Source organism: Desmodus rotundus, chromosome 5, assembly GCF_022682495.2.
Source record: "Desmodus rotundus isolate HL8 chromosome 5, HLdesRot8A.1, whole genome shotgun sequence".
Lineage (NCBI taxonomy): Eukaryota > Metazoa > Chordata > Mammalia > Chiroptera > Phyllostomidae > Desmodus > Desmodus rotundus.
The window spans coordinates 12,790,853-13,235,028 of record NC_071391.1 but is presented as its reverse complement, the minus strand read 5'-3'; the positions used below and the strand labels follow the sequence as shown (position 1 = coordinate 13,235,028).

The window sequence follows — 444,176 nt, the reverse complement described above, 5'->3', positions numbered from 1 at the left end:
CAAGTCTCCTGGACGTGACCCCGGGACCCCCACCGTCCCCAAGTCCAGGCTTTATTGAGGTCTCAAGAATACGCGAGGCTTGCTAATGCATAATCCTCTCGGCTTTATTGACATCAAACGAGGGACATCAGGGGGCCTGGAGTGCTGTCTTAACTAGCATTCTCACTGTCAAAATTCCTTTTCTGAGATTTTCTTCTTGCTCCACCCCCGCCCACTCCCCACCCCCCACCCCCGTGCGGGCAGCGTTGTTGTAGAGCTAAATAATTCCACGACCTCCCCTTTTCATTTACTCATTTCCTGAGGTGGCTGTCTGGGTCCCGTCGCCCCGGTTCAGACGTCCAGATTTGGCCCAGACAGACTTAGTTCCTCCTCACTGTCTTTGTAAATCAGCGTTGTTATCCTCTTCACCCTCCCTGGCCTTCTGATCCCGGCAAGGAAAGAGGGGGCTAAGGAAGTGAGTCCTTACTTGCAATTTCACTCTCCCGCAGACCTCAGCCTCCTCCCAGCTTCAGTCTATAGAACTTCCAGCCACGTTTTACTACATGAAGTTATAAACTCCTACCTCGCCCTAGCTTTGTGGCCCAGGCCTCCACCTGGTGCTAATTCATAATGTGGGTTGATTTCGTTACCATCTTCCCATTTTCTTTTTTTCCTTTTTATTGGATTTATTGGGGTGACTCTGGTTAACAAAATCATGCAGGTTCCAGGCGCACAGTTCCACAGCACGTCATCTGCACACCGTGTTGTGTGTTCGCCACCCCGAGTCCAGTCTCCTTCCATCACCATTTACCAGCTCCCATTTTCTAGGCTAGCTCTTGTCTCGTGACTTTTGTCCAAGTCCCCACTGCCTTAGGGGCCTCGGTATCACTTTTCCCTCCCTGTTGGTTTGCCAGCTTTTCTGGCTTTGGAATCTTCTGTCATTTCGTTAAGCCACTTTCCTCTTACTAGTAAATTGAGTCGGGAAGACCCAAATGTCCCATATTAGCTGAGAGAAAAGTAATTTGGTGTAGTGCAAAGGGGATATTAGAAGATTTCTCCAAAAAGAAAAAAAAAAAAAAAAGGTTTCTCCAATGGATTGGTTGGCATTTCACCCTTGCTTGTTTTCAATTTTTCAAAGGATTCACTTCAAATTACCATCTTTGACCAAAGCTAACATTAACTTTGCAACAGCAACCAAAAAATGTGAAGTGTTAACTCCTTCTCAGCCAGTACTTCTCCATAGTGTTGTGCCTGAAATTTTTACACAGATGAAATAGTGGCTGAACTAGCATCACCATGGTAACGTACACCGAGGCATTTTCTGTGCGTGTAGTTCTCCTTGCTGCCTGAGGGCGGCAGGCAAGTTAGGTCAGCTTTAACAGTGTCTAACTGCTGGGATAGTCCACCTTTTCTACCTATGTCACCTCAGTCCAAAATCCAAGCAGAAAAAATGAAAAGTAGAGGCTGATTCTTAGTAATACACTTCCTGTCCCCCCCCCAAAGCACCCCCTCCAACGTTCTTGATGCAGCTTTGGTTGGCCTCCGGAATTCCTTATATGTTGCTTATGAAGACTTGCTTTCCGATCTGTCGAAAAAGACATGATTCTGGAGACCATATTTTTTTCCACATGAAAACTAAGGACATGTGGTGTAATGAATACATTTGTCCCCCCCCAAAAAAATCCAAGACAGGCGGTCACCATACTTTCGATGTCAGGGGATTAGGGATTTATAAACAGTTTCCACTCTGTATGCAAAGGATAGGTTCCTTTCCAGAAGGCATGATTTGTGTTGTTTTTCTGGGATTGAGGAGGAAGGGGGAGGCTGGCTCTCCCTGTCTGACTCAGGCTCAGGAAACTGTGTCTCCTGCGTGCATCCCAAGTCCTCCTCCTCCATGGCTCAGCACCGTTCTGGTGCACAGAGCCATCCTGGCTGCTGATCGTCACTGGGAATATCAACGGGCAGAAGCGAACTTTGTACATAGTCCCTGCCTGGGTCACCCCCTAGGGTGAGTTAAGACTTGGCTGTCAGAAACTGCTCTTGTGCCAGGAGTGCTAAGCCATATTTATTTTTACCAGGCCTCTCAGACTTTCTTGTTTGGAGTGAGAGATCCTGAAAAGCATGCCAGAATGAGCTGTTTGTCTCCCTTTTATTGTCCTCTGGGACATGCCCCTAGAAAAGTTGTAGGGGACTGCCAATTCCAGAGGGGTCTCGGAGGCATTGGTTTCCTCAGAAACACCACCCCCTTCCTCCATCCTTCTAGGACAGACCAGGGAACTGCATTTCCAAGATCGGAATATAGCCCGGAATTAGAACATCCCTAATGGCCTTTCCATAGGAAACACAGGGAGTATTTTGTTCTTGTTCTATAGAAACAAGATAGAAATGGGCATGATTTTGATCCACTTGGGTTGGTAGAATTCTCTTATAACGCAGGCATCGTTCAAAACCCTGAATTCCTAAACATAATTCTTCTGAAAGAGTAAAAGGTTTGAAAGTTCATACTTTCAAAGAGTTCTCAATCAGGAATGATTTTGCAGACACAGGGCAATACCTGAAACATGTTTGGGAGTGGGTATTACCGGCAAATAATGAGTAGAGGCCAGGGATCCTGCTAAACTGCCTGCAAGGAGCAGGATGTCCCTCCCACAACAAAAAATGGCCCAGCCCCAAATTTCAATAGTGCTGAGGTTGAGAGACCCTGATTTAAAAGGTTAAGGGCATGAATCTGCAAAGAATTGCTCCCTCATCTTTCTAGAATTCACTTTGTGTGAATGGAAGGCAGGAATTCTTAAAGCTATAGAAGGGAAAACAAGAGAAAGCACAGGCAGAGGAGCTAAAAGAGTCATATACCTATCTGCGTTGGGAAGCCCCTTTCCAGTACTCATTCACTTAGTAATATTAAGTCTTTATGACAGCGTACTACAGGGCATGATGTGCCAGGCAGTGTGGAAGCAGTGGTAAACAGATGTATCGGATCTCCGGAACTCGCAGTCTGATGGGTGTGGAGGCTACAAGTTTGCAGAGGCATTAAAAGAATGATCTCACAAATGAATGTAAAGCTACAAATGATGGGTGCATTCAAGTAGACGTACAGGGTTCTATTATAGACGAGATTTGATTTAGATTTGGGGTTTCAAGCAAGGCCTGTCAGAGGCACTGACACTAAGTTCATGAAGAGTCATCAGGCCAAGAGTTGATGGGAAGGGTCTTCCAGGCAGAAGGAAGAGTATGTGCAAAGGCTGTGAGCCAGAAAATATGTCCATAGGATTTATGAAAATGTATCATTAACTTTTAGCAATGGGCGTGCTTTTATCTAGATGCAGGGGGTTACTGCTGGAAACCAGAAAAAAAAAAAAGAACATATAAGGGAATATTCTGATTTACATGTCTGTGCTTTCTCTTATTGCAGATCTTCCATACCACCATTCCTGTCATCAACACTTTTTCATGTTCCAGCGTAGCAGTGGTGCCCATGTCAGGATCCGGGGTACAATAGCTGATTCAGTTCCCTGGCCTAACTTGGGACACACTCTGAACAGTGAGACTTCTAGCACATTTTTATCTCCCGAAAGCTTGATATTCACACATCTGGCACATATAAGTAGAACCCTTTGCTGCAAGTATCTCAGTATGTCTTGCTTATTTCAGCAGCAAAGGGAAATTTAGAATGATGCATAAACAAATCTATCAATGAATAAATATTTGTTTAATAGCAAACATGAATCAAGCATCTATGTAAATGGTTTCTCTGTTTCCACACTTGCCCCTTTATACTTCATTCTGTAAAAAGCAACTTGAATGACTTCTTAAGAAACATAAATCAGATCACGTCATTACTTGGCATAAATGCTTCCAGTGGCTTCCTATTACACTTAGAATAATATCTATACTTTTCCTTGGCCTTCAAGGTCCTTCATGATCTGGCCTCTGCCTACTTCTTTGACCACATTTCCCCTACTCATTCTTCTCTAGTCACAGTGGCTTTCTTTCGCCTCGGCGACATGCTATCATCTCCTTCTTCCACCTTTTGTGTGAATTGTCTGTCTTCTCTACTTAGAACGCTGTTTCCCCAGACCTGCCCATGGTTGGACTCAGCTCAATGTCTTAGCTTCAGACAAGGTTCACCTCACCAGCCTAAATTTGCCTTATTCTCATTCACTGCCTGTACCTTATTGTATTTAGGAGATTGGATATGTTTTCATAGAGATGGTAGCATTTCATCTAGATCTTACAGGATGTGTAAGAGTTTACTAGGCAGCAAATATGGGAGGGGTCCATTCTCAGCAGAGAGAGAACTTATGAGCAAAGCAAGAGGGTGTGGAAAAGCTCAGTGTGTGTCACACTAGTGAGTAGGAAAGTGTGGCTGGAGTATTAACTACGCAGGGAATAGTAAATGGCCAGGAGGCTAGAACAGTGGGTTGGGACCAGACAGTGAAGGGAGATGTATGTGTGTAGGTTGAGGAATTTTGCTTCTCCCTAGTAATGGTGAGTCAGCAATGCTTTTTAAGTAAGGAAGTAACATGGTCAAATTTGAATATTAGAACAATAAACTCTTGTCACAGTGTACAGGATGGTTTGGCAGAAAAAAATAGGCACAGGCCCTGTCTGGCTGGCTCCGTTGGTTAGAGAATCATCCTGATACACACCAAGGTTGTGGGTTTGATCCCCGATCAGGGCACATACAAGAATCAACCATGAATGCATAAATAAGTGGAACAACAAATCGATATTTTTTTCCTCTCTCTCTTTCTCTCTAAAGTCAATAAATAAAAATAAAAATAAATAGGCACAGAGACTGAAGCTTTTTTGTCCTAAGACTCTGAAATTTGGGACTTCCAGTTCACACCCTAGTTTTTTTCGAATGGTTCCTAGTGTATTCCCTTTCATCCTCCTGAACTAATTCTCTTAGCTTGTCTACATACAGCATTGTCTCAATGCCTTTTGTTGAGTTTGTTGCCTTTTTTTGTGGGCATTTCTTAAGATATGATGATCTATCACATACAGTATGTAGGTGTGAGAAGGATACGCCAGTGCTGATTAATTTTTCTCAATGATGTCTTGCATTTTTCTGAACTTCTTTCTCTTCTAAATTTGTTTTATGAATTAGTTCCTATGAGGCAACCATAAGTCCTATGGGTTGGAGGGCCTTTGTTTTCTGTACTTCTATTTACTTATTTTTAAAAATGTTTTGACTTGCAGGGATTCTTTTTTCAAGATTTTATTTATTTATTTTTAGAGAGGGGGGAGGGAGGGAGAAAGAGAGGGACCGAAACGTCGATGGGTGGTTGCCTCTCATGCACCCCCTACTGGGTACCTGGTCTGCAACCCAGGCATGTGCCCTGACTGAGAATCGAACCAACGACCCTTTGCTTTACAGGATGGCACTCAGTCTACTGAGCCACACTGCCAAGGCCTTTTCTATACTTTTAATTTACAGGAAGAAAAATCTACTTATGGTATTCAGGGACTTATTCTATCAGGCACTGTGCATGACACTAGAAATTTAAAGATGAATGAAGACTGTTTCTGCCCTCAAGAAATTCATAATCTAGGAGAATTCAAAGAATTTAAAAAATATATCATAAGTGTTTAGCAAATGCATAGCCTAGGACAGAGGAACACACAACTAATTTTTGTGGGCTACCAAGAAAAATCATAAAATCTTCCTCCCTTTCAAACTATATGAAATTGTAATTCCTAACTGTTTTTTGCAGTATTTGAAAAATATAAAATAACAAGAAAGCACAAGTCTATAATTTGCCTTTCACCTACAGTTCAATTTAAGCCATGTCCTCTTAATCACTTTCTTGTAATGCATTAGTTAATTTTAACTGTCCCACAGTTAGTAAACGTTTTCTTTGCGAATTCTCCCAAAGTTCTGGTCTGTTGACCCGTGGTAGTCCAAAATGGCTTGTATGTAAATAACATTTTAAATTTAAACATGTTAATTCCATATGGTGGTATCACACTTAGTTTCCGCTTTGCTCCTAAAGAGGTTACATCTTTTAAGAGCCTAGTAGCTTAGAATGAATTTCATGATCTGCATTTCTTAGCCGCTACTTTGCTGTTAGCATCTTTACTGCTTGATGAGTTGATAAAAGCTTGTCCTAGTTCCTCGAACCTGTTTTGTAGCAATAATTCAGCCTGAATTTTTTTTCTGATTGTTTCCTTGAGGTTTACAACTATTAGGACATTTATGTTTATTTCTCTGAAGTTTTCAATTCCAGGGAGGATTCTTTTCCCTATCAATCTCTTCCTAGGTCCTTGGCAGAGCCAGCAATGTCTGTGAGTTTTCTCTCTTTTTCAAAGATTTATTGATTTTTTTTTTAGAGAGAGAGAACAGGGTGGGGGGTGGGGGAGGGGGAGAGAGAGATCGATTTGTTGTTCCACTTATTTATGCATTCATTGGCTGATTTGTGTATGGCCCTGACCGGGATCAAATCCACAACCTTGGCGTTTCAGGATGATGCTCTAACCAACTGAGCTACCCAACCAGGCTGTTAATTTTCTCTTTATAATTAGTAATTACAATCTGATAAATTGACGTCTTGACATATCCTCTCTGTTGTGGTTGTCTCTCCTATCATTTGGAGTTTGATGTTTCCCTTCCTTATGCTGTAATACTTTAACATCTCATGCCCTCTCTCTGCTTTCATCAATTTTACATCTCCTGCTTATTTAGGATCATGGAGTTGTCTTCTGGTTAACTGGATGATTATTTGTTTGGGTGAAATATACAGAAATATGTTATGATAATATAAGAGTTTGAAAAGCCTATCTAAATTGAAGGCAGACATTTTTTTTTCTTTCCTTAGCACTCAACACGGTCACAAAAATACACTTGGCTTTAACAACTCCTGTGTATTTTCACTTTTCTTAAGACTGATGTTTTTATGTTTCATTGAAAAAGTTCCTCCACCACAGATGTGTCTTCAAAATCTATTACCATGTAATCTATGGCAGAAGATAAATCTAAAAGTAGTGGCCCTTTCTTGGGAATAACAAACACTATCTGGAAGGTCATCTCTTCTGCTTAAAAATTTTTCAAGTCACTCATTTACTTATTTTTGCTTGTTTTCAGGTTACAATACATGGCTATTATTGAACACTTTTGTGAATATAGAAAAGTGTAAAGAAGAAAAGTGTCAACAGCAGTAATTCCACCACCAGGAAAAGGCTCCCTGTCATTTCTGTGCAACCCCAAATTTTCTTGAAGCCTTAGTCTAGCAACCACCTACCCTCTCTTCTACGTCATCTTCAACAGGCTGTTCAGGACATTAAGAATAGAGACTGACTTTAAATATAAGGATCCTTAGGATTTTTATGGAAGGGATGGAGCTGTAGGAAAAATCTACAAATTGCTCCAGAGATGACATCTTGTTCTTATTTAGCTTTCTTTGAGTCATTAACAGTCAGGCGCCACTGGTGCTGAAACTTATCATTATTATAACCGCAAATGGGTTAATGCCCAAACAAAGCTATATTCTTGGGGCTGGTTCCCAGCTCCACCACACAGACCTCAGCAGCAGCAGCACCCTCCAAGACCCAGGATAATGCTCCACAAATAAGAGGATGTCAAATGTTCAGCCTGGACTGAAAATTCTCTTCTTTTATCTGGTAGCTTCCAGTTGCTGGCAGGGCAGAGCAAAAGAAAAAAATAAATAAATGAACAAATACTAAGCCAATAGACCCTAAAAAAAGAGGCAGTGTGGTTTAGTGGTCAGACCACTAGCCTGGGGGTTGGGATAGCTGAGATCCAGTTCTCTCTCTCCCACTATTGGCTGGGTGATGCTAGACAATTCATTTTCTCGATATGTTCCTCAGTTCTCCTGCTTAGAGAAGGGAGAAGTGCCTTAGAAAGGTCTTATGACAAATGATCTGAAAATAGCTCCAGGTTGCTTGGAAATAAATGAAATTGTAATCCTTAACAATGACTATCCTATTGCTTTATTAATAATATAGTAATAGGCCACAGGTGTGAAAGTTATAAACTTTCTATTCCCTTCAGCTGTATTGGTAAAGGGAATGGGGGGCAAGGGTGGAGGAAGAAGGCAAATATTTCCATCATATTTGCAAAACTTCACATCAAATATTAAATTAGTAAATTCATTGCTTTAAGATAATAAATTCTGCTCCTAGTTTGGGTCTGTCCCTTTATCCTTACCTCATCTAAACTCAGTGTGACTCACAGGAACCTAGAAATGAGACACATATACAATTTTAAGGGAAAGGGAGAATTAGGAGGTTTGAAGCTCCTGTTGGAGGAGGCTAAGAATAGACCACTCAAAACACAAAGAGAAGAACCTCCTCTTTCTTTTTCCTCCCAATGTAGGTGGTCCACTGGTTTCCCAGTCATTCCTTTGATAGCATGATTTTTGTTTTCTTTTCACAAAACCTTACCTTGTTTGTTTGGGGTAGGGGTGGAGCACGAACTAAAAAATGTGAGAAAAGAGCGGCTTTCTCTAATAGGTTTCATCTGTGACAAGTGCTACAGACCACGAACCTGTTGTTGGGAGTGAAGGGGAGCAAAATGAGAACTGCCTGGACCTCTGGAAACTTAAAAACCAATGAATGTCCTTCCCTCTTAAAGAAGTAAGCAATTAGGCATATGAGGAAAAAAAAATCCAATAGGTGGTTTGTGCACGTCATCCCCTCCGGAAGTGAAGTGTCTTGGTAGGAAAAAAGAAAAACACTTGGGAAGTGTACCAAACAGTAAGGAATAGGAGTAAAATGAGGGACTAAAGAGAGGAACTTGAGAGGAAATGTCAATGAACTCTTAGAGGATATAACGAGCACCTTCTGTGCTTCCAGCCTTCGTATAGCAGCCAAGATACACGCACGTGAAAGCACTTTGCAGCAATTGAAGATAGTAAATAATAAAGAGATAAAAATAGGTAATGGGATATTAAGTCTTTATGGGAATTTAGGGGTGGGAGCTATTGTGAGCCATTAAAACCACTGCATAAGGCAGGAATAGTTATAAAATTCAGAAATTGAGCATATGGGACCTGGCAATAATTCTTCGAAGCCGGGAAATACGATAATTCAAAAGAGTTCTCCACTCAAATTCTTCTAAAACCACCTCCTCAACCAGTCGTGAGTCCTAGAGAAGCTTCGACCACCGCGAAGCAGCCCACCCGGAACTGATGTGGCCAGCTAGGCGTTGCCAGACGGAAAGCGTTTGAGGGACACCCCCTCCGCCGCCCGCCTCTACTCCGGCTGCCTAGGTGGCCATGGCAACGGAGGGAGCCGGCGACCTGGGTTCCGGAAGCCGGAGAGCTAGAGCTTGGAAGCTACCCCAGTCAAATGATGCTGAGTCCGGAGCGCCTAGCCCTACCGGACTACGAGTATCTGGGTAGGAGCCTCGGGGATGAAAAGAAGAGCAGACGAATTAGGCGATGTGGCGGGGGCGGGGTGTGGGTGGGGCCGGCCGCAGTGGGATGGGGAGGAGCGGGGAAGGGGGCGCGTTCTGGGTCCTGAGCCTGTGAGGCCGCTGGAGGCGGACCACAGCACCTGGGGAGTAAGGAATGTATGCGGTGCTAGGGCTGCAGCGCAGGCCGTGAGTATTGTGTTCAAAGTGGGATAGGCTGGAGTTGCGAATTTGGGGCCCTTTTGGGGTAGTGGAGTAACCTTGAAACCTGAAGTGCCAAATCAGTCATTCTGTGAATAACCATTTTACCATTTTAGCAACAACTGACAATTCTGAGCGTTTCTTTTTCCTTAGGCTCTGCGCTAACATTTTACATACATTCCTTATTGAATCGCCACAACAGCCCTAGGAGGAATTACTGTGCTTTTCTTCCATTTTGCAGTCGGGGAAACTGAGGCCGAAGAGGTAGCTTGCACCAAGGACGCCACACAGCTAAGAAATAGTAGAGCTGCGATCAGAACCTCATTTGCCCACTCCAAAACCTAAGTAGCTAGTACTTTACTGAGCACCTGTAGTGTGTAAGGTATTTATTGGATGAAAACAGAATATATGCACACGAATATTTAAGTATTCATAGACTTTATTTTTTAGAGCAATTTCAAGAAAACTGGGAAGATATTATACAGAGGTCCCACATTCTCCCGCACTCAGAGTTTCCCGTGTTATTAACATCTGGCATTAGTGTAGTACATTTGTCGTAATCGATGAACAAATGTTGATACATTATTACTAACTAAAGTCCTTAGTTTACATTAGGCTTCAGTCTTTGTGTTGTCAGTTCTATGGGTTTTAATAAATGCATAAGGTCCTGTAACTGCCATTATAGTATCATGCAGAATAGTTTCACTGCCCTAAAAATTCAGTGTTCTACCTATTCATCCTTACCCCAGCCACTAATCTCTTTGTTGTCTTTAAAGTTTTACTTTTCCAGAATGTCATGGAGTTGGAGCCAGACAGTAAAGTGGCTTCTTTCACTATGCAATATGCGTTTAAGTTCCCTGAATGTCTTTTCCTGGCTTGATAGTTCATTTCTTTTTATCACGGAATAACATCAGTTGTTTAAATGTACTATACACGGTTTTAATGAAAACCAGTTCTAGTTTGAATTTTTGTATTGGGAATATGGAAACTGGATTTAAAAATATAAAGTTTATAGTGAAAAGCCTCCTCCCACCCCTTCCCCCTCATCTGCCAGTTCTCCTCCGTAATCAGCCCCTTACCAGTAACCACTATTATTGGCTTCCTGTATATCCTTCCAGAGTTTATTTTATTGTGTACACAAGGGTTAATACAGTGCATACTTTTTTCATTTAATGGATCTCAGAGAAACTTCTTTATTAGTAGAGTGATTCCTCATTTTTAAATTTTTTAGCTGCATAGTATTTCAATAGTTTATTTAACCAATTCTCTATTGGTAGACAGTAAGTAGTTATTAGCCTTTTGCTATTACTAAAAATACTGCCCTGAATAACCTGCAATTTTGTTACTTTGGTAGATCTGCAAGGATCAATTCCTCAAAGTAGAATTGGCAGGTCAGGACTATATGCAGTTTTCTTTTATTCCTCACCTGAGGACATGCCCACTGATTTTAGAGAGAGTGGAAGGTGGGGAGAGAAACATGGATGTGAGAGAGAAACATCCATCAGTTGCTTCTGGTAGGCACCTGGACCAGGGACAGAGCCTGCAACTCAGGCATGTGTCCTGACCGGGAATTGAACCCTCGACCATTTAGTTCACCTGACGACACTCCAACTGAGCCACACTGGCCTGGGCAGGGGTATATGCATTTTAAATATTGGTAGATGTTGCCAAATTGCCCTTCCTAGGGGTTTACCAGCAATATATGAGCATGCCTGTTCCTCCACAGTCTTTCCAATAAAATATGTCAAGCTTTTGGGTATTTTCAACCTATTAAGTGACAGATAGTCCCAGGGAGATTTAATATGCATTTCTTTTATGAAATTGAGCATCTTTTCACCAAGTTTAAGTATTTGGTATTTCAAAGGCATATGTGTGTGTGTGTGTGTGTGTGTGTGTGTGTGTGTGTATATATATATATATATATAGAGAGAGAGAGAGAGAGAGAGAGAGAGAGGGAGAGAGAGAGAGAGAAAGATTGTGATTAGCCAAAAGGGCATAGTTATGTCACAGATGTTTTTATCCAATGAATAATGACATCAGTGTCTAGCAATACCTAGACTTTTGCTAAGGATTTTACATATTTTATCTTATTTATCCAGTAGTTAATGAATCTATGAAATATTTGAAGCTCCTAGTCCATTATTCATTTTCTTGGGTGTTTGCCATTTAAATTATGTCTCAAAGGCTTGGCATATTTAATATACTGGCGCTTTGGTGAGTAGAAGTTGGTGGTCCCTCTACAAGTGACTTTTTTAGGAAGACTAATTCAGTGGCAGTGTTGTTAATGAATCTACAAACAAAGTCTCAGGTGGGTTGAAAAAGCTTCAGTGTCCAACTATCTACCTCATGTTTGAACAAGTGCTCCTCAGGGCTCTATGACATTTAAGTGTCTTAACTCCCTGTCTTAATCACCATCTGGACATTTATACCGCCCTAAGCAGGGTCATACTACTCGCTGGCTTCCTCATGGTTCGTCCAACCATATAACTTTGTTGAAATGCATTTGTCTTCGGTTGAGAACAACCCCTGCCCATACAATTTGTCTGTTTTAGAGGCATGCTGCTTTGAAGCATTCACCCTTAGTTTAATGACTACTCCCTATGGATTAATTTAATAAAATATTGCCTGTGGGGGTTTTTTGTTTTTGTTTTCATTCTTTTTCCTTTTAAAAAAAATTATAAAGTCACTTACATGCATAGGCCTACAGAAGAAAATACATACAGAGAAAAGAAAATTGCAGAGACTGGAAAGCTCTAAGCATTCAGTCAAACAAAAGCCAAAGCTGAGTACCCCTCGGTAAGGTGTAGGGACCTCTTTTGAGTATTCTGGTGTAAATCACAGGGATACCTATTCAATGAATATCTATAGACTTCTCCTTCTACCTGTTATCCAGGGCTTATATTTTGCCTTTTCAACTATTAGTGAAGAAAACAATTTCTCATAATGTTCAGAAAACTGATCCATTCCCTAGTGACTTTGTGGATTAGGAACCTAATCCCAGAATGATTTAGGATAGCAATTTTCAACTGGTGTGCAGCAAGAATTTTTAGAACATGCAATGCCTGACTATTTAGTCAGGGGCACTGACCTCTTTTCCCTTTAGATTGTCAAAAAAAGAAAATGACAACAGCCAACACAGCAATAGCTGTATGGTGTGAATGCCCTTTCTTGAACCATAAATATATAGGTCATATAATAGAGTTGCATCTTATTGGTCACATCACATAATAAGGTTGCATCTGATTGGTTAATTTTTGGTACCAGATAAATGCAAGTATAGACACCTGATTTTTTTAAAAATTAACGAATGAAACTGGAATGAAAAGTGCAGGTGATTACAATGACTTTTTCTTTGTAAACCAATAAAAAATTACACCTATTTTTTTTGTCAGGCAAGAAAATATTTGTTCAGTATGCCTCAGAATTTTAGTAATTAGCTCATGTGTGCCTGAGATGAAAAAAGGTTGAATATCACTGGCTTAGGATCTTAAGATCATCACTGTAGAATCAGCTCGATGATGTTTTTGCCTGCAACCATCAGAATACAGTGAGAGAAATTGTGTTAATGCCCAGGCCTGAACAGAGAGATGAGAGGCTGGCAAGGAGATGAAATGAGTATAGAACCCTTGAAAGATTTCCAGCCTTTTGCATACTTATTGGGAGCTTCTGCCAGAAGCTGAGGTGTGGCTGTGTATCTGATTGGGTGTGGAGAGCTCTCTGGAGCCGAAGGGCAGCCTGTTCTGGTCCCAGCTGTACAAAACACCACCTACGTGCTGACCCAAGTTTAAGCACGAGGGTGTGAGGTTTGTTTTTTACCCCACCTAATTTGGTGGGGTGCATGCTTTCACCTATGCTCTACGTTGCCTCTTCTGTTCCCAGGGAAACTGCTTATTCTCACTAGGGTTGGTAGTGGGTTGGCATAATAGATAACTTGGAAATCAGAGATGGTCTTTCTCCCTTGTAGGCTATACTTTCAGAGGAGTCACAATAAATTGAGCACTTCACATATGCTTAGCATTGTGCTGTATCTTATTCAATCTTCCCAACCACAGGTAGTAGTATGTATTATTATTAATCCCATTTAGTAGTTATGAATGTCATCTCACTTTGCAGAGAAGGAAACTGAGGCTTAGAAAGGCTAATTGATTTCTACAAAGTCCCATAGGTGATTAAGCATAGCAAAGCAGGGAGGCAAACTCAGGTTTGTTGGATTCCATAGTCTGTTTTTTGCTCTCTACCACGGGATAAAAACAAACAAACCAAAACACTTATTTCCTGCAAAGAGCAGTGATCCTTGCTTCCCTCTTAGGATGGAGTTTATTAGTTGCAAATAAGTTTCCTGAAAACAGGAATTGTATCTTACTCATCTTGTACACCTACCTGCCTTTCACAATGTAAACACTTAATATATACGTACTCATATATGTTAAATTGAATGTGAATAATCTGGCATTAGGGTACCCCATGTGTGAATAGCCAGCAACAACAACTAAGATTTATTAAGCATTTACTATGTACCAGGTAACATTTTAGGTGTTTTACATATATTACTGCACATAAAGATAGTTTCAATGGTTATCTCCAGTTCACAGACGAGGAAACTGCAATACAAAGATATTAAATATCAGGCTAGTAAATCATGAAGGAATAATTCTAACCCAGCAGTCTGACTCCAGAGTTTACTCCATGCTATAAATTGTTAAACTCCATGCTATAAATATCTTAGGCAACTCCAAAAACGAGGCTCCAACTATTGCCTAGATCTATACATGGGTCCTGGAGTCAGTTCAGCAGGCTCCCAGGGCTTAATTTAACATTTCTGCCAGGAGGGGGCATCCTAGGAACCAGGATGGATCAGGAAATGGTAAAATTTCAGTTTCTTCTTGCCACTGGACTGCTGTCCTAGAGGCAGGCAATGAGGAAAATAACTTCTAAAGAAACCATTTGGTAGAGTTTTATTGACAATACTCTATGTACTTTGAGCTGTGTGACCTTAAAGAAGTTACTCAACCTCTCTGTGCCTTAGTTTTCTTATCTGCAAAATGTAGATAATAGTAGTATTGCACTTAACTCATACATGTAAACTTTTAGATCAGTGCCCAGCTGCTAAATTGGGTCTAAATTGTGAAAAGAGGGTGTACAAAATGAGTAAAAGACCTTTCTTTTTAGAGCACCAGGGTAGGTGCTCAATAAATATTAGCTAATGTCATTATTACTATACTCTTGTAAAAATATGTAACATATGTATGTGGCAGCCATGAAAATGTGCCTCTGTGATCTCCTACTTTGGGGAGGGTAATTGACTCCCAACCTCTGCTCTGAATCCAACTCCTTGTTCGCCCTGAGGTCACACTTCCTTCCCGGCTACTCGAAGCCAGTGATTGAGTGGGACAGTTCCACCTCTAGATGTGTGACTCTTCCTATGACGATTTTGGCTTGAAGACTCCCGCTGCACTGCAGTCTATTTCTTTCCCTTTCTTCTCTCTCTTTCTCTCTCAAGCTCTGTCTCTTTCCCCCACTCCTTTACAAGGGTCAACCCTAAGCTGTCCTAGCTTCCTCTGGCTTTCTCCCCTTTTTCCCCATGGGCGTTTCCCCCAGTTTATCTCTTGCAAGTCTGTTCCTGTCTTGGTGTCTGTTACACCAACTTCCTAAATCTTTGGAAACTAGGTCACTTAAAAATAGTAATGAACATACAATTTCATATTCACAAAATCATCTCTGTCCTTCCCCTTCCTTCCCCTCCCTCCCTCCATCCCTCCCTCTCTTCCTTCCCTCCTTCCCTGGACCCTCTCTATATAATGCAAGGCAAGAATATAAAGGTCCCTTCCCCCAGGCAACTTACACTGTAGATGGGAGATGGGACGCATTCACAGATGATTGTGACACGAAGTGACAGTGCAGGCAGTGCTGTTCCCGAGTGGGAGAGCCGTGCTTTCTCCGGGTGATCAGCAGCTTTGCAGTCCTGGCAGGGGCAGCAGTTCCCTGGGGGCCCGGTTCTGGGACGTGCCTTCGGGAGTTGTTCCCGGACCTTCAGACTCTGTTTCTTCCACCTTTTCAGGGAGTCTGGGAGCTATTTAATTAAATGAAATATCCTTTTGTCGGGAAAAAAGAGAAATAGCAAGTGACTTCTAAGATGTGTTGTTCCCGACCCTCACCCACCCCCATTTCTCCAAGGTAACTAAATTGCAGGTTATTTCAGGGTTATTCTAGGTCTTTAAAATATTTCTGTAATTTTTTTTTACCTTGCTTATCATTTATATATTAAAGTAATATTAAAATCTTTCTTCCAAATGTTGTCCAAAAGTTGGGGATCACTTTGATATACATAAATATTATGTTTGCTAATTAAGTAATCTTAGAAGGCTGAGTAGGTAATTAAAGTTTTAAAAAGTAATAATAGTAGCTCAGAAGAGACAAATGGTCCATTAGCTTATCCCTAGTTCATCATCCTATTTATGTCCTATCTGGTTAATCTATTTGTTTACTTGGTTATTGCCTGTTTCTTACCTGAATGGGAAACCATAAGGGTAGGCTTATTCTCTCAGTGTCTCCAAAATCTAGTTCAGTGCTTGGCCCAAGTTAAATGAATGATCTGCTTTAAGTAGCAGAATAAAAAAAAATTTTTTAACTGGGAGAAAGAAATTCAGTTCTATCATATGAGACACTAGAATTTCCACCCCCCTTTCCATGCATGAAAAAAAGGGATGACCGATTAAAATCTACCCTGGATCCTTCTGGGGTTTGGAGGGATTTTTAGCCTACTTTATTAAAGCTGGGACAGTGACACAAGGAAGGGCTTAGGTAGTAAGAAGCAATAGGACAGAGCCTAGGCGGGGCTGCTTTGGCTCACTGGAAAGTCAGAGCAAAGAGGCCTTGGCGGCAGGTTCGGGGGGTCAGCCTGGATGAGCTGCTGCCGCCCGTGGCTCCTCTGGTTGCAAGTCTCGTGGGGACCCTCAGAGTTTAGGAGAGGCACACCTGAGAAGGAAGAAAGGCTTGGGCGTGTTCCCGAGAGGGAGAGCACACCTGGATCCTTCTGGTTTTAAGCTCTGATTGTATCTAAGGTTAGTTTCTTGATTACCATAGTTTCTATGTTTTGGTTACACAACAGTTTTTAAAAGTGCATTTTTTAAATGGTACTTTAAGAAGGGAGGAAATTTTATGCAGTTTGGGGGCAGCTCCATGAGATTTCGTCCTTCACCTGGGCAGAGTGATGTGCTTTAAGGCCGGAATTGTCCTGGTAAACGAGTCCCCGGGTCCCCTGTGTTGGGACCACTGTTGCACTCCTGCCCCAGGGGCCTTAGGACAGCTCATTCCATGACTGGAATTTCAGGTCAAAACACATTTCTCTGAACAGAATTTTAATGATTTGTCAAAGAGAGGAGGGTTTTTCCCAAACACATCTGATTTACCAGATTACTAATCCCATTAGCTATGTTTTCTTTTAAGCACCTTACTTTAAACAAAACAATTACTGCTGAAATCATCAAATGTATTTTTCATAAAAGCTTTTGACTAAGTTTTGTTTGATTAGCAGGAATGCAGTAAAAGTAAATATTGTTTGAGAAGGTACTTTCAGAGCCCTTTCTTTTTCTTCATTGAATTAGCTTTTTAAAGCACAATTCTTTGGAAACAGTAGAGCCTTTTCCCAGCTGTCCTATTATTGTGTAGCTCAAGGTTTTGTTAATACTATTATCTAGCCCTGAGATTACAGGTAATTGTGATAAAGCACAAGCTTCAGTTTCTGTAATCTCAGACAGAAATCTGTTTGTGCCCCAGGCCTTCATGTCAGGTGTTTGTTAGACTCAGACTTCTCTCACCTGGGATAGCCCCACTGACCCCCAGTAAACAGGTGTGGGGCAGGGATAGGGCTGCATTAGGGCTGTTGCTTTCCTTAGGGAAAAAAAACCAACAAAAACATGTGGCAGAAGTCCTGTGGCCAACTTACATACCGTGTGCACAAATGGGAAAATTATGTATTTTAAAATAGGCGTGTTTGAAACAATAACACTTTTGAATGTGACTGAGGGCCACCTGTCTTTGGCTTTGCCTGTCTCATGGAGAGGCTGCCAGAACCACTCTGCTGCACGGTTCTCATGCCCCAAAGTCCTGCAGATTGACGCGTAAGTAGCCGACACACAAAGCAGCTCAGCCCATTAAGAAAGTGAGTTTGGGCTCGCGGACTGGCCTCCTTTCTCTCTGTGTGGAGTTCCTTCCAGCTTCCGTTCTGTCCCATCTTAGTTTTTCAGAAAGGGAAGATTAAATGTGTCTGCTGTTTCAGCATGTTAACTGCACAGGCAACATGAGGCCAGCACTCAGGCCACTGTTCAGCCTGTCATAGGGAAGGAATTGCCTTTCAGGGGAGATTATAATCGTGTATGTAGCCACACAAGTGCACATTCTGCCGGGAGGAAAATGCATAGAAGAGGAGGCCGCATGCTGCCACTCAGGCCTCTTTGTGGAGGGCTGCCTAAGAAGCCCTTACTGGCATAGTCAACTCTTTTGGGTTTAATGAGTCACGTTTTTGTGATGCCTACTTCAAGAAAAGAAGAAAAAGAAATGCACTCTTCCTCAAGTGATTTGCTTTGATTGGCCCTGCAGCTTTGTCTGAGAGTTTTGTGCATTCCTGATGACATCATTTACAATGCTGGTGCACAGACAGTAAACAAAAAAATAATGTAGCTGTCAGGTGTCCAGACAAAACTTTAATAGTCCAATTTAGAAAAATGATAGTAAACTCTATAAACAATGAGCACATGAGCTCAAACAACAAGCACGGTCCCAGTCCTTCTTGGAGTGTGATGCGTTGGAAGATGGCTGTAGAGAAAACTGGCAGCTTGGCCACTTGGAACTGTGTGCAGTTCAGACTTCAGTTCACGGTCTGGTGTTAATGCTAAGCAGTATGTTCTAGTTACTGGGTAAAACACAGGTTACCATGTGAGTAAGTCGTTAAGCTCCCAGCATTTCCCCTTTTAGAAAGGAAAAGGTAGTGTTGCCACCTACCTCACAGGAATGTTAGAAGATTGAAAAGATAAGCATGCGGAGCTCTTATAAGGAAGGTGCTTTGTAAATAGATAATACTATTATTATTTTCCTTGACCAAATTTTCCCAGCAAATGGAGTTCATAAAAGCTACCTCCCAGGGGGTTGAGAGGATGAAATAATTAAGATATGTCAAGTATTTTAAAGCAAACTATTTAATAAATCTAAAGTTGATCTTTCCAGATAGTCCGTAAATCACCAAATCTGACGTTCAGACACATGACTCACTCACAGAGTCTTACACGTGCAGTGGTCCGTCTTTTGCCTGGTCTTCAAGGGTGGGCACGGTAGGGAAGGGTGAATACATGGTAGTTAGCAGCAAATCGATCTTTAGGGGGAATGGCCCTGCCTTTTTTCTCTTCAAGGTTATGCCTACAAATAGCCACGGGAGTCTTGCTAATCTTTGTTGGCATGTCTAGACAGAGGGACTGTTCTGACCTTTGCTCTTCCTTAAATATTTGTTTTGGATCTCATATTTCTAAAAGAGAAACAAAGTTAAGGAAGAGAAGTGCTTGATTTGTCTCACAATGTGAACTTTTTCTTATCCTATCCCCTAGCAGTTAAGAGAAAATAACTGTTGTTGAGGGACTTGGCATTGGTTCTCCAGCTGAAAGTCCTTAAACTCAGCCAAGTAGTAAGAACAACTTAGGTTGTTATCTTTAGAGGGGAAGGGATACCATAAAATCATTTGTATTTTTAAATGACAAAATTATCACCAATACCTCTTCTTCCATTTTGTTTGTATTTTCAGGTAATTCTTTAATTTCAGAATTTCTCCTTTTGATTTCAGGTATAGTAGTTTTTGGGTAATTTTACTTCCCAGTTTTCATCTTCTCTTAGTTGACATAAAGTGGGGAACACCATTTAGATTCTAAATCCTTAGGAGGAGATAATTTCTCTTATTTTTTGAAATACAGAGATACAGTCATATTCTAGCTTCTAAACAGTATAGCCCCCCAAATTCTCTTAAGTGAGAAATGTACTAGAGTAGATGTTCTTGGTATGCCAGCTAGAGTCATTCTTGAATCCAAAACTGGAGGTAGACAGCAATCTCATTCAGTCCTCACAAGAGATCTGCTACGTAGGAACCAGGCTAATCCTGACCTTCCCTTGAGAAAACAGTGATTTAGGTTATGGAACTTGCCCAAGATCACTGAGCTAGTAGCTGCGGAGGTGAAGCTTGATGAAGTTTATCTGACTCTAAAGTCTGAGTTGTTCGCTACTTTGCTTTCTTTTAGGTCCTGTTATTTCTATAGGCCCTCTTTTCTATTCAGTTCAATAAGGATAAAGTGTCAGAACTTAGTATTTTAACAGATATTTCTACAGAACGTGTGATATATTCCCTAGATTCTTTGGTATAATATATAGAACCTAATATAACATTTTCTTGATGATGTGGTTTCATTATTTTAAACATCATTTATTATATTGTGCTATAGATTTGTTATCCCATGGACTCGTAAGGATGGATGTCAGGAGCTCAGAGAACTTAAGTCCCGTATTTTGCCATGTATAATGCACACCCACATTTTGGGCCCAAACTTTCAGGAAAAAAAACTTTTGTTTTAATTTTTTAATTCAATTTTTTATTTATATTTAGAAACAAAGCCAATTATCATATTCCTGGGTATTATTTTCTTTTTAAAAAGATTTTATTTATTTATTTTTAGAGAGAGGGGAAGGGAGGGAGAAAGAGAGGGAGAGAAACATCACTGTATGGTTGCCTCTCACATGTCCCCTACCGGGGACCTGGCCCACAACCCAGGCATGTGCCCTGACTTGGAATCAAATCAGCGATCCTTTGGCTCACAGGCCGGCACTCAATCCACTGAACCACACCAGCCAGGGCTCCTGGGTATTATTTTGCATACAGATATCTTTATTACTTTCTAGAGTTACACTTTTAACACATAAGCATAAATAAAAGAATTAAAAACATTTATATAGATATGGAATTAGTACTACCCATGTATAATGCGCATCCTTATTTTTCCCTCAAACATTTGGGCAAAAATGTGTGCATTATACATGACAGGATACACTGATTTTCCAGTTAGTGGAGCTAAGATTTGACTCTAGTTCTTCTGATTCCAAATTCAATGGTTTGGGTGCTACTCAGTAAATGTTAGTTAAATATAGGTATAATAACTTTCTAGGTATTAATTAATGATGTTTTCCCCTATGCACAAATCTCCTGTCTGCATTGTGATGTTTCCTGCTGGGTCAGTAAACTTGTTGAGGTATACTGAGGTTTTATACTTCAGGTGGTTTTGTGCCCTGATCTCTCAGGGTATTAGTTAGGGTGATGGCTGAGCTGCTCTTACAAAAAGAACCCCCCACCCCCTGCCAAGAAATGGCTCATACCAGAGAACTTTCTTTCTTTCTAACTTAAACCAAGTCCAGGATGTAGAAGGCAGGATCTTCTCTAGGAAGCCCTCATAGGATTTCAGGCTAGCAGGACAGCCATGCCATTTGAAACATGTGGTTTCTGAGGGTGCCTCAGTGGTAGCCATTTCCACTGTTTTAGCAGAAAGGAAAAGCAGAAGGACTGAATCCAGGGCAAAAACCTTTTACGCATGTGAGGCAGAATTCGTAAACATCACTGGTGCTCACATTTCATGAGTAAGAACTCAATATAAGGTCCCTGCTAATTGCAAAGGAGCCTGGGGATTAGAGTCTTAACTAGACAATCATGGGTGCAAGAAGAAAAGGAGCGTAGATGGCGGGGAGGTGCACACAGTAATCCGCCACACCTAGTATGTACAGTGGAGATGTCTCTCCCGCTCCAGGTGAGATGTATTGTTGGTGGCTGGTTGTACTTATTCATAGGCAAAGCGGGGACATGCCAGTGGGTGTGGGGGGTGTGGGGCTTGTCCTATAATGGATTTAATGCTCTTATATCCCCTAACTTCTCTTCCTCCTAGCCTTCTGATAAAATTATGATTTCTGGTTAAGTCAGTACTCAGTGTTTATTATGACTATGGAAATGATATATATTTTTTAGCTAAGTAGTATACTATGATTACATTTTCCCTTTTTTACAATTTTTACAAACTTTTCCCCCTACAGTTAATAATTGCCTTGTCTTTTGCTTGGTTAGTTTTCTGTGAACTTATCTCTAATTTACGTTTAAACTCTACAAACAAAAGGTCAGTTTATGTAAACACCTCAAGTGTTCTCTAAATTGCAATTTATCTTCTTCAAGGTAAGTCTCCTGGAGTACTCCTGCACCTGTTTGGTCTTCCCACTCTAATCTGGCCTGGTTGCTCTCTAAACCCTTTATCCTTATCATGGACATTACTTGTCTCTGTCAAGTTACATTCCATATTTCTTGAAACTTATGTATTTCTTTTTCCTTTCGCTCTTTTTTTGTCTTTAGGTTTTATCTGCCAGTAGCTTTTAGAGAAAGGGTGAATGGAAAATAAAAATTGAGGGCCCCATCTGTGGCTCAGTTGGTTGGGCATCATCCCACACAGCGAAAGATTGCCAGTTCTCCTCCTGGTGGGGCAGGACACGTGCCTGGGTTGCAGGTTCAGGTCCCGGTCAGGGTGCATACGGAAGGCAGCTGACTGATGTTTTTCTCTCACATTGGTCTTTCCTTCCCTGTCTTTCTCCCTCCCTTCCCCCTTCTCTAAAACCCCAAAATAAATAAAATAAGATAAACTTTGAGGGATCTTGTGTCTCTGACAATACCTTTATACATACTTGATTGATATTTTGTGTAGGTATAAAATTCTATGTTGGAGATAATTTTCCCTTTGAATTTTTGAGGCATTTCTCCATTATCGTTCAGCTTTCCATATGGCTGTTGAAAAGTCTAATGCCATGCTGGTTTGTGATCTTTAACAAGATGCCCATTGTCTTGAGACCCTTTCAATGTGGAAATTCATATCTTTCAGTTCTGAAGTTTTCTCGAATTATATGTTTGGTATTTTCTCATGTCTGTCTCTGGAACTGTTGTTACTTAGACATTATACTTTATGAATTCATCCTTTAATTTTCTTTCTCTTTTTCATATTTTTTGGTTGTAATTTCTGTATTTTTCAACCTTTCCAATCCTGTTGAATTCTAAAAATGTCTACTATTGTATTTTAGATTTCTATTCATTATTTTTTTCTGAATTAACGAACAGAAGATTTTAGCTTGCCTTTCTGAGAATATTCATTGTGGCATTTCATTTCTTGTTTTGTGTTTTGTTTTTGCTTGTGTATATGCCTCCTGCATCTTTTCTTTTGAGTTTCTTTTGTTTGTTTATTAATTTTGATGTAGTTTTTAATGTAAGAAACTTTCCATAAGCTTTTGGAACTTCTTGAATGTCCGTTCAAGTGCTAAGTAGGGGAGGGTCTTACAAATAGGTATGTACACTTTAATGTAATCATCCTATTTTTAGTAGGTTATCTCTACCTTCCACTGTTCTTGGTGTTCCCAAATTCAGAGTCCTAATGATTCAGCTTCTTAATAGGGAATAAACCTTTCATGTTATATCTGGGTAGAGGAAGGGTAGTGACTTGGTGCTATACAAGGTTGGGGAGAGAAACTTGAAATAATAACTGCTTCTTATTGTAGACTTTTCACCCAACTATATTAATTAGCCTGGGTTACCACAACAAAAGATTACAGACTGTATGACTAAAACAATGGAAACCTATTTTCTCACAGTCCTGGAGGGTGCAGAGTTCAAGATCAAGGTCAATTCTGGTTTAGTTTCTGGTGATAGTCTCTCCCTGGTTTGCAGACAGTTACCTTTTCCCTATGTGTTTACATGGCCTCTTTTGGAGGGTGTGTGTGTGTGTGTGTGTGTGTGTGTGTGTGTGTGTGTGAGATCTCCCTCTAGTGTCTCTTATAATGATACTAATCCTATTGGATCAGGGCCCCACCCTTCTGACCTTGTTTAACCTTAAATTCTTTATTACTCCAAATACAGCCACACTGTGGGTTAGAGCTTCAACATATGAATTTGGGCAGATAGGAACACTGAGTTCATTACACAAGCCTTCTGTTTTATACCCATGCCTTCAGAGTTCAAATGTAGGTACTGGTACCTACATTTCCTAAGCCTTTCTGGTATTATGTAAGAGAGTGGCTTACTTCTTGTCATCTTTTCTTAATACAGACACTGCACTTAACTTTTTTTAGCTTCTTTTAGTTTACTACAATAGTTGTTAATTGTCTGATTTTCATCTTCCAAAAGTTCCTTAATGTCTCTGATATGCTGCCATCTTCAACTCTGTTTTTATGAGTCTGTGTCTTTTACTGGGGTATAATTAACATACTATAAAATCCACCCTCTTAAAGTATACAATTCAGCCCTGGTGGTGTGGCTCAGTTGGCTGGACCTTTGTCCCATAAATGAAAAGGTCGCGGGTTTGATTCCCAGTCATGACACATACCTAGGTTGCACATTCGGTCCCCGGATGGGGTGCATGCAAGAGGCAACTGATTGACGTTACTCTCTCACATCAGTGTTTCTCTCTCTCTCAATCTCTCTCTCCCCCTCCCCAACCCCCTTCCCTTTCCCTCTCTCTAAAATCAGTAAGCATGTCCTTGGATTAGGTTTAAAAAAGTGTATGCAATTCAGTATTTTTTAGTTTATTCACAAGATTGTACAACCACCAGCATGATTCCAGAACATTTTCATCACCCTCAAAAGAGAGCTCATACCAATTAGCAGTCACTCCCATTTCCCCCTACACCCAGCCCCTGGCTAGCACTAATCTACTTTCTGCCTCTATGGATTTGCTTCCTCTGGACATTTTATATAAACAGTTCTTGCCACAACAAGGGAATTGATAAATTGTAGTATATTCAACAATTGAATACTATGCTTTAGTGAGAATTAATGAACAACTACTCATAGCTATATGGATCAACCTCCCAAACATAACGTTGAATGAAAGAAGCCAGACACGAAGGACTGCATACTGTATGATTTAATATATATATCAAAAACAGGAAAGGCTAATGTATGTATTTAGCTTTGGGGTTGGGGGTTAGAGCTGGAAGGAGGTTCTGGGAGATTTTCTAGGGTACTGATTACAAGTGCCAATTCATACTTTTCTGTCTATTATATTTCAGTAGAAAGTTTTAAAAAATATATGGTAGGTAGCTTTTAACTTAAAAATAAGCAAGTAAAATAAAATTGAGATCTCAGAAATAGACGTCAAAGCACAGATCCATTTAATCTGTGATAAACTAGGTACAACGAAATAATGTGAAAAATTCATTAGTCGAGATGAATTGGAGGGAATTAGAAAGGAATAAATTTATATTCACACCTCATACCATATGGTGAGATGGATTCTAGCTGAATTAAAATGTTAAAATACTTTTATAACTAGGAGAAAATAATAAAGTATACTTGCCCCTGAGATAATTTTATGACATAAATCAATAGTAGATATTTGAGGGCAGATGCATGTATAGATAGGATTTTTAAAAAATTTCTATAGGAAAAGCAACAAAGATAAAAGGAAAGTGACAGGATATGGAAAATCATGATGAATACGATAAATAACAGTTAACATATGACATATTAAGAAAATGTACGAATTTATGTCACAGGACTAAGCCCCTTGAGGATAAGTTGTCAAAGGAAATGATTTAAGAGTTTATGAATGTGCGGTATTCTCTGTAAAAGTGAAAAATTAAAGTTAATCTACATGTTCATCAATAAGGGAATGGTTGCCCTGGCTGATGTGGCTCAGAGGATTGAGCTCCAGCCTGTGAACTGAGGGGTTGCCAGTTCAATTCTCAGTCAGGACACATGCCTGGGTTGCAGGCGGGGTCCCTGGTAGGAAGTATGCAGGAGGCTGCCACACATTGATGTTTCTCTCCCTCTATTTCTCCTTCCCTTCCCCTCTGTCTAAAAATAAATAAATAATAAATAAATAAAATAAAGGGAATGGTTAATATGTTATGGTATTTCTATAATATAACCATGCAGCCATTAAAAATAATGAGTTATTATTATCCAGCCTTTAAAAAAATGGAAGTATTAAATGAAAAAAATAAGTACATGAAGTATTAAGTGAAAAGTTACTGAATAAGTTCAGTGTGATTACATTTTTGTATAAAAACAAGTTAATGAATGTTTGCAAATATATGTAGGATCACACACAGAAAATGTCCTGGAAGGATGTAGATCAACCTGGTCACAGTGAAAACTCTGGGAAATTGAGTGAAGAGAATGCTTACAAGTGAGGAAGTCTCACTTTTTACTTTATGCCGTTCTGTATTGTTCCAATACCCTTCTGTATTGTTGCTTCTACAATTAAAATTTTAAATCCACATAAGAGGAAAGATAACCCAACTAAATACTGTATTCAGGTTCACCAATAAGTTAAGTTTTGCAAATTAAGACACTTTTGAGCCCTGGCTGGTGTGGCTCAGTGGATTGAATGTTGGCCTGCAAACCAAAGGGTCACTGGTTTGATTCCCAGTCTAGGGCACATACCTGGGTTGCAGGCCAGGTCCCCAGTAGGGGGTGCACAATAGGCAACCACACATTGATGTTTCTCTTCCTCTCTTTCTCCTTCCCTTCTCTTCTCTAAAAATAAATAAATAAAATCTTTAAAAAAATACACTTTGAATCAGTTAAAATAAAAAGCATTATATTGGTATATCTGCAAAGAAATTGGCCTCCTTTTCTTGAAGGTGGTAGTCTTTCTGGGGAGCAATTTAGTGATATATAACAAAAGCCATAAAAATGAGCATCTCTTTTGATTCTAAAACCTTACTTCTGGGAATATATCCTAAGGAAATAACTCAAAAGAAAATAAATTGTCTGCATAAAAATATTTATAGCCATATTATTTTTTAATAAAAAACTGGAAATAATCCAATCTGAGGCAGATACAGTGAAATATTATATCACTAAATAATTCATAAGACAACTTTATGTATATGTAAAGAAGCATGTAGGAATGAAGCTTTTTTAAAAAGTAGAAGTCCAATGTAAACAAGTATACATTGATGAAGATGAAAAGGGACCATAGAGATATGAAAATGCTTACTATTTTAAGATAGAGGAATTCTGTATTTAAGTAATAATTCAAAATGCAATAATTAATTTTTTTAAAGATTTTATTTATTTATTTTTAGAGAGAGGGGAAGGGAAGGAGAAACAGGGAGAGAAACATCAATGTGTGGTTGCCTCTCGTGTGCCCCCTACTGGGGACCTGGCCTGCAACCCTGGCATGTGCCCCGCCGACTGGGAATCAAACCTGCGACTCTGGCTTGCAGGCTGGTGCTCAATCCACTGAGCCACACCAGCAAGGGTGACATTATAATTTTTAAAATATTGGATGAATTAATAAGATTGCTTTCAGCTCCATGCATATGAAATCTCAAGAAAATGAAATTGAAAATAAAGTTCTTTGATCTTTTCCTTCTCCTAACACCATTCAAATTCTTCTCCTCAGTTTAACATTTTTCTTAAACTAGGTCCATTAATGAGCCTTTCTACTGGGTTATTTTGTTTTGGAAAGACAAAGTATAAATTCAGAGAAGTAGAAGAGAATGCAGTAATTTCATTCTCTGTATCTGTTTATATTATACATTCTAAAAGCAAAATGTTCACTTAAGCTTAATGAGGCTTCCCAACACTTTACTGGAGTGTAAAGTGTTCTCCCCCATGATCTACGGAGGAAATTAAGTTGGGGAAGGGTTAAATACCTTGCATAATTCCCCCACAATGCCCCAGGGAGTCATCTATAGCACAAGGGTTAGAAACCAGGTCTTACATAAAGAGACCCTCTTGCTTAGGCTGTTCAGCCTGTGTGCCTTTTGGGATGGCAGTACAGGGCTGAAGTCAATTCGCTGTGCAAGATCCGGACTGGAGGTCAGTTCAGCTTGATGAGTCGGATGATTGGAGCTGTGTAAGTTTCCTGAAGGAGATTTCTAAAATGAACTGTGGAAGTGTCTTGTACCACCGACAGGTGGGACCTGATAGAATCCGACCTGGATTGTCCAAGGAGAAGTGGCCATTAGAGAGAAATTCTACCTCCTTGCTGCCTGTTTCTTTATGTGCTGCCTGTTACTTGTTTATTTTTCTGTCTAGTGCAAAATGCAGGATCTGGAAGGGAATGGTGCTGTCATCAGTTCTAAAATTAAGCAGAATGTTTCCTCAGTTAGTAAATGGAAAAATTAATTTTAAAGGATCTTCACAGAAGTTCTGTGAAATATAAAGACATTGATTTGTGGTCTACTTTGCAGTCATGACATTTATGTTTATATCAATTAATTAGTATTAATCATGATCATTTTAAACTTTCTAAATTTCTCTAAGAATGCTCCTAATTTTGTGATTCAGTGGAAAATATTTATACTCATGAGATTAAAGCTCAGGCGTTTTGCCCTACCACTTACAAGCTGTATGACCTTGGACAATTTCCTCATTTGTAAAATGGAGATATGAATCCCAGTCTTCTCTGACTCCTAGGTCAATGCGATAGTGTATGTGGAAGTATTTAGTAAACTGTTGTTCAAGTTATGAAAGTCACTGAGACCTTAACCCTGTTTATAACAATGGTAAGCACTGGAGAAAGTGGTACATTTCTTAAATGCTTGGATAGTCTGGAAACATTCTATCTCATCCTAGCATCCTACCCAAACAAGGGAATAGGCCACTGAGCCTTCTGATTGGTACAATTAGTTCGATCCCTTTATTTATACTATTGGGAAAATATGTAGATGCTTTATGTTAGTTATAATTCAGTAATCTGATTCTCAGTACTTAGATTATCTTCCAGCCAACCATTATGTTAAAGAAAGTTAACTATTATACGTATTTTCACTTATCATCTCACTTATTATACTTATCATTACTTATGTCACATATCACCTTTATTATAGGACAAAAAAGTATTTGTAATTGTGGTTATGATTGGCACCAGAGAACTGAATGGACTCTTGGTAGGATAAAAGAAACCTGGATAGTATCATTTGACTATTCCATTTTAACATTTATGTCCATTCAGGCAGTATGAAAAATATTTGAAAATAATTCAGTTGTAGCTATGGTTTATTTTGCCTGCTTTATTTAAATAAAAACTTTGGCAATGTGGTTATAGAAAGAAATATGGAGAATTTTTGGGCTTCATTGGAGCAAGCCCAAGAACTTTCCACCATTGGATGGAGAGGGAGAACGATGAGGAAAGACTTCAATTTCTTTATTTGTAAAATAGTGGGAGTTGAATGATATAATCTTAAAGTCCTTCCACTCCTTAAGCTTTTGTGATTTAGGAGCAGTGGTAAGAATAGTAATGAAGTGACTGGCTGCTGGTTTCCAGGTCAGTTCAACCAGGAAAGGCCAACGGGGCAGTCTGGGGGTGGACGTCCTGGCTCCACGTTCTGGTGAAGAGGACTGGTGTGTTCCCCGGAGATTGAGGAGGACAAGGAATGTTCAGGTCGGGGATTTGCGGGGTCCTGATTGTGAAAGAAGACAGCTGAAGTGCTTCCAGGGAGGGAAAGAGATGCGAGTTTGGGGTTGGTTTGTTTTTTTTTAATGTGTAGGCCAGGAACTCTCGGGGGAGCTAAAATGAGCTTAGGAGGTTCCTGAATGCTCTAAAATTATACACAACATATTAAACTATATCCACTTTTTCTGTGAGAAAACTTTTGTAGCTTAATTAGATTCTTATGATCTAACACAAAAGCCACTCACTCTTAAAAATTAATGACAAAGACTCCCAGTGATTAAAGTGGAAAAAGGGCCCTTCGGCCGGTGAATATGGTTTTTGTGAGACTTTCAGAGGAAGCTAGGTTTCAATCACAAGATTCACAAAAATAAGGGGAGAGAAAAATATATAGCATGGAGAGGAATTTGCCGCAGACAGTTTTGAGTCGTGGTTTGCCAGCATTGGCTGTGTGACCTTGGCAAATTAATAAGCTCCCTAGGCCTCAGTTTCCTCAGCTGTGAAACAGGAATATAAGTATCTGCCTTAAGTGGTGGTTGTGAAGATTGAGATAATGCAGGTTGAATAGTTAATACAGTGCTTGGCACTTAGTGAGTGTTAGGTACATTTCTCCCCTCCCAAGGTTTTAAATTTTCTGTATTTATTTTAAGGCCTTTATTGTGTATTTCACTTTGAAGGACTGGTCCTCAGTTAAGTCCATCTTCAAAGAATTGTTCAGTAATACACTCGAGGTGATTATATCTTATTAAGTGGTTAGTTTAGAGGGCCTTTCCTATGCAGATTTGTAAGCCGGGTGTGTAATAATTGCACATGGGAATTGTTGCCGGGCAGCACGTGTGCCTGAGTGGTGGTACATGGCTTGCATTGTAATGTCATCAGTGCAAGGGCCAGCTGGCTGGACATGTACTGCCACATGGGCCAGGGACTCCATTCCTCAACAAAACAGCCGCCAGCACCAGGGTTAACAGAAAATGACAAACCAGGCATGGATGAGGGAGGCGCCAGCAGAGCAGCGGGATGTCCTTTGATTTGCTTCTGTTATTTGCATGTCTTTCTTGTGATGTCTGTGAAATGTTTAGAATGACAAAGTTTTTAAAAGACCTGCTGACTCCGCCTGAAAAATGTGAAAAACCTCCCGTTTAGAGACCTATTATGTCCAGCTAGCCTGCATTTTCTATATCTTTTTCTTCATTTTTTATTAATGCAAACATTTGCATGAAGACAGAACCTTTGTTTCTTAAAGAGTTCATCTGCTCCTGCTGCTTGCTGGCCCTGCCATGCAAGAGCACAACAGAACCTTTGTTACCCTTTCAGCAAAGCTGTTTATGAACGGTGGCTTACTGAGGACTGCTTCCTGTGCTGTGTGCTTCCATTTTGTCTAAAAAGAAAAAAAGAAAATAGTTCTTGGAGTGAAAAGAATTTGGACTTTCTTTTATTCATGTCCTGGATGTTGAAATGACAAGTAGCCCCCAAATTTGTAAGGAACTGGTAATTGCATCGAATGCATTTTTTCACTTTACCTTGAACATAATGAGGCTCTTAGTAACAATGGAAGGAACAAGTGCTTTCTCAGTGGAATAAAGAGAAGGGACAGTTAAAAGGCAACAGAAAGAGGAGTTGAGAACAGGACAAAAGTGGCTCCCTGTAAGAACCCTCATATTGTAGCAGAATGTGTTTTGGTACTTAGAGTTTTCCACCTGGGAGGCACAGTCCTAAAATGGTAGAGTTGAGTAGAGAATATCCTCGCAGTGTATAAATAATGATACACTCTATGTATTCGTTTAGTAAATATTTGAATGACTGCTATGTGGAAGACATTGAGTGGTCCCAGGTGTTATAGAGGATAAAAGATAAATGAGTCATGGATCACGTCTGTATTTAAGGAGGAGGACAGTAATAACCATATATAACAGAAATAGCTATAGTTAGGTAGAAATAGAACAGAAATAACTATATCGAGGTAGAAAGTGCCATTGGACATACTAGAATAGGTGTTTCAGGGAGTTCAGAAAAAGGGGGATTGCCTCTGGCTGGGAGAGAACCAGGGAACTCTTCAGGAAGAAGCTGGCATTCTAGTTGGGCCTGGCAGGAAAGGTAGGCTTGGACCATGCAGCGTCCATAAGAGTGTTGAGTCGTAAGAAATTATGTTAGTTTGGTAAAAATAAAGTCCAAAGTATTATAGGGCACTTTGAGGTTTTACACCATTAGTTTAGATATGTTCAGCTAAATTAATATGTGGGCATGTGTTTTCTATGTAAACCAAGCTGGGGTCTCTGTCCGGCCTATGCTGTTCGCGCTGAATGACTTTTGTGCTCTTCAGCCTAGGCTATAAATATCTGTAAATACCTACACTGGCACCCTTTACTTTCATATCAAAAATAGAAACAAAGGGATTATTGAGCATTATTACAAGCCATATTCCATAAGTATGGTGTAGACATGGTTCTGAGTGGGGATTTGACACATGAGACCCTCACTGAGAAAGAATCCCCACCTTCTAACAGAGGCAGTGTCATCCAGCAGAGAGAGGATCAAGGATTTGAAGCCCATGAATCTCAGTGGCCTTAAATTAGAATTCTTCTGTGAGTTGTTGTGAGTGCCAATGAATTTTTATGAAATAGTTTGAACGTAAAGTGTCAAGTTATTAATGTTATTACATTAATACCTTGTTGCAGTAATATCACTAATCCATATATTAATAGTTAAATTGCATATTACCTAATGTAATTACTAATAACTTATAAGTGCATGGTTTGCCCCAAAGGCTACAATCTTTGATGACTATACAGCACAATTAATTATCACCCTGTAACTTTAATATTTCCCGGCCTGACATAACATGAGTGGTACATGATTTATTCCATAGTTGTCAATTTATAGGGTTTTTTTTTAACCTGTGATGCATTCTGGAAAATAGTTTTTTGAAGGTTTATGGAGTTGATCTGATAAGTATACTGCTCTTTGAGTAACTATTTTTGCAAAGCTATTGTCATGAAAATTTTACTCGGATTCTTCATGTGTCCCATAGATTGTAACTGTGGGAAACTGAAGTGCTACTTTGGATTTCTCTGACACTCAGGCATTACATTTTGTTATGGTGAGCTAGCTGAGTGCTTTAAGTTTGGGCCTTTGTAAATGCCTCCTTAAAAAAATTGCAAGACTCCAATCTAATAATTCTGTGTTATGAGATTTAGGCTGGAAATATGGAAGCAGTAAGATTTAAGCAATTAGCCTGAACTGGCATCCCCAAAATATCAAAAATCACCAGTTTTAGGAAGGAGGAGGGAAGGATTCATGGTTGACTAGAGACTGTTTGAATGTCAAAGCACTCAGCTTTGTACAGCTGTTAACTTGTACAACACCTCTGTTGGTTGAGGTGAGTGAACTCGCTTTTCCACTCCCACTTTACACAGAGGTCTTTAGTCACTGCCAGTTTTCTGGTTGTCACAGGTGATGTTAACGCATGTGTAACGCTTTGTTTGCCCCTGGCTTTTTTTTTTCGTGTTTGAGTTTGACTCGCTGTGTAGCAGCGCTTTGGTGGTTCGGACGCCTAAAAGCAACATATTAGCTTTTCTGTTTTATAATTAACTATTAATGTAAAAGGTCTTTCCTTAACTTTTAAATGCATTCTTAGGGAAGTCCATTTGCTGTATGTCATGCTGCATAGCTCCTTAAGGGCTGCAATAACATAGTACAGACCAAAGGCCTGGATTCAAATCCTGTCTCTGCTGCTTACTAGATAGAGCTTTAACCTTTGGATAAATTACATGTATGAATCTTCCTTTTCATCTCTAAAATTGAGATAAAATACCCATTTCATTGCATTGAGAATTAAATAAATTAATACCCATAAAGTGCTTAGAATGCTGTTATTTAGTGGGAACTGGGATTGGTTTTTACCTTTTTCTGTATTGTTTGAATCTTTAAACATAATTATATGTGTAATTAGCCCTGGGTGGTGTAGCTCAGTGGATTGAGAATGGGCTGCAAACCAAAGGGTTGCTGGTTCAATTCCCAGTCAGGGCACATGCCTGGGTTGCAGGCCAGATCCCCAGTGGGGGCCACGTGAGAGAACCACACATTGATATTTTTCTCCCTCTCTCCCTTCCTTCCCCTCTAAAAATAAATAAATAAAGCCTTTAAAAAAATTACGTGTGTAATTAGAAATAAACATTAAAAAAAATTAAAGATCATACCAGTACTTCAGCTATCTAATTTACCAATTAATCTTCTTTTCTAGTATTAACAATGGAAAGCCAGCAATTTCTAGGTGATACAGTGTTAAATGGGATACATTGTAGGTGTTTAGATTTTCTTGCTTTTATTTTTGTTTTTGGGAGATAGTGGGTTGTGGTGGAAGTACATGGGCTTTGTAGTCAAATTTAAATTTGAACCCTAGCTCAGACATTTATTAAAACTTTGAGCAGGTTCTTTAACCTCTCTGAGCTTCAAAAAAGTTTATTGCCTACCTCATTGGGTTGTATAAGGATTGCATGTGCTAGCTTTCCTCGTTTCCCCATCTCCTTGGTTAAAGGAAGTTGTTCTCGTGTGGTCGAAGATCAAAGATGGTCGTGTATGGGTGATAAAATATTTCCCCAGAGCATAACATACTGTATCCCTAGATCAGGGCATACCAGTAAAGATAGAGGATATAAATAATTAATTTTAGAGGTCTATTAATTTTTTAAGCCATTAAGCTATCTATTTATACTTTACAAGATCAAGTAATGAATCATATTTATATGTAATTTAAATATAGTAGTTTATAAATGATATTGAACTTGAAGTTTCTTAACAGTTTACACGACAGGTTGTTGGTTAACAGCAATAGTTTTCTTAACTCAGAGGATGGTCTTAATTTAATTCAATATTTATGTGCGCCAACCAGCATCTGAAGCTCAGAGGCTTCAAAAACCAAAATTGTCTCAAAAGGACTCTGGCAAGGGAGAAAAAAGTTAGATTTTTTTTCCTTTTTATTGAATTTATTGGGGTGATATCGGTTAATGAAATTACATAGGTTTCAGGTATACAATTCCATATTACATCATCTGTATAATGTATTGTGTGTTCATCACCCCAAGTCAAGTCTCCTTCCACCACCATTTATCTCCTACCCTCTTCTACCTCCCCCCACCCCCTTTTCTCTCTGGTAATGACAACACTGTTGTCTGCGTCCATGTTTGTTTGCTTTTTTTCTTAATCCCTTCACTTTAGGAAAAAGTCAGATTAAAGTTGAATGTACGTATATACTCTGCTTTTCTCTTACGCTGCTATTGCTATAGTGTGTGTCTATTAATATCACATATAGTAATTCATGTGAATATTTCTCCAGTGAGACTCATTTATTGTAGTATAGGAACTTTGTATTAAATAATAATAACAGTGGTCTAACTAATGTTATAGTAGAAATTCTAGGTCCCTCAAGCAAAATTTCCAGATGTGACCCCTTATCATTCAATTGCAAAAAAAACCCAGCTGATACTTTGATGGTATTTATGCCTTGGTAGGGAGTAAAAAGAAATAGTTTTGGACCATATAAATTAGAGCTTCCTGAGTAGCAGTTAATAAGTGAATTCTTCCCACAATTTTAAAGGCTATAGCAGAAATAGGTGTACGGTAATGTGTATTACTATATGTGTAGGGTTCCATACAGCCCAGGAATTTTTGAAGATAATCTATAAATATCCTTGGTTGGATGAACGGAGTTACGTAAGTGATAGAGGGCTAGAGTAGGTTGGTCTCCTGGTGTTCATTAGTGTTGAAACCCTATTGTCTGGTGAGTGTTGCAATGTCTGGAGGGGTACATAGTAACAACTAATAATAACAAGAATAATAAAAATAGCTAATATTTATTGCACAGTTACTATGTGCCAACCACTATGCTAAGATTATTACATTATTTTATTTACAACTTTAGATGGTAGGTGCTATTCCCTCTTTTTATAGAAAAGGGCAGATGGAGAGATTAGGTAACTTGCTTAAAGTTACGTAGTTAATAATTGCCAGAACTAGAAATCAAATAGAGGTCAGCCTGCCTCCAGAGCCTGTGCTTTTAACCATTGCAGTAAATGGCTATGTCATTTTAATCTGTAGAATCAGTATGTAACAATAATAATATAATCATTAATATGTTGCCTTTTGTATATGTGTAACTTTTCTCTGAAGAAGTTTATTATTAGACATATTATTCTTAATATACCCATTTCATAAAGACTTTATTTATTTTTAGAGAAATGGGAAGGGAGGGGAAAAAAGAGGGAGAAAAACACCAGTATGCGAGAGATACATCAACCAGTTGCCTCTCACACTCCCCCAACCAGGGACCTGGCCTGCAACCCAGGCATGTACCCTGACTGGGAATCGAACCAGCAACCCTTTGGTTCACAGGCTGGCACTGAATCCACTGAGCCACACCAGCCAGGGCCATACCCATTTTATAGCAGGAGTGTCTGTGGTATAGAGATTAAGAGATCAGCAGGAGGCGATTCAAAGAACCAAGAAGTTTTTGGTTTTTTAAAAAATTTGTATTTATTTATTTTAGAGAGAGAGAGGAAAGGAGGGGGAGAGAGACAGGAACATCAATCTGCTGTTCCACCTGTTTACACATTCATTGGTTGATTCTCATATGTGCCCTGACTGGGGATCAAACCCACAACCTTGGCACATCGGATGACACGCCAACCAACTGAGCTACCCAGCCAGGGCAGAACCAAGAAGTTTCTGATCCCCAGTTGCCTTCACTTGGGAGGTTCATGTAAAGATCACCCAGTGTTTCCTCATATTTCACTTAGATTTTTCAGCGCAGCATGTCGAAGTTATAAGTGCTTATCTCAAACAGCGATGCTATCTAAGCAAGATGCGGACACATGGGCCTTAAGGATGGATTCAGAACAATAGAGCCTTCTGGTACATGTTAGAAAATATACTTAATTCTGGTCTTGTGGAAGTTGCAGCAAAGCAGAAGAAAAAAAATCCAATCTAAAATGTTTTTTTCTTTTACAATAAGGTGCCTAGATATCTTTTCCCTCCAGGGGTGCAGGTGTGCAGTTTGTATTCTTTAATCATTCACACAAATTAAAGCTTATTCCTTTGCATTTAAAAAATAATATGAAACGACATTCTCCATGTTTTATTGCCAGGCAAGAGCTTTGAACTCCTGTCTCATTGAAGTTTGATAAACTGCAAGGATTTTCCAGGGTTGGGTGGTGCCCTTAACCACAGAGGGAACATTGGACTGATAAGAGCTGCAGGTGAAGGAAACCGCCAGGGAGCAGCAATTAGAGAGAGCTCTTCTCACTGGCTTGTGTGAAATTCTTGGAAGGGAGGAACCTTTCCCTGCCTCTGCTGGCTCTTTTTAGCTTCTCTTCGCCCACAGATGAAAAGAGCACCAGGGCTTTCTGTTTCCACTTTGTGAACTAGGGATGGGTGAATGCTTTGTGGTGGGGTGGATAAGTTCTAGCTTCATGCAAATGGTGATTGGCTTGCACACCTATGCAAGTGGGGACAGGACCCCACCCCCGCCACACACACACATGTGAGTTCACATAGAAACGAGTGGACCACATCTCTCAGATGACTTTATCATCAACATATACCCCCGCCTTTGTGCTGTGGTGTAAAGATCATATTTACTTCCGAAACTAACTATGAAATGTCAGTGAGGAGGCAGTATGGTATAGTGTTAAGAGCATGAGTTCTTGGTACGAGGCAGACTTTGGTGTGAATCTTGGCTTCTCTTTTACTAACTGTGTGATCTTGAGGAAGTTACTGTAATTCTACAGATCTCGGTTCTCCCATTTGTGAAATGGAAGTAATCAAAGTACATGTCGGAGGGCTGTAGTGAAGACTAAATGAAATAGTGCGTGTAAAATAAGGAGTGCGGCAGCGGGCACAGTGTTTGATGAGTTGCACAGGTGCTCAGGCTTGAGAGCTGTCGTTACCATTATTGTGTGTCATACTAACGCTAGACGGCTGGTAGCTAGATGAATACTGAGCAGGTATGGTCCTTTATTTTTCTTCCCCCCCCCCCCCGCCTGCCCCACTTTCTTTATAGGAGTACAAAACTACTTCATTTTAATTACTTTGAAAACATTTCTTCATTGAAGGGCTTTTACATTGACTTTCAACCCTCGGAGTTAGGAAAAGTAGCATGATTTGCTTCTGAGTATGGCAGAGCTCTTTCATTTCTGCCATTAAAAAAAATTCTTTGATAGCCTTAGATCTGAGTTGTAGAGGTCCATACAGCCCAAGGGACGTTTCTGTAAGGTCAGGGGAAGTGGGCGGAAGAAGGGAGAGGGAATGAAGAGGTGAAAATGTAGCTGATTTGAATGTTAGCTTGGTCGTTTTCTCTCCCAATTTAATATGTAGTTAATTATAAAACAATTACCACCAGAAATTTGCATGTATTATCCCACAGCTTCACTCAGTTTGGTCCTTTCTTAGAGAAGTAGTTTTCCAGTTGGAAGAACTGTTGATGAAGCACTGATTTTGTCTTCACATCTTTTTGGGGGTGGAGGGCTGGAGAATGTTTGCAGTGATTGATGGCTGTTAGTTTTGGGAAGCACTGAAATCAACAGAAGAAGTAACAGAATGTAAACACGTCGTTCACATGGACTTCAGGCCGGTGCAAACTCGGCAGAACCCCAGGTCGCCGTTGTTCCACGAGGACCTCTGGAGCACAGCTTGGGTAGATAAACTTACTTGCTTTATAAGTTGTGCGGGACCACCAGGACTTTAGGAATCATGTTTTTGAAGTACTCATTTTTATTAATTTTAGGTAATTACTCCATATTTTCTTGAGGGATAAAGCTATGAAAGAGGCAGATGTCCATCTTGGCAGCAGTTTAGTGGAATTGCATTCTGTCAGGCTATTCATCACTTTTGGGTTTTTTATTCTCACTGCTCCAAAAGAAACTTGTAGTTTTTTAAAAAATGTTTTTGGATGGTAAATGGAAAATGCTGAATTGGAAGTTTTTGTGTGAAGCGTGCCTAGTTTGCCATTGTCATACCTGCAGATAAAATTCAGGGAGGAGGAACAATCATTTGTTGAGCACAGGCTGTATCAGAAGCTCTGGCCTGTGCTGTTTACTGAAATAGACCCTCCATAGCCCTTTGAGACGGGCTTTTAAGAAAATACATTATCAAGCCCAACCTAGTGTGGCTCAGTGGACTGAGCCCCGGCCCATGAACCGAAAGGTCACCCGTTCCAGTCCCAGTCAGGGCACATGCCTGGGTTGTGAGCCAGGTCCCTGGTTGGGGGCACATGAGAGGCAACCAACTGATGTTTCTTTCGCACATCGATGTTTTTCTCCCTCTCTTTCTCCCTCCCTTCCCCTCTCTCTCAAAATAAATGAATAAACTCTTTTTAAAAATACATTATCAAGCAACCCAGACACTCTGGCATTTTACATGCATTGCCTTATCTAATTCTTACAATCCTTGATTGTAGGTACTAACAGTATTATTATTATAATAATGACAGTGTAATAGTATACTAACAGTGATAGTATTTTTTTTTAAGATTTTCTTTATTTACTTTATTTACCAGTGACCTTTTGGTTTGCAGGCCAGCGCTCAATCCACTGAGCCACACTAGCCAGGGCCAAACAGTGATAGTATTATTATCCACATTTTACAGTGAGAAAATAGGCTTGGTGAATAATTTGCTCAAGGTCACACAGCTAGGAACTGGTAGAGCTGAAAATAGAACTCAGGTCTCTCTGAACTTCAGAGCTCACATTTTAAACCACTGATTCTTAAACTTCAGCATACATAAGAAGCACTAAGGGTCCTTGTTAAAATTATGGGGCTCCAGTTAGAAATTTAGGGTCACTAAGTCTGGAATGGTGCCAGCTTATAAATCTGCATTCAACAGGGGGGCTGCAGATCAACAAGTTAACTGACCACATTTTGAGAAAAGGATGAATTATGTTTCCACACAAGTGCAGATTAAATAATTATCTAATAAGCTACCAAAGACAGAGCCATGATTCAAATCCATTTCTTTCTAATTCCAACACACAGGTCCTTTCTGATAAGGCCATGATTAATTTGCACATTTACCAGTCACAACAAATGCGGAAAACACAATTTCTGATAAACTGAGCAACATAGATTTCATGGTCTTATTCTTTTCCAAGGTTACTTAGCTTATACACCGGTTTTCATGGTTCTTGAATTTTTCAGTGGCTTTTTTTTTATTAAAAAATTGAGTTTTCTTTCCAATCAGATAATTTATGCTTTAGGCACTCTTCCCTGGGGTAAGTTTCTGAGGCATGCAGAAATTGGAAGGGGGTGGAAGGAGGTGGTGGGAAGAAAAGAACTTCCAGGTGTATCTGCTTAATGGTGCCAAAGCTCCTCTCCAGCTCACCTTCACCACTGAAATGAAGGGTTGATGCTAATACTGACAGCCAATCAGATGGCACCAAGTCATGTGCTTCATCATGTCCCCTTCTCCCCTTCGGGACCATAGCTCCGTTAGGGCCAGCAAGTTTGGTTGGCCTATTTCAGTCCACTTCCTGGGAGAGAGCCAACACCTTGATGGACTTTCATGACCTCCCACTGGGATGGGGAGGACTTTTATATTTTTGTCCCTCTTTCACTTTTCTCTCTTGCTTGTCTCTGCAGCTCAGCGACATGTCCTCACGTACATGGAGGATGCAGTGTGCCAGCTGCTAGAAAATAAGGAAGATATTAGCCAATATGGCATTGCCAGGTTCTTCACCGAATAGTAAGTACACGAATGCTTTGCAAATGGGGCGAGCCCAGAGGAGGCATCTGGAGGAAGGCAAGGTACATGAAGAATAGAGCAGGGCAGTGCTGAGTGTGTAGTGGCAGTGAATGCTTAGTTTTGATAGGCTGGCCCAGGGCTGCCCTGACATGTTTTGGAACGTGCCTTTGGAGCAACTGGTTTTGCCCAGTGATACGCATCATGATGGTCAGTGACTGCAGAAGCTCAGCAACTGCTTGTTTGATCTAGTGGATCTGTATCTTCAGGTCCCCCTTACAGTTTTTAACCTTCTCCGTGATTCAAAATATTCACTCTGACTTCCTTTAGTTAGTGTACCTTTAGCCTGTGTTTTTCACAGCTGGCTTTTTTCATTGAAGTGTTTAGGATGATGTTCCTTTGCAGTTGTCTTTCTGTAGGAAGCTGTGTTAATCACATGATTTAAGAATATTTCTAGAGGCAGAACATCTTTCTTAGGTTATGTCTTTGAAGGGTTGTACTTCTTTGTAAAGTGTGCTTGGAGTGTGTAGAAGTCAAAATGGTTACTACTTTTTTAGCATCCTAGAACTGATCAGATAATCACTTTAAATCACCTTGGATGACAATCACCTTGGTCATCCCAAAAGGATTTGCTCAAGAAGTACAAAGCATTATTTTTATTACCAGTGTGCCATTACATATTTATATAATTATTTGATGTCTCCTTCCTTTTGTTCTAATTTATTGGGAGCATTCTAAGAAAGGAAGAGCCACGTCTTACAGGCTTCTGTTTAAGGTGAATTGTGAACTTAAGTCTGTCCTTCCTGAAAACAGGTTTTTTTCCTTTCTATTCCCCAGAGGTTCCTTGGAGATCAGACAAGTATTCCAGTGGCCTAAACTTGAGTTGTTCTTAGGGAAATTCTTGCCTCTCCCAAACTCTTTTGCTGAACCATAGGTCTTGCAAATAAAATCTAGATTTCTTATGGACTGGAATTTCAAGTTTCTGGGAAAAACAGGCTTTCTAGGAGCAGAGCTGGTCCCTGCTTCCAGTCTTGTAAAGAGGATAAAGTAGAGAAAGGAAAGGAATCTCACTCCTTCCCATGGTGTGGGAAGCAAACGAGGTGGTCAGGGAATAAAGACTGAGATTGAATAGCCTTGCTTGCTTTTACAGAACTGACAAGCCTAGGGGTTAAGTTTCTAGGCCATTTAATCTGTACCAGCACTCTTGAGACTCCTTGCCAAGCGAAATATGATTCTTCTGGGGCAATACTTCTTCCTGGCTTTCTTCATTCTCCGCCCCCTCACCCCCCCCCCCCCCGCCCTCACCACATCCATCTCCTTTAAAAGTCTTTTCCCTGTTACACTGGTTCCTTGAGGGTAGGCATCTTTTCTTCTTCATCTTTGTATTCCCAGTGCCTGGCACAATGCTTACCATACAATACATGTTAGATAAATGTTTAATCAACAGCTGTACCTATATTTTAAGTTACTGCATACTGTACTCTTATTCTTGATCTTGTTATTAATAAAGAATATCTTTGTTTTTCTCTCTTTTGCTTATTCTTTTTGATAAAGCTCTATATTTTGCCATTTATGAGGCTGTATCCTATGTGTATAGTGCTCAAAAGCGAATCCCAGAGCTCTGTGTAATGGATACTGAGCTCTACAAAATCAGCAGTAATACATAACTTTCAGAATGCTATTGATTATAGCTTTTATCTACCAATACACAATTGAAAAAACTTAACATTTTCCACAGCGCTCAGAGAAAGCTGGTTGCCAAACCTAGTTGTTTCTTCTCCTCAGGAAACTAAAATTATACAGTCAGTGTGAGTGGCATGTACCTGACACTTCTGTAACTCTAAGACGCCATATGCGCCTGAGGCAAGTTATTTTTGGAAGTGAACTAGCATTAGCTCCAAAATCCTAAAGAAAAAAAAAAAGAAGACTTGAAAGATATGGATGTCTCATGGAACAGGAAGTAGTATTTTGTGGATAAGGCCTGGATGGTAGAGGCTAGTGATTTTACTTTGATTTGTGAATTTTATTTGTCTAGTGAAAAGCCTTCTCTCTTAGTCCTCTTTTTTTTTTTTTTTGATTCATAGAATCCTAACGAAGTGGGAAGAGCATACACAGCCCTAGGAAGCAGAGATCCTTATCCTCATAAGTCCTTGCTCTATAATCTTGGGAAAATTTCTGAAATTTTCTGAGCTTCAGTTACCTCATCTCTGAAATGGGTATAATAAAGTCTTATATGCTAATAATAATATAATAATTCTATTTTATAGTAAATAATTTTTATTAAACTATGTCTCAGCCACTATAATTCCTTGAAGTAGGTACTTTTATATTATCTCTATTTTATAGATGAGAAAATGGACTCAGGAAACTTAAGATAGCTTTTTTTTTTAATTTTGTTTTTTTATTTTAGAGTGAGGGGAAAGGAAGAAGAAAGGGAGAGAAACGCAGATCAGCTGCCTCTTGCAGGCCCCCAACCAGGAACCTGGCCCACAAACCAGGTGTGTGCCTCCACCTTCGAACTTTCAGTCTGCAGGCTGGCGCTCCATCCACTGAACCACACTGACCAGGGCTTAAAATAGCTTCTTTAGGTTCACAAGCTAATAAGTGACAGAGTTAGGAATCAAGTCTTGCCTGTGGTTCAAAGCAGTATCCTCTGCTGCCTCCAAGTTACTATCCTGCCTAATGTTGCTGGAGGCCTAACCAGATAATATTTTGAGGTTTCTTCTAGATATACTTTCTAAATTCCTTGAATTTGCCCTTATGAACTATTAATAGTCTTGTCTGGTGACTAAAGTTCATTTTCATTTTAATATTTAGTATTGGCCTTTTGGGGGGATACAATTGGAGCTGTCTCTAAACATTAGGAAGCATTTTCTTTTTAATCCTCACCGAGGACTTTTTTTTTTTTTTTTGCTTTTAGAGAGAGAGAGAGAGAGGAAAGGCGAGAAGCAATGATTGGTTGCCTCCCATATGCACGTAGACTGGGGATCAAACCCACAACCTTTTGGTTATGGGATGACACTCCAACCAACTGAGCCACACCGGCCAGGGCAGGAAGCATTTAAAAGAAAATATGTTAACAGAAAGTTTCCATCTCCCAGTTTCAAGTTCACACACTGAGATTTTCGTAAGTTTAATGATGGATGGTTTACCTTTAAACAATGATAAAAGCACTCTTCAAATTGTTTGTGGAAGGCTTTTCTGTTGAGTTTCTCTCCTGGGTCTGCGAGCCCTCTTCCCTGTGCTGTCCCTCGCTGGTGTTTTCCAACAAATCTGTGATTGTTCCAGCAAGTCTGGGTCAGCTGTGAAACACTAGTAGCTAAGCTGTGCTGTGCGTGCGTGTCTGCAGACTGTGAGCGCTTTAGATCACACTCCTCTGGGCACTCCCGAAAGAAGGGTCCTGCATCACAGAGGATTTTCCTCTATGTTGTATACAACCTCTGCCTCTGAATGTTGTCTTTCAACCAGCGAAAGGTAAAAGGAACTAGTATTCAGAGGTGCCACTCCAAGAATAGCCCAAGTGTCAGCCCCAGGTCAGGACCTCTGCAGAAGTACATCCAAGAAAATGAGGCTGGAGTAGCTGTAACTTAGAAACCACAGCAGAGTGTGACCAGGTTTTGTGGCAAAGATAAAATGAGAACTGTGGTTTTTTAAGACATTGGAAAATAATGATGAGAGAAAAACAGGCTGAAATCTGAGAATTCCTATCAGCATTGAGAACCATTCTTTACGGGCTAAATTGATAGTTACAACACTGCGGTATCAGGGAGCTTGGCCTCCACATACTAATATAGAAAAGAATGGTGCTCTGCGGTCTCGGTCGGTGGCCCAGGAAGGCTCTTATGATCAAGTGTCTTGTTTGTTTGTTTGCTTGCTTTTTAAATGATGATTGTAGCTTCTTGGGAAGTTTTTGTGATGACTGTTTTGGTGACAAGTACACAAATTACCTTCACTGATGGTTTATTTTAAGGAGATGTGAGAATATAAGACAGCATTCATTCAGTAATTATTTTTGAGCCTCTACTATGTGCCTATGTGTGCTAGGCAGTGGAGACATAGTGGTGAACAAGACAAACACGATAATTACCCTCATGAACCTAAAGTTTCAGTAAGGGAGATAGTCATAAAGCAGTATATTGATGATGACGACAGTAGCTAATAGTTAACAAATACTTGCTCTGTGCTAGGCACTGTTCTAAGCATTTAACATGCATTATCTCATTTTACACATTACACAATACATTTTCCACATTAGGAAATTCAAGCACACACAAGTTCTGGAATAGTATTCCCAAGTCACAGCGCTGATTACTGTAACAAGATAAATAACAGGGAAGCAACCAGGGCAATGTGATAGTAGCACGTCCAGGAAGGCCTGTTGGAGGAGATGGCATCTGAGGGCTTATCCCGTCAGAGAGCCAGTAAGTTAACTCAGCTCAGGTGACTCACCTTTTCATTGTCTACCTTTATTACCTAGGCTTTCTGTGTCCAAAAAAGATAATTTGATTGATTTTATTTGCTGCTACTCAGAATGAAATACCCTAGGTGGTGGTCACAGAAAGCTACCTTACAGGTGATTGGCCTCCCTTATGCACTACTCATATGTGATATGTGAAAGTAATAAAACTTTTTGTTATCTAATATATGGTATAAATATGGAGATGAAAATCTTCATCAGTTCTTAGAAAAGTCCATTCTGATACGTATGAATCATCAGAATTCAGTTGGGAAGTTGCATACCTTTTTTTAATATATGTACTCTTGTAAAAGGTACTGATATTAAACTCCTTTTTTTATTGTTTTGATTAGGATAAATTCATGAAATGCAAATAAAAAAGATAGATTTCAATAGTGCATATAACTAATTCCTTGAAATATAACTCTAATGAAAACAATCCATGATTGTAAAATATGTATTATTTCTTTTTTTTTTTTTAAACAGGTGCTCTAAACCTTATGAAAAAATAACCCACTTCTCTCCTAAGTAATTAGGGCGTAAACTTTCAGTTCTAAAGTTGGCAGGTTTTTTTTCAGGATTACCCACCATCCAGCATTTAAGTAGCGTTGTTTTGGGTTCTCCTTGTGCTCATGGTAACGGAGGAGTGGAGATTTGGAGCAACAGGAAACACATCAGAACAAACCAGCCTTCACTGATTTCCAGGCTCATGGCTTTGAATGAGGGATGGACTTGAGACTTTTCTGGGCCATTTCTGCTCCTTGTTTTCCCTACTTATTGTTGTCAAATTGAGCCAAAATATGGTGTGCTGAAGAAATAGTGACTAATTCTATTACAGGCTTCTTCAAAAGGGGTAATGCTTCTCCTCCCCCACCCCATCTTTTTTCCACAGTTCCGTTCTTAGCTGGAGCTAACACATTGTAACAGAAAATTACCCATTTCTCATTGTCAGCATCTGGATTCTCACAGACTCAGATAATTGCCAGGAATAGATTTTGCCTTGAGCTAAAGCAATCCTAGCCTCACTGTTACTGGCCCAGGCTCTTCTGTGAGCTGTTGTTTGTGAACTCTATAGAGCGCTCTGGTCCTTTTCTGTATTACCAGAGGTGTTCTATAGCTAAAGGACTCCAACGAGATGTGGTAGTGAGTTTAGAGTTGCCAAAATCTATTCTGAAGCTTAAAAACCCAGGTCCACTGAGGATATAAGAAGCTACTTATTTGCTTAGAATTCATCCCTCTTCTTCAGTCCCTTCATGTTTTGATTACAGGAAACCATCCAGCAGCACTTGACCTGGTAACTGAGGAAGCCATTTCACAGCCCACTGGTCCCCTGACTCATTTAGAAGTCAGAGTCAAAGGTTATGGAAGTAATAATTGGGCCCAGATTCTCCCCGTCAGGAAAGACCTTCCTTCCCCACCCCCTCTCTTCTACAAGTTAAGAGAAACTTAGCTCTTGTGAAACTGTTCTTTACGAAGAAATGTAGGAACTACATCCTTGCCTGAAGTATTCTGAAGACCCAGTGATATTATTTCCATTTTCATGGGAGCTGCTTTTATATGGGAGCTAGCATAAAATTAGTTGTAATTCTTCACACTAAAATATTTTCCCTTAGGGAATTTACCTGATTTATTTTAATCTATAAGAAATATGAAGAGTCTTTACTCGGTCCAATCCACGTTCTAATACCCCTTCCCATGCCACCGCTCTGACAGTTTAAAACGTAGCTTCGTCAACAGGGGAACAGTTTGAATCCATCGGCGCTCTTAATCTCTTCTATGATTCGCTCAGAGCTCTAGATCTGGGGCGCTGGCAGCACAGGCCTGGCACGAGGGCAGGAAAGAATGACACAATCTGGCACCTTTAACCAGAAGGTTTTAATGAACCGGCATGGGGGTGGCAGGGATGGAGGGGAAGGAGGAGGGACAGTTAGGATTTTGGCAGCCACACAAAGGTTCTTCTTCCCTGAGAAAATGAAATGAAAGTCAAATGAATCTTCTCTCTGTTCCTATGATTTGCTAAGATGTTTGTCTGTCTCTCAGCTTCCAGCTCTGTGGCAGGTGCATCTTTGCAGTCAGTGACTTCCTCACAAAACAAATTGTTTCTCAGGGTCCCTCAAGAGGGGTCATGTTCAACTAATTTCCTGCCTGAGGCCATAACTGTGATTCCTTTCTTCAACTATCAGATGCACTTCTGACCAGCACAGTGGAAACTGTCTTATCAGAAAATATCTTGAGCATGTAAATTTATTTTAGGACATGTTTGCTGAGTTCTGGGGCTGCAACAGTAGTAGTTTGGTTTCTGAGGTGGCCGTAAGAGCAGCCTTAAATTCATCCCTTTATCATTAAATAACATTAACAACAAATGCCTTTGTGAATGTCCTTATGTTACATTTTGAAAGTCAAGATCATTGCTAGGAATAATACCTATCTCATACAGTTGTGTAAATCAAGTGAAATGACATGTCTAGGTACAATGTCTAGGTAGATATAATTCATTTCCATTATATTTCATATCCCTTTAGTTCCAGTTTTATGGGATTTTTGCTTCTTTCCTACTTCATGGGTGTCTTAGAAAGTGATAGTCGTCCTCTTCTTTCTCTTTCAATGGTGTCAGAGTTGAAACTCTTGAGGACTTTTGGTCTCTCTTGTTTTCTGTAACACCTTTTGCTTACCTTGCATTTTGTGTACTTTTTTTGCAGATTAAAAGCCTTTGATGATTTCCAGCTCAACTACTAGCCATTTGGTGTTACCCAATTCACTCATCATTTAGTACATTCAGAGAACAGCCTAAGAAAGCTTTTCTATCCTTCCCCCTCCACCTATAAGCCATTTTCTCACTTTCTGTCTATACCCCCTTTTCTCTGGTGGCCAACATTAAAAAATTCAAGTTGTAATGGGAGACCTGAGCCAGTCAAGTCTAGCTAACTTGTATTGTTCCTCCCCTTAGTTCTAGCGCCACAGTGATGTGCTCAGGGTAATGAAAAGCAGACATTCTCTGCTGAGGTCATTGCTCCTCGTGCTGGCAACTTGCTCCAGGAAGCTGTTTATCTGTGCTTGCTGAGCCAAGTTCCAGCCTCCAAACGGTTGGAATGTATTGAGAAACCACAGAGCCCAAAGAGAGAACGTTACACAGGCGGTTCCAGGCAGGGGGAGTGTATTTACGCCACACAAGCTGCAGTTTACATGTGTGGGGATAATTGTTCATCTGCACACTCTCATACTTCACCTTCTATGCATCACACGTGCCCTCTCAAGGGGTTTAACCCAGAGAATTGTGCTGCTATGCCAAATTGCCCTGAGCTTGCCATAAGGAAAAGAAGGTATTATCAAAAATTTTATGTACAAACCACCTTTTTAAGGTAGTATTTTTCTGAGTCAAATTTAATGTTTAGAATATTAAGCCACATAGGCCTGATCTTTAAAGCATCCCTAAACCCTGTTCCTTGCATGGTTTTTCCAAATAAGTTTTTTTAAATCTGTTTACCACCATATCAAGTACGGTTACAAAGCTTTAAATATGGCCTACATCAATAGGATTATAAATTATGTAATCTGGTTTAGGAGATAATACTTATTTTTTTTATTTTTTAAAGATGAGAGCACTTTATCAAAGGTATATTTGCAAATATAAGAGACATCGCATTCTAAGCTCAATAAAGCCAAGTGGCAAATAAGCTCTGAGGTCTTGTAGTAAGAGGAAGGCTGTGGCGTCATTTGAAACAAACGCATGTGTGTGTGTGTGTTTTTATTGTAGTTCAAAAACTCATTACAGTGAGCCTCAAACAAGTATCCAGGGGATTAATATGATGTTTTTTTCATATTTGATGATCATGGGGATGGAGCAAAGTTGTCGATATTAGTGATGTCAGTCCTTAATTTCCTATTGGGGCCAGCTGTCCCTCCTCCAGAAAATTAGTCTCAGCCAAAGAGGAGCTCTCAACCCCTCCCCACCACCATGAGAGCCTTACATAGCCAGTAACTGACTGACACACAGGCATTAAAAGGACTGGTCCCCTTGTCTCGAAATGGGACTGGTGTGGAGGTGCGATTCGTGCTCCAGAGCTCGCTGTGGGATCAGGCTGAACCCGGGTCCTCCTCCGATCCCATCCTGCTTCTGTCACTCTCCCCAGAGTACCCCTTCAGTAAGTCATGGGCACCAGAACCCTTGTCTCGGGCTCTGCTTTCAGGGAACCTGACCTGAGTTGCCTATTGCCATTTTAGAAATAGTGTTTGTAATGAAATTACTAGAGTATTGTTAGTGGAAACTTAAACGAAAGTGTATTTGGGTGAGTCTGTGGAAAGGACATCACAGCCATGTGCTGTGTAATAATGACATTTTGGTCAATGACAGAGTGCATGGTGGTCCGTAAGGTTATACTGTGCAGCTAGGTGTGTGCAGGCTCTACCACCTAGGTGTGGAGATAACGTTTACTGATTAACAAACAATTAGAGGGCAGAGGAAGGCCTTATATAATGGCATTACGTTGTGCTCTGAGAGTAAGAAGAAATAATTGGTACCAAAGTAATTAAATAAGTCATTATATATAGAGGAGTTTGTTTTGACATGTGTGATGGTTAATTTTCTGTGTCAACTTGACCAGGTTAACGTGTGCCCAGATAGCTGGTAGAACATTATTTCTAGGTGTGTCTGTGAGGGTGTTTTCAGAAGAGATTAGCATTTCGGTTGGTGGACTGAGTGAAGAAGATTGCCTGCGCCAATGTGGGTGGACATGATCCCGTTCATTGAGAGTCTGACTGGGACAAAAAGATCGAGGAAGGGTGAATTTTCTTTTTCCTTGAGCTGGGACATCCATTTTCTTCTTCCTTGAGACATGGTTGTTGGGCCTTTGAACTCGGACTATAACTTATGCCATTGACCCTCCCTCTGTCTCTATTCTTGGGCTTTTGGACTTGGGCTGGGACTTACAACACTAGTTCTCCTGGCTTTTGGGCCTTCAGACTGCCTGCCAGTTGGTAGGTTGCATCACACCAACTTTTTTGGTTCTCCGGATTGCAGATGGCAGATTGTGGGACTCTTGGCCGCCATAATCACAAAAGCCAAATCCATAATCACAAGCTAAATCTCCTCCTATATATAATTATATGTATACTGTTGGTTCTGTTTCTCTGGAGAATACTAACTAATGCAACCTGGAAAGGTGAGTAGAATTTGGATGAGCAAAAAAGGAAGAAGAAGTCTTTGTATGTGATATGAAAGCCCTGTAGCATAGTGGCTAAGAACACAGACATTGGAGTCAGGCCTGCCACTTACGAATAGGTGATCTTGGGCAGGTTGCATAGCCTCATCTGTAAAGTGGAGCCATATATAAAACAGGAAATTCCATGTTACACAGTTGTTGGAAGGATTAAATGAGATCGTAAATGTCAAGTGCTTAGTGTTCTACCTAAGATATATCCTATGTCGAATTAATGAAAGCTACTGCTGCTGCTGTTCATTCATTCAACAAGTATTTACTGAGTGCCTTTCTCTTAGTGTTCTAGACACTAGGGGATTCAGCAGTGAACAAAATAGCCAATGAATCCCAACCTTCATGGAGCATTCGTTCTGAACTAGCTTTCATTCTGAAACTATCTTTATTTCACCCACTTTCCTCTTGTAATAATTTTAGACTTAGAAAAAGGTTGCAAAAATAATAGAGTTCTCATATCACTTTCACCCAGCTTCTACTAATGTTAACATCTTTTCTAACCGTAGCATATTATGAAAATCATGAAATTATTAATTGAAAACTATTAACTATCTATAAACCTTTATTTTGAAGAGCAGTTTCTTTTATAAATTCTGGGTTGACAGTTATTTTCTTTTTTTTTTAAAGGTTTTATTTATTTAATTTTAGAGAAAGGGGAAGGGAAGGAGAAAGGGAGAGAAACATCCATGTGTGGTTGCCCCTGGAGCACCCCCTACTGGAGAGGTGGCCAGCAACCCAAGCATGTGCCCTTAACTGGGAATAGAACCAGCAACCCTTTGGCTGGTAGGCTGGCGCTCAATCCACTGAGCCACACCAGCCAGGGACAGTTATTTTCTTTTAGCACTTAGTATATACCATTCCATTAGCTTCTGGGTCCCACTGTTTCTGTTGCGATATCAGCTATCAATCTTGTACACCTTTGAAAATAATCTGTCCTTTATCTCTGGCTACTTTTTGGATACTTCTTCTTGAGCTTTGGTTTTTGGTAGTTTTACTAGGATGTGCTTCAGTTTGCTTTTCTTTATAGTCAAACTATTTGGGAGTCTTAGTGCTTCTTGAATCAAAAACTTGATGCCTTTTATCAGTTTTGGCAAGTTCTCAATGTTTAGCTTTTCGATTTTACTTCTGTTCCACTATCTTCACCCCTGGGACTTCAATGACATAAACATTAGGATAATGACATGTCATTTTTCACGATATCCTCTGTCTCTTATGTACTTTTCTGTAATTTCTATTGTTTGTCTTTTATGCTTCATTCTGGATATTTTTAACCAGTTTTCCAGTTCATTAATTCTCTTTTCATTTATGTCTGATTTGCTGATAAACCCATCTACTGAATTCTTGTTTCTAATTAGTGTTTGTTTGTGTTCTGTATCTTTCTTTTAATCAATCTGTTGTAAATATAAAAGAAGGAAAAATAGAAATCGCACGCTAGGGAAACTGAATAATTGAAAGTTAGTTTGAAGAAAACTTAGGATTTAGTTACTAGTGTTTCTCATACTTCCCTTAGTATTGCCCTCCATAGTGCTTCATTCTTTCTTATTTTTATTCCCAGAAACAAAGAGGATGTTAGTTAGCTTTACTTTGTATAGTTTATTCCTATAGTTTATTATGAAAACTTTACATCGTTTAAGTAATGCTTTGTTTGTTTTTTAAAGACTTTATTTTTTAAAAGTAGTTCTAGGTTCACAGCAAAATTGAGAGGATTGTAGAGATTTCCCGTATTTTCCCTGACCCCAGACATGCATAGCCTTCCTCATTACCAACATCCCTCCCCAGAGCGGTACAGTTGTTACCGTTGATAACCTACACTGACACATCATTGTCATCCAAAGTCCAAAGTCTGCCCTAGGCTTCACCCTTGATGTACATTCAGTGGGTTTGGGCAAGTGTGTAATGACATGTATTCATCATTATAGTATCATGCAGAGTATTTTCACTGATCCAGAAATCCTCTGTGCTCTGCCTGTTTATCCCCGAACCTCACCCCAACCTTCATTGTCCTCATAGTTTTGTTTTTTTTAGGATGTTATATAGTTGGAATCATACAGTGGATAGCCTTTTCCAATTATTGTAGTTTTTAGTTCAAGAATTACCAATCAGTTCTTTTTTATGGTTTCTTTATTAGATTTTATCTTTCATTTGCTTGCACATAGTAAAGTATAATTATTAAGAAGTCCACAATTTATTATTTAGATTCCCTGTGGGTCTGTGTCTATAATCAATTCTCTCTCTTGTTTTTTTTAACTCCATTGTCTTATCTTGTAGTATACCTTTTTCTCCTTCTAGTTGAGAGCTATACATTGTATATGAAAAATTATAGAGGTAATGTGAGGCTTAGAATGATGTTATCTTTCTTCAGAGGGGATTTACATTCATTTCTGGCAGGTGGCCTGAGCACTAACAATCCTGGATGACCTCAGTCCAGTCGGGGACTGAAATCATTTGAAGCCAGGTGTAGGTATCAGGTAGGGCTGATCTATTTCTAGGTATAGCTTTTCAGAGTGCCAGCTAGAGCCGAAGATTTACCAGAGTCCCTGTCCCTCGCCTGAGTGAGTCCTGAACTCCAGTTTCTTTTACTACCAAGCATCAAGAATCATTTGAAAACTCAGGAACTTAACTTTAATTCAAAATTACTACCTGCTCAGTCTAGCAGCTGACTCTTTTATGACTGGCAGAGGTCCCTGGAGCTAGTAGTGGGTGCAATAATACATTATTTTGGAAGTAGTGATAAATATAAATGATATTATAAGATACCTAGAACAACTTTAATGGAAAATATCTGAGATTTCTGTTGTTTAAAAAAATCATAAGAACTGCTAATTCTATGTTTACATTCATAACTGAAGGAAATACTAAATTCCAGTCAGAGGTTAGTAAAACTAAAAATTTAATTTTTTTCATATCAAATTCCGTGGAATCCCTTGAATTCGATACATGGATCCTTCTGTTTAGAATTCCTGCCCATGGGGAAAAGTGGCCCCAAATGCTGGGCTCACCTCTTTGTGTTTTCTCCTCTTAGAACTTGGCCTTGTCATTCTTCGTTTGCCCTGGTGGCTTCAAACAGATGCTTTTAATAATTCATCCAGTTTTTCTCAGCCAGGAGGGTTAGTCTGCATTACCTAATGTACTTTTATTGTAAGAGGAAGTATTTGGAACTTTCATTCTAGTGGAATGTAATTATATTAGCAGAAGTAGAAAATACCGCACACTGCAAGGAGCCATAAAGAAGTCTGACTTGACTTGTGGAAGCCTGGTACATGTTGCAAAGCCAGAAGCAGGAAATGTATAATTAGCATAGGGCCAGTTTGTGGGAGGCTCAATTATGTGGAGATAAGAAGAAAGGCAGAGTAAAAGAACCTTGTGAAGTCTGAGAAATAAAATTTACTACCTTGTCTTCTTTTAATTTTTAAAATTAGTACCTATTACATACGTACTATATATATGCTAGTCCCTGTACCAGACATGGTCCTCGAGGATTCACCGTCGTTCTCATGGCAGCAGAAATAATGGCAGTTTACATAACAGCAAAACCCTATTATTCTGCAGTGTTTGTGGACCTGCTATATGCCAGACGCCATGCTGGTGAAGGATATAAGATAAATGAGCCAGTGGAACTCGAGAAACTTATGAACTCAGGGAGGAATCAGATGTGAGCATAATAATCATAATTTTTTAATGACTTTTGAGAGAGAGACAGAGAGAGACATCAGTTTGTTGTTCGCCCCATTTATGCGTTCATTGGTTGATTCTTGTATGTGCCCTGACTGGGAACTGGGTCTGCAACCTTGGCGTACTGGGGTTATGCTCTGGCCAAATGAGCTACCCAGCCAGGGTACAAGTGTAATTATTAAGGTGCTGTTAAATAAGTGCCAAGGAGAATTTCACACGACATACTTTGGGATACGTGCAAGGAGAGATTTATTCTGACTACGCATTTTAAGGAAAGCCTCATGACAGAGGTCGTATTGAATACTACTTCCAGTGGTCCTTGGAAGATGAGTAGTGGAGGATGGGAACCGAAGAAGGAGGGTGTCTCCAGCCGAGGGAGTAACATGCGCAAGGGCGCAGAGAATGACGGAAGGGCTGTGGTCAGTGCTTTGGTCTGTTTGAGCTGCTATAACAAACTGTCGCAGACCGGGTGGGTTATAAAATCAGAAATTTATTCCTCACAGTTAAGGAGCCTGGAAATTCAAGACCGAGGCTCTGGCAGATTCCGAGCCTGTTGAGACCTGCTTTCCATTTCCGAAGTGGCTGTTTTTTTTACTGTATACTCGCATGGCAGAAGAGGCAAGTGTCCCCTGAGCCTCTCTTACAAGGAGCTGATCGATTCACCAGGGCTCCACCCTCATGACCTAATTACCTCCCAAAGGCCTCACGTCCAAATACTCTCACCTTGGGCACTTCAGCATATAAATTTTGAGGGGGACACAAATCGTTAGTCTGTAACAGTGAGGTAATAGAGCTCAGGAAGATGTGTATGTGAGGGGTTAGAAAGATAGTTTGAAATTTTTTACCCTGTGTTACTACTGGTAGGTTGCTGGTGCCATCAGCTGAGATCATTCAATTCAGGAAATATTTCTTACATACCCCTTATGTGCCTGGGTTTATGACAGGTGCTGAGAAACAAGGATTAATAAGATATGGTCCCTACCTTCAGGGTACTCACAGTCAAATTAGCCAGTAATTAAATTACTTGCAATTTGAGCTAACTAGAGGTTCAGGTGCTAACAGTAAGAATGTCCAGAGGAAAGATGACTTAATTCAGTTTGAGGGGTCAGGGAAGGTTTCACAGAGCAGGTGGCCCTCTAAGCTGAGTATTCTTTTCCTGCTTTTTTTAAAAAATCAAAGTTATACATGCATACAGTTTAAAGGGTAAAATAGTTCTATGAGAATTAAAAAAAAAATAGCATCCCCCCAACTCTCAGTGTAGTTTCCCATTCCTGAGAGGTAACCACTTTCAACTCCTTAGAGTGATTTGTTTGGCATTTATTTGTTGATCTCCAAATCACTTGCTTATGTTGCTACTTGATTTTTGCAATTTCAGGCATTATCTATTGACTTCCCACTGTCTAAGAGGTAAATCTAACTTCCTTGACACACTTAAGCACACATACATAGTCTTCCTAAGCCCCCAGCCTTCTAATATACTTACATCAAATTTTGGTTATACCAGTACTTAGTGTTTATGTCTTATAAGTATATAAACATTGTTGACACTGAATTATGTTGCACAACCTTCTCGCCCCAGGGATTGTCTTTTTTTTTTTCTTGTTTGATTAATTTCCTATAAGATTATCACTGATGTTTCTTCAAAGTCTACTCAACTGAATAAATTTCTTTTTAGTACTGTGTTATTTATTTTCCATTTGCCCCCACAGATCCACTCTCCACATTTCTCTACTCTGGAGGACTGATCAGTATGGACTTGAATCCATAGATTCCCTTGTGCTGTGGCTTCCATTTGGGTTAAAGCCACAGGGAGGTGTTGGCAAGAGATTGAAGGACAGGAGAAGAAAGAGTGAGGTGGGGTACACATTCTTGTGTTTCTCTCCCTACCAGTTTGCTGTGAGTTTGGGTTGGCTCTGTTCTGCTGCTGAAAGTGACAACTGATATCGGATGGTCCATATTCTTTCTGGATTAAAGAAACCACTCCCTCTACCTGTCCCTTCAGACTGTTGCTAGCCCTAAGAAAATACTTTCCCTTAATGTTGTCCATGCATCTTACAGGTGTCCTTTTTTAAAGACTTTCCTCAGCTACCCTTTTAAAACGAATGATTCATTAACTGCCAGGACTTTGATTAAAGAAAGTAACATTAATATAAGTATGTACTCATTCTCTCTATTTTATCTTCTTAAAGAAGTCTCTCCTAGACTCTTCTGATTTGCTTTATCTATATTATTTGATCTCTGTTCCTGCTAAAGGCAGTTATCTAGTGATCTGACCTTCGGGTTTTCACCATTAGTTTTGGGATTCCTTTTTTCCTTGATAGTGGTTTTAAAACAGGATGCCATATTCTTTGATACTTCTGTCTTCGGGAAGTGGGGTCTATGTCGTTCCCTCCCCTTGAATATAATATGACAGAAGTAACACCATCTAACTTTCAAGGCTAGGTCACAAAAGGCCGTGTCGATTCCGTCTTGATCTCTGGGGACACACTTTCCAGACATTCCCTCTCAGGACACCCTCTCCTACTAACCAGATGCCAGGCCGTAAGAAGCTCAGCCACAAGCCCGGTCTTCAAGTCATCACAGCCTAGCTGCCTGACATGTGAGTGAAGAAGCTCCAGATGATTCCATTCCCATCCATTTGAGTCACCTTCAGCCATCAAAGTCCTACAAATTTATACCCCAGACATCATGGAGCAGAGACAAGCCATTTCGGCTGCACTCTGTGTGATTCCTGACTGACTAAATCCGTGAACATAACAGTTACTTTTTAGGCCACTGAGTTTGGTATGGTTTATTATGCATCAGTGGATGACCACAACAGAATCTGTTACTGCGAGTGAGGTGCTGCAGGAACAAAACCCTAAAACCAGTGTCATTGGTTTAAGACCAGGCAGCAGGGAAAGACTGGAAGGACCATGAGGAGACTATTAGTGGAATTCTGATGGGCCTCAAGGAGACTGTCAATGAAGGCTTAAATGAATGAGGGAAATGTTATTGGAAACTGGAGATAAGAGGACCGTTGCTATGTAATGACACCTGTAGTAATGTGAAAAGTAGGGAATGTACCTACCGAATGTGATGATCTAGTTATGGAGATTTCTGGGCCGCCTGTCTCTTTCTAACTGCCTATAGTGAAATGTGAGAGGGATGAACTAAAGAATGAACTATTTCGTTTTCAAGTAGAATTTAGAGAAAATATTGAGAGTTCAGGACATGTTTTCCAACCAGCAAAAAGTACTCAAAGTAAGAAAGTGTCTCAAGACAAAGGTCGTGTTTAGAGTGCTGTCAGGAAAATGGATTCTTAGGGTAAAGATGAACCCTTTGCTAAGACCGCAGAAAGATTTCAAGGTGGAGCCTCATAGACTCTTAGATAGACCAAAGGCCAGGGATCTTAAGGGTTTTGTCCCACAGCAGCCTCATAGGGAGACCCAAATAGAGAAGGGCTTGTCTCAAAGAGATTTGTGAGTATAGATTTTGTCTACTGGAGTAAAACCCAATAAAGTTAATAGAAAAGGCATCACTTTTTAAGAGGATGGAGATAATACAAATTAGAAAGTGGCCTTTAGACCCCCAGACTTCTATGGGCAGGAAGCAAGCTAAGAAAGCTGCTCAGCTGTAAACTGAGACTATGTTTTGTAGAAATGAAAGTATGATTCAGAAAGTGGAACCAAAAGCCCAGAGTACAAAGTCAAAAGCCATGGAAAGTCATTACCAGGGAGAAGTACTGGACACAAATCGAGGAAATAAAACAGGTACCTGGGTAGATTTCAGAATTGCAATGGACCAATAATTGCTATATTGCCACCCATTCTCCCTCTTTTTGAATGGAAGTCTATTGTGGTTATCCTATCCCTGTATCACTATTTTACATACTGATGTGTGGGAGCATATAACTTGTCTCTTTAGTTTACAGGAGCTCAGGAAGAGGAACCATACTGGAGGAACTGTACCCAAGAAGTTGCACTTGTAATTGCATCTATACCTGGATTTGATTTGTATGACAAGATTCTGGAGTTTGGGGCTGTAAAGGGTCACGGTGTATTTTGCATTTGGGAGAACTGTAAATTGTTGTGGCCAGGGGGCAACTGTGACATGTTGTATTTTGCAAAGATAGCTGCACCAATTATTTCTCTCCTACCTGCTCTTCTACAGAGTGGTCTTGCCACGCCCCCAATCAAAGGTGTAGGCCAGTTTCGACAGCGATGTGCCTTGATGTGTGTCTGCGTTCGTTGTGGTAGGCTGAAGGGTCCTTTCAATCCGCAAACTCATGTCTTTCAGTTCCGAGGAACTTTCTTCAATTTGTTTCCCTTCCTCCACTTTCTCTGTTCTTTCAGACATCTTTCTGCTTATATATACACCCCTAGATATGTAGTTTTTTATAAATGGTGCCATACTACATGTGTCGTCCTGTTTAATGAGTTTTATTTTTTATATTACATAGGCTATATGTCTCTTAAGATTTATCAGATAATATGGCATTTAAACATATCCAGTCAGTGTATATATGTAATCTTTAGGCTGTTTTTCACACCTGGAAGTGGCCCACCACAAACTAAATAAAACCTTTATAGACTATATGTCCCAAGTTGAACTTCTAAAAATATGGTCAGCATATGCTAAGGCATGATTTGGGGAAGGAGCGTGGTGGTTGGTGCGCTCCATTGCTGTTTCTCATCCCTCCCTTCCTACACGATGACACCATCTGAAATGAACTGGAATCCATAGTGGAGAGTAGTTTAGAATTGCAATATTTGATGGAAACAATGATCTCTAGTAACTTTTAATAAAAATAATATATTTATTTTGGAGTCTTAAACCCAGTGGTAATCAAAAATTTTTTTTCCCCCTTGGGAATCTTTGTCTTCTCTTTAATCAGCAAAACACTTCAATTTGCTAAAGATCAGTTTTTTGTCCTGCTGACCACTTAGTAAAACAAGCCAGTGTCAGAGATCTATTGTATTGTCTTTGCTGTGATTCCGTCAAGCTAGCCCATTGAGTGAAGTGGATGGGAACTGGAGCATTGTTCATTTGGCAATTAGCACATGGTAGAGGAAAGAAAAATATCTTTCTGATATTTTTTGTTTAGGACTTTGGGGGTTTAGAATTTAGTCATAAACAGCTAGATTAATGTGTTTAAATACCTTGCATCACTCTTAAGTCATTCCTTGTTTTGTAACATACTAAGAAGATCTTACAGGTAGCTAAAACAGTGGTTAGGACATTCTGCTCTATGGATTTAAGATTCTCCAGAAGCATCATCCACTAATGGACAGAGTGTTTGGTGATAGATTAGCAAACATGAATTAACTAGTAAACATGGTTTAGCTAATAGAGTAAGAAGTCCTGTGTCCTGTGGTCACCTCTTTGTATCTGAGGAGGGGTGTAGATTGCAGGCAAGAGGTGAATTCTTTGGGGTCCACTGTCTCTGTTTTGCAGAGGGTTTTTTTAAACAATAAGAACATTTAGTAGCAGTAGATGGCATTCATCTGGAGTTTAAGATGCTCACATTTTTGGTTGTTTAAAACAAGGCAGAAAGGATTTCTTTTTGCCAGCTGCATCATTCCTGGCAAGAGTTTACGACTTTGCTGCTTGTTTTGTTGTTGTTAACCCGTTAGAGAAACCAACCATTATATTGGTTCCAGCCAGATCTTTGTCATCGTTGGCCCTAACAAGCTCGCACCTGGCCATTCTGAAAGCCCCTCTCCTCAGTGATTGATGCTCACCTCTTCCGGCTCCCCAAAGCCCTCCTCCCTTTTCCCTGAAGCACCTTCAGGCATTTCTGCATGGCTACCCACTCTCTTCCATTATACCTCCTCCTCCTGCCTACTGAATACTGGATTTCTCAGCTCACAACTCTTAAGAAGGAGCTTTATTTCAGAGTAGAAAGGGGCCCCCATATGTGGCCTATTATATCCATATCAACTTGCTTACCCTTTTCAAACAGCTATTGTCTTTTAATAGGGTCCTGCCTGGCAGGGGGAGTCCTTAATTCCTGCCATGTAAGAATGGACAGCTTGAGTTACAGCGAACTGCAGTTTGGTGCTCTGATCAAAAGGCCTCTGTTGTTTTTAGTGTTTTTTTTTTCCCTCCCTCTCTCTCTCTTTCTATATCCTGGGCTAATAATTCAGCACAGCAAGGTCATTACAGGCTTTGAATTGAGAGCTGAGAGTGTTAAATTACTGACCTAGAATAAAAGAGATCTGGGGGGGCTCTCAAGAAAGATAAAGGGATTCCGGATAGTAAAGTGCAAGCCCAGCAACCTCACTTCTTAACAATATTATTTCTTTAAATCCTCTCTGTCTCCAGAAGTCTTTTCTGGGACAAGGAAGGATCTCCTGGCAGAGAAATTAGGAACTCAGCAACATCTTCTGCAGGTGCTAGCAGTTTGTGGGTTCCTGTGTAGCTGTCCCTTCTATCTCCTCCCTTGTCAATATTTTACTCTCTTCCACCCCGCTCCCTCAGACAAATATCTGGTCCTTTATCACATAAATCAAAAATACTTGTGATATTTCGGCAGAAAGTTTATATCCCATATTCAGATTTCAGATGTGAAATCCATTCCACTTGATTCCCAAAATATCTTAAAAACATGGTATTGTTTCATTAAAGCTGCTTCCATTCCATTTATATTTTGTAAACAATATTAGTCTGGTCCTCCCCTACTTTACCAAGAAAATATAATTTCCACATTGTGAATGAATTTGACACCTCTATTCTATTGGGTCTTCTGAAGAAAGTATTTCCATTTCTTTGTACTTTTCCAAAACTATATCTCCCAGATATTCTTTTTTCACAATTATCTCTTGAAGCTATACACTATTCTTATTTTTGGAAAATATTGACTTCCTAAGTCTACTATTGTTTTTTAAGATTTTATTTATTTATTTTTAGAGAGAGGGGAAGGGAGAAGGAAAGAGAAACATCAGTGTCTGGTTGCCTCTTCTACGCCCTCTCCTGGGGACCTGGCCTTGCAGCCCAGGCATGTGCCCTGACTGGGAATCGAACCAGCGACCCTTTGATTCGCAGGCCAGTGCTCAATACTGACCTACACTAGCCCGGGCCTAAGTATTCCATTTTTTTGGAAAAGTTCCCAAAATCAACTTTCACAGATCTTCTGCACAGCAAAGTAATAATAATAGCTAATAGTCCCTGAATGTGCCAGGCCTTATACAACATGCATTATTATCACATTTAACCTTTGGCAACCTTATGTAGTAAGTGTTCCGATTACCACCATTTTACACATTGAAAAAAAATGATTGAGGCACAAAGTGGTTAAGTACCTGGCCCAAAGTCACACAGCTCAAAGTGATTAGATTTACCCCAGACTAATGCTTCTCAAACTGTAATGCATGTGAATCACCTAAGGATCTTGTTAAAACGTGGAATCAGATTTAGTAGGTATAGAATGGGGCCTGAGATTCTGATTTTAAGTGATACCAAAGCTACTATCCTTGGTCCACACTTTAAGTAGCAATTCGGTAGTCATTTTTAGTTCAGAACCACTCTCAAAAATGTTTTGGTTATAATTCCAATTTCTCATTCCATCAGGCAATTCTAAATAGACATACTGGGAATTTGACACCAATAACATACGTCATTTAATTTTTATTGTAAAGTATACATAACATGAAATTTTCCACTTTAAGCATTTTTAAGTGTACAGATCTGTGGCATTAAGCACATTCACACTCTTCTGCAGCTGCCGCCACCACCATCCACCTCCAGAACTTTTTCATCTTCCCAAACTGAACCTCGGTACCATTCAACACCCACTCCCCCTTCCCACCTCCCCTAGCCCCTGAGAAACCATTATTCTGCTTTCTCTCTCCGTAAATTTAAATATTCTAAGTACCTCATATAACTGCAATCATGTAATATTTGTCTTTTTGTGACTGGATTATTGCATTTAACATCATGTCTTCGAGGTCTACATGTTATAGTACATATCACAATTTCCTTTGAGGCTTAATATTTCAATGTATGACCCTGGCTGGTGTGACTCAGTGGACTGAGTGCTGGTCTTCGAACCAAAGGGTCGCAGGTTCGATTCTGTCAGGGCACATGCCTGGGTTGCAGGCCAGGTCCCCAGTAGGAGGCACACGAGAGGCAAGCACATATTGATGTTTCTCTCCTTCACTTTCTCCCTCCCTTGCCCTCTATCTAAAAATAAATAAAATCTTTAAAAAAATAAAATCTTTTAAAAAATACTTCATTGTATGTGTTTTTTTATCTATTCATCTGTTGATAGATACTTGGGTTGCTTCCATCTTTTGGCTATTGTGAATAATCCAATAGTATCATGACCACGGTATGCAGATATCTAAGTCTCTACTTTCATTTCTTTTTACTATAAACCCAGAACTGGAATTGCTGGATCATATGATAATTCTATAATATTTTACTTACTTTTTTTTTTTTTAAAGATTTCATTCACTCACTTCCAGAGCAAGGAGGAGGGAGAGAGAAAGACAGGGAGAGACACATTGATATGTGAGAGAAACATCGATCAGTTGGTTGTCTCTCACAGGCCCCCAACGTGGGACCCAGCCCACAACCCAGGCATGTGCCCCGACCAGGAATCGAACCAGCAATGTTTAGGTTCACAGGCCAGCGCTCAATCTACTGAGCCACACCAGCCAGGGCTATTATATTTTACTTTCTAAGGTATACATTTACTTCCAAGTTATTGTTTGTGTTCCACCTCGCCCCTCTTTTAAAAATCATTTCTTATATAAAGGATGAGGTGAGCCAGTTGCCAAAAGAGACCTTCAGGTTAAAAGATAGAGCTGAAGAGAAAAAAATAACAGATGACAGGTTTAGAGACCACAGATGAATGAACGTGAGAAGTAACATGTAGCAGGAGGTGAGGTCTAGAAGAAATACTGCAACATTCTAAAGGAATACTCTTTGTCCAGGAACTTTTCCTGTAAGGCAAGGGATGTTTCCCCGGAGAAACTGTGAAAACATGATCATTCTGCACTTTAGGTGAAATTAGGCAAACTCCTGGAAGTTCTGTGGTCAAGAGGTCAGTTTAGAGACCTTGTAGGAATGAGACAATCTAGACACATAAGTGCCATTTAAAAAAATTATTGCGAAAACTTAACACTGCAGAATATTTGGATGACAGAGAAATAAATCAATTATAAGCCAACAACCCTAATATGATTAGTAAATACAATTGTCTTTTAAATTTGTAATATTTTCCTTATGCAGACCTATTTTAATGTAGTTAAAATTATAAATTATATACTTTTTTCTGTTTTTATAGTGTATGGAAAGCATTTTCTAAATTGCTACATTGTCTTTTTATAATTTAAATTTCTAAGATGCTGTAAAGAGTATGTATATAGTGACCTGCTCCCAGTGCTCTGTGCATTGATTTCCCATCCTGAGGTACATGTATTCATTTGCCTGTTTCTATTGGCATGGTATAAACAACTTTATAAGAGAGGTGTCCCTGCCCTGGCTGGTGTGGCTCAGTGGACTGAGTGCCGACCTGCGAACCAAAGGGTCACTGGTTCAATCCCCAGTCAGAGCACATGCCTGGGTTGCAGGCTGGGTCCCTGGTGGGGGTGCGTGCGAGAGGCAACCACACATTGATGTTTCTCTCCCTTCCCCTCTGTCTAAAACTAAATAAATAAAATCCTTAAAAAAAAGAGAGAGAGATGTTCCTTAACACTTAAAATTGCAAAGAGTAAGCAGATGTTAATGAATCATCTTGCTTCTCCACTGACATGCAATTGGGAGTTTACCATAGCATGCCAGGCCTTTAGCAATAAGTTTTGAAGTTGGAAGGCTTGAAAAGGGAGTTTGAAACATTTTTAACTCTGGCGGGGGGTGGGGGAGGCTAACTGAATTAAAAACAAAGATCTAATAAGGAGCAGTTGACTTTCAGGAAACAGCAAGTGAGAACTAAATCATTTGATTAGTCTTCTTGGGGAGAATGTGCTGGGAGGTTGGCCTGTCTGCAAACAGTCTCCTTCCGCCTTAGCATCAGCCCAGGGTGGGTGGGACGAGTGCTTTAAGAAGATTCTTTCTGGGGTTTGGTGACAGAAGAGCACTTGGTGATGTAACCAAGGAGAGAAAACTCAGCATTGCTTATACTGACCATTGCAGAAGCTTTCCACAGCTTTCAGGGCCCGTCTCAGGAGTTCTTGTCTTCAAAATGCAGTCAGATGTGATCTCACTGATACGCTGGTCTGAAAACTAGCTCTGCTACTGAGGATTACTCAGCCAGAAGAAATCTCGGTATGCAATACAAGTGCTTAGGGTATTAGAGTGAACTGATAAGCCTCTGATGTAGTTGTTTTGCTGTGCAGAAATTTGCTGTGAGTCCCGTTCAACACAATGACAACTCGGTTCTGACAAACTGGTTCACTTATTCTAGAAAGTGACTGAAGATTGATTAGTCCCTGTTGGATTTCTTCCTAAATTTGGGACTTATTAAAGAAGCCAAAGATCTTGGATGTTCTACTTCTAATTTAGCCAGTGCTGGAATGGGAAGATGAAGAGGATTTGAGTACCCATCTGTAGTGTGGTCGATTTCTATTTTCTATACTTTTACTCTCAGTTCTTCCTGGCCAACAGAGAATCTGCAGTTGGTTCCCCTGATGCATATCTGTCAGCAGTATGTTATTCGAAATGTACCACATGTTAAAGCCACGCTTTGTCAAATCTCCCCTTGGATATGGGATCACAATACATATTACAGGAAAAAGTGAACATGTTTTTGTTTGAACAATAGATAACAGCCCAGGAGAGAGTTAGAAGTTCTTAGAAATTGAGCATTAAACTTATGTGCAGAAACTTCTTTGCAGCACTGTTAGCAAGGAATTGACGTGAGGCAGCTCTGTTCAAGTGTGCTGTCCAGACTCCGCTGGGGTTCTGCAACACAGACTCTGCTGACGTGCTTTGCTGATCTCGCTCATCAGGTTAGCGTTGCCAAACTCTGTGGCAGATAGGCAATGGAAAGAAAACATTTAATGGCTTCGACTGCATCTGAATTTCACAAGGAAGGAGAACAAATCCAGGGATTGTTAGTTCAGGGGACCAAATCATGCCACAGGAATATATTTATCTTTAGGGTTTGGAGACCTTCTGCAAAACAAAACTCCAGTCTGCTAATGTTGCCAATCCCTTAATGGGAAATATGTCACAAAGATTTTACTTCCCCTCTACACAGAATATCTTTTTTCTTTCTGTTTATAGAAGCACCAGAAGCTTACTTCGCCTTGATTCTTTCTGAGATGTTTTGGATCTTTGATCTTACTTATTTTTCAAAGGCTGATCCCTATTCTGTGTATCACCTCGGTATGGCCAGTGTGTACTGGATGTGATTTGTTCTCATATTTTGCTTCTTTGGTAGATCTCTTTAGGATTCCTTCCAAATAAATCTCATCTCAAAACAGCAGGAGACAACTCCAATTCTAATAGAAGTCTGCTCTAGTGATCTGGCCTGGTTTTAGAAAGATAAGGGGGTAAGAGAATGGCCTAGGAAGACTCTGAACTGCTACAGTCAAATCTAACTATGTAGGTCAACGCCCACTGGCCATTTTTAGTTTGAGTAAAAAAGCACGGGAATATTTGGAAGATAGGGAGTATTGCAGGAGCTTTGAATGTTTTGCCTCCTGGCACATTTAAAATGAGTTGGAATATTTTAATTTGGTTCTTTTGCTCTTTATTACTTCTATATGTGGAATGGGAATGTCTGTGTTACAGACCTACTATTATTACATTTACATTTAATTCTGTCCTTGGTAGTCCTTGCATGACTATTTTTATAACTGGTAATTTGCGCTTCTTAATCTCTTTACCTTTTTCACCCATCCCCCCAGGCTTTATTTATTTAATGAGAAAATACAATTGTATCAAGGACTCACACTAGCTTAACATATTTACAGATGTCTGATTACTGAATAATTTAATTTTTTTAACATAACTCCTGCTTCACTTTCTTGATATGTTATTCTAGAGTTATTTAAATACTATGCTAACAAAATGGGAGAACTATGGAATTTTATTAATTATTTTATTTTAAAATCAATTTAGGAGATATTTATACTGTGACTATTTCTTTTTTTAAGTATATTTTATGGATTGTGCTATTACAATTGTTCCAATTTTTCCCTGTTTGCCCCCCTCTACCAAGTACCTCCTATTCCCTCCAGCAATCCCCCCTTAGTTCAAGTCCATGGGTCATGCATATAAGTTCTTTGGCTACTCCGTTTCATATACTGTTCTTAACAGCCCCCTGTCTATTCTGTTCTCACCAATTTGTAGTTGTTAATCACTGCACCTTTTCCTTCATTCTCTCCTTTCCCCTTCCCAACTGATAACCCTCCAAATGATCTCTGTATTTATGATGCTGTTTCTATTCTGCTGTTTGCTTAGTTTGTTTTTCAGATTCAATTGTTGATAGTTGTGATTTGTTGCCATTTTAATGTTTATAGTTTTTATCTTTTTCTTAAATAAGTCCCTTTAACATATCATATAATAATGGCTTGGTGACGATGAACTCCTTTAGCTTTACCTTATGTGAGAAGTACTTTATCTGCCCTTCCATTCTAAATGGTAGCTTTGCTGGATAGAGTAATATGGGTTCTAAGTCCTTGCTTTTCATCACTTTGAGTACATCTCACCAGTCCCTTCTAGCCTGGAAGGTTTCTTTTGAGAAATCAGCTGACTGTCTTATGGGAACTCCTTTGTAGGTAACTATCCGCTTTTTTTCTTGCTGCTTTTAAGATTGTCTCTTTATCTTTAAGCTTTGGCATTTAAATTACGATGTGTCTTGGTGTGGTCCTCTTTAGTACACCTTGTTTTGGAGTCTCTGTGCTTCCTGGACTCATATGTCTATTTTCTTCACCAAATTAGGGAAGTTTTCTGTCATTATTTTTTCAAATAAGTTTTCGATTTCTTGTTCTTCCTCTTCTTCTTTCAACACCCCTGTTATTGGAATATTTGTACATTTGAAGTTGTCCCAAAGGCTCCTTACCTTATCCTTGGTTTTTTTTAATTATTTTTTCTTCTTGCTATTCTGATTGAATGTTTTTTCTTCCCTATGTTCCAAATCATGGATTTGATTCTTGACTTGACCCAATCCACTGTTGATTTTCTGTAAATTTTTCTTTACTTCTATTGGTGTAACCTTCATTTCTGCCTGGGTCTTTTTTATGCAGTTGAAGTACCCAGTGAGTTCCTCAAGCATCTTAATAACCAATGTTTTGAACTCTGCATCTAATAGATTGCTTATCTCTTTTGTTGAGTTCTTTTTCTGAAGTTTTGTTCTGTTCCTTCATTTGGGCCATGTTTATTCGTCTCCTCAATTTGGCAGCCTTCCTGTGTTTGTGTTTATGTATTAAGTAGAACTGCTTTGACTCCCTGTCTTAGTAGCATGGCCTATTGTAGAAAAGCTCACCCTTAAGATGGATGGGGTGGAACCTTAGGTAATCACCAGGGTGGGGCAACCTGTGTGAACCAGGTTGATGGAGTGTCAGATTTGGTGTCCTGCTGTACCTCTGTGGGGAGGAGGGCTCAGAAAAGGGACAGTGGCTGCTGCCTGGCCTCTGGAGTTTTGTCTGGGAAGAGGCTGTCCCCCAGTGCTCACCCTGATGCCAGACACTTCAGTTTCTCCCCATGTGCCACTGGTGCCCTTCTACCTGTTGACCCAGGGCTGAGCCCAGAGGGAGTGTGTCTGTGTAAGTCCTAAGTCCATTGCAGGCCCTTTAAGAGGAGATGCCTGAGAATCTTGTAGTTTCTTCTGCCACCCCAGCCCCCACTGATTTTTACAGCCAGATGTTATGGGGACTTATTTTCCTGGTACTGGAACCCTGGGCTGGGTGGTCTGGTGTGGGGCTGGGATCCCTCACTCCCAAGGGATCCCTCCCTTTTTTTATCCACCACATGTGGATGTGGGACCAGGTGTTCCACTTCTCCACATTTCCTCCTCTGCTACCTATCTGGATAAGTGTGACTTCTTCAATTTCTTGGTTGGTAGACTTCCGTAGAGCTCGATTTTCTGACAGTTCTGGGCGATAGTTATTTTGTAGTTTAGTTGTAATTTTTGCTGTGGTTGTGCAAGGAGGTAAGCCGTGTTTACCTATGCCTCCACGTTCACCAGAAGTCTTACTACGGGATCCTTTGAGTGTGGAGCTTCTGAGGCAATTCAGTCTCAGCAATGTCAATTCATTTTAAGTGTATTAATCAAAAAATATTACAGAATTAGAGGGGAGCATTTAAATTTCACTTATAAAAACAAAAACTTCCATATAACCACAAAAAGGTGTATTCAAGCACAGAATTACTTAGAAGGTAGAGTATTTGTTTTGTAACAGGATCATAGGGCCACAGACTGGCAGTGCTGCAAACACCCTTGCAGCACTCACGGTGACTGTCTTCCCCATCAGAGGAAGGAAACTAGTTGCCCGCCAGAGGGGCAGGCGCTTTCAGCTTCATGTTGAATAGTTCTCTCCTGGGTTTGAATCCTGGCTGTCTTGTACCAGCTGTGTAGTTTATCCTATGTCTTCCTCATCTATGTCTTCCCCTCATCTAAAGGTGCTGCCACACTACAGGTCCAGGTGGCCAGGGACACATTCCTTGGGGGGAGGGTCTGGCTCCCCTGCATCTTCTGGCCCCTGCCCTGAATTCTTGGAATCCTCGGGCACTGTAGCTCCTCCTGGCCAGCCCCACTGCCACTTCCCAGGCCCGCCTCCCTGCCTCTGCTGCGCCTCCCCGCCCGCTGGCTGAGCAGCAGCCCTGTCACCTGGAGTTGCACCACGACCTGGAACCCTGACCATTTCATTTTAATAAATTAATGTTTACCTTTTAAGATACATATCATTAACAAAGAGAATTTAATTTTTATATCTCTGGTTCTCTTGTGGCCAGAGGATCAGAGATTTCCTGAACTTCTCATTCATGACAGGTTAAAAAGAAATAATCAGATCCTTATGAATTGAATAAGAGGGTGTCTTTATTATGGTACTTTTTATATAAGAAAGATGGAGAATTAAGAGTATTAATATGTACATGTATTTGCTCCTGTGAGAAAAAATGCATGCAGGAAGAATAAACCAGAGACCAATGAGATTCATTACCTACAGGGCGTTGTTGGAATCATTACCTACAGGGGTGAAAAGGTTAAAATGATGAGGGGAGAGGGTGGAAGGTGCCACTTACTTTTGGAAGTCTGTTAATATTTCACATAGGCAAGATATCTATATATATAATTAACAAGGACGAGGGTCCCTAAAATTGAATACAAACAAAAACAACTGAAGCAAACTATTTCAAGTGAATAGCATAAACATAATGAAGGAATTGGGGAAACTAAGTAATATTGGACACAGTATTTGGACTGTGTGCCCTCCCTCAAACTAAAAATGAAAAGAGCTCTAAACAAGCATTGAACTATAATTAGTAGGCTGCTTTTTCACAGAAGCATAGGTTGTCAATTGCTGTGCCTTTTAGGATTGAACAAATAAGTAAATATATATTGTGGGTAATAGGAGCCAGATTTCTCTCTATAAGAAGAGGAATTTTCAAATACAAAAAGGAGAAAGAATAGAAGGTACCCTGTAACAATGAATTGGGATTGAATCAGTGTGAACCCATGCATTTTAATATATGTAGATAGCTAGATATACAGAAATGAATATAGGGTGTGTGTGGCGGGGGGGTGCACTGTCATCTGTTTCTTAAGTGTCTTCTGAGAGAGCCTGGAAGTAATAACACATTTGGAGCAAAAAGTAGATCCAGCACGTACCTAGATCTTGGTTTCTAAACACAGTTTTCTACTAAAAGCAACTTGGGCTTCTTGGAGAAATGGCTGGTTAGGATGAGGCAGGGAAAGAACAAGATGAGCCTGGAACATCTTATTCTATAAAAAAGTAAGGAAATCATCAAAAAATTGTGTGGACATGTCAAAAATATATAGAAGTGAGCTTGAAGGAGTTTCCATAGCTATATCTGGGATAATTTGAGCATCAAAATAAATGATGGTAGTAAAGGATTATAACCTATTGAATAAAGTAAGAGTTCATGAATCCGGATAATGTAAATAATGAATGAATGAACGAATGAATGAGAAAGGTAAGCTCTTCTTTACTATAGAAAGTCAATTTACAAATGTACACGAAATGATGTAACTAGAAAAATTGCCATTTGGCAAACCCATCGTAATTGTTACTGCTTCTGGCAAGAATTAACAATAGATGCTGAAACTAGGAAATGAAGATTTGAAGAGTTAACAGTGTATTTTCAGCCTCAAAATATTTCCCCACAAGACACTTATTGAGTACAACCTAACTGCTTACTCCATAGAACTCCCAGTCTCGTAGGGGAAATGAGTCCAGTAACTTTAAAACAACACAGCAAACGGCGAGTACCAGTAGACACTACAAGTGAGGTCGCTGGGAATTGAGTGTGGGGGCACCGAATCAGGAAGAGACTTCATGTGAAACGTGGCATTGAGACAGTACGGAAAGCCTAGATAGAATTTTAACAGATAGAGGTAGAAAAAGGATGTTTCAGGTTGAAGAAGAACAATGAAGTTTTGAGCAATGTTGCCTTTTCTGCTTTTTCTTTATAGCCATCTTATCTAAAAGAATTTTCACTGGTCAAGGTTAAGATCATCTATTAACTCTTTTGGTAAAGTGATTATGACCCCCTTACTGACCAACTGCCACCCTAATCAAATGTTTCTAATTAGTTTTATTTTTAGTTAAATGTGAATTTTTTTTTAAGAACTGTGGCTCTAAATGTGAATTTTATCAGTATGGATTATTTAAAGGCAGTAGTGTAAACACAATTGTAAATCTTTTCATATTCAATATTATATGCTCTTGTTCTATCATTTGTTTTATAAAATTCCTATTTTAGAAATTTGGGGGGAAATTTGTACTTATTTGTATAATGAGGCTCCACCAGATTCTTTAATATATGAATTATTTCCTAGATTTTTCAAAAAGATATTTTTAAAAAGCTGCACCGAGGACATAATTTTACTAGTATTAGTTCCTTTAAAGCTAGGATCTTGACCTAGATACCAGCATTTCCCCTTGTGGGGTATAAAGCACACTTTGGGGCCAATTCTTTGCTGGATTGCTTCATGAGTTTAGGCTAGAATTTGATCATTTTAGACTTCATTTGCTAAAAATATAGCCAACTCCATTTACCTCTAACAGCTCGTTTGCTTTCTTATTCAATTTCCTTCACACAAGACAATAAATTGCACTGCCATAAACTGCAATTAGGTTAACACTTTCATCACCTTTTAAAAATCTCTCATCTGACCTGATTCTTTGCCAGGTGTTGTCCCGATACTTCCTCATAGTGTCTTAGAAATAGATTTCTGTGCTACTTTTCCAAGAGGGAAGGAGAATGTGTAACTTGCCTTCTCCTACAGCATCGTTAATGTTGAAAGGAGGAGGCTAACTTTGTCCTGTAGCACACTGCGTGTTGAAAACAGACGGGTTAGACGCTTGCCTCTGAATTCGGTCAGGGAGAAGGAAAGCGGAGTATGTGGCTCCTGAAATTTTTTCCTGTTCTGTTCAGAGATTCAGGCTTTTTTTTTTCTCTCCTTTAGTCAACAAATTAAAAGTGGCATTTAGAATTGCCACTGTCCCTCTCTTGCTTGCCATCTTCATTTTTATGTCTGCCTCTCTATAAAGATTAACTCGTTTTCCACTCATGATTTGCAATACTCAGGGAATTTAGGAGTTTTGTGGAACCTGGAGTCTGCCTTTGGTAGTGTTGATTACTGGATAATTGCCTATTCTTTGGTGGAATTTCCATTTTTAGATTACGCCAGGCTCTACAGTCTTTACTTCTTTGGCAGAAGAACCCAAAGGCAATGGAGTGTATTTTTTCCCCTTCCCCAGCCCAGCTTAAACAATGACTCACTTGGGCCCTGGGGCTTTGCTTCATACTTTCATTCAGAGGCCACTTTCTACCCTTGTTCCTCTTACTTGCTTTTAGTGTTCTGCTTGGAACCTTTTATATCCTTTGGCACATGGCTTTTCCTCCGAGGTTATTGTCAGAGAAGTATGCAACACCACCCCTAAACTGGAACAGACAAGCTAGCTATGTCTCATAAGCTATGTTGTTCTTATGGCAGCTGATATAGGTCAGAGTACAGAAAGAATATTTTTAAGGAAACATAATTCCAAAAAATGTAGGGAGAGGAGTATTCTCCAAAAAGATAAGAGTGTCGCTATCATTCAGTTAAAGACTGAAAGATTTCCCTCTATATGAGATGTTCCAGTGACTGATTAAAGTGTCCTCTGTGTGTATATGTGGGAGGGGGAAGCATGAAGAGGAATTGGACTCCAGTGGTTTTAAGAGGGATATGGTTGTGCGAAGAAACTTTCTTCTGAAAAGACAGTCTAATCTATAGTCCAGAGTTTTTCCTGTATTTAAATTTTTTTTTAATTTATTGATTTGAGAGAGAGAGAGAGAGGAAGGGGGAGAGGGAGAGAGCAAACATCAATTTGCTGTCCCACCCATTTATGCACTCACTGGTTGATTCTTGTATGTGCCCTGACCAGGATGGACCCCGCAACCTGGGCATATTGGGATGACACTAACCAACTGAGCAGCTACCTGGCCAGGGCTCTAGTTCAGAGTTTTGTTGGAGAAAAAATGTTTTCCTCCTTTTGGCAGTGGTTCTTTCTGGTCTTGAGTTTTCATTCTGATTTCAGCCTTCCGTAACTGCCTATCTAATGATGACTTCTTGATTTTTCTTTTTGCAGTTTTAACAGCGTGTGTCAGGGAACTCACATTCTCTTTCGGGAATTCAGCTTCATCCAAGCCACCCCTCACAACAGGGCATCGTTCTTACGGGCCTTCTGGAGGTGCTTCCGAACTGTGGGCAAAAATGGCGGTAAGTCTTCCCACAATTCTTTTCTTGCCTTCTTCCTTCCACACTTCTGTTTTTCTCTTGTTCCTATAAATGTTGTTGAATGCATGCTATTCAAGGCTCTAGGCACACCCCACTTTTGCGGAGCTGTCTGTCTTGTGTCAGAGATTCTACCTCGTCCTACCACCATCACTGATGAGTACATTCAGAGCCGAAACTCTGAGCACATTACCTGTGGTAATTCACTTACTCTTCACGACGTCCCTCTGTGGTAGACACTGTAAATAATGACAGGGAGGACCAGAGGGGTTAAGTACCTTGGCAAGGTTAAACAGTCAATGCTGGGGCCAGTTCATACCAGGCAGTCTGGTTCCAAAGCCTTTACTCTTGGCACATAGAAAAATGCCATGCAGTAAATTCAAGAAGTGATGTGAATGCGAAGAGGGTAACTCCTGAGTAGGAGTGTGGGACGGGGCTGCTGTTGTTAGAAAAGGGTGAGGGAGTGGACTAGAGAAGGTTCTCCTGGGAGCCGGCTGTTTGATCTAAGTGGGGAAGGAAGAGAGGGAGTTGTCCACAGGGGTAAAGGAGAGAAGGGCATTCTAGGTAGAGCGTGTGCCGTGGTGTAGAAGCATAAAAGAACCTGGAATATGGAAAAAACTGAGAAGATCAGAATGACTAGGGTTTGTGAAGAGGTGAGGAGAGTTGAGTCTGTGGTGGAATAAAAGAAAGAGTCAAGTACCGAAAGACCTTTTGTGGGGGGGAGGGCATGAAAAAAGTTGTAATTTCTGTAAGTACTATATGAGGGATTTTAGATGAGTGGTGTGGTGAGATCTGAGTTCTAGAAAAAGCGTTCTAGAGGCAGTGTGGAAAATGGCTTAGAGGAAGATACTGGAGGCCGGGAGCATAGTTAGCGGACTTGCATTAGTTGAAGTGAGAGAAAGCAAGAGCCAAAACTAAGGCATAGAGATGGAAGGGGTGCTTTCAGATAGAATCTGCAGGATTTGGTGATTTGGCTTGGGCATGTAAGGTGAGTAAGACGACCAGTGATGAATTTCCAGGTAAGTGTACAGTTTGTAGCATTAAGTGTACTCATAGAGTTCTGAGCCCATCCCTGCCATCCAACTCCAGAACTTTTTCATCTTCCCAAACTGCAACTCTGTACCCATTAAGCACTAACTCTCCATTCTCCCCTTCTCCCAGCTCCTGGCAACCACTATTTCACTTTTCTGTCTCTATGAATTGGACCATTCTAGGTATCTCTTATTAGTGGATCATATTACATTTATCCTATTGTGAATGACTTATTTAATATTATATCCTTAGAGTTCATGCATATTGTGGCAAGTGTCAGAATTTCCTTCCTTTTTAAGGGTGAATAACACTCCATTGTCTGTGTACTCGTTTTCTTTATTCATTCATCCATTGATGGACACTTGGGTTGCTTCCACCTTTTGGCTAATGTTAATAATACAATATAAGGTTTGGAAAAATTGGTATTTCTTTAGGACACAGTTAAAAAGCTTCAGTAAGCAGCAGGAAATACAGGGCAGGTTTTAGAAATACAGTTTTTGGGAAGTAGAGTAAAGCTGACTAAAGTAAGTTTATCACTTCACCTTACAAATCCTTGAGAGGAGCTATATGCACTAGGAAATGCACATTTTTGTATTTGCATACTGTTGGTGTGTCATATTCTGATTATATCCTAAGGAATTTATTAAGAAAAACACTGATTAAAAATGTCTTTACTGCCCTGGCCAGGTGGCTCAGTTGGTTGGAGTATCGTCCTGTATACAAGGTTGCCGGTTCAATCCCCAGCTGGGGAGCCTATGGGAGGAAACCAATTGATATTTCTCTCTTATATAAACGTTCTCTCTCTCTCTCTCTCTCTCTCTCTCTCTCTCTCTCTCTTTCTTTCTCACCCCTTTCCTCTCTCTCTAAGATCAGTTTTTTTAAAAAGCATATCCTCAAGTGAAGATTTAAAAAAAATGGCTTTATTGATACTTTAAAGATCTTGGTGAGATGAAAGGCAAAAGGTACCCACTAAGAACTCCTTTTTAAAAATGGAATTAGATTTTTACATTAGAATATTAAAGTAGATTAAATTGCTCCAAGGTTTTCAGATTTAGAATCACTACCTCAGAATCTTTGTCCACATCTGTTTTCAAGGGCGTGTTTGTATTCCCACCTGCATATTGTGTCATTCCAATTAGTACTGAACACCTTTAAAACAGTTTGCTTAGTGATTGTAACTTAGAGGAAGGCCTAAACCATTTCCTCATTCATTCAACAAATATTTCTGGTAGACTTAACCACGTGCCTGGCACTGGGGTTAGAGTAAGTGAACAGGTATACTCCCTGCTTTTGTTGAATTTGTAAGAACCCCATCCTGCTCTAATGGATGTTACTGCTACTTTATGTATAGCTACTAAAGCTTTTTTTCTAAAACTTCTTCTGTGTAGTATCTCATTAGACCATTTCCAGTATCCTAAGAAATAGGTAAGGTAGCTATTATTGTGCCCATGTTATAAATAATGAAATTATATAACTTGTGTGATTGCACAGTGGATTAGTAACAAAGTTGGAACTAAAACTCAGATTTACTAATCTGCTAATGTGCTGTTTCTACTGGTCCAGTCACACAGTTTTCTGTGACATGATCTCTGGATCATCCATCTCGGTTACACTACCGCACAAGAAATACTTAGTGTCCTGAGAATAGCATCGTCTCCTTTACAGATGTACTAGTGGGCAAAAATCAGTGTGACCCAATTTTAAGTGAACTGCCACAGAAAAGCTAACCCATCAGTCTCTACATAAACAAAACTGAGCACTGTGAATGTATAGGTGAACTTCGTACTATTTCCCGATTCTTTCCCAGTGCCTTAATCAGTCAGCAAATATGCATTGAAAACGCACTATATTGAAGAACGGTGCATATAGACTGAGCTGGTTTCTGTGAAATAGCACATGCAGATAGATAACTACGGAAAACAGTCTTTAAGTGTCCTTAATTCTCTTCCTGATTTAGAATTGGGGCCTCTTCAAGAATTTATTTACTATCGCAGGGGATCCATATAGCATTTGGACTCCAAGCAGATGTGGGTTTCTTTATCTTTCTTATAGCAGCTGCCAGTGCCTGATTTATCCAGCTGCTGAGAGGGAGCACCTCCAGGTTCTCCCTGTTTCTATACAAGACCTAGATTTTGTGCTGGATATCTTTTGCTGTGCTTCTTCATCAGTTTCTGGTTTCTTAAAGACCAAATGCAACATCTGTGTCTAGGCGATACTAAAATCTTGGATTAAATACTTATACTATATTCTCAGTTTCTTCCAGGGAACTTTAGAATATGTTTCAGTCCCAGAATGTGACGATCCCCAATTTTAATCCAAAATGAGCAAAAAGCATTCAGAGGCAAGGTTGCAAAAGAAAGTATTAAGCCCCATTTTTTCAATTAGAATGAATTCCAAGTATCAGACTCCTACTCAGTGGAGCCTCTACTTTATTATTCTCCTGCAGACAACTTCCTTAGAGTGCCATGCACATATTATATATAGCATTATCCAGAGGAAATAACTCTTCTGGGAGGTAGCAAAGAAGAGCAGAGTTCCAGCATAATACATCTGAAAATGAAGCCACTTGTAGAAAACTAAGGACTTGGATTCCTCCTGAAAGAGTTCATCCAAGTTTTTAACAGGCACAGGGATGCAATGTCATTTCTACGTATTTGAGTATTGAATGATGCTAATTTTCCTATGTCTGAATTTCAAATAACTTCATGAAGATTACAGTGAACCTCCTGCTACTAGGCAATTTTAGACTCTTGGAAACAAGAAGATCTATTCAAATGCAATAAGCCTTTAAAATTCAGCTTCCCACTTTGGTATTTCTTTCAATATACAAAGATTACTCTGAATTTTCTAATTCTGGCAAAGATTGAAATTCCCTTAAAGTAAATCTTCACTTCTGTTTAGGGATATTGGCTCAAAAGAGCTTTCGTCCATAGTTATTTTCAGTTTCTTAGAATTTAATTTTGAGCTTTGTGCTTTTACCAACAAATATACATATATACATTTCATTTAATAAAATAATGATAACTGCCCATTAAGAAGTGGCTACTAAAGGGATTGTCCTGCCATAAACAGCTAGAAAATCAGACCATGTCCAGTGTCTGAAATAAGACTGTGGTCCCTGAGAGGCAGTTACCAAGAGACAGAACAGGAAAGAAGATTGTCAAGGAGCCCAGCAGCCTTTGACTGTTGAGGGGCAGAGATGAAGAGACAGAGATTGGGGTTAAGGGAAACCAAGGTAGCCAGCATGTGCAGGGCAGAGTACCAGAGAGGAGGGAATAGATAGCTCAGTAAGTTCTGGAGAGCTGCAAGTGGATATTTGAGTCTTGGCTATACACTCTGCCCATATGTGGGCTGGAAAAAGAACCACCAGAAAACAGTAAGTCAGACAATTCTTGGAATATATATAGGGCTAGGGGTAGTTCATACTTCTACCAGTCAGAGTTGAGAAACCTCAAAATACACAGAACATTGGCACTGGATAGAGTCCTGAGCGGCTTAAAAGCATAAAAGGATTCAACTGATATGCATGTAACTTAACTGTATACCTAAACAAAATTAATACTCCTTAAAGGAATTCAATAAAATCCAGCATTCAACAACATAAGATTCATGAAGTCTGGCATCCAATTAATAATTGCTTGATAGGCCCTGACTGGTGTGGCTCAGTTGGTTGGATGTCCTCCCACAAAGAGAAAAGTTGCCAGTTCGATTCCCGGTCAGGGCACATGCCTGGGTTGTGGGCCCAGTCCCTGACTGGGGAACTTGCAAGTGGCAGTTGATTATTTATCTCTCTCTTTCTTTCTCCCTCCCTTCCACTTTATCTAAAATAAATAAATAAAATCTTTAAAAAAATAAATTACCAAACATTAAAAGGGGCAGAAATATGACCCATAACTAGGAGAAAAAAAAATCAGAACCACAGACACAGAAATGACAGAGATGAAGATATTAACTAACAAGGACCTTTGAACAGTTTTATAAGTCATATTAATGTGATCAAATATGTAAAGGAGAACATAATCTGATTAAGAGATAAATGGAAGATTTTATAAAGATCCAAGTGGAGTTTCTAAACAAAAAAAATATAATATCAGAAATGAGCCCTGGCTGGTTCAGCTCAGTGGATTGAGTGCCAGCCTATGAACCAAAGGGTCACCAGTTTGATTCCTAGTCAGGGCACATGCCTGGGTTGCAGGCCAGGTCCCCAGTAGGGGGCGCTTGAGAAGTAACCACACTTTGATGTTTTTCTCCCTCCCTCCCTTCCTCTTGCTCTCTAAAAATAAATAAATAAATAAATCTTGAAAAAAACGAAATGAAATAATAGTAATAATAGCAATTAACATTAAAATTTTTTTCTTTTATTTTTTTAAAGATTTTATTTATTTATTTTTAGACAGAGAGGGAAGGAAGGAAGGGAGAAAGAGAGGGAAAGAAACATCAATGTGTGGTTGTCTCTTGCGCACCCCCTACTGGGGACCTGGCCCGCAACCAAGGCATGTGCTATGACTGGGAGTTGAAATGGCAGCCCTTCAGTTTGCAGGCCAGGGCTCAATCCACTGATCTACACCAGCCAGGTGTAGATTATCTCATTTATTTAACATTTATTAAATGCTTCCTATGTAGATTATCTCATTTTTCTTCACAACAATCCTATGTGGTAAGTAGATACTTTTATTATATTTTTTATATAGAAAATGAAGTTGGGATCTGGAAGTTCAATAACTTGTTCTGGGTCCCACATGTAATAAGTGAAAAGTCAAAGCCAAAGAAGCCAGGAAGCTGGCTAGGGAGAGTATTATTTTTTAATGTGTTCTGCATCAGATGGTGTATGAGACGCTGGACATACGGAGGAGTAGATGGCAGTACTTGCTCTCAAGGAGCTCACTGACCAGAAGGAGAAACAGAGCATGGGGTGTCAGTGATGATTAGAGCTGTGTGTAGGATTCAGTGAGAGGGCATGGGAGGAAGGGGTTTTTCCTGCAGAAGCTGGGGAGGGCTATAAAAGAGCAAAGGCAGTCGGGATGGACCTTGGCGTGGTGAAAGTTGTTAAGCAAAAAAGGAGTACATCCTTAAAAGAAAAACGAGAGTTTTGAGAGTGCAGTGACATGAAACAACACAGTCCCTTTGGGAAGCACTACGAAATTCGCTGTGGCGGGTCTTAGCACACGAGAGAGAAGTCAGTACAGCCTTATGAATTTGTGCAGCATTTTCAGAGTGTGGAAGACAGACTGGAAGGCAGGTAGTCAGACTGAGGACAAAAACCAGTGAGGAGCTGGTGACAATAGAACAACAAGTGGCGTGGGAACACAGACCTGTTTAAGGAGTTGGTTTGATTGGGTGTGAGGTATGGGCGAGAAGAGTCAAGAATGAATGCCAGAATCTGAAGTATCACCGATTTCATCCATCCCTTTATTTTTTCCTTTCCTTCCCCCCCCCCCCCCCGCCACTTTTTGTGTTTTACTCTGAATTCACAGTGGTTTTATCTTCGCAGTATGGATATATTCATCCATTCGACAAACTATCAGTTGCTAGTGATAAAGCAGTGAGTTGAAGAGACATATTCCTGCGCTCATTGAGTCGTGGTCTAATAATCTGAGATTTGAACAAAATTCCTGCTTTTTAAAAAACATCTCACATTCCAGGAATCAGGGAATTAGAGTGTGTCTGAATGATCATATGATAAAAATTGTTACTTTTTCCTAAAATATCTAATATTATAGTGGGTGAAGTGATCTCAAGGAAAATTATAGACAATTTAGACAGGAAAAAAGGTTTGGTCTGATTTTTCTGTGTAATCACCTCAAACTTCCACTTGATTTTGCTTGTCACTAATCCTCACCCTTACCACTAAAAACCGTTCTGTGAGGATTAGCAGTACTTACTTCAGGGGTAGGGTGGCTGTCTGGTTTGAAATATTAAAGACTGTTTGTAATTTTTTAAATACAGACACAAATCCTTCCATGTAATCTCTTCACTCTTTGGTTTCCTCTGGCCATTTGTCTTCACCTGCTCCCACGAGTGCTTCCCGTTTCCCCGGAAACCTGATGGGGCCGATAAACAACTTCTTCAACCTCCAAGTCCTGTTTCCTATCTCCATTGCCCTTATTTCTCCTCAGTTCCTAATTTTCTTTCTTTTTCTTTTAAATTTTTACTTCCTTCATCAGCATCTTTTCTCCAGGGAGAACATTGACATTTGATGTCCCCTCAAAGCTATCAGCTCGTTACCTTCAATAACCTTAACCTCTCCCTCTATTTAATTTTCCTTTTTTTCTATTTTGGTTATTTGGGGCTGTCACATATGTCACACAAGCATTCCTGGAATGTGTTGTCACCACCTCCTCTCCCACCCAACCCTCCTCCTGCTCCATACATAACACCCTTAGGTTGCTAACCAATCTTTATCCTTTTAGGTCTTGGTTTAAAGGTCAGCTCCTTAAAGGAGCCTTCTCTGTGACCCCCTTTCTCCTCTGATCCTACCTTTCATTGCTCTTTCGCATCTCCCTGAAATGTTTAGTCATACCGTTTAGAGTAGTTTCTGACTGCATGTTTTTTGGATGGCTCTTTACTTAATGTCCATTTCCCTTATTAAATTGTAAACTTTTTGAGGGCAAGAACCTTGTTCGTTATGCCAATAACTATTTTCCTAGCACCTAAGATACATAAATGATGTTTTTTTGTTATTTAATATGAAGGGTCACCATTTTCCAGTCACTATACACAGGATAAATTATTGAATGGATTATATTGTTATCATTTCTTCTTTTAGAGGGTAGGGTTGGTTTTGAAAATCTGATTTATACTAACTTTTCAAATTGTATTGGAGCCTTTATTTAAAATAATAACTCCCAGTTACCACCTACTATGTGCAAGGCACTCGCATCTTTGAACATCGTGTTCAAAGTGCCCCACTAAAATCTGTACTATAACATTAAAAGCTATACTATATTAAATGGCACCTAATTGAAATATTTAGTGCCCACTGGTGCTTACAAACAAGGATAAGAAAGACTTAGACCCTGATCGGTATGCTAACTTCAGACATCGGGGAGGATCTAATAGTACCTCTTTTCCTTCTTTTGGGCTCTAGACCCAGCCTTTATGCTGTGAAAGAGATCACAAGCTAGTGGTTAGCTGACTACGCATGCCTTGGACTGCAGTTACGTTCTCTTTGGTGTGTAGTGTTAAAAATAATTTTTAAAAAATTAGATGCCAACTTTTAACATAAAAATCTCAATTCAGTTTCACTTACAGAATGGAAAATCCAATACCGTGCCCACATTCCAACAGGGAGACAGTTTGCCAGGGCAGAGGTGCAGCTGCTGCCTTCAGACTGGGCGTGTGGCCTCAGATTTACCACCGTCCCCAGCTGCCCTGCTTCACCTGCTTGTGTTTCCTGCCCGGCCTCTGCAGGCATTTGGGTCTGCTGCCATTGCTAGGCCTCCTTGGTCCTTTTCTAATCACTTGGAAGAAAGGTAGAGTTACACTGTTAATTCAGAAGAACAAGGGGTCAGGAGCTTGTTCCTCAACTAGATTCTCTTTCTCTTTTCTCTTTGTTATCATGATGTCTCAAAAAATTTTAGAATTAGAAGGGACCTCAGAAGTCATCTCGTTTTGAAACTAGGTCTAGGTTTTTTTCAAGATACATATATATATTTTTTCTATTGTGATAAAATATATAAAATATAAAATTTACCATCCTAACCACTTTTTAAGTTGAGAAATCCTTTTTTTGGTGGTAAAACTGAAATAACATAAAATTGACCATTTTAACTATTTTTAAGTGTACAGTTCTGTGGCGTTAACTGCATTTACATTGTCGTGCAGCCATCACCATCTCCCATCTCCCTACTTTTTTCTTCCCAAACTGAAACTTTCTACTCGTTAAGAAATAAGTCCCCATTTCTCCCCCCCCACCCCCCGATAACCCTGCTTTACTTTCTGTCTCTGTGTGTTTGACTGTTCTAAGTGCCTCATCTAAGTGAAATCATCTATATTTGTAGTGTTGTGTCTGATGTATTTCACTAAGCATGCTGTCTCACGGCAGTTGTAGCATCTGTCTGAATTCCATTTTGTCTGCAGCTAAATAACACTCCATTGCAAATATATATCATACCCTGTCTAACCATTCATTTGTCACGGGGCCCCTGGGTTGTTCCTACCTTTTGGCCGTTGCGGACAACACTGCCGTGAACGTGAATGTGCAGGTTATTTGTCTGAGCCCTGTCCTCGACTCCTGGGTCTCTACTGAGGAGTGGAATTGCTGGATCATGTGATAAATTTACGTTTAATTTTTAAAGAAATCACCATGCTGTTTCCCTCAGTGGCTGCATCATTTTATATTTTCACCAGCAATTCACAAGCATTCTAGTTTCTCCCAGTTCTCACCAACTCTTGACTATTTCCTGCTGTTTGGGTTATAGGCATCCAAATGGATGTAAAGTGGTATCTCACTGTGGTTTTGATTTGCATTTACCTAATGACTAATTAATAATGTTGCACATCTTTTCATGTACTTGTTGGCCATTTATATATCTTCTTTGGCAAAATGTCTACTTAAGTCCCTAGCTCATTTTTTTAAAAATTTTATTTACTTATTTTTAGAGAGAGGGGAAGGGAGGGAGAAAGAGAGGGAGAGAAACACCAATGTGTGGTTGTCTCTCATGTGGCCCCTACAGGGGGCCTGGCCCACAAACCCAGGCATGTGCCCTGACTGGGAATGGAACTGGCGACGACCCTTTGGTTTGCAGGCAGGCACTCAATCCACTGAGCCACACCAGCCAGGGCCCTTATCCCATGTTTTAAATTGCTTTGCTTGGTGTTTTTTATTGTTTGAGTTACAGTTCTTAATGTTTTCTGGATATGAATCCCTTATTTGATACAAGATTTGCAAATATTTTTTTTATTCTGTAGTTTGTCTTCTTGCTTTCCTGAGAGTATCCTTTAATGCACAGAAGGTCTTGATTTTGATGACATCTAATTTATCTATTTTTCTTTTATTCCTTGTGCTTTTGGTGTCATACCTATGAAATCGTTGCCAAATCCAACATCATGAAGATATTAGATTGGGTTTTTTTTCGGAGTTTTATAATCTTAGCTCTTAAGTTTAGGTCTTTGATCCACTTTGAGCTAATTTTTGTATAGGGTGTAAGGTAGATGTCCAACTGCCTTCTTCTGCATGTGGATATCCAGTTTTACCAGCACCCCTTGTTACAAAGACTTGCTTGTTAAACACCCCAACCTGGGACCAAACCCACAACCTAGGTATGCGCCCTGACTGGGAATCAAACCCGTGACCTTTCAGTTTCTGCTCCAACTGAGCCACACCAGCCAGGGCAGCCTTTGTTTTTCATACGATCCACTACTCCATACATTTTTTAAAAAGATTTTGTTTATTTACTTTTAGAAAGAGGGGAAGAGAGGGAGAAAGAGAGGGAAAGAAACAGCAATGTGTGAGAGATACACGGATCAGTTGTCTCTTGCATGCCCCCAGCCGGGGACCTGACCCACAACCCAGGCATGTGCCCTGACTGGGAATCGAACCAGCAAACTTTCAGTTCACAGGCCCGCGCTCAATTCACTGAGCCACACCAGCCAGGGCGAATTTTTTATGCCATTGCTTTTCTAGTCTCAGTAAAAAAAAAAAAACTACATTTTTACTGCTTTATTAGTATCTTAACACTTAAAGACCTCTGTTTTATAATGATCAAGCATTTTATAAAGTGATAAATCTACTTTGCTTGGTTCCATAACCACGTATAGAAACAAGTAGCAGGAGACTTTGGTAACATCTGTGCTCTCACCCAGTACATAAAGATTTTATGCAGTCTTGGCCTTTATGCCAACATGGGGGCGGGGGGGGGGGGGGAGGAGGATGTGGGGGGGCAGAAGTAGGTTTACAGTCGTGTGTGTGAAAAAGACATGCAGGTTATGATTATTACAACAGCTTTATTAACTCTGTGTTTTGCATACTAACAACTGTAAGCCTACTCTTGCCCCACCCTATAGCCCTGGATTAAAAAGAAAAGAAAAAGACCACAGCAAATAAAAAGCTTTCTATTCAGTGACACATTTAGCAGTTTAAATATTTGAGTATATGTTTGTGGAGCAGGAGAAATCTCACAATGCGTTAACCTGAGAACATAGGTGAATAGTATCAATATATTAAAATTTACTGTGTAACACATTTAGTGTGCATTTTCTTAGAGGTTTTCACTAAAGGTATGTTCTTGATAAGAAAAATATTAAAATTAAACATTTGTATAGCCTTACAAACACTTCTGAAAAATTCTAGGCTTCTGGTTTGAAAACTACTGATGTACTTCAACAGTACCCCTCTGGATACTGTGTGAACACTGAGGCCCATGGTCTCCCAGCTAGGTGGTAAGTTCACATCTTCTGCCTCTCAATCAAGTGCTTTTGCCCTGATGCAAATATATACAAATATACACAAATGTGTTTTATGTCATTTAGTCTCTGAGATCAATGTATAATTTCCTAGTTCTAAAATGTAATCAGCATAGTTAAGGCAGAAGAATGTTATTGTCTGTGACTTTATATCCTCTTTCATTGCTTTACAGATGGAGGGAAGGCAGCTACAAGTTTTTTAGTTTTAAGTTCCATTTTACCTTTCTTCAAGATTAAAAGTGGTTGTTCCATCTTTCATTAAAATATAAACACCATGATTCTTGTTACCGAGGGCAGTACGTGATTTACTGCATAGTCTATGCTTTGAAGAGCATAAGCAGAATTTGGAAATTCTATGAAAACATAACCAAGGGTTTTTGTAAAGTTAGGCTGAAATGAGACTTTACCATGCAATGTGTCAACATAAGAAACGTCCGAACCTGTAGAGAATTTTTGTGAGTTTATTTGAGCCAAACTGACAACAATTACTGGGAAACAAAATTTCAACGGACTGAGAAAATGCTCCAGCGAATGGTAGTTTTGCAGCATATTTTATACATTAGAATCAAAGGAGGAGGCAAAAGGAGGGTTACATGAAAGTCATTGGTGGTAGATTAAGGGGCAGAAGAAAGCAAAGTGGGGAAACCTCTGGGATTGGATAAAAAGTAGAACAGTGTGACACTTCTTTTAAATTGGTGGGTGCAGGATAGTTAATTAACATTTACAGCACATAGAGATAGTATTTGGGGGAACAAGCTGCAATGAGGGGTTCTGTGGCCCTGCCCTCTGGGGTGGTGGGTGTGCCCGGAGGGGTCTGGAAAACATTACTCTGGCGTTCCAAAGGTCTGTCATCTTAGATCCAAAAAGAAAATAGACAGGCTCACTTCAGGTAAAGTTTGACCTTTGTCAAGGAAGCTACAGTAGGCCTAGGATGTGACTAACTGCTATGCCTCCCTTTTAGTTAGGAATTTGTATGTGCAAACCATCCCGTGGGCTTACTCTCAGTCTCTGAGCTTGTAGGGCCTGCTGTGCTGGCCTCCCCTGAGCTTGTCAGATTTAGTATGTGGCTGCTTTTCCCTCCACAGATGTTATTAAACCTGTGCTCTAAAGTAGATTTACCAGAAACTAGAATGGTATCTCTGAGGCTTCAGAAATCCCTTGCTCTTCTGGTTTTGTTAGAAAAGAAAGTAAATGACTAAATTAAAGTTTACACACCATGAATCAAAATAAAACCACCTTAGGTTAAAGATGTCAATTAAATAAACCATACTCTAATTTGGTTGTTTTGGTGGGTTTTAAGTTGGAAGGATATAAAAGCAAGCATAAGTAGTGTTGAAAATTTAATCTTTTCCAGTTTTATTTTGCTTGGCATAACCTGCTCATCATTCCCACTGCCACCACCTGACCTGAATTTAGAACTCTAATTAAACACTTTGGAGAGGCTGTCAAAATGACAGATTTCCTGATCCCATCTCCACCCTACTGAATCAGGGTCAGCAGGGGAGGGGCCTGGAAATTTATTGTTTAACAAGCATTTCAGGTGATTCTTATTATAGCTCAAATATGGGAGACATCGAATAACTTTTTTCTTTGCTCCAGTCCTTGCTCTGCATTAGTGGTTCTTCAACCCTGTTTGCATATCAAGTTCATTTTGGGAGCTTTTAAATACTAATGCCTAGACCAATTAATCAGACTGTTTAATCAGAATTGTTTGGGTTGGGGCCTAAAAAACCCCATATTTTTTTAGTGTTTTAAGTTAAAAAAATTTATTGCAGTATAACATATGTAGAGAAAGACACAAAATAATAAGTGTACAGCTCAGTGGATTTGTAAAAATGACCATGACTAGCACCCTAGATGCCTTTTCCCAGGCCCCTCCCAGTCATTAGTCCCCAATAGTCTAACGTCACCGTAAAGTAGACATGCCTGATTTTGAACTTCATGCAGCCATAACCAGAAAGCATGCACTCTGGTGTCTCGCTGCTTCTTAAAAAAAAAAATCCTCATCCAAGGATGTATCCAGAAAGAGAAGAAAGGGGAGGGGGGGAGAGAGAGAGAGAGAAAAGGAAAGATAAACCCTGATGTGAGAGAAACATCTATTGGTTGCCTCCTGTACGCACCCATCCAGGGACTGAACCTGCAACCTAGGTGAGTGCTCTGAGAATCCAACCTGCAGCCTTTCAGTTCATGGGAAGACGCTCCAAACACCTGACCCACACCCAGCGAGGGCTAGCTTCTTCTGCTCAACATTATATTTCTGGCTTGTTTTTGGGTTTAGCTACAGTTTGTTCTTTTTCTATTGTACAGAATTCTGTTTTATGTATAAACCACAGTTTATTTATTCATTCTACAGTAGGTGGCATTTGGGTTGTTTTCAACTGTGGACTAGTACAAACAATATTGCCATAAACATACTTTTACATGTCTCTTGGTATGTATGAGACATAAAAACCCAGAATTTATTTATAAAAAATTGTGTATTTACTCTTACATGTTTAAACTTCAGTCACCTTCAAAGTACTCTCCATTTGATACAATACACCTATTGAGACTTTTTTTCCACTGCTCAAAACAGGTTTTGAACTTGTCAATTTTGATGCCTTTTAGTGCTTCTGCCATTTTTTGTTTCACCTCTTGCACATTGGCAAAACATTTCCCTTTGAGGACTCCTTTCATCTGGGGAAACAAAAAAAAGGCTCTGGGGGTGAGATTAGGTGAATGGGGAGGGCAGAGCATGGTGTTCATGCTGTTTTTGGTCAAAAACTGCTGAACACTCAACTTCGCATGGTGTGGGCAGGTGTGCTCATGAATCACCCATCATGAAATGGGCAAAGGTGTTGAAAGAGTCAAAAAAATTCATTGAAGCCAAATGCAGCCTCTCACAACACCACCAGCTGGTACACTGATCCAGATGGGTTACTAGAACACCCCCCTAGTGGGGGAAGCCTGTACTACAAGGGGCCTGCCCTCCAGAGAAGATAATTTTGTTTTTTTGTGGGGAGTCCCCCCTCGTATTTAGTAGTGGAATTGTTGGGAATATATATGTTCAGCTTTAGCACATATTCCCAAATTTCCAAAGTGATTGCACCATTTTCCACCCTTAACTGCAGTTTGTGAGAGTTCCTGTAGCCCTGCAACTTTTTTGGAGCCCATGAATTTTAAAAGCTCTGCAGGTGATTCCAATATACATTTAAACTTGAGAACTACTGCAAGACCTTTTATAAATAGAATTCCCTAAAGCACAGGCCTGGGCTCGTCACCCCTGCTTGTAACATCCGTGGTTCCATATTGCCTGGTAATGAAATACGAACTCCAGTTCCTTCCATTGTAGGCCACTCAGGATCTAACCCCAGCTTTCCCAACCCCTACTCTCCTAGTCGTAGCCTGCACTCACCACACACTCACTTTCCCCCTAACACTGCTTGGGCTCTTCCCCTTGCACCCCATTTCTTCTTATGCCTTTCTATCTGTGTAGAACGTTCTCAAATGCCTGTCATATTCCTGCCCATCCTCAGGTAGACCCAGCTCAAGTAATACATCTTCCAAAAGTCCTTGTGATTCCCACTTCCTCCCCTCCTTGCTTTCCCTTACCTCCGTTCAAAAATGAGCTGCCTTATTGTACTTGTCATATCTTGTATTTGGTTACTGGCAAACGTATAACCCCTTTACTAACATATCGCATGGAGTTAAGAATGAATCAATTTTTATGTCTTTGCTCCTTCCCCACCTAGATTGTAAATTTGTACTATCAAGCTTCATGGGAAGCTCAAAAGAGAAAGACTTAAGAGTTATGCGGCCCTAGGTTCAAGTGGCCTTTTTATTGGCTACAGCTATGTGGCCATAGTCAAGTTGCTTTTTCTCGGCCTTACTTTTCTCATCTGTAATATGGATCATGTGCTGCCTCAACGTTGTAAGAACTAAATGAAATAATGGACTGAAGCATTTAGTAATTTTGGCAGGAATGCTGCTCAATCAATGCCAGTTGCTTTTATCATTCTTATAAGTATCATTATTGGCTCCTTGAGGGCGGAGACAGCCTATTTTATCTCTGCATCTCCATTCAGTGCCTTTGCTTGTGGAAGGTGCTCAGTAAATGCTGGGTAAATAAGTTAATGATTGGATGGGCTATACTTACTTCTAGTCCATTTCCATTAATTCAGCCTGTCTTGGAAGGAGCAGATGAAATTTCAATTTAACCACTAGATAAAGACAGAAAGTAGGGCTTCTATTACAGACTTTAAAAACAATATTAAAAAGGCCAAGTCCCCAGTTTAACCATACAACAGCTGCTCTCCTTCTGCTGCCAGGAAATAGGGAAAACCATCCAAGAGTTATTTGCTGTTTGTTTGTTCATCTTGTGATAAACATGCCATGACTTGGGCAGAGTGCACACTTCCCCTGGAGGCAAGCGTGGGTTTGGGAAGTTGCATGTAGCAACAGTAGGAAGAAATCCCCCAGTCTGGGAGAGGTTCTTACAAGGACTCAGCTAACTCCATTTGCAGTTTTGCTGAGTTATTTACCAAGCTGAAGGGACTGGGTGTGGCAGGTCTGAGATTCCTCCTGGGAAGTCACTTCAAGAATCTTCTTAATTTCCTCGCCCTGCATCTTTGTTCTCTGGCTTTGGTGCAAGGGTGCAGCCAGTCGCACCCAGTTGGCTGCTGTTCCCGGCACTGAATTCTTTGAAGCCAGTTGTTGCAGCCAAGGATTCCCTACCCTGTTCTTTCCCTCTTGCCCTGATTTAAAAAACAGTTCTGGAAATTCTCATCTGGCCTGGAGACTGATGAGAAGGAACTTTGTGGTTTACAAGCTGTTTTGCTAGATATATGGCACCAAAAAGGACCTTTAGAACTTTAAATTATTTCTCAAAAATCCAATATTGATGGATTTTACATGAACAAATTATACAAAGTATGCTCAGCCATCACCATTATCATTTAAAAGTATTTTAGTGATAAAGGCTGGACAAATGAGATGAGACTGACACCAGAGCACATTTATCGTCACCTCTGACATTCACAGGAGGCACATAAGACCGTATTTGCTGATTAAAACTTCAGGAAAGATATGCAACAAACATACAAAGATTAATGAGCAGTCCATGAAAATGCTTACCAGGTGGCCAATATGTCTTAAAATATGAACAAATGAATGAATTGAAGCATGTTATAATCACAGTAGGTCAGATGACGAAAGAATTGGTAGTGTGAAAAATATGGAATTTCAGTGTTCAAAACCATATTAGTCATATTAACTGGCCGGTAATTCCTTGGAAGCATATATCTGCTTTTAAAATAAATTCAGGTAGCAATGATGGACAATGAAGAGAGAAAATTCTGGGCAGACACTTAAAATCTGTATTTATTGTCTCAAGTTGTAGACAACATGATATGGTATACCATTTATATAAAATTATATACTTTTGTGTCTGTATAGGTTGATACGCATACAAATATGTTTGAAAAGAGGTTTACCAAAATGTTATTAGTGGTTTTCTCTCAGTGCTGGGGTTTTACTTTTTTCTTCACACTTTCCTATATGGTTTGAGTTTTAAGATAATGACCATGTAACATTTTTATAATCATAAGAAAAAATAAAGCTGTTTATCTTGAAAGAAAAAAAATGTTTTTGACCATCAGCTGTGTGCCCAAAGTGGAATTAGAAGTATGGGGTATCAAGAAGGAGGCTGTGGCCTGGCCACATCTAGCTGGGAAGAAAACTAGAGGGTGGCCTGGTGTATTTCATTAGGTGTCAGAGTGTGTCATTCAAGGAAGTCCTGCAGGCCACCAGGAGGAGGCACAGTCACGTGGACGCTTTCATTGAAGAGAGGAGATTTGGGTTGGACCTTGAGAGATGGGCAGTGTTTTACTAGGAGGAAGAAAGAGGATGTTTTAGGATGCTTGAGCACTGAAGTGAAAATAATAATGGTGTTTGACCAGACAGAGAGGAAACCAGCTTATCTAGAGTAATAAGCAACTATGATTTGTGGTGGAGAAATTTCTTTATTGCCAAGTTTATTCTATATCTTTAATTTGATATATTGCAAACTATATTATAGTATAGTTGAGCATTTTTTAAATATCCTAGAAAAACAAATATAATTATTCTCTATAACTCTAAAGTGACATAAAAACTGATTGCTGTGAACATTTCATTGTGTAGTGTATTTGCAGATGGCAGGCTTCAGTACATGGGCCGTGTGATCCTGTCTGTCTGTCCATAAGCTTGTTCTTGATTCAGCCAATGGCGTTTTGTGTAGGCTTTTCTAATTTGTAATTAATGTACTCCTACACCTTTCTTCGTCTGTTAAAAAACAAAAATTGAGGCCCAAAGGATGGGAGCCAAAACTAAGGCATTTAAATTCAGACTTTCGAAGCAGAGGAGTCTGGATTCACTTTCAGTGCTTACTTGGTTAACATGACTACGTTAAATTTGTGTTGTAGCCACGTAAACTAAACACTATAGCCATGTAGACTATACTTATCATGCAAAAAGTCTGGCTGAGAACCACCTTTTTGAAACTTTAAAGATCAATGTCAATCATAAAGCTTTCCTTTTAAAATTCTTTATTTATTAAGTGCTTTCAGTGTTCAAAGCACTGTGCTAAGTGATGAAAGGTATCCAGAGAACTCATTCATTCATCTATGCTTTCATTCAGCAATATTTGTTGAGTGAGTCCTCTGTGCCAGGTATTATTTTAGTTGCTAGAACTAAAAGGAAAAAGAGGTTATAGTTCTACTTTTAAGGAGCTTGTAGTGTACTTGGAGAGAAATGGACATGTGAAGAAACGGTTACAGACTGTTGGTAGAAAGTGTCAGATCAAATATGTGTGTGTGTTTGCTCTCTTTATACAACACACTAAAATTATAATAAAGGGGGGAAGGGTGTAATGCTAAAAGGACAAAGAGAACAAGAGATGAAAATGATAGGTGTCAACCAAATTTTAGAAGATGAACAGGAGATATATAAGTAGGAACTGATTTAGCAGGGAAAGCTGGTGACTATTATTGTACTTACAAAAAAGAAAGGTATCTGGTTGGGCCACAGAAGTCTAGAAGGATTCAAGAATTGGAGGTGCCAGGTACTCTGAAATCAAGGGTGACAGGAGAGGAGAAAACAAGAGGGTTTGTTGAAAGTCTTTATAAGAAGCAGATGAATTCCCATATCCTCTTCCCCACATCAAGAATCAAGGTCACAGCCCTTCTCCATTCAGTGGAAGATAGGAGAGACTAAACTGATTGAACTCTTGACTCAAGAATAGCAGCTCAGAGCAGAGGTGAGATGGCCTCTGTGGAAACAGGAGATTAAGCCAATGTCTGTGTGCTGCATGTTGACACCTCCTTCCATTCCCTCCCCTTGCTTACCTCTCAGAATGCTGGCTGCCAAATGCCAAACGGATACCGTCCAGACACGTGTCTAGAATACCTTCTGGAGAAACTGAAGTAGCCCCAGAAAATTTTTGACATTTAGGAGTTCTACAGTGAAATGATCAGATCTCAACCTATTCATTCTATAGTGGAACTCAATATCAAGAAGCTCCGTCAAGATAGCTTTTTAGTAGTCTCACTCTAAATATGATGGACATATTCAAGGATCACCAGACTTCTGGGGTAAGTCTCTAACAGAGCCAAGACTAAACAGACAGGATAGAGGCTGGGGGGACTCAGGAGAAGCAGTGACAATACAAGGAGCAGAAGAAAATTTTAAGAAAGCTATCATGTCATATCATTATGTCCTTGGGGAAAAAAGAGATGATATTAAGTAAGACTAGATGCTATAGAAAAAAGAAGACGACAAAGAAGAAGGAGGGCCCTGGCCCGTGTGGCTCAGTTGGTTGGAGTATTGTCCTGTACACCAAAAATTTGCAGGTTCGATCCCTGGTCAGCACACATATGTAGGTTGTGGGGATGCAAATGGGAGGCAACCAATCAATGTTTCTCTTTTATATCAATGGCTGGCTGGCTGGCTATCTGTGTATGTATCTCTCTCTCTCTCTCTCCCCCCTCCACTCTTCCTTCCCCTCTCTCTAAAATCAATAAACATAAAAGGGAAAAAATGTTTTAAAAGAACAAGAAAATTTTTGGATATTAAAAATAAAATAGCAAAAATAAAAAATTCAATAGAAATTCAAAAGTGAAGTTGAGAAATTGCCCAGAAAAGAGAAGGAAATAGAAGATAAGAAAAGAAAATTAGAGGTCCAGTCCAGGAGTATAAGATCTAAAATGATTGAACTTCCAGAAAAAGAAGACAGAAGAACTAGAATGCCATAAGACTTCTCCACAGCAACAGTAGAAACTAAAAACAATAGAGCATACTTCCGGCCAAGATGGAAGCATAGGTAGATAAGCTTTGCCTCCTCACACAACCAAAAGAAAGACAACAACAAATTTAAAAGCAAAAATATATCCAGAGCTGCCAGAAAATCGAACTGTATGGAAGTCCAACAACCAAGGAGTTAAAGAAGAAATATTCATGTAGACTGGTGGGAGGGGCAGAGACAGGCAGCTGAGACAGAGAGGACCCACGGGAAGGTGGCAGCTGGAGGACCAGGCATTCCCACATTCACATATGGATAAACTGGGAGGAACAACTGGGGAGTGAGACAGACCACACAACCCAGGATTCGAGTGTGGGGAAAATAAAGCCTCAAAACCTCTGGCTATAAAAACCTCTGGGGGTTGCAGTGGTGGGAGAAACTCCCAGCCTCACAGGAGAGCTCATTGGAGAGACCCACAGGGTCCTAGAATGTACACAAGCCCACCCACCCAGGAATCAGCACCAGAAGGGCCCAATTTGCTGGTGGGTAGGGGGGAAGTGACTGAAAGCCAGCAGAGAGCTGAGAAAGCAGCATTGTTCCGTCTCCAACCCCTCCCCCACATACTGCGCCACAACACAGTGATGTGGGTTGCCCCACCCTAGTGAGTGAATACCTAATGTTCCACCCCTTACAAGATAGCAGGTGTGCTGAAACCTAAATAAATAAATAAATAAATAAAGGCCCAAATGTAAGAACAGATCAAAACTCCCAAAATAGAACTAAGTGATGAAAAGATAGCCAACCTATCAGATGCAGAATTCAAAACACTGGTAATCACGATGCTCACAGAAATGGTTAAGTATGGTTGCAAAATAGAGGAAAAAGTGAAGGCTATGCAAAGTAAAATAAAGAAAAGGGATCCAATAGTGAAGGGAAGGAGACTGGGACTCAAGTCAATGATTTGGACCGGAAGGAAGAGATAAACATTTATCCAGAACTGAATGAAGAAACAAGAATTCAAAAACAAAAAACAAAAACAAAAAAAAACGAAGAAGGCTTAGGAACCTCTTGGACAACTTTAAATGTTCTAACATCCAAATCATAGGAGTGCCACAAGGAGAAGAGGAAGAGCAAGAAATTGAAAACTTATTTGAAAAAATAATGAAGAACATCCCCAATCTAGCAAAGGAAATAGACTTCCAGGAAGTCCTGGAAGCTCAGAGAGTCCCAAAGAAGTTGGACCCAAGGAGGAACACACCAAGGCACATCATCATTACATTACCCAAGATTAAAGATAAGGAGAGAATCTTAAAAGCAGCAAGAAGAAAGGACAGAGTTACCTATGAAGGCGATCCCATAAGACTGTCAGCTGATTTCTCCAAAGAAACGTTGGAGCCAAGAAGGGCCTGGAAAGAAGTATTCAGTCATGAAAGAAAAGGACCTACATCCAAGATTACTCTATCCAGCAAAGCTATCATTTAGAATGGAAGGGCAGATAAAGTGCTTCCCGGATAAAGTCAAGGTAAAGGAGTTCATCATCACCAAGCCCTTATTATATGAAATGTTAAAGGGACTTATCTAAGAAAAAGAAGATCAAAAACTATGAACGTTAAAATGACAACAAACTCACAACTATCAACAACCAAACCTAAAACAAAAACAAACTAAACAAACAACTAGAACAGGAACCGAATCACAGAAATGGAAATCGCATGGAGGGTTATCAGCGGGGAGGGGGTGGGGGGAGAATGGGGGATAAGATACAGGGAATAAGAAGCATAAATGGAATTGACAGGGAGAAGTTAAGAATAGTATAGGAAATGGAGAAGCCAAAGAACTTATATGTACAACTCATGGACATGAACTAAGGTGGCGGGGGCAGGGGGGAGGAATGCTGGTGGAAGGAGGGTGCGGGGCAAAGGGGAATAAAGGGGAGAAAAAAATGGGACAACGGTAATAGCATAATTAATAAAATATATTTTAAAACATAAAAAATAAAAACAATAGAGCAATGTTTTCAGAATTCTAAGGGAAAATTATTTCCTACCTAGAATTCTGTACCAATCAATCTACTGTGAGAGTACAATATAGATGTTTAATTGGGCAAGAGCTTGTATTTAACTCCCATATAGCTTTTCTCATGAAACTGCCGGAGGACGTGTTTCATCAAGAAATGGGAGCGAACCTAAGAAGATGAAATTATGGGATATAGAAATAAGAGACCTAACACAGGAGAAAGATAAAGAGAATTCTTACGATGATAAGGAAATATAGTCCCAGGGCAGCCAGTTGTGCAGGGGAGCTGGAGGGCAACCAGTTCAGATTTGAGCAGCAGGAAAGTGAGCTCGAGGAGGAATGTCTGAAAGAAAATTAAAAACTAGAACTGATCGAACTGTTGTGTTAAATTGTATTCAGTTGGAGACTTAAAGATTAATATTTCAGTTGAAGAAGTAGTGATTAATTAATGCTTAGAAACTACAAGCAAACCGAGAAAGAGATAGTTATTCCAAGAAAAACGAAAGGTTGTATTAAAAAGAAAATGTAACAATATACTTTGTGGCTTGGCTGTAAATAATATCTACATACTATAAAAATCTAAGTACTAAATGTTTCAAGCTAAAGTTGGCATTATATCTATATTGGAAAGATGGGGGGTGGGAAATGTATGTGGGTGGGGAAAAAGAAAATTTTTCATCTTCAACTGAGAATCCAAAGATAATGTCTAAAATTTAAAAATCAAGAAGTAGCAGCATAAACATATTATTAAAAAATGCAAAGTGAAAAACAGAAGACCCAGTGAGTTTGTTAAGTGGAGCTGGTTAAAAGAGTAGCTAGTACAATTTGGTTTGGAGTCAACTGAGTTTGAAAAGCTAGTAAACCTCTCAAATGAACTTGACCGGCAGGGATTCGAGACTGATAGAGAGATTGGAGATGGAAATACAGGCAGTAGTCAAATCATGTGAATGGGTGAGATCACTGAGGACGGAAAGTGTAGTGGGAGAGAGGGATAAGGGCAGAACTTTGGGGAATGCTTCTATTTAAAGATAAGAGAAGGAAAAAGAATCAGGGAAGAAACAAAATGTAGGAAGAGGAAGACAAATAGCATAATGTGACATTATAGAAGCCAAAGGAGGCTTTCCAGGAAGGGATGGGTAATAGTATCAATTGTCACAGGTGGAGAACTAAGAAAAGGCGTTTTGAATATATGGTTATTGGGAGATCATCCCTCACTTTCAAAAGAACAGGTTTAGTTGAGTGATGGAAGCAACGTTGAAGAGGCCGCTGAATGAATGAACGGGTGGTAAAAAGGAGGAAATAATGAATATAACACACTCTCCTAAGAAATTTGGCTTTGAAAACCGAAGGGGGTGGGGGAAGTAGATTTAGTGAATAGTCTGTGAAAGGCTTTTTAGATTAAGTAATCGCTTAAACACGTGTGAGTAGATAGCAAGGAGTTAATGGACACGGCAAGATTAAAGATGCAAGTGTAAGGTGGAGAATTGATAGGGCATGGTCCCGGAGACACTGGGACAACATGGACTCAAGAGCACAGATGGAGAGAGTAATCCTAGAAAGAGAAGGGAAAGATTGCTTCCTCCCAGAGAGGGAAGGAAGACGTGAGGATAAGTGAAGATACAGGGAAGTATTAAGGTGCAGAGGAAGGAAACTGAAGGATTAAAAAATCAGATGGCTTCGATCTTCTCAATAAAATGGTTTGTCTGCTCAGAGCTGAGAGTTGGGGCAAAGGGTTAGTTTAGAAATTTGAGAATGGAAAATGTCTGGGGCAGCTGCTATAAGGAATGTAATACAAAGTTAAAAGGAGATGACTAAAGGATTACCCAGTAGCCATGAATGTCCAGTTGAGGTTAGATAGCATGAATTTGTAATAAAGCCAATCAGCATGGTTTCTGGACTTTCTCCAAGAACGCTGTGTCTCCAAAAGTTGTATTAGTCATCATCTTGGCTAGGGAGGGCTTTCTTCAAGGTGTCTTAGGAGATATCCCAGGATTCAAAAATTTTAGAAAAATGCTTGCCCAAGGAGAGTTAACACTCCAGAGAACCAAAGAGCAGGTTTGCTTGTGGGGTACTTTCATCTGTGGGTCATTCAGAGGACCTGTGGGGAGAGTCATGGGCAATGAAAAGAATATACTTAAAGAGACTTAGAGAAGCAAAGCAGTTTGGTATCAAAAAGATCTATAGCTGCATGGGTAGACACAAATCAGAGGTTGGGAGCATGTTAGAGAACATCTGGATTCAGATAAAAGAAGAGCGGAAGAGAGGTGACATCACTGTGGGGTTACACTGGAGACTGCCTAGCCAGATGGGAAAAATAGATAAAGCATTCTCAATACAGATCACAAAGCTGGCCTGAGTCAGGAGAGCATGGCGATAGGGATTTTAAACATTAAGACATAAGTTTCAGGTTGCAGTAAGCCAAAAAGTTGTATGCCTGACTAATCCTTTCTTTCCTGTTTATGTTTTTCTGATCATTGAAAAGCACTTGTTACAGAAACGTAGTGGTACAGACAAGTATAATGAAGCAGGAAAACAATTACCTACAAATCCACTACTGACAGCATTCACCATTAATACACTTGCTTATTATTTCTAGTTTTGTTCTGGTTTTGGCTTGAACAACAGAAATTTATCTTTTCAGTCTGGAGGCTAGGAGTCCAAATCTAGGTATCAGCAAATTTAGTTTCTTCTGAGGCCTCTCTTCTTGGTCTAATATTTTTTATACATTGTTGTTTTTACCTAGTAAAAATTATGCTGAAAACATATTTGCATAACCTGGGGCTTTTTAACATAGAAGCTTTTCTCATGTATATTTTTCATGTAGCTCATATATATGTATATTCATATGTACCTGAAATTCTTTTTAAATTTTAAATCTTTGATTTATCTTCATGTTATATTCATCTCTCAGAGGGAGGAAATATGAGATAGGAGCTCTAGATATAGTTATGAAAAACAATTTCACTATTTACTCTTTGCTACCATTATATTTTTCTGAAGATACAAGTCAATATTATCAGGAGGGAGAAAGTAATAAGAGACATAAACATTTTAAAGGAGAAGGAAAATTACATTATTTTTGGGCAATATGATTGCTCACCTGGAAAGCCCAAGATAATCAAACTGTAATACATTATAAACATTATGAAATTCAATAAAGTAGTTGGTCAAAATATACTAAAACCAATAATTTATTTTTAAAATAGTCTTTATATATTCAGGCAAGAAGAAAAGTCCTTTTTTTAATAGCAAAAGAAGATAAAATACTTAGGAATAAATTGAACAAGAATTTGCTAGAGCTATATGAAGACAACTTTAAAACACTATTCAAGAACCCAAAAGGAGACTTAGGCATGTGGAAAGGCATACTATGTTCTTAAAAAAGGAAGACTTAAAAATCAAAAAGTTCTCAGTGCTCCCTAATTTAATCTATAATTAGCATGATCTCAGTAAAAAATATCAACAGGATTGCATTTTCTTTGTTTGCTTATTTTGTTGAGACAAGCTACACTTATTCAGAATAACCTTCCTGAGAAAGAAAGGAGACAACGGGTATTAGCTCTACCAGATACTAGAATCTATTATAAGGCTACAGTAATTGTACCAATAATAACCAACACAAAACACTTAGTATGTGCCAGGCATTGTTCTAAGCACTTTAGGTATAATAATTCATTTAATCCTCACAACAGCCCATTGAAATTAACTTGCTTAAACTCACAGAGCCAGTAAATGGCAGAGGCTAAATTTAAACTCAGGCGCTCTGGCCCTAGTACACATGCTCTTCATCACCGTGCTGTATAAACGTTCATTATTGGCACATGGGTAGATAGGTAGAAATCAGTGGATCAGAGTGAGGAGCCCAGAAATTGACCCAAATATGAAGTGGGGTTAACCCATGTTAGGGGAGGAAGGGCACTTTAAATCAGGGAGCACAACTGGTAGCTATCTTTAAAAATCAAACCCACCAAGGTGGATCCCTTCCTCACACCTTACACCAGAATAAATTTCAAGTGGATCAAAATTTTCAACATAAAAAACGAAACCATAAACATACTAAACCACAGGAAAGTATTCTTATAATCTCACAGAGAGAAAAGCCTTTCTAATTATGACTGACAACCTGGAAGCCATAATAGAAAAGATTGGTATATTTCATTAGATAAATATAATTTAAAATCCACTTGACAAAACATCCTGTAAATAAGGACAAACGATTAAAAACAATCAGGAAGAAATATTTGCAACTGAAAAGTACATCACAGATAAAGGGCTAATTTCCTTGCATAATAAGTTCCTAAATTTTAATAATAAAAATACTCTAAAAACTCAGAAAATAAAGTGAAACAATTGAATAGAGAATTCACAGAAATCAATTTTAGAATGTTTCCATTACCTACCTGCCCCCTCCCCAAAACCCATGCTCATTAGCAGTTACTCCCTTTTCCCCACCTACCCACTACCAGCCCTCGGCAACCACACTAATCTACTTTCTTCTCCATGAATTTGCCTATTCTGGGTTTCTTATCGATGGAATCATACAGTATGTGGGCTTCTGTGCCTGGTTTCTTTCACTTAATGTTTTCAGGGCTCATGTTGTAACATGCATGGTAGCTTTACCCTTTTCCTTTTTCACAGCCAACTATTATTCCATTGTGTGATTATTACCACATTTTGTCCATTCGTCTGTTGATAGACATTTGGGTTGTTTCTACTTTTTGACTATTATGAATAATGCTGCTGTGAACATATGCTTCTTGTAAGCTCTTTTCCTAACACTGACTATACATATAATTATTTGCTTAAGTTCTGTCTTCTTCATTAAACTGCTCCATAAGAGCATTTATCTGTTTTGCTTACCCCTGTGTTCTTAGCATCTAGTCAAATACCTAATTCAAAGTATATATAAATGAATATTTACTGAACTGTATTGAATTAAAGGGAGAATAAGAGACTGGGGAAACTGAGAATTGTGGTAAAATTCTGAAGACAATATAAAAAGTCCTTTTTAAAATATTACATTAGGGCAAACAGAACAACGAGGGCTCCCTGACCAGGTGGCTCACTGGGTTGGAATGTTGTCCTGTTCACCAAAATGTGAGTTCAATCCCCAGTCAGGGCACATACCTAGGTTGCGGGTTCTATCCCCCGTTGGGTTTCATAAAGGAGGCAACCAATCTGTTTCTCTCTCACATTTATGTTTCTCTCTCTCTCCCCCTTCTTCTCTCTAAAATAATTTTTTAAAAAACATTCTTGGTGAGGATTCAAAAAAAGAACAATGAGGCCTAGGTGGATGGTAAAATATCAATGAATGAAAGAAGGAAAACAGAGCATTCACCTCCTATTTCGATTCAGCCTTCTCAGTCAAAGAGGATGCTCTTTGGACTATAAAAGAGAAACACTAGCTCCAGGGAATGAAATCAAACAGCTGAGATTGTAAGAAAATACCTAGCTGCTTTAAATGAGCTCAAGTTCCTGGACCTAATTTACATTCCAAGGTACTGAGGCCTAGTAGTAGATGAGCTGGCTGAACCTTGCTGGCGGTCTTTGAGAAAGTGTGCATGGGAAAGGGGGGATAGGGATGGAAGGGGGGGAGTTTCAGTGCGCTGGAGTCAAAAAATTAATATTCGGAAGGTCATTTCAGCAGACTGAAGGCTCATGGTGACCTTGATGTTCATCTTGGGTGATAGTCTTCATCTATTTATTAAAAAGAATAAATTGTGTAAGTATTCAGAAAAGGAAGCTTTAATCACTGTAAAGCTGTTGGAGTTTATTGAAGAAGAGGTGAGTAGGGGAGGAGAGAAGAGAAGAGAGGAGGGGAGGGAAAGGGAAAGGTGGGGGGGGGGGTAGGAGGGGAAGGGGTAGGAGGGGAGGGAAGAGAAAAGGGAAAGAGCCCAGGCTTGGTGGGTAAAGAAGGCCTGATTTCAATCCCAGTTCTTTCACTTTTTAGTAAAGTGACATTGGGCGAGTTATTTAATCTCTATAAGCCAAATTTCCTTATTGATAGAATAGAAATAATAAAAGAACCTACTTTATAGGGTAGTCCTGAGAGTTAAATAATGCATGTGATGCACTTATTTATTTATTGAAATTGTAAAGGGAATTAAAATGGTGAATGATGGTAATGGCAGTAATACTGAAGGAGGAGAAAGTAAAATATTCAATGCAAACTGATTTCCCCCTTTTGAAGGGATTACGAGACTGTTAAATTGGGGAAGAGCAGTATTTCATATAGCTATACTTACTACATTTGTTTAATTTCACTGGGTTTCAACAAGACCTTGGCGACATCTCCATGATATCCTTGTAGACAAGCAGAAGGAATATAGGCTGGATGCTGTGGAACTGGTTGAACTGTCCATACCAAAATGTGCTGATTAATGGGTTCATGTCATGCTGGAGGGAAGTCTCCAGGAGTGTAATTCTGGACTATGTTCTTAGCAAATCTTTTTTTCCTAATCCATTCTTTCCATGAGAGCATCGATAGCAAGCTAGTCAAAGTTGGGAGAGAGCCAATAAACTGGCCGAAAGCAACAGGACCTGAAAAGAGATAGTGTAATACAGAGCAAAGAATATGGGCTTGTGTCGGAGTCTACCAGTACTAGTATGTGGCCTTGAGTAAATTATTTAACCACCTGAACCTTTGTTTCTAAATTTGCATGGAAATAATACCAATTATTCCATGGTTGTGACAATAAAAAAAGATAATAGATGTGTATTAGTTCACTATTACTGTATAATAAATCACCCAAGAACTTAGAGGTCTAAACCAACAAACATTTATAATTCACACAGTTTCTGAGGGTCAGGAATACAAAAGCTGAATATGTGGGTGGTTCTGGCTCCAGGCCCCTCATAAGGTTGAAATCAAATTTTGGGTTGGGGCTGCAGTCATCTGAAAGCTTGAATAGGACTGGAAGATCTGCTTTTAAGCTCACTCATATCACTGTTGGCAGGAAGCCTAAGTTTTTCACCACATGTCATGATATGGTAGTGGTTTCCCCGGAAAAAGTGATCTCAGGTAGAGAGAGAGAGAAGGAAGCCACAGTACCATTTATGACTTACTGTCACTTTCATTATTGTGTTTATTAGAAGTGAATGAGTTTAGCCCATATTCAAGAGGAAGGGAATTTGCATAATCAGTAATATATTTAAAAAAAAAAAGGAGGAAGGGAATTCGGATCCACCTCTCGAAGGGAGGGCAGTATCATAGCCTTATATGGGCATATCTTAAAACCCCCACAACGTGAAAAGTAGTCTGCACGGTGCTGAGCACACAGTAAGTACTCCATAAACAGCAGTTGTTATTACGCTGTTATTAATATACACCCAGTACATATGGTTCTTACTATAAAGTCATTATCGGTAAGATAAGAAAAACTAATGGCTTTTCAAATTCCTGGAAAATACAGAGAAAGAAGCACCATATATCCCTCTATTACATTACATTACATTACATTACATCACATCTGTTTGTAAACTAAAATAGGTGGACTATTTTTGTACTGCATATATTGCATCAGAGCAGTACTTATAAACTATATAAACTACCGTAGCAGTTAGTAGGCGTACCTAAAATGTATAGTTAGCCTGCAAATACCAGTGATGTGGATAATTTGAATGACAGGTAATCCAAACATTGGTTTTGTTTGGTTTTGTTAAGCATTTTATACTTATATTTAAATACATGTGGATATTGCTCATCTGAGAATTCACTGAATTTTTTTAATCATCCAGTTTTAGTTTTTTAATTATATTTTATTGATTTTGCTATTACAGTTGTCTTGATTTTCCCCCGTTTGCCCCCCTTCACCAAGCACTCCCCACTCCCTCAGGCAATGCCCCCACCATTGTTCATGTCCATGGGTCATGAGTATAAGTTCTTTGGCTACTCCATTTACTGTACTGTAGTTTACATCCCCATGGCTGTTCTGTAACTACCTATTTGTACTTCATAATCTGCTAACCTCTTCACCCCTTCCCCCACACCTGCATCCTATCTAGCAACCATCAAAATGCTCTCCATAATGATTCTGTCTCTGTTCTGCTTGTTTGCTTAGGTTGTTTTTATAGATTCAATTGTTGATAGGTATGTATTTTTGCCATTTTCTTGTTCATAGTTTTGATCTTCTTTTTCCATTTCATATAATAATGGTTTGGTGATGATGAACTCCTTTGGTTTTTTCTTGTCTGGGAAGCTGTTTATCTGCACTTTGATTCTAAATATATTTGCTGGGTAGAGCAATCTTGGCTCTAGGCCCCTGATTTTCATTTCTTGCCAATCTCTTCTAGCCTGCAAAGTTTCTCTTGAGAAATCAACTGACAGTCTTATGGGAGCTTCCCTGTAGGTAACTAACTTCTTTTCTCTTGCTGCTTTTAAGTCTCTCTTTATCTTTAACCTTTGGTGTTTTAATTATAATGTGTCTTGGAATGGGCCTTTTTGCATCCATCTTGTTTGGGACTCTCTGTGCTTCCTGTACTTGCATGTCTATTACCTTCCCCAAATTAGGGTAGTTTTCTTTCGTTATTTTTTCAAATAGATTTCCAATTTCTTGCTCTTTCTCTTCTCCTTCCAGCATCCCTATGATGTGAATGTTGGAATGCTTGAAGTTGTCCCAGAGGCTGCTTACTATCCTTATTTTTTTGGATTCTTTTTTCTTCTTGTTATTTTGATTGCTTGGTTTTTTCTTCCTTATGTTCCAAGTCATTGATTTGATTCTCAGCTTCATCCACTCTACTGTTGTTTCCCTGTAAATTGTTCTTTATTTTAATCAGTGTATCCTTCATTTCTGACTGGATCTTTTTCATGATGTTGAGGTCCTCACTAAAAGTTCCTTAAGCATCCTTACAACCAGTGCTTTGAACTCTGCATCTGATAGGCTTATCTGCATTACATTTAGCTCTTTTTCTTGAGTTTTGTTCTGTTCTTTCATTTGGGCAATGTTTCTTTGTCTCCTCATTTTGGTAGTTTCCCTGTGTTTGTTTTGATGTATTGGGTAGAGCTGCTTTGACTCCATGTGGTGGTAGTTTGGGCTAATGTAGTAGATGTCCTATAGGGTCCTGTGGCACAGCCTCTCCTATCACCTAAGCTAGGTACTCAAGGGGTGCCCTTCGTGTGTGCTGAGTACACCCTCCTCTTGTAGTTGAGTCTTGGTTGTTGTTGGCAGATCAATGGAAGGGATTTATCCAAACCGGTCAGCTGCAAGGATTGGCTGTGACCACTTACCTCAACCTCTACCCTTCGTGGAGGATCAGCTGTGCAAGGGCAGAGTGGTGGTGCTTCTATGTGGTCTGTAGCTTTCCACTGGGTGCGCTGGCCCTGGGGTTTCCTGGGTGGTGTTGGCCAAGGTCAGCTCCCACTTTTATTTTGCCCGGGTCACCCTGCCTAAGCTATAAAGCAATCTGAGATGGCCACTACTTGTGCTGGGTTTGGAGATTCCCAGGCAAAGTCAAGCTGTGAATCTAAGCTGACTGCTGCTAGTGCCAGGACTCACGGAGGTCAGCTATTGCTTATTTGAGAGGATTTAGGAAGTTGTGCAGCATGAGCCAAGACCAGCCATTCATATGGAAAAGCAGCTTTGGTGGACCGCTAAGTTGGGTGGGATAGAGTCCGTGTGGGTCTCCAGGGCAGGTCAAACAGTGTTAGGTTAATAGAGTTTCATTTATGGCACCACCTTGCCAGCTCTGTGGCTCTGTTTGGGGAGGGTTTAGATAAGGGATAATGGCCTCTGCTCTCTTGATGCCAGGCACTTCAGTTTCTCCCTGTGTGCCACTGATGCCTTTCAAGCTGCTTTCCCAGTGCTGGACCTTGGAGGGAGGGAGTCTGAGTAGGTGAGTCCAGGTATGGATTCTTTAAGAGGAACTGCTTGGGGTTCTAGAAGTTTCTTCCACCAACTCAATCCCCTCTGGTTTTGAGCCAGAAGTTGTGGGGACTTATCTTCCTGGCACTAGAACCCTGGGCTGGGGGCCTGGTGTGGGGCTGGGACTCCTTGCTCCCGAGATATCCCTCCTGAATTCCTGTCTACCACCTGTGGGTGTAGGACCAGCCCATTCTTCATCTGCGCCGCTCCTACCAGTCTGGATTGATGAGGTTTCTCTAATTCCGTAGTTGTCAGACTTCCACTCAACTTGATTTCTGGTGGTTCAGAGTGATGGTTGTTCTGTATTTTAGTTGTAATTTTGATGTGGTTGTGCAAAGAGGTGAGCCATGTCTGCCTATGCTGCCATCTTGACTGGAAGTCCAAATCCCAGAAGTCATTGAATTTTAACTGTAATACACCAACTTGTCTTTCTGAGTGCCCTGCTCTCCTTTCCATTTAAAAACCTGCTGCAGCTAAGACTGACAGGCCCTGGACTACAGCAAAGATAAGAAGATTTGCTAGTTTATACTCCTTCCCTGAGGGCAAGGAGTAATGGGGGCAGGGGGGCTGAGTAAGTAAATCAACAAACAAAAAGTATTATATCAACAAAGGGCTCAATTAAGCAAGAGATTTGATGTTGACAACTCTCCTGCTTAATTGAGACACAAGAATTTATAAGCAAGAATTAATATGGCTAAGTCACCGGGTAATCTAGATTTCCCCTATTTATGTTTACATTTGTATACATATGGCTACATCAGGTTCATCATTAGCCTCAAGGATTGTCTAATGTTTATTGTAAACCAAAGCATAAGAACTCTGGAACCCCAGGTGGACAGAGTAATTTACTGGGCCACTTTGGTTAGGTAAGATCATTAAATTTAAGATATCCATCACACCTCAAGCTGGTTAATTTACCAGTGTTTGATTTACATTAAACCTTAGACAGATCCTTAGACTAGTGTCTGACGTGGTTGAACTCTCCTCAGTGTCCACCAACATAGCAGTCAAACTTCTGAGATTTCAGAACAGTCACCAGTTTGGAAGTAGTAAAAATGGTCTCTGAGTAGCCAGCCAGTGTTTGCAGAGTTTGTATGTGTCTTTGCAGGCGAGAGGAGAAGCCTCTTAAGAGTTTCACAGGGAGGTTCCTCACTTTCAAATGTGTAACCCCCAAGTACTGATCAGGTCAGCAACAGAAGACCAAAAGTAATGAGGGGCTTAGCCACTGGCAGATGTGATAAAGGTTATCAGAAAAGAGATCAAACAGTGAAGAGAAAATCCATATTAAAAACCAGCAAGCATGCCCCGACTGGTGTGGCTCACTGGATTGAGTGCTGGCCTGTGAACCAAAGGGTTGCTGGTTCAATTCCCAGTCAGGGCACATGCCTGGGTTGTGGGCCAGGTTCCCCAGTGTGGGGTGTGAGAGAGGCAACCAAACTTTGATGTTTCTCTCCCTCCCTTCCTCTCTGTCTAAAAATAAATAAATAAAATATTTAAGAAAAAAACAAAAAACCCAGCAAACAGTATTTTAAGGTCATTTAACATGCAGGAGACAAGTAAATGGTTTTATCTTTTTGTTCTTTGAGGGTACCTTTCTATTATGGTCTAAGATAATAAGCAATATTGTATCAAAATGATTAAAATAAAAAAAGTTGACACATAAGGAAGGTTTATTTATGGACTTATATAGAATGTACATAGAAGGTCAGTAGAGGCCTCTGGAAATGCTGTGTACTGACCCAGCATTATGAGAGTTGTACAGCCTGTTCTGTGAATATAAAACAATTATAACGAGCACTTACCGTGTGTCAGGGACTGTGTTCAGTCTTTACATATGTTACAGTGTTGAATCTTCACAACCACCATTTGAGTATTACTACTATCCCCATCTTAAAGATCTGGAAATTGAAGCCTAGCAGCCACATACTTGCCTGACATTGTTCATATAGTTCAGGAGCAGAGCCCAGAATCAAACTGCGGTCTAAGTACCTCCATCCAGGCTAAGTGTTTTATGGTGATGAGGCATACTTTCCGAGAAGGAAGATATTGTACCTTTGAACTCATTTTCAGAGGATGAGGGAGGATTATTTCTTACTTATTCATGTGACACTTTTGCCTTATCAAATGGGAAAATATAACTATAGAAAGTTATAATTGTTCTCACTCTGTGGTAAGGCTGAGTAAGGGTACCCAGAGATATCCAGGTCCTCATCCTCGGAGCCTGTGTCACCTTATGTGGCAAGAAAGACTTTGCAGATAAGATTGAATTAAGAATCTGGAGATGGAGGAGATTATTCTGGATTCTCCAGGTGGACCCTGAATGTGATCACAGGCATCCTTGTAAGAGGCAGACTGAGGCGGATTTGATGACAGAAGAAGGCGGTGTGGGAGCTGGGGGAAGGGGTGGGGAGAGATGATGTGCTGAGGGCCGAAAGCCCCCAAGCGTGCACAGCCACCCTCAGAAGATGGAAAGGGCGGGGAAACAGATTCTCCCCCAGAACCGCCAGAAGGAATCGGCCCTGCTGCCACCTTGGTTCAGCCCTGTAAGACTCATTTTGGATTTCTGGCCTTCCAGAACTGTAAGAGAAGAAATTTGACTTGTTTCAAGCCAACAAGTGAGTGGTAATTTGTTACAGCAGCCATAGGAATCTAATGCACATCCCATATTACTGGCTTCGTGGCTTATTTGTTTCATACTTTGTCCTTGTACTTTTCCTGCAGTTTTATTGTATTACTTTCCTGAATTCAACTGTAAAGTGTGTAACACATGTAAAAATGCATCCTATCAGATCAAGTTTAAGGAGGAGCAGTGAGTTTAACTAAGTTACTCTATGGTATTGCTGCCTTGGCATTTCTTTTGTTTGGCCTGCAGGGACCTTAAACTGACACTGGCCCCCTCGTGGAACCACATGCCCTAGATCAGGGGGTCCCCAACCCTCCCTTCACCCCCCCTCCCCCTAGCCACAGACTGGTACAGGTCCAGGTCTGTTAGGAACCCGGGCCCACAGCAGGAGGTGAGCTTGAATGTAATGCACTTGAATCATCCTGAAACCATCCCTTCATCACCCCCCTCATCCATGGAAATTGTCCTTGCTTCCAAAACGGTTGGGGAGCGCTGCCCTAGACGACAGACCAGAGAGTCAGGAGTATAAATTCCTGACCTGACTTCCTCAACAGCCCTGGTGCTCAGCAGTCTCTTTTGCCTCCAGGGCCTTCCCATTGTTCGTCCCTCAGATAAGACCCTGTGGAGTTTAGCAAGTCCCACTCTTTTGGTTCGAATTGACCAATCCGGCCTTGGAAGCCCAGAGCTCTCCACCCACAGACGCTCATACAGGCACGCCACCCCAGGTCCTGTGGCGCTCTCTGTCTGCACTCTCTGCCTTGACCTACCTGTGTGGCTCCCTGGGGTGTGTTTTGTGCTTCCTGCAGGGCTTGTCAATTTTTTTTAAAGCTTCTGTTTTAATTCCTCTTGTGATCTGTTGTTGAACCAGGACTCACCATCTGGCACCCAGTGCTCCACCTAACAAATGTTAATGTAACAAAATCGTAACACAGAGGTATTTTGTTTTGAGAGAATATCCCATCCTATGGCTATCCCACACACCAGTCTTTCCTATGGCTCCAATGGAAAAGGGAAAATAAGGGGACCAGTGTTGCTGAGTATATAATGGAAAGAAGTCCACAAGCGTCAAACCAACTAATCATGACCCACACCTCTGACTGGAAGTGCAGCAGGTTTCCCCCACTCCCTCCACTCTTTACGTTACAGGGAAAAGTTTCAAACCCACAGAGAGTTATGAGAGTTGTGCAAAGGCACCTGTATGCCCTTCGCCCGGATTCACCAAAGGCTACCATTTTGTTACACTCGTGTGCAATGGGTAGGTGGATAAGTAAGTAGGCAGATCATTTGAAACCAAGTTATAGGAATCGTGACACCTTACCCCTCCGTACTTCCTCCCCTCAAAGTAAAAATACTCTCCTGTTCTACAGACCCCAGTGCCATCACATGTAAGAAAATGAGCAATGATTCCATGATATCCAACATCTAGTACAGGTGACGATTTCCCCAGTTGTTCTCAAGTATATTTAATAGCTGTTTGTTTTCTGACCCCGGATTGGATCAAGGTCTACACATTATACTTGGTGATTTCTCTTTAGTTTGTTTTTTTTTTTAAAATCTGGAACAGACCCTCTACTATTAGTTTTTCACAACATGTTTGTCTTCTGTTTTGCCTGACCCTCCCTGCACTCACATGTAAACTCCACAGGGGCAGGGATTTGGGTCCCTTTTGTTCATTGCTAGAGCCTCAGCATTGAGAATGGTGCCTGGCACGTAGTAAGACTCAGTAAATATTTGCTGAATAGATGAGTGAATGAATAAGTAATACGAGTACAGTGAGTGTCGTGAAAGGTGATTTAGAGAATGCCAAGAAGGCTGAGAGCCTAAGCTGCTGTTTGTGCGTAACTCTGTGTTCCAGGTGTAGTGTTCCAGGCTCGCACAGCAGGCCAGTTTTACATAGCGAGTGGGGAAATAGAAATGTAACAGTTTAAATTAAAGTTGAGTTTAGCCCTGGCCAGATGGCTTGGTTAGTTAGAACATTGTCCCCTCTTGAAATGCCAAGGTTGCAGGTTGGATCCCCGGTCAGGGCACATTCAAGGATCAACCAATAAATGCATAAATAAGTGGAACAACAAAGTGATGTTTCGCTCGCTCTCCCTCTCTCCCCCTCTCTCACTCCACTCTCGCTCGCTCTCTACCTTCCTCCCCCTCTCTCAAATCAATAAATAAAAAATAAAATAGGGTGTTATTAGGTGTTCACAATGGTCCAGTGTGTGACATACCATCGGAGGCTGTCCGACAATACAACTGCTAACAAAACTAGGCTGTCCCGAGCCCCTGGCAATAGAATTGTTTACCTTTATACCAAAAAGGCCGGGAAAGCACCAAAGTCTTGTGGCCTGTGCCCAGGCCGACCTCGCGGAGTTCGTGCTGTGAGACCTAAAGTTCTAATGAGGTTGTCTAAAACAAAAAACATGTCAGCAGGGCTGTGGTGGGTCCATGTCTGCTAAACGTGTCCATGACAGGATCGAGCGTGCTTTCCTTCCTGAGGAGCAGAAAATCGTTGTGAAGGTACCAAAGGCACACGCGCAGAGTCCAAAAGCTAAATTGAACAAAAATGAAGCTTTTTGAGTAATAAAAATAATTTAAAGGCTTGTTCTGTTAAAAAAAAATAAAATAAAATAAAATTGAGTTTAAAAACTACCCAACTAAAAAAATTGATCAAGAAAAAGAGGCATGATAGCATGCACTGTAACAGTAAAACTACAAGAGAAGGAGACTGAGGACTGGGCAGCAAGGTGATGCGTCCGTCAAGAAGCTGAATCAGCTGAAGTTGATACAAAAAGAACAGGGGCTATAAGGAGACGGTGATTGTTTGCTCTATTTTTTCATTCTTTCACTCAACTAGCACTTATTGAGTGCCTCTTGTATGCCAGGCACTATTTTATAGATTCTTGAAGGTCATCTTTTTAAATTAACCATGCAATTATAGAGGAGTCACAGTTTCATTTTGGAATGAAAGAAAGTAATTATCACCGAAATAAAACTATTGTGTTATTTGGAGATATTTTTATTTTATTGATTGACTTAAACATTGCTCCTTTGCAGCTCATCACTCTGATTAAAGAAATAGATTTCTGAGGGGAAACGGCCTGCCCATGGCATGGCCAAGGCACAGTGCAGTCATCACTACACCTCCTTCCTGAAAGAACTTTCCCGTGATTGCTTAGCTCGGCCTTCAGAGCCTTTTGTAACACTTAAAAATCACCAAGGGGGAAAAAGGAAAGGGAGCTGGGTCAGCGTTTTAAAAGCCGTAAGGGGTGAGTTTGGTTTCAGTTGCCAATATTCAACAGGATTTCATCTATGAACTTTGTTCTCTTGTCCAACTCCAGTTTCCAGAGGTTTTCATTTTCCTTTGCTCTCTAGTCAAAAGGAAAAATACTCATATGATTGTTGGAAATACTGGAGCAGCCCGTTGTTTGGGGGACTTGAAACACCCTTTTTCCTCTCCCTTCAAAGCCTTAAATGATACTTGTTTCATTGAAGCTTACAGATCATTAAAAGCAGTTCTGCCAAGGTGATGTAATACATGTTTTAGCTTCCAGCAGAAATAAAAATCTCTACCAAACTAATCTTTGAGTCACAAAGAATTTTTCCTTTTCTGATTTTAGCATTTTGGGGCGTTCCAGGACCTCTTCACCACCTGTCGTACACAAAACTCCCATCTCTTCCTTGAGCCAAAAATGAACCTGATGCCACCTCCAACAACTGTGGATTCCTAGTCCTTTCCAAATATGTTATTATTTACCCATTTTATTCATCACAGAGCAGCTAGCTGCCAAGGAATAGTGCTCTGGAAAAACAGTAATAACACCATAGGAGAGCAGTAGTTATATGGACATCAAGAAGGCCAATGCAAGCCTGAATTTTTTTGCATCTTTGTGGCTTCAATTTAGAGTAACTGTGAATCGGCAGAGGCCAATCCATCTCTAGGCTTGACTCCCTTAAAAACTACATGACAATTAGGGATACCCTGCTTTCTGTTACTTCCAGAGAGAGGAACCTAATACAGTCAGACTAAAAAAAAAAAGGAAATAACATTTGTTGAGTGCCTGCAATGAGGCAAGGCACTTTTTAAAGTTATAATCCATAACAGTATCAAATTTAACCCTTATCACAACCCTCCTGGTATTCTTATCTCTATATGATAGAGAGGAAAACTGAGGCTCACAATTAATTTGTCCAAGGCCATATAATAAGCAGTAGAGAAGAGATTCTAAGTTGATTCTGTTTGGCTTCAAGGTTATACCTTTTCTACTACCTCTTTCTTCCTACATCTTTGACCAGTTCTCCCAGTGTCTTTCACAAGTTACTCTTCCTCTCTCCTCATCTTAAATAGTCGTCTTCCCCAGGGTTTCCCACTTGGTTCATGACTTTTCTCACTAAACATAGTTACTGAGAAGTCTCGTCTTCTTTTGACTTTTCCTACCACCTTAGACAAGTGACTTCTAAACTGTATGCTAGTCCTCAGCTCCCCCTGGACAGCAGACCCGTTCCTCTAGTGTCCTCAGACCTCTCTCTACTGGTGCATCTGACAGTCACCTCATTTTCAACGTGTCAGAAACAGCTCTTCGCCTTCTACCCTTGGATCTGTCTGCCTGTCCTCTTGGGTTCCCCATATCAGTCCCAGAGTTACAGTCTTACCATTCTGGATGCTCCTCCCCCACAACTCCCACATGCAGTCAGCTAAGAAGTCTGACTGATCCGACCTTCCAAACGGCTCTTAAACACCTGACCAGTCCTCTGGGCTCCCGTTATCACTGCCCCAGTCCTTATATGAACCTTTGCAGTCTCTCCCATCCATTTGGCTCCCGCTTCAGAGTCCAAGTGATCTATGTACAGAGAAAATCTGACTATGCTGCTTTTTTTCTTAAAGCAATTTAATGTGCCCCATCATCTCTAGAATGAAGCACCCAAGGCTTTCTATGACTGATCTCAGCTTCTCTCTTCAGCCTCAATTCCAGCAACTCCTTGCCTTACAATGTACTCTTCAATCCTATAAACTCTAGTCCTGGTAGTTCCCCTCACCTCATATGTCCTTTCCCGTGAGGATGCCTGTGTTTAGGCTCTTCGGGTAGCACGACCACCCCATCTTCTCACCTGGATAAACTCCCACTGCAGTACTCATCTTCTCCAGATGACCTTCCCTCGGCAGTCCCACCTCAGCCCATCAGGTGGGCTAAATCCTGTCTGCGTGTTCGGAGCTCCATGTCATTACATCACCAGCATGTTTTGAAATCAGTGTCTGTTTTCCCCATTATGCTAAGTTCTTTAATCACAGAGCCCATGCTGTATTGAGTTTTATGATCCCAGTGTCTAGTCAAAGGCCTGGTGCAGAGAGGGCTCCTAATAACTGTTTCACCTTAATGCAACAACAGTGTGCTATCTCTCGGAAACAACTTTTATATCAGAGGCTTAAACCAGACCCTTCTCTATGTAAATTAAATCTGACAACTATTAAAACACAAGGATATCGACCACAAAAACAAGGCAAAACAAAACCCAGCTCTATCAAAGATGGACAAAGGACCTGAATAGACATCTCTCCAAAGAAGATATACAAATGACCATAAGCTATGAATGAAATGAAAAGATGCTCAACATCCCTAATCATTAGAGAAATGCACATCAAAACTACAATGAGATAACACCTCACACCCATTAGGATGGCTGTTGTTAAAAAAATAATTGCCAGTGCTGGCAAGGATGTCCACAAACTGGAGCCCTTGTGTATCGTTGGTAGGAATGTGAAATGGTGTGCCTTCCATGGAAAACAGTATGCTGGTTCCTGAGAAAATTACCAATAGAATTGCAGTATAATTCAACAATTTCACCTCTGGGTATATATCCAAAAGAATTGAAAGCACAGTCTCAATGAGATATTTGTACACCCATAATCATAGCATCATTATTCACAGTAAATGTGGAAGCAACCCAAGTGTCTATCAGCAAATCAGTGGATAATTGGCAATTGTGGTGCATACATATAATGGAATATTATCGGCCTTAAGAAACAAAGGAAATTCTAACACGCTACAACATGAACCTGAAGACATCACGCTGAGTGAAAGACGCCAGTCGCAAAAAGACAAATACTGTGTGATGCCATTTGTGTGAGGTACTTAGAGTAGTCAAAAGCATAAGAGCAGAAAGGGGAAGGGTGGTTGCCAGGGGCTTGGGGCAGGGCGGAACGGGAGGTCGGCGTTTAACAGGTGCTGAGTTTCAGACCGGCAAGACGAAAAGCACTCTGGTGATGGATGGCGGTGATGGTCTCGTGGTGATGCGGCTGGACCTAATGCCACCGAGCTGCTCCACTTCTGTGTGCATACAAAAGTTGTCTATTCTTTTTTCATACTTTATATGTGTTTTACCACAATAAAAAAATCGAGAAAACAAAAGAAGACACAGGACAGGTGAAGAAGTCTAAAGGTTGGTAAGCGTCTTGAATCGGCACCACTGTGCCCCAGTAGAGACAGCATCCAACTGTCTCTTCACTGTCCTGCCGTAGGACCCAGTTAGCTCCCACACTGTGATCTGGGGTGGGGCCGGAGGGTCGGCCCCTTACGTAAGCACCCAAATGACTCTGGTGAACAGACAAATTTGGGGAACTACCTAGGCTCCATTATTGTAAAGCAGTGATTGAAGGACCCTTTATCTGGGTATTTTAAAAATAAGATTATTTTTTATTGTGAAAAATTCACATCATAAATTTACCATTTCAACCACGGATGTGTGTGATTAAGCAGCGTTAAGTACATCCACAGTGTTGCGCAGCCGTCGTCACTCTGCATCTCCTGAACTTCTTCATATCTGAGACTGAACCTCTGCTCTCTGTTAAACAGCAACCCCTACTTCTCCCCACCCCGCCGCAGCCTCGGTAACTTCGATTCTACTCTCCGTCTCTCCGAACTTGCCTATTCTAGGTACCTCATAAACGTGGGCAGATAATTGATTTTTAATGAAAGTTTAATTGCTTTCTTGCCTGGAGGCACTAGTCTGGGTGAAGGGGAGCAATCATTAATTGGGTGCCTTGACTTGATAAGCCAAGGTCAAATTCAGATTTCTTGGTTTATCTCAAGCAATAGGAAATTGTATTCATAAACTTTGGTTTCATGGAAATGTAACGATTCCTTTCATCCTAATTATTTTTATCATGACCTATGTGTTCATTGTAAAGTCTCTATTCATTCAAAATAGTCGCTGACTAGTTGATGATATTCAATCTGATTTTCTCATAAAAAAATAAGCATCTTTTTTGTGTGCGTACAAAAGTTGTCTTTACTCTTTTTTAATACTTTTTTAATTTTTCACTTACAATGGACATAAAATACTATATTAGCTTTGGTTGTGCAACACCATGATTAAACATTTATATAACTTACCAAGTGGTCACCTGGTAAGTCTGGTACCCACCTGACACCAGACACAGTTGTTACAACGTTATTGACTATATTCCCTGTGCTGCACTTTACATCCCCACAACTGTTTTTATAAATGGCAATTTGTACATAATAAGCATCTTTTTTAAAAAATCTCTTCTCAGTTATATCACTCTAAGGATTTTCTGCAGTGTCAAGGCCTACCAGAAAAAAATAAGGAGATTATTATTAAAATGGTTCCAAAATTCAAATACAGAGGACTTAAGGCTTTATAGTATCTTTTTATAAAAGGCATCACATACTTGAAATTTCAAACCATCCTGCCCACAATATTTAGCACTTGATACAGCCCTTTTGGCTTCTTCCGGGTGCCCCAGTGAAGCAAGGAACTTCTCCAGTGCCCAGCATAGTACACTGGGGAAAAGGCCCTTCATCTCGTCTAGAGCAGGGCTTCAAACATCCGTGCGGAGGCCAGGAAAGACCCACCCCCTGGAACATAGAGCAAAGAAAATGACTGTTGTGTTTGTTTTCACCATATTCCTCCAACTTTCAGGCCAACACTCTGTGACATACTCACCACCTTTATTGCCTGACAGTATAAGTCTCACAACTCGGTAGTATAGTGTGACAGCATGAATGGTGTTTTGTAAAAAACTATGGAGCAAATAGCCCTACTTGGACACTTAACCTTGCATTGTAAAATTGTTTTGATATCTGTTTCCCTGAGGTTGGACCACTGTATTGTGATAAACCGTTGGTCTAGTAGGTCTTCCTATTTAAAAAAAAAAAAAAAAAGTATTGAAGCTTCTAATTCTCAAACCTCTAAGGGCTCTTCTGATAACCTACATCAATCACTGTTTGAAATTGATCCTGGGATTCTACAACTGTTTGTCACCGACATTCTTTGTAAGTTTCAATGAATTACTTATCTTAAAAACAGAACTTTCCATACCACACTGTTCATTGAGCATAAAAGCAGGATAATACCACCTGTAGAAAAAAAAGGTCAGTGAGTCAGAACTGTTTCCTTACTTATATCTGGATTGGAAAATGCCTTCTTATCCTTCCTTCTGAATTTTCCCTTTGGGTTCCTGAGCCAGATATAAAGAATTGCTCTTCTTGGCAGCATCCATGTCTGTCAAGAGGAAATGGCAGAACACAACCTTTACCTGTGTGCTTGGAGGATCTGGCTCCCTGGAGAATCCCCAGAGTCCCCACCCACAGCCTCCTTGGGAAGTTCCTTTCCTAAAACTGTATTCATCAGACTTACATCAATATGCAGAGGAGACATCCTTCCTATTAAAAGCTTGCTTTTACTCCCACCGTGGTGGGGAAGGTGGTGAAGGGGAAATGGGAACTGGGCATAATATTGGCAAAAATGTTTTGAGTGCCTCAGATAAAAATGTTTGATAAGTACAATCTTATTTTTATTGCCTTATTATACTGCTCATTGGAGAATGTGTTTTCTTTGGTCACGTGCCAGTGAAAAAGATTAGCCTTTTCCTGAATCTAGGATCGTTTCTTTAACTAGCTTTGTGGGTAGCATAAGAGGGACAAATGCTGCTGAAATGAACAAGTCAGGATTGGAGCACACTGACGCTCACTTCCACTCATTCTCCAGTTCACTGATAGATGCTGTAGCCCACATGAGCAAGGGTTTGGGGGGGCTCTCTTTCCCCACCTAATCCGAGTTGGAGTATTTGCAGTTTAGTTCCTTTGCTCTGATGTCCAAGACTTTAAAGGATTTGCCCCCACCCCCGTTTGTTTCTGTTTTGTGGCATCCAGGAGGAAACGGTCTTTCATTTAAATGACTCTTCTGCAATGAAGAGTCCCTTTTTCGATTTCCATACCTTGAATATTCTAGTTTTTATTTTAGTCCAGAATAGTTATAAGTTTCATTTTCTTTGAGGCTGTGTCAAGTTTTATTTCTTTTTCCCTCTCTCAAATTTGTCCCTGGTTTACAGCAAAAGAAACCACTAGCATAATAGTTCTGTATCAGAAGCTAGTTGAGCTTAATGGATATAGTACTTAGACCTTTGCCTTCATGTGTTTATGTTGATCTAGGGTGTATCTTTTGGCTCTGGGAATTCTGAATTCAAGTTGAAGCCTTTAACCCGTCATTAGCTCATCTCCATCTCTCCAAACAAAAAGGAAACAAACTTTGATTGCACTGTGAAGGACTAAGGTCACACATGAGGGCACATTTATTGCAGATGATGTATTTCAATGTCGTACTGAGTTCCTAAGCAGTATTGCAGAGTGTCCTTCCCTGAAGTTCTTTGTTTTGTTTTTAATAAGTAGAGTCTGGCTGTGAGGAATGAATTACGTACACATCTGCTTGAAAGCATGAGATGGACAAGTTATCTCTTGAAGTCACTCTTTAGAACAAATATGCTGTATTTTGTTCTGAGGGAATTTTAACACCAGCTTAATTGGGAGAATTAAATGAGCCCAAGGCTAGTCTATGGAGAAGAGCCCTCTCAGACAGTATTTTTTTAGTGAGTTTGCCAACCTCTAATTCCCACTCACAGCAAGTTTCAAATAGGGATAGTTTAAGATGTGGTCAGTTTCCATGACTCCTAAATAAAATATGAATTTCTCATGTTTTGTGGGAGATCTTATTTTAGCCTTTGCATCTTCTGAGGAGCAAATTATCATTTAATATGTCCCATCTGATCCTACAAAATGGTGCTATTCATCTTACAGAAGAAACCTTTTGTGTGCCTCCCTGTGTGGTAGACTGTGCTACCTAAGCCATTCGCTTGTGCAGCGGTGACCTTTAGGACAATAGCCTGCTTCTCTTCCTCTCTCCTTATCAGTTCTTATTTGTTAGTGGCTCCCTTTGCTTTTGCGCTGTTAGATGGAGAAAAGGGGTTGGCAGAGGCAGAACAACCTTTATAAACTTTTTTCTAGCAGGATTCCAGGATCCTAGATTAAAGTAGGATCTAGAAGACATAAGGTCCAGAAATCCTCAGAGTGACCTTGTGTGACAGATAAGATTTTTACATGAAGAAACGTCAGTCCCTGTGACCTAAATTAAGCTACCTAATCTCTCCATGTCATTATTTCTCTACTTGTAAAAGGGGAATAGCAGTGCCAATCATTATCTTCCTCTGGAGTCTGGGAGAAATTTCATAATGAGATAATGAACTTAATTCTACTCTTACAGGGGAATAGATTGTTGACTTTTAAGAGAGTGAACTATTTGGGGGTCCCTAAGGGACCTGACAATCTATTACCTCTTCCAGCACTAAAATAGGACTATTGTAAAAAGCTAACCCACAGCCAAAAAGTTAGCCATTTATTCTGTGGGTAGATCAGGTCCAGTGTGAAAACAAGGATCTTGGTCTCTTCTTGGGAAGAACTCTCACTAGATGGGCACAAAGATGTCTTTCTCTCTCTCTCTCTCTCTCTCTCTCTCTCTCTCTCAAATCAGAACAGGGATGTAATTGTTTGATGGTTCACTTTGGGAGAATGTTAGGTTCAATCCTAGAACACATTAAATCAGTTGATATACTTTTTAAAAATCTCTAGAACATGAGTTCTAAATGGGAGCAATATTGCCCCTAAGGGAGCAAATATTGGTTGTTTGAGAGGCAAAAAAAAAAAAAAATTGGATATTACAGTGGTTTGTGGATCTGTGGCCCTCCAGTCCAACACACACACAGTGTATATATGGTGTTAACATTTCATGGAAGTGGGCACTTGGAGAAAATGTCTAAAAAGTCAGGGCAGGGGCAATAAGCAAAGGGAAAAAAATGGTTGAAAAACACTGCTGTAGTCTAGGACAAGAATATAGTTGTCAGTTTGCTCTTCCAGACATATTTGTCCCTAAGCAGAGGTGAGCTGCAGACCGCGGGGCGCAATGCACGTTGCTATTGATTCCTTCAGTCCAACAGGAACTGAGTTCATAGAAAACTTGAAAGAGATGAAATCGTACCCTAAGGGATGATGATTTCAGACAGACAACTCAAACATAACATCTACCCGTTAGAACCAATACTTTGTACTTATATAAATGCGGTTAAATCTTTAAGGTAAAAGATTCCTTTTTTCTCCTGCCTATTTAGCCTTACAGAGAGGCACATCAAGGGTAGGCATGATCTTCAAAGTACTTCACAGAAAAAGCCAGATTGGGAGAAAGGAGAGGGTGTGGACCCCGCAGGCAGGAAGGGAATAATTATCTAAATAGTAGTGTAAAGTGCAAAGCAACAAAGACAGAAAATACAGTGGGAATTGGCATTTAAGTAGTAAGAAATTTTATTTTTAAAAAATTTTAATCCTCACCCAAGGATATATTTATTGATTTTAGAGACAGAGGGAAGGAGAGAGAGAGAGAAACATCGATCAGTTGCCTCTCATACACGCCCTGACCAAGGATCAACCTGCAACCTAGGTATGTGCCCTGACCGGGGATCGAACCCACAACCTTTTGGTGCACAGGACAGCGTTCTAACCAACTGAGCCACCTTGCCAAGGCATGTAAGAAACTTTAAGTTTGATGTTGCTACTGATCTTAATAAACCTTTATATATCCAAAGACTTTCTTTCATCTTCCTCATGTCTTACATAGTTTTTTCATACTTTTTGAATGGATGAGATGACCCAAAATTGACTTTTGTGTACTATGAAATTTGCAAGAGTCTCTGTATTCTGTTAGGCTCAGAAGCCCTGACATATTAGAATGGCCATATTTTAAAAATATATATTTTCCCTTGGTCTCTGGCTCTCTGTTGCTTAATCATCCTATTGTTTGATATTCATACTCATAACTTAGAGGAAAGAGAAACTGATTTTTTTCTTCTCTGCTTATCCACTTCATATTGATGCTCTGAACAATGAGTACTTTTTATCCACGCCAAGCATTTGCTAAGAATTAATTGCTGTGGGCATTTAACTGCCTTACAGAAATCTACCCCAGTGCCCCAGCTGGGTGGCTCGGTTGGTTGGATCCTTGTTGTGTGCGGCAAAAGGTTGTGGATTCAGTTCCCAGCAGGGCACATACCCAGTTTGTGCATTCGATCTCCAGTCGGGCACATACAGAAGGCAACCCATCTGCTGTTTCTGTCTCACATCAACGTTTCTCTCTCTCCCCCTCTCCTTTCCCCTCCTCTTCCTGTCTCTCTAAAGTCAATGAGCTTGTCCTCTGGTGAGGATTAAAAGAAAATGCCCCAGTCCCCTGTTTATTGATTTCTTAAGATCATAGAAGAAAATGAAATGGATTGGAGAGAGGCTTTCAAGCCTTCTGATACCCATGGGCGCACTCATCTCCACCCCCACCCCCAGTTCCAAAATCTAACGTGTCCCCTTCCTCGTTCCTCAGATCCCCGCCCTTCGGCTTGTGTCTGTTACCCACTGGGTGGGTATGACCAAATCTTAGTCACACTGTGGCCCCAGCAGCGGGCTTCTCTCTCCCCCATCACATTGCAGACATTCTCTTCACATCATTTTGTCCCCTCTGCTGCATTCCCTCCATTTGGCTTCATTCCCTCTGTGCAACCTTCTGTTTCAAGGGACAGGAGTTTGCCAAGGAGATGTTGGCAGAGAGGGGCCGGTACTCTCCTTTCTGTCTGAAGAGCCCAGTGTCACTCATTAGCATATGAGAAGAATGGTTGTAAATAAACATCAAATGAGGTTAAGGAGCTGCAGCTCATCAATATTAATGAAGTTCACCTCACAGCCTTGGAGTGAGGTGCTGATGGCTCTAGTCACAAGAAGCAGTTTCATAAGAGCCCCCCGGGTTACAGGGCAGGAAGGTTAGATTCAGCCTCCAGATGGACGTTTGTCATCTTACCACCCAGGAACGCTGCAGAGAAAGGCTGTCTGATACCAGACCTGTACTTGCAGGTCACTCTTGTGTTCAGATTACATCTGGTTGTCTAAACAGGTGGGAGGCCAGAGGAGGAAGGCTGTATCTGCTAAACCAGTCTCAGGTGGGAAAGCTCCATGTCAGTCTGCAGTTCCAGAGTACTAGGCTTTGATCTCTCATTGCCCCTTTCATCTGTAACCCCATGGACCTCAAACCCTTGTTTCCAGTGCTCTGATGGAAGATCTGGAGACTTCCTAAGCCCAGCCTAGTAAAGGGACGGAGAAACTCCATTTCATGCAGCTCATGTGCCAACTACCAGTTTGGTCCCTCCACAGAGCCGCATTTGATTCCTGGGCCTCTCTTCAGAAGATTCAGAGAGTAGCAAGTATGGCTGTCATTTGTTGAGCACTTACTTTGTCCCTGGAACTGCACTAAATATTGTTGATGGTGTAGGCTCCTCACACTAATCCTGTGAGGCTGATTCACAGGTGGGGAAAGTGAAGCTCATGGGTTTTATGTAACCTGTCTGAGATCACATATGTAACAAGTAACATCTCTATTAACTTAGAGGTCCATGTTCTTAATCACTGCACTCTCTGGCATCTCGAAGTCAGTCATATCTCTTTTATAAGATGTGTGCCCTTTCTTTTCCAGCAGAAGAGACCAAACATAAAGTAGTTCTCTGAAATAGAACCGGAGGGCTTTAGAATTAATTTTTTAGCCCTGGCTGGTATGGCTCAGTGGATTGAGTGCCAGCCTGTAAACCTAAGGGTAGCCGGTTCAATTCCCAGTCAGGGCACATGCCCGGGCTGCCAGCCAGATCCCCAGTGGGGTGCGTGTGAGAGGCAACCACACATTGATGTTTCTCTCCCTCTCTTTCTCCCTCCCTTCCCTTCCCTCTGAAAATAAATAAATAAAATCTTTTTTTTTAAAGAATTTTTGAAAAAATCAAAACACCTTTTTGAAACCATTTTTACAAAGGAAACTTTCACTAGATGTGTTTTTCTTTGTGTATAAATTTGGGGCAATGGTACATGTGCTTTGAGAGTGTGTGTGTTAGGTAGCAATGATACTAATTTATACACCTTATCAGGCCAGTTTCTTTTATGATGAAGCACACACCTTTCCCGAGATCAAGGACTGTGGAACACAAAGAGGCCGCCTGGCTCTCACTGCCGATTGGCTGATTGAAGTCTATGATCCTAGCCTCAATTACACTGTTTCAACAATTGAACACTGGCTTATTGCCTGAAGTTCATACTATCAGCTTCTTTATCTATGATCTCCTTTGGGGCAGGAAGGAGAACCTGACGCTTCATCAAATGGCTGTTATCACAAAAGCTACACCTGATTGTTTTTAAAGAGCAACTCTTAGTAAAAGGATCTGGTAGTGAAACAGCCACTTATTTTCCTCTCCTTTCCTCCTTGAAAACTCAGGGACCTTACTTGGTAATTTTTACTTAGGCAGAAAGCCCAGGAATGTTTCCACAGAATGGCACCCAAAGCCCACCCATGCAGGAGCCCTTCCTGCCACCAAGGTAACCAAGACTGGGAAGCAATTGAAACTGGGCCTTCCTTTCCCAGGCCTGTGGCTGTCAGCTTGGCTCAGAAAAAGCAGACTGATGACTTTGTCTCCTCACCCAATCACACTACCACACAGTTCTCGTTTGAGCCTGAAGTCACATGGTTATGCCGCTTATGGCCAAACAAGGATGCGCTGTTTCCAGTTCTTTGCAGCCTGGGTTTGGTCTGGACATTCTTAGCTGAAACCATCAGGGCCCCCAAACCCTGAAGCTTTTCCAGGGGAAATTGCGTGCAGTGGTGGAGAGGAGGCACAGAGCTGTGCAGTGGAGCAGCGGATGGAGTGCAGTCGGGGTGTTTGCGAGAGCCAAGGGGTTAGTTCATTGCTGCTTTGTATACTCAGGCACACCAGAAAACTCAGATTAATAGGCTGTTTATTCTGCAGCATGTTCCTTGAATCAAAGGCTCTGGATGGTACTATTAAAGAGCGTTTGTGAGAGCACCCTGGAACACTCCTCCTGGGCTCCGCTCGCTGAAGAGGAACGACCGAGTCCTTTCATCTCCTGGGCAGCATCCCTCCTGCTCGCTGCGCACTGCAGTACAGAGGTCTGCAGGACCTTTGTTAGAGACAGAGTCTTTTGTTCGGTCTTTATGAGGTCCCATTACCTACCGCACCTTGGTCTGTTGGACTCTAACTATTTCATGTTCTCGTCTTCGAGCTACCTGAACCTAATGAAAGCAGTCCACCTCAGTTTTGTTTTGTTTTGTTTGGGGGGGGAGGGTTTCTGGGGGGGGTGGAGGGTGTTTTTGTTTTGTTTTGTTTTTGGTGGCTCTGCTGGACACTAGTTCTCTGGTCAGTATTGTCATCTATTTTTTTTCACGGCTGTTTAAAGGACTTTTGCCAGAAGGGAAACATCCATCCACCTGAACCTATCCTGTGAAGCAAATGAAGTTTTTTGACTATTAGAAGATCCTCCTGAAATGTAGGGAAGTGTCTTCAAACCTGAAGTGCATTGAAATACAGTGAGTTATGAAAGCATCACTTTCTCCACTCCCACCCACTGCAGTAGAGATTTATATTGGAGAAAGTCAAAAATTTAGGAGCAAAACAGCTTCTCCACGCCACCCCCCCCAACTCCCCTTCAGCGGCAGCATGCTGTCCCGTGAGTATTCACTGCACTCTGCTCCCTCTGGCAGCCACACTTTTCCTGTGGCCTGGAAAATATTGTATTTCGGGCCTTCCCCAACTTCTGTGTGTGCGCACGCACCCCACAACCACACTCCTTGTGGGCGTGCCTTTAAGGCAGAGGCATCCGGTTTATCGCGGGGCGCTGGAAGCTCACTATAGACAGTGCACACACTCACACGTGTGGCAGCCGTGCCTATCAGACAAATGCAGTGCAAATCAGAAGCAGTCGTTCTGAATCTGGCACGACCCTTGATTACCACAGCCAGAGGCCCGAAAATGAAATTGAGGTCATATATCTGGGGTTAGAACGCTAGGAACCATCTGGCATCGCAGAGCCCAAGGATCCCCCAGGGAGGTGCACCTTGGGACAGTGGGAGTCCTCTCGTCCAGAAGATGCTGTCCCCTCACGTCCCTACAAAAGCAGCACAGCTGTCTGGATGAGGACTTGCCACATACACACTCAGACCAAGATACATATACACACCCTGGCGTTTCGCCTGGTTCCTTCCGTGAAGTCCATCTGTTTATCCAGTTCCAAATCCCAGCAGGCAGTCACCAAAAAGTAAATAGTGAGAAGGGACAGGGTTTTTTTTCTTTCTTTCTAGATAAACATGTTCCAATGAACAAAACAGATTTTACAAACACATTCCATCTAGTAAATCTTACCTACCAGCTGTGTGAGAAGGGCTCAGAGGAGAGAAGGATGAGGCGTGGGGGGTCTCAGGACTTGATTAGGAGAATTTGGAAGTTCAGAAATCCACGAGGCATGGGAAGTTCAGTACTATCCACTTGTTGTAGATGGAGATCAGCTTCTGTCCTTCAGTGTATCCCCCTCGTCCGGAACCCGGGACCTGTGGCAGGCTTGCCAAAGATAAAAATCTGGCTGCGGATATCAGCTGCTTCAGTGATAGGGCCTGTGTTTCTGAGTGCGCCCTCCTCTCCCGCTGACCTTGCTCTCTCCCACTCCCTGTAACGCTCCTCTGGAGTCAGACAATGGAACATCGCCCTAGGGCCCGGCCACCCATCTCTGCCTCACCCCTTCAGCTGAGACAGTGAAGGACTGTGTGTAGATGAAGACCGAGCGTGGATTCTGCAGATAGGGGACAAGCACAAGAGATTGACCGTATGCCTGAGAGGTGGCTGGATATTTGTGTGTCCTGATTCGATGTCGAATGGGCTCACTGTACCATACAGGAGTTGTTTTTTAAAAATGTTCTCATTCCTGTTTGCGGGTCAGATGCTTTGGATAATCCGGTGGAATTCTCTCTGCTGGACTGCTGGGTGCTGCCAGACAGAGTGCTAAATCCTGTCAGTTGGCGACTCGCAGTGATGATGTGTGAAACAATGCTGCGATTTGGACACCCTGCGCTCATTCACACGGACCGCTGTGCCAATTAACCACAGGAGTGACGTGCAGCAGCAAAGGGGGATAAAGCAGTTTCTGCGGCCCTTGCCTTGTCTTCACTCTGGATCAGAGTACCTGCTTGGGCTCCCACCTGCCCCAATGCCAGTGTGTGTCTCCAGTAACTGTAAGCCTTGGAATTCTGTTGTGTTCAACATCGTGCCTTTCCCGGGCCTCGTAGCACGATTTCTGTAACAGCTTGTAACATGCCAGAGACAGAGAAATAGCATTTATGTGCAGAATAGGGAAGTGCGAAGCAACGCACTCCACCGCCGGTTCCCATCTCCAGCCTTTGCGTTCGCCGGCCTCTCTGTCCCCAGCGTGCATGCCTTGCTCCTTCTCATCCTGTTAGGGCTCAGCTCAGATGACACCTTCTCCAAGAGGCTATCCTTGACCACCCCGTCTAATGTCCCCCCTCAGTCACTCCATGACCCACCACCCTGCTTTACTTATGTCATTGCCTTGTCACTTTCTACAAGTATTTTGTTTGTTTGTCTACTTGTTTGTTGTTTATCTCCCCGCTCCTATACACACTGGAATGTGAGCTGCATAAAAATAGGGATTTTTGTCTCTTACCCACTGCTATTTCCTCAGAACCTATCATTGAATAGGTAGGTAGGGATGTAGCAATTAAGAACTTCCAAAGCAAATATATGGTTACTATCAGGAGGTGGTAAAGGCAGACAAACAAATAGTTTGAAGAATGGAATAAAAATACTAGATTTCTCATTCGTTTTCATAATGGTTTGAATTATAGATTGACAGTGTTGGGTCAAAGGTCACATAAATTGAGTGGCTCTTCATTTCTTCTGATTCAGACTAAACTGCTCCCTGTTGAGTAGATTAAGTCAGGGTCATGGAGACCAAGTGCCACATTCTTCCTTACCAAACTGGCATCATTGAGGCCACAAAAGATGCCCACTTCCAGATTTTCACTGGATGGTGCCTAGCTCTGCTTCCCCCGGGGAAGGCACCAGAGGAAACTGGCACAACAATCTGGAACAGTGGAAAGCCCCGCCTGGGCATCTCCATCCTGCCTTTATTACGTTCTTGCCCGCTTCTGGTTCCCAAAGAGACCACTTTCCTCTTCGAAGCTCGGGGGCCCTGTGGCGCTTTCTGCTATGAGAGAGAGGGTGGGGGGTGTGCTATAGCTTTGACCTGCCCAGTTGTGATACAGTCTGACTGGAAGAACTTGAACCCTGTTAGCCTGGCAAACACATGGCACACATCTCCTCAGAAGTCCTTCACCCAAACGAGAAGTGTTCGCTTCTCAGAAGTTATCCTTTGTCTTGTTGGGGCAAGCTCAGGGCCTAGTGTCGAGAGAGAGATATTAAAGATTAAAGAGCCTCCTCCAGGAAGGGGATAGTTTTGCCTGAATCTCTTCATTTGTTTTTCCTCCATACAAGTGCATTCATGTTGCTGGGCTCCCTGGCTTACTCCCGGCAGTTTTTAGTTATTATTCTCATGACTTTGTGGTCTCATTGATATTAGAATGTGTTTCAACAGCTGGAGGTGATGCTTCCATGCTCCACTGCTTTTCTCTTACGTTGCTAATGACTCTTCTGTTGGTTCCACCCTTTAGCCAAGCCCACCGCAGCCACACCCAACTCTTGCCCTGTCTTTTATTGATGCTGTGTTGACTTTGTGTGTCTCTGTTAGCCCAGTTTTCTGAGCACCTGCAGAGAATTAGCCGTCTCTGCTTGCTGCTGGGGATCTCCCAGGCTTTTGATCTGTTTGATTTCCGTACTTTTGGAAATGTTGAAGGACTCTATAACCTCTCCAAAGTACATAAAAGGTTCTATAGTTTCTGTAGCCTGACCTTCCAGACTAGCTGTGCTTAGGGACTAGAAGATATTAATATAAATAACAGATGGTGATACCATGCAGTAAATGTTTACTATGTATCATATACTGTTCTAAGTACTTACCATGACTGTGCCATTTAACTCTTACCTATAGGCCTAAAAGGCCATACATGAACTGACCCCAGTTATTCCTCTAACCTCATCTCTCACCTTGCTCTCTTAGCTCCAGCTGTACTGCTTCTAGGCTGTTCTGCTGGCTGGATAGGCATACTCCCTCCAGGCCTTTGCAGTGGCTGTTCACTCTGCCTGGAATGCTCTTCCTCGGACGTCTGCCTCGGTTACTTCTTAACCTCCTTCAAGCCTTTACTTAGTGTTACCTTCTCCATGAAACTTAACCTGAATTACTCTCTATAAAATTATACCGCCACTATTACCTCACACTCCCTTTCCAACTTGTTCTGGTCTATTTGTTCTCACTCTATACTACTTTAACTTATTACATAGTTTACTTGTTTGTTTTGTTTATCAATTATCATCTGTCTTCTCCAATATAAGGTAAGCTTCGCGACGGCAAGAAACCTGTCTGGTCCCTAATGTATCCAAAGCACCTAAAAACAATATCTGGCACACAGTAGGTGCTCCATAATTACTGATGCATGAATAACCTTTGCCCCTTCCAAAATCCTATGAGGTAGGTGTTTCTGGTAGCCCCACTTTAAGCATGATGGAATTTAAGACCGAAGAATTTAAGTAACTATCTTGCCCCAGACCATTCAGCTCATATTTAGTGGATCTGGGATCTGAACTCAGCATTGACTGACTCTAAAGAATGTGCTTTCAAGCACTAATTAATAGTTCTCAAACTTTAGTATACCCAAGAGTCACCTGAGATATTTGTTTAAGTGTAGGTTCGCACACTGCAACCCTGAGGATTCTGATTCTGATTCCAAAGGCCTGGGGCACAGATGACCCATGGATCATAACTGGATACATTGGGATATGCTACATTGCCTTTACGGTTTGGGATCTACATAAGGAGGAACAGAGATACGTCCATTGAACATTTGTGGGTGCCTACCACGTACCAGTGCTGTGGCCTATAAAAGCAAGTGAGGTAGATCCTTACTCTCAAGACTCGGTCTGTTGGTGGTGATGGGGCAAACAGACACGTAATCATAGACCATCAGTAAATCATGGTATACTTGAAAGCTCATGCTTTGGATGTAGGCGGAGCCGTGGTTTAAAGCCTAAATGCGCTACCTGCTAGTTATGCAACTGGGAAAATGGCTTGCTCTCCGTGTCTGCTAGTAAAATGAGACTAGTATTTACCCAATAGGACTATTATAAGGGATTAAATGAGGTAATGGGTGTAGGATACCTACTCAGGAAGGCAGCTTAAAAACAGATAGCCAGCACCAGGAGGCTGTGCATAAGAAACATAAGTGAGTGGCTGAGCGAGAGAACACAGAAAAACTCAGAAGAGTTTTACAGTTTCACAGCCTCCTATTTTATAGTTAAAGTTTGGGTGCCAATTTTTGTTGTTGTTGCTTTTAATATAATTTACATGGAAATATTTTCAAAATATATTTAAGTATAATACCCTTCCCTACATTCTTAAGTATAACTCATATTGGAATCTAAGTATCAGCTTTATAAACATAAATTTTTTGTGTGCTGAAGAACTCTGTTGTCTTCAGAGCCTATTGCAGTGTATCCTAAATGCACCTCAGTTGTATTTTAAATTTTTTTCCTGCTTCTCTGTTTCGATCATACTGTTAATGCCCAATTCCTCACTGCTGTCCTTGCATCTTCCTTTTATAGCTCTAGTTCCTCTCCCAGTTTACTTGGTCTAGCCTGTATTGTCCTTAAAAACTAGATAGCCAAGTTTACCAAAACTGAGTATAATCAGAGCTTTTCTCGGAAGCCTGAAGTTAACCACATAAGCTTTAGTTTGTGAACTTGGTGACATCTGTTTTGCCTACTTAGAGACTTACTGGCATTTGAGCTTGCCTGTCAGTTTAGTTTTTAATACATTAAGTATTACTGTGTAGGTACAGCCACCTGGAACAGTCACCTTCATTGTTCTTAGCACTGGAAGCTAGTCCATTTTGTGGCCCCTCAACTTCAAAGAGCCCTGGATCTCACAGGAGAGTAGGTCTGAACTTCTGCTGTCAAGTACATGATTGCTATCCTCGTTTTACAGATGAAGAAACTAAGGCCTGAAGGGTAAATAGCTTGGCCCTGGCTGGTGTGGTTCAGGGGTTGAGCATTGTCCCTCAAACCAAAAGGTCGCTGGTTTGATTCCCAGTCAGGGCACATACCTGGGTTGCAGGCCAGGTTCTTGGCTAGGCGTGAGAGAGGCAACTGATTGATGTTTCCCTCACACATCAATGTTTCTCTCCCTCTCTTTCTCCCTCCCTTCCCCTCTCTCTAAAGATAAATAAAATCTTTGGGGAAAAAAAAGAAAGTGTAAACAGCTTGCTCAAGTGAGGTAGTCCAGCAGAGCCAAGGCAGGGTTCCAAATCTCCTGAGCCTTCCCTTTGGCTCAGCCACACTGTTCCTAGAACAGAAAATGGCTTTAGTCTGTGGAAAGGAAGAACAACCATCAATAAATATGAATAAAGACTAAACAAGTGAAATCTGATTGGCATTGTAAATAATCAGTTTTAGCCCTGACTTTGATAGGTGGTTTTCCTCCCACCCCTGCCGTCATTGGAAGAGATGTGTAACCTTATTATGTGCCCTCTGTGAGCCTGAACTGTGAGCTCACTGGAGCCTGGACCAAGGGGCACTATAATAAGATCCAGAAGCATATAAAGGATTATAAAAGATGGTTATTAGTTTTGCACCCTCTCTTCATCCTGTGTCCAAGGTGATTTAGAGGGGAAGACAGAGCCACTGAGAGTGAGGGACTTGGAAATAGGTTTCTGAAGGAAGGTACAGAGCTGACAGTTTCTCTGAGAGGTGGGCTTCTTTTCCTTCCTTCCTTTCTCTCTCTCTCTCTCTCTCTCTCTCTTTCTCTTTCTTTCCTCCCTCCCTCCCTCCCTTCCTTCCTTTTTAACAGCTTTATTGAGATACAATATTCAGACCATAAATCTGGGTGGCTTTTTATGAAATGAATGTTATTCTTCTAATTGCAAAAAAACGCAAACCACCCATCATCCGCAAATCCAGAGTTAACCACCATTATTAACACTTCAGTGTATTCCATTCTTTTTCCTGTGTAAATTTATGTTTTTTTTTTAAAAAAGCAAATATGGGATCATACTTTGTACAACAGGTTTTTTTTTCCTCTTTCCTTTAATGTCATAAACTCATCTGGTTATTTCTTTTCATCTTAAACTCATTAAGGTAGATGAATTAAATCTTTATTGTAAATGCTTGCAGAGGGAAACTCGACATCTGAGGTTGAAAATTCAGATGCCTGCAGCAGCAGCCAGACAGGTGATGTAAGAGAGAGGCTCAGGTGTTACTCAGTGGGATGCAGCAGGGACTGTGACAACCCGACAAGGACACCCCTGCCTTCAGCTGCAGCTGAACGTGGCCTTGTGGGGATGCTGGCCCAGTGTTGCCAGGCCTTCTGATTTTTTTTAAAAGAGACATCTGAAATACAGATTCTATGGTGGGAAATGTCTTTATTTTTTTAAGGTTTTAGTTCAAATTTTTTAAAATACAGTTTAAGCCAAACAAAACCTGTGTCTCCAGCAGTGAGTGCTTAGACCCTAAGGGGCGTCAAACTCATTTTCACCGGGGGCCACATCAGCCTCGTGGTTGCCTTCAAAGGGCCAAAATAATTTTAGGACTGTATACATGTAACTACTCAACTGTTAAGGAGTTGAAATTACATTCGGCTCTTTGAAGGCAACCACGAGGCTGATGTGGCCCTTGGTGAAAATGAGTTTGACGCCCCTGGCTTAGAATTTCACAAGATGATCTCACTTCACCATCCCTGTACTCTTGTTCCTGTAACAATTATTTGTGAAGAACAAACGGTGAATAAAAGAGTGAAAATCTTTGCCCTCTTGGAGCTTACATTCTAATACAGCTAAAAATATACAAAGAGATCACACAGTGGTAAATACTATGGAGAAAAATGAAGCAGAAAAATGAGTCAGGGAGCAGGCCAGAGAGGCTGTTTTAAAGCCCAATGGTGTTTGAGCAGAGACCTGAAGGAGTTATGAGCGACACAGACATCCAGCGGCAGAGGGGACAGCAGGTGGCATAGCCTGAGAAGAGAGCATGCCTGACATATTCAAGGAACAGCACAACCAGTGTGGCTGGGATGGTCTGAGCAGGGGGTGAAGAGCAGAAGATGCATTTATGGCAATAGCAGGGGCCGCCCTTTTGTAGATTCCGAGAAGAAAGAAGTATTAACACTTTTTATAGATGAGAAAACGGAGGCCCAAAGAACTGTACCCATGCCATGTAGCCAGGAAATAACAGAGACATTTTGAACCCTGTCTTAATCCCAAATCTCATGTTCTTAGCTGCTCTTTCTACTACACTATAAAGCACTAACATGGGTCTCATAGCATTCCCACCCTTCTACCAAACTAGGTGCCACCTGGATTCAGATCGTGTCCTACCTGTTCTTTAAGCTACTGCCTCAACCACAGAGAATGACAATAGAAGAATCCTAGAATGTTAGACCCAAATAGAACCCCAAGGATGATTGAGACAAAAAGTTTGCCCATTTTTAAATAGCTCTGAATGGTCTTGCTTTTTTCAAGACCTTTTGATGAAATCGGGTGGGCTCATCCTTTCATGCCACTGGAGCATTTTTCATCTCTTCCTTTCTTTTTGTGTGCCTGCCAGCACCACTGAGAGATAAGGATCAGGGTTCAGAAAGCCTGACCACTGTGTCATTTCCCAGGATGGAGAGCCACCCTCGTTTGGTTCACATTTTTATTAAAATAAGATGAGTGATTTATTCCCGTTACAGGCAGAGTCTTTTACCAGGAAAACCATACTTTGAAAAACACAGCCGATGGCTTTAAGGAACAGTAACTGCGAACAACAGTTTCCTTTCACATCCAGGCCCCAAACAGTCAGGCCCTCTCCTGTCTCTGGCTGCCTCTGTCTCTCACCCACACGTATACATGTAGTTATAGACACAGTACATTTAATACGCCCACGAAGGGCCCGACGCAGCAGGAAAGACACAGGTGGGCTCATCTGGAGAGATGCATGTGTTTATCCACATCCAACCATCTCTTCTGGCTCCTGCTGTTTTTGTTTCCGAAGTCTATTTTTTTAGTAGATGGTAGCCATAAATCCATCATCATTGGTGGAAGTTAGTGGATTCTGACGAGAGAACAGGCTGTGGTCTTTATAAACACGCCTACGTGCTGGCAGCAGCCTGCCCCCGCTCGCACAATCGCCGAGAACCAGGGAACTTCAGATTGGTTTTTTATTTTTAGTTTGTCTTGGTTCAGCTCACCCTCAGTGAGTAACTCTGCTAGCCACTGCTTCTTTTTACATTTATTTAGAAAAGAAGGAAAATGCATTTTAAGCAAATCAAATGCATAATCTGTTCCATTTCTTATTTATTCTGTGGCTACTTTGGATAGTGGAAAGCCCAGAGAAATAGTAACTTTTATTGGTTTTTGTTTTCTATGGCTTGCTTTCTCAGACAGGTCCTCATCAGGCAATTTTCTTGATAGCTTATAAAATTCCATTCCAACTATCAGCCTGACTTTACACTGAAAAGGAAAAAAGGAATTGGAAGTATTTTTTTGTTGTATTTTTTCCTTTTATTTTTCTTTTTAGGAAGTATTTTTTATGTATATTAAATACGCTTTTCTCTTGCTAATCTGTGTCTAGTCCTGTTAAATTTTAGATACAGGTTTATAGTGGCTTAAAACTGTTTATTTTTGTTACCCCTTCTCTACAGAGATTAGCAGCAAGTCACCTAAACTGGAAAAGGTCTGACAGTTTGTTTTGCGCACAGCAAGGAAGCTGGGAGCCAGATCGACTACATCTGCCCCTGGAGCCCGCTTAGAAAGATGATAGAGACAGAACAGCTGGTGGCAGATTTAAATATTAACGGTGATAATAACGATAGCAATTGCAGCTAACATCTACTGCATTCTCATTATGGAATATGCTAGGTGTTTTTCATCCATAGAAGAAATAAAAGCATCTGAGTTCCCAGGGACCCAGGGAAAGAAAAGGACGCAGGGAGGCAGTGTGGTAGAAAGAGGCCTTGCCCTGGAATGAGGTTGCTTCATTTGATCATGGCTCTACCATTTACTTGGTGACTCTGTCCCTTGCTGAGGCTCCTTTTCCTTGCCTATAAAAATAGAAATAATACCAGTAGCCTCTCCCTACCCCACAAAGTTCTTAAGGAGATCAAAAGTGATAATGCATATGATAATGGGTTGCATAATTATATAGTCTTTCTACCAATATGACTCATCAGCACTTTTAAAAAATAGATATTATTTATTTACTTTTAGAAAGATGGGAAGGCAGGGAGATAGGGAGAGAAACCTTGACGTGCAAGTGATGCGTTGAGTGGCATGCCCACAACTGGGGCCCTGGCCTGCAACCCAGGCATGCGCCCTGTCCAGCCGGCGACCTTTTGGCTCACAGGCTGGCACTCAGTCCACTGAGCCACCCCAGCCAGGGCTCGTTAGCACTCTGGTGAGATGGTAGAGGATTGGCAGCACATTGGCGATCAAGAAGAGTGGTATGCACCTGCCTTCAGGAAGGAAGCCTATTTATTCATTCATCAAGGGAGAACAAAGGCAAGATAAAATAATCATGAGATAAGGAATAAAAGTGGTTTAGCCGCCCACTGCCTTGAGCTGGAGACCTCTGTGCACTGTGCCGTCTGCCAGGCAGGTGCCGTCCCGCCTGTGTGCCCCAGATGGAGGGTGATAACGAGAGCAGGTACTGTTTCCCGAGCGCTTCCCTGTGTCCTGTGCCAGCACTTTCCATTCTCTCTCTCTCTCTCTTAATCCTCTCAAGAACTCTTCACAATTAGTGTTAGTGTTGTTGTTATATTGTTATAATAGCAACAATAATAATATTATTATTCACTTATTTCTAATTGGCTTGCTCAACGTCACATGACTAGTTAGCTGAAGAACCGAGATTTGGACCCCGGCTGGCTGATTTGGGGCCTGCGCTCCTGAGCTGCCGTGTGCTATCAGACCCACTCAGAGGTTAGAACCAGGCGTTTGTAACTGTCCTCTACAGGGCCCTGGAGTTTTAAAGATGTTATTTTTTTACTTTTAGAGAGAGGGGAAGGGAGGGAGAAAGAGAGGGAGAGAAACATCAGTGTGTGGTTGCCTCTCATGTGCTCCCCACTGGGAATTGAACCAGAGACCCCTTGGTTCACAGGCTGGCACTCAATCCACTGAGCTATACCAGCCAGGGCAGGGCCCTGGAGTTTTAAAGCAGTGCCTCAGGTCTTCTGTCCCCTCCACGTTATTCCTCTCATCTTTAGCCTGGGTGATGGGTATTGAGGAGAAAGTTGGGCAAGAAAGACTGTTTATCTATGTCTTTATACATTGAGGTTCCTTACAAGATTCCTATCATGGGGAAAAAAGCCTGTCTGTTAAAAATTGTTTTCAACCCTCACATACCACAATTTCCTTATTTTACAGGTGAGAAAATGGAGACCCAGAGAAATGTAATTAGTTCTTTGCAGGACTCAGACCAAGTTTTTTCTCTATCCCGCGATGTGTCTTTGTGGTAGAACAGAGTATCCCCCTCTGAAACAACGCAAAAGCCCCCACTCTGGCCATAGAGACCCATATAAGGAAAAATAAGGTACTGTCTGTCTTTCAAAGGTGGAGTGACGTATTCCAGACATCCCACCACTGAGAGGGCAGACTGTTTCCTCTCACCTTTCGTTACTGTGAGGAGGGGTTGCGTTCATTTTCCACTCTAGCTCTTATGCCTGTTGAGCCAGTTCCGTTCAATTAAGAATAGGAGAGGGTCACAGGAGTTGGCCACAGCACCTGCTTCTTCCTGGATGAGAATTATATCCTGGCTCTGAGGTCTCTGTTTCAAAGGGCACACCCTGTCCTCTTATTTCTAAACGGAAAACCGAAGCAGCAACACCCGGTAGAGCTGGGCTAGTTGGTCTCTGGATTAGAGTGAATGGTAGTGCACATGCTAGGCTTGAAATAACTTTCCTGATGGGCTGCTGGGCCCTTTGGGAGCTTCTGGTGCCAAGATCTTGCTCCACACTTTGATGTCTAAAGCTGCCTGCCATTTCCTCAATAAACGGTCAGGAGACTGTGCCTGTGCCAGAGTAACTAGCCCTGTTGCTGCTGGCCCTGGCGCCTCCTTTCATACTGCCATGTGGCTGCCCACCCTGGGCATGTGCAAGCCTGGTATGTTCCATGTCACCTTCCCCAGAAGCAAGCCTTGTCTTGGTCCTCCAACTCTCAACAGCTCCATCACGACGGACAAAAGAGAACGCAGTACCCCATGGGTCCGACACAGTTTGGGGGTACTTATCGTATCAGACCAGGCATCTAGTTCAGTCCCACAGTAGTAGCTGGGATGGCCGTGTGGGCCTGAAAACCTGGTCAGACTGCCATGCTGTGCCACACACGATCCCAGCTTAGAAACGTGCAGTATGGACTGTAGTTAGCAACGCTCGCACTTCTTTACTCTTCATGTAATACAAACAGTTCCTGGGGAGTTGCTTTTGTTCATTCTAAAAATTGCCATGATGTTGTTACTATTTATGTCTGACTGAATACTTTGCCTAGAACATATATACTGGTCAAATAGAAACAGTCACCTGATGTTGGGCTCAGTCATAATAAACTATAACACTAAGGAGCCTGGCTTTCTGCCTCTACTCGAACACACTCACAATGCTCTGGAGAGTAGTGAGCTGGCAAAGGGTCGTGTTGACGACGGCCCAAGTACTTTACCCCACAGGTGTTGTTGGAAGCCATTGCTTCTCATTTCTTTTGTGAAATGGTTTCCCTTTCAGGAAACTAATTACTATTTCCCTCCATTTAACATAGAACAACAGTGCTGCCAAAGAACCTGAAGCACACAGCCTGCTGTTCTTCTGGGGCTTTGCTTGACAGGGACACGGCCCTGGGATGTTCATCTGCCTGCGATCTGGAGTACCGAGTGCTGCATGCGGAGCGAAGCCGTCAGCTGTCTCGCCTGCTTCCTCCCCCTGCCCCCACTCTCCCTCATTCTTCCCCATTCTTGCAGAGTAGCACTGAGGAGTATTTACTCAGCTGTGGACTGGTACTAAAGCCTCAGTGCCCTGGGGATCGGAAGGGGTGGTATGGTCATGCCCCAAACTATCCGTGTCCTTCCGAGCATCTCTTGGCACAGCAGCCTGGCTGAGGGTGTCATTTAGAGTGAGCCTTCACAACCCCTGCATAAAAGAACATAAAAACAATTGCAACTGAAAATTGGAGAGTCCACTCATGGGCTGTGGTATTCTCTGGCCTTTGTGGTCATTCCTATTGAGATCATGCAGCCAACCAACTAGAAGTTGTTTAGTCCTCTGGGATTCCCGTGGCTTGGTAGCATTTCATTATCCCCAGTTCTTGTCCCAGCTCTAGCTCACCCCGCCATCAACATGTAGACACTCACACAAATGAATTCAGACTAAACCCCGTTGCCTCCCCATACTTTTGGAGCTAAAAACCCTTGATTCAGGCTCAGGGGAAGGCTTTTCTTTAGTAAGGGACAAAGATATGGCCCCAGTTCCTTCCATCTGCCACTCCTCCCCTGATCAATCTCTCTTAATGACACAGCTTTGACCCCGGAAAACGCACCATTTCCCAGGAAGAGCAGAGGCATCTGAGCCCACAACCACACACCGCCACAGTTCCTCTGAGCAAACGTTGTGGACACGCATGGTGGTCTGTGAGGGGATTGTCGGGATGACTAAGCTGCCCCCACAGAGCTTCAGAGACAGGAGCTTCCACAGCAAGAAGGCAAACCAGATGTAGAAAAGACAAGAGAAGATCTTCATGCTGCTTTTCCAAGACAAGAAGGGAGACCAAGTTAGCCCTTGAATATATTGGACATCCATAATTTCTGACTAGATTAATTTTCTTAGCCAAAATAACCTCATCTATCACTCTCTAGGATTAAAGATAACCAACGAAAGGCTATTTTGAGTCGGGGACTGCTTATGTTAGAAACTACAGTATTCATTCTAGAGTTGTTAACGGTGGTGAACTGAATTGCTGGGAAGTAATCCCCAGGCTTCCGCTGTGCTTCAAGGTAAAATTGATGCTACCTATGCAAATTAATAGCCCCGTCGATTGAGTTGAGCACCTGACGAGACGGTGCTCAGAGTCAGCAAGCCCTGGGAAGGAGCACACTGCCGTGATGCACTGTGTTTCCCGCGAGTTACGATACCTGCCAAACAGCGCCTTTTCCGTTTTCAGCTCTTCTAGCTCCTGGATCTCCTCACGCCCCTCTTCAGTTGATAGGCATGCCTCCGTGCCTGGAGAGTCCCCATCTCTGTGTTCACACAGAGACCAGAACTTTGTCCACTGTGAACTGTCATCCGAGTCACTGTGCAAAGCGTGTTTCCATCCCTTCCACTCATTCCTTCAACAGATATTTGCTAGTATGTGCCGGGCGTTGTGGTGAGGGTTTCCGTTAAGTCCAAAGATTTCTCAGTTTCAGGACTTCAGATTTTAATTGGATAATAATTATATAATAATACTACCATTTTATTGAGCACTTTGCTAATTTTCCAGAAGTGTCATGTATAAGTGACGACATTTGATTTTTACAACAATCTATTAGGTGGGTACTGTGGTTATTCACACTTTTAAGTGTGGAAACCAGGGTTCAGAGAAGTTGTATAACTTGTCCAAGTCATTACTGCTGGTAAGTGGTGGAGCCGGGCCATCTGATGGCAGAGCGTGGGGTCTGTGCTCATACAGCTGCCCTGCCCGACTACTCCGCCCTGGGTAATGTGGCAGCCTACAGGGCGTCTATATGTTTCACTTAGATGTGAATTCTGTCAGGCGCCTGGCGTGAAGTCAAGGCCTTGCCCTGGCCAGTGTGGCTCGGTTGGTTGGACCATTGTCCTGTAACCGCAAGATTGCAGGGTCAGTTCCTGGCCAGGGCACATACCAAGGTTACAGGGCTTCCATCTCTAGTCTGGGCACATATGGGAAGCAACCAGTTGATGCTTCTCTCTCGCTTAGATGTTCCTCTCTCTCTCTAAAAATGAAAAAAATGTCCTCAGGTGAAGATGAAAATTTAAAAAGTAAAAATAAAATAAAAATTACATGATTTAAAAAAAAAAAAAGTCAGGGCCTTCACTCACCAGCTGGATCCCACCTGCCAGAGTAGAACTCGCAGGGCCTTTGGAGCCAGGCAGGCTTAGGTCTGAATCTCAGCCCTCCTTCTGCTCACTAGCTGTTTCCTTCAGAAAGTAATCCACTTGAGTTAAAGAAACCCTAGTTTCTTTATTTCTAAAATAATAAGAGCAAATACTAACAGAGCACTGATGATGGGCCATTGTTCGAAGTACTTTACATTAACTCACAGCAACTGTGTGATATTGGTTCTATCACTATCCCCATTTTATAGATGGAGAAACTGAGGCATTGAGTGCTTAAAAGTCAAGTAATTTGAAATCACTAGTGAAGCTCAGATTTGGATCCAGACATTCTAACTCTAAAGTCCATGCTATTAGCCACAATACTACCCTGTGCTTCGTCCAGAGATGATAGGATCAAAGGTGCAAAACCCTCTGGTCTAGAGCCAGGGACAGAGCTGATGGGACAATTACAAGATTTAGAGTAAGAAAGTGTAACAGCTCTGACCACCCACAAAAAGAGAAGCACCAATTTGTGGAGAGTGTTCTGATTTTGATCTTATACCAAAGACTTCTTATGTCTTTGAACTTTTAGGACTTGCTGGCTGAAACTTTCCTAATTGTGGGGATTCCTTTGGAGAAGGCATCTGTTGGGACACACCACCTACCTTTCCTGCACCTGCCGTGGTTCCCAGTGGTTAGGATGAGCAATGATAGAGTGGCCACCAGCACAGGTGTGCCCAGCCCCACCCCCCAACCCTCCCGGGGCCTCTGGCCCAACACCGGCTTGGTGCTGGAGCCCCAGTCTTTCCTGTTGACAGTAATTAAAACCTTTCAGACTCAACTTCTCACATGGAAAAAAAAATCCCACTTCACCTGGAGCTATTTAAAAGTTTCTGCAGTTTGTTTGGAGGGGAAAGCAAGCTCTTAAGTCTTCACACAGTAATGGTTGATAAGATCAAGGTCCTGAAAATGTTAGCTGGGTAAACCTTGGAGCCAGACGCTTGAGTCTGAATTCCAGTTCTGCCTCTTAAACATGCGCCATCTGAGCTTGTGAATGAATGTGCAATAGGGATAACAATGGGGAAGATTAGATGAGTTAACACATGGGAAACCCTTGGTAGAACAGGGCCTGGTTCGCAGCAAGTGCTCAAAGACTGTCATCTGTTAGTACTGTCATTATTAAGCTCACCCTTCTTTCCCTCCCAGTCTGTCCCCCAGGCTCTGGCCCCTTGTCTCCTCACTCACCAGATTATTTCATCTCTCTAGGCCTCCACGTCCTTATCTGTGAAATGGGACCAAGAATAATGGAGTCTACTTCAAAAGGTTGTTGTGAAGGTTAAGTGAGCTAATTCAAGGCCTGAGCAAAGACCTCAGTGACTCTTCAGCCTCATCACTGTCAGTCCCGAAGCTCAGAGGGCTGCCCGGAAGGGCCTTTGAGATCTTGGAGAGTTCTAAATGTCGAGGGGCCCAAAGTAGACAGGAGCATTTAGGATTAACTAATGCCCGAGTGTGGCTGCTGGCGTGCTCATTTCTGTCACACTGCGCCTGGAACGCAGGAGGCACGCGGTAATATCATACGAATGAACACTGCAGAGAGAGCGCAAAAACAGGTTTGGCTCAGGCTGCGGGACAGAGAACGATCAAGGCAAAAATGCTCCTAGGCGTTTAAGCGTTTAAATTCGGCAAGGAACGCCTTCCTCTGCTCCTCTCCTGTCTTTGCTCCCAGGATTTAAAAACAAAACCAAAATAACTCTCGTTGTTTGGGGTTACTGTCTTCTAGACATTCTGCTGAGTACTCTATAGACATCATCTCGTTTCATCTTGATTTCAACCGTGAAAGGTAGGCATCACCATTTTTACTGTATACACGAGAAACTGAGATTTAGAGAGATTTGCATACCTGGTAAATTGCAAAGCCAAGATTTGAACTCTAGCCCGTGGGACAGCAAGGAGGTAGCTCTCATTCGCTCATCATTGTTCTGACTTTGGGACAAGTACCACTCACCATTTCCCCGCACCATTCTCCCACCCACCCACTGTGCGACCGAGGATTGCTTCCAAGTGACAGATGCCCTTGATGGAGATTGCCTAGCCTTAATATTATCTAACCACTACTTTAATAGACACACAATTAGGGTGGCACAAGTTGTTTATTCGCCTGGCTTGCTTTCATGTCTGTATCTGACTATCTTCCTTACTTTGCCTTTGGGAAAGTCAAGTTCCAGAAGTGGTGGGCAGGAGGTACCCTGTTTTTCTGAAGTATTTAGTATTTCTGAGAGACTGTTACTACAGTAGAGAAGTACAGAGCTATTTTTGTAACTCACTCTTCTGTCTTTGGGAAGCAAGAATTGAAGTACATGAGTTAGAATAAGGTTAAGAACCCAAAGGGTCTGGAACCAGGAGATTGACTCCCTGCATTGTCCTTGATTACATCTGGGCATTACATAACTCTCTCTCTCTCCCTCTCTCTCTCTCTCTCTCTCTCTCTCTCTCTCTCTCTCTCTCTCTCTCTCTCTCTCCCTCTCCCCCTCTCCCTCTCTCTCTCTCTCCCTCCCTCCCCACCCCCGCTTCTCCTTCACCCTGTTTATCTTCCCAAGGATATTTGGTAGGTAATTACAGGGATAAATGTGAATTCCTCTGAGACACTTTGACCCCCACCTCCAAGAGTGATATCAGGTATATCCACCAAAGTTGAGTCTGGAAAAGCACTGACGATTCAAAGGTAGAACTTTCCTTTATTTACTTCCCTCAAGAAATCACTTCTCTACACGTATATGGGGAGTTCTGGAGTGAGATTAAAATGGGAACACATTAGATTCAGTGGCTTTTCTCCCTTCCCTTTGCCTTTCCTGCCCCTCACCCTGAATCAGTGAGAACACGAGTGGCCATTACTCCTCCTGTTGAAGAATAACACCCCCTATCAGGCCGTGCCCGGGTCAGGCCAGCGAGGAGAGGAAAGCACACACCCTGTTGCGGCCAAGACGAAGGCCACAAAAGCCATCCTGATCCTTTGACCTACATTGACGCTGATTCTGTTCCTTGGTGTCCCTGACTTTGGCAGTGTGGTTAGTTTAACTCCGTGCCCCCACCTTGAATTGAGCTTTGATGAAAAAGTACTAGGAACCCAGGCCTGTCCCTGGGGATTTGGGGTTTTTGTCTTGGAAAAGCATCAACCGAACCAGCAGGGGCAGGAGATCTGAATTCCTGTGGCTTGGGCTAACTTAGGTCCAAAGAAACCAAGTGCCTCTGATCATCTTCATTCCCCAAATGTGGCTGTGCCCTTTGGACTCCCTTTTCATACTCACTCCCCCAGTTAGGCTGGCTTCCAGGTTGCTTGCCCTTGCTTTACCGTGAGCACATCGTTCCATATTTGAAATGCTTTAGCTTGTGGAATACTACTTGTGAATTGCTGCTGTGTGGCCAATATAAAGTCTTTTGGTTTAGTACATGCAGTACCAAAACAACTTTTAAGCATCAGTGTACTTCCTCTCCCCTGGGGTCCTACAAACCTTCCTGAGATTTGCCTTGCTGGGTCTTCTGCGGGGCCACAGAGCCTCACCCTGGCTTCTGTCTCCCAAAGCACTGCTTCTGCGCATCTTGGGCCACCAACTTGGCTGACTATATAATACAATGACCAGATTTGTGTGCAGGCATCAAAAAGAAGCCAGTGTGCATAACACTGAGTGATAGCTTAATATGGTCTGTGGGTTGCTGCATTGCTTTCTCCTCCATACATCGCGAGACTGAGTTTGCCGTAGTACTGCTTCCAGATACTCTGTGGATGGTCTCTGGGCATGTTGTAGTGACTGCTACTGTGCCAGAGAATTTCAGCAGATTTAACCAGCCTTTAAATGACTCCTTCCTGCCGATTTTTATACACAAGGAAAAGTAAACTAAGAAGGCCGATGAAGGTACCCTTCGTTCCCTCTTCCCCCTGCCATTTTTCAAACCAGTGAAGCTCCTTTAGCTAAAATGTTGGGCCTGGGTGCCTCCCACCCAGGAAAAGCTTTGTATAAATATTGATCTGAAAATCCCTCCCCTGGAGGTTAGTAGCTAGCACACCCTTAACTCTTACCTTTGGAAGAGCAGCTCTGGTCTGAAACCCATGGAATGACCCAGAAGACCAGTAAGTGCCCGTGCGGAGACCTAATATGCTTCTCTCCATTCCCACTTCAGACTTGCTGACCATGAGAGAGTACCACTGTTTGCTACAGTTGCTGTGCCCGGATTTCCCACTGGAGCTGACGCAGAAAGCAGCCAGGTATGTCCCCTGGGCTCCCGAAGCCAGCTCAGCCCTCTGTGTGACAGGGCTTTTTAGAGAAAGCTGAACTGTGTATAAACAAACCATGAGGGAAGAATAAAACCATTAGGAAAGAAACTGGCATTTGGAGAGAGGTCTATTTGGGATTTGCCCAAAAACGTAATACTCACTTTCTGCGCATCCATACGGAAGCCAAACAATCCTTTGTGGTTTCTGTGGGGAGCCTTAGGGTCTGCAGATAGAGTCGGTGGGTGGTAAAGTAAAGAGGCAAACACACACACACACACACACACACACACACGTATGCACACTGGAAACCCCCCAGAGGATATTCTGAGAAAAGAAGAGGCAAGGGTTGGCAGCAACTTGTGAGGAAGGGGTTGGAGTTGGAAACTAGAGAGGCATGAAGGTGATAAAGCCCAGCTGAAGGAAGGATACATTGTATTATTGATGCTAAAAAAAGGTTTTCGAGATCATTCCAGAACCAGGAAGACTTGGCAGAAATAGTTAGAACCTCCGAATTTCTGTGTTTGGTTTCACTGTCATTCACATTTTTAATCAAAATAGTTGGACTATGCACTCAATTAACTTTTTTTTAGTTTTTAAAATATATTTATTGATTATGCTATTACAGTTGTCCCATTTCCCCCCCTTCACTCAACTCCATCCTGCCCACCCCCCTCCCTCCCACATTCCCCCGCTATAGTTCATGTTCATGGGTCATACTTATAAGTTCTTTGGCTTCTCCATTTCCTACACTATTCTTACCCTCCCCCTGTCTATTTCCCACCTATCATTTATGTTGTTTATTCTCTGTACCTTTCCCCGCTCTCTCCCCCTCCCACTCCCCTATGCACTCAATTAACTTTTAACACAAAACCTGAGCTAAGGTAGCAAATGGAAGTATAGCAAAAAAAAAAAAAACCCCACCAAAAAACCCCCTTGTTTTCTGAACAGTGTCATAACAGAATTTTTAGGAAAATACTCTATCAGACACACCTCATTTTATTGCGCTTCATGGATACTGTGTTTTTACAAATTGACAGTTGGCGACAACTGTGAGTTGAGCAAGTCTGCCGACACCGTGTTTCCAACAGCATCTGCTCCCTTTGTATCTCTGTGGCACATTTCGGTAATTCTCACGATATGCCAGACTTTGCCATTATCATTATATTTGTTATGGTGATCTGTGGTCAGTGATCTTGGACGTTACTGCTGTAAGTGTTGTGTGTGGTCTGGCTGTTCCACCAACCAGCCGTTCCCCCATCTCTCTCCCTCCGCTTGGGCCTCCCTATTCCGTGGGACACAACTGTGTTGAAGTTTGCCCAGTGAATAACCATACAGTAGCCTCTAAGTATTAAAGTAAAAGGAAGAGTTGTACATCTCTCGCCTTAAATCAAAAACTAGAATAGAAATGATTAAGCTTAGTGAGGAAGGAGTGTCAAAAGCCAAGAGAGGCCAAAAGCTAGGCCTCTTGCATCAAACAGCCAAGTTGTGAATGTGAAGGAAAAATTCTTTAAAGAAATGAAAAGTGCTACTATAACGAATACATGAATGATAAGAAGGCAAAACAGCCTTACTGCTGACATGGAGAAAGTTTTCGTGGTCTGGATAGAAGATCAAACCAGTCACAGAATTCCCTTAAGCCAAAGAAAGCCTCATCCAGAGCAAGACTAACTCACTTCAATTCAACAAAAGCTGAGAGGTGAGAAAGCTGCAGGAAAGTTTGAAGAGGTTGGTTCATGAGGTTTAAGGAAAGAAACAAGTTATCCAGAAGCTTTAGCTAAGTTACCTGATGAAGGTGGCTACACTAAACAACAGGTTTTCACTGCAGATGAAACAGCCTCCTACTGGAAGAAGATGCCATCTAGGACTTTCACAACCAGAGAGAAGTCAGTGCCTGACTTCAAAGCTTCAAAGGACAGGCTGACTCTCCTGTCAGGGGCTAATCCAGCTGGTGACTTTAAGTTGAGCCAGTGCTCATTTACCATTCTGAAAATCCTAGGGCCCTTAGAATTATGCTAACTCTACTTCTCCTGCGCTCTGTAAATAGAACAACAAAACCCGGATGACACCTCAACTGTTTACAACACGGTTTACTGAATGTTTTAAGCCCACTGTTGAGATTATTTTTGACAGATGCCTTTCAAAATACTACTGCTCATTGCCAATGCACCTGGTCACCCAAGGGCTATGATGGAAAAGTACGAGATTAATGCTGTTTTCGTGCCTGCTGACATAACATCCATTCTCCAGGCCATGGGTCAAGGAGTAATTTTGACTTTCAAACAGTGTTATTTAAGATTGTCATAGACAGTGATTCCTCTGGTGGATCTGGGCAAAATGAACTGGAAACCTTCTGGAAAGGATGTGCCATTCTAGGTGCCATTCAGAGCATTCTGGGTTCATGGGAAGAGGTCAAAATATCCACATCCACAGGAGTTTGGAAGAAGTTGATTTTACTCTCGTGGATGGCTTTAAGGGCCCGAGGCTTCCGTGGAGGAAGCAGCTGCAGCTGTGGTGGAAGCAGCACGAGAGCGAGGATTTGAAGCGGAGCCTGAAGATGGGACTGAACTGCTGCGGTCTCACGATGAACTTTAACGAAGAGCTGCTTCTTGTGGACAAGCAAAGACAACAGTTTCTTGAGATGGAACCTACTCCAGGTGAAGATGCTGTGGAGATTGTTGAAATGACAGAAGAAAGATTTAGAATATAACATAAACCTAGTTGATAAAGCAGCAGCAGGGTTTGAGAGAATTGACTCCAATTTTGAAAGAAGTTCTACTGTGGGTAAAACCATTCATGAGGAAAGGAAGAGTCGAATGCAGTGGCAGGCTCTACTGTTGTCTTATTTTAAGAACCTGCGACAGCCACTCCAGCCTTCAGCAACCACCACCCTGGTCAGTCAGCGGCCGTCGCCATCAAGGTGCAACCCTCCACCAGCAAAAAGACTGACTCGCTGAAGCTCAGGTGATGGTCAGCACTCTTTAGCAACAAAGCAGTTTAAATTAAGATATGTACATTGATTTTTTTAGACATAATACTATTGCACATGTAATAGGCTACAGTATAATGTAAACATAACTTTTATATGTACTAGGAAACTAAAAAATTCATGTGACGTGCTTCATTACAGTATGTGCTTTATTGACCTGGTCTGGAACTGAACCCACAATATCTCCAAGGTATGCCTGTATTACAGTGTCCATGATGGATACATGTCATTATACATTGCCCAAACCCAGAGAAGGCATAACAGCCGGAGTGCACGGTAATGTAAACTGTGGACTTTAGGTGATGATGTAGCGTATCAGTGTAGGTTCCTCAGCTGTAACAGACGCACCTCTCTGGTGGGGATGTTAATATGGGGGAGGTCATGCATGTGGAGGAAAAGGGATTATACTGGAAATCTTTGTAACTTCCCTTTAACTTTGCTGGGAACCTAAAGCTGCTTTTAAAAAAGTAAAACCTTAATAATAATTTCTTGAAATGCCCAGCTTCCCTAAATCATAATGAGCGCATTTACCTTCATTCTTTCATTTAAATTCATTTACCTTATCTCACTTAATCCTTATGAAAACAGTTACTTCCCATTTTACAGAAAAATAAACGGATATATCACAATTTTTTTTAAAAACTTAAGAAAAGAGGAAACTGAAGGTTAAATATGTTGCCTGAACTCACCGATAGCTCAGTTGGTTGGAGCATGGTCTTGTACACCAAGGTCGTGGGTTCGATCTCCGATTAGAGCGAGTACAGGAGGTAACCAATCAATGTTTCTGCCTCGCATCAATGCTTCTCTCTCTCTGCCCCCACCCTTCCTCTCTCTTTGAAAAATCAATAAAGCATGTCATCAGATGAGGAGATAAGTAAGTAAACAAACAATCTCAGGTTCACCTGAATCCAGAGACTTTGCTGTCAACCTCCTCACACTTCATGACATCATTTCTGCTTGGTGCTTTGACCCACTGACACCAAAGCTGCAGGGGCCACACTACACCAAGAACCCTCTCACTCCTAACGTGAGCCACCAACCCCTGGCTGACTAGGAGGATGGGAAATCCACTGCTGCCAGCGACTGACAGCAGCCTCGCACGGGGCAGCCTGTTTGCAGTTCACAGCTCATACTAATTTTGCTGGTCATGTGCAAAGCCTGTTTAGTGATCATACACCCAGAATTTTATAGGGTTTTGTTTCCCTCATTGTTCAATGGATACTTACCTTTTGCAGTGGCAACTGATCACTGGTAAAAGCTGCAGTTCAGGTTTTATAATTTTAACTTACTCTGCTATCCAAAGGAGGTTTAGATTCCCCACCCCACCCCCACCCCCTTTGCTGAAAAGGGTGTGGGAGATTATCTCTTATATTTTAAAAGCAGCCAAGCAGAGTTAGCTTCAAATTTCCAATGAATGGTTCCTCCTTTGGTATCAGATCACTTTAAGATTCAGACCCAAATTTTTTTTTGAGGGGGGGCCGGTAGGGAGAGAACTCAGCATTCTTAAGAACTGGACTTAAATATAAAAATTAGCTACAGTTTCTTCATAGCTGAATAATAAAAAGTCAGCTTTGGCTGTAAGCAGAAAATCCCTAAAGAATTCTTGCAGAGAAGGACCCGTACGTGTGCACGCATGCGTGTGCACAGGGGGTGAGGACCCACTGCGTCCTGCAGTCTCGCTTGCTGCCGGGCCACTGTCACCTGGCATAGCACCGAGACCCACTCTAGACACTCCGGTAACGTCTCCCGAGTGAACCAGCATGCGAGTAAACATCCCTGGTCTGAAAGTTAATGTGGTTCTAATAGTCCGTGGTCCCAAGGAACTAAGGACAAAGGTCAGAAACTATATCCTACATTCATTTGTCCATTCATTTCTATATTCATCAAATTTTTCTTTTTTCACAACATTTTGGATGCCATATAATTCACCCATGTAATTAAATTCAATGACTTTTAGTACATTCACAAAATATATTCACATCCATTGCCACAGTCAATTTAAGAATATTTTAATAAGGCCAAAAAGAAATCCCGTACCATTTAGCATTACTCTCCAATCCCCTTCTCGTCCCCAGCCCTAAGCAACCACTAAACTACTTTCTGTCCCTGTAAGTTTGCCATTTATTTTAAACTCTAGACATTTAAAATAAATAGAACCATATAATATATGGTCCTTTGTGACTGGTTTCTTTCACTTGGCCTGTTTTCAGGGTTCACCACGTTGTAGCATGTGTTGGTACATCATGGAACACTTCTCGTGTGCCGGCTTTGTGCCAGGAGCTATTTTATACACACGGAACACAGTGACAAGTAAGTTAGAGATCCTGCCGCTCAAGAAGCTTGACGTTTAGTTTGGAAGAGGATCGCTTGGGTACGGGCTACTGCCTGCCCCCACTTTGTGACACATCACCTACATTTCCATCACTGTGCTCCTTTCCCGCCCCTGACATGCAGGGGGTGAGTTTAGGAGGGCGAGCCTTCTGTACAATTTTCAGCCCCCAGCAGCCACAGCTTTGCATCTGCCCCGCCCATCTCCCAGATCCTTCCAAACAATCTGATATATGTCAGTACTGTGGGTTAGAGTAGAAGGAATAGAATCCTCTATCCACAGATTCTTACAGTTAATGATACCAAGGGCTTCTGGTGATATTTGTCTAACTGTGGCCAGAAGCTTACCCCTCCTCACCAAGAGGCCTACTATTTGATTGAAACTTCCGACCTTTCAGTGGGAGGAGGAGGAAGCACTGCAGCCAGCTTAGGCCAACAGCAGAGTGAGGGAATTATGGGAATGTGAGCGTAAAAAACAAAACGCCTAGCAGTGGTTTCCAACCTGTGGCCCACGGGCCACATGCAGCCCAGGATGGCTATGAATGCGGCCCAACACAAAATTGTAAACTTACTTAAAACTTTTTCTTGCTCATCAGTTTTCATTAGTGTTTGTGTATTTAATGTGTAGCCCAAGACAACTCCTCTTCTTCCAGTGTGGCCCAGAGACCCCAAAAGATTGGACACCCCTGGCTAGGGTAACGCTCAGGATACTGACTGCAGAATTAGAGGTGAATGCAGAACTGGGGGAGTTTGTTTTCTCCTTCTGTGTGAGCATCTGGCTTCTGTGTCCGCCCCACCTCCCAGGCCATCCGTTCCCAAATACCGCCCAGGCTGGTGTGTGTGTAGAGAATTGTGCCTATCCCAGAAAGCGCACTGATCGTAGAAGCTATTCTCATTTTGTTCAGGATCCCAACTTCGCCCCCCCCACAAGCCCAGCCCTCTGACTGGCCCGGCAGATGGGGGCGGCTAGGCCTTGAAGGCATTTACTATTGCCAGAAGAGGCCCTGCCCGTCCTGTCCCCTCGCTGGGCTCACTTCGCTCAGGCTGCGGGAGGAGACTCCCATCTGTGATGATGTGTGTGAAGGAATCTGATCCCCAGGCAGCTTTACACTGGAGCCTGTCCAGGGGCATGGCATCTCCACATGCACCTGACTTACGTGTTGCAAGCACCGTGACCAGGCCCTGGGGCGGCAGGTGTGAGCTGGAAACACAGGAAAGAACAAACAAACTCCGTGGCAGCGCCCAGCCAGGGGTCCTCTCCGCCTCACACAGCCCCACAGCAGTGGGAGTCGCTAAGTAACTTTGTTCCCAAATGGCCACCACAGCACCCCGTCTCCGTCCCTCAGGGCCTGGGGGCTCTCCCAGTGGTTCAGACCATGCAGTGAGAGCCAGACTCCTTTGTCGTCGTTGATGGTGTCTTTTTTGTTGAGGTGTAATTGACATGTAACATTATATTTGTTTCAGGTGTATAGTATCATTTGATATTTGTATATATTGCAAAAATGATCACCACAGTAAGTCTAGTTAAGATCTGTCTCCACACCTAGTTAGAACGTTTTTTTTCTTGTGACGAGAACTTTTAAGATCTATTCTCCTAGCAACTTTCAAATATGCAATACAATATTATTACCTATAGACACCATTCTGTACATTACATCCCCTTGACTTATTTTATAATTGGAAGTTTGTACCTTTTGTACCTTCACCCATTTCACCCACCCCCTAACTCCCACCTCTGGCAGCCCACCAATCTGTTTGCTGTACAAGCTTGCTTTGTGGGCTGGGTACACCCTCCTCTTGTAGTTGAGCCTTGATTTCTGTTGGCAGGTCAATTGGAGGGATTTCCCCAAGCCAGTCAGCTGCAAGGACTGGCCTGACCACTGACCACCAACATCCACCCTCCGTGGAGGATCAGCTGTGCAGGGCCAGGGTGGTGGTGCTTCAACATGGTCTGTAGCTGTCCACTGGGTGTGCAGGCCCTGGTGTTTCCTGGGCTGTGTAAGCCAAGATCAGCCCCCTCCTGTGTTTTGCCCTGGGTCACCCTGCCTGAGCTATAAAGCACTCTGAGATGGCTGCTATTTGTGCTGGGCTTGGACAGTCCCAGGAAAAGCCAAGCTGTGAATCTAGGGTGTTTGCTGCTAGTGGCAGGCCTGGGGCCACTTAGCAAGAGCTTGGGGGCTCACTGAGGCCGGCTTTGGATTGTTTGATAGGATGTAGGAAGTTGTGAAGCATGAGCCAAGACCAGCCATTCACATGAAAAAGTCACAGTTAACAGTTTGGGTGGACCTGTAATTTTGGTGGGATGGAGTTCCAGGGGATCTCCAGGGCAGGGCAACCAGTGTTAGCCAGGTTGATGGAGTCTCAGATATGGCGTCTGCCTGCCAGCTCTGTGGCTCTGTACAGGGAAAGCTCAGAAAAGGGACAGTGGCCTCTGCTCACCTTTCTATCTGGGAGAAAACTGTCCCCCAACTCTTGCCTTGATGCCAGACACTTCAGTCCCTCCCTGTATCCCACTGGTGCCTTTCAAGCTCCTACCCTGGTGCTGGAGCTCAGAAGGAGTGAATCTGAATATGTCCGTGTGTGGGCTCTTTAAGGGGAACTGCTTGCACCTCCAGAGTTTCTTCCACCGATTCAATCCCCACTGGTTTTCGTAACCAGAAGTTGTGGGGACGTATCTTCCTGGCACTGGAACCCTGGGCCGGGGGCCCTGGTTTGGGGCTGGGACTCCTCGCTCCCAATACATCCCTCCTGAATTTTTATCTACCACATGTGGATGTGGGACCAGTCTGTTCTATGTCTCCACCCCTCCTAGTAGCCTGAATGGATGTGGTTTCTTTAATTCCGTAGTTGTCAGATTTCCATTCAGCTTGATTTCTGATGGTACTGAGTGCTGGTGGTTCTACATTTCAGTTGTAATTTTGATGTGGTTGTACAAAGAGGTGAGCTGTTTTACCTCTGCCGCCATCTTGACCAGAAGTCTGACCGATTTATTTTACTTAGCATAATGCTCTTGAGGTGCATCCAAGTTGTTGAAAATGGCAAGATTTGATTCTTTTTTATGGATGAGCAATATTTCGTTGTGTATGTTCTCTCTCTCGAGATATAATCACATTTTCTTTATCCATTCATCCATCAATGGACACTTAAGTTGTTCCCACTATTAGGCTATTACAAACAATGCTGCAGTGAACATGAGGACATGTATATCTTTTCGAGTTCGTATTTTCGTTTTCCTCAGATAATCACCCAGAGTGGAATTGCTAGATCGTATGGTTGTTCTAGCTTTAATTTTAGGGGGAACTGACATACTGTTTTCCTTAGTGCTGCAAGAGCTAAACTTCTTGAGTTCGATTCCTGGTTCATAATTTACCAGCCGTGCCCTTGGGAAAGGTCTTTCACCTCTCTGAGCCTCACTTTTCTCAGTTGTAAAGTGGGAGTAATAATAAGAGTTGTAATAGTTGAAGAAGCATGTTATGTGCTTAAAGTAAGTCCTGGCACTGCGTAAATTACAGCCCTGACCTATAAGAGCACAGGCACTTCGGTTAGAAGGACCTGCGTGTACCTGCCACCTGTGCCCTATTAACTGGGTGACCTTGGGGATCTATCCTAACTTCCCTACACCCTGTTGTCACAGCTGTAAAATGGGATGATGTACCTAAATGATAGGATGGTTGTAAGATTTCAGCAAAAAATATATATAGATTGCTTAGCATGTTGTAGACGTGTTATAAAGAGGTTTCTTGCTGTTAAAATAATGTTGGCATTATTATTATAACAAGATTTTTAATATAAATGAGAAGTCCCTGGATTCCCCGAGGCAATACTTTCTGGCCTTTTTCACAACACAACACTCAGAAAATCACGTGTGACAAAGAGTAGGGTACGACAGGACTGCCTGTGGTTAGCCTGCTGGCTCTGGCCGCCTCCCAGCTGGGCCAAGGGGACCGTCATACCTGTGACTCAAGGCCCAGTGACACGGGGATGGAGAGCTGCACTCCGAGGGTGAAGATTTAAAGCTGCGCATCAGAATCACCTGCAGGGCTTATTAAACCACCTATTTAACTCAGGTCTCTCTCACCGAAGGTTTGATTCCCTAGTGAGTAGCTTTTGTCTGATAGGAAAATCTCCTTTGTTATGGTTATGTGCTGAATACATACAGTGCTTCAAAAGCACACAGACGGCTAAAGAATCTAGTTTTAGGCATTGCAATTCACCCCCGTTGCAGAGAGTCACTCAGCTGCTTCCTCATGGTGAAGGACTTGGGTCCTAGAAACAGACAGCCCTGGATTCAAATCCCAGCTCCCTCACCGACTGGCCTGTGACACTGAGCAACATCTCTAAGCCTCAGTTTCCCCATCTGTAAGATGAAAATAAAAATAGCACCTGCCTCTCAGATTTAATGATATAATGCATGTAAAATACTTCTCATATAACCCTCAAAATATATTACCTATTTTTGTTTTTAAAAATGTTTAATTGATTTTTTTTAGAGAGAGGGAAACATCAATTTGTTGTTCCACTTATCTCTGCATTCATTGGTTGATTCTTGTGTGTGTCCTGACCAGGGATTGAACCCACAACCTTTGTGTATTGGGCTGATGCTCTAACCAACTGAGCTACCCAGCCAGGGCCATAGAGTACCTATTTTTAAACATCATAATTAGCGAATGGGAAGTGTGTTTAATCCCTATAATTTATTTTTCAGATGTTCACTGAGCATCTGCTGTCTGCCGGACCTCACACCGTGCACTGAGGGTACGCCTGTGTGCCATCTGAGTGTCTTTACGTCTCTCCCCCGCAGCATCTTTCTGCACAGGAACATCTTTCCTCCCCAGAGCTGACTCGCCATCCAACAGTATCACTGTTGCCCCAAAAGGTCTTTCTCCAAAACGCCGTCCTTTCCTTCCTCATCCTTTCATTCCCCAAATGCCTGTTATGTGCCGGTCACGGTGCTTGTGGAGGGGCTGTGACGGTGAGCAAAACAGGTGTTGTTCCAGCCCTCAAGGAACATACTAACTGACAGAGCAGACAATGCCAGGTAAATGAAACGCTAGGTGCTCTAGGACATACACACAGGAGACCCAGCCTGGCCTGCGGACTCGGGAAAGGCTTTTCCATGAGGAAGAGATGTTGAATTCGGGACCTAAAGGATTAGGAATAGACGAACATGCCCTCTCAGCTATCAAGACAGTATTATAAGGCCGTCGGAATTAACACAGTATGTTATAGGAGTGAGGACAGACAAAGGGGTCATCCTGGACGGGCCAGAACAGACCCATGCGAGTGTACGAACTGGGTGTGCGAGAAGCTGGAATTGCAGAGCAGCGGGGAGAGGAGTGATTCAGCAAGTGGCGGTGAATGGCTGTTTTCCCACACAGTGCAGGCAGATCCCTTCCTCACACCATAACCAGAAGTCAGTTTCAGAGATTACAGACCAAAGTGTGAAATGCAAAACTCTTAAAAAGAGAATAGAGAAAAGTGTCTTTAGGGCCACCAGGTAGTTAAAGAATTCTTAAAAAAGATACAAAAGCCCAAGTGCAATGGACGAGATTGATAAACTTGACCGAAAACAAAACTTCACTGGTTTGCTCAGTCATTGTTCGTTGAGGGTGCCTGTCATGTGCCAGGCACGCTCTCAGGTGCGAGGGCAGAGCAGTGGACAAAATAAAGTCCTTGCCTCGTGGAGCTGGCAGTCGACAGGGAGGAGAAATGTCAGCTAGGATGCAAGACTTTCCTGAGGGCAAAGCGAGAACAAAGTGAACCCTGGCCACAGCAGCGCAAGTGCTGAACCAGTCAAAGGCCAAGCCAGAGACTAGAAGAGGATATTTGTTATGTATATAACAACAAATTAGTCTGCAGAACTTTTAGTCTCAGTATTTTATAAGTTACACCTACAAATCAATAGAAGAAGATAAATGACCTCAGTAGAAAAACAGTCCAAAGATATGAATGGGCAATACACGGAAGAGCAAACCCTAACAGCCAATAAACATGTGGGCATATTTTCATGCCCAAACTCACTAGTAATCAGAGAAACGCCAATTAAGATCGAGATGCCACTTCACACCCACCAGATTAGCAGAAATGGAAAAGTCTGACAGTCCAAGTGTTGCTGAGGATGCAGAGCAGCTGGAACTCTCACAAGCTGCTGCTGAGAATGTAAATTGCTACAATCGTGTTGAAGCAATGGGGGCAAATCTTAAAGGGTTCCAGAAGTGTGCCTGCTTGCAAGGACACATGCAGCACTGTTTGCAATAGCTGCCACTGGAACAGCTGCGTGTGCCCCGCATTACAAAGGACAAAATGTGGCACCTTCAGAGAGTGGGATTCTGCACAGCAGCTGAAGTGAACACAGGGACATACTCATATATGCGAATCCAGAAGTCACAAGAAACCAAGTTACTGAATGATACACAGAATTTGAAATCAAGCAAAGAAAAAACCTACCTAACGTTTTAAGAATATAGGTATTTTGTGAGCGAAAGCAGTACGAAGACATGGAGAGGGATGCTTAGCCCCTGTGTTCCAGTAAACGCGGGCTGAACCCAAGTGTCAGAGGTGATCCCTGAGGAGGAGGGCGGAGGGAGGAGGGAGGGGTTCACGTGCGGCTGGAATGGGGTGTGTAATGGCTTACAAAGCTTTTGAAAATGGAAGCAAGGGTGGAAAATGTTACGGTTTGATAAAGTTGGCTAATGGGTACACAGGTGTTTGTTATGTTATTCTCTGTGATTTTCTGAGGTTTTAAATAGTTCATTGAAAACGAAAAGGATGGGTCGGGTTCAGGTAGGGAGTGGTGGGAGGAAAAGCAGTAGGGGATGTCAGCAGCCTGGGAAGAAGCCAGGCTTTTCAGCAGTGATGACCGAGAAGAACTTGAGAAGCCAGTGGGCCCGGAGTTTGAGTTCACAGCCATGCGTTGGATTTGGGTACCGGGACACCTTGGGGATATCGTGCGTTCAGTACCAGACCACTGCAGTAAAGTGAGTATTGCAATGAAGCAAGTCCTAATCCTTTTACTAGTGGAGGATCTTGCCTACAATTTGTACAAGATGCGGCATCTGTGAAGCGCAATGAAGCGAGCTGTGCCTGGATTTACCCTAAGAGTGCGGAACAGTTCTCCCCTGGCTATAAGGCTCCTTGGAGGGGCCAGGAATGGGTTTAAGTGGTGAACTGGGTCCTCCAAGCCATCAGCTGGATGGAACATCACTGGGACCTAAGCTTCCAGCCCTCCTGAGGGCAGTGGGTCTGCACTGTAACAAACTCCAAGAGTGGCAGGAAGGTGATACGGCCACGGGAAAGCACAGAGCCCACTGTTGCGTGCCTGGTGCAGCTGCAGCCGGTCTGGGAAGTGATTAGGGTCCGAGGGACCTGTGTCTGAACTGCAGCCCTTCGCATGCAGCTGGTGGCCTTGGTCCCATTTCTGAACCTCCCCGAACCCGTGTGCTCAGTGAAGACACGGAGCGCAGCTCACAGGACCAACATGGGAGGGAAATGAAATGGCGGCCGCAGGGTGCTCACAGGGCAGCCCCTGACGAAGAGTAGCCGCCTCCCTCCTCGTCCACTGCCCGCACTCCGGTCCGGCTTCTCTGAGGCACCACTGGGCCGGGGGCACTTGGGGTCCCTTGGAGGTGCAGGCTGGGCCAGGGCAGAGCAGGGGCCTGGACTTGTGGCAGCCTGTACAGCACGTGGGTGCCTCCCCCCAAGCCAGAAGAAGGCCACCCAAAGGAGGCGTCTCCCAGGAAGCTTGACAACAGCCTGTCCCTCCCGCCCAGAGAAGTAGCCAGAGTGCGGGTCATTCTCACTCACAGCTCTGACGTTAACACGACTGCAGAGGTGCACTGTGAGCCCAGGCAGATGGGACACCCTTCAGTTGCACTTGGGAAGAACACCGGCCATGTGACCCCCAACCAACAGAGCAGGCATGGAAGGTGGCTCTTTCTGGCCCCTGCTGGGGCTGGCTACCCCCAGCAGTGGACTTGAAACAAGATCGCTTCCGCCCCGGAGCCTCTGCCTGGTTGGGTGCTGGCAGCACTTACTTCCTCTGAGCTATATTTTTCTTTGCTATTTTGAGCTCTTCCAGCACCTTAAACAAGCTACCTTACACTTATTTTGAGTACTCATTATGCACTAGGTGCAGTACATCATCATACTGACTCTGCACAAGCATCCTGGGAAACAGGAACGATGATTATCTTTCCTCTTTACAAATGAGGAAATTACGGCTCAGAGAGAAAAGGTAACTTGGCCAGTGATCGCTGGAGCTGGGATCTGATCCCAGGGCTGCAGACCCAGAACTCCAGGAAATGGGTGCAGCTTGAGCCACTAGACCAGGAGCTCTGACCTTTAGGGGTGAATAGGAAAGTGGCCAGTCAGTGGGTTCAGCCTGGGGGCTGTTGCTTCCTGGGCACCCATGTACCCCCCAGCAGCCAGCCCATCCCAGCTGCTGTGGGTCAGCGAGTGAGGGCGAGAACGGCCATCCCCTCAGGATCAGCTCGGACCCTGTCAAGTGCCCTTTCTCCACCGCAGTCGCTGGCGCTGGGCTCCACCCTTCACGAGGTTCTGCCCAGAGCCAGCCTGGACTAAAGCGCCTTCACTTCTCCCCTGGCGTCCCTCTCTCAGGGCCGGAGGCATGTCCTGCAAGGATCCCTCCACGACCCGACAGATTTGTACAGACTCCTGTTGGCAGTAGCTCCATGCTGGCTCCACTTCAAAGCAGGGGCGGCCCGGCTCCTCCAGGTGTCAGAAGCAGCTGGCACATTCGCTGAAGGCCTCTGGCAGGAAGGGGTGTTGAGCCAACTGCCATCAACTGGAAAACAGCACATGTGGATGACCTCCTCTCCAAGAGAGTCCTTCTTGAGGCCTCTGGGGTGGGGACAAGTTTGAGTTCAGGGTGAAGGAGCTAGCTGCCTGTGGGGTATGGGGCTGCCCCTGTCACCAAAGGCAAAGACGGGCCTGGAAAGCCAGCCCCCTTCCTGCCTTCCCCTACAGTGCAGAGCACTGGTTTGAAGATGGGTGCGCAGCACATGTTTCTGAAGTCACTCTCCTAAGTCTTCCAGACTTGCCTGACGCCACAGTGCTCCAGACAGCAGACTTCTTCCGCAGCAGGGCCAGGCTGGCCACCGGGAGAAGCCCTTAGTTCCGTCCACACTGGGGACGACACTGGCGGGGCTGGCAGGGCTCCTTCATATCGTGGGACGTGCATGGCTTCTCAGGCTTCTGTTTGGGTATCTCCAGCAACAAGAAGCTCACTCCTTCACAAAGCAGCCACAGTCCCAGAGCTGAGAAGCTCGAAAAAGTTTTCTGGAGCTGGACACTAGATCCCTGTGGCATCCCCTCAGAGGCAGCCCCCGGCCTGCACCTCCTTAGACTAAATGCAGTCATCGGTATCACGGTCGGCAGACTCTCCACCACCCTGACCCGCCGTGCTGTGGCTCTGGTTCATTCCTCTTCAGTGGGCCACCCACAGCTGCGTATAGTGTCCAGATGTTCCCCGGCCTGGGGGAAAGAAAGGGCACTGTGGCCGCTCTTACCCATTTGTTCACTTTCCTGCACTCGGCAAACACATACCGAGTTACGGCTCTGTGCCTGTACCGTGCCGAACCCTGGAGTCAGGCAGCAGAGAGGCAGTGTTGTCACCTGGTCGATCTCGCAGTCCTGGGGCACAGACACATGTGAACAGTGTGAGGAAGGTAGCCGGGACCGCACGGTGCCAGCCCATAGCAGGGAGGCCGACCCTAGCCTGGCATAAGGAAGGGTCCCCAGAGAGGTGCTGCATGGGCTGCAACCTTGCAGGGTGAGTGGGCGTCGGGTGGGCGAGGAGAGGGGCCTGAGGGCAGGGTGCATTAGAGGTAGAGGGACTGGCTTGTCTGTGGGGCCTGAGGAAGGAGGGGGCGTTGGGAAGAACCAAAGGGTCGGAGCGGCTAGAGTATGGTGAGCGTCACTGCCTGTGGCCTCTGGGAGCCAGGAGGAGGGGACAGAGGATAGAGCATGTGGGTAGTAGGGACTTGCTCTAAGGGCCATGGAGCCTGTGAGTTGTAAAGTGGTCGAATTTGCATCTTAAAAAAGATCTTTCTGACCCCAGTGTGGCTGCTCAATTAGAAGCAGGCCAGAGTGGTTGCAGCAAACGGGAAGAGGGCATCTAGTTGTCCAGGAAAAAGAGGTGGGGGTGGGGGTGGAGCCCTGGCCAGGCAGCTCAGCCTGTTAGAACATCATCCTGATGAGTCGCCAAGGTCACAGGTTCCATCCCCAGTCAGGGCACATACAAGAATCAACGAGTGAGTGCATACATAAGTGGACCACAGATCCATGTTTCTGTCTCTCTCAAATCAATAAATAAAAAGAAATTTTTTTAAAGCGGTGGATGGTGGCTGTGGAGGAAAGTAGATGGATACGAGAGAAATGTCAGGGGTAGGTCTGATAGGACTTGGTGATTGATTGCTGTGGGTGGGCAAGCGAGGGAGTTCCCAGGGTGTCAGGAGGACTCCCGGGTTCTGGCTGAGCAGGGTAGTAGGGGTGTCACTGGTAACGAAAGCTAAGATCCAAGTGGCTTTTCCGGCAGCGTCTCACTGCTTACAATCAAGAAAACCCCTCATCCTTTTCACGCACGCTGCTGGGACACAGCCACAGTCCCTCAGAAAGAAAGCCCCTGCCACCGTCACCCTCCCCCAGCTACCCTGCTGGGCCACCTGGCCGCTGTAAGTTTCAGCCCACCAAGGAGCAGGGGTCAAGACCGGGGCGCACACAGCCACCCTGCTCCAGAGACCACCGCCCTTACACTGGTGGGCCACGGGCCCCCTGCCGCCTGGGTTCCTGTTCAGCCCCCCGGGCGTCTTGAAGAGGGCCCTGATGTTCACACAGCCCCTGACGGGAGCCTGCAGGCCAGTTCTGAGCCTGGGAGGGTGAGCCCCGTGTGCTGCCTCTGGTCCTCTCTCTGGCTGAGAGGGCGCGCTGCCTACGGGAGCTGCCTTCGAAGTCCTGGCGTGTGCAGGGCCCATCTCAGGAGCGCTTTCGGAGTCACACCGTGGGGATGGTCCCACAACTTTGTGAGAACACCGAACACAGTGCGCACTTCCAAAGGGCGGGTTTATGGTATTCAAGTTATATTGCAATATAACAAATAGATAAATTAGATAAATGAACAAGTAGATAAATTAGGAAATAGTAAATGGAGATAAATGCTATAAACAGGAGCACTGGGTCCAGGTTGCTGATAAACAAGAGAAGCCAAGGAACATCTTCAAAGGCTTTGGCTCCCCTTCGTGGTTTCCTGCTTGGGGACGTTCTCAGCCTGGCGCTCTTCCTTAGTAATTAACTGCAGGCCATTCGGGTTCTTCGCTGTCCTGGGAGTGGGGCAGGAAGGAAAGTTCACCGGCTCTTCTCTGGGGACTCCTCTGCTGAGCCAGGAATGGAAACGCTTTGAGGTGTTGGTGGCTCTTCCTCCCTCCGCAGTCTGGGAGAGCTCACTTTCTGCCTGCCCTCTGCCTCTCTTCCTCTCCTGGCCCATGCAGATAGAATCTGGGCTTTCAGCCCTCTCTGTTCCTTTCTGCTTGCCTTTATGAGAAACAGGAGTGACTACTCCCCTGTGGCCCGGCACGCCGTCCCAGGAACCACTAATGGCGGGACCAGGGCGCCCTCCTGTGGGCCTCATCAGCATTGCGTCTTCCCACCCTCTGGCCTTGAATTTTTCCAGCTAGAATTTTAATGTTCAACTCTTGGTAGTTAGGGCAGTTTTTTTCTTCCCCAAGAGATACATGGGAAACAGCTAGGCCTTCAGATATAGGTGAAAATAAAGAATAGAAATTACCCGCAGAAACTAAGCAATAAAGGTGAGTGTTTGTGCTTTAAAGAGGCAGTGTGACTTAATGGAAAGCACACGGCCTGTGGTAGGGCAAACTCTCCAGCTCTGTGGCTTGAGCAGTTAACGTCTCTGGGGCTTGGTCTACTCACCTGTGACGTGGGACCGATAGCGAGTCCTGCCTCACTGTTGCGGGGAAAACTTCGCACAGGCCAAATTCCTGGGGCGATGCCCGCCAGGAAGCAGGCACTCAGTCATGGTGCACCTGTGCCCTTGGTTACCACTGTCACCACCAAAGACGAGATGCAGGAACCATCCTCCCTCTGGGGGGTGGCCAGGGGGCTGCCCACATTACATTCTCTGGGAAGGCCCTCCCCACAGACAAGCTGCCCAGGCTCTCCCTGGGGCTGGTGCGGCTGCCAGTGTGGGCACCCTGTGACCCTGGGATGTGGGGAGAGAGTTAGAAAAATACACAAGAAAGCAAGATAAAACTTTGTTTAAATGTAAAGATAAAGCCAGATGGGCCCCGTCAGAAATAGATGGGGTCCCAGCACCCTTTCAGTAGATGAGCTTGGCACCCTGCCTGGTACCTGGACGGAGCCCAGCAAATGCCCACGTCCCTCCCTCCTGTCCCCTCTCTGAGGAGGCCCTGAGTAGAGTATGAATACTGCTTTGGTCTGATCCCTTTGGTAGTTTTTTTCCCGCGGGGGGTGTGCAGCGGGAAGAACTAGAGAGAGGAAAAGCAGGAGGCAGTCAGCGTGTGAGAGGGGCCACTGCGACATCACAAGGTGCGTCGTGTTCCTTGCCCTCTTAAGTGGAGAGTCCCCGGGAGCTCGGTACCCTCGTCTGCCCAGTGTCCCGGGCTTGGAGGTGCCTGTGGTTCTTCGGGTCCTCAGCAGCTTGTTAAATCCCAGTGCCAGTGCCAAGACCCTTTGAAGCTTCTTGGCTGTTCTTTTTGCCTTTTCTGATCAGCTGTATTTATTCTGAACTAAACGGTCCTCACTGCAGGATGAAAGGGTTTACTGCTGAAGTCTATGAAAAGAGGTCTTGGCTGCATTACAATTGTACCCTCTCCTTGCTGCCCAGCCCCCTTTCCTCCCTCCTCGCACCCCATCCACGAGCTGGTAACACAGAGACCGGACTGGGAGCCTGCCCTTGGTGGTGTGGTCAGCTCAGTTTGGTGGCAGAGCTCCCCCCACCCCATGAAGCAGTGAGGTGACTGGGAGGAATTTGTCTTGGGGGGCCTTCTCCCAATGTTTTGCTGCCCCAAGGGAAACTAGAGCCCCAGGAATGGCGCACTCACACTCTCACTCATTTTTCTCTCTCTCCCCCGCAGGATTGTGCTCATGGATGATGCCGTGGACTGCCTGATGTCTTTTTCAGATTTCCTCTTGGCCTTCCAGATCCAGTTTTACTACTCAGGTGAGTCTCCAGGGCCCACGTGGCTCCTGTCGCGGCACATGTCCCTCTCCTACCCCTGCCCACTCCACCTTTGTGCCCGCATACGTGTCTCTCCCGCACTTCCTTCCGTGGTGTCTTCAGCTCAGGTCACCGCAGGGTTCCAGTTCTCGTCGCTGGCAGCCACTTGACTCAGTGTGCAGAGCCTACTTCCTCAGCGTCCTCCAGACGCGGAAAAGCAGTCGGCAGTGTGGCAGATCCTTCTGAGTGATGATGACAGTAACAACAATACACACCACTGTAACAATGCCTGATAAGTTCAGTATTTATCAAAGACCTACTATGTGCCTGGCAGAGCACTAAGGCCATTGATCCTTATAACAGCCTTAAGAGATCAGTCCTTTAAGACACCGGTCCCCCACCTTCCTGGCACCAGGGACTGGTTTTGTGGAAGACAGTTTTCCCGCAGACCAGGGAGGGGGATAGTTTCGGGATGAACCAGGCACATCACATTCAAGCTTACCTCCTGCTGTGCTGCCCGGTCCTAACAGTCCCTGGGGTTGGGGGCCCCTGCTTTAAGAGAGAAGCAAACAAGTGGTGGGGCCCAAACCTGAAACAAGGCTCTGCTGAATCACGGCCATCCGAGGGCCCCCAGGCCCAGTCTCGTGTGTGCACACACGTGTTTTCCCACCACTGAGCGTCCAGTAAGCGCCCGCCAGTCCTGCCTCACACTCACACCCTGTTCCCCAGTACACACCAGCTGCCTCTTAAATCCCCTTCGGAATCAGGTGGAATTAAACAGGCGAATAAATACAAACACATAGCAGCTCACACACACAACAGCAGATGGAATGTTGGGTTTAAAATCTCTGTGTCCACAAACAAACTTGTCTAAAACAAGCCCTTCCCGTAAACAAAAGGCTGTCCTTGGAGCCTGGACATGGCCTCCTTGCCAGCTGGTGGCCCAGCCAGCCCTGGCCTCGCTCAGATGGGACATTCTGTTTCCCTGAAGGCAGCCCATGGGCCTGGTCAGGCAGGGTCTGGGGCCTGGGTCTCACTTCTGGCTCTTCACAGCTCCGGGCATTTGTTTCCCTTTTCTCTAAAGCTCTTGGGCCCTAGAGGAGGAGCAGCCAAGTTTGGGAGAGCGTTTCCCCTCGCTGCCTCCCCCGGGCGTCACTGCTGCACAGCCGCGGTGTCAGGCGGCGGTGAGAGGGGCCCCGAATCACTGCTCACTGCCACTGCCTTGACGACCAGAATTCAAAAACAATTCCAAGTGTTCAATAAATTCTCAGCTTGCAGTCTTTCTCTTCCACACCAGTATTCCAACATGCTTGCTTGCTTTTTTTTATCTTCACCCCAGGACATTTTTCATCACTTTTAGAAAGAGGGGAAGGGAGAGAGAGAGAAACATCAATCAGTTGCCTCCCGTATACACCTGAACCTGGGATCAAACCCACAACCCAGGCATGTGCCCTGATCGGGAATTGAACCTGTAACCTTTTGGTTGTGGGACGACGCTCCAACCAACTGAGCCACACTGGCCAGTGTTACAACGTGCAGTCTTGAGTCACAGAGGCAGGTGGCCTCAGATGATGGGGCTTACCAGTGGGAGCGTGCATGCCTCCACTTTTTAAAAAACATTTATAGCCATTTAATATGTGCCAGGTGCTGGGGCAGGGAGGGTGACAGGGCATGGTGCCTGCCTTTGTCCGAGGATCTTCCGGGCCAGCCAGCGGACAGAGTGAACGAGCAGTTACTCAGAAAACTCATCACTGGATAATGCTACAAAGAAGTACAGGGTGCTGTGCAAGTACGTAATGGGGGTCTCACTGGCCCAGGAACCACGGCCCAGAAGAGGGGACATTCGAGCTGAAACACACGGCCATGTCATCTCTCATGAGTGTGGTGGTCACATGAGGCTGAGGGCTCCAGCACCCAGCACGCCGTGCCCCGGGCACTGACGCTGGTGTGGAGTCGAGCCAGCAGAAGGGAAGACACGGTGGAGGAATGGAGTGTGTCCTCCCTGCCTGACCTCTGCCCCCTCCATCCCAGAGTTCCTGGAGAGTGTGGCTGCCATCTACCAGGACCTGCTGTCAGGCAAGAACCCCAACACGGTGATCGTGCCAACGTCTTCCAGTGGGCAGCACCGCCAGCGGCCCACCTTGGGTGAGACCAGCATGCTGGAGGGAGTGGAGGCTTCGCTGTTCTACCAGCGCCTGGAGAGCTTGTGTGACCGGCACAAGTACAGGTGAGAAAGGGGACCCAGAGACCCCACAGGCTGGCTGTGGCCCTGGAGCAGACCTGCAGCAGGCTGTTCTGATTGGCCCAGGGCTTCTAGGGTCACAGTATAAACTGGAGCAGTGCCGCTTGCCCCCGCACCCGGCTGCTGGCTGGAAGGCTGCCCAGGGTGCTCACTGAGGGAGGACTGCCTTCCCCTGGGCAAGACCGTGGCTCCTGACCGCTCGGCCCCTTCTCCTTCTTGGGAGAGGGACTGGCCCTCACGTCTTAGAGAGAGTGAAAAACATTCACTGCGTGAGGAGCTCACTCTACGGAAAGGGAGGGCGAAGCTGTCCTGTGTGGCACGAAGTCCACTGAGCGGCAGCGCAGCCACTGTTGGCTTCTTTCCAGAAGAGGCTGTTTGTTACCCACTGCCATTTCCCCGTCCCCGCCCCACTCCCTCCTAGTGAAAGCACCGTTGCTGAACCTGCCAGCCCTTCATGCTCACAGTCAAGGCCTTGCTCCTGGACATCTGCCATGCTCCCCCAGGGCCTTGGGGCCCCGGGAAGGTCTGGTCCCTCCTTCTCAGCATCCTTCAGGCCTGAAGGTGTGGATGGAAGGACACTCAGGCGCGCACGTCTTTGAATCTGGCCTGTGCTCTCTCCTAGCTGCCCGCCCCCAGCTGTCGTCAGAGAGGTCCTAGGCAACGTCCAGAGACTGACCTTCTACGGATTCCTCGTGGCTCTCTCAAAGCACCATGGGACCAACCAAGCCCTGGGTAAGCCAGCACTAGCTGTGGCCAGCCTCCTCTGGCCACATGGCACAAAGCCCTGTAGGAGCCGGCCTCTGCTGGCAGAATGGTCCTGTGAGGAAGAGGCACCGCCACCTCTGCCGTGACCTCTCAGGGCCGGATTCTGAGGCCCAGGAGGCCAGAATGTGCAGACCACACTCTGTGCCCTCGTAGGCCTCTCACACCCCCCTTGGCGGGGGCAGCCTTCCCCGCCCACAGCCCTGCCCCAACATGAACCCCCAGTTCTGTCTGGAACCGTGGCCTGGCCGACACAGGGCTATTTACTCAGGGCCTCTGGAGATTATATATCAAACCGCCCTGGATCCATTTGTAAACAGGACAAAGGTGTGTCTGGGAAGGCCTTTTTCCCAGCTGGGAAAAAATCTGATTCATCTGAAAGGGATCAGAAAGGGCATTAGGGGAGGCCTGTGCTGGCCCAGTTTTTTCTGTCCATCAAGTGGAGACACTCATGTTCCCCTTCCTTCTACCGATTGAGGGAATGGGGTAAAGGAGGGAACTTTAACACTTGTTAGAGACCAGCCACAGGAGGCTAAAGCCAGCCTAGATGCTTTAGGTCTGAGGCAGTATGGAGCCTGCTGGGCTGCCCTGGGGCACACAGGCGCACACCCCAGCAGGACTGACTGAGGGCCTGGGGAGCCCTGATGCCACCAGGAAGCCGTTATTTCAAGTCCGTGCTTGGGGCATGCACAGGGTCTGGGGACCAAGAGAGGCTGGCAGCCAAGGTCACTGGCTGGAAGAGAATAGAAAGGAGACAAATAGGAGTCAGAAGTCAAGAGCAAGGGAGTGGAGATGGGAATTTGCTTAGGTTTTCTTTCACACTCCCAGGTAACTGGCCACCCTCCTTTCCTTTCCCCCAATCATAGCCACTAGGGAGGAAAAGGAAAAGCTAACTAGCATCTGAGTCATTGCCTGGACTAACTGCACGCCCTCACTATTTCGGGGGCCTTTAAAGGGACAGTCACTCAGTCAGCCACTTTCCAAACACTGGGGCAAGCGGAAAGAAGCATTTGGTCTCTGCCCTCCCCTGCGGCTCCGTGTGTAAAACGGAGACCTGGAGGCCTGGGCTGCAGCCACTTGTCAGCCTGCTCCTTCAGTCATCAAGGCGACCACAAGATGAGAGGGTTCCGTGACACATAGTTTGAAAACCACTAACTTAGAGCAAAAGAAAGTGGGAGGCACCATGTGAGAAGGCGCCCGATGGGTTGTTTTAAGATTGAGGCCTTCTAGAGACCAGACCTTGTTGGTCCCCAGACCTAGGTTCTGACTTCCAGCCAGCTCTTTCCCCAGAACAGTGTGTTGGTGGGAGTTTTTCTGTCCCCAAACTTCAGCTCCACCCTCCCTCCCGCTGTCCAGGTCTCCAGGGAGTGTCCACGACTCTCTCCTCACCCTTCCCCCAGCATCAAAGAGCTGATTCCCCTAGTTCACAGCTGAGGAAGCCAGAAGAGAGAGATGTGTGACAACAGAGATGGGACAGCTCTCCTTCTGGTGGCTTCGGCCATGCCAAAGAGTTTGGTCTGCTCCTGACCAGTCTCCTCTCCTCACCCAGACCCTCCCTGGAGGTCTTCATGGTTAGCCTGGGCCACATCCTGTATCTCTGTCTCCTCTTCAGCCCAGTACTGGGGGGCCTCAAGGAGGGACTAATCCCCTCCCCGCACCAGCTCACAGCCCAGCATCTAGTCTTGGAAGGGGATTGCCTTCAGAACAGTGACCTTGAGGCTTGGGGTGACTCCTTAGCGGTGGTCTCTGCCCCGAGTTGGGGTGGAGGTGGGGCAGGCAGTGGGGCTATTACACGTTATAAATGTTAAATTTATCCCGAAGTACCCAAGACTCTCTGCCCTGATGGCATTCCTTTTAAATTTCTCTTAAATGCTGTTCCCTGTGTCTTTTACATCTTTTATATCAGGCAGATATGACGGTAAGGGGCACAGAGGCATCTACTGGGACTGGGGCTGTCTGAGCAGAGCCTGGCTGAAGGACCCCCAGATTAAGTTCTGTGTCCCCCCAATTACCTCCTAGGAGCCCTGCCTGACAAAGGGGACCTGATGCATGACCCAGCCATGGATGAGGAGCTGGAGCGACTGTAAGTGTCACGGGGGAAGGTGCTGCCCCGCTGTGGGGGCAGACCTCAGTCGGACAAGGCAGGGCCCCATGGTGGGCTCACACACTGCTTGTCCCTAACCCCCCAATCAGTGAGGGAAGGGTTTAGGGCCAGCAGAGGCCCGAGGTATCCTCTCCTTGAGTCCCTGGGAATGTAGCCCATGGCCTCATTCAAATGCAGGAGTGAGTGTGGAGGTCCTGGTCTCTGGACGGGAGGCAGCCTGCTGCCCTCTGGGCTTCTTTCCCCCTTCAGGCTGGCCCAGATCCCAGACCTGGTCAACTCGGTCACTGCCAGTCCAGAGGCCAGCTGCCTGCCTTCCCGGACCCCTCACCGGGCTGGCTTTTCCTGGAGAGCCCTCCACCACGCCCGCAAAGTGGATGCAGAGAGCGATGGCTCCACTGAAGAGACAGACGAGTCTGAGACTTGAGGACTCAGAGGGTCCTGTCTACCACACCCTGTACCCTGCTCCTTCCTACTCTCGCCAACTCCTCTTCTGCCCCTGTGCGGCGCTGCCCTCTGCTGGTGAAAAGGCCAAATAACAGCCCCAGTCCAAGACCTGCCGGAGGCAATCTGCTTTCCGGCAACCCCCGCAGTGACCAAGAAAGTTAGTCTAGTCTCCCTGTCCCTGTCAGCCGTTGCGCTTTAGTCAGGCCCAGGCTGACAGCACATTGAGCTGAGGCCACCGGGAAGGGACTTGGCGTCGCCTTTTGCTGACAGTCACCACATAAGGTTCATCTCACAGCAACTCCAGGAATAGCCACGCAAGGCCTTGCATGCTCAGGGGGGTGACACCCGTGATGCAAGTAGGGGAGGACATAATCACGGTGGGCTTGTACTGGAGGAACAGCCACTGGCCACGGTGGGATGAAGGGTAGGCAAGACCATTTCCCTTCCAAAATCTGCTTCAAGCCTCCTGTGTCTATGAGTTAAATGTGACATGAATAAAGTCCCTTGCATCTGCTAAGTGGTGAGTCTAAACCCACTAGACTGAGGAGGGGGGTGAAGGGAAGGGGTGAGTCCCAGCTTTTCCGGGAGGTGGGGGCCAGAGAACCACTCAGCCCGGAGACCTGCCTCAGATAATGAGCAGAGGGGCTTACCTCTAGCAAGGGATAGCCTTTCAAAGGAGAGGGACTCCCTGCTGGGATGGGCCTTCAGAAAACAAGTTCAGAGGGTTCAAGGCCAGGCTCCTGTAACTTTAAAGACTCTGGCCACAAAGGGTCAGCCCGCAGAACCTTCCAGCCAGTTTCATTAAACATTTGCCAAGCACCTGCTCAGGGTTAGGGCCATGGGGACACAGCTGTGAACACAGGCCTGAGGACAAGCCTCCAGCCAAGACTGGAGGAAGGCAAGGACAAGTGGTTTTCAACATCCTTGAATTGGGCAGGGGTCCCCCAGAAAGTAAAACCCACCCAGGGACCCAAGCAGAGCAGGCCACCTCCTCTGAAGCAAAGCCAAAGGTTCCTGCCACCAGGCACACATTTTCCTGGGCTTATCCCTGCCCAGACCAGCCCCCTGGAGTTACTGCACTGGCCCGCACAACCCTGTCGTCCGAGACCTGCCGAACTCCAGGAACACAGAGAGGTCTCCAGGCCCACAAACAGATCCAGCCTCCAACTAATCTGATTTAGAAGTAGTCGGAAAACCCTGGTGTGCATCAGGATCACCTGGGGGGTCTGTTTACAGTGCAAACTACCACACTTCAGCTTGGAAGAGGGGCCCGAAATCTAGATTGTGAACACTCACACCGTTCCGAAGCTGCAAGTCCCAGATCCACGCCTTGGAAATCACTGGCTTAGTAGAGTTCCCATGGCTCCCTCCACCCATATATTCAGGTCAATGGCTTACAACTGCACCCCAACCACCCCAGTGGTGGATGTTCCAAGAGCCCCTATAGGGGAAAGCCAGGGGGTTACACACACACATCCCCCTTCTTCCCGGATTTAGAAGGGTTCCTTAAAGTCTGCATATTTTACTAACACCCTGTCCAGCCTGTTAGGATCAGGTGCAGGATTGCTGAGGTAGTCTGTCTGCCAACAGTCATGGGTCTCCGTGGCTGAGTTAAAGGGCCAACTAATATCAGCTCTCTCCTCCGCGTGCAACAGGGTGGTGAGGTCGAGGCTGCACCGGACCTCGAGGCAGCACAGGGCCGAGGAGCCAGGGGACTTTGGCTTTCAGAGAAGAGACAAGCTGGAGACCCTGGAGAAAGTGCCGAGGCATCGACGCCCTACCCCTATCGGTGGGAGCCCAGACAGTGAGGCAGGGGGCCTGCCCTGGGGCGGGGAGGCAGGCTCCAGAGAGGACATTACTTCATTCTGACCAACAGGGGCCCAGGGCCCTGTCGGGGCTTTATTTGACACCATTGTGTTTCAATACAAACAGTCCAGAAAGAAAAGTCAAGTCCCTCTGGGGGAGGGGGTGATGGGAAGAGTGGTCTGTGTTGCTTGGGAGTCCACCCCTCACCCACAGGGGCCGGGGCGTGCCCAGACTGCCGGGTGGCAGGGGAAGACGGCACCAAGGATGACAGTGCGTGGCCTAGCGGCCAGGGCGAGGCTTGCAGCTCCAGTTCTGTAGGCACATCACGCTCACTGGTGGGGCGCTGTCCAGGCCCCCTAAGCCCGGGAGCCTGCTTCTGTCCCTCATGTCCTCTGCTTCCTTGGCCAGCATTATGTTCACAGCATCCAGAGCAGGGCACCCCAGGGCAGAGCAGACACCATGGCCACCAAATGGGGGGAAAGGACAGTCCCAGGAGTGGGGAAAAGGGTCCTGTGGTCCACATGGATGGTAAGGAAGGACTCCGAGACACCCAGGAGGAAAGGTAATCCTCCAGGTGACCACTGTAAAAAGGGGTGGTGGGGCAGATCATCACTCGGGTCTCCAGTCTGATCCCAAATGAAACCTTCAGGTACCAGGTAAAGTTTCTAGCCCTTAGTAAGGCCCATCCCCTCCCCTGCCCTCTCTTGGGGCCCAGAAGAGGTCACTGGAGCAGCAGCAGCAGCAAGTCCAGAGCCTCCCCCTCTGGGGGCTGGTCTATAGCAGGACTCTTCCTAGACCACCCCGCTGGCTCCAGAGGGTACGGGTCAAACCCTCAGACAACCTGGAAGGATCCTAGAGCCAGCAAAAAGCCTTACACTTCCCACTTTCCCTACTCGGGGAAGGCTGGACCCGGACTGAGCCACCCTGAGGCAGCGCCTGCCCCTCACTCCCAGGGTGGCAGGACAAGTGAGCAGCAGTGGTGGGAGTAGGACTGGAAGGGCGATAATCTAGCAGGCGGGGGAGAGGGTGTGAGGAGAATAAAGGGCTCGATCTACAGGCAGAGGTCAAGGGCTGGTACTGCCCACCCCTCACCAGAGATCCTCAAAGGCCACCCAGTCACACACCACACATGTAAGTAACAGTTCCTCCCCAGCTCCCACAAGGCAAGCAGCCCTGGCCTGGTGACCACGGGGGTTTTTGCTGCTGTCACCACCATGTGCCTGAGCCGTGAAGCGTGCATCAGTAGGAACCATAGCGATCCTGGAAATGGGGAGGAAAAACAAAGTCAGCGTCTCTGACCTCAGTAGCTGCCCAGCAGGGCACCCTCCACCGACCCCCAGGCAGGACTGGGAAGGGCGGGGCGGGGGTGCCCAATCTCACCTGGCAGGGATTGTTTGATACTATGTTGTACCTTGGGAAGGGGGTTGTGGCCAGTCCCCAAGGGGGAAGCCCTGCCTAATTTCAGGGAAGTTGGGGAGGGCAAAGAGTAGTACGGATGACAAGGCTGGGGGAGACCAGTACACACAGGACATCTTTGCAGGGAGAGTCCCAGCCTGGTACTGAGCTCAAAGGAAGGAAGCTGCCTCTCCAGGAAAAGCAAATGTTCTCTCGGGCTGAGGGGCTCCCAGTAACAGTGTCTGGATGTGGTGGTGAAGAGGGCCACTGTCCAGGTACTACTCTAGGCCCCTCCCACCCCTGGTCAAGCAGCCCAGCCTTACCTGCAAAGAATTCATCACACCATTGGCCAGCACAGCCATCTTCCCAGCCACAGACTTGACGCCCTGCTTAAACTGGGCAATGTCAGCTGCGGGGAGCACATTCCCCAGAGAAACACTACCTGTAACAGCAAGGGAAGAGGTGACCCAGAGGCCTGCAGGGTGCTCTGCCCCCGTCCACTGGGCCCTCCGGCTCTGCTCACTGGTCTCACTTGGTGCCCACCACAGCTTTGGCGCCTACCTGCTCCATGAGCTCCATCCATGTCCCCGAAGAGGTCTGAAGAGCTGATGGCACTACTGCCTGAAAGCTGCTGTAGCCGAGACCTGGCTTCATACTGTGGTGAAGAAAAGGCAAGGCCTAGTCGTCTTTTGGCTGATGTCCCCAGAACTCAAGGAGCCCAGCCACCCAGTGCTGAAGCCCAAACTAGCAGCAGGGAGGAAGGAAGGTCTTGCTCCCACCCACTGCCTCCAGCCTCAGTGTAGAAGTCTACTTACCTCAGTATCTACCTCCCGCCCAAAGAACATGTCAGATGAGATGGCTTTAGCTCCTGCAAATTTCTGACGTGCTTCACTGGACTCGAGGCCCGAGCTCCGGCTCTCCACCTCCCTCCGGTTTGTGACTCTGAAGGTGGAGGTGGGACAACATTATCTGACCATCCCCATCACTGTCTGGGGGTCCAGGGACAGTGTTACTACCCCGTTACCACCAGAGACAAACCTGGGGATGCTTACCAAGGCCCTGACTGGTTCTGGGGCTCAGGGGCCCTCCCCCCCGATGAGACCCCTCCCTTCTCCACACTGAAGCCAAGGTGCCAGAGGGCTTACGGCACCCGCACTAGGCAGCGTGGAAATGTGGTTTGGAGGGCCCATGCTTCTGCCCCGAACAGCACAGCTTCGTCAAGGTCTAGGACATTGGAGCGTCACTACAGCTACTCTCCTCATCACCACTGGCCTAACACTGGGGCCACCATGCGTCTTGCTTTGCCTAGCTTTATGCTCACTCTCCAGGCACACTTAGTCACAGTGTCCCCTTTACTCTCAAGAGCATCCCAGTGTGGATGACAAGTTGTAGTCACTCCTGCCTAGCACCCACAGGCCCAGCACGGGGTGGGTGTCTTCAGGTGTCATTACATTCCACCCTTCCAGTGGCCCTGTGAGGTCATTACTGCTGCTCCCACTTGACACATGGATGACAAGCAGATAACTTATCAATTAAACATACTGCCCAGATTGAGATGGAATAAGCTTTAAAAAAATAGGACAGAGGCCAGAGACACATAACCCCTGGGAGGTCTGGGCGGAAGCATAAAATCAGACCCCTTCTGCCAGAGAAAGGGGCCGTGGACAAGAGGATACCACGCGCAGCTCACACCAAGGCCCAACTCCTGCACTGCCAGATCCCGGAGCCGCTGTGTCCATGTGGCTATTTACCTTTATTTAAATTGCATTTAAAATGCGGATCCTCAGCTGCTCTGGCCACATTTTAAGGGCTCAGCAGCCACACACCTAGTGGCTAGCACACCGGACAGTGCAGACGCAGAGCTCTTCCCTCACAGGAAGTCCTACTGGACGGCGCTGCCCTAGGCCACCCCACCTTTCCGAAACAGGCCGGATGCTCGAGATGGTCACTTCTGGCTCCTTCTCCTCCATCCTGTCCACACCCCAAGTGGTATCTGTGTCCCACCGGGAACCAAAACTCTCCCCCAAGGAGAAGGGGTTGTCCTTGTACCTAGGGCGACAGCAGAGTGGCTCAGAGAAGCCTGACAAGGAGCACAACAGCCCTGTCTTTACCCCAACAACAGCCTTACTTTGGGGGTCCAGAGGCGAAAGTACCAACATCGTCAAACAAGTCCAGCTGCGAGCGGGAGGGTTTTGCACTCACTGGGGTTTCCTGCTCGATCACCTGCATCTCAGACAGCACCGAGTGGGAGATGGAGCTGTGGAGAGGCAGAGCCGGGCATGAGAACCGTGATGAACACCAATGTCACCACGCGAGAGAAGGTGCCGGCCCCTGGCAAAAGCCCCAGCAGGGCCGCCCCAGGGGACACACGCTCAGCTGTCGGCACACTGGCTCAGAGCGAGCTTTCCCTGACCAGAGGCCATCTGCCCGCTGTGACTTGAATAATGCGCACCAAGTGACAGCGCTAGCTAACACGCCTGCTGTGCCGTAGCCACGCCCTTCGCCAGGACGGCACACACACACAAAGCGAGAGAAGAGACAAGCCCCCGAATCAGGGAAGTGAGTCTGATGGCATCAAAGGGTGGGTTTTCAATGTTCCATCTACTTTTCGTGACGAGGAAAGCATTTCAAAGTACGGAGCCTGGCCCTAAGCACGAAGACCGGACCTGCAGCCTGGTTTCCCAGGCAAAGAGGCACCGAGTGGGCAGGCAGCACCAGCTCTCGATGCCACACTTTCCTCCCGTGCGCTGCTCCACGTGGGCATCTCGGGCCTCATCTCATTCAGATCAATGCATTAAAAACCCAGCTACAGCTTTTAGCTGGCAGAGCCCCAAGGAGTGAAAATTTTGCAATAGGGCTTTAAATAGGGTGGGCTGGCTTTAAATAAAAGATTCTCTTGCACTACAAAAATGGGTAAAAACCCAAAAAGTGTTCCTACCCTTTAACTCTGTACTTCCTGTGACCAAGACAGGGAGAGGGTGGAAACCTAAAGTTCTTTTCGGGGTTAAAATTTATTTCCCTGATCAGCCGTGTGTTACACTAGCAGCACACAGATTGAAAGGGAGTAAGTGAAATCCAGCCAGCACATGTTCGGACAGATGAAGCAGAAATGCCCAGCCTTATCTTCTTCCAGAGAAGTAGAGCATGAAGGCCAAATATATGGCATTTAGAATCAAATAGTCCTAGGTTCAAAACCTGTTCGTGCCAATTACTAGATTTGTGGGCTTCAAGCAAGCTGCTTCACTGCTGAGTCTCAGTCTCCTCATCTGCGAAAGGGGAAACAGTGCCTCTGCAGAGCTTTGTGTGCGAGCCCAGAGGGCCGAGGGCGGAGCGCCCCTCGCAAGGCAGGCCACCGCTCAGCACCAGCTGCCTGGGGCCGGGATTGCTGGCTCCAGCACCTTCAGGTTCTCCAATTTTTAAGAGATCAAAAACTCAGTGTTACCGAAATCTCTAGACGCTAACTCAGTGCAGAGGAAACGAAACACGTAAAAGGACTGGTTTGCAGGCCTTGTTTTAAGAAAACCACAGCAACACAATGTCCTAAAACAGGAAGTGTACTGTCCAACCAAAGAGCGTTTGGATGTTGGGGTCACTTCCGGGTATTAGGATCTGACAGCACTACTGGCACTTAGTAGGCTGGGGTCGGGACACATACCTACTACATGCCAAGCACCGCACCAGGTGCTTTAAACAATAAGTACAACGATTTATTCAGCCTCTAAGACTAAGCCTAGAACCCCAAACCATAGGGAAGAACCTGCTGGGGCTCCTGGGAGAAAATGGCATTTCCCTGCCATACCCTGGAGCTGAGCCTCACCTTCGGGACACCAAGCCCATGCCCAACCTCTCTGCCTGCTCTCGCTTCTTCCCTTCCAGGTTCTGTAGCTTCTTCTCCTCCTTTTTACGATCAATCTGGAGCTCCTGGTAGGCCAGACGCATGGAGGCAACCCTGGGAAGGAACAAACGTATCAGAGGCCAGCACCCAAACTGGCCTGTCCTGCCTCCCCACCCACCCTACTTGAGCCGGCGCCCCTCTGGCACTCACACGGACTCTTCCGCCTGCTTCTTGGCATCAGCTGCCTGCTGCTCACGGAGCTTCTCTGCCACCTGGGCCTGCCGTTCAATCTCGCTGAAACTCTGGCTGCTCACCTTCTGGGCCCCGAGACCTTTCTTGGCACCCAGCTGGGAGGAGAATCATGTGATGGGGGCCTGGCCAACCACAGTGTCCTCTACTCTCTCCCAAGCACGGGTACTCTCAGACTCCCAGAGGAACGTGTTCCTTCTCAAAGTTCAAGGTAAAAAAAACAGGCGGCCAGTCGTATGGTTGACAGGGAGGACAGGGGCTCTGCTAGAGCTGGGCACGAGGTGGCTCACACAGCCCCAGCAGAGGCCTCAGGGCCTGGCCACAGCAACCAGTGTTGGCGGGGCCCAGCACGACCCAGGCACTCTAGGCGCACAATCGCTGATCCCTCCCAGAGTCCCCTGAGGACAGGCTTCTTGGCAGCCCTTGCAGAGAGAAGGCTCTGAGAGGCCAGTGCCTCTGCCACAGCCATACAGCCAGGGAGTGGGGGGGGTCACGCAGCGAACCCGGGCAGTCTGACTCTGGCTCGTAACCCTCTACATACTGCCTCTCCCACCTACCCCTTTCTTGGCTGCTGCTGGCTTCTTCTTGCCAATGAGGGAGGTCTTCATTTCTGCATGAGAAAAGGTGAGGCACAAGTGAGGACAATGGGAGGTCAGAGGCGGCAGTTCCGTTCACACCATGCAGTTTCTGCCAAGAGCTTCTAAAAAGAACAGCTTCAGGCAGGGGAAGGCAAAGCTGCCACTACCAGCTCCAACCAAGGGTGCCGGGACAGTCCAAGCCAAAGACAAGATCAGGGGAGGGTACTGACCCCCACCAGACTGGGACAAGAACTAAACCTGAAGCAGCAAAGTCCCTGAACCAACACAGAGATAGCTAGGCAGGGGGCGGATGCCAAACATCAGCCTCCATTCCTAAAGCAGGGAGCTGGCGTGCAAGGGACGGGGCTCCTCAAGGGGCTATTGGTTACCTCTGGCAGGAAGGGCCCCTTTAGGTGACAGATACATGGACTCTGGAGAGAAACAGACTTGTGGCTAACCAGGGGCCCACCGCAGAGCCTCCATGGAATTCCCCAGCCCAGAGGCCTCTGTGGAGCCTGTCTCAGACCAGCCGTGCCAGCAGTTCCAGACGGTCAGCCTGACAGTCATCCCGCTGGCTTCCTGCCCCAACCCCCACGAGTCAACAGAACTAACCAAGGACAGCAAACGGACTGCTCACCCTGAACCAGAGGACGCCAGGGAAAGAGTATAAAGGAGATGAAAGGAGCTGACATGCCAGGGACAGGCTAGGAAAGAACAATGTCACCTCCAGCCATGAGCAGCTCAGAGCTGTCCCCCTCATCTCATGAAATGGACCAGAAGGCCAACCCTGCCTCAGACCCCAGGGTTAGGTGTCCAGTCTCATGCTGGCCTCCCCATACTCTGGCTAGAAGTCCCCACACCCAGAGAGGCAGACCCAGGCCTTGCACACCAGCCCACCAAGGTTCACCAAAGTGCCTGGCTCTAAAGCCCTTGCAGTGGGCATGGCAGCCACGAATCCAACTGCAGTCCCGCTCCAGAGAGTTAAGGTGCTCAGCCTCCTGTGGCCTCAGTCCACACTGCCAGGCAGCAGATCTGAAAAGAACCGCGAGGCCCACCCTCTCCCAGTCTCCCCCAACCTGCCAGCTGTCATACTGACCCAGTGAAGCTTTCGGTGAGGTGCCAAGTAGGTCCGTGTTGGGGCCAAGCTCTGTCTCTGTGGATGCAATGGTGGGAGTTAGGTGTAAGGCTGAAAGCTTCCTGTGACCTCCCCTTTAGGGAAGTGATAGGACAAGAGTAGGGGGCACTGGCTTTCCTCAGCTTGCCGAGGCCTCCAAAAGATCAAAGGAATGCCCATCACTTCCTCCAAGACACTGAAATGAATCCCAGCCCACCCAGAGATATGAGACACCCCCCCCGCCCCCGCCTTAGTCCCTTCAGCAGGTGTCCCATTCCCAGGCCCGAGGCTTTGCCAGGACCAGGCACTTGCTTGGAATCCGGGCTGAACTCACGTGCCAATCCACTGCTCTCCGCAGATGGGGCTGGCTGCTGGGTCTCGGCCACGTCGGTGGCTGGTACATTCCAGGCAGGGGGCTACAAAGGAGGCCAGCCCACAGAAGCCTCAATGAGCTGCTCCTGCTGGCAGGGAGCACCAAGAACCTACAAGCACCTTGTGGCTACAAGGCCCTACTTGAAGCCCTCAAGTAAAGGAGACTTCAGATTGGCAAGTAAATTATAGTTGCTGTTCACTATGGAAGAAAGAAGTAGGAAACTCGCAGCCACCACTACCCCTCCACCATTTACTGAGAGCCAGGGCCTGGTCCCCTAATGCAGTAACGACTGACATGGGACTCGTCACAACAAACCCTGCCAGGCGGACGGACATGTTCTGTCGTAGAGACTGGGGCTTTGACAGGTTAGGTAAGTTAGCCACAGCCTGGAGACTCCACGTACAAGAGCTGGGGTTCAAACCAAGGAAGTCTAACCTCAGCCACCCCACATCCCCCGCCAGCTGAGGGGAAACCACCTCCCAGGGTGGGTTTCTGGGGAGGATTCCTCTAATCATCCCCAACCACAGCACCTCTACTATAGGGGAAGAACCCAGGAAAAGTTGTTTGAGGCTCCTGACACCTCCTGAGCCTTCAAGAAGCTTCTCTTCCTCCTCTCTACCAACCCAGTTTAAAGGGGTCTGACCCTAAGGGGCGCCACAACCCACACCTACTCACGGGAGGAAGAAACACCTGGGCCGACCCAGCAGTGGGCTGCAGACACCCCCATCCGAGGTATCACGCCAAGGCGAGTGGAATCCGTGCCCATGACCACAGAAGGCCTTGGACAGTAAACCACCTGTCAGGAACAGTCACGGGAAACACTCCCGGTGGGCACTCACCTGAGTGTGTTCTGTGAAGAAATCAGAGTCCTTCTTCTCCGGGGAATGACTGGACGCGCCACTCGTATTGTCTATCCAAAGCTACAGAGGAGAAGCCATCCCTGACACAGGGCTCTGAATACTCCCACTCACCCCAGCACCCCGGCCCCAAGGGCCAGGCACTTACATCGGTGCCGTGCCGAGCCAGGGCCGCACTTCCTAGCTGCCGGATCTTTTCCCGGTACATCTGGGCAGCTCGGCTATTGTACTTGGTGTTGGCATCACTGGCTGTGCATCCATGTTGACGGAAGAAAGCTGTCTGGAGAGTAAAGAAGGGAAGGCAGCATGCTACAGGTGATTCTCCCCAGAGCCAAAAAAGGCACCCCTATAACAGCCCACTTACTATTTACACAGGACAACGTACTCTATTCCCACCAGTACTTTTTCATAGAAGCAAAGGTTCTCAGAAATTCCTGCAGAAAACACAGCCTCCCGTCCTCTGAGATGACTGAGTAAAGCCCAGCCCTCACTCAGCCCTACCTGAGGATGCAGGCCATACCCGCTCTGCCCATCCTTCACCCACCCAGGCCTAGCTAGACTTGGATGGCTGTGGAGGCCCTAGTTCCCTTGGCCTTTCCCCAGGAACATCTGGCCGGTTTCGTTTTACTCTGAGGGCCCTTTGAAAAGAACACTGACCAATTCCCGAGTTTACAGAACAGTGTGCAGTGTTTCCATAGGCCAGATAAACTAAGAGGGCCTCCTGGGAGGTCCTGCTGAAGTTGGTAAGCAGGCAGTAGAGGAGGGCGGGGAGGACGTAAGGAGGAACTTTACCGCATTGGCGTTCCCGCCGACCTGCATACACCTCAGCTGGAACCAGCTCCAGTTGGAATCCAACTCCGTGGACCTGTGGGAAAGGGTTGCGTGTCACCAGACTGCAGACACCAGGAGATGCTTCCCTAGCAGACACACACCTGTCATTTGGCCTCGGGTGCAATAGGCGCCCAGGAAACACTAATCAGACTCCACCCTACTTCCTCCCCTCTACCCTGTCCGCGAAAGCTTTGCTCTCCATTCATGTGGTCAAACGGGTGCTAATTATTTTCCAGATCCAAAGGAGATCGAAATCTTAGGCACGTAAGCTTGGATGTGGCTTTCCCCTTGAGGAGGACCAGTAGGACTAGTGTCACTTCAGACACACTCGACCAATACATCAGCAACCACGTCAATGCAGCTAACTTTTCCGCAAAACCAATGCTGGGAGAGCCGAGTTCGACGGCCAGGAAAGATGGGAGTTTTGACCCAGGGGCGGAGACGAGCTGTCTATGCGGCGAGGGGTCCGTCCACACAGGCGGTTCTCTCCGGTGGGAGGCTACCGGACCCCCGGCCAGGAGGTTTCCGAACACTGAATTAAGAGCGATCCAAGTCGCCACTCAGCCCTGCGCAGCACAAAACCCTGGCCTGGTCCAAACGGCAGCCGCGAGGAGCTTTACCCACCTGATAAAGCTGAGATGGACACCCAGGGAGCGGTGCACCCCGGAGCAGTCTATGCACAAGAAAACACCGTACGTGATGCTTGCCCAACTCGGGTTCTTAGCGCCACAGTCAAAGCAGGCCTGCGGACAAGAGGCGATGAGCTAAAAACCGAGGGCCCCGAGTCGAGGCCGGTATAACACCCCAGGAAAACAGCCCACGTCCGCCCCTCTCCCTCCCCCTTCGGGCCCCATAGGAGCCCGGAGAGTCTCTCCCGGCCGGCGCCAGACCCCGCGCACCTCCCGCTCACGCACCTTGTTGGTCGGAATCGCGCGAAGCCTCTTGAAACAGGTCTGGATTTCGGTCTTGCTCGGCTCAGACGCCATTTTCTCTCCTTCCCAGACAGCAGCGCGACCGACGCGCCCCGTCGCGGGCCAATCCGCGGCCCGGAGAGCGGGTACGCAGGTAGGCCTCAGCCGCGCCCTGGCCGGCCGCGGGGTGGGGCCACTCGTCCTGAGCTGGACCAATGAGCGGCCGGCGGAGCGGACGCAGAAACGTCACCCACCTCCACAACAGTCGCCGGAACCAACGCGGCGGCCAATCCGCAGCCGGGCTGTGCGACTGCTCCCAGTCCAGCCGAGCCGCGTGCGAGCGAGCGCTGCCCCCAGAGGGCGGAGCCGCCTCCCAGGAGGCGTGGGCTGCGAGGCCGGTTCCCGACAGACGGGTAATGATTAACAATCCTACCGAGCCCTCGGGATCCCGGCGGCCGGAACGGGAAGACAGACGGGCTGGGCCCAGCTCTGAACTCAGCACCCAGTCTCCAGCTTTGGCCGCCTCACACCAAGCCAGATCTCCAGTCCCTTCCGTCCCAGGCCAGGGCCCCGAAGTCCCAGAGCAGGTACCACCTGGCAACCTCTGCCCAACCCCTGCCCCCATAACACAAACTCTAGGCCCACGGACCTCCTCTCAGTGCCTCGCTCCCGATGTCTCTGCAGGCAAGGATGGAGTATCAAAAAAGACGCACACAAGCCTGACAATGCTTTTTTTTTTTTTCAAGTTTAATACACACTAACAAGCCACAAAAGAGTGTTGCTAGCCCAGGACTACACTCATCCCAAGCCCACCCCAGGAACCCCAAAACACAGGGCCCAGAAACTAGGTCCACGGCTCCTGGGGAGAACCAAGCACTCCTGGGGAGGCCCAGGTATCCCTGAACCCTTCTGTCGCCTGACCTCCCCATCTCATCCTCAGCCTAGACTCAGTTGGCCCTTCCCTTCCTAGACACAGCCCCTCCCCTTCCTGACTCCAAGGACTTCCTCCCTCCTCAAGGGACAGAGAAACAGCAGGGGCACAATGATTCAGGGCCCTCAGTCCGGCCGTCCAGGAGAAGCTGGGCTCTTCTTAGGGTGGAGAAACCTAGCAGAAGGGCCGTCAGGGCAGTCAGGCCCCCACGCACTCCACGTAATTGGCAGGATACAGGCCGATGCGGCCACTCTGCAGTTGGCCCTGGCACCAGCCTTGCTCATCCTCCTCACTCATCTTCAGCAGCTCCTCTCCTGGGGGAAGTGGGGTTGGTCATTGCCAATTGCCCTGGCCCAGCCCCGTTCCTGCAATTAGGTCAAGGACTGAGGGGGAGTGGGCAGGAGGGGAAGAGACTTGGCTCAGGGAGAGGGAGGTCAAAGTCAGCAAGCCACCCACCCCAGACCCTGAAGGCAGCAGTCAGGCCCCAGATGGTGGTTTTGAGAGGTAGGTGAGAGCTCAGAGCAGACACTCTGACCCCTGCAGACCAGACCCAGCGCAACCTTCAGAGTCAGAGAACTGGCCCTTGAGAAATAAGTGTCTGGCTTCCCTTTTCCACCACACCCCTATTCAGAATAGTAAATGGGGGAGGGGAGGCTGAAGCCTGGAAAGGAACAGGAAAGGGGTCCCAGGGTACCTGCTCGGAAGCTCAGCTCATCAGCTTCCTGGCCAGCATAGTCATAGAGTGCCCGCACCCGCACCCCAGTGGCAGCCTTCCGGGGACTCTCCTCATCTGACCACTCCTCATCCTGCCCACCGCTGGAGAGGGGAGACAGAAGGGGGACAGGCTCAGGGCACAAGGAACACCTTGATGCATAGAGCCTACCTAGGACCCAGGGCCAAGGGCTCACCCCTGGAGGAATCCTGGGAGAGGCAGACGGGGAAGAACTGAAAGTGTCTAGTCTGAACTCTGCCACCCATGCCTGTGAGCTCAGGTGCTCTTACCTGCCACATGGCCAATGTGAGCAGCGGATGAGAGGGAACGTGGGAAACACCTGGCAAATCTAAACCACCATGAAAACTGGCATTACAGCCACTAAGTAGGTCCTAAGGGCCCTGGTACCCATTTTCAACCTACCACAGGGATGAAGAGAATGAAGGAAAGGAGGGCAGGGCAGGGGCCAGAGCTGCACAGCCAGGTGCCTGGCTCTCACCCTGGGGCCCCGGGGGATTGAGGTGGGGGCACAGCGCCATCTCTCGTGGGCATGATGCTGGTCAGAGTAACCTCATCAGGAGTCCGGCCACCCTTCTCCTTCCGGCTGATTGTCCTCTGTGTGTCCAGGGACCACTCCTGTGGGGACAGTGCTTAGGGTCGGGCTGGGCTACAGGCTGTGGTGGCAGCCAGGGCCATCCAAACCACCTTCACCTGCTTCCTCCCCAGCCCTAGCCTCCTTCCTGAGGTCCACGCTAAGGCCACCTCCCAGTCCCACCCGGAACATGTACCTCAAACTGTGGCCAGTTCATGGCCATGCCCGGCCCGTGGGTGCTGCGCCACCAGCGCAGGTCCTCCTCGTCACTGGCTGCCTCGATACCCTGATGCAGGTCTCTATGGAGCTCGTGGAACCTGTGGCCCGAGGCACAACCCTCAAACTAGGAAACCCTGGGTGTCCGCAGCACCCCCAAGCTCATTCAGCCCAGCCAGAACACAGGGGAGATGGGAGAGTCCCTGCATTACTCCAGATCTCCATGCCCACCCTGCGGGCCACACCTCTCACTGCTGGAGAGGTCGAGGTGCTGGTGTAGGGTGAGCAGCATATCTTTGAAGAAGAGAAGCCGCTGGCGCTCAGCGGCCTGGCAGGTCTCGAAGGCCTGCTCCATGTCCTCCATGTAGCGTGGGGTGTAGCGATGCAGCTCCGCTAGCGTCTGCTCATACTGGGTTTTCACCTGGGTGGGAGAGGAGGGGACCTGGTCAGCATGACACCTTCTTCCACTCAGCACTGCGCTAGTATTTACTGAGTGCTTGCCATGGCTGGACCCTGGGCTAGGCATCAGGGGCAACCAGTCACAAGACTGGGTTCCTGTCCCTAGAATCCCAACAGCCTAACAAGAGAGGTGACATTTGGGCACAGCAGCTTTAGGAGTCTGGCGAGTGAAGGCTAAAAGCGAGAGTAAGAAGAGATGGAGAGTGGAGAGAAAGATGACTTCTCGCTCAGGTGGGGGTGGGAGAAATCAGACAAGGCTTCACGGAGGAGGTGGGAACTGAGCAGCACCTGGGAGGATGGGAGGATTTGGATATGCAGAGCTGGAGGACAGGGCACTCTGGCAGAGCAAGCGACATGAGAAGTTGTCCCAGGTGGGAAAGGAAGACAGCTTGGAAGGTCTCAGCCCCTAAATCCTCCCAATGCCTGAACTTGCACTGTTTTTTTCTCTGGGTAAAGCATTATCTTTTCTCAGCTTCCTCCTTTAAGTGGTAATCTGGAGAGAGGCTGGCAAGTGAGGATGAGAGCAGGAAAGGTGCTGGGGGCTGGGAAAAGCGTTCAGGAAGTGGAACTGGGCTGGCTGCAGCCATGGCTGATACCTTCTCAGCCTCCTTAGTGCAGCGGTCCACTCGCTCCTGCAGCTTCCGCAGCTGCTCCTGGGAGACCGCGCTGTCTGCTTTTGCGTGGCTCTCCCGAGTCTGGGCTGTCTTCTCCTCTTTTCGGGCTCCGTGGTAGCCCTTCTTGGAAGCCTCAACCTGGCACACACAAGGACAACTCTGGACCCTGCTCTCCAAGCCAGGCCCGTGGACTTAAGGAAGGGGCATGCCTCTGATGCTCACCCACCCCCACCCCCCTCAGGCTCACCTCCTTCAGCCTCTTTAGCCAGGGCTTCTGGGCCTTTCGGAAGCTGTCCTCAGCAGCCCGGCTCTCTCGGAAGCCACCCAGCACTGGGCGATGGAAAGCCCCCCGCTGCCAGGCACGCACCCGCTCACTGTCCTGCCCGTGAAGCTTCTCCCGCATCTCCAGGTGCAGCGCGCTCAGCCGCTCGGCTGCAGTGAAGAAGGCATGCCAGGCCTTCTCCAGCGTGCCATACTGCGGACCTGCAGGGAGGGATGGGACTTGGGCCAGGCCAGGGATGCCACCAGACACAAGCCCATCCCTTCTCACTGGGTGCTGTTCCAGGGCCAGGCACAAAGCAGGGACGCAAAGATGAACAACGATGTCAGCTGCTGCTGACTGAACCCCTCCTCCGTGCCTTGACTGACCAGATGCACTGAATCCTTGCCTCATCCACCACCATGAAGACAGTGTCGTGATCAACATTTAACAAGAGAAAAGACAGCCCAGGGAAGTGAGAGTAATTGCCCAAAGCATTAAGACTACAAGGGAACTGAGCTTCCAGCCCCGGTCTGTGGCATAAGTCACTACACTCCTGCCTCAGAAGGATGAACCAGTGTCTGCCCCCAAGGAAGGCAGCTTGTTAAGGTGGAAAGATCCCAAATCAGAAGGCCTGGCTCAAACTTAAGTTCTTCCTAGCTGTGTGCCTTGAGGCAAGTCACTTAGCTTCTCTGAACTTCTGGACTGTCCTCTAGGAAACGTGCATATCAGTACTGTCTCCATCACAGCGTTGATAGAAATCTCAAAATAACTCATGACCGCACTTTGCAAACTCGAACAGCACTACAGTGAGAATTCCCAGGAGGATCTACCCTTTGAGGGAAAGGCAGACCTTCCCACAAGAGGTGCAGGAAAAAGCCACCCTGCCTGATCTCCCCACACTGGTGGCCCTCCACTGCCTGCTAGGCCCAAATGCTGGCTCACCCTTCTCCACAGCGCCCCTCCACTTTCGGGCCCAGTCGGCCAGCTGCTGGGCATAGGCCTTCTCGATGCGAGCACGCTCCTGGAAGCAGCTGACCAGGTCCCCACACAGCCGATGCCCATCTTCCACCCGCTGCACCGTCCGCTTGTAGTTGCCAGCCTAGGGCATACACGGAAAGGGCAGTGTGGCCAGGGAGAAGCCCCTTAGAGGGCTGAGGCTGACAGCTAGACAACTCCCTTGGACAGGTGGCTGGGCCCAGAGGGGAGGCGCATTTCAGTGCCACCCCCAAAACGGGGACCCTGCTGCTCACCTCCCAGAAACTGCCCTCTAGGGACTCCCCTCCAGCATCTTCCTCTGGAGCCATGGTGTTCCCGCAGCACGGAATGGTGGTAGATTGGGGCTGTGGAGTGCGGAGGTAAGCAGAGAAGCTGGACATATGCTTTCGGGGATAGGAAAAGACCCCGGGGTTTGCTCGCACTGCCATCCCCACCATCCTAGGAGCCCCCCAGGAGGGGCCGGGATAGGGGCAAGGATGGCAGTTTCAAAGCTCCTTCTCTCGCCCTGGGCCTGCCCTTCCCCCCACCTCACCCCATGTACCTGGAGCCTAGAGATCACTTCAGGGACGTGGCTGTCCACCTCTCAAAGCTGCCACTGTGACTCTGCTGTGAAGCTAATGAGAGCAAAGCAGGGGGTGAGGGCGGAGACCTATGCGTCCAGGGCGGTGCCCAGCTCCCCCAATATAGCAACTGCTGTCAGAAGCGCCAGATTCCAGCCAGGAGAATGCCAGGCAGGTCACACGATCCAGCTGGGGATTAGATGGCAGGCGGGGGTGGGTGGTGGGCAGAGGGCCCCACTCCCCTGACTGCAGATGAGAGAGAAGGACTCCTTCCCAAGCTGGGGCCTTGCTGCCTTTCTGTGAACAACAAGGCGACCCTTTTCCAGACCAGGCCAAGTCAGAGTGTACCCAGCCACACCCTAGTACTCCAGTAGCTCCCTGTGCTGGAAAGGACTAACAGCCAAGAGACCTGAGTCCTACCTTGGCCAAGAAACATGAGCAAGTGCATTTCACTGTCCCTCCTAAAGGCGCCTCAGCTCCCTCCTAAGATGGAAATTCCGCCTCCTGGTCTGCCTCTGTGCCAGGGCTGGTGTAACTCTCAACCCGAGCAATGAACAAACAGCAGCGTGAGGGGCCTGACACTCACCCTGTTCCACAGCATCGAGGTCCCATGGGGTCTGTGGGTAATGAGCAATCAGCCCCGCCCTCACAAAGCCCAGAGTCCCGGGCAGCATGAGGGAGTCAGACAAGTGACTGGACAGTTGTGAGTGTTCTCCAGAGGGCAAGGCAGGTTCCAAACCCACAGCCACCACCCCAGGAGCTGGAGGACACAGTGGCACATGGTCACTCCCTTCCTGCCTCTGCACAGGGTCCCAGCTGTCCGAAGCACAGACTCAGGCCCCTTAGAGCTCGCTTCCACCTCTGAGCAAGCCCAGACAACACCGCCAGGCCCAATGAGCACAGAATGTGCCGGCTGCCCCCAAAGCAGGGCTTCTTCAGCGTGCTCCCCCCAGACTGTGAGCCTCTACTCGCTCCTCCAAACTCAAACGGAGGCATCCTCTCCACAGTCACACACAGCCCCGTGCGCCATCCCCTTTCCCATAGCTACTCGGACCCCTGGTCAGGGAATAAATCCCACTGGGTTGTGACTGACAGGACAGGATCCCCCTGCAGTCATTGACAGAGACTTCCTGAGGGTCCAATTTGGGTTCCTCTGGGCGCTGAAGTTGGCAGTTGAATGAAGAAAACAAACGTGCCATCCCACTGAAGACCAGGAAACCCACTGGCCACAGCAGCTGTGAGAAAGGCTGGCCTGAGCGAGATTCTGCCCCGAAGCCCGCAGGCAAGCTCAGGCCTGCGACACAGAGCAGAGCAGCCCCCGAACAGGTCCTCGGCGCGTCACCTTGCTTCCTCCTGAGGCTGTCCCATCTGCCCAGAAAGGACTTGCCAACCAGATGGAGAGAAGCAAGCTGCAGCTCTAAGTCACAAGCCTTCCGTGCTGCCCCAGTCAGGCGTTCAGGGGCCCAGGCCCCTGCCTGCTCCAGCGTCCATCCGTGCTCCCAGCTCCCGGGAGAGCCGCCCCCCACCCATTCCCTCTCTCTGGCCCCAGAACAGAGAAAGCTGTGTGTGCAGGGCTGGCACTGCTCCCTCTGGCCTCCCAGAGCAAACACAAGCCTGAGCCCCAGGCACAGCCAGGCCCCACAGCCTGGGGGGGTGGATCTAGCTGTAGGGGTGGGCCAGCACCCAGTACCTCCTGACCTCAGCACAGACCCAGATGGGTTGGTCCCCAGAACCCAGGCCACAGGCAAGGGCTCAGAAAGCAGATAATGAAAGCTTCCCAGCCCAGAGGGTCAGCACCTACTGGACCCAGAAGTCCACTGGGGTTTGACAGGGTCTCCTCACAGCTGCCTGGGCCAAGGTAGGGAATCCTGGAGTTCAGGGAAGAACCCAGTCTCCCTACCTGAGGCAGATAGGTGACCGCTGCCCAGACCAGCCCCCACCCCTCCCAGAAGCTGAGGGCAAGCCCTTGGGAGGGGTCACTGCCATTAGGTCTTGCCCATCCATCCTGTCCTGAGTCACAGGCTGCGCCCAAGGCCTCTTCTTCCAGCCTCTCCGGGTAGGCCGGCAGCCCTAGGATTTGAAGGCACGTGAGGGGGCGGTAGACTGGTCCAGAGAGGGACACCTAGACTACTTGTAGCGGCTGGAATGGGTGGCCCGGGAGGTTGGGGGAGGGGGTGGCGCAGGGAAAGGGGAGGAGGCAGGGCCAGGGAGGGGCATAACAAAGGGGCACTTTTGGAAACCTGACCTGCCGGCCGAGGTGCCTGCTCCCTGATGACGCATTCCAAACCCCGAGCTTCCACACCAAACCACCCAGCCCAGGGGGTGCCGGGCTCTAGTCTCAACACTATGGACGGCGCCCTTCGACCGGCCCCCGTTACCCACAGGGCTCTGCACAACTCGGAGCCCACGGAGCCCACGGAGCCCATGCGGAGCTGCCTGGCCAGGCCTAGAAATGGAGGTTCCAGGACTTCTTGGCAAAACTTGTTGAACTCGGTCTTGGCAGGGGTGGGGCTGGCCGATCACCATCAAGGGGAGGGGGATCCGGCCGTAGACTCCAGATGGTGGCCCGGGCAGCAGCTCCACGAATTGGAGCTCTTTGCAGAGGGCAAAGGGTGGCCGGAGAGCGAAGCCTCCCCTTTCTAGGGCCCCGGGGTGATCTGGGGCCATTAAAAAGCCCCAGGAGATGGTATGGCCCTCCAGTCCCGAGGACCCCCTCCGCTCGGCCGGCCTGGGAAAATGCAGGGTGCGCGATGCCGCAGATGAGGCACCCCCTCGGTTCGGCGGCAGCTCTTTCCATCCTCGCACAAAATGGGGTGGCCGGGGGCTCCCGGGGCAGGAGTCGGTCCCATTGCAAACTTCAGGAGTGGGACGGAGGGAGTGGGCGGGTTCGAGCCGGCGCTCCCGCCGTCGCCTCCCCACGGTCCCGGTCTGGCAGTACTCACCGCGTCCTCCTGCGCGCCTCGGTGAGGGGGTCCGGCCACGCTCCGGCCCGAGTCCTGGCGCTCCCGGGCCCGGGCCGCCGCCTCCCGGAGCGCGCCGGCCCTCCCCCGGGAAGCCCAGCCCCCGGCCCCGCCCTCTCCTCGCCGCCGCGGCCCCAACCCACAGTCGAACGGCAGGCGCAGGGGCTGCAGGCATCGTGGCGACCGGCGGCTGGCTGGGCGCTGGCCGTGGGTCGCGGCTCACGCGCGAGAAGCGCCAGGGGCGACTCTCCTGGGTGGCGCCGAGCCGCTGCAGGGAGTCCGATTTCAGCTTTGCCCCTCCCCTGCTTTTGCAGAGTCTGAGAAACCTGTGGAAGCGGGAAGGGATCGGCCCGCATGGACACCCTTTGGAGGGAGGCCTGGGGGGGCTACACTGCCTTACATTTTTTTGCAGATCACAGATTTCTTAGACGTTAACTCCAGCGTGGCTCACACAATCCCCTTGTAAGCGTTAGGATTTACACTGTACAGATGCAGAAACTGCGGGTCAGATACCTTCAGCGGCTTGCGCAAAATCGGTAGTGGAGCAGGGCCAGGACTCCAAAGCTGTGCCCTTTCAAAGCACAGCCCTGCCTGCCAACCCGAGGCGCATTCTGAGGCCTGGGACAGCCACGCGGTGGGGGTGGGGCAAAAAAGCATGAGCTCCTCCCCCTCCGTGTTCTTATTCCCAGATTTTGTGCCACTATTCACTCTTAAATGCCTTCACTCCTCCACTGCCTTTGTCAGTCACTGACTTCGGTGGATTTTTCCAGATCGCCACGATGCGCACCCTAAATAAATCCCTTCTTCCTCACCCCTTACCCCCACCCCGGCATTTTTCGAAGACTGCCGTCTGTTATTTATATCCACTGGAGCGGTCCAAGAATGTTCCGAAGCTGACCTAATCGCCACCTGCTCCGCCTCCCCTCCTCTCCCGCTTGCTCCTGAGCTGGTGACCCGGAGGCCGTGCCCTCCACCTGGCAAACGAGAGCAAGCTCAGGCCCGCGGGGTCGAACGCCCGGGGCGCTCCGAGGATCCAGACAAGGCAAATTTGCTCGGGGTTGGACAGTCCCGGGCGCGCTCGGAGCAGTGCGCCCCCAGGGGGATGGCCCGGCGCTCTGGGAAGCCCAGGGTCACGCTGTTCTCTCCGCAGCACGTACTCTTCCTACCCACCCAGCACATCGCCCCCGCCCCAACACACACATTCCCAGAGGAGTGTGAGTACGTGTACGCGGATTTTAAAATGGTGCCTTTAAAAATTATGTTTAGCAAAATTATGTTTCTACAGGAGGAATCACTGACGCGTTCTTTATGCAGATAAATCCGCTGGCTCATAAAATGGAACGGGCCCGAAGAGAATGAATGGGGGTAATTTTGGCCACTGAGGGCGGACTCGCTCCGCGGTCCGGGTGGGATGGTGAATCTGCCTCCCCGAGATGCCTGTGAGGCACGCAAGGCATGCCTGAGGCCGCCAGCCGCTTGGCAAATGGCACCTGAGTAGTGAGTGGGTCCTTGCCTTGGCTCCCACAAGGGTGAGTACCCAGCAGGATGTGTTTCTGAAATTAGTTTCAACACCCACTCTCTGTAGGGGCTTGGACAAGTCCCTTTTCTCCATATCTCTGTATCTACCTCTATAAAACAGGACAGGTGACCAGACTGACCTCCCAAATGGGCCCTGTGCCCCGGCTAATTAACGATTGTAAAACAACTGCAAGAGAGAGGAGCGGGGGCAGTGCCTAATGACAGCCGCAGCGTTCTGTACTATTTAAAATCTGTTAGCATCCCACCCAGTGCCTGGGGGGCCTTTAGGCACCCGGGCAGAGAGAGTGAAAACTCAAGAATGAAATTAATTACAGGAGCCACCTATTAAAACCCCATTAAAAACAAAGGCTGCAAGCCAGGCCCGGGGATCTGGGGAAGTCAGGTCACAGAGAGACTCAGAAAACAGGGCTGTTCATCAGACCACAAGGAGTGGGTGCCAGGTATAAAACAGCTGGCTTCCCTTGGGTCCAATCTGGAAGCAGAAAGCAGAAATGTTGCAGCTGATCTTAATTGCCCCTAAGGTACTTAGGGGGAAAAAAACGAACCAAACCCCAGAGCATACAGAGCTACTTCAAAGGCGGGAAAAGGAGACAGAGCTGCCCTTGGAAAGCTAGCCCACTCCTAGGGCTGCCCCCAGGGCTCAGCTTTCTATGCTCTACAGTCAGAGCCCCTACACACTCACACTGTTTTGTCAGTGGAGTACCCGACTTGAACAGAGTTCAAGATGAGATGCCCAAGGACAGAAGGTGGGATAGAGAGAAACCTAGAGAGGTGGTTTGGCTCGGGACACCAGGTGACAAATTGGTCCAAAGCCCAAGCTCACAACATTCACAGACTCACTCACCTTGAGTATTCGGAATGTCCTAACCAGGTGCCTTCACTTGTTTGTTTATTTATTCATTCATTCATCCAATCAAGTAAACATTTGAATTTTTGCTCTCTGCTCAGCCCAGTGCTCGGGTGTTGGGAATGCAAAGGTAAATAAGGCAGAGCCCTAAGTGCAATAAGGATTGCATCCCTAATGCAATAAGGATTCGATGTGGACATGAAGTGCTATGGGAAAGCAGAGGCAGAAGAGACTGCCTTTCAAGCGGCGATGGGCGATGACACTTGATCGGTCTCGATGAGCAGCAATTAGTCATGTGGAAAGGCATTCTTGGCAGGAGTGCCAGGTGTGCCAAGCCCCAGAGGTGTTAGCCTATGACCCAGCAGTTCCACTTTTTGGTATCTACCCTAGACAAACATGTGTACAAGGGCATACAAACATACAGAGGTGTTTGCATAGAATATTGTTTGCAATAAGGGAAAACTGAAGACAACAGTTCGTGGGGGGAGGGGGGATGGTTAAGTAACCTGAAGTCCATTCATGCTTTGGGTTATTCTGCAGCACCCAGAACACCAGGTAGCTGGAGAGGTGTTCTTCTATGAAGATCTCTAAGACGCTGTTGAATGAAAAAAGCAAAGTGCACCACACACAAAATATTCAGAGAGAATACATGCCAAACATGTTTTGGTGAATATCTCTAGGGAGAGGTCCAGAATGGGTAAAGGAGATTTTTGTAATGTGAGAAAAGTAACGATGTACTTATGTGTAAATTATATAATTAAAATAGTCTTTTTAGGGGATGGGGAGTGGGTCTTACTGTCTCACAGTGTTGATCCAGCAGACTTTTCAACAGTGATGGAAATGTTCTGTAGCTCCCATACTGCAGCCACTAGCACAAATGGCTATTGAGCACTTGAAATGTGATTAGTGGGAGCGAGGAACTGATTTTTAAATTTAATCCAACTTTAATTAATTAAAACATTAACAGCTGCAAGAGGCCAATAGCAACTGTATTGAACAGTTCCAGTCGAGAATATCTAGAATATTGAGTTCGAGATGGAGGGGAGGCAGATGGCAAATGAGGCTGGAAAGATAGGTTGGGAATGAATGGTGAAGATCTTCGAAGTGGGCTAAGGAATTTAGGCTTGATTCTACAGGCAGTGGGTGGATGTGCGTGACTAGACTGGATTTATCCTTTTAAAGGTAACTCTGGCGGCCCTGCAGAGGGTAGTTTATAGCAGAGGGCTGAAGGCTGCTGCGTTTCCCTCCATGTCCTCTGAACATGGCCCCAGTATTCCCCATTGGCAGCTGAGTAAACTATTCTGATTCAACAGCTATGTTTTTAAGATCTCTGGCAACCCCAGGGTTATTGAGAGGGGTTAACCTCAGCGGGGGAGGCTGCTTCTGGTTTGGAAAGCAGGAAGAAGTGCAGATGGACGGCATTAGAGTGAAAATGCATAGCAGGTTTCAGAGTGGGGCCTCTATCGAGAGCTTCTCCGCGATCAGGAATTGGCCCCCTGGAAGGAACCTCAGAAATGTGTCTGCATCCTTCAGGCGCCCAGGGGGGGTTCTGCTCAGGAAACCTGCCCTGGTTCGTTTGGGCCCTTCCCTGAAGTCCACAGCGGTCCTTCTTGCGGGTGAAGGAGGAGTTCTGGTGGAGAATCCACTCCTTTAGCTGGCTTCCAGGGAACTCCCACTATGCCAGACACCACGCTGGGTGCTTGGTCCACAAGGCAAACAAAGCAGATATGGTCCCTGACTTCATGGAGTTTTCCACTAAAATCAAATGAAGGCCCAGATGCATAATTACCAATGTGATAAGTGTTGAACAAATTAAAAGGAGAGAATAATAGGGGGAGCATCATTTCAATGGGGGTGGATCACAGAAGACCTCTCTAGGAAGTTTAAGCTTCCCCAAAACCCAAAAGACAAGTGGAAGTTATGCAGGTGAAAAGGGAACCTAAAAGAGAACATTCTAGGCAGGACCGATGTGTGCAAAGGTCCTGAAACAGGGACTTGACCTTCTGAAAAAGAAGGGTAGAGTGGGTAGGGCGTGGTGAGTGAGAGAGTGAGCGGTCCAGGGTGCGGTGAGAGGGACGCGCGGCACCCGGGCACTGCCGGCTTTGTTTCATTCTGCCTGTGCGGACCCGAAGCAGAAGAGAGACCTGACCGTGTTTCTGGATGTTGTGCGAGGAACGGATTAGAGCAGGGGGTCCACCAACTGTGGCCTGGACCGCCTACAAGCTAAGGATGATTTTTACATTGTTTAAACAGTTGGAAAAAATCAAAAGAAGAAGAATATTTTGTGATACGTGAAGGTTAGAGGAAATCAAATTTCAGTGTCTGCAAATAAAGTTTTATTGGAACACTGGCATGCTTATTTTATTTACGAAAATTGATGGCTGCTTTTCTGCAGTGGCAGAGATGAGTAGCTGCAGCAGATTATATGGCTCGCAAAGCCTGAAATATTTACCGTCGGGCCCTTTCCTGCAAACTCTGCCGACCCCTGGGTTAGAGGGAGACCAGTTAGGAGGCTGCTACAGTCGCACAGGGGCAAGGCCACAGAGGCATTTTCTACAGTGGGAGCTGTGGAGTTACTCACATGGATGGAAGAAGTGATTTGGGGAAGTCAGTAGAACTTGCTGGTGGGTTAAACGTGGATGGTAAGAGGGAGAGACACTTCAAAATGATTCCCAGCCTAGGCCGGAGTAAGATATTAATGGGCACTTGGCAAAATTTGTGTAGTTTGTAGATTAGATAGTAGTGTTATTAGTGCTCATTTCCTCATCTTGATCATTGCCTTATGGTTGTGTATGTTATGTGTGTGGAATTAGGGAAGAGTATATTGACATTCTTTGGAAACTTTTTGCAACTCTTTGTAAGTCTGAGATGATTTCAAAATGAGCAGTTAAAAAATAAAAATAAATGAAAACAAATGAAGTAAAAATGACTCCCTGGTTTTTAGATGGAAGTGCCATTTACTGAGATGGGGGAGTGTGAAGAGGCAGGAGGAAAAAGGAGGACCAAGACTTCACTCTTAGACACATTGGGTTTGAGACACCGATGCGATGGCCATGTGGATGTGTCAAGAAGGTGGCAGCCAGGCGCTGTCCTGGTCATCACGGATGAGCTCCAAGACCCAGGGGAAGGTACAGAAGCCATGCAACTCAACCTCCGAAAGGGAGCTCTGTGCCTGAGGTGGGGCAGCACTGGGGGGTGAAGGGGCAGCGTGGAGACTGCGTGTGTGGAGAGTCTGTGGTACGCAGGCATTCTGCTCAGCTCTCCGCCACCCGAGCCCAGTAGGACTTACTCTTCCTAAGGAGGCAACAGACTCAGAGAGGTGCTAAGATTGGCTCAAAAACACAACTAGGCAGTGAGAATGTGAGGGCCGTCTGAGCCCAACACCAGTGAGACATTGTCCCACTTGGTGGTGCTGAGCACCCACAGCAGAGATGGGTTTATTAGCTGTCTATGGTTGTTGAAATAACTCACCGTTCCCTGGGTGGCTTAAAGCAACAGAAATTCCTTCTCTTAACGTTCTGGAGGACAGAAATCCCAAATCAAATTGTTGACAGGGCCATACTCCCTCCCCCAGCCCTGGGGGAGAGTCTTTTCTTGCCCTTCCAGCTTCTCGTGGCTCCTGGCAGTCTGGCAATCTTTGGTATCCCTTGGCTTGTCGCCATAATCACTCCAATCTCTGCCTCTGTCTCCACATCATCTTCCCTGTGAGTGTGTCTCTCTGTGACTGTGTCTCACCTCCTTCTGCCTCACTCTTGTAAGGACACTCGCCACTGGATTTAGGGCCAAATTGGATAATCCAGGATGAGCTCCCCATCTTAAAATCCTTAACTGCATCTGCAAAGGTCCCTTTCCTAGGTAGTCACAGGTTCTGGGGTCGGGGTGTGGATATATCTTTTCAAGGGCTACCATTCAACCCACCACACTGGGCTAGAGAGGGCTACAGCGGTTAACCTTGGGAATCTAGTAAAATACTTCTAAAAATTTTATGTATTGATTTTTAGAGAGAGAAGAAGAGAGAGAGAGATCGATACGTGGTCCCACTTATCCCTGCACTCACTGGTTGATTCTTGTCTAGGCTCTGACTGGTGATCAAACCCACAACCTTGGCGTATCCAGACAGCACTCTAACCAACTGACCTAGCCAGCCAGGGCCTAAAATACTTCTTGAACTTGAAAAGCAGGCTGACTTTCAGAGTTTCTCTTCACCCAGTTTCACCAAGGTGTCTCTTTGCAGAAGGGACCAGCAGCCTAACTGCCCCCAACACAAATGCTGCTTGGACTTCCAGACTGCCTGCAATCGTGACAAAACTCTCAGGTTCTAGGGTCTGGTGACGCAGGAGGAGTCGAGCACAAAGCGTAATGTACAGTAACAATGCCTGGGAGGATGTCCACTCGGAGTTTTGAGTGTTGGGGAGGATGTGTGTAGAGTGGTGCCAAGATTATTAGCTTCCGCAGTAAAAACCACAGTTACTCAGGCAGCTCACTGCCTTCCTCTACAGGGACAAACTTAGCTGGGGTTCCTCGGGCAAGTTTTTTCTGTTACCGGCTCTTGGAGTTAACATGTCATAGCAGGGACAGGAGCCAAACAGGGCAGTGGAGAGGGGAGTGGGAAGAAGGGAATGTAAAGGAATGCGAATGTCGAATGTCGTTCTCCCGGTCCTACCAGCACGTGACTCATAGGGACCAGGCTTGGCTGTCACACACAGAGAGAACCATTTTCATTTCTGCCACTTGGGATTTGCGCAGTCCTGGAACAGACCTTTGGCATCAGAAGAATGAGTAGAAGGCACGGCCAGAACACAAACCCCTGGTTACCTGGCGAGAACTCCTGAGAACAGCGAAGAGCTACTGCACCTTGATCAGGCCTCATCAGCAGACAACATCCCACAAGATTATATAACAACTGCTATTTGTAGAACACTTTACAGTTTGCACGCACTTTCACATATATCATTTCAGCACTCTGGCAATCGCCCTGAAAATCTGGCTGCCCAGAGAAGTTTCCTGGCGCCCTGTACCTGTGGTGTTTCAGGGCGGGATGTTGATTTAGCATGGGGATGGTGCCTCTTCGCCCAAAGTAAAGACTGAAGGTGGGCTTTCTGGTATTTACACAGCTGTCTGACACTTCCAAAGCTACCCAAAGTTGTATTTTTGAAAATAAATGCTATTCCCAGAGGGTGGGAGCCATGCCCCCACTTAGCATTATTACAAATTTATTTACCTCTGGGCATTTAAATATGTATCGGAGATGCCAGGCAGCACGGACTCTGAATACTGTATTCGGTCTGTTTCCCGTCCTTGAGGAGGAATTTCAGCTGCAGTTCCCTGCAAGCTCTGCAGAATCCTCGAGGACTGCAAGCCACTGGATGCAGTTACTGTGTGTGGGAAGCCTGCACACACCGTCCGCGTGGATTACCGATGGTTCTGCAGACTCAGCAGAGCATCTGGACCCATAGACAGCTTGATGAGAATAGAGTCATGTATCAGCCTGCACCAGGAAAACGATTCCTGCTGGATGGAAATTTCCCACAGGGAGGCCAGAGTTCACAGCAGTCACTGGTTTCTGCCGCTTTAACAGCAAGTCACAGGAACGCAGATCGTTACAGCTGGAAGAGATCTGAGACCCCCCTCATCCTCCCGCTTGATTTTATGATGAGGAACCTCTGGCACAGAAAAGTGAAATGATGAACCCAAGACACATAGTCTAAGGACAGTGCTCTTACCACTGTGCTGTTATTTGTTCCAGAAAATACCTAAGCCACGTGTTGTTTTGCAGATCAAAGGACCTGGCAACATTTAGGGTCATGCTCACGGTCCGCCCAGCTCCCAGTGCAACCATGAGACTTGATCTGCTGTCACCAGCAACTTTCGAATGAGCTGCCTCGTGAAGCTGTATGTCAATGGCAGTGCCACAGGTAGGACCAAAGCCTCCATAAACGGGGCAGTGGGGCGCGGCCTCTCAACGGCACGAACCCACAGCAATGCTGCACCCGTAGCCTCATTATCAGATTAGCAGCATCAAAAAAAAAAAATGTATTACATGCTTTTATCCACCCTGCACCTGAGGGTTCATCAGATGGATGTGGATGACATCATCTCCCCGGGCAGTTATTTTGCGGCGAAACAAAGCAAAACTCAGGGTAAGAATGCCCCAAAGCACAGCCTGAAACAGAGTGCTTTCCTGGCAGGTGAGGCAGGTTGCCGCTGGCCACGTGTAGTTTGTGTGACCCACCGGGGAAAACTCCCCGATCCTAAAAGCAGACTCTGGGAGAGTTGGCATTTAGCGGGCATTTCCTTTGCTCACGAATCCATTGTGGCTAACTATTGCCTCCCTGCCTTCCCATTCCTTACTCCCCTCTGCTCTCCCTCAGTCTCTCAAGGTTCAGTTTAAGTGTCACCTTCTCCAGGAAGAATTCCCTGACACTGTCCCTTCTTTACCCCACTCCAGGCTGAGTTAGAGTGTCCTTTTCCTCTGGCCCCTACCGTCCATCCCACCAGAACCCAAAGCTCCCTCTTCCACTAAGCTTATCACACTCCATGGTAGTTGTGAGATATAGTAAGCAGTGGGACAGGCATGAGCACAGTAGGAATGACAGGCCAGGTATGGAAGGTCACCAGGGCAGAAAGCCCCAGGTGCTCAGGTGGGACCTCGCCCCAGCATGACCTTTCCTCTCCTGGCATGTTGCTAGTTATGCAGTAGACCCCCTTTAGAGGAGGAACTAGGAGGCCGAAAAATAGCCTCATAGGACTCCCATCCAAGCCCTTGCACAACCACTCCCTTAAGCAGTAAGCCCTCCGGACGATGAGGTTCTGACTCACATCAAATAACCTTAAGAACAAAGCCTTGGGTCTGTTCACCAGGAGACAGAGTTCTGGTCAAACTAGAGATAACACTTAGGCCTCAGTAGTCTTTCAGCTCCAGGCCCAGAGAAGCAGCAAGGCCAGGTGATGCCATGGCTGACATCAGTGATCCCCTGCACTGGTGCCAACCAATCAGTGGAGACCATGACCCTGGCGGGGGACACACCTAGAAAGCTGATGAATTTTCTATTGACATCCTCCTGAGACCACCCCTGAAACCCCCACCTTTGGAAAGCAGATAAAACTCTCAAGACAAAGGGCTCCTCTCTCTGAGCAGCCCATACATTTCCCCACCTCCTTCTTCCCCAGAGCGCTCTGGACGTGACCCCGACCTTTCCTTCTCTGCTTCCCCTGGAGGAGTGTTCTTTGCCTGTTTTTCTCCTAAGCTCCAAGGGCTCTTCTTTTGCCTCTGTAACTTGTTTCCTGAGCCCACACAGCCCAGCTGGCTCACTTCTTCCATGGCTCACTTCTCCTACCTCTGACACTTTCTAAATAAACTTTTGCTTGGCTCTGAATTCTTTCTTAGTCAAAACTCAAGGGCCAAGGTCCAATATCTGGTGCTGTTTGCCATTAAAAGTTGGAGATTTAGCTCTGACCAATGTGGCTCAGTTGACTGGGTGTTGTCCTGCAAAGCGAAAGGTTGCAGTTTTGATTCTCGGTCAGGGTACCTGCTTAGGTTGCAGGGTTGATCCTGGTCGGGGCTCAAGAGGAAACAGATGGATGTTTCCCTCTCCAGTGTTTCTCACCCTCTCTTTCTCCCACCCTTCCCCTCTCTCTAAAAATAAATAACTGAAATTTTTTTTAAAAAAAAGCAGTCATAGATTTACTTGTCTATTAAAAGGCACGCTCCATGGGGGCAAAGGGCATTTTTCATTTCAGTATTCTTTTTGAAACAGTGCCAGAACAGAACAGGTTTATGGTAAATGTCAGTAGAATGAATGGACTCTGAGTTCTTCTGCCTGCCATTCAACCACCCCCTTCATTTGGACTTTCTCTGCACAGGTTCTCAGTGTGATCCATTTTCTCCTCTTCCACGTCAGGCTGTCTCCTAATCCACTCATCAATGTCAGTGCTCCCAAGCCAGACACCATCAGGGACACTCCTGCAAACAGCTGCACTGAGGGTTAATGCTCATGGCAACAGAGGATGCATACCATGGGGAATGGTGGGCCATCTCTTTAAGGTGTTAGAATTTATAGGATTGGCTTATGTTGGATGATTTATATAAGCAAGCGTGAAGTGGTGCTTTTTTAAAAAAAGATTTTATTTATTTACTTTTAGAGAGGGGGAAGGGAGGGAGAAAGGGAGGGAAACATCAGTGTGTGGTTGCCTCTCGCACCTGCCCTACTGGGTACCTGGCCTACAACCCAGGCATGTACCCTGACTGGGAATCAAACAAGCGACCCTTTGGTTCACAGGCCATCACTCTATCCACTGAACCACACCAGCCGGGGCTGAGGCTTTACTCTGGATTGGAAGCTGTCAGGAAGTGGGGGTAATTCTATGATTGTATATCAATAAGCCCTATCGGTAGGGTGGGAGGAATGAAGCAAAGCTAAAGCTGTGATTGTCAAAGAAGCTGCAATCATTCATATCTACCAAAATAATAGGCAGATGTTTGGCCGTTTCTTGTGGTTTGGCCAATGTTCACAGCATTGCCTGTGTTCAGACATGAGTGAACATGTTTTTGTGTTGATCTACCACGGTCACAAAGTGACCTTGTCTTTTTGTTTTGTGAAATTGTTCATTTGGACAGAACACCAAGGCCTGCCTACTAGTACCAGGCCAGCTCCCAGATGCCAGGAACCGCTTTCCTTTCTTGTAACCCACGCCCATCCCTAACTTTTATTAAGCTGTTTCTCCACCTAGGACGCTCTTCTCCCTCCCCCACCCAACTCCGCGAAATTCCAATCTCCCCGTGAGACTTTCCTAAATACTTCTTTCTCCATTCGATTCTTTTCTGATTGCATCTGAAAAGTCTCGGTTGGCGTGCCACAATTTAGTACCCAACTGTGTTCTATCCTGAATTGTTTCACTTGCTTCGCCAGTTTTTTTTTCCTTCTCTTCTCAAAAGTTGTAAACCAGGGGCCCAGTCATTTCTTATATTTCAGGACCCCCCAGACATGGGCCTCCCGCTGAGGTGAAACTAATGGCTGGTCTGATTTAAGAGGGTCAGCTTGCTTTTGTAACACAGCTCTGAAAACACAGCTACAAACCAGCAGGGGAGAGGCCACCAGCTTCTCCCCTTGGTGGTTGCCATTTATAACACTCTCACCTGATCTTTCCATCAAAAGAGCACTTTCGAATTTTTCCTCTGGAGCATTCATTTGTTTCCAAGAACAATATTTTGAGAGATGTCTTTCATCCTTCCCTGTCTTTGAGTGCAGGACCGACCGTTAATGCAATTTTGTCTTCTCTCACCCTACCAAAACTTAGCGGGGGGTGGGGGGGACGGGGGCAGGAGGAGAAAAGGCCCAACAGTCCCCGACTAACCACAGCTCCAGCCTGGCTCGTCGCAGAAAGTGGGGTGCATCCGAACTGTCTCCTCTCGGGCCCGTGGAAGAGCGCAGCCTCACCGTCCTGGACTTTGGCTGAAGTCAGGGTATAAGAACTCTTAAGCCAGGTTGGCCTGCAGGCCCCCCAGCGCATCATTGCCCTGGGCGGACACTCAGCAGGTTCGGGGAAAGTAGCGAATTTCAAACATTCTTCAGAGAAGCTGAGATCCTACTGAGCTGGAGTGATAAGAACACTCAACACGGATCGCAAAGTTTACGGGCAGGAAGAGTTGGTCTCCAACGCGCGGAAGTCTCTAGCTATGTAGAAAACTGCCTTTCTCACCTACGGACCAGCCAATGCCAAAGCCCAAGCGGACGTGATCACCAATTAAAAGACAGAGAAGGCGGAGCCGACTGTTTGATTGGTCTATGGACTGGGACCCGCAGAGGCCTGGCAGCGTCGTGTCTGAAGAGACTTCAAGTCGGGTGGCCTAGCGCTGGCGGCCATCTTTATTTCTGGCAAGCGGGCTGACTGGACTAGATCAGAGCCAGCACGTAGGGCAGGCCAGGTCCCATTTCTCTAAGGAGCCCAAGACCTCCTCCGCTCACACACTTCCGGTCTCCCCGCGCGCGCCCCGGCCTTCCCCGGAGAGGCGGGGCCTCTCAGAGAGGGGCGGAGCAGGAACTAGAGACTAGGCTGGAAGCCCGGAGCCTGTTTGGCGGGAAGTTGGCTTGGTTGGCGGGAAGTTGGGCCAGTTCCCTGGTTCCCCGCCTTTTTTCTCCCTGGAGGCTTCCCCGTCTTCCCTCCACAATCTCGGCAAACGGTACAGCACCTCTTTGCACCGAGGACGCGATGGCTCCCAAGAAACGCCCAGAAACCCGGAAGACCTCCGAGGTGGCTTTACACCCCCGGAGCAAGAGGAGCCGAAGCCCCGGGGAGCTGGAGCACGAGGCCAAGAAGCTCTGTGCGAAGGGCCCCGGTACTGCCTGCGCCTGCTGCTTTAATAATTCCGACATTAGGGGCGCTCACGCAGGAGGCTGGAGTGGGGGGTGGGCGTTTCCCAATTCCCGAGTTTAAGGCGCCTCGGGCTGTGCATTTTGTCTGCAGGTCCCATGACGTCATAGAAGTTGGGCTTAACCTCCGGCCGGCGGCAGGAGGAGGCAGATGAGTTCCATTACATAAGACACACCAGGCTTCAAATTCCTGGTTCCTACCAGGTAGTCACACACGGAGGACCGCTTAAAATAAGCCCGCCCGTCTGGCGGCGTGAGCAGCCGCAGGTCCCCCGCCTTAGGCGTGAGAGCCCTCGCCGTCCTTCCTTCCCGAGAAAACACTCACCGCGGCTTCGCGGGGGCCGAACCTAGGCTGTGGGGAGAACCCAAAGCCCGGAAAGGGGCGGTGGACGAAGTGTACGCTGGGCGCCCCCACCGCCCCCGGAAGACGGAAGTGTTTCCGAGAGCCCCGATCTCTAGAGGTCAGGCCCTCGAATACACCCCGGTGACCTGGGGCGGCCGGAGGCCTGGTGCGCGTGGCTCTGCCTCCCCCGAGTAGCCTGGTCTGTTCGGAGCCGCTCCCGGCAGGTTTTCAGGAGGACAGACAACGTGGGCCGGCAGCTGTGCCCTCCACATTACGTTAATACAGGACTTAGGGATACCTCCTCCCGCCAGCCGTCACTTCTATACTAGACACGGTTTTGGGTTTGGTTTGGTTTGGTTTTGTATTTACTGTGCATTATGTGTGGTATTAAAATTGTCACCCAACCTCATCACGAGTTTTCCAACCAAAATGGACAAGAGTTCTGCACCCACTTCTTTCTTGTGTGTTTCTTCAGCGCAGCCCTGCAAACGCATGTTTAGTTTCAGTTCAGAATTCCTTTCTGGGGGTCGGGACTGAGTCCCTGCCCACTGTTTATTTCGTGTGCTGGGGGACACTGAGCAGACCGTGGACAGGCCTCAGGAGGTGGTGGGAGAGATCGGCGCTGCCGTATGAAACAACGAGACTTTCTGGGATTTCAGCAGGAAAAACTTTCCTGAGTGAAACTGGAGAAGAAAATATGTGTCTGTTCTTCTTGGCAGGTTCTAGCAGAAGATCTGGCCCCGGCTGCCTTCGGGAGGGGTTGGCTAGCCTGCAGGTCCCTCCACCGGGCAGGAGCATCGTCAGGGCCCTCCATCACCACACGCTGGGCAGAACTGCCTGGCCTTCGCTCCGGCAGGTGAGCGTTTCCTGGCCGTAGTGCTTAAGGGTTTGCATGGTGCTTTTCCCACAACCGGATGCCCCAAAATTAGATGCCGAGTTGGTTCACCGGGTTTTCAGAGTGGTCAGATCGCTACCCACCTTGGGGTCTGGTCTGCTGGGCACTCAGCCAGGTAGAAGTCTTGGGCCGTGAAGGTCCCAGCTGGAATGTGCTCTGCCCTCTTGCTTTCCAAGATTATTTCATGTATATTGCAAATATTTTCATGTGCAGAGACAGGCAGTTCGTTTTCCTTTGGTGGGAGGACTGGGGCCTAGGGCTCATCTCTGGAGGAGGCAGAGATTGGCAATTTACCTAGGACTTGGGTGTTAATTCAACTGAATTCTTTTCTCTCTTTGTCAGGATCTCCAGCAGTCCTTTCTGAACTCTCTGGCTTCTTACCGGATATTCCAAAAGGCTGCCCCCTTTGACAGGAGGGCCACATCCATGGCATGGCACCCGACTAACCCCAGCACCCTAGCTGTGGGTTCCAAAGGGGGAGATATCATGCTCTGGAACTTTGGCACAAAGGACAAACCTACCTTCATTAAAGGGGTGAGCGGTCCCTGTGCCAGATAACTGTGCTGAAGAAATGTTGAAGGAGTGAAAAGTCAACCAGTGAAAAGGAGAGGACTGGGATCAAAAGTAGCTGTGGGTATTTTCAAACGAGCAAATGGTGATGATACTCAAATCTTTACTGAGTGCCTGCCCTGAAAATATTAGAAGGTATAAACCGTTGGTCACCTTCTAGTAAGTCATCCCATAGGATCTAAGCCTCTCCGTAACTCTTGTCCTTATCTTGGACTGCTCTGTTTCCTCACTTCCTATGCTTTAGCCACTCTCGCTATTTCCATTCCTGAAAATAGGTCTTTGAACTTGCTGTTCCCGTTGGCTGCTGTGCTCTTTCCCACGGTCTTCTCATGGTTGGTTCCCTCTTATTGTTCAGATCTTGGCTCAGTATACTTCAAAGAGCTCTCAGGGACCACTCTGTCTACAAAGTAGCCTCCACCCCACACAGTCCCTCTCTGTCTCCCTGTTTCACCTTTTCCCCACAATGTTTATTAATATCTGAAATGTTTTACTTATTTACTTACTTTGTCCCCTGGAAAGTAAGCTCCACAGTGGCAGGGACCCTGTCTTTCTAGCACATCACTTTGTCCCCGGTGCCTAGAATGATGTTTGCCCCAGGGTGGCTGCTTTATATTTGTTGAGTAAACGAGGGGCTTGGTGTGTAACTGGGTCGATGGCAGGTAGGCATACACAATAACCCACACTGCGGATGCTGCACGCCATAGAACATGAGAGAAGGAAGAGCCGCTCTCAAATTAGAGCCTGTAGAGGAGGCTTCATGGGTGAGTGAGGAGTGAGGAAGAATAATATTTACATAAATGGAGATGAAAGGAGGAAAGGCAGACTGTGTTTGGGACAAGGTTGGGCATAGAGCTTTTTAGGGATGGTGGTCTTAATCATGCTGGTGTTTATCATCAGTTGCTGAGGGGTGAAGGTGTTGGCCCTTCCACCAAAGAGAAGACCCTTAGCTTGCCGAGCTGGATGCTGGCATTGGAGGGCGGTACTGCAGAAGGTAATGCTCTGGGTTTAGGGCAAAACCCACAAACTCACATGACTAAAGAAGCCAAACAGATAAAAATGATGTTAGGTGTTTGGGTCAGTGGCATTAAGTACATTCACTTTCTTTTGTAACCGGTCTCCAGAAATGTTCATCTTGCAAATCTGAAACTTATACCCATTAAACACTAACTCCCCATTCCTCCGTCCCCCAGCCCTGGGCAACCACCATTCTACTTTCTGTCTACTCTAGCTATCTCACATAAGTGGAATCGCACAGGGTTTATCCCTTTGTGACTGGCTTATTTAACTTAGCAACTTGGAACTTAGTTTTCTGCAGGTTAGTCCACGTTGTAGTGCACATCAGCAATTTCCTTCCTTTCTAAGACTGAACAATACTCTACTGTATGTATTTACCTCATTTTGCTTATGCATTCATCTGTCAGTGGATACGTGGATTGCTCCTACTTTTAGTGATTGTGAATAATGCAGTTATGAATGTGGTTGTACAAATACCTCTTTGAGTCCCTGCTTTCAGTTCTTCTGGGTATGTACCCAGAAGTGAGATTGCTGGATCATCTGGTAACTCTGTAATTGTTTGAGGAACTGCCATACTGTTAAAATGGAGCATTGTGATACATATAAAGTACCACTTTATATTCCCACCAACAGTTTACAAGAGGTTCAGTCTAAAACTCCTGGTTTTTCATGTCAGGACCTAAATACAATTAAACACGCTATGTAGCTAAATAAAACACATCTGTGAATTGGATTCTGCTTCAGCTCACTGCTTTTCCATCTCTGGTTTAGAGATGCAAAAGGCCAAGGACAAACCCAGGATGAGAGTTAGAGCCACCCCTCAGCAGCAGCCAGGTTAGACAGGCTGGGGAATTAGGATTCAAGGTATGAGATGATGTTGAAAAAAACAAGTGCCTGAAGCCAGAAGAAGGGCAACCAGCAGAGCGCTGTGGACAGAGCTCAGCGGTCTTCCTGCCCAGCTGGTGAGATAGGACCAGGAAAGGAGGCTTTAAACTGAAGTCAGAACCAGAGCTCAGGCAGGAAGAGATGTATGTTGCTCTAGGAATCCAGGGAATAGAGAAAACTAAGACATAGCTAAAGGTGTCCCCGGGGAGGGAAGAGCCTCCCAACCAAAAGGGGAACTGCTTCGAACTCATGCCAGGCCAAGGCTTTTGGTTAACATCACCCTTTATTGTCATGTCATTTGCATGACGTTTCCTCACACCAGTGTGGCTTGGTCTGGGCCTTTGAACTCTGTGACTAGCAGGGGACTAGGTTGGAGTGGAAGGAAGGCGTGATGGTCTGGAGAACTGTCTGTTTTACCCCCAGATACCGACAGCAGAGAGTTGATTTGAGACCAGTGACTAGGGGAGCAGCAGGGTCTCATTTTGTCACTTCTTTAGTCATTTGACCTTGGCTTTGATCTTTACATCTTTCAGACCCTTGGCAAGGGGACATGTATTGCCTTTTCAAAATGGAGATAAATTTTATTCCCATTATAAAATGATTCATGTTCATCATCAGAAATTCAGACAATACAAAGTATAAAGTAAATATTGCGTGAAATTCCCACTTTGTACATCTTTCTGTGTGTATATGCACTGTTAAACACACTCGTATTTCTACTTAGGTTATTGGATAAATATTCTATCCTGGAATATTTGTATGTTACTTGTCATATCCCCTTATACAAGATGATGACCATTTAAAAATACCCTATAATTTCCTTTTTAATTAAATGCCCTTGTTTTGGTATCAGGGTAAGGCAGACCTCATAAAAAGAGTTAGGAATTGTTCCCTCCTCTTGTATTTTCTGGAATAATATGTGTAGAATTGGTACTATTCCTTAAATTTTTTGTCGGATTTACTAGCCAAGCCATCTGGGGCTGCAATTTTCTTTGTTGGAAGGGCTTTAACTATATAGTCAATGTCTTTAATGGATATAGGGCAGTGTAGGTTATCTGTTTCTTCCTGAACGAGCGGGGTGGTTTGTCTTTCAAGTAATTTGTCCGTTTTATCTAAGTTACTTAATTCGGCATAAAGTTGTTCACAGTATTCCCTCATTATCTTTTTAATGTCAATATGATCTGTAGTGATGTCCCCCATCACGTTCTTTTTCTTTTTTAAGATTTTTTATTTATTTATTTTCAGAGAGATGGGAAGGGAGGGAGAAAAAGAGTTAAATATCAGTGTGTGGTTGCCTCTCACACACCCCCTACTGGGGACCTGGCCCGCAACCCAGGCATGTGCCCCAACTGGGAATCGAACCAGTGACCCTTTGGCTTTCAGGTCATCACTCAATCCACTGAGCCACACCAGCCAGGGCAACTATGTACTCTTTAAATGATGACTTTCTATTGCCCTTTCCCCCAGCCCCACTACTCTGCTTTCTGACTTTATGAATTTGATTATTCTAGGTACCTTATATCAATAGAGTCATACACTATTTGTCCTTTTGGGTCTGGCTTCACTTAGCATAGTGTTTTCAAGGTTCATTCATATTATAGCATGTATCAGTATTTCATTACTTTTTACAGCTGAGTAATATTCCATCATCGATATACTACATCTTATTTATCCATTCATCTGTTGATAGACATTTGGGTTGTTTCCACCTTTTGCTATTATTAATACGACTGCTATGAATGTTCGTCTGCCAGCTTTTTGTTTGAAAATGTTTTCAGTTCTTTGGGGTATATACCTAGGAGTTTGTTTATTTTTAAAACTTGTTTGTTTTTTAAAATCCTTTATCATGTTAAGTTCCCCTCTTATTTTTTTTATCCTTATTATTTTTTTCATTACCATTTAGTCCCCTTATATACCCCTCCCCCCAGCAATCACTGCCCTGTTGCCCGGGTCCATGAGTCTTTTTCTTTTTCGCTCAATCCTCCCACCCCTAACCTCCTCCCCCCACCACTAGCTGTCATCTATTAAGTTCCCCTTTTATTCCTAGTTTGCCAAAAGTTCTTATTATGAATGATAATTCAATTTCATCAAATACTTTTTTGTATCTATGGAGGTCAGTAAGCATATGATTTTTCCCCTTTATTCTAATACTGTGGCAAACTATACTGATTGGTTTCTTGTTTATTTGTTTTGGTTTATATCCCTTTTTTTATTTAATTTTTTTATTTTCTTTTATTACAATTACAGTATGTCTCTAGCAAGTAATACTGCTTCTTTTTAAAACTGTGCTAAAAGGACATAACCTAAAATCATCTGAACTGTTTTTAAGTGTACAGTTCAGTAGTATTTACTATATCCACATTATTGTGCAAAAAATCTCTAGAACTTTTTCAATTTGTGAAACTGGAACAGTATACCCATTTAATAACACTTCCCCACTTCCCCTTCTCTCCAGCCCTTGGCAACCACAATTCTTCTTTCCATTTCTATGAATTTGAGCCACTTTAGATACCCCCAAGTTTTGATGGTTTTATTGCGGTTATGTAGGAGAATGTTCTCGTAAGGGATACAGGATAGGGCAAAAGTAGGTTTACAGTCGTGAGTACTTGAAACCCAGGGTTTATTTTTGTGTTGTCATTCATTCATTTACATGCAAATGACTGTGAACCTGCTTTGCCCTGTCTTGCACATGCGGCAGGAGGGGCGAATGAGTGAGATCTCCTGTTGGCAACTCACTATCCAGTGGTTCTAGAGAAATAATTATCTGTGCTATTCTTGCAACTTTTCTGAGTTGGAGATAGCTTGAAAATAAAATTTCAAAACAAGATTGATATTTTTTCTTAAATATTTAGTATAGTCACCGGTGAAGCCACCAGGATCTAGAATTTACTTTGCAAGAAAGTTTTTAGTTGTAAATTCAATTTTCTCCTTCATCTTCTATCATTTTGGCAAGTTTGTATTTTTCTAGGAATTTTACCCATTTCATCTAAATTTTCCAATTCATTGGCATAAGATTGTTTATGATGTCCTCTTACCTTTTAAAGTTTATGCTTTTGCTTCCTACTTTCTTTGGCTTTAGTTTCCTGTTAGTTTACCACTTCTTGAGATGGATGTTTGAGCCATTGATTTTTGCCTTTATTACAAATAATGCTGCCATGCATACTTGTGTACAAGCTTTTGCATGAACACACGTATTCATTTCTCCTGGGCGTGTGTCTAGGGGCAGAATTGCTGGGAGTTATGATAACTCTATGTTTAATTTTTTGAAAAACTGCCAGACTGTTTTCCGAAGTATCTGCACCATTTTTTGTTCTTTAAAGACATGTTTTATATACGTTTTCTAGTTGTTCTCAGCCGAAGGTTGGCCTGACACAAACTAACCCACCACCACTGGAACTGGAAGTCTCAAATATATCTCTTTTCCATATTTTGTCCAGGTTTATTGCTCCTTCTCAGTGCAAAATTTGGTCATAACCACTCAGTCCACACTGGCTAGGAGAACACTCATGCATTTTAACTTAAAATGATTTTTTTTTTCAGATTTCATGTATTTATTTTTAGAGAGGAGGGAAGGGAGGGAGAAAGAGAGGGAGCCAAACATCCATGTGTGGTTGCCTCTCACACGCCCCACCATTGGGGACCTGGCCCACAACCCAGGCATGTGCCCTGAGTGGGAATCCAACCAGCGACCCTTTGGTTTGCAGGCCAGCTCTCAATCCACTGAGCTACACCAGCTGGGGCCGAACTTGAAATTTTTATGTGTGTGTTCACTACCAATGCCTTGACATGGGGCCTGTCCTTTTCTTCGAGTAAGGGTCCCCTGATAAGGGTGCACCTGGTATTACATACACTGCACACATTATGTATTCTATATATATGGCCCAGTTTCCATTTCACCAAAGTGGAAACATAACTGAAAGATAGTCCTGAAACAACCTGATTGCAGATTTTTTGCAAATTTTATTATTTCCCACCCTAATTGTTTCTAAGTATCTCACCCATGTTTACTTTGACAACTGTAATTTCAGCAATTTTTTAATATAATTTTTCTAAAGTATTCAACATGGCTTTCGTAGAAGTAACAATGGTCTTTCTTTTTGCATGTATTTCATCAGTTTAATTAAGTTATGTGTTTAATTGAATGTTTAAATGTTCAGTTTAAATATTTAATTAAGTGTTTAATAAATTATATGTAATTAAATTACATGTTTAATTAAATTACATAATTACTGTATAATAAAAAGTTAAACTGGCATATACAGGTTTAAGAACAAACACAGCTAACCCTTGCAGGCACTGAACTCAACTGGTGGGAGCAGAGGGTTATCTTATTAGCATCAAGGGTTTGTCAGACCCTGGGCATTGGTTAGAATGTTTATGCCCATCAGCATGTTGAGTGAGTGAAGTGGATGTTGTGTGAGAGACCTTGTAGAGGTGCATGAGGCTGAGATAGCAGCCACACAGGAAAGCAGTAGAGAAGGAGTTCTTGGGGATGTAAAATTCTTAAAACAGTGCCTGAGGCATAATAAGCACTTGATAAGGTTGAGTGACGGATGTTGTCGTGACTGTTTTCACCCTCATCGTCAGGGATGTCTGGGAAACATAGGAAGGAGCTCGGATCTGTCTCCTGCCCTCCTAACCCAGCCACTCTTCTGAGACAAAGCTCTCCTAAAAAGAGCCCCGTGCAATAAACTGTCGCACATCCACCCGCTGGAGTACTCAACGACGCTACTGCACCAGCTGGAGGTGCACACAGCAACTTGGATGTGTCGCAGGGGCATGGTGTGGAGTGAAATGAAGGAAGCTGGTCTCAAAAGGCTGCATGCTAAATGATCACTTACACGACAGTCTATCAACGGCAAAAACATAGCAACAGAGGACAGATCAGTGTTGCCAGGAGTTAGAGTTGGGGGGAGGTCTGACTGCAATGGGAGAGCATGAGGGAGTTTTGGGGGGTACCGGAACTCTTCTGCATTTTGGTGGTGGTTATTCATATCTATCCATGTGTTAAAATTTGTAGAAATCTATACTCAAAACAACCACATTTACTGTATGTAAATTTGGAAAATAAAGTTAAAACTAAAACTTTGAGAAATAAAGAGCACAGTGGAGACTGTCGTAGAGTCTAGGCGTGTAAACTGGCATGGCTCCAAGTGCTGCCTGCTGGTACTTCCTGGGGGCAGAGTGCGAGCACTAGGCCTCGTCCTCTTCCTTGGCCATCATCACTCACCTGCTTTTCTCTTCCTGTGTTAGATTGGAGCTGGAGGGAGCATCACTGGGCTGAAGTTTAACCCTCTCAACACCAACCAGTTTTTCATCTCCTCGATGGAGGGAACAACTAGGCTACAAGACTTTAAAGGCAACATTCTCCAAGTTTATACCAACTATGGCACCTGCAAGTGAGTAGTTTAACTACTAGGGGAAAGGGCTTCTAGGCTCTCAGTGCAGTTCTGGCGAGAGCATCCAGATCCCAGTTCTTTTACCCAAACCTGGTACAGGGAAGTAAGGAAAGGTGTGAGCCACTCTCCGTCCTTCTGTCTCTTTCTCAGAATCTTTCTTTAGCTGCTCTTACTCTGGTCCAGGTGGGTAATTTGGGGAGGAGTTCTGGAGCCTCAGCTCTTCTCAGCAATGGAAGGGCTTCAGCTCTCCTGTAAGTCATTCAGTCCTATATTCAACGAGACCTTGATTCTCACTAGACAAATCAACATGGCATCAACCTAGCTAGCCACTTAAAACATGGAGCAGGAGATGAGAACTTAAACGTCATTCTCTACATCCGCTGGGGTGCAATGACCTGACTACTTCCATGATGAAAGCTTAAATGGATAAAATCATGTCCATAAAGCACTTTGGACTCCCCAAGAGCAAGTAGTTGTAGAAACTATAAAATACTTGTCACTTTGATTTCAAGCCAGAGACACGCCCCTGCTCCCCCAGGAATTGAGGCTGTGGGGGTCTAACTAGCACTGGATGCTATCCTGGACTGCCCTGCAGGGGTAAGAAATACATGTGCAATCAGGACAGGTGAGGATAGACCCAGCTCTAGGTTTCTCTTCCACAAGAAACTCTCCCTCTGGAAGGTATTTATAGGGGATACAAAAGGCGGTGTAGCAAGGACTTGAGGGTTTGAGCTCTCCTGGTTGGATATTGGGATCCCTGACGCACTCCCCTCCACATCTCCTTCATCCTCAAGTCTCTGGGTTATATGTGCTTTTTTCCCCTAAATGCTCAGAAGGGGGCAGAAGTTCCTTTCTAGCCAGCTCTGAGGGACAGGGCTGGGCAGTCCCTGTTCGGTTTGTCATCTCCTTTGGCTCAACAGGTAGAGAGCAAAGAGACAGAATGATAAAGGAATCTTCCCCAGAACCCAGGGTGCGTGGGGAAAGCTAACCTGAGGACTTGCCTTATAACCCTGAGGTCTGGCGGCTTCAGGGGCTCATACTAGCTGAGGATCCCGGGCCCAGAAGACAAATTTTTGAGCCCCCTAACCCTGTACTGTCTGTCTGCATGGTAGACAAGTCTGGGCATTCTTCCCTGGGAACCCGTGGCAAGACAGTTATTCATTCATTCAACAAATATTTATTGAATGTCTATGTATTAGACACTGGAGCTGCAACAGTGGATGAATGGACCTTGCCTGTCCCCAAGAACCTTACAGCACAGTCTTTCCTTCCAGCTTCTGGTTTTGCAGCCTGGATGTGTCTGCAGAAAGACGAGTGGTGGTCACAGGAGACAACGTGGGGCACGTGGTCCTGCTGAATCTGGACGGCAGGGAGGTGTGTTCTCCGGAGCCCGGGGCCTCCCTTTCCCTCCCTTCTCCCCACCCTCCCCACCCCTGCCTTGTTCTCCGCCCACACCTGAACCAAGCTTTTCTCCGCAGCTTTGGAATCTGAGAATGCACAAAAAGAAAGTTACCCATGTGGCCCTGAACCCATGCTGTGATTGGTTTCTGGTCACAGCCTCTGTAGATCAAACAGTGAAAATCTGGGACCTGCGCCAGGTTAAAGGGAAATCCAGCTTTCTCTACTCGCTGCCACACAGGCATCCTGTCAATGCAGGTGGGATAGAGCTCCTCCTAGCTGTAGACCCCGCCTACCCCACCCCTTCCGGGGCTTTCACTCCAAGTTCAGAAGCCGCTAGGTTAAACCTTTACCCCTGACAGCATCTGCCAAGCTGATGTCTTGGAACCCTTCTGACTCTAGCTGTCCCCATCAGCTGTGGAGTCTCTAGAATATTTTTGTTCACAGCCCAGATTCACCTCCTCCCCTCCACCCCTGTCTAGAGAACAGCAGGAGGGAGGGTGTCCCTGCAAGAGAAGGCCTATGAAGGCCGGGACAACAGGGGACCCGTGGCTCCTTCAGCTCAGGGGCTTTTCACTTGCCAGCTCATTTCAGTCCCGATGGCGTCCGGCTCCTGACCACCGACCAGAAGAGTGAGATCCGGATTTACTCGGCCTCCCAGTGGGACCGCCCTCCAAGCCTGATCCCACACCCTCACCGCCACTTCCAGCACCTGACACCCATTAAGGTGAGTGACAGAGTAAAGAACTGTGATCGTGGGTGGGGACAGATCAGGCCTGCCCAGGGTGGAGAGAGGACAGAAGCAGCCTTTCCTTCCATATCTCTTCCTGCCCTGACACAAAGCAGTCTCTTGTCCCCTGGACCTCTCTGCTCCTTTTGTCCCACTTCTGCAATCCCATTTTGCTGGGTTTTGTTTCTCTGATAAGCTGTTTTCCTGAGTTTTGTCAACCCAGCCCTGGTCTCCTCACTGAAGGCATTTTCTAAGATCCTGACCCTCTGTTGTGCCCTGTTTGTTCTCTGGGTATATGGTTGATCTGCAAGCTAACCTTAGCCCGCTTCTTGTTAACAGCTTCCCTAGCCTCATTCCCCATGGCTTAGTCTTCAAGTCCTGAGATTCCTTCCTGCCCAAGTCCCTAAGCAGTCTGAACCCTGCCAGTTCTCCCCTTTTATATTCTTTTCCAGAACCACAGCCCCGTACTTTGGTCAGTGTAGCACAGTGGTGAGGCATGCCAGCGTCGGGCAGGCAGACCCTTCTGGGTTAGAACCTTGGGCGAATTGCTTTCACTTTGGCTTTCGGTTTCCTTGTCTGTACAAAGGGAATAATGGTATCCGACAGGGTGGCTGTGAGGCCGAATCAGTGCACGTAGAGCATACGCCTACTGCCTGGCAAGTGCTCAGAAAACAGTGATGATTTAGTATTAGAGTGGCCCCCACACACCTCAAATCAAATCCAAGTTCTGAACAGCACCAAGGTCCTTCACGTGTTCCTGTGGGCTCATCTGTTGCCATCTCTCACTTCATATCCAGTGCAGCCAACTTACAACTTCCCAAATGTGACTTGTGACTTCCTTCCAAGCCTTTGCTTGTACTACTTCTTTCTTCCTGCTTACCATCTTTCCTCCTTCAAAACTTCATTGAGAAGTTTCTTAGGAAAATCCCATCCACTCTGTCATTCCAACAACTGTTCACATTTGTTTTGAGTGGAGTGATCTGGGGAACATAGGTTTCCTCCCCTTTTCAGCCACGGGCCACCTTCTACTCAACTCTCACCATGCACGCTGATGGAGGAGGTAGTGGTGGGGTTACGTATGCCCCATTTGGTTTTGGTTACCACTTTTTCCTTTGCTGTAGGCTCACCTTTTTGGTTAATGTCTGAGTCAGGCTGATGTTAAAACATTGATCACTTGGTATGATCCCAGCAAATGCAAGAGAGACAAGGCCTGAAGGTGTCCGAAGGGTCGGCTGAGGATTCAAAATTTACAATAATAGATGTATACGCAACTGAAAACTATTCTTGTAGATTTGTGTAGATCTTATCTCCATTATTAAATTGTTGGCAACTGCAACTGTATTAACAATTGTTAGTGGCAAAGAATACTTTTGAAGTCCCTTTTGGTCATGTTCGGCATTTACCCTCGTGACCAGCCTTTCCATCTCCTAGGCAGCCTGGCATCCTCGGTACAACCTCATCGTTGTGGGCAGATACCCAGATCCTAATTTCAAAAGTGGTACCCCTCACGAGTTAAGAACAATTGATGTCTTTGATGGAAGCTCAGGGAAGTTGATGCATCAGCTCTATGACCCAGAATCTTCTGGTATCAGTTCGGTGAGGTTTGGGCCCTCAAATGATGGGAGGATACAGGGAATTCAACCTACCTCATTGACCAAAAATGACCAGAAATTAATCCTTGCATACCTTCCTGATACCTTCACTCCCTCCTCATAATTATCCCCTTATCTCTGCAGCTCAATGAGTTCAATCCTATGGGGGACACGCTGGCCTCTGTGATGGGTGAGTGAAGTAGACTGTATCTCAGACTGGCCAAGCCTGACCCTGCTCACCAAGGTTCAGTGCAAGCTAACCCCAGTTTAGCCCTGCCCCATTCACCCCAGGGTAGGAGTCAGTGAAGAAGATAACCAGGAAACAGTGGTCTCTTTGGCCTAGGCCCTCCACCCCTCTTGCTTTGTTTTGGTCATGGCAATGCCTGGCTGCTGTCCAATTCCGTGGTATTTCCTTACCAAGTTCTAGGTTCCCTGGGCCAGCCCCAAGCTCTAAGAGACTGATGGTAGAAGGTGAGTCAGACCAGTCTCACTCTTCCCAGGTTATCACATACTCATTTGGAGCCAGCAGGAAACAAGGACGGGGAAATGAGAGGCGTTAATGAAGGTGTGCTCCAAGCAAGGGCTACGAGCAACATGAGAATAAGTCGTGCAGGAAGAGGTGGCTATGTGTTAAAGGGCCAAAGGTATCCAAGTCTTAGGGTTGGAACAAGGATGCTGTGGCGTGGGACACTGTGGGGCTGGGACACTAGCATGTTATTGCACTGGACTTAGCTCCGGGAACTTCTCCAGAGTTGGCGACCCAGCTGCCCCAAGGGTCCCTGCTATATCTAGCCTGGAACCAAGCTTCTCCTGGAGCCAAGGTACTTTTCTCCTCTGATGTGTGCTGGCAGAGCGATCAGGTGGTGGTGGTTTTTGATTTGTGCCCCCAACTGACATGACCAATAAAACTATACCCAACTGAGCTTCTGAGTGGATCTTCCAGTACTGACCTGGCCAGAGCACTCCCGGGTCCCCAAATGAAGAAGAGGCACAGAAACAGCACCAGGATTCCAAAACTTTCATTTTCCTCAGTTTGTGGGCCACAGTCAGCAGCTGTCCACTTTACAACCTGCATTTCCCTCACGTGCCTGGAGACCCCAGCCCAGCTGAGGGGAGAGCAGTTTCATCTCTCCACCCACCCCCACCGACTCCCTCCCACGTACCAACACCCTTCCAACCCGCTCCAGCTACGGAGGTGACCGAGGTGCCTCAGGCAGTATGTCTGACCCTAATGGTGGCTTCAGATGGACAAAGGGAAACTTGACTAGCTGGCTGCTGGGTGAGCTGGTTCCTTGGTGGCCAGTGTTTGTGTCCCCAAAGCTACACAGTTTTCCCCAGTAAACTAGGCACCAGGGGAAGACTTATCTTCTAAGCCATTTGCCAAAGACTCTGGGCTGGAAGAGAGAGAGCAGGTCTTGACTGGGGAGCAGAGCAAGGCAGATCAAGCACCAGCTCCTTCAGTTTTTTTATCCCAGGTCCCAGGTGAAACTTGACCATTTGTGTACATTCAGGTCCTTAGGGAGCATGGAGGAGGCAAATCCTGTTTGGAGAGAGCCAACGGCCAACACAGTACTTGGTAAACATTGGGCACATGGCAGCCCAAGTGACAGGTGCCACGGGCCAAGCCGAGTCCCGCTTGTTCATCTAGGCTGGGATAATCAGAGGGAGGCCCAACCCAGGGTCTTCTGTCCATGGGCTGGGGAGCAGCAACAGTCAAGGATGAGGGCCAAGCCCACCTCCCCTAGGAGGCAGAGGGAAGGGGGCTGAGTGGTTGTCAGGCGTGGTCCTCCCCATCTGCAATGTGGCGGTAGCCCGGAGGCTGGGCCTGCATCCGGAAGAGGACGGTGAGTAGCAGCACTATGAGAAGGAAGAGGATGGAGCCACAAACAGCCAAGGCCACAATCACCTCTGGGCATGGGGACAGGATGAGAAAGGGCATGTCAGCATTCATTCAACAAATATCTGATTGCCTACCATATGCCAGGGGCTGTTCTTACAATGGAGATACTCACAGTTAGTGACGAATGCCTTGAAGCAAAGCAAGGGAAGGGAGAAAGGATGGAGAGGTAGGTTAGTCAGGGAAGGCATCACCAAGGATAATTTGAACTGAGACCAGGAGTCAGTGAGACAAAGATCTGAAAGGAAAGAGTCCTGTGGTGGGGGCAGAAAGCAGACAGCAAAGCAAGCACAAGGCCCTGACGTGGGAATAGCGAGAAAGTATCATAAGAAAATGAGGGGCAAGTAGGAGATGAGACTGGAGGACCAGGCCAAGTGGTAATGAACTTGGATTTTATTCCAAATGTGAGGGGAAGTCACTGAAAGATTCTGAGGATAGTCATGTGAACCAATTTACTTTTTTAAGAAATTAACTCTGCTGTACTGAGAGACTGGAAGGGACAAGAAGAGAATCAGAACATTAGGAAGCTTATCAGTAGTTCAGGCAAGAGATGACAGTAGACTGCACTAAAGAGCAAGATCATCTTTTTAAAGGTAGGCTTTTTATTATAATCGATAAAATGAAAGTTCTGAAAGAGGTTAAACGACCCGCTAAAAGTCTGATGACAAGAAGCCAGGCAAGACTTAAAACAAGGTCTGGCCCTGGCCAGGTGGCTCGGTTGGTTGGAGCATTGTCCCGTACAGTAAAAGGTTGTGGGTTCAATCCCTGGTTGGGGCACATTTGGGAAGGCAACCGATAGATCTCTCTCTCTGCTTTCTCTGTCTCTCCCTTTCTCTCACTCTAAAATTAATGAACATATCCTCAGGTGAGGATTAAACAAACAAAAAAGGTCTGACATGGCATCTGTACTCTTAGCAACTAATAAAGTTACACTACCAAGGTGTCTAGCCAGAGTCATGCTGCCTTCCCCCAAATGAGAAAACCTTTGAATCCCAAAGACACAGCTACCAGTCACCAGAGTGCTTGGTATGGACGGAGAACGGCTGACCCTCTCTCTCCTAGAGAGCCGGAGCCAAATCCAAGTAGACCTTACAGGCTGGTATTGCATTTTCGAAGTAAATGCAATGCACAAAGACAGATCAGGCAGTGAGTGAACTGTTCAAGGTAAAAGCATGTATTTTTTTTTTAAGATTTTATTTTTAGACAGAAGGGAATGGAAGGAGAAAGAGAGGGAGAGAAACATCAATGTGTGGTTGCCTCTCGTGCACCCGCAACCCAGGCATGTGCGCTGACTTGGAACCAAACTGGCGACCCTTTGGTCTGCAGCCTGCGCTTAATCCACTAAGCTACACCAGCCAGGGCAAAAGTGTGTATTTTAAAAGTGGAGATGCTAGGATCTCCTAGTGGATTGGTTGTGGGGGATTATATTATGCAACGAGGTGACCAATGTGGCATTGACTAAGATGGGGAAGCCTGGAGGCAGAACAGATTTCAGGGGGGAGAGTGTTTGGTTTCAGACACCAGCTTTGAGATGCCACATCCATGTAGAGACCTCAAATCTGCAGCCGGCTGTGTATGTTAGTCCGGCTCAGAGACAAGGTCATGAATCAGTGAGTCCTAAGAAGACAGAACTTGGCATGGAGAGGTTGGAGGAGGTCACTTATGGAGCTGGCACAGATGAGACAAGGGCCAGGATGAGCCCCAGGCCATCCACTGTGTAGCGGGGGGAAGCCAGTAAGGGAGGGGCTTATAAGTTAAGAGAAAAAACAAACCCAAGAAAGTGTTTAAGGAAGGAGTGGCCAGTTAGGTCACGCTGCTGAGAGGTGAGAGAAGCTGACTAAGAATTGGTCACTGGCTTTGGGAAGAGGAGGTCACTGGACCTTAACAAAAGTTAATGGAGTGAAAGGTGACACAAGGCTGCCCAGTGTGACCCTGAGAGAATGGGCAGTGAGGAAGCGAAACCAGAGTCTAGGCAACTCGGAAGGACCGCGCTCTAACAGGGAACAGAGGAGTGGTAGCTGGAGAAGGGTGGGGGTCTGAGAGGGTTTTGTTAGGCTCTTGAGATGGGACTGACCCAGGAGAGGGGACACACCGAGATATCAGAGGTCCTTGTGGAGGTGGGAACAGATGGCCCTGAGTATAACTAGAGGGGGGTGGGACTTAAGCAGTAGCTTGTCCCAGCAAGTAAGCCGAAGATGTGGTGGTGGGGAAATGGGGCCATTCTCTCTTGACTGTTTCTATTTTCCCAGTGATACAAGAAGTTAGGGCATCAGCTGCGCATGAGCGGGGAGAAGGTGAAACACGGTCTCTGGGTGGAGAAGCAAGCTGTCTAGGGAAATGCAGTAAGATGGCTGGAAGGTGGCAGCTCCCTCAAGACTCATGGGTATGAATTTCAAGTTGTTCTGGGATGTGACTAGCACAGAGGCAGGCAGCAGCTCACCTGTGTCTGCAGGACCACTTGCCAGCTGGCACTCCTGCTGCCAGTCCTTGGGCACAACGGGCTCCGTGAGGCGAAGGAAGTCCTGCAGTGGGCAGCGGTGAGGGCAGCCAGGCAGGCTCAGCGGCCAGGGGGCCTTGTCGCTCTCATTCCGAAAGTACATCTCCACTGAGAAATTTCTGAGGGTTGATGGGAGACAAGACGGATGCTGCTCACCAGGCCTGGAGCCCTTAGGCTGCCCACAGCCACCATGCACGTGCCCCGCCAGAGCGCTGACTGGTAGCCCCACTCACCCATTATCTTCCTGGTACAGTTCGAACATGTGGCAGGAGGCATAGGGGGCTTGTTTACCGTTGTAGACATACAGTGCCATTTGCAGAGCAACCAGGGTGGTGTCATGCTGTAAGGCAGAGGGGCTCCCCATTAGCACTGCTCCCCCACACCCCCCAGGCCCTGAATAGAGAAGAAATCCGGCTCCTCATCTGATGCTGGCACACTGGCGACGATGGGCGCTTACCGCGGAGTAAACCAGCAGCTTGGGGAGGTGGGCGGAGGTCGCCACCAGAGTCAGGTTCTTCCGGATCTGAGCCAGCAGGACTCCTGACGGAGAAAAGTCCCCGTGTCAAGGGCTGCAGCCATCGCTGTCTTCCGGTCAGATCTCTCTGGGGCCCTCTGGCCCTCGGCTAGTCCTGGGTCTGCCCACCAACACAGAGAACTCTCTGGGTGCTTGGGAATCTGCTCTGACAACCGTCACATTTACAGAGGGAAGCAAGATGAAACAAGGTATCTCTATTTCAAGACAGGTGTAGAAACCAGCCCTTTTATAAATGAGCTACGAGGCCCTGCCCCTGTCTGAAGAATTCCTCCAATCTGGAACAAATATAAACTTAAGATTTCTTCAGAATGCACGAGACGGTGGCTCCTGGCCGAGGGAACCCCACTGTGTGCAGGTTCCGAAAACTGCTGGGGGGTCAGGGAGGTCTGACAGCAGCGCTCCCTTCAGCCCTCAAATCAGGGAACTGGCTTGTCCATGGCTCGCAGCCTTCCATCAGTGGTCCCCAGTGGGTCTCTGCAGGTTGGTATTCACTTAAGGGAGAAGGGTCTTCTGACATGAGTGGAACATAAGAACACGAACGGCAGAAAAGAAGCATGCGAACCCAATTGTGGTCATTCACAGTGACAAAGGTGCTAAGCATTTGGCAAGTTACAGAGACTTTGGTGACTAACAGGAATACTGAGGGGGGCATAAGGCTTCTGAAAGGGCAGAGAACACTTCAGATGGAAAAGGAAGTGTGTGAGAAGCCCCCAGTAGCAGATTTTTAATGCTGTAGGGTCCTGAGGAAGGGAGTGACATGCTGCTCTTGTCACTCACCCCCCTGAAGCCGGGCCTTCTCTGCCTGCTCGTAGATCCCGAAGAGGAAGCGGAAGCTGAAGTCCTTTAGCTGGCTCAGACGCTGCATGGCTTGGGGTGAGGCCCAGGGTGGCAGCACCAGCCCATGTGTTTTCTGCGTATCGCAGCGGGCAGGTTAGCTCCCCTGGCCTAGGCCAGAGCCTCTCCAGGGGCGTCTCTCTTCCCCAGTGAGAAGGTGCCTGTGTGTGTGAGGGAAGGGAGAGGAGAGGCAGAGGGACTGGAACCAGGAGATATGGCGGACAGTGTTGAGGCGGCAGGGCACGGGAAAGGAGGCTCAAGCACAAAAAGTGTGACTCAGCAGAATGGAGTTGGACACCACCAGAGTTCCGGGTGGAGAGGGGCAGGAACTGCTGACAACTAATAAACAATTTCCCACTCTGGGGTTCTTTTCCACCCTTGAGGGAAGTTCTCTTGTTTCACAAGAAGCAGGTGGCTTGCCTGGACCTCCCCAGTGGCAGTGGTAACCAGGCACTGTGGTCGCCTGGGCCTGCAGAGTGCAAGAGGACAGTGGTCACACTCCTAAGCGGGCTCACCTCACAGAAGAGAGTGTCATAGACATTCCAGATGTTCTCCAGTGTCAGATCCGTAAGCCCTGTCTCGTTGGCCACCATATCCAGAAATTGCTATGAAAAATGGGTCAGGGAATCAGTCCTGCCCCGGGGTAAAGGGCAGTGTGATGACCACCACCTCAGCCCCACTCACTGCATTCCGAATACTCTCATTCTTATATTCTGGTGTCTGCCGGGTCTCGTTCTGCAGCTGCTCATAACGGGGACATGGGCCCAATGGGAACTTCAGCAGCTGCAGGCCAAAAGGGGGAAGCAGAGCCAGAGAGGGAGTCGGTGATCGGCAGGCCCATGGCCAGAGCTGTCCCTCTCACCACCTTCAGGGAAGGGCCGGCCAGTCTCACCCTGTCCTCGGCGATGGGCACCGTGTGGACAGGAACAGGCTGCCAAGAGATGTTTGGGTTGAAGCGCTGCATCCCATTGGGAGGGAAGAGTCCAGCCAGGTTGGCCTCAGCACTCATGAGAGTGCGGTCGAAGTCGGTGCTTCGCACATAAACCTGCAGGGGTGGGGAGCTTTGGAGTGGGGCCCTAGGGGAAGAACCTGTTCTTGACGGTTACCCAGCAAGTTGTAATCTCACCATGCGTCTGGCGTTTGCACCCCCTCTGGCCTTCCCTGTCCCTCTTCCCAGCAAAGGCCCACACACTCAGCTGGGGGGCCAGGGGTCACCACTCTGAGAATGGCTCCTATGGGAATGGCTCTAGTTCAGATGCCCCTCCCAGTCTGAAATGCTTAGACAGTAAGGCTCTGTGTTCCATCTGTTGGTCTAGTTTTATAACAACTGTCTCTCTAGGCCAGGATCCTTGCAGGCAGAAACTATCTCCATTCACACCCCCTTTTATAAACTGGCCTGGAGACCAAGGAGAGGAAATAAGATAAAAGACAGACCATTGCTTCTGGAAAGAGGAGAAAATTGTGGGGAAGGGCAAGATCAGGACAGAGCTGGCCCTCAGTGGGACAACAGCATCTAGAGACTCTTGAGACAGCTGTGGCTGAGAGTGGTAACCAGAGAAGAGCTCTCCCCGTCTGTGGGGTGGGGGGAGGGCCTCAAGGAGCTGAAACACCTGCCGATCTTCCCTGACATGCCCTCTCTGTCTTCCCTGCTCCCTTTACTTCTTGATCCTAGGTGGCTAAACTGTCACCTCCACTATATTCTAAGCTCCACAAAGACAGGGATCATATCTGTGTGGTGCAGCACTATGTGCAAAGTACTAGCAGAATGCTTGGCCCATAGTAGGTATTCAATACATGTCTTGAATGGAAAGCCTGAATTATTTCACAGAGCCAGAAACTACTCTGCTAGACCCTTAAGTCCAAGCTTGGCTGCTCAATAAGTTTTGCCTCTTCTCAGCCAAGCAGGGGCAACTCAGCTTCTAGGGTTTGTTGTTCTAGACAGCCTTTGGATGTCTTTTTCTGTAGCTGTAACCAAAACTGCGTGGAGGGAGGCCAGAGTGCCCAGCTTTAGACTCCCTGAGGACAGAGCGTGAGGACAGCTGATCCTGTTCCCCTTGCATCTTGAGCTCCCAACCTTACCTCTTGTGGGTGGTAAGAGGTGCTGAGAAAGTCACCGTAGCGCTGCCGCAGGGCCTGGCCCAGCTCCCAGTGCTGCTGCATCCCCTCCTACGGGCAAACCCAAGGGTCAGGGATGGCTCACAAGTCCCACAGGGCTTAGGCACTGTTGCTTTCCGAGTTTACCCATGACTGCAAGTAGCAGTGCATTAATGGGTTCCCAGAAGTCATTTATTAAGTAGCCAGTTGCACATGGCATTGTCTTGGGCACAGAGAAAAGGTTAAGAAATCTGGTCAAAGTCAGTACCCACAATGGACATGGCAGTTTGTTGGGGCCCCAAGTTCCATAGCCTACTCTAGAGGTCACTCATTTTGAAAAAGAGCTGGCTTCTGACCCACCGTGGTTAGCTGACCAAACCCCTGGGGCCATTCATCTTCCTGATAGGGGTCCTTGGGATATGTCTTCACTGGTGACCGGTCTCCATGTCGGTACAGCTAAAGAAAGAAAATGGTTTGCCTAAGGGTCAGAAGGGTCTCCTTGATGGGGGCACAGAGCCCACCTCTGCCCCATGTTGAGGAGGGGAGCCTCACTCCTCCTGGGAAGCCTTAACTCTACCCATTGCAAAGACCCCAATTCAGAAGTCAGTAACTTCTTCCAGGTTCCAGAGAGTCTAACTTGGCAAAGCAATGACCCAGGAGATCACAGGCAAAGCCAAAGCTACAGATGGGAAAAGAAAAGAGACAAAAGCAAGGCAGATAGTGGAGTGGCTGGAAAAAAGCTCACCAAAGACTTCTATCAGGGTGGGTCTCTTAACCATTCGACCACATCCCTGTCCCCGGGCAATCACCCGAACCCCTCCCCCATAGAGAACTCCTTACACCTTACTCCCCCACCAGTGCCCTGGGGCCCCCAACCCTGCACCCCCAAACCCGCAGGCCAGTCGTCTCCTCCTAAACCAGCCTCTCCTCCAGATCCCCAAACACAGCACAAGCCCCGCCCCCTCCCTCCACCAGCAAGCTTGTGACGTTCCAGCTCCGGCGAGAGCCCTTTGCCGACCCCACCTCTCATTACCAAGGTAACGAAGCTCAGAGTCCGGGCCTCCGTGGGTGGCATCAACACCAGGTTTACGCCAAGAAGGGGCTGGAGAAGAGTCGCCCAGATCCAGCCAAACTGTCCACCCGCCATGACCGTTATAGTCTAGGCATCAAAGAGGGTGGAACCCGTTGAGCGGCACCTGCAGCAGCCGCTGGGACGCACCCTTAAGGACACACGCCGGAAGTGCAGTCGCCGCCATCTTGCTAAAGGAAGGGTTGGGATGGTTTGAGAAGGAGGAACCTAGGAGGGGAATGCTTGTAGGGGACTCATGATCCGGCCATGGCGGAGGAGCGTGGGAATGTAGCATGACCTCGCGCGGCAGAAAGAGCTTGAAGACCTTGTCTGGGTAAAGAGAGCCCTGAGCTCGGGTTTGCTTCGGTCGGCGATACCCCGTGCCAAGATGGCGTGGCCCTGGGCCGGACTGTGTCCGGAAGAGCGAGCGCCCCCGGCGGGCGGGCTGCTGCTGCTGGGCCTGACCGCAGAGCAAGAGCGGGTGCATAATTGGGGCCAGGGGCGATATAGGGCGCCCCCTCTACACACTCCTGCCTTCAGGTGGAATTTGAGCCTTGGCCCTGGTTCTCTTCCCCGGAAGAGGTCTTGTTTGGGGTGCAGGGCACAGCGTGTAAACAACCCTTTGGACTCCCTGTGTCCTTGAGGTTGGCCCCAGTCTGTCCTATTGCTCTTGCCCTGAGCAAAGCTCAGGAGCCCTCTCACTTCCCCTTGCAGTCTTTTCCTTGCCCTCCCACCAGTCCCAGTTTTAGTTAATTAAATCAGAATGCCTTGCCTCTTCCCAAAGGAGTTAGGTTGCACAGGATGTTCAGACTTTGCAAATCCAAAGCAGTGAATCCCTAAGGGAGGCATTTCAGACCAGTGGGAAGATATATAGGGGGAAGGGGAAGGGACTTACCAAGTGGGAGCAGGTGGGCCTCTGATTTCACAGAATCAGAGGCCCTTGGCATTGGTCCTTAGGGTCCAGGTGCAGCCATTTTGGTCTCCAGGCTTTGTGATTGAGGTTGGAGTGACTCACGACTTTAGGAAGCTAGATCATAAGACCTTGGGATGCTTTTATTCAATCTGCCTACTAGGACCAAATCACCTCAGGTCATGGCAAAAATAAAACCAGATCAGAGCTATTGGATATAGTAGAAAGGAGGGTCACTATCTTGCCTTTGGACGCCAGATTCAATTATTTATATGTACCTCAAGATCTAAACTTTGCTTCCAGAGTTGTTGGGGAGTAGTGAGTAGAGTATAAGAGCTGAAGTCCTGAGAGCTAAGTAGTCTACCAGGTAGTTCTTAACCTTCTTATTTAGTCACAAGTTCCTTTATGAATCAGATGAAATTTTAGTCCCCTCTCCAGAAAAATGTCCACAGTGGGATTTTATGTATAATCCCAAATGGCTCCCAAAGACAACCCATAGGCTTCATAAATCTGCCTCTTTGAATTCTTGTCTTGATCCAACAGTTCACATAGTTTAGGAGAAGGAATTAAAATTCAGGTTTCCTGGTTCCCAGTTAAGCAGTCTTTATAATAGGATGTTTCTTGCAGGCTGCTCACACCACATTGCTAAACTGTATTTGATGGTCCCAAAATACCTTCAATAAAGCGATTCATAACAAAGGAAACCTTTTCTCATTGGTGAGGTTGAATGGGCACAGCTACCTGGTAAGAATCTGCGTATTAGAGTTTTTGAGTGTTTTCTCTTAATATGCCTTTACTCTCCTTGCAAACTAGCCAGACCATCGTGATTTCAGAATGTAAATCTTGGGCTCACCGACTTCTGGCAAGTGGAAGGAAAATCCCTCCCATTCATCTTTTGCTTTTTTTCTCCCTTGCTCAAGTATGTCTATGTCCTATGCACCCCGTTAGGAGGGATTGATGGAACAGACACGCAGTTTTTATAGTGAGAAACAAATCCAGGAAGAGTGAGGGTCACACAACATGTACACAGTAGAGCCAATTTCTGGACCCCCAAATTCTGAATATTTTGTACCAGAGGATTCTGTGGTCCCCACGCCTTGGTTCCTAACTACAGATGGAAAAAACAAGACATGTTGATAGATAAATGCATAGGTCATCCCAGACATTTGTCGGAATCTCTGAACGTGAGGCCTGCTCTACCCTGTGTTGGCAGAAGTAAACCTTCATTTTCCCCACCTGGGAAGGCAGTTTTGTGTGACGGAATGAGGAGGGGTTATTTGAATTAGAGCTTTTGAGTCAGCCACACCTGTATCCAAATCTGACATTCACCCCCTTGCTAGTAACTATCTCCTAGGCTATATGTGAGGATAAATTACATGTAGTAAGGCCTAAGTGTTATCTGTCTTGTGTATCATCAGTCTGGGAAGCAGGAGTTCCTGGGCTCTTCTCTATCTTGTGATTGGGAGGTTGGGCCACAGTCATTTGAGGGACCTGCAAGAGAGCGAGAAGCAGCTGCCCTAGCCCATCCCTGTAAACCGCACTTTGTGGCCAGCGTCATGGGAGTTGGAGCGCTCTCGGGGAAGTTATCCAGTAGGGCCTAGGACTGTGGGCTGGTGAATGCTTTTATTTTTGCTTCTAAGTTCCCCTTTTGCAATGAGAAGCCTTCGGAGGTTCTGTAGATCAGAAATGTGACTTTGAAGACTGTGATCTTCGAAGATTGCCGAAGGTGTTCCCAGCATGGTGCCTCTTCTAGGAGCCAGGAATCACAGGAAAGTCCCCATGGGACTGGGAGGCTTCTCACCTAACATCCGCCGTGGGCATGGGTCTAGGACATGTAATTCCAGCTGATGATCACCTGACTACTTGCCCTGGCTTGGGGAAGAAGAAGTACAGTGGTTGGCCACTGGAAACTGCATATGCCAACAGGTTTTGGACTTCGCGCAGTTAGAGCAGTTAGAGGGGCTCCTGAACCCCTATAAACTGAAGAGGAGAGCTCTGTCAGTACAACAGTAGCAATGTTTCCTCCTCCATTACTTGAATTGATGCTGATCCTCATTCCCTGGCTCACTCCATGGGGAGATGGTGCCCTGAACTACATGTTCAGCAAGTGGCTCTAACCTGGGTCAGAAGGCTCCAGATGGGGCTTGCGTGTGGTCCTAGGCTCTGGGCAGACTAGGGAGCTGAGGGTCAGGAGTGGAAGAGAGAGGCTTTTCCCAGATCCCAGAAGTTAAGTCATCAGGCCCCAGACCAGTGTTCCACCCCGAAGTCCTTGTAAGCAGGTGTTTCAGTGACCTCTCTGACCATGCTCCTATGCAGGAGCTGCTGGGAGGGGGAAAGGCAGAGGAGAGAGCTGGATAGACAATGTGGGTGCCGAGACAGAACAGTTCTAGTTTCCCAGGAGCTGGAGTCCTGGTTTCCACTTTCCCAGGACAGCTGGGGCCTTGTGAAAATCGTAGGGAGCGCATGCAAAAGGAATGGAGAGCCTTGTGCTCGTGACTCAGAGATGCCCAGACCAGGGTGGGGGCCTTGTGAGGGGTGACCTTGTGACGAGAGGGAACAAGAACACAAGCTGGAGACAGAACTGTAGATATGGGGGTGTTGGAGGGGCTTTCTGAAATGTGAAAATGAGTACATGGGCAGATTTTGCAACACCGCCCAGCCTGCTGTCATTTCACGCCTCTACTCCGCACCCCCGCCCATTTCCCTTGCCCCACCCTGTGCTTCCTCCCATCTTTCACCCAGCTCCCGTTCTATTTCTGCTTTCCCTGTTCTTCTTCCATCTAGTCCCCCCGCCCCCAGCTGTCCACTGTTTCCCTGGTCCCTCTGGCTGCCTGCCCTGGCCCCCTGTCCTATGCTTTAATGTGGGGCCCATGGGAACTGAAGTTCACAGCAAAACAGGAAGAGCCTGTGAGCAGGAAGCTGGGAGTGGGGCAGGGGGTGAACAGACAGCAATAACCTCAGCTCCTCCTCGCCTCCCACATCTGGACTGAAGCCTCCCCAGAGCTCTCTGCCTCTCCCACTGGAGCCCCCCAGCTCTAGTGCAGCAGACCTGAGAGGCAACAAGACAAAACTGTCCTGCACTCTGACACAGGAGAAAGCAAGAGTACAGGGACTGGAGTGAGGACATCTGGATTCTGATCTCAGCTTGGCCACTGTGTGTGGTCTTCAAGAAGCCTCTCCCACGAGCTTAGTGTTCTCTGTAAAATGGAGCTCGTGTACTTTACCCTCCTTCCTGAGGTTGCTCTGAGGACCAAAAGAGACAGTGCGGGATCTGGGGATAGAGGCAAGCTCTGCAAGGTTAACCACGTACACACTCAAGGTGACGGGAAGACCCGCGGCTGAGAGGGTTGGAAATTTAGCAGCTGCTGCCATCTCTTGAACACTCACCTTGTGCTACGCTTTGTGCTGTGACATGTTGTTCCGTTCTCATGGTAGCCTTAGGGCAGGGGTGTCAAACTCATTTTCACTGGGGGCCAGAATAATTTTAGGACTGTATAAATGTAACTACTCTTTAACTGTTAGGGAGTTGAAATTACATTCGGCCCTTTGAGGGCAACCAGGAGGCTGATGTGGCCCCCGGTGAAAATGAGTTTGACACCCCTGCTTTAGGTGGCAAAAACCATTATTAGTATCCTAGTTTTAAAGATAGGGAAACAGAGGTTTAAAGATATTAAGTAGCTTGCTTAATCAAGATCACACAGCTAATAAGAGGCAGAGGCAAGGCCAGGATTTGAACGCAACATCTGAGCCCAGAGCCCAAAGGCTACATTAACATGTGGAAATGAAATTGACTAGAGCTAACAAGTGTAGGATGGAAGGAGGTCAGTCATATTCCTTTTCTTGTTTACTCACTCATGTAAAGAACAGGAGCACGGTACCTACTCTGTGCCAGGCCCTGGTCCATGGGCTACCGGGGAGGTAACAGCAATAAAACATGGTGTCCACCTGCAGGGTGGGTCTCATGCACCAGGCAGCAGGGCAGGAAGGCTGCAGCTGTAGTCTCAATAGTTGCTGGACAGAGCCTGTCATCACTTCACATGGAACTCTTCCCTAGATGAGGGAACTTGCATGCCTTCCTAGGTCCACCCTAGGCTGGCACCTGGGTCGCATGCCATCTCTACCTCCTCCCCCTCGCCACCCCCCCCCCACTCCCAGGCCTACCATTGCTCCTCTCTCTCCCAGCTCCCCTCCCCTGTCGGTAGCCCTCAGAGGGCACCCCATTCAGAGACTCCAGGAAGGCCCAGCACCTGCCTCTCCACCCTGGAGTTCTCCCAGCTTGGCTGAGGCCTGGGGCTGGTGGGGAGAGCTTCTTGGCCCCTTCCCAGAGGCAGGGGAGGAGGAGGGAGGCTGGGAAAGTAGGCTGGGGCTCCGTGTTGCAATTCCAGGCCGTGCTGGGACCTTTGCTCCACGAAATGTCTATGGAGGGGAGGGAACACCAACTCTGGAGGCTGCTGGGATTGGGGTGGGGGTGCCTGAGAGGCAGTCCTTCTGTAAGAGCAGCCTGGGTGAGGAGAGGAAGGGGAGACGTGGAACTGGGCTGGTCTGCAGGGAAATGTGACTGCTGTGGTTGGGGGTAGGGGGGCAGGGATGGCGCTGGGCTGAGGGGGTGGCTGGTTGGGGAGGAGTCAGCATGGTGGGGAAGCTGCCCGGTGGGCGGGGGGTGAGGAGGCCAGGGCTCCAGTCTGTCGGCTCCAGCTGACTCCCGGTCTGCCTGGCAGGAAGGAGCAGTGGCCCGACCCCTGGGCAGTCCCTCCCCTCAGCCTTTCCCCATATTACTTGCCTGGGGCTCCGGCCCCTGTCTTGCTCAGCTCCGGCTTCCCCGCCACCTCCAAGGCCTCTGGACAGGGACTGCACCGCCCTCCTCTCTCAGCAAGGGGGCTCCAGACACTGTCCCAGCCGGGAAGTCTGGTGGCCTGGGCACTCGGTGGGTCTGCTCCTCAGCACTTGCCTGGGGCTCTCTGTGTGTGTGTGTGTGTGTGTGTGTGTGTGTGTGTGTGTGTGTGTGTGGTGCATGGGGTTGGGGTGGGATGGGGGTGTCCTGCGGATCTTAGAAAGGGTCTCTCTGGGGAGAAGTGAGGGAAGACCATGATGATGGAAGCTTGGGCAGCGACCGGACTCTATTTAGGTCCAAGGGGCTGTGAGAGAGGAGGTCCAATATGTGAACTGGGCAACTCTTGGAGGCCCGGGATTTGTGCTGGGATCCTGGGAAGTGGCAGGAGTGAGGTTATCTAACAGGTAGCGTATTTCACTGGGTGGAGTGAGCCTCAATGCCATGTCCTGGTTCTACCCAACTTCGGCTGTCCCCAGTGCCAGGGTGAGGCGGAAGGAGCTCTGCCAGAACCAGGGCAGATGTGCCCACACATCCCCTGATGGACTGGAGAAGGGCCCTCTGGAAAAAAAGTGTCATCGTGGCCGAGAGCTCAGACTTTAGAGTCAGAGAGAGCAGAGTTGGAATCTTAGCCCTGCTACTGCCTAACTATGTAGCCAAAGGCACTTTACTTACTCTCTTTGAAACTCAGTTTTCTCATCCGTAAAATGGTCGACGGAATAGTCCTGACTTCATGGGGGTGCTGTGAGGAAGGCATGTGAAGCCTTAGCATAGACTGATGTATATATCAAGTAAATGTTAGCCGACACGAGAGTGCTGATAAGGAAGGGACCCGCTTCTGGACCAGTGTAACCTGGGTTGTTCCTGCAGGACAGGCCCTTGGGAATGTCCAGGGCTTTGGGAAGAGATGTCCTTGTGGCTGGAGGCCCCTGTGCCTGATGTCCCTCCTGGTAAGCTTCTCCACTCCAGCCCTGTCCCCCCAGCTCCTCTCCTCCCACAGTCATCAGCCTCCTTCACCGCCTTCCTCCCGTCCTTGCCTGGAGAGCGGTCTAGAGCCACCCTTGCCCCTTTCTGCCCAGACTACCTCTACCCTAGCTCTGGTGTCTGGCCCCTGTGGGCACCTTCTGGTCCTTCTCAATCTGGGCTAGCTGCTGGGGAGAGTTGGAATGTCCAGTGCTTACACAGCTCTGGCTCTGAAGAGTTCTGTCTGATCTCTGAAATAGATGCATGTCAGCCCCCCGAGGGGCAAAGGTTAATATTCTCATTTAAGGTGTTGAGATGCAAGGAAGTCAAGCCACTAGCCCTAGCTACAGTCCCTGCAAACTCCAGGGTCCTGAAGCCTGAGCTGATGTTTTGCTGCCCTCTATGGGTGGAGATAAGTTTACAGTTTCCCAGCCTGGACCCTGGGGAAGTGGAGAAGACCTGAGACCTGCCTTGTGCCTCTTTCTGGGCTCAGACTCTGCAGTGGAGCTGTGGAAACCAGATGCACAGGATGCAAGCAGCCAGGCGCTGAGAAGCAGCAACTGCATCCTCAGCGAGGAAGCCAGCATGCCCCAATCAGCTGGCGGCACTTTGGAGGTGGGGCTGGAGGCAGCAGAGCCCACAGCCCTGCTCCCTGGGGTGGAGGTCCCTCCAGAGTCAACAGGTGAGGAGCTGCTGGACTTGGGGGAGGCAGGGGCTCCCTAGATCTGGAAGGAGTATCTTGGGGTTCTTCAAAAAAAAGTATTGATTTTAGAAAGAGAAGAAAGGCAGAGGGAGAGAAAAAGATCTATCTGTTCCACTTATTGATGCATTCACTGGTTGAGTCTTGTATGTGCCCTGACCAGGGATTGAACTTGAAACCTTGGTGTATTGGGACAACGCTCTAACCAACTGAGCTACCTGGCCAAGGCTCTTGGGGCTCTTTACCATATAAAATCATGTTTCATTACCAAGGCTTGGGTGTCAACCAGACCTGAGTGATCTGAATGTGAGCTTTGTCTCTACCTTAGTCCTTTCTAAGCCTCCATTTCCTTATTCGTGAAACAGGAATGATAGTAGTAGCTCTCACTCATGGCCACTGTCAGGGTTAGTGCATAGAAAGGGCTGAGACAGTACCTGGGACGCAATAAACAGCACTTGGCCTGTGAGAGCTACTTTCTTATAATAGAGAGGCCAGACTGCGTGTTAGAAAGGCGTGAAGGTCACTGAGTGCTCGGGGCAGTGGCCAGCTGGGCGCCAAGCTTGTTTCTTAGAGAAGAAGGTTAAAGCACTTCCCTGTACCCAGAGCTCCGTCCACAAAAGCGGAAAAAGGGGCCAGCCCCCAAAATGCTGGGGAATGAGCTGTGCAGTGTGTGCGGGGACAAGGCCTCTGGCTTCCACTACAACGTGCTGAGCTGTGAGGGCTGCAAGGGATTCTTCCGCCGCAGCGTCATCAAAGGGGCGCAGTACATCTGCCACAGCGGGGGCCACTGCCCCATGGACACCTACATGCGTCGCAAGTGCCAGGAATGTCGCCTTCGCAAATGCCGCCAGGCTGGCATGCGAGAGGAGTGTGAGTACCTGAGGACAGGAGGGGAGAAGGGACTGGCAGGAAAGAGGGGGCATGCAGGCGCTGGGGGTGAGGGCAGACTGGCCACTGAGTCTGCGGGCCTGCCTACGTGGTCCCTAAATGTGGATAAACTCTCTGCTTTTCTGGAGCCTCAAACTACCCCTCTGGCCCATCCTTGCTTCCTGCCACCCCTTCCTCCTCCCTCCTCACGTCTGGCCCGCCCTTAGGTGTCCTGTCGGAAGAACAGATCCGACTGAAGAAACTGAAGCGGCAAGAGGAGGAACAGGCTCAGACCACATCCGTGCCCCCAAGGGCATCCTCACCTCCACAAGTCCTGCCCCAGCTCAGCCCAGAGCAACGGGGCATGATTGAGAAGCTGGTGACTGCCCAGCAACAATGTCACAGGCGCTCCTTTTCTGACCGGCTTCGAGTCACGGTACCCGAGGGACCTGGGGAGAGGTGGCTGTGCCCAGAGTGCCAGCTGGCTTCTGGAGGTCTGGCTCAGATGGTTCGTTTCTTCCCTCCTTTGCCCCTCCGAGCAGCCTTGGCCCGTGGCACCAGATCCCCACAGCTGGGAGGCCCGGCAGCAGCGCTTCGCCCATTTCACTGAGCTGGCCATCGTCTCTGTGCAGGAGATCGTTGACTTTGCCAAACAGCTGCCGGGCTTCCTGCAGCTCAGCCGGGAGGACCAGATCGCCCTGCTGAAGACCTCTGCGATTGAGGTGGCTGGCAGGGCTGAGGGGTGAAGGGAGAACCAGAGCAGGGTTGTCTTTGGGAAGGGTCTCCAGATGGCAAGCTGGGAAGCCAGACCCCTTGGGAAGTAGGGACCTTCCTTTGAAGGCGCCCGATGCCGAGACCATCCTACCACATCCCTGTTTGAGGTCTGCTGCTTGTGTTCAGGTGATGCTTCTGGAGACATCGCGGAGGTATAACCCTGGGAGTGAGAGTATCACCTTCCTCAAGGATTTCAGTTATAACCGGGAAGACTTTGCCAAAGCAGGTGAGAACTGAGATCACAGAGGGACTGGATTGGATGGATAGACACTTTTCGTCCTGGGGCCTCCAGAGCCACCAGCCCAAGGTTTGGGTGGCTGTAAAGGGAAGGCTTCATCTGGTTCTCCAAGACAGAAAGTTGGAATGTTGCTCCTGTCCTCTGTTGCCTCAGGCCAGTGGTTCTCAAACTGTATTCCTGAGAACCTGAGGGAGGGGTCCCATAGAAGTCTCACCTTAGAGAAGAAACAAGGAGGCACAGGAATGTCCTGTATTCTTACTTTAAATGGAGCCAAACAAGAAGCTCCACTTAAATCCACATTATATATCGTGCTTCTGCAAATGTTGGCTTGAAGAAAAGATTTTGCAGCTAGGAAAAATAGCTCAAAAACAAGCACACCAAGCCTTTATGCCAAGCCAATAGTGAGCAAATCTTTCTCAGACACGCTCTTCAAGGACCACATGGACTAACTCCTCCCCCCCGCCGCCCCCCCATTCTTCACTTGCTCTTCCTGAAGAGCCATGGAACTGCCGCTGATACACAGCAGAGATGCCCAGAAGGGGCAGCTTTAAGATAAGAGTGGATGCTTCTATCCCCATCCTGTACTTGGAGTATTTTCTCCAAGAATTTGTTCCCACTGCCACTCTCTAGCCGATGCTTGCTTGCAGGCTCAGCAGTGTTGGTTTCCTTATATTCAGTTGCTGATAGTGTTTGTGTTATGGGAGCAGAGTTAGGACAGAATGGAAGGTGGAGGATGTTGGAGGGACTGGAACTGAGAGGCTCCACAGGGGACTGAGTAGCCTAACCACTGAGGGAGTGGGTCTGTAAAACATGGCTGATGCTATGAGTCCACTCTTGGGGTTGGGAGATCCTGGTTTCCAGGGCAGAAAAGCCTTCTCTGCTGTCTGGTGACTCAGGCCAGCTCATGTGTCTCTTATTGGCCCAACGCAGGCTACCCAGTGAACTTTCTGGGAAGGCCTCCCTTTCCTGTAGGGCACAGCAGGACTGTGTCGGCCCCTTTTGCCTTCTGTGTGCTGCCAGAGTGTACGGGCGCCCAATAAGGGCAATGTAATGACGGTTTCTATCCTTAAAAGCCCAGCCCTGCTCCCTTTCTCTACCAAACCATCTTCCCTCAAGTGGTTATTATCCCAGTCCTTCTCCATAACGTCCTCCTTTCCAAGCCCTTCCCGTTCTCTTGTGTGTTCCTTCAGCACTTGCAGGCTTGGGGCATCTGGACCTGCACCTATTTATAGATTCATTTCTATAAGCCGTTTGGACATCATCTTTGCCTTTCATGTGTCATTGTGTCAGTGAGGTCTTGGGGAGAAGGGACAGGGGCTCTCTCTGCTCCGCTCTCCTTCCCCCCTGCATGACTAATGACGTGGGCCGATGGCCTTGCAGATGTTCACTCAGCGAGCAGTGGCAGACCGTGTCAGGGCGCACGGTCCAACTCTCGAACCTCCTGTCCTCTCCCTACATACAGGCTGTTCAGCACAACTCAAGGCTCAAACCCTCACCAACCAATGCTTTATAAAATGGGGCTTGTCCATTAAATGAATCAACACACACTTGATAAACATGAGGGTGAAAGTACAGGAAATGAGTAATCGAGAAACCTCCAATGGAAAAGTGAGCAGATGTTTGCTAGAAGAAATCCGAGAAAGCCCAGGGGAGGGCCTAGGGCAGGGCGACCTTGTGTGTGGGGGACAAGTGCTTTTTCGATGTCCTGGCTTCAGGTTGTGCTTTGTCACACACCAGTCTCCTCATCAAGAAGAGCGGTTCTGTTTTTACATTTTTATTATTTATTTCAAAAACACAGGGGAGTTACCATATGCACCACTCATCATTTATTCTAGGGACTAGTACGAGGCAGTTGCTCTTATCTCCATTTTACAGTTGGGAACACCAAGGCTCAGAGAGGTTAAATAACTTACCCAAGGTCACACAGCCTGGTAAATGGTAGAGCCAGGACCCAAGCCCCGGCGGTCTGGCAAAAACAGTCCACACCCTCAACCACATTGTTAAGTATCCCCAGGATATGAAACGTGAAATGCATCTCTAGTGTTCAAAGAAGTAAGGCCGGTTGCCCGTGAAAAAGTTTTTTTAAACAAAAATGAGTTGTCTCTATTTCTAGTAATGGGGCCCTCAAGAATTTTAATGAGAATGGCAGAATTATTATTATCATTTAATTCAGGACCTCCTATGTTCCGGGCATTGTGCTAAGTGCTTTATCACTTAACTATTATAATAGTCTTATAACTTCAGACATGATTCCCACTTAACAGATGAGGCCTAGAGAGGTTAAGAAAATTGCCCAAGGTTACAGAGCAGAGCCCTGCAGACTTCATATTGAGTTCCTAGCACAGCAGCTCTCTAAGTTGTAGAGTTGAAGGAGAGAAGGAAGTTCCTGCCACTCATGCCACATGCCCAGCCTCCCTTCTTCCTCCCCAGGACTACAAGTGGAGTTCATCAACCCCATCTTCGAGTTCTCCAGAGCCATGAACGAGCTGCAACTCAATGATGCCGAGTTTGCTTTGCTCATTGCCATCAGCATCTTTTCTGCAGGTGCGGAGGATGGGCAAGAGGGAAAAATGAGCAAGAGACCTGAACTAAGGAGGGCTGCTGGCCCCATAGCACAGGCACCATAGCGGGTGGAGGCCCTTGCTGTCCGTGTTACTTTGGGGTGGGAGAGGTAGGGTGGGACACGTTCCTATTTTTGGTTGTGATTTGGGGTATGAAACTGACCCTGGCCAGACTTGCTCCTCAACTCTGTTGGTGAACTATAGACCGGCCCAACGTGCAGGATCAGCTCCAAGTAGAGAGGCTGCAACACACCTATGTGGAGGCCCTGCATGCCTACGTCTCCATCCACCACCCCCATGTGAGTCTCCCCTCAGAGCCCTTTCCCCTCCACACGGGCTCATTCCCTGACACACTGACTGTCTCTTCAAGAATCCCCTCTAATTACATCGTGTAGACCACAGGGGGCAAACACAAGGCCCTCGGGCCAAATCCGGCCCTCTACCTTGTTCCATCTGGCCCACACCTTGTTTCTACCTGGCGGCAACACCGGGCTCCTTGCCCCTAGTTAAGGAGTAGTTACACTTACACAGTCCCAAAATTACATTCGGCCCTTTGAAGGCAACCTCGAGGCTGATGTGCCCTGCCCCGCGCCAGTGAAAATGAGTTTGACACCCCTGGTGTAGACTGTTCTCTGCTTCTCCCATAACACCACTATCCTTGCCCCCCTTCCCTGGGGAGAGACAAAGTCTGTACTTGGCCTCCTCCCCCAGGACCGACTGATGTTCCCACGGATGCTAATGAAGCTGGTGAGCCTCCGGACACTGAGCAGCGTCCACTCAGAGCAAGTGTTTGCCTTGCGCCTGCAGGACAAAAAGCTTCCCCCGCTGCTCTCTGAGATCTGGGATGTGCACGAGTGACTGGCCTTCCCCCTTATCTTCGGTTTTCTGGGCTGGCGGAGGCCCCGAAGCTGCCTCCTACAGGTGGAACAGACTGAGTAGGGCAAACATTCCTGAGAGCTGGGCAAAGGAGATCCTCATGTGGCATTAAAGGAGAGTCAAAGGGTTGGGAGTTTGTGGCTGCTGGGCATCGGGGGTCCTGCCAGAGCTGAGCTCCATTTGAACACTATACTGACCGACCAAATGAATGGACCTGGGGCCACTTTGCACTGGGTTCTCCAGGGCACTGCCGATGCTGCCTGCACCACTTCCTGTCTTCCCCACAGGGCCCCACGAGAAATTCTCCACTGTCACTCTGCGGCTTGGCCATAAATACCTCAGGGCTGCCTGTCTGATAGGTCGGACTGGTACTGTTTGTACAAGAAGACCAAAATGAATACAGAATGAGAAGCAATTTCTGGATTGGGGGTGGGGAAAGGGCCACAGAGGAGGGACGCCTGTGTCCTTTAGGCTCACCTCCGGACTCAAGTCCAAGTGCCAGCCTCCTTTTACTAGCTCCATTGCACCGTGAGGGTCCATGAAATGACGGTACCCCCTTCCCCTTTCATGGTGGGCGTAGAGGGTCAAGCTGTCTTTCTGTGGGGAAGGTGTTGAATTTTCAGAACTAGCATTTCAGCTAAGCACCTGTGCTCGTTTCGGTCCCCAGACTATGGGACAGGAAGAAAGGTCCCCGGAGGCCAGGGAGAGGCTGCCCAGCCTGGGGTTGGGCCTCGCAGGAGGCCGGACTCTATTTCCCAGCGGGCACCGCGGCACCGCTCACACCCCCTTCCCTTCGCGCTCACCCGGTGTAGTGATACCGAGCCGCGTCTTCCGGCTTCTATCCCCCCCGCCACCCCTGAGTTGGTACGCTCCACTGCCGGGGCAGCGGGCTTTCCAGCACGGGCGGCTGGGCACTTCCAAGCGCTGTGTGTGGGGGGGGGGGGGAGGCGAGGGGTGGTGCGCGCGGGGGACGATCAGAAACTCGGGAGCAGTTTACCCTGAGAAGTAGCTTCCCGGTTAGTCCGCACTTCGTCTATCACCATGTCGAATTAAAACCTGTTTGCGCAACCTTGGCACGCAGCGGCGCTGGGCTGGCCCTGCGCTCCCCATCGCGTTCCCACTCCCACTCCTATAGGTGTGTGCGTAGCCGCCTGTCTCCCGAGGTCGGCTCCACCTTTCAGCGCTCGGCTCGGTGCCACCCTGTACCCCTGCGGGGGTGAATGGTAGGGCCCACCGTCCTCCTCAGCCTCTCCTCCCTCAGCCGGTCGGAGCGGTACGCGGCCCCCGGCACAGACGCGGAACTGGCCGCGCGCCGGGGAGCGACGGACGCTCTGCTCCCGGAGGACAACCGGCTGGGCCTGGCCGGTTCCCCGAAGCTCAGGAGGTAGGAAGGTCCGGTCCACTGGGGGCCCTGGAAGGGTATTTGGGACGGGGCTCCCAGCAGGAAACCGGGCTCGGAGAGGAAGCAGGGGCTCTAGGAGGAAGGAGGTCTCAGGAGGCCCCAAAGGAACGTCAAGGCGCGCGGGGTCTCGAGAGCGAGGAAAGGGTCTGCACAGAAGGGGCGGGGCTGGAAGTGGGGGCACTCCGAGTCGCCGAGGGGGTGCGGGCCACTGCACGGGGCGCAGCTCGCCGCTGCTCGGCTCGGTTCTTGCGGGACGGGCGGGCGGCACGGGTCCCGGGGCGGAGGCGGGGGAGAACTGTCCAGCAGGTGAGGGGGCGGGCAGAGCTGTCCAGCCCAAGGGCCCACCCGGGATGGCACCTGGCGCGCGCGCGCGCGCTTGTGCGTGTGCCTTTGCACCTTATTTTTGGTTACGGTTTGAAGAACTACGTTTGGTTCTTTGAAATATTTATGTTTACTTTGGTGTTTCAAAATTGGCTTGTTAGTGAGTGGAGACACCATTTAACCTTTCCTGCAACTGCTTCTCTCCGCATCCTCGCATCCTCGCATCCTCGTGCATCTCTAAATTCTTCCTCCTTTTTCTGCCCTCCCCTCCTTCCCAGCGCTGCCTATTGCCTGTCTCATTGCTCTCCGCTCTCTCCCATGCTGGACCCAGACTGTGTTGACGTGCTTGCAAGGTCACTGCCTGGGGAGGGGGAGGAGGATACACCCCTTTGTGCTCACGTCAGCAAAGATGTCATATCGCTCTCAGGTTCCTGTGGTTTTACTATGAAATTCTGCGCTTAAAGAAGGGCGAATTCTTAGGGTTGGCTGTAGGCTGAAGAGACATCGCTAACTTAAAGAAAGGCCTGTGGGTTGTAAATCTGCGTCTGGATGGAGTGGATGGTGATGCAGGACTTCAGCGGATTGGTATGCATTTTGAGCTTGATGCCTTTGGAATATAGGACCGAGGAACCAGGGGCTCCGTGTTAGTAAATATGGTCGAGGCAGGAGGCAGAATCTGAGCTTGGGTGGATATGAAGACAGAGTGTGAGTTATAGGTGGTGGTAGAGGATTTGTGAGTAGGGGAGAGCATGAGAAGAAAAGCCTCCCTTATTTCTGCAGCCTGACTAACCAAAGGCAGTGGCTGTTGATGAGCTAGGAACTGTGGCTAAAAATCCATCCTGTTGCTAGTAGCTAGAACACTCACAAGATCTCAGGGTCCCTGTGGCTCTGGAGGGAGATGAGCTCTGAAGAGCATGATAATGACTTGACTTTTAGGAAGTGATTCTCGGTGGAGAGGGGCTGGGATCCCACCACTAGAGGCCTGATGCCTACTTCATTAGCAGAAGATGCTTCAGGTGTGGTCTTTGAGATTTTGGCAGGAAAGGGTTCCTGATCTTCAGTGTAAATATAAATTTCAAGGCTTAGCCTTGAGCTTGGCCCTATAAATTCTATTTTATTTTAAGATACAGCAGGTCCTCAAATAATGTTTTGTTCAACATTGTTTAGTTATAATGTTGATGAGATGCCTTAGGAATTTAACTCTTGTTAATGTCAACTAACCTCTGGTAAAATGGGTTTTGTTATATATTGTTTCACTTAGAGTTGCAGAACCTGGTGGCAGTAAGTGAAGACTTACTGTACTTTGGCTCTCGCCCCAGGCATTGTCCACATAATTCTTCATAGGATGAATTATGCTTTTACCCGTCTCCCATTTCAGTTCTGTTGCTCTCCTCTTCTCACTCTGGTGGGGAAGAGCTCAGGTCAGCTCTGTAACGGTACCCCACCTTCTGCATTATGCTCCTAGCAAAGGAGAGGATCAGAGGACTTCCTGGGCGGCAGTAATGCCTAGAAATGAGTCTGTGGCATGCTCGGGCAACTTGGTGTTGGTTGTGTGGAAAGGAGATATGTCTGTCAAACTCCAGAATTAGGACAAAGTGCAAAGAAAAGACAGCTGGGGAGAAGATAACCTAATAATTAGCAGGTGCTGTCAGTGGAAGAGATGTATCCAGATTCAAGGAGAGTGGATTGTTACGGGGCCCGGCCGGCTCTGGAGTAGCAGCTGCTAGCACTGTGAGGTCACGGAGCAGGGGAGGGACTGTGGCTCGGCTATAAATAGTAGTGGAGCCAGAGTAGCTATGGAGATAAAACTGAATCCTGTTACCTGCTGGTCCTCTATTGGGAGCAAGGGAAGGGAGGAAGCAGTGTTTTGAGGATTTGAGAGGTGTTGCAACATTTCTTTTATTATTAAGCAGGGGAGAAAAAAGATAGAGCTTCTTCTAGTCTTTATCTGTATCAAATAGGGCCTTACGCATACAGGAAGTGTATATGTGTGTATGGGCACGCATGCAGTAACGGAAAAGGGACTGGTCTGTGAGTGTGTGTAGTGTAATGGGATTCTCTGTGTATAGTGAGCAAGGTCTCAGTGTGGCCATGTGCAGAGCACAGAGGTGGAATCCTGGAAGCACTGAAAATCATCTTGAGGTAGAGTGAAACACTTTATTACGGAAGTGTGTGGGAGACCCAACAGGAAAGGAGCTATAATTAAGACCCTGTAAGCTTTTCCTAAGTTTTGGACTCTGGTTTAGAAATTCCTCTGAGCTCCTCTCCCTGTCCTTGGAGAAATCTTGTTATTTCTGCATCTAATGCCCAGTCTTTGTCAGCTACAGAAGGACAAGGCCCTGTCTGTGGTGTGTTGTATTATTGATTCCAGTGCTGGGACCAAAATAGAGGAGAAAGGCTATGATTCAGCACCAAGGGCAGAGCTAGTAACAGTAGCCACTGGGTCCCTTTTTTGCTTGAAGAGGGAAGAAAAATTGTTTAAATGAAGCAATTGGGTCACAGATATTCCTAATTTGAGATTGCACAGGGTAGAGTAGCCAGCTGCTGTGATTGTCTGAGAGCAATTAACTGTATAGTCTGTATGGTGGTTTCACATCAAGCTGAATGCAGAATATTGGAGCAGAGAATAATTAGGTTTTGTCTAGAGCTAGGAGTACAGATTAGTGCTGATTAGAGAGTCTGGTTTGATCCTGATCCACCCTGGAGCGGTCCTGAAAGTGACTTAATTTTCGGTATCATAATGACTGAATCCAGATTAGACTTCACTGGGTCTGTGTTTTCAGAAATGGAGCCCCACGGGCAAGCCTGAGAATGAACCAGTTTGTAGGGATGGGATGTGAGCCATTATTTATCCTTCTTGTCATTTGACTCTGTGAGCACATAAGCCTAGACTGAACACTAGGCTGGGGAAAGTGTCGGGTTCTCCTGTCTGTAGCACAAAATTGGAAGACCTTCTGTCCTGTGCCCCTGGCTGGGATGAAGCTGACAGGGCTGTGTCCCTTAGGCAGAGCAATGGATCTTATCAGTACTTCTTTTCTGCTAGACTTGGATTTTCAGATAACGACAGGATTACTCCTGGGAGCACTGACTCCTTGCTTGGTGCCCTGCAGCTTCTCTGAGATGAACTGATGCATTGGAACCATGGTGCAGAAGAAGAAGTTCTGCCCTCGGCTACTTGACTATCTAGTGATCGTAGGTGCCAGGTAACCAAGAAGAGACTGATTTTTGTCTTGTCATCTGGGATAGCCACAAAATTGTTCCCCTCTCCATTTCCATGTGGATTTGCATGTCTCGTTCTTCCCCTCATTTTACTCTGATGGGCGCATGAGTGATGCCACTAGTGAAAGCAACACAGTCAGGGGGATTCAGAGTAGCGGCTGGAGGAACAGAGATGGAGCAGAACTCTCTTTGGTTTTGGGTTTTGTTTTTTTTTTTAAGATTTTATTTATTTATTTTTAGAGAGAAGGAGGGAGGGAGAGGGAGAGGGAGAGGGAGAGGGAGAGAAACATCAGTGTGTGGTTGCCTCTCGCACACCCCCTATGGGGACCTAGCCCACTACCCAGGCGTCTGCCCTGACTGGGAATGGAACCAGTGACCCTTTGGTTCACAGGCTGGCACTCAATCCACTGAGCCACACCAGCCAGGGCAGAACTCTCCTCTTAACGAGCATCTTTGTGTTCTTTAGCAAATGTACTTTATATGCCTCGGTGTCCTTGTTTTATAAAAAGGAAAAGTACATTTTGCTCCTTCTCTAACCTACATGTGTTCTTTTGGTGATTGATTAGTTGACACACCTTGAAAAGGTGTGAGTGATAATTTTATTGTTGAGATTTTTCTCTTCAGAATAGATGTCTTCATAACAATGCAGGCCTCACTTAGCCAACCAGCTAAATGTAGCAAGCAGCACCCATATTTTCCAAGGTCCTGCAGTTAGTTACTTGATCCCAAATAGCATTTTGAACTTTATTGGTTGACTGTGGTAAGATTTGGTAGAGCATCCCATCCCCCAGGCTGCTGAATTGGGCTCTGTGTTCTTCAGGCACCCGAGCAGTGACAGCGTGGCCCAGACTCCCGAACTGCTGCGGCGATACCCACTGGAGGACCATGCCGAGTTTCCCCTGCCCCCCGACGTCGTGTTCTTCTGCCAGCCAGAGGGCTGTCTGAGTGTGCGGCAGCGGCGCATGAGCCTGCGGGATGACACCTCTTTTGTCTTCACCCTCACGGACAAAGACACTGGGGTCACGCGTTATGGCATCTGTGTTAACTTCTACCGCTCCTTCCAGAAGCGAATGCCTAAGGAAAAGGGGGAGGCCGGGGCCGGGTCCCGTGGGAAGGAAGGACCCCGGGCCACCTGTGCCTCAGAAGAGGTCGGCACTGAGGGCTCGGAGAGCAGCTCGTCCCTGCAGCCTCCCAGCGCTGAATCCACCCCTGATGTGAACCAGTCTCCTCGGGGAAAACGCCGGGCCAAGGCAGGCAGCCGTTCCCGCAACAGCACTCTGACGTCCCTCTGCGTGCTCAGCCACTACCCCTTCTTCTCCACCTTCCGGGAGTGTCTGTACACCCTCAAGCGCCTGGTGGACTGCTGTAGCGAGCGACTGCTGGGCAAGAAACTGGGCATCCCTCGAGGCATCCAAAGGTGCGGTTTGCCAGTGGTGCTCAGGAAACGGGGCGGGGGCAGGGGCAGCATTTATGAGACAAGGTGCAATTGGTCTGTGAGGGGCCCAGGAGATTTTCTCTAAGGCCTGAAGTTTTTCAGACCTTTCCAAGAACATTATGTTCGTCCTTACTAAGCAAAGGACTGCTGCTGAGTTGGCCCTCCCACCATAGTTGTGTTTGGATCGGTGCTGAGGAGCTGATGCTTCATGATGGGCAGGACCATGAGTACATTTTTATACTTGTCCTCACTCTTGTACTTACCCTGAGGTCCTAGCTGAGCTCAAAGGGTGGGCCCTTCCAACTTTCATTATTATACACCCTCCCTGCTTACGGTGGGTTGCCGTGGGGTATCAGCTCCTGGTACTTAGGCGTCTTTTTCCCGCTCTCTGCTTCTCAGGGACACCATGTGGCGCATCTTCACCGGATCACTGCTAGTGGAGGAGAAGTCAAGTGCCCTTCTGCACGACCTTCGGGAGATCGAGGCCTGGATCTATCGATTGCTGCGCTCCCCAGTACCCGTCTTGGGGCAGAAGCGAGTAGACATCGAGGTCCTACCCCAGGAGCTCCAGCAAGCGCTGACCTTTGCTCTTCCGGACCCCTCTCGATTCAGCCTGGTGGATTTCCCACTGCACCTGCCCTTGGAACTTCTGGGTGTGGATGCTTGCCTTCAGGTGCTCACCTGCATCCTGTTAGAGCACAAGGTGAGAGGACCAGCTTTCTAGACCTTCCTCAAGCTTTGGAATATGGCAGAGGCCAAGCCACGAGCTCTTTGAGGACAGACACTGTATCTCTTTCATCTTTTTGTCTCCAGGAGGTAATATGATGCTAGGAATATAGCAGCTACTCGGTAGGTGTGTGTTGAACTAAGATAGTGGTATCGTGTGGGAGGTATTCGGAGGGCTTGCCCTTCAGTTTAATTATCTTTAATTATACTGACCGGATTCTCCGGGAATATCAGTAGTTCTGTCCCAGTGAGTGGTCCTGGGATTGCGGGCTCAAGAACAAGGAACAGAGGGAGTGACTCAGGGGAAGACTGTGGCCGATCTTGGACTGGGAGGGGACGGGCGGAGTGGGGTACAGAGCAGGGATGATGGTGGACACCAAGTGTCTGGAGCCGCAGGCAAAGTGAAAGAAAGGAAATCGTTGTGTTGGAAGCTGTTTTCTCATAAACCTTACGATGCGGTCGAGTGACCCTCACGACTCGTGGCAGGTGGTGCTGCAGTCCCGAGACTACAACGCCCTCTCCATGTCTGTGATGGCATTTGTGGCCATGATCTACCCCCTGGAGTATATGTTTCCTGTTATCCCCCTGCTGCCCACCTGCATGGCATCGGCAGAGCAGGTGAGTCTCGAGGTGCCTCCTGTCTTTGTCACCTCTGTGTTCCGACTCTGTCCAGCTCTGGGTGGGGGAGGGGGAGGTTCAATGCCCCAGGAAGCTGTAAATCAGTTCTGGTCCCCAGTCCCCTGTCACCAGCTACTTGTCTGCAAAACTCTGACCCGACTCCAGCTAAGCTGGTGGTAAAGCCCGTGCTATTGATGGTGTTTATTTACCCAGTGAATGTTCATGATTCCAGGCTACTACTGGCTATACCACTGCAGGTGTTACATAAATTTTTCTAAAATCTGAAAAATTCTAAATTTTGAAACACATCTATATCTGTCTGCGAGGGTTTTGAGAAAGGGAATGTTCCTTTATCTAGAAAAACCCTGCCTTTGATAAGTGGTCACAATAGGTCTCGGTTTTGTCTCTTCCCCTCTCCATCCATCCCACAGCTGCTGTTGGCTCCAACCCCGTACATCATTGGGGTCCCCGCCAGCTTCTTCCTCTATAAACTGGACTTCAAAATGCCTGATGACGTGTGGCTAGTGGATCTGGACAGCAGCAGGGTGAGGTCTCGGCTGAGCCAGGGTGGGGCTACAGTGGGGCCGTGTCCTGTTTTTCTCGGTTACTCCCAGGAAGGTCCTGAGGTGTGTGTGGGGGGGGGCGGGGGGGCGGGGGTGATCTCTGCAGTGTGATGCATTGAGACTATTTTTTTTAAGCCCTTTTTGGGACTCCAAGAATGACAAGAGGTAGTGTTGCCAGAATGAAGTTCTCCCCGCATCCCAGAGCAGTAGGGCAGTTATGCTGGCTGGACGTGCTTTTTTCAGTTGTAGTTTCTAGCAAGAAACTGTCTTTCAGTACAGACTTTTGAAAATGTATATTAACATTCTGTAGTGTGAATACAGACTTCGGTAGCAAGCCCTTTTATATGTTCATTATAAAAATTGTAGAAAGTACAAATAAGTACAAAGAAGGAAATAAAAAACATAATCCTACTATGTAGAGAGTCACCGACAACGTTCAGGTGTATTTCCTCTCAGGTGTGTATGTATGTCATATACACGTGTGTATGTCTCATATGCTGGTATGTAATGTGTGTATGCATGTACATATGATACTCTTGTATCTACAGCCTGCTAGTCTTTTCACTTACCCTTATGTAAGAGAAACCCCTAAGCAGTCAGTTCTAAGGTCATATGGCCTTGTGTCTTTTCTCTGGTGCAGGTGATTGCCCCCACCAATGCAGAAGTGCTTCCTGTCCTGCCAGAACCAGAATCATTAGAGCTGAAAAAACATTTGAAGCAGGTGGGTGAAGAACAAAGAAAAGGAAGGGGAGCAGCAGCTGCTGCAGGACAGCTGTAGGCAGCCGGCGGGACGTGGGAGCGGCTCCCCTGCCAGACGCCCTGTAGACAGCCCTCGCCTTGGGCGGGCATGAGGGGAGGGGTAACCCCGGGGGGCAGGGTGAACCTCAGAAGGGCTGTTCAGATTCCCTCTGATGATTATGCAGCCTCTCACCTTCTGATGCTCCCGATGCTTTGTAAAGCACCCTTCACTTTCAGCTTTTTGTCACGTCTGCTCTTTATGGCCTTGGATCCTCCCACCCTTATTAGGAGGGAGTGAGGACAATCTGGCTTTTTTAATGTTTTTCTCTTAAATTGATCCCTAGGTTCCTGTAGAATCCTTTTTTCAAAAATTCCTTCCTTTGAGTAATCCCTTCAATGCATTTTTCATTGATTGACTTTCTTCTTCCCCTGCATGCTGAACACAGTATTTGAAGGTAAAACTTGACCAGGCCCCACTCCTTTGCCTGCCGTGTGGGTTATAGAGAACCACCAGTAGATGACTCTGTCTTCTAGGAATCCCTGCTGTCATTTGTAGGGTCATCGGGAATCTCTCTAGTCTGAGTTGCTTAGCAGCACCTAGATCATCCCTGCATGAATTTAAGTGGGTCATTTTTTATCATCCCTCTCACTTGCTTCACCCCTGCCGATGTAACATGATACCTTGTTACTGCAGTCTGGCGAGGCTCCCAAGTTCAGAAAGTTCTGTAGCTCTTTTCCTTTGCCTATTTTCATTCCTGGTGATTGCTGTGGTATGACTGATGACGTGGAGGGGCTGGTGTATGGTGTATGGAACTGTACTTTGAAGAGCTGTAGGAGCTATGGTTGGTCCTTGGGCTCACGGACCCTGCGTTTCTATCTCTGCTGCTCGGAGTATGATCTGCGGGCCAGCAGCACTAGCCTCCCCTGGGCAGGCGTGGTAGGCGTGCAGAACCACCCCAGACCTCTTGAGTCAGAATCTGCATTGTAACGGCACCCCCCGGTGAAATCTATGCTCAGTAACATTGAAGAAGCTCGCTGACCGAGCCCAGTGGTTCCACAGTGCCCCATGGAGTTCCCGAGGGGTTGACTCAGATTGCCAGCACCAAACACATGAGGCCCTGGGTTCCTTGTGTCCTTCAAAGAAGCCGAAGATTCAGTTGTTCATGTTTCCACAGAGATTTCAATTGAAAAACAAGATTTCATGGCTAAAAAAATGTGAAAACTATTGACCTGAATTTGATCAACTTGCCCTGAGCCAAGTTGGCTTAAGCCGAAGATCTGCATAATTCACATTATTTTCTAAAGGCTAAAATATTTGGGTTCTTATTTCTAAGAGGCAGGCCCTTTCCCAGGCTATGAGACGGGCCGGCAGCCCGGGACTCTGCCCTCAGTGAGGAATTTCTTGTCGCTCCACAGGCCCTAGCCAGCATGAGTCTCAACACCCAGCCGATCCTCAACCTGGAAAAATTCCACGAGGGCCAGGAGATCCCCCTGCTCTTGGGAAGGCCTTCTAGTGACCTGCAGTCCACCCCTTCCACCGAGTTCAACCCACTCATCTATGGCAATGATGTCGATTCTGTGGATGTCGCAACCAGGTACCCACCAAGCAGCTTAGACAGTCACGAGCTCTTCAGCTGGGCTCCGCTTGCAGTGACCTTGGGGCAGACTCCTTCCCTGAGCCAGTTTCTTCGTATATAAAATATGTGTAACAGCTGGGTTACATTTGCCACCTTAGTCAAAGCCGAGAAGAAATAGTCCTTTATTCCCTCGGGCAGCTAAGGGCTGGAGTGAAGAAGAGGACTGAAGACTCTTTCAGACACCACCCCACTTGGTGTTGGAAGCTGGCTCACTGATGGCTTTGGGAGGGGGTCTGAGACGCCGGGTCGTAGGAGCCCTCGCTCCGCAGGGTGTGGGACTCGGATTATCTCGCCTCCCCTTCTTCCCCAGAGTGGCCATGGTCCGTTTCTTCAACTCCCCCAACGTGCTGCAGGGCTTTCAGATGCACACACGTACCCTGCGTCTCTTCCCTCGGCCTGTGGTGGCTTTCCAAGCGGGCTCCTTTCTAGCCTCGCGTCCCCGGCAGACTCCTTTTGCTGAGAAATTGGCCAGGACTCAGGCTGTGGAGTACTTTGGGGAATGGATCCTCAACCCTGCCAACTATGCCTTTCAGCGCATTCACAACAGTGAGTCCCCTGCCCGCCTGCTGTCCCGCCCTCGGCCTTCGTCCCTCTGGCGGCTCTTCCCTTTGCTTTTTTCCCTCCCTCATCTTTGGCCTGCCCCTTCCATTCCTCTTTGGCTTTGGACTTGTTCCTACCTTTCTTTATGTATCATTTGCTCCCCCCTCCCCCCCGCCGTTACTAACTCTCTCCTTTTTCCTCTTCGGGTAGACATGTTTGACCCGGCCCTGATTGGGGACAAGCCCAAGTGGTACGCTCATCAGCTGCAGCCCATCCACTATCGCGTCTACGACAGCAACTCCCAGCTGGCCGAGGCGCTGAGTGTGCCGCCGGAGCGAGACTCTGACTCTGACCCCACCGATGACAGGTGAGCCGTCCCGTCTGCCAGCAGAGCGGTGGCTTAAGTACAGAGGCTCTCGCTGGCCCTGAGGCAGCACGGTGGCAAAATCTCACAGAAGTTAGATACCAGCATCTGAAGCTTTGGTTATGCTTTGGTTGATTGCTGTGTGTTAGCTTCCTTATTTTACATGGTTCCCTGGCCTGGAGTTAAGGGTGCTCCTCTGTTTTCCCTAATGCTGACAGCTGGTCCTTTCCCCTGTGCCTTCCTCCTATTGTCCTTTTGTGTGTGCGCTCCTCCCTCGGCAGTGGCAGTGACAGCATGGATTACGATGACTCCAGCTCTTCTTACTCCTCCCTCGGTGACTTTGTCAGTGAAATGATGAAATGTGACATCAACGGTGATACTCCTAGTAAGTGTCCTGGGGAAACTCGGCCAGCTCCGGGCAGGCTGTGGGGTTCTGGGATGGTGTGGTCTGTACCTGCCGTCCTCGTGTTTTGGCAGATGTGGACCCTCTGACCCACGCGGCACTGGGGGATGCCAGTGAGGTGGAGATTGAGGAGCTGCAGAGCCAGAAGGAGGCGGAGGAGCCTGGCCCCGACAGCGAGAACTCACAGGACAACCCCCCACCACGCTCTAGTTCCAGCACCACCGCCAGCAGCAGCCCCAGCACCGTCATCCACGGAGCCAGCTCTGTGCGTGAGGACTGCTGGGACGTGGGCCTGGCCTCTGTTAGGAAAACTGGGATGAAGCTATTGATTTCACTGGCTTCTCTCTTCAGAATCTCTCTTTCTTCCTCTCCACCGCAGCCACAGCTAGAGCCTCTGCAGTGTAGTTTTGACCCCAGAAGGAGGTCATCTGTCTTTGTTCAGCCATTAGTTGAGATTCCCCCTCGCGTAGTTTGTGGGGACAAAGAACAGGGGTGTCACAGAGATCTTTCTCACACATTCGTTAGGACAGGGATATGACAGGCCTGGCTTGGCCCTGCCAAACCGAGAATGTGGGAGGGCACCCTGGGCACCAGCTGATGACTTTTCATTTACTGTGGCCTGCAGGAACCTGCTGACTCGACAGAGATGGGTGACAAGGCGGCAGTAGGCATCTCCAAGGCCGCGCCTGCCGTGCCTCCCAGCGTTGGCAGACCGAACGTGGACAGGCGTCAGGCGGAAACTGGAGAGGGGTCAGTGCGCCGGCGCACCTATGACAATCCATACTTCGAGCCCCAGTATGGCTTTCCCCCTGAGGAAGAGGATGATGACCAGGGGGAAAGTTACACTCCCCGATTCAGCCAGCATGGCAGTGGCAGTCGGTGAGAGCCTGGGGACTCCTCCGAGATGGGTGACTGAAGGCCCTCACTGCAGTGGGCCCCAGGCGAGGCTCAGTCAGGAAGCCTGAGAGCCTGAATGCTCTGTGGTCCTGCTGTCCCCGGAGGGAACTGCAGGGTAGCCTCGGGCCACAGGCCCAAGGTCAGGTGCCCCTGCTGGGGGCTCATAGGTGCCGCTGTGCATTCAAGGGCTCAGAAGCTGCTGCGGCCCAACAGCCTGAAACTGGCAAGCGACTCAGACGCGGAGTCAGACTCCCGAGCGAGCTCACCCACCTCCACCATCTCCAACAACAGCACTGAGGGCTTCGGGGGCATCATGTCTTTTGCCAGTAAGTGCTTCAACTCTCTCACGCCTCTGTGCCGTTTTCTCTCCAGCAGGGCCTGGCCGCGGCGGATGCCGCTCGGAACCACAGCCTTGTAGAGTTGTAGGGCTAGGCTGGCATCACCAAGCCCCACTTCAGAGCGTTTGGTGATACTCAGTGGGTATTTTCAGGGGAGGTCAGTAAAGAACAGGGACAGATTAAGCACTATGTTTATACCTGGAGGTGTCCATCTATTTCAGCTAAGACAGCGAGTCAACTAAAAATTATCTTTATATTAAAAGTCTTGCACTTGTACATATACCTTGTGGAAATACACTGGTCAAATTTGACTTGGTATGTATCTCATATGTTCTTTGTCTGGTGAAGGACTTTTTCATGAATGTGCTTTGAAATCTATATGAGGTTGACTTTCGTGCATAGAGAATATTTCCGAAAGTGAGGCTTGGGGTCAGTTAAAGACTGGAGGCAGACTTCAGACCAGGGAATAGGGGAGAGCCGGCCTAGGGGATAATTGTGAGTGTGCGTTTCTCCAGAAGCCAGGAAGGGGCAGCACCCACTTCAGATCAGAAACGCATTAACTGCTGACTTTCGTGCCGCGTTAGCAGCCGATGAGTGACTCAGACGGACGCTGCTGTGGGAGAGAGGCAGTCAGACCACGTCGTCACTGCGTTTGGAGCCATCTTGGCAGTAGCCCCTTTGTTTGCCCTGAGTTAGACTTGGCCCTTTCTGGGATAGACTGATGGGAGGCACAGGAACTACGTTTGGGAGGAGGAAGGCCAAGATGATGATTCAGTCGTCAGGGTATAATGCTTCGATTCTTTATCCCCCAGACTCATTGCTCTCACACCCTCCCTTTGACAGGCAGCCTGTATCGGAACCACAGTACCAGCTTCAGTCTTTCTAACCTCACGCTGCCCACCAAAGGAGCCCGGGAGAAGACCACACCCTTCCCCAGCCTGAAAGGTAATGCAGCCCTCCTCTGCACGCCAGGCTTCTCTAGCAGCCCTTCAGGCCCGAGAGTGCTGGTCGGGAGCCCTGCGTGTGATGAGTCCTTCTATCCAGTTGTTGCCCCTCCTACCGCCTCTCACGGCTTTCACTGCACATTGGGGCTCTCGCTGGTTTTCAGATGAATCTGTCCTTGTAGCTAAAGAGAAGAGTCTGTGCTATCATTTAGGGTAATGGTAACTGTGGGGTCGCTGCTGCTTCCAGGGAACTGTCAGAGGTGCTTAGCTAACGGTGGGGTCACCCAGTGCTGGTTATCTGCCAGGTTCCTACTGCGTGAACTACCCCCCAGAGACAATGCCCACCAGGGGGTGGTTGTGAGGAGCCTGGCACCATGTATGTGTTTTGTTTTGTTTTTTGAGCCTGGTAGTGTTTATAGAGTCAAAATGCCTCTTACTTTGGCTTCATGTCAGCGAGGGCCTGTGAGTGAGCCAGGTGGTATTGGTTGGCTTCTCAGAGCAGTTGAGACCTGATTTGATCTGCATTAGTGGTCTCTGACAGGTTGAGGGGCTCTTCGGAATTTAGTGACTTTTGTTTGTTTCCTCTGGATATTGTGCTGAGATATTTAATCATAGTAGAAAGCTCAGTGAGAAGCAGTTCTGTGTATTTTTTTAACTGACCTCTCTTTCCAGTGGTTAAAAATGTCAGAAATCTAAGGAACGGTCTTGGAGGGATTGGGAACATAGGATAGATGGACAAAAGGACATCAGAGCTAGTGGTGTAGGGAACTGATGAGCCCTGAGGAGAGAACTCACCCAAGGCTCAGCAGGCGAGGCATGGAAAGGTGGTAGCGGCCCTGGCTTTCATCTGACACAGTTGAAGAGGAGAAGAGTTAAAACACTTCCATCGCATGCTGATGCTTCACTTCATTTGCTGCACTTGTCACTCCCGCCCGCCTGCCATCCTCACCCCCCCACCCCACTTCCCATGACAGCATCCGCAAGACGGGCCTCTGCCCTCTGCACACCCTCAGGCCCTCTGTGCTGGAGGGCTCCTGGAAACTGGTGGTCCCTCTCCCAGCATGTGCCTGTTCAGGACCTGAAGGCTCCTTGTCCATTCACCCTGCCCCTGGCTCTGAGAGGCCGTGGTCTTAGAGATGGTCTTCCCTGGAGCCTTGGTTGTCTCCTGGTCACTGGGCTTCCAGCTCTGAGGGGCCTGAGAACCCAGGTTGTGTGCACCAAGCTTTGGGAGAATGCTCCGTCTATCTGGCTTACAGCTCCATCGAGGGTTACAGGGGTTGTGGTATCGTGGCGCACCTACTAATTGTGTATTTTGTGTCCCAGTATTTGGGCTAAATACTCTAATGGAGATTGTTACTGAAGCCGGCCCCGGGAGTGGTGAAGGTGGGTCTTGCCCGTGAGCTATGCATGGTCTTCTTTCCCAGCATCTTCTGTGCCTGCCTGCGGGCCATCCTCCTCCTGGAGCAAGCAGCATCACGTGATGACCTGCTTGCCCCGCCCCCGTGATGCCCATGCTTGCCCCTGGGGCGTGCTGCTGGTGCATGTGGAGTGACCCGAGTCTCCATCCCCACCTCCTCCACATGGCCATGGCTGGTTTCCACCCCTGTGTGACTCCCGCTGCCATCCTCGCCCAGCACCTCTGGGGGATGATGTGGGACCTGGCTGCCCACGGCTTTGCGGACCCTAGCTCCCGGGCTACAGTAGTGATGGCTTTCGTTCCTGCCTTCCTGGCTATAGGAAACAGGAGGGCCTTGGTGGACCAGAAGTCATCTGTCATTAGACACAGCCCGACAGTGAAGAGAGAACCTCCGTCACCCCAGGGTCGATCCAGCAATTCTAGGTAATGGCAGAGCCGTTTTAAAAGTTCTTGGATAGAGGTAGCAATTCCTGAAGCAAACTTTGAGGGCGCTCAGGAGGGGGAGGGAAGCTCTTAGTTGGGCAGATGAATTCAGCCCATGCCAGCACTTCCCATTCTGACTCCTTCCCCACACAGCAGTCATAGCTCCCGGTGCTGAGGAGAGCGAGGCAGCAGTGGTGGGTACCTGGGCAAACCGGGCTATCTGGAGCTCTGGGGGATGCACTGGACTTGGACATTGGCACTCTTGGCTTTGTGTTTTGCCCCTGGAGGCAGACGTCTAGTCTGGCGAAAGGGGGGATGCTCTGCAAAGGAGCTAGTGACCACAGAAATGGTGTGTGGCACCCACAGTGAGAACCAGCAGTTCCTGAAGGAGGTGGTGCACAGCGTGCTGGATGGCCAGGGAGTTGGCTGGCTCAACATGAAGAAGGTGCGGCGGCTGCTGGAGAGTGAGCAGCTGCGGGTCTTTGTCCTGAGCAAGCTGAACCGCGTGGTGCAGTCAGAGGACGATGCCCGGCAGGACATCATCCCGGACGTGGTCAGTGCTGGGGGTTGGGAGTTGGAATCGACAGGGAAGGGGGATGTGGACTCCAAAGGCACTTTTGCCAGCTTGAGCCCCTGGATTGTTGCCGCAGGAGATCAGTCGAAAGGTGTACAAGGGAATGTTAGACCTGCTCAAGTGCACGGTACTCAGCCTGGAGCAGTCATACGCCCATGCAGGTCTGGGCGGCATGGCCAGCATCTTCGGGCTTCTGGAGATCGCTCAGACCCACTACTATAGCAAAGGTAGGGAGCATACCAGCGGGGCGGCGTGCCGTCCACAGCTCCCCCATTGTCTCCAAAGAAAATGAACTTGTCCCCTCGGCAGACTTCCCCATGCTAAGTTGCTTCCCGTTAGGCTTGGGGATTTTGTTTTCTAGTGCGTGTTTATGTGTAGTGGGTGTCTTTCTGTCGCGGCAGTAGGGCGTCAGGTTCTCTATGCCTGCACTTCTTCCGTTCCACATCCTCCTGCGTTCTTGTTTCTCTCCCCCATTTGCACGCCTTGATTCTTACTCACTGTCTCTTTGACCTCTTCCTCTATTTGATCTTCTCCTCAGAAGCAGACAAGCGGAAGAGGAGTCCAACAGAGAGTGTAAATACACCAGTTGGCAAGGATGCTGGCCTGGCTGGCCGGGGCGACCCAAAGGCGATGGCCCAGCTGAGAGTTCCCCAGCTGGGGCCGCGGGCACCAACAGCTGCAGGAAAGGGCCCGAAGGAAGTGGACACCAGAAGTTTAAAGGAAGAGAATTTCGTAGCATCTATTGGTATGTCTCAGTGTGTTTGGTGTGGTGGAGGGGGTCTGGCTTCTTAAATATCCCTCCGTTCTCTCAATTCATCCAGAATCTTGCCTTTCTCTTTCCCATGCTTTGCTTTCTAGAGAGAGAGAGGTCTGTGTCCATTTCTAATGGTCCTTCTTTGTACTTCTCTGTCCAGTATGCTCCATTTACAGCCCCTCCCCCACGTCTTAACATGGGAGTTTTTCTTTGGGGGCCCAGTGAGGCTTACTGCACGCACGAGTCTGAGCCGTACCCCTGGCCCCTCTTTCTGTTCACATCTGGGTTCCTTCATGGAGCGGCGAGGCGGAGTGAGCTCCCGGAAGCTCTGAGGCAGCTTGTAGAGGACGCATCTTCAGGCTGTAGCCTGATGGTCGTCTGGTCTCCACAGCCAGTTTCCTCTGCAGCCATCGTGCTGCCCTCGAATGTGCTCCTCTGGGCTGTGTCCCACAGTCCTGTTCTCCTGGGCTCTGGGCCTCGAGGTGTAGATTTCCGAGTCAGCCTTTCTTTAAAACTTTCCTTTCTGGACCTGACCAAGCGCTCCTTTACGTTTGGTGTTTCTCCATTCCCACTAAGGCAGGGGCCGGTGACCTCTCCGGGTGCACCTCGGCTGGACTCGCTCCCCGCGAGGTTGTGTCTTTATTTTTCTGGTTCTAGGTGTCTGGGCCGTATGCTTCTAACTGGTGCCCCTTCACTACAACCGTTAGCCGTTGCTCTGTGCCTTCATAAGTGATAACGAGGAACCAGTGTCCTTTTTAGGGGCGTTACACTTCTCTAGCCAGCAACGAACCGAACCGTCCCAGAGACAATCAACCCTGCCTTTTCCCCACCCGAAGTAACATTCTCTGGAAAGTAATGCCCTGCCCTCAGCTGGGAATGTGGCTTTGGGCAAAACACTCCCCTCTCTCCTCATCTGGGAAACGAGAGGACTGGACTAAGTGGGCTTTCAGGTTCTTCCAGGAAAAGAATTGCAATGCTCACTAATCTCTCTCCTTTACCCCTTCTGGGATGCTGTTCTTGACATTTAATATTCTCTGTTACCTCTAGTGAATGGCCAGGTATCGGGCTGAGAAAGGGTCTCTTGCTAGGACAGGCACTGATTCAGAGGGTAAGTTGGGTCCTTTGACAGCAGCAAGGGGGGCTGCCCACTGCCTGCGTGGGCGACTGCCACACAGCCTCATGGGCCAGGTCGATCTGTGCTTGTGCTTCAGAGAGCCCTTTGGCTGCTTGAGGGGATCGTCCGCCTGATCTGGAATCTTTGAAAATTGTATTTGCCCAGCTCGTTTGGCAGACAGTGTGGCGTGGAGGAAGTTTGAACTGCTCCTAGGTTACATGATCTCGAGGGACTGCTCCAGCCTCTTTAGGGTCAGTTTCATCTTGCCAAAATCAAGGAGTTCGATTGAAGCCTCTTCAGGCTCTAAGGTTCTGCAGGGCTTTTCCTGCTGCATTGAGGTTTGGATTAGAAATGTGGGGTCTTTATTTCGTTAGTTGGGAGGAAGGCACTAGATCTCTTGATTTTTAATCCCTCCCCGGAGTGAAGATCTCTTTTTATCTCTTGACGTGTAATCTTTTGCTGAGACTGAACCAGCCTGGGTGGGTGGGTGTCCATTTCGTCTGTCTGAGCAGCCTCTGACTCTCTCTGTCTTTCTCTCCTGCTTACATTGCATCTGGGGTAGAATTGTGGAACAAGCACCAGGAAATGAAAACCCAAAAAGCTATGGAGAAACAGAGTAAGGAACCAATGCCCCCCCCTGTCCCCAAGTCTCCCATACCTGCCAACTCCCCAGGCCCAGTGGGGCAGGCTCCAGCCCCACCCCAAATTTGCTCTAGGGGGGTGTTTGGAATGAAAGCAGGTAGGTGGCATGTGACTCCTAGGTATGTGGCTTGTAGGCTGCTTCTTCCCCTCCCCTCGTAGCAGTCAGGCTGTGATGGAGGCGTCTGCTGCGTAAAATCCCTTAGAACTTGGTTCTCTATTGCTTCCGAGGTGGTGGGGAGAACGTTTGCCTATCTCAGTGCCCCTCATTGGCTGATATCTCCCTCACCCATGAGAAGAAGGCCTGTGGGCACAGTTGGCAGAGATGGTTGCTCTCCCTCCGTGTTGAGTCTGTAGCTTCCCCACTCTCTCTGGTGGCTTGCCTAGGCACGCTTTCTTGCTTTCTGTCATTCTGTCCTTCTGCCATATCATCGTGGGTGGGTGGGGGAAAGGGGAGTGGTTTCTATCTCAACTGTGGAAGTTGTTCTGTGGGGGCGAGCAGTGTCCGTGGAGACGACTGGCATTTCTTTATCTCACCGGGCCCCTCCTCCCCCAGCCCCTTTAGACACGTTTGTGAGGGAAGCCCTGCGTGACCCGGAGGCCCTGGAGGGTTTCGGGCACCAGTGGAGCTCTGACTCTGGGTGCGGTGGAGTGTGGCTAGACATTTGTTTGTGGAGCTTTTGTGTTTGAGGGGGATGGGCTCAGCTTTCCTCAGGTTGAGAAGGTGGCTTCAGAACTCCTTGAGACCAGGTCTGATTTTTCCTACTTGGTTCTTAAGGCGCCTGGAGACTGCTTCTTTCAGTGGGGCTCGAGGGGGCCAGTCCCCGGAAAGGTGACTGGGACATGCTGAACAGGCCTGGGTCCAGGCCGGGCGGCTCCCCCGCCCCCTTCCCCAGCCTGCCCCTGCCCCAGTGCGCTGAGTAACAGAAGCCTTCCCCCACTCAGGGCCTGAAGCGATCAGACCCGTCCTTGACCTTGGTGAGACAGAGGAAAAAAAGTCCCAGGTCAGCGCAGACAGTGGTGTGAGCCTGACGTCTGGTTCCCAGGTTCGTGACAGCCTCGTTGATAATTGTGAGCGTTAAAGTATTATCTCAGAATGCTGCTTGGAGTTTAAAAAAAAAACAATGACAAGAAACCTGAAACAACATAAATATTCAATAATAGGAGAATGATGAAATAAGTATAATACATATATCCCTGTAATGCAATATTAACTATATTTTTAAAAATTTAGTGACGGGGGGAAATGTCGGCAAAGCTACATACAGTATGATTCCAATTTTATTTTTAAAATGTATATAGAGAAGACTTGACAGGAAACACAGTAAAGACTTAAAGTGATTAAGCAGTCAGTTTATGGCTTATTTTTGTTTCCTTATTCTTTCATGTATTTTCTGCAGTGAGCATACATTTCTTTAGTGTTTATTATTGTTCTTACTATGTAAGTCATATTTTATATTCAGAAAAAAATGGAACTAGGAGGGTGGGGATGGAGAGAAGGAAGAAGATACAGTATTTCTTGGGGAAGCACAGTAAACTGGACCCCCCACCCCCCAAGTGTCTGAGCGCCCGTGTCTTGTTTCAGAGGACGGACCCAGGCCCTGTCATCGGTGTGAGTCCGGCGGTTATGATCCGAAGCTCAAGTCAGGATTCTGAAGTTAGCACCGTGGTAGGGGAACACCACACTGCCGTCTTGGGGGGCGGTTCAGAGGGGACAACTTTCTCCTTTGGAGGCTGTGCTTAGTCTCAGGTCAGCTTGGTTCTCATGGCGGAGATGTTTACCTGTCTTAGGTCTTTGTACACAGGATCAGATCCTGAGATTTCACCTAGGGCTTCTCCTCCTGTAAAAAGGTACTTCCAGAGGCCCTGGCACACCTTTGAAATGTGATCCTTCTCTATGGCAGCAGAGAGCTCTCACAACGTAGCCTTCCCGGGGGATATCCCTCACTACCTTTTCCCTTCCAGGTGAGTAATAGTTCTGGAGAGACCCTTGGAGCAGACAGTGACTTGAGCAGCAACGCAGGCGATGGACCAGGTGGAGAGGGAAGCACCCACTTGACAAGCTCTCGGGGTACTTTGTCTGACAGTGAAATTGAGACCAACTCTGCCACCAGCGCCATCTTTGTAAGCCTTGTTTACAAACAAAAGGAGAGCGTTTTTTTAATGGGTGGGGCTGGAAAAGAATGAGAAGTAAGGGAGCAATTAGAAGTGAAAGAAGTAAGGAATGGATCAGCTCATATATTCGCCTTTAAGGAAAATGTTTCTTAAAGCTTTTAAAAAATATATATTTATTTATTTTTAGAGAGAAGGGAAGGAAGGGAGAAAGAGGAGGAGAGAAACATCCATCTGTGGTTGCCTCTCACACACCCCCTGCCGGGGACCAGGCTTGCCACCCAGGCCTGTGCCCTGACTGGGAATCCAACTGGCGACCCTTTGGTTTATAAGCCGGCACTCAATCCACTGAGCCACACCAGCCAGGAGTCTTAAGGATTTTTTTTTTCAAGATTTTATTTGTTTTTAGAGTGAGGGGAAGGGAGGGAGAAAGAGAGAGGGATCAAACATCAATGTGTGAGATACAGCAGTTGGTTGCCTCTCACACGCCCCTAACTGGGGACCTGGCCTGCAACCCAAAAATGTGCCCTGACTGGGAACCAAACTGGCGACCTTTCAGTTCGCAGGCCAGCACTCAATCCACTGAGCCACACTAGCCAGGGCTCTTAAGGATTTTTTAAGAGTCACTGGACTCCATGACCTAGGGCTTTTAGAACCCTCTCCTGAATCATTAATGAGTTAGGCTCTCCACCCAGTCGGATAAGGGCCTCAAATGCAACGTAGCAATGGCCCCCATGTTTTAAATAGACACAGGGATGCCTTTGTGGCAATGTCAGGTCAGTTACAGCTCTCAGTTAATACCAGACTCCCTATTTCTGTGGACTAATCTAGTTTTATTCCACTGCTCTATTTATATAGCACCTAAAAATAACATTTCTTTTAGTATATTCCTAACAGTTATTTGAAGTTTTTACTCGCTAGTAAACATCCATTAAGTGATTTACTAAATGCCAGTTTCTGTACTGAAGAAACAGAGATGAGTAAGGCATGATTTTTACTCTCAAGAACTTTGCAATTCAGTGTGAGGGGGGACCCAAAAAATCCCGGAATTTATCTATAAAAAGCTGTATACTTACTCTCACATGTTTGCACTTCAGTCACCTTCACAGTGCTCTCCGTGTGATGCAGTACGCCCATCGAGATGTTTTTTCCACTGCCCAAAGCAGTTTTTGAACTCATCGATTTTGATGCCTTTTAGTGCTTCAGCTATTTTTTGTTTCACCTCCTCCACATCAGCAAAACATTTCCCTTTGAGGCCTTTTTTTCATTCAGGGAAACAAAAAGTCACACAGGGCGAGATGGGGTGAATAGGGAGGGTGGGCACGGGGTCACGCCGTTTCTGGTCAAAAACTGCTGAACAGTCAGCATGGTGTGGGCAGGTGCACTCATAAAATCACCCAGCATGAAATGGGCAAACATGTTGAAAGAGACTTAAAAAAAAAAAATTACTGAAACTGAACGCAGCCTCTCACAACACCACCAGTTGGTGCACTAATAGAGATGGGTTCCTAGGACACTCACCTAGTGGGGTAAGCCTGTACTACCAGGGCCCCACCTTCCAGAAGATAATTCTGGGTTTTTGGGGGCACCCCTTGTACCTTTCTGTGACTCATCTCTTCTGACAGGTAAGGGGAACAAAGCCTTAGGAAAAGAAGAACTTGCCCTAGATCACACAGCAAGCCAACTTTCGGTTGGAATTAAGTTAATTCTTTTAGTCTTTGCCTTTAGACACACGGCTTGTCAGCGCGCGCGCGCACTCTAGGCAGCCAGTGTTAAGTACTCTGATACACTTGCCACTTTATCAGACCGAGCTGAGGATGGGTATTCTCTACAAGAGCTCATAGGTCCTTATCTTTGGTCTGTGGAGAAAATGGAAATGAAACTTAAGTGAAATCAGTTACTCAATACTGGTGATCATTCCCACTCCCAGGGTTTCCTGTATATGGGTTTCTAATAGGGCAGGTGACATCCCAGAGGGAACATAAGGAGTAGGACCGGGAGTCAGCAGAGCCTTCAGGGTCCTGGGTCTTGACTCATCCTGAGTGGAAGCAGACCATTGAAATAAGAGTATGTAAGTCCTTCTAGTGCACTTCCATCCTGGAGCTTAAGATAGATATTACGAAACGGCAGTCTCGCAAGAAGCCCTTCAGCTGTGTGCTGTCTTTCCTGGCCCCTCCCTGGGACAAATTCTTACTTGTCCTGTGCAGGTTGGCAGGGGCTCTTCGTACAATTGAGTTGCTGAGAGCAATTACCTAAATTTCTGGGCTGAAAAAAAGGCTGGCTTAGCAGGAAATAAATTACATTAAGTCAGTATGGTCCATTGTACAAAGAACTGGGCTGCGAACCAGGAGACTGGCATTTAGACACACTAATTAAATATTGCTAATAACCTGTGATCAGTTGCTTCTCTGCTTATGCTGTTGTATGCTTTGTGAAGTAGACATGTAGCCTGCCTCGAAGAAGTTGAAAATCTTTTTTGAATGAATAAAAAGCCTAATATTGCAGTAGTGGCAGATAAAAGTTAGTAATATTTCTAAGGGGCAGATATTCGAGGCAGTAGAAGAGAGGAAATGAACATTTATTAAATACCAACCATGTGCCAGGCACTGTTAAGTGCTCTATATACATGTATTTTCTGGTGTAATTCCCGTACTGGTTCTATGAGGTAAGTATTACAACCTTCCTTTTCTCAGGTGGGAAATGAGACTCGAAGAAGCTAAGTTTCATGCCTCAGGTCACACAGCTAGTAGGAGGCAGGCAAACGCTGTACTCTTCCCACTGCAACATGCTGCCGCGGAGAATTGGCCTAATTTTTTTATTTGTAGAGCAGAGTGTTACAGAGACTAAAGGGTAAAGATAAGTCACAATGAACGCTTAATTGCATGTTTTAGGAGTCAGTAATGGAAAGAAGGATTATCAGATTGACTTCTAGTCGAACCCTTGAGGCCAGCAGAGTAGCAAAAGCAGGGCAATTGGAGTGTATGTTGTTAATGGTGGCGACAGGCGTGTGAGCCTCTTAATGCGCTGCTTGGTTTTCTTTGCCCCTGTTCATGGGTACCTTGGGTGGGTGACCTATTACCTCTTCTCTGTAGGGTAAAGCCCACAGCTTGAAGCCAAGCGTAAAGGAGAAGCTGGTGGGCAGCCCAGTTCGCTGTTCGGAAGACGTGAGCCAGCGAGTCTATCTCTACGAGGGACTCCTAGGTGAGAAACAGGCCAGGAAGGTCCCTGTCACTGGCAGAAAGCTGGACTCAGCTGGGGAAGAGGGCAGACTGAACGAGTAGCTGCTTGGCTTTTTGCTGATCTCAGTGCTGATGTTAGGAAGCATTTTTATGTCTGAAGCAGGTGACTTACTGGGTCTGGAAGAAACAGTGGGTAAAAACTTTCTAAAAAGAGAATGGATTTTGGTATTAATCCATAGCCTCTGTCTTTCTGTCTTCCTTTCTTTCCTTTCTTGCTACCACGGTCCTTCCTGCTTGCAAATTGGCAGGAAGGGACAAAGGATCGATGTGGGACCAGTTAGAGGATGCTGCTATGGAGACCTTTTCTATAAGTAACCACCTTTCTCTGTGTGCTGTGTTCGTCCCTCCTCCTCGGGAGGGGCTGGGCCTCCCATGGAGGCAGCTGGGCTGTACATCTGGGGTGGAGAGGCTCGGGTTTCCTTTGCCTTGGAATTTGTAATGATTTCCTTTTATTTGGAGTATGCTCTATTTTGGTTGCCAGCTATATTCTTATAGGTCATACAAGCCCCTAAAAATCTCTATTCTACACAGGCAAAGAACGTTCTACTTTATGGGACCAAATGCAGTTCTGGGAAGATGCATTCCTAGATGCCGTGATGTTGGAGAGAGAAGGGATGGGTATGGACCAGGGTCCCCAGGAAATGATAGACAGGTATGAGGCTTAGGAAATCCTTGGGAAAAAATTCATCCTTTTCCCAGTTAGTTCTTCCCACCTGAGGGCTAACTTGTCCCTGGTCCCCTGCTTAGGTACCTATCCCTGGGAGAACATGACCGGAAGCGCCTCGAGGATGACGAAGATCGTTTGCTGGCCACGCTTTTGCACAACCTCATCTCTTACATGCTGTTGATGAAGGTAGCGTCGATTTGGCTTATGCCCAGCTACTGCTGATGCTGGAAGGACAGGGCTTTTTCCTGCCACCTAAATTCTGGGGCGGTTGAGAAGCTCCCTTTCCGACTGGGAGTCTGAAGCCTCTGTGCGGCCCCCGCGTGATCCCTTTACCTGAAGCTGCCGGGCTCTTGTGCTGAGGAACATTGCAAACGTGCCTGATGGTTCCACACCGTTCGTTCGTTTTGAATTTTCAATGGGCTTCCTTTGCCCAGTAGTGTTAGGATTCCAGTAGAGCGTCTCACAGAATACAATGAATTTTAAAAAATGTTTTTAAGCAGCAGATTCTAAACAGTTTAGAAAGGATGCTCGGAATTAACTTTTTAGCACTAGCCCTTTATCTTAGAATTTTCCATAGATATAAAAAGATCTACCTATTAAAAAGTAATGGTAGGTTCTCGTTTGCCTTGCTTGCACTTGGTTTTTCTGGCTTTGGGAAAAGTATGTTACCAAGTAGAAGAGTTCTGCTCTGAAAGGGACTTAGGGGAAGAAGAGAGTTGTTCTGACAGTGAGCCCCTGGGTTCCTCCCCCTCCTGTTCTACCGGCCTCTCTAACTGCGAAGGGATTAGTTGATCAAATACAGAGAATGCCCAGCAGGCCGGCCCTCTTGGCTTGTTTCATTTGCTGTTGCAAGGCTCTTCTGTGTGGAGTTCAGCCCTACGCTGTTGAACTCCCGGGTTCCGGTTTACTCTGGTTGGGAAAGGGTGTTGATCTTTCTGATGTCTTGGCTGTGAGTGAGTACACAATGTTACTGCTCTAAGTCGTTGTCTGTGAATTATACTTGAGGAACCCTGGGGGCTTTCAGGGTGCCTTTATGTGTGAACGCTCTGGTATTGGCTGGGGGTAGGGAGGAAGTGTCCCCTTAAGCCCCAGTCACGTAAACCAGAACTGCTCTAAGAGCCGCTTCTCTGCAGAAGTCACCTAGAGACAGACCCGGGGCTTTTCTGGCAGAACACAGAGTGGAATGTTTTCTCTCATATTTAGTGATGCGACCTTTTAGAAATGCACCTCTCTCAGGCAGTAGGAAACTTGCCCATATGCTCCCTGTACCTCCATTGAGAGGATAGCAGGTCCCTTATTCAGGTCCTCATTTGACTTCCCAGGTAAATAAGAATGACATCCGGAAGAAGGTGCGGCGCCTCATGGGAAAGTCTCACATTGGGCTCGTGCACAGCCAGCAAATCAACGAAGTACTTGACCAGCTGGCGAACCTGGTAAGCGTGTTTCAGCCATTCCCTGGGCTCCCTTCCACTGCACCCGTGAGCCTGCCGGGCTTGGGCCTGGTGGCCTACTGCAAAGGCTTCCCCGCTGGTCACTTCTAGGCCTGTAAAGGTTCCAACCCTCCGTTCTGAAGGAGGGCTATTGCTCTAGACGCAGCCTTCGCCCTTCTGTTCTGTGGAAGGGTTCTGTGCACCCACACAGTGCTGCTGCTGCCATTTAGCGTGGGGTCTGTGGACCCCTGAGGCTCCGTGAGGTGAAGGGCATTTTTGTAATGCTACTAAAATGCTATTTGCCTTTTTCACTGGTTGACATTTGCACTGATGGCGGGTAAAACCACTGGTGCCTTAACACAACTCAGGCTATGGCACCAAACCACGCTGGTGGCCGTTGTAGTCCTCACCTCTACCGTTCTCAGTTAAACAGAAACAACTCAGTTTCGGAGCTCTCCCTCCCTGGAGCGCCTTTCCCCTCCTTCCCCCAGGGGCGTTACCTTTACCTTTCTCTCTCCTAAGCTCCAAGGCCCTTCTTTTGCATCTGTAACTTGTCTCCTGAGCCCGTTCCTTCTATAGCTCACTTCCTATACCTCCTTGACTATCTAAATAAACTTTCTCTTATTAAAAAAAAAAACAAAAACATTGCCCTGGCTGGTGTGGCTCAGTAGATTGAGCATCAGTCTGAGGGCTGCAGGGTCACTGGTTCGGTTCCCAGTCAGGGCACACGCCTGGGTTGTGGGCTGGTCCCTAGTTGGAAGGGCTGGCCAGTCAATGTTTCCCCACACATTGATGTTTCTCTCCCTGTCTTTCTCTCTCCCTCTCCTCTCTCTAAAAATAAGTAAAATCTTTAAAAAAACAAAAAAATCAAAAACAACCCAGTTTCACTTATGAATGTCCTTGATGAAGCAGTTAAAATCATGGCTCTTAGTAAATCTGATCCTTGATTATACATCTCTGTAATATTTTCTGTGACAAAATGAGAAATGCACACGAGCATCTCTGCTGCTAACCAAAGTGCGGTCGTGGCGCAGAAGGGCAGCTGTGGTGCTCTGAGCTGCAAGGCGACCCGGCAGTGCTGCCCACGCGCCGTCACTGTGACCGGGAAGAATGGCTAACAAACGGTGGTTATGCAGGAGCTTCCTGATGCTTAAAGACTTCTCTAATGTGCTCGATGATGCTATGAATAACTGTGATTTTTCGATATGTAATGTGTCAACATTTAGAAGAGCTGCGTAACTTGATGAAGCAGTGTTTTCCAAATGACTAATGTGCGGTGTCACACATTCAAGTGTGGGTAAAAGAGCCACTCGAATTGTAAGGCAGAAAAATGGATTTTATGTAACAAAGTACAAAATGTTCACTGATGTGTTTGCAGATCCCACATCGCAGCTAACTTTTGGAAACTGCTACTTCTCGAGGTTTGGTATAGTATCGGCGAAGAATATGCATATTTATCTGCAAAGGCTATTAAAATACTCCTCCCCTTTCTAAACACGTATCTGCGGGGCCAGCTACTCTCTGTCCACCCTGACCAAAGGAATGTGTCTCAACAGACTGAATGCAGAAGCAGTTATGGGAACCCAGCTATTTTTTTATTAAGCCAAACTTGAAAGAGATTTACAAAATTGTAAAACAGTGCCATTCTTTTTTCTTTCTTTCATTTGGGGAAATATAGTTATTTTACCAGAACCATGTTTTATACTACTGTGCAGTGGGCTTATTAATGAGTAATTAATAACTTCTAAATGAATTAAAAAACATTTAAAATTTCCTGTTTTACTTTCTACTGTGGTGAATATCTATAGATATAACACACACAAACATAAGCTTTCGGGGTCGTCCGTGATTTGTAAGGAGTATAGGAGTGCTGAGAGCAAACCGTTTGAGAGCCCTTCCCTGGCGGCAGACGGCCAACAGGTAGCAGGTGCGAAGAAAGCTGATAGGGATTTAGTTGCCGAAGGGGGCTTCCTGGCCCTGAGCACTCGTGAGAGGGATGCATGCGCGTCCCTGAAAGACCTCTCTTTCCTCAGAATGGCCGTGACCTCTCCATCCGGTCCAGTGGCAGCCGGCACATGAAGAAGCAGACGTTCGTGGTACATGCCGGGACAGACACGAATGGAGATCTCTTTTTCATGGAGGTAGGTGCTGGCTCATGCTGGGGGCCCTGAGGAACATTCGAGAGTCACAAGGAACTCCTAGAACTGATGCCAGGAAATTTTCCCATTAGTCTCATTCATCTTCATGATCCGTTTATCATTAAGTGGTTGGGCTCTTATGCAAATAACATAATAGATTATTCCCCATCATTCCTTTTAAATATACTTATATTTGTATAATAGGTGATACAGTTACACCGTCCTTCAGTCAGAACAACATAAAGTGACATATACATTGGTTCGTCTTGCTGTCATTCTTGTCCCCATCCACCTTGCCCCTTTCTCTTGGAGATAACCACTTTTATTGGTTTCTTTTGTATCTTCCAGGGTTTTTTTTAATACAAACACAATAAAATGTGAACATTAATTCTTATTTTTCTCCTTTCTTAGCACATCGTGTCCACTGACCTGTACCTTGCTTTTTTCATTAAACATCCGGGAGCTCTTCAGCATCAGTAAAGAAAGAGTTGTCTCATTCTTTCTGCAGCTGCACAGTATCCCACTGTGTGGCCGTACCCTCGTTTATTTAACCAGTCAGGGTATATGGACCCTTGGTTTCCTTCCAAATTTTTGCTGTTGCTCATAGTCTGCTGTGAATGATGCTGTGCCTGCTTCATTTCATGCCTGTGCAGCTTTATCTAAGAATTTTCACAAGTGGGATTGCTGGGTCAAAGGGAAAATGCTTTTATAATTTGGTTGATATGACTCTGAATTATTTCCTAAAGTAATAGTCCCCCTCCCACTTTGCCAATATTTTTTTTTTTTAAGAAGTTTGCCCTACGGAGTATCTCAGCGTAGATGCTTTGCTGACTGGTATCAACATGTTTCTCTGTCAGCTGTATTTCTTGTAAACAGGTAGTCACAGTCTAGAGGTTTGAACAGTTTTAGATTGAATATTTTGGCAGGAACACTTCATAGACGGTGCCATATGTTTCCTGTTGCCTCATGTGGCTGTCTGTCCTCGTGGTCCGTGGGCTCAGGTATGGGCGGCCTGGTCCCACCGCTGAGAAGTCCCTCGCTAGTCTTCTGATCCTGCTTGTGATATTTTTGCCATGTAGGATTTTTTAATTTTTATGTAGTTGATCCGTCGTTTCTTCTATGGCTTCTGGATTTTGAGTTATAGTTAGAAAAGCTCTTCCTTACTCCACGGTTATAAAGGAAATGGCCGTGTTTTCTTCATTTCTGTGTTTTCAATTCTGAAGTGGATCTCTTCTAAGTAATGGTAGGGACCAAGTCCACCCCCAAATAAAGTAGTGAAATTAAGCAGTCTTTATAAGTATCCTGTTTCCTCTTGGTCTAGGTGAATTTGACTTCACATTCGCAGCTTTTTAAACAGGTGGTTTATCAAACACGGGGCAGTGGGTCTGCTCCGGAGCAGAAACGCCTATGATGTAACCGAGAAGGGAGACATTTTCATGTCGCTGTGACACGTTAGAATTTGGATTGGCGTCTCTCAGAGCTGAGCACTAACGCAGGCCACCTGCGCCACGGTAGAGGTGGCAGGTGATTCTTGCCCTTTCCTTTTCCTTTTAAAAAATAAATCTCCGGAAGAAGATTCCCTGAAGTACAGGACTCACTGTCACCACTGTACAGGGGAACCTCGTACAGAGCCTCTGGAGTGGGGACGGCTCCGTCGCCTCGCAGGCGCCCCTCTGTGGAGTGCCACCTCACCTCAGCAGGGCACCTCGCTCACTCTGTCCTCAGCTGGCTGCTGTGATGTTATCTGGTTTTTCAGCCTTTCTCAGCACGTGATCAGTTGGATAGCAGTTGGCAAAGGCTTTAAAAAGTCATCTTTGTTGCCTTTTTTAAAAATGAAATTTAACGAGGTAACACTGGTTATGGTATCAATTTCAGGTGTGCAGCATTATGGGTTGATATCCGTATACGCTACAGTGTGCTCACCCCCCAAGTGTAGGTCCCTTTCGTTACTGTATATTGGACCCCCTTTACCTTTTCTACCTCCCCACACTGCGTATTTTATTACAAAAGTGGAACGGTTTATGCTTTAAAAGTTTCAAACCATAGAGAAGTAAATAAAGTGAAAAGGAAAAGTTTCCCTTCGCTTCCTTCCAGTCTTATGACTCCCTGCCACATCTCAGAGGTAATCACTCATTAGTTTGGTGTGAATCCTTCCAGATTAAAAAAAAATGCATATTTGTATAAATAGAGCTGACATATGGAATTTTGCTTTAGTGTTTACAAAAGTGGTATCAAACTACAAATATTATTATATAATTTGTTTTAACTACTGTATCTTTCCATTAGGTGTTAAATGGATGTACCATAATTTAACTAGTCCCCTCCACCAGTTTTTTAAACAATGCTTCATTGAATACCCTTGAACATAGATCTCTGCATACTCATGTGAGAGTTTCTATAGAATAGATTCTTACTGTGAAGTTTCTGAATTGAGCTTACATACATTTAAAATTTTGATAGATTCCATCAAGGAGCTAACCCGAAGACGACCAGTGTACACCCACACCAGCGGCACAGGCGAGCATGACATGTTATTGCCATCGTCCCCCTAGGCTAGAGACCACGTGTTCTCCCAAATACCTGCTCCTCCTTCACGTGATGTTTTTCAGAGACTAGGGGGCTAACCCGGGCTTCTGGTTCTCATTCAGCTACTTTGTACCTTCGTCTGTTCACCTCACGTTTATGGAGCACATAGCCCGTGGTGGGCCGTCTGCTGAACTTGGGCAGTGAATAAGGGAGATGTGGTTTCTGTTGCCCTTACAGGGTGGACAAACCATTGGGGAAGCCAGATAATTAAACAGGCGGTGTCATAAAGTATGATGAGTATTATGAGAGAAGTTCAAGGTGGGTGTTATGGGAATACATAGCAGAGGGTCTAGGAGTCGTGGAGGACCCCTCAGAAGTGACCTCCGGGATGCATGGCTGGAGCGGGGTGTGGAAGAGTGTTCCAAGGATATTTGAGGTAGACTGGAATGGGGCTCGATGGTGTAGATAGCGAGAGGAAGGAGCCTTGCATGACGCCTCATTCTGGCTTGGGCACCTGGCTGGATGGTGACACGATTTACTCAGTAGGGGACTCAGAAGGAGGATCTGCCCAAGAGGAGATGTTGAGTTGAGATTTGGACGTGATGAGTTTGAGGTCTGCCTGTGAGACGTCCAGACAGAGGGAGGTCAGGAACTTAGGAAGTCAGGTCTTATGAAAAAAGTTTAATGAGACTGGTCATAATGATAATTATGATATTTATTTTTTAATTATATTTTAATGATTATGCTATTCCAGTTGTCCTGATTTTTCCCCCTTTGCCCCCTCCACCCAGCACCTCCACTCCCTCAGACAATCCCCCCACCGTTGTTCATGTCTGTGGGTCATGCATATAAGTTCTTTGGCCACTCCATTTCCTGTACTGTATTTTACATCCCCATGGCTATTCTGCAACTATCTATTTGTACTTCTTAATCCCCTCACCTCTTCACCCCTTCCCCCACACCCTCCTCCCATCTGGGAACCGTCAAAAGGTTCTCTGTATCCAGTGCTCTGTGTTCTTGTTGTTTGCTTAGTTTGTTTTTCTGTATTCAATTGCTAATAGATATGTATTCTTGCCATTTTATTGTTCATAATTTTGATCTTCTTTTTCTTAAATAAGTTCCTTTAACATTTCATATAATAATGATTTGGAGATGATGAACTCCTTTAATTTTTTTCTTGTCTGGGAAGCTCTATATCTGCCCTTCGATTCTGAATGATAGCTTTGCTGGGTACAGCAATCTTGGCTGTAGGTCCCTGCTTTTCATGACTTTGAATATTTCTTTCCAATCCCTTCTAGCCTGCAAAGTTTCTTTTGAGAAATCAGCTAACAGTCTTATGGGAACTCCCCTGTAGGTAATTAACTTCTCTACTCTTGCTGGTTTTAAGATTCACTCTTTGTCTTTAACCTTTGGCACTTTAGTTATGATGTGCCTTGGAGCGGGCCTCTCTGCATCCATCTTGTTTGGGACTCTGCTTCCTGGACTTGCATGTCTATTTCCTTCACAAAATTAGGCAAGTTTTCTTTCATTATTATTATTATTTTTTTTTTAGAAACTCTCCTCCCCCCTTTTCATTATTTTTTCAAGTAGATTTCCAATTTATTGCTCTTTCTCTTCCCCTTCTGGCACCCCTATGAGGCAAATGTTGGACTTCTTGAAGTTATCCCAGAGGCTGCTTACATTATCTCATTTTGGGGGATTATTTTTTCTTCCTGTTGTTCTGTGTGGTTGTTTTCTGCTTCCTTATATTACAAATTATTGATTTGATTCTTGGCTTCATCCATTCTACTGTTGCTTCCCTGTAAATAGTTCTGTATTTCAATTAGTATATCCTTCGTTTCTGACTGGATCTTTTTTATGCTGTCGAGGTCCTCACTAAGTGCCTTGAGCATCCTTATAACCAGTGTTTTGAACTCTGCATCTGATAGATTGCTTATCTCCATTTCGTTTAGCTCTTTTTCTGGAGTTTTGATCTGTTTTTTCATTTGGGCCATGTTTCTTTGTCTCCTCATTTTGGCAGCCTCCCTGTGTTTGTTTTTATGTATTAGGTAGAGCTGCTTTGACTCTGAGTCTTGGTAGTGTGGGCTAGCATGGTAGGTGTCCTGTAGGGTCCTGTGGCACAGCCTCCCCTACCACCCAAGCTGGGTACTTGAGGTGTGCACTCGAGGTGGGCTGAGTAGACCCTCCTCTTGTAATTGAGCCTTGGTTGCTGCTGGTAGATCAGTGGAAGGGATTTACCCAGGCCAGTCAGCTGCAAGGATTGGCTGTGACCACTGACCACCAACCTCCACCCTCCATGGAGGATCAGCTGTGCAGGGGCAGGGTGGTGGTTCTCTGACATGGCCTGTAGCTGTTCCCTGGATATACTGGCTCTGTGGTTTCCCAGGTGGTTCAGGCCAAGGTCAGCCCCCACCTGTGTTTTGCTGGGGCCACCCTTCCTGAGTTATAAAGCAATCTGAGAATGCTGCTAGTACCTGGCCTGGGGCTCACTGAGGCCAGCCTTGACTTATTTGATAGGATTTAGGAAGCCATGCAGCATGAGCCAAGACCAGCTATTCATATGGAAAAGCAGTTTGGGTGGGCCTGTAAATTGGGTGAGGTGAAGTCTCTGGGAATCTCCCAGGTGGGTCAAACAGTGCTAGCCAGATTGATGGAGTCTCAGATATGGCACCAGCCCACCAGCTCTGTGGGGGAGGGTCCAGAAAAGGAATAATGGCTTTCACTCGCCTTGGTGCCAGACACTTCAGACTCTCCCTGAATACTGCTGGTGCCTTCCAAGCTGCTACCTGGGTGCTGGAGCTCAGAGGGAGTGAGTCTGAGTAGGTGAGTCCGTGTGTGGGTTCTTTAAGAGGAACTGCTTGGGGCTCCAGAAGTTTCTTCCACCAACTCAGTCTCCTCTGGTTTTTGCAGATAGAAGTTGTGGGGACTCATCTTCCTGGCACTGGAACCCTGGGCCAGGGGACCTGGTGTGGGTCTGGGACTCCTTGCTCCCGAGATATCCCTCCCGAATTTTTATCCACCACACATGGGTGAGGGACCTACCCATTCTGTCTTTGTGCCCCTCCTAGTAGTCTGGGTGGATGTGATTTCTTTAATTCTGTGGTCGTCAGACTTCCCTTCAACTCGATTTCTGACGGTTCTGAGTGATGGTTGTTCTATATTTTGGTTGTAATTTTGATGTGGTTGTGAAAAGAGCTAAGCCATGCTTACCTATGCCGCCATCTTGACCAGAAGTCCTCAATCGATATTTCTTATATCATAATGATATTGTTGTTACAGCAGCTGATGCTAAGGGTGCCTGACTTTGTTCTAAGCAATTTATGCACATTAACTTATTTAATCTTCACCATAACTCCATGAAGTTTTTACACAGGAGGAAAGGTAGACGCAGGTTAACTTTCCCCAGGTGGCACAGCTGAGTAAGGGGACAGTGAACTCTCGACCCGGGCAGTCTGGTCTTGCCCTGTATCCTGGACTGCTGTGCTGACACATCTCCCATTGAACAGACACCTCACCCGAGGGCGCCTGCCAAACAAGAGGAGAACATGGAGGACTTTGCTTTTTCATTTATAGCATGCTGCGTTGTATAACTTTTTGGCAATAAGCATTGTCCATATGCCACTTGTGTAATTAATTTTTTTTAAAGATTTCTGAAGAACAAGGCCGAGCCAGGATTAGAAATATGTTTTCTAATCCATTTTCTTCCTCCCTGGTGGAGCCTGCCATGACCCCCTGCCTTGTGCCCGCCGACGGAGGTGCTCCTGAGGTTGCGAGACAGGCAGGAGCTGTCCTCTCAGTACTTTAAACCCAGAGCACGTGAGAGCTGATGAACATCAGTGGAAGTGCAGAGTGAGCCTCCTTCCGGCTTGCAGGTTCCTCTCAGTGACTGTCTCTTTCCATAAACCCTCTAGTGGGCAGAACGTCAGCAGCTCAGTGTTCGTGCCTCCATCTAAGGACGACTATGAGCACAAGTCAGAGAACCTGACCGCGGGGATGCCCCAGAGCCAGCTGTCCCAGCAGTGTAGTGTGGCCTGGGAAGCCAGAGCTCGCGGAGACGGGCCACTGAGCGGCTGTGTGCGCTCCCGCAGGTGTGCGACGACTGCGTGGTGCTGCGCAGCCACATCGGGACCGTGTACGAGCGCTGGTGGTACGAGAAGCTCATCAACATGACCTACTGCCCCAAGACCAAGGTGCTGTGCTTGTGGCGCAGAAACGGCTCCGAGACCCAGCTCAACAAATTCTATACTAAGAAGGTACCCACGAACTCTGTTTGGGTTTGGGGCAGGCACTGAGGGCAAAGTGTTGAGTTTCTTGTGTAGAAGTTACAATTCCAAAATCCGTGTCTGGGGCCCCACGGTTGCCTGCAGCTGTTGTGTGGGGTACGCGAAGCCGTTGCTGAGCCCGGGCACCGGCCCAGGCCCAGGCCTTTGGCAGCTTTTGCGGAGGGCAGGGCGGGAGCTCTGGAAGGCTGTGTGACGGGCAGCTCTCTCCCTGTGTGTGTGTGTGTGTGTGTGCCGCAGTGTCGGGAGCTGTACTACTGTGTGAAGGACAGCATGGAGCGCGCCGCCGCCCGACAGCAAAGCATCAAACCCGGTGAGGGGAGCTCCCTGAGCGAGTGCCTTCCATTTGCTTCAGTCGGTCCGCAGGACTGTCGGAGCCCTGGCAAGGGAGTCGGGCTGGGGGTCCCCATCTCCTGGTTGGCTGATAACCTCCTCCCTCCCCACAGGGCCTGAACTAGGCGGTGAGTTCCCTGTGCAAGACATGAAGACTGGCGAGGGTGGCTTGCTGCAGGTCACCCTAGAAGGGATCAATCTCAAGTTCATGCACAACCAGGTAGGTGCAAGTGGCAGCTCCAGGATTCCTAGCCCTGTTGTTCCATCTGCAATAAGGATCAGTGTCGAGGTCCCCCGTGCTTTCCCAGGGAGCATGAGAGGGCCTCTGAGGCTAGCGGGAGAACTGGAGCAGCTGGAGCAGAGAGAAACCAGAGGGGGGCACAGTGACGCTGCCAGGCACCTTGAAGGTGCAGCGGGGAGGTTAAGCGGGCGCCTGGGGCAGAGGGAGCCTCGTGGTGAGACCCGGCGCAGTGTGAGTGGGAGCGTCTCCCTCGGCCCTCCTTCGCAGTGTCTGCCTTCCCTGTTCCCAGGGTGTGCTTTTGCTTGGTGGTTTCGCTTTGAGAGTCTAGACCAGCTGATCTCGTGCGTGTGCGTGAAGGTTGCACACGCGTGTGTGCTTGTATCTGTCCCATCTGGAGTGTGTGGTTGCTTTTTTCTCCGGCTGATTCTTCTTCCTACTCTTTTCCTTCCTCCAAGTGTCCCCACTCTGTGCCCGCTCCACAGGCCCCACGCCCCTTCTTTTGCCTGGGGAACACTTCGGGAGACATCTTTCCCTCACTGTGACTGCACAGTAGGAGCTGACTTTTTTCTTTCTCTTGGGCGTTTAACTCAATGTTGCTTTTCCTCTCTGTGGACACTTAAGCTCTTTCCTTTCTGAGGCCAGTGCACCGTCCCAGGTCTGCTCCTCGTTCTGACTCTTCACCCAAGTGCCTTCCCCGCCTGTCCCCAGTACACTGGTTCCCCTCCTGAGGCTCAACCCTGAACTGTGTGTGAAGCGCTGCACCCCAGCAGGCAGCAGACCCTCGGGGTCGGGGCAGGGGGAGAACACCTGGACTCCGTGCCTCCCCTCCACCTGCCGCCTTAGTTCTCCAGGAATCTGGCAGGCAGCTCTGCTGTGACGGGCAACAGCTGCCCGGGCTTCTTGGCCGTGTATTTTAGCAGTGTATTTGCTATGGGTAAATTAATATTTCCAACACTATACTTACAGTGTACACAGCCTGAAGAGGGGTTTACCTGTGTACTTTTCTGGGCCATGAAGGTGCTGGCACTTCTTGGGGAGCAGGCTTCTTACCACACTGTAGTCCTGGCCTCCCTCCTGCCTCACCTTCTGAAGACAAGATCTCGTGAGCACCCAGGTGCCCCCTTCCAGCTCCCACCCTCGGTCTGCAGCCCCTATGGACAGACCTAACACCTAACTGTTACCGAGCACTTAAGGGCCTGGCCGGAATTTAAGGCTTTGCCCCTGAAGAGAGTCCCCACAGAGAGGGCAAACCAGACCCTGACTGACAATGAGATGAGGGCCGTGGGGTCCACCTGCCGCCCCATAACAGCCCCTCGAATTGAGGGAGCCGGGACCCTCCGAGGGTCTCATGCAGTCGGGCTCGCATGTGGGGAAAGCGCGGTCTTTGGAGTTGGGACTGACTTGGATTCGGGGCCCAGCTCCGTGATTCCCGGGGAGATAAACCTCCTGGTCCTCAGTGTCCCACCCACAGAGTGAGGGCAGGACCCCTGCTGGGCCACAAAGACGGAAGGACTGCAAATAGTGCCTTAGAACTCCTAGTAGGTGCTCATGAGCGGTAGCTGTTGTTTCCATCACCGCGCGCTTCTCGGGAGAGCCTGGATCCTGTTTCAAGGAAGATAGCGCCGCGCCAGCCCCAAGGACAGTCTGAGGGGAGCTTTGCGCCCGTGCCAGCCCTCTGCGCCGGAGGAGGATGCATGGAAGGGTAGAGAGCTGATGGGCTGAGCGGGGGGGACCCCTGGGGCACAGTGTCCCACAAACGCTGCCCTGGACACAGGGCGCGGGCGGGCAGCCCAAGCCAGCAGAGGGGCCTTCGGGTTGGGTTTGACCTTTACAACTAACGCCTTCATTTCTCTCTCATGCTTTCTCCTCCGGCCAGGAGCGGAAGGTACATGCCCTTTCTGCCTTCTTCGCTTCTTAGCGCTTTGAGTTGCGTGTGTGTGGATTCTCCTGTCCTCCCTTTGGGAAATAGGCTTTCTGTGTGTGGGCGGGGCTAGAGCTGGGAGAGTGGGCTTCATGGGGCAAGGGGGAGCCTCTGGGCCTTACCCCACCCTCCCTCCCTCTCTTGCAGGTTTTCATAGAGCTGAATCACATTAAAAAGTGCAATACAGTCCGAGGAGTCTTTGTCCTGGAGGAATTTGGTAATTACACTATTTTGCTCTTAGGTCTGGACTCACACGGCAGTAACTCAAACCTCGGAGCTCCAGAGGAGGGACTGGAGGCAGAGAGAACCACTGCAGAGAGGACTAGAGGGGCCGGAGTGATAGGGAAGAAAAGAGAACCTGAGATGAGAGAAGGGGAGTGAGAAGAGAGACAGAGGGGCCAGGGAGTGCAAGTGGCCCTAGACAAGGCTAGAGTTCAGAGGTGGCACCACGCAGGTTCACCGAGCTAGTGCCAAGTTCCCTTGTTTGGCCATTCGGTGGTCAGAAAGTTCTGGGGCAGAGCAGACGGGCAGTCCCCATGCTCTGCTGTGCTCCTGTTGCCTGCTATGACCCTCCTGGTGGCCCGGTGCGCTCGGGGGTCTGCGGAGCCTCTGCTGGAGGAGCGGCACAGACTCACTCTAGAGGGCAGAGAAGCCTGGTGGCCTCAGAGGCAGACAGGCGCTGGGAGCTGGGAGCCAGCCTCCCCACAGCCTAGCACTGACTTGCAGTGTAGTGGGTTCTCACCCTGGGGCTTTGAGTTCCTGCTGTGTTTGTGCTTCATTCTTTTGTGCCCCTCATCGCTGCTATGAAAACCTTCGTTCTCCAGCAGGTAAAGTGACTTCGCTCGGCTGGTGCTGCCTCTCCCCTGGCCCCTGCCTTGGGCCCTGCAGTGGGTGGGGCGGACTCCCTTCCACCCACCCAGCTGCTCACACTTCGTGTCTTCCTTTCTCTCCCCACCCCTCCTTCCCAACCTCCCTCCCCGTGTGCGATGGCTCACTGGTCCTGAGTTTTTTCCCCTCTCTCTTCTGCCAGAGAGATATTTGGGGGAATCTTCTGACTCAGGAGAGGACCTGGGCTTCTCACTCCACCTTTGATGAGTTTATTCCCTGTGAACCCTGGGTCCCTGAATTTGCCTCCCAGGGCCTAAAAAGTGGTGTGGCCAACTCTCATCCTACCTTTCCAGCCTCCAGGAAGAGGTTGTGCCCCTCATCTCCCACCTCCAGGGGCCACGATGACGCCTAAACCTGGGGGGTCTCACTCCTTCCTCTGGCCAAGCAGAGCCCCTGCATGGCCGGGGCAGGGCTGACTCTTAGTCTTGCACTTTGGGCTGTGGACATGTGTGTATTCTGCCTGATGCTCCCTATCACCTCCTCCTGGGTGCTGTACTTGCCTGTCTCTTCTGCTCGGTGTGTCTGCTCCAGAGCCCTCTGACGCTCTCCCTCACACGGGCAGGCAGGCCTGGGCCTCTCCTGCCACTCAGGGAAGGAAACGCACATGCCTGGTGGGTGTAGTGGCGTGCCACTTCTTCATCCAGCCTCAGGACCCTCTGTGTAGGGGCGGGGAGAACAGGGAGCCGTGCTCGACACAGCCCAAGTTTCGGGCTGGTCACAGGGGTGAGTTCTCGGGCATTTCAGCAGGTGAGGCACAGGCTAGACCCCTGTCCTCCCAACCCAAATCGGGAACCCCTGCCTGTAAGTCTCGGGCCAGATGGCAGCAGCGGCCAGATTGGTGAAAGATGAACCTGCTCCCATAGAAGTGGGTGGGGCCGCAGCCATCCAGTGGGGAGCTACTGCAGACCTCAAGCACGGTGTCTGGGAGGTGTCCTCTCATGCTGCGGTGGCTGGACAGAAGCTGTCATAGCCTACGCTGCAGCCACTGGGAGAGGCCACAGAGGGGAAGGGGACCCTGGCGCCAGGCGCTGCCGCCTGGGGGAGTGTGGCACTGTCGCTCTTAGTTTTGAACTTTCTGTTTTGTCTCTTGCCCGTCCGGTTTTAGTTCCTGAAATTAAAGAAGTGGTGAGCCACAAGTACAAGACACCAATGGTGAGTGTGCTGCCCGACCCCGAGGGGCCAGTCTGCACAGGGCTCCCTGGGGCCTCGGACAGGGCAGGGCGGGCCCTCTGAGAGCACAGGGTTGAGGGGTGATTAGGAGCAGTCAGAAAGGCGAATTTAGTCCAGATGCCAAAGATTCACCTGAAGCTGAAACAGGTCTTCGGCCCCGGGGGGAGAGACACACACTGATCCGCTGCCACACCGGCCAGCTCTGAGGCCTGGCCGAGGCCCGGGCCCAGCGTCAGAGCAGGGCTTTCCCGCCAGGCAAGTCTCCCAGCGTGAAGGTGTGCAGATCTCAGGGATGCTGATCTGTCTGCTTTCCCCACCTCTAGGCCCACGAGATCTGCTACTCTGTGTTGTGTCTCTTCTCATACGTGGCTGCAGTCCGTAGCAGTGAGGAAGATCTCAGAACCCCTCCCCGACCCGTCTCCAGCTGATGGAGGGGGTTAAGGCTGCCCCGGCCTGGGGGCCGCCTCTTGCCTCTTGCTGTTCCCAACTGCACGGTGCTGTGGGGACGAGAAGTGGACGATGCGTGTTACATTCTCTACGAGCCCCTCTCCACGGCTCAGCCGGTCCCCGGTCAAGTGTCTCCGTTGGTGTGTTAGAGTGTCCGTCACTGGGCTGAGCAAGTCCCTTCCACCTGTGCCCGCTTCGCTCCCAGAAGACCAGTCTACTGTTCCCTCAGGGCTCGAGAGTGAGTGTGTGTGTGTGTGTGTGTTGTTGGGCCAGTGGCTTTTGAGAACTCTTTGAGGATAGACCCGTGAGAGCCCACTGCTTCGTGTCCTTGAGACACGTGTGTTGGGGTCCCTTGTCCTTGGCAGTCTGACCTCCAGCTGGGCTCCTGGAGCAGTTCCACTCTGGGGAGCGAGGGAAGTTTGAGGCCTGTCCTCCCCGACTAGGGCTGGGCAGGGAGAGGAGGGAGTCGAGGACAGCTGAGTGAGTGGCAGCTGCCCTGCTCCCTCACGCACTGGCTAAGCTGGCAGCTCCCGCCCGTGGGCCCCAAGCGTCTGCCGCCCACGGGGCCTCCGGCACTGCAGTGAGCAGCTGCCTCCCGGAGGGTCTGCCTTGCCTTAGGCAGGAGCCTCCCAGGGACCACTGGCTGCCCTGCCCAGGAACCGAAGGGGCAGGGAAAGGCCAAGTTCAGCATATGATCCATGTCTCCAGGCAGCATCTCCTGGCACTGGGTGCCAGAAGGGGGAGATGGCCTGAGAGTGGGCAAGAGATGGTTGTATATATTTATTTCAGCCCCACATTATTTATAGGAAATGTACAGATGTGAATGTGAAATAAACGTCCTTAACTGTCCTTGGGCTCCTGGCAGTAAACCATCCCTCCTATCGGCCTGGGCCTGAGGAAGGCTGGCCCTGGGCTCTAGAAAGGCGCCTCTGGTCTGAAGGAAGCAGGGAGATGAGGCCATACCCATCTGAGCCCTGGCATGCACAGCCGCAGTCTCCTGCCCCTGAGGCCCAGCAGGGCTCCTCCCAGGCTTCCTGACCTCCCAGAGAGAGGTTGTGGGAGGGGGCTGCCTTCCCTGGGGCACCCCAGGGCCCACAGAGGGCTGCTGTGCTGTGAATTGGCCACTAGAGGGAGCAACGGTGAACTTGGCAGAGAAGGAAGGTGAGTGGCTCAGGTCCCAGCTCCCAGTGTACAGGTGTGCCCCAGAGAGTGCTATGACGTGGCCAGGACCTGGGGCTCTGGGGTCTTGGCCAGGAGTCTCGGGTTGGGTAGAACACCAATAAGCAACCCTGGGGTCAGCCTTCATGGAGTTTTTTTCTATGCCATGGACAAACCTCCTACGCCCTGGGCAGGAAGTACCATTTACTCTCTATCAAGGCACCTCTGATGGCTTCCTCCTCCCAAAAGGAAAGTGATCATCAGACCCCGGCTCCCCCTCGGGGAAGGAAGAGCAGAGTAGGGCCCTGTCCCACCATCTTCCCGGTTCCCACTGTCTTGCCCCGGACAGGGTCACTCCCGGTGGGATTCAGGTATGTGTAGGCTGTGGGCTTGTGCCCACTTAGACCCCAAAGCGGCCAGTGCAGCTCCACTCCAGCCTGCTGTGACCACGGGTCGCCAGAACCGAGATGGCTCCGGGCAGGTGGGCCCCAGCAGTGGAGCCTTGGCTGGCTGGCCCGGCTGCCGGTACACTGCTCTGTCACGGCTGCTCAGTGTGCTCCCCTGAAGAGTACGCAGCGGGGAAAGACAACTTCTAGCATTCATTTTGGGTTCCACTCTGGGCCTCATCAAACTCTCCTGCCTTCTGTCCACTCTGAAGAACAACTGAGTTTCCCGTGCTTTGTGTGAAAAGAAGCACATAGGACAGGAAGGGCCGGGCCTCTTGGCTGTGCTGACCCTTTATTGCGCTGATACACCGAGAACCTGGGGCCAGCCAGGGGGCCGTCCACGAGCAGCGCTTTCTGAGCCCACTTGCTTTCCACCCCAAAGACCCGAGTGCTTCCGACGGGAGCTCCCACACCTGCTCCACATCACGGCACTGCCCTCCCGATGCCTCCCCAGCCAGCTGAAGGCACACCCTTGCACACACATATCCAACAGCAGGAAGGAGGCTTGTCCAGCTTCCTCCAGGCTCCTGGCACTTAGCTGGCATCCAGCACCACCTGTGACACAGGTTCTCTCATGAGAGCTGGACTGACCAAGAGCTCAGCATCTGATCTGGGCCCTGGGTCCCAGGGTGGTCCAGAGTACCCACCTGGCGGTCCCCAGGAGCAGCCTGGTCACTGTGGCACTGCGGGAGAAAAGGAGGCAGTGCCACACACGTGCCGCGCCTCCCGGCACCTCTCATGTCTTCCCAGAAGCCTAGGGGTGGGCAGCTCACGCAGCCGAGCCCAGAAGCCGGCACCAGCGGGATATCATGGTTGTTGCTCTTTCAGCCAGAGCAGCTGCTCGTGCCAGGACAGCAGAGTCCCAGCGGCGCCCTGCCCTGCCACCACCACCCCAGGCCCAGCGAGCTCCTCACCTCGCACCTCCACGCGGCACTCACACTGTGCCTCGCCTTGTAAGTTGGTGGCCCGGCAGACGTAGATGCCCCCATCAAAGGGGCAGGGCTTTCTGATCTCCAGGGTCAGCACTCCCTGCTTGCTGAACATCCGGAAGCGGGCGTCCTTTCCCAGGTCCAGGCCGTTCTTGAACCAGGAAATCTTGGGCTGTAAATCAGGGAATGGGAGGGGGCATACTGTCTCAGGTTGAGGCGCCCTGGCAGGAAGGTAGGGAGATTGGCAATTGTGTTTCTATTCTGGAGTCACTAACTATGGGCCAGGCTGGGAACAGAGCCCAGGGAGGGGGCCGAGGCCCTGCTCAGGGAGAGGAACCTGGCTCTGAGGCCCAGAGACAGAGAGGAAGCTGGGAGGGGCACAGGCTGCAGGGAGGACTGCTCGAGGCCGGAGCCCCTGGGCCCTGCCTCCAGGGTCCACCTGGACCTGGCGGGAGTTCCCTACCTTGGGGCTACCCCGGACAGCACAGCAGAGCGTAGCATTGTAGCCAGCAATGACCGAGCGGTTCACCAGGGGGCGGGTGAAGCTTGGGGCCTCGGAGAAGTCCAGGGCCTTGTATTTGGGTGGCTGATATTTGACGGCTGTGGGCGACAGGGCTTTGTACCAACAGGCCCCCCCCTCCCGGTTCCCACTGCCTCCCTGCCCCAGCTGCCCTGGGGGTGGCAGTGAGGGCACAGCACCTGATCTGGGGATGAGGACAGGCTTCTTGGTGGTGGCAGCTTTGTCACTGGGCCCCACCATGTTTTGGCTGAAGACCCGGAAGTAGTAGCTATTGCCAATGATGAGGTCGGACACCACACACTGGGTGCGGCGGTAGTGCTCCAAGACTGTGAACCACTCCTGCGGGCATGGAGGAAAGGGGGCCACTGGGGCTGGGACCGGCCCTACTTCCTACCAGGGGCCTCTCTCGGGCACCCCTGGCACCTGTACCCCAACCGCAGAGGGAAGCAGATCATAGAGGGAGGGCAAGCAGTGGGCCTGCTCCAGGGGCAGCTGAGACTTGGCCCCGCCAGGCCCTAGGAAGGGCGTGGAGGGGGGGCCCTGGGCCCCAGGCTCACCATGGTCTTCTCGTCCGCTTTCTGGACCGTGTAACCGCAGATCTCCGTGTTGCCGTCATCCTGTGGCGGCTTCCACTCCAGAGCCACATTGAAACCCCATGTCTCTGTGACCTGAATGTCCTGGGGAGGGCTCGGCTTGTCTGCAGGAGACAGACCCTGCTAGGACACCACAGCTCCCAACACTGCCGCGTGAGGGCAGGGAACACCTGCTCCGGGGGACCCCGCCACCCCACTGGCCTGGGTCTGGCTGCCACCTTCTGCAGGGCTGCTGCAGCATCCCAGGGGAGGGGCCCAGGACCGCAAGGCATGACACTCTGGGTTGGGTCCTTGGCACTGGGCTCTGGCAGCCCACCCAGCTCAGGGACAGGAAACAAAGATGCTCAGAGGGAGGCCCCAGGGCCACGCACCAACGACCTGCAGGACCAGCGTCGCCTTGTCCTCCATGCTCTCGATGCGCAGAGTCACCTGGTAGGTGCCAGAGTGTGCGCGGTGAGCGGCTCGAATGAAGAGGATTGTGTCCGTGGGGCTGTTGCGGATGTTCACCTCCTGGCCTTGCAGTGACTGCCCCTCTTTGGTCCAGGTCACCTGAGGCCGGGGCTTGCCCTGTGGAGGGGGACAGCTCACACCCAAGCCTGGCTCTCCCTGAGGGCCGGCCACCGCCCAGGTTTGGTCTGGGTGTGATGTGCCCTGAGGCACATCCTTGTGCTAGGACAGAGGGGGGGCCGGCCCTACCTGGAAAGGAATAAGGAGGTTCACGGGCTCCCCGACTCGCCTCTGGATGGTCTGGCGTAGGTGCCGGGGCAGCTGGAGCCGTGGCCGCTCTGTGGGTACAGAGTGGGCAGCTCAGCGAGAGCCACCCACAGCCCGAGGCCGGAGGAGAGCCACGGCTCTGCTCTCTCAGGAGGCCAGGCCCAGAGATCTGCGGCCGCAAGAAGTGCTGCCGCTGGGCCATCCCCCTTGAGCTCCCCTTCCCCCAGCCACAAATGGTCACAAAGCCCCTGCCCCCACCTGAGCCTCACCACACCGCTGCCAGAGGCAGGGACCAGAGAGGGTGAGCATTGAGGTCACACAGGCCAGGACGCAAATCTAGGCCCCAAGTTTGCTGTCTCTTTCCACTTGGGGAGCCAGTTCTTACACAATGGACCCTTTGTCGGAAAGTGGGCCCCAGACGGGCCAGTTCGACCCCGAGTGGCCTCACTGCTCAGTCCTGAGCAGATGGACAGTCTCTACCTGTTGGAGCTGAGAAATTCACAGAACAGAGCTGGAAGGTGATGGTATAATCACCTCCATTTTCCACGTTCCAGACTGGGGTCGATGTGGAAAACCAAGAGGACACTTTCCGCATGGTCTGCCCTGGGCCTGGGCGGTGGTTAAAGGCCCCTACCCCTCCTGCCCCTGCCCAGCACTTAGCTCCTCCCTCCAGGAGGTTCTCTCTCACCCTCCCCACCTCCCCTGGCACCCAGGGCGGGCGTCAGTGGCAGGTCTGGTGACAGCACGAGGGGCACTCACGCAGTATCTCCTGCACCGTCACGGGCTCCTTGGTGGTGGCGGGGCCTCCGGGCCCCGCCACGTTGTGCGCCCGCACCCGGAAGAGCAGCCGGGCCCCCGTGGGCAGGTCCTTCACCAGCATCGAAGTGCGCTCTGTCAGCCCCTGCAGGGCCAGCACCCACTCTGAGCCTGGCGGGGGGGGAGGGTGGAGGCAAGACCATGGGCAGGGTCAGTGTCGACACCCCACCCTGCAGCCCCACCTCTGGAGCCTCCACTGCAGAGAGGGCCCGGCGGGTGGCAGGTGCCCGGCCTGGGGACGGCCAGAGAAGGGGACACTCACAACCCTCCTGGCAGTACTCCACACTGTAGCCATCCAGGCCTCCAGCTCCCTCACGCTCCGGGGGCCGCCACTTGAGGGACACAGTGGTGTCGGAGACGTCCTCCACCGCCAGGTGGGTGGGCTCGCTGGGGGGGCCTGGGCAGACAGGAGGCCAGAGAGGGACCTGAGTCTCCTGGAGGGGACTTCCCCTTTGGCTGGCTTTCAAGCACTTTAAGAAATATTCCCACTCTGTTCAAAGACATGGCTCTAGACAGGCTTAAAAATGAACAACAGTGACAGGAGAGAGCTCTATCTAGGAAAAGATGCCTGAAGGACGCAAAGAGGTTAGAAGAAGCCCCTTGTGTCTGATAGCCCAGAACATGCTAGAATGTAATTGAAACGTGGGGTTTCCTTCCCTGGGATTAGGTGAAGCTGACTTAGAGCTGAGCAAACTGGAAGTCAGTCCCTAAAGAGAGAGCCTGGACCCTTGTCCCCACAGGCCCCCCTTTCCTGCCACCTCCCCAAACCTTGCCCCCCCCCCACCTGGGCTGGAGGGGCGCCCACCCCGGCCTCAGGTGGCTGCCCCGAAGGCTCACTCATTGGGGCAGGGACAGGTGTCCTCGGGAGCCTGCCGCACCATCGGTGCCTGTACTGCCCTGTGAACCTGCATTGTCCAGACGAGGAAACGGAGGCTTCGGGGGAGACGATGACCCCAGAGGGCCCTCCTGAAGGGCTGGCTCTGCCCACCCGGTCTCCAGCTCCTGGCCCAGAGCCCTTTATGCAGACAGACGTCCCTGGGACACTCGGCACCTCCACTCTCACCCTGCCCGGCACATGACAAACCCCAGTGGGAGGGAGCGGGGATCGCGACAACGACCGTTTGTAGAGCACCTGCCAGCCGCTCTGCCCACATTATCTCTGCCCTCACACCCGTTCTACGAAGGGCTAGACGTTATCATATCCCCGCTTCCCACCGGTGAAAGGTGAGTTCGATCAGGGGGCCTGAGTCTCAGCTCCACCCCCGACCAGCTGGGTGACCTTGAGCAAGTCACCTAACTTCTCAGAGCCTCCTCACTCTCTTCTGTGAGGTGAAGACGAGTACCCCTGATTTCAGATTACAGACCAGGGAGGGAACCGCCCAGGGGTGGCGGCCGCCCACACAGAGCAGCTGCGACGGTCGGGCCCCAGTGCCTGGCGGGGCGGGCTCACCAACTGGCATGAAGGGCTGGGAGGCCGGGCTGGGCCGGGACATGCCCACGGCGTTGACCGCGTAGACACGCATCTCGTACACCACGCCCTCGATCATGCGCCGCGCCTCGTGGCTCAGCTCCCGCAGCAGGTCGAAGTTCAGCCGCATCCACCTGTAGCTCTTCTTCTTCTTGCGCTCCAGGATGTAACCTGAGGAAGGGAGGCAGGAGCTCTGGCCTGGGGCCCAGGCACCCCCGCAGCCCCCGTGCCCTTGGATCTGCCCCGGTGCCCTCCACTCACCCAGCACTGGCTGCCCGCCGTCATAGGCAGGCGGCTCCCACTGCACCGTGCAGGAGTCCTCGCCCACGTTGCTGATCGTGGGGGCCGCAGGGGCATCTGGCACATCTGGGGGGAGGTGTGTGCCCACGTCAGTCCTGCCCCGGCCCAAGGTCAATGTTGCTTGCCTCCTTACCACTCCAACTAACAGCTACAGGGTGCCCGGCACCACCATCCCCAGAGCCAAAGCAGCCTTTCCAGAATTCAGTTCTGACCACGTGCCAGCCCGCGATCAACCCTCTCTGGCTTCCCCCTGCTCACATTCGCTCACTCATGTCCGAGTTCCAGTCCTCTCTCTCCATGAATCTGAGAGTCCACCCTTGGCCGAGTGACTAAATGAGTAATGGACAGCCCCTCCCTGGTTGCCCTCTGTCTTTCCTGCATGGACCCCAGCCAGCCAGCCTCACCGATGACCTTGACTGTCAGGTTGACCTGGTCCTCGCCCACTGGGTTCTTCACGGTGACGGTGTAGACACCCTCGTCTTCCTTCTCGGCCCCCTCGACAGTGAAGATGCTGCGGTCCTTGGTGGTCTCCACTCGGACGCGGCCCTCGGTGTCACACAGCAGCTGGTGGGGGCAGGTGAGAGGAAGGGCTCACGCTGGACTCCAGAAGCTTCTGCAGCTTCTGGAATGGCCAACAGCCCCAAGATGGGGAAGGAGCTTAGTGCAGGGTCAGTGGGGGAGGCACAGGCTGAGTGGAACCTAGTGGCACCCATGGGAGCCCCTAGAACAAAAGCCTTTCCTGAGCACCTGCCAGGGGCGAGGGGCCAGGGCGCGGGGCTCAGGCTCCAGCTCTGGCTTCATCCTGGAACTCTAGGCAGTCACTTATCCTCTCTGTGCCTCAGTTTCCTTGTCTGCTGAATGGGAACAACGTGACCTCGCAGAGCTACTGTGAGGACCACAGCAGACCTCAGCTGGGTGGGGGGCCCAACAGTGCCCAGAGGAGGGAGAGCTGAGTCCTACTGAGAAGGGCCGGGAGGAAGCACATAGTGAAGGTCGGCTCAGGAGGGCTTCCTGGTGGTGTGCGGTGTGTGCACGGAGACCCTCCTGGGGCAGCAGTGCCACTGACCGGATGGGGCACCTTCACGGAGGCCTTGCCCGAGTGTGGGTACCACGTGCAAATGAGCCTGGTCCCACCATCATCTCACTCACCTTCTTTTCAAACACCCACTCGTCACTGGCACCTGCATCCCCTGGGGCATCAGGCGCTGGCCCAGCTGGGACCTTTGCCCCCTGGGAACAGAGCAGAAGGGAAGTGGGGGAAGATGGCTGACTCAGCCCAGAGACCCCTCTTTTTCTCCTTTGCTTGCCTCCCCTTCCTCCCACCATCTGGCCAGTTGAGCCTGTGCATCCCTGGTCAGGGGCCGCTGTATCGCACAGGTGGGGGGTGGTCCCAGAACTCCCTGGTCCCGACCGCCCATTTTACAGATAGGAAGCGGAGGAGGGACCCACAGTACCTGTGTGATGGCCTTCTGCCAGATCACAGTGGGAGCAGGGTCCCCGGAGATAGGGACATCCAGGCGTAGCTTGTTCCCAGCCACAACCACGATGGTGTCTGGTTTGCGGCCTGGGCAGTCCAGATGGATCTTGGGAGGTGCTGGGGGTGGGGACATAGCATAGGTAAGAGAAAGGGGAAGGGCCCAGGCCCACGAAAGAGGGGAAGCCTGGAAGGCGCACATGACCCTGGCTGTTCCAGTATTGAGGTACGGTCTACACGCAATCAGATGCCAAGATCTGGGCATACGGCTTGAAGAGTTTTGACAGATCTATATGCTGGTGTAAGCACCATCCAGTCAAGATCTAGAACATTCTATCACCCCAGGGAGTTCCCAGGGAGGTTTGTAACATCAGGAAGCCTAGTGTAGCATTTCTCAAACTGCATTGGGGCGGGGGTGGTGTGTGCTTGGGGGCAGGTGCAGGAATATCAATATCCTGCCAAGAAAAAACAGAAACACTCCCATGACCAAATAATTTAGGAAACCCTGGATTAAACAATTAAGCATGTGTTTCTTAACCATGCAGGAGGGGGCAGGAGGGCAGGTGTTTCCCAAAGTCACTTCACCATGGAACCCTTCTAAATGGAGTATCGTGTATTAAGGGAACCCAGTTTGGAAAACGCTAGCCTAGAGCCTGCCTCAGCCTGGACTACTCCCCTGAAGTCAGGATTCTAACATGCCCGGTGAAAGGGTTGTCTACAGCAGGAGATACACTACTAAAAGCAGACAAATTTAACAACAAAACCTCACATCTGTGCTGCCATTGGCAGCTCACACACCATTCCCTCTCATCTTTCCCGCCGCCCTGGGGAGGAGGCACCAGTAGGCTCCCCACTTTAGAGATGAGGCAACTGAGGCTCAGAGAGGTCACAACTGGCCCACGGTCCTGAGTGGTAGAGCCGGGGCTGGGTCTCAAGGCCCCTCTCCCAGATCCTCGCTGTTCCCCCTGTCTGCGAGTGGAGGGGGTGTGGGTGTGGAGGTGGCACAGCAGGGCCCGAGACTCACCCTGCCTGGGCACGAAGTCAATCTTGACCTCTGCAAGAGAAGGAAGAGCAGGTGGCACCAGGGCACGGGCAGGGCCCAGCGACAGGGCCCCACCGCCAGCCCGGGCGCAGCTCACCCATGAAGTGCAGCTTGGCAGACAGGTTGCAGGCGAAGCCCTCAGGCACAAAGCTGTAGTCGGCCTCGTCCGCGGGCGTGACGTCGTCGATGGTCAGTTTGTGGACCCTGCAGGCATAGCGCAGGCTCAGAGGGCCCCGCCGGGCCACACACCCCAGCCTCGTCGGACACCCTTAGCCAGGGGCCCTCGCCCAATCAGAACTGGTGTTCTGGTGTTTTCAGTGCTTGCTTGCTTTCTTTTTGACTTTTCCAGCTCCTTGACATGTTTTCAGAGGTAGGCAGGGTAGGAGTGTCCCCTTAGCTGGGCCCTTGGAGACTGGACAGGGTCTGGTCTTATTAATCTCCATGACCTTGGGCCCAGCACGGGCCAGCCCAGATGCTCGGGGCATGAGTAAGAGAGTGGGAGAGAGTGAGGTCCCCGCCAGGGCCAGCCTCCCCTCGGTGGCCTCCTGCCCTGCCGTGGTCACCACTGCGGGCGGGGGCGGCGCTGAGGGCTCCGAGTCCTGTCTGTCTCTCTCACTGCTTCTTCTCGCTTACGATGGATCCTCCTCTGCATGCTTCTTTCTCCCCACAGCTTTCTGTCTCTCTTTACCTCTTTCTTACTTTCTGTTTCAGTGTCTGTCCTGTTTCTGTCTGTGTGTCTATCTCCTCATCGTCTCTCTGTCCGTTTCTGTCTCTTTGTCAGTCTCTGTCTCCCTCCCTTTCTCTACCGCTCTGGCTCTGCCCCTGTCTCTCAGTGTCTCTAGCTCAGTCTCTGCCTCTCTGTCCGTCCGTCTGTCTGTTGCTCTCTCTGTTGCCGTCTCTGCCCGCCCCAGCTGCCTGTCCCAGAGGCACGGGGCCGAGCCTCCACACTCACCGCCCAATGTGGGACACCTTTATCCGGCTGTCGGGCACCAGCTCCTTCCCGTTCTTCAGCCACACGCCCCGCACGTTCTCATCAGACACCTCGCACTTGAACACGGCCTGGTCCTTCGCGCCCACTGTCAAGTCCGCGATGCTCTGATACACCTCTAGCTTTTTCTCTGGGGGGCAGGGCAGAGCCAGTGAGCTGGGGAGGTGTGTGTGGGTGTGGGCGTGAATCCCCGTGGAGATCACGAGGGCATATGAAAACACATGTGCGTGTGTGACTGTGTGTGTGTGCATCAGGAGGAACCTCAGGTGTGTGTAGTGGGGGATGATGCTAGCCAGGCCCACCTGCCCCTCTGAGGTGGCAACCTCAGCATCCCCATTTTACAGACGAGAAAGGTAAAGCTCAGGGTATCAAAGTGACTTTCCCAAGGTCACACTGGCCTGAGTCCTGAGTTTGCCTGATTCCTGTACTTGGCTGGGGGGGGCGGGGTCACCAGCTGGCAGGGCCCAAGGCCCTAAGGCCTCGTGTGCGCCCCCACCTGCCCTGCGGGCCTCACCCTGCACGATGAGCTCAGCCAGCGCCTGTCCCCCACTGGTCCGCAGCGCATAGTGTCCGGCGTCCTCCAGCGTCGCCTCGTTGATGATCAAGTGGTGTCTCCGGCCGTCCTTCTTGAACCGGTACTTGAAGGTCTCTTCCCGAGTCAGTTCCACCCCATCCTTCAGCCTGGCCGGTAGGTGGGCGGCGAGCGTCGGGCCTCCTCTGCGGAGGCCCAGGTCTCCCAGTCCCACCCCCGCCCCGTGCCCCTGACTCACCACTTGACCTGGGCCCCCTCCTCGGACACCTCACACTCAAACTCCACCCGCTGCCCCACCATCACCAGCTGGTCCTCCAGGGGCCTCGTGATCAGCACGGGGGGCTCTGTCAAGGCACAGAGACTGTGACAGGCGGGCCCCTCTGCGGCCCTCCCCTCCCGGGGCCCAGGGTCCTGGGGCCCCGGCCCACCTTTGACGAAGAGTTCAGTGCTGCACTTCTCACCACCCACCACACACTGGTAGGCCGCATCATCCGCCAGCGAGCACTGGCTGATGGTCAGCGTGCGCTTGGCGCCGTTGGACTCGAAGATGTACCTGGGTGGGGCCACCGCGGAAGAGTGGTGAGGGAGCCTCGGGCTCACCTCCTGGCGCCCCCACCCATCGAGACCCCCCGGCCCCACCCCAAGCCCCCCAGGAGCCGGGCCTTACTTGCTGTGGAACAGAAGGGGCCATTGGAGTGTCCCCGATGGGAAGAAGCGAGACCGAGAGGAAAAGAGTGAGGAGCAGAGATAGGCAGACACAGAAAGAGGGGAAGTTAGACCCAAGAGAGAGAAAAATGGGGGGAGACGGACAGAGACGGGAACACGGATAGAGGTGCAGAGAGAGCCGGGCTGGGGGCATCCCCCTCCCGGGAGGTTCCCTCTGCATACCCCAGCCCACCTCCCAACCTGCTCGCGCCCCTGGCCACACCTGCCGCTCATCTGGATCTCCTGTCCGTTCTTTAACCACTTGACCTCGGCGTCGGGGTCGGCCAGCTCCACTGTCAGCCGGATCTTGTGGCCTTTGCTCACCTGGTAGGCCGGCTGCAGCTTCTTCTGAAAGGCTGAGCACCACCCCTCAGCCCCAGAGACCCTGCCCCCCTGGCCCCCACCCTCCCCCCAGGCTGGCCTTGGCGCAGAAGGCTCCCACCCCACAGTGACTGTGGTGGAGGGCCCAGGCCCCGCTCCCTAGCCCGGTCTCCACTGTGACTCTACCCTGCGTGTTTGATGTGCCTTCTGCCTCCTGTCTCCCTCGGGGTCCTCTCTACCTGCTCAGCTCAGGGACAGGGGTAGGGGCTTCCAGAAAGACAGAAGCTTGGCAGGAAAACAGGAGAGGGGACAGATGGGCCTTCTCTACCTCTGGAGCCTGTTTCAACAGTGACCTCCCGGTTTTGGGGCTCCTACCAGGTGCCCCCACCTGGAGGGTTCGAGAGGCCCTCTCTCCAGGCTCACTTTGGGGGGCTGACTGACACCCACCCTGCCAACACCTTGAAGGGGAAGGGCTAGCCCTGCCCTCTGCTCTGACCTGCCCTGGGCGGGGTGGGGGGGGGTAGCCCACAAGGCCTGTTTTGTTGTTTTTGTTCTGTTTGCCTGTGAGGAGGGTGAAAAGGTTTGTCTCTTCTCCAGCTGTGGGTCTCTGGCCTGCACTGGCTCCTTCCCTTTCCCTCGGGTGGGGCCAGGGTTAGCAGGCTTCTCTCTTCCAGAGCGGGTGGGGGAAGAAGGAATCACCTGGTTTTTACTAGGGGAGCAGGGCTAACCTGGGCTCCATCCTCTCCCTCGTGGTCTCTCTGGGTAGCCTTTGCCCTCCTCTCTCTCCGCGTGGACAGGGTCTATCCTGGGTACTCCCGTTTTTGTCCTGTGTGCGAGGGGGCCGAGCCGCGCTCTCCTCCGTTCCTGGGCTGCGCTGGAATGGACTCTTTTTCCGTGTGCGCGCTCGCGTGTGTGTGCCTGCATGTGTGTGTGTGTGCTCATGTGTGAGTGTGCGTGTGTGTGTGCACGTGTGCATGTGTGTGTGGTGGGCTGGCCAACCTGTGCTCTTCTTCTCCTCGCGCTTCATGCCTGTGAGCCTCTTGAGCATGCCCCGCAGGTCGGTGACGCCGTGCTGGAAGGCGATGCGCTCGTATTCCGAGGGGGACGCCTGCCGCAGGATCTCCCACACATCCTCCTCAGCGGGGGCCTCCAGCTTCGAGTCCCTGTGTCCGCAGCCCACGCATGGAGGCCTCAGGGACTACCCCGTAGCCAGGCCAGGGTTGCAGCCCGCCTCCCCAGGGCAGGGCCTCCTGGGGCCAGGACCGAGGAGCCATGGCTGCCCCCAGCCCTCTGCCCCTTTGGCTCTGGCGGGGCAGCTTGAGCCCACATGGGCCTGCAGCCAGTTCCAGGGGGCTTAAGGCTCCGTGTGAGGGCCGGAGCGAGGGAGGGGTCCTGGCGTAATTAGGGTGACAGGGGTGCTGGGCTTCACCAGCTACTCACCGCGGGCTCCGGAAACTGCTGCTCCAGGTGGGGCAGGAAGGCAGGGGACACATTAGAGGTGTGGGCCACTTCCCCCTACAGACCTGGGACTGCCACCCATGCACCCTCCCCTCCTCCCTTCACTTCCAGGGCACCTGTGTGACACACCACAGGCCCCAGCAGAGTCTCCTGCAGACCTCGAGGGTGGGTCTCAGGCAGTCACTGGGGGTTCTCACTCAGGTCTGTCTGATAACTGGCCCTACCCGGCTCTCACCAGCCACAGCCGCAGCCACGGCAGGTGTGGGTCCCGCCAGCACCCTGCTGCCCCACGGCCCCGGCCCCAGTGCTTACTCTCTGGGCCGCAGCAGCAGCAGCCACCATGCAGCGTCCAGGAGGGAGAGGAAGAGGGCACAAAGGCATGAGTCAGTCGGGTTGGGCTGGGCGGGCAATTCCCTCAGCTCTGGGGCCCTGTCCCAGCTTCCCTGGGGTCCCTGGGGCCTCTTGACATGAGCTACCGCAGACCCAAGTGTGGGGTGGGTGTAGGGCACGCTAGCACGGCATTGGTTCACAGGACAGGACATCTGCAGAGTCCTCTTTACTCTCCCCAACACCAGGATCACCCCACGGACAGACAAGGACACCAGCTCGGAGAGGGGAGGTGACCTGCTCAGGACCGCACAGCTGGGGACCACAGCTCTGATTCACTGTCGTGCCTCCCCGCCTGCCCAGGAGCGGCCGGCTCGGGGCTCACCTCTTCTTTAGCAGCGAGCTGAAGTCCAGAATCCCCGTGTCCTCATGGCTGTCACTATGGAGAGGGACCCGCAGTGAGGCCACAGTGGGGCTGAGTAGAAGGGGCTTGGGAGCCGGGAAGTTGTGGGGCCAGGGGGTGAAGAGTATGAGAAAGGGACACTGGACAGGTAGGGGCTCCCTGCCCACCTCCGACCCCCAGGGTCTGTGTGTGGGTCAAATGGGGGGGGGGGTTTGGGGTACCTGACCCGCCGACCACCTCCGGCCAGGCTCCTGTGGGAATTAGACCCAGTTCCTCATCTGCCCCGGGCAGCTTGTTTTCCCCCACCCCCACCAACATCATCCCTGACCCCCGCCTCACCCCAGCGCGGACCCCGAGGCTGGCCCTCCCCACCGAAGACGAGAGGAACACTCACGTGCGGCGGAAAGCTGACCGGAGGTCCAGGTCCACAGGGCCAATGGCCTCTGGTTCAATGAGGGAGACAAGACAAGGAAGGGGACTTCAGAGACAGCCACCCTGCATCGCAGACCTGCCCATCCACGACCCCTTGAGAGTGAGCATCTGCCCCAGGACCCCACCCGCATCCTGAGCCTCACTAGACTCGTGGCACCAGCGGCGGCAGCTTCTGGTCCCCAACCCCAGAGACTGGGTCTCAGCTCGCCCTTCATCTGTTCACCTGTGCCAGGAACCCAGGACGCCAAGATGAGACCCAGACAAGTCCTGGACTTGGATGTCACCCCACCCAGGCCCTGGGAGCCTCCAGTGACCTCAGGCACGCCCCAGCGCAAGCGGCACTAGGCATGTGACCGGCAGTTGTCTGGCCGGGAGGAGGCGTCCTCCTCAGGGTTGGGAAGCAGAGGCAGGGGCAGGGGACAGGGCCCATGGGGAGCCCGAGCTCAGGACTGATGCCGGGGCCCCTCACCATGGACGGTGAGGTTGAAGTTGCAGCTGTCAAATTTGTCCTTGGTGGACACCTCGCAGCGGTAGCCTCCGGCAAGGTTGGCCTGGGCATCTGTGATGTGCAGCTCGAACAGGTAGACCTGTGGGGGCGAGGTGTCTGGGGAGACGGGGCCGGAAGACGAGGCCCTTCACCCTTACAGGAGACCGGGGGCGGCCAATGGCCCCCAGCCTGCTCACCCTCCCAGGCTCAGCTAGCCCGTGCAGTCCGACGTTACTAGCACAAGGAGACCCTTCTCCTAGTCGTGCAACTGCCCTCTGCTGGCACAGGACGGTGACACAATAGAAATCTGTGACGGCCACAAGGCAGACGGCCTTCACGTAAGATGAGGCAGCTCTGCGCGGTGCACTGCCCGAACGTGGGGCCGCACTGCCGGAGGTCCCCCCACCCCGCCAGGCCAGGCTTCAGGAGAGGGGAAGGAGCAGCAGCTGGGCGTCGAAGCGCAGGGGCCAGGCCCGGCTCTGAGCGGCTCTGAGAGACCTCAGGCCAGCAGCAGCTACCTCTTGAGCTTCGGTTCCCTTGTCTGCGTCATGAGTTGTCCTGTCGGGGCCCCTCCAGCTCTGATACCCTTCCGTCCAGGGGCTTTATGCCCTCACTGGCTGGTGCCCCCCATGCTTTACGATGTCCCTTAGCCTTTCTGAGCTCCCTGGGCCCCCAACTTCCCATGTCCCACTGGTCCCCAGTTCCTCCCATAACCCTCCACGGAGCCTCCCCGTCCACCCCATGTCTTGGGCCCCCCAGCTCGCTTCCCTGGCTCCCCATCCCCTCTTTGCATCCTCTGTGTGCCTCCAGGTTCACAGTGTCCCAAAGCCCTCCCGGGCTCTCTGGGTCCCCCTCCCCGAGGGCAGGTTCTCGTGCCCCAGGACCCACCTTGCTGGCCCGGTCATAGCTGTCGTGTAGCTGCAGGTGTTGGCCCGCCTTGCTGCTCAGGTCTACCCACTTGCCCTTGAACCACTTGACAACGGGCGGTTTCAGAAGGCTGGCCCCGGCCACTCGGGCTGAGAAGGTGATGCTGCCACCTGCCAGGGAGGGGTGACAGTCTGGGCCTGGGGGATGCTCTGCTGCCCCCTCCCCTCCCACCTTGGCTGCATAGCCCCACACTCACCCACGGTCACCTCGCCATCCTGTGGTCGCGTCACAAAGAGGCCGATGGGATCATCGGGGGCACCAGGGCCACTGGGGGCTGCTGAACTTGACCCTGTGAGCAGAGGACTTTGAGACCTGCCCTGGGACACCCCCAGGCACTGGCCATGGCCTTCTCTGCCCAGCCCCTCTCACCTTCGGGACTTGGGGAGCCTCCTTCCACCTCAGTGGCTGAGACCAGGGCTTCTCCGGGAACTCCAGGGGCCTCAACAGGGGCAGGAACAGGGCCTGGCACGGGCTCGGCCTTCTCTGCAGGGGATTGAGTAGGAGGTCGTGGAGCAGCTTCTAACCAGAGACCCCTCCTGTCCCTGGTCTCTCCTTAGTCTTTGCAGGCTCATCAGACACTGCAGTGCATGAGCTTCATCCGGTCCCTCTCTCTCCCTCTCCTCCCATGACCCTGTCTCTCCCCGAAATTCTCCCCCTTGCTACACACCACCCGGGTGAGCTCGTGCACCCACCCTTCTCCTCTGCCCCAGCTCTCCTGAGCTTCAGACCGAAGGACCCACTGTCCACAGGGCATCTCAGTTGGGTGAAGATTCCAACACTCCCCCTCTTCCTGCTCCCCAGAACCGCCTCTGTGGCGGCTCACGCTGAGCCTGGGAGCCAGCCCGCATCTTGCCCTCACAGACCATCTGTGCTCATGTCCCGGTGGGTCTGCTCTGACCAGTCCTGATGTCCATCCCTCCCTGCCTTCCCCAGGCCGGGCTCCCTCCACGCCCACAGCTCCCGGGGCTTCCCTGGGGCACGCAGCCTGCAGGCTGCGTGTGGGTGTCCGGCGCTATTGCATGGTTCATTTCTGAACTTCCCCCGCCTCCACAATGTCTGGAACAGGCCAGGGATCCACATGGGAGCACTCAGAGAGGTCTTGTTCTCTCAGAAAACGGGGGGCTTTCCTGGCAGAGGGCACAGCCGAAGCAAAGGCCAGAAAGCAGGAAAGCACCTCCTATGCCCTGGGCAATGGAGAGGTGGTGGGGCTGCCCCTGCTCAAACCCCCAGAAGTTCAAGCCTCGGAGAAGACTGATCAGGGCTTTACCTGCTTCTACGACCTTGAGGTCAAACTTGACCTTGGAAGAGCCAGCGATGACTGCGTAAGACCCCTGGTCGGCGGCGCCCACGTCCCTCACTGTCAGCGTGTGCCGTGTGCCCTCGGCTGCCAGGCCAAACTTGTCGCTGGCACTGATGTCACGGCCCCCTCGCTGCCACCGCACCTTCACTCCTGCCCGGTCTGTCTCGGCCTCGAACACGGCAGGGCTGCCGGCGGCCACCTCCACTGACCGCGGCTTCTTGCTGAAGGCTGAGACTGAGGGTCCAATGGAGGCTGCAGGGGCCCTGGCTTGCCCAAGCACCCCCACCCCTGCTGCCCCTCTTATCAAATAGGTGACCACTCCAATGTGTCACCACGTCTAACGCTCCAACGGCTCTATCAGGTGGGTGCCCTTGTCATGCCCATTTCTCAGGTGAGGACACCAAGGCTCAGACAGGTTAAGGGACTTACGAACACCACACAGCCAGTAGGGGGGGAGACAGGGCTGTGGTCCTAATCTCCACACAAGACTTTTGCTAAGTGCATCCCTGGATAAAAGCAGTGATGAGCTCAGCGCCCCCTCCCCCCCACCATCTGGGGCCCTGGGCAAGGAGCTGGTACGGCTGCCTACTTGGATGTAGCTAAATTTATCCTCTAAGGACCTCAGGCTGAGAACCAGCAACTGAGATAAAGCTGGCCTGGGAGGGGGCTGGGGGCCGGGGGCTGGATCCCTGCCCTGGACAACCTCACTGAGACATAGGCCAGGGCTGGGACCCTGTGCTCCTGTGAAAGGCTGTGACTTTCTCTGCCCTTGGCCGGGGCTCAAGCGCCTCTTGACCTTCATCTCCCAGAGAAGAGGGCCTATACACTCTCCACGGGGGGCTACGCCCTGTGTGGGGGCCACACGGGTGCTGGCTCATAAAGCAGAGAATCTCACAGGTAGGAGAAAATCAACCCAGCCCCTCCTTGTATAGATGGGGAAACTGAGACCCAGAGGGGGGAAGGACTCGCCCAGGAGCGTTCAGTGAGCCTGGCTCGGGTCTATACTCACCTGGACGCCTGCCTGCAGGGGCCTTTTCCCAAAGGTAAACTAGGCCTACCCTTGTTGCAGCAGTAGGCGGGGGTCAGGGCAGGGAAGGGTCCCCCTGCATCCTGAGGTAGGGGGATGGCCCTGTGGCCTCCTGCCTCGGCTGTGTCCCCTCTGTGCCCCTCACCCTGGTTTACCCTCACTCCCATCAGGACAGGAAGGAGAAACTGAGACTCAGAAAAGAACCCAGAAAGACAGTCCCCTGCTCAGGAACTTGATCCTAGGCTCACTACCCCCTACTTGTAGCTGCCCCAGCCCCCCTGTTCCGTGGGCAGCCCACCCACAGGCCCGGAGCTACCTGGCTTCTTCCCCGGCTCAGGCATCTTCAGGGACGTCAAACCAGGAACCGAGCAGGTACGGGCCACCCAAGGAGGATCTGAGCAGGGACCCGTTCCCCGCACTATATAAGGGGCCCTCCCCCTCCCCAGGCCCCCTTATCTGCCTCCTTCCCAGCTACCTGCTAAATATAGACAAATTCCAGAGAACAAGGGCTCTCCGGGAGAAGGTGGGGCTGCGCTGCTCCTGGCTGGCCCCTGGCCCTTCCCCCACACCAGCCCAATATGATGGCTTCTGCCCCCCCAATCTTCAGTGAACCTCAGGGATACTTCAAGCCCTGTCCGCATGTCCATCTGACAGGCAAGTGTGCTGGGGGAGTGTGCAGGGCCCATGGTGCTGAGGTGGACGGGTGAAATGCCCATCCTCGCTGGGAGACGTGGGTGGTGCTTACAGGCCCAGATTCCGGCGGCCCGAGTCCTGCCACAGCCACTCCCTCAACCTCCCTGTGCCTCAGTTTGTTCATCTGTAGGGTGCGGCTGGTGGTAGCAGCACCACCGCGTAGGGCTGCTCCATGAATGAAGTGGGTTTACCTACGGAAACGCTGGAGCAGCCCTGGCCAGGCGTGTGGAAAACGCTGAGTGAGTGTTCACCCTTGTCATTTGGCCCCTAGTACCGCAGCTCACAGGACCCCGGCTGGCGTCCTGCCATGGACCCTGCGTGCGCTTCGTCCAGGGCAATGGTGAGGGCTGACTCCCCCAAGGGGAACGGTGAGCCAGCAGGGGAGGGCACGGAGGTAAATCACTAAATGCACCCCAAAGTGGAAGGCACAAGCAGGGATGGCTCTTGCCCGAGTCCCAAGGATTCACACAAAAATTACTGTCAGAATGTTCTGGATCCCCTCATGCCCCAACCTGGCTGTTCCTCTGTGACCTCTGTCTCCCTCTTTCACCCCCCTCCACCCATCAGGGGCATCGGTTGCTATAAAGAAAGAAGCAAATCACAGATGCCACCCTCAAAGCGAGACTGAGTATCAGGAACGGTCCCTGTGTCCCCCGTGGTCAGGAGGAGGTAACTCTCCACGTAAGCTTTGTCCACGGGGCAGAAAATACCATACCTTTAAACACAGGCATGCATTCTCTCCTGCCATGTGAACCACTTTTCAACCTCATGGCATGTCCCTGAGCCCTGTGCACCACTGACCCTCTCTCAGGGCTTGGGGACGTGCGTAGGGGGTGTCACGCCCCCTGAGGCCTCAGGGTGAGGGGGGGTGTGGGCTGTCTGCCCAACATGGAAGGCCCCAGAATCTGGGTGCTCTGAGGTCTGCGGCTGCTCGGGAAGTTTCCTCACTCCCGGGCTGTTGGCCTCCACTTCTTGCTACTGGGTAGCTTGGAGGCTCCCGGCTCATCTCTTCTGTCCCTTCCCTGCTGTGGCCTGGCAGCCAGGGAAGACATGGGGCTTCTCCCAAGGGGTTCGCCTGTGTTGAGGGCCCTGCTCACATGGATTCTACGAGGACACTGTGTGGCCCGCTGGCACTCTGGGGCTTCACTCCTGCCCCGACCACGCGGAAATGTACCCCACTGCAGACATGTGGGGCCTCCTACCTCACACTGACGTGGCAGCCCACGTGAGCTCCATCCAGCCCACGCCTCGCCAGCCACGAGCTTCGGTTTCCCAGTCTATAAAGAGGAATGATATCAGACCCCATTTCTCCAGGTTGACATGTAATAAATGGCCAGAAAATCCAGCATCGTTGCCATTATTATCGTCACCACCCTTGGGCTTGTAACCTAAGGATGATCAGTTTGAGCCTCATTGAGGTTTGTTTTGTAAAAACCTATTTGTCAGGTCTGGAGGGCTTTTTGGTGAATTATCCCCCTAAAAACAACCTAGGACGTGTTCTTTCCACCAGCTCCAACTCCTGGTCTGTCCCTGTGTCCTCAGGCCCCCAGCGTCTAAGCATTGGGAGGGTCCTCAGTAAATGCCCCATAGACAATAGCAGAAAGGACAGATCACCCGGGGGGGGGGGGGCGCGGACACGGTGCACAAACTCTTTTAAATGACACTCTGTGCCCAAGAGCTGTCACCAGAATAACTTTAATGAAGGGGTCCTAGAGGAAGCTAACAGGAGAGGTGTGAGAAGGGAGAGGTGCTTGAAATGAGGCTTCAATTTACACAGGTGGGGGAGCTTTGAACTCCCAAGGAAGCACCTGGTTGTACTAAGCAAGGCTGACCCCTTCTAGGTGTCAAACACCCAGGCGCCTTTTAGCCCTAGGGTTGGAGTCCAGGTGGGAGGTGGAGCAGGGGCAAGGGGCAGGGGGCTCGGAGGAGGAGGACGTGGCTGGCGAGGGGACACCCGGCCGCCACAGTCCTGCCCTGGCCCCTGGGAGCTTCCCTCCCTGTGTCCGGGCCAGGTGAGGGTTAATGCTATGGCCAGCAGGGAGGCCTGGCGGCCGGCAGGTCACTGGCTCACTGGACTCAGTGGGGCGGGTGGCGCCGCTCGGCCAGGCTCCCGCGGCCCAGCACCTCCCCGCTGAACTGGTAGGTGAGCTTCTTCTTGACCTTCTTGACCTCGCCCGTCTTGCCGTAGTTGCGCAGCGCGCGGGCCATCTTCTGGTAGGTCATCTTCTTTCGGTTGCCCTTCTGGATGCCCCAGCGGTGTGCCAGCGCCTCCTTGTGCTTGGACGAGAACTGGAAGGTGCCCTTGTCCTTGTCCACCCACCAGATGCTGTCCTTCATGTCGCCGCTGCGGAGCAGGTCGAGCAGGAACTGGTACAGGCGGATCTTCTTCTTGCTGCCTATGGGCGGGAGGAGGTCAGCGCCCCGCCGGCCCCTGCCCACCACCCCGGATAAGGGGGCTGTCGCCAGGGAAGGACGGCATTGGGGGACATCCACAGGGGACCCAAGTCCCCACTCTATGCCTGGCACACACCCACTCACACACAGCACAGAGGGGTGCAGACAGCACACACTCGCCCACACTCAGCCACCGAGGGGCCCGGGCACACTCACTGCTCCCATGCACATGTACTCCCAGACGCACATATAGGTATGGACAGTCATAGGTGTTCCCACAAAACACACACGAACACACGCGCCAACAAATGTTCACACGCTCATGCATGTCACTGCGGCGTGGCAGCTGCGTCAGCTGGCCTTGGCTGGGGCGGGCAAGGGGCACCGGTACGACCAGAGCCTCGCTGGCGCTGGGGCCCTACCTGTTTCCCCATGCAGGAGGCCCGGCCCTGGCTCCAGGCTTTCGGCCTCCCCGTCAGACACCTCCAGCGGGGGACTCTGCCGCTCACCCTCCTCCTCATCCGTGCTGGGCTGGGCCGGAGACAAGGAGGGGTACGGGAGGCACATGCGGGGAAGGTAGGGGACCTGGAAAGAGCGTTGGGGGTCAGTGAGAGACGCAGCTCAGGGCTGCAGGGCAGGGGTCACAGAGCAAGAGAAGAGGGGGTGCTGAGGGTGGGGAGGTTCGTAGGGCCCAGAAAGATTTGGAAGAAGCTGGGGAAGTTGGAGGTCAGTCCAGTCACAGGCAGGGTCACCACACAGAGTACACGCAGGTCATGGGGACGAGGGGCTGCTGGAGTCCCCCTATGCTGGGCCCCCTGGCTCAGGGCTGGGGCCCCTTTTTCTCACACACAAAGGGAGCGTGTGGACTAGCAGTGGCCCAGCGAGAGAAGTGGGGTGACAAGGGGCCAATGAGCTGGTACCAGCATCAACTAAGAGTGAATGGGTGACAAGAATGTGAAGGGGCGGTGGAGGTCAGTGAGGGTGGTAGAGGTCAATGGAGGTCACTGACCGGGATTGGGGCTGGTGCTGCCGAGGACAATCAGTTAGGGGGGTGAGTGGGGACAGGGAGGGGCCAGTAGCGGTCAGTGCAGGTCAGTGCTCAGTGACTTGGATAGCAGACCCATCGGGGGCCCGTGAATGGATGAGCACTGCAGCCAGTGAGGTTGGGGGGCCCAGGACGAGGCAGTTGGGGTCGGGTGGGTCAGGAGGGGAGGGGGTGGGTTTATCCGGGCTCTGTCCATCGTGGGGTGAGAGGAGATAAGGGTGTGGGGTCATGAGGTCAGTCGGAGGGTCAGTAGGAGCCGTTGGGGCTCCAGCCGCCGTTGGCGCTGTGGGGCAGGAAGCCGGGTTGAGTAAGCGCCTGTGTCAGCTTCCTGTGAAGCCGGGGCCTCACCGCAGGCAGGGGGCTCCAGTGGGCCGGGCTGGCCACACGCACCTGGTGGCCGAGGCCGGCGTGGGCGGGCGCCATGGGGGTGTCCAGCACGTGCATCTGCTCCAGCTCCATGTGGCGGTACAGCTGCTGCAGCTGCGGGGGCTGCACGCTCTGCAGCTCCGTGAAGTGGTTCTCAGCGAAGCTCTCGAACTCGCTGTGCACATGGTGTGGGTGGAAGTCCCAGTAATGGTCTGCGGGGCACAGCCCAGCGGGGGGCCCGGCAGGAAAAGGTTAGCATAATTTAAAGACTTAAGAATGCCAGGCCGTATGGGGCGTCCACCACCGGCCAGCCTGGGCTACAAGTGGACGTCAACCATCTAAGCACCCAGCTTGTTAGCCGCCCATCCCCATTTGATGGACGAGGACCCTGAGCCTTGGGGAGGCTGCACACGCTACGTGCGGTGGTCGGAGGCCTCTCCTGCGGCCGAGCCAGGCGCCAGGGTGAAGCAAAGCCTTCACTCTCAGCCGCATTGCTGGTCTGCCTCCCATTTGGCCAAGGACGCAGGCTTTTGAGCCAGAGTCTGAATCCTGGCTCTGCCATTTAATTCCCATGTGACCGCAGGCGCAGACATGGGCCTCTCTTGCCTCAGTTGACTCCCTTGTAAAATGGGGATAATAATTACCAGTGAGATCACATTTGTGAAAGCCCAAGCCCCAGAGTAGGACCTTGAGGAAGGCTGGTTCCCCGCCTCGCTCACCCCCAATTAAGACCTCCCAGTGGTTCCCGAACTGACTGGCTGCCCAGCCATTTGTTCACGGCCTTGTCACATGGCTAAGGTGTGTGACTGCAAAGTCACAGGGCTGACATTCTTCACACACCAGAACTAGCCCAGGCACACCGTGCCGCCCTTTCCAAGCCATGTGCCTGGGCAGCTGTGCCTGAGTTCCAGGGAGGTTACTGGGGCCGAGCTTTCCTGGAAACTCCCCCACGGGTGCTTTCAGCGTCTGCGGTGGGTGGATTCGTGTTTGGGGAACGGCCACGTGCCGCTGGGAGCCCTGCCCTGCGGCTCGGGCAGGCCTTCAACTCAGTTCCTCTGGGCACCTTTTCCAGGAACAAAAACTGCCACATGTCCGAGCACTTCCTGGGTGCAATTCCGGGTCCAGAAGAAGGTGTGGTGACAAAGTGACCAGAGGGGTGTTCTCATGTGACCCAAAGGCAGAGTGTACAGGATGCCCAGCCAGGGCGGCGTCTCCGGGACAAGCACAGGGCCCTGCAGGGGACCACCAGCCCCTGTGCGCTTGTGTGTGTGATAGGTGCGTGTTGGTCTGTCTGTCTGTCTGTCTCCCTCTTTTTTTTCTTTCTGGCACAAGTGTGTGCCCACTCACACATCCCTAAGAAATGACATGCAGTTTTTTGGCTCTGTGGTGACCTTGCCATGTGACCCTGAGCCTCTCCTTTCAGAAGTCAGAGACCCAGCTGGGTGTGACCGACGTCCCCTCCACATGTGACACCATCTGACCCCTCAGTCCAGACTCCTGCCTCCGTGTGGCCGCAGAGCACAGAGGAGAGAGCGACACGTCCTGTGGGAATGAGGCAGAGCTGGGCTCCGATTCTTCCTCCGCCACGTACCGCGGTGTGGCCTGGGCAGGTCCTTGTCCCCTCCTCTGTAAGTTGGGGCTACTATGACACCCGTCTCCTAGGCTTGTTGTGAGGATTAGGTGAGCCTGCCAAGTGCTCAGACTAGAATCTACCTTAAACTAAGACTCTATCAACATTTATTGTTGTTATTATTGCTACGGTTACTATTTTGTTCTAACGAGCCTGCATGAGCCTGTGAGCAAAGGGCAGATGCTCTAATACATAGCTGTTTCCTCTTCCTCCCCCTGCTCCCACCACCTCAGTCAATGGCCCAGAGGAATAGTTTCAGGGCCCCCAGCTGCCACTTTGCCCCGGAGGCTGGAGTCCGGGGCCCCAGCTCTGAACCAGGGTGGCTGTGTTTATTCAGCTCCGTATTCCCACAGTGAACATTTCCTGAATGAATGGGTGAGGGAATCCTATTCCCTTAAGAACTCTCTCTGCCTCTCCTCCACCAAATTACCTACACCTGAAGGGAAAACAAAGCAACACGTAATCTGTGCATCTGTCTCGCCATGAGTTAGCAAGAGCCAGAGACCCCCCACTTGCTGTGGGGGCCTGCTCTGTCCTTCACAGAAAGGCCCTTGGGGGGCTCTGGGATCTGGTGAGCCGACCCAGGTTCCCCTTCATAAATCCACCCTCTCTCCCCACTCCTGGCCCTTCCCATTTCTGCCTCCCGCTGCCAAGCTGAAGCACCCAGATCTTTACAGACTGAATGCCCCATCGATCCTGTCTGCCCAGCCCCACCCTCACACCCACCCCACTTTGGGGTTGGGGGGCCCTGATTGCCCTTTCCCTCCTGTTCCCCACCTCTGTTCTTGCTCCACCTGAGACCATGGGCTCACACTGGTGGCCCCAGCCTGAGGCTAGCATTTCCCAAAGGGGTCACAGAAGTCCTTCCTCAGAGTGACTTGGGGAACTGGAGAAGCCTGCAGGTTTGGGGCATACGGGAGACCCACTGAGTCAGAAGTGCTGATAAGGACTCCGAAGCTGGAATTTAACAGGGCCCTGACGGTGCTCCTTTGCTCACTGAAGTTCTGGAGCCCTGCCTCCCGGGTCCCCTGAACGCTGCCACAGAGTCTCCTGAGCTATAATTAAGGTTTCAAAAGGCCCACGGAAACCTCACCTTGCCTTCACCCTTGATTTGGGTGCTCAGGCAATTATGTAACACAGGCCACCGGGTAGGCAGAGATGGCCCAGCACAGGGCCTCTGGAGGAGCCCGATAGGTGGAAGGGGTCCCTCCTAGTGCAAAAGTTAGCACTGCTGGGCTCTTCGGACCTCGTTCCCAGAGGGCCGTTCGTGAGTGCATGGCCTTATCCCGGAGCCCCGTCAGCGGGCCCCCAGTCCGTCCTGCAGCACATGCCCCCTCAGCGTGCTTCTCTGCTCCTCCAGAGAATTCGCGTCCCCTGGGTATCTAGAGGTAGCTCTGGGTCACCCTCTCTATAGCCTGTTAGGCACCCAATACGTCGTAAGCATCAACCAATATTCAATTAATGATCAGTACAAGTTAACATTTAGTTTAGTGCGTTTTTAGCATACCAGGCACTGTGCTAAGTACTTCATCCACATTATCCCACTGAATCCTCACCTTAGCTCTGACCAAGTGTGGGGGTGGTGGCCCTAACTGCACTTTCCCTCCTGTTCCCCACCTCTGTTCTAGCTCCACCTGAGACCCAGGGGCACACTCTGGTGGTCCCAGGCTGAGGCCAGCACTTCCCAAAGAGGGTCACAGTAGACCTTCATTCCAGTCCCTCGGGGAGCTGGAGAAGCCTGCAGGTTTGGGGCCCACCAGGTGGCCACTGTGGTTTTATCTTCCTTCTGCACATGAGGAAACTCTGACTCAAAGAGATCAAGTCCCTCACCCACAGCAGTCACTGGGAGAGTCAGGGCCCAAACCCACCCGAGTACGGCTCTGGCCCTGAGCCCTTACCACTCTGTCACAGCCCCCGGGGGGCAAGGCTGTTGATGAAAGCTTTGAGTAAGACCCGCGGCGACACATTTCACTGAGTGCTCTTACCCGTCTGCCTGTCTACCATCACCCACCCTCATCCATCATCCATCATCCACTCTTCCATCCTCCATCCATCCTCCATCCATCCTCCATCCATCCTCCATCCATCCTCCATCCAAACATCCAAACGTCCATCCATCATCCAGCCAGCCAGCCATAACCCATTCATCTAAACCTCTCATCTTGTCCCTCTAAACCAGCTCCCTGGGACCAAAGTCCTATCCACACACCCTATTCTTAATCAGTGTTTTGATGTCACTAATACCTGTATGTCACCAGGACAAAAATAAAATGACATTCAAAACAACCCCCCCCAACACATAATTCAGGCCTTAAGTATCATTCAGTTGGCCTTTATCTCCTCCGACCAGAAACCCCAGCCTGAGGCCAGGGCTGTCCCAGGGGAGCAGAAGTGAGAACAAGGCAGCGAAGGAAGAGGAGAAATTAAGAAAGCAAGAGCTGAGAAGGAAGCTCAGAAAGTCACAGGCCATTGGACCAGGGCTCGTGAAGGCCAGCCTCCTGCAAGTTGTTCAGAGACAGAAACTGAGACCCAGGGCAGAAAGCTCCAGGTCTCACAGAATTGCTACCGTCTCCCTGGGATCCTAGTTATCAGGGTGTTAGTTCCTTCCCTTGTTGCAGAGACAAATCTGGCAGGACTTGAGTTGTATTCATTCCACAGGACCTAGCAATGTGCCTGCAATATAAAAGAGGCTTGTATATATTTATTGGATGCATGAGTCAGGGGCAGATGGATGGAGGCTTTGGTGGACGGAAGGAAGGACAACTGGAAAGGTAAATTAGCGGGTGATTAGATCGATGTGTTAGTAGGCTGGTCGATGGCTGGCCGTATGAAAGAGCGAAAGAGTATATGGAAAGACGGTGGGTGGGGAGAAGGAGTCGAACTTTGGAACTCCATTTCCTTTGCCAATCCTGTGGCGGAAAGCAAACCCTATCAAACCCAGTAGGGTCGCTATTATCCAAAACCAGCAAATGACAAGGGTCGGAGGGGATGTGGAGAAACGGGGACCCTTGTGCGCTGTTGGAGGGAATGCACCAACGCTGCAGCCACAATGGAAAACTGTGGTGGTTCTTCAAAAAATTAAAGGTACAGCTGCCCCACGATCCAGAAGCACACCCAGAAGCCCCGGGAAGCAGGGACTGGAAGAGACACCTGCACACCCATGTTCACGGCGGCATTATTCACAGTAGCGGAAAGCACCCCAGTGTCCGCTGGCGGAGGGACAAGCAGAGGTGGTCTCTGCATGCGGTGGAGTGTCGTTCAGCCCTAGTGGGAAAGAAATTCTGACACGTGCTGCCGCACAGGTGAGCCTTGAGGACATGATGCTGACTGAAATAAGCCAGACCCACAAGGACAAATACTGGGCGACCCCACTCACACGCAGTCCCCAGCGTAGAGAAACAGAAAGTAGAATGGCAGCTGCCGGGGGCTGCGGGGAGGGGCGTGGGGAGTCAGGGTGTGATGGGGACAGAGTTTCAGTCTTACAAGGTGAGAGCGCTCGATGCGGGTGACGGTAACGGCTGCACACCCGTGCGAGTGTGCGTGCTGCCACCGAGCTGTACGCTTAGACACAGTTAGGAGGTGAGCTTTCTGTTCCGTGTATCTCATCACAGTTAAGCAGAGTCTAGGACCCCCGCCTTCGAAACCTGTCCTGAATCTATCCACTCCTTCCTGTCTCTGCTGCCCCCACCTCTGTCCAAACAGAACGTGAGCCAACAATGGGGTGCGTGAAAAACCAGATCAGGAAAGGCGGCAGGCTTCCCAAGAAAACCTCTAGTAACCAGAAGACAGCAGAGAAGTGCTTTCAAATGTCTAAGGGAAAACATGATTTTTAGCCCAGATTTCCATGCGCAGCTGAGCTACTGTTAATTAAGGGAGAGCGTAGATTAAAGACACGAGGTAGAACAAACAGCCGCAAAACCTTACCCCCGCCCTTTCTTAGAACTCTGTGCTGATAAGGATGACGAGTCCTCCTAGTATAACATTCGCTGCTCGGAGCACTTTGCACACAGTAGCCCCATCCTCACAGCGACCCTGAGTAGTGTGAGAGAGGGCGGAGGCCTGAGAGGGGAAGTATCCTGCCCACGGCCACCCCGGGTAGCAGTGGGAGGTGGGGTGCGGCCCCCCGCAGCCTGGTTCCAGAATGAGGGCTCTTCGACCCTCGCTTCGCTGTCCCCCAGAAATGCAGGGACCAGAGCCTACAGGTAAAGTGAGCCGCGTGGCTCGGCTGTCACAGTCGCATGGCCCTGATGGCGGAAAATTCAGATGCTGATTTAACAGAAGTTACTGTACAGAGAAAGACAAATACTGTGTGATCTCACTTACATGTGGCGTCATAAAAACAAACAAACTTCACGGACACAGAGACCAGATTTGTGGTTACTGGAGGCAGGGATGGGGTGGAGGGTGGGGGAGTTGGCTGAAGGTGGTCCAAGGCCTAACCTTCCAGTCACAAAGTCAGTCAGACCCGGGGATGGAAGGAACAGCATGGTGGCCATTATCTGCGCTGCTGCATGGCAAGCTTGTAAGTTGCTAAGAGAGGAATAGATCCTAAAAGTTCTCATCACAAGAACAAAGTTTTTGTTACTGTACAAGGTGGTGGTTATGAACAAAACTTGTGGTAATCATTTCACTGTGTGTGTGGGGGGGGGGTCGTTACATTGTACCCCTTCAATTTATATGGTATTATATGTTAATTAAGAAAACCGGAAAAAAAGAAATGCTACTACGTAATTATCTTTATATATGTGTGGAGAAGTGTGTGTGCGCGCGCGTGTGTGTGTGTGTGTTATGAATAGCTAGAAAGCCAAATTCTCATCGTTCATAGAACAACTGAATAGATACTGTCCCCAATTTAAAAGGTTTGGTCCTGGCTGGTGTGGCTCAATGGACTGAGCACCGCCCTGCAAACCAAACAGTTGCAGGTTCAATTCCCGGTCAGGGCACAGGCCAGGACTATGGCCCAGGACCCCAGTAGGGGGCGCAGGAGAGGCAACCACACATTGATGTTTCTCACCCTCTTTCTCCTTCCCTTCCCCTCTCTAAAATAAATAAATAAAATCTTAAAAAAAATGTTTTTAAGGTGTGCAGGGGCAGGGTGGGGCAGCCACTGATATGCCGCAAGAATTTTTAAAACCTGCGATACCTGACTATTTAGTCGGCGGCACTGACCTTTTTTCCCTTAGACTGTCAAATAAAAAATGACAACCACCAATGCAATAATAGCTGACTGGTGTGAATGAATCAAAATTTTTCCTTTTTTTTTTGGTCAGATCGGCAAAACAACAAAACAGAGTTTTTTGGTGTGCCACAGAATTTTAGTAATTAGTTATATGTGCCATGGGAGGAAGAAAGTTGAAAATTGATGCTCTAAGTATTTATCCCAAACGTGTATGCGTGCACTTACTTACACAGCGCTGTAATGGACCGGAAAAACTTTTTTTAATCCATCTCTGATATACGATGTATGTCATGGAGAAACGCCTACAAGTTTAAGTAAGAAATAGCGAGTAGCAGAGCAGCGTGATAGCACAATTCCGTTTTTGAGTGGACAGACTATGCGTGCGTGTGTGCGAATATTTTCACGCACGCAGGATTTTGCACACAGAACCAAACGTCGGCGTGCAGAGACTGCGGGGCCACCAGTGAGGAGGCAGGTTGGGGCGAGGCAAATAGTTTACTTGATATACTGTTGTATTTTTAAAAGTTTTGCAGTAAGTACGTGTTACTTTAATCATGAAAAATTAAAGACAAAATTTATTTAACTTTTTACCAAACACACACCAGAAGGTTATTCAGTTCTCATCATTTTCCCACTCAAACTCCAATGGCTCCTACTGTTTGCGGGCTAAAATCCACACTCCCGGCCTGGCCTTCAGGCCTTGCGTGGTCTGTCCTTGTCACCACGCCCACCCCATGCTCACAGCCGCACCCTGCCCCCACCCGCCTTTGTGTTCACGTTCCTTCTCTTCACTCCCGTGCCCACCCGACTGCCACCCCTTGGACGCCCTTGCTGAGCACCCGCACTAGAGTAGCCCCCCCATAGACACCGCACGTTACACCCCTCCGCTTTTCTTAGGCCTTGTGGTTACGCGTCTGCCCATCCGCTTGTTTGCGGGGCTCTCCCTCACTGGACAAGCAGTGGCCCTGTCTGACTTGCTCACCGCGGGGCCACCGGTGCCGAGAACAGGGTCCGGGGCCTGGCAGGTAACAGAGGCCGTTTGGCGGGCGTGTGGACAGGCGGGTTGGACAGTGAGTGTTGGATGGGTGGCTGGCGGGCGGGCTCGCTGGCTGACCTGCCCCGGAGCCCTCTGAGCGTCTCCCTCACCGCAGCGGCTCGACTCCCCTGCCTGGGGGACGCAGCAAAGCTACCACACCGTGTCCTGAACTTTTGCTGGGCCTGGGACCCAGAACATGAGCTCATCCACATCTGGCATCTCCTCATTTAAGTGTCCCAACTCTACGCAGTATTTTCCCGCTGTCAGTTTTATAGGCGAGGAGCCAGTCTCAGGGAGATCATCAGTCTCCAAGGTTACACACTGATGAGTGATGGAACCCGACAAGACTCAGGTCCCGCCCCAGCACTCAGCCTCACTGCCTAAAAGGCCAAGGAACCTGCGGGAACTGGGGGAAGGAGGTGGGGTGTCTCTACTCTTGAGTCTTCAGACGTCACCTTCCAACAGGTATTATTAGGAAGGGCCAGATCAGATGCCTGGAGAAGTGGGGGCTCAGACACTGAAGGAGGCTCTGAAGATACTGAGGCTTCGAGACCCAAAGCGGCGCTCAGGCATCTAATCAGGAGCCATTCCTAGAGCCCCACCCAGATGTAAGGGATAGAGAACACAGGCTTCCTCTCCAAAGTACTCCCTCCGTCAGCTAGCCCCAGGCCCAGCTCCTTTCTAAATATACGAACAGCACCCCCATATTACAGGAGGGAAACCTTAGGCTTCAGTGGACCCAAAAGAAATGCACCCAAACCCAGTAAAACCGAGAGGGGTCAGGCCGCTTGCGAACCGATCCCTAACGCTGGAAGCAATCCCAGGCGGCCCTGAGCTTGCCTGGGCCCGAGCAGTCCTGCTGGCTGGCGCCACCAGGGGGCGCCGGTCCTCAAACCCGGAGGGGCCGCGCAGGTCCTGACTGCTAGGTGTGGGCGCTGCGCTCTGACTCCTGCAGAGGGAGACTCTCTCTGCACTGTCTGGCTTTCCCACAGAGAAGATACATTTCTTGTACAATGGTAAGTTTAAAAGGATGAAAAAGAGGATATTTTTAAGCCTTTCAGCCCTGAGGTTTCTTCTGAAAGAGGCCTGTGTATTCTCTGATGTGGCCTCAAGGTACCTCCACCACTTCCTCCCAAGACGCGGCTTCCAGGTACGGTCTTTATATGGGCTGCCAGGTGTGAGCTCCAGGTGGAGCTAGTCACGGGTTTGGCATCCAGTAGGAGAGCCCTAAGGGAGGACTCGCCGATGCATGTGGCCCCTCAGGGGGTGGTCGGCAGGTTGAGGCTGCCATAGGAGTGCCTGCAAAATGGAGCTACAGGTAGGACTGGCCCCCAGGTGCGGCCTTCGAGTGTGAAACCTTGCTCAGCTGTGGCACCCAGTGTGCCTCTCCCTCTGGGGCTGCAGACTTCCCCGGGTCTGGGCTGCCCAGGTCTCAGAGCCCCAGTGAGGACCCATTAACTAGAGTACATCACCTTTGGCTCATGGTGTCTGCATCAATTGCCAAGACACACTCACAGCCCACCACCCAGGCTCCCAGCACCTAATGCCTCGCTCTCCCCAGAATCTGCTCCAGGATCCAGACTGGGCCTTGGGGTGGCCAGTTACACCCAGATGGGAGGGCCTCTAGCCCAAGCCCCATTCTTGCCCCAGCCCCCAGCAAATGGGGGCTTCGGCCCCTGCTGAATAAGGGACCCTCAGAGCCATTCTTCTAGCCCAGCAATTGTCAAATCGGGGTTATCCTGTCCCCCAGGGAACATTCGGCAATGTGTGGAGACATTTTTGGTTGTCGTGACTGGCGGGCCTACTGGCATCTGCTGGGTAGAAGCGTGGGACACCATTAAATGTCCCACATGTACAGGACAAGCCTCACACCATAGAGTTAGCTGGCCCCAAGTTTCCGTGGAGGTTAAGAAACTGCTAGCTCCACACAGCAGGGAGTGGGCCTGCACCCACAGTCCGGGGTGAGGGGGTGACGAGAACAGAGAGGAGGAAGGAGAAATTGGAGAGGAAAAGCACTGGACCTGGAGCAGACAGACCTGGGTCCCCCCCGACCGGCTGTGCGACCCTGTCTGAATCACTTAGCTCCCAAAACCTGTTTCCTCATCGGTAAAAAGACCACAAAGACTGGACCAGAGAATAAACGTGGAAGAAGCTGACCTCGTGCCCCAGCACACCAAAGGTGCTTGATAAATGGAAGCTGTGGTGGGGGTGGGGGGAGGTGCGGGGTTTAGGGCAGGGAATTCACATCCCCTGGGAACTAGCTTGAGCAGTTCTCAGCATTCCAAAGAAGCCCTGGGAACCATGTCTTCTTTTTCCTCCCTCCAGACCCCGGGAGTCACTCAGGTGCCAGGCCAGGCTGGGGCTGTGGGGCGGGGCGGGCCCTGCACTCACCACTGTGGCTTTCTCCATCACTGCTGAGATAGGGGTAGTATTCGTGTGTCTGGCGCTGGTACAGGTCTGTGTCATAGGGAACCAGGTCTTCTGATGGCTGCTGAGAGAGGAGGGTGTCAGGACTCAAACTGGGGCAGGAGAACCCGGGCCAGGTTTGCAAAACCCCCCATATGTTGGGTCCACACTGCCCTCCCAGACTGAGCCGCTGTGCCGGGCCTGTCTCTGCGTGGGCCTGGGAGAGGCCACAGGGAGTGGGAGCAGGGGCCCAGGAGAGCAAGAGCCATGGCTCCTGCAGAAAGGGACCCTGGAGTTCAGAGGTCCAAAGAAGACCGGGGCTGAGGGGAGAGCACAGCCTCCCTTCACCCCTGCCCCTGCCTCTTCACACTCGCTGCACACTCACACCTGCGTGCCTGAGCCCCAGCCTTAGACTCGCCCTCTCACGTTCACGCTGGTGCCCCTACAGCCCCCAGATGTATGCGCTCCCCATGACACGCTCACACCCACACCCACAAGGCAGCTCACGCCCAGAGTTCTCCTCACACTCGCCCTCACACTCACACATATACACATATACACACATGCCAGAGGTCCACACAGAGTCACTCAGATTCATACACGTAGCCACACACTTGCCTTCAAGCACACCAAACTCACCTCTGTACCTATACCCTTCCACAGTCACTCCCATTCCACTTGCACACTTGTCCTCCCAGCACACACACTTGTCCTCCTGCCCAGTCCACACGGCCCCCACCCAGCCCTTGCTCTCTCTCCCAACCTGCGCCCAGGCCCCAGGCCTGCCCAGGGCCACTTTGGCACACTGATGGAGTTTATGGTGTTCACCCAGGCGGGCTCTGGGGGCCATGGGTGGCCAGAGCCCAGATCCCCTCACTGCCCCTCATCCATCCTCCTTCCGACTCCCACACTAGGATCCTGCTCTCCCCTCCTCCCCTCCCCCCTCTCCTCCCTGTTGCCCTCCCCCTCTTCCCTGGCCTCCTCCCCATGCTCACTCACTGGCACAGGCACAGGGACATGCACACCCAGTCTTCCCAGCAGTCATCAGGCCTCTCCCCACCCTGAAGCGTGTGCCCAGGAATTGCACAACTGTCCTCTGGGCCTCAGGGCTCGCACTGGGGGCCAGGGCTGCCTTGGGGCCCACCCTCCCAGGAGTACTCAGGGTAGCCCCTGGGCTGGGGAGAGGGGCTAAAGGGTGTGGTATAGGAGCCCAAGATGTGCCTCTGGCCCCTCTCTATCTGGAGCTTAGGGATTGAGAAGCACGGGTCAGAGAGAGGATGGCCAAGCCCCTGGGCCTATGGCTTTCTTGAGGCAGAGTTGGCTCTTTCTGGGACCACCTCCATCACCCCCAGCTTGCCCCGCACCTTCTTGGTCCCAGGTGGGGGAAAGGTGGGACAGGGCCAGGTCAAGGGGGTGGGTGGAGCACGGGCAGCTGGCTGGTGCTGTGTCAAGCGGAGCGAGGAGGCCGGGAGCCCAGCACTGGGGTTTCAGGCAGGGCAGCCCAGCAGCAGGATGTTGGCCTGAGGTGCCTCCCAGGGGCTCTGAGGCCCAGCTGGGGTGGGCAGCTGGGCTGGGCGGGGGAGGGGAGCTGCCTCTAGGCTGGGAAGGCTGAGTCAGGTGGGCAGGCGCTGCCAAGTCCCTTCCCAACACCCCCCCCCCAACCAGGGCTCCCCACCATTGCTGAGTGGAGACAGAGCGAGGAAAAGGAAAGGTCCCTTTAGAGGAGCCCAAGTCTGACATCTGCCTATGGCTGCAACTGCCACCCAGAGCAGGGGCAGTGGGCGTCTGCCCCTGCCTGTTGTCCCAGCCTTCCCGGGTCCCTGGTCCTTCTTCTTCACCTCCAACCTCACCCCTGCCCTAATTCCTGTCCCGCATTCGATCACACCCTACCCCAGCCCCAATCTCAGCCCCAAGATGTCCCCAGCCCTAGCTCCCACCCTCTTCTCCGGTATCCCCAGCCCTAGTCACTGTTCCACCCCTGGTCCCTGCCCCTGCCTCTGCCCCTGCCTCTGCCCAAGAGGTTGCTCTTGGGGACCTGCAGGCCCAAGGCCCAGACCCTTTGGTCAACAACCATGTCCTCTGTGCCAGGCCCCAGGCCAGGCGCTGGGACCCAGCCTTATAGCAGCTTCAGTCTCCAAGAGCTCTCAGGCCACAGGCGGAGTCCTCCGGCCCGCTGCCTCCTGCTCTCACAGCTGCTCTGTCCTAGGGACCGGCCTCCCCCCATGCCAGTGTCCCCATCTCCTCCTCCAGCACCTCTCTGCCACCGCCCTCACCGTCCTCGGCCTAGTCCCCTGCCCTGGAGCTCAGGCCCTGCCACCCAAGCCCCATCTATAAATAACCGTTCAGGCCCCACCGATCACAGCCCCACCGCGGGCCCGGCCTCAGCCCGCCAGGCCATGCTCTGACGACCCGGTGGCCCCCTCGCTGGCTCTCAGGCCAGGAGCTCCAGGGAGGAAACACCAACTTCCCACTGATAGCGAACCAGGAGGGCAGTCTGCGGGCTGGCAGGCAGGCGGGCGGGCGACCGAGGGCCACAGGCTGGGCTGGCGGAGGAGTCCCAATACTCACAGGGGGGACGAGGGGAAACCCTTCCATTTTGCACGCCTGTAACATCCAGCCGAGCTCCGAGCCAGTCAGGTCCCCTGCCTCGGTGGGGGCCAGTGCGGAGCCCCTTGGGATGGGAAGCCCCGTCGGGGGCTGGACGGACTCCGCGGGCGCAGGGCTCAGGCCTGCCCCCTGCGCTACAGGAGCCCTGCGTGAGCCCCCTCCCTTGACATTGCAGGGCCAGCGCAAGTTCCTGATTTTATCGAAGGGCCTGCCACTGGAAGATAGTCCCCTTGGGGTGACATCACCGCCCCAGCCCGTTTGCATAAATCTCTTGCACTACAGGAAGTCTCTGGCCCTCTAGAGTAGGCTGGGGCAGGTGGTACTCCAGGGGCTGGCCTGGGAGGCTGTGGGGGCCAAGCCCCCTGCCCAGAGGAAGCTGGGACTGTGAGGGGCGGCTGTGGGGGCTGTGGTAGAGAGGAAGAGAAGGAAGGAGGAAGGCTGGATCTATCACAGCGAGGCCTTTGCTAGCCCTGGGCTGTGCTGAAGGTCTAACCCCTAACCCCACAAATGCTTACTTCTCCTGAGATCCCCCTGTGTGGCCCACAGTCACTTCCTTGGGATCAGAGCTCATTGGGGGGCCCTCTTGGGGCCTCTCCTTTCTGGGGTGAGCCTGGCTGGCTGAGAGCTGAGACTGCCAGGCCTGACTCTTCTTAAGCCTGGGGTCCCCAACCCCCAGATTCCACGCAGCCTGGGGCTGGGCTCCGTGGTCCTCAGCACAGTGTGCTTTCCCTTCCCCGACCCCAGTCCCTTCCTGTCGTCGGCTTTCTTTCCACCAAAGGAGGCTCCTGGGCTCTTGCACCACTTCTCCCAGTTTCCTGAGTACCACTGCTTCTTCCAGATCTCTGGGGCTCTAGTCCCAGCCCAGATTTCTCAGTTTCCCTACCCCTTGCCAATGCCAGAGTATCAATCTCGTCTTCCTCGTGTACTAACCTTTCTTGGCTCTCCATTCATTTATCTGTTTTTGAAATAACTTGTTTATCTATTTGTCCATCCATCTCTCCACCCATCCAGTCAGCCATACATTCATTTATCTATCGGTTCGTCCAACTGTCCATTCATTCATTCATTTATCTGCTAGTCCATTCATCCATCCACCCATCTATCTACCTACTTGTCCACTAGCCATCTATATGTTCATGGACAAGCCCATTCATCCCTTATTAATCCATCAGTCTATATTTCCTCTGTTTATCTACTGTATTCCCAGCTATCCATCTGTTCATCCATTAGTCCATTTACCCATCCACTCATCCACCCATCCACTATTCATCCCTCCACCCATCCATCCACCCACCCACCTGCTCATTCGCTCATTCTCCCAACCACTCAAGCTTTTATCTGTGCCTCCTGCCAGTATTAATTGAGTTCCAGGCTCTGGGTTGAGTGCTGGGAAAACAGGAAAGTACTGGACAAGATCGCTGCCTTCAGAGAGCTCCTGATCTAGTCTGCAGGGCCGAGGGATGAATGGAGACCTGTTCTGATCCACTGATCTCTGGTGAGTCCTCTCTGCTGGGGAAGATCTTCCGGAGCATTGTTTTGTCCCCCGTGCAGTCTAACCCTTTGCTTTACACCCCTTCCCACGGAGACGCGCCTACCTCTGTGCTGTTGGTGGGAACCCAGGCCCCCAAGTGTTTTTCACTGGCAGCAAAGGCCTGGGACCCACGGGTCTAGGTTCACCATTAAACCACTTCCCCGTTCACCGATATTTTGCATCCACACTTGGGTCTCTCCAAGGGGTCCAGGTCACAAGTCCCCAAGACACCCTAAGAACCTGACCCAGGCCCCTCCCTGAGAGGAGGGGAGAGGCAGGCCGACCTGCCAACAGCTCCATCCCTGCTCACAATTCCCTGGTCAGGAAGGCAGAGTCCCGGCTACCTGGGTGTGTGTGAGGGTGGGTTTACCCCATGGGAACAGGCCCTGCCTGATGTCTTCATTCATTCGTTTGTTCGTTCAGTCATTATTGCCTTGGTTTGGTTTGATTTGTTTACATGCTTATTTACCTACTAACTCATTCATTTAATCACTAACATTTTATTGAGGGTGCTCCACGTGCTGGGCACAAACATGAGTGAGGCATGCCCTGGGTGTCCAGGAGGTGGGGGCACGAGAGGCGGGTGCTAGGTACATCTCGAATGATTCATTAGTCAGGACTGCAGGTAGGGAAGCATGCAAGGGAAGGGCCTTGTCTGGCCAGGGAACCAGCCTCAGCAAAGGCGAGGACAGAGGGAAAGAACAAGGGAACGGTGAGCCGCCATCTTTGCGGCAAGAAGCAAGCCAGGACAGGAAGGCAAAAGGCCTTGCGTGTCAAGCCAGGGAGCCTGGGTGGCATCCAGGGGCAACTGAAGTCTTCGCTGGCCGCAGGCAGGGGGTGTGGTGCTCTCCTCCGAGGCGGAGGCAGCAGACCAGATCAGCAATGTGTTTCTAAGGCTGAAGTCTCAAGGGGCCCAGGAGAAGAAATTCCATTGTCCCAAGTCTGGCCAAGCCCAACAGGCCTGAGGAAGGAAGCCCCCAAAACGACCCAGGGCCCAAATCTCCGGAATGGACAGAACAACTCTCACTTTCTGTGCCAGGTGCACCTCTGTGTCCGTGCGCACACCGACAAGTCCTCCCCATCCTCCCTCCCACTTCCCCTCCCCACGCAGGGCACCAGCGGCCTCTTCCCAGACCTCAAACGCCCGAGGACCTGCAGTTATGCAAAGTCCTCGGAACAGCGGCACCAGGTTTGAAGCCATTTCAAGCAGAGCAGGCAGGGTGTGAGATCACCCAGAGCTCACAGCTCCTTTCGAAGGAGAGGAGTTATTTTCTGAGTGCCCAGAACTGTGCTGGCCACCCCCACCCCTGCAATTGCATGGAGAGGGCAGGGAGGGTGGAGGGTGGGGGAGGCAGCGAGGATCAGAGAGGAAGGGAAAGAAAAGCAAAATCAGAGACAGTCAACGGAGGGAAGTGAGGCAGCAAGGAGGAAACAGGGGGCACGCAGCAGAAAAGGAGGACGAGGGATTGGGGAGGAGATGGGATGGGGGGATGACCTGGCCTCTGTCTTCTACGATGGAGGAAATGGGGACCAGAGAGGGTCCCCGACTCGAGGGAGGTCGCCCGGCGCATCACGCCTTGGGCTGGCTGTGGTTCTCATTCTTATCGGCAAGAAATTAGTTTGACTCCAAACATCTTCAGGGTTCCAGAGAATGAGAGGCAAGAAATTTTTTATTTAATTTATTTTTTGAATAGATAATAGATGCACATGACACACAACTCAAAAGGTACAGAAAAGGAAGCAGCTGCCCAGGTCCCCTCCACAGGCGTCCCCGAAGCTCACGTGATTCTTGTGTTTTCTTTAGAGACGGGGTAAACAGCCGTGGGCACAGGGGCAGGTGTGTCCTCTCATTAATTTTATCTAAAAGGCAGCATAAAACACATTGTACTTTGCTTTCCCCCCCAGATCCATTCCACGCCCATGCATATAGAGCCGCCCTCTTTCTTTTTACTGACTGTATTGTATTCCACTGTTTGGATGGGCTGCAATATTTTCAAATGAGTGGCCTCGTTCATATTAGAATGTTTGCATACAGTTTAAAGAATAATTACAAATGTAACACTTGTCTAACCACCGTTCAGGTCAAGAAATAAAACATTCCCAGCACTCCAGAAGCACCCCCAAAATGTCCTCTTACAGACCCCTCCCCTGCTCTAGAAGTAATACCATCCTAACGTTTTCAGTAATTATTTCTTTGCTTTTCTTTACAGCTTCGCCACTTATGTAAAGATCCCTAACACATAGCTTAGTTTTTATCTTAACAGATTTTAATCCTTATATAAAGAAAATCATAATGTAAATATTTGGGGGGGGTGGCAGGAGATTCCGCTTCTTTTCCCCACCATGTTGTTGCACGTAGCTGTGGTGCATTTTCATTGCTGTAGAGTATTTCGGTTAACCATGTACCTAACCAGCCCTGGCTGGTGTGGGATTGAGTGCCGGCCTGCAAACTGGGAGGTCGCTGATTCAATACCCAGGCAGGGCACGTGCCTGAGTTGCAGGTCAGGTCCCCAGCTGGGGGTGTGTGGGAGGCAACTGATCAATGTATCTCTTGTACATTGATGTTTCTCTACCTTTCTTTCTCCCTCCCCCCACCTCTCTCTAAAAAGTTAATAAAGAAAATCTTTAAAAAAGAGAACTTTTTTAAATGCACTTAACCAGTCTCTAAAGGATGGACATTCAGGTTGATTCCAGTCATTTGCTAGTACTAATGACACTACTACAATCGATAAAATGTGTTACTTTACCCATTTATAAGTGTATGTCTAGAATAAATTTCCAAAAGTTGAAATGCTGGGTCAAGAGGCAAGGCTTTTTTTTTTTAAACCGGGAAGTTAGAGGGAAGTGTCCACCTCCCTGTAGATGCTAATACATAGTATCAGAAGTTACTTAAGTAGAAATTGCCCTGGCTGGTGTGGCTCAGTGGATTGAGTGCGGGCTGCAAAACATAAGGGTCACTGGTTCAATTCCCAGTCAGGGCATGTGCCTGGGTTGCAGGCCAGGTCCCCAGTAAGGGGTATGTGAGAGGCAACCACACATTGATGTTTCTCTCCCTCTCTTTCTCCTTCCCTTCTCCTCTCCTTAGAAAAAGAAATTACTTAAACAGAAATAGAAAGCTCTTAAATTATAAGTAATATTGAAAATGACATACAGCTATCTTAACTCGTTGGAACTGAAATCATTTCCTTAGATCTTTGTAACACAGGTGCACAGGGATTTTTGACTCACTTCTTTGACGCCGAAGGATATGTGTTTTTCTATTGAGACAGAATGAGCATGTAATGCTGTGTTAGTTTGGGTGCACTGCCTTCTACGTTTTGAGATAGATGACGGGTGGACGGAAAGATAAATAGTCACATCACCCTTGGTAAAAGCTGTGCCCACCCACCCTCCTGCCAACAGCATAGGACAGTGCTTTCCCGACACCCCACTGGCCAAGTGGGAGGCCCGCGGGCTGCGTGACAGGAAGGCCTGGGGTGACAGAGGGCTGGCCGGGCTGCCCTTTGCCCCAGCTGGGCTGGGTGGCTGCAGGGGGTAGGCTGGGAGCTGCTGCAATCGCAAGGTGGGCGGGCGACAGGAAGCGTGGGTGCTGTGTCTTTGAAACTGAGTGAGCCCATGGAGGGGACCCAGGCCCTAAACTTGCAGGCCCCTTGGCCTCAACCCCAGAGCGCTCTAAAACGAGGGAACAGAATCCCTTCCCCCTTTCCTAGCGACGGGCCCCCACAGGGCGTGACAGGGTGTGTGGGAAAACTCAGGCCTCAGACCGCGAGCTGGGAAAGATGACAAGCAGAGCTCAACCTGTGTACACAAATGGCCGTCTTGCAACTTCCTCTCATGGTTGAGACACGAGGAGAGGCTCCTTGGGCCCCAGCGTCGGTCGCCTGGGCCCCTCGGGGCTCCCGAGTGTAGGTCAGAGCACTGGGCGGGCTGTTTGGTGCATGAGGACATCTCACAGATACTGACGCGGGGCCTCGGTGGGCCGGGCGGCCCAGATGGGCGCAGACCCCTGCCCTGGGGGGGCTTGTCCTGGAGCAGGAGGGTGGGGATAAGTATAGCAAATGAGATCTTTTCCGTGTTAGCAAGTGAGTAAGGGGGATCTTGGGGCAGGCAGAGGGGGTGAGGGCAGTGGGCCCATTGAAGAGGATCCTGGGCAGGGCAGGCCTCACTGAGGAGGAGCCTGAGCAAACCCTGAAAGCAAGGAAGGAGCAAGCCCCGCACCCACCCACACATACACAGATGGCTAGGGGGAGAGCTCCAGGCAGGGGACCAGCCCAAGCACAGACTGGGCAGGGTGTGAACCAGGACCACGGGGTGCGGGAGAGGACAGGGGCTGAGCCAGGTAGAGCCTGGGGAATGTGGAGCTGAGTTCTGACCTCAGATGGGAGGCGACACCGTCACAGGTGCACTCCCTCTTCTCAAATCTGAAGTCGGCACCAGTACCGTCCCTGTGGTGCAGATGAGGAAACTGAGGCTCAGAAGCAAGTTCAGAGGCCCGGCCAGGCCGGCTGAGATCCTGGCCCGGGTTCCCGGCAGGTGTTCAGGGTGCCTGCGGCCAAAGGTGTGGGGAAAGGGTCCGGCGTCCGTCCAGACCCCACTGTCCACGGGCAGTAACTCGGTCTGCCCTCACATAATCCCGAGAGGCAGGCATGTTATTATCGGGGCCATTTCACAGATGAGGGAAGGGAGGCCCAGGTGGGTGAGGGACGTGCCCAAGGACACACAGCTGGTGAGTGCAGGGAGAGGGGACTGCAGTTCTGAACGGCCCTGGGGCCTGTGCCGCCGCTATCCCCATCTCGAGTGTCTCCCGTGGGTATCTCCCTCCCTAAAACTCTTCCTTAGCCCTCACTTGTCCGCAGGTCGAAGTGCAAACCTCTGAGGCCTGTGTCGCAGCTCCCGACACTCAGACTGCAGCCAGCTTTTTCTACCCTCCCCCACCCCCCACCCCCACCCCCCGGGGGACCTGCCCCAGCCCCACCTCCAGCCAGAAGATACTTCTCAACATTCCCAGAACCTCTTTCTCAATCTCCCACAGCCTTTGTTCACAGGCCACCCCCTTCTGCACCCTAAGGTCTCTGTCTCTCAAGGGCTCACCTCCTCCAGGCTGCCTCCAGAGACCCTCTTCCCTGTCTACCTCCATCTCTCCCCAGCCCCCTGAGTCTCTCCTCCCATCTGTGCCACCTCCTGTGTGCGGTCCCCAGCCCCAACCACGGCAGGCACAGATCTCCAGAGCAAGCCGACCTCCGCTGGGCCCTGAATCACGGCCACCCCACCGCACCCTTGTCTCCTGCTGACCAGGCCTCCAGACAAGGAGCTCACCTCCTGGCCACATCACTCAGCCTCCGGCACCTCAAACCCACCGCCACCCACAGCGACTTCCTTCTGCTCACCACGGGCAGCACCCCCCACACTGCTGGCTCGCTGAGGACAGGAGCTGCTTCCCTTCAGCCCCCTTGCCTGTGGAACCCCTGACACCATCCTCTTCTCTCTCGGCGCCCCTGGGTCCTTCCCCAAGACGGGATGTGTGGCCTCTGGGCAAGTTCCTTCCCCAGCCAGATCCCAGAGGACTCATCTCTACAGAGAGGTCAGCAAGGCCCACCTCCCAGCACCGTTCAAAGGCCCGAGCAAGACGTCAGTCTTTCCCTGGTATACAGTTGGCGTTCAGTTACTGCACGCTTCCCTCGTTGGCCTCCACAAGTGCTTACTGAGCCTGCCAGAGGCAGACCTTGATTTGAATCCTGTCCCCGTCCTTTGTCACTCTGTAGCCGAGGGCTTGTCACTGCCCGGGGCCTCGATGTCCTCATCTGTGAAATGGGGCCATCCTAGGATGCACCTCACTTGAGGGGCTGTGAGAGTTAGATCAGACAGAGCGTGTGGAGTCCGTGTGTATGGGAGGGAGGAAGGCTCGGCTCTGTCTCCGAGGCTCAGGAGCTCTGCGGCCTTTAGGCTCTCAGGGCTCCCACCAGGCCTCTCTACCGCCTCCTTGGAAAAACTGAGAAACACAGGGGGCTGGGCGGCTGGCGGAGAGGAGCCCAGAGATCGCAGCCCCGGCCTCCTCTGCCTTCCTGCCCTTCTCTCTCACCCTGTCTGAGCCACCAGGTCTTGGCAGGGGAAAGCCAGACTGAAAAAAGGGCTCGATTCTGGAGTAGGGCCCCTGTGACAGGGGTAGAGGGGCCCTTGGTCATTGCTGGGCTCCCTTCCTGGGCCCAGCACACTGGGTTTTCACAACCAGGCTCTGGGACAGGAATCGTCTCCATTTTACAGATGAGAAACAGCCCAGAGCAAGCCCTTACTTACACCGCTCCAGGTCACAGAGCAGAAAGGCCCAGAATTGGACTAGACCCAGGCTTGTATTACTGCGGAACCCGTGGTCAGCTCGCCGCCCCGGAGTGTGGGCCCTGAGCCCTGGGGGCAGGTCTCTCTGCAACTGGGACGGGAGTAAGAGGACCCTGAGTGGGCCAGTGAGAGGCTGGCTTCCATGTCCAGGCTGTGGAGCCCAAGGCCAGTCTGAGGCTCCTCAGGGGTCCCAGGCAGGGTGGGGCAGCCCGGAGGGTAGCAGCAGAAGGCGCAGGCCCAGAAGGAGTTAACTGTATGGGGGGTCTGAGTGAATCAGAGGCTCCGCAGGCTGCGATGGAAATTCCCTGTGCATGGCGTGTGGTCACCCAGAAAAGGGAAACGGTGCTTTTCGGAGCTGGGGACAGCGGGGGCTGGAGCTCGGGAGCAGATGCCTGGCTGGGTGGGGCTGGCAAGGGCGTTGTGACCAAGGCGGACTAGACTCTGGGTCTGTTCAGACCCAGGGTGGGAAAGAGGAGATGTGCAGCTGCCAAGCCAGCCAGGCCTGGTCATGCTATGGTGTGTCCATGGGCCTTGACGGGTGGATAGGAGTTTACCGGGCCCAGAGGAAGGAAGGGCGCTTAAGCCATGGGAAATGCTGAAGACATAGGGATGTGACTCAGAATGGAGAGTCTGCCCCCCGTTTTTTCTGGGGAACTCTTTCTAGTCTTTTAGGGCCCATGGCTAGTGGGACCCCTCCCATCCCGGGAAGTATTTCTCACTTCTTTCTCAGTACCCCACAGCCTCAGTTTCCCTCTCAGAGCTCTCAGGATTTTGTAACTCTTCTGCCTTCTCCACAGAGCCGTGGGCAGGGCCGTGTCCTAGCTTGAGACAGTTCGGTGCTTATGAAATGACAGTTTCACAGAAGAGGACTCAGAGGCTCAGAGGGGTCAGGTGACCGTCAGATGGCAGCTGTGGCTGAGCAGGGCCCGGGCCAGGGCTTTTGCCTCACCTGGGACTTGGCAGGAGAAAAGGAACAGGCAGTGAGAGCCTTCCTTCTGGGCAGGGCAGAGGGCTCCAGGCACGCATGGCCTGGCCAAAGACGGCCATTTGGCAACTCTGCTGTCCAAGGCCTTGAGCTTCAGGCTAGCCCTGCTTCCACCCTTGTCACAGCGGTGGGGAACGTCTGTCCTCTCAGCCTGAAGACTGAGGTCCAAGCCAAAGCAAGGCGGCAGTTGGACGCGGAGAGAACGGGACTGAGTGTAGGCAGATCGCGAACTGCAGTGCAGACGCTTTCCAGCTCCATAGTCTCAGACATGCGTTTCCCCTCTGAGCCTCCGTTGCCATTTATGATGGGGATGATGGGACAGCCTTGCTCAGGGACAGGGAGCTGGCCAATATGCACCATAAGCTGCTATTAGTAATGAGCATTAGTACCGTCCTCTGTTGTCTCCCCTTGAGCAGTTCCCTGCTGCGACCCCATCCGGCCTGTCATTTCCCGACCAGCGTGTGCTGGGGTCTCGGGCCCAGGGTCTGTCCATCCCAGCTCAGTCCATCCCAGCTCAGTCCTGCACCGCGCAAGGGCCTGTGACTCGCACCAGCCTGAAGAGTGGGCCAAAACTCAACTCAAAGAGAGTGCTGGCTGGGGCCTCCTGCCCAGAAACAGGCTCCCTGAAGTCCCCAGGTGCCCCAATTCCTCCACAGCACCCCAGATTCCTTGGCCCCCCATGAAGGCTGAGGGCGCCCAGAAGAGTCACCTCCGGGCAAGGACAGGCAGGATGGTGGCAGCCATTGGGGTTGGAGATTTTCCAAGCATGAAGAGGAACTGAGAACTGTGGGAATGTGCCTTGGGCAGGCCAGGGTGGGCTGGGCCTGGGTGGGAAGGGGCTACAGCTATAAGGAGCCCTGACTGATGGGGTCCTGGGGGAAGGGAAGAGAAGGGGACCCATGGGCTGGTCACTGTGTGCTGCTTGCAGTTTGTCCAGAGAGAGATGGCCAGGCAGTGGGAGGTTGGGGGGCTGTGTGGGGAAGGAAAGAGGAAGCCATGGGGAGAGGGGGGATGGGGCTGCTGGGGATGGAGTGGGAGTGGGGGCTGGGGGCCTGGAGCCACTTTGGCCACAGCCACTGCACTCCTCCCGGTTTCGGTTTGTAAATAGCTGCTGGCTCCGTGCAGGCGGGATGGCCCTGCCCCTTCTGTGGCCTGTGTCCAGGGAGGCCCAGGTCTCAGTGGCTGCAGAGCACAAACCCTGGGTCTGGGGACCCCAGGAGGCATCAAGGCTGCTCCAGCCCTTGTCCTGGGTGGGTGCGTCCCAGTGGGCCCAGCTCTTGGGCAGCCTCAACCTGTGGTCACTGAGGTAATGCGGCTGAGGCAGAACTTGATGACTTGGCCACACTGGGCTTATTTATAACTGGGCCTCCATGGGCAGAAGCAGCTGCTGAGCCGCCAACTCAGCACTTGGGCTGGCCCAGGGCACCAAGGCAAGGGACAGGATGGCGGGGCCCAGGCTGGCCTGATGGCCCCTCAGGCTGGGCCTCAGGGTCTTGAGATCCCAAGACCTCTCGCACTCTGTAATGGCCTTGAGGTGTAGGGGGAGCTCCTCGTGGGGCCCGAATCTCAGAATCTCCTGGGCCAAGGGATGGCTGAACTCAGCTAGTGGACTGGTCAGTTCCCAGGGGCTCGGGCCCCAACCTTCCTGCAAAAATGACTCTTCCTCCAGAGGTCAGATGCTGTCAGCAAACTCAACAAGAAGCAAAGTCATCTCCCCTCCCCTTCTTGCAATAGCAGCTTCAAAACAAAACAAACAAAACAAAACCCATTCGGGAAGAGGGCAGTGCCGAATCCCAAGGCCTGGCCCTCATGGTGGAACTCCAGGCACCTGACAGATGGGGAAGGGCTGGGTCCCTCCCAAGGCTCCCACATCATACCACATGGCACTCATAGCCTGGAGGACGGGAAGGGCTGGCCCTTCCCCCACCACCCCCCAAGGCAACTGCTGGTCTTTCTCCCGAGGAAAGGTGTGAGGAGGGTGTCAGGCCCTTTCACAAGGTTCGAAGGACCACAGAGGCCCTTCAAATCTTTCTCCTGCTTTTGATCCTTCTGGATCAACCTTGTCACCGACTGTTCTGACTGTCCCATCAACACCCTGACCCCCAAACTTGGTCCTGGCCTTCCACCTCCAAGCCTTGTTCCAGTCTGGCCCCCTGCCTAGCATGCCCTTTCTACCCCCAAAGTCCCCCCTCTGTCCAGGCCTGTGCTGAGCACCCCCAGCTTCAGTGCTCACCCTGTCCCCAAAGCTGAGGCTCTTGGGACATAAAAATCAAGTCCGAATTAGGGCAGAAATGGAAGAAGGATTTTAAGGTCACCGGTGCCATGATTACAACACAAAAGAGAAAACCAAGGCCTCAGGTGGGCCAGGGATGGCCAAGCCATTCAGTGAATGCAGGACAGAGCTGAGACCAAAGCCACGTGCCCTGGCGCCGGCCTAGAGCTCTCACCGCTGGGGCTCTGACCTTTTGGGCCACCTGCTCAGCCTTGAGTAACAGCCCTGCCTGACTCCTTCCTCTTGGCGGAAGCTGTTGGGGTGGGAAAGACAGAGGCCTGGGGTGGGGGGTAACTCAGGCCACCTAGCCCGGCCTGGGGCTCGGGGTGGCGGGCCCTCTTAGGCTCCTCTGGGCAGAGTCGGGGCGCCCAGCCTGGAGCCACCCAGGCTGCAGCTGCCCCTGTTTCCACATCGACAGTAGCAAGTCCGGCGCCTGAGAAAACAGGAAGCGCCCAGTCACCACAGGAAGCATGTGTGCGCAGCCTCCCCACCCCCGGCCCATTGCAAAATGCTAACAGCCCCATTACCACAGGCACCGCACAGTGGCAGGCAGAGAAATGCTCCGGCCGGGGGCAGGCCTGCGGGGCAGCCCGACCGACAGACTCCAGCCCTTACCTACCTCAGCCAGGCCGCAGGGTGATGTCCAGCTGCGGCCTGGAGGAGCTGGGGTTTCCCAGGCTTCAGGCCTCATGCCTTCCTCTGGGTTCTCAGGCCAATCCCCAGACCAGCCTGCGCCAGGCCTGCCTTGGCCATTGTTTAATCAGAATATGGGGTCAGGGGTCACAGAGAAGCCATTTCTCTGACCTGGCGGTTGGCATTGGGAACTCTGTGCCTGGCCCTCAGACCCTGGCGGGGCCCGATCCCCAAGCCTCACTGAGGCCGTTGGCCAGGAGCCTACCACCCCCATGACCCCAGGGAGCCATCTGCTTTCAAGTCCACAAGGTCCTGCCACACCCTCTGCCCAGCCCCAGCCCTTTCTGGGTGAGATGTCGCCAGCCCCGGGGGTCCTACCCAGGCTGGTCTTTGGGAGGCCGGGGCCCCTGCTCATCCCACCTGACTGCCCCGACTCACCTCTCGTTTCTGGCCCTTGGGCTCAACCCAGGGCAGAAGATAGGAGTCCAGCGAGGCCGGGGCCGGTGCCTGGGGAGGTCTGTGCTCCTCTAGCCCCGGGGACAGCAAGGAAAAGAGAAGAGAGCAGAGCATTTCATGGCTATAATAAATCAAAGGGGGAAGTCGAGCAGGAGAAATAAGAAACTTCCCTACCCTGGGCACAGGGACCTGCCAGGCAGCAGCCCCTGGTGCCCCGTGGCCTTCCCTCCTCCCTCCTGCCTCCTTGGCCAGGGCCCAGATCTGGTGCCCTCTCCTCAGACCTATGCACTCCACCTGCCCTGAGACCCCCCCCCACCCTGGGCATCCAACAAGCCTTCTTGCTGTGCCCCCTGGGGTCTGTCACCTCTTGTCTCTGGGCCTCAGTTTCCTCTTAATGGGCACAGAAATCCATGAGTTCGGTGCTGGTGCATGCAGAGAGGGCTGAAGATGGGTAATGCCCCTCTAAACAAGGGCTCTCGGGGCTGAAGGGAGGCACCCTGAGAATCCCTAGTGGGAGAGTCGGGTTGCGCAGGCCAGCCATCTGTGCAAGGGGACAGGAGGCCCCGGGTCAGAGGCAGAGAGAGCCCCAGTCTGTGAGGGGACAGGCAGGGTCTTGGCCTCAGCTCCGCCTCTGCACTCTCTCACACCAGACCAAGGGGCGCAGGGCCTGGGGTCCCCTACTTGGGCACCGTGCACACTGCGGCACATCTTCTGGGATGTCCACTCAGGAAGAGATTTAGAGGGGAAAATTTTTTTTTAAAGGGGGGATGCTGACATATTAAGAAGGATGAACAACTGTACGATTTTTTAAGATAAAATAAGGAACTTCAGAAACATTTCAGCTAGTTTGGGGGCCACTACGAGCCAGGCCTTCCAATGCCACACAGACCCTCCTCCAGTTCCTCAGCCATTGGAGTACATTGGGGGGGGCTCAGGATGCCTCTGCTTGAAGCCCTCCTGCGACGGCACGCTCACTCCCTTACTCCAGGGGTCTCTGATCTCACTATGAGCCAGATCTCCTCAGCTCCAGCCCTGGGTCTCCCATGACGCCCCCTGGTCAGCTGCCGGCCTGGGGCTCAGGGACCTCAGGAGAGAGTGTCAGGGCCTGGGACCCCTCTGAGCCTCCCAGATCATCTGCTTCACTCGCAACCTTTTCGGGCAGATAAGAAAGTGGCAGTGACTGCCAGCGTCCAGCCTGCAGAGCCAGACAGATGCAACAGCGTGCCGTGTGTGAGCCTGGGCGGGTGAGCTCAGCGCCCTGCGCATCGCTTTCTGCATCTGGAAAACGCCTGCCTTGAAAACCCGCTGGGTGTTCACGTGGCCAACAGGACACAACAGAGGCCATTCCCATCAACATGCCAACACTCCGAACCCCACTTCCTCCCTCCTGTCCCCTTCATCTGCCTGACTCGGGGTGAGAACCTTTGCTCCCTGTTCTTCTCGGCACCCCAGGGCCCCTGGCCTCACTCTGAGCTGCCCTGATTGGGCCAGTGCTGGAGCTGGGGTTCCCAGCCCCACACCAAGGTGCTCCCTCTCCACAACAGAGAACTTAGAGGCCCAAAGGCTGGGCTCTAACTGACTGAGCTACTGGTCCAGGGCCAGGGCCAGGGCTCCTCAGGCACTTTACATACACAGTGTCTTATAATCCTCGCAGCAACTGCAGTATTCTGATTCCCGCTGCACAGACGAGGAAACCAAGGCCCAGAGGGGAAGAGTGAGTGGTATGAGGTCAGTTGGCCAGAAGGGGCAGGTCTGACATGAAAACTCAGTTCTGACCACAAAGCTGGTGGAATTCCTGTGCAAACCCGGAGGCAAAGCAGCACCTCTTTGTCTGGAAAAGGCCTTCAAGCCTTTTGGAGTATCCCCAGTTCCCCTGCTCCCTACCTATCACCAGAACCTCCTGCTTCTCCCGGTTGTTATGGGATATCAGAGTTGGGAAAATTCCAGCCTCAGGTGCCCATGAGCAGAGAGATGATAACATCCAGAAAGGTGAGCAGACCCCAGAATCTAGGCCCCCCTTGGCTCCCTGGCCTGGGCATGCACACCTAGCAGCGGAAGGTAACTCCCTGGGAAGACGGACCCAAGGGATGGCCTTCCCTGGTGGTTAGAACCAGGGCATTGGTGCCAGGCATTCACGGGCTTAACTGTCAACTCTGGACCTGAGACACCATCCCACAGTAAGTGACGTCGCCCTAAAGTAGAGAGGAAAAGGCCTCCCTGGGCCTGGAGATTTCACAGAAGGGAAATTTGTCTCTAAGGGCTCAGCCCTTCTTCACGCATGGTCTCATTTAAGCTTCATAACAGTTCTGACAAGTAGGTATGTTATTACTCCCATTTTATAGATAAAGAAACCAAGGTAAAGGGGGTCTCCCCAAGGTCACTGAGCCTTGCAGGAGCTCGAACCCCAATCCCGTGTGCCTCCAAGCCAGGTGCACTTACATTGCCCCAGAGAGGTCCCCTTCCTTCTCTCCCTGCAGTGTTCCCTACCACCCTCACCCCCAGGGCCAGAGGCCCTAAGTGACAACCGGTACTGGACTGGGCTGGGAGGGCTTGGCCCTGCCTAGCCCGGTGCATCCCCAGTGCCTGACTGCCCTTGCTCTTGGGCTGGGTTCGCAGGCAGCTGCCTGGGCACGCAAAGGGTGGGGCCCACCACAGCAGGGCCTCTCCAGGCCGCTCCCCGCCAATGCCTGCCATCTCCTGTAAGAAGAGGGGTGCAAGCTTTTCCAGGGGGCATGTGGGTGAGGCCAGAAAACCAAAAAGCTGGACTTGAACTTCTCACTTGCTTGGGTCCTCCCTTCCAAGGTCCTGGGACAGAGAGCTGAGCAGATTATACCTGTGGCCCCGCCTGGGTAGCTCAGTTGGTTAGACCATGGGCAGCAATACACCAAGGTGGTGGGTTCAATCCCTGGGCCCCAATTTTTTAATTTATATTTGTGACTTTGTTATCATTTCCTTCAAGAGAGCCCCCAAATTGTATAAGCATCAGGCTCCACAAAACCTAGCCCAGTCTCCAGATTGGGGGCAGTGGAAAGAGTTTCATCCCCCTCCCTACTGGCTTTGCGCTGGCTGGCTCTGTGACTTGAGGAGAAACCCCCACTTTCCCATCTGTACGAAGGGGATGAAGCCAGGAGAGTCAGGGGATACAGCAGGGGCAAAGAGGAGCTCAGGGTACCCATCCTTCACAAAAAGCCCAAATCCACAGAGGCCTTTCACCAGCCCGGACTGGTTGCGTCTCCAACAGCCCCATAAGGTAAGTGGAGGCTCCCGCCCCCGTTTTCCAGTTAAGATAACTGAGCTTTGAAACTGAATGAGCAAGCTGAAGCCCCGTCTCCCCCTGCTCCCCGGGGGCTCGGCAGTCTCTTGCTGCTGGCCGAGCGCGGGGTTAGGAGGAGGGAGCCGCCGGGCAGACCTTGCCTCCGGGAGTGAGGACAGGCTCAGCGGACGCCGAGGGAGGAGGCAGCGTCCCGCACTGTCTCACCGCAGAACCGACCTCGGCCCTTATCTACTCCGGCAGCTTCCGCCCCCTACCCCAGCTCCCGCCGCAGGCCTGGCCCCGGCCCCCGCCTCCGCAGGGCCGGCCCCGAGCGCCCCTCCCCCGTGTCCGCCAGCCCCCAGGGAGCGCCGAGTGCAGCAGGCTGTGCCCAGCGGAGCAAAGAGGGGCCCGGCCCCCAGGTGAGGGGCGGGAAGTGATAAATAACTCCGTGGGGGAGGAGGGGGCACCGTCTCAGTCAGGCCTTCCCTGCGCTGGCAAGCCCACCCGGGGCAGACAGGAGCTCCCCCAGCCAGGCCGCTTCAGCCAAAGCTGGAAGAGAGTTTGGGGTCCCTTATAGCCCCAGGAAGAAGGAGGAACAGTGGGGTGGGTCTCCACGAGGAATGGGACTCAAGACCCCCGACCCTCCCTACATACGCACACAGGCGGGGTTCAACGTCCGTGGGCCTCCCTGGCACAGGTGTGGGAGGTAACAGAGAAGTGGAGACACCTAGAGAAAGTGAAAAGCAGCCCACAAACTGGAGGAGACGTCTGCCTCGAACAAGCCAAAGGATGAGCATCGAAAATACGTGAAAACTCTTGCAAATCCTTAGGGGGAAAACGAGTGATCCCACAGAAAAGTAGGTAACAGACAGGGCATTTTTCCAAAGGAGGAAATGTTTGTCGGGTGCACGTCCAAGAGATGCTGAAGCTCATTGGTGATGAGGGGATGCAAATGAAGACCACAATGAGACGCTATTTCACACCGTTCTAAGAGCAGAAATTAGCAGCCCTAGCAGCACCAAGTGTGGGAGAAGAGGTGGAGCCGCGGAATCCCCAGTGCGTTGCCAGAGTGCAGCTGATACAAGCACTGGCCAGCAGCGGGACGCCGCCCGCAGCCTAGCCTTATCTCCCGAAGCTGAGGCCCAGTACCGTCGAGGGAAACTTCGGCGTGTGCTCCAAGAGACAGGGACAAGAACTTTCAAAGCTGTCCTGTTCTTTCGTTTTTCTTTCTTTTCTTTAGAAAGAAAGGGGTGGGGGGAGGGAGAGAAAAAGAGAGGGAGAGAAACACTGATGGACCGAACCCCCCACCCAGGCATGTGCCCTGACCAGGAACCCAACTGGCAAACTTTTGGTTTTACGGGCAATGCTCAACCAACTCAGCCATGCCAGCCAGGGTCCTGTTCTTAACAGCTAAAATCTAGAAATAACCGAGGTGCCCGTGAGCAAGGAAATGGTTAAATAAGTTACAGTGGATTCATTTACACAGTGGCACATCGTTCAGCAGGGCAAGCAAATAATCCAGTTCCTCAGAAGGTCATGATTGAATCGTAGCACAATATTGCTGAATGAAAAAGCCAGTCCCAGAAGACAAAGATCCTTCCTGTGAAGTTCAAAACCAGGCCAAACCCAGTGTTGGCTCCTACGATCTAATACTTTTGTTTTGGGGGGATGACGGGATTACCCACCAAGACTCAAGAGTAAACTCAAGATTCAAGGGTAATACTGAGAAAGTATTACAGCCAGTAAGAAAATATAGTCGGGTCCTGTGCACTATCAGCAGGCCCTTCAAAATGTAACGGGGCCCTGACCAGTGTGGCTCAGTTGGTTGGAGTTTCAACCCGTAAACCAAAAGGTTGAGGGTTCAAGTCCCGGTCAGGGCATATGCCTGGGTTGCAGGTATGGAAACCAGTCGACTTCTCTCTTACAACATAGGCAGGTGCCCTGACCAGGAATCAAACTGGTAACCTTGCAGGATGATGCCTAACTGAGCCACACCAATCAGGACAAGCTTGTCTTTCTTTCCAGAAGCCCACAGCGAGGTGGTGGTGGTAGAGGAGCCCTGGGTACACAGAGGACAAAACTCAGTGCCCCAAAGACACAGGACACTGAGGTCTTTCAGTCTGGACAGACCCATAAGGCTTTAGGGAAGAGGCGGCCTTGTACACAGGCTGGATTTTAATCCACAGAGACAGTGGAAGGGGAAAAACATGCCAGGCCTGCCAGGGATGGGGTGGGGGTCACAGAGGGGGTGGGAAAGGCGGAGAAGCTGGGCAGGAAACAGTGAGGCTTGGCTGTGCGTGGGCTGCCCATGGAAGATTTGCTGAGTGGTGGGGGGTGGGAGGGAGAGGCCCTGTGGAGTTACGGGGCATCATCTGGCTAGGGTTCGGGGTTCATGGGCAACAGCACCCCAGGAACTCATGTAGGAGTTAAGGCTGCTCTGGAAAGAACAACTTGAGAGAGGGTTAGGGTCAGGGGTTCCAGAGGGGCAAGTCTGGCTCGGAGAGGTGGAGCCTGAGGAACAGCGGGCTCTGGGTGAGCACCTGACTCTGCCTCTTTTCATCTGAGACCTTGGGCAAGGCGTTCACTGCCCTGAGCGTCAGGCGCCTTTCTACAGCAGACCCCACAGCAAGTCATGAGAAGGTGAAGGCCACACTCTGGAAGCAGAAGAAATGTGCACCCACCCCAGCCGGGAGCCTCCAGCCCAGCACTGCCGGAGGAGGGGAAGGCCGTCCAGCTGCACAGCCACCGCCTGGTCAGCAGGCCCGGTCAGTCCCGCCTGGAAACAGAAGCTGAGGCCTCATTGCTAAGAAAGGCCCCTCCTAAAGGGACCAGAGCCAGGAGTAACGTGTTAAAGTCAGAACCCGGGCAATCCAGCGAAGTCGAAGAGAGGGGTCTGGAGCCCTCAGCCCCTCCTGCACACCCAGGCCCATGCAGTTGGTGTCTGGGTCCGTCCCACCCCACTGAAGTCTCGGTCCCTGAGACCTCCAAACCAACTGATAAATGTGCTGGAAAAACCTCTGTGCTCACAAGGAGAGGAGAGAGGATGCCTCCCACCCTGTGTCTTTAATATATCTCTTCATTGCTGTAACATTTTCTGTATACCCCTGTATTTATACATATAAACAATATCTGACCCTTAAATAGAACTCCTGTATGCCAGGTAAAGTTCTAAGTGCTTTATATATATTCATCCATTTAATCCTCACAACAGTCCAATACAGTGATTCATTTTACAGATGCGGATACTAAGGCATAGGGAGTTAAACAATTTGCCCCAGGAAATCTGGTACCAGAGTCTGGTTGTATTAACCATAACCACAAGCTAGGAGGCATATATGTACATACACACACACGCACATATACATGCAGTCATGTGCTGCATTACTACGTTTTGGTCATCGAGGGTCCATCCACATGTGTGATGGTGGAATACCAGGTAGCTTAGGTTTATACTCTCTAGGTTTGTGTAGGTATACTCTGAAATTTTTATATGTGTGTGTGTGTGTAAGATTTTATATATAATTTTTTACATAATTGCATAAACATGATTGTATATGTGTTTTAACATATTTTTAAAATTTCCTTTTATATTTTTATATTTTTTCCTCCCCACACCCTGGAAGTCATGTTAACACCTTAAAGTGTGATCTTCTATATTTTTTATTTACTCACAATTATACATGGACTTATATATACCAATACCTATAATCATATGTGTGTGCATATATATATATATGCACACACACGTATATAGTTTCTTTTGTCATTGTTTTAAAATAAATATATTTATGTCTCTCACTTGGTTATACCTGGAAGCCCCTGGGAGATCTAATTCTTTTTTTTTTAATCTTATTTATTTTTATTTTGAGAGAGGGGAAGGGAGGGAAAAAGAGAGGGAAAGAAACATCAATGTGTGAGAAATACATCAATCGGTTGCCTCTCACATGTCCCCAAACAGGCCCCTGGCCCACAAGCCAGGCATGTGCCCTGACTGGGAATCAAACCAGTGACCTTTTGGTTCACAGGCCGTTGCTCAATCTACTAAGCCATAACAGCCAGGGCTACCTCAGTTTTTAAGTCACACACCAGTCCACCCACCATGTCTTTCCCTGGCCCTCCTGCTCATTGTCCTCTTCTGGAGTCCCATCCCCAGCCACAGTGGGCTTATTTCTGCAACCCATTTGTGAGCCTGATGGTGGAAATTTCAGGCCAGGTGAAAGTCCAGTGAGAAAGCAGCAAATGGCATTTCTGGCTGGGTCTTGCCCATCCACTGGCTGGTATCCAGCAGCCCTCAGCCCCCAGAGGCAGGAATGCTGACTCTATTATTGTGAAATCATTTGTATATTGTGAAGTGCTTTGCATATGATGGAGTGATTTGCATACATGGCAGAGACTATCTTAGAGGTCCCAGAGTTGCATCCCTGAGAGCCTTTCTCCCTTTGCAAAGAAACAAAGCCAGGGCTTTCGCTTTGGAACTCAGGGAGGGGCACCAGAGGGCATCCTGGCCAACCTGTGGGCCTGGTCGGATGAGGCAGACAGGGGGCTTTCAGAGGAAAGCTGATCCCACCTGGTAGGAGCTAGGAGTCTAGACATTGGAGTGTGAGGTGGAACAGCTGAGTGTGCCCTCACAACCCCCAGAAGGGGAGAGTGACTCAGCACAGATGAAGGGAGCTATCATGCCAGGCCGATGAGGGTCAGAAGCTTGGAGAACCCGACCTTGTCACAATCTCTGCCCAAGTAAGTGCTACATGGCCCTTCCTGAACAGTCTGCAGCCCAGCCTGGTTCCCAGAGAAGGAGAAGTGGAAACACCAAGCCAGACCCCCACACCCTGGAAGGGAGAGGTGATATCACAGGCTCAGGGCTCAGGGCTAGCCAGGTTTGAATCCTGGCTCTGCCATCGCGCCACCTTTTCATCCTGGGCTCACAGTGCCCACTTCAGTGGGATAGAACGAGGATTCAATAAGAATGCAAGTAGACTGAACAGCACATAGTAGGTGTTTGGTAAATTACAGTTATAATATTAATGTTATTGATTGCTGCTGTAGTCTTAGAGGTGAGGCCAACTTCCTCTAGGCGAGGGGAGCACAGAGCCCTTGCTCCCTCAAGTTTGGAGTTCCGAGCAGCAGCGTCAAGTCACCATGCATTGGACTCCAAAGGGTTACAAAGACCTGAGGTTCCCAATGAAAAAAACCAAAGCATAAAAATAATTCGATGAGTAAGAATAAAATTCCCTCTTCTGAGGTTCCCGGGTCTAGGCCCCTCCCTGCGGCACGCACTTCCCCTTTCCCTCGTTCACGGAGGAGCCAGGCCGGGCCGACTGAGAAGTGGACGGCCGCAGCCATCCTCCCACTCAGGACGCGGCCGGCCGGCCGGGGGCTGCGAGTCCGGCAGTCGAGCGCGCCCCGTGCGGCCGCGAGGGAGCCTGCAGCCGCGACAACAGGCGGCGCGCGGACCCGCACGCCCAGCCGCCTAGCGGTTCGCGGCCCCCGCTGCACCGCCGCCCTTGCCCAGCCCAGCCTGGCTGAGCGCGGTACCCAAGGTTCTCCCACTTCCGCCCGGCCCTCCTCGCCAAAGCCCTGGCCGGGCCCCAGCGGAAGTGCTCTGGGCGTCCGGATCCCCCATGGCCGCGAAACGGAAGCGCTCCCGGAGAGCCACTCCCCCCAACACCGCGGCTTGAGGCGTGTCGGGTTCCGGACAGGTCCCGTTTGACGTGGCCGCGTGCTGGGGGCGGCTCCGGGCCGGGGGCCGGCCTGCGGAGCCGGGCGGGGCAGGCCTGGGGCGGGGCGCGGCGCCGCAGCTGGATGGCCGGGGCCACCCGGAGCGCCGCCGCCGCCACTGCACGGTGAGTGACCAGCAGACCCTCAGGTCCCGCGTCCTGGGCGGGAGGGACCCGGCGATCCCCCTGACCCCGGCCCGCCTCGCCCTGGGCCGCCCTGGGCCTCTCGCCCAGCCCGGAGTTAAACTTCCTCGGGCTCTTCTCCCCGGTCGCCCACGCGTCGCTCCCCATCTCTTCCCTCATCTCCCCCTCGTCGTGTGTCTCCCACTATCTCTAGCTGTCTCTGGACTCTGGATTTCTCCCTTCTCTCTCTTCTCTGACTCCGCACCCCCTTCCCCTCTCCCAAACCTGTGGTCGCCTCACAGCTACGTGACCCGCTTCGGCCTCCACGCCTGCCCTGGCCCTCGCCTTGTCCTGCCTCTGGTCCCCAGTGGAGCCCCGCGAATTTTATCAGGGTCTCCCGTTCAAGCCTGGAGATCCTGAACGTGGGCATCTTTTCCACCGCCAGAGGCAGCTGCTTTCCCTGCCTCCCACCTCTAGCAGCAGACAAGGAAACTGAGGCAAGGACATCCCCAGCTCAAGGTCATGGCCAGTGTGAGGCAGGGCAGACCATATTTAAATCTCATGCCTGAGTTTCCAGACTGAACTTCTCCCTTGGTTGATTCACATCCTCGTCCTGTGATGACCCACTGGGTACAGTCCTGCTGCCCAGTGCTGTGGGCCTCCCCCAATATAAGGAGGGCTCTGTGCTTCCTCCATGCCAGGCACGTTCACTGGCATTATCATGCGCATCTTGTGTGCACAGCTGTGTGAGGGAGGCAATAATTATCATCCTATAGAGAAGGAAACAGGCTCGGAGAGGGGCTGCAGGGACCTCAGCTGTTGAGTGCACAGCACAAAGCTAATGGCAGTGGTCTGAGCATTTGTGAGGCTGCTCCTCATGGAAGGGTCCTTTCTCTTCAGTCCCCTCCTGCCTGTCTCTGTGCCCCAGGGACACTGGGCTTGTCTCCTAGGAAGAAACTCTGATGGTCCTGTCCTTGCTCAGCCGCTTGGTTTCCCTGCCTGCACCTCCTAATGTTGCCCCATCAAGCTAGATAGTGTCAGCCTCAGACCCTGAGATGTCCTCACCAGGGCACATCCTGGCGGCAAAACCTCTCCTGGCAGCCGGAGACACCCGGCTGGGCCGGGCTTGCCGGTGGCTGAGGGGAACCCAGCCAGCACCTCACCCTGTCATTAGGGAAAGTTTAGCCTCAGGCGGACATGCTGACACAGAGTCTGAAACGGGCCCAGAAGGAAAAAATGTGTGGTCCTTGGAGTGCGGAGAAGCAGAGAACCTTTGCTCTGTGCACCCACCATTTGGATCCCCAGAGGCCTGGGCCAGGCAAGCTGGAGGGCAGATGCTGTGGCACACAGTGGGTCGGGAAGGTTAAAATGCCATATTTCATAAGCAGGTGTTCAGCCAAGGGTGGTAGCTTATGTAAGTGGCCTTTGTGTTTTTCAGCACCTGGCATGCCTGGATGTCCCTGCTCTGGCTGTGGTATGGCGGGCCAAAGGCTCCTCTTCCTCACTGCTGTTGCCCTGGAGCTCCTGGGAGGGGCTGGGGGTTCCCAGCAGGCCCTCCGGAACCGGGGGGCTGCAGCAGCCTGTCGCCTAGACAACAAGGAAAGCGAGTCCTGGGGGGCTCTGCTAAGTGGGGAGAGGCTGGACACCTGGATCTGCTCCCTCCTGGGCTCACTCATGGTGGGACTCAGTGGGGTCTTCCCGCTACTGGTCATTCCCTTGGAGATGGGGACCATGCTGCGGTCAGAAGGTGGGTGACCCTCCTCTGGCCCCCTGGGGCAGCCAGCAGCGAGGGAAACATGCTGCTCTCCCATGGAGAGTGGGGTCTCACGTCCCGGCTTACAGTGTGACTGAGGCGGAGGGCAAGGGCAGAAGACAGTTTCTCTCCTTGGTCCTGGGAGACCAGGGTGCATGGTGCTCATTGGTTCATTCGTCTTGTGTGTCTTCTTCTAAAAGAGTAACTGTCAGCACACATTCACCAAGAAGCAATATAGACAGGTTAGAGATATGGATGCCAGCCTGCCTGGGTTCAGATCTTGGCTCTGCCACTTACCAGCTGGGTGCCACTGGGCAAGGTACTTAACTTCACTCTGCCTCAGGCTCCCAACATTAAAAATGGGGATAACAACGGTATCTACCTCACAGGTACTGTTGTGACAATTAAGTGCACTCATATCGGTAAAGCACTGCCTGGTGCAGGGAAAAGGCTGCGTGTTCGTGGGCCCTGCACTGGGTGTAGTGGCCAGCAAAGCACTGCCTTTCCCTTCAGTCTTTGTTCATAGTGCGAAAGAGCTCTCCTGCCTTTGGGGGGGGTCTGGGAGGTGGGGCACAGGCGTGGGTGGGGCTTTCCCTTGCCTACCCTTCAGTACAGTCTGCCCGTACTGTCTGCCCACAAATGACATGTAATGAAAAGTCCACAAGATCAGATCAGGGAGCTGCTTACAGTTCAGGTGCCTTTCGCCCCAACCCAAGAGTATGACACTGTTAGGCTGGACCGAGGCCCCAGGAATCTCTGAGACAAGGGCCCCAGGCGCTTGTGCCCCTGTTCACAGGGCGGTGGTGCATCAGCTCAGCCCGTCTTGTGTGACCCACGAGGTCAGTGTAGGGAGGGCTTGGGTCACTAGCTCCATTTTGCAAGTGAGGACACACAGGTATGGAGAGGTTCTTTGACCCTCCTGAAGTCACGCTGCCTTTGCCCATTGCGCCTGTTTCTTTCAAGAGCTTGCATACAGCCCCCTTCAGGCACTTCCAACTCTGGGTGCTGCAGGTTGGCAGCAGTCCCCAAATCTGTTACTTTGCTGAGAGTAACAGTGGTTGAGAAAAGAAAATTCCTGTTTAATGAGTACCTGCTATGTGTATTGTCACTGAATTCCCACAAGATCCCTATCAGATAGGTACAGTTATCCCTAGTTTACAGAAGGGGAAACTGAGTTCCAGCAGTAATCTGCCCAAGGTCACCAGCTGGCGGTTGGAGCAGCTGGGACCTTAACCACGAGCAGTAGAAGCTCCACAGTGGATTGGTGGGTCGTGGTGTATTCCTGCTGAGCACCCAGCTGGGCCTGGGGGTGGGGGACCGAGGAAGGGCTACAGCCTGTCCAGCCTTTTCGAGGCTTACGTTCTGGTTGAGGCAACACAAAGAGCCACACCCTGGGTGGTGCAGAGGTCAGGCCAAGGGCCCTGGAGGGTCAGCCCACAGGCCCTGCATCTCTGCCTTGCAGCTGGGGCCCGGCGCCTGAAGCAGCTGCTCAGCTTTGCCCTGGGTGGCCTGTTGGGCAACGTGTTTCTCCACCTGCTGCCCGAGGCCTGGGCCTATACGTGCAGCTCCAGCCTTGGTGAGTGAGGTCACAGATTGGGGGCAGGAGGGTGGGCTTGGGGGGGGCTGGTCCCCATACCCAGTGACAGCCTAGGCCCCGCCCTACTCTGCCAGAATGACTGGGAGAGGGTTTTGGGCCTCCAGCAAGAAACTTGTCCTGGTCCCTGTGGCACTCCCTGGGGTCCCCCTGCCCCTGTGCCTACCCTGGACTAGGTCCCATTCCAAATGGTGCCCCTTCTATGGCCCTGGCTTGGCCTGGCCTGTCAGTGCTGCCCCTGCAGGTGGTGAGGGGCAGAGCCTGCAGCAGCAGCAGCAACTGGGGCTGTGGGTCATTGCTGGCTTCCTGACCTTCCTGGCTTTGGAGAAGATGTTCCTGGACAGCAAGGAGCAGGAAGGGGCCAACCAGGTGAGCCCTACACTCCAGGACCTGGATACCTTGGCTCCATTTTATGGTGGTGCCAGGGCCTGGAGGCTCGGTTCTGAGCTGAACCCTGAAAAAGAGGGTCTCTTGGCCTTTTCTTGGAACCTCTGGGAGGCTGGGCCAGCTTGTTGGGGAGGATCTGGGGAGTGACGGCATCAGCCCCCTCCGCAGCTTGTTCTCGTACACTGATAGCGACGGCAGTGCAGGACGTGGGCTTTTGAGTTTGGGGGCGCCCGGCTGATGGGGCAACAGAGAAGTCTAGGCAGACAAAAGGGGAGTTCCCTGTTTCTCCACCTCCCGCTCCCCTTCCGTGTCCACCCTGGCCAAGTGGGGGGCATCTAATGTCACTTCTCCCTCCTTCTCCCGGCCCTAGGCCCCCAGCAAAGACCCTGTTGTTGCTGCCGCCGCGCTCAATGGAGGCCACTATCTGGCCCAGCCGGCTGCAGAGCCCGGCCTGAGCGCTGTGGTCCAGAGCATCAAAGTGAGTGGCCCACTCAGGGCCCCCTTCTCCTGCAGCCACCCCACCCCAAGTGGCCGGCCCAGGTCAACCCTGCCTGTCCTGTTCAGCCAGCTTTCTCTCCCCTCACCCAGGTCAGTGGCTATCTCAACCTGCTGGCCAACACCATAGACAACTTCACGCATGGGCTAGCTGTGGCCGCCAGCTTCCTTGTGAGCAAGAAGGTGAGTGGCGGCTGGGGCAGGTGGGACCCCAGCAATCCCAGTGGGAATGAGGGTGCTTGTGTTGACCAGTTGGCTCTACCTCCAAAATAGGTCTCGAGTCTATCACCTCTTGCTCCCTGCACCAGCAACACCCTCATCTGAGCCCCCAGTCCTCCCTGCTGCTCTCCTGGACGCAGCTTTCTTTTGTCCCAAGCCACTGGTCTGTTCTCCTTGCTGCAAACACTTCTTGTTGGGATCACATGCCTCTGCCAGGCTGCTTCTAGATGCTTCTCCTCCACCTTCTTCCTCTGCCTACTTTTGAACACCCAAGCTCCTTCCTTCTTCCTGGTCTCCACCTCGCACTGTCACCTGCCTGAATGTTCTTCCTCCCACTCTGAACGGCTGCTCCTCAGCCTTTTGGCCTTGACTTAAATGCACTTCCTCAAAGAGGCCTTGCGACCCCTCGTCTAATTAGGCCCCCCATTACTCATGCCCATGGCTCTCAGCCCTACCGCCCCCACAGCAGCTGTCAGAGGGCATGACCTCACGGTTCTCTGTGTGTGCTCAGCCCTGGCCTCCCTCCTCCAGACTGTTAGTTTCACGAGGGCAGGCTGATTGACTGCTGAATTTCTGGTCACCAAATGGTGGCCAGCCAGAGCACAGCAAGTGTTGGTAGGCTGAGTGGACAAGTCGGTGCCCTGGTCCTTGGCACAGACCCCCACACACTTCCCTTCCTGCAGATTGGGCTCCTGACCACCATGGCCATCCTCCTGCACGAGATCCCCCATGAAGTGAGTTCCAGAGGGGCCCGTGGTCATCTCTGGGAGCCTGGGGCTGGGGCGTGGGGTGGGGCTGCCTTGCAGAGGCAGTCTTGGGGCCAGATTTGGGAGGCCTATAGCTGCTCAGCCCCTCAGGCCTGGGGGCCCAGCCAAGGGGATGTGGGCTGGGGGGCCAGCAGAAGGCCCTTGCAGGGGGCTCCGTGTGTGCATCTATACCTGAGACACACAGAGGGTCTGGTCCCGCTGGGGCTCAGAGTGACCATCTGGACCTTTCCTCAGGTAGGCGACTTTGCCATCCTGCTCCGGGCTGGCTTCGACCGATGGAGCGCAGCCAAGCTGCAGCTCTCAACAGCGCTGGGGGGCCTGCTGGGGGCCTGCTTCGCCATCTGTACACAGTCCCCCAAGGGAGTAGGTACGGGCGTGGCGGGTGGGGGCAGGCAGGTGGCGGTCAGCAGAGGGGGCTGGGCCAGATTCTGCCCCTGGGCCCACCCTGTGGGAGGGGTGGGGTGTGCACAGCTCCCCGGGCTCCCAGCCAGGCAGGCCTTCTCCCACTGCAGAGGAGACTGTGGCCTGGATCCTGCCCTTCACCTCTGGTGGCTTTCTCTACATTGCCCTGGTGAACGTGCTGCCCGACCTCTTGGAGGAAGATGACCCGTGGTGAGTAACCCACTGGGACTGCCACGCATGGGGCTCTTAGAGGCTTCGCTCCTCCCCCCTCATCTGGTGCGGCCCCTGAGCCCTGGCCCCTCCCTCCATAGGCACTCCCTGCAGCAAGTGCTTCTCCTCTGCGCGGGGATCCTGGTGATGGTGCTGTTCTCGCTCTTCGTGGAGTAGCGTCCCTGGTGCCCCACCCCACACACAGCAATAAGAGACTCGGATTTACTCTGTGACCATGTGTGAGACAGAGAAGGCGAGTGTGAGAGCCCGAGGGCCTCTGAACAGACTGGGTGTGTGTGCGTGTGCATGTGTGAACAATGGTGTGTGAGACCGACACTGTGATCCCTCATGCGCTGGCCCGGGGCCCAGTGCCCCTGCTTGACCCCGGCCGCACTGTGCCCCTTTCCTTGCCACCCTTGTCGTCTTACACCTCCCAGTGAGCAGTGAGGAAACAGCAGCGCTGCACCCAAGCAGAGGCCTCTCCCTACCAGGACTCCAAGGGCAGCCCAAGAAGGCCCAGGCCACAGGGAACCCCAAAGCTGCCTCCTGCTGGGGCATCCCATGTCCCTGGCTGAGAGAGTAAACCCCCACTCGTGCACCCAACCCTGGGCAGAAGTCGGGTGACTTCTCTCTGCTGCATCCATCGGCCTGGCCCTTCCTTTGCCAGCTCTAAGGCCAAAGAAAGGAGATGCAGGTCTCGCAGACCCCAGCCCCACTCGGCACTGACAGTCCCGCCCCTCCCAGCATGGAGCTGGAGGATGCTAAGACCTTCCCCTCCTGGCTGCCTGCTCTGGGCCAGCTTCTGTCTCCCAGTGAATGCTCCCTGGCAGCGCCAGCAGCCTTTGCCACCTCCAGCTGCCAAACAGCAGCCTGCAGGGCAGCCAGCAGCCCCAGGCCAGAGAGGCCTCCCGATCCAGCTCAGGGATGCTTGTGCCAGCTCAGGGCCCAGGCAGATATCCTAGGGGCAGGAAGAGTGGTTGGGGCTGCCCCTCCCTGCTCGGGCCCCTTTTCCTGACCCACTGGGAGGAAGGGTAGGCTGGGGGTGGTGAGGGCTCCATGCTGTCAGCACTCAGGAATGTGCTCGGGGACAAGGCTGAAGCCATAATCCCCAGTTATTTCCCTTGGCTGGCGCCCAGGCGCTCAGCTGGCCCACTCCACAGCCAGGCCCCAGCCCTGCTGCTCCACCACGGGTGTTCCGAAGTGGCCACTGAGAGGGTCTGAATGGTTTTACAGCAGTTTTGCTGTGGTTCCATTTGTATCTGTAAATACCTGTTCTATATATAAGATGCAAATAAATACTATACACAAACGTGCTGCCTCTGTTCTGCACACCATCACAGTTGAGTGGGGCTTTTCCAGGCACCCGAGCGCCAGCCAGGCTGGCAGCTCCACGTCCCCAGCTGCTGGCCACCCGCCAGTCTCCACTCATCCCCACCGTCCCCCCTTCTGCCTTGTGCTCGTCTCTGAACTGCTACCCTTGCGGTGCTTCACCGAACGGGACAGCATTTTGTGTTTCCCTGGTTGTGTTAGCTTTTTGTCCCCACCAAAAACAGGCCAGGTACTGCATCGTAGCCCACAGCATCCCCAAGGGTGGTATCATTATACAGGCCTATGAGCCAGTGGCCTTTTCTCACCCTGCCTGAGTAATTTAATCAACGAAAGGCGCTCCATCCACAAAGGTAACTCCGGTTTAGCCTCAATGAAATTATTTTTCATTAAAAAGAAAGGGGGGAAAAAATACAACCCTTATTCTAAACCATACACAGTTCACTCTCCATGTGTTGTGTAAGGACAGGACCAGGCACCGGTGGGCGCTGCTTCCCCACAGTGCTACTGGGAAAGCAGAAGGGGACGCAGAGCCCCACCCACTCTTCCCCAGGCTGCCAGGACAACCTCCAGTAGCCCTTGGCCACGAGCAGCACAGCATCACTGCCTGGAACACGAACTGTAAGGCCCAACTTGCTGCACCCTCAGTCTGGTTGAGTCACTCTTCAGCAAAAAGCGATCTGCTACACCTGGCTGATATACCCAGGATCTGGTGGATCTGCCTCTGCTCTGTCATGGAAGGAACCCAGGGCTCTGGCCAGGCCCCACCCTCCCCTCAGCAGCACTGGGCTTCCTGTGGTGAGCCTCGGTGGTGCCTGCAGGTTTACTAGGAAGCCAAGGCCAGGTGAATGCCCCAACTGGCTGTGAGGGGGAATGCAGAACCAGGCCAGGAACAGAACCGGAAGCACTTCAGAGGCTATGCAGGGGCTCCTCAGTCAGGGGTTGGGAAGTCAATGGGATTGCCATTACTTTGGAAGGCCATTTGGGGGGACTTTCAAAGGATGTGGGCCTGATGGCAGAACCGTGTTCACGAACACATTATAATGAAAGGTTAGGCCTAGCAAGGCTCTCCTCCCAGTGGATCTTGCTTGAGGTTCACTTTTCAGCCAGAGGAGGAAATGGGCCAAAAGAGCAAAGGGGCACATGGAGAAACAGGAGACTCGGGGTCCAGGAAACAGAGGAGTTTCAAGGGGAAAAGACCCAGAGCCTGGCTTTACAAAGAAGCAAGGCCAAGAGCCAGAGCACCAAAACTGGAAAAGGCAAAGGCTGGCTCTCTTTAGGGCCTCCAGTCTGGAGCTGCAGCCCCACACAACCTCTACAGCTCAGTGAGGTGTGGCAGGGAGTCGGGGACGGGGTGGGGGGGGTACTGGAGGAACGGGTGGGAGAGGCCAGAAGACCCCCCGACAGCTGCAGCACGCGCTCACCCCCACCCCCAACCCCCGCCAAAGGCCTCGCCTTGACAACCAGAGTGGGGCCCACAGCTGTCCTGAGCTTCCAGGCAGCAGCCAGTGGGGCAGAGTTCTCTTACAAAACATGCCCACTCTTCTACTCAGACGCCAGGGAAGGTGAAACAGAGGATGACAGGGACCTGACGCCATCTTTTATTATGCACTTTAACCAGCAAGGGACAAGGGAACGGTAACGGGCGACCCCTAGGCGTAGTACTGCAAGTTGGCTTTCTTCTTGGCCTGCACCTCCAGGATGCCCTCCATGTAGTCCTCATGGGTGAGCTCCGTGGCGCCCCTGCGCAGTGCGATCATGCCCTGCATCCAGGACAGACAAATTCTAGGGTGTCTCCCACAATCCTGGCCTGGCTCCCAGGGGCCCCAGCCTTCTCAGCCTCTTCCCCTCAGCAAAGTCCCCCCACCACTCACCGCCTCCACACACACGGCCTTGCACTGGGCCCCATTGAAGTCATCTGTGCAGCGGGCCAGTTCCTCATAGTTCACGTCGGGACTGTGGGAGGAAGCATGGCAAAGGGCTCAGTGACTTACGGGGACGGGGTGGGGGAGCAGAGAAGCTCCCACGCAGCCCCATCGAGTCAGCTCACCCTGGGACTGCAGCCAAGTCCCTTCCCCACTGTGCCTTGTTCTTGGTGCAAGCTGAGGGGAGGGAGAGGGACAGTCAAAGCAGGTCAGACCAGGTTATTCCCATGTTTCCGGCTCTAGCCTTCTAGAAACATGCACCTGAGACCCCAGGGGCTGATTCAGGCTGAGGCAGGGGAGCAAGAGGGCATGGAGACCAGGATGGCCATCCGTCCTCTCCTAAGAAACGCAGGCCCTGTGTCGGCATGCTGCTGCCACTTAATAGTCTCACATACCAGGCACCGTGCTTGATGCTGCCATAACCCCGTAAGGTCGGTGCCATTATCTCCAAGTCCCAGATAAGACAGTGGAGGCTTAGAGACGTTATGCCACCTGCTGAAGGTCAGAGATCTGAACCCAGGTCCGCCTGGCCCCTAGCTGGATCCCCCTGGACCATGCTGGGCTCTGCCCATCTGCTGGGGTTCGGGAGGCCAGGAAACTGAGGGCAGACCTTCCAGTCACAGGGAGGAAGGGAGCAGGTAGACTCTAAGGAGCAGAGCTGCCAGAATTAGGGTCTGGGCCTCAACAAGACTCTCCCTCAGGCACCTGGGGAGGAAAGGAGGCTGTGGTGCAGAAGAGTGCTGTGTGCGGACGGGCTGTGGGAGGGGAGGGGCAGAGACCTGGGGAAGCTCCTCCCGAAGCAGAGAAACAGACCACTGTGCTGCTGCCCTGTAGGGGCTTCCCGCATTCCTCGTGGTGTCCTTGCTCACCTGACGTTCATTTTTCGGGAATGGATCTGCATGATCCTGGCCCGGGCCTCCTCATTGGGCATCGGGAACTCAATCTTTCGGTCCAGGCGGCCTGAGCGGAGCAGGGCAGGGTCCAGGATGTCCACCCTGTTGGTGGCTGCGATTACCTGAGCAAGCGAAGCAGCAGCAATGTGAACTGAGGAAAAAACATTGCACAGACAGGAAACAGTCATGGCCACAACAGGCAGAAAGACAGCCCAGGGCCAGATGACAGGACAAGGGATATTCCAGACAGACCTCAAGTCCTGGTCTACTGGGCTGGCCAGAAAGTTCAGGGGGGGGGGGGGGGTGTCCCTAAGATGCCTCTAGTTGCACTTAGTTGTCTTTAACTTCATTTAAAACAATTATGTTACATTGTATTGTGACAACTGTCATATCAGTGTGCACTTTTTAAAAAACTTATTAAAATTGGTGAATTTTTTGTAGCCATTTTAATATTGAAGATAGAAGAAATAAGTGACATTTTCCGCATACTATGCTTTATTATTTCAAGAAAGGTAAAAATGCAACTGAAACACAAACAAAGATTTGTGCAGTGAATGGAGAAGGTGCTGTAACTGATCAACGTGTCAAAAATGGTTTGTGAAGTTTCATGCTGGAGGTTTCTCGCTGGGTGATGCTCCATGGTCGGGCAGACCAGTTGAAGTTGATGGTGATCAAACTGAGACATTGACTGAGAACAATCAATGTCATACCACATGGGAGATAGCTGACATATCCAAATCAATAAAGTTATTGGTAAAAATGAAAAGTGTCTTTTACTTTACAAAAAAAACCCGTACGGATTTTTTGGCCAACCTGAGAGCTGTCAATAGCAAGGTGACTGAGAAGGTACCCTGACCTCTGAGGCCCATGTTCATCTTCAACAATACTTCAGCAATACTCACCTTGACTTGGGTGTTGGGCTGGAACCCATCCAGCTGGTTCAGAAGTTCGAGCATCGTCCTCTGTACCTCCCGGTCCCCAGCCTTCTCACTGTCAAAGCTGAGGGACACAGGAGGCCCAAGACACTGGTGAGCGCTCCCATCCCCCTCCACCCACCGGAAGCGTAACCCAACCTATGCAGGGTAGGGAAATGTCTCGCTCACCTTGGGGCCCCCAGCCCAGGGATTAGCCCAGAAAAGGTGTAACTGTCAACAGCTGGGGGAGCTGGGATCAGGTGCTGAGCTGGGGACAACATGTGAGCAAAACCACCACTGCCTGGACTAGCACCCTGATGAGCGTGCCATTGCACACTGAGCTAAGCTTAGAAACACAGCGATCCAGCCCAGACTTGGAGTGTAACAGGAGGCCCAGGCAGGGGTCCCTGAGGAAGTGTCCCTCAGCTGAGATCTGAAGGCCGAGAACACATCGTCTGGGCAACCAAACATTGGAGAAGAGGGAAAACAGAAAAGCACATTCCAGAGGAAAGGTAAGTGCAAAATCTCTCCACGGCAAAGCCAAGTGGGCCTGCAAGCTGAGGGGCTGCTCTGCAGAGTCCCGATGGAAGGGAAGGCGGGGGCAGCAACAGCACGAGGTCAGAAGCAAGCAGGGAGAGCCACAGAGGGGGCCTTGCAGGCCAGGCAAGCCCAAGCATTTACCCCAAGGAGCAATGGGGAAGGCGCGGGAAGGGTTTGAAGCAGGCAGGACCCGTTTGTGTGAGGGGCTGTGTGAGTGACATGACAAGGTGTTGTAAGACACATGCAGCCAGCTGTGAGAAGAATGGATGGTCAGGGGAAAAGATAAGCAGCAGAGAGGCTGGTTAGAAGAGAATTAGGAAGTAGAACAACAAAAGTAGAGCTGCATCATCCCAGGAAAGGGGACCGGGTAGGATAGTAGGATTTAGAGCAATCCTCTCGGTGGCACTCAGCACCCCCTTACCGCTTGGTGCCAATGGCATCCAGCTCATCAATGAAGATGATAGATGGAGCTTTCTCCTTGGCCAGGGCGAAGGCATCCCGGACCAGCTTGGCACCATCTCCGATGAACATCTGCACCAGCTGGGGGCCAGCCAGCTTCAGGAAGGTGGCCTGGGTGTGGTGGGAGTGGGGGTTGTGGAGTCAAGCCAAAGGCACCATGAGAGGTCGCTTTGGGCCTGCAGTGCTCAGCTCTGCCCGGTTCCTCTGCACCCCTTCCCAAGTGCTCACCTTGGTCTGTGCAGCACAGGCCCGGGCCAGCAGGGTCTTCCCTGTACCCGGGGGCCCATACATCAGCACACCCTTTGGAGGCTGGATCCCCAAGTTCTCAAACTTCTCCTTGTGGTTCATTGGCAGGACGATGGCCTCTACCAGCTGCCAGGAAGAAGTCCTGAGTGAGGAGAGTGAAGCCCCAACAGCCCCTACAGCCCAACTTTTAATGGTTTCAACCCCAATCTGGAACCCTCCTACTCCAGTTCAAGGACACTGCCTCCTCCTTCCCCCATATCAAGAGAACGCAGAACGCTCCCTCCCACCAAGGCTGATGGTCTCTCCAGGAACGGCAGGGGACGGTGGGAACACACTGAGCCTGAGTTCCAGAACTGGCTCTGGCTGGCCTTAATCTTCTATGACCCTAACCAAGTCATTCAATCTCCTGGATCTCAGACACATGGCATCCTTCTTGCCTCCCTAGGACACTATGAGGATAAGAGGCACACTAGGGGCAAGTGCCCTGGTCAGTGAAGCAGAGAAACACAAAAGGCTGGCGAGGCTGCTGGTGGCTGCCACACCACCCTCACCTCCTGAATCTGCTTGTCCAAGCCCCCGATGTCACTGTATTGTTCCGTGGGCCTCTCATCCACCTCCATGGCCTTCACCCGTGAGTCGTACTCTGTGGGCAGAGTCTCCAGGATCAGATAGGAGTCTTTGTTCACACCCTGGGGACACAGACAAAGCCTTCAGATTTGTCCCAGAGCTCAAGGCTGAACTAAATGGCCAGTGACAGGTGTCTGTAGAGTGAAGAGAATGAATGACATGCAACTGGGCAACACAGCAAAGAGCAAGTCAACAGGACCCGACTCTCTGGGCTGCTCTGCTGAGATTCAGGACCAACAAAGCCCTAGGCCTGGGCCGGGCTCAGCCAACCAGTGGGAGAAACTTCACTAGAAGAGCTCCCCCAGGGCTCAGGGACACCGCTCACCACCAGGTCTCCTGGCTTCAGTTTTTCAGCATCCACCAACCCAATCACAGGCAGGAAGTATGTCTGTAGGAAAGAGTCCAGAAGTACCTCAGTTACTGCCCTCGGCAAGGCTCCCTAGTCCTTTCCCGCATCCACCCCTCACCCCACTCAGCCTTCCTGTTGCTGAGCAGCCTCACCTGTCGTGTAGAGGTTTTGATCACTGCACACTTGCCCTTCCTCTGGGAGTCCAGGTCAATATTGGCACCATCCTCCTCTTGGTCATTGGGATCAACATCCAAAAGCTGGAAAGGGGAAACGCTTAGTTGGAGAGGCCCCGCTCGGCCCACTGAACTCCCCAGAGCCAGGTGCTTCCTGGGCTGAGACACTCCCAGCACGCACAGGGCTGACCATTCCTACCTCACACTAGCCCTGAGCTCAGCAAGTGCAGCTGACAGACCACGGTATTGACAAGGTTTCTGTTTAGGTGATGCTTCTCCACACAGAACTCATCTACCCCCGAGGAAAAACCACCAGTAGAAAAGAAGACGTGGACCTTCTGAGACCTTCTCCAGCCCTATACACCCCCCCTAGAAATGCACACTAGGAAGGGGGCCCTCACAGGAGTACCACCAGATGCAATTTGGGCCTCAAAACTTCCCCCACTTTCCCAACAGCCCATCACAAGCTGCCTCCAGGCCCTGCAAACCCCTCTTCCCCTCCACATACACACACACCTCGATGACGTTGGAGACAAGGTACGGCAGGGTCTTGTTCACTTTGATTTTCTCACTATTCTCTTTGATCTTGTCCTTCATGGCCTGGAGTTCATGGGTAACTCGTAACACTTCACTCTTCATTATCTGAGACGAAGATGAGTGGAAGCAAATGTTCAGCCTTGGCTCAGTTTACCCCCAGGACCTTTTAATGGGTGAGGTCCAGGCTGCCCAAGGGACCTCCCGAACCCGCTCACTCAGCTCTCAGGCTCTCTGAATGCTGGTCTGGCTCTGTCCACATCCCACAGAAGTCTGGAGGCCCGTCTGGAGACCTCCTGGGGAAGTACTTGCAGGAGAGGTAAAGGAGCAGGCCTCTGGGCCAAACAGATGTTCGAGTCTCTGCCTTTTATTAAAGGACTGGGTACTTCAATATACAAACTTTCTGAGCCTCAGTCTCCTCATCTGTAAAATGAAGAGTTCCTAAAAGAAGGATTTTCTAGAGGAGTAAACACCTCGTTGGGAAAGGCAGTCTGATGATTCCTGCTCTCAGGCCTGGTCTCCGAGCACCCTGTCCCGCTTCTGGTCCCTCTTAAGGTTTAGGTTTCTTTTCTCTTTTTCTGGTCCAAGAAGGAAACCGTGGTCCCCATGGCTCCCCTAGGGAGGCAGCTGGGATCCCCCTGGCCTGCCTGTATGCCCACCTTGATTTCACTGTCCAGTAGCCGTGTGCGCTGGATAATCTCTTCTGTGGACATCTTGAGCACCTCCTCCCCAATTCCATCTTGCTGTTAAAAAAGAATTATTTTTAACAGAGAGCAAGGGCCCTCTTTCACCAAGCCCACTCACAGCCTCAGTTTCCCCGCCCATAAGACTAGAATGAAGGATTCGAGACCCCTGCCCATATCCCAAGCGGCCTCAACTCTAGGACCGGGCCAAATCTCCCCTCCCGCCAAGGAGGTCTCCCTTTTGGCCTTGGATCTTAGGACCCCCACCTCTCCCAGCGCGCACCTCAGCTTCGTCCCACACAGTCGCCATCTTCTCCTGCCGAGTCACTGAACTATCGAGCTCCGGCAGCAGATTCATTTCCCGAGGAAAAGGTCGAAGATCGTACTGCGTCGGAGCCGTGGCATAAAATTAGTACTATCTTTGTTAACACCAGCTCTTGACTAGTAGCAGACCTCTTTCAAGGCCTGACTCTAGCCGATTTAGCTTCGGCCGCGTTGTCTCAACGAATCTGCTTCTTCAATTCAAAAGACGACGCACGGGCTTCAGAACTCAGCGCCTAGTCTCCAGAAACGTTCCCGCCTTCCTCCTGTGCTATTGGCAGGTGCGCGCAGTGGGCGGGGGCCTAGACACAAACCCTGACGAAAGGGCGAGAACCGCAAAGGCCTTTGGGAAATGTAGTCTTAGCTTGGCCATAACTGAAAGAACGCTTTCAAAGGAATTGATTTAACCTCAGAATCTGACCCATTTAGGAATTAGGGGATTCAGACAATGGCTCTGCTTATCCAAACCATAAACAACATACGCCACCTGTGTGTAAAGGCGGGGGGGAGGTCATGACATCTCAGGCAGCATTTTTATTGTTACTATTTATTCAAGTACAAGCTGACCACCCAAGGTTACTTGAGAAAATTCTTAACCAGTTTTGAAGAGAGATCACTGCTACCACTAACTTCGGAGCAGGTGTCACAGCTCTGCCCACGTGGGAAGAGCTCAATTGGCAATCAGACTCTACAACTAAAAATAAACTAAACATCAATCTGTAATCATTTCTTTTCATCTGAGTAGGACAGGTTTCTTTGGGTCATCTGAGACTCATTTGTTGGTGCTTGTGTCCTCTGCTCTGGAGGATCTCTGCTTATCACTATGAGGTGAGGCCCAGGACCCCCTAAAAAGAACTTTGTGTAAGCCATGTAGCTTATATTTTAAGTCAAACCATCACAGATACCCCCTAAACTTGGTGGAAATGTGCAGGCATTTTTTCCTTGGCAGTGGCTTGTTTCGGCTGACAAAGCACCCTTGCGCGTAACAGCATATACTCCACCCTCCCAAAAGCCCCGCCCTGTGAACGGCTGACTTATCATTCTCAGTGTTACATAAGGATGTGGAGGACCAGGCCGGTTAAGTGACTTGTCCGGGGTTGTTCAGTGAGTCAGTGTCAGCACGGCGGCAGCTGACCCCAACTTCACACTTTTCAGAGTGGCCTGACAGGGGTCAAGAAGCCCAGTGGGGAAGGAGCTGTCCTATCTGTGCTGGTCCTGGGGCAGATGGCTCCTGTTCTGGGGCCTACTGGTCACCCCAACAAAAGGGAATACATTTAGAAAGTCTCCAGCCTTGGCCTGTGATCGCTGGTGGCAGTCTCTCCTTGACCGAACTTAGGCAGGATCCTCTGCGCCCTCTTTTCCACTAGGTCTTGTCCTTGGGCGCTGTCCTCTGTCTGCCTCTGTAGCCCAGTTTTAGCAAGACTCCTACTCAGTTTATCGAGACCACCCTCCTTGAAATCTGTACATAGCCCATATTAAAATTTCTTCAATTATCCTGAAAACATCACTTAGAGCCTTAAAAACATTCAGTATCAAATCGAGGATCACATAACATTCCATTGCCATATCTCTTTAGCCTCCTTTAATGTAGAACAGTCCTTTTGCTGGCCTTTCATGACATTAACATGTTTGAAGCATCCAAGCCAGTATATGGTGAAGTCAGTTCTCAACAAAGCAACCAAAGGAATTCTTTTAAAACCTTGTCAGGTCATGTCACCCCTCTGCTCAAAACCCCGCAGCAGCTACCGATCTCACTCAGAGTAAGAATCCTTGCGAGGGCGCCCAGGTTCCCAGGTGCCTTCACTTTCCCACAATTTCCTCCAGGACCTCAACTCCACCTCCCTTCCACCCTACTCACACTCACAGGCCTCCTGGCTGCTCCAGGACCAGGCTGGGCCAGCTCCTGTTTAGGTCTCTGTTCCCTTTCCCTGGAACGCTGTCCAGGGTATTTGCTTGGTTCAACCCACTCACCTCCTTCACGTCTTGGCTCAGATGCCTCCTTCTCACCCAAGCTCACCCTTCCTTACAGCCCCTGCTCTTTCCCACACTCCTCATCCCCTTACTATGCTCTACTCTTTTTTAAAACTACATATATTTATTTTGGGAAAAAACCGTCAAACTTAAAGGAAAGTTAAAACAATTCAAATAACTCGTCTCCTTGTATCAACTGAGAGTAAATCACTGACTGGCTACCACATCACCTTAAACACTTCGGTGGGAATTTCCTACAATCGAGGTCATTTGCCTACTTAACCACAACACAACCTTTACTATCAGGGGGTCTTCATTCCTGTTTCATCAACTGGTCTGATAATGTCATTCACAGCAAACAGATCCCGTCCAGAATCAAGCCCAGAATCTAGCATAGTATTTAGTTGTAGTGCTTAAGTCTCCTCTAATCTGGCATAGTTTCTCAGTCTTCCCTTAGCTTCACGACCTTTACATTTTTGAAGATCACAGTTACTTTGTACACTATTTCTGAACTTGTATTGGTGTTCCTTGAGATTTTACACTCAGGTGTTTCACCTCTGGCAGGAGCAGCACAGAGGAGGTGCTGACTTTCTCATCACACTACTTCAGGTAGCACCTGCCCTCACGTTGTGTCCTCCCTGGAGGGGTGAGCCTTTCTCACTTGGCTAATCTGCTGTCTGCCAACCTTCGCCACTGGGAAGTCACCCTTCTTTCCCCTTGCAATTAATAAGTATTTTGTGGGAAAGTATTTTGGAGCTCTGTAAATATCCGATTCTTCATCAGGTTTTAAATTTAGTTATTTATTTATGTGTGTAAATATGGATTCTTGCTTTACCCAAAAAATCTGTTACTGTTGTTGCTATGGACTGAAGGCTTGGTTCCCCCCCAAATTCATATGTTGAAGCCCTAACCCCCAATGGGATGGTATTTGGAAATAGGACTTTCAGGAGGCACAATTAAGGGTTAGATTGGGTAATGAGGATGGGGCCCTCACAATGGAATTAGCGGCCTTATAAGAAGAGGAAGAAAGCTCTCTCTCTCTCCTCACAAGCATAGAGAACGGTATTGTGAGCACAATGAGAAGGTGGCCATTGTAACCCAGGAGAGAGCCCTCACCAGACACCAGCCCTGCTGGCACCTGCATCTTGCCCTTCCAGTCTCCAGAGCTCTGAGAAAATAAATGTCACTTGTTTAAGCCACCCAGTCTATGGGATTGTGGTGTTATGGCAGCCCGAGCTAAGACAATCATTATTAATGGGCCAATGGGAGCCCATTCAAACTGCCTCTTGTGTCCTTTTGAATTAGCCTCATCATTCTTTCAACGTTCTTTGCTGTCCGACCCAAGATATTCCAGGCTCATCTTGTACCTTCCCTGGCCCAGGCCTAGAACCCGCCCCTCCCCCCTATTTCCCCCCAAGGACCTTGATTCCTTTTAGTGGAACATGGTATTTAGAAGCCAAGATCTGGGTGCTAGATATGCTCATTGCTATTGGCATGTCACTGCTACCAGGCCAATACGCACGCACACGCAAGCGTAACTATATCGAGTTGGGCAAAGGCAGGTTTACAGTTGTTCATGTGGAAAATAATACTATGATTATGAAATAATAATACAAGAATAAACTCTGTAGCCTTGAATGGTGTGGTTCAGTGGGTTGGGTGTCCTCCCACAAACCGAAAGGTCGCTGGTTCAGTTCCCAGTCAGGGTACATGCCTGGGTTGTGGGCCAAGTACCTGGTTGGGGGTGTGAGAGAGGCAACTGATCAATGTTTCTCTCAGACATTGAGGTTTCTCTCCTTCTCTTTCTCCCTCTCTTCCCCTCTCTCTGAAAATGAATAAAATCTTTTTAAAAATCAACCAATAAAAAAATTATTAACACATAAATAAATAAAATCTTTTTTAAAAAAGAATAAACTCTGTGTTTTGCGCACTCACAATGGTAAGCCTACTTTTACCCCACCCCGTGCTTATTTCCCTCTTTAGCTATATATATATATTTTTTAATTTTTATTGTTATTCAGTTACAGTTGTACGCCTTTTCTCCCCATCCCTCCACCCCACCCCATTAGCTATATATTTTGAAGTCCATGAGTTCACATTGATTCCCACAATTCCAGCTCTGGCTTTTATCCTCTTCTCATTTATGACTGTTTTTCAGTAGTGACCTGGCTCCCACTACCCTGAGTATATTTACTTATGTGTCCAGTCCCCTCTATGTAAGCAATTTCTCATTGCCACTTCCTTCCGTGCTCAGATTTCTGTCCACGCTCTCTTGGTTCGGGTGCCTCCCACACAGACCCTATTCATCCTACTCAAGCTCTGACACCTCACACCTGACCTCCCTTAACTGGGCTGCCTCCTTACCTTGCTTAATCCCTAAAGACCCATGCCAGGCTGCCCCTCCATACCCAGCTTGGTGCTCTGTGCTGGGCGGCACCCCACCCACCACCACTGAGTGGATGCCTTGGTCCCTTCGTACAGGCTCTGGTTCCCCACAAAAGGCCTTTCTCCTCCAGGTGTCCTCACCACCTCGCTCTGGCTCTGACATCCCACACCAGGCTGCCTGTGTGCAGATGCCCTTCTCAGGCTCCACTCCTGACCACCCATCTGCATGGAGTCCTCCTCACCTTGCTTGGCTCCAATACCCAGCACCAGGCCTTGCCCTCCGAGCTCCTTCTCACCCTGCTTGGGCTCTGACACTCCAGGATGAGGCATCCATAGGTGCGGCCACCCTTCTCTCTCCAGGCAGGCCCTTCCCACACTGGAGCTTCCTGTGTGGACACCTCCTCCGACTGCTTGGGTTTCAACACCCCACACCAAGCCACCCTCCCCAAGGATTCCTGTCTTGCTCTGTCCCACCTCATGGTGTTAGGACTGAAGAAAAGGGAAGGGATGAAGATGAGGAAGAGGAACACTGCTCCATTCTTCATTGTCCCAAATCACTCATCACTGTTGTAATTGTCCACTCGTTTTTGCGATAACAAAACACCAGAGAATGGGTGGGCTTAAACAACAGAAATTTATTTCATGGTTTTGGTGGTTAGAAAGTCCGAGATCCAGGTGCTGAAAAATTCAGTTTCCAGTGAAGGCTGTCTTCCTGGCTTGCAGATAGCCGCCTCTTCCTGTGTCCCCGCACTATCTCCTCTCTGTGCATCGTGGGGAGACAGCGAAAGCTCTCTGGTGTCTCCTCCTCTTCTTATAAGGGCACTCATCTAATGGATTAAAGCCCCACCCTTATGACCTCATTGAACCTTAGTTTCCACCTTAAAGGCCTGATCTTTTCATACAGTCACGGTGTGGCAGGGTTAGAGATTCAACACGTGAACTTTGGAGGACACACTCAATCCATAAATCTTTCTAACTGACTTTCTATGTTGCTTGATTATTATGTTTCTGTTGATCACATCCTCCTACCCACCCCCGCATGTGAGCAGCGCCTCCCCACAGGGATCTTTGTCTCTGGTTCACTGGCATCCCAAGAATGTGGAAGGGCAGCTGGAGGCACTCACACATGAGTGCAGAGGGACACTTGTGTCTGCGGAGGCTCACGTGGGGAGCCTCACCCCACCGTCCCCCCACCCCCTCGGACCTCGGGCAGGGAAAGTCGGGATTGCCAGGACCAGGTACAAACCGTTTATTTTTCTGTAAAGAGCAAAGTACAAAGAGGTGGGGAGGAGCTCAGGGCCTTGAGGAGCAGCAGTGGGCAGGCCCCAGGCCCTGGCGGAGGCCTCAGGAGGCCCTGGTGGCTTTCTCCGGAGTAAAGAGGCGTCCTAGACATGGCCAGTCGTGGGGCTCCAGTGTGATGGTGGCGCAGGAGCAGGGCAGGTGAGGTGGGAGCCCATGGCTGCTGACAAAGTCACACAAAGCCAGGCTTCATGGATGAGCGGCGGCAGTTGGGGCAGTTCCGTGTCCCGTTGTTCTGCAGGCACCTTGGGAGGCAAAGGGCTTTGTCCACTCACTGAGCCTGTGCTTCCATCCTGGGCCAGGGCCTCTCTCTCCTACCCTTCCTACCCTTCCCTCTGCAGGGGCACGGGAGGTTCTGGAGGAAGGAGATGGCCCCAGGCCCTGCCAGCAACACTGCTCGCGCACTGCACCGGCCTACAAGGGGTGCGCTTTCAGGGACCTCTCTGAATTCTCTTTGGGGAGAATGACCTTAAGCCGGGCCACCTCACAGAGCCGCTGGGGGGATTCAATGAGTCAAAATACGGGAAGCTTTGAGGAACACTTGGGACGCAGAAAGCACTCCGTAAGTGTCTGTTGTTAGTATTACTGTTGTGATTAGGCCCTAGAGCACCCGAAGAGGCCCACGTGCCCCTGCCCGGGCCGCAGGAGCCCTCACCGGAGGTGGAAGATGTGGGAGCAGGGCAGGGCCTGCAGCCGGTTGTTCCTCTCGCCGATGGACTCCCCGCACAGGCCACAGTAGAGTTCGGTCTCCTCCACACACTCGTGGAAGCGCACCACGTGGGCACGCAGCTCCCGCTGCAGCCCCTTGCTGCGATAGATGCTCTCGCTCAGACAGTGCAGCTTCAGCTGGCTCAGCTGGGCCAGCGGGGACAGGAGATGGGCAGAGGGGACGAGACCAAGTCAGTGCTGGCGAGCAGCTGTCCCGCTTCCCTCCCCAGGGGTCACCAGGCAGTCAGGTTGTACAGGGTCCAGTCTTGGGCACATTCCTGCCTGGCTGATGGACCTAAGAAAAATGTCCTGCCCTCTCTGGGTCTTGCTGTCTCCTCATGCAGAATGAGGGGGTGCTGAGGTCAGTGGTCTTCACCCCCAGAGCCAGCTTGGGATCCCATATTTTTGAAGGGTTTTATTGACCAAACCTGCTATGTTGACGCCATAATTGTTTTCCTGTTTTCATTAGTTAACTATAACAACAGCTTGGTAGCACTTAACCCTGGCTAGTGTGGCTAGGTGGATTGAGTGCCAGCCTGTGAACCAAAGGGTTGCTGGTTCGATCCCCACTCAAGGCACACGCCTGGGTGGGCCAGGTCCCCAGCAGGGGGTGTGCAAGAGGCAGCCGCACACTGATGTTTCTCTCCTTCCCTTCCCCTCTCTCTAAAAATAATTAAATAAAATCTTTAAAAAAATTTAAAAACCAAAACAGCTTGTTAGCATTTCTGATCAGCCCTAGATACTTGGGTAAACCCGAGTGGCTATAACCAAGCCAAAGGCACACTTATTTGGCATTTTAGTTGGACTGTTACCCAATCCCAGAGAAATGCACATCTTCTAGAACACTTTGAGAAACACTGAGCCTATTTTCAATACTTAAAGGATTGGATCCAATTATTAAATTTGGAGAGGCCATATACCTTTGGAGTTAAGACAGGCCAGTTACCAGGCAGCAGGCCCTTGAGCACCCCTCTGACCCTCACTTTTCTCGTCTGTGAAATGGGGCTGGCTCCACCCACCTTGCAGGGAGACAGTGAGGACCGGCAGCAATGCCTACAAGAGCTCTATGGTGCCCATCTCTCAGTGAATGGAGGACACTGTTAGAAGTTTTCATGACCACCAAGAACGTTCTGAGGCCATCGCTGGTGTGGCTCAGTTGGTTGGGTTTTGTTCCTCAAATCGAAAGGTCGCTGGTTCGATTCCAGGAGAGGGCACATACCTGGGTTGCAGGCTCAGTCCCAGTTCAGGGTGCATACAAGAGACAACTGATCGATGTTTCTCTCACACATTGATGTTTCTCTCCCTCTCTTTCTCCCTCCCCTCCCCTCCCTCTAAAAATAAATAAGTAAAATTGTAAAAAAAAAAAAAAAAAGAAGAAGGCGGCCCTGAGGACTTCTGATATCCTCCGAGCTAGGGAATTCTTGCCCAGCCCTTTGAAGCACTCTGGAGGGAAACAGCTGGGGCTGGGGATGGCTGGGGCAACTTGTGGAGATCAGGAAGCGCTCAGGGCATGAGCGGACCCTTTCCACCCACCCAAAGTCCCACCTTGGGCTCTTGACTCCAGACCCAGGAGACGGAATCAGGTCTGACCTTGTTTCCCACCTCCTCGGCCAGGTCCTGGGCTCTCTCAATGACATCCAGAGCCTGGAAGGTGAGCACAGGCCAGGGCTGCGGACAGAGCTGTCTGACAGAGGCCTTGGCTCGTGGGAAAGGAAGGGGTGGCGGGGCAGGCATGGGGAGGGCGACCTGGGTGGGCAGCTGTCCTGGGTGCAAAGGCAGTGGGAAGAGACTGGGGTGCCACGGCAACAGCTGTGTGGGAAAGTTACCTCTTGCCTGAGTTTACTCAGATACAGAAGGGGAAAAATACGTCTGCCTTGCAGGGTGCTGTGTAATCATGGGAAGCAGTTAAAGCATCCTGAGTTCAAACCCCAGCTCTGGCCCTTCACTAGCCGAGTGACCAGGCAGTGCCTGGGCTTCCTCTGAGCCTGGAAGCTGACTCGGGACGCCGGGGCTGGGGCGAGGCTGACACTAGACAAAGTGTCTGGAAGAGTCCCACCCGGCACCAGACACACAGATTGTTGGCTGGAAGCACTGGGAGCGCTGGGGGCTGCAGGACCGGACCCAACCTCACCTTGTCCAGCGCCTTCCTGGCCACCCAGCACTTGGCCACACCCAGCAGCACCTGAACCTGGCCCAGGCGGTTCCCGATCTCAGTCATGATGCTCATGGCGGAGTCGTACCTGGGGAAGGCTGTCTGCGCAGCCAGTGGGGGTGGGGTCAGGCTGGGCCAGGCCTGCTCCCCCAACCCCTGCTTCCTGGCAACCTCACCTCCAAGTCGCCACGGCTCCGGTGGATGTCAGCAAAGCAGAGCAGGCAGAGCGCCTGCAGTGGCCGGTCACCATGCTGCAGGGCAATCTTCATAGACTCCTGTGAGGGAGGCCTGTCACCCCGGCCTGACCATCTGCCCCCACCACTGGGGTGCCCTCACCCAGGGGGCTCCTCTGACGGGCAGCCCAGGGATCACCAACGTCCTCAGAGACCAATACACCAGTCCTGGTCCTCAGGCCCCACACCCCGAACAGAGGGTCTCACAGCACCCAGCCGAGTGGAGACATGCTCAGGGAGCAGAAATGACTCCAGCAGGGCCGCCTGGCTAGTACGGGGCAAAGCTAGGCTGTGAACCCAGCTCAGTGGGGCTTCAGAGACTGGCTTGTTTCCTACTTAAAGTGTCCCACGGAGGATGAGTGGCGGGGGGCAGAGAGAAGCCCGCACTCCTGAGAATGGACTGGAAGGGAGTGAGGTTTGGGAATGGGGAAACATGCATTGTTCAGGGGCTCGGCTATAGAAGGGCTGGACAAGGGGCAAGACTTGGGGCTGATCTGGAAGGAGGAGACCCACCTGCTCTGGGCCCCAGACCCTGGCCCACACCACCACCTGCCCCCCTGCCCTACTGCCCCACCTCACAACAGTCCATGGCACTGCCCAGGTGGCCCAGTAGGCGATATGCCACAGCCATGTGGTACTGGCTCATGGCCCGGTACTTGAGGCTCCAGCCTTTGCCATAGTCATTGACGAGCTCTGCGGCCTTGCAGGGGAAGAACAGGGCTTTCTCGTAGTCCTGCAGGGACACAGGGAGGGGACGGGGCAGGAGGGGGCACGCTGAGTGTCAGGAGCTGCTCCAAGGTTGAGGGCTGTAGGCTCTGGCTTCTCTGGCAGCCAGGGGCCCCCAGACCCCACTGGCTGTTGACTCATCCTTTCTGGAGTCCCAGGAAAGTGTGATCCAGGCAGAGGGAACAGCCAGTGCAAAGGTGTGGGCTCCATGAACTCAGGGATTTTCACCTGGATTGCGGATGTTGGATAACAACCCACTGCTCAGTTCTTGGCACTTACCCAAGAAATATTGTTGAATGAATGAGTGAAAAGGCAAGAATATACGGCTGGCTTCCCACCTCACCAGTCCCAGTTGGGCCTGTCAGCTTCAGAGACACACGGAAGGGTGGGGGTGGGGGGAGACCAGAGCCCTACCCCCACCCCACTGGAGGTTGCCTCCAGTAGCCACAGCAGCTGCTCCCTGAAGGCTCTGTGACTGATTGCCACGGCTCAAAAAAACATCGGAATAGACTCACTGAGGCAATGAAATCATTCTCTCATCCTTTCTTTGCAAACCTCCAAACAACCTCTCTACCTGCCCCTTGTGAGCTGACGACCTCACCTCACACTCCATTGGGAAAACAGAAGAAAAGCAGAGAGAAGCTCCATTAAGCAGCTTATCCATCAAATCCACCCTCTGGACCCCTCTGCTTCCCTCCTACTACTGAGGGGAGCGTTCCCCACCCCTGTCCAGTGTGAGTCCCTCCTGGGCTCTGGGACAAACGCCATCATTTGTCCCAGATGTCTCAGCTCATTTAAGACAGGAAAACAAAAATCAAAATCCAACAATCTTCTTTGACCTCACGACTCCTTCAGCTACAGCTGTTTCAGATCTGTCACGTAAAAACCTCTTTCCCTGAACCAGCACCTCTGAGTTAATATGACCAAAAGAGACTTCTCGATAACCCCAACAGAAACCTGTTCCTCACAAATTTTGTTATGTACTTTTTAATTTGAAGCCATGTAAATATTCTATAATAAAAAATAAATAAATTTAGCTCTGGCTAGTGTGGCTCAGCGGTTGAGTGCTGGCCTGCAAAAGCAAAAGGTCACCGGTTCAATTCCCAGTCAGGGCACATGCCTGGGTTGCCAGCCAGGTCCCCAGTGGGGGCCGCGCGAGAGGCAACCACCCATTGATGTTTCTCTCCCTCTCTTTCCCTCTCCCTTCCCCCTCTAAAAAATAAAGTAAATAACATCTTTAAAAACTAATAAATAAATTTAATTTTTAAAAACTCGAAAAATAGAAATAAATCACTCTAACTGCATATTATTATATTGTAATGATGATAATTATAAATATATATTATAATAGAATTGTTCTAATATATTCATGTTACCTATAATATAATGGAATATAATATATTCCATAACATAGTATATTGCATTATATTAATACTATATTAGTTATAGCCACATAGAAAAAAATTTATTTTAGGTTTCCTTCCCTCTCCTTTCTTCTCCCTCCACCACCACTTCTTTCTTCTCAGCCAGGGGCCTCCAGACCCCACTGGCATGTGTCTCCTAAACTTTAAGGCAATGGGCAGCTGGCAGCTTGTCTCAGGCTAATCCCCTGAACCTGTCCCCAAAGCCCCCTTTTCTCTGACTTCCCAGTGAGCTAAGGCAGCCCATGGGCTCTCTTGTTGCTCCTTCTATACTAGCCCTTCCTCCTTTCACTGTCCGCAGCTTCGATAAATGTCTCCTCACAGTCAAACCAAACCAAACAAAGAAAAGTTATTTCAAATGAACTCAGAACATTTACTTGGGCAGTTCCTCCATAGTGGGATGTATTATAAATCCAAAAAACAGCAAAGGAATCTAAACTTCCTTCAGTCACTTTTTTAATAATATGGGCATTATCTTTTGAAACTATTTTATGTATTTTGTAGGATAAAATGTTTAATTGTGTTGCTAGAAACCAAGGTTTTCAGTCTAAGAGAAAAGAGAATCAAGTTTAAAATAAGTTAAATCCTGAAACTTAGATTTGAATTGGAAACATCACCATGAAACATCCTGGCAACTGAAAAGATTTAGAAGCAACGACAAGCCAGCAGCAAGGAGCAGGCTGAGAGCCCACGGTTTGCCTTTAAATACCATTTCCTACTAAAAAGAACCTGAGGTCATGGCCAGTTCCAGGTCTGAGGCAAGGAAGCTAGAAAAGGAGCCCGGGACACTTTATTGTGCCAGAAAGCAGAACCCCATCCAAGACTAAATGGATCTCGTCGAAGGGCATTGGAGCCGGACTGGAGGGAATTCCGCTGACTGAAGTTAGAGAACATGAACAGCCAAAAGAACAGTGACTGTAGTTGACTGAAGGATACTGATGATAAAGAAAATCCATGATTTCCCAGTAATACTCCAAAAAGAGGAAGCAAATCAGGTACGTGTGACCATCAACTTATTCTGAAAGCGATAACAAAGGAAAAGGAGGAAGTATTTAACAGTATCTCAGCCTTTCCTTTAGGGACTGTATTTCAAAGTAACCAACCAGCCCTGATAGACGAGGGCAAGTTCTTCTGTGTAGAAAAATCCCAGCTAAAAACTGTAGCAGGACTGAGAGAACTTGGAAATGGCCATTTTATTAGAGCTCCGGTGAATGAATGAACTGAACCAGGCAGCAAACATCAGTGGATGCTAAAACCATTATGGTAAATGTCACTGTAGAACAGAACATTCCTGGGGTGCCAGCGTCACCCTACAAGTTAACCTGCTGGATGAAAGGAGAAACCAAACCCTAAAACTGAGGGATCCGGTAGTAAGTTACTCCCTCAACACCCGACATGATGCGACATGAAGAACACAGCATTGCTCATGTAGAACCTTTACCAATGTGTCACCTCAGTCTAACCAAGTCATTGTATGTGTGTATGTATGTACGTATGTATGCATTTTTGTTGATTTGCGAGGGAAACAGAGGCAGAGAGAGAGAGAGAAACATCGATTTGTTGCTCCATCTATCCCTGTACTCACCGGTTGGTCCCTGCCGGTGTCCTGACTGGGAATGGAACTCACAACCCTGGTGTATTGGGACGACGCTCCAACCAACTGAGCTGCCCAGCCAGGGCCTAAACAAGTCATTATTTAAATTCCAGGTGATAGGGAGGAAAAGAGATAAAGGAACAATTACTACAGGACTCCTTGAGGAAGCAATGAGACAATAAGGTGGAACATTCTACAAGGCTGTTAATCTGACTTCTTCAATAAATGATGGAAAATAAAGGGAGGGTAGGAATTTTCTACCAAAAGAGACTTAAGAGACATAATGTACAACTCCTGCTTACGTTCCAGGTCAAAGGAGCCAAGGGTAAAGGCATGTTTTCAGGATAAGAACAGAAATTTAAGATAAACAAAGAGGTTCATTATGGTATGTATAATAATAGAATTGTGGTTATGTAAGAAAGTGTCTTTATATAAGAAATATAGCCCTGGCTGGTGTGACTCAGTGGATTGAGCACCGGCCTGTGAACCAAAGGGTGGCCAGTTCGATTCCCAGTCAGGGCTCGTGCCTGGGTTGTGGGCCGGGTCCCCAGTGGGGGCACGTGAGAGGCAACCACACATTGATGCTTCTCTCCCTCTCTTTCTCTTTTTCTCCTCCTCTCCAAAAAGTAAATAAATAAAATCTTAAAAAAAGAGAAATATATAAGAAAATGTCCTCTTTTTTTTCAGAGATACAATACTAAACTACTTTGGGGTAAAATATCATGATATCTGTAATTTTACATGACAACGCTTCAGTTACAAATGTGTAGATCAGGGATTAAGAAGCACAAATTGGCAGTTTCAGAGCAGTCACGGCGAACAGCACAGGGAATGCAGTCAATAGCTATAATAATTACGTCTGGCGCCGGGGGGTCCCATCATAAGGTACAGAAATGTCTAACCAGTGTGCTATACGCCTGCGACTAATATAATATTGAACGTCAACTGTAACTGAAAACATTTTAAATGAAAACAGAAAAATGTATACATCCAGTATGGCAAAATATTAATAATTGTTCATTCTGAGAGGATCTATAGAGATTTATACACTACTCTCTCAACTTTCCTAGATGGCTCATTTTCTTCACAATAAAAAAAGGTTTGGAAACATCCCCATTTCTCTCCCATCCTCTTGCAGCTCACTGAATGGCTTCCCTGTTTGTCTAGCTGCTGAAAACAAAACCCTCAGTGTCATCCCGGGAGACTCACTTCCTCACAACCCAGCTCCGCTTCATAACATGTTACATGTTCATGAAAATGTAACGCTCACGTACCCCCAGGTTTACCAGGCACCGACTGCGTGCCAGGCATTAACACCTGCCACGGGCCGAGCGCAGCCTGGATGCCTCGAGAACAAAGGCTCAGGACCAGAAGCCTGTGGTCACTGGCCCCATCAGCCCGTTCACAGTTTGCCTTCTCCCCTCCCCGGTGCCCTGCGACCCCCACCTCCTATCCCCTCTCACCGCCTGCGGCAGCCGTGCTGGCCTCCATCCTTCCGGGCACATGGAAGGTATGCTCCACCGGGGCAGAGCTTTGCCTTAGCTGTTCCCTCTTTTCCCCTCTTTTCCCAGATTTCTGCACGGGTCACCCTCTCATCTTCAAGTCACCAACATTACCTCCATGAGGCCTTCCGACATCCAGTTGTTTGACGCTGCAGCACCCCCTCAGCACCTCTCACCCCCTGCCCTGCTTTCCTTCCTCCTAAAAAGCACTTTCTAGCAGGATATGTAATTGAGTTGCTCATTGTGTTTATCCTTAGCCCCCAACTAGGGAGCAGGCTTCCTGAGGCCAGGGACTTTGCTGTTGTTTTCAGTGCAGCCCGGGGGGCCAAAAGTGCCTGGGAAATAGCAAATGCTCAATAGTCATTTGACGAATGAACCCTTACAAACATGCTGTACAGTAGGTCCTGCTCTTCCTTGTCATACAGATACACCTACCAAGGTTCGAAGAGGAGAGGTGCCATGTCCAGGACCACACAGCAGGCGTGTGGCAGAGCAGGTTCATGGCCCGTCCTCAGAAAGGAGCCTCCCATTCCCCCAGAGAGTCAGACAGACAGGTGCAGGTTTGAATTCTGGCTCTGTCATTCCTAACCCAGTCTTTACCTTCCTGGGTAAGTGTTTTCCCTCTCAGATTCTCAGACTCTCGTCCGCCTTGTCCCTACCTAAACAGGAGGACTGAATAAACAAGGTAATGCAAGAGGAGCCCGAGCCCACCATTGCCCTCCCCCTGGGGCCCGTGCGCACCTTGACTTGGGCATAGAAGCTGCCCAGGCTGCAGCAGACGCGGCACTCAAGCATGGCATCATCGTTGTTGTGGGCATAGCGCAGGGCCTTCTCGAAGCTCTCCAGGGCCTTCTGGAAGAGGCTGAGGCCCAGGAAGGCGTTGCCCATGCTCAGGCTGACCTGGCCTCCGAGCTGGGCGCCCGCCCTGGTGCCAGGCAGGCCGAGGCAGGTCTTGCAGTAGGAGATGGTCTTGTGAAACTCACACAGCTTCTCGTTGCTGCGCGCCAGGTTCAGGTAGCTCTCCAGGAGGAAGTTGGCATCCTCCAGCTCCCGAGCGGTGTCGATCTGCACCACGGCAAACTGCCCACAGGGGTGGTGGGCACGCGGCCGTCAGCCTGAGCCTCGGACTGGAGCCTCCTACTCGTCGAGCCTCATACGCCGAAGCTTAGACCCCAGCCTTCCACATCCAGCCTCAGGTGCATCTCTGCTCCCCGCCACAGAGCGGAAGCTTCAGCCCTGGAGCCTCCGCCTCCCAAGCTCAGACCCAGAGCTTTCACCTTTCCTACCCCAGCCTAGTTCTTCAGTCCTTACCACCCTCCCACCCCAGCCTCAAACCTGGAGCCAGTGCCCCCCAGACTCAGACCCAGAGCCCCAAACAGAAGTCTGGAACCTAGATTCCTGGCTTCGAGACCCCCCTGAACCCTGAAGTTCAAGGCCACAAGCCCAAATCCCATGCCAAGATGCAGCATCTAAGACCCAGGGAGTCGGATATGGATTTAGTCTCAGTCCTCGGCTGCTAGCTTGTGGGACTAGGGGAGACTGAGGACGTGGGAGGGAGGCCGGGAAAGCTGGGAGAAACTTAGCTCTGCCCCACCCTCCCACGCCAGCCGCGGGGTGCTCCCACCTTCAGCATCTCCTTGTAGCGGCCCATCTCCGAGTGGGCCGTGACCAGGCAGCCGAGCACACGGAAGCGCCCCACCAGGTCCGAGCTCTTCTCTAGCACCTTCATCCACACCTGCAGCGCCTTCTCTGTCTGGTTAGACTGGTACAGCTGGAGCCCCTTCTCGATCTGCTGTTTCGTCTGGTCCTGTCCCATCCTTGCAGAGCCCCACGCCCCACTCGGACAGACGCTGGCGGCTCGCTGCCTCTAGACTCTCATGGCGGGGGGCCCACAGTGCCAGCTGTCCACTGAGCCCCAGGAAGGAAAGCAGCACCAGGCAGGAGTCGAGTAGGGCCTGATGGAGAATGGTGCCACCCTGGGAACAAAGCTGGTCCGGCCCCTGTCTGCAGCTGTCCCTGCCAGTTGGGGCCACGTGGACACTAAGGAATGTCAGCCGCAAGGTCACGAGGGCTTCTGCTGCACCCAACCCCAAGCCAGGAGGTGGCTTCCCAGGGATGCTGGCACCCTGTCCCTGAGCAGCCCCTTGGATGTCTCTCTGGCATCGTGACACTGGCCCTGACCCTCCTGGCAGGGCAGGCTGTCCCGCAGCCTTGCCAACGGTTGGGCTGAGAGCTGGGGGAAGCAGGGCTGAGCCTAGGCACCCAGCCCTGAGCCCTGCCTCTCCCCCATCACTGCCTCCCCGCCAGACCCACCCGCCCCCAGGCTTTGTCCCTGTGGTTTCCCAGGCACCAAGGCCACTTACCCACATGGACTTGCCCACACCATTCCCAACACCCTAACTCAGGTGTGACCCACGCCAAGTCACTGACCTTGCTGGGCCTCAGTGTCCTCATCTGTAAAATTAGGACAACAACAGGCTGATAAACCCTAACTCGTAGGGTTGTTACGAGGTGGCGTAGTCGTGGGTAACAGCATGGGCCCTGGAGCCAGGCTGCCAGGGTTCGAATTCTGACTCTGCCATTTATCAGCTGTGTGGGCAGTGTGGCTTTGGGCAAGAGAGAAATGATACCTACCTCACTGGATTGTTAGAAGAGCTAAGTGACATGCTAGTTGACAAGGACTTAGAGCAGTGCCGGGCACACTGGAAACACCCCATGTGTTGATAAGCAAGAAGTCATCCTGAGCTGCGTCTGCTCCATGGCTAACCGCCCACCAGGGAAGAAAGCCGGCCCTTGGAGGTTTAAAGAGTGTCCCACCCTGGCCGGTGTGGCTCAGTTGGTTGGAGCATCATCTGTAAGCTGAAAGGTCGTGGGTTCAAGTCCCGGTCAGGGCACATGCCTGGGTTGCGGATTCAGTCCAAGTCGGGGCACATACCAGAGGCAACCGATCGGTATCGCTCTCTTAGATGTTTCTCTTCCTCTCTCTCTCCCCACCCTCCTCCTTCTCTAAAATCAGTAAATCAATAAGCATGTCCTCAAGTGAAGATTGATAAATAAATAAGTAAATAAATAAATAAACTGTCCCAATCCAACCCCAATTTGAAAGGGTCTGTAGTAGTGAGCTTTCGTGCCAGATGTTGTGGAGAAGGGCAAAGTCTTATGCGGGGAACAGACACTTGAAGTTTTGGGGCTGCTGGGGTTTGGGAGGCCCTCTGTAACGGGACCCCTGCCAACCTGCCAGCTGGTCGCACCCCACTTTCTCCTCCCTCTGCAAACCAGGCTCCTTCTTGCACCAGGGCAAAGTTCATCCCTTCAGAGTAGGAAGTGGTTTCTAGCATTGATCATCACTAATTCGAGAACATTTTCATCGCCCCAAAAAGAAGCTCCATATTCATTAGCAGTCACTCCCCATTCCTCCTGTGTTATGGGCTGAATTGTGACCCCTTAACCCCCCTTCTTATGTTGAAGTCCTAGCCCCCAGTACTTCAGAATGTGACTGATTTGGAAACATTGTCTTTCAAGAGGCAAAGTGAGGCCACTAGAGTGGGCCCTAATCCAGTGTGACCAGCGTCGTGAGAAGAGGTTAGGACACAGACACACAGGGAAGACCACCTGCAGACACAGGAAAGACGGCCATCTACCAGCCAAGGAGATGCCTCAGAGGGCAACCAACCCTTTCAACACTTTGCTCTCTGACTTCTGGCCTCCAGAGCTGAGAGAAAAAACACTTGTATTGTCTAAGCCCCCTGGTCTGTGGTACTTTGCACGGCAGCCTGAGGGGATTAATACACCCCACGACCACAGTCTACTTCCTGTGGATCTGTCTATTCTGGACATTTCATATAAATGGGGTCATGGTAAGCCCAGGGGTCCGTGCCCCAGGGTCATGGCTCAGCAGAGGTAGAGAGGACATGGGCATAGGCCCATGGACTGGACAAGGCCACTGGGACCCTCCAGGGGGACGTGCACTTGAACCTGGACCACAGGAAGTTGGGACCACAGGAAGAGGGAGTCTCTGCCGGGGAGAGTTGCCCAGGATCTCCCTGTCGTCTGGAAGGTGGGTCCTGGGTTGAAGTAAACCGCCAGAGGAGAAGGAAGCTGGCCCACAGGGAGAGGGCTGAAGAGCCAGCAGGTTCTCTCCGGCTCAGTAATCCAGGCCCGAGTTCACCATGAGTCTCTGGCAGGAAGAAAAGGAGGTGGGTGGCCTGCAGCGGTGCCCCAAAGGAGTCAGGGACCCCAGCCTTCGGGGCACTCGGGAACTGTAAAGATTTCAAAACTTGAACACCTGACAGGAGAAAGGCTTCTGCTGTCCCAGAGTCGCCAGCTTTTGCTGACTGTTGCACACACTTAGGTCAAGGTCATGCCCCTTTGGGGCAAGCGCTGTGGTTTCCCTTTGTGCCGCCAGGGCCGCACAGCCCCTGGCAAAGTGAGAGAAGAGGAGAAGAGTAACAATGTTTCCTGAGCTAAGCACTGCCTCCAGTTTACAGATAAGGAAACTGAGGCACAAGCGGAAAGGCGAACCGCCCGAAACCACAGAGACAGAAAAGGGACCAGACCCCACGGAGTGTGACTCCTAGGGTCCCACTCTTAACCATGATGCTGACCGAGAATGGAAGAGAGGGAGAGGGAGAGAAGTGGAGTTCAATCATACAGTCTTTACCCGGCACACAGCTCACCGCGTTGTTATCCAAGGCTCTGGCCTGGGTGGGCCAAAGTCACATACACATAGGTGGCTCGGGAGACAGGGGACAGAGTCAGGGCTTGCTCACCAATGCCCAGCAATGAAGGTGGACAAAAGGCCCCTGGAAGTCAGGAGGATGAGCCACAAAATAAAATGGTCTTTTCTGGGCCACTTAACCTCCCAGGGTGGTGAGACAGCAGGGCCTGCGGGTGACTGCGGTGTCAGGTACCAGCTGCCAGGCCTCGTATCTCAGGTCACTGTTTTATAGTCACAAGTAGAAAACGAAGTTTGGGCCTGAGCAGGGGCCACAATCCTCTGCGCATGCGAGGGCAGAAGGGTTCTGAGTTGGTTGGCTACATCTACTATCTGGCAGATTTCACAGGAAAACCTGCATTTCCGGCTTCTCTTGGGGACTGAAGCTCAAGCAAGCCGGGCTTGTGATTCTCTGACAACGGTCAAGTGGTTGGTGACCAAGAATGTCTCTCTTTCGCTCAAAGCCCCCACCGCTCCCTATTCTCGCATTGACACGGCAGCCAAGTGTCACTTGTCATCTTCGATTGGCCTTTCACCTGCTGGCGTCACCTGCCTGGCCCCTGCAGACACCTGCATTTGCAGCTTCTGTTCCCGAAGCATGACAGACAAGTGTGACTGGAGGGGACAGTCCTAGGTCCCCTCTGCTGTGATTAGCAGGATCCTCAGGAAGCCTGTCCCTCTTGACAAATTTGTTTTCCCAGTTGTAAATGGGGTATCGCCTCTCTGGTAAGTTTTCTGTGGAAACCAAATAAGATAAAATAAGAACTTGCTTTGAAAACAAGACACTGGCCCTGGCTGGTGTGTCTCAGTGGATTGAGCGCTGGCCTGTGAACCAAAGCGTTGCTGGTTCAATTCCCAGTCAGGACATATGCCTGGGTTGCGGGTCAGGTCCCCAGCAGGGGGCGCATGAGAGGCAACCACATACTGATGTCTCTCTCCCTGTCTTCTCCCTCCCTTCCCCTCTCTAAAAATAAATAAAATCTTTAAATAAAAAAACAAACAAGACACTGAAGTGATGAACCTCCTGAACCTTCCTTGAATTAGCTCTTACTATTTATACCAGTGAAAAAACTAGATATAACCTGTGTCCAACAGGAGAGTGGTTGAGAAGGCAGGAAATGCTATGTAGCCTGTAGATGCAAGTTGTCGATAACCGGTGTTTGTGCCCAAGATGGAAGGGCACCCTGACATAGTAACTGAAAAAATGCAAGCTGCAGAACATTCTGTGCACTACGGCATGATCTCGTTTTTATTAACAAAATTACATAGGTACATATTTTTGTATACAGAAAAATTCTGGAAGCCTACCTACTCCATTTAAGTTGCAATGGGCCGTGGGAGATGGGGAAACGCTCACTTTTAACTTACATGTATTTAGGGTCGTTAGCAACTTGGACGAACACTTGCCAGGGTGGCACTGTGCCAAGCGCTTGGTTGGGCCATTCTCTCCTCTTCCCAACCCTGTGAGGTGGGTGTTTTCATTGCCATCAGACAGGCTGGGAACCTGAGGCTGAGAATCCTGTTGCTTGCTCAAGGTCACAAAGCCGGTGTGATAACATTAACAGGCTCCTAAACATCCCTGGTTGGTGTGGCTCAGTGGGTTGAGTGCCGGCCCATGAACTGAAAGGTTGCTGGTTCGATTCCCAGTCTGGACACATGCCTGGATTGTGGGCCAGGTCCCCGGTTGGGGCAATAGGGGTGTGCAAGAGGCAACCCATCAATGTTTCTCTCCCTCCCTTCCCCTCTCTAAAAAAATAAATAAATCTTAAAAGGGGCTCCTAAACATAAGCTTTCCCCACTTCTATAACTACAATGCTTTCCATTAAAAAACCCTCAAACCCTCAAATGACTTTAAAAAGGTCGTGGTGTCCTGGAAGCCTCAGGCGCTGGAGGGCCACAGGCAGCTCAGCTCCCTCGGGTCCCGCAGGCAGCAGAGGGCCTGCAGAGAAGGTGCTGGTGCCCACTTCCCCGAGGGCCAACCCTGGTGGTCTGCCTCAGAAGTTGAGGCAGCAGGATTCCTGTCACGTGGCTCTAAGGGACCTGGCTGCCATTTACCTCGTGGCCACTGAGGGCCTATGAAGAACTTTGGTACGAGCTGGGAGCTAACCATCTGTAAACGAGGTACAAAAACACGTTACTCCCCTTTTTTCTGAAGTGGGTGGCAATTTCTCAATAAAACTCCAATGTAGTATGCGTGTGCCGTGGGGTTGGAAGCGCTCTCTTTGGGAAGCTTACAAAAGTAACTGTTGTCTTTGGGTATTTATTCGTTCATTTACTCACTTGCTAAATGCTAAATACGTCCGGAATACTGACCTGTGAGCCCTGGGGCCCCGGTGAAGACAAGGCACAGCTGGTCTGCCTTCACAGAGCTCCATTCTAGAGGTGGGATCTCCCCCAGGGCACCCCAGCTGCACCTGAGACTCCAGAAGGAATTTGCTCTACAGGTACTTTGGTCAGGTGGACCTGGGTTAAAACCCAGCTTTGCTACTTAGAGCTGTGGCTTCTCAGTGCCCATTTCTACCACCCTGTGCTCAGTTGCTGGACGAGTACAGTGACCATCACTCATAAATGGTAGATAGTTTGTATTTTTAAAAGCCAAGCGACTGTCTAGAACAGCCCTGACCCTGTTACTGACCGCGATGATGGACGTACTGTATGTCCAATACGGAAGCCACTACTCACATGCGGCTTCCCAGTGAATTGAGGGATGAAACTTATTCAATAGCTACAGTGGCTAGGGGGTCGCCGTAGTGGACAATGCGGGGAGGCTTAGAAGACGGCCAGAGCCAGGCGTGGCAATGATGAAGCAGGTAAACGGGAGCTGGGAGAAGTGGAAGGGACAGGCTGGCTGCAGCATCGTGGCTGGAGGGCGAGGAGGCATGCTCAGAGGCGCTCGGAATGGCAGGAGCAAGTGGAACAAGGGCCCCTGTTGGGCACAGTTTTCAAGGAGGGAAGGGAAACAACAGGCCGCAGGAGGTGGGCTCCGGGAGAGCCAGCCACAAAAAGGCACATATTGTATGGCTGAGTTGGCATGACATGCCCAGAATAGGCAAATCTATAGAGCAGAAAGATGAGTGGTTGCCAGGGGCTAGGAATGGGGGTGACTGCTAATGAGGACGGGGTTTCTTAGGGGGTGATGAAATTAGGCTGTGGTGATCATGCTAAAAACCGACGCCCATGCGGTCTAACTGGGCAAATTGCAGTGTGCACGACTCTCCATCAAGCGGCTGCAGAACACTGACTCAGGCTTCAGGTCGCTTTCCTGTTGCAAGGTTGGTTTTGATTTAAAAACCAACAGCCCTCCCTACAGCTGAAGCCTTTATCAGCAAAGAGAAAGTCAACGTATGCAAAAAAGAAACTGAACCCCAGCCACTGGGGATTGGAAAGGACTCCTGAGAGAGAGAAAAAAATGCTCGAAAAACAGAAGGTGCAGAAACAAAAAGCCCTCCATGATCTCTCCTGGGAGGGCTGTTATGTTAGTTTGACTTTCCCAGAGATAAAGGGACAACCTGGTCTTTCATTTCCTTCCCAGCGGCTTTTCTTCATCAGGGACTGAGATGCTCAGGTGGGCACAGCACGTACAGAACCTGGGAGTCAGGGATGCTGTGCGCTGACCGACAAAGTTGGTGCAGAGGCTTTCTCTGCGCTGAGCCAGGAACCAGGAGTGGGGGCGGGGTGGGGGAGGTACTGAGTCTATTCAAAAGTAATAGGTGACTGTCAGTTTTAATCAATTAAAAAAATTGATTTTGGAGAGGAAGACAGGGAGGGAGAAAAGGAGGTGGGAGAGAGACACACACACACAGACATTGCTTTGTCGTTCCAATTTATGCACTCACTGGTTGATTCTTGTATGTGCCCTGACTGGAGATTGAACCCACAACCTTGGCGTATTGGAATGATGCTCTAACCAACTGAGCTACCCGGCCAGGACCTGAATGTTGGTTTTTAAAAGGAATACAGTTTAAGACACAGCCATATGACTATATAAAGATGCACAAGTCTAAATTTTAAAAACTTAAAAAGTCATTTTGGCATATTCCTTTTTATAAATTCTGAAGAGAAACCGCCACCTCTAGGTATGCTGTTCAATGGAAAGACATTCAAGTTGTACTTAACATTCTATTTTCACACCACGTTCTGTCTCAAGAGTTGTAAGGCAGAAACTTAGAGAAGATCCGGATCACCTTGATGCTGAGTCACAGAAAAATCTGCACTAGCATGGGGATGTGGTAACGGCCTGATGAATACCGCCAGTAACAGTAATAACTTTCGTACACCGACAGAAGGTAAGCAGACTTACTGTGATCACTTCATGACGTACTTAATATCAAATCACTATGTTGTACGCCTGAAGCTAGTAAAGGTCAATTATATTTCACTTGTTTTTTTTTTTTGAGAGGATGAGGGATAGAGAGAGCTATTGACATGAGAGAGAAACATCGATCAGTTGCCTCTTGTATGCACACCGACTGGGGACCAAACCCACAAGCCAGGCATGTATCCTGACTGGGAATTGAACCGGCCAACCTTTTGTTTTGTGGGGTGATGCCCAACTGAATTGCACCAGTCACAGCCAACTAAGTTTCCACTTAAGAAGGAAAGAAAATCTGTGCTAGAAGGAGAGAACTTCAGGTTCAACCACCCTCTAACTACAGAGGAAACAGTTCTGGGAAGGGAGTCCACAGCCTCTCCATTCCGGACCCATTTCCCAAAGTGTGAATGCAGACCTACAATGGCATGAAATGGACACTTTGTGTGTGTGCATGTATATGTATGTATGTATATGTGTATGTATGTATGTATGTATATATATGTGGGGGGGGTTATGTAGCTTAATGTGTATTTTAAAGTCATTATTTGGAGACTTCACAAATACCAATGATCAGATGAATTGAAGTTGAAAAAAGCACGTGACAAGTTGCTTTAAAACATTAGGTGGTGGGAATTGCAGAATGATGCAGCCACTGTGGAAAGCAGTGTGGATACTTCAAAAAATTAAAAATGGAACTGCCTTTTGACTCAGCGATCCCACTTCTGGGAATATATTTCAAGGAACCCAAAACACATTCGAAAGAACATAAGCACCCCTATGTTCACTGCAGCATTATTTACAATCACCAAGATATGGAAGCAGCCCAAGTGTCCATCAGTAGATGAGTGGACAAAATACTACAGGACATTTACACAATGGAATATTACTTGGCTGTAAAAAAGAAGTTTTACCCTTTGCAACAGTATGGATGGACCTGGAGAACACTATGCTAAGTGAAATAAGCCAGTGAGAGGAAGACAAATACCATATGATTTTTCTTATATGGTATTTGAGCAGTTTAGGGGGTGGAGGGATTGAGCAAAAGGGAAAAAGGATTCATGGGCATGGACAACAGTGTGGCGACTGTGGGGCAGGGGTTATACGGGGACTAAATGGTAATAAAAACACAATAAAAATTATTAAAAGAAAAAGAACTATTTGTGCATTACATCAGTTTTGTAAAAATAGCTCCCCACGGAAAATGCATAGTTTTCCAGTGAGGCACAAATTGTTCCCTGCATACATTAACTGAAAGTATTATGTACATGTCAGCCTTCGCTTGTTTTCCTTCTGGGGACATTCAAAGCAACATTAACTTAACCAGATGTACTGAATGACACCAATCCACGTGGAAATAGACATTTCAACTTGGAAAACAAACTTAGGTGGTGATGGCTGAATGACATGACATTGTACATGTACTGAGTGCCACTGAATTGCCCACTTAAAATGGTTCAAGTAGAAAATTCTATACATGTATCTTACCACAAAAAAAAAGTTCAAACAAACGTTAGGCAAATAGTTTAGGTGGCACCAACTCTAGGAGAGAATCGTGTGGCAGGAGTGACATCCCAGTCCTCTCAGGAAGCGGTGTCCCAGGAGCACACTGACCAAGGAGCACCGAGTTACTGGTGAATCCCCTTGAACTCCAAGAAAGCCGCTCTAAGGAAGGCAAAGCTGTGACGACTCACCACCCAGAGGAGCCACGGAGTCCCCCAAGTTCACCAAAGCCTAGAGGACAGCGTGCAAAATCACATGCAGCGAGGCTGCACAGGTTAACTAGAGCACATTTACTGGCCGAGTTACTTCTCCTGGTAGTGGTTGCAAGGGCTTGGGAGTCGGGCAGGCCTGGCTTCGTTCTCAGTGCGTGCCACGTTGTGCCACGTACTAGTAAGCAGCCCAATGCCCTTTAACCTCCGTTTGCTTATCTGCGAAGTGGGGATGGGAACGGCAGCTCCTTTGCGGGGATGTTGTAAAGACTGGAACACAGTGGGGAGTGCTTTTGCCACTGTGAAGACTACATAGCTCGGCCACCAGATAGTCAACTGAGCTGAAGTTTGTATCAAGACTGAAATGTTTGAAGTAAGTCTCAATAAAGGATCTTCTCTGAGGGGGAAAAAAAAAAAGCACAGAATGTGTATCAAGTGTTTCCATAGTACTTAGATTGTGGGTCAATGATCACAGCAGCTAGGATGATCACTGCCTATTAATATGAAGTTTTGATGTTTAGTTAAGTACAGGTATTTAAAGCTCTCCACCCAAACATGTTTACCGATTTTAGAGAGAGGAAGGGAGGGAGGGAAACATCGATGAGAGAAAGTATCTATCAGCTGCCTCCCACATGCGCCCCGACTGGGGATTAAACCTGCAGTGTTTTTGGTGCATGGATGATGTTCTAATCAATTGAGCCTCCTGGCCAGGGCTAGGGACGCATATTTTTAACAATTACAAGTGACAAAGCAATATTCCAAGTTTACTTGCATTCAGAACCCCTACGTCCACCGAACACTGCACAGGCTAGTCCTCAGTGCTGCCCCAGACACCACCCTCTGCTGGAGGGCCCACGGTGAGAAGGTTGGGGCCTGGCCTACCCACAGGCCATGTGCTGGGGGCGTTTCTCTAGACAGGCACCAGATGCACAAGGACTGGCCACCCAGAGGAGGGCCCCAAACTCCCGGTCCAGTGGCTGGACCTGTAATTCAGAGGACTGAGGAGGCCCTCATGTAGGACATCCCTTGGAGAGGAATCTGTAATTCATGAACAGCAGACCCCAGGAACCGCAGAAATGCCCTGCTGTGACTCTGTTCTGAGGGAAGGGGGAAGGGGAAGGAGGCCGCCCCACTGGGGCTGCAGCGGTAAAGACCTAGAGAGGAAGGAGGCCACACTCTGGACTCCGTGCTGGCCGGCAGCGTCCCCTGGCACAGGAACTCCACCGCCCAGGGAGAGAGACTTGCACTCACAGGTTTGGGCTAATTCTGCAGTGTGGCAGCCAGTAGTGGGAATAAAAGCAGCATGAAAATTAAGAAGGCAAAAAAGGTTTTGAGGTGCTTATATATTAGTAGGGTTACTGCAAAAGAACAGATGATAGAGAAGACAGCTTTCTGGGAGATACTATCTTCTTCCAGGAGCCTTTGGTGGGTTTAGTTGCAAACCAACAAGTACATCAAAGTGAAACCAGGGGACCCACCTCTTCTTCTCCAGGAAGGCCACCAACGCCACAGGCCCCCAAACCCACCGCCCACCCCAACAATCAATGACTCTGAAGACAACACCAGTTCTTCTCAAACAGTTTAATAGCAAATAAACAAAGGAAGGTACCACACTTGGCAGATACAAAATGACTTTTTGTCTGTGTGTCTGTGCAATTAAAACAGATTTAGGTTCCCCATTGGGACAAAAGGAAAAACACACAAAAAAAGGAAGGCGATTCTTTTTAAACACATACTCCCTTGCTCCAAACTTGTAACATTTTTTTTTTCTTTTTTAATCCACTACACAAACTCTGTGATCAGGTCAGAAAAGCAACAAGGGCTCTTCTTTTTTTTTTTTTAAACCATTAAAGTAAAATCCATAATTTTCTACATAGTACAACACAAGTTCACACAAAAAGACATTTTCTTTTGCAAATCAAAACAGGAAAGAAAGGAAAAGCTCAAACAAGGTAAAGGAAAAGCACTTCTACGGCTGAATCGCGACTTTGAGCTGATTGAATCCCGTTGTTGCTGCAGAACAGACTGTGCGTTTGGTCATAGTGGCAATTTTTTCTCTTCACATTGTGAAATCACTTTACATTGTTTTCTAGTAGAAAAGGCAAAAAACTGTACAAAACCCCTAGTGTTAAATACAACGTTTGTACCAATAAAAAACTCACACAGGTTTGTCTCCAAAATGTAAAGTTTCTTTTTTTTTTCTTTTTAAATTATTCACAAAAAGCAGCTGGAAATCAGAAAGGCAGCTGCCGCTCCAGGGTCTCAAATCCATTAAAACCACCACAGAACAATTAAAACAATCAGAGAGAGAAAAGGAAAAGGAAACAACGTCCCAACGTTTGGCATTTGGTTTTATCCACAGGTTTTCCCAGAGCTCCTCTTGGAATTGAAAGCAAAATATATTGGCAAACACGGACTCCGACACACAGGAAGGGGGGCCTCAGCGCCTTCGCCAACAGAGGCGGCTCTGTGCAGTCAGACTGTGGGGTGCACGGCAGTCTTGCTCAGGCTGGGGTTCCTGGCCTCTTTCCATCCAACTGCCCCTTCCAGGAAATTAGGAGTCTACCATTCACTGGGCCTTCGTTTGGCCGCCCTTTCCTTCCAGTAAGAGTGGCCCCAAGCATAATACTAGGTAACCTGCTGGATCCCAGACCAGAAGTTCTGCTGGGATCCCTTCATCAACCCTAGCATGGATGATGCTAACAGTGCTTCTACCTTCCCCACCCCCGCCCTGGGGCCTTGGCTACCCCTCCCTCTCCACCCTTCCCTGGACAATCCTGCTTTCCAGCTCCTCAGCCCACTAGCAGCCTAGCTCTCTGGCTGGGATCTCTCACAAACTCCTCCCTCTGCAACCTCTAACCTCCACAGACCCATCCTGTGACCTCTCACCTCCTCTAGGCTCTCCCTCGCCATTCACATTCTTACTCAGGCCCCTAGACCCTGGGGGTGGATGGTGCCATGTGAGAGGAGGGCAAGTTCCCATCAGGGAACCAAGGAACTGGCTTGCCTGGCACCCAGGGACAGTAGCTATTTGGCCCTTCACCCAGTTCTAAAAAACAAATCCCCGCCCTTACCCCATCCCACTAGCTACGCAAGAGCAGAGCTGCGGTGAAGAGCCAGTGTGGGGTAGCTGGTGGCCAGGGCTGTAAACAGTGTGAAGACTGTAGTATTGTGCTTGTCACCTAGGAAAAACGCTGGCAGGTATATTGCCACTTAGTGCACAGATGGCCTCCTCCGACTGGGGAAGAACACCCTCCTTCCTCTGGACCGAGGGATGCTCACTACCCTTAATATGCTAAGCCTCTCGCCCACCCACAGCCACCTTCTGGCTTCTACCTATGTTCCTCGTGCCTCTCCTGGCACCCTCCCAGCCCACCTCCGACAGGGCAGCCAGCCTCCTGGAGGCCCCGCTGAGGCCGGGAGGCCGCACGAGGTGACAGTCTAAGTGCACAGGCAAACGCTCTAAGGGCGACAGAGCAGAAAGTCGCCACTTCAAAATAAAACAATACAATCTTGAAAAAATAACCCCACAACAATTTAAAACAGCTTCTTTGAAACCCTTTTAAATCGGTCAGTTTTTGCACAAACTGTAGAAAACAGAGAAGTGAGGGTGATATATAAGAAGGTGTGAAGAAACAGCAGGAAACATGCAAAACTTGTTTTTTCTGGGCATAATCTTACTAGGAAAGGAAAAAACCCCAAACAAAAGCACAAAAACAATACAAAAACAGAACAAAAAAATCAAAGCATCACATTTTGCTGTGGAGACTGTAAGAACAAGCATGGAGGGAAGGGGCCGAGGGATCTGCAGGCCCCTGCAGGGTGGCTGCAAGGGAGACCCTCCAAAGGAAAAGGGCTAGCTGGGGCCCGAACTGCAGCCTGCTGTCAAAAAGGAAAGGGGGTTCAGGTGTTCTCTGCAGTTGAGAGCTCAGAAAAACAAAAATAAGAACACATGCGGTCTCCTCAAGCCCCACAAACTGTATCAGCAAAATGTGCTCAGGAGCCTCAAAGGTTTCAGTGACATCTTTATTTCATTGTTTACTCCAAAGTTGTCTTTAAAACTAAGCACACAGAAACGAAGCCTAGAAACGGACTGGCTGTGTGTTCACAGAAATACAAACACCACGCGGTATGTGCTAGTAGGGCTGCTCTGAAGACAATTACAAAGAATTGGAATCACAAAATCAAGTGGTTATCTTATGAAGTTCTAGAAAAATAGATTTTTTTTATATTCAAATGCAAGTTTAAATATTTCCCCTTCAGCAGTCGTTCTAGCAAAACCAATTTGGCAGCACAAAAGAAAAAAAAAAAGGAAAGAAAAAAGAAAAAACAAAGAAAGAAACAAACATAATAAAAATACACATCAGCATCAAAGATCAACACAAGGTCAAAGGTGAGAGTTCAAGCATCAGAGAAGCTGAAGAGACAGGGATTTGGACGATGTACTTGACGCCACATCGACATGCTTTAGGCACAACGATGAACAAACGGCAGGAATCTAGAAAAAAAAACAAACCAGAAAGAGGGAGACCCACTGAGTTACACAGAGCAATACATCCAAACAAAGAGAGAGAGAACAGGAACACTCACTGTGTACAGCCCTGAAATGAGGAGGCGGGCGGGGCAGGGGCTGGGTAATGACAGGGAACTTTTGCACATGCTAACAATGGACACAGGGAAAAGTCAAAAAGGACATGGAGGACACCAAGAAAACATCCAACTGCCAGAGACAGAAGGGAAACTAAGGCTTGGATTTCCCCTGAAGCGTCCAAACCCATCTCAGAAGGCCTCTGGGGGAGCAGAGCCTCAGCCTCTCCAACTCCCTGTTTAAGACCCAGGAAGGAAGGAGAAGCCTGGGTGGGAGAACTCTTGAGGGGAGAGGGCCAGGATTTCTCCTTAATCCTGTGGGGATGGCCCTTTGTTCCCAGAAATCCAAGCTCTTAGCTTCCACACAGGCCCTGGCCACTCATGTGGGACCCAGGAGACAGTGTCTAGCTGCATTCAAGGCAAATCAATTTCATGATGAAACCCAAGTAAGAAACAAAAAAAACTACAGGAGAAAACATTTATGAAAATTAACCCCCCACACAACAGTAAAAGATTGCTTAAGACTTGACTGCGAGTCTCCAACTCTCCAAAATGAACACTCTCACACTGTGAGACTTGTAGGGGAGCAGCGTCTTCACAAACCCTCTTTGGCCTGGGGAGAAAACTGTGCTCAAGGGCAGTGCTGCCGTGCTAACTCACTGGGCAGGGGGAGAGAACAGACAGAAACGCCCGTCTCATCAGCTGGCCACTGTGGCAGCCTGGGGCCCTGCTGGGGCAAATGATCCTTTTAGAAAAGAGAACCCACCAGCAGGAATGAAACCTCAGGGCCTGGTATCAAAGGTTGATCACACCTTTGCCTTTCAAATCATTTGGAAAGGGGTTTCTGAAGGTCCCAGAGCCCAGGACATATCTGTGGACAATAATGGTGAACTGGGGGAGGACAGAGAGAAAGGGGAAAGTGGGAACGGAGTGGAGTTCTGGGATTTGGAAAACCCCACGATGGCCAAGGAGGAAGACATAACAGAAGGTTAGCGATCACAGCACCACAGCGCCCTGGAGAGCACAGCTCTCTCCTCCGCCAATTCACAGCATTAATTCCTCCCCCTCTGGCAGATTGGCTGGGCTGCAAACAGGCCACAGAAAGTCAGTAGTTTCAATCATACACAGCACCCTGTGTGTATAACAATCACATTCTGGATTCTACAAAATCCTGGCCTTTTCCAGAGATATAATTTAGGTAATAAATATTCTCCACCCCGGAGCTGTATAAAACTTCTATAAAAATAGAAACGACATTCTTGATTCCAGCTGGTTGGGATTCAGAACAGCGTCTCCCCAACCTAGCATTTTTTTCTTTTTTTGTTTTCTTTTTTCTTTTTTATTTTTATTTTTTGCATTTATTTAAAAAATCCCATCATGACCCTGGAAGCCTTTGGAACAGTTTTATCCTTGAAACACAGGACACATTTCACCCAGTGTGCAGAATTCAAGTTTACGTGGTTCAGCTTAAGTATGTTTCACGTTCCTTAGAGGACAACAGACCCAAGTTATTACTATGAGAAGAGAACAGCTGTCCCAGCTCCAAAGGGATAATCCAACACCAACTACCTGTACAACAGCGAGATGGTCAATCCCTGTCTGCGACCCAAACGGACAGCATGACAAGGAGAGTCCCCATCCAACTTACTAGCAAATCAACCCCTTTAATCTCATCTCTGCTGTTAGGGGTCAGGACTGATGTGTATGAAATATAAGATCCTAGGCACCCCAGTCACTGGCCTTGGCACTAAGAGTCATATCTTAACAGGGCTACCTGTGCCCAAGTGCACATTCCCAACAGCATGTCCTTCCTGGCTCTCTACGCCCACAGCTTTTCTTAGAGCAGAGGCAGAGCCCAGAGGCTGGGGGGCAGGGGGATGGTCACGGGCAAGAGCTGGAGTGAGACCTGTGGGTGGCAGCAGGGAGCTAACTGTAAGCACGTGGACAGACACGAACAAGGTAATACTGAGGTAAATGAACACTAAATCCATATGGAGGCTGTAAACGTCCTATTGTCTCCTTTCTCCCCAAGAGTAGAAGATAGTGCGGGAGCAGTCAGATGAAGGGCCTGCCTTGGTGAAAATACTACGCTTGGGGCATCTCGACAAGGAGGTGAGCACGGACTTCTCTACTGTCTTAAGTACCAAGTGCTGGCTGGCCTCTGACAAATGCAGTACTCTGGCCTGACGGGACCTTCTGAGGCAGGCACACTGAGAAGCAGGCTCCTCTCCCCCAACTAGATGGCTTTTGAGCACTTGTTCAGGAGAGGAGCCCCTCCAGCCAGGCACAAGAAGCCCTTCTCGGCTCTGCCCTCGTGATAAAGTGGTGGTCTGGGGTGAAATGGCACTCCTCGCTGTGGCCAACTGCAAGGAAGGAAACCAGAGTCTCTTCCCTGGAGGCCTTCTCTAAAAGGACCTGTAAGAAATGGGCCATGGTCTAATCTGGTGTTGAAGTAAACTAAAACTGGCCACTCTGACTGGCTGCTTCTTCCTAGGAGCCACTAGCTAGGCAGGGCCAAATCAACACCGGTGGCTGACTGGGAAAGCCAGTAATTGGTGATCTCTCCCTGCTTTTTTGCACGTCAGGCTAATTTAACAGGGATTTTATTTCCAGAGAATTGTTAGCCCTTTCTTGGGAAAGAGGGGCAGAAGTCCTGGACAAGAGACAGAAAAACTGGTAGCAAGAACTCAGTGCTTCCACGGAAGGCAGCTACGGAAGTTTCAGCATGTCAAGTCCCTCTCACTCTCCTCCAGCACCACCCCCACCAGCTCCACCCACCACGGCTCTTGGACATTAGTTCTCATTTCATCCATTCTTGCACTTGGGGAGATTCTGGGGGTCAGTTTTTGGTTTCACTCAGTCCTCTCTCTTGGGGTAGTTTTGGGTAAGTCCTGATCTTCTTTAATGTTTCTCCATTCCCCTTCCTCCCCCAGGGCGGTCTGATGTTGGTCCTTCTCAACACACACTGGTTACAAACACAGCAAACTTTAAATAAAGAAAAAAACTCAGAATATGGCACCTAAACTCCAAAGTAAAACACTGGAAACCAAAGCACAAACTCGTCCTCTGTACGAAGCGAAACTCCCACAGAAGGCAGTAGCCGCGTCTTCAGGGCAAGCTGTGCCTGCGAGAGTGGCAGGGATCAGGGTCCGGGGCTGCCAACACACAGCCTAGGGCTTCGCCTCACCAAGGTGCTCCTCCCCAACTTACCAGAGACCCTCTCACTCCAGTCTGAGGGGAGCACGCTCAGTAGGGCTTGCTGTCATTCTTCGAACGTTTGAGCTGCACTTTAAGCCGCTTCATGCCAATCTGAAAGCCGTTCATGGACTGGATGGCAGCTTGAGCCGAAACAGGATTGTCGTAACTTACAAAACCTGTGTGTCCAAGCAGAAACCTAGGTGAGGGACATAACGAGGCAAGGAGATTCTCAGTCCTCCTTATGCAAGAAATACCTTATGAGCTTAGCTTCAAATCCCAATTTTCCTCAGCAGGGACAAAAAATCGGAAAATCGTTATCACATAAAATAAACCAGATTCCTAACAGTATCACCTGACATTGATGCAGTACTTTTAGTATTTTGGCCAAGCCATTTTCCACACATTATCTTACCCTCTGGAGAGACAGTGTGGGCTGAAATCATCACGCCCATTACAGAACTGAAAAAAACTGAGCCTAGCTCTGGCTGGTGTGGCTCAGCGGCTTGAGCGCCAGCCTGCAAACCAAAAGATCACTGGTTTTGATTCCCAGTCAGGGCACAGGCCTAGGCTGTGGGCCAGGTTTCCTAGTTTGGGGGCATGAGAGAGCCAACCAACTGATGTTTCTCTTACACATTGATCTTTCTCTCCCTCTTTCTCCCTCCCTCCCCCTCTCTCTAAAAATAAATAAAATCTTTAAAGAACAAAAACTGAAGCTCAGAAAGAGGTCATGTAAATCTGCACAAGGATGAGTTAAACAATAACCCAAACTCCATCCCAAGTTTCTGCTATCAGCCCCTTCCCTTTCTTTCTCCATGGTAAAAATAACTACACCCCCACCCAACACACACCAGCAGAGAAGCCAACATACCAAAACACTTGCTCAGGTTTGTCTGCTTGTCTATAAAAACCTTGGCAGACACGACATTCCCAAAGGGCATAAACATCTGCAGCAGGTCCTGATCTCCAAACTCCTGCGGCAGGTGGTAGATGAACAGGTTGGCTCCCTCTGGACCTTCAAGACACCCATTGATTGAAAACGTATCAGTGAGAAGCAAGCGTATCCCCCTGCATGGCCTCTCAATTCCCCCCCGGTGTTGAAAGTGTTGGCACCCCAACAGATTCTCCAAATACAAAGCAGGGACCTGAAGGGCGATCACTGAAACAGACCCTTTCCCCCATGTTGAGCCACGCTCCGTGTCTCACTGAGGGACACCAGAATCTGCCCGTGTGGAGGAAGGTACAGCTACACAATGAACTAGGCAAACCTGCATGTGCAGCATAAAACCAGAGACTATACGCTTGTAGGCAAACACAGAAAAGGAGGTAGGAAGAACTTACAAGCAAAATAGGTTTCAAAATTATGTCTAGAAATTACAGGCACAGCAAATGGATTGGTAATTGTTAGAGGCAGGAAGTGGGGGCAAGGATATGACTACAAAGGGACATGAGGGAATTTCTGGGGGTGACAGAAATGTTCTGTATTTGCGATGGTGATTAGATGACTGTAGAGCTCACAGAGCTATATTCCAAAAAAGTGAATTTCACCGTATGTCAATTGTACCTCAGTGAAAAGAAATTACATTTTAAACTATGATTAACACTGATCTAAAAAATAGCATATGCTTTCCTCCTCCAACCACTCAACGATTTCCTAACCAAGAAGAATTTCATTACAATCACAGTGCAGCCATTCTGCAGCCACCCTGGCCTCCCCGATGTTGTCAAACATGCTGAGGAACACTGCTACCTCAGGGCATTTGCACTTGCTGTTCCTCTGCCCCCAGTACTCGTCTTCCTCTGCTTAAATGGCAACTTAGAGAGACCACCTCCAACCATCCCATATAAAATGCAGTGTCTCCAGCACTCCCTGCCCCCTTTCTTGTTCATCGTGCTTTGGAGCGCCATTTGGAACACACCTCATGCTTTTACTTGTTTACTGTCTGTCTCCGCAGTGCCACCCGTTCCCCTACTACCACAGCCTAAGGCACAAAAGCACCTGATTCAGAGCAGGCAAGGCTGTACTAAACCAGGACTCCTTGCTGCTAGGGCAAGAGAGGACACTTGTCTTTTCCCTACATTAGTGCTTAAACCATGTCAGCTCCTGGTTATAAAAGCCCAGTCAAATATAAGCAGAGAGGTGCAACAGGACTTTCTATTCATACAAACTACCTCAGACCTCTTTCTGTCTAGATAGCCTCTCCTAAATTTAATGTCACTATATCAAGACACATATTTCTCCTGCATCAACCCACGGGCCATAGCTCTTTCTGTCCCATCAGCCTTCATTCTGTCCTCAATTAGTAAAAGCATAGATCAGAAAAGGAGGAAAATGCCAAGCTATAGCTAAAAAGGACACCCACACTGAAGATCTCCTCTGACAGATTTAAAACTCATAGAAAAGACTACCTAATAAAAACAGATTGTTTCTTCATCTAAAAATGGCAGCCCCATTCCAGAAGGGCGTTCAGAGGTATCTCTGATCTGAGCCATATCCAGAAAACATTCCAAAAGCAGATCACACTTAAAAGAGTTTCTCGGTCTATTTTTGACACTGCCCAAGAAAAGTGGCGGTCTGACCACTGACCGGTTCTCTCGGCCTTTGCACTGCCTTTCAGTTCTGGTGCAGACAGAGAGACCACCTGTTCCCAACTCCAGGATCCCTTTGTCCTACTCACCTTCCTTCTGGCTGCCAGCAGCACCAATGCTCTGCTGCGTCAACAGATTCTGGTTGTACAGAGTAGGCAGCGCCGCGGCGGCGTACTGCTGGATCCCCGAGTAGGCCTGTGTGAGGGCCTCCATGGTGCTCCCAGTGCCATTGGAAAGGCCACTGCTGCCCAGACCACCATTTAAAGCAGCCATCCCTTGGGTGGGGGAAAGAACAGGAAAAGACTCAACTGATACCAAAGAAAAACTCCAAAGTCCTCCCTTTTATCTTGCTCTTAGCATCACCCTGAGCAGAAATATGCATCTGAGTGCTCAGACTTTAGGACACTCACCAAGCTTCGTTGCTAAAGGAGATATTACTGCCTTTTAATCTGTGCAAGAAGGGACACCACTCACACACGACTTGCCCCATTTTCCCTTTGGACACTGTACTGAGCAATGAGCTCAGCACTTTACCTGCGTTCTCATTTAACTTAATAACCCTCAAAGTATTCTATTCCCACTTCATAGATGAGAAGATGACCTTGGAAAGGTGGTCAAAGAGATCTGGCCAGTGAAGGGGCAGAGGTGGACTGTAACTCAGGTCTGATTCAAAATCACATGATTATTAAGTTCACTGGGCCACTCCCTCATTCTAACAGCGCCCCTACCAGAGTTGTTTATAGCGTGCCACCTGCACAAAGAACGGCCTAATGACATCCAGGGGCTGCCGCTCACCTGCCAGAGAGCTGACGTTGAGGCCTGCCGTGGCTCCAGCTAATGTCTGCAAAGCTCCGAGGGAGGCAATGGGGTTGACAGAGCTGCTGCTGCTGGAGCTCGGTGAGGACCCTGCTACCAGAAATCTGTGAGTTAAACTCAAGCCAACACTCACCTTCTCATGTCAACAGGAAGCAAAGCCCAAGAGTGGTACTACTTAAGTAGTCTCTTAGTAAGATGGTTTTCAGTTACTAATTTTGATAACTGTTCCTGCTGAACATCAAGTCAAAGGATGGTTATAAGAAATTAAAAATTGCGAGATGTTTAAGTCAGAAGATGGCACACGAAAACCTGTTGTTCGTGATCTGTCTCCTTTGGAAATGGGCGTTTCCTACTCTCCAGAATGACATACCCCTCTCTTGGGATTCTGTCCAAGGCACACAAGGGCCCTCTGGCCCATGCCACACTTACCTGAACTGGTGAGTACGCTGAGGGGACTGCTGGATGTGGTGAGAGCATTGGTACCACTTGGTGTGTTCTGAGCAGCACTAGCTGCAGCAGCTAGGGCAGCCAAATTCTGTAACTGCATTGCATTCAGCCCTGCAACATCCAAAGCAAGAGATCAGTGAGCAGATACGGGTGCCTTCCATCCACTCCAGCAATGACAGCATACACTGGGAGAAAGCTAGTTCCCAAGAGGAAATGTTCTAGATAAGCCTTATGAGCAACCCTACAGGACTCCAAAAGATTCAGGTATCACTCAACTCATTAAGAAACTTGACATACTTTCCTCGGAAGGAGTATATAATCCAACTGCACGCCACCCCAAGTGAGCATTAATAAAGAGACAGGCAATTAGGAAACCAGAAAGGAGAAGGACGTCTGTGGTTTACCATGGGGCCAGAGGACGACAAAGCCAAAACCCATGGCACAGAATGGGACTGAATCCAAGCCCCTCCCTCACTCAGTCTTTACAGGGAATGTGTCCTTTGAAATGGAGATAACAACCAGAAAATGTAGCAGAGACCCAGAAAGGGAGGAACAATGGGAGAGAACACATGTGAGGACAGCAAGAGAAAGAATAAAGAAAAACCACCACCTGAATAGCAGATTAGTCATCAGAAGAGAAAAAACAAGGGAAAGAAAGGCTTCCAAATGGAACCTTAGGCGACAATTAAAAGGAGAGCCTGAGAGTCAAACCACATTGACAATGCGTTGCAAACCATTTAGTAGATGATGGGAAGGCAGAGGGATGGGGGGAAGAGTTAATGAGAATAAAAAACTACAACACAGATTCACAATCTGGCAACTTCCTTAGCCCCTGGGACAAAGCACACAACTATCAAAATTTGTCAAATGGCAAAATGCAGCCACCCCAAGACTGCCACCCCTTTCTCAACCGCACTTGCCTAGCCATATCCCACGGCCCAAGGGGTAGACAGACAGGTCTGAAGCTCCCCACCGCCACCCCCACCAACTTCTTCTGGTTTGTCTGTGGAACCCCGTTTTGTTATAAGCTCAAGTATTTATCAATTAAGTCTTCCATGCATGGTAACAGCAACAAAAGGTAATTTACCTATGGCATGACATACATAAGACACAGAGGTAAACTAACTGCCTGGATTCTAGCAACTTCAGGGTAAGCCATTTGCATGGAAGCCTTCTTAGGCTTTTCTTCAGAGTGACTGGAAAAGTCTCTTTATTGTAGATATAAAGAGCTGCAACGATTTCCTTCTCATCAACATGGCCTCAGAGAGTCTGCAGGTGCTAATAGCTCTTTTCCATCTTCTTCCTCAACAGAGATTTAGAGGGATGGGGAGCAGAAGACAACCCCAGAACAATCTGGCATCAATGACTAATAGAGTCACCTTCTAGAGACAAGGCAGTTGAGTCCTGGGATGTTCGTCTCATGTCAGGTTTATGTGAGTGGAAAAAAATTTTTTTTCCGCACAACGGTGCAAAACTCTCAGACTGTTGTTAGCTGGGTCTGTTGGCCTGGCTGCTGCTGCTCCTCCGCAGCAGTGAAACACTTACCTCCCATTGGGTGGAGGCTGCTCAGGGTGTTGAGGTTCCCAGAGGAGGCAGTCTGCTGAAGGAGCTGCAAATAAAGCTAGACATTACACCAAAAAACAGAACAAGAGTGAGAGTGAGGGCTGGTTCTGCATCTGGGATAACTCTACAGCACAGCAAAGCGAGAGTGCAGAGGCCCCCAGAGAGAAGAATGTTGAAGACAAGAACCCAAGCCAACACAACAGAAACAAGACTTTCGACAGCACAGGACAATACAACATAGCTAAAGCCCTGGCCCAGAAGACAGTAATGTTCACTGAGTAATGAGCCAAGCTCAAATGCCCGGGCAACAGAACGCAGCACAGCAGAGGACAGAAGTAGAGCAGGGAACTAAGCTCAACTCAAGTAGCTATGTAGTCGACTGCGATGCGTGCCTGGTATGGATGACTGCCATTTCTATTTCCTCTCCCCCACGTTCTCCTTAGTTAAGTCCTTACATCTTATTTTGCAGATTGTTTCCATCTGGATACCCAGTTTCTATTTCAAACAACTATTTTAAATACCAAATCTGACCGTTTCAGGGTATTTCTCAGAGTCATTCTTTCCCAGCCACAACAGACCCATGCACGACTACACATCCATCGAGCCCTTTATCTCCTCCCCTCCAAACTGGTCTCCGCAGTTGCAGATGACCAGATGACTGATGGATCAGTCCATATCAGTTCAGTGTACATTTTCTTTCAATGGTATCCTGTAACAAATGAAGCAAAAGGACCTTTCCATGAGCTTATGGATCTCCGTGGCCTTGACCTTATTCTGTATCTCAGCAAACCACAATGTTCATCTAACCAAGCTGCTGAAAACTTTTGCTCCATTCAAATGTAATCAGTGTTCTTTATGGACAAGTGGCATTCTCGTTTCTAGATCTTTTATTCAACCTGTTGTCCATTCCCATAAACACCTGACTTGGTTTCCCTGTCATGAATCCCTCTGGTCCACAAACTTCCAGAAACAGAATGGGGGGGGCAGGGGAGCACAATTTTTACCAGGTTCTCAAAAGGGTCCACAACCCCACAAATATTAAAAACTACTGCTCTGGTCCAACAGAAACCAGGTCCAATCCACATATTCCCAGAAAAAACCTTCATAACTAATGATGATGCACTATCACTTACACAGCCCATTAACATCCATGTCTTCATTTTTGTCCTCTCAAATAAATATCTTAGGCAATGTGTTCAGTCCCAACTAGGGAATTATGCATACTGTACCTGGCCCCTCCATTTCCTCCATAAACAAGAACAGCTCTTAGGGTGGGGATCATACCTAACTTAAAGAAAACACAGCTCTCACCACATACTATCACATACTTGCTGGCAACAACAAGGGAGTGTTCCTTGAAAAGAAGCTCTAAACTCTCCAAGAAAAGTAAATGTACATCATGGAGATCACTTTCAAAGCATTATCATTTTGGCAGAAGATATCTCTGAATTTTTGAAACTTTTAAGCGATGTTCTAGCACTAAGAAACAATCTGATCCGTTGAAACAGAACAACTATCTACACTTTTTGATTTCAGAGAAATACTAGTTAGAATGACCCAGGATTTCTAACACATTAGAATATGGAGACCAGGGGTGCATCAAATTAGCCAGAATTCAGTACTGGAGGACAGAAATCATTGCCTTTCTTGTTTCTATACAGAATAATCTTTGCAAGGATGAGGAGTGGATGACTCTAATTATTCCAATTATATATTTTTGGACTATCTACATAAATCTAGTAGTATCACCATTTATTTTCTTTCATTGGTAGCTTTACAGATGATCTTTTCGTTCTGATTTGCAGATGACAGAGTTTTAATTATATTGTCCTGTCTACGATTCCTTTTAAAGGTTTAAGCAGTGATAATCTGTAATATTGCAGACCTAGTAAAACTTAATGATAAATAGCAGCTTGTCCCTCCTTTGGACTATATGACTTAAGCTCAACAAGAGAGAGATCAAATTAAAAGAAAATCTATTTACTATATAGTGAATTCAAATATACATCTGTAATACTCATTTAGTAATGTCCATGCTTGACCTCTCAATTAGCAGAGAGAAACATTTATCATACTCTTCAGAGAGACTCAATAAGGTCTTTAATAATGCCCTCTACGTCTGGTAGAAAAAGACATGGAAAAAAATATTTGGTAGTTAAGATTCTCTCAGGAATTTTTTTTCTTGGGGGCAGGAACATGAGATGTTTCTAAGTCTTTTTATCAGGAGATTACTCAAGATATAATCAAAGATGTGTGACCAGAGAGACAGAAAATAACATGACTTAAAGAATATTGCATTGCCTGAATGTTTACACAAAAGTTCAGTGTGCTAAAAGCTGTAAATGCCACTGTGTCTGTTAGCTGGGGACAGCAGAAGAAGAAACAGCTGGGAGCTTGCACAGTCTGCAGAAAGCAAACCACAAAGACTCACTGCTAAATACTGGGGTCCAAGAGTATTTAGACCAGCAAGGTTTCCCCACACAGATGCTGCGCTGATTTGCTGCATCTGCTGCTGGAGCTGCTGGGCCATTCTCTTCTGTTCTTTGTCCTTCTGCGTATCAGCAAATTTTACCACCATGGGGGATGAGCAACCCTATGAAAAGACCAAAACCAAAGGGTCAAATTCCTCCTTCGGGTATAGGAAAAAATCCTCATTTCTAATAACACACAGGCTCCATCCTAATTTTATTCACTGCCAAATGATTCTCTTCCTGATACACGCAAATGGCAAAAGATAACTTAAAAGGGCAACTAGTTCCAATATGCTAATTTTAATGTTAATTTATGTTTGGCCTGCTTAACTTTTAGAACAATCAGATGCTATACGTGCTGCTGGGCTTTGAAGGCCAAATGTCCTAGCACCCTCAGGCTAAGGAGCTCCCCGCTTGCATTCATCTGTTCCCTACCTCCATGGTCTGTGCTTGGTGCATTGCCTTGATAGCCGTCTGTGCCATGGCTCTGGTTGTAAAAGTCACAAATGCACAACCTGGTAAGAGAAGGATCAATACTCATTCATCCATTTCCTTGTTTATTTACAGACATCAACTAAGCACTTCACCACGTGCCAAGCGCCACGCTAGCAGTACAGACATGGTCTCTGCCTTCAGGAGTTCATGATCTAGTGGAAGAGAGAGCCATGTTACACCAGTGTGATCAGTGCTAAAAACCAAGGAAGCTGAGACAGGAAACAAAGTGCTTGAGGGATAAAGGAGGATTCACAGCCTCCAGTTCCTCTCAGGAAAAAAGTGTTTCCATTTTGACATCAAGAACATCTCTAAGCATAAAAACAGAGAATTTTAATACATGACACTGAAGGGCAGACTAGAAACTCCTGAAGGATAATGGGAGAATACAGAAGGGATGAACTGTGGGAGTTGGGACAGGACCCAGACACACAACACCACACCCAACTTCTCCATCATGACAGAGCCACATCGGCTGGAGATCCCTGTTTTCCACTAGTCCAATTAAACAGCAAATCCAGTTTCAAGAGGCGTATCTTTAGAAGTTTAAAAATGTACCCACCTCGGCTCAATCCATCAGGTCCCCTCAATATCCGGCATTCTTCAATCTGTCCAAATGAAGAGAACATGACTCGGATGTCATTTTCAGTGCACTTCTTGGAAATCATACCAATAAACAGTTTCCTGTCTTCCACTGCTGAGAGAGTAAAACACAGAAAGTTTGAACGTTATTATACGAGACACAGTAGCCCAAAGACTCAGGAGTCAGGACCACCTGGGTTTGAACCCTGGCTCTGGTGCCTTGATACCATTTTCAGATTCTAAGATATACTTTGCTCCTCCCTGTACAAACAATGGTATCTTAAAATTATCACTGGAAGCACTTAGAAAAAATAAAGTAGCTTTGTGATCTTATGAGAGTTACCTCAAAGGTACCTGTAGGTATTATTAAATGCACAGTGCTCAAATTTTTTTACCTAGCACTTGGTAGTATTTGCTATTACTAACAAAACTACTACTATACTAAAGAATGAGTTTTCACACTTCACTGATATGACTTAGAGAAACAGGACACACCTTTCAGAGAGTCAATCTATCCACTTTCCCTTTCTAACTGTCCTCCTGAGGACTAAGGTCTTCTTCCTTCCTTACTCACCACCCCCCACTTCTGTCCGTAAGAAATCACAGCGATCAGAACGTTCCAACGTCCCGTCAGGATGGCAGCACTGGTAAACACGGCAGTCTCCTCACACAGCCACCTCACAATTACAGCTAAAATGTAAAGCCACCATCACTCAGAACCACCCGAAACTGAGTTGAATGGAACTCTGACAACTATGGAACTGAAGGAACCACATCCATCTAGGCTGGTAGGAGGGGTGGGGACGCGGAATGGGCTGGTTGCACACCCAGGTGTGGTGGATAAAAATTCAGGAGGGGTATCTTCAGAGTGAGGAGTCCCAGTCCCACAGCAGACCACCCAGCCCAGGGTTCCCATGCTAGGAAAATAAGCCCCCCTACCTTCTGGCTGCAAAAATCAGTGGGGACTGAGTTGGTAGAAGAAACTTCTGGAGCCCCAAGCAGTTCCTCTTAAAGAACCTACACACAGACTTATTCAGACTCACTCCCTCTGAACTCCAGCACCAGGGTGGCAGTTTGAAAGGCACCAGTGGGATATAGGGAGGAAATGAAGTGTCTGGCATCAAAGGCAAGAGCTGGGGGACAGCTTTTTCCCAGACAGAAAGGTGGGCAGAGGCCACTGTCCCTTTCCTGAACTCTCTCCCGACAGAGCCACGCAGCCCGCAGGTGGGTGCCATGTCTGAGACTCTATCAACCTGGCTAACACTGTTTGACCCACCTGGGCGATCTCCAAAGACTCTGCCCCACCCAATTCACTGGGTCCACCAAAGATGCTTTTCCATATGAATGGCTGGTCTTGGCTCATGCTTCACTACTTCCCAAATCCTTTCAAACAAGCAACAGCCAGCCTCAGTGAGCCCCCAACCCCAATACCTCTTGCTAAGTGGTCCCAGGTCTGCCACTAGCAGCAAACAGCCTAGATTCACAGTTTGCCTTTGCCTGGGAATCTCCAAGCCCAGCACAAGTAGCAACCATCTCAGAGTGCTTTATAGCTCAGGCAGGGTGACCCCGGGGCAAAACACAGGTGGGGGCTGACCTTGGTCTGCACCACCAAGGAAACACCAGAGCCTGCACACCCAGTGGACAGCTACAGACCATGTCAGAGTGACACTTCCCTGCCCCTGCACAGCGGATCCTCCAAGGAGGGGAGTGGCTGGTGGTCAGTGGTCACAGCCAGTTTTTGTAGCTGACTGGCTTGGGTAAATCTCTCCCAATAATCTGCCAACAGCAACCAAGGCTCAACTACAAGAGGAGGGTGTACTCAGCCCACATGAAGGGTGCACCTTGAGCACCCACTTGGGAGATAGAGAGGTTGTGCTACTGGACCCTACAGGACACCTACTACATTAGGCCACAATACCTAATACATAGACACAAACACAGGGAGGCTGCCAAAATGAGGAGACAAAAAACATGGCCCGAATGAAAGATCAAAACTGCAGAGGAGCTAAACAAAATGGAGGTAAGCAATCTGTAAGATGCAGAGTTTAAAACACTGGTTGTAAGGATGCTCAAGAAATTTAGTGGGGACCTCAACAGCCTAAAAAAGATCCAGCTGGAAACTAAAGATACACCAATTGAAATAAAAAACAATTTACAGGGAATCTACAGTAGAATGGATGAAACCAAGAATCAAATCAATAATTTGGAACTTAAGGAAGCAAAAAACCAGTCAGAAGAAGAAGAAAAACAAATCCAAAAAAATGAAGATAATGTAAGCAGCCTCTGGGACAACTTCAAGCATTCCAACATTTACATCATAGGGATGCCAGAAGGGGAAGAGAAAGAGCAAGAAATTGGAAATCTATTTGAAAAAAATAATGAGAGAAATTTCCCTAATTTGGTGAAGGAAATAGACATGCAAGTCCAGGAAGCACAGAGAGTCCCACACAAGATGATGCAGAGAGGCCCACTCCAAGACACATCATAATTAAAACGCCAAAGGTTAAAAATAAAGAGAGAATCTTAAAACCAGCAAGAGTAAAGTAGTTAGTTACCTACAGGGGAGTTCCCATAAGACTGTCAGCTGATTTCTCAAAAGAAAACTTTGCAGGATAGAAGGGATTAGCAAGAAACATTCAAAGTCATGAAAAGCAGGGACCTACAGCCAAGACTGCTCTACCCAGCAAAGCTATCATTTAGAATCAAAGGGTAGATAAAGAGCTTCCCAGACAGGAAAAAACTAAAGGAGTTCATCATCATCAAACTATTGTTATGTGAAATGTTAAAGAGACTTATTTAAGAAAAAGATTAAAACTATAAACAATAAAATGGCAATAAATACTTATCTATCAACAACTGAATCTGAAAAACAAACTAAGCTAACAAGAACAAAGACAGAATCATGGATACAGAGAGCATTTTGATGGTTCCCAGATTGGGGGTCAGGGGTCAGGTATGGGTGAAGAGGTGAGGGGATTAAGAAGTACAAATAGGTAGTTATGGAACAGCCACGGGGATATAAACTACAGTAAAGGAAATGGAGTAGCCAAAGAACCTATGCACAACCCATGGACATGAAAATGGTGTGAAGGAGTAGGGGTGCTGGGTGGAGGGGGGGACATAGGAGGGAAACCGGGACAACTGTAATAGCATAATCAATTTTTTAAAAATACAGTTTATCTCAAGTGTTCCTGTAATGTTTCCCTATCAACTCTATTTACCTCAGTTATTTACCGCACTTACTTTAAAAAATGAAAAAATAGACAATTTAGATATTACTTACAGCACTGAACCACTTATCTTATACAATACACAAAAAGTAACTGAAATGGATTAGATTTGAATGTAAGGCCCAGAACCATAAAACTCTTAGAAAAAAACCATAGGTGGTCAACTCCTTGACATCAGTTTTGATGATGACTTTTTGGATATGACTCCAAAAACAAGTGGGACCTACATTAAACTAAAAACTTTTGCATAGCAAAGGAAATCATCAACAAACTGAAAAGACAACCTACGAATATGAGAAAATATCTGCAAATCACATACCTGACAAGGGGTTACAACTCAAAATATATAACATCAGGAAAATGCAAATCAAAACCACAATGAGGTATCATCTCACACCTGGCTATTATCAAAAAGCCAAGTAAATTAACAAATGTTGGTGAGAATGTGGGGTGAGAATGTGGAGAAAAGAGAACCCTTGTGCACTGGAGGTAGGAATATAAATTAGTGCAATCATTATAGAAAACAGTATGGAAGGCTCCTATAAAAACTAAAACTAGAACTACCATATGATCCAGCAATTCCACTTCTGGGTATTTATTTGAAGAAAATGAAAACACTGATTTAAAAAGATACAGCACACCCATGTCCACTGCAGCATTATTTACAACAGAGAGACATGAAAACAACTGAAGAGGACACAGATGAATCACTCAAGAAAATGTGTGTGCACACAGGCAACCACACACTGATGGTTCTCCCTTCTCCTTTTTCTAAAAACAGATAAATAAAATCTTTTAATAAAAGGACATCTTGACATTTATAACAACATCGATGGACCGTGGGGGGCATTATGCTAAGTGAAACGAGTCAAACAGGGCAAGACGAATACAGTATGATCTCGCTGATCTTAAAAGGAGAACACAAACCCAAGGCCATACAGAAAACAGATCGATGGCTGTCAGAGATGGGGCATGGGAGTGGACAAAAGGGGTGAAGGGGCTCAAAAGGTACAAACTTCCAGTTATAAAATAAGTCATGGGGATGTAAGGTACAGCATGGAAATTATAGTTAATACTGTATTACATACTTGAAAGCTGTTAAGAGAATAGACCTTCAGAGTTCTTAAAATAAGAAAAGTGTTTTTTTTTTTTGTAACCATATAGGGTGATGGATGTTAACTAGCCTTATTGTGGCGATCATTTCACAATATATATCAAAATATTATGATGTACATCTAAAATTAATATAATGCTATATGTCAATTCTACCCCCAAAGAAATTACTTAGCACACAATGCAATCCAGATGCCGCGAGAATAGCAAACAAGCCAGGTAGAAACCTGGTCGGGGAAAGCCAACGTGCTTGCTTACCGTTGTTCTTCTCACTGTCCGCAGGTTTCATCTGTATAGGATGGTGCATCTGAAAAGAAAAGCACATGAGTATTACCACTGCACACACTGAAGGCATTCAGAAGTACCAGGACTCTTAAAGGAACGCTGAAACTAGAGCCTGTAAGAGTTCTTTGAACTCACATCTGACTACCTCATGACTTTTCTCCGCAAAATACCAGGACAGAACATTGAGTCAAGCAGTCAGAATTCTCTTAGCTGAGAGAGAACTACTTTCAGCCTATCTTCCCTGGAAGTTCCCTTTACATTCATTCCTGTGGCAGTCACCCTTTCCCCCAAATGGTTTTCAGTGTGTACCTGATACATATTAAGTATGTTCCATATGTCAAAACCACCAGTTCCACTTAGTAGGAGCTTTCTTACCCCTGGGAGGACCTTCATGTTGTGAAGAGCATTCTGTGCTTCTAATGCAGCTTTGCGGGTGTAAAATGTAACAAAACAGCACCCTGCAATAAACAAGATTTCACAAAATCAAACCAGTCCTTTGAAAGCAGAAATTCCTAGAGCACACAATCCTCCCTGGACATACAGGGCTGGGGCAAAAGAGGTTTACAACTGCGAGTATGAGAAACACAGTTTACTCGTATATCATTACTTATTATTGTATTATTTTCCATATAAACAACTGTAAGCCTACTTTTGCCCTATGCTTCATTAGAACTTAAAAAGAGCAGGGTTTATTAAAATTAGCTGAGGGCACAGAGACAGAGACACAGAACCTAGCAGAGAAAAAATAACCACACATTTTCTATACTGTTATAGTCTCTTAGTTCTTTATTTTTATTTATTGATTTTAGAGAGAGGGAGGAAAGTGGAGGGGGCAGGGGAGAGGGAGGGAAGGAGAGACGGACGGAAACATCGACTTGTTGTTCCACTTATTTATAAATTCACTGGTTGCTTCTTGTGCGTGCCCTGACTAGGGATAGAATCTACAACCTTGGTGTATCAGGATGATGCTTTAACCAACTGAGCTACCTGGCTAGGGCCTTGTCTTAGTTCTATTAAAATTCTCCTTTAGCTGTTCCTATAACTTCTTTGGGAAAGATGACTTCCCTTACAAAGCTCACAGTACCAAGCCATCCAACCCACCCTGTCTGAGCTCGGGAAAGTGTGCTGGGCAAGAGCACTCAGCTACAAACAGACAGGGACCTTGAACTCTTATGGCTCTTTGTCTACCGGAAACTCTTCCTTTTTGGAACAAACCACTCCTTACTTTGCAGCCAATTTTACCATATACCTCAAACATAATTATCACTTATTAAATTATAAAATGACTTAAGAGCAAGATCCCCTTAGTATCTTTTTTTGGGGGGCTCTTGGTTCTCATCAAATATAATTAAGCTTCTAACAGCACACGGTGCTGACTGAGATCTGTAGGTTTTGTATTTTGTATCATTGCTGGGGATAGGAGGGAGGAGGTGTATCTTGTAAATCCTGTGTCTACAGTCCATGAGATATGACATAGTTATTTCAAAATCACTGTGCAATTAAGATTTTCAATTATTACACATTATATTGCCAGTCATTTAAAAAAACTGCAATACTTTATATTTTTGGTAAACTATGCCAAAAAGAGAAAATAATTTATGGTTCTAGATCCTGTTATTAAAACTGGTTTCAAACATGACAATCATACCTGTTCACATTTGCACTATAGAACAGCTTTCACAGAAATTTCTCTGAATTGGTCCCTTGGAAAAATTAAGAGTATGCCGGTCTGTGTAGGGGCAAAGCTAATGCCTTATCTACATCAGTCCTGTGAAACTTCCGCTCTGCTGGGTACTTCTGGCAGCAGCTCAGCCTTTCTTCCCCTGTTCATTTTATAGGCCACAGCAAACAGGTCATCCACAAACAAGGCCCTCCTACTTGCTAAGCCATGCCGCAAGGCCTCTATATACTCTAACAGAAATCCACGGCTACAGGACAGTCTTTTTCTTTCAGCTTACCTAGCCAAAAACTACAGAAAACCTTATGTAGTTGGTTTAAACAATTTTTGTCAGTCCATTCATTCCCAAGATCAAATGAGACACTCCCATGATTCTGTCTGTTGAATTTAGAGCTCTCACAAAAAGACAACCCAAGATCCAACTTACAAATCAGCCTCATGACATCACCTTAACTTCTTATTTTTAAGCCACAAAACATGTATGAGCTGGAATATATAGCTACTATAGAATAAGATTCTCTCACCTCCCCCCACATGATCGTAGGAACATTCTGGCAACGAGAGAGCATGCACATGACAAAAATCACACATAAAACCCAAACCCTCACCTTTGCTCTGAGGAGGGTTTTGGCTCCTATCCCTTAGGACGTTGATTTCATAGACAGCACCATACTGTTCAAAGAGTTCCCTCAAGTCCTTCTCAGACCAGGTCCTCGGGACCTGGCCCACAAACATCTTAATAGCATCAAGATCCGGTTGGTCTGGGTGGTCCAGGGTGCCGTTCATTTTCTTTGAGCTGCATTAGATAAAATAAAACTAATATTATGTATTTATATTGCTTTCCAGAGTAAGTTTTCTTTGCTTTAAAGATCTCAACTATTTCCTGAGAAAGTACAGGGAGAAGATTCTACTTCCTTTACTTCCATTCGATTTACCAGAGTTCCCTGGTCCTCTCTCACCATGACCACCCCACCCCTACATTAGAATTAGATCCCCAACTAAAGTCACCATTCTGATTAGAACATCCTGGGTTTTAATTAAGAAACTGTGTGTCACTTCATTCCTTATTTAGCATGAAAATTCTCAGAAGAACTTAAGAGGTGAAGTTCCTAAAGCAAATTTTAATAATTTCAAACACGCATAAAAATCACAAGACTATTGATTATGAGTAAGATTCAGGACTCTCAATGAACTCAATGATAGGTAAAAAGCTTTCTTTCAGTAGTGTTAGAACAGAAGCACTTGATCTCCAAGGCCTAAGCTAAGGACTGACTAGAATGTCAGTCTTTGAACGTGGCTGTCTCACGTGCTTATCCTGGTGTTCTTTGAGTTAGGATCCAGACCAAAACAAAACTTTGCCTCTTCAACTCTAAAAAATATTATATAAACATAAACAATGATGTCACCATTCTAAGTTTTTATTGTTTCTCAGTTATCCAATTTAATGCTACTTTTCCAACTTTACCAGTTAACTCCCTTACCAACTGCAACTATTGCGACACCAACAAATTCCTCCAGCCCTATCACACTAAACTTGTAATGCTGATGCTTGAATACCTTCACTGCTACCACTGCAACTGCCAAGAACCCAGGGGGATTCTTGCACTGTAAGTATTTCTACCACTCAAAATAAACCAAAGACCTTCTTTACAGTGTTTCAAGACCTTATCATATACTGGTAACAACTTAAATTCCAAACAGCCAGCATAATTAACTTTTCTATTAGTGTCTGCTGCTTCATCCAGAATATCATCATATTCAAATTGGCCATGTTTTAATATTCAATCCTAAATAAATGGTAGTTTTCCTTAAAGGAAAAACAATACCTTTTACACCACTGTTATCTTCTGAATAGTATTTGAAGATCCTTGAGAATGATGAATCTAGGAAAGAAGCTCAACCTCTGTCTTTTAACTCCTTTATCTCTTATAACTGAACACCTACAATGACTATTTTCATTAACCCAGCATTAACTTATTATCGAAAGCTGTTAATACAGACCAACTCTGTATCACTATGTCTGTAAAGGTTCCCCATACTCTAGCTTTAGTCTAGAGCCCCTTGAATGCAGAAATTGTTTTATTTCCTATTCATTCTTGTAGCCACACTTGGTTCAAAGCAAGCAGTGTGGAATGGGAGAAATTTCTTGTTCTCATTCTCAACAATTCCTCTAGTAAGCAACTAACTCTGATAAATATGAATGCTGTGCATTAAAGAGGTATAAATAGCAGCACAAATTAAAGAGCCTCTATTATCTCTTATGATTACCTGATTGTCACAGGATTAACCTGCCTGTTGTAAAGGGTAAAGGGAGCCAAATATATGGTGACAGAAGATGATGGGACTTCGGGTGGTGGGCACACAATGCAATATAATCTACATAATCTATAGATTATATAATCTTCACCACTGTCACCCCAATAAATTTAATTTAAAAAAAAAGAAATTTTAAAATGCACTATGACTGGTGAAACAATGAGTGTCACTCCCTATAACCTGCTCCCAACAACTTTAATTACCGAGTTTACTATTTTATTAAAATGCCGTTAATCTTACCCTGGCTGGTGTGGCTCAGCGGACTGAGCACTGGCCTGTGAACCCAGAGGCTGCAGGTACGAATGATTCCCAGTCAGGGCGCACGTCCCCAGTTGGGGGCATGCAAGAAGCAACTGCTCAATGTTTCTCTTCCTCTCTTTCTCCCTCCCTTCCCCTCTAAAAATAAATAAATAAAATATTTAAAATGTTGCTAGTCTTTAATTATATTTCTATTCTAGGGAGACTTAACATAAATCCCCAATGGCACTCAGAATATGTTCTGATGATAAGGAAGCTAGCTGACAGCTGTTTTTGGGAAGAGTCAGGGTTTCATTAACTTGTATTACACATTGGAGGCAACTGCTTTCAGGCTGTCCCTTCTGCCTCCATTTGTGTGCTGTTTCTAAACTTTCTGTATCACTGTGAACACAGGCAACACATGTAGATGTGGTTTATCCAAAAGTTCAGTGGAGACTCAACATTAGAGACAAACACCCTTCTTTCCCTTTATCCTCTGAGCCCTCCTCCATGTCTTCCTCCCACCTACTCCATGAGCAACACCCCACACCAGGTTCCTTAGAAGAATCCCCAAAAGCACTGCTACCCAAAGTGCCCGAGGACTGGGGCAATCTCCAAACTTAACTCTTTAGACACTTTTCTAACAACTGGACCAGGTAATTGTGTAAATGTTCAATCTAATAATAATAAAAAGACACAAAATGCAAATTTATGCTTTGTCTTCTACTCAATTGTTTTTACAGTATTTACAAGTTGGAAGGAGGGAGATAGGACAGCCCTTCGTCAGTGTGAGAGGCACCCCCACAGCATGGCAAATTATGAGGCCAGGCTCGAGCTGCTGTGGGCATCATGCAACTGCAAGCACGCACTGGCTTGTTCCCTTCCTCCAATTAACTGCGGGGCACTTCCTTGCACAGGCCAGGCACTGTGTTATATGTTGCATACATCAGCAAATAAGAAACATTTCATCAGAGCACATGAAGACAGAGTTAGAAATGAAAGTAACAACATCAGTTAGAGATAACCCCAAAAAGGGAAAGCAACCATGTATACCTATGTATATGTAACGAGCAGTCACAAACTTGAGGTTATTGTGTCTAAAGAGATGAGCAACAATGAATGCTCCTTCATCCTTAACCTTCCACACATACTTCTGGTGTGTATGTTATCCTTAGTTAACAGTAACCACTGCATAAAAGTCACCTGGGACAAGAAACCTAGTGTGACACACTGAGGATCACACATCGTTCAGGTATGGCATTTACTCTCTATGTCACTAAATCCATTCTCAGATTTGTGCCTTATCTCCCACTGATGAAGAGCTCCTCAGGGTCAGGTGACCTGAGATCAGTACGTTTACTATACCTACTGAAGAGCCAATGAATTCAGCAGCCCCCAGGAGAACTGTCTATGGTGTACCTATCATTTCTAAAAGGGAAGTCTGTAAAATCTTCTGTGGAGGTACTGAACTAGGAATAAGATGAAAGGAAGGAAAAGCATGTTTTGCAGCAGTAAAGGAAGAAGGGAGATAAGAAGGCAGCAAGTGTTTTAGGAAAGAGGCATGGCACCAACCCACCTCCTTCTACATTCTGCTTCAGACAGCAGAAGCGATAATGGCAGCAACTGGCAAATCATTAAAAATGAAAAACTGAGAAACTAGGACCAGAGGCTGCCTTGTCTACCTGATTCTTGATGGGCATGCTATAGGAAAACAGGACAGAGAACCAACTTGGAAGAGAAACAGGGAACAGAAAACAAAGAGCTTTATTTTCAAAGCATGTATCTGTCCAAAATTCCTAAAAATAAACTCTTCTCTTTCTCCTATCAGGGGACAGAGTTGATGTTCGGTCCCACTTCTTTCCCACTCCCTAGCTGACTAGACCGGAGGTGGCTCTTAATCCAACAAGCTGATCCATTGGCTGGCCAGAAACCTAAGACCATGACCACTGTGCTTAAAACAGAAAGATAGGCCTGACCGATCAAGTTCCTCTACAGACGCACTGAGCAAGACAATAGCCACTAGCCACAAGTGACTAATGGCTACTGCAGAGGACAGCAGAGATAGAGAACATTTTTTTCAACACAGAAAGCTCTATTGCACAGCAATGCTCTAAAGAATCTAGAATTGGTGAACAGAAACAGTGGTGAAGTCAGAAGTAGAAATGGTTCAACTAGAGACAGTGTCAGTTAAGTTGACAAGCTAAAAGGACAAGTGGCAAGACATAACAGGGGTCATGCTACAATATAGATGAAGTTTAAAACATACGAAATGAAAGAAGCTGATCACAAAAGGCTACATATTGTGTGATTCCATCTATGTGAAATATCCAGTATAGGCCAGTCTACAGAGACAGAAAGCAGGCAAGTGGTTGCCTAGGGAATGGGGACTGGAGGTAGGAAAGAAGGGAGGGAATGATTGCTAATGGGTACAGGGTTTCTTTTTATGGTGATGAAAATGTTGTGGGCCCTGGTCAGGTAGCTCAGTTGGTTAGAGCGTCACCGCGATACGCCAATATTATGGGTTCAATCTCTGGTCAGGATACAAAGAAGCAACCAATGAATGCATAAATTAGTGGAATAACAAATCGATGGGGTTTTTTTTTACCTTTCAAATCATTTTTCTAAATTTTCTTAAAAAAGAAAGACAATATTTTGCAATGAGTGGTGATAGTTGTGGATATAGTAAAAATCACTGAATCATGCAGTTTAAAAGGGTAAATTTTGTTATGTGAATTATATCTCAACAAAAGAGAGACAGAGACAGAGAAAGGGAGTAAGGAGTCAGAAGACAAGCTAGAAGGGCAGGGGTGAGGCAAAGAAAGCCATGCTGTAACCTAAAGTTATAAGGCAGGTGAGTAGAAGCAGCAGCACACTAGAGCAGAACATGTTCTCTAAGTCAGAAAGAGAGTGTTCAGGTCTTCCTGCTGTGGAGTTCCTGATTACATTATAGCCCAGTCCACAAGTGTCCTTACAAAAACACCCTTAAATACTGCTTTCACATCTGTTTAAAAATCATTTCCAAAACCTTTCATTACTCATTTTTTCCCTCTCTCTTCATGACCTGTTGACTGCTATTTGTTCACTTATAAACAGAGAAATTCCAGATACTTACCAATCTCTCCACTTGCCAGCAGGCATAAATACTTTTTTGCATCCCCAACCCCAGCCACCATACAGCCCTACCAACAGGTCCTGCTGGCTCACGTCCTGTGCTGGAAAAAGTGGCACAGAAGAACATCAGAGGAAAAAGGACCCTGGCCTGAGACTTACCAGCTGTTCTCTAGTGAGAACAAGACAGAATGTGTCTATGCTGGAAAGAAGTAATTTTCATTTGGATAAAGGAAGCTTCCACTGTTAGTTGGAAAAAGCTATCAATAAAGGTTTTTAAGTCGCCATTCAATAACAGAATAGCTAACAATCTGCTTGTGAAGGTTTTCAACCTTCTTCACCAATGTATGGAGATGTCCAGTGCACCACTGCAATCATCTGTAATTATTAAAACAACTCACAGGACTTAACGTTCATTCAACTGTATTTTCCAAGCTCCTACAATGTGCCAGGCACTACACACTATAAAGGTCTATTAAAGGGGGGACTGAACAATTCCTGCCCCGGAGGCAATGGCAGTGAACAAGTGGAGGGTCACAACTATAATACCCACCAAATACTTTAACAAATGAATAAAACTTATGTGGGAAATGGTGGCTAATACAGTTTATTTTACTTGGAGGAGGGGTGGGGGGTACAAGAATGTAAGCCGAATGGACTAAGCAGCTGGGAAAAGTGCTACATAGCACAGAGTTATGAAAGCTCAAAGGGTGAGGAGGAGACGGTAAGGACTCAGGAGAGAATACAGAGATAACATTGCAAAGGTAGAAAAAGCACTATCTTGAGAAAGTTAGTGCTTGAGAAAGTTAAAATGTTGAGTATAAAAACATTTAAAATATTAGGAAAAAAGAGGAAATGTGTGTATTAGAAAATCGATGCAAATAAAGAGATAGGCTGGAGAGAATCAGTGAAGGGCTTTCCATGTCATACTGAAAGGGTTGGACTTTATTGCAAGATTTTATCTTTTAAAAGACTTCTGGTAATAGGATGAAATAAAGTGACAAAATATGAAGATCAGGAAGCTCTTGTAAAAACTAGCTCCGAGATTAAGAACTAGTCTTAAGCAATGCTGAGAAACATGGGGGGGGAGGAGGTGGTGCAAATCCACTAAACTTGGAGGCCACTCCATCAAGGACATGAGGTGGAGGAAGACTCACTCTTGGATTCTAGCACAGACCACATGAGGGACTGTTTTTGCATGGGGAAGCCTTCAGATGGAGATACTCAATGAATAGTTTTTAAAACAACGTCCTACAGTTCGGGGGATGCTTACAGGATACACAGAGAGATCTAAGAATCAGAAAAGCACATTAATGCTCCCTTAAGCAATGGGAGAGCTGAAAGAAAAGACCTAAGATACAATCCTTGGAGGACACCCATATCTTATGGTGCAAGCCAAGTAAGAGGAGCCAGTGGAAGCTGAAGAGTGGTCAAAGTAGAACCAAGGACACTGTTACAAGAGAGAACAGGAAGCAGGGCTCAGGTCCCCAGGCTCCTCCACAGCCCCTCCACAAATTCTCTGTTGTGAGAAATTGTGATAAGATACATTGCTAGATCACATTCCCAGGCAGTATCACTTCAGCGAGAAAACCACCGATGTCAAGCCTCCTGCTAAAGCAGCACAAGTGTAAAGGGCTTAGAATCCAAGAAAGAGGTAGGAAGCACACACCATTCTCCAGAACGTTCTTCTCAACTCTGTGGTGTGTATTTTGGTATACAGTGTCTACTTGGGCCTGAGGACTTGCAATAATGACAACTGATGGGTAACTGCTCAAAGACACCTGAGGCCTAGTCTAGGGGACAAAAATAAGGAGTCTATCATTAAACTTGCACTGTAGGCCCAAGGTTGACAGCAACTCTCCTCTGGCAAGTCAGTTCTAGCCCCTCTCAACTGAGTTTCTCATCTGTAAAATAGGGGCAATAGCTTATGCCCAATTAACCTCAAAAAACTTTTGTGAAGTTGGATGACTAAAACAGATGCCAATGCACTTGGGGAGAAATGACGTAACAGTCTACTCCCTGATTACCTCTATTCAGAATGACCCATTTTCAGTCCGTTAGTTATCAAACTCTAGTGTGCATGAAAACTACATGGGACATTATTAAAAACATATTCTTAAGCCCTATTCTAGCATAAGAACATCTGGGCATGGGTCCAGGAATCTGCATTGTTATGCTCCAGGTAACTTTCATGCAGTGCTCCACGGTCCACACTTTATGGGATACCGTATCAGTCCAACCTCTTAAAAGATGAGAAAACAGACTGAGGAAAAAAGCTGTATCTGAGGGCTGAACAACAGGCCATGGCAAAGCATAGGCAAAGTGTTACAATGGAAGATAATTTGAGCCACAAAGTCCTATTTTTAGGGATCATATATCTGGTACATGGGAATAATTTTTATAATGCAGTAAGTCTTTATGATGGCATTCATTATGATTTCACCTGTTATCTGGTGCTAAAAGAGAATTTCAGCAGTAAAGAACTCTCATAAAAAGACATCTACATTACTATTATTTTGGAGACTAGAGGGAAAGCATAGGATCTACTTCAAATGAGCAAGCCAGGTAGCTTTAAGGGCCACCAAACTATTCCATGAAAAGCTGTTTGGAATCTGCTATTATCCACATTGTTACACTCAATCCCAGGGTAGCCTGATTCGCACATGGCAATCTAAACTCAAAGACTTGCAACTACCATCTGTTATCTAGGGAATATTCTACCATTTAATATTCTTGGCTGTGAATAACCTCAGACTCACTTATTTGAGCTTCCAAGATACTCTGAAGCCTGGGTAAAGTAACGAAACGAGAAGTTAGAAATGTATTCTCCACAAAACCCAGAGTTCAGGTTCCCTGTAGCTGTAAGTCAGAGCCAGGCGAGCATTTCGGTTCTCCACAATGGCAGCGTCACTTCTTGAACAGCCCTGCAAAGTGATGAGCTTCTCATTCCTATGTTCAAAATTTACTTGGGCAAACTGCCAATCAAGATTGGTCTAGCACTGGCTGGTGTAGCTCAGTGGATTGAGTGCAGGCCTACAAACTGAAGGGTCGCTGGTTCGATTCCCAGCCAGGGCACATGCCTGGGCTGCAGGCCAGGTGCCCAGTTGGGGGCACGTGGGGGGCAACTACACATTGAAGTTTCTTTCCCTCTTTCTCCTTCCCTTCCCCTCTCTCTAAACAATAAATAAATAAAATCTTAAAAAAAAAATGGTCTAATTTGGGGGAAGGGGCATCTGATACCTCCCAAATCATGTACCACGTTGCATTTTCAATTAGATTGGGGGGGACCCAGAATTATAGTTTAGATATCAATATAGCATTCTGCATATACTACTGAATACACCCTCTGTGATATGAGTTTACCAGTCTCCTCTGTGGTGAGTTTAAGAATTTGATCATTAAAAATAAGTAACTTCCCTAAAGATCATTTGAATTACATACCCAACCCGGAGTAATAAAACTACAGTTAAAAAAAAAAAAACAAAAACCTTGGAACCTATGGGAAAACACTACAGCTTGAAGGGAGAGGAGCTAGCACCCTTGAGGTGACGTTGCTGGTCATATATTAAACATGCCCTCTCATGTACAGAACTTCGCTGTAGCCTTGAAGAAAGCAATCAGCAGTAATGAGACAGAGTAAGACTCTACTAGAAAACAACGATAGTGTGGACTTTGGTTTCCTCACCCAGTTTTTTCTTCTTTTAAGAAAAGGGACCAGTTTCATTAAATAACAAAGAAAACAACCCAGTTCCTCTGCTTATGATAAAAAAAAAAATAGACAACAAAAATACTTACACGGGACTGGAATTCAAAGAGCAATGATCCACCATCATTTCTGGAAGGAAATCCAACTTAAACGCAGCCATCACCTCACTCTCCCCTTCAGAAGTCAATGATATTAACTTGCTGCACTTGTCTGATCCACAAATACACACAGCTTTAGCTTCCTGGGCCCCACAAAAAACACAAAGTGGAAACAGGAGCTCAGGGAAACCAGCAATAAGTGCCACAGAAACAGGCAGGACTGGGGAAGGGAAAGGGAATAATGGATTAAAAGGGGGATGTGACCATGTGAGGGGAGGCTCAGCCCAGCACACAATGAAAGTGCTGATACGCCAGGCTTGTTTTGTGTGATTTTCCCTGGCGAAGCAGTACTATGTGCACTGTCAGATAAATAGTGTCAAATCCACGAAGTTAGCAGTGGCTACCAGAGCAGAAGAAACAGAAACTTGTTTCACATTTTGCAAACTCCTCTCCCTGCAAATCAGTTTTTGAGGATGCCTCAAATCTGATAATACCTGAGGGGGCGGGGGGGAGAACTCACCTCCTTACCTTACATGGTCTGAAAATGTTTTCTTTTTCCCTTAAGATTTTATTTATTTTTAGAGAGAGGGGAAGGGAAGGAGAAAAGGAGAGAAACATCAATATGTGGTTGACCCTCTCGTGCCCCCTACTGGGGACCTGACCAGCAACCCAGGCATGTGCCCTGACTGGGAATCGAACCAGCGACGCTTTGGTTCACAGGCCGGCACTCGATCCACTGAGCTACACCAGCCAGGACTGAAAATGTTCTTGAAAAGAACTGAGCCCTGGCTGGTACGGCTCAGTGGATTGAGCACCAGCATGCAAACCAAAAGGTGGCTAGTTTGATTCCCAGTCAGGGCACATGCCTGGGTTGCAGGTCAGGTCCTCAGTTGGGAGTGTGCAAGAGGCAACCAATTAATACATCTCTCACACACTGATGTTTCTCCCCCCCTTTCTCCCTCTCCTCCCCATGAAAATAAGTAAGTAAAATCTTGGGGGGGCAGGGGGGAGAAAAGAAAACAACAACTAGGTTGTTAGTTCTAGGTTGTTAGCCTTGGTCAGAACTTAGTTTCCATGTGCCAAAGACAGCAATGAGCACAGTGCTTGGGTACAAAATAACCTCAGAATAGTGGAAAAGAAGGACTACTGATTCAGACCATCAGAAGCAGGCCAGAGGATGGCTGAAGTACTGGCCATCAGACACTTACTGCTCACATACTACCACCTGTACTGGAATGCTCTCTTGGTATGTTGACAGCAGAGTGTGCTCCCTCATCAGAGTGAAGAACTTTAAAAACTGCTGCTTCAGTGACATTCTTTAGGTGGCACAAGGCAGACATTCTTTACTAACTCTGAACCTTAATTTGTCAGAGAATTTAAAAAGGTAAAAATGAAAATGGCACTGCACCATTCTGCCGCATGACAGAGTACTAGGAAATAATGTCTTTTCAGTTGTTTGACCTTTCTAATAATGAAAAAGAACCAGGGTCTGCTAGGGACAAACACTCGAACCCGTAAGGAAGGACAGTGAAATGTAGACTAAGCCTCTTCATCCGCTGTCCTCCTTTAAACTTGCTAAAACCAGGATTAATGAATGCAGACATAAAAATTCTATTGTGGGTGAGCAGCAGAGATGGATATACTTAGCAGTCAAGGCAGATGTGGTGCTCCCATTCTCAATTTAGCTCCACATCCCTCCCAACAACAAATGGTGGCATTTCAATATTTAGGCGATGACTCTAAAACTGCATCTCTGAAGGCTCCCAAATTTCACAGTCCTTCTTTCCGTATTTATCAGTAGGGTTGCCTTACCTCAAAAATTTCACTTCACTCAAGCTCAGTTAACAACACAGGGAACTTTGAAAAAAAGAAGTTACGTTCTGCCTGTAGAGAGGTAAATGAACGAACTCCTAAACATGTAGACTTATTTGAAAAAAAAAAAAAAAAAAAAAAAACCACAAAACAAAGGCAGCACGTCGTGGTATAGGCCTAACTTCTAGTCTGTGTACCAAGGGCTGACATCTGTCCTGCTTTTGACCAAGGAAGGCAGAAACTGACCATCCAAAATTTAAAACTATAATTGTAGTGAACTACTTTTTTATTTTGTCAGAGGCTCTGCCTCATCTGATCTACTGCTTCACAGGCAGAAGTGGCAGGAGCTCTCTTGCATCCTATTAGGGAAGGAAGCAAAAACAAGTTGCAAGTGAGAGGAGACTGTGCAACTCGATACACAGTTCACCAAGCCCTGACTCTGCCAGACAGGCAGAGGACGATAACCAAAGCTGGGACTGGTTAAGTAACTGGTAGGTTTGTCCTAGTTTCTCCTATGTACACTGGAGCTGGTCACATGCCTCCTCCTACAGAAAGATACCTGGATCAAGGAGTAAATTTGTTAAGTCAGTTAAGTAAATTAGATTTTTTTAGTTCAAGAATTCCTTTGAAAAGGAATCAACAAATTTTTTAAAAATCCTACTAGTTATTGTTATGCTTTTATTATTCTGTAAAAATACATGGCTTTTAATTACATCTCTATTGCAGTGAGAACCACATCTATTGTAAGGGAGTACTTAAGTGTGGCAGACTTCACTGAGTAGCCTGGCACTGCTCAGACTATGAAACGATGTGCACTCCTGACAGTAATTTTCACCAAGCCAAATGTGGGAAGTACTTATTCAGAGTAATGTTTTAAAATCCATTTTACAATATATAAAGCAACACTGCTTTAAAAACCTACATGATGGAAATGTTATTACATGAAGGAGAATGCTTTTCTTTAGGCAGGCCACAAGAGTTATCTCAGTATAATTAAATCCAACATGCTTATGCGGGGGGGGGGGGGGGGGGGGGGGCACGACACAGAAATTAACCACAAATCACTCAATTTTAGAAAAGGGTTACAAAGTTAAATGATGGTAAAAACAATTATGGGTATACAAAATGCAGGTGTTAAAATTAAAAAGATTAAAAATTATTCACAAAAAATGCTCATAAGTTGTTGTTTTAATTTCTGAATCAGAAACACATTCCAGGCTTTCCCCATAAAGGATGCGTTAGAAAGAAAGAGTTGGCAGGACAGATTATAACCAAGAGCTCACTGCAAAAGAAGGCCTTAACTTTCCCTCAGCCCTTCTTTACCACTTGTCCTCATTATGAATTTATATTCATGGGTCCCTCTCCTTTCTTTGCTTGTCTGTCTCAGTGTTCTCTGCTTTCAGTATTCTATACTTCTTTTCTAAGGGCAGTATTTCAAAGCTTGATTATGTGAAAACAGACAGATGCACTCAGTCTGCTACAACATAAGAACCCAAATCATAAAAAATGATGGGTAGATAAGGAGAACCCTCAAAAATAGCACACCCTGCATTTAGAGTATCTAAATGGCATAAGCCAGGGGTGTCAAACTCATTTTCCCTGGGGGCCACATCAGCTTCATGGTTGCCTTCAAAGGGCTGAAATAATTTTAGGACTGTATAAATATAACTAAACCTTAACTGTTGAGGTGTTGAAATTACATTCAGCCCCTTGAAGGGAACTGCCAGGCTGATGTGGCCCCTGGTGAAAATGAGTTTGACACCCCTGGCTTAAGCAATTTAAAAGCTGAATTAAGAGAGAGAAATGCTAGAAACCATAGCCTTTGTTTTGTCAAAAAGAGTGAAAGAGCAAAGAAAAGCATATTATTTAAGCAAGGAAATAAAAACAAAAACCCAGGTGGCATGTGGCTGTCTATCTTGATGTAACCAGGGAGTTCAATGACAGGTGAAGCGATTTTATACTTCCACCCAGATATTCTAAATGTATTTGTTTTAAAGGGCTAAATGTGAGGTCTAGTTAGATGACCTTAAAAGGAAATTAGGGCGTGCAACTAAATTATAAAAGAAAATCTGTGTCATTAAAAATCACCATCAGTCTATACAAAGAAAAGTGAAAATCTAAGTAAGTCATAACCTCAGACAGTTAAGTGAACTGTATGTTCACCCCCTGCCCCAGCTTCTGGCAGTCAGATGACATAAGAAAGGTAGAAAAGAAGTAACTGACACGACTAGAAAATAACCAACCAGAATGACTTAATTTAGCTTAAAACCTTTATGGACTTAAATTTCACTTCAAAATTTGAGTACTTCTACTATAATTAGTGGGTCTCCTAGAGTTCCTAATCTAGTGCCTTGCATATGCAAAAATACACTGACCTAAATTGGTAATGATCTCCCTGGCATCTCACTTTACAGGAGCTTTTTTGCAAAAATGTGACAACTATAATTTAAAGCAAACCAGAAAATTTTGTGAGTTTCCAATAAGAGTCTAGGCAATGAAAAAATTTCTGGGGGAAGGAGAGTTTTAAAGTAAAGAATAAAAAATATTGTGGCCCTGGTTGGTGTGGCTCAGTGGATTGAGCGCCAGCCTGGGAACCAAAGGCTCACTGGTTCGATTCCCTGTCAAGGGCTCATGCCTGCATTGCGGGGGCAAGTCCCCAGTAGGGAGCGAACAAGAGGCAACCACACATTGATGTTTCTCTCCCCCTCCCTTCCCCTCTCTCTAAAAATAAATTAATTCTTTAAAAAATTTCTTTACACAATATTGTAAATAAGTTTCTATTTCAAATCTAAAATCACTGCAAGACAAAAACCATTAAGTTTAGTGATTGTTCTATGCAAGTTAGTTTGCTTGTAAAATTATCATATATGGTATACTGAGACGACATGACAAGGTGAAAAGGAGGAAAAGTAATGCCTTTTTTTTGAAAACTAAAAGGTTTTCCACTTCCTCCCCCCATTTTTAATCACCACTGTCTCCTCCCCCAATCAGTGAAAAGATAAGGACCAAAAGAAAGACCTCTTCTCTGCTTCTCACTCTAAGCCAAAGTGTAAGCGCAGAGCCTCTCTTGAAGTGTCTGGGACTAAACTTAACCTAATAAACTGCCCTGTCAAATTGGGACCACCCTTCAAATCAGGTCACATTTTCAGATACCAAACTAGTTCTGGAACTTGAGTATAATTCTGTAAACTCCAGTGCTGATTTAAAAAATCAGCATGCTGGACAAAAATGCTGGTTCCAGGAGGGCAACATTATCTGAGTAAAAACCATTAAGTCCTGTCTTCACTCTCATTCTAGTTTACTTGGTCTCCCAGTTTTTAAGCATAGTAAGAAAGAAAGTTAGCTGGGTAGTTGATGTGTGGAGTAATGCTCCCCCCACCCCTGACTCCTTCCCTCTCTTTCTCCCCCCCTTCCCTCCCCTTCCACAGCTATTAGAACAGTCAACAGCTAGTTCAATTGGGAGATAAACCTGCCTTGGAAAATTTTACCTAAGGAAAGTTGAGAAACAGAAAATATTTCTAGCTTCCTAGGAACAAGAAAATGTAGAAAAAAGCCATCACCTTTCTGAAGGTAATTTTTTCATATCTGCACAACAGGCCTCATGCAAGAAGGTTAAAAAGACGCCCATGGAGCACACCCATCCAGCAGTTAGCCCATACCTGTAGCTTTACACCTCCCTCTCTGGACTATGTCTTCACTCTAAAAAACCAAGGAAAGAAAAATAAGTGGGCCATGCCTACTATACTTCTCATAATTCCAGATATGTATCTTCTTTCCAAAGAAAAGCCCCCTTTGTCACCATGGCTAATGATAATTTTTTTAACAGAACCCCTCCCCCTCCCATTTTTAAAGTTCACAATACCTTAAAGATAAATTGCATTTAACATCTTAAAGCTAATTTTTAAACTCCACCAACTTAAAAAGTAGGGAATTAACGTACCAAAAGATTTAACAGAGGCTTGCCCCAAAATGTCAGTACAAATTGTAAAATGATTAGGATTTACAAAGTTGAATTGCAATATATCTAAGTCACCAAAACAATCATTTTTAGTGTCTGCTTTTGGATGGGAAACTACAATAAAACTAAAAACTGCATAATTCTTTTTGCAATTAAGGATCGTGTTATTAATGTGGAGAGGACACTTTACATTCCCCAAAGCAACCTTCCTGAATAGGTGCCAGACATAAAACACTTCAAAGGCAACCAAGTTCCTGCCTGTGTAAATGCATCTTGCTGGCCCTGTAAATGCAGGGAGGTGGTGAACCACCGAAACCAAAAAAAAAAAAAAAAAAAAAAAAAAAAAAAAAAAAAAAAAAAAAAAAAGAAGATAAGGAAGTTAATTGAAGGTAAAAGCAAAGAGAGTAACCACAAAACCAATTTGTTTTATTTTTAAACATTATCAAACCATCTCACAAGAAAAGATTGATTCTGTAAAGCTGCCCAAATCCTTATAAACCTTGTCCACAACTCCTCCAGCTATATGCAGAGAACGGCTCAAAGTCACCAAGAATGAGGTCTACATCGGAAAGTGTGAAAGAACCCTGAAAGTCAAAGCCAGAATCATAACTGTGAGATACTACACTCTACTTACCCTCCCTGAAGACAAAGATGCTACTTGACAGGCATAAAATTGGTGCTTAAGTACTTAATATGACTTCTCATTTGGACCAAATTGGTTTTCAGTTTTGCTGAAGTAGTGATGCTTGCAAAAAGCAATCACTTTAAGGCAAAGACTATTCTAACAAAAAAACTTCTAGAAGCATTTACTTGGACCTGCCTATAAGATCAAAAGTTGTTAAGAAAAAGGAATTTATTAAATTTATTAAATTCACAATACCTTATACAATCCTGTAATATTATCACCATTTACAGTGGGGACCACTCTGAGGATTTAGATGCTAAAACATTCTACACGAAGGATTCTAACCCCAAAGCCTATGGTCTGTCTTGAGAAATGTGACCATCACCTAGGAGGTACAAGCTTTTATTAGACAGCAGTGAAGCAAGCAGTGGTAACCATGGAGGGTAGAGAGCAAGTTAACTTTCTACTTGTTAATTTTATTTTGGAAAGTGGAAAGGGCAAAGAAAAGACCGGGAGTCATGTTTCCCTCCCCCGGTGTTTCTTGAAACATGCATGGCTGAGAAACACTGCTGCTGTGTGACCCTGTGAGACCAGACTCAGGCAGCATGCTAGTTGGGGAATCTCCAGGGTACAGAGGTCAAAAGGGAAGCCTGGGGTTGTGAAGAAGGGCCAGTGTATGAAAGGGTAAGGGACACATGTCCAGATCCGAGAGAACACAGCAGCCCTAATGGGGCTAAGGAATACCCCAACTGCTCAGTCAAGAGATAAAAATGAATTCTTTAAAACAAACAAATAGGTAAGCAGGATATTAATTACCCTACTCCTAAGTTACCTGAAGACTTTTTAAAGGAAAACCCAAACACACAAAAAAAGATCACCTGGTCTTCCTCCATCCACACAGGCCTTGGTCACTTGGAGGAGGGCCAGTGGGAAGCCTAACACACAAGAAGCTATTTCCTTTAAAAGCTTTGTTTTCCCAGTTTTGCTATTCCTACATTCTGTTGCCTAGTCTGTAGGAAAATAGAAATGCTTTAAGGAGAGGAGAAAGCTAAATGGAAACTAAAAGCTTGAAGTTTGAGGTTTTTACATCTTTTATTTCTGGGGAACCAAGCAAAATGCATTAAGCTCTGTGAGGACGGTCTGGAGCTCCTTGGAGCTCTGCAAAGGTCTTTTTCTATGAACATTACCCCCTACCTTTCTTAATCACTATGAAGGAAGGTATAATATAAAGAGTTTCCAAAGAGAGGTGAAAAGTACTAAGGGGGAAAAAGAGCACTAAAAAGGTGGCAACAAAGCAGAGAAGGATGAAGGGCAAGCCAGCTGAGGGAAGCAAGGAGTATTAATTGTTCAAAATATGACCTCCTTTGAAGTTTTTTTAAAAGATTTTATTTATTTAGTTTTAGAGGGGGAAGGGAGAGGGAGAGAAACATTGATGTGTGAGAGAAACATTGATCAGTTGCCTCTCGCACACCCCCTCCAAGAACCACATGTGCCCTGACTGGGAATGGAACCAGCGACCCTTTGGTTTGCTGGCTGGCACTCAATCCACTGAGCTATACCAGCCAGGCTCCTTTGAAGTTTTAAGATTGCATTTAGCAAGTAAATAGTAGCAGGGACTCTAAAAGGCAAACTACCTATCTCACCATTTCCCCAAGGAAAGACAACCTGGAAAGAATTTATATATGGCTTTGGAATACATCTTGGAACTTATATTATGATCTTGACATGCTTCAAGGGTTTAAGAGTGAACGAACAGCATCACCTCTTGGGACTGATACCAAAGCTCTCAGATCTACACGTCTTCCTTGTGTGGGCAAGGTAATAAACCCTTTCCATTCCTCGGTTTCCTGGTGGCCTATGGAGCCGGTGTGTTGAGTAAATGACAAAACACTGTCCTTCCTAGGAAGATGGCCAATGACTCACTCCATCAGTAGCTCTTACACAGTATGCACTGAATTACAAACTCCAAATACAGGGGGCTGGTAGCAGGCACAGTAATGCTCAATGACCTACATAAGGCCTGAACCCATGTTTGGCCTCATTAGCAAGACTCTTTTTTTTTTTTTTAATTGAGGTAACACTGGTTAACAGCTTTCTCTGTATAGTCTGTTGTGTGCTCACCACCGAAAGTCTGGTTTCCAATACATTACCATATATTTATTTGACTTCCTATACCCACCTGACCCCCCGCCCCTTATCCCCCTCTGGTAACCACTATTCTCTTAAGACTCACCAACTCTTACTAACAAGTGTTAGTTAAGTGCTCTCAATACCTTGAAAAGCTTCGTTGATATAAAACAGAGAGCTACTGAAGAATTGAACACCTATCCAGATTAGAGGTTGTCAAATGTTTTTAAAAGCAGAAATGTTTTCCCCTAAACACAAAAATCCAGCTGTTGAGGTTGAAACAGAGGAGGGCAAGGCAGAGCCCAGCTGTGTGCCTCTCCTGGCCCTCGAGTTTAACCCTAACCCTAAGCCTCCTGGGAAATAAGACAGCAGGCCTGGGTAATTCAAAACAACAGATAATCCACCGATTTTATATTCTGCTTTGAGATGAATGGTTTTTTGAACAGCAGATTTTTTAATCTTTAGCAGTCTAATAGATTACTACAAATCAAGGAATTTAAAATGCCATCAATGGTAGTAAATGTGTGCATCCTCAAATTAATGGAATACGGTACTTAAAGTTTATAAATCTATACCTGAAAGTGGGGACAAATGTCTAGACATTTATAAAGTCATAATTATATGAGCTAACATTTTGTGAGCATTTACTGTATGCCACGTAGTATCTTGGATGCTTTATATTTAATCCTCATACCTCTTCTAGCCTTATTTACAGATGACAAAAGACACAAAGTAATTAAGTAACTCTCAAGATCACATCAATCCAGGTAATAAGAGGTTGGAATATAAAGCCAGACACTTCAACCCTTAGGTGAAAGGTGGACAGAGGTTAAAAACTGTGTACAAGGAAGATCATGTACACAAACCACAGAAAAGACTGTTTAAATGCTGAGGACCATGAAGTTGAATCTGACCTTTTTATCGTGCAAATTTTTAAGTAGGTAAATGTCCAAAGTCTCAACAGTCACGTGAGAGATACAATTAAGGGTAGTGAAAACTTCCTGCTGCTAGTCAGTAGGCTTGTGACTCTGAGCAAGTTAATTAACATCTCTAAGTGTCAGTTTTCTCACCTATAAAAGAAGACTTAAGTATGTTTCTCAAAAGAAACCAAATCAATACCCAGAATTCGATCAAGCCACAGTAAAAAACTTATAACTGGAAGAGGAAAGAGACAAATGATAAAAATGACTTGGGGAAATTGTGCTGTTTTAAAAAATGTCTGTTACCTTTTAGACCGCTTGCGATGCCCTTTCTTTTTGTCCTAGTTTATGGCTGGTTCATAAATGTGTGCATCCTCAAATTAATGGAATACGGTATGGAAATATGGAATTAATAGACTTAGGGTTAAACTTGAGGGCCAGGAGAAGCACACAGCTGGGCTCGCCTTGCCCTCCTGTTTCAACCTCAACCAGCTTGACTTTTGTGTTTAGGGGAAAACATTTCTGCTTTTAAAAACATCTGACAACCTCTAATCTAATAGGAAGGAAGCCTGGGCATACTGCTTTGGAGAACTGCATGTCCTCCACCTCCCCTATACCTTAGAAATCGAAGTAACCAGATAAAAGGATCAACTGTGAAGCTTTTCTGACTAACCAGGCTCATATCCATGCAAAACTTCACCAGGGTATGGTGCTAAAATCCAGCAGTTTAACTGGGGGAGCCAATCTACCTATCTTCCTTGGGAACCCGTGGCAGGGAAATAACAGTTGCCATCAGATTCTAATCCAGGATTGGGTACACACATCACAACTAATAGGGCAGAATCTAACCTCAAAGCCTAGTGCATTAAATGAAATAAAATGTGTAACAGCACTCAGCAACATAGGAGGACCCAAGACTAAATGACTGCAGAAAAACTATTTAATAATTGTTTTGCTAATCTGTAAAATGAGGATGATTAGGTGGATTAAACAGATACACTGAAGCACACAGTAAATTCCTTTCTAGTCCCACTATTCCTAGAGCATCGCCTTCCCTCGCCTTCCCACTCTAATAAATTACTCTATGTTGAACACTCTGGGTCTTGTACTGCCCCAGGCTTCGTTCTGACCTGTCGTGGTGGGAAGGGATAAAGCTTAACATTTGCTCTGTGAGGTGTACAAAAATCTTCTTTTTTCCCTTGTGACTCTTGCTCTGTGACTACTATGTCCATGATTCAGGCTTAAATTTAGGGCTTCTGACTCTTTACAGACTGAGTCATCTATGTGTGTCCTCTCCCTGACCCTAGTAGAAGAGTTTATAAACAGATCTCAATCTCATATCCTCCTCTACTGGCTGGTATGCTTTCTTTCTTTCTTTAGTGGCAATAATTTTTTTTTCCAGCCTAAAAAAAAAGCCTATGGTAAAAAACATATAAAACTTACATCTTAAACCAGTATTTTTTAATCCTCACCCAAGAATATGTTTATTAATTGAGAGATAGAGGGAGGGAGACAGAGAAACATCGATAGGTTGCTTCTCCCCTGCCCCCAATCCGCGGATGAAACCCGGGACCTAGGTATTCGTCTTGACAAGGAATTGAATCCCACAACCTTTTGGTGCAGAGGACAACGCTCCAAACAAATGAGTCACCTGGCCAGGGCTACCATCTTAACCATTTTTAACACAGTTCAGCATGTTAATATTGTTATGCAATGTGGCAACAATTTTAAAACCTTTCCTTTTTCATCTGATTCTCAATCTGGGACCCTTAGATCTCTTCAAAATCCACAGACGAGCTCTATGGAAAGGAGAGTACATAGGTCTATGAACCCTATTTTTTTTTTTTTTTTTTTTTGCTGAACTGCGTGAAAATGGACATGGATGATTTCCTGAAGAGAGAATCCCAAATTTTCATTAGATTTGTTAACCACTGCTAGAATACTCCCCACCTGCCTGGCCTGTGCTTTGACTCTCTGCTACAAAGTAACAAAACAGTATGTTAAACACAGGCCAAATTTGATGCCATTTGTGTGATCTTCAGTGAGTCACTTTTTTCTGGCCCTCAGCTCCCTCATCTGTAAGAGGACAGGACTAGATTAATCCAGACTATCACTAAAAGTCATCTAAAAGCATAATCGTATTTCCTCCAAACTGATTTTAAACTGCTATCCACATATGGGATACACCCAAGAAAAACTATGTGTAAACCTTATTTCTAAATTTTTGTTAATAAAATATTGGGTTGGCCAAAGATCCATTTAGTTTTTCCCATAAAATAAGACTTTTATTTTTTCCACCAGCAACTTTATTGATTTGGACATTTTGAGTATGTTGGTCATCTCCCACGTGATATAACGTTAATTGTTTTCAATCAATGTCTTGAATTGATCACTATCAACTTTGACTGGCCTACCCAACCGTGGAGTGTCGTCCAGCAAGAAATCTCCAGCATGAAACTTCACAAACAACTTCTGACACATTCAGTCAGTCACATCACCTTCATACACTGCACAAAACATTTTTTGCATTTCAGTTGAGTTTTTGCCTTTCTTAAAATAATAAAGCATAATATGCCGGAATGTTGCATATTTTCTTCCATCTTCAATATTAAAATGGCTACAGAAAAATTCACCAGTTTTAAGTTTTTTAAAATACATGCTGACATGACAGCTGTCACAATACAATTTAACGAAATTGTTTCAAATGAAGTCAAAGACCCCCTACTAGAGCCATGTAGGGAAAAATACCAAAGGAACTTTTTGGCCAACCCAATATATTTCAGATGTTAGCATTTTGTGAACAAGTAATAAGTCCCTTCTCCTGTTTTCTGTTTATATCCCCCAAATACCTGGAATAAAGTTAGCACATATCCAACCTTCAATTGTTGAACTGGAATTCTCTAGTTTATCTACTATAATTTATTAATTTTACATTAACAGTTCAAATAAAACATCTACACATATTTATCTATAAGAAACATCTCCCCACCTTTTTCAGTTGTGGGTACTTGGGTAAAAGCAACATTATGAGCAGCCCCCCCTTCTAAAAATAGAAGTGGACTGTTTATTCCTTTAATTTTTTCTTCCTCCATTAAAAAATTTTTACCTAATTATTCACTTTTACATTAAACCACATGTTGGTTTAACTCCCACCTGGCTTTTTTCTATGTATATATTAAGATTCATGCACACTCAAATACACATAATTATTATCAAATTAAATATCACACTGTATATACTATTGCATAACCTGCCCTTTTTACTTAACAATTAAAGACATTTTTCTTGTGAACAGCTTGTATTTAAGGATCAGTCAGAACTGGCTTGACTTTACCAACAACACCCTTCCTATTATGTCATAACCAATAAATATGACAACACCTATCTTACAGAGCCAACATAATTATCAGGTCCTCTGAAATTGCTACAAAAAAGCAGTAAAGTTGGATGAGGGTAGGTGAGTTGGCTCTTTGTTTTCCTTCCTTTCCCTGAGCTGCCATCCCATCTCCTGCTCAGTTACATGATCCTTCCCTGTGACTATATATACGTACCTGAACAACAGACCAGCTCACCAGATGGGCAACCTATTTTGGAGGTGCTCAGGTGAGACAGAAAGGGACTGTAGAATCCTTTTTTTAAAAAATCTCTTTTCCTACTTCCTTCCAAAATGCCTATACTCTCAAAAAAAAGTAATTCTCAAATCCCCATAAAGTACCGTATTTTGCCGTGTATAATGCACTTCTGTGTATAATGTGCACCCACATTTTAATGGTAATTCCCATGTATAATTCACATTACCCATGACAAATTGGGAATTAGTACTACCCACGTATAATGCGCATTCTTATTTTCCCCCCAAAAATTTGGGCAAAAAAAGTGCTCATTATACTTGGTGAAATACATTTTCCCTCTCTCCTCCTCCTATAGCTCTCTATTGGGTGTTGGGAGTGAAATGTAGGAATCTCATTCTGTTTTAGCTCCTGTTTCCTTGGCAGCACTGTCAGAACCAGGCAACATATTGCTCAATGTAACAGCAGTAATTTATATATGTTAGTTAAGTTAATGTGCCACTTTCTCCGGGGAGAATTGCTAACTCTATGTATCTTTCTAGATTGAATTCAGTGTTCAGACATATCAATGTTAAATACTTGACTAGTGGTTTCTACCTTCGAAGACACAGGGAACCATGCACAGAAGTCAGAGGCAGCAAAGGCTCCCCGTTGTGTGGAAGAAGCGGAGGCTCTAAAGACACAGAAGGGGCCTACCTACAGGGAATGAGACACCAGACAAAGCACCTAATCCAAACTCGAGGGCTCAGACATTCTACTTTCCCATAATATTCATGTACCACTTGCTCAAATCTGACATGTTCTGAGGCCACCAGTTCCGCTTTCGTCTCACTGCCCTGCCATAAGGCCAAATCTGTCTCATCTAGTGAGTCACTACTGCTCCTCTCCAACTGCATTTTGATTTCAGCCCACTTGTGCAGCTCAACAGGGCTGCACCATATGTTAGTGCCATGTAGGCAGAATGTGACTAATTTTCTTCTGAAACACTGTCAAGTTACTTTTAAAATTACTTTATAATCTTGATATCTCTGAAGAGTCATTTCTATAATACATAACCTTCTGGGAACGACTATAATTATTTCTCTGAGCGCTCAAAGGAGATTATTTACCATTTTCATTCCCACTTTTCAGAACTAAACTGAAGAGAACAAGTTAAGTGACCTAGGCGCTACAACCAGTCAGTGAGACTTATCCTCCTGGGGTCACGGCACTCTATTTGGTAAAATAAGTCCGTTTGTAAAGTGTTTTTTTGGAAGGGAAACTCAAAATATTACTTTGCTTTTATTTTCTGACGTGATGATTAAACTGTAGATACAACTAGTCGGAATTTAAAGGCTAATTATGATGACTAAATGGTGTCACAGCCATATGAATAGTTTTAAGAGTAAAAGATCCAATTAGTCAGGGACCACAAATGTTTTTCTAATTGGTAGAGGTCATAAATGAGTGAAACTAACTTTCTGGGAGTAAGGGGGGGGGCACAACTAACATTTTGAGTAAGAGAGGGAGGGAGGGAGAGGTATCGACTTGCAGCTTCAGCTACCATCACCAATTCCCTTAAAATAAAAATAAAATTTAAAAAAAATTTAAAAGGAAGGGCTGCTCCTGCCTACTCCAGGCAACTTACTTCTTCTCTGACAATAATGGTCGCTAGGTTTAATAATAAAGCTTATCTCAAGAAGGCTTCTTGAGTCTTCCATTTCAGGTCAGGTGTTCATTCTACTAACTGTTTGGGGTGGTACTTTGCCTATGCATTGAGACCTTTCTGATCACTAATAATATTATTCAGTGCATAATATAACTTGCGAAATATTTTTAAAAGATCTTAAGTATCTCATCAGTACTGACAACTACTCATGCCCTTTGATTCCAGCAATTCCAGTTTTAGAAATAAACACGAGTATGCAAAGGGGCTTTCTTTGTAAGACCACTATTCAAAATAGCAAAAGCTGGAAACATATACGTCCATCATTTGGGTGCTGGTTAAATAAATTACAGTATAGCAATACAGAAAAACACTCTGCAGCTATTAAAGAGAGTAAGGCAGTTCCAACCTCTAAGGATTGATAAGAAAGATATACTTATATAATTAGAAAGGAATTACACATGGCTCGTATATAAACAGATCTTTGGAAGGGTAAAGAAAAAACTGCTAACAAGGTTGCAAATGTGGAATACTGGCTGAATTGTTTACAAAATGATGTTAACTATTCTACGGAAATTTTTTAGAAGAAAACTCAAACTATGAGGGACAAAATAAAGAAAATTCCCAATTTATGCTGTTCCAAAACAAGTACTTTGTTTTTGTATTTTTCCCCCCTGCTTTGCCTGAAACTTTTGTGTAGCAACAGCCATTGTCCAGATGAACCAGTGTATACCATATGTGAGCCAGGTAAACTATACTGCAGCATTTGAAATTACCCCAGCAACTCAAATGATGTTCATGCAGCTGAAACAACTAATCTTAAGACTGGCCTATTTACAAAGTCTGGAACCATTTTCAATCACTCAGCTGTATTTCTATGTGTACATTTCCTTCAATCAACCTTTCCTGCCAGGCTGAGTGTACCATTAGCTGAATTCCAGCAAGGAAGACAGGGATGGGGCGAGATAAGATGTCAAAATAAGTTCTATAAATACAGCTTTTGGCCTAGTACCTCAAAAAGGATCAAAACAGCTTCAAGCTTGAACAGAAAAATCCTACAGTCCTGCAGTATCTTCCTTGAAGGCTCAAGAGAACAGAAGCAGCCAGGGATCTGGAATATTATTTCTCACACTATCTTGTCTTCCTCTCCCTAATCTCGGAGGGAGGTTAAGATCAAATTGCAGATATCATTTCCAGGTAGACATCCTCCGACCTCTTCCCTTATCTTACCCCCCAACGCCACCCAACTCATCCTTTCATTGAGCTCACTCCACTTGTTAGGCAGATGTGCCCAATACATACAACATACAACAGCCTTTCCACAACACTAGCATCTAACTTGTCATCTCCAAAACCCTTGACCAAGCAGCCAAGAGAACCCTGCCTGTACCATCTGCCCCAACCTCATCCCAAATACATGGGCACTCAAGCAGGATACTTCCATATGGCCCTGTCTCAGGAGGTTTATCCTGTTCTGTCGACAAGCAGGAAACTTTATTCAATCTCTTTCTGTTCTTAATATCATAATCCTACAAAACCAAAAAAGACTCCTATGCAAATGCTTCCCGAGATGGTTAGGTTATATGCCAGAAAGTACAAAAATTACACCTTTGCTTCAGCCAATCAGGAAGTCTGTTCAAGCTAGCTTGATTCATCCCAAAGGATGTACAACCCCAGGGCAAATTCTAAGTATCTCATTAACACTGTCATTTTTTTTAAAGTTACTTCAATTATTATGCTTTCATCACTCTCAAATTATGCTCCTAAAAGTGCTTCTCACATTTAAATACCCATTTATATGATCTGTTGCCTCCTTCAAACCACTCCTTAAAAAAAAAAAAAAATCCCACTGTTCCACAAAATTAAACTTGTCAGTGCTTTGATTTCATTTTTACAAAAACAAGCTCTTTATAAAATGGGAGCTTTATCAATCAAAAACACATGGACAGAATATCCACTATAAACCAAGAACTAGAGAGGGTACAAAAAAAAAAAGGCCCAAACCCTGTCCTTAATGAGTTTTAAGTCTTGTTCAGAAGACATGACTTATACCAAAACCAAAAAAAACTTAGGACGGCATAAATCCAAGGGAAAGTATATATGGCAAAGAATAACCTGCCATCAGTTTGAGACAGACAGAGAGAGACTAAAACATCTCAGGAGAACTAAATCTTATTTCCCTATCCACATCAAACTTCTCAGCTATTCAGCCACATTGTCTAAGATAGAACATCACTTTTGTTACCCTCCACTGAAACTACTCAGCCTGCCCTAAGTCCCCCTCATTGTTTCTTTTGAACAGACCTTCCTGTTACCCTGTTATACTCACACAGATCAAGGTTAGTGGATTAGGCAAAACTTGCCAACGTGCCTTTCCTATGCTCCCCCTTTGAGGGCATCTCTTGAGGATGTGTAGTGCAGGGAACAAGAGTTAAGGAAGCTAACATTCTGCTTTTAGTATCTTCAGTAAACAGTCTGGCACTAGCATACTAGTAATTTTGGGGATGACCCAAGGACTTGCTAGTTGCCTTGTAGTTCTTTATCATCAATAAATGAATTTGTCGACAGTGACCTACAAAACTAGAGTCATAGAGTCATTTTCATAAGGAAATTCTAACACAAAACTGGATTAGACTGATTCATCATTCAATAACCCAATATTTCAAATGTATTAATAAAATGACACATATTTATTACTGTCAGCGTACAATATACCCTACATTCAGACTCTAGCCACACCACTGCTTTCTAATCCCAGTTTTGCTGCTTACTAACCAGGTAACTTTGGGTAAATTGTTTAATTTCTTTATACCTGTATCCTCGGCTGGAAAATGGTTACAGCAGTAGTATCACCTTCCAGGGTGCATGTAAGAATTAAAGGGTTTACATATAGAAAGCACTGAGAACAGTTCCTGGAACATCAAAGTGCTCAGTAAATGTTTTCTATCATTATTCTTCCAGGTTCTAAGGTTGGCGCCTATGGTGAAACAGGATGAGTCCCAAAATGTTTTCTTCTTTGATAAGATGATTAATAAAATGAGACCAGGGAAATTATAAATTTCTTTAAAAGATCAAGAATAAAAGGAAAAGTGGAGTAGAGATGTGCTAGCCACACTGCCCTTTCCTGAGGTTGAGTTGTAATATCAAAGAGCTGTCACTGAGGCTAATCCCCAGTGACAGACCCTACAAAGAGCATATAGCAATTCACGGTATAAATGAGAAAACACTAGTAGGATGGTACCCATGAGATGGGTATTAGGAGTTGCCAAGAAGGGGACGATAAAGCCTATTTAACGCCACAGTCAACAGAAAGTCATTAGGTATGCAGGACCCCTGAGAGGCTCAGTACCAGGTCCTAGGCCCTAAACAAACACCCACACAATCAAAGCCAACAATGGACAAGTGGCAAAGCAGATTCCTAAGTGATTCAGAGTCAGAATACATTAGCAAATAGTAGCAAGGAACTTTGCAATCATACCACAAGGCACGGAGAATGTGTTTCTCTAGCTTTTAGAGTCCTTTTCTCTCCTCATCGGTCACAGTTACAAGTATGTGCAGAGAACTGTCTCATCCCTACTCAGCTGACATGTTCTATTCCCAAGTCTGCATGCTTATGACTCATGGGGTGATGGGGGAGGGGAGTAAAGTATAAAACAAACAAACTTGAATTTAGACTTAAGTTGACCAAGAGTGAGGAATTCATTTCTCTCTAATCAGAGTATCTCATAACAAATTATGAAAGCATCTTTTAACCCAATACTGTTTTGGAAATGGCCTGAAATCTGTCTACATGTCCTGTCCCCTACCATTCCTTAAATAGGCATGACACCAAGACACACTGCAAGCCCTGTTGCAGTGAGGCCAGACTTCAGAAAGCACTGTGCAGCGTGCAAACACAGCACAGACCGCTGCAAAGCCCAAAGCCAATGGGGCAGTTCCCACAGTCCCTTTCCCAGCGGAGGGCCAGGAGGCTTGGCCCCTAGGACACAAAATCATTTCTTAAGGGCACAGAGGTGTCTCAGACTTTTCTGCTTAAGTCTGTACCAGGAAAGGATTCATTTCCACCCCTAAGAATTGATCTTTGTGACCCCAAAAAATCAAAAGGGGGAAAAAAAGATGACGACTACTTTAATGAGATAAGTTTGCTAAGAGAGAACCCAAAGACCACTTCTGACACTGTTATTTACCAGTTTGGCATCCCCTTCCTAAAACATATTTTGTTAAATAATACAAATCTTGCCTCCACGCCCCACCTCAAAGTTTCTCAAACATTCTCTACAATTTATAATTGACAAAACAAGACAACAAAGGCAAACAGGTCACCTCTTTAACTTGAAAACCTGAGTCCTCCACAGAAACGTACACAGACAGACAGATGGACGCACGTAAGAACACAGACTTCGAGCCCTGGCTGAGCCCTGAGCAGGCCCCTGAGCCAATGTGGGTACACAGGGCAGCCACACGGCCTAGCTAGTGGGCTGCGCTTGCTCTTGCTGTACAAATATAGAAAGCTGAAAAGTGGAACAGCAGCTTCAGCAGAACAGATCCTGCTCGGTGCTCAGAGAGGGAGGAGCAGAGACCTGCACAGCTTTACCCATACATGGTTGCTGAAAAGGGACCATTAGTGAAAGCCCAATTATCTCATGCACACATGCACTCTGTTCACATGCTCCACACAAAAGGCAGAGACACACAGGCTGGTACTTGAAGAAAGGTTTGAGAGACTCTGCTTCAATCAAGGAACTTCCTAATAATTTCAGTCACCTACACCAAGAATCGCTCAGCCCAGGCAAACAGAAAAGACATTGTGAATACTTTACTGGGTCAGACTCTTACCAGATCAGCAGTACCCGTGATGCTTAAATTTATCACTTAAATTCTGGGAATTTAAAACACACAAAAAAGGTTATTTCCCATTGACGTGAATGAGCCTAACCTTCACGGCTCCTTTTGTTACATTCCAATTCTCAGGCTATATTTCAGGGTCTCTTACCTTTTTCTGGTTGGTAGAAGTTAAAATAAATTCTGATATAATAAAAATATATTTCCCAGGATGCTGGCTTATACAATCAGAAGCCAAATATGTATTTATATTCCAAAAACTACTTTGCTTAGAACAATTCATTCAGATTCATCTCAATGTGAAATATATGAAAAGCCTAATTTCCGAGCAGAGCGAACACTCTACAGATTTTTTAAAAATGCACAGCTGATTGGATCAAATGATTCTATGCTTTGGTACTTTTTTTAAAGATTTATTTTATTCTCATTCGAGAGTGGGGAAGGGAGAGAGAGAAAGAAACGCTGATGTGAGAGAGAAACACCAATTGGCTGCCTCCTGCACACAAACCCAGGCATGTGCCCCACGCGGGAATCAAACCAGCAACCTTTCGGTTACAGGATAACACCCCAACCAACTAAGCCACCCTGGTCGGAGCTACTGTTAACAAATCAACCAGTACTTACTGCACACTGTCTATATATTCATTCAGTCCTGCAAGGCTACAGAACAAATGTGAGCCATGCTATCACTGACTCCCAATACTTATTATCTAGTTCTTGGCTAAGATTAACACATGAGATAATAAAGGCTGAATAATATAGGACAAGGCCTAATGTGTGGGATACAAACTATAAATGCTATGCAAACTGAGAGAGAAAGACTGAGGACAGGCAGGCCTATAGCCCCCAGGGGTCCCACCTATCAGCACTCTCGCTAAGGGGACCTGCAGTTATCTTAAACGTGAGGGTAGAGGGTTTGGACTACAGGGTTTCTAATGTGAGGTTCTTCCATTCCTCAAGTTCCTTGAGGATATAATTTAAAAATGTGTAACAACTTAAACCTAAAATGTTTCTCAACAGTATGAAATTAATAGCACACTGCTTATAGAGGCAAAATTATAATAGTTTTTGCTCACTTTTACAGAAAATATATTCTAAAGAAAGATAAAAATAAACTTAGACCATAACTCAGCATCCACTCTAACATCTCTCACATAATACTTTCAGGAAAATATTCTTCCATCTCAGAAATCTCTGCTTAGCCTTGAGAAAATTTTACGCCACCATTAAGGGAAAAACAAACACCTGCCACAGGGAGACAAAATGGCAGAACTACAAATGCTGATGCTGATGTCCTCTGAGGTCCTCGATTACAGAACACCGCGAAGTCATCCAGGCATTAAGGGAGGCTCCAAAGAAAAAAGAGCACTGCGCAGCTCCTTTCCATCACTGAACTGTCTGGTGTACATGTGTGCACAACCCAAGCTTATGGGGCACAAACACAAATGTACTAGGTAGCTCCCCAATAACACACTTTCCCTAAAAGAAAAAAATCCTTCAAATTTTTAAGATTTATCTGGTCCACTATACTCGCTTACTTCAATACATTATATCAGCAAATTAACCATTTGAAATTTTGACATTTTTCTCTTTGCCCCTTGCAGGTGATGTGGTGGTGATGAGCAGCAAAGGGTACTTCATGAGAGCAAATACCTCCATTGCCTAGTGCCAGGCAGAGCCCTGCCCACACCCTGTCAGACACACCCAACACCCAAAGGGAAAAGACAAGCACCAGGATGCCTGCAGCAGTGGCACTTTCATGTCCCAGAAAACACAGGCACCCAACTGTTCAACATTTTATTAAAAACCTCTTAACTGTATGTAGTGGCTTATATAGTTAATTTTTCTGAGCAGCCCTGTTATAACAACGTCGATTCCTGATACGAACCGATACGCTGTTTTGGGGGGTATGAGCACAGCTATGGTCACACAGTACAGCCTCTGGCCAAGTTATTTCTCCTCTCTGGACCCGCTTCATCAAGTGAAAAACTGCACTGGATCAGATCAGGAGTCCACAGACCTATGGAATCTATGGCTATCTCATGGATTCCATAAACTTCCTTATATTATGTAAACAATTTTACATATATATGCAAACTATGTTTATATACTTATTTGTTTATATTTATAGGGAAATTAAGTCCATGGCTTTTTACCAGATTTTTCAAAGGGGGCCCTGATCCAAAACAGGTTTAAGAACCCAAAACTAAACAATACAGCGTGTTCCATCTCTAACATCTTGTCATCTCCCTCATACTGCTGGCCAAAAAGGGCATCTTCGTGACTAAACCCAGCCAAGAATAAACAAGTATCCTGATCAAGAAATTAATCAAAATAATGTATTCCAAATCAAAGTGAACCTGAATTTTTTAGACAGACATTACAATGCTTTTTTTTTTTTTAACTTTTCAAGCAAATTTTACCACTACAAGCTCATCTCGGGGCTTGCATGAGAGAAGAATTCCTTAGGTGTGCTTAGGGACACCCCACTAGATAGACAATCCCTCTCCAGGTGCACTCTTTTTAAAAGGTTCCAGTTTCCTACTTCTAACCCTATCCTGTAGCAGGAAGAGTAACAAGAGACAGGTGCAGAGGGAACAAACTAGAGCATGGGAGATTGGAATGAAGGAGACTGATAATAGACAAAGAAGCCACCCATCCTACTATTAGCAAGAAACGATATATGAGAATGGTCACGGCCTAATATTTCAATTTGTAAAAAGTATATTAGATAACAGAAAAAAAACTACCTTTCTTCTAAGGCAATAAAAGAAAAAAATGTGTCTGTTACTGAACCATTTAAGCCTAAAATTTTTAGGTTCTCATGGCAACCTAAGTCATCACACTGCACATACTGTATATAAAGCACATATTTAGAGGCTTAACTAGTAAACTCAAAATGTGACATATGTGCAATGTGGGCGACAACATTATTCTGGGAACTTTAACTTTAAAATCTTCCAACTTTTATTCTGCAGCCCCAAAGATGATATAACAGAGTCAACTATGCAAAAGGTGCAAGCTCAAGGAAGAAGAGATACAAAGAACATAAATAGAAGCAAAGGGATGAAACAGAAGAAAACTCAGGCCATCAGAAAAAGTTTCTGAACATGGCTCTCCCCGACTGTGAATCAACTGTAAATGGAAGCTTAAAAATCAAGATCGATAATGAGGACATATATCAAGATAGCATTTGGGATGCGGTTCAATGTGGGCACAATCAAAAGAAGACAGGGTCACAGGTCAGACCATCTGGCAACTGTGGCACTGACTGCAAGGCAGTCTGGAGAGACTGATGTTTTCTTTGTCTTTTTTCTAGGAGCTCATGGAATATAGCTGTTCAGAATTAAGAAGAAACATCAGAGCCAAAAGGATAGCTATGGGCCATGGGAACTGGGGAAAGGGGGACCAGACTTTCAGGGAAGAAAATTTAAAAAGAGATGGAAGTCTACTCACATCATGTCTCATTATGGAACCAAGTAAAAATGTAACATACAGTTTTCTCATCTACTAAATAATCCATGGGAGGGGTACTTCCACCTGTCTGCCTGTAAGAACTCCATTGTGACCCTCACATTTCTTCTTAAAAACGTAAGGATGCTATGAATGCTACCCAGCTTGTCATCACATTTCCATGTCACCTCTCTTAGGGTTAAATCAGTCCTGCTTTTCAGTAAGAACACAGGTCAATAGTTTAGGTGGGGTACACAAACAGTATCTCATCGGGGTGGTTAACAGGTTTGCCTATTTTTCTAAAGCTCTCAAAGGTAAGAACTTCTAGAATGAGACACTGAATTTACATTCTCATTAATAGTTAAAAAGTATACTGCCACATGAAAGGGAGTGGTTACAGAAGTAAAGTATTTCATTACAGTTATGAGACTGGGCCTCAAGAAGCAAGAAAATACAGGAATGAACTGCAGTATCTGGAGTGTGAACTGGGTAGCCCAGTCCTGTCCCACCACTTAATAGCTGGATGTCCCAAACTACTAACCATCTTCACTGAGGTTCTTAGCCTCAAGTTTCCTTGTCTACAAAATGGTAAGGATGCAATCCTATCTCTCTCCCTCTCTCTCCCTCCTTGCTAGTCTGTCTCTGTCCTTCCCTCCCTACCGCCATCAATGTGAAGTCTTAACAGGTAAATTTCTTTCATTATACTATAATCTGACATATTTTCTATCAAAGGAAACTTTGTACATTAAACTTTAAGCAAAAATTCACTGGTCAAATTAAGAACCAGAATAGCAACTAAATAATAAATATGTTTTAGAGTAAATGAGACAAAAGGGCACTGAGGATAAAGCTAGGATTTGAGATTTCTTTCAGAGCCAGGCCACACCTGCTAATGACTAAAATATCTGATTGCTTTAATTACCTTGGCTACACAACAACAAAGTGCTGGTGGTCATGAAATTCCAGAATATTAAAAACTCAGCCACATCTTCATTCTCTACTATGTTGAAGTCAAAACAGCAAGACTGCCAACAGTGTTTTCACTCTAGTTTTCTGGTAAGATAAAAAGGAAAATTAATATTGGAGCCAAATTCTCCATTTCTAGGTAAATTCTTTGAAAAAATAAATACCTGTAGTTTTAAGAAACTGAAAACATTTCTGTACAACTTTTTAGAAAGTATGTGTTTTTGCTTTGCTTAAAGAGTATAAAAAACTCAAGTTAATTTTCACGGCTGTTTACTTAATACCACCTTTCAAGCAGTTCTAAAAGAGAAGTAAAATAAAAGCTGAAGCACTTACTGGCAAGTGACTGGCTACCAAGCAATATGACATCTAAAAAATGGACCTATATCCTTTTTTTAGTGTATGTGATTAGTAATTACCAAAATAATTGTTTTGAACCCCAAACTCACTTTTGTGTAAATGAACCTACTCTAAACAATGGCAAAAGCATTCAAACATACCACAAAAAAAAAAAAACAACCCCAAAACAATCTGCTTATCTGTCTTTTGATTTTGCTTTTAAAATATCTTGAGTATTCTTCTGATGTTTTTTAGCTCGTAATCATCTCATCATATAAAGGTCACTATAAGGTACTTGAAGCTGAACACATAGCATTTATCATCTCTTCCCTCCCACCTGTTAAAAAACTAGGCTGCTCCAAATACGGCACTGTTGCTTCAAAGTGCTAGGTTAAGTTTGACATAATTTTTTTAATGAATTCTCTATCTTGTCATGACTGACACGCATGACGTAAATGGAGACAGACAGGCTGATGAAAAACACTCGGGTCTGGCCCTGGCTGGGTAGTCCAGTTGGTTGGAGCATTGTCCCGGTAGGCCAAGGCTGTGGGTTCAATCCCCATTCAGGGCATATGCAAGGGTCAACCAATGAGTGCAGATGGGTATAACAGCAGGTTGATCCCTCTCCCTCCCTCTCCCTCCCTCTCCTCTCATATCCACACACTCACATCCACATACATCCCCACACACATAAATTTGGGGGAAAAAAAAAAACAAAAAACATTCGGGTCTGATTTTCAACTGCTGTTTTAAAAGGGGAGAAAAACAAAGCTTTACAATGGGAGATCCATGTAAAACTACGTTCTGTCTGAACTTAGGCTGTGGGTTTTTAGGTAACCCCTAACATGATGAAAGAGGGAAAAGGCAGAGGCCACCTGTCCAGAATGGAATAGAAGAGAATCCTTCCCTGGGTAGAAAGTTTGCCTGGGTGACCTCTAAGGTCCTTTCCTAACCTCAGAAATTGAGAATTTGTTTATGAAAGGTAGAGGCATGGGTAAATGCAATAATAATGCAATGCATGAGTGAGGACAACAGAACAGTATGCTGGAAAATTAGAAGGCCCAGGCTGAAATCCTGCTTCTGCTTCTATGTGAACCTAAGTAAGGCATTTCACTTCCCTCATTTGCAAAATGAAAAGATTAGAGAAGAAAAATCTCTGAAGGTTCTAACATTCTGAGACTATGGCTTCCTCCTATGCCTGCCTCGGCCACCACTTGCCAACTGCTGCACCTTACCATAATTAGGCAGCTTTTTAAAGCATCTAATTAATGGAACACAGAAATTAAAACCTTGAACTTTCTATTTCAGGCTTGTTGCAAACATACAGCAGCAGCATTTTATCAAGAAATAGTTAATGCCACACAGTTCTTGAGATTCTGGCTTTTCTTTGAACCCCAGTGACAGTTACACAGTGACAAGTTGTAAGCAAGGAGGCTGTTACCATGGGGACCCACTAGGATTCCTGGGGGTGGATCCAGCAGGCTTTTTTTTCTTTTCCCCTAAAGCAATTTTTGATATTCTGGACCTTGCAATTCAGAATGCCTGATGTGACTTCTTCAGCAAGCTGCCTTCAAGAAATATCACCATGCAACATACAGTTCTGAAGAGATAAAAAATGTTTTAGTGGCTTTCTCTTACACAAAAGTTAAATATATGCAAGTCAATCTTTATCCCCTCCCTATTTATAAAAATAATAAAATAAATACAAACTGAATTAAGTTTTAGTGACCTATGTATGATGTCATTTCTTTCCAAATCACCATACTGCATAAATTACATTATTTAGTATTTTCCCTATCAAGACTTCAAAGTTCTCCAAAGTGAGTTTCTACTCAAGAAATTTCAGCTTCCCTACATATATTGGTAATATAACAGACACAAGATATAATTATAATAAATCAAACTGTTGTAAATTAATCCAACCAATTAAATGAGAACAGAAAAGTTTAATTCCAAGTCTGCTCCAAAGTCACTGTGTGTGGACAAAGGGATGCAATTCAAGGATATGAACTGCTACTCCCAGCTAAATGTGTGCTGCCACTTAGCTCCTCCAAGACACATTCTGTTAGAAGATACCTTAAGAAAACAGATCATTTACAAGTCTGATCTGTGCATCTGGTTTGTTCAGAGGAAAACTGGAACAGTCAAAATTCAAAAGAAAACATTTTTCTAAGTTGTATGCTTCTTGGAACAGACTGAAGTCTTTCTCTAGGTCTTACTTAGCCCAGAGCAAAGTTACATCAGACAGATGAACATTAACAAATAAAGAAAGCACTTGATTTTACAGTAATAATCGAGAACTTCAGCTATCCTAGGCCTGATCCACAATAACTCGTAATCTAGAAAGTACCTGAAACAAAGCTCAGTAAGTGTCCCTGTGCTCCTTAATTGAGTCTTTCCTTAATCTCAAACTAATAATTACTTAAAAGTCTAAGTATAAATGCCACTAAGGTAAAATGTATTGAGAACCAAATTCATAACAGTATTATAAAACAGAAATCACAAATTCACAAGCCTAACGAAAATAATAATCTAAGGAGACAGGGTATACCTTCAGCTAAAGGAAATATAGGCATCAAGATATTCCACAGAAATATTGTATACAGTTTTGATACATTTACTCACCTAAGCTTTCCTGCAGCACAGCCAAAAGGGTTATTTTTAATAGTTTCCCAACCCCACTGCCACAATCTATAACTCAAATTAGTTCAGTAAAGAAGTTTGGGAGCTTTTTAAAGTGCACTTGTAAACAAACACACCCAGAGGCTATTAGACAGAAACAGCGTATGATAAAAACAACAAATAAACACGGTGCCTTCCGTGATTGTTTTCCATAAACTTGAAAGGGGAAGAGCAAAGGACAAGCCCAGAGGACAGTTTTGCTACATTAGTTTGGTATTAGGGAGTCTAAAGACAAAAAGGAGACTGACTCAGGCAACTGGACATGAGAGGAGGTAAACTCCTAGGTGCTTTATTCATCTTTACTACTGGTTTACAATTTCCTTGATTTTATTTTTAAATGCACTTCTTGGCCAGAAAAGCAAAAGAGCACAGACTGCCAGCAGTATCAGATTCTCCTTTTCTTAATCTCTGGAACTACAGAAAACAGAGCCAGAATCAGGGCTGTCTAGGAGCCTTTTGATTTTGTCCAAGCAATACACAATATGAGGTTTCAAGATCGCAGACACTTTTATAGTACAAATCTTAGCCCACTTCATGTCTTTCTTTCTCTCTTTTCAGGGGAGAGCACAAATGCAGTCCCCCACTACCACAAATCATGAAGTTGAGCTTCCCACATTTGGGGAAATCGCAGGGGTCAGCACACCCAGAGTGCAATGGACCAGCCTTGCTTGCCCTGGGAAAACCACCTTCATGATCATGGTATTGCCCCTGCCCGGTTAGTGTAACTGAAAAAGTTTTTCAATGGAAAGTTGCTTATTTCTTTCTTCCACAGAAAACTCCTTGGAGCTTTAAAGTACTTTGATTATCGTCAACAGGCAATAATTTGAGAAAGTATTGAACTGTCTCAAGACATAAAAATAAAATACCATTAGACTAGACATTGACTATTCAACAAATATTTACTGAGTATTGACTATGCAGGTCCCAGGACGAGTAGGCACTATGGACTGCAAAACTTCTATGCACAGCACTCAGTTCAAAACTATACACACGCTACATAAAGGTATGACATTGTTTAGGTACACATTTACAACAACTTGGCTCCTGGTGTCAAATAACATCTTCCAGCTTTTCTACCTTGCAAATCTATTCCTTCTTGGTTGTATACAATTCCATATTTCAAAGCTGACTCTTGTCTCTTTTAAATTCCTGCTCACTAATATTACTGGGAAACTTTACATTTTTCTGGAATAAAGTCTTTCGACTTAACAGACACATAATGGAAGCAGGAAGAAAAAAATCAAATTAGAAGCACTAAACTGCCTTTCTCAGAGCTTCCCTCACTCCCTCCCTCATTAACATTTCTCAAAGAGAAAAACTCCACTGTGATGCTCCTATTACACATCATTCATGAAGTTACTAACTAAGCAGAGACCAGACAGACTCCATCCACTGGGCACTCAGCCACTCACCATCACCCTTTGTTTAAAGTCTCAACTGCCTTTCAACCCACAGCACTGTGTTCCACTCAAGTCCATAACCGTTTTTAAAAGAGGCAACAATCAGGACACTAAAAATGTGTTACTTAGCTAGAAAAGAAAGGACCTAATCCATATGCCTCACAAAAAATTATTTTAAAATGATGGCTCACTTTAAGTTTCCTATTTTGAAAACAGTAGTGTTATTTCATTATCTTATATGCCTAAAAGAAGCAGTTATAAACAAATAATCATTGAAACTTCTAACCCCTCCCCCCCAAAACCTTCTATCTTGATCTGGCAAAGCACCCGAGAGAAGCACTCTACACACCAAAAGCAACATCACAGATGCATCATGTCTGCACTACAGACTAAGGAGCCAAGACCCCAAGTGTGAGGGTTTTTTGGAGGGTTGGGGGAAGGCCAATATTCCAAAGACCAATGATTCTAGGACTGACTATTCAAAACTTCAAGTGAATTTAAGAAATATTAGGCAGAGCTCTGTACTGAGTATCTTATTCAAAACTCTTCTGGTTGTAATTAAGAGACACATCCTTAAAACTAACTTAAGCAAAAAATGGAATTAATTGAAAGGATACTAGAGTACCTCAAAAAGCCCAAAAGCAAAAAGTACAACAGGGCCACACCTGAAAACCCTTTATGCACCCAGGCTTCTACTCTGCACGTGGACAGCTGCCTCTCGCCAGAGCTGTAACACATTTCCATCTACACATCTTTCTGGATGAATCTACCTAATAATTCTCCCTCCCTGCAGAAGACTGGCTGGCACTGCTTCCAAGTGTATGAACCTGAATGTGGCTGAGCCCCAGCATCTGAGTTTGTAAATTTGTATGTTTCAAGCTCTCTGAATTCGGATGATCTGTTTGTTCCCTAAAGACCTGAATCTAATGCCAATCTTAAATTCCTAGCAGAAACTGAATTGCCCAGCGTGGGTTAGGTGCAATAAGCTGTTACAAGAAGGGCTAGACCGCCCTGAGCGACATGGCTCTGTAGGTTGGGTGTCATCATGAAAAGCGCAAGGCCGGTCCCAAGTTCGATTCTGGGTCAGGGCACATGCCTGGGTTGTGTGCCAGGTCCCCCGGTGGGGGTGTGCAAGAGGCAACTGATTGATGTTTCCATCACACATGAATGTTCCTCTCGCTCTCTTTCTCCTTCTCTTCCCCTCTCTCTAAAAATAAATAAAATGTGTTTTGTTTTGTTTTTTTTACAAAAGAGAAAAGAAGGGCTACATCACAGAGTATAATTAGGGTAGGGACTGTATGCCTGACTCCTCAAGAGATGAAATTCACTAAGCAAAAAAAAGCAGTCTCCGTCTTCAAAAAGCTTAGAATCTTGCTGAAAAGAAAAACAAATATCACTGATAAATTGGAAACAACACCCTATGACACAGTAGCAGAATGACTAGATAAGAACACCTCCACGAGAAAAGGTTAGCTGTGCACTAAGTGACCCACAGAAACTGAACCATGGGCAGGGAAGGACTGAAGAATGTAAAATCAACACCTGCTCCGCCTGCTCTAGCCACCTAAGGAATCTGAACCCAAGGAATCGTCTTTTCCACATAAACAGCCTCCAGTGAAGAAATACCCTTGCTGAAAACCTGCTGTAAGGCTTAAGATGATTGTATGGTCACAAAGGCAGTATTGCTTCACTGTGCAGTAATTGATGAATGTCAGTTCTACATTTTCAAGTTGCTTGTCGTTGCCACCTTGACGTCCTTTCACTCCCTGGACGCCCTAAGACTCTTGCTCAGATAGCATTCAAGAGTCAGGCAGGCCGCCTAAAGGATAACACGCGTGCTTCTCACGGGCAGTATCCCACCCAAACTAGTTGGCGGCATCATGCAGACCGAATTCAGGCAGGAGAGAGAAACAATAGGTGAGTTATGATAGTACTGTGGCAGGAGGGCATCAGAGCAGAAAAGAGGAATGTTTCCCACACACAAAAGCTACAAGCACAAAAAGAAACTGGGAAATGCCTACAGTACATTATCTGTACAAAACAGAAACTAGCAAAAACTTCACAGATGCCCAAATAATATTGGGTTAAAAACGTCTACTCACAGTAGACTATTACCTCGCATTATCACCGAAATATCACACACATTACCGGTCTCTACAAGAGCTTGCTTCAATCTCACAGGAAACAAAACGGCAAAAAAACAATGATAAAGTAGTGAGTTTCTAATTTAGGGATTCTTATGCTGAAGAGTAGCAATGTTATATAAATGAAACTACTGACTACTGACCTTCCAAAGTAAAAGTGGCACATGAAAATCAATTAAGTGGGCACTCTCCCTCACAGGAGCACGCCCTCTGTAACTTTATAAATAAACTTTCTCTTATAATTTGAGTTCTTGGCTTTGAAATCTTGTCTTTGCTAAACTCAAGAACTGAGGTCCAATTTCACTGCCAACACTGCCAGCAACAAAATCACAGTACAAAGAAGTTGTTAATTTATATGTAAACCATACACATTACAATCCCTACCTTTTGGGCAGAAAATTAAATTATGATAAAAAAATGAGTTACTAAAATGGGCCAGAAACCAATCTCTTCCTAAAGAACCTCAGCCTTTTCCTCTCTCCTGATGAAAGCAAATACATGGCTACTAACGTCTCTTTGGATAAAAATAAAAGCTGTCCAATAAGTTAAAAATAATAGCAAGTGAGATCCATCAGATCTCACTGCAGCCTAACTAGAACTCACCATCCCTCTTTATATGTTGTTCTGAAAATGAGTCCATTTCTTGTAAAGTGGGGTAAAGGTTGGCTGACTGAATGTCTTGTTAGAAGTTCACAAAACTCTTAAAGAGTTAAAATGCTTTAAATTATTTAAGAGGCTGAATTATCTTATATACAGTCTCCTCCCCTTTCTCATCCCTTGAGAAAAGTCTAATTTCAATGTAACTTTTCATATTTATGCAATTAATGTTCTCTGTAAAAAAATTTTAAAACAATGGTAAGTATGAAGAACAACAACAATCATCCACGTCCCAATTCCCAGAGAAAACTTTGGTATTTATCCTTTTAGCCTGTGAGATAAGAGTTTTTAGGAGAATTAAAGACTTCCTTAGTGAAAAGAATGTAAGTCAATATGGAGTTTATGATGGATATAAAGCATTCTTGGAAAGTTTTCAGGTCTGGAACTCAAAGAAGTTTAAAATAAATATATGCTCATGGCCTCCACAGCGTAGCAGAGGTTTAAAAAATAACAGTAGAATAATTCTGTAAGGAAACCCCTACTTTAAGGAGAGTCTAACAGCCAATTTTGTGACAAGGATTAAGTTACAATTACAAAGATATCATCAAGAAAACTGTCTTCAGCAAATTACAAAACTCAGATAAGGATTCTTGATACAATATAGTTTACAATGCAGATAACCAAAACTGATTAACTCTTCTGCCCACATTACAACTCCAAATATTAGAGCCCTCCGTCCCTCCATGCCTAAAACTAGCTACCTAGTGTATTTTTGGACTATAAGATGCACCCCCCCCAAATCTGGGAGGAAAATGGGGATGCATCTTATACTCTGAATGTGGCTTACCTGGATTGCAGAGGGGGGCGGGCGGGGAGCAGCGGCAGTGGAGAGGGGTGTTTTTTTTTTCCTCCTCTAAAACCTAGGTGCGTGCTATAGTCCGAAAAATACAGTACTTAGGAAGAGACCCAGATGTCCCCATTACAAACCTAATAATACACTCTGTATTTTCAGTTTTCTACCAACACTATCACATGAAGTAGAGAGCAAAAATGAATCTAGGAAACCACACTACCCAGGATTCCACAGGGAACAATGAGCTAAAAGGTTCTATGGGGAAGGATGCCTTGTGTAATAAAATATTTCATGTGCAAGAACTGGACATTAGGGAACAGTCTCATCCCTTATGTCACAAAAGACAAAGGAAAAATGCAAAACAAAATAAACCCCAAAGTGGAAACAAAAGGAACACCGACTTAGTAGCTACTTTTTATTGCGGCACTACTAGGCATTTCAATGCGCGGTTTTATTTGGCTGAACTGCATTATTGACCTGTACGATAAGCAGTATACCCACTTCTGCAGATGAAAAACGGAAACAGCACTATCAATACTGTACCAGACACTGCTCAGTGCCTCGCGGAAGTTATCTCAACTAACTCTCACGTTACCATTCCAGCCTGGCGTGTCTCTTAAAGATGGGAAGGCAGGCCGGGAAATGTTCAGGTCTCACACAGTGACGGCAGCAACCGTTAAGCCCACTGGCTGGAGCCGTCACACCTGTCCCTCCCAGGCCGTGTTCATAACCCCATTCGAGCCACACCATTCTTTCAAACCACAAGTTTTCATTTTAAGGACTCGAAATCAAAGAATCAACTCTTAATAATGGGAAAGACTTGTTTTCCAGGTTGTTTTAAAAAATTCCTTGTTTCTATTTTACTTGCGTTTTGACCATTTTTCCATGCCACAGTACCTCTAGGAAGGAGTGTGTAGGTCAACACTGGATTATATTAATATCAATCAACTTTGGAATTTGTTAGAAGTTCCACTGGGAAAGACAACATAGAAAGTTAATTGATTCAAATTATATTTCTGAAATACTTTAACTTCCATGAAACATTCAATTTCTAACTATTATCAAAAATAATTGAGACTCAAGGACCAGCCCTTGCTTGACCAGGTAGCTCAGCAGGTTAGTGTCATCCCCATATGCCAAGGTCACAGGTTCAATCCCCAGTCAGGGCCTGGGTTGCTGGCCAGGTGCCCAGCTGAGGGCGAGCAAGAGGCAGCCAACTGATGTTTCTCTAGCACATCCACATTTCTCTCCCTCTCTCTAAAAATAAACAAATAAAATCTTAAAAACAACAACAACAACAAACTTTTGTGCTAAATGAAATAAGCCAGACACAAAAGGACAAAAATATTCCAAGATTCCAGTTACATGAAATACCTAAAAGAGGCAAATTCACAGACAGAAAGTAAACTTGAGAGGTTACCAGGAGCTGGGAGGAAAGGAGAATGGGGCTTTATCACTCAATGGTTGTAAAGTTTAATTTTCTTTTTTTGATTCTAGAAGAGAGGGGGAGAGAGGGAGAGAAACACCAGTGTGAGAGAGAAACATCTGATTGGTTGCCACTTGCATGCACCCCAACCAGGGACCAAACATGCAACTCAGGCATGTGCTCTGGGACTCGAACCCAGGACCTTTCAATTTGCAGGACAATGCCCAACCAACTAGTTTTTTGGGAAAAGATAGTGGTGGTGACAGCACAATACTGTGAATGTACTCTTAAAACATTTAAATGACCTAACCCTAAAACCTAAAATTATAAAACTTCTAGAAGAAACTGTAGGAAAAAAGCTTCATGGTTTTGGAGTTGGAGGTGCTTTTTTTAGATATAAGACCAAAAGCACAGGCAACAAAATCAAAAACAGACAAATAAGACTACGTTGAACTTAAAAAATATTAAGTTTTTAAATGACAGTGAAAAGGCATCCTACAAAACGGGAGAAAGTATGTGCAAATCATACATTAATGCAGGATTAATAATTCCAAATATATAAAAAACTGCAACTCAACAACAACAAAAAAATCAAACAGTATGATTTAAAAATGAGCAAAGGACTTGAACAGACATTTCTGCAAAGACACTGGCCAACAAGCCTGTGAGAAGACGTTCAACATCATTACAGAGAAATGCACTATCAACACCACAACGAGCCCTGACTCTGGCTCAGTTGGCTGCGTGTCATCCCGCAAAGCAAAGGTTGTCGGTATGATTCACGGTCAGAGCACATACCTAGGTTGCGGGTTCCGTTCCCGGTCGGAGGATAATGTTCCTCTCCCTCTCTTTCACCCTCCCTTCTCCTCTAAAAATAAATAAATAAAATAAATATTTTAAAAACACACAAACATACAATGAGATAAGATGTCTATCACCTCACACCTATTAGGATAGCAACTCTTTAAAAAAACAGAAAATAACCGTTGGCAAGGATATGGAAATACTGGCGCCCTTGTGCTGTTGGCAGGATGTAAACTTTCAGATTTGCAAGATAAAAATTCTGTAGACGTTTCCCAACAATCTGTAGAATGTACTTAAAGCCACAGAACTATACACATAAAAAGTTAAGATGGTAAAGTTTGTATTATGTAGTTTTTACCACATAAAAAGGCATATATAAAACCTGGTTAAAATAGCAAGTTTTTGGTATGCATTTCAATTTAAAAATAATATATCAAAAACCACTGAATTATGGAATTAAACTTCAATAAAGCTGTTTTTTAAAAGAGGGAGAGGGAACAGCAATTTGTGGGGGCACCCAAAGCCTCGAGCAGAGAGGAGCCTAATGTTTCTGTATCCTCCAAACCCCCCTGGCCTCCAGGTGACAGCTCTTCTCTGTCCCCGTCCACGCCCACGCCCACCGCACACTACCAACCCTCCAGCCCCCCACTTCCTTATTCGGTCCAGCCTCACGGTCAAATTAAGTTGAAGAAGCTGCAGGGGCAGTTACAGGAAGGGGCACAGAATTCAGAACTCACACTCCACATTCCTTTAGCAGAAGCCCAAAACTTTATTAAAAAAAAAAAATCACACGGTAGACATATAAAAAACGCCCTTCCTCTCCTCTTCCAGCTCATTACGGTTAAAAGAGCAACTCCCCTGCCCCTGTGCTGGACTGTCCATGGCCCCACCTCACAGGTGCTGGAGCTGTTAAATACAGAGCAACATCTACTAAAGGTGGCTGTTAACCTACACTCATCACCTATCACTAAATCTTAAAGCCTCTTTAGATAAAATAAACATTTCTATAGCATATAAAAGGGTGATAAGATAAAGAACCTTTAACTTCTGTAATAATAAAAATAAGTAGGAGTTTTACACATTAAACAAGCCGTCTGACTCCAAGTTTCACTGCCTGCCTCCGGAGGCACGGGCACTCGCACGGGCCACAGCTGGCAGCGGAGCAGCACCACGTGCGAGGGAGACACCGTGTCCTCCATTTTGCAGATGAGCACGACCTGAGCGAGGCACAGAGCAGGGACTTGGGCGGTACAGCTAGTGCCTGACGGGGCAAGGCTTACAATCCAGGCCTTCGCACTTGGAGCTCAGGGCCCTTTCCCTCCCCTTCCATCACACCTGCACCAGCAATGCTCAAGAGGCTGTTTGAAGAGCACTTGCTGTGTAACCTTGGGCAAAGTCACTTAACCTCTGGGAACCTCAGTCTCCTCACCTGAAGAGCGATGGCGCTGGAAAAGGTATTCCATCTCTAAGAGCCCCGCCTGCTCAGGGATTCGAAGTGCGGACACTAAGAGATGGTACGCAGAAGGGAAAAGCCGCAAGGGCGAGAATGAGCGGTGGGAGAGAAGTCCGAGGCCTGTGCCCTGGGCCCAAAGTCACTCTTAATGGAAACAGGTGGCCACAGTCAAGAGGAAAGAACCGCCGGGGGAACCATACACTTCCCGGCCAAAGCAGCAGCTGAAATCTTCCAGACGCCACCTTGGCTCAGTCACCATCAGAAACCACACGCTATGAAGTTAGAAGACGATAAAAACCGGCCCGGAGGAGGTGGGGTGAGTGTAGCACCGGCTTTGCATTCTATGCTAACTTTGCGATTTTCCACGTGGGTTGATCCCCGTTAAAACAGAGAGCGCCCTGGGCGATTCTAAGTGGAGACACCGTCCTCACCAAGGATTTCAGGAGAGACTGAAGCTGGCAGAGCGCTCTAGGAAATTCCGCACTTGCACGGAGCAGGCGAAAGAATGCGATAAAAGCCTCCCCATTCCACAGAAAGCACCGCAGGCAAGGAAAAGCCTTTAATGTGAAAGGTGAAGTTCCCGTCAAGGACTCGCTGGCTACCTGCAACCTCTTCCCCTGCAGACATCACAGCACGCCACGCTGGCTGAAACTGTTACACAGCCTTTAAACTCGCAGGTAATAAAAGTACAGCCTTAACTCTGCTGGCGAGGGAGAGATTCCATTTTTTTGCCGAAAACGGGCTCCGACCAAAATCTCACCACCCTCTCAACTAAAACCCCCGGGAAGCTCCTCAAAGCTGGCGCCGTCGTCTCAGAGAATTACACCAACATCCGGACCCGAGAGCCACAACCAAGACGCCGGCGGCTCCGCAGGCAAAGCCCGGTCGGTGCCCAGCAGAAAGCCTGGGTGCGAGCCTCCAGCCCTGCTTCTAGGCCACGACTGGGTGAACACCTGATGTGGGGGGAGGGCGAGCCAAGGCCCTAGCGGATCTGGGGCGAGGAAGCGAGGCTCTCGCGCTCCAGAGGAGGAGCGCTGCCCCCCAGAGGCAGGGGTCCCGGGGCACCCCCGGGGGAGAGCACCTAGCAGCACATGTGGGGCGACAGGAGCAGGGGAGCGGTGTCCCGGGCAGGCATCCTGGGTCTGGCACGGAGGCCGGAAAAAAGAGGACGGAGCTACTACCCCCAGGCAGAGAACGAGGGCTTCTGAGTCCGGAGGGTGAAGGCAAAGGGCGCGAGGAGACGGAGAGAGGCCACGAGGAGGGCGGGTCTCTCTGGGCTCGGGGGCACGCGCCGGGCAAGCGCGGCGGGATCCGGGGAGCAGAGAACCCCGACACGCGGGGAGGAGATCCCAGACCTGCCCCCGGGGCGCGGGGAAAGAAGAGCGGCCGCGCCCGGAGGGCCTTGTGCCCGCGGCCGCCCGGACCGGACCCGCCCCGCGGCGCCTCCCTCCAGCCTCTTTTCCCTCCCTCGCTCCCTCCCACCAGCGGCCCGTTATCACGCGGCCGCCGCACTCACCAGCGGCTGCACCTGAGCCCGCCGCTGCCTCGACTGCTGCCTGCGCCTCCTCAGCCGCCGCCGCCGCCTCGCTGCTGAGGCCGAGTCCCGGGGGAGCCTCCGCGTCCCGCCGCCGCTGCCGCCAGAGCAGAACACCCCAAAATGGCGGCACTTCCGGCACCTACCACCGGCGGGGAGGGCCGAGGAGGAGGGGGAGGGCGGCGAGGGGGAACGTACCACCGCGGTGCCGCCCGCGGCGCAGATCCGAGCGGAACGCGGCGCGGTGCAGGGGCGGGCCTGGCGCCCGGCGCCGCAGCGCCCCCTCGGGCTGGGGACTGGAGAAGCAACCGCGCCAACACCCCGGGGCCGCCGGGCACCTCAGCCTCGGAAGCTGCAGGGGCGCATCTCTTTGTCTCCGAGCTCTCCTGGAGGGAAGAATGGGAAGACCCCTGCCTGAGAACCTGAAGTTCTAGGATCTGTGCACCGCTCTGGATGACCTGGTGGGCAAGGACCCCTGCTTGGCACTGAATATGCGCGTAATAAAATATTCGATGAATGAGTGAGTGAGTTGAATGGAATGGCGTGCTTGGCCAGCCTTGGACACACCCTCCCTTCTGCTCTTCCAGACGAGCAGCAGGATCCGGGCCTTCATCCTTCTTCGCTTAGCTGTGGAATGTGAATGTATTGCAAGCTTTCACAATGAGGGGAATGCTTTCTAGCGGGATGATCGGTTTGTGAACGCAAAATCCTGTAGCGCCAGGAAGCTCATAAGGGTTCTATTATGAAACAGATGGATGGCCCAGCCCTAAACTGCCTTCCGGGGGGCGGTGAGGGGGTTCTAAACAAGCGCAAGTTAGGACCTTAAAGACCTCCTTCAGAGTGACTCAGGAATCCCGGAATCTAGGTAAAATGCAAACAGTAGAGTAGTTTGTTTTTTTAAAAGGCTCACGTCGTTTATTCCGCAAGTTCTACAGCTTGTGGGACGGTGAAATACAGATAGAAAAATAACTTAGCTCTGGGACCTTTTGGCCCCGGCAACATATAAATAACTCCTGGGTTTGCAAGTAATTTTTCTGTGACATCATCTGGCTTCCCAGAGTAAATATTCTTATACCCACAAATACTGATTATACCCTACCTTACCACACAAAAACAAGTGGACTCCCAAGCAGAAACCTCAATGGTTTTTCCCATGTGCTGGAAGCACCTCTTTCCCCCATAGGGGAGAAAAAAAACCTAACCACAGTTTTTGTGATACTATATAGACCGGAACAATTAACCTCTGAGTTGTACACTGTCATATTCCCTAATTGTACTCTATAGTTTATCATTTTATATACATTTATTATGTCAATATGTGATCATATTAATAGTTTTATGTGTAATTTACTGAAAACATCCTATATTTATATACCATTATAGTTTGTAGGACATATACATTACCACAATTTTATTTATTTTTATCACAAATGGGATATTTATTTCCCATTTGGTCACCATTAAATGTGTGATCTTTTTTTTCTTTGAGAGTACATTTATTAAAGCTGGGGACAGTGCAACCAGGAAAGGCTTAGGATAGAAGAAGCAACAGGAGAGAGCCTAGGCGGGACTGCTTTGGCTCTCCAGAATGTTGTAGGAAAGAAGTGAGCGAAGGCGGGGCTGCTGTCAGCTCACCGAAAAGTCAGAAAAAGGGGGCCTTGGAGACAGCTTCAGGGGGTTAGCCTGGGGCGGGCCGCTGCTGTCCACGGCTCCCCTGGTTGCAAGTCTCATGAAGAACCTTAAGAGTTTAGGGAAGAAAAGTAAAGATGCACACCTGAAAGGAGAGCACTAAATGTCAGAATTCTAAACAAATTCTTGGACTGGGAGCTTATATCCGTTAGCTTGTTTGATTTTAGCGCCTGTCTCCTCCCCAGGAGCCTTTCCAGAACTGCGACCCTCCCCATGAAGCAACGTGAGTTTTCCCAATTCCAGTCTGGGCTTCTGCAGCATTTTGGCTTTCCTGACAAAGCCATCACGCAGCAGATAAACAGACTGGCAAGCCTTTCCTGTGTCTTTCCCAATGCCGTCTGGGATCAATGTATTGGCCGCTACTTTCAAGTCATTTGTCTGCACCTCTCAAATCATAACTTCCATCATCTTCTTCTGGATTTGGCAGACCCACTGATGCGGAGCAAAGGACGTCTTTGAATCTGATTATGGCTTTTTTTTTTTTTTTTTTTTTTTTTGGTAAAAGCAACCCAGAACAGAGGAAGGAAATAACCACCAGTAGTTTTGACATCAACATGAACTTCAATTACGGTCTGCCATGTTTCGACCGTGGAGCACATTTTGTCGTGGGTAAAATCCATGCCATGGGAACTAGGCAGGCAGTTTTTGCCCTGAACGTCCTCAGTAATTAGCTTGAATTTTCTAAACGCAACCTCTTAATTCTGCAAGTCAGCTAGGCTCCCTTCAAAAACATGACACTTGAGAGCATCAGATGTGATTTTGGTTGCTTGTCTTCTTGTGTCCAGTGTTTCTCCAATATTTCTTACATTGAACATAGCTTGTGCTTTGACATCACACCGACCTTTCTTAGCAAATCAATCAGCCACTTTCTTTTGGCTCCCTTTTCGCCACCTTTCATAACGTATCTACCTGTACTTGCTCACCACTACTCAGAGAGCCAAAAAGACACCACAATTAGTTTTATATCTGCCTCCCAGCTACCATAGATTGTAGAAACCTATAAACAGAGAATCTGTCCCATTCTTTTGTGAACCACAGATTCATACAGATATCCATGCAGCTCTCCTCCTCACCTCTCAGGCCTTTCCTGGTGACTTTATTTAAAATTTCACACACATATGCCCATGCTTCCTACCCCCCTTTCCTGCTTTGTTTTTATTCACTTATCACCATCTAACATAGTATATGTTGTACTTCATATTTGTGGACCCTGAGAGAGAAGATCACTACTAAAAAGGGCTGCTGGTGGCTATGTGGGATCAAATTTTTAAAAAAACAAAACCCAAAACAACGAAACTAGCAGCCATTTCTACACAGAGGCCTCTCATGTAAACTGCACTTTAGGGGGAAGACTGCAGTGGACTGCCTGCCTCTGCACTGAGCTGCCTGCATACACTGTATTTCTGCCATCTGAGCCAACCCTTATTAAGGAGTTCCTGGAATCCTCTTTCACCCAATAGGACTGAGGCTTTCCTCATCCAATTGGAGCTGTGTAGCTATATTTACCCCTCCCCATCAACATCTTAACCAACCAATTGAGCAGACCCATTCTGATCAATCAGGACAGTGCATTTTGAACCAATCAAACTTTGACAATTTGGAGTCCTCATTTACATGAAGATGGACCGCTCAGGGACCGGGGATGGGGACCTTTGTCTAAATCAGCTCCCCTCTGGCTCTAAGAGTGCATTTTCCAAAAAATAAAAAAGAGTGCACTTTCCCTCTCTAAGGAAGACTACAATTTTCTGGCTGGCCTGCACAGGCAAGAGCAAACTGGCACAAACAGAGCAGACCAGAGCAGATCAAAGCAGAGAAATAGAGCAGAGCTGTCTGGCCAGAGAGGGGCTTGGTCCCGGGACTGCCTCACAGCCATGCTGTTCTCCCAGCTGTCCTCTATCACAATTGAGCTGTTTTGAAATAGGTAACGTTTCCTTCTTCACCATTCCCAAAATTGGGGGTTTCTGTTAGCATTAAATTGGCACCATCGACCATCAGTTGACATATTCTACTTATTTTATTTGTAGCCTTCCCTCACCAGAAGGTGAGGGAACTCTCTGGGGATAGGGATTTTTATCTGCTTTTTGTCAGGGCCTAGAATAATACCTGACCCATAGTAGGTGCTCAATAAATATTGTCTGTATATTTGATTTATAAAATATACAAATAAAAAAAATATATATACCACAATACGTTTAGTTAACATTTATCAGCTCAGATAGATACAAAATAGATGAATTGCACAGACATAATATTGAGCAAAACAAGCCAGAATAAAAGAGCACATTTGAATGAGTCTATTTAATTGAAGTTTGAGAACAGGCAAAAGCACTAAGAAAAAATCAGAACAGAGGTTACCTTTGCCAGGGGGAGGGTATTGCCTAACTGGAGGGAACATGAGGGAGCTTTCTGGAGTATCGAAATATTTTGTATCTTAGTCTGCGTGGTGGTCACATGGGTACATGGACATGTAACATTCACCAAGCCACGCACTTAGCATTTGTGCGCTTCGTATGGCCAGAGAGAGTAACACCAGTGTGTCAGACAAATGGGCAAGGAAGTGAACCCTGCAATTCATGGGAAGAATATGAATGGAATGGCCAAAAAACATAAGATGTTCAATCTCAGCTCACAAATAAAGATATTAAAATTAAAACAAAGTCATTTTTCTTACCGTCAGACTGGGAGCTAAATTAAGTCATTAAAATTTAAAGGTTGATAAAGTTATGAGAAACAGGCCCTCTCGGTGTATACAGATATAGCCATAGTGGAAGGAAATTTAACAATTGTCATTAAAATTAAAAATATTCCCATCTTGTATATAAAATCCTATAAAATGCTAATTAATCTGCCAGGGAATGGGGTATGAGAAGATAGAGGTGTGGGAGGAAGAAGTTACAAGGGGCCATGAGAAACTTTTGGAGGTGATGGATATGTTTCACTATCTTCATTGTGGTGATGGTTTCACAAGTATGTACATATGTCACAATGTATTAAAATGTACATTTTAAATGTGTGTAGTGTATGTCAATTATACTCCACAAAACTATAAAGATTTCTCCGTGACCTCTTAAAAATATGCACATATCTTTTAATAAAGCAATTGTATTTCTAGAAATGACTCCTTCAGAAATATAAGTGAGCAAAGCATATACAAAGACATTTTTTAATTCAGCCAAATAGTATTAATTGAATGCCAACTATTTCAGACACTGGGATAGACAATGGAGTTATAGATATGAATAGAGACAGGATCTCTGCTGTCATGAAACTAACTATATTTGTTATTGGTTTTTTTTTAAAAAGGCCCTGGCTGGTGTAGCTCAGTGGATTGAGTGCCAGCGTGCAAACCAAAGGGTCACAGGTTCAATTCCCAATCAGGGCACATGCCTGGGCTGTGGGCCAGGTCCCCAGTAGGGGGCACTCAAGAGACAACCACAC

General features: G+C 47.7%; 13 protein-coding genes, 2 long non-coding RNA genes, 1 other non-coding gene and 1 pseudogene across 119 annotated transcripts; 6 read left to right on the top strand and 11 right to left on the bottom strand.

Annotated features, from left to right (window-relative positions):
* Positions 1-9,210: 9,210 nt before the first annotated feature.
* CSTPP1 (centriolar satellite-associated tubulin polyglutamylase complex regulator 1) lies at positions 9,211-165,404 on the top strand. Of its 2 annotated transcripts, none has more exons than XM_024558873.3 (9): positions 9,211-9,337; positions 39,634-39,736; positions 71,821-71,951; positions 140,718-140,802; positions 159,253-159,338; positions 161,367-161,562; positions 162,200-162,309; positions 164,359-164,422; positions 164,693-165,404. In XM_024558873.3, the coding sequence occupies exons 1-9, from the start codon at positions 9,289-9,291 to the stop codon at positions 164,865-164,867; spliced, it is 999 nt and encodes a 332-aa protein (XP_024414641.2). In that variant the 5' UTR covers positions 9,211-9,288; the 3' UTR covers positions 164,868-165,404. The 2 variants fall into 2 exon arrangements, with proteins under 2 accessions (XP_024414641.2, XP_053780176.1); XM_053924201.2 differs by lacking the exon at positions 9,211-9,337 and adding an exon at positions 16,440-16,614.
* On the top strand, positions 108,354-108,723 carry LOC112303357 (large ribosomal subunit protein eL34-like; annotated as a pseudogene).
* On the bottom strand, positions 113,901-123,557 carry LOC123479568 (uncharacterized). The gene is made up of 4 exons (XR_006655216.2): positions 122,721-123,557; positions 122,535-122,570; positions 114,564-114,666; positions 113,901-114,020 (listed from the first exon to the last, which is right to left on the bottom strand). It is a non-coding gene; the product is annotated as an uncharacterized lncRNA (long non-coding RNA).
* Positions 165,405-166,746: 1,342 nt separating the features above from the next.
* Positions 166,747-176,996, bottom strand: ARFGAP2 (ARF GTPase activating protein 2). 2 transcript variants are annotated; one of them, XM_024558871.3, is made up of 17 exons: positions 176,840-176,996; positions 176,550-176,668; positions 175,887-175,959; positions 175,243-175,374; positions 175,077-175,157; positions 174,199-174,280; positions 173,847-173,903; positions 173,140-173,181; positions 172,730-172,782; positions 172,134-172,270; positions 171,906-172,037; positions 170,217-170,345; positions 170,003-170,137; positions 168,904-169,030; positions 168,650-168,743; positions 168,412-168,530; positions 166,747-167,953 (listed from the first exon to the last, which is right to left on the bottom strand). In XM_024558871.3, the coding sequence occupies exons 1-17, from the start codon at positions 176,909-176,911 to the stop codon at positions 167,933-167,935; spliced, it is 1,605 nt and encodes a 534-aa protein (XP_024414639.1). In that variant the 5' UTR covers positions 176,912-176,996; the 3' UTR covers positions 166,747-167,932. The 2 variants fall into 2 exon arrangements, with proteins under 2 accessions (XP_024414639.1, XP_024414640.1); XM_024558872.3 differs by lacking the exon at positions 173,140-173,181.
* A 566-nt stretch (positions 176,997-177,562) lies between these two features.
* Positions 177,563-185,268, bottom strand: PACSIN3 (protein kinase C and casein kinase substrate in neurons 3). 3 transcript variants are annotated; one of them, XM_024558939.3, is made up of 11 exons: positions 185,121-185,268; positions 182,160-182,232; positions 181,873-181,962; positions 181,565-181,721; positions 180,608-180,843; positions 180,343-180,498; positions 179,533-179,708; positions 179,268-179,388; positions 178,979-179,115; positions 178,462-178,583; positions 177,563-178,081 (listed from the first exon to the last, which is right to left on the bottom strand). In XM_024558939.3, the coding sequence occupies exons 3-11, from the start codon at positions 181,924-181,926 to the stop codon at positions 177,966-177,968; spliced, it is 1,275 nt and encodes a 424-aa protein (XP_024414707.1). In that variant the 5' UTR covers positions 181,927-181,962; positions 182,160-182,232; positions 185,121-185,268; the 3' UTR covers positions 177,563-177,965. The 3 variants fall into 3 exon arrangements, with proteins under 3 accessions (XP_024414707.1, XP_053781088.1, XP_053781089.1); XM_053925113.1 differs by lacking the exon at positions 185,121-185,268 and adding an exon at positions 184,561-184,624; XM_053925114.2 differs by lacking the exon at positions 185,121-185,268 and adding an exon at positions 184,424-184,535.
* A 12,239-nt stretch (positions 185,269-197,507) lies between these two features.
* DDB2 (damage specific DNA binding protein 2) lies at positions 197,508-211,635 on the top strand. Of its 5 annotated transcripts, XR_006655217.3 has the most exons (11): positions 197,517-197,860; positions 198,957-199,093; positions 199,475-199,666; positions 206,855-207,000; positions 208,275-208,374; positions 208,479-208,656; positions 208,983-209,125; positions 210,560-210,724; positions 210,865-210,910; positions 211,221-211,364; positions 211,471-211,635. XR_006655217.3 is itself a non-coding variant. In XM_024558913.4 (10 exons), exons 1-10 carry the CDS (start codon positions 197,734-197,736, stop codon positions 211,268-211,270), a joined length of 1,284 nt encoding a protein of 427 aa, XP_024414681.1. In that variant the 5' UTR covers positions 197,517-197,733; the 3' UTR covers positions 211,271-211,635. The 5 variants fall into 5 exon arrangements, 2 of the variants coding, with proteins under 2 accessions (XP_045050026.1, XP_024414681.1); XR_006655218.3 differs by having other exon boundaries at positions 197,509-197,860; positions 210,564-210,724; positions 211,221-211,635; XM_024558913.4 differs by having other exon boundaries at positions 211,221-211,635.
* An 88-nt stretch (positions 211,636-211,723) lies between these two features.
* Positions 211,724-219,770, bottom strand: ACP2 (acid phosphatase 2, lysosomal). 3 transcript variants are annotated; one of them, XM_024559003.3, is made up of 11 exons: positions 219,611-219,770; positions 218,938-219,033; positions 218,563-218,649; positions 217,376-217,528; positions 217,168-217,266; positions 216,999-217,088; positions 216,427-216,559; positions 215,572-215,654; positions 215,348-215,454; positions 215,058-215,233; positions 211,724-212,628 (listed from the first exon to the last, which is right to left on the bottom strand). In XM_024559003.3, the coding sequence occupies exons 1-11, from the start codon at positions 219,722-219,724 to the stop codon at positions 212,495-212,497; spliced, it is 1,272 nt and encodes a 423-aa protein (XP_024414771.2). In that variant the 5' UTR covers positions 219,725-219,770; the 3' UTR covers positions 211,724-212,494. The 3 variants fall into 3 exon arrangements, with proteins under 3 accessions (XP_024414771.2, XP_045050029.2, XP_045050027.2); XM_045194094.3 differs by lacking the exon at positions 219,611-219,770 and adding an exon at positions 219,323-219,471; XM_045194092.2 differs by lacking the exon at positions 211,724-212,628 and adding an exon at positions 213,055-213,107.
* A 78-nt stretch (positions 219,771-219,848) lies between these two features.
* On the top strand, positions 219,849-232,489 carry NR1H3 (nuclear receptor subfamily 1 group H member 3). Of its 8 annotated transcripts, none has more exons than XM_053925508.1 (11): positions 219,852-219,980; positions 225,365-225,480; positions 226,260-226,334; positions 226,841-227,029; positions 227,651-227,917; positions 228,142-228,350; positions 228,457-228,636; positions 228,815-228,914; positions 231,357-231,470; positions 231,692-231,786; positions 232,199-232,489. In XM_053925508.1, the coding sequence occupies exons 1-11, from the start codon at positions 219,940-219,942 to the stop codon at positions 232,343-232,345; spliced, it is 1,533 nt and encodes a 510-aa protein (XP_053781483.1). In that variant the 5' UTR covers positions 219,852-219,939; the 3' UTR covers positions 232,346-232,489. The 8 variants fall into 8 exon arrangements, with proteins under 8 accessions (XP_045050023.1, XP_053781483.1, XP_053781482.1 ...); XM_053925507.1 differs by lacking the exon at positions 219,852-219,980 and adding an exon at positions 225,043-225,061 and having other exon boundaries at positions 226,255-226,334; XM_053925511.2 differs by lacking the exon at positions 219,852-219,980 and adding an exon at positions 225,047-225,129.
* Positions 232,490-233,320: 831 nt separating this feature from the next.
* On the top strand, positions 233,321-273,670 carry MADD (MAP kinase activating death domain). Of its 50 annotated transcripts, none has more exons than XM_053925486.2 (36): positions 233,322-233,747; positions 237,130-237,289; positions 238,126-238,722; positions 239,140-239,443; positions 239,953-240,084; positions 240,516-240,629; positions 241,288-241,368; positions 242,802-242,980; positions 243,333-243,568; positions 243,773-243,929; positions 244,208-244,311; positions 244,404-244,594; positions 244,955-245,079; positions 245,413-245,552; positions 246,408-246,509; positions 247,832-247,891; positions 248,246-248,348; positions 248,715-248,901; positions 248,999-249,149; positions 249,461-249,667; positions 251,353-251,406; positions 252,375-252,475; positions 253,015-253,086; positions 253,395-253,553; positions 256,634-256,742; positions 257,029-257,091; positions 257,312-257,432; positions 257,528-257,633; positions 258,770-258,880; positions 260,911-261,018; positions 267,630-267,794; positions 268,062-268,134; positions 268,268-268,374; positions 270,464-270,533; positions 272,310-272,356; positions 272,698-273,670. In XM_053925486.2, the coding sequence occupies exons 2-36, from the start codon at positions 237,228-237,230 to the stop codon at positions 272,800-272,802; spliced, it is 4,803 nt and encodes a 1,600-aa protein (XP_053781461.1). In that variant the 5' UTR covers positions 233,322-233,747; positions 237,130-237,227; the 3' UTR covers positions 272,803-273,670. The 50 variants fall into 50 exon arrangements, with proteins under 50 accessions (XP_053781478.1, XP_053781476.1, XP_053781467.1 ...); XM_053925485.1 differs by having other exon boundaries at positions 253,015-253,098; XM_053925477.2 differs by having other exon boundaries at positions 244,955-245,208.
* A 1,019-nt stretch (positions 273,671-274,689) lies between these two features.
* On the bottom strand, positions 274,690-291,586 carry MYBPC3 (myosin binding protein C3). The gene is made up of 34 exons (XM_053925512.1): positions 291,505-291,586; positions 290,129-290,395; positions 289,231-289,344; positions 289,058-289,150; positions 288,823-288,971; positions 287,917-288,034; positions 287,410-287,458; positions 287,237-287,266; positions 286,998-287,051; positions 286,268-286,288; positions 285,827-285,990; positions 284,730-284,862; positions 284,469-284,471; positions 284,230-284,354; positions 284,040-284,145; positions 283,784-283,950; positions 283,234-283,399; positions 282,379-282,485; positions 282,264-282,293; positions 281,220-281,359; positions 280,915-280,995; positions 280,170-280,329; positions 279,727-279,831; positions 279,448-279,636; positions 278,260-278,394; positions 277,941-278,108; positions 277,164-277,252; positions 276,839-277,034; positions 276,432-276,571; positions 276,054-276,213; positions 275,818-275,954; positions 275,340-275,526; positions 275,073-275,108; positions 274,690-274,980 (listed from the first exon to the last, which is right to left on the bottom strand). The coding sequence occupies exons 1-33, from the start codon at positions 291,527-291,529 to the stop codon at positions 275,098-275,100; spliced, it is 3,819 nt and encodes a 1,272-aa protein (XP_053781487.1). The 5' UTR covers positions 291,530-291,586; the 3' UTR covers positions 274,690-274,980; positions 275,073-275,097.
* A 1,974-nt stretch (positions 291,587-293,560) lies between these two features.
* On the bottom strand, positions 293,561-308,786 carry SPI1 (Spi-1 proto-oncogene). Of its 2 annotated transcripts, none has more exons than XM_024558968.4 (5): positions 308,506-308,786; positions 305,923-306,022; positions 295,711-295,898; positions 294,698-294,860; positions 293,561-294,277 (listed from the first exon to the last, which is right to left on the bottom strand). In XM_024558968.4, exons 1-5 carry the CDS (start codon positions 308,548-308,550, stop codon positions 293,958-293,960), a joined length of 816 nt encoding a protein of 271 aa, XP_024414736.2. In that variant the 5' UTR covers positions 308,551-308,786; the 3' UTR covers positions 293,561-293,957. The 2 variants fall into 2 exon arrangements, with proteins under 2 accessions (XP_024414736.2, XP_024414737.2); XM_024558969.3 differs by having other exon boundaries at positions 305,923-306,019; positions 308,506-308,785.
* Positions 308,787-311,729: 2,943 nt separating this feature from the next.
* LOC123479560 (uncharacterized) lies at positions 311,730-320,875 on the bottom strand. Of its 4 annotated transcripts, XR_011651191.1 has the most exons (5): positions 320,737-320,875; positions 314,449-314,621; positions 313,874-314,101; positions 313,227-313,332; positions 311,730-311,935 (listed from the first exon to the last, which is right to left on the bottom strand). It is a non-coding gene; the product is annotated as an uncharacterized lncRNA (long non-coding RNA). The 4 variants fall into 4 exon arrangements; XR_006655205.2 differs by having other exon boundaries at positions 311,730-313,332; XR_011651190.1 differs by lacking the exon at positions 313,227-313,332.
* Positions 320,876-329,392: 8,517 nt separating this feature from the next.
* On the top strand, positions 329,393-336,976 carry SLC39A13 (solute carrier family 39 member 13). 7 transcript variants are annotated; one of them, XM_053924840.2, is made up of 10 exons: positions 329,393-329,850; positions 331,286-331,594; positions 333,063-333,176; positions 333,425-333,563; positions 333,952-334,059; positions 334,170-334,259; positions 334,979-335,029; positions 335,297-335,425; positions 335,575-335,674; positions 335,776-336,976. In XM_053924840.2, the coding sequence occupies exons 1-9, from the start codon at positions 329,810-329,812 to the stop codon at positions 335,635-335,637; spliced, it is 1,044 nt and encodes a 347-aa protein (XP_053780815.1). In that variant the 5' UTR covers positions 329,393-329,809; the 3' UTR covers positions 335,638-335,674; positions 335,776-336,976. The 7 variants fall into 7 exon arrangements, with proteins under 7 accessions (XP_053780815.1, XP_053780814.1, XP_053780818.1 ...); XM_053924842.2 differs by having other exon boundaries at positions 329,399-329,850; positions 333,439-333,563; XM_053924837.2 differs by having other exon boundaries at positions 329,399-329,850; positions 335,297-335,429.
* A 1,602-nt stretch (positions 336,977-338,578) lies between these two features.
* Positions 338,579-344,867, bottom strand: PSMC3 (proteasome 26S subunit, ATPase 3). 2 transcript variants are annotated; one of them, XM_024559013.3, is made up of 12 exons: positions 344,627-344,867; positions 344,320-344,403; positions 343,643-343,768; positions 343,106-343,210; positions 342,930-342,992; positions 342,529-342,666; positions 341,960-342,103; positions 341,694-341,842; positions 340,721-340,817; positions 339,795-339,940; positions 338,875-338,956; positions 338,579-338,763 (listed from the first exon to the last, which is right to left on the bottom strand). In XM_024559013.3, the coding sequence occupies exons 1-12, from the start codon at positions 344,699-344,701 to the stop codon at positions 338,653-338,655; spliced, it is 1,320 nt and encodes a 439-aa protein (XP_024414781.1). In that variant the 5' UTR covers positions 344,702-344,867; the 3' UTR covers positions 338,579-338,652. The 2 variants fall into 2 exon arrangements, with proteins under 2 accessions (XP_024414781.1, XP_053780811.1); XM_053924836.2 differs by having other exon boundaries at positions 344,611-344,864.
* Positions 344,868-350,257: 5,390 nt separating this feature from the next.
* RAPSN (receptor associated protein of the synapse) lies at positions 350,258-360,683 on the bottom strand. 2 transcript variants are annotated; one of them, XM_024559020.3, is made up of 8 exons: positions 360,280-360,683; positions 359,397-359,735; positions 353,987-354,145; positions 353,356-353,454; positions 353,159-353,281; positions 352,618-352,671; positions 350,975-351,174; positions 350,258-350,564 (listed from the first exon to the last, which is right to left on the bottom strand). In XM_024559020.3, exons 1-8 carry the CDS (start codon positions 360,469-360,471, stop codon positions 350,492-350,494), a joined length of 1,239 nt encoding a protein of 412 aa, XP_024414788.1. In that variant the 5' UTR covers positions 360,472-360,683; the 3' UTR covers positions 350,258-350,491. The 2 variants fall into 2 exon arrangements, with proteins under 2 accessions (XP_024414788.1, XP_045050159.1); XM_045194224.2 differs by having other exon boundaries at positions 352,573-352,671; positions 360,280-360,646.
* Positions 360,684-370,956: 10,273 nt separating this feature from the next.
* CELF1 (CUGBP Elav-like family member 1) lies at positions 370,957-439,185 on the bottom strand. Of its 26 annotated transcripts, XM_053925182.2 has the most exons (18): positions 439,032-439,169; positions 436,057-436,126; positions 425,777-425,907; positions 407,375-407,414; positions 401,895-402,046; positions 393,047-393,234; positions 391,136-391,218; positions 390,734-390,782; positions 386,113-386,247; positions 385,494-385,573; positions 385,019-385,180; positions 382,570-382,645; positions 381,007-381,135; positions 380,557-380,670; positions 379,851-380,036; positions 378,044-378,187; positions 377,188-377,351; positions 370,957-373,888 (listed from the first exon to the last, which is right to left on the bottom strand). In XM_053925182.2, exons 5-17 carry the CDS (start codon positions 401,963-401,965, stop codon positions 377,224-377,226), a joined length of 1,545 nt encoding a protein of 514 aa, XP_053781157.1. In that variant the 5' UTR covers positions 401,966-402,046; positions 407,375-407,414; positions 425,777-425,907; positions 436,057-436,126; positions 439,032-439,169; the 3' UTR covers positions 370,957-373,888; positions 377,188-377,223. The 26 variants fall into 26 exon arrangements, with proteins under 26 accessions (XP_053781157.1, XP_053781177.1, XP_053781160.1 ...); XM_053925202.2 differs by lacking the exon at positions 401,895-402,046; XM_053925185.2 differs by lacking the exon at positions 407,375-407,414.
* Positions 429,394-429,561, bottom strand: LOC112303487 (U1 spliceosomal RNA). The gene has a single exon (XR_002974643.2). It is a non-coding gene; the product is annotated as a U1 spliceosomal RNA (small nuclear RNA).
* Positions 439,186-444,176: the final 4,991 nt, after the last annotated feature.

Excerpts from the sequence above, each read along its gene's own strand:
- RAPSN (XM_045194224.2), bottom strand. The coding sequence starts at position 360,471 with ATGGGACAGGACCAGACGAAACAGCAGATCGAGAAGGGGCTCCAGCTG. Across the intron at positions 359,736-360,279 it reads GCTACAAGGAGATGCTGAAG|TTTGCCGTGGTGCAGATCGA; the intron begins GTGGGAGCACCC and ends CCCTGTGGGCAG. Across the intron at positions 353,455-353,986 it reads GTGCCATGGACTGTTGTGAG|GAGTCTATGAAGATTGCCCT; the intron begins GTGGGGCAGTAG and ends CCTCCCTCACAG.
- DDB2 (XM_024558913.4), top strand. The coding sequence starts at position 197,734 with ATGGCTCCCAAGAAACGCCCAGAAACCCGGAAGACCTCCGAGGTGGCT. Across the intron at positions 199,667-206,854 it reads AACCTACCTTCATTAAAGGG|ATTGGAGCTGGAGGGAGCAT; the intron begins GTGAGCGGTCCC and ends TTCCTGTGTTAG. Across the intron at positions 208,657-208,982 it reads CAGGCATCCTGTCAATGCAG|CTCATTTCAGTCCCGATGGC; the intron begins GTGGGATAGAGC and ends TTCACTTGCCAG.
- MADD (XM_053925475.1), top strand. The coding sequence starts at position 237,228 with ATGGTGCAGAAGAAGAAGTTCTGCCCTCGGCTACTTGACTATCTAGTG. Across the intron at positions 240,630-241,287 it reads TGGATCTGGACAGCAGCAGG|GTGATTGCCCCCACCAATGC; the intron begins GTGAGGTCTCGG and ends TCTCTGGTGCAG. Across the intron at positions 243,569-243,772 it reads CTTTCAGCGCATTCACAACA|ACATGTTTGACCCGGCCCTG; the intron begins GTGAGTCCCCTG and ends CTCTTCGGGTAG.
- SPI1 (XM_024558968.4), bottom strand. The coding sequence starts at position 308,550 with ATGTTACAGGCGTGCAAAATGGAAGGGTTTCCCCTCGTCCCCCCT. Across the intron at positions 306,023-308,505 it reads GGTTTCCCCTCGTCCCCCCT|CAGCCATCAGAAGACCTGGT; the intron begins GTGAGTATTGGG and ends CTCCTCTCTCAG. Across the intron at positions 294,861-295,710 it reads ACGCCGGCCTCGGCCACCAG|GTCCCCTACCTTCCCCGCAT; the intron begins GTGCGTGTGGCC and ends CGCTCTTTCCAG.
- NR1H3 (XM_053925508.1), top strand. The coding sequence starts at position 219,940 with ATGACCTCGCGCGGCAGAAAGAGCTTGAAGACCTTGTCTGG. Across the intron at positions 227,030-227,650 it reads GGTCCCTCCAGAGTCAACAG|AGCTCCGTCCACAAAAGCGG; the intron begins GTGAGGAGCTGC and ends CCCTGTACCCAG. Across the intron at positions 231,787-232,198 it reads TCTCCATCCACCACCCCCAT|GACCGACTGATGTTCCCACG; the intron begins GTGAGTCTCCCC and ends CTCCTCCCCCAG.
- SLC39A13 (XM_053924837.2), top strand. The coding sequence starts at position 329,810 with ATGGCCGGGGCCACCCGGAGCGCCGCCGCCGCCACTGCACG. Across the intron at positions 334,260-334,978 it reads GCTTCCTTGTGAGCAAGAAG|ATTGGGCTCCTGACCACCAT; the intron begins GTGAGTGGCGGC and ends CCCTTCCTGCAG. Across the intron at positions 335,030-335,296 it reads TGCACGAGATCCCCCATGAA|GTAGGCGACTTTGCCATCCT; the intron begins GTGAGTTCCAGA and ends ACCTTTCCTCAG.
- CSTPP1 (XM_024558873.3), top strand. The coding sequence starts at position 9,289 with ATGATGCTGAGTCCGGAGCGCCTAGCCCTACCGGACTACGAGTATCTG. Across the intron at positions 140,803-159,252 it reads CTGACGCAGAAAGCAGCCAG|GATTGTGCTCATGGATGATG; the intron begins GTATGTCCCCTG and ends TCTCCCCCGCAG. Across the intron at positions 164,423-164,692 it reads GATGAGGAGCTGGAGCGACT|GCTGGCCCAGATCCCAGACC; the intron begins GTAAGTGTCACG and ends TTCCCCCTTCAG.
- MYBPC3 (XM_053925512.1), bottom strand. The coding sequence starts at position 291,529 with ATGCCTGAGCCGGGGAAGAAGCCAG. Across the intron at positions 278,395-279,447 it reads CCAGCCCTTCATGCCAGTTG|GCCCCCCCAGCGAGCCCACC; the intron begins GTGAGCCCGCCC and ends CTGTCTGCCCAG. Across the intron at positions 277,035-277,163 it reads ACCTCCTTATTCCTTTCCAG|GGCAAGCCCCGGCCTCAGGT; the intron begins GTAGGGCCGGCC and ends CCCCCTCCACAG.
- PACSIN3 (XM_024558939.3), bottom strand. The coding sequence starts at position 181,926 with ATGGCTCCAGAGGAAGATGCTGGAGGGGAGTCCCTAGAGGGCAGTTTC. Across the intron at positions 179,709-180,342 it reads GCACTAAGGAGGCTGAGAAG|GTGAAAACCCAGTATGAGCA; the intron begins GTATCAGCCATG and ends TCTCCCACCCAG. Across the intron at positions 178,082-178,461 it reads TGAGCTGAGCTTCCGAGCAG|GAGAGGAGCTGCTGAAGATG; the intron begins GTACCCTGGGAC and ends CACTTCCCCCAG.
- ACP2 (XM_024559003.3), bottom strand. The coding sequence starts at position 219,724 with ATGGCGGGTGGACAGTTTGGCTGGATCTGGGCGACTCTTCTCCAGCCC. Across the intron at positions 217,089-217,167 it reads ATGAGAGTATTCGGAATGCA|CAATTTCTGGATATGGTGGC; the intron begins GTGAGTGGGGCT and ends CATTTTTCATAG. Across the intron at positions 215,655-216,426 it reads GAAGGCCCGGCTTCAGGGGG|GAGTCCTGCTGGCTCAGATC; the intron begins GTGAGTGACAAG and ends TTTCTCCGTCAG.
- CELF1 (XM_053925188.2), bottom strand. The coding sequence starts at position 401,965 with ATGGCTGCGTTTAAGTTGGATTTCCTTCCAGAAATGATGGTGGATCAT. Across the intron at positions 381,136-382,569 it reads CAGCCTCCACCCAATGGGAG|GGCTGAATGCAATGCAGTTA; the intron begins GTAAGTGTTTCA and ends TGGATGTTGCAG. Across the intron at positions 377,352-378,043 it reads AAACCTGAGCAAGTGTTTTG|GTTTTGTAAGTTACGACAAT; the intron begins GTATGTTGGCTT and ends TTGGACACACAG.
- ARFGAP2 (XM_024558871.3), bottom strand. The coding sequence starts at position 176,911 with ATGGCGTCTGAGCCGAGCAAGACCGAAATCCAGACCTGTTTCAAGAGG. Across the intron at positions 173,904-174,198 it reads GGAGAGCAGTGGATTGGCAC|AGACAGAGCTTGGCCCCAAC; the intron begins GTGAGTTCAGCC and ends TTGCATCCACAG. Across the intron at positions 167,954-168,411 it reads GTGTGATGAATTCTTTGCAG|GATCGCTATGGTTCCTACTG; the intron begins GTAAGGCTGGGC and ends CCCCATTTCCAG.
- PSMC3 (XM_024559013.3), bottom strand. The coding sequence starts at position 344,701 with ATGAATCTGCTGCCGGAGCTCGATAGTTCAGTGACTCGGCAGGAGAAG. Across the intron at positions 344,404-344,626 it reads CTGTGTGGGACGAAGCTGAG|CAAGATGGAATTGGGGAGGA; the intron begins GTGCGCGCTGGG and ends CTTTTTTAACAG. Across the intron at positions 342,993-343,105 it reads TCAAAACCTCTACACGACAG|ACATACTTCCTGCCTGTGAT; the intron begins GTGAGGCTGCTC and ends TCTTTCCTACAG.